Source organism: Acanthopagrus latus, chromosome 1 (genome assembly GCF_904848185.1).
Source record: "Acanthopagrus latus isolate v.2019 chromosome 1, fAcaLat1.1, whole genome shotgun sequence".
NCBI classification, from domain to species: domain Eukaryota; kingdom Metazoa; phylum Chordata; class Actinopteri; order Spariformes; family Sparidae; genus Acanthopagrus; species Acanthopagrus latus.
The window spans coordinates 7,517,828-8,090,980 of NC_051039.1; the positions used below are offsets into that span (position 1 = coordinate 7,517,828).

Sequence of the window (573,153 nt, forward strand, 5' to 3'; positions counted from 1 at the left end):
CTTTTTCCCTCCCTCCCCCCATCCCCCAGCTAACACTCACGGTACATTACGAGGAGGAGGGAAACGAGATAAGTACGACGAGAGGGAGAGGGGAAAAGAGGGGGAGAATAAAAGTGTTTACTATGCAACATGCAGGAGAAGGAGAGGAGGAGGAGGAGGATGAAGAGGAGGAGAAGAGGGCAACTTTTATAAAGCAACCCGGGGAAAATGTGTAACGGGACAGTATACTTGTGTTGCATGCGCCGTCTTTACCCGCGCGTGAGAGACACTTACAGTATGATACCTACATTAAAGTGAATTATCATGATACCATTTCAGTAACTCTTGGCTCTTGTGTTTTACTGGGTTTAACATCATTGATCACTGATCACTGCAGTGATTGCTGGAAAAAGTAAAGATTCAAAAATAAAGGCCTCTGCAACAAGTTTGACTGCAACAAGGCCGGGAACATCTAGTGTGTATATATATATATATAGTAATTTCCAGAATAATGGAGTCAAATATAATATTCCGAACCAAATAGCAGATGTTTGTTTTGCATTGAATAATGTCTGGACAAAAAATTGAAGTTTAAACTGACAGTACAAACTGACAACAGCAGTAAACATTTGGTCAAATTTAGTTTATTAAGGAATAAGGAAATTTACATAGATTTTTTACGAATATAAAACGTTGTGTATTTGTATTAGATAATTGGAAATGTGTTGATTTTGATTGCTTCTGCCTCTTCCCACATGCTCCCTCACTTTATATTCAAAGCCTCAAACATTAATATTCTCATTTTATTCATGACGGCGCCTGGACGGCTCCTCTCCCGTGAGCTGGTGGACGTAAATCCTGATGAGGATATTTTTAAGGGGGCAACGTGATGAATAAAAAGCTTTGATATCAGCTGAAAAAAAGCCCTCAGTAATGAATATTTCTGGCCATGCCTGATTTCAAGCGCTGAAATATGAAGAATGTTTCCTGTAGTTTATCGACCTCATTCACAGGTACGGAGGAGGTACATGAACCTGTTGCTGTCCAAAACCTCCAACAAAGACATGAAATATAAAAGAATGTAAAATACATCTGAGAGGAAACTCTACAACATTAGTTGTAGTTGTATTAGTTAACAGATATTCATTCAATTTTTCAGGAGTTTGATCCTTTAAATACCAGTTTGTTGACAAGAAGCCACTGTTTTTTCTTTGTTTTTGTTTTTTTTAAATGAAAAAAAAAATGAAATTGTGATTTTCATATACTTAATATTTGGTGTTTCATATCAGCTTTTGACATGCAACATTTGTTTCTACTTAATTTGGTCTTTTAACAGTTGTATGAGGGTTATATGTTACTATAAGATAAAGCCTCCTATAGGACACAAGGGAAATTGTATGTATTCTGTCTCTTAGCTAAAATACAGGTCAATTGAAATATTTAATTGACATAATTACAAAAACCATCCAGGACCACAGAACGGAAGGCTGATAACATGGGATACTTGATTTTATGCTGGAATGACTGTCTGTAAAATACACAGTGTGTTATAGACATGAGCTGAGGTTGAATCGTATAAGAAAAATTGCACACACCTTTGCCAAAATGATCCAATAATGAAAGTTAAGAATAATATTAAATGTAGCAACAGTAGCAGGAGGGTTAATTAATGTTCAATCAATAGTAACTTCACTATTAACAAACAATGACGTGCTTTTATAAAAGCATGTTTATGGTAAAAGTTTCAAACAGTGTTTAAAATAAAGTAAATGATTAATAAATTAAACATGTAGTTCATGTAAAGACATTAATTGGAAGACAGTTCTAATCAATGTGATGTTAATTACAGTAAAGCTGACGGTCCTCTGGTCCCTGCTGAGCTGCTGTCCATGGTGCTGAACTGGTGGGCAGCACGATGAGCTGAACTGATTGAGGTTACATGTTTTCCAGATCGTATATTCTCAATGACAGGAACACACACACACACACACACTGGGGGCGGGGTTACCCTGCAGTCAGCTCCCTGCAGAGTTGAGCTACAAACTACAAAGTGTCAGAGGAGCTGCTGGCACTGTTTTTCTCCCGACATCTTTTTGTTTAGACTTTTATGATTTTTTTTCCCCCCACTTCTCTCTGGACTGTTGTTCTTCATCCTGCGGTCATAACTCAGTGGATCAGGTCTTGTGCGTGTAGTTTAAGGGAAACATGACCCGTCCTGGAGCCTGCTCGGACATCCTGCCACACGAGTCCAGCGCCGGTTGCGGAGGATGTTTCCTTCACAGATAGAACTCCAGGGGTGAAAGTTTCTGACCGGGTCTGAACCCCGCTGTCCACTGGAGGACTCCTCAGTGTGGAGGAGGAGGAGGAAGAGGAGGAGGAGGAGGGGGAGGAGGAGGAGGAGGCGGCCGGGCCGACATGAGGCTGTGTAACCGGGGTGTGATGATGCTGCTGACCACAGCGGGGGCTTTCTGCGCCTTCAGCCTCATGACCATCGCGGTGGGCACGGACTACTGGCTGTACTCCCGCGGGATGTGCCGCTCCAAGAGCCAGAACGACAACGAGACCGTCCGCAAGAACGAGGAGGTCCTGACCCACTCGGGTCTGTGGAGGACCTGCTGCACCGAGGGTACCAGTTACAACTACTCTCTGTATATGTGGTGGTGTGTAGTGTCACAGCTGTTCACAGTGTCTGCACATCTGTACTGACTTCAACAGCTGAGAGGACTCACAGACATTAAACACATCAGTATTATTGTTATATACTGAATAAGTTTAATTACACCATACTGCAGGAAAAGTAAAGTTACTGAGTTACAATATGAATAACCAAAGTCTTAAAGTATCTGATATTTTATGTACCAAGTACCAACAGTACAAGTGAAAGTAATTGATGTCAGTATATACAGTATACCATGCAGAATACCTGACGATCATCAGATCAGACATCAGAAATCATTTGTCAGATTGTCAGAATATTTTTATTTTTTTGTCCGATTGCCGATAAAGTACATTTAGTAATGTTCTGCTTTGATGCTGCACGTCATCTGCAGAGCAACCGCAGTCATCAATAAATGGAGTAGTGGAGTAAAAAGCAAAATATTTGACTCCAAAATGTTGAAGAGTAGAAGTTTAGTGTGGCAGAAAATTGAAATACTCAACTAAAGTACCTCAAAATTTTACTTGATTTGAGTAGTGGAGTAAATATACTGAGTTACATATCATTACTGATATTGTGAACTGTTGTTGAACGGTGTACTCAGGTAAAGTAGATTTACTACAGGACAATACTAGAGTACATGGAGCATTCTTCCACATTTAGCACACAAACAGTGTTTTTAAGGTGTTTTTTTTTTCAAACAAAAGAAATCAAATGAAGTTCATAAGAAATGTACTTTTACTGCAAATGTGTTAAAAGTACAAAGTGCTTCAGGAGCGTGCATAATGTCTGTGATGTAACGTAACTAAGTACTTTTACTAAGGTACTTTAATTAAATACAATTTTGAGGTAAAGGATTTCCATTTTTTGCCACATTATAATTCCAATTTCATTAAAACCATCTTTAGTTACTGGTCACTTTGCAGATCTCTCACTGCTTCAGAGCCAAAGTACAGAAAAAAAAATATTCCCCAGAAAAACAAAATGCAGAATATCAGTTCTGATAAATTATGCGTAATTAGCTTTTACCTGTTCTTTGTTACGTTAGATGCACTGCCAGAAAAATTATTTTTGATAGTTCAGCACATTTAATAAAGACACATGAATTACTATACGTATTAGTGACCATCACATTAACCAAAATAATATCTTTACAGAAGTAAAACTTGTGGGTACTTTTTCTAACACTGTATAATACGATGTACCACAAAACATATTCAGGAGATGTTAACAAAAAGAAGGAAAACAAAAGTAAGACAAAAATAACAAAAACACAACAGGGTTGTTAAATAGACGTGTGTTTTTAAAGCTTTTTAAAATCAGTGGCACCGACTCGGCTGAGCTGCTACATCCTGAGTGTGTTTTATAATATTTCATCTTGAAATAGACATTATCTGCTTCAATTAAACAACCCTCTGAGCCAAATGTGATTTCAAAAATGCATTTCCGGCTCAGATAAATTTACGGTTTGATTTAGATGGATGACAAAATCCATGGCAGGGAGGGAGAGGAGTTAAAGTCCTGGACGATTTGATGGATGGAAATGACATGTTCAATTATTCATCGCCCTTTAACAACAACCTGCTATCTCTGCCCGATATCTTCTGTTTGCTTTGCTAATTTTCTTTGAATGAGATGAAAATGCTCCGCTGACGTATTTCTCCCTCACCTTCATCCCTCTCAGCCCCTCCCCCCGCTGCTGCTGCTGCCCCCCCATCTCCAAAAATGTTTTAATGGAGAGGTAACAAGGCATGCAGAGGACATCAATCCATCAACAGCCCTCTGTGCCTATGTGTGCATGAGTTCACAGACAGACAGACAGACAGACGGAAAGCTGCAGGCTGTCTGTGTATTAATGTGCAATGAGTAATTATATGATTTTTTTTTAATGGGAAGAATTTATTCATTATCAGTGCATAATGACAACACCAGTGGTGACGTGACAGGAATAACAAAGACACGATGCAAAATTAAAATACATGAGGACAAACAAAGACAACAGGCCGACATGCGGTCGTGAGCCATTTCTAAACAGCAGCGCTACAGACAGGCCTGTATAATGAGGCAAAATTGTTATCTTGCACAGTTGGTGTTATTATTATTTTTTTTTTTAACTTATTGAGCCAGAAGAAAATTGTCCTTCAAAGTAACAATCTGAATAAAAAAGGAAAAGCGTTCAGAAAACAAGAAGAAAAAAAAAAAGGGAAAACGGTGCCAAACAAACCAAACGCTCGTCTCTCTTTGTATCCTGACAACTGTTTGAATAAAAGCTCTTCTCTCTGACCGCTTCACTGTAGCCCGGTTAGAGTGCCCTGAATGAGTCTTGTTCTGGTAACCATGGTGACCCGAGTCACATCATCAATACCGGTCAATCGGTGCCGCACATAGGGACACATTTATCAATATATCTCTGTGTGAGCAGATGTTGAGTGGCAGCGCTGCCGCTGGGCCAAAGGTCAGAGAGAGCAGGAAGCATGAGCGCAGCTGAGTGTTGAATTCCTCACAGGACCACAGTCAGAATACATCAGAACCCGGACAGGTTGTGATTGTAGAGGGTGTTTAACAGTTCTCGTCAGCACACACGGCCAGGAGATATTTCCTGTTCCAGTTTAGTTCACGCTTTACATTTCTGTGTCTTACATTTGTAGAGATCCACGAGAAACAGCGGGGAAAAAACTTATATATAACAATATAACAGCTGACACAGAGACACAGTGACAGTCAGGAGATACAGATTTAATATGCTGAATATATGCACAAGTATCAGCACGCACTTGCATGAAAAACACAGAATTGTGGAAAAATGTGATTATAAAAGACAGAACTGCATTCAGCAGCACAGACATTAGCATAATGAGAATGTAGCTCAACAAATTCCATCCATTTAAGTCAAAGTGTGGTTTACTGTTGGCAGAACTTCACTTCACAATGATGGTTTGGTTAAAAGATAAGTTCACCCCAAAAATAACAGTTCAGTCATTATCTATACTTTCTTATGCATTCTAAACAAGTGGTGTGGTAGTAAACTAACATTAAATAGCACTAAAAAAGTTGGTGTGATTTAATTCAAGTCGCTGCTTTGAGAGCTTTTAGATCCCAAATTATCTTTTTAAAGCCAAAATCTTCACTGCACCTGCGAAGCAAAAAGCATTAACACACACCCCGTCTGAAGTGTGTGTGAGAGCTTGAGCACAGGTTGTAAAAAAAGCTTTTTGAAATGGAGGATATCTGGAGACAGATGAGCTGGATGCATGTTGGTCAGGTTTTATTTTCCATCTGTTTGTTAATGTTTAAAACACGTCCCCATCTGCTTCAGTGGTTTGAGAGAATGCTGCTGTGAAGCTCCAGAAATATTTGAGAACTATAAATCTTCACTCTGCTCTCCATCGACAAGTTAGGTCAACCTGTCAGAAGCAGAGGAGGAGAGAAGAGAACTGAAGGGTCTTGTGATGATTTAAAGGGTGAGAGAGGCAAGAACATATTCTGGTCTGAAGACATTAAAAAAATATAATTTTAAAAAGGTATCTTATTGACTTTTTTCAAATGTTTGTATGTTTCTTTCATATTCTGGATACTTTGACAGCTACTATCTACGACTCTTAAACTATCCGAGATGGATAATCAGTCCTTAGACTAACTCCTGAAGATGTTTGTGGGTCACAAGAAGCCATTGTTTCATTTCAAGGCAGACGGGTTTGGAACTACTGACTGAAATAAACCTGACAATTTTTTTTCTCCAACATGTCCAGAACACAAGAGAGGTGACAACTTCCTCCACAAATACTAATTTTACTCTCTCGGCCTTAGTCGGATACGGTGATGCACCCAATATCTGCGGCAAATTTCCCAAAATGTTTTCATGTATCATTCCCGGAACTGCATCGTATAAAAGCAGAACAATCAATACAGTACAGCCCATTAGATGGTAAGCATCGCATTTAGTGTTATGCAAGTCACTGTTAGAGGGAGCATGTGAAGTGTAGTGGGTCAAAGACACTGTGACTTCTCCGCATAATCCAGCATGTACGTCATGCCATGATTCGGTGCAGGGTGACTGAGAGGTCGCTGTGTTGATAACTGATGTCATCAAATGTGCTGTGATGTCTTTTCACTTTATTTTTTAAATTTTATTCTGTTTTTTCAGGGACGTTTCGAGGCGTCTGCAAAGACATCGATCACTTCGCTGAAGACGGTGACTATGAGCAGGATGCTGCAGAGTATTTACTAAGTGGGTAAAACAAAATGTGTGACTGTGAGATTCAACTTCAGTCCCAATCTCAGGTATTCAGATGTCATGTACGCCCCCGCCTCCCATGTTCCCCTTCTCCTCTTCTCAGGAGCGGTACGAGCCTCCAGCCTCTTCCCCATCCTCAGTGTGGGGTTATTGTTTCTTGGAGGAGTGTGTGTCGCTGCCAGCGAGTTCTACAAGTCACGCTACAACGTCATCCTCAGCGCGGGCATACTCTTTGTGTCTGCAGGTCAGAAACAAGCAAAAGTCGAATGCGCGTGCACCCAAACGACTGCTTTCATTATTCCCCTGAATATAAAGAGTGGTGGGGGGAGAATTCAGATCCTTTATTGATGGAAAAGTACAAATGCCACACTGTAAAAATGCAGAGATGGACTTACGTACTTAAAGCTGTCTCAAGGAAGTTTCATTTTGTTGATTCTTGTGGCCAAAAGATGATGATGGTGAAGGGAAGTTAACTTAAAACTCTTATCACAGGTCTTTAGACTACGATGACCAGTATTTTTTAAGAAAAGAAATAAAGCTATCTTCCACCGCTGACCGTCTCTTTCCCTCTAAACTCTTCCAGGTCTCAGTAACATCATTGGCATCATCGTGTACATATCAGCCAACTCAGGTGACCCCAGCCAGAGCGACAACAAGAAGAGCTACTCCTACGGCTGGTCGTTTTATTTTGGAGCTCTGTCCTTTGTGCTGGCTGAGATGGTGGGCGTGCTGGCGGTCCATGTGTTCATAGAGAAACACCGGCAGCTGCGCACCAAAGGCCGGCCTTCCCTCATAAAGCCGCCCATCTCGCGCAGCTCATCCTACTACCGCAACCGCTACTACCACAACCGCAGCCGCCGGTTCAGTTACAGGAGCAACCACAGCACGGGGGACTCCTTTCGGGTAAGAGACCGAGAGCCGTCCATCTCAGCTGAGTCTAAGGCCATGGCAGGTTTGCCGACACCAGTGACAGTGGGGTCAGAGTTCATGCTCTACACGTTGGCGTCGCCTCTCAAAGACGGGAAGATCGACATGGCGGTGAATGATCTGACGACTGCGGCTGCTCACAACAACACAGAGATGCTGCCAGGAAACTGTGTGGCCAACAGAAGGACCACGCCTGTCTGAGAGGAGCAGGAGGACGGACATGTGCAGCCAGGACCTGAATAAAAGGAAACTCTCTCTCTTTTTTTTGGTAAAGAACAAGGAAAGACTATAGGAGGAGAGACTGGAATAGAGCTGCATCAACTAATCTGTGAATGAAATGTCAAAAAGAGTGGATAAAAATTACAACCACATTTTCCCAGAGCCCCGACGTGTCATCTCCAAATTGCTTGTTTGGTCTTGTTTGGTCTGACCCACAAACTCTAGTCTAGGCCGAGACCCATCCTCCAAGCTTTGTGGTGTTCTGTATTTTTTGTGTGTAATTGAACAAACCAATCAACAGACACGGTTGGAAACATGACCTCTTTGGCCGAGGTGAAAATCACCGTCTCCCAGAACTCAACGTGTCATCTCAGAATCTCTTGTTTTGTCCAAAACCCACCCTTTAAATTACTGAATTAGAAGTTCAACAAACTAAGCAAAACCTTGTGCTCGGAAAAGCTGGAATCCGAGAATATTTTTGCGTGAAGTGATGCTGACTATACACTGGTGTAAAACTCTGTGGAAAAGAAATTTAACAAACAAGAACCAATTTTGAGCTCTGGTATGTCTGAGCTCTCTATGTCATTCTGTTTTGCTATTACAGTAGCTATATCTACCTTATATCTGTCGTGTGTGTGTGTGTGTGTGTGTGTGAGACAGACTGTTATGCAGAGAGAGACAGAAAGGAGGAGCTGTTTTCATGAAAATAAGAAAGTATCGAAAAACGACACACACATACACATTATCTGGGAGTGACATAACGCTAACGTCCCCGTCCCTGTCCTGCTTTTTGTGGACGTAGGCCCAAAATCGAAACCCCATTAAATGCATTAGGACCCTCTCTAACTGTCTCTCGCTGTGTCTGTTGGCGTGTCTGAGTGTGTATTGCGTAAGCATGTGAGCATAAGTGTAACAAAAGGTTCTGCCCTCATGGTTATGTCACCGAGTCTCTGTTTACATCAAATAAAGCTTATAAATTGACACAAAATGGTCTTTGGAGGGAAATATGTGCAGTTCAAGGTGGAGTGTTGGTGGCTTTTGCACTGCACATCTCAGGTGTCTGGGAATATTCAAATATCTGTCCTCGGACAAGTGGGAACAGCAGCAAATGTGCGAGCCAAGTACAGATATATAAACAAACAATTTATCTAAAATAATTGATACCCCCTGTAGTGACAAATATATTGGCCTGTGTGTGTGTGTGAGAACAAGCATGAATAAGCCCCGTTAGAGATGATGACGGGACATTGTGAACAGATACACCGACCTTCAACGGCAGACTGAGGGGCCTGATGCGTTACTATGGCAACAGCATCATTCAGACAGACACTCAAGGCAGCCGCCATGCAACCAGACCAGACAATGAAAACCATTTGACATCACACGCATTATAGTTGCAAGATCAACTGCTCAAACCATGTCACAGTTTCAGGCAATCATTTCAAACTGGTCACCGTTTATTTCTCATGCCACACAGTTTATTCTCCACTGCAGCAGGAGGAGCCGATTTCAGGGCCTCGTACTCCGATTGTCAGTGTTATTGCGAAGCTGCTCACAGCAGCGGTGGGATTGGAGCCCACGCCTCGAGCGGAACAGACCAGTCGGCCATGTGACATTGGAAAAAGATGCTGGGGCAACTTTCTGTTATCGCATCTCCCTGTTAAGAGATCAAGATTCACATCTACTTTGAGGCAGTGTTGTGCTAACACCAACATTAAGCCTAACAAGACTAACAATTTAGCTAAGCTACACATTATAGTTGGACCAACTGATTGAAATACATTTGTATATTTTGTACATTTTCTGCCAAAAAAGAAAAGTGACAGAAATCAAAATGATAATCCTGAGATGAGCTGCAGAGAGGGTGATGTCTATGTCATCCAGTGTACAGATACACTTTTTTAATCAGCTTTGTGATTGTCATTATGAAAGTATACTAGTTTTTATTCCAATGTCTTACTTGTCCACAGGAGGATTACTTGGATACTGGAGCAGATTATAACACTTGCATATTTGAGCTCAGAATTATCAAGGCAAAAAACTGGCAGCGGTGGAATTCGAACCCACGCCCCCGAAGAGACTGGAGCCTTAATCCAGCGCCTTAGACCGCTCGGCCACGCTACCTGTTGTGAGGCGAGGCCTGTTAGGAGATCATGAACACCCGCAGCCAGTTGGTCAGGCTGTAAACCAAAACAGTGAGCTGAAGGACACCAAAATGCTCCATATAACTGAGATAAGATACAAAGAGGTGCTTTTACTTGAACATATGTTCTCAGGTTATTGTTATTGTTCTTCATTACTGGCAGTGGTGGAGTTAGGACCCAGAAGATAGACTGAAGCCTTACCCCAGTGCTTTGGATCTCTGATATAGTACTGAAGACAACTAGCTCCACTTGGTGTGACCTGAGTTTTAAATGGACTTTATGAAAACATATGAGTTACATTAAAATGAGATAAAAGGCAAAACCCAGCATAAGGTCATGTAGGAACTTTATATCTTTTGTCTTCCATCTTTTCCTCTTATATGTATTCTCAGAAACTTTGAATGAATAAAATTAGAGCAGGTTTGACTTCATTTTTTATTTGCTGTGCAATAATCATATATTTCCAAAGCGTCCTCACAAGACATAAACTGCATTATGACGCCATGAAGTGAACCATTACAAGCTGTTCACGTTGATATTTTTGCCTACTCCAATGCACTGAAAGGACAGCCAATCGGCATGAAGCTTCTCACAATGAACTGACATTATTCCATATCTACACAGTCAAAATCCTGGCAGCGGTGGGATTCGAACCCACGCCCCCGAAGAGACTGGAGCCTTAATCCAGCGCCTTAGACCGCTCGGCCACGCTACCTGTATGCCTGTGTGAATATCTTAATTTCACTCAATGAGGTCAAGAGGAACAACCTGTATGATAAATTGCAGATATGTCGTTTCCAATCGTTAATGACCTGTATAGAGGGATCCGTGACAATGCAAAGGAACCTTCAAAGGAAACATGGGAATCAAGATAATTCACATCTACATAGAACCCCTTTACCTTATATCAAGAGCACAATTCAATGTGATTACAGTGGGTACTTGGTATCTGCTAAAACAGCACCTATTAAAATGGAATTCAGTTTCTGTGAATAAAGCAAAAATCGGGTTAAATGAGAGAAAAAGTATAATCTTAAGTATGGTGAAGTTATTACCTTATATACCATTATTTTTTCATTTTGGCTTTTAGTTAGACCGAAGTGAATCCTCTCGACTTCATGTGTACTCTTTGGAAGAAGCCCTGACAACATCCGTTTCCGTGCGGCGCCATTTTGATGAAACAGCGAGGAATGAAGAAGCTTGGACAACCGAAATGGATTTTATGGATTTAAATTGAAGATTATTGTGGATACTTAATTTTCAGCGTTTCTTTATGGAAGACAACCGTGCACGGAAGAGGAATCTTTGCGTCTTAACTGCGTAACCGCCGGATTTTGCGAGATTATACGACAGCTAACGTGGGAAACATTGTTAGCATAGCACCGTTAACCATTAGCTGTTAGCTTTTGTTTGGCAAGTGTTTTCATACCGTGTTTGAGTGTCGAGGCAACGTTGGCTAATCTCGAGGTCTAGCATGTTAGCCTTGGCATTAGCTAACCAGCTAATTTAACATTCACACGGTAGACTTCGACATCAGAATAATCTTTTTGAGATCTAACAGCGACTTTTGGACTCGTTGCGGAAGCCCCCATCCAGTGTGAGGACTTTTTTTGAGGAGCTCGGTAGTGTTTTGTCTTGACTTGAAAGTAAGAACTGTTCCAAAGAGGGAAAACATTACCCACACGGACTGATGCTCTGGAAACCCCAGGCCCGCTGCTAGCTACACGAGCGGCTTGTAGCGCGGCGGCCCGGGCTTTCCACCAAGGACAAAATACGAAGGACCTGGCCTCATTAACATCCATGTGATAGATTTACAGTGTGCTGCATGGACTCTCTTGGATTTGGTGGCACCCTGTTGTGTTTTATCGGACTTTAAAGAACTGCCGAGGCACACTGCGCCGCTCAATGGCGCGCTGGCCTCAAACCTCGATTTTTCTTTGGCAATAACAAGAACTGTGTCGTCATCTGCGAGCTGAACCCTTCCTTATTTGAGCCCTTTCTTTGTCCAGTGTTTCAGCGAATATAAAAGAAGGTTTACCTATTAAAAGTCACCAGATTTAGCCCCCTGTGTTCAGTGTTGACGCTGTTTTATTTTATTATCATACCAGGCCTGTGTTTTTTTTTTCTTTTTCCTTGTGCTTGATTGAGTTAAGTGCTTAGACCTGTAAAAATGTCGTGTGTTCACTATAAGTTTTCTTCCAAACTGGACTACAACACAGTCACTTTCGATGGGCTGCATATCACCCTCAGCGAGCTTAAAAGGCAGATTATGGGCCGAGAGCGCCTCAAGGCCACAGACTGCGACCTGCAGATCACCAATGCGCAGACTCGAGAAGGTATGTTGTCAGCTGACGCCTTACACAAGTGTTTGACAATCTTGTTAGTCATTGTGTGTGTTTTTTTTTTAAGAGTATTAAGTCTATATACTGTACATTCAGGACTTGAATGAAGGACTGTACTCATCATAGATTCAAATGAATCTGTCTCTACATTTTATATGTAGAGAATATGATAATTACCTCCCATGACATTGCAGATACTGGGAGAACCAACTTCCCAGCGTCATTGATTTATTTAAAAAGAATGGCAACAGGATAATAGTAGGGTCTTTATCAATTTACATTTACCCATGGTTTCCACAACAACCCTTCTGCCCTTGTTATATCTCTTGCATCTAATGTGACGGAGATAAGATGTCTTCATGAAAACCTTGAGGCCACAAAGTTTCGCAAATAAGATGTGTTATTCTGAACAGATCACAATCACCATGTTCCTTATTTTCTAATTCTCTGTCTTTCTTGTTTTGCAGAATACACAGATGATGAAGCCCACATCCCGAAACACTCGTCCGTGATCGTCCGCCGCACTCCGATTGGCGGAGTGAAACCTGCTGGCAGGACGTTCATTGTGTATGTATACTTAAAATATACACTTATCACTGGAATAACGACTGAAAACCTTTATGTTCGCACCAGATTTCCTGTAGCTATAGTATATATTGGACGTCTGGTCACAAACGTCTATCACTTAAAACTTGATCCTGACTTGCCTCTCAAGATTGGTCAACAACTAATGTTTTCTTTCTGTCCTGTGTTTGTTGCTGCAGAGATCGTTCTGACACAGCTGTGGTGGGATCTTCTAGACCCGTATGTAAAACAAACCCAAAATCAACACTCTCTCCTCCTTCTCTCACCTCTCTCCCTCTCCCCCTCTTTCTGGCTTTAGTCACCTTTCTTGAGAACATTCTGTCAACAATAATTGAGTTGTGTGTATCTTCTGTTCACTGTGTGTTGGCTACATTTGTGTTGCGATCTAAACCTCTATATGTCATTTGATGTCTTTCTGGGAGGGTTTCCAAGTTACCACAGCTAAAATAGTTTGTTGTTTCTCTCTTAAAAACTCTGGGTGTCTGTTATGAAATTAGCAGATTAAAGTTTGAAACTGTGGCTGAGTGAGATGAGGTTGAGATGAGAAACAACAGACTAGCAACCATTGTTTTTGAATGTTCTGAACGGGACCAATTGTTGAACTGTTGCCAGTTTATAATTTTTTGAGAAACCATTTTAACTGTTAATGACTGTATTTCATAATGAAATGGTTTTGTAGCCTGCTTCAGGCCAGACAAATGTATTTTTAAGGGGTTTGTAAAAGGAAAATATGGTATTTTTGTATTTATAATTCACTGTCATTTTATTTTCTGTGAAAATATTTTATTATGTGGTTTAAGAACCCAATGAGGTTAAGTGTGGCTGGGACTTATTGTAATTAACTTTGATTACAAGACTAACGTTGTGAGTGGAAGAAACTCATTTTTATTTTGAAAGCTTTTCCTGCTAAACTTTAAATTACTCAGATCTGTTGTTCAGTAACATTTGCCAATGTCAATTGTTTTGTCCTGTACAATTTCATCATGAAGATGTTCTATTCTGCACTGAGTATGGACTGCACATAACCCTTAAACATTAAAGGCTCACAGGTTTCATCCTAGTGAGTTAAATGCTTTGAATTAATTCAGATTCCTAAGTGTCTGTTTTACAAAGACGCAGGTATTAGCTTAAAGTGTATTGTTACAACTGTTGGGGGATCAGTAAGAAGCTAGTTTTTAAAAGTGAGATGCTGTGGCTTGGCCACTGAAGTATAATGTTGTGACATGATCACAAAATATTATGACACATCATCCGTAAACTAAATATCTTGTCAATCTTGGAGGCCTTCCATGGTTACTGCAGTCAGAAGTATACTGGTGTAGTGTGTCCTGTAAGCTGTAAGCTGCAGAACCTGTCAATAAAGTTGATCAGTGGTTCAGTGTCAGAACCGCTTGCACCAGATCCCTGTGTGTTCCCTCCACAGCATTCTGCAATACCCAGTGTTTCCTCCGAGCCCTGCATATCATGCTGGATAAACCAATCCTGCCCGTTTGTTTACGTACTTTTAAGAAGATTAACTTAAAAATCAGGCAGAGCAGCCGTTTTGTTTGACGTTGTAAAATATTATCTATTTTGTTTCTTTCTCCTTTGTCCGTGCACAAGACCTGGTTCTAATGATTTATTGACTCCCGACCTGCTTTAAAGAGACATCCCTCCACTTGCTTTCACCCCTCAGTCTGTAGTCGTGTTAGGGGCTGTGTAGGGAACAGTTTGAAGGAACACTTGACAACTTGTGTTGGCGTCTATTTTATTTTCTTCATTGGGCACTTTTTTTTTTTTAAAGAAACAGCATTTTTCTTATCAGCCCTACATATTTGACACTTTACAGTGTTTGCTTTGTTATTAAAACAGCTTGGCATTACGCCTTGCTGGCTCATTAGTTTTCCAGAAAGCAGTTTTGAGCTGGTTTTGATGAGAATTTCTAACAGTTCTGACAACCTCTTTTGACAAGCCCGGGCAAAAACTTAAATCACTGCAGCCTGGTGAAGGGAAACTGCATGCTAAAATTAAATGTCAAGTCTTCCTTTGAGAAAATCGCCCTCTTTTCTACCATAGCTGGAGAAGCTTCTGCAGGGCATGGGCCGGTAGTGTACAATTTAAATGTGCTGATAAAGGCCAAATAGCGAGGAAGGTTTAAAGCCTTTAAGTAGATGCTCTTGGACATTAGCATAGTGCAGCATCAGAATATCAGCACTTTCTGACTTGTGTGTATGTGAAAGAGAAGTTGGAGTAGTTTGTTTTAAATTTCATGCAGTTAAGCAAGCTCTTTAGGATTTCAGCACAGTTACACTTATAACTGCCATTTCATTTAAATCATTCAGTTTTTTTGGAGACAAGTGCAACAGTTTATCTTTTGGACACTTTGTTTGATATGGTTGCTGTACTACTTTGATATCACCTGGCAAGAGAGTAGACTTTAGCTCGGATAGATACTTTTGTAAAATAGAGTTAATTAATGGACATTTAAAACTGTTGATCCTGTCTTTTAAATGTCACCTTCTGTATTATCTCTTGATTCTCCAATTGAGATCCCTTCAGTATAAATTGTTGTGTAGATACAACCCCACACGAAGCTTTTGCAACATTACATTAAAAAAAAAAGTTTTTATTAGTGCATTATGACACAGTGCTGTCAGCAGAGCAATGAACATCATGTACCAGCCTAGTAAACCATGTCTTGTTTTAAATGCTTTCTTGCATACCGGCATTTTTTCGTGCACCTCAAGTGCTCAACAAAGGCTTTCATTGAGGTGTCAAGACTTAGATGGAGACTCTAAGTAACTGGACACAAATGTGGTGGGAAACTATCTGGGCTCTGCTCTTCCACTGTATGTCTATTACTTATCATGTTAACTTCTGTAATATCTGTACTCTGATTCTCCTGCAGACCGATTCTTCTCCTTCTATGTCACTTGCCCAACTTGCCAAGGTACTGTTTCTGTACATGCCCGGTCTACTTTCAGAAAATATCGAAGTTGAATAGATATGTGCTTAATTCTTGTGCGGTTGACATCCTTTTCTCTTTTTTCCCCCCTCTCTATTATGTGTTGTAGACTGCTAACCTGGTTGACGCAAATGCATCAGAAGAGGACAAGATTAAAGCCATGATGTCACAGTCCAATCACGAATATGACCCCATACAGTTAGTATAAACACACCTTGTTCTTATACTAGTGTTAGGGGAAAAATCGATTCCTAGATGCATCACGATTGTCTCTTAAAGGTTATATCTCTATGCAGAGAAGTTATTGAGAATTTAAAAACCCTATTCCTGTGACTTTTTTGTGAGACTGAGCAGTAGCTACCGTCCTACAGCTGAACCAATTGGATAGTGAAATGTTTAGGGATTAAACTTTATGTTACTGTGTTGTGTTTTTATGCTCTTCATGGCTAAACCATGTGGCTAGTAAATCGTAACTGGCATCAGACATTGCTGTTTTGTGTTTATGTTCCTTATGACTTAACCAATTGGATAGTGAAACATGATAGACATGAAACAACTGTCAGTGCAGCGCAGTTGCGTTGCTCTTGGCAGAACCCTTTGTATTAAAAAACAGTAATCTGTCTGGAAAGTCACACAGTGAGGGGGAAAAAGGTCTGTACAGTTTTAAAAAATGAATCAAATGTATCTTTGTAGTTACTCCAAGAAGGCAGTTGGACCTCCACCTGCTCACTATACCTGCTTTCGGTGTGGAAAGGCTGGCCACTACATTCGCCAATGTCCCTTGCTTATGGTAATTATCATGTATCAGTTGCTCTCAGAGTTTGTGATATAAATTGTGACAAGGTGGTGATGTTTGCATTTTGGATAATTGTTTTGTTTTCAACTTTTTAGGTCCAAGATAAGAGTGTGGAGGGTCCAAAGCAAGTGAGGATTAGTAAAGGCATTCCTCAGAGCTTCATGGTGAAAGCAGAGCCAGGCACCAAGGGAGCCATGTTGACCAGCACTGGGGAATATGCTATACCTGCTATAGATGCGTATGTGTCAACTCAGGACACCAAATACACAGTTTAATATAATTGTATAGAATATTAAATAGTGTCAAGTTTGTCTTTATCATGACCTATTGCCCACAAACTCATAGAAATATTGCTGTTACTTTCTTTTATCTGGAAACATAGTCCTCAAAATTAAACAACAAATATGCGTTAATACAGGGAGGCGTATGCACAAGGAAAGAAGGAGCGCCCTCCGTTTGTTCCTCATGACCAATCATCAACTGATGATGAAACGGACCCAATACCAGATGAACTCTTGTGTCCGATCTGCAACGACCTGATGACTGATGCGGTGGTTATACCATGCTGTGGAAACAGTTACTGCGACGACTGTAAGTACTTACTCATGATGCACATTAGTCTGAATTTACATGAATGTTGAAAAAGAGGAGCATTTCAAGACTGGTGAAGTCCCGCACAAAATTAGCCCAAATTATATGTTATATATGGGTGTGTATATTTGGATCCCACCACATTTGTCTTCAAGTGTTTATTTTGCTGAACATTCAGCAGTTGTTTAGGGACATATTCATTGTTGAAATTGCAGAAATACCCATTTGTCCAACAGTAGCCTCTCTAGAGAGCTGCAGCCCCAGGATGTTGCATTTTGAGTAGCTGGTGAATTTCTCATTTTCGATGGGGAAAAATTCTCTTGCTGTTACATTCCACAGTGTATTGGAGTGATTTCACGCCTACTGGGATATTGTTGGAAGTTGTCCTTGAAATGTTCCTCTAAAGTATATGTAGACTCATCAAATTCATCATGGAAGACAAAGATAAGACTATGAACTTTCATCTAATTAAGGATTGTTTATTTTCAGGTATCAGGACAGCTTTGTTGGACTCAGAGGAGCACGTCTGCTTCACATGCAAGCAGTCAGATGTTTCACCTGATAATCTCATTGCCAACAAGTTTCTTCGACAGGTAAGCCCATCATTGATTTGTTGTATTGTTTAGTTCGTTTTACTTGAACTGACAGCAAAAACAATTATACATTTATGTAACATCTGTTTTTTTTTTTTCTTCATGCATGCAGGCTGTGAACAACTTTAAGAATGAAACTGGATACACCAAACGTGTGCGCAAGCAGCTCCAAAATGCAGCGCCACCTCCACCGCGCCCTCAACTGGTCAGGCCTCTGCACTCAAGACAGCAGGACCCACTGATGGCAAATGTCACTCAAGCTCCGGCTATAAGTGCACCCATTACCGCCCCTCAAGCACAGGTCCCAGCCTCTGCACCTGCACCTGCTGCTGCTGATGCTGCAACTACTACTGCTCCTGCTGCTGCTGCTCCTGCTGCTCCTACTCCTCCTCATGTTGCTGCTGCAACTGCTGTTGAAGGACAAGCTGCTTCACCAGCCCCTCCACCTGTTGTTGAACACCATTCTCCTATGCGGACCACCAGCCATGGTGAACCACCGCCACCAGGGTGAGTTTAGTCTAAGATACAGCCCGAACACCTATATGAAACCTCATAGACAAGACGCAATGTTTAAAGTGGAGGGCCTTTTTTAATTTGTCATTATTTGCGTGGTTGTGTTTCAGTGAAACAGACCCAGAACCTACTGTGACGCCAGAATCATCAGGAACCTCAGAAAGTGGATCACAGGTGAGCCTGCCTGAATCAAAGTGGGATGTTCTGTGATTTGCCGAATGTTATTTGTTGAAAAAGTTGTCACTTTATTTTGAAAAATGTTTGAGTGAGAGTAAGAGGAGTTCCTGTAACCTGGTGCAGTTTAGAAGAAATCTTAAGAGTTCAGTGTGTGTGAAAATGTGTTTGTTGTTAATTATAGTTTGTAGAAAGAAAGTTTTAGACCAAAATTGGAGCTGATTAAAAAAATTGCAATTGGTCCATCAAATCTTTGTTTACTTGGTTCCAATATTATCAACATTATTTCCTCTAGACCGCTGTATTTGTTTTCTTTTGTTGATTGCATTAAGATTAACTTTTCCCCCCATGATTTCTCCAACAGAATTACCATTTGAATGTTGTTGGCCACCCGCCACCTGCGAGGCTACATCATCCTTCAGGTAAGAGGTTTAATTCAGGTTATTTAAGAAGATTAAGTGAGCATGAAGGAAGGACATTCAGCAACTAACAAACTGTCTTTCTGCTCTGTTAGGTCACCATTCACGGCCCCATCACTCTAACAGAGGGGGAGGCAGACACTGGGACAGGTAAGAGTCTGTGGGAGATATATGGGATGTAAATGTAAATTATTGGTTGTGAAAGTTAGAGGCATTTTTCACTGTATTCACTCCATCAAACCTGAAGGATGGAATCTTAAATATTCCCTCATTTTGACACTTTTTAAAGCATTTCAAAACTTAAAAACACATTCATGGTAGAAACTCCATTTAAACTTTGATATATTTCACAATTTGTCTACATTCAAGGTTTCATACGTTTATCTTTCAAAATCCCATTAAAACATTTCAAAATATTCAACTTTCTTTGAAGCTCATTTTCAAACTCTTCCCACTCCTAATAGAAACTCTATTCAACTTTGAAACATTCACAAAGATTAACACCTACTCATGTCAATACCATTTTCATATTATTCATACTTTTAGCACAGTCACAGTTCAAAGTTTCCCATTTTACCTAATTCAACTATTATCTTTTCATTCAGTCTGTTAAGCAGGAGACTATCTGAATGTGTAAATACTTTCCATCTTTGATACATTATAAGATTTATTCAACTTTTCAGTCCTATTCAGAGTATTTGACCCATTCACACTGTAACATCTCTTTATACTCCATCACCTGCTTCTTGAAACAAATTCACGCCTGCATTGCAGTTTATTAAAGTAAATCAAGTATATTTTGAGTCCTTGATCCAACTAGGATGCTTCATACTCTTCAGATGAAACTTTCAATAAATTAAAGCCACCAATTCAGTTCAAACTCTAAAATATTTCACATTTTTCATATATTCAAAGCATTATTCAAAAATTTTACAGCCAGAAATGCACAGTTGGCATCAGCTTTTCAACAGCCAGCACTCAGAACCTGCCTTCTGTAATATGCAAGTCTAGACACTCAATTTTGTACCTTTCCTTGTACCAGGCCTTTCAGAGGGAGAGGAGAGCAGTCCTCCACTCACCTCCAGACAGGTCCACCCCCTGCACCTGTTGCTCCAGTGTTTCCAGCTCCATCCTTGTACCCGCCTCCACTGCAGTCCTACCCCTCTCCGTACACCTCTGGACCAGGCCTTGTCCCCCCTCCTGTCAGTTACCAGCCCCAGCCTCTGTATGCGCCTGGACCACCAGTTCTCAACCCTCCTTGGGTTACTCCTGGTTCCCAGCCCCCTCTTGTGCCTCTTCCACCCTCCCTCTCTCAGCCCCCCCTCTCTAAAGAAGATTTCTACAGACAGCGGCACCACCGACAGGATAAGTGAGTCATTTAATTTTCTTTTGGTCATTACTACTGATCATCTATGTGGGATTAACACATAAATAATTTAACTGAACATCCCTTGTGTTGGAATTATGAATTCTGTAAGGTAAAAACATTTATGTTCACACTAGAGTAGCTTAGAAAGTTTCAGTGTTTTTGTCTCTGTGTCCTCAGAGTTACATCTAAACTGGATGAATTTACAAAAGACTTCCACAAAGAGCTTATGAAGTACAGAAATGCACCAAAGAGACGAAGACCGTCTTATTCCAGGTAACTTCATTAAGAAGCAATATCAAAATTGGTTTTCATTCTTACAATAATTACATATGCATAATCCTCAAAGCCATTTGTGACATTTTTGCATAATCTGCTTTCTTTCTCTCTTTGTTTCCTTCTGGTCTTCTCTGTCATTTTCTTCCCTAGGTCCAGGTCATACAGTCGCTCGCCATTCAGCCGTTCTTACTCTCGTTCGAGATCCAGATCAAGGTCTCGATCAAGATCGAGATCCAGGTCCTACTCTTATTCCCCCAGTCGATCCCGCTCTCGTTCGCGCTCCCATGGCCGCTCTTATCCCCACTCCCCTTATTCTAGGCGCAATGGACGTAGTTATGGACGCTCACGGACAAGGTCCCGTTCTCGTTCAAGGTCTTATGGGTATCGGCGCTCTGGCTCACCACGCTCTCCTCCTGCTTACCGGGGAGGAGCTTGGGAGGGAGTAGAAGCACCAGGACCCTACAGGTCTAGGTCAAGATCTCGCTCTCCTGGCTTCCGCAACCGCAGCCCTGGTCCAAGAAAACCACCTCCAAGGGAGTTTCCACCCTATGAATTAAAAGGTCCAAGTCCTGGTGGCCATGAGCGCTGGGAAAGAGAGAGGCGCCAGTGGGAGAAGGAGTATGCAGACTGGTACAACAAGTACTACAAAGACTATGATGGCCAACCTCCCCCAATGCATCACAGAGGTCGTAGCAGCAGAGACAGAGAGAGGGATAGAATGTCCTCATTAACTAGAGATTACTCCCCCCAGGGGAGAGGAAGAAGAGGGAGAGAAGAGAGAGGTGCTCCACCTCACCATCCTCCAGCATCTTCCTCATCAGGTTCCAAGTCCAGCGCTAAAGTGTTGAAGACAAAGAAAGTGAAAAGGAGGAAGACCGGAGAGGAACCAGAACCATCACACCAGTCAGTGGACAGAGGGGATGCTACGCCCGTCAGAGATGAACCAATGGATGAAATCCCTTCATCCATCAAAATGCCTCCCGTCTCGTCAAAACCTCTAGTTGGCGCCTCAACCACTAAAGCTCCAGCCTCTAAAAGCACTGTTGCACCTGCTAAACCCTCAACCAAGTCGACATCAAAGACGCAGTCAGACAAGACCAAGAGAGAGAAGCCTTCAAAGGTAAAAGCTAAAGTTAAGACAGAGAGTGTTAAGGTAAAAAGCGACAAAGTGAAAAAGAAGACTGGAGAAGGAGTGGTGACCAAAAAGAAAGATTCCTCATGCTCCTCTGTTGCTAAACCGGTAAAGACCATTAAAGCCAAACCTGAAGATGCCCCCAACGTAACTACTCCTAAAAAAGAAAAGGGTAAAAGCTCCTCTGTGAGGCCTGCCCTGCTGAAGACCCCTCCATTGTCCTCACAGAACCTCTCTCTGCATCATCCCTCTATTCATGACGGCCCTCGATCGAGCCATGACATGCGAGGTAGAAGAGATGTCCCACAGAGCGGTGGCCTTCTTCCCCTCCCCCATCAACATGGACTCCCGCTCCTCCATCGACCTCCCTCCCCAGTGGACAGTCGGAGGCGGATGGGAGAGGAGGGTCGCTCCTTGCTTGGACCTCCTCCTGGAAAGCTGAGGAGACTAGATGGGTTAGGAGGTGGAAGTGATATCATCTCCCACTCACACATGTCTCATCAGCCCCCGCTCCATAGACTCCCACCCTCGTCAGACAGGCCTGGACTCCTTCCCCTGCCAGGGACTCGGGAGATGAGCCGTGGAGAAGCTGATCGTGGACCTATCAGACCTCTGATGGACCTTCAGCTGGGTCGGATGCATGTACAGTCCACAGACACACAGGTAGACAAATCTTTACGTTTTTACAAAGGGTATTTACTGATGTATTGATCGGTTAATTTCGTAGGGTGTTACATTTGTACAAGATGCCCTTTGCATGTATGTATTTTTAAAGTCACAAAATTGTTTTCTTGTATTTACCAAGTTATCACAGAGTTGCAGCTAATGAGTTTGCTGGTTCCTACTAATATTTGCTGTTCTTCTTGTAAATGAAATACATCTGGGTTTTGGACTATTGGTTGGACAAACAAGCTTTTAAATATGTAAACTTTGGCTTTAATTAATCAAATTTAGCATTTTTGCCATGTTTGAATTTTCCAATAAATATAATTTTAGTGTTCAATTTGAATGGCACTCACATGAGAAGCTGGCACCAGTGTTTAGCATTTTTATTGTGAAAATACATTAAAACTGTCATTGATGCAAACTGCTGTTTAATAATCATGACTGACAATCATCTTATTATTTCAGAACCTTTAATTGCCATAAAAGTTCTGAGTGTCTCTGATTTAACCCTCTTCTAATGTTTTTGTGTCGGTTTGTCCAAATCCAGGTGAAGCCAACAACCCAGAGGAAAATCAAGTTGAACCGAGATCTGGGGAGAAAAGGCAGCACCGAGTCTGCACCCTCGGACAGAACATCATCAGGTCCTGAGAAGACTACCTCCACGTCAGACCGTTCATCTGCTGCTCACAACTCTGACGGAGACCGACACAGCAGCACAGCCGAAGGTGCTGGAAGAAAGGAGCGGTCTGCATCTGCTGAAAGGGGAGTCTCCAGAGAGAGACCAGGAAGTGCTGGAGAGAGACATCAAGGCTCAGACAGAGACCAGAGCAGAAGCTCCGGACTGGACAGAGAGCGAGACCGAGCCTCTGGATCAGACCGAGAAAGAGACAGAGGCACAACGTCTGACCGAGAGAGGGACAGGACATCGAGCTCAGGCTCACAGAAGGCAGCAGTAACTGTGGAGAGAGACGCGGAAGGAGAGAGGTCGACAAAGACAGATCGAAAGACCTCCAGTGGTGGAAGTGCAGGAGGGAGGTCTGTCTCTCTGGATAAAATGACCATCGCAGAGAAATCCGCCGTCGCCAAGAAACAGACAGACCACCAGGAGAAACCAAGCACATCCTCCAAGGAGAGAGGCGAGGGGTCTGAAAGAGCTGCTAAATCTGACAGGTCTGTTATGCTCATTTCCCAGCTGCTTGACAAACCACCATCCATATCCATGGCTGAGGGAACTCATAATATAGCATTTATATATAATAGAACTGTAAACACAGTTGTTAAAACGTGTAATTATATTCTCTTATTTCCCAGGAGTGTGTCCAAGGACAGAGCCGAGAGGAGCGTCCCCTCAGGAGAGAAACCAGCTGCTGCTCACAGAGAAGGTAATTTGAATCTCTGTATGTGTGTGAAGAGATGATAACTTTTTGTCTTGTGCTCTCTAATTAAGCATTGATTAAACATGTGTTCCCTTTCCTCTTCCGCCCTCCTCCTCTGCCAGCAGGGAAAGATGGTGAGGAACCTGTTGTGAAGAGCAAACCCAGGATCAGTCGCAAGGCCTTGACAAGCCACACCACGAGCTCCACCAGGTGAGTCCTTTGTGCCCGTGTTACTTGGTGTGATTTGTATGAAAAGATGACAATATCTCTCAATTTTTCATTATTTCTGTCTTAAAATGTCAGTCGTCTGAACATGTTTTAGGAATGCAAGCCTAAATAAGTGCAGTATTTTTTTAAACATGTCTGCTTTTTTTTTCTAAACCCAAGGTCAACTCAAGAAACAAAGCGAGACTCTGACAAAGACCAAAAGAGTCAATCCTCCAAAACCACAGAGCAGCCTCCATCTAGTCCTGTGAACAGCCGTGCCCGCAGCCCGAGTGTCAGCCCAGTAACCAGCCCGGCGAGGGAAGAGCCACTCATTCAGCCTCCTCCACGCTCAAAGTGGGAGAGAGAAGATGATGAAGAAGGCCAGGAAAATGGGCTTACGGCACCCAAGGAGCCCTCACCAGTACCACAGAGGAGCAGAGGCAGAGAAGCACAGACGGAAGCACCTAAACCTGCCAGGAGTGAAGGCTGGGAAGCCCCAAGGGAGGAGAGGAGAGGAGCAGTCAGAGAGGAGAGGAAAGGGAGAGCTCCAAGGGAGGAGGGTAAAGGTGGCAGGATGGCACCGACAAATTCTGATAAACCAACCAAAACAAAACTTGTAAGGGAGGAGGGGAGAGGAGTGAGAGAAGAAGGGAGAGCTTCAGCAAGAGAGGAGGGTAGAGGAGGAGGAGGAAGAGAGGAGGGGCGAGGTGGGACAGGAAAGGAGGAGAGAGCAGCAGAAGGCAGAGTTGGTGGAGGACGAGAGGAGAATCGTGGCCCCGAGCCCAGGAGACAGCGTTTGTGCTCTGACCTGGGTCGTGAGACAGACGAGGCGGCCTTTGTGCCCGACTACAGCGAAGGGGAAGGCTCAGAGCAGGAGAGAGGGAGGAGTGGCAGCCCCAGCCTGTCCAACAGCCAGCCATCCAACAGCCCCACCCAGAGCAACCACAGCGGCTCAGGAACAGCAGCAGACAAGAAGAAGAAAAAACACAAGAAACACAAAAAACACAAAAAGCACAAGAAGCATGGCAGCCAAGAAAAGGGAGAACAGAAGGAACACAAGGAGCACAAGCACAAACACAAGAAAAAGAAACACAAAAAGAACAAAGACAAAGATGCGGGGGACGAGGAGGAGAAGATGGACAAGGCAGAGGAAGGGGCTCCATGCTAATAGGCTGAGACTGCAGCTTTGTTCACAAGGACGTAGTGATTTAACTAGAAATATCAGCTAACACTGGCATGCTGCTTCATATGCCACTCAAAGGGAATGGATGAAACACGTCTTTGGCTGTCCGTGACACTGCAGACAGGCTGCCTGGTTGTTATTCTACAACTTAATGTCACTGCAGTTCCCCAAACGTAGACGGTATCTGTCATCCTCAGCATTGTGACCGCTGCTGAGGAATCTTGATGTTCAGTGTGAGCCTATTTAGTGACTTTGGGTGAGGAAAAAAACTCGAGAGATGCTGTGCCCCGCTCTATCGCGATCAACTTGAGCTGACCAGAAAGAACGTTATGGTGATAATTGATCACACAGCAGTCAATCTAAATGATTGGAATAACAAACACTGTACTCAGGGATGTGATTGCTTCTTTGTGGAGGAGGAATTGCTGTTTCTCTGCCTCTGATTCATTTGTATATAGAGATTAACTGTTGCTTCACATAATGATGATCATTTTTCCTGTTTATTTTGCTCACATCCCTGTTGGCTCTTCAAGGCTTAAATGCTGAATAACCTTCATTGCTACTAAGGCCATTGGAAGCTCTTTTTCGAAGGATTGTACTAGCAGCTTTGCATGTTTCAGCACATTTACTACAAAATATTAATTCTTTCTGTTAATGCTAACCATTTTCATAATCTATTTTTTACACAGCCATTAGTCTCAGTTAATGCCAGAACAATTATTTGCTTCTTTTTTTTTTCCTTATATTTTTTTCTTCATAGCAAGGTTAAAACTTTGCAAGACTTTCCCACCAAACATGAACATAGTATTTGTAATTAATGTGTTAAAACTTGCAAAATCACCAGTATGGTCCTTTCATGTTAAAACAAACCTTAACGCGTATGTGCTGCACTGGATTGTATAAATCTAGGATGTGTTTATTAAAAATTTGCAAATCAGTCTGCATGTTTTTGTTCCAAAGGTGCAGTAGTCTTTCACAGTGTCTGAGTGAGTGAATGTGTGTGGTGGTGTGAAAGTGAACTGTGACAGAAATGGGATGAGTTGGATGACTAGTGTTCTTACAAACAAGTTGTTCATTATTATTATTTTTTTTAATTAAAATGTTTTGACCTCATGAAAAGTGTCTCAGTTGTACTTTATTTGATGTTTGAACTCTTCCAAGTGCATCATTAAAGGTGCGTATGTGTGTAGGATTCAGGGGAGTCTATTGGCAGAAATTGAATATAATAACCATAATTATGTGTTCAGCAGTGTATAATCACCAGAAGCATCTTTGTGCTCTTACCTTACCTTTTTAAAATGAGCTCTTTCTATCTACAGAGGGAGTGAGATGGTGGATCATGTTTCTACTCTGTCTCACAATGGACAAAATTGACGCCGGCTCTTAGGCTTTTTTGGATTTGATTGCGTTTTAAGTGACCTCAATAGGGGAGGGTAGGAGGAGGGGTATTCACTTAGTCCCACATCTTAATGTTAGACGACGCTTAATCCTGCTCACTGAACCTTATTGCACATTGTCATATAAAGAACTTTTCATGTTCACTTGGAGACATGAATGTGCCAGTGATTAAAAGAAGCTTATGGTTATATGGTGTTCTAGTAAAAAGGTGATCACAACATAATGTAAATATATTTTCTTGTAAAATAATGCAACTGTTTAACCCTGAATTGCTGAAATATAGCGATGCAACGATAAATTAGTTAATTATTTAAGGACGCCATGATCGTCATTTTCTGACAGTTTCTTCACTACACAACAAAAGAGCTAACTAAGGTGGTTAAAATAAACTCTGGTGTATTTTAAATGGTAACAAAAAATAGAGCGACTTCATAAACAGGTTTGTTTTGTAATAAACCTTTGATTTCTGATGCACACTCTTGAACTTGGTGAGCATTAACTCACTGATTTTAGTGACACTGTGACTATTGTGACTGTATCTTCAGACACTTGGATCCTCTTTGTGCTTGCATTTATTGAAGCATTTCTGCATTCTTAAAATTAGAAGACTTATTGTACTTGCTGAAACCCAAATTTAATTAATTGGCCTGTCAAATGTAGTTAGATCATACATTAGTTTCCTGCTTTCCAGAACCCATTTCGTCCCTCTGTGCTCTCACCATTTAACAATGTGTAAACACAGGTGCATCAGTGTAATTAAAATGTACTATTTATATATTTGGGTTAATTAAGAAGTCAGAGATTTAAAGGGATATTTAATTGGATAGATGGCTGGCTGCATGGATAAATAGAAAAATTATTTGGTGAATGTAAATCACACTTTTATTTGAGTAAAAGTTTTAAATTCTGATATTAAATGTAATCATATTAAAAGTATCAATATTCAGCATTTTTCTGATTGTTGCAAACTGTTTTTTTTCAGTCTGATCAAATTCGTAATCTATGAAGTAACCAGTAACTTAAATGTAATGGAGTAGAAAGTACAATATTTACCTCCAAAATATTGGCATGGAAGTGTAAAGTAGAGTAAATCTACTTAGTTACATTCCATCACTGCAGTGTTGTAAAAGTACACAAAACTCACACTTTAAGCAAGGATTTAAAGTTAAAATATTATTTAGATTAAAATGCAGCCATTCATATGAATAGTATGTCGTCAAATAATTACACAAGTAAAGCAGTACAAGTCACTAGTAACTAAAGTTATCAAAGAGATGTGGTGGAGTAAAAAGTACAATATTTGACTTGACAGTGCTTGTGTAAATGTACTTAGTTACATTTTATCACAGATAGATAGATAGATAGATAGATAGATAGATAGATAGATAGATAGATAGATAGATAGATAGATAGATCTATCCACTTACAGCAGCACAGACATAATGACAAGACATTTTTGAGCTATTAATTAATGACGTGCTACTGCTGATGCTTGTCACAAGACACCCAAAATAGGGACAAAGTGGGACACATAGGCTGCCACACAAAAAGTACGAGTTATAAAAGAACAAAGATGTACTGCAGCGCATGGAGTATCATCAGATATATCTGGGAATAACTGGATTATGTCCTCGAAAGCAGTTTCTCAGACACAATGGTGAGTTTCAGGGTCTTTGGCAGCTCATCTCTTTGCAAACATGAATAATTTAATTCAAGGTCCCAGAAGGAAACGAGTGCAGTGACTCAGACCGAACACTGTGTGGAGCTGTGAGTCCTACAACTTTTAACCAGGGGAGGGAAACAGATTAACAATAAAAAAAATCTTCTCTTATACGCCTCAGCTCTGAAATACAACCCCACATGTCAGCCACTCTTCTCTTTCTCTCTCAGAGCATGCAGCAATAAGCTTCATTTGTGCTTGCTGTTTCCGTGTCTGTGTGTGCACGCTCTAAGTGTGTGTACCTAGCCGGGGAGATGGCGTGACTGGTGGATCACAGGCACAACAGGCTGAAGGCAGGAGATGGGTTCACAGACGGGGTGAGGGAACGCTGAGAAATGGGAGAGCAGCAGATGTATTTTTTTCCCCCAAACAGCAGAACATGAAAACACATTCACAGCTTAGTGCATGCATTGTGCCAGTGTGTGACCGTGTGTGTTTGTGTACATGCCTGTGTGTGTTTGTGTGTATATATATTTAAGGTCATACTTAATGGACTCAGAGATCAGTGAGACCATTAGAGAAGATTAATATATTGTTTTAACCCCTGCCCAGATTATCATCACAACTCATTATTCTGCCCATCTACCATCCTGCGTGGTTCACTCTGCATGTGTCTGCGGGTCCACACGTGTGTGCGCATGTGTGCACCTGTTATCCGCCTGTGTGTTTGTGTGTCCGCTTGTGTTTTGTCTTACAAGCGTGACATCATTTCCTGTCATCAAGGCCAAAGGTTGCTAAGCAACTTCACTTCAGCCGACTGTCAGAGAAGATGCTTCTCCACTGACTGGTTCATAACCTAACTCTCCTCCATCCCCTGTCATAAATGTAATGTCTATGTGTGCATGATTGCCCAGGATTGTATGGACCACTGTGCATTTATGCTTGTGAACACGGCGTAGAGAAAGCTGAGAAGCAGCGAGGAGAGGAGCGTAGACATGTATTGTCTGATGGACTCATATGATTTCTCGAACTAATAAAAAGGATGAGTCAGTGATGTTGCAGCATGGCAGACTCCCAGTTGCTGGTCGAAAAAACAGCAAAATATCTGAACATGAGCAGATTATTATCCCGCTGAAAAAGTTCTATGTGTTTTAAAGTTGTGTGCGTATCTTTTTCTCAGTATGATAAAAGTATGATTACAATCACAAGTTATACGTTTTACAGTACATACTGAAATTTACTAAGTATTTTGTACATAGTGCACATAGCAGTTCTATCTTATTGTTATTATTATTATTGAGTAGGCTTAATTTTCAGTCTTGTAATTTTCTATCCCTGTTTATATCTTCATTTTATATCTTGTTTTAATGCTAAGCACTTGGTGCCTGTCATTTATTTGTTGTGAAGCACTTTCAGCTGCATTTCTTGCATGAATGTGTTGTACAAATATTATCATTATTATTTTCACTATTGTTTTTAAAGTTATTGTTATTATTAGCACTAGACACAAAGTCGAGCTGAGGATGATGGTAAAGTCAGTTCTGCAAGGGTTCAATCAACCAAATATTGGACAGTTAAGAATTTTGCCTTCATGATGGTGCTAAATTTAAGGTTCAGTGATCTCCAAGGTTATTACAGCTCATCTTGAGGGGACACCATGGTAATCCATCCAAATGTTGCTGAGACATTTTACTTGAAACCACAAATGCCCACCTCATGGTGGCACTAGATGAAAAGTAAGGGGACTGTCGGGACGTAATTTTGTCTGGGAACCATGAACCAAACCATGTACAAAATGTAATGGCAATCCATCCAAAATGGCTGATGTCAGTCTGGACACAAAGTGGTGCCAACACTGCCATCTTCAAGCTTCAAAATGATGGAGTTTTAAACATCTCATACTTTCATACGAAGCACATTTTTACATGTACATTTAATTAAATAAACCATGAATAATTCCTCGGAACATTAGTATTGTCGACCTGTTCTTCCCACACTTCCTGTTGTTCCCTTCCATGTACTCAGTAACTATTCATTATTTAATATGTGCCAGGTACTTTAAAAAGCACTTACTGTGTAATTAATTGCTCGTCTACATGCACCCTAAAAACTGATTCTAAGTCATAAGTATTTTATTGCTAGCTAGTATGACTGTGACTATACCACTAATGGTTACGACCGTGTAAATAAACATTATAATAAAGACTGAGAGGCAGTACAACACATTTACAGTTAACAGAGACACATAATGACTGTTGTCCCTGTGCTCTGAAAACTGAAACTTTAAGAATCTGACACTCACACCGCTGACCATGCCATGAATATGTACATGCTGTGTGTGTGTGTGTGTGTGTGCACATGGGCGTGCTCTGTTAACCTCTTCATGCACCTCTCTGTAACAAGGTCAAGTAAAATAGGAGGAGGGCTCAGTGTCACTCTGCTCATGTGTTCCAGCACATGTGTGCACATGTATATGCATGTACAGTGTGTGTGTTTTCGTATAAGGATGTGCCCTCAGGTGGTTGTCAAGGCAATTCCGATGATTGATCAGGATTATTGATCTGTAATCCAATTCCAGCAGTGTGTGTGTGTGTGTGTGTGTGTGTGCGTATGGGTGACAATGGCATGGAATAAAACACCTCCCCATATATAATGTTATATGATGGTCACCATGGTAACGCACCCAAGGGGCGCTTACCACACACTGATAATAATGTTTGGCCTAGATACCCATCCTCAACTGATAACAGAGGGAATGTCTTTCTGCTCCGTGTGAGCATGTGTGTGTGTGTGTGTGTGTTTCAGTGACTAATGTAAACCATCATTTGAACACACCACAGTGACAGAGCGGGAGTAAAAAATGCATGAAATGATCCTGTGGAGCAGAAAGAGTCTTGCATGAGTTACACGAGACAGTAAGTGTGAGAAGGATGAGACGAGCTGGAAGGAGAGGGAAAACGAACGGGAGTGGGAGTGGAAACACACAGCCAGCGAGACCCAATAACAACCGATTACTATCAAAGAGCACACACACATACACAGCAGCATCCAACAATGCTCATCAGTTTCCTTCTCGGGGAGAGTAAAATGTAAAAGCCACAGAGGTCCGTGTGATTGAATGTGTCCTAGAGATCTTAAACTGAGTTGTTGAGATACAGTAAATGTTTGATGTATGCTGCTGCTGTAAGAGTTATGAGAGCAGCGAGGAGTCTGTCTGCTGTGGGCGTTGATTGGGTATTGCACGGTGTTTCCCTCCTCTGAGTGAGAATCTAATCTTAGCTTTTAGCCACACGAGCGGTGAATCTGTTGGTCTGTCAGCCAGAGCCAGCGCAAATGTCTGGACAGTTTGGTATGGACATTCTGATCCCCAAATGATGAATCAAATTGACCCCTGATTTCACATCTGGCACTATCAACAGATAACAAATGAGGTACAAATTAAAACAAAAACCAACAAAGTCTCTAGCTTAGGTGCTCATCAAGAAGCACAAGTCTCTACATGTGGTATGACCACCTTCTGTCTAAAGGAATCTGCTCCCCTTACAAAAATATTATTGTGGTATTAGAAAATGCTCCTGTGATAATCATGTGGTTTGACTTTACAGCTCCACAGGTGAGGCAGATTGTGTGGTAATGTATCACAGAACCTGGGCTACCATTTTCATATATCTGCTACAGAACATATGGTAAAGATCAACATGCCCTTATGTTTAATGCTGTAGTAAATGCCCCAAAATAACATACAAGCCTGTGAACACCACAGTAGTTTACTACAAGAGCATCTAGTGCAGTACCACAGAAATTACTGTGGTTTGACTTTACAACACCACAGGTGAGGCAGATTGTTTAATCAAAATTAGAATTTACCACCTGTCTGCACTGTTAACGAGGACCAGTGCAGCGAGCTAAAGCCTAACATGTTACATTGACATTATATATATTAGTAAGTTAACATGCGTACATGCTAAAACTTACAAGCTAGAATAATTTTAGCACACTAATAAGCTAATATTCAGAATATTCTACAAGCTAACTGCGAGCATTATAATGGGATACAACATGTGACATGTCAGCTCAAAGCTTTGTCAAGATACAGTTGAGACTGATGAAGTGAAGCCAGTTGAGGGATGAAGCATGATGCTATTTGTAAGATTACAATATTTGCACATAAACTTACCAACTTAACTGTTCTACCGTGTTATATTTTCCTCTCGCCCCAGCTATCTTGCAACATGTGTGCTAAGTGTGTGGATTGAGTGTGTCCAAAAGCAGCACAAGACTTCAGGTATTCTGTTATTTTTACTCCAGTCTCTTGACTTCTGGTATCTGTCTTTCAACCTGTACCTCCACTTCACTATCGAAAATGGCCACTGCACAGAGAACAACCCCTTTGATGTGGGTAACAACATGGCTTTCCTCCAGCACAGCAAAATGTTGTTGTTTTTTGTCTAGTGGCAGTCCAAGAATAGCAAAGTTGTCTATTTTTAATCCATCCAAATTTGTTTGCTAGCGTGTAATGAGCATTATAGCCTCTCAGAGACACTACCGTGGGACTTTTCTGACTAATGGAGCGTAAACATCAAACAAAACACCCCCGGAAAATGATTTGGAGGCCATATGTAGACATTAAAAAGTAAGCAGGAGAGCATTTAAGACTAGTGCTCCCTGTAAGCTGTTTGCTTAGACCTACTGTAGACTGTAGTTCTAATATTAGTTCCCAAAGTGGGAACCAGGGACTGCCAGCGGGCCTTCAGGGAATTGGATGGAGCCCCTAGAAAAATGAGCAGTCGCTGCGTTAAAGCACGAAGATGCTTGTTCTGCCCGTTTCACTCCAGGCCTTGTTGGTATCATCTCAGGCTCATCTACTGTGAAATCCACACGTCTTTACTTTGATAAAGGTTCATAACTAACACGACATTTATGCTTTATCATCTGGCTATGACTCAAAAATGAAAATTCATTAAAGTCATTATCTACTAACCCCCATGCAGGCAGTATTGTACTCAACAAATCATTTCTGGAGCTTTTTAGCAAACACTATTCAGTATTTCCATTCTCCTTAACAGCTGAAATAGATGGAGGCTTGTTTTAAAAAGTTAAAAAGTTAAAAAGTTAAAAAAAGTCAGAAAAACCCAACATAAATTGGCTCCATAAAGCTCATAAGGGCTAAGTCCCTGGAAGCCCCGAGATCCCAGATTGATTTAAAAAGATGTTATTTACGCCATCAATGCGTGCTCGAGCTTGTGCACCCACTTCAGTGCAAACTCCTTAAAATTAGCAGCTACGGTGAATAACGTCCTCTCAAATCTGTTTGGGATCTCGGGGCTTTCAGAGACCTTGATTACACCAGATGAGATCCATCCATCTGCAAGTAGATAATGACTGTATTTTCGCATTTGGGTGAGCATATCCTTTAATATCTTTACTCCTTAACTTCACAGCTAGTAACTTTTATTCCAGGTTGCAGTTGAGATCCAAATAACATGAGCGTCTTATAAAATAGGCTATCATACAATGTAACAGATTAAAATAAGTCCTCATTGACCGAGCGTCAAACTACCCATAACATGTGAATGCACCAGTAAATATAAACATGACATCACATGTTTATAATGTTATGCTAAATGAGTCCTCTTACCTTTTTCTTAAGTAGCTTTTGCTGATTAAACCTTTTCACTGTGACTATTATGGGCATATTGTTTTATAAATCACAGTGTGAGTCATTAGTAATTCCATGTCCTGTGAAAAGAGACATAGCATAAGCTGATTTAAAGGTATTGTGTTGGAGCTCAGCCACACCTTTGGGTTTAGTGAATGGAAATCCCTTCTGTGTGTGACTGTGGAGCATCATCTCTCATATGACAGCAGCCTCTTCCGCCCACACACACACACACACACACACACCAGGCAGAGAAAGAAAGAAAGAAAGAGAGAAAGAAAGAAAGAAAGAAGAGGGATATTGGGATGGGGTGTACTGTGAGGAGGAGAGGAGGGGGACAAGTCACATGCTCTGACTTGCTCCATCAGTGTCAAGTTATCCTGTATTAAGAATAAAGTTCTCCAGTGAAAACTTTCAAAATAAAACTCTTATTGGAGGAGACACGGTGCCATATTATTTAGATTCACTCACCGTTAGCCTGTGAGATGGGGCGGTTCCACAGTCGAGTGACACTGTGAGGACAAAAAATACAAGATATGGGGCTGATTCAGGCTAGCAGCATGTTTTAAAGAAATCAAATTTAAAAAATCCGAATTAAATGTGCTAATTTACCTGACAAATCGTTGTGGGGGTTTTTTTGGTGATAAACACTGCTGTGCATGTGTAGCCACCGCAGCTAATTTCTTGGTTGCCAAGGAAACGAAGTACAGTCCTCTGCTCCTCCTAACGGTTTTGTCTCCTAACGGTTCAGCCATTTTTCCCCCCTTATTTTTTCTCAAAAGTTACTAAATTGCTATGTTTTCTTATTAATACTAATTCAATGAAAGGTGAGATTTAGAAAAAAGACAAGAATAAAGATATATAACATATTATTCAATGAGGAACGTTAGCTAGAAGCTTTGGCAGTTTCTAAAACTAGCTTAAAATGTTGTGAAATGTGTATGAAGTATTACGTGACCTAGGTTAGCCCACATGGTAAGCTAACAGATGTTTATCAAATTGTGGTGAGTATTTATCAAGACGACAGTAGATAGGAGAGCGTAGCTTCCGGGATTGGGCTGTCTTAATTTGAAGGTAAAAGCCGAGTATCTCCGGTGCTCTCTCCGGCTGGCTTGACGCGGCTCTCCCTCTCCCCGGTGCGCCTGAACTCCGGTACCTGACACCGCAGAGCGTGTCCAGCGGCTGGGGGGGACGCAGACGCACGGGAAGCCGCTTGGTCCTATATAACTTTACTTTTCCCGGTAATTAAAACTTCTACGTCACATTCCTCTCTCATCCTTTTTTTTTTTTCTCTTTTCCATCCTCCCGACTGACGGACTGAGTTTGGATATCGGCGGGGGGGAGGAGGCAGGAGGACCAGCGGGCTGCTCTCAGATGGAGCACCAGGGCTCCGGGAGCTCAGGGCGCACGGCGGACCCGGAGTGAATGACGCTAGTGGATGGACGCTGCTCCCCGGTAAGGACGGTGCACAAAGTTTTTTTTGTTACATTTTTTAATGCTGTTATGTACTTTTCCCCTGCTCTGCTGTCCGGGACACTGCGCTGGGTGAATGTCCGTGGCACAATAGAAAATGTCCAGATCCTATGATGTCGCTTTGTTAATGGCGGTGTGTCTTCCACAAAAAGGGAATAATTAAAATGATGTGTTCAAAGGCATTTATGAAGCGCTTCAGGTACCATGTAATGAGTTGGTGACCTTATCAGACTTTATGGTAGGCCTAATACATCATGGAAAACCGTAAAATGTTTAGACTTATTTTGAGATGTTCGGTTTCATATCAATTGCAGTTTATTATAGGAATAATTAGGCTGTTTTTCTTTTGAGTGCCCCGCACCACATTCGTGCTGGGCACGCTGTAGCCTCATAGATGTCGTCGGTACATGACAGTGTTTGGCCTTCAGAGTGATGTTTATCTATGTGTAACAACACAAAGTGTGCTAGGAAAAGGTTTTTCATTTTTGGAGGTTTGTTCTTTGCTCTGGATTTGTTCAGCATGAAGCTGGTGTAAATTTCAGAGAAGGATTTTGGGCAGTTTATGCATTTATGATGCGTGCACAGTATGAATATAAAGCTTAATGGGTTTCAGAGGTCATATAGAGGTATGAATACGTTTTGTTCTTGTGACTGGTTCAGGTAAAATGGGATGATTTCAGTTCCACATGGTCTGGCTGTTAGCAAGGGAGGCTCATAATGAGCTTTTTAAAAATGTTTTTGAAAGGACTCATCAGCGTGTTTTTAAGCATGCAGAGGAAATGCTGCTCTTGTTTTTTTTTTTCAATGTTTAATTGATGTCTCCCCAACAGCTACTATTGAATCACAACAAAAAGCCTTAAACTGCTCGGCCCTGGACTCCTCACACAGTCTAGGCTACGTGCCCATAATGAAAACACACAGGAGCGATGGATACTGGCAGATTCAATCTCATTATTTTCATCAATCGCACACACACTGATACACTCCTCTCTGTGCTGTGAACTTGCATGCCAGCTCTCCTGTTGTCCTGTCACACAGTAGGCAGAGTATATATGCCTGTATGGACTTGTGGTTGGCCAGACCTCCACTGTCCTGATTCTTCTTAATTTTAGTTTTTCCAAATAATCCAGCTCCTGCTCCAACTTCACACATTAGTGGTTTTGGAATAAATTTGCCAGAATCTCGTGGGATCGATATGTATTGGAATGAGCACAAGGTGGACCAGTGGGGAACATTTGCTGTGTACTCGTGACAATAAATGCTCCAACTCCCATCTTTTCCTGCCAAACTCCACTGAATACTGCCTAATAAACCAGGAAACGTGATGGAGTATAACTAAATCAAATCTGAAGCCAGGGAGTGAATCCGCTCTTATGACCACGCTCTTAATTTACACTGGGATTATCATTCAATTTGGCAGTTCCTACATGATATTCCAATGCTTCAAAAAATTCCAGTCAGTATTTGTAAGAATTAACCACAGCCTGCTGTAGCTCGAAAATGTCACTATGTTGCGTGAGGCTTTATCTGAAATTGTAGCCCAAGGGAACATTTTACATGAATAACACTTACCATCATGAGTGGAAGTGTATTGTAAGTAAAAAAAGAGAAACCAAAGAAGCGCCAATATCAGTTCCCACACTCCACACTTCTCTTCATAGCATTATGATAAAGCCTTCTGAGGTATTTTCTCTCTGTATGTCCAGATTGGTTAAAGCCAGTCTGGATTAAAAACATTAACAGTAATGGCCTGTTGTCATCACTGAACTGTACAGCTGTGGGATTATAATGAGGGGGTCTAAGTGCTTCCTGTTGTCTGCACAGTCTCAGTGTTTGCACCTTTCTTACATCTATTAGTTCATTCTGTTTGGATTTATTTAGATTTATGTTTCCTGCACATGGCTGCCTGCTCACTGTGAGTCTTGTTCTCTCAAAGGTCCCTCGTTGTTTCAGAGAAAAGCAGAGAAGGGTTTTTGGGTTTTTTTATGATGTTTTGCTAGAGGGTAAAGGGTCTCGTGAACAGGATGGCAGGCTTGACAGTCGGCGCAGTTCCGGTTGGCTTTGCGGAGCTGCAGTGCCAGGCACAAGGCAACACAGCAGAAACACACACACAGTCACACAGATCCAAGCACTTGCATCCATATGTTGCCACGTCCTGAACAATCTGCCGGTGCCCGCCCTCAACACCCTCTTTTTAGGTTCAGGCTGTTCACAGCACGGCCATGACGGGCACCCAGGAACCAGACCTGCATGAGCAGCACAGAGGAGCAACGCAGGAGGAAGGGGATGAGGAGGAGGAGGGGGAGAAGGTGCATGTGTCAGTTGAGAGAGAGGAGAGGGAGCAGGACGGGGAGGAGGAGGAGGAGGAGGAGGAGGAGGAAGAAAAGGAGGAGCTGCCGTACCCCGATCTAGCACCAGTGGTTCTTTTGGCTCTGACCCAAACCAGCCCACCCCGCTCCTGGTGCCTTCGAGCTGTCTGCCACCCATATCCTTCATCGCCGGGAGTGCAACTGAAGCACTGCAAGCGTGTGTGTGTCGCATGAGTGTGTTTATAGCGTGAGAGAGACATTGTCTGTTTGTGTTTGAGCTCTGTACTTTCTCAAAGCCGTTGTACCTACAAGGCTCCTCGCGCCTAGATGTTTACTTTACATTTAAACACAAGGGGGACGGGGAGGTCAGTTGTGTGCATATCCATGTGTGTGTGTGAGTGTGTGTGTGTGTGTGTGGTTGGAAGACCTCAGGTATTTCCTTGGACCCATTAGCCGAAGGAAAGACGGCAAACATTTTTCCCTGATTGGAGGTTTCCATAGTGACAAGCCCTAATGAATCTCCAGGGCTACAGTCGCCTGTCAGTAGCATTGTTACTGGCCTCCATTTATAAAGAAGAAGAAGTCACAAATAGTGAAAGCTCACGTCACCTCCCGAACCTCACTCTGCTTCTGCCTTCATCATCTCACCTCCCATTCCCCTCCCTGTCTCTCACTCTGTCTCAACCTCTTTTGCTGTCAATGTGGAGGTGTGAGTGTGTGTATGTGTGTGTAGTTATCAGCGGTGTTTGTGTGAGTGGCTATGAATACTCCGAAGCGTGCATAAACGTCAGCAACACCTCAGGGATTTGTCAAGGCTTTCCAAATTGAACATTTTCCACTGCTTATGACTCTATGTGTGCGTGTGTCTGTGTGTGTGTGTTCCTCTGCTTGTCCGTGCGTGTGTCGTTGTGCGCTTGTCCGTGCACGTCTGCGGGTATTTGCCACCGTCAGCACTCTGTGTACTCTATAAAATATAAATACATAATTGCTGAATAAATAAAATGTACACCAAGAGGAAAAGAAAAAAGAAAAAAAAAACTACAAATGCCATGAACCCAGCTCCTCTGTATCCTGCTGGGCTGTGAGCATGGTCGCACCAAGAACATTGTACGCTCACTGTGTCAGCACTAACTTACTGGACACACTCAAGATCACACTCACACACACACACATGCGAGCATGCACACACACAAGCGAGTGAATGCCCTCACACAAACGAGGGAATCTCCCATGGAGAGGCTCTTTAGAGGAATCACCTGGTTGCTTGGCAACAGCGTAGCTCTGCCCCGACGGCCCAGTTACTTCCGATTGCTTATTTGTTTGTTTTTGTGTGTGTGTTTGCGCGTCTGTCTGTCTTCCATCCATTTTTTCGTGCCCATACAACATGGCTACTGTCCCATCTTGTTTTTCCTGTATACTTCTATACTTCATGCTTCGGTTGTGTGTGTTTGTCTATGTGTTTGTCTGTGTGTGTGTTACTGTGAGTGATCTGCGGGGGAAGTAATGTGGGTGGACGTTGTTCGACAAGGACATTAATGTGAGCGCACTGGGAGGGGGGGAGTAGTCCCCAAGAGCTGTAAGTCCCATTTTTCCTGAGGTGACCCCTCCTTGCTTTCTGCTTTTTTTTTTTTTGCACTCAGTACATATTACAAATTAATTTCCTATCTCCTTCCCTTCCATTCCCTCCCTCTTTGAAACGCAGCCCTCCGCCTTTGTGCCATGTTTACAACACACTGTACATCTCTCCACCCTAGAGCACATCTAACAAAATTATTTGGAGCAAAAACATGATTGGCTTTTTTGCTATTATATAACATTCCCCTGTATTCCCTCCAAGCTACACTGATTTCTGTTATTTCCTTTTTCTTTGGGAGGAGATGTTAGATTTACTCCAAGTGTGGAACAAGGTGCCGACTTTGTGAAGTGCTGAGCTCTCCATGTGGCAGTCATTACGCTCCTTTAAAGTGTAACACATGACACACACACACACGAGGAAACATGCACACACATATCAAGAGTTGCAGGGGCAGACACACACACAAGCACATATACGCACACACACACACACACACACACACACACACACACACACACACACACACACAGAGGACATAACTTATTCAGCAGTGCATGAAACATTCAGAGCATTTCCTTTTGTTTAAAGATGAGAAAAGCTGTATCTGTCACTCCTATACAAGTACCTTTCTCTGTCTGCCTTTCTTCTTCTACTCTCCATCTCTTTTTTCTTTTTCTCATCCCTCTTCACTCAGTATTAAGCCTCTGCTGTCCTGTTTATCCCTCTCTCTGTTCCTTTGCCTTCTAATTGGCTTGAGGTGTATGTGTAAGTGTAAGGGAGGATGATAGGGAGACACGGACGGATAGGAGGAGGTCTTACTCAAAGCAGGGTAAGCTGTCAGAATCATTTCAGCCAATTAACATGATTTCAGCAAGTGTTTCCATGGTTACCAGCTGTCATACTCGTAGTGGGTGGAGCAAGAGGCTTTGACAACTTGACAGTAACTTAACTTGGCCCACCTTCATCTCAGACACTCTTTTCCGCTCTCTAGCAACACACACACACATACACACACTCACAGAGACACACACTGCACATGACAGTCTCTGATCTTAACTAGGTTATGTTTAATCAAGTCTGTGTGTACGGACTCCAGAGTCCAAGAGTGTGTCCAAGCAGCAAAGAGCATCAGGGAGAGAGAGCAGGTTGCTCATTCATACGCAGTAGTTCACATTTGAGGATTCCCAGTCGGAACACATATATTTTAGATCAATACCACTTTCTGGTTAGCTCGGGTTTATAAGTTGTAACTAATGGCTTTTTTATTGGTGAATAAATCATTTACCAATGCATTATAGATCAGCACTGTGGTGCTTTACTTGTTTTTTCGGCTCTTAAACTCAACAGTAAGATGCCTATTCATAACAACAGAGTAACTGCAGACTTAATGACTTATAAGAAAGTGACAGACTAATCGTGACATTTAATTGCTGAATCACAAACATTTGTCACTGAATTTTAAGGGGAATTCCAGAAGAACAATTGTGTGAATGCCTGTAGCATTCACACTAATTACAGTATTTTTAAACCTTGGGCCTATTTTTACTTGTTTTGGTGTATAAAAGCCTCAGACAAGGGCTGCAATGGCTGCAACCTTATCCTCAGGGGCAACTCCAACCATCATAGTTCCACCCACAAAGCATGTTGTTGGTACTAACCGGCTGAGGTTGTTGTTCCAGGTATCTGACAACATAACAAAAACAATTCCAATGGAAAGAGACATTTTTGTTAAATAATATAGCCCTTTTTGTAACCAGAAACACAAATCTTGTTCAAGCCTGAGTTCTCACAAGGTGAGTTGTTACAGTTGTTGCCTCATCTAGATTGTCAAAAGCCATTAAATATTCAGGCATGACTTTGTAAATAGATTCTTTCCAGCAGTTCCTCTAGGTCAACTCCACACCCCTCTCTTGAACTCTTTCCACTGTTGTCTTCATGGAGCAACTTATCGCTCGCAAAACTTCTCCTAGAACAAAAAAAGTTTTTCTGTAGGATTCATTTCCATAGTGTTGTCAGACAGTCTCAGCCTATAAAAACAAACACTATTGGTGGACATAACTTTGATGTTTAGAGTTGGCCCAGTGAATTACGTTGCAGCCATTGTAGCCTTATGTCAGCTGCCAACTGAGGTGACCTAATGGGCAGACTTCAGATCTACACCAAAAGAGGTAAATATAGGGCCCAGGTTTAGAAATACTGTAATTTTAATTTAAATGCCATGCAGAGTTTATCACTTCCTTAAACCAGGTCTGCAATTATAAAAGTCATTTTGTATATCCAGTGTATTTAATTTGATATTGTGTCCACATCAGAAATGCAAAACAATCAGAAAGAGGAAAACATATAACAAGATATATTAAAACAACAGACCATGAAGTTCATCGATAAAATCCTCATCTTTTCAAAGTAATTGGGTTTTCCCTTCATTAACTTTTTTTCCATATTAACCCAGCCTGATAGAGCTTTTAACCTTAGACCGAGAGTTATTTTTGATGATCTTTTCCAAAACACAGTAATTATCATTCCATTAAGATATTTTGAAAGTACTGAACAAAAAGCTTTGACCAAGGGATGCATGATAGGGATTATGTTCAGAGATAGCAATAACTCTTACCTGTTTCTCATGGTGAATACTGATAAGATTGATAATTTCGCACTTTTATAATTTAAAAACAAGTCTAAAGCTTATTGTTTATGCCCACTTGGGGGTAAGAAAGGTTAAGTAATGTAATGTATCACACTCAGGATCACACTCCTCAGCCTCCCTGGGAAAGTCTATTCCAGAGACCTGGAGAGGAGAATTCGGCCGATAGTCGCACCTCGGATTAAGGAGGAACAGTGCGGTTTTGTCCTGGCCGTGGAACACTGGACCAGCTCTATACCCTCCGCAGGGTGCTTGAGGGTTCAAGGGAGTTTGCCTAACCAGTCCACATGTGTTTTGTGGACTTGGAGAAAGCATTCGATCGTTTCCCTTGTGGCATTCTGTGGGAGGTGCTTCAGGAGTATGAGGTCGGAGGCCCTCTGCTAAGGGCTGTATGGTCCCTGTATGACCAGGGGGCAGCCTGGTTTGCATTGCTGGCAGTAAGTCAGACCCGTTCCCAGTGCATGCTCCGGCAGGGCTGCCCTTTGTCACCGGTCCTGTTCATTATTTTTATGGACAGAATTTGTAGGCGCAGCCAGGGGCCGGAGGGGGTCTGGTTCAGGAGCCACTGGATTTCATCTCTGCTTTTCGCAGATGATGTCTTGTTGTCTGGTTTGCTCCTTCGAGCCAGGACCTCCAGCATGTCCTGGGGCGGTTTGCAGCGGAGTGTGAAACAGCTGGAATGAGAATCAGCACCTCCAAGTCTGAAGCCATGGTTCTTGACCGGAAAAAGGTGGCTTGCTTCCTCTGGGTGGGGGGAGAGCTCCTGCCTCAAGTGGTAGAGTTGAAATATCTTGGGGTCTTATTCATGAGTGAGGGAAGGATGGAGCGTGAGACTGACAGGCGGATCGGTGCAGCGGCCGCAGTAATGCCATCATTGTACCAGTCTGTCATGGTGAAGAGAGAGCTTAGCCGAAAGGCGAAGAGGAGAGGAGCCAGCTGAGGTGGCTCTGGCATCTGTATCGGATGCCCGGTGGACGCCTCCCTCGGGAGGTGTTTCTGGCATGCCCCACTGGGAGGAGACCCCGAGGAAGACCCAGGCCAGCCGAGTAACATAGTCGAGTGACATAGTCACTCGGCTGACATAATCACTCGGACTATGACATAGTCATAGTCAGGCCAGCCGAGTGACATAGCCTGGGAACACCTTGGGATCCTCCAGGAAGAGCTAGCAGAAGTGTCCAGGGAGAGGGAAATCTGGGTGTCCCTGCTCAGAAAGCTGCCCCTGCAACCCGGTCCTGGATAAGCAGAAGAAATGGATGGATGGATGGTTAAGAAAGAAAGAAAGATTTTTTCTTTCTTTTCTAAACCCTAGCCTTATTGTGTGCTATGCATCTTCTTCCAATGCTTCTTCTTCATCTTCTTTTTCTCTATTTTCATTGGCGCATCGTAAACCAATGGTAAATGTGCATTCTGACACCCACTACCACTATGTGGCTTTGTATTGTCCTCTCTCTTTATCAGCTGTATTGTCTTCGAGACCAAAAAAAATTGGTTGATCATATGAATTTCCCAATGTTGATAATTTATTGGCCTGATATACAGTATATGGTGCATTCCTACTTTGACCCTATGATGGCCCTAGAGGAAAGGTTTGGGGATCTTTTTTGGATAGGAAGCAAAGTGACAGAGATGCTTGACATCGGACACAGTCCACAGCTGGAATAATCTCAAGTTTGCCGCGGTTATTCGGATCGTACTCCAACCATTCAGCCATCTGGATGTCCCATAGTTGTTGATACCTTCACCAGAGTCATTAGGATACATCCTCTGGGTACCAAATTTCACAGCAAGCCATCAGGTAATCGTTGAGATATTACAGTTTTGACCAAGTGACATCTCCATCCATAGAGCTTCTTCTTCTTCTTCAAAACATACAACCTTTTAGTTAAGAAGTCTGTAATCACCATTTCTTAGGTCTCAGGTCACTTTTATTGTCACTTCCACAATATGTTAAAAACATACAGTGGTGTGAGATATTGTTTCTGCTGCAGCAGCAAAAAAAATATATAAATAGGTGCAACAAGCCCTGTCTTAATTCATCTTGTCAACAAAAACAAAACATACGTTTCGTCACATTTTTTATCATCAAGGACGTATTTTTAGCTCAACTTTGTCTCGTCTCATCAATATCTGAATATCTTTAGGTTTGTGGATCAAGCAAGACATCTGAGGATGTTATCTTGGGCTTTGGAAACACCGTTTTCACAATTCTCGGACATTTTACAGAATAGAAAACAAATCAAATAATAATCATAAGAAAATAATCATTATTAATTACGGCCTTCATCACCACTAGATACTGCTAAATCATACACACTATCTCTTCAGGGGTATGTAATTGATGTAGAAAGCTGTAGGTTACAACTTCTGACCTTCTGTAAAGGGTGCGATACGGAAAGTGGTACCACACTTGAAAATGTAAATCCTTGACAAGCATGCATTAAGGAAAAAATATCTGGCCATATCCTACATATGTCCAGACGGCCTGTGTGTCCCTGAGGTATGATCCTTTTAAGTTAATGAACATTGCGTACGAAAATGTTCCTGCAAGCCAGCTTTAGCATGTGTATGCCAGCCAAGGGTGGAGGATGATGCCAGAAAGATCAGGGTGATGTGATCTGATTTGATTTATAATGTCTGCCTGACCTTTATTACCTGTGTTGGCACTCGAGGAGGGAGAGTTCAAGCCAGGGAGAGCATGAGATGAGAATAGGAGGAGTGGGGAGGCGGCGGTGGGAGGAAAGAGGAAGGAGATGAGAGGATGAGGCAATTATAGAGAAGATAAAGCCTGGAGGCTACGCAACATTTTCTGTTGTTTACACTCAAAAGCTTGAATTGTTAGGGTCTTAACCTCTCTCCTTCCACTGCTCAGCTGTGCTTTTTTTTAACTGTGCCATTTTTCTTCACCTTATCTCTAATCGCCCTTGTCTCTTGCCCCCTCCTTTATTCCTCCTCAACCTCTCTCTGACTGTATCTTTATCCCTATCTCTCACCTCTGCCTCTCCATCTCTCTGACAATGTTAATTATTAAGCGTACTTGTAGTTTATCTGTTGGCTGAGACTCAGGTTTCTGACAGGGAGACTAAAGCACTACCCAAGGGCAGTCATATGTGGAGACGGCAGAAGCAGACGGGGAGGGCGGCCAGCAAAAAGCAGTTTGGAGAGAATGGAGCAAGAGTATGAGTATGAGAGCATATGAGAGAGGCAAAAAAAGAAATGCCAGGAATGATACAGAATGAAGATGGAAAATTATACCACACTATATAAAGGAAGAGGGAGAGACAGAGAGTGGGAGGAGCGGGCAGAGAGAAAAATAATTGGGCCAAAGAGAGGCAAAAAAGGCTGCGGAGGAAAACGAGAGATGATAGAGTGAAAGGTTGAGTGTGAGGGGAGATAAAGGAAAAGCAATGGAGAGAGTGAAAGCAAGAGACGGAAGAGAGGACGTCCCCCCGTGTTTCATCGCTGAAGTTGAATGATGGGCCAACCGTGGAAATACTCCCATCTCATCCATCACTCACACCTTGACCCTGCCCCGCTCCTTGTTTAACTATGCATGTGTGTGCGCGAGTGTGTGTTTTATGGACACGCAGGGTTATTTAAGCTGCTGTAACTTACACAGATGGAGCAGGATTAAAACGACCCTCCTCAGTATTGAGGGAATGAGGGATGCTTCAGCAGGAGTTGTGCTGAAGGACATCACGTGTGTGTGTGTGTGTGTGTGTGTGTGTGTGTGTGTGTGTGAACGAATGTGTGTGCATGCGCGTGTTTGCGTGCGTGTGTGTTTACGTTTGTGTGTATTAATTGTGTTCCAGTCCAGACAGGATGCAAGCGGATTGTGAAACTCAGAAGTCAGTTCCCACGGTGAGATGGGGGTTCCCATGGCAACCACAGCAAAGGGAGGACACTGGATTACCCTCTCTCTCTCTCTTTCTCTCTCTCTCTCGCTCTCTCTCTCTCTCTCGCTCTCTCTGTCTCAAGGGTGATAAAGGATTGTACTCTCATTAATTTTTCCGCCCTCTTGAGAGCAAAGTGTCCGGGCAGGGGACTCTGTGTGTGAGCGCATGTGTGTGCGCACATGTGTCTATGTGTATGTGTCCATATGCGTGCTCTGGGCTTTGTTATGTATGCGTCCTTGGCTCTTGAATACATCCCTGTCACCCATTCAGCAGTTTTCCCATTTGCACACAAATGCGTGTGTTTGTGTGTGTGTATGTGTGTGTTTGTATGAAGCCGACACAATCTTTCCTTTAACTTTCTACTTCAGACTATTTTCCCCTTTTAAACCTCCCCGCTTTTCACTTCTGAGCCGCGCTCCGTCTCCCAGTCTGACAGCTAGCATGCAGCACAGATGCACAAACAGACACCATACGCGAGGTTACACTTAAACTGACTTCAAATGCCTTGTCGACTGTTTCATGGTAGCTGTCTCACTTTTGTAGTTGCGAATATCAAACGTCAGAATGTCCTGTTAGGAGTTGGGCTTGTAAATTGAAGTTGATATATTTAAGCTTATTATCGCAAGTTTCTACTCCTATAAGAAATGTTTTTTCGGTGAGCACATGAAGTTCTGTGCCTCCAAATTCGATCTTACAGGCTGTGAGGCACAAAATTCACTCTTGGAGCTGTGTGTGTGTGTGTGTATGTGTGTGTGTGTGCGCACGCTCATACAGATATTTTGTAAGTTCACTCCGGTGATGTTTTGTATGTGGCAAGATAGACATGGCTGGATCTTTAATGTGTACTAGTCACTTTCCTCTGGGTTTCCTCTGGGTTGGCCGGATACAGATGGGTGACAAATGAAAGGCGAAACCTGAATAACTGAAAGAAGGCACATAATGAATGCAGATGATTCCGCACAGGGCACAAGGGGTCAGTGAATGATGATGTGTTTGACAGTGCTCTCCACCACCATCATTAAAACACCAAATGAGGGGAATATATTTTGGAAGAATGGTGTTTATCGCTCCAGTAGATTTTCAGAGGATCTGTGCAAAGGAACGTTGAACCTGGCGCAGCAGCTTGTGGTGGCTCAACACGTATCTTCCTCAAGTCCTCACCCATCATTTTATTAATTGAGTTTTGGTTTCTTGTTTACCAACATCCTGACAGGTTCTCCACGTGGAAAATACTAATCGTTGAGCTTTAGAGTGACGTGCGAGCAGCATTGTGCTTGGCTCATTGTGACTGGCTGGGAGCCCTCTCATGAAATGTGCTCATTTTGATTATTGTTTTTGAAATCAATGTTCAAACTCTCTGTGGTGTCCATCCTTAACCACGCGTCACATGGTTCGAGCGTGTCAGCATTTTGGCCATCCTGCTGAACTGTGTGACTCTAGGGATGTTCCAGCCCTGCGGCCACACCCCCTTCTTTCTGCAGGTAACGCACACACACGTACACACATACACACGTACACACTTACACACACTCACAAACTGAAATTACAAACTAATTATGTTCAGCCGTGAGACTTTATTATCAAGGGTCTGAAAAGTTTTGCTTTAATTTTTTCCCTCTTAATCAGTTTACACTAATCCTCAGGGTGTGTGTGTGTGTGTGTGCGTGTGTGTGTGTGTATGTGTGCAGGCTCTGGATGATGGGATCTTTGTGTTTTTTGCCGGGGAAATGGTGGTGAAGATGGTGGCTCTTGGGGTCATAGGTCAGAACGGTTACCTAGGCGACACGTGGAACAGACTGGACTTCTTCATTGTAATAGTGGGGTGAGTGTTTGACAGACGCACACAACCGCATGCACTCTCACACACACGCATCTGACATTAAATATGAGCCAAAAGTGTGTGTATGTGTGTGTTTTGTGTAAAGCTTAGACACTTGTTTAATGCCAGTTAAATGTCAAGCGTGTGTGTGCGCGTGCTTCGACGTGTTCAGATGGAAGTTTGTGTGTGTGAGTGCGTGTGTGTGACAGCTCTGTAGAATGACAATGGCATCATTCGGTCCTGCGAGACCGAGACCTCAGTGATTGGTAGTTAAAAAGGCTATGTATCCCAGAGACAGTGCAACGTGTTCTGCTGGATTCCCTGTAGACAGCCAGGGTTTGCCAAGGTCAGGCTGATCAGGCTGCCAGTGACACAGCGATGGCTTTCCCTCTCCACAGAATGCTCGAGTACTCGCTCGATGGACACAACGTCAGCCTATCAGCTATCAGGACAGTCCGGGTTCTCCGCCCACTGCGAGCCATCAACAGAGTTCCCAGTGAGTTTTTCTCTTTTTTTCTTCCAACATACACTGCGCTCAGAAAGTATTACAACGTTTTTTGTTTTTTTTTATCGCCCTTCATTGTTTAGGCTTTGTGCTTAAGCACATTGGATTTTAAATTAAACAAGTGACTTTGAGGTTAAAGTGCTGACTTTAAGCTTTTAAGAGCTTTAAACTGTTTTCACTTACACGTTGGATGAACATTATAGGACTCCACTGACTTCAAGACAATGCACCAGGCCAGAGACTCTAAAGAATGAAGTCAAATGAGGAGATTTCAAACAATGCACCGTTCCTGAATGGACAAGTTGCTGACTTTACAGCAATCCAGCTCATTGTGTGTTATAGTTGCTGAGGATTAAAGGCAAAAAGCCCCTGAAACAAGCAAAAAGTGAAGATAACTCCAGTATGGGCCTCGTAGAACATCAGTGGGAAAGATACCAAGTGTCTGCTGAGCTCTGTGGGTCAGAAAACTTGACCATGTGTTAAATTGCATGAAATTTCACCTCAGCTGAAAGTCAGTAGGCTCATTAGTCACAGCCAAAACAATGAAAAATGTGTCACTGTCCTTGTACTCTTTGACTGCACTGTTCATTCCGCTTAATTTCTTTAATTTCCAAAGCGGACCCCGCTGTGAACAGGAGCAGATTTCCTTTTGATATACGCATGTGTAAACAAATTAGGGCACAGTGAGCAAAGTCATGGGAATCATTGCGATGCTCTTGTTGTTATTAACAGCTCGGCACAAAAACTGGCCAGCCAACTTGTTTTCTTTTTTTCTTTTACTACACTCTGTGACCTTGGCACAACTCAGAATGAGTTCTCATAAAACTGGAGTGTGTTTGAAGTAGCCAAGTCTTAGAAGCAGTAAGGATGGAGAGTTTGTATCTGTGCTCTTCAGCAGAGTGGAGTGGAGGCCAATTATCAGTGTTTGAACTCTAATTATTTGCCATTCAATTAATTGCAGAGCTCCAGTTTTGTGCAGAATGCATTAAAGGATTTTCCTGTCTGGCCAACACTTTCTGTGACTGACATTAAAGTTTTGGCTTTAGTGCATGTCTTTACTAGTCTGTAGTGTCTAGTGCACAGTACTATGGTGTCTGTAAGTGTGTGTTTTTGTGTGTTGGTAGGTATGCGTATCCTAGTGACCCTCCTCCTAGACACACTTCCCATGCTGGGCAACGTGCTGGCACTGTGCTTCTTTGTCTTCTTCATCTTCGGCATCGTTGGCGTGCAGCTGTGGGCGGGGCTACTGAGGAACCGCTGTTTCATGGGAGAGGACGTCAAGATGTGAGTTACTATAGTAACCGGCAGATGTCACAACAGTGGGACGCACTGACCTCATTACTCTCAAAAGTTTGCTCACCACTGATTAGCCTCTTTCACCCAGCTATTATTTCTAAGAGGGGATCAATATCACAGATAGTCTGATCTTGTTTGTGTTCTAATCAGCTCCGTCTGGGAGGAAGTAAATGTGTAAATGTGTTTTCCTGCTGGAACCTTCAGCATTAGAGATAACAAATCGAGGGATTTATAGGGCTAAGTGAATTTTGTGTGTCGTTATTCAGACACTCTCAGTGGCTGTTTCACTGTCAGTCCTGTTCTCTCCCCCATGATCCCTCGTGTCACGCTCGATCACTGTCTAACTGACAACATTACACCATGGCTCTTGCTCCCTCTCGCATGTTCTCAAACACCATCATATAATATCACATAACATCAGATAACGTCATGTTCACCTCCTGGCCTCACATCTGCTCAACCTTCCAGCTTAGATATTAATCCCAGACAGTGCTACTGTGGTTACTAGTGAGAAATTATGTTGTCACATTGGAGAACCTAAGACTCAAAACAGTTTATAATCACTGCAAGACATCATGATGTCAAAAAAGTGTCAGCACTGACTTTAAAAGGAAAACCTTTGTGTTGCTTTTATTTTATCACAGAGGCAGGAGACGTCTCTGAGTTACAACAGCTGGATCAGAAATTTAATATCATAATGTTATTGGCTATTGCCTTAATCCCTTGTGGTCACATTAGCTAAGCAATCCTTCTCTGTATTTTGTTTTCAGTTAGCAATTTGGACTTTTCTTCTGCTTCATAAACAACAAAATGACCTTTCCTAATCAGAAGTGAGAGAGCACCGCTCCTCTGTGACCTCTCTCTACACCATAGATGATTGATTGCTTATCTCTCCCCTGCACCCACCCTCTCTCTTTTCTTCTTTTCCCTTCATCTGTGTTTCCTCATTTCCTCTTTTTGTACCCTTGTGTATTTCACACAGTCTTTGTTTTTTCAAGAAAAAAAGACCTTTGTACAAACAAAAGGTCAATCTAATGATTTATCTTTTTATAAATTATCCAAAGTTTACCTGTAATTGTAGAAAATTGCTGTTTGTATGTTAAGCCCATTTGTGGGGGCAATTTAAATCATTAGGCTAGTCAAATTATAAATTTTCTTATTTAACAACACATCTCATAAAAGGACCAGAACCAATGAATTGGTTTGAATCACACGTATCTTGAATTGGGTGATATGTTCCTTTCATTTACTGCAGTTTATGTTGAGTCAATCTCACAAACATGGCCCCGTTGTTGTAACTACCCACTAGCACTATACCCACTGTTAATCTGTGACTGAAAATGGTCCCCAACAAATGCAATATTTACTCCTGTCCATGTAACAACTGCAAAAAACTACACTCTCCAACTCTTTAAAAATATATATACTTATATTCATATTTTTGTGGCTTGTATTTGCAGATTGACTCTTTGTAAGTACTGAATGGCTTCTGGCTGAGTGTCACAGACAGGAAGTAGAAGTTGGAACGCAGTGTTACTTTTGGTCTTTTCCCGGGATTTGTTGTTAGAATTTTTAGAGTTTACTTACCGCATATTAGTCATTTATACATTTAAAATAAGATGCTTTAAATTGAATGCAGTTTACCCATCTCCTTCCTCTCCAGGAGATATAACATTTCCTTCCTGAGTGGCTACTATCGTCCAGATGGCACCGATGACCACCCTTTCATCTGCTCAACGGAGAGAGAAAACGGGATGCTCCGGTGCTCTGATGTGCCTCGTCGCCGTGTAGCCGGGACTACCTGCTTCCTGGATGCTGAGGAGGCCCATTCAGAGATGGGAGCAAGAGCAGATGAACCAGTGCCATGCGTAAACTGGTACCAGTTTTATAATGAGTGTCGGGCTGGTGAAGTAAACCCACACAAGGGAGCTATTAACTTTGATAACATTGGATATGCATGGATCGCCATTTTTCAGGTATGTTTTTCATTGATTTATATGGAGGAAAACACCTTTTATCAGTGAATGATGTGAACACAGCATGCTAAACTGTGATTCCTCTGGGTCTGTGCTTTCATACAGGTGATTACTCTAGAGGGCTGGGTAGACATCATGTACTACGTAATGGATGCACATTCTTTCTACAACTTCATCTACTTCATCTTCCTCATTATAGTGAGTACACACACACACAAACACACACACACACACACACTTTCATAGCTGGATGAAATGTCAATTACTGTGTGTTACAACAATGTGCAATGTTTGTGTTGTCATAATCAGGTGGGCTCCTTCTTCATGATCAACCTGTGCCTGGTAGTCATAGCAACCCAGTTTTCTGAAACAAAGCAAAGAGAACACGCCTTAATGAAATCGGAGCAGCGCGCCCGCCAGCTCCACCAATCAGCTTCCACGCTGGCCAGCGACAGCCAACCAGGAAGCTGCTACGAGGAGATCATCCGCTACCTGGCGCACCTGGGCCGCAAGGCATGTCGACGACTGTCCCGCTTCTACGCTCAGACACACACACACTTTCACTGTGTGTGCATGTGCCAGAAAGACAGGAGCGGTGGAGCTACCAGAGGGGCCGGAGTCGGAGAAATGAACGGACTTGCCCACCGGCACTCCGGCCACGCCCCCAATGACCTGTCACACCTTCATCAGCTTTATCATCGTCATCACCAGCATCATCACCAGCATCAGCAACCACAGGCTGAGCCTGCTGTCAGTAATGGAGGGAATGGTTTTAATTATCCCTTCATCGTGCCCCTCTTAAGTCACCTGGATGAAAAGGGCCAGGACCCAAAAAGGCCGGTTGCCACAGAGACTATCAACAGACTGCCACAGCTAGTGGTGGAGCATGGTGAGAATGAAGTGGTACATGTGTTTGTGAGTGTGGAGGCTACCAAGGTCATAGTTTGTCACCCTGGGCATTACAGGGGTGGAAAGTTTGCATTTGGAGGTCTTTGGCATTGAGTTCCCTGTATTTCAGCAACGTTAGTAGTTTGTGTTTGTGAGGGTAATGAAGTAGTTTTGTCTTATCTCTTTCAATTCTTTCTTTAAAGAAATAATCACCCAAATTACAAATGAACATATTCTCCTACTCAACCTTTGTGCCATTTAGACAAGCACATCACAGACTTCTGCCTCCTGACACAATGGAGGTGAATGTAATTTTGTTTTTATGCGCTCCAAGCATAAGAACAAAGGAGAAAAGTCTCCACACACTAGAGTGCACACAATTATTTCAATACACTGACAAGCTTTTGGTCATAGACCTTGATCCGACCTAAAGGAAAAACCGAACACTGTGGTGTGTTTATACATTCAGGCAATCAGCCTCAAGGCAACACATCTGTCTCTTACATAAGATCACACTCTGGGTATTATAATCCCATGGCATTTGTAAACCGCAAAGATGGAGAAAAAGGGATGCGATGTATGAAGCACAAAAAGGCAAACACACATTTATAACAGTGGGTTATCTACAGTTGCTACATGGGGAGTTCCTCAAAGCATCATAAAAACACATTTTTAAAAAACTGAACAGCAGCTTGTCTCGTCAGAGAGTATTTCAAGTTTCTCCTCCTAAATCAAACACCTGTTCTTAGCTCAAGAACTGTCAGAATTGGCTCCCACATGGGTCCTTCAGGATTTTAAGGTGCTGATTTCCCAAATGTCAAGGGTTTAAAGGGGTACTTCATAAGATTGGACTTCTCTAAAACTGACTTCAGAGTAACTTAAAAAATGGGTGGTTAAAATCATCTTGACTTTGAATCCTCTTTAACACCTGCAAACTCCATACTCCTGTTTGGTAATGCAGTCTTACATTAAACACGTGTTGCGTCATCAGAAATAACCATAATGACTTAATCTGGGGCTGTTTTCTCAGACTTTACAAAGCTCCTCCAGTCTCAGAGGACATACAACTGTTTTCACGCTTGAGAAGTGCTCCCCATTACGGGTAAACTGACCTTAATGTTTAAAATTGCTTGAGCGACAGAGAGATGACTTGTCAAATTTTAATATGATTCTGTTATAAATTCTAATTGTAGCTGAGACACATTAAAACACAAAAAAAAAAGACTAGTAATGATTCACTATGTTGTTAAATGCACAAGGGATTCTGGACCAGAATATCTGAGAATCACAGCTCTGGATAAGTGTATTTTCTGTGTATGTAGCACAGAGCCATTTTCAGCAGTTTCCAGGCAGTCTACATTATCTATAGACACACACCAGAGAGTGACTATATTGCATTTACCGTTTATCAGTCTCCAGTGAAAGATAAATTTGTTGTAAGTGTGATGACAAGTGAACTGCTCGTGCTCAATTAGTGTTTGTTGTTATGTCATTGGAGCATTCCTCCGGAGCTGCTTGCTAATGAATTCCGCTGAAATCTTACTCCCACTTTGCTCCATGCCCCTTCCCCCAATACACACACACACACACACACACACACACACACACACACACACACACACACACACACACATAGAGATAGACACATCAGTGTTCTAATAAAAGAACTCCCCCTCTGCACAAAAGCATCCCAACTGCACAGTAGCTTCCATGTTATTGAATTTTTGTCTACCAGAAATGAAATGAAGCTTCTGTCCTTTACCGAGCAGATGATATATTGAATGACACACTGTGCAACATACAGACTCAGCTGTTTACTATGCCCATGTAGGATTTCTGTGTGTCTTTATAACCTCCTCCCTCTCTCTGTGCAGGTGGGTGCGCTGGGCATCCTGCGATCACGTTGCCAGGTGAAGTCCCAGGAGACCCCTCAGTTTGCCCGTACTGCATCTACTACAACCAACTTAGTGACACCGAAATTGTTAATGACCAGACTGACGACCAGCATCATGGGTACAGCAACTCATGCCATGGCAACAGCCCGTGTCATAGTAACAGCCCGTGCGATTGTAGCAGCCCCTTACGTGGTGATGCACAGGTGTCTGAGCCAAAGAAAAGGCTGTGGGAGCGTTGCTGGGCGGGACTCCGAACTAAACTGGACCTCATTGTTGGCAGCAGATACTTCAACAGAGGGATCATGATTGCCATCCTTATTAACACAATGTCGATGGGCATAGAGTATCACGAACAGGTATGTAAGTGTGAGAGGCGACGTGTTTGTGTGTGTGTGTGTGTGTGCATGCATTGCTATGCGCGGGGCCTCTTGCAGATTGTATGTGACTACAGTTTGATTGAAAATGGATGTGTTAATCACTGTGTGTGGTCGAGTCAATGAACTTACCCCCCCAATCAACACTTACAGCACCCAGCATATGGGATCAGGAAGTGTGTGTGTGTGTGTGTGACTGTGTGTGTGTGTGTGACTGTGTGTGGGTGTGTGCACGCATGTATCAGGAGATGGAGAAACTCATAAGACCTGAAGTGTTAATTAAAGCGTGACCCTGGGACAGGAGAGAAAGAGAGAGAGAGAGAATGAGCAGCAGCGGGGAGCAGAGCAGAGAGAAGTGAGTGAGAGCGAATGGAGGAGTTGGTGGAGGAGGAGGACAGATGTGACAATGTGATTGGTTGAAAAGCAGGGATAGACTGTGAGAGTCGGGGGAAGATTGCATACGGCCCATTTCCCGAACAATATGACGGATCTGGATGGCCTTAACTTCTTGAATGACTTATATGTAAGGACAAAGCCAGGACTATTTTATACTTTTATATCATCAAGAAACTTTCTGAAGAGACCAAACCAACAATGAAAATGTATGAATGAATATAGAATATGTTCACAAAGCCTGATTTTAAGCCTCAAAGCTTTTTTTCGTTCTACTGTCATCTAAAAACTACTTAGCGCAAATGAAGAGCCATCCAGTTTCAGTGGGCAACACTCGTGGCAGTGAACGTGACCAGTGCCGTTCAGTTTCAAAACCTCAGAGACTTGTTTTTTGTTTTTTTTTTGTCTCTGGAGAGTAGCTCTGTGTCTGTGCTGATATCACTGAGCATGCTCAGAGACTCAGTAACTTGTTTACACTGCTTTGTTGGTTTGATGAGCCAGGAAAAATAAAGCACAATGTTTGTATTCCCTGCAATGTAGGAATGTCTCCAAAAGCCATGTCATAGCTCCTTCTGTGTTTTTAATACCACACATTAGTTTTTATTAAGTTTGGAAGCGCCTGCTACAGAAGCTTGATTCAGTACAGTTAGGTGGCTGAGAGGACTGCGCTGTGTTGTTTCATGGTGTGTTGTGTTTATAGGACTTACCTTTACAAAAACCTGTTCTATATGAAGGGTTTGCAGAAAAAAATATTATGTTGTGTCCATGGGGAATGATGTATTTTTCCATTATCAAACCAGACTGACAATTGAAAGGGTGAGCGGTTCAGTACAGTTATGTAAGAAGGAGAAGAAACTGGAAGCTGAGGATCACATTCTGCAGATTTAAATAGGAACAGTTTCCTGTTTCAGTGTCCAGTGCACAATAATGCCTCTAATGAGCTGTAATTAACAGGCCTGTTGCTTTATCAAAGCTATTCTTAACACTTAAAAATAGAAATATCAGCATACTATGGACTGACTAATCACAGTTGAAACCAACTCAATCTAACCACTGGGAAGACTGCAGAGGGCCCACAAGATATTTAGTGCTCAGTTGCACTGTTGTGGTTTAATTATGATCTATGGTCGCTTAAAGGTCCCAATTGTAAGATAGTTGATTGTTTAGTGTCGTTCCCAACTTTGGGTTGGTGGCCAGCCTGAGTATTTAACAAGCTGGGAGTGAGACATAGCAATCAACTATCTTCCAAACAGGACCTTCAAGCTGTTCTGCACTGGAAAAGAAATTGTACTGTGGGTCAAAAAACAGTTTTTTCTCTCCCACAGTATGTCCTGCAACAGTATGGGGCCATCGATTAAATGGAAGTTCTTAACCATTTACCCATTATTCTTTTAGGGCGAAAACTTTTTCACATGTAAGTTATACATTTGGTGTCTGAATTCTACTGTTTTTAAGGAAGGAAAAAAGTAAAACATCATTATAACAGGTGATCCAAACTCGTGAGCAGTGACATGGCAGGAATATTTAAGCCTGTGTATATGGTTCAATAGACGACTTGTTGTTAAGGTTTGTTGATAATCTTAAAATCAGCCCTAGACTTTCACATAGTGGCTCTTTAAACATTTTTTGTCAGGCTCCCTTTAAATTCAGAGCTCATTTCACACCCCTGCCATCCTATAAGCATATTTAATTTAAAAACATTAATATAAATGTGAAAATTGTTAACAGTACTATTTTATGTAAATATAATTATCTTGAATTGCAAATGAAAATTGAGCAAATTCTTACCGAGCAGCACAGCCCTTCTTTCGACCTCATCAAAACTCTTGCCATCTTGTACTCTAAAGTGTTTCTCAGTCTGACAACCTTGCTAACGTGATAAAACTCTTGTTAGATATGAATCAGATGAACTCGACTTTAGATCTTTTCCTTCCAGTCATGTGCAATCCTCTGTGGACTTGCACCACAGTGTGAGAACTTCTGCTTTAAGTAATATCAATAGTATTAATAATAAAAGTGCACTCAGTCATTCTACTCCAAGGAATTACAGGCAAAAATACACCTGCATTCACATCCTAGGGCAGCCTCTCCTTCCATATCTCAGACTTTAGCTGTATAAGCTTACTCTGTAGCCTTGACTTGCATCTTAGAAATTCCCAACATGTTGACTCAACTGTGCTCCTCACTGCCAGTCTGTCTGTCTCTGTTTATTTGTTCATATTTCTGTGTGCCTGTCCAAATTCAGTGCATCAATCTCTCTCCCTTTTCTCTCCAAAAACGCCGCGTCTCTCCAGCCGCAGGAGCTGACAGATATTTTGGAGATCAGTAACATGGTGTTCACGAGTCTGTTCAGTCTGGAGATGGTGCTGAAGCTGCTGGCACTCGGGCTCTTTGGCTACATCAAGAACCCTTACAACGGCTTCGACAGCATCATCGTCATCATCAGGTGGGGCTCTGGTGGGCTCTCTGTCTGTAAGCTTTCCACAAAATGGGTATTCTTATTAGATATCAGGGGTGTCATGATTTCAAGTCGATAATTTTTCAAAATAAGCTTTTAAATTAAATAATCGAAATCAAAAGCAGGATCGGTGATCCACCCTTGGCAACGTGTACAAAGAAAACCAAACGTGAAAACAGCAAACTTATCCTGAGTGCGAGAAGACGATAACTGACCGGTGCCGGAGGGAAACTGCAACAGTGTCAGAAATGTTGGGTTGTTTGCACTCTCAGAGATCCTTTATTGATTTGTTTGGGAAGATGGTTTACTTAAGACAGATTTGAGGGACTGAACTTTGCTACAAACTGATTCTCTATCTTTTTTGTTAATTGTTAGAATGAACAATGACATCTGAAATCTTTATTTTTGTTGAATATTATTTGAACCTGCCTATCATTAATATAAAAAATACACTAATATGAAGTAAAGGAATTGTTGCAGAACTCATACCTGCCAACATCGGCACAGGTTGTAACTAAAAGGGATATTTTCTACGGTATCTGTAAATGGCCTCCTCTCAGGGCCTCCATGTAACCCTGCACCACAGATTACTTGACAGGTGAGGTCACACACCTTCTGGTGTCACTCATGGAACCATCTGTTGGTAAAAAAGATATGCAGAGTGATGAATAGGTGGAGACAAAAATGCATTTTTGATCCTGTTTATCATGAAAACTGATTTGTCTCTTCACCACAAGGGGTGTGACCCACTCTCTTGTCTATAGAATCAATACAAGGAAGTAAAATTACTTTTGATTAGTTCATAGTAAAAAGTGTTCAGAGGTCAACATTTGATTGACAACCCTAAAGGGGAAGGTCTTGCACCAAGTGGAGTGAAATTGTAAAGTGTATTTCCTCTTCTTGGGACCTGACACAGACAGAGTCATTTCATTTGGCATGCCCACTTCTGTCTCGGTTGCCAGGTACCACAACACATATCGCAGACAGAAAGTCAGAGAGACATTTTTTATTTATCTCCCTGTGAAATCGGGAGATCAACAAGAGAGGTTACCAATCAGGAGCACAGCGAGTGTTAGAAATGGGGAGACTCCCGCAGAAATCAGGACTATTGGCAAGTATGAATATACCCCTACTTTCTTAACGAATGGTTTGAAGATGTAAACGACAGTTGTCAGGGCGTAAAACCAAAGATCTGTTGATTATTCCAATTCATTAGCAACAACCTAATAGTGGCATAGCCGTCAGTGCTGATTTTTTTTTTTTTTTGCATCTATTGGAATGGTGACCTTTCCATCTTTAAGTCAATATGAATCGTGACATCCCTATTAGACATTCGTCTTGTCAGTTACTTGCAGTTCCATCTCTCAAACTGTCACAGTGATGTCGGTGCTGGCAGTGAAGCCATGTGGTTGCACTCTCAGTCCAGGGGCCCTGCATTCACTCCATTATGTAGTACTACAAGCTGAATTATGTATCTGTGCTTGAAGGCTTTGCTTGTTTACTGTGCCAGTGCACACTGCTCACACCTTCTTTATTGGCTTGAAAAGCTGTAAACACCATTGCCCCATTTCCTCTTTTCAGTTGCCATACATGTAACAAGAAAAGTGATTTAGCACTTTCCCTACCTGGAGGGGAGGCTTTTGTGGGTGAGACTAATGCTGACTTCAAAAGAGTTAGAGCTGAGGTTAAGCACATATCGATTCCTTTGAATTTAATGTGAATCTAACTTCATGTTCTTGATCTTCTTGTCATCTGTGTGTGCTTCAGTGTGTGGGAGATTGTGGGTGAGGCAGAGGGAGGCTTGTCGGTGCTGCGTACCTTCCGTCTGCTGAGAGTTTTAAAGCTGGTCCGGTTTCTCCCAGCCCTGAGGAGGCAGCTGGTGGTGCTGATGAAGACCATGGACAATGTGGCTACGTTCAGCATGTTGCTGATGCTCTTTATATTCATATTTAGGTATTGTCTTTCTTTCTCTAAAGGTGACGCTGCAGGCTAAGACTCACAAGTCAAACTGTTTTCCAAGCTTTAATAATACTGATTATACCTCGCAAAATCATAATCATTACTACTGACCTTCTTCTCACTCGGTTACAGGACATATTACCACATGTATCATCACCTTTCACAGAAACACAATTATTCACACAGGCAGCATAACTGCATCTTGTTGCACGGTATCCAAATTAAATTACCATGTAATGAAAGTAATGTATTTTCTCATGTGTTTGTTTGTGCGTTGCAGTATCTTGGGGATGCATCTGTTTGGCTGTAAATTCGGTTTGCGAATAGACAGTGGAGACACTTTACCTGACAGGAAAAACTTCGACTCTCTGCTGTGGGCGACTGTCACTGTGTTTCAGGTTGGAAGGACACAAACATGCACTGTCTCTCGCACAAACATGCAGATGTGTATGAGCACACATATTCGATTTAGAGGAATTTCCCCATCGATGTAATGTAATTTTAAAATTAATTGTGACGAGAATCAGGTAGCAGCTGTTTCTGTCGCCAATAGCAGCTTTGATGATCTTCCCCGTTATTCTATTTGCTCCAATTTGGGAGCGCTCACGCTCGACTTTTCAACAAAATATAAAAACTCTCCCAGTGGGCCGGTAAGATAGGCTTCACAAGCAGAGGAGGAGGAAGAGTAATGAAACACGCACTCCACAGGAGCTCATTTAACACTGATGAGCATCATTACTGTTCAACTGACAATGAGATATTAAAGGAGGAATCCTCTCTTGTTGTTCTTTGTATTATGCTTACAACAGCTAAAAGCAGTAAAGCATTTGAATGCATGTCCGGTGCATTGTTGTGCTTGACGGTCTATCTTTATCATCCCTACATACATTTGACTTCTGCCACCTCTACAGATCCTCACCCAGGAAGACTGGAACGCGGTGCTCTATAACGGGATGGCCTCCACCACGCCGCTGGCTGCCCTCTACTTCGTAGCCCTCATGACCTTCGGCAACTACGTCCTCTTCAACTTGCTCGTAGCCATTTTGGTTGAGGGCTTTCAAGCCGAAGTAAGGGCAAAGATGCCGTTTTATTTGAGCTACTTAGAGAATGATGCAGAGAGAACGAGACTAATTGTGCTCTGTTGTGCTGGTGATACCAAAGCTGCTTACAAGAGAATAATCTCTAGCATCCTGCCTGTGTGGTTTCTCCCCTCTCGCTCTTTATCCTCCACTCTTTTTTCCTCTTTCTTTCTCAGTTGTCCTCCTTCCCCTATCTCTCCCTCTCTCTGTCTATCTTGTTTTCTCTCTTTCTTTCTATCCTTCCTTCTCACTGACACACACACACACACACACACACACACACACACACACACACACACACACACACACACACACACACACACACACACGGTACTCTCCGGGGTAGGGATGTGTTTGATATCGCCTGCCATTCACAGCTGGTGAGCTTTTGTTGTTTAGTTTTCATCTTTTATCTACAGCATCAGAGAGCACTTGCTCTCTCTCTCTCTCTCTCACTCTCTATCACACACACACACCCACACACACCCACACACACCCACACACACACACACACACACACACACACACACACACAGATACCCTTTGCCAAAGCTGTCTGCCTCCATCTTTCTGGCGTGAATTTTAATTAAATTCAGTAAAGCTTTATTGGCGTGACTACAGGAGATCGCTGCCAAAGCCATGCACATAACTCAACTAGAGAACACTGGAGATCCCCTCCGCCCCGCCCGGCTCCCTCCCACTCTTTGTCCCTCAGTCATTCCCTCTCGACTCGCTCATATTTTTCTTTTTTACAACAGTCAAAAGACAGTGAGCAAAGAAAGGTGATGATGATAAAGATTATGATCTCAGCGCTGTGTGTGTATGTGTGTTGTAGGGTGATGCCAACAGATCTGAGACTGATGACGAGAGACAATCACTCTGTTACGAGGATGAGGAGAAGTTGAGAGAGCTGTACGCTGCAGGTACTCTCTTGGATCCACTTAGAACTGAATGTTGAAATTCACCCTCACCTACAATCAGCTTAAAGGATCATTTTGTTTTATTAGAAATTGGGTCTTGTTGTTCTAGATTTGTTCACCCTTCTTCTTGGTTTTATTTTCTTTTCACGCAGAGTTCCAGCTGTTTTGGAATTGGGGCTGTAATAAAAAACATTATGCTCACCAAGTTAAACTGGCAATTACACAATTTTTGTCTGCCGCCGGGCACAAAGCCACATGCGGGAAAAAGGAAGGTTAACTGCCGATTCATTTCTTTGAAAGACTAAATGATGGAATAAAGTGACATTTTGTCCTGTGTTGTTGTTATTTGTGACTCTGAGGAAAACAGAAAATGATGCAGCAGTGGCGCCAACAATATTACCACTTTAGGAGAAAAACTATGAAGGAAAAGTTGCCCTTTGCCATTTTAATTGCTGAGATTAGTGAATCAAGCAACATCTCATAAAGGAGGCGGATGATTATGCAGCTTTAAACAAACCATCAGGTTAACCAGGCTTAAACAGAAAGCAGATGGTAAAATTATCACCTAGACTGTCTCAACATCAATCACAGTTCACAGGCCACAGACTTGACATAGTTGTATGGTTTTTGTAGTTTTCTTGCCCAAGCAGCTCCTTACTCAAATAATTATGAAGGAATCCAAATGTAACATGTTCCATTACTTTAGATTCTTTTCCTTGTTCTTCTTTTGTAAATTAGTTTAAAACAGCTGCATGTCCAGGAATTTCTCCATGAAAGCTATTTTCTAAGATTGTTCTTTATTCTGCTAGAGACAAAAAATGTTAAAATGGCCCATTTCTAACAGAAATATGTGAAAAAAAATAAACGTCTTTTTAAATTTGTCATGTGTACACTTGAGTATCTCATAAAGTATCTTGGGATCATGGGGGATGTTGTCCTCATTGTTAAGCTGAACATGCAACATACAGTCCTGCCTATTGTAAACATTAGAGTGACTGGTTGGAAGTTTTAGCAACTAGAGGGAGTGAAAGAGAAATAATGCCTCTGACAGGTGACCAAATGAAACGCATCAATACCTTGAATAAAATTATGTGTCTCCCTGGTTTTGGACGTTGTTGGAAACGTAACATAAATTAAGTTGTTTTTACATTTTATAATGCTGAAAAGTTACATCATTATGCCTTTAAGTTATAAAATGTAAACATGCACATAACCGTTGTCTTCACTGTAGCTACAACGTTGATCTTAACTGATACAAATGATGTCTGAAACTGCAATAAGTCCCAAGCTTTTATAAACTGGAATTATCCTGGCTGTGTTTGTCCACAGAGCTCAAGATCCAGGCCATGATGCTGAGTCCCAATGGTCTCCTAAATCCAAAAGCCTCCATGCCCCAGCCTCATCCTCCTCCTCTGCCAGTCATCACGCACACTGCGGCCACGCCTACCATAAACTCCAGCCAGTCCCGCCGGGCGAGTGCCGCTTCCATGGACATCAACACCATTGAGCAGAGGACACCGGTGAGATTTAGACACATGCTTTTACATTACCTACACTGGAGGATCATCACCTTAAATATCAGTAGTAAAGTTAATTTACAGAGGCACTCAAACAGAGTGACAGAGAGCTTTACCTGTGCAGTGCAGAGAAACATGATGTGTGTTGCTGCTCTTTTCAGCCGTCGCTGCTCTCAGTGTTGGTATTCTCTCTCGGTTTGGAGCTGTTTGGGGTTTTTGGATTGGATCTATTTCGGACTGTGTAAATGTCCTTGTACCCATTGAAATCTGATCTTCTTCTTTTGAAAATTAATTTATGCACATTGGGTTGAGATCACTTTCAGCTTCCGTCCAACACTGAAAAAAAAAAAAAAACTCTAGCATGCATCCTGCATTTGAATCACTGCCCTCTGCAGTCTGCAAGCGTCCTTAGCAGTTGTTCGTCAGAGCTTCACAGTTCTCGTCAAAAAGAGAAGCACTATATTTTTTCCCCCACTTAGAATTAAGATCACGTTTTCTCCCATGATTCATAGGAACACATAAGCCTAACATTCCTAGTTTTTAAGACTCCTGCTGTGGATGTTTGAGTGGTTGGTGATGAAGGTTATCCACTGAAGTTTTATGGGCCTTTTTATGGCATTTCAGATGATAATACTAATTGGTGCTGTTACTTTTGCTTGCATTGTAGCATGTGTGCTTTTGATCGTCATCATCATCTTCTTTAAATGCTGTTTTACAGCACATCGTTTTCTACGTATTTGCACAGAGATTTGTCAGAACTGGGGGTGGATAAGTACCTTTGCTATTCTGCTATTCTGACATATTTTTGTTCTTCCTAAAAGGCCTTTTCTTTTATCACATTATACTCCGGTGTCTCTCACACACCTTGAATTAATTTATATCGATGTCCTGCTCCTCTCCTCCTGTGCACAGTTTGCAAAGCTGACCTGTCACGTTTGTTTTGATCCAAAACATTTGTGCTTGTATAAGCATCGCAAATAATAATGAGATCACATGGAGTTTTAAATTTAGATTATAATCATATTTCAGTGAATCAACCCTAGTGTTTGTCCTCATATTTAGGCTTTTAAAGCATGAAATACAACAAAAAAAAAATCAATCATTGCTCCACAGCACCACTACTGGTCAAAAAATGCAAGCGTTCCTTTAATTGGTGAGGATTTGATTCTTGAAAGGCACTTGAAAGAGAAAAGAATAAAACCAGTTGTTGCTGTTGTTTGCATTTTTCTTCACAGTCTCTGTGGGACAGTGGGCCAGAGAGCCGGCGATCCAGCTGGACCAGCATGGGCCGAGCCCCCAGCCTGCACAGGAGAGCCCAGTCGGGGGAGATGGAGTCCCTGCTGTCGGACACACACTCAAGCTCCAACCACAGCAGCAGGGAGCAATCTCTGGACCAGCCAGAGTACCTTCAGGTGCCCATGCTCCACCCGCCCGACTGCAATGGTACCACTTTTTACCTCCCTGACCACTGCTGCGACGATGCCCCCCTGACCACACAATATACCAGCGATCAAGAAGAGGAAGAAATTGAGGAGGTGCAGCTCTTTGTTTAAGTGGCTCTTATAATCAAAAGAAAAGAGGCATTTTGATGATGTCTCGCTTCAGCTCTTTTCAGTTAAAATAAGCTAATATAAGAACTTGTTTTAGTTCAAGTGCAAAATCTGCTGCTGCTGCTAATTATCTTGTGGAGGCATTCGAATTCCAACTTTGGTGACCTTTGAAAATATTTAATTAGTTGAGTTGGATGAGCAGAGTGTTGGAAAAATTCAGCATTGTTTGAAAGCTGTGAATTTTTATGTGTACATGCTGAAACAACACGAGGCCTCTGTTTTCCACCAAGGAAAAATCATTTAAATGATAACATCATGAACACTGCAGGACATTATTATATGGAAAATTAAAATTAACTATTGGCATTCGAAAAGTAAATATATTTAAGTGTGCGATTGAATATGTGTGTGGGTGTGTGTGTGTGCGTGTGTGTGTGTGTGTGTGTTGTCCTTCCAGGGTTTATGTAAGAAACTGAAAAAGATACTGGAGCCATATGAGCCTCAGTGGTGCCTGGAGCATGAAGAGTGGTCTCTCTATCTATTCGCTCCAAACAACCGGTAAACACATACACACACACACACACACACACACACACACACACACACACACACACACACACACACACACACACACACACGCACTCACACACACACACACACACACACACTCACACACACACACACACACACACACAGAGCCCCTGATATCCTCCTGAGTGGCCTGGATGACTTAAACCCCAGCATGTGTGAAAATTTGTGTGAAGGATAAGGGGAAGGCTTAGTAACACAATTTTCACATTTATCAATTGAATCTAGCCAAGTGTAAACGTAAACATTATGATGACACAGGCAGTGGTTCTGGTGATGTGTGAGTACAAATCATAAGACAAGTAGACGATTATCCGATGGTGCTGCTTTTCTCTTTCTCTGTTTAGGTTCAGGTTGTGGTGTCAGAGGGTCATAGGTCACAAGATGTTTGATCATATCATCCTCCTCTTCATCTTCCTGAACTGCATCACCATTGCGCTGGAGAGACCGGACATAGAGGCCAAAAGCATGGTAGCACACACACACACACAGACACACTCATACACAGAAACACAGGCATCAGTGAATTCATGCCCAACCTCTGACCTAAACTTAAAGGATAAATTCATCAGGAAATTAAAATTCAGTCATTATATTCTGACCCAAATGCCGATAGTAAGACAGAGGAACTTTTGTAGTTTAGAACACATTTCTGGAGCTTCACAACAAAAAAACAGAAAAAAACATAAAATGGGGTAATCCAGGTCTCCAGAAGCTCTAAGATCCCAAACTGATTTGAAAAGACGGTATATACTCCGTGCGTGGTCTAGCTCATGAAACAACTTCTGACAGGGCTCATTCTTTTATCTGAGCAGCTGCAGTGAAGACTTTGTCTTGAACAAGGATATATGTCTGTTTCAATCAATTTGTGATCTTGGGGCTTCCAGGGACTCGGGTTATGCTCGACAAGTTGTATGGAACCATTTTATGTTTTGTTGGGTTTTTTTTTTCTTTCTCTACGTTTTGAAACAAGTCACCATCTACTTCAGTTGTTAGGAGAATGACGCAACACTGTTTTGCTGTGAAGCTCCATAAATGTTTTGTGTACTACAAAACTTCACAGCATGGGGGTGAGTAGATCATGACAGAGTTTTTATATTATTAATGAGTTCATTCTTTAATGTTTGTATTTTTGCTGTATTTATTGTCTAGTCTGCTCTATTCTCTTCTGTTTTGTCAGTGTTGCAGTGCGCTGTAATTAAAACATGCCCTACTTTAAGCGGTGTCTGATTTCAACCTTTAACTCAACATTCAATATTAGCCTGCAACAGCCCATTATTGAAATGAGGACTGGCCAAAATGTCCTCTCTGTCAAAACTGAATACGAGTCCTCACACAGATAGAAGTACACGCTCATACACACACACATAACACGACACAAGCTGTTCATCTGCTTGTTGCTGATGTAAGAGTGGTTTGGGAGTCATTATCAGGACACATGCTGTTCTCAGTATGTTTTTACTATGTTTCTATGACAGCCGTAATGGATTTGTTTTCAGCTCATTATGTAACACGGCGCAGTTAGTTTGAGTCCAAAATCAAAGCTGAAGCTACCAGGACACGAAACCCTTAAATTGACGAATGTGCTTCTCTGTGTGCGCCTGCACGTACACGCTCTCACGTGTGTGCGTGTGTGTGTGTGACAGGAACGGGTGTTCCTCAGTGTGTCCAATTACATCTTCACTGTGATCTTCGTGGGTGAAATGATGATCAAGGTAACCATAACAAGACACGCTTTCATTCCAAAGTCATTTTCCTGTCTTATTTATAAAAGGGTGATTTTCTCGCTGGGTGGGTAGAATTGCTTTTAGTCTCATTTTATACCTCATATAATTTCACTATATGAGTAATTTTGCTGGATGTGTGTGTGACTGTCTGTGTGTGTGTGTGTGTGTGTGTGTGTGTGTGTGTGTGTGTGTGTGTGTGTGTGTGTGTGTGTGTGTGTGTATGAAGGTGGTAGCTATGGGCCTGTACTTCGGACAAAGTGTGTACCTGCAGAGCAGCTGGAATGTCTTAGATGGACTGCTGGTGTTTGTGTCGCTGGTGGACATCCTGGTTTCTATCGCATCAGCAAGTGGTAATCGAATCTTAGGCATCCTCCGCGTGCTTCGTCTGCTCCGCACGCTGCGACCACTCAGGTAAGAGGACGGGAGATTTTCACTTATGTTTACTCTATTATTTTTATCTTGTGTATTTATGTGGCGTGACTGTAACCTTATGTGTGTGTCGCAGGGTGATAAGTCGAGCTCCTGGTCTAAAACTGGTGGTGGAGACTCTGATCACATCTCTCAGACCCATTGGGAATATTGTCCTTATCTGCTGCGCTTTTTTCATTGTTTTTGGAATTCTGGGAGTCCAGGTAAACATTAACACTGTCTATTCCCACGTTCATCATCAGCTGGCTGAAGATAAGCCTTGTTCATTTTTATTTTTATTTTTTTTTGCAATTTTCATTTTAAAAAATAAAGAAAGAAAAAAAGTATACTCAATTTAAAGTTACCTTCACTTGGTGAAATGAGTCCAAACATCCAAAGCTTTTTCAGTTTCTGATGCAAGAAGACACTGATCACCAGGGTTTAAAATAAACGAGGCACAGCCCAGAAAAAGCTTCAGGTAATAAAAAGTGAAGAGAAAAATGGGAGGAAATGCAAATGAGCTGCTGATTATGCACCAGAGTCCCTGGAAGTAATTAAAAAAACAACGGTTCAACTACAGAGGGATTGTGCTGAGAGTGGTATTTTTAATTTGGTTTAAATTTAATTTTGTAGTGGTAATTTCATTGATTATTAATGAAATTAAAAAAAATAATTTTTTAATCAAATGAAACTGATTTTTTAAAATCTTTTAATAACTAGCCCCTAGGTGTACAGGATATAAAAGGAAGGATCAACAAGATTATCATGTTGTAAAACAGTCATTCCAAATCCGTGGGCTTCAATCTCTCCTGGGGTCCAAAGATAAATCAATTATTTGAGGGGTCCCAAATAATTAAAGGCATGACGATCCTTTGCAGGATTTGTCTGTTACTGTTTGTAGACACATTCTAAGGTGAAAGAGTTGAATGTTGAGTCTCATTCCCTCGTCAAATACACTTTGAGTTGGCAAGCCACTGAGGCAAAGCGTTGGTATTTTACGACCTGGGAATGAGACTCAACCATCAACTATCTTTCTCCAGAATTACGATGCCCAGAGCGTCCCAAACACAGCAAAATACTAAGAAAAAATCTGAAGTACAGGCAGAGGGCAGCGTTTTTTATATAGAATGCAGAGCTATTTTAACACCTATTTTAATTGGAATATGATACTCACTGCAGCTTTAAATGCTTATGATGTCCGCCAGGGAGGGAAGTGGACCCGTGTCCATTTGTTTCTTTGTTGGTCAGATTGTCAGCAGGATTACACAAAGACTGCTGTTCGGACTCCCTCAAAACTTGGTTGGACGATGGGCCTCGGCCCAGAATAGACCTCATTAACTTTTGGTGCAGATTCAGATGAAGTCAGGGATCCAGGACTTTTTTTTCACTTTCTCTAACATTGCGAGATGTGATGTTTTCTGACATTTTTGTTAACTACTCAGGGGAATAATGCATGGATCTTGATGAAACAAACAATATTTTATCGCTATTGATGAGTTTAATTTGATGCAGATCTAAATAAAAATCTAATTAAATTCATGTTTTATTTAGTATGGAATGATTGAGTTAAAGTTACTGCCGAGCCTTTGCAGAGGTATGCGCTCTTACTGAGTGCTAGTTTTAATTATATTTTTATAAGCTTTCCTCCTCTGGAATACGTCCTCCATGCACATATTTTTGCAAACGTTACTGCAAGTATTCACATTAATATTTGCACAGGAAATGATGCGTGATGAATGCTGAAGTTAATATTAACACACAGGCACTGTATTTCGCAAAACACACTACCACCGTATTCGCCTCTAATGAGAACACTTCATGCTTGAGTGTTTCTGTGCTTGCGATGAGGCAGACTGGAGCAGATGGTCCTTGGATATCTTAGCTGGAACATACAGTAGGCCTGTTGGCAGATGCAGAGCAATTCACTGTACACATCAATCTTTTCTCGCTCGGTGAAGCTCTGTTTACATTGCCTCGAGGTTATAGTGTTCATGGTTTTTGTACCTGTGCGCACACTCAATCTGTCTGTCTGTGTCTGCAGCTGTTTAAAGGGAAGTTCTTCTACTGCGACGGGCTCGATGTGAGTAACATCACCAACAAAACACAGTGTCTACAGGCAGGACACCGCTGGACTCGCCGGAAATACAACTTTGACAACCTGGGACAGGTTTGTCACAGCCACTCGAACATACGCACACATCCGGGACTGACACCTGCTGTTACGAGCGGATTGACAGCATGACTGATTTGCATGCGTCTCACTCTTCCAGGCGCTGATGTCACTGTTTGTGCTGTCATGTAAAGACGGCTGGGTCAGCATCATGTATGACGGCCTGGACGCGGTGGGTGTTGACCAGCAGGTGAGGAGACACACACACACACACACACACACACATATACAGCAGAAGAGAGTGAAGCTGTGTGAAGCAAAAAATTGAATATCAAGGAGCCAAACCATTCAGCCCATGTGTATTATATTTCACTGTGTCTTGGTTCTGTTTTGTGTCAGTCCCAAGCACCATTTGATCTTGCTCGTCTCAACCAGAAAGGGAAAATTTTTCGGGAGGGAAGGGAGGTGTAAGGAAAGAATAAGGCAGCCGGATAAATAGATGTGAGGTGACAGTGCTTGCAGTTCTACTGCTGACTCAGGATTTACATTGTCTTCTTGTTTATGCTCTCTCCTCTTCTTCCCCTCCAACCCTCCTCACCTTCCTTCGTCACTATTTGTTCCTCCTCTTTTTTTCCTTTTTGTCCCTGTGCTGCCTCTCCTCCTCTCCTCTCTCCATTTTCTCTCTGTCTGCAGCCAATACGAAACAACAACCCTTGGATGCTGCTGTTTTTCATCTCCTTCCTCCTTATCGTCAGCTTCTTTGTGCTCAACATGTTTGTGGGCGTGGTGGTGGAAAACTTTCACAAGTGTCGCCAGCAGCAGGAGGAGGAGGAGGCGCGGCTGAGAGAGGAGAAACGGCAGAGACGGCTGGAGAAGAGGAGGAGAAGTGAGCGAACACGAGGGGAAGGGCGGGGTGGCAAGACATTCAGTATATGACCAAAAGTATGTGGACACCTGAATATTCCCTTACGTGATTTTTAAACATGTCGTTGACATTATTCTGCTGCTATGCCAGCCTCCAGTCTTCTAGAAAGGCTTTCCACAAGATCTGAGAACCTGGCTGCAGGTTTTTCCCTACATTCCTCCAAGATATCATTACTCCAAGTGTCCGATTCCTTCCGGCTGTTGGAGATTATTTGGTTCACCCATGACAAAGAAATCTCACTAACAGCTTATGTGTGGGAGACAAGCCTAATGCCTCGTTAACTCACTGTAACACACACTTAATTCAAACTCGACATTAACCAAAAATAAAAGCCACAAAAGAGTCACACACATCACCTGTGAGTTAGTCAAAATGAATCCTGAGTGACTGTGTTCACTCTCATGTTAGGCTGCCAGTCTGGTTGAGCTGGTCCTGGCCCAGACAAACTCTAGGGCCGCTGACTCCATTGCTAACTGCGCTATGAGCTAAATAACAGTAACTAGCTACAGCTAAGGATAGGATAAGGGTGAATTAATACCCACTGTATATTTTTTACATGAATTAGACATAGAAGAAGAAGTACCCTCTGGCAAACATGAATCTGATATATGACAGAATAAACTACATACATAGTGTAGTGCTGAATGTCTCAAACACTTGTGTATGCTAGTAGATGATACAATGTGCATTTAAGTCACCATATACCAACATTGCTTTTTGTACTATATCTATTCATTCATGGCCCAGTTGAATTAGCAACTGATTAGCCCTGACATATGGTATTTAAAACAATTAAAGCACTGCCACACAGTCTCTCTTACCACATTAATCATTACTTGCAAATGTGTGATCATTATGCTTGTAAAACACAGAAAATGTGAGTCAAGCTAATCTCAACAATATTGGAAATGTGGCTGCTAAAAAGCAGATCATTTGAAGACTCCCTTCACAAAAGCTTCCAAAATGCATTTGTAATGTGATGGTGATGGAGCCGTGACACCAACCGTGCGATACAGCTTCATCGGTACTGATGTCGGCCAGAAAAGACCCGGCTCTCAGTTAGAGTTCCAGTCCATCTCAAAGATCTGGGATGGGTATGATATCAAGACTCTGAACAGACTAGTCAAGTTCTCCTACACCAGCCTGGGAAACCACTTCTTCTTTAACCTTGCTTTGGGTACTAGGACGCTGTCATGTTGAATTAGGAAAGTTGAATACACACAACTGTCTAAACCATCACTGAATGTCGTATCATTAATATTTCGCTAAACATCACTAGACCAGACGTACTCAAGACAGCTGGTCCACATACTTACAGCCATATACTGTTTTTCAATCTACTATCACACACACGGTAAACCTTTTTTTTCTGCATACATACTGTATGAGTACATGCATAATTTCTTCCCATAATATGCTCAAAACACTACTGCACACACACACACACACACACACACACACACACACACACACACACACACTCTTACTCTTCCCCATTTCTGTCCCACTCGTTCCTCCTGTCTCTGCAGTGTAATCTCTTGTAGTGCTTTCCTCTCAGTCAGTTAACTGTCTGGCAGCAGACAGCGAGGGTTTCTACCCAAAGACACCTTGAGGTGCCATGGCGTGTGTGTGCGCGTGTGATGGATAGGACTGAATTCCTGAGGTGGCACTTTTAGTCCGTACACACACACACACACACATGCACACTCACACGCACAGCAGTGCGCCACTTGGCATCCGCTTCATCAGTGACTTCATAGCCCACAATTTCTTTTTCTCTCAGAAGCATTTTAATGACCGTGCTTGTGTGTGTTTGTGTGTGTTTGTGTGTGTGTGTGAGTCACAGGGGCCCAGGAGAAGCCATATTACGCTGACTACTCCCCGTTGCGCCGATCCATCCACACCGTGTGCACCAGCAACTACCTGGATCTCTTCATCACCATCATCATCTTCACAAACCTCCTCACCATGAGCATGGAGCACTACAACCAGCCTAAGGTAACCATGGCAACACCTTCTACCACCTGCCCTAGAACCATAGTAATGAAGCGGCATACGGTGATACTACTGCTACAGTGTGTTTTTGAGGTGTGTGTGTCCATGTCCTGCAGTACTTCGAGGAGATCCTGAAGTACTGCAATTACGTCTTCACGGTGGTTTTTGTCATCGAGTCGATTCTCAAGCTCATCGCTTTCGGCCTGCGCCGGTTTTTCAAAGAGAGGTATTCAATCTCTCATGTGAATACAAAGAAATGAACATGCAGCTTTAATTCTTAGAGAAATTGAAAGTGTGTGTGTGTGTGTGTGTGTGTGTGTGTGTGTGTGTGTGTGTGCCCGTGTGTGTCAAGATGGAACCAGCTGGACCTCGCCATCGTGCTCTTGTCTATCATGGGGATCACTCTTGAGGAAATAGACCTGAATGCTTCCCTCCCCATAAACCCCACCATCATACGCATCATGAGAGTCCTGAGGATAACAAGAGGTACACGCACACACGCAGTGACACACACAAACACGACGACACGGAGATGATGTGTGGCTGATAAGAGTTGACACATTGCAATGTTTCAGTGCTGAAGCTGTTGAAGATGGCGACGGGGATGAGATCTCTGTTGGACACAGTGATTCAAGCTCTGCCTCAGGTAAGAGGCAGCACTGACACTGTGAAATATAAGTTGTCTCTTTAACTGCTCGCCTGGTTTCCAGATCTGTTGAATTGCAGACAGCTTGTTTTATTCAGCGATTTATCAGGGCTCCCACATGATTTACCAGCACTGCGGATCCCCCCCCCAACAGACTATTTAGTGTTGAACCAAATAAGCATGAAGACGTCTACATGTTTAGCTAAAGGCTAATTGCTGACTTTTAGATCTATCAGTGAGGCTGATGAATCGCCAATTAAATCATAACTTCGCAGCTGCTTCAGTGTGATTGTTTTGCTACTGGGTATCTGTGAGAAGATAGAATATGAACCACAGTCCACTCTGAAAGCTTATCACACACAAAGACACCACACAGCAGTAAATTCTCCTCTGAGGCAGGATTGTAAAACTCTGTCAACTTATCACAGCAGCAGTATTTTTCTCCTCTGTTCTGCTGCTCACTAGGTGCAGAGTGGAATGGCACAATGCTACAAGCTATGCACAACCAAATGTCCTGATTAATTTTTTTGTTTTTTTTTTGTTTTTCTTTTTGCTCACCTACTCTTGTGACGCAGCTCAAATGTAGTAAATGCAGAACAAGAAAGGACTAAACCATCAACTAAGATGCACATGAAACTGTCTTTGGCAATACCAGTTGGCCAAAACGCCATTTCAGTCCAGACTGAAATATCTCAACTATTGGATAACCTGAATGCACCAGATGGTTTGTTGCAGAAAACCATCTGGAAAAGCAACGCTAGAGACGATTCAGAAAGGGGCAAGTACTTTCAAAAAATACTTGCCAGGTGATTGGGCGAACCTTCTGTTTATCCCTGTTGATCACAGGGTAATGTAAACCAATCAGACTGACAGTAGAAGAGCTCTACCACCAGCGAAGCCAGTTGGTAAATTAAACTTTTACCAAAGCCAGTCGAGAGATGAGTGAACGTCTTTTTTGCTGAGAAAATTCTCCAGCGATTTGTTCTTTCAATGAACTATACCGTGCAGTTCTGATATAATTGATGCTTTTGCAGCCACCCTGACCTCTTGAGGTGCTGCAACAGTAGATTCACCCGCTGGTCATCACGTATAAATCTCTAGCTGCCGTTTCATTCTCAAAGGATGATGATCGGTTGACCCACTGTGTGGTCCTGAAGCCAAATGACTTCAGTGATCCCCTGACTTTTTCTTCTAGTGACAGAAAGAGGTTTGGTATTTGTGGTTTTCAGTAAAATATTGTGTACTGTACGATGAATTTCCACAAACATTTTATTTACTTAGACCAAACTCCTGCAAACTGTATGACAGTCTCATCAGACTGAGCTGTATTTTGTGTTTAATGCCAAATAGCAAAAATTGTACAAGACACGTTCATCTGGCCCACATACCATGTGGAGTGATGGCACTTGGATTAGGTTGAGGACCTACTTGTTATGGTTAGGACTGCATGTGGCTCATATCTGGCAAACAGGAGTTTTGCTAATTTTGCACTTTTAAGAAAATGGTAGCATTCTAGTATGCTAAATGGAAATAGTAAACATGGTAGACATTATGCATTATTATCGATCCTTACGGACTTCTTGTACTCTGATTGTCTTGCATGTATTGTGTTGAAAGCCTTGACAGCTTCGTGATCATGGCACTCCTCACTAATTACCCATATTAAGATTTTTGACGAGACAGTGTGAGAAAGGCGTTGAAATTCAACTGATAGTTACTGCTAAATACCAGCATTTAACTTAAAATGCTGTTGTTTCTACGGCTGCTGGTGTGGCTATAGACTCCTAGACTGGAGATGAAATGAGTGAATAGTGATTGGGAAGTGAGAGTGGTGGAGCGGGATGATGGCTCTGTTGTGCTCGGCGGACCCTCAGGGGACGAAACCAGAAATGAGAAGGTATAGAGAGAAATGGAGGGGATGGGAGGGTGTTGCAGGGTAGCTGGGAACAAACAGGTATGTAGCACAAGTAGACTTTTATAAGCTGTTTGTAGTCATGTTCCTGAAATGCAGTTTTAATTTCAATTAATTTCATCTTATTCAGTGGGTAATTCCGACGGGTATTCCTTGTTTATGTTTATTTAAGGATCCCAATTAGACACACGCAGATGTGCCTCTAGTCTTCCTGGGGTCCTGAACATGAAAGTACAGTAAAGACATGTACTAAGAGAGGCAGACTATTAAAAATTTGAAAACAATCAAACAAGCTATGAAGTCACGCAAACAAGAGAAATTAAGCATGAGGTGATAGAAGAGGACAAGCAGTACACTTAAGTACACAATCAGAATAAACAAGGAAAAAAACACTTCAATAGGAATCAGTAGTGCGGCAGAATACCCATGATCCTTCACTTCCTCCCCATCCATGAATAATACCAATTGTCTTTGAAGTGACAGATCATTGCTGGGGATTGAACCCAGGTCTTGGCATGGCGTCCGAGTGTTTATTCCCCTGCGCTTCATCAATAGATTTAACTGTCATCTAATTAGACATCTCCATACCTCCTAACATGGGGCGAAGTCCCTGGGAATCGCTTTATAATCATCAATAAACAGGCATGTTTGTGATTCATGAGGACTGGATCCAGGCTGAAATCTGAGATCAACTCTGGGTGTCATGATGTCTCCTAATAGTTTTTTTAAGATGCAGTAAACAGCTTCTCTGTCTATGGCCTCTTTCTCTCTGTGTGCATGTTTGCGTCTCTCTTGATGTTTACTGTACATGTCTTTTTTTTCTGTGTATCATATACTGTATATATCTGTGTGTGCGTGTAATGTGTCTGTCTAGGTGGGGAATCTGGGTCTGCTCTTCATGTTGCTGTTCTTCATCTATGCAGCTCTGGGAGTTGAGCTCTTTGGAAAACTGGGTTAGTGTGTGTGCGCGTGTACGTGCATGCATGTGAGTTTGTGTGTGTGTGTGTGTGTGCGCGCGAGCACGTGAGTGTGTGCATGCATACAGTATGAATCGGTGCCTATATGTGTGTGCGCCTGGGCTGACAATGGTGAGATATCTGTGGATTACGTAACATGCATAAATTTTGTTGTGTTACATACATTAATGATGTCAGTTTAGCATCAGAGCTCTAATCTACACACAATTCTCTTTCTTCTCCCCCCCCTCGCCTTCCTCTCCCACACTTACAGCCTCTAACGCTCTTTTCCTCTTTTCATCCTCTTTCAGAGTGTTCAGACGAAAACCCATGTGAGGGTCTTAGTCGCCACGCTACCTTTGACAATTTTGGCATGGCTTTCCTCACACTCTTCAGGGTGTCTACCGGGGACAACTGGAATGGGATTATGAAGGTTATTTTCTTTCCTCTGCTCTGTGGGAGTTTCTAAGGAGATGGAGAGATGACAAAGTCCATGTTTTTGTCAGTGCATATGAGTCTCAAAGCTGCGGTTAGGAGACAGGCGTTGCTGTAAGAAGAGAGCAGATCACTGTTTTTATGACAGACTAAGAGCTGCTGACATTAGAGGGTTTTGAGAGTATTATTCTTCTGTGATGGTCTTTTCACACTAAGAGCAACATCCCCTTCTGTTGGAGGAGAGAGGAAGTACACTGTGCATTCATATTCATATTACCTTATATCCCTTCATCTATTATATGTTTTCTGAATAATCTGTATCCTCTTCTCCTAATCCTCGTCGGCCAGGACACATTGCGAGAGTGCCGTCCGCAGGATCGCCACTGCCTCACCTACCTGCCCCTGATCTCCCCCGTTTATTTCGTTACCTTCGTCCTAACGGCTCAATTTGTCCTCGTCAACGTGGTCGTGGCCGTTCTGATGAAGCACCTGGAGGACAGCAACAAGGAGGCTCAGCTGGAGGAGATGGAGGAGGCGAGGGAGAAGGAGGAGGCGAGGGAGAGGGAGGAGGCAAGGGTGAGGGAGGAGGCGAGGGAGAGGGAGGAACTCGGCCGACGCCTCAGCAGTGCGTCTGTGGGCGGAGACCTGGGGACAAACGTGGACTCACCTGCACAGGTAACGTACAGAGCGTCTGTTCATGCTCCTGGATGTGTGAGAGGGAAGGGAGTGGAGGTGACGATAACTATGACAGCGGTGGTGATCTCATGTGGCAGGTGCAGGTTGAGGATGAGGAGTGTTCCCATGGCAACCTGCTGAGCATGGGACGCATGCTGTCTCTCCCCAGCGACAGCTACGTTCAGCCACTCAGATGCTCCCCATATCCTCCCATTGGCCACGAGGCCTACTGCGGGTACAGCTACTCAGGTAATTTGGCTGTTTATAGCCAATTAAATTAAGTAACAGCTTTTACTGCGCTATAACCACCAACTGATTGCTGTAAAGATTATTACTTCCATAAATAGCATAGAAGGCAGCTGAGATGTGATGCTGTACAGCGAGGGGCACTGTGATTGTAGAACTTACTGTCACGAGCAAGATGTTTTTTAATGTTTCGTGACTAATTGGCAGGATTACTGTCTGCCTGTGAAGCCACTACTGCAGGTTCCTTCCCACACTTAGTTTTTCAACTTGAGGGACTTAAAAACAAACTGCAAATTGATCAAAACAAAACAGTTAAAGACAGAGTTTTTAGTTTAATTTTATGCATTAGATAGAAATCAGATAGTTTACCTTTTTTTTTTTTTTTTTTTTTACTGTTAACCAATTCCATGCAAAGGCCAAAAAATAACCCTAACCCTAACGCTCATATAGAACGGGAGGTGTTCGCAGCGTCTGACCAATTGAAAAAAATCTACTGGCAGCAGAGCGAAATATTTTGAAAAGAAGTTTAAACTTTTAGACAAATAGAGGAAGAAGTAAAACACATAATCCAGGCTTAAACACACACAGTTGCAGCTGCCAAATGCAGGAAGAAATGCTGACAAACAGGAAACAAAATTAAATTAATAGGATTTGTCGTGGCACCGGAAACAGTCGCATGTCTAGTAAAGATGAAAGCTGGTCAAAACACCAAGTTTGACACGATATTTCTTTTCTAGTCTAGAAGTTCTTTATTGCTTGGAAGCGCCACACGTCAGCAGCACATAGATGATGACTGAAGAGAGGCGGTCTCTCCTCTTCCTTTGTAATGATAACAAACAATACACTCAATTGTAACAGTCACAAGATTACAGATGATCTCATTAAAAGCACGATTACAGTCATCTCCACATCCGTCTCATTATTCACACACGACCTCTTAGGCACCTCAGCCATTGTTGTGTGTCCTACGTCAAGCTAAAGTCAAAACACTTAACCACAGAAGAGGCTTCACCGACCCCCGTCATTAAGTTCCTTTATGTTCATTTTCACGGCACATTATACCACATACAATACATGCAACACATCCATTCATACTCTACAACCACATAACTATCACAAGACAGAGCACATGTTGGAACCCCACAAGCATAAGATTTTACTTGACATAAATAATATATTTATATATTTACCTATATTGTTAGGTTTCATAATGTAAGAACAACATATCAATATAATAAAAAGGGACATTTCGGAATTTCCATCACAGATTATAACATCACTGACCCATCATTAGGACACAAATTGATTGGACTATAATCACATTTGTGTATTCCATCAAATGAAGGTGTTGCTCAGACGTATTCCTATGATGTGTATGACAGTTTAGCTTTATTATTTCAGCGGCAGCCCCTGCGGTGTCAAACAGACGTGGGAAACAAATAAAAAACGAATATAAGATAGAAATAATTGATATTGGTACTATCATGTCCTATTACAAATACAAGGCTATAATCGCTTCAATCTGTCTCTGTTGTAAAATGACATCTGTATAGAAGCAAAATGAAATGGCTTTGACAAACTGTAGCTTGCAGCCAGCAGGAAGAGAAAGAGATGAAGAAGGCAGGAGCGGCTTTCCTGTACAGTAGAGTACATCTATCACCATCTGAGTACTGAACTCCACGGGACCTTTTCTGAATGATAATGTAGCTTCCCGCGCCTGAAATCTGAGGATGACATTGAGGATGTTTGCGTATTACAGAAATGCGTTTACTTATTTCATTAGGAGAAAATCCTATCTCACCTTTGGATAGGAATTTAGCTAAAACAGGACTGTAGAATTTCCTGAGTTAGATATCCAAAGACCCTGTCCTAAAAGAAACTGCCAAAAATGTTAGAATATTGGAGAACGTAACACTGATGTTAGAAGCTAACAAGGATTTTAGCCTGTTGGAGAAGCTAACCTCCTCTGTTGTTAGGCCTGTATGACAATGACAGTAAATATGGGAAACAACAAGAACACAGAAATACGTTGCAGAAGCTAAAACTAATGTCAGTCTGTTAGAGAAGCTAACATCAACACACATACATGCTGAACACAGGAAAGAGCATGACAGGATGTGCGCCAATTGAAGAATCAATTTTAAACTTCTAATTATGTTTCTTGGCCTTCTTTGCCCTGCCTCATCAGTGTTTTCACAGGCAATCATGTTATTCTAAGGTAACCTGGGGATAGCGACCAGGGGAAATTAGCCTCTTCCTGTTTTTGTTGCGCAAAGACAGACGTGCTAACTTTGTGCCCTAATTCGACCTTAGATTTTCTGAGTGAAATGCAGAAGAAATAGCATTATAAAAAAGATACTTACAAGGATCTCATCTATATGCAGGTCACCTTTCTGCAGCCATTACACGGTGCAATCAGTATTGACTTCAGAATGATAAGTTAAAGCAAAAAAGTCGTCTGCTGCCAGTTTAAGATAAGATACGACACAGCCATTAGGTTAGGAACTGTGTCTGTAATAGAAAGATAGGATTTTTTTCCCTATCTTTGAAACTTACGATAGGAAAGGCAGTATAGGACATTTTTCTGAAATGATGCCCCAGTTTTTTTTAGTAGCGATTAAATAATATCTCTCACATCAAAAACCATCAGAGGCTTAAAAATTCATTTCGATATCTGGTCCTGTCGGTATACTGTACTTTATTCCGTTTGTTTCTTTTCATCAGTGCGTCCATAAAATAAAGTATGATTATTTTTGGCAGGCTCCATGTCGTCTCTGGGCTCCAGCGGAGGCAGCTCACTGCTGCAGGTTCCAGGAGCTCTGCCGGTCATCAGTCGCGCTTCACTGGGGTCTGGACGCAGCTCCAGGCCAAAGATCTGGCTCAGCACCGCGCAGAGCATCGACAGATACTCCACAAACAGGCTGAGCCCAGCCGACAGTATAGAGGGACACAGGTTTAGTCCGGCCCACAGAATAAACAGACACAGACTCGACTCGGCCCATAGCATCGATGGATACAAGTTCAGCCCGGCCCATCGAATACACAGACACAGACTCAGCTCCACCCGCAGTATGGATGGATACAGGCACCATCCAGACCACAACACAGACAGACCTAAACTCATGTCCTGCCACAGTATAGAAAGACATTCTTCCCTCAGACTGAGTCCCACCTACAGTGCCAGCAGACGTCCTTCTCATTTGCTCAGTCCTGACGACAGTTTGGACAGAAACAAGCTGAGTCCCTCCTACGTTCCAGATAGTTCGGTCCTGAAGAGACCAGGATCCTTCAGCGCTGCAAGCAGACAGTTACGGAGACAGGTCGGTTAATATCATGTCTTCTTCTTTTCTCCTTTGTCTTCTTCTTTCTTCTTCTTTTCATGTTCTTCTTCTCCTTCTTCTACCTCTTCTTCTCTTGTCCGTAATGACCATGTAAAGATCCCTTACCTACAATGTGGAGGACAAAACCCACAGTCTCTGTTACGTGCAAAAATGCATTTCAGAAGTGAAACTTCAGACTAAGCTTGTACAGGCTTCAGCAGTCTGTGTTAGACAGATCAAGGGTTTATCTTCCAAAATTACAGTCTTTTTAGCATGAAATGTATTTTTGTGTTTCCTTTCCGTGCTGCGGTGGAGGAATATCCCCTGATAGTTGCATACAGATAGATAAAGGAAAATAGCCACTTTATTTGGACTGCTGGAGCTTCATATTAGCTTCAAGAATGCATTATGAATACAGAGCAGGACTGTGGATTTTTTTTCTCCCATGCTTTGCAGAGTAGTCGCTCTAGGAAGTGATTGCTTCATGACCAGTTCGGGCAGGAGCAATTACAGAGATCAAAAACTCTTTGAGTGCACTTTGAGACCTGTTCTGCTGCGTAATGGATAATAAACTCTTACAAAATTGTACTCCTGCACTGGAAGTGGTCATTTGTGCAACAAAAAATTGCAATTTGTGTCTTTGTGCACTATTGTAAAGCTTAAATTACTTAAAATTTTGATCTCATCTTATAGTGAATTTCTTTATCAAATTATTATGCTATATTAAATATAATAAAAACACTGTGTTGTCTGTGTGTGTTTGTGTGTGCAGGAGGCTGTACGCTCTGACTCTCTGGATCAGAGCGGTTCAGCTGACGACCTGGCAGAGCCTCATCTCACTGTGCCCACCATCTCTTCCACGCCACCACGCCAGCGATCGTCCAGTGTACACACACTGAAATATACACACCCCCAGCGGGTCATCTCATGCAGGAGCCACAGCCGGAGCCACAGTGAGACCACTGGGCAGGAACATGTACCTGAGCAGCCCATCTGTGGCTCGCAGCCGGAAACAGATGTCGAGAAGCGGCCAGTCAGCCCTCAGAGCTTGTCCAGTCTGAAGGTCCCCAGCGGTGAATCCACCCTATCAGCGCCGCTCTGTAGCAGCAGAGCAGCCAGCCCTGGCCCCGGCTCTGACCCCGGCCCACAGTTAGACCCAGCAGACGAGGAAGTCAGCCGAATTAACAGTTCTGTTCACGCACACACACAACTTCCTCCCAGCCCCTCACACAAAAGCAGACACCTGTCCCCGAGTCCTGTGGAGCACAGGAGCCGCCTCAGCCAATCAGTATCTCCGGTGTCGGGCAGGAACAGGAAGCAGAGGATGAGCCCGCCGCCGGGAGAGGAGCCGGTTATTACGGCGACGCAGCTGATGGACAGCAGTGTGGAGCTGAGAAGGCGGACTCTGTCGTTTGATGCCACAACCCTCTCTCCTAATCAATCAGAGGGAAGTTCTGTGGACAACTGAACAGACTCAGTGAGGCTCGATTGGTTGTTCTCTGAAGGGGAGGAGCCTGATGTGCTGCTGAAGCACACGAGAGGGGCGGCAATCCAAAAACGGGAGGGACACCTTTATTTCCTGTTTGGGGTCCAGCCCCTCACCTCGTCCTGTCCAACCACAAGATTTTCACAGGGTGTTTGAACAGAACTCTGTCAGACCATGTGTATGAGTGTGTATGTGTTCAAAGACCCTTTGTGCAGTTTGCACAGAAGATGCACACAAGAAGACGTTTCCTTTTTCTTCTATCATAGTCTTTAGCTTTAGTTGAGACATAGTAGTCACTCCCCTGCTATATTTACTCAAACTCTAACCTTCCTCTTGCTTGCTCTCCTCCTTCTTCCCTCACTCTCATCCTTGCACCTCAAGCCTTGGTCAGAGTACAAGATGAAATCACCCAAAAGGTGCAGTGCAGATTAAGTTGCTGCTCATGTACTAAAAGACGTGTTGACAAGGAAGTGACACAGCTAGGGACTTTTTTTTTTAATCTGCACACTATTTTCCTGGTAAGTAAATGAATCTTTTGGTCCATAAATCATCAGAAAGAATTGTGAAGGGTTCATCATCATTTCTGAACATGAAGCCTTTTAATGGCTTTTTTGGTCCAAATCCAAAGATATTCCATTCACTGCATTTTACTACAAAGTAAAGCTTCAAATCAAAACATTTCAGAGGCTCTTGTCACCAAATATTTGGCATTTTCTTCATTGAAAATTGATCAACCAATTATCAAAATAGTTGCAGATTAATATTCTTGTCACCTTTAGTTCTACACACAGTATCCCATTCAGTCTTATGATTATTCTCTGATTGGAACTGTTTTAGAAAGTCCCTAATTTCTTGCTCTGTAGTGCAGAAATAACAGGTTATGTTTACAAAAGAAATCGATTTTTACTCAATAAACTTACAAAGTTAAAGCTGACCAAGAATTTTATATGTAAATGCTTAGTTTGTAACTGCACGATTGTAATGACTGCTGCAGGCACATTTTATTAGAGACTTATTCCTCCAGGGGAAAAAAAAAAAAAAATGAGCCAATTGTACAGCAGCAAGGGAAGCAAAAAGAGAATCTTATATGTTTTGGGTTTTTTTTAAAAAATTACTAATCTTCCTATTTTTCTTACCTCTTTAATTGACAGTACAACTGCCACCGAAAGTAGCTGGATCATTCTCGAAATTGCAGCCTCTCGCGGGCCAAATCAAACCTCTTTGTGATGTTTGAGAAACGTCCCATACCTGAGTCCACCACAGCCAAGCTCATCAATCTGCGCTTCGAGCCTCTAAATTAAAATCATGTAGTGTGACCTCGGCTTTAGTAGTTTCTACCTCGCTTTCTCCTGATCCCACCCATACAAATGTTCGGTCAGCTTAGTTTCTAACACCCCCTCCACTTTCCTTTTTCTCCGTTTTTAGTACTCTCAGGGTAGAGGTAGTTCAGACGCAGGTGAGTATGAAGCATGTGATCACAGGTCTTGCAGGGTGACATTGCCCCCTGCTGTCTGAAGCCGGAGCTGGCCCCCCCCCCGTCCCTCCTGATGTTCGAGGAGATTAGACTGCGCGGGGTGCAGGGTGAAATTTAGACAGGAGCAGATGTACAGAAGGGCTTATTCAGATTCAGATGATATAACGGAGCGTGAAACTTTGTAGGCTAAGATTATATTTTATTAACACAGCAGAGATGATATGAGAACTACAAAGGTGAATTTATACATTTTTGAATGTCAATGTATCTGCTGGTGCTGGTGATGACGACGATGGATGGTGAAGAAGATGATGATGATGACAATGATGATGATGTCAGAGTTATATGATGTTGGATTATAATGATGATGGTGATAACAGATGATGCAAATATTCATAATATTGTATAATGTTCCTGCAGAACGAAAGCAGGGTGTGATATACAGTACGCTCACCTGCAGTTGCATTATTGGACAGTGCTGGAATAAAACCACTTCCTGTCTGACTTTCATTTGACTCCCATGACGGTGTGTCTGAATCTGTCCCCTCCTGCTATATAAGGAAACTCAGAGTGAGGTGCTGCAATCATTCAACACGAGCTGTTTAATCCAAAAATTAAGATAAAGATAACACGCAGCTGCTGCCTGCTGCTGCTAATGAATTCAACATAACTGGAGTGCCCTGTCTAATTATAGTCCTCCAGCAGATGTTGATTAAGATGCTAAACACATTTTTGAATCGTGGTCTCAATACCTAATTATATTAAAAAGTTTCTTACAGGGAATTATTGAGAGATGATGTGAACAAAGGCAGACTCACAGCTCCGATCAGGGTGGTTGTGTTGGTGGTGGATAGATTTTATTTTATTTTATTTATTTATTTATTTTTTTCATTTTACCACTTCAGCATATCACAATAAAATATTTAATCACATGAATATTTCACACTGAAACACTATAGCATTCAGAATGCATTAAGCTGTCCTGCCTCGATTTCCTTGCTAAGAAAATGCACCAATTTCTGCGAGTTCTGCCACCTTCACTCGCCTCCTCACAATCTATTGGTCAAGCTGCCTGTCCGTCTCAATTCCAGCCAGTGGGAGGCCACAGGCCTGCAGGGCAGCTTGTGATTGGTCGGACTGACTGAGGGCACACAGAAGATGATAAACGGGGAGCTACGCAGCCTCACTGTCCTCCATGTTTCCTTCACCTTTAATTCCTTATAAGGCAGATGGAGCATCATCACTGATCTACATCTATGTTAATCTGCACCTCACCATATGAACATGCAGCCAAAGTGTGTGAGTCTGTGTGTGTGTGAGCGTCCAGGTGTATATACACGTGTTTCCAGGTGTACATGTGTATCCGAGTGAGTATAGCCGTGTTTGCGTGCGTCGACATCTGTGTGTGAGTGTGTGTGTGTGTGCGTGAGCAGAAGATTCTTGACACAGAGAGTTACATCTAACTAAGCTGAGCCAGCAGTCGAAAATAGATCATACACCACATGACCCAAAATCCCACCAATCCCAGGAGAGGATGGCAAGCCTCTAATCAGCGAGGCAGGAAGTTTGTCCGTGCCCGCGTCGTATCACACCTCTTTCTTTCTGTCTGTCTTTCTGTCCGTCTGTCTCTAGAAGGCTGGAGCCATGGGTCTCTGCTGTGTGAGTTTCTGGGGGTCCAGGGTTTCAGTGAAGGGCGGGGCTTGGTAGGGGTTGGTGGTCACTATGGTGGCTCCGTTGGCGATGGGGTACGGCGTGGCTCGAGCGTTGCAGGGGGCCGGCTCCAGGTGTTGCCATGTGAACAGGTTTGTGTTGCTGCCGGTTAAGAAGCGCCGCAGTGCGCTCAGCGTCAGGACAGCCTGTTAGTAACGCACACATACACAAAAAACACACACAAACACACAGGCATGAGCAGAGGGGGTTAGTTACACACTGATTTGCATTAGACCCACGTAACTTCCATGACAGGCAGAAACCCCTGTCACACATGTGGTCTGTCCCTGAAATGTTGGGGGAACATTTGCTGCATGGGGCCATGTGTGAATCGGAGCATCTGCACCACCAGTTTTCCCAGCTCGAGAGCCATCACATTCGAGGGAAAATGGCAGTACTGCTGTGTTTTACATGAAAGCAGTAATGCTTGAGGGACAGCGAACCAACCACGAGACTCTACTAATGATGGATTTCAATATGCGACCTGGGCATTGCTGCAGAATAATGCTCTGCTTCCCTGTCGCTGCTCCTCTGAACAAGGGGAGAGCTGACGGTCATCTACTGCAGCTAATACTGTACACTGATCAGTGAGGAGTACCTCATGTAACCCTGCACCAAAAGACCCCAACTATCCCTTTAACCGAGATGGTTAATTGTTGAAAATATTAAGAGACGTCTTCTGTTGTGTCCACGTACATCTGACCTTGCTGTGCGTTCAAGTGCTGTCGGAATTACCGGAAACATTTTTCCAGCTGGGAAAAGTCACGTGACTAACCTCTCAAGTCATAGCAACAACTCCGATAAGTCATAGAAAAATTTGAGTACACAAGTTGCCAAATAGACGTCACCACCAGGGGTGATGGTAAGAAACTTCTACCGAAGTCATGTATTGTAAAGTCATTGTGACATTTTCTTCCTTGCCACGAAAATACTGGAAACAGCCGTCAACGTGGTGTTTAAACACTGAGCCATAAAATGCAAAACTCCCACATTCCAACATGTCGCACATGAACACACCGAAGTCAGAAGAATGACTTCCCAGCTCAGGAAATCTGAGGAGTATGTTGTGAGTCTGCATCCTCAGAAGGACACGTCCACTGCGGTCTTCAAAGGCAAGTCCTTCGGAGAGACCTTCAAAGACCGTGTCAACCGTTCTTAAACGGGACGGTCTAGCCTTTGGATTCTTTCCTGGATGCGTCATCAGATGTTCCCACCTTTACCCTCATGTCATGATATCTGCCGCCCAGGCCTGTTGGAATGTTTCAGAGTTGCTTTACCGCCATCTTATGGATCCATTCAGATGCTGTTGAGATACTTCAGTGTGGCAGAAAAATATCATCCTTCAACTCTGAACCTTTAAGAACTTTTTAAGGCAACAGTTGTAGTTTCTTCCATCAGTGTCATCTGTGTACAACATTTGATAAACTGGGACGTAAGTATCGATGCCACAGTTCTCTCTGATATGTATCTGCTAGCTAATCATAGTGGACAGCAGTGACAACAAAGCTCGAAAGTTCCCGGCACCAAGAGACCAAATTGATTTTCCGGTCCCCGAGCTGAGCAGAACAAAATGTGTGGATGACTTCAGAGAGATGTTCCTGAAAAGTCTGGTGATTTAGTGTTGTACTTTCTTAAAGTTCAGGGTCTCACAAGAGACGGATCATAAAAAAGAAACAGTGACAGTCGCTGCAGCAGGGGTCTGACTGTGTGACTCTTAAATCCTATGTCATCTTTAATGACATCACTCAGGTCATTTACTCAAAGCCAGAAAATATTTGACAACAGTCAGACAGCAGAAAACAGACTTGAACCTGTAAATTGAGCTTTGTGAGGAGCCAAAGTCAAAAGGACAGTCATTTCATTCTGTGCTATGACTTCTCTGCAGATGAATATTGGCATAATTTAGCACGGGGGCTGTTGGGGAGAAAAAGGCTCGACGGACTAGAAGGGACCTTTTGTAACACACTGTGCAGCCCTGACACAATTACAGCTTAACCTCCCCACATCCTCCGACAGCGAGATGAATGGCCGCTACAGGTTCAGCGGTAAGATTGTTTTAACAAGCTCCATTGAGTTATCTGTGGATAATAAATCAGTCGCTCCCTGTCTGACTGGCGGTGTTTTTCTAGCCTTTGTTAAGAACTGAGGGCAGCTTTTTCACACCCCCACAGTTCCACGCTTTCACACCTGGAAACCGTCCAGCGGAGCCGCAGTCGGACCTGTCGGCCACTCAGCAGCTCAGGCTGAGCAGCTGGAGGTTAAGAGCCGTACTCACGAGCACCTCAGCGGTTGTAATTAATCTCATAATGCTCTCTCAGTTTCCCCACTGAGATCAATCCTGCCGGTCAGTGGATCAAGGTCTAACCTTTAGCCCACAAATCCATTCAAGTATTGATTCTAAGATTCTAACATTAAATTTTACCTCTAAAAACAAACTTTTGAAAGGACTAAAAGTTTTCGGATTCAGCTCATCCGGATCCGTTTATCGGAGGAGAGTTTAGAGATTACTTTTAACTTCTGGGATTAAAAAGAGGATTTATCGTCACTCGTGTTTGTTAACCTGACTGCAGGTGACTTCTATTGTCGGGTGTTTATGTGCTACAACGCTGAGCTGGAGTATATTTAGTATATTTACAACAGGATTACAGAGAGGAGAGGGGAAAAGAAAAGAGAGAACGAGAGTTTCTGGTGAGTGCTGAAGTTAGTGAGAGATGACATGAATTTAAACACACACACACACACACACACACACACACACACACACTCCGTTGGTGTGTGCTCACTAGTTTGTGTTTGTGTGTTAGACTAAAGCCAGAGTAGGAGGGCTCTTGGGCAGGAGCCTCTGCTTGTCCTCCACGAAGGCAATGCTTTTAAATCTGTTCATTTCCAGCAGACACTGATAACCCTGGAATACACACGTACACACAAACAAACACGGTGACGAACACGCACAGATGAATACACACAGAGACAGATGATGAAGACACGGACAGGTGACAGGTTTACACACAGGTGTAAAGATACAGACCCAGGTAAGGATAGAGAAGAAGCAGAAGGCGATGGTGGCTCGGGCGGCGTCGGAGCCCTGGGCCAATGGCAGCTCGTCGGGAGACGTAGCCTGCCACTGATTGGCCAGGAAACAGAATCCAACGAACCACAGGAAGCTGGCAAGACCTGGAGGCGGGACACAGAGGAGTCAGAAAAGGTGAAAGGTAGATCATCTTTATGAATCGTGAGCTCATACTCCAAGTGACAAACAACATGGCTGACAACCCATTGGTCAACGTTAGCATTCAGCCATTCCCAGCTAATGGTAACTTCTGATTACATCCACTGTGTTTCACGTCCAGGCTGAAATAAATGTGTCCAAGATGTGTGTTGCAATTTTAGAATGAATTTACAAATTTCCTATCGTTGGTGTAACACAAGCAAACAGTTGTGCTCACTAGGCAGTGGTTGAATGCTAATGTTTGATAGCCGGTTAGCATATATGTTGTTTTTACCTTTAAATATGAACCAATGTCCCTCAGAATTTTCACTATCCATCTCGCCTAAGTTTGTACAACTTTATACGACTTTTTCTTACAACATTTTATCTTCCCGTTCTAAGTGTCAGGAATATGGTCTGTTAGGTGGTTTTTGATCCCGTTGTATTGAGCCAGGCTAGCTGTTTCCCCCTGCTTCCAGTCTTTGTGCTAAGCTAGGCTAATAAGCTGCTGGATGTTGCTCCATATGTGCTGTACAAACATGAGAGTGGTGCTGATCTTCTCATCTAATTCTTGGTGAGAAAGCGAATAGGAGTTTATTAAAAAATGTCAACATTTTTTGCTATTGCAAGGTTGTCACACATAAAGCTAATGTAATTGTTTTGTTTTCCAATCTGGTTTTTCACATTTTCTTTTAACGTGCTTGGTCTTGTACTATATTTTATAATATCTGTTTGTCGAGGATGTTCGCTGACTTCGTACCAGAGAAGACGAGGTCCAGCAGGACGGCGCGTCTTCTGTCCTTGACGCTGCTGATGGAGGGAAAGTAAACGTCCATGATGAGGAAAAAGATGCTGCCGAGGAAACAGGCCACGCCCACGGTAACGCCGTAGTTGCAGGCGTCCGCGTTCTTGTTAAAGACGCAGAGCAGACGCTCGCTGCCGATGTTGATGTAGCCCTCGTTGATGATGCAGCTGAACACCACCATGGAGAAAACCTGCAGGGACGGACACGTGGGCCGGTTTATTATCTAACATGTAGGAGAGAATGAACTCACACGGGCGTACGAATGCCTGTCATTCCTCACACATGCCGCACAAAGACACGTCAACACTGCTCCACAATACGGACATACTTCTCCTCTGTAGGTAAGCAGTAGTTTGAAAGCTATTAGTTCATGCAAAGTTGGAAAACTCTTCCCACTTACACCACAAGACAGTTTCACTTTTATCTGAAGGGATTCTTTAATATCCACCACCGAGAAAATCTGACGAGCAGTGTGGCTTTCCAGAAGCAATTTTCTGGCGACTGTGGATAATCCAAAGACATCCCTGTCAGCGGATATTAGAAACGCTCGTCTGTATGAGAAACAGAAAACTCTCTGCAGTGTGTGGATGACCTCAGGTAACCATTTTGTATCTGAGGACTCATTCCTGTTCAGTTAATGAAACGCACAAAACGAATTCCATTTACCAGGATTAGATTAATCCGAACGGGGATAAAAAAAAAGATAAAGTTAGCCCAGTTATAATTTATAAAATGTGAATTGATTCAATAAGTAAGCTAATATAAAACTGATTTTGACACAGGACCCATCCTGGAGCCGCCTTGAGGACACTTTCCATTAGACATAATCAATTATTTGATGAATTGACAGAGAGAAAATGAAAATGGTTTCAGCCAAACAGTCGTCAGTTTCATCCGTCTGCTTTTCTACGTGTTGTATTATTATTAATTGAATATATTTGCAATTTGGACTGTTTGGAAATGTTCTTTTTTCTCTACCTTGGCTTTTAATAAGTGAAATGATTGAGAAAATATATATTATACATACAATATTTAAGTCGTATTTCTTGTCCCCTGGCTAAGAGTGAAACATCGGTGCCTATGCTACTCACTGCCATTGTTTTAATACAGGCAGGTGAATGAAACAGAGACACTGTGGCGTAACGAGAGAGTCGGGTTCTGCTCAAGGTTTCAGCCTGTTAAAAGGAAGTTTTGTCGATTGAAAGAAAATGAAAGAAAAGTAAATAAAAATGAATAGTAGTCCGCTTATTTCCTGAATCCCAGACAAACTGGAGAATGCAAACAACCCCCCCCCCCCCAAAAAAAAAAAACAAAAACAAAACAGGATTACAGTGGAACAAAACGTCGGGATAATTTCCACTCCATGTTTGTGGCGACAAATCGTTTCCTCTACCCAACCAGGTGGTTTTTATACCGAAACCTAACCAGAACATTAGCACAGCGTTGTCACAAGATTAAACATCTTCACAGAAATGTAAAGTCTCTAGTTTTCAGAAACAAACATCGGCAACATCTATAAACGTAGAGGAAAGTATTAAATTGTCTTCAGTGATAGAAATATTAAGTATCTTAAATGAAATGCAAATACTGCTTTTGCCGCTGTTACTGTGCATTGTTTTAAGAAACACTGGTTTCATATTGGTTTTGACAAATCATGTTGAACTGAACAGTAATCACACACACACACACACACACACACACACACCTCTGTTGACTTGCTGTGTCTCCTTTAAAACCACATTGTTCCTCCAGTGCACACTAAATGCTTGGCGGTGACTCATAGCTGCACAGCATCACAGACAGCAGAGAGATATGAGAGGTGTTACAGGCTGGTTAGCGGGCATTTAAATCCAAAAAGCGTCCACATGAGCTCAAATTAGACACAAAGAGGCTCCAGATAAACATATGGTAATAAGGCTGCTGCTGCTGCTGCTGCTGCTGCTGCTGCTGCTGCTCCAGCCACCAGCTCCATCACTGATGTGACTCCTGTTCCTTACACCCAGATTAAATTACAGCACAGCAGAGATTTAACTGTGTATGTATGTAAAGACTCGCTGACACTCAGCCTGATCTGCCTGAGCAGGAGACACATCAGCAGAAAAGCGAGGCAGACAATGTGAATGAGGGAGACAGAGGGAGGAGGAGGGGGGGGGCAGGTAGGCCCGTCCATTGATGAGAGCCCGCACGGTGCGGAGGAGTCTTACCCACGACATCAGCCTGAGGACGGTCCGGGGATGCGTGAAGAAGGCGACCGGATCGAAGACGAAGCTCCCGGCCTTCCCGGCGCCGTACGCGCCCGCTGGCTCCATCCCGCCGGCTTTAGTGCTGCCTGACTGCCCGCTGAGAGAAGGAGAGGAGACGGTGAGGGAGCTGCGGAGCGGCGGCGTCCTCCTCCAGCCTCCGAGTGAAGTCACAGCGCGTCACTGGAGCCGAACAGAGGCTGCAGCGCTCCTCACTGCCAGAGAGCACCGAGGAGCTGAGCACATCCGTCTGTTCTGTCTCAGCTCAGCGTTCATTCAGTTTGACTTCTGCCCATTTTATTTTATTTTACTTAGTTTATTCAGTTTTACTTTAGTCTGTTTTATTGTTCATGTTTTATTTTTTGATGGTATTTATTATTTAATTTATTTAATTTTATTCATGTTTTTATTATATTTTCAAAGTATTTGTTTATTTTATTGTATTTTACATTGTATTTTTCATTTTTATTTTATTGTATTTTACATTGTATTTTTCATTTTATTTCATTGTATTTTACTTTATTTATTTTTTATTTAATTTATAATTTATTACATTTTTTTCTTGAAGGGAATTCTTCCAAAAAACAAGATTTACCAAGCTGTTCTGTTATGTTATAATTCAGGATAAATATTTCAGTATTATCATCAGAGGATCCACATACTGCTTTTACAGGCTAATCGTTCAGTCACATTTAAAGGGGCACTTTGTAAGTTTTGGAGAGGAAATTTTTATCTCAGAATTTTAATATTTACAATATTAATTAGGCAATAATACAAACTCAGAGTAAAAAGTTAATTTGTTGTGCACCATTTTATTTACATTTGGTCCTTCAGCGATCGTTCTCAGTATGAGACGGCTGAATATGGGATCGACTCTGAATAAACTGCAGCACCCGTGTTCAGCGTAACGAAGGAACACGTGAGCTGCAGCAGCAATGTGTTTCATTAATGTGGTTTTAATAGTTTACTGACAAAGGAGGAGCCGTTTGACACAGAGGACATAAGATATATCATGTTTCAGCTCAACAGAAGACTCATTATTTCAGTGTTTGGTTACTTATCAGCAGAAATATTAGTCAGTATATATGTGTATAATGAAAACTGGCTGATAATATCAACCATGATGATGTAGCAATATATTATCTAATACTCGGCATACTTCTATGTCAATGAGTTCTCATGATCGACATGACAAAGACAGGAAGTCTCACAAAAAATCTCGACACCATCACAGTTTTTATCTTTATTGGATTTGATCGGACAGGTGCTTCATGACAGCCAGGTAGAGGAAATAAAACCAGATCTGTGTTTAGAGAGTGTTTGACTGACTGAAAGGTACGACACACACACACACACACACACACACACACACACACACACACACACACACACACACACACACACAGAGCTCTTGCTCTCTTTGGATTAAAGCTCGTCTTTGCTTTCATTGGCTTTTTGTGCTTCTTCAGCTTTTATGGCTTCGATGTACTTCCTCCTGTCTTCATCCTCCTGGAGACACAAAGGAAAGTTTATTTTTATAACAAAGGGGGAAAAAAAAGCAGTACACACACAGAAAAACAACATAAATCCACTGCAGTCATGTCAGGCAGAGTAATGAAGGAGATCGTTTACCTTAACTCTCTCTTTTTTGGCTTTCTTCATTTCTTTGTCTAAAAACTTAATCAGGTCCTTCACCTTCTTCTTGCCGCGGTAAACCACCACCTGACAACAACACAGATATCACATACGTAACATTATTAAAATGACACAATGAAACAGAAAATATTAAAGAAAACACCAAAAAAAAATCCTAGAATTCAAGAATATAACTGAAGATGCTCCCCACCCTCTCAGCATGCAGAGCAGGGAACAGGCAGAGCGACGGGTAGGCGCCCTGCATCGACAGGTTGATGTCATTGGCCGAAGCGTCGATGCGAGCGACGACCACGTCCTCTCGCTCCTTCAAGGCCTCGGCTAACTCCTCCCACAGCGGAAACACAGCGCGGGACTCGTGACTGTAGGGAAGATCTGAAAAAACACAGTTGAAGTCGATGTTTAAGTGACGGTGCTGTAAGCAACACAAAGACTGGAGGGTTAAGAGAGAACAAAGAAAACAAAAAAAGGATAGATTTGTTGATTTTAAGGTCGCTATCATCATCTTGTTTCTAAGTTTTATTATTTAAACCTGTACTCATTTCTTCTTTTTGCCGCTTGGGGCCAACAAAACAAGCTGAAATCACAAGACTGAAGTATCGTCATGTCTTTAACATCTTCATCAGGAAAACTACAATATAGGTCTGAACAGGTCTCCTTACGTGTGTCACTGGTTCGCTACATCAGTCATGTTGTTTTGGTAACGCTGATATACTGCATGTCATTTGTTAATGAGAACAAACAGAGAAAGTAAAGTTTGCAGTTGGAAAATGAAAACAATGAGCTGAAAGATGCTAAAACGTCCTAAAGACCTGAGGAGAACTCAGCAGTCAGATTAGTCACTATGAGCAACACCTAGACATTTTATCTATCTTTTATCTTTTATCTATCCATGTGCCTAGATGTCTGCAAGTTTAAGTTTAAGCCTACTGGGTCATATTTTTTTTTAAAAAAGGAAGCATTTACATACAGAAAAGGACAAAAACAGTCTTGTTGGGGTTGAAGGCGACTTGCTCCAGAGTCGTTCCCACCAGCTCCTTCACCGGCTGTTTGTCCCACCCTTCAGGAATCGGCTCACTCTGCATCTTAGGCTGTGACATCAACATGCACACCAACACGTTACCAACATCAGGAAAAACTGTTTCTCCTCTTTTCGTTAAGTTTCACACATAAGATGAGAGTGGATGCTACCTTGGCCTTGCCCTCTAAGTAGGACTGGCAGAATGTTTTTATGGTCTGTAGATCTAGAGTGTCAGACGGCAGCTGGTAGGTGACGTGGTCCGTCAGATTGATCAGTCGTATAAGAGGCGCCTCGAAATCCCGAACGTGGAAGTACTCCATTATTCTGCCATTACGAGGCTCGTCCACGTCCACAAACACAAACAGGATCTGAACGTGCACACAAGCAAGAGGTCAAAGTGCTCCGACGTCTTACAAGAGGCTGTTTTAAAGTGTCACAAAGACAGTGTCTTAAAATATATATTTTGTGTGTATGTCTTGTTTGTACCTTCAGTCTGAATGCTGATGCAGCGCTGCTGAAGGCCATGTGGATGTCTTTAAAGTCAGAAGAGCTTTTGTTGACGAAGAGGAGGGCATGGTTCAACACAGGTGCTGTTAGTATCTGAGTGGCTGTCTGCAAGAGAGACAGAGGGAATAATATATTTTTTTAAAATATCTAAAATCAAAATTAATTTAATAATGTACAGAAATAACAGTGTCAGTGCTGCAGGGATATCTAATGAAGTTAGCATGCTAACCAGCTAGCTCTAGGCATGAACACCTGTTTCTCCTGTGTTTATCAAAAGCTCCTGTGCTAGCGGTGTAAACACAGACACTCGCCTGCTAGCCAGGTTAGCTGAACCGCTAACTGAGCTAACAAGCTAACAAGCTAATAGTCGATACAGTCATGGATCTATAATAGAATACAGTTAGCAGCAGTTAGCGGTTACTCTGGTGATATGCTGTCCCTGTTTGCTCAACAATTCTAACGTATTGCACCTTTAAATATGATGTGATATGATAAACATGTGGTAGGTAAGGCGCTTTTCCTTAAATTCATGCAAAGAGGTATTTCACATTCAGGTTTTTCACCCTAAAAAGATGGCAACTGAGGCCAAAACACATGCTAACAAAGACTATAGAAATGTTGTATTGTAAACATAGTGAAGTAACCCACCTCACGGAGTTTGAATACAAAAGAAATACATAAAACATTTTCAAAATATGGGAGTTCAGCAGTGAGTCAAAATGCATCTCTACCTCTCCAGTGTACTCGGTGACAGGGTCCATCTGGTAGACGGTGATAAAGATGATCAGCTCCTCTTTGGATGTCTGAGGCATCATTTTATAAGCCTGGATGAGCTCCGACTGCAGCAGACACACAGTCACACACACAGACACACACACACAGACACACAGGTAAGAATGCAATGAACCTTTTGCCTTAAACTGCTGGATATTAGCGCGTTCATCCTGCGTGGTGTGACGCCTTAAATCCAGTGTCAATCATCTAAATCATTAAGTGCTGAGAAAACACAGACACATTCAGCGCCATCTGTCAGAGGTGTGTGTTTGTTTCCGCTGTACTCTGTATTCACGGTACCTTTTTGAGCAGCAGTACAACATCATGTGTGAGACCATATTTGCTGATAACTTCTTCATCCTGTGTCACGACAAAGTTAAGATCAGGAAGCTCGATCGCTGCAGCATAGAACACCTGGACGTAGTCGTGATCCAGCTCCTATACACACATTAACAAAGCACACAGATAGTTAGCTGGACTCTTGATTACAGTCACATCACTGGTAAAAAGAAAAAGCTGGAAAAGTTGAACATTTGGTGTTCACCTTAAAGAACCCAACCACTCTCAGCTCCTCTGAGGCCTCTGATTGGATGAGATCAGCGATGAGGTCAGTAGCAGATCCCGCCCTCCTCTTCAGCCAGGTCAAGATGGAGGCCGAGCTCTGAGGGACTGAATCAAGGGGAAAAACATTCATACCTTTGATATTTCAACAGTACACTTCATATTTCAAAGGTGATATATTTTAAATATTACGACATTATCAAGAAATCTATAGAAAATGTTATGTATCCACATGAACTTTAAAATCTAACCTAGTTACTTTCCTTAAGAAAAATCAAAGCAAGTGATTAACGTTACCTCAAAATTACTGAGTAACAGTTTAGCTTGTACAACTTATATGTAATAGTCAACTTTACTTCATAATTCTGATGTAATTGGTTTAATGAGCTTTTTAAAGTAAAGTTCAAAGTGTAGTATATCTAGTGCGTTTTCATATCCTTGATATGGGATTACTGACCTACAGCATAAAGCTAATAGTTTTTTTTTGTTTGTTTGTTTTTTTAAATAAGTATTTTATGTTCTCTAAAAACAAACATTCTCACAGATCAGATTTTAATACAAGGTGTAGCCTTAATGGAGTTTTAGAGTAAAATCTCTGGCTTAGACATGCTAACTTTGTAAAAATATTTTAAAATATTTCTAATATTCTCTTATAGAAGATAAAACTTTTAGCAAATGATTTGTTATGTTATAAGAAAAAAAAGGGAAAGTTTAGGTAGGATTGTATTGGAAAGATTTTGGCTAACATGGCTATGCAGCACACTCAGGCTAATACTAATGATCTGTATCTGTATTATGATCTTATTCTGTTTTAAATGAAGCGACTGAAGGGTGATTTAATGGAAACAATTAATACACCAGTAGAGAAGAGTGAGCTGTTTGTAACTTAATGTTAGCTAACTGCTTCTGCTTACTCTGCATTTCTGAAACTTTAGTTTTATAGGCAGTAGTGTGTCACACAGTCTTTTACACTCCTTATACTCCTGCAAAAGAGACATTTGTATCATGAAAAGGTTTATCTTTGATACCTTATTTACATAATTTGTAGCTTATGACCAGAGGCCAGCTCCAAAAACACAGGGGCAGCGTATCACCATAGTAACAGACCGCAGCTGCTGTTTGCTAGCTAAACATGGCTGTAGCTAGCGACCGTTAGTGGCTAATTGGTTAGCTCATGGCGCAGTTAACCGTGAGTTTGTGTGGACCGGGACCTTGGTTCTGACGGGGGAGGACACCACGGGCAGCGCGGTTTAGCAACCTGACGCGAGTGCAAACACAATTGGACTCTTCATTTAGCCTGAACACAGCGTCCAGGACCGACTGTGGTCAGTTTGACAACAAGGGGGTACAGCGGCACCGGGCTCCGCCTCGGGGATGTCAACACACGGGAGCCGGGGACGAGGGAAGCTCCAGAGAGTCGGACATTTAGACATCAGCTGGAATATTTTCACACTTAACTCACTCGGTGAATTGAGGATTTATGTCCGCTAACTCAGAGGCGATGTGGAAACACTGTTTGGGTGAGTTTTTTTCGTGTGTGTCGAATTTGCAACGGAAGTTACTCAGGTGAAGCTGACTTTATGTTGGATACGCGCCAGACGTTGAATCCGGAGACGCCCAGCGGCGTCATGGCTGATCTAGGAACTATCAATAAACTACGGTATTGTTTGTTTTGTCAATAGCTTCCATGTCATGTGACCCAGTGACTCCAAACTAATGCCGTATTGTAAAACTAAATGGGACAAATAAGATACATCTATTTTTATTGGATTTTACTTATTCTATTTTATTTTAATATTTCTAACAAAATTCAGCAGTTATTTTTCAATAGCTTCCATGTCATTAGATCCAGTGACTCCAAACTAATGCCGAATTTTAAAACTAAATGGGACAAATGAGTTACATCTATTTTTTTTTTTTTTTTTTGGATTTTACTCCTTATTCTCTTTTATATCAATATTTTTAGAAAAAATCAGCAACTGTTTTTCAATAGCTTCCATGTCATGTGACCCAGTGTCTCCAAACAAAAGTCGAAATGTATTACTATACAGGTCACGTAAGGCACACCTGTTTCTTTTGGATTTTACTGCTTATTCTATTTTTTAATGAATATTTATTATCAAAACTCAGCATTTCTTCCCAATAGCTTCCATGTCATGTGACCCAGTGACTACACACCTGTAGTAAGTATGACACACCTGTTTTTATTACATTCAACTGGTCCTTCTTTTTATATATATATATATATATATATATATATATATATATATATATATATATATATATATATATATATATCTATATATATAGTCTTCTCCTTTTTTTATTATGACACGGGCCACAGGGCACACACGCACACATAGCAAAGTGGTTGATAACGTTCGTTCATGTCTCTGTTGTTTTGAACTGAAATGTCATACAAATTGCTTCTCAAATTCATAGTGATGTCCATTAGTGATATTTTAACTCCATAAAGTTTAAGCTGTTTTGAACCAAGCTACTATTAAATGGCTTTAGTTATGATTAAAGTGATAAATTACACCTCCTGTAAGTTCTTTTGATATTTTGACCGTATATTTTCTACTTGTTATTTTCACTTACGAGGACAGTCTATAGCGTTGTGTTTGTCTCCAGAAAGGTACAGCCTGATTGCAGGGAGGCCTGTCGCATTAAGCTCTTTTGCCAGCTCCTTCTCCTTATTCTGATCAATCACAGCCAGTTTGACCTCTGACCCTTGAAGCTCTTCAGCAGCACCCTCGAACGCATTGGAGACTCGATGGCCTTCTCTAGTCAGAGGAGCATCTGCACACACAGAAACAGACATGCACAGTAAGTGAGACTCTTTACAGTGTTATTATTATGCTTAGCCTATATGTGTAGGTCAAGATCAACTCTTTGTGTGTAACTCACAGAAGTGCACCAGCAGCTGCTTATGTTTTCTCAGTGCTCTGTTGAAATTTCCCTTCTTCAGCTGCAACACTCCGTCGGTCTCGGGGGAGGATTTGTCTGCCTGTCGGTCGGGTTGTTTGTCAGCGACGACAAACATGCAGAGACACAAGGCAGTCACCCCCAGCAGCAGCAGTCTCCTCATGACGGCTCACCCACACGCTGACAAACTGGACACTGGAACAAGCTTGACGGCAAGGTATGGAGGGAGTGTTGAGAGAAAGGGCTGGTTTATATATATATGTGTGTGTGTGTGTGTGTATGCGCGTGTGTGTATCAGTGCTGAGCTTGAAGTTGTGAATGCTTTTGTTATCTGCCAACGAGGCCCAGCAGTCTGTAGCTGATTAACTTTCTATTGAGCGGTGCTGTAAATCTGCTATTGGCTGCTGGTCATATCAAGTAAATCTCTAATATCTTAATGCCCTTTGCCTAACACAGTTAGCCTCAACAAGGTCAAAATGCAAGCACAAAAGCACACACACACACACACACACTGACCAAACACTCAACATATGCGTGTTCTTATGCAAATCAGCCCCTTGCACAGAATTAAATGAAAAAAATAAGGCGCTTCACAGTTTTTGCAAAGACCATTTTATTTCCCTATCAACATGATAGAATGATAAATAATGATATGACAACATTTTGATTAAAACAAAGTAAGTTGAGGTCAACTTTGCAGAGAGTGGTCACAACAACGACAGGTAAAGCAAGTGTCATTAGTCAGTCATTGTGTGGAAGTCCATAGGCACTGCACATATCCGTCAACAACAACCTCCACCCTATTATCTACATGGTATTCACAGCAGGTCTGCATCACAGTATAGTATATAACTACTTCAGCATTTCGAGAAATGCATACACACATTTGCTTTCTTGAGGAGGGGTAAATGAGAAAATCAATACCATACATCGATATTTACACGAATCCAGTCAGTTCAGCTAAATCAAAAGGAGCTATACACTGTATACACTTGGTATCTGCTTTCATCTGTCTACAAAGGCTTCTGGTGGAATAGTCCAGAAAATAATAGAAAATGAAGTATTAAAGATTTGAAACTAGATACAACGTATAAAGAAGTTGGCAACTTCTTAGTAACTGTCTTTTTTGCTATAACGTTTTGCTATAAAATATGCATCATTGTAATTCATAGTATACAAGAAACATTTGAGGCGGCACGTTTAAATAGTCAGAATCACAGATTGTGAGACACAACTGTGTGTTTTTTCAATTGATGATAATTCAGATTATGAGCTAGTTTGTCTCCAATGTAGGTAAATCCAACTTGTGTAAACACTTTTGCTGAGGTTTTTGTTAATCGCCCTGCAAACCCACACGGTGCTCATGTACTCAGGTGAATAACCTACAGATGAAACACAGCTAACTGGACAGTGAGGGAGAGCAGTCTGTACACAACCACACAGTCCTCAGAAAAGGTCTCATACATCAAAATGATTAAAGACATCTGTGTGGATTTAACTCGGATATTGAAAATAATACAAATTACAGCTTGTCCAGTCAGTGTGTTTTCCAGCAGGCTTTGTTTGCTTTGACAAAGGCAGTAAAATCTGGCATTCAAGCCTGGACAAGTTTTCCCCTTCATCATTAAAGTAAACATGAGTGTTGGCTGTATCACTATTACAAAAAGAATAATAATGAGGATTGTGTTCCTTTAGTATTTAAATGCCGAAAATATCACAAACATGGATGAAAAAACAAATAGAACCATGTCCTGGACATCATCTTGTTCTCACAAACGTCCATTGTTTAGTCTTCTGTCTGAACTGATAACTTAACACATCCTATATGGTGCTGTATGCACATGTACAGAAGTATCTGGCATTCTCTCCCTGATTCATTTTTAATTAAAACCCCTGTAATACATTTTTAAAAAAGGTTAAAAGTGCAAAAATCTTGTCTTGCTATTTTTTTGTTGCCACAAACACTTCTAGGAATTGTTCCACAGTCTCCTGAAGGACGTCTGGTGGTTTCACACTTACAAATGTAAACATTTAGTGACATGTAGCGTATGACCCCTACAAATGTGAACATATGCGTGGATTTGTGGAAATGTTAGCTGTCAACATTTCAACTTGGTGACTGGGCTGGCTGTCATTGTTAGATAATGACACACAGTTTATTTATCCATATTGTGACGAAGATATGTTATGAGTGTTATGAGAGTTGGACTGAGGAGAACTGGAGCCATATTAATCCCGACAGTGTCATCTTGTGTAAACGTGCAGATGGTTTCTACAGTTTGGGCAGGAATGATGTGCATCTTGTAGGCCACGTACCGCGAAAGGAATCAGACAGAAACCACAGATCAACCTGAAACACACGCACACGCACACACACGCACATGCACACGCACGCACGCACGCACGCACACACACACACACACACAAAGATGAAGCTTCTGTCTTTTATCTTTTTGTTGTTAAATACTCATGCATGTACGTGTGCATCTGTGTCTCACCCCATCGCTGCGAGAAGAAAACACATGCACCAGGCTGCCTTCCCAGGCAGGTATTTGACATCAGAGGTGACAACGTGGTTGCAGTGTGGGCAGCGGACCAAACCAGGGGAGTCTGTCAGATACATTGGTGCGACTGCAACAGGCAGCGGCTGGGTCGCTGCTACTGGCTGAGTTCGTATGACACTGACAGACGGTGTTGTTCCAACTGATATCAGGATAGAGGAGGATGTCAAAAATTGAATGAGCGGCAAATTGAAGATTGGATTTGGATTGTATGTATGATATTAAGCACAGAAGTAAAGATGTAGCCTTCATACTTTGTGTAACTGGATGGACCATTCCATTGTTTTGTGAAGGGGACGTCACATCCGTTGGCACCCTGGGTGGAGTCAGGACAGGAAAAGGATCTGGCTGGACTGTAACTAGAAAAAAAAAAAAACAAATTGAGCAAGTTGAATTTGTATACATATCTTTTTCTCTCCTGTTTAGCCCTTAGTCCAGAACTATAAAGACATTTTTCTTCCCCCAAGCATAAAGTTTCATCAAGCCAGTTTCCAGAGAGTGTATATCTTAAAACACAAATCTCAATTCTTATTAGCCAGGTTACCCTCATTAATAAAACCTACGCATACATGCAAATTTCAGTGTAAGGTGGTATAGGACAACACTGTATCTAAAAAGTGCATTACCTGCCAGTATTTTGCAGCTATTTGAACTCAACTGATTTCACAATTTATACTAAGTTTCAGAAGAAGACATCATGTTATTGACGGTAGACAAGTCAAATTTTACAAACACAGTTAACAGTAAAGTTATTCCTTGTCACTTGTGAAGAAAGTCCCCAGACTCAATTAAAAATTCCTGTCATTTTTTGAGTTGTGCATTAGGAGAAACTTAAGTAACTATGTGAAACACTCTCTGTGACAAATTCTTAATTTTCTTCTTGTAAATGTGGCCATCGTCAAACATCATGGATTATTTGTTAACCAAAACACATGCTTGTTGTGTTTGCCACTGGTTCAGGTCCACCAGCTAAAAACCAACAAGGAATTCTGTCTTTGCAAACAGAAAGATGTGCTTTATTTGCATGGTGACCTGGTTTTAACAGGCTCTTAGTGTGGATGCGTTATCAGTAAGATTTCATTTTACCTGCTTCTCCGTAGGTGGGAGGAGGTGTTGTGGGTACTGGGATGGAGGTGTCATAGGGGGGGGGAGGAAGGGTGTCAAATGCACGTGTGCCCACAGCAGGGGCGTGGAGATTAGCCTCCTCATACGAAGGAGGTTCCATCAGGAGATCATCCAGTCGAACAGGATGCTGGTGATAAAGTGGAGACGACATATATGCATATCATTTATATGTGATGATAACACACAAACACATTCTGGTATTTAGTGTAATGAAACATGCATTGTCTCCATTGAAAGAGGTTATATTTTTGGATCTTGTCCTTTTTTGAATACATTACATTTACTGTTAAAGTATAGTTGACGTAGCTTGTCCTGAAGTTTTCAGCCTTCATGCAGAATTTGTCAGTAAATGTTATTTGCTCAGTTGTCGTAGAGAAGTCAGCTGAAGTTATCTGTTATTTGTGTTCAGGGTGTTTGTTAGCAGAGCTACTTTTGGTGTCTCCATCAGGTACTGCTCTATTCATATTTAATTTAGTTGTCCCTGTCCCAAGTTGATAATTGATTTTGCTCCTGACTCCTCCACTGATGAAGACATTGAGATGAAGCTTAAGGCTTAAAAAACGGTGAGGATGAAGTGAAGATGACTTTGTCTAACAGCGACATGCATTTTATTTTGGCAGTTTGTACGAGGATGAAGGTTTTATTGAAAGGATTTCCTAACATTGCAACATCAGGTGTCTGTAGCCATTTCACTGCATTTGGTTCCAGAACTAAGTTTGCAATAGAAACAATCACAGATAGAAGAGTACAAAATAAGAGGAGAGACAAACACAATAATAAATAGTGTAAACATCTCTCAATATGACAGCACTATTATGTGTAGTGTACTAGTTTATATACTAGTATAGTGTAATAGTGTACCATTTTTTTTAGAAACTTCTTGTCCTGTGAAATGTATGAATCTCCAAATTTGGTGATCATGGTTTTTTTCTGATAACCTAAAGAATTGAATGTTCCTTTAGGGGCTGAGAAAAATCTCCTAGTTCTTCAATTAAATAGAGTATTTAAAAACCTTCTGGATTAGCTGGAAAATGGATCGTTGACTTTTTAGAATGATCTCAACTAGTATGATGCAAGTATGCAAAGTACTGCAGTTAAATATTAAATGAAATAAGCTCAATCCTAAACATCTAGAAGCACTGTGCACAGTAATGCAGCAGTATAATAATCCAGTCGAACACTGACTTTTACACTACATTTACAGAGTTTGGCATGTTTTTAATGCATGACTTTTACTTATGGAGTATTTTCACAGTAAATCACTTTTGCTGAATTAAAGGATCTGTATACTACTTCAGGCCACTTGCAGTCTGTATTTACACCACAATCTCTAACTGGCAACACTGTTTCCTTGCTGTCAGCCCAGAGTGCATGAGGGCGCTTAACGTAGGTGAAGCAGTGAGTCTCTCTGTTCTTCAGACTGTGTCACGTTCCCACTGCTGCTGCTCCGATTGTGTTGTGGGAGTTACTGGTATGATCTCATCCCACCTCTACTACAGATCAGACAATAGAGAGCTACGCTGGAGATCGCCAGTCAGATTTTTTTGTTTTTTTGGCAGAGCAGCTGAGGTTTAAAGTGACAGTGTCAAATAACACATACACAAACACACACTCCTGTGTTGCATTATAGTTGAAAATGAATATAAAGTAGGGTTTCTTCATATTTCACACTTAAACACTTTGATACTGGGTTATTCTCAAGTTGAAAAAGCACTCTGAATTATAGGCTGTTATATTATAGTTATATGTTTTAGGCATCTCCAGTTACTGTATAAAATAAGTACATTTTTAAAATTCAGAGCATATATACATTAATACAAATAAAAAAAGACATTCTCTATGTTTATATCCCACTCTTGTGAACAGTTTTTACTCTTATTGAATTGACATGAAGCACCGTCTCTACATTATTAGATAGGTCATACTTTCTACAAGATCAAAATAACAGCTAATCCTAAATAATGTGATCCCACTTCACTGCTACTCCACAACATGCATTTTCATGTCCGCGTGTCACCCAAAACCAACTGTATCAGCCATTAAACACACCTGCTGAACGCAGCCAAGTAATTCTAGCTCACATGGGACTCTTCTCTTATGTAAACAAGGTATATCCAAGCCCTAGTGTCGGATCAAAATGGGCACAGACCTGCTTTCGCCATGAACAAACTCCAAACACAGCCTGCAAAGAGTAGTATGTGTCCTCCTTCACTAATTAAACAGTGTGATGTGTGAGATATATCAGAGCAGTAGTCTTACCTGAGACGAAAGAGGAAACTCGGCTGGCTGGAGGAAACACGTACCATGTTGGTGACAGTTGTGACATCACAGCCTGTTGAACCTGTTCTCCTCTGGAATTAGAAACATTTTCTTTCCCACAGACTGACCAACCCTCTTTACCTGTTTACCTTGTTCAAACTCAGGTTTTATGGTCAACTGTTTCCAAAATGCGAACTCATTCTCTGTTGGCACTTATTTATAGTGCAGCAGTATTTATTATCAACACTATGTATCTGTATTTGTTGAGCACACATTCTTTTCTACACAAAGAAATAAAAAAGGGTGTAAGAGTGTAAAAGTGTGTAAATGTTAAAGTAGTAACTGGTTAACTTTTTTTTTGATAATATAATGTGACTTGAATATACAGTAATCCCCAGGGTATTTATAATTAAGACTGTAAACTTGGTAAATTTATTAGGTTATACATTTTAATTCATGCTCCTAAATAACCCATAGACAGTGATTGTCAAACAAAACCAAACCTCAACAAAACTCAAACCATCGACACCCTTGTGTTTATGGTCCCCCATCTCATAATAATTTTGCTTTTATATATTTTATTTCAATTAGCGCATGAAACCCATGATCAGAATGGTCATTCATTACATCCTGCCATAGTGTTACGTATGGATGGAATTATAGAGAAAAAATACATTAGCCCACTTTTTGCTGGGGATTCTTTGGAAAACCCCTTTAAGGATTCCGGCACTTACTCATCCTCATCCTCATCCTCCACCGCCAAACGGGGTGAATGACACAGCAAAACACACTGGAATGTCACAGGACTGTTGCCAACTTTGAATGATTTACAGCGTGACAGTGAAGTGCACTTCATTATGCTCTGTAGATAATGCCTAGCATAGCATATAATGCTAATGGCTCAACAACCTAGGTTTGAATTTAATGTCAACTGACAAATACAGATATTACATTTTGTAGTGCTGGTGGTTGTGAATGTTTCTCAGCTGTAACAGTGTCGGCAGGTAATGTTTTCACCTTGTGACTGCATGTGTCATCATGACAAAATGTGTTCCTGGAGGCACCTGTTGTAGCGGCAACTGTCCGTCTGATTTTTTTGGCAGTGTGAGAGCGTTGCAACTGTGTGAAATGCGGCCATGAAAGGTGTGGAGTTTAGATCAAAATGAAGTCTGAGTTCAAAGATGGACATTGTGGTTATGGGTCGGAACTCAAATCACATCAAAAGATGGCATATTTTTATTTAGAGTGGTATCAATATAAGGATGTACGTAGAAAATACAGCACAGCCTTTGATTCCAACATTATTCATGACAGTCTTGTCGATTTCACTTAGAGTAGAAATGAGAAACACCATATCCTACAATTATTTCTTTCTTTCTTTCTTTCTTTCTTTCTTTCTTTCTTTCTTTCTTTCTTTCTTTCTTTCTTTCTTTCTTTCTTTCTTTCTTTCTTTCTTTCTTTCTTTCTTTCTCCTTTGTTTCTTCAGTGCCATTCAATTCTATTCACTATTAAAATCATTAATTGCTTCCTTTGCTTTTCTCTGCATATTTTTAATCTTTAATCTGTTCTATAAATTTTTTCTAAATCAATCTTCTCTTCTTACATGAATTCTGATTATGTTGATTTTCATGGCAAATGTGTTATAAGCATGCTGGCTGATTTAATTAATCACATACACATCTCGTATGATAAAATGATTTGTTTTATTTGTTTTTCATCACACTGGAAAAGTCAGTAAGCGTCTAAGATGGCAAATGTAAATCCATGACACATTTAGAGAAATTAAATGAAAATAAGTTAAATTTGTCCGCAAGGACCATGATGATAGAAAATCTAATGTGAATCAAATCACATATCAAATATAAACAGTCATGAGTACAGAATATTTCAAGTTTGTAACATGAATTAATTTTATTAATAAAAATTGGAAGATGCTAAGTTGATCCTGATTGGCCAGAAACCAAAGTGACATCACAGCTCATCTTTAGATGATTTGTTGGTTGGTATGTCTACAGGCTCATCAGTCTCCTGAAAGAGAGGGCAATTTAAACGGGCGAGTGACGAGTGGAGTAGATTTATAATTATGAGAAATATATGTGTATATATCAGCATAAAAAACACAAACCTTGCTATCATCACCAGCCTCGTCACCTTCCTCGTCATCCTCGTCGTCCTCATAGTCCTCATCATCCTCATCATCCTCATCATCCTCATCATCCTCCTTCATTTCCTCCTGAGGCAGCTCTCCTCCAGCATCCAGGAACTTAGAGAAGGTCTCCAGATCCCTCTTCCCCGTGTAGTCGACCACCTGCAGAGGAAGAGACAGAGAGAAAAAGAAAATTTGATGGCGGACAGGACGTGTTGAATAATGAATATGTAAGGGCAACACACGTGAGTGTATGTACCTCTTTGCCACCAGCTGGGAAGTATTTAAGTGTCGGGAATCCCTGGATAGTCACAGATTCCACCTCGTTGGCTGTGGAGTCCATCTTAGCTATGATGATGTCATCATTGTCGGCGTACTTTTCAGCTAGCTGCTCCCAGATGGGGGCCAGTTCCTTGCAGTGTCCACACCATGGAGCATCTACACAGACAGTCAAACAGCACCGTAAGGAGGAGGAAGTTCTATAATCACATCTCACTGCCGTTGAACTTTAGATAAAGTTGATCATGTTAAATGTAACTCAATCTTTGTGGCTGTGCCTCATGGCTAAGGATGATGGCTTTGTTCGATTTGCTTCATGGCTTGTAAGTTCAATCTTGGCTTTGAAAACTCTTCAGCATTTGGGACACGTACTGTACATCCAGATGGAGGATTAGAGTTTGGTTATTTTTGTGATTCTGGCATCTGTTGGCTTCAAAATGTTCCTCTTCAGATCTCTCAGTTGCTGATGTCAGAGTTACCTTTCTTCATTTTGGCTTAGACGTCTTTGAAACTCCTCCATTGTTGCCTCTTTTACATTTTCCTTCCTTCAGCTGGGAATAGAAGATTTGTTTTGACAGACATTTGTTGTTCGTCCGTCTTAGTTTGTTTTTGATGATATGTAAGCTTAAGAGCTTGTTGTTATCACATCATTCAGTACGCTGACGTTGGTTCTTCTGTCTTTCCAGCTGGTATTTAAGATGTTTCGGAGGAAGTGTTGATGGAACTTTTCAGCTGTGTTCAGATGTCATCGGTATGTCGCCCAGGTTTCTTGTGCATACCGGACCTTTGGGATCAGCACTTCTTTGTGCAGTAACACTTTGGTGATTGAATGATGGCCTGTGGCTGATGGGGCATTTATGTTTATTTGCTTTTTAAATACTTTTGTGTTTTTAGTGACAGGTTGGAATCATCAGAGCCTTCAGACAAATATGAGTTTCCTAGTCATCAGTATGACATAAATGTTGATATTAATGATATTTGTAAGTTGGAAACTGGCAGTATCATTATTTCTTGTTTGACTACCAATAACATTAATGTAAAATAAAACGTAATTTAAAATTCAAACAGAAATCATCAATTTGTATATTTTTTCTTGAGACATTTTTAAATGGAGTTCAATTAATTAATTTACACTTTCAGCAAAGAATTCCAGTGTAATATTTTAACAAATGTTGAGAAGAGTTCACACTACGCACAATACACCCTTTGTTCCATTTTTGGTGGATTTTTTAATGCGCAGTTGTCGCTGTCACTGGGTGCCATGTGTCTGTTTTGAGTGGCTGCCAAAGTTCATGAAGGCTTACATAATATAAGCCTGTCTGAGAACAGGCCCTGGAGAGATGGTGAGAGCGGGTTGCTGCTGATGACGGCAGAGAGGCAGAGAGAAACTTTTTGTTGAGGCTGTGATGGACAAAATAAATAATAACCCTCATCCCTGAAGTATCTCGGATTAGCTTTTGTCCGCGTCTGTTTGCCGAGGGGAATGAACTCAAACTAACGCTGTGCTCAGTGCAAGACAAGAAAAGCGGGTCGGACCAACCAGGCGATCGACCGAGCGATGTTTCGCAGGGGTCCAGCGTACAGCGTTGTCGCCTGTATGTGCACAGCCCACATTTACCAAAAAACGTAGACGCTGATGAATAAAATGAAGATCTTTGAGAAGCTGCTGAGAGAACGAGCATAAAGTCACATCCTTTAGACTGTCACGGAAAATCCAAGCTGAGAAATTAAAGAAATCCACAGTCCAGCAGCTTCAAACAACTTAAATCATCCACGTGCTTGTTTAGGCAACCGAGAGTGACGGGGAAGATCGTCACAATAAAATCTGCTCACATTTGGCCAATAAAAGAGTGATTGATACGTAGAATTGTACAAATTGTTACATAGAGCCCATTCAAGGCCTGTCTTGTTGTTGGCACTCAAGTAACATCAGGCTGTTCATTGTTTAATTTGATGAGTTTGTCAACATTGGCGAGGAGAAGACATTGATTCAACACATCATTCAGGCCCAAAGCCAATCAGGTTGTGTTGTGAAATTGGTTGAAAATCAAGAAAGGAAATTCAAAATGAACCACTTGATTGTGTTTTGATGATAAAAGATGAGCTGATGTCAGTTGATGCAGTTTGAGGGTTGATGACGGGCAGACTGACTTACAGAACTCCACAAAGACGTTTTTGGTCGGGTCCAAAGCAACAGACTCGAAATTCTTCCCCACCAGGACTTTGACTGGTCCCTTATTCCAGTCCTCTGGGATCTCCTCAGAGCGATAATAGGGCTGCACCACAAAATAAGACAAGTTAATAGGTTTAATGCTGCTATATGTCTGAATATGTGTGTGTGTGTGTGTGTTGTGTTGTGTTGTGTTGTGTTGTGTTGTGTTGTGTGTGTGTGTGTGTGTGTGTGTGTGTGTGTGTGTGTGTGTGTTACCTTGGCAGAACCATCCAAAACATCCTGGCACAGCTGTGCCAGTGAATCTGCTGTGAGATCCACAGCAGTGATGGTGAACTTCTTTCCTGTGTCCATGTCGATGATGCGCACGGTGGGCGCATCGCTTGCAGACACGCCAAAGTAATCCAGCACATGAGAAATGGATCCTGTCACGTCGATCATGACAAACAGCATCTACATAAAACACACAAACAAGACATAAGAAAAACAACAATAAAGGTTAGATGAAGTTTTATGTCTCTGTCTCACTGACCTTCTCTTGAAGACACACACACACACACACGCACACGCACACACACACACACACACACACACCAGACTGTTACCTTGCCCTTGAACGTCTTGGCAACAGTCCTGGATTCGTCCACCAGGGCTGTCTGACTCTCCACAGAGGAGTTGATGAACAGCAGGCTGTGCAAATGGATGCTGGAGCTGAAGATCAAATCTGTGGTCTGAAAACACACACACACAGACACACACACACACACACACATACAGTGTCATTTTAAAATGATTTTCCATGTTATTTTAATCTTTTGAACTCTGTCTGTTTGCTCATGTGTTTGTTCGTCACCTCCTCGTTGAACGGGATGATCAGCTCGAGGCTGTTCTCCTTGATGAATGTGGTGACCTGGTTTTTGTCCAGCGTCCCATCTTCTAATGCAAAGTCAGCTCTGCCGTCATCAAACTAGACGGACACACACAGGTATGAAATGTAAGTACATTTACTCAAGTACTGTTCTCGAGTATAATCGTGAGGCACTTGTGTACATTTTCTGCTATTTTATACTTCCACTCCACTACAAATATCGTACTTTTTAATCCAGTGCATTTGTCCCATTATCTTAAATGACTTTGCAGATTATATGCTGCATCAGAGCCAAAGTAGCATATATATGATGAATTTATTTTCTAGGCTCAGATATAAAAAAAAAAAAAAGAAAAGCTGAATATCTGTTCCAGTAGTGGGCCAGGGTGGGAAAAACAACTAGTAATTAGGGTGTAGCGATGCACAGATTATGTTAAAGTCCCACACCCCTCCTACACAGGATGAAGACACCCAGACTGAAACAGGCATTCAGAAACACATTTTAGATCAGCAAAATATCGTTACCTTTCTATTCTTGTGGGGACATTTGGTCCTTTAGCATAAGCCTTCTGTATGCACTATCTCAAGGCGCTAGATGGCAGCAAAGCTAACATCATCATGGCTTCTTGTGCCTTGGCCTTTTTTTTTTTTTTGAATAAAACATTGCACCCTTTCTGTGCCTTTTTGTAAGCATCATAACACATTCGTACCTTCTTGAAGAGCACCACTGTGTTGGCTTTTACTTCATACTTCTGGAAAACCTCAGGACTCGCTGACACAGCAAACTCAGAGATAGTCAGATCGAAAGACACCTCCTTGAACGCCTTGGCCGCCTCACTTTCTAGATCCTAATATAGATATGAATCAAGATATGAATATTGATAGAAATGTAGATATGTGATTTTATGATATATGAGTATTGATGGGTTAAATAGATAGACATACATCAAAGAATCCGACAACAGCGATCTTATGAGAATCGATGAACTGAGCTGCAGCGTCTGCAGAGTCGAGCACTGGAGCTCCAGGACCTGTACGACGCTTCATCCACTCGATCATTCCCTCGACCGTCCTCTTACCTGGAAACACACAAACACAAACAAGTGAAGTCAGGTCAGAGTCATTTCAGGTGCTTTGACACAGCGACCAACAGAAAACAGAAGTCACGGTGTGGCTCAAAACCAGGTTGTGATAAAATATGCCCATGCAAAAAGATGGTAATTCAGACAGACAAACTGAGGAATGAACGTTCAGTCAACACATTCAGCTGTGAACACACACACACACACACACTCACTCACACTACACTGTGCACATTGTACACACTACGCCTAATGTCATGTTTGGGTTTACTGATAAGACACTAGCTTGTAGCTACATGGGTAAATCTGGATGAAAGGAAAAGTTAGACATGTTGATGAAACCTGATGGTTTGATATGCTGTAGTTCACAGCAGGTTAGGTTCTTCACTACTTCTTTGTTAATTGTTTATTTTCAGTGGCCCTGACAGCAAGTCGTTCCTCCAGTATTACCTGTGATATGATAATGAGTGAAGTTTGGCAGTGCTGATCTTTGGATTAGAGCTGGAGTCACAACGTCTCTCTGTTTTCAGTCTGTGTTCTTAACTGTATTCTGGGTGAAGCTACAGGCATGAGAGTGGTTTACTTAAAAGCTGTTAAAAGAAACACGAAAAAATGATTTGCATGTAAAAGACACACACAAAAAAAAGCTCCAAATCAAATAACCCAAGGCATATAAAAAGGTGGTAGACGGGTTCAGCAGGGATCAGGTAAGTCAAACACACACAAACGAACACACACGGTTCAGACGTGGCTGTGCAGGTTACTCTCAGATGACGTGGGCACGTGTGGTTGTGAACCTGAGAGCTGGGCTGCAGCTTTGTAAGCAGTAGTTCCATTATTTTGTGTGTGTGTGTGTGTGTGTGTTTTTACCAGTGAAGTCAACAGGCTGCTTGCGGTCTCCATTCACGAACAGTTTCAGAGTGGGGAAGCTTTGGATGTCAAACTCATCAGCCAGCTCCTTCTCCTCTATGGCGTTCACTTTGGCCAAACGCATCGCTGATTCCTCCGACTTCAGCTTCCCAGCTGCCTTGGCGTAAATTGGCTCCAGCTGTTTACAGTGGCCACACCAGGGAGCATCTACACACAAACACACACATAGACAGTGAATCTCTTTATACAGCATGTGGTTGAGTCGAAGCGTCCACAGGCCTCTGTTCTGGCCAGTTTTGTGTCGCTATCAGCAGCATGTGCAAAGATACACATGGAAATAAGTTGCTGATAGCAGCCGTGGCAGTTGGGCTCAACCTTCATCCCCCTTTTGCTCTTTTCCTTGTCAGGACCTCTTCGCTCTCAGTGCTGAGGTCACCTGTGGGAGAGTTGGACCAAGAGAACATCTGGACAGCAAAGGCCACGTGTGTGCACATTTGAATGATGACGCCTCAGTGCTGTTCAGCAGGAAGCAGTGGTGAAATACTGAAACGATTTTACATTCAAACTGCGATAAGAAATTTCTGAACTCAAGGTCCACTTAAGGAGCTTTTCCTGAAGCTTTTGGTTTTATCCAATGGCCTTCTTCAGCTTCATTTTAGTATTTGTGACCCCAAAGTCAAAAACTAACCCTTGTGCTCATCTTACGCTTCAGATTTTATGTTCCATCATAAATGCATTTCTTCTTTAAGAATGAACACTTTTTATATGACAAAACTGGGAAATGACAATCAATTCTTAGCCCAACATATGTTGTCACTGATGTGATCTGCACAGGCAAATAACACAAATTTAATGTGTATTGTCTCAAGAATATCTTTGTAAGAGACACAAAAGAGCGTATTCATCATTAACAGTGACATTGCCATTCTACTGTTTCTTCATCATGAAATTCACGACTACTTACAGAATTCGACCAGCACAAACTGATTCTCGCTGAGAGCTCTGTCAAAGTTGTTGATGTGGAGCACCATCACGTCTCTCTCCTCTTCTATCTCTGTTGTTTTCTCTTTCTGTGGTGCATCTTTCTCCTCCTCCTCCTCCTCCTCCTCCTCCTCCTCTCCTGTCTTTACTGAAGAGTCTTCGTCTAATGTCTCCTCCGGTGTTTCCGTCTCTTTTTCAGTCTCGGCGTCTGTGTCGTCGGCCTGGATGCAGGAGGCCCACAGCAGCAGGCCCAGCAGAGTTATGGACAAAAGCGTGCGCGTCCTCATGTTGCCGTTTGTCTGTCCGAGCTGCTTCTGGTGCCTCCGCTCAGGTGTAGAAACCCACAATACATGTGTCACTGACAGTTTGCACTTTTTATGTATCTAAGATGGGGAGTGTGTGTCGAAATGTTACTGGCCTTCCCGCTCATCCAATCACACTGCACGCCTGCTGGGGACTCTTCCCAGTCTTAACCAATCAAGCGTTGCCCTGTAGATACAGAATTGGGGAAACCTGGCTGATCCCACTGTTAAGAGTTCAGCATTGTACACGTCTTAATCTCACCTACGCCCGTATTCTTATTTGTCTTTATTCTTTTCCTCATTTTGTCCTCAGTTTCCAGACTGCGTCAGCCACCAGATGTTAGCATGTACATGTGTGTGTGTGTGTTTGCTGCTTTAATTTTTTCCTCAATCTTCTCCCTGTGGGCCTTATCAGACCCTCATTTACCTAAAAAGAGTGATAGCACAACTAGTTCTGAAGATTTCTAGCTCTCTATTCTCCACTCTTCACGGTTGTATAGCTGTTTCTGTTTACTCAAACTACAGCAAACACTCCCTCCTCCCTCCATATCCCCTTTTAGCATCCCGCCCAAACCACAGTCTATCTGAAAAGCCTGAGGGCTCTTTAGAGATGAGCTGTCAGTCAGTTCATGGTACATGTTGGCCGACAGATGGTTGCATGTTTTAAAGGGTCCGTTTACACAAAATTAACAGCTTGTGTTTTTTAGATGTCTGCCTCAACCGCCCCCGACTCAGAAACACATTTTTGTCAGATTGATTTTATTCGTGCTGCTCAAAACATTGAAAAATAGTTGACAAAATAGTCTCATCACAAAGGGTCAAGTTACTGCTTTCAGTCGCATTGCCCTGTTTTCTCTCAGCAGATGGAGTTTGTCCAGTTGATGTGGAAATGTAGATATTCAAATATAAGTGTGAGATACAGTTTGTACAGTTGAGGGTGAAAGAGGTCCCTTTAGCATCTGTTGCGGAGCCTTTTTTAATTTCGTGAGGGTTATTTTCAAACAAACAAACAACAGAACCCAAATCAGCTTGTGTGAAGAGATGATTTAACTGGTGCGTGATCTGTAACATTACAAATATATCGGAAGCCAATCCTCCTCACAGTGATGAGGAGACATCCAGCAGTTAAACTTATGAAATGAAACATATTTGCATCTTCGTTTATTCAGGGATTTAGGTCGGTGGGTTATTCAGACTAACTGGGACACTGTTTGTGTAAAGGCAAGTTGCTGTTCAAGTATTTAAATGCTATTTGTATTCAGTTTTGTTAACACAGCTAAATAAATAATATTGAAACCTGAATAGTCTAAAACAACCCTGTCTGTGTGGACACCAGGGATAAGAAAGAAAGTACGTTTTTGTAATTTAGGTGAACTGACCCTTTAAAACAAAACGTCATATGAATGACAGCCAGATGAACAACACATGCTTAATTGTTTATTTTTTTCTTCTTTTTTTGATTCAACTTTTTTCAAGCATCTATCAAAGTTAAAAATAACATGAACAAAGTTTTTTTCCTCTTCAGCAGGCTGCTGTGTTTAGTGCTGCATGTGTGTGTGCTCCGTCAGCGTGTGTGTGAGCTCCGGGTTCGGATCCCAGTTCGCCAACAAGTCACTGAAGTCCGGCTGAGTGCTGTCGAGGCCGTGTGCGTTGTGCGGCAGTGGGTTGTAGTGCAGGTGTGTGTGAGCGTCTGTGTGTGTGCCGTCATGTGAGGGCGTCTCGCTGCCCGTGTGAGCGGCGTCGGGTGTGTTACTGAAACCGACCAGAGAGCAGCAGGGGATCGGCTCGGTCCAGAAACTGAGCGGGAGATGGCGCTTGATCATGGGCCGGCTGCGGCCCTGACTCGGGCCCCTGTGGTCGAACAGTTCGGCCAGGGGCCCCAAACCGCTGACTCCTTGACCATCAGCACAAGTCACAGAGCCGCTCTCCTCCTCTGGACTTCCTGCTCTTGCGATTTTCAGCAGGTCGTCGTAGTAACGCAGTCGCCCGCTGGTCGTGACGGAGACCGAGTCGCTGTAGATGTCACAAGCTTCTTGGTCACCAGAGCAGCGACCAAAATACCGCTGGACGTCTCGGCTGATGAGATCCGCGAACCTCAGCAGCTGCTTCGTCACATCCAAAGCGTAGTGGGCGGGGTTTAAAAAAACCTCCTCTAGACATTCCTCCTCTTCCTCCTGAGCTTCAGATTCTTCATCCTCTTCCTCCTCCTCTTCCTCCTCGTCCTCTCTCTTCTCTGGCGTCTCCTCCAGCATCTCCTCTTCGCCTCCCTTGCACGGAGAGTGCTGGAAAATCAGGGGGAAGTAGACTGGAGTCGGGGTCTGGACCAGGAAGTTTCTGATGATGCCTGCTGCCATGTTGGCTCACTGGAGAGACAGTTTCAAAAACAGTCAGAGTGGAGTAGAAAAGCAAATTGTTGACAGGATTTGAAATAGGCTGAAAAGTCTTTATTACCAAGTGAAGGGAATTTAGCCGCCAGGTTCAGGAGAATCACTGTTGAAGTCCGAGCAGAGGTCTGTCCCGGGTCATGGACGGATCTGTGTGTGTGCATACGTAATCCCGCAGCGTCAGGATTGTCACCGTATATATACCTCAGCACGCGGCTGCGGACGTGAGCGTCTCCCGGCGGATGAGGCAGCTTCCAGAACAAATATTTGCGTGCCGGATTGGCCAAACACACCTTGTTTACTTTATCACTGGGCAACCGGGGGGGGGGTCTGAAGCTAATGGATCCTCTGCTAGGGGACGATGGAGAGCTGTTACACACACAGACACACACATATCATTGCTTTTTTCCGTCCCTGTTATCAGGCTAGTTAAAGGATAAAAGAGCATGAAATCGAATCACATGCTGTTTTGACTTCTAAAGGGGAACACTCTGAACCCACATCAGCAGACTGAGACACAAACCTCTCCTCAAAACATGACGCACTGAGCTGTTCTTCTAAGCCACAGGTGACCCGAAAATGAAAACTACGTCAGGGCAATTTTCCACAAACATTTTCTGGAGCTTAACAGAAAAATAATGTCAGAGTATTCTTCTAAACAACTGCAGTAGCTGGGGACTTAAGAATAAAAACATAAAATGGCTCCATACAGCTCATCCGGCACATCAAATTGATTTTGAAAAGATGTTATTTACATCCTGTCTGAAGTGGGTACACAAGCTCAAGGAGTTCAAGGGACGTCTCTTTAGATCAGTGTGGGATCTCGGGGCTTCAGGAGACTTAGATTACGCCAGGTGAGCTGTATGGAACACTAAATGTGACCTTGATGGTTCTTTCAGCCCAAATGTCCCAATGAATCATTTACATATATATTTACATTTAGCAGACGCTTTTGTCCAAAGCGACTTACAATAAGTACATTTGTCACAACATATCACCGCTGATAAAGTAAAAAAGATCAAACAAAAAACAATTTTCAAACCTTCATCTGAGCATCGCAACTACTTTCTTCCTTCTTGCTTAATTTTATGAACAAAAAACTTGTTCTAACAATTCTGGACAGTCTTCTAATACTTTGCTTAAAAGAAAGTTACTAATTTCTTAGGAACTTTTCTGTCGAAGGTTTTCAGTTTTTTATCTAATGTAGTTTTTAAATTGCTGCACAGGTCTTCAGCTGCACATAAAAATATCCAAGTGTATTTTATAAGCAAATGTGATTTTCCTCTAAATATAGAGATAAATGATATTTATCCAATAATAAACAAATATCTTTTTGTAAAAAATCTTCTTTTTCTTGAATTAAAAAAAAAAAATCCCTAAACCCAAATAATTGAGTGCAGAGTTACCAAAATGTGCTGTCTCACAAAAAGGTAATAGTAATTCAAATTAGCCTCAAATTTCCTTTATATTATATTTAGATTCTTTATATTTTCCACCACCATGTTACTACTGCAACACCTCATGTGTTTCCCACCTTTTAAAAACATGTTTTCCTCCCATTTCTGGTTGTTTATGCGCAACTTTTATTTCATTAACTTTACTATGATAGTGTGAAATGTGTAGAAATAAGAGCTTGTTTGACATTACATGTATATAACATGATGAAAGCAATAATTTAATGATTTTAAGTCTCGCAGATTAAACCGTGCACTTCACCGGATTTTACTGACCTTTACAGACATCTGTAACTCTGTAAATATGTGCATGTGCTTCTGTTTATATGTGCATGTTGAGCATTAATGTGTGTGTGTGTGTGTGTGTGTGTGTGTGTGTGTGTGTGTGTGTGTGTTATCAGGACAGCCTGACTCCCCTGGCCTGCCTGTCATCAGTATCCAGGCTTCTGTGTTGATTTTAGGACTAAAGATCAATAGCCGCAATATGTCAGCTCTCAAGAGCCTGACAATGAATTACACACGCTTTTAGGCACACAAGCACATGGACACACACAAAAACTCACACTCACATGGACTTGCCTTTCATGTGAAACTCATCCGTGATTTCAGAGTCTACGGCAAGATCAGTACCGCTTCGGTGGTAAAATCAACGTTTCCGATGCAAATCTTTGAATCATATTTAACAGTTTTTGTTAAGATCAGGAGGCTGTGTGACGTAATTAACACGCACATGCAAAAATATCTGATAAAAATAGATGTAAGAACAGTGATTCGGCTGTTTTTTAGCACTTGTAGTTCCTATAATTATCATTTCATCTGTCAGTGATGATGATTAGCTCCTCTGACGTGATGCTTCACGCATACAAACAAGAACAATGTGTTTAAATGTCATCAGACAAATGGTAAACTCAGCTTGTTGTTGTTACAATACAAACGCTCACACTACATGTATGTAATGACATTAATAAACAACTTCTTTCAATCTGGACACTTGAAGCGGCCTGAGTTACAGCATACGGGCTCATGCAGCTGTAAGTCGTCCCCAGTTGTTTGTTTGTGAGTGACACAGTTTCAGAGACGCTGCTCAGCAAAGTCCAGAGTTTCTTCAACGCCGTTTCTGTCATCACTCTCAGGTCTTCTGATCGCCGATCTCAAACTTTGCCAGAACCTGACGATCTGACCATCATCATCAGGCCACTCCAGGTACGTCCTGGAGTTCATGACTCTCCGCAGCTTACAGAACTTTTTGGGGATTGTGTCTTTGTCGATGGGCTCCAGCAGAATCAGCACAACCGCGTCATCGTTGTGGTCAAACAGTCTAAAATGGGTGTAGTCCAGCTCGTACTTGCACCACTCACTATTGACGAAGTGCTGAGAGAGGACGAACAGAGTTCTGTGACTCTTCTCGATGGCCTCCATGATGTTGTCCAAGATCCAGCCTCCAGGAAGGAAGTCTCTCTTGTGGAGGCAGAGCCGGAGAGGAGGCTCGGTCTGCTCCAGCTCCGGGACCAGATGTGTTTCCACCCAACCGGAGTCCATCTCGCTGTAAGACACAAAGGCGTCGAACTCCAGCTCTCCCTTTTTCAGCTTTGGCTTCCTCTTAGCTCTCAGCCAGGCCCAGGTCATCCTCATGTACCACAGAACGCTGAATCTATGACACAAACCTGCAACGAGCAGAATCACTGCCAGGATGCCTGCAAAGAGGACGGACAAGGCTAAAACCATGTGACACTCAAACACTGACAACCTCGCGTCGGTCACGCTCTTTCCTCTCATGGCGTCAGGGGAGTCGCAGACGTACGACTCGATCTCATCTCCAATCGTGACTCTTTGCTGCGTCAGGTCGCTCGTCATGAACGCTACAAATTCACACGAACAGACGTACGAATTAGCACGAGCCTCTATAGTCGTGAGATTATTGTAGACATTCAGATGGGTGCTGCTCAGCGTCTGTAAGTCGTTGTTTTCAGCAAAGAGAAATGAGAGGCGAGGAAATAAACTGGCTTCTGGCAAACTACTGAGCTTGTTTCCGGAGATGTATAACTTTGTGAGATACGGGAGCTGGATGGTGAACACGGTCAAGGCGTTGTCTGATACATCGAGGACGCGTAAAGTTTTTGGCAGACAAGCGGTCACTTCTACCAACAGAGCCGATGAAAGGTTTAAGAATTGGAGCCTTGGTGGCCAGTGACAAGTGTCAGGCGTTCTGTGAACCGCATTTCCACTCAGGTCAATGTTTTCAAGCTCGTGCAGTTTGGTGAAGAGCCGGCTGTCGATCGACTGCAGGTTGTTCCTGCTGAGGTTGAAGGTTCGCAGACTGGGAAAACTAACCTCGCCGTGGCACATCATCTCGCCGAGGGTGTCGTCGTTCAGCATGTTGTCGCTGACGTCTATGTACTCCAGCTGTGAGAAATCTCTGGAGTTTTCACAAAGGACATTGTACAGCTTGCAGTTTATCAAGGACACCCTTCTCACCACGTTCAGCAGAGGTTGGAGGAAAAAGAGCGCTGGGAAATTGTAGAATTGAGGGATGTCAACGTTTATCAACACCACCTCCTCCCAACCCCTGAAGTGTAGGTCGTTTGGGAGCCTGAGAGATAAACTTAAGAAGATTTTTGTGTCTATAACTGAAAACTTGGTTACATTTGAGTCTGACATGATATAAAAAAACGCAACAAAAGCTCCAAGTGTAATTTTGACGTTTTTAAAAGTGATGTCTGTTGTTCCGCCCTCATTTAGCGCTCTGAACAGGATCATTTGTCGATCTCTGAAGAAACTTGTGTTTGTGAATGTCAGCGTTGTGTTTGGGTGCGCAACATCTGACAGCACAGCTTCGACGAGTGCCTGATTCTTCTTAAACGGACCGCCGAGGGCGAGCGCCACATGTTTAAGGGGCCTGACTCGTCTCAAACTTCCCTCTGCGTAGGCCTGCAGGTTCTGTCCATCAAAAACAACCTCTTCGAGTGAAGCGAGGCCAGAAAAGTCGCTCTGTCTGACAGACCGGAAGTCAAGTCCTCCAAAATGTAGGGTCTTTAATCTCTTCAGCGGCTGGAAAACGTTACCTTGACCCAACGTTCTGTAGCGGTTCCCTAAAAGATTCAAGTGCTGAAGAGAAACGAGGCTCTCAAACCACTCAGCAGACAAACTGTCCAGTTGGTTTGAGGATAAGTCCAGTTCAGTTAGATTAGTCAGCGGGTCGAACGCCTGCTCCTGGATCGTTCGGATCATGTTGTTATTCACGATCAGCGACTCCAAACTGGCATATGCAACAAAGTCGTCTCTCATTATTGTCGACAGGTGGTTGAATGAGAGGTCGAGTTTGCTGACGAGCTTTGAGGACGCTGCAGGGACGTCCTTCAGGTTTTGTTTGGAGCAGTCGCAGGAGGTTTGCTCACAGCGGTGACACCGTGGCCTGGAGAGTGAGAAGCTGTGATTGGTCAGCAGGAGGACAAACGTGAGAAGTGTCAGGTTTGTCATCTTCAGTCCCTGTAAAAACACAGAAGAGAAGGGAAATCCAACCATTAGCAGCGACAGTGAACAGTTCACTTTTACAAAGTGGAAATTAGGTCTTTTCAAATCATTTTGGGATCTCAGACTTTTCAGTAACGTGACGTACACCAGTCGACTGTATGGAGCCGTTTTATGTGCGTTTTGGGTTTTTTTGGTTGTATTTTGACGTTTTTAAAACAAATCCAGTTGATCAGAAGAATGGTGCAACGCTGTTTTGCTGCAAAGCTCCAGAAAAGTTTTGCGGACTACGAAACTTCACCCGACTTTTCCATCTGCCTGGAGGGTGAGGAGAGAATGAGTGCATCGGTTGACCGACCGATCGGTTGTCCAAACTCGACTCGAAAACAGCAACGAGGAGGACATGAAAACACTTTGAAACCGAACAAGATGTGTGATTCATGACCCGATTCCAAGGCAGGAAGTAACAGAGCTACTTTTTTTCAGAATCTGATACTTTACTCATACTTGAGTTTGCATTACATCATGTAATCTACTTACTTACTTTAAATCATAATTGAGTACTGAGTACAATTTGAATTGATATCCAAGTGTTTAATCTGCATTTTAATAGCAAATAATGTCCGATCACAAACTAAACGGTTTAAAAAGTAACTAATGATCTGGGTAGCGTTTGAGAATAATACTGAAGTTTTACTTTAATACCAGTAGTTTGACTTGTAAATGAGTAATATACCAGTAATGTACTCAGAGGTGGGGATTCTCTGCAGCAGTGGTTTAAAATCAATTCATCAATTTATAGGAATTTAACATTCTGTACATTTCTAAAGAGGAAATTCACAAATCGATATCATCAATCAATTCATTAAAACACTAGCTTTTTTTTTAATCTGACAGTTTTTTTGTATAATCAAACACTTATAAAGTCTCTGCATTACTCCATCTAATAAAAGTAATAAATGAAATACCTTGAAGCGTCTCGTCACCTTAAAGCTGATGAGTCGTTCTTCTTCGGTGCAGGACAGAAAGATGCTTTCACCACTTTCCTTTATCACTTCCCTAGTTTGCAAATTACTTCCATGTGCCTCATTTATCCCACCACACTGGGAAGTAAAGAAGAAGAAGAAGAAGAAAAAAACAGCTTCCTGGCAGAGCTTTGGGATCAGATGATCTCAGTAAGTGTATCGTGTGTAGTAAGCTCACAAAAGCTAAGAAAGCAGAAGTGTTGGAGATGGATCAGCACCTTCGCTGCACGACTGACGGGACGCGAACTTATCTTTTAGTCAAGCAAAATATTTTGCTTCGAAAACATTAACCAGCTTCACTTATCAATCAACCTGCATCAGTTAGATTCTTAACTGTATTATTTCACAGATAAGATATGAGTTCAAGCTCACGTTACCGTCTACAGGTGTGAATGTGTTTTATCCCTGGCAGGAGGAAGTGGGTTTAAACAAATGGGGCCTTATTATAAAGCTTCCCAGTACAAACAGTTCCTCGTGGTGACATTCTGTGACGTTTTCTAAGAATTTACGCTTAGAATAGAGAGGAGCCCAGTAAGAGTTATTCACAAAGCAGCTTCGGAGAGCTACAAAGTTGAAAATGTGTTGTGTGTTTTGAGCGCTGCATGAATTAAATATCTCGTTTTTTTCCCACAACATATTGCTTTTTTTTGAGTGAAACTCTCCTTGGAACGATGCAGCTGCAGCCTAAAACCTGAAGAAAAATCACAGCACGACATCTGAACAGTCTGTCGAGACTGTTGCTCATAAAGTGAAGCAGAGCAAAGTGTCAGTAGAGACAGATTTGATCACATTTGGGCCATTTTAGATCTTTCATATTGCAGTAAAACAGGTATGAACTCCATCTAACTTTAACTTGTTTTGGCCTTGAATCTGTAGTCTCAGTGTTTATATTGCATTTTGTTTGTATTGTTAGCATGAAATACTGTGGTGGTAGCACCATCTTTGTGGACGTGCACCACTTCTGTTGCTTGGTATTGTGTTTTGTGAAGGTTCAGCTAGTTTTGATGAGATTACCTCATTAATTCTGCAAATAATATTCTGAGTTTTAATTTGTTCTCCAAAACTACATAGCAGAAGTATATCGTGTCTCTTAGTTGTGACTGAATCAAATCTAAAGGTAGGATCTTGTTTTTTGGAGCTTCACCCAACCAATAATCAGAGTCTCTCAGTTCCTGCTGCAGTGAATTTGGACCATTTCCTTCTTTAACTGATTCGACTCCCACCTGGTTGGCAAGGTGGAGTGATTCAGAGCACAATCACAGAGCAGGGACTGAATGAGACTCATCTTTTAGTCTGTGTGTCCAGTAAACAACCAGCAAACTTTAGTCTGATGTTTCTTTACTATGAGCTTAAAGTGTTCTGTGAAAATAAAACAAGAATGAGGAGAGATGACTTGTGGACTCTGATTAGTGATTAAAATAGTAAGAAAATACAGATACAGACGAGGTAAATGCCACATTAAGTTAGTAAAAAATGACTCATGTTCAGTACAAAACCTTTTTTTTTAATTTTCTATGATCAAAACTGCAAAACATCTAGAAAAATATACAACAAATGCTTAACCTTTCACAACATTTAACATTTGAAAATGGGAACATAAAAGAAAAGGAATATTCACATTTTCCCCATTAATGATAAAAGAACATTCATTTTTATTTCCTTTCTTTTACATATCAATGTTTTATATGTTTGCAATTATTGTTTAGGTCTGCCATTTTGTTTTTTGTTTTTTTTTTTGTTTATAAGGTCAACCATGTTTTTATACTTTTTTGTTTCTTTTAAACGTCTCCACAGTAGCCGGAGTCGTTGGAGAGTTGTGAGTTGGAGCTGCGGTTGGAGGAAGAGTTCCATATGTCCAGGTTCATGTGAGGGCCGAACGGGTTGAAGCTGGAGTACTGGATGGGAGCGCACCGCCCCTCTGGCTCCCTGCTGAAGGGGGAATGAGGCGGGGTGATGGGGGACACGGGGGACATCGGGGCCGATCGCTCCGGGTGGAAGTGGCTCTGGTAGGGCTCGCTCTGCGGTGTCCAGATGGATCCGAACAGACTGGACATGGGGGAGAGGCTGCGGGTACCAGAGAAGTATGGCTGCAGAGGACGAACAGACACATTATATTAAGTTAGTTTTTCTTAGATCTGTAGCAGGTTTGTGTCAGGAGAGAGAAACTGCATCCAAAAGTCACATTTTCATGACCTTTTCTGATGTTTCCCACCTCTGTGAGCTGCTGCCTACAGAGATGACCTGTCGTTTCTCAGCTTCATAATCCTGTTTGTCCTTTTTTAGAATGACCTTTCCCCTGAAGTTTAGATGCAAAGTTTTACCCAACCAGCTACAAAGTAATCTCTCTGTTCACTGTGAGAGATTACTTTTACCAGAGACTATTTGGAGAATGATTATCGGACCTGGCTGACACAGTCAGTCCAGTAGATCACCTGAGTCAAATGTCTTTGTACCTGTCACACAGCAAAATATGTCATAATAAGGCCACATACAAAGCAATTCCCAAAACTACTTATTAACATCTATTTAATTTATTTAATCGATTCAATACAGGTTCTGTTATTCCACTGAACTTTGCTTTTTTTTTAATATATATTCTTAGTCATTATTTTTGTGTCTACATCTTACTGGATGTTTTAGTGTATGTGTGCCAGGCAAGCTGTTCAAACACATTTCCCCTGGTGTGGTTAATAAAGTTGTCTGGATCTGAATTTCTTTTTGCATGTCAGCTAAAATATTAACAAACCGTTACCGTGACCCTTATTACGCAATTTGGGAAATTTGAATAAACATGAGAAAAACTGCGGCCAACACTGTGCAGCTGTGCAAAAAGAAGAAGCGGCAGCAAATGAAAGAGAAGTTTATCTAAACCCACTTTCAGTAAGACTGAGTCTATTAAACCAGATGCTCTTCTTCCTCATTTCTGCTTTACTACTGAGAGCAAAATGGCGACAGTCCAGGAGCTTCCTTCCTCTAAATGCCACATATGAGTCACAAGAGAGAAACTGCTGGTGTGTTTAGAGTCGTTACAGCCAATCACAGTTACAAACATCCTGTTTTATACTCAGTCTGGTCATTAATGTGAGCGTGACAGGTCGTCAGTGTACGCAGGCCGGGTGGCACATTAGGAAAGATCTAATCAGAGGTTTCATTCAGCAACCTGCTCTCTCAATATAACCACAGCGCAATGTGTTGTGTAAGCAACTGGGCATTCGATCTCGTTTCCCTCTGCGGCTTTTTAAAGACTTATTGTTGTCATTCATCACAATGTTTTAATGTAATTTTACTGAAACCTGCATTTCATTTTTGCAAGATTACACAACCTAAAACCACATCCTGTAAATCTATATTTAAGTGCAATTCTGCATCGCTCAGGAAATTTTACTTCTGACATTTTCACTTCTCTTGGTTAACCTGCCTGAAGTTTCACAATATTAATCTGACTTCCGACAATGTGTTAGCTACCGTAATGATGTCTGCAGTAGTACGCTGAGGTTTGGTATGTGGTGTGATGTGTGAAAATCGTGAGAAATGAGGATATAATGGCCTGTTGGGCTGCACGATTAATTCAAATGTAAATGAAAAGTAACATGTGACAAAACAGGGTCTAATAAAGTCAATCCTGTTCTTCAGACGTCGCAAAAACAAAAAAGTTTGATTTTTCTTTTTTTTGGTAAAACATGAGAACGCGGATGCAAAATCTGTCATTCTTACTAATCGTAAATCATTCTAAATAAAATTGCATTATGATGTTTTCACCACATCACATTAGGGGGAACAAAAGGGAGAAATTATGCTGTCTGCAAGAGGACATTTCATCTGCATCGCCTCATAGTAGAGCTGCAATGAATCGCTGATAAATTGATCTACAAAGTTTTTTTTTTTTTTTTGAAAGCTCATTGCTAGAAAACATGGCTGCTGCTCTGAAATGTGAAGATTTGAAGCTGTTTTTGTGTCTAAAATAAACTGAAAATCTTCAAGTTTTGGATCATTGATCAACAAGACACCTGAAGATGTCACGATGTGACTCGGGCAGAAAACAGTCATTAGTTGTTAAGCGCACATCCACTGACTGTTAAAACATATGAGTTTAATACTGTGACTCGTCACCTTGCTGCCCACACAGGCTGCCGTGTCCCAGGTTGAGGGTGATTCCTGAGGCTGTTCCTCACTCCAGCTGCTCTGGCTGCAGTGTGCAGCGTTCTGGCTCTCCTGACCGGGAAAACCGCTCGGAAATGTTCCGTTGCCTACAAAACGATCGGATCAAACGCTCAATGCTTGTTCCAGCAACAGTTGGAAGAAGTAATTTCGTCTGCTGCTTGAGAGCGCAGAGTGCAACATGAATACATAATGTGGAAGAGAGTGTGAGGAAACTGTACCTATGTAGTTGCCTTCCTCACAGTAGGTGTAAGGGCTGTTGCACTGGCTGTTGGCACTGCTCCAAGTAAACCTGCAGGAAACAAGGAAACAGCTGATGTGACGGTTTTAACAGGGACAGATAAAACACTTTACTGCAGCACCGGGACGGTCAATATTCAAACTGTAAACCAGTATCAGTTCTCAGACCGTATCAGATCTGCAGTGTGTGCTTACTAACAAAAGTTTACACAGAGAGCTCAAGTTACATGAAGGTAATGAGCTTTTACATGAACACACAGGGACCTGTCACTTCTTTAAAGCCAACACTCAGAGGCAGAAGAACCCCCTTAAAGGAATTTTAATATCATCAAATGTTAATGAGGTAATAATACAAACTCAGAATTATTTTATGTTTTCTGTAATTAAATAAACAAGTTGCTCTCAGAGGAAAACAGGGTCTGCCAAATATAAATAAAGTAAAACAGAACATGAAATTGTGTTGTCCTGTCAGGTCAGTTTGGCTATTTATTATTTTTTTCTTAATGCCTCAATGAACAAAAAATAAACAATGCAGAGTTTTCTCTTCTGAATCAAATTTCTTCCCCAAATCTACATAATACAAAAGCTGACAGTTACCAAATATAACACACAGGATGTGGCTAACATTAGCAAACTATTTCCTGTTTTCACATGCAGCAGACATGAAGTATCAAAATTACCTTAATACTTAATACAGTTTGCACTTGACCTGATGAGGATGTGATAAAATATCCCGATCTTTTACTGGTTTTCAAGAAATTATCACATTTTCAGGAAATTATTACGTTATTGGGCGCAACAACAACATGAGCAGTCATTTAGATCTTTCTATCCAAGTCGAGGATTCACTCTTATTTTCAAGGCTGCCACTGTTGTTTTTGGGTACTTGAAGGCAGGCAAATGTAAATACAGTACAAAAGCTCTTGTGGCCAACATTAGCAGAAGGTGTCCAGAGGTATACGACACTATAATCGAATGTCTTTTAGGATTTTTTAAAGATTATTTTTAACCCAACCACCCGATGTAGGTGTACTCAATACTGCATTTTAACTGAATTTCCTTGCATGATGTATTATGTAAATCATCATCAAGAGGAATAAAGGTGATTGTTTTTCTTCATTTCACACACAGCCCAAGTGCAAGATGGACATTAACAATAACGATGGACAGACGTGCAGTCAAACACCTACCTGTTGTAGGACGCGGTGGTTGCTGGCTGAGGTATGTAGGGCAGAGCTTCGGTGGTGTTGTATCTGAACTCGTTGGTGAGAGGGATGGATGGAGCCGACCACGTCTCTTCAGGCAAATACTGACCTGTCAGATCTGAGGAAGTGCACAACAACTCTCCATCAGAAACCAGAGCTATCGCACAACATATTCTTTTACTAAAGACGTGGACAGGTGTTAATTTCAGACTTTGCTTTTATTTAAAACATAAATCATGTACTAACTATGAATGTCTTTCTCCATGTTCATGTCCACTCCTGCAGCAACAGCAGCAAAACTGGGGGTGAAGTTGGGCGCTGGGGGATCCTGACTTTGGCACTGTTCTTTACGGTACAAGCTGTTCATGCTGAGCAGAGGAAAATGCAAAGTTCATAAGTCAAACACAGAATGAATGGAAACAACTGCATGTGTACATTGATGAAGATAAACAGAATTTTACTCCTTTCACAAGGATTCACAAGACTTAATAAAATACACAAGAGCATTTTTTGTTGAGGCTAACACAACCTTACCTGAGAGCCTTGTAGTTTGTATTCATGTTCTGGTAGCAGTCCCGCTCTACTGGGTAGACGCCGTACTGCATGGAGTCCCCTGTAAAAGCCAACAGGTCAAAAATCTGAATGCACAGATGTTGAATAATGTTATTCACAGCTCTCATCTGTGATTAATTGCCAGTACATTCTGTAATAGTGTGCTAACAGTTCTGGTTTTCCTCGATAAGGTGGTGTACAAGTGTTCTTTACTTTTTCTAGATGAGGTAGTGCAGGCATGTGTTCGGGCGCTGGCGTCTTTGTCGCCCTCCATGCTGCTGGCGCTGCTCCAGCTGCCCCAGCTCCCCCTGCTGGCCCTCACGCTGCCCGACGAGCTGCCGGAGTCCGAGCCGGACTCGCATACTCCACCACCACGCCGCTCTGTGGCGCACTTCCGTCGAGTACGAGCGGGACACACACCTGCTGGACATCAACAAAGCCAGTGAGACTAAAACCAAAGTGCCGAGTTAATAAAGCTGGTGAGCAGTGTGACTGCAGGCCCACCGTTCTGTTTGAGGGGGCTCTCAGTGCTCTGTCCGGGCTTTGGTGCTTCAGACTTGGAGCCGTTGCAGCAGCGGTTCCTGTTGCTGGTTCCACTGATGTTACGGTCCCCTGATTTCCAGTCAGGTTCTTTCTCCCTCTCTGGCATCACTACGACATTGTGCTCAGGAGCACTATGGCAGCAATCACAAAAAAACGTATATAATACATCCCATCTTACTGTTTGTTGCTTTATAACACCGTCAATGTTCGATGTAGTTCTTTGTTTGAGAGCGTCATTAGATTTTACTTGGGAATTTCAGAACAAATGTAAATTAAATGGTTGCCCCAAATCCCATTTTCTTTTTAAAGCTTCAGCGAGGGGGGAGGCAGCACAAGCTATCAGACTTGCTATAATTATTTATTTAAATACTTTGTTATAATGGTAATTATGAGATGATAGAGATTTAATTATCAGCCACTGCACTCGCCTCCAGAGTCTCAAAGGTCAAATTGATGAGCACTGAGCCATCTCTTGGTGTTTTTTTTCTTTTAAATCAGCCTTTTGCCTCTTTTTGGTCTCTTTCCTGCATCTACTGAATTGGATGGCGATTACCATGGCAAAGGTAGAAGTTTTGATTAAATCAAAGGTAAAATGAGGCCTACCTGGAGACATTTTCTGTCTTCCTGCGACTCCGCTTTCCCTTATTATTTCCTGAAGCAGAGCCAGTTTCAGCACTCTGTGCTGCTTTCTTTTTCTGGCCTTTCCCATCTTCTCTTAGCTGGAAGAAGAAAAAAAATCATTTTTAATCAGAAGATCACATTATATGCTTTGCAAAGTGCCTGAGTCACTTTGAAAATTTTCTTTTATTCTATTCTTACCTCCATTTCAGAACTGTCCCTTTTCTCAGAATCGATCTTCTCTGCATAGTGCTCAGTGCAGCTCGTCTCTACTGGGCTACACACTAACAGGCCTGGTCTAGGTCCTGGACTCAGTGTGACGTTAGCTGGAAAACCAGCAGGTATTTCCATGGGAAACATAACTGCTGCTGGCACTCTATCTTCTACAGTGATGTGGGGGTCTTCTTTCAAGTCTGCCGGTGCCTTTTTATCCAGCTCACTGATGAACGCTGGTTCATTGTTGTTGCAGATATCAGGGTCCAGTGTCAGAGGAGGGTCCGGCATCAGGTCCTCGTGCTCTTCATCCATCGTCACAGCATCATTGGCTGTGGTGGACAAGCTGCTCTTGTATTTGGTGTAATACAGTGAAACCTTATGCTTCTTCTGTGTTTGGGATGGGGTGACTGAGGAGCTTTTCTTGGATGATTGAGGACGCTGGGCGGGGCTATTGGCCAGGGCTGGAGAGCCACGCCCCTTACCTTTGTCTGAGGTGTGACAGGTGTCCACGTAGCTCTTACAGCTGCCCTTTGTTTTACTGCACAAGCAAGACACAACATGACAAATTGAGTATTTTTATTCCAGAAAAAACCCACTTGGACTATTTGTCTTCATGCTAGAGTCTTTAAAAGACTGTAGACATACTTCACGCCATTGGGTGTGATGTTATTAACATGACCGTTATCCCGAGACAGGACAGAGTTGTGGTTGCTCCTGATACTGGGTGTAGAGAACTCATTCAGGATGTACTGGGCCTGATGGAAGGCCATCAGACACACACCAAACAGGGAGAAGCTGAAACACAAACAGATACAACAGATATTATCAGTATCTGACAATGTGTTACACTTTTGGTACACATCCAACAACTGGAAAACAACATCTTACTACAGAAATTAGTTCCATTAACTGAACAAATAATTGTTCTACAGTAAGAATGCCCAACCCGAAACATTTTAGCTAGGTATCATATTCAAAATGCAGAATAACTGGACAAACAGTGTTGCAGGTGTAACTTTTGGTCAGCCTTGTGACATCTCCATGTTTGCATATTCAAATATGTTCAAAAATGAATAAAAACAACATTCATATGTGTTGTGGAAGGTAATGTAAGCAGTCACCAGTAATACCACATATTACCACTAGATGTCACACGTGACTAATGAGAGCTCACAAATGGCTGTTCAACTGTGTGACACATCCTGTTTTTATCACTTACAACAACCATTCTGCAGGTGGGGTTTTCCCCTACTTCTATCAAGGGGTTAAAGAAAGTGTTTCGTACATTGTACAGCTTGTACACCGCACTGGAAAACATTTTTAAAAACTAGAAACCCACCCCACCTGAATCATCAATGATCTATGAATTACTTAAGTTACTAACCATGTGAAGATGAGGGTGACCACCCAGAAGGTTTCTTCCCAGCTCGGACCAGGAACCACCTGAGCGCAGAGAGGCAACATGTGGTGGGGCAGCGTCACATTGAGGGTGAAAGGGAAAGAAGTTCCGCGTGAAGTCACCAGGGTGAGGTCCCGGATGACCCAGGATGAGGTGAAGTCTGGGGTAAACCTGATGACACAAGCAGGGAGAGACAGTGAGACAGGAAGAGAAGACTAACAGGTAGATTTAAAGCAACAGGGAGGTATATTTAGGACTTTTTGCATCAAAATGGAAAGAGGAAGAGAAAAAATAGTTCCGCCACAGCTGAAGATAAAAAGAGGGGGAAAAAAAAACTTGTTCTTTTTAATACTAACTAATATAAGATGTTACAGGACAACACTGCTCAAATATGAAGTGACAACAATATAGAAAAAAAAAATCCTAATTAAACATTAAAATTAAAATTCCACTTACGCGATGGTAATCTCAGAGGAAGTGTTGTGGCTGAGGCTGAAGGGGCGACACTGCAGCACCTCAAAGCCAAATCCCTGACACTTATATCCATTAATATTCATCGACATGACGGTCAGAGGAAGCTCTCCGGCATTCTCCACCTTGAAACTCTTCCTGATGGCGAAGAGCGGTTTGTTGGTGCGCAGACCTGTGAGTGACAGACAACGAAGTTCAACCATTAGTTTGTTCTTTTGCCTTATCTCTCTGTTAAAAGTGAGGACATACCACAGTCATGTACTGAAGTTTTAACATTAATCTCACCATCACGACACTCCATCAGAGTTGACTGAGGAACATTGAAGCGCAGAGAGGCTCCTGGACCGGGCAGTTTGCCTCCAACTTTTAGCAGCTCTTTGGCCCCGTGGCCCTGCACCATCATCATGTCAAACACCGTCAGGTTGTTCCTGAAGTGCAGTGAAAAGAAAAAGATTGTTTGACAGAACGAAGATTGCTCTCAACATGATACAAACAGGTTTTTGGAACAACATAAACAGTGTTTCTGATAAAACAATAAAGAGTTTTTGTTCTTGGTCAAAATCAATATATATTTATGCATCATAGAGTAATAATCAGATTCTTTACACCGCTGCAACGCTCAGAAAAGCAGATGCCTGGAAACTGAAGTGTCAGGGCCTTTTCAGACAGAATCAGGTGTTGTGGCAATTAGCTGCAGGGTCATGCAGTGGTGTTGGAGTTTTTTTCCACAGCCCATCTGTGTGAGGTAATGTGTTCTATACTGCCACCTGCTGGATCAACTGGGGTTTATGCACCTAAAGCAGTTTGTCAACCTGTGTTAAACTACCAAAGGGAAGCTGCTATGATGCTGTCCTATGAGCATGCTGGTCCTGCTAGTGATTGTTTGTCTACATTGAAAACATAATTGGCAACCGCAACCTGATAACGGGTTTCTTTTCTCCAGAAGTTAAATCTGTTTTCAGAGCAATGTTTCTGATTCTGACTGGGCCCTGACAGGCTTTTATCAAGGACTGCTATTTGGTCACAGTGGAAAAGCACTGGTGTTAATAACATAATCAGAGCTGCATGAATTCCATTTTGCCCTCACGGTCCTGGTATTGCTCATGCTGACCAAGTGTCAGTCAGAGCCAAAGTAAATTATTTTCATAACATAATTGTTATTCATTGTGCTTTTACAGGTTAAAATGTCTGCTGTGAAAAATGTCTATGAAACTCTGAGCTACTCCATCAGCTCTGAAAACTTCTCTGCCATTATGAAAACTGAACGAACACAGTGACTCACACAAACTCATCCCACTTTTATGAATCATTACCTGATGACAAGAATGGTAGTGGTGGGTTTGTGGTCAGAGGGAGTAAAGACCACAGCGACTTCTCTGTTCTCCCAGGGCTGCAGCAGCAGACGCAGGACACCTTTTCCTGTCACGTCCTCCAGGCTCTCACCAGCCTGCACACAAACACACAGAGAAGAGAGGAAAAAGGTTTGTAGGGGAATCGACACAGGCAACACTAAAGCACAACTTGAGTGAGACTGCTGTCCATGCAATTACTGAATCAATTAAGTTAGAAAGCCTGAGCAAATGTTAAAAGATTAAAGAGTGTCAAAGAACGTTCTCAGGATTTACCTTTGGGGGAGAAGCCAACAGAGAAAACTCTGTAGTGCTGATGTTGACAGAGATGGGGCTGATATTAAACCTGAGGATCAAAACAGAGGAAACAGATTGACAAATCAACTAGAGAAAAGTGCTGGAGCAATTCTTCAAACAGCCAGGACACACAAACAACTCAAGTCGAATCATTCTCGGCAATATTAAACTGCTGACAGTGTACCATTTGGTTAGGAGGTCCAGGGCCTCCACGGGAGCTGGGTACAAGGAGAGGATCCGAATCTCTACAGAAACAACTGAAGAGGAAGGATTCTTCAGCATGAATGTCTTCACCTGAAACACAAAACAAGCATTTTCAATTTCAAAAATAAATGTTTAATATACAATATTTCTGTTGAAGAATCCTGAAGTGTTACCCACCTTGCTCTCATTGACAGGTGTAGCACCAAAGTCCAGAGGTAAGGATGTCTCTGCAGGAAGTCTGGGCCACCTGAGAATACAAAAGAAATTACATGATTAATGACGTTAGTGTAACAATGGATTACAAGACAACAAAAAAGCTGTGTGTTGCATTTAAGACTCACCTGCACGGCAGCTTGTCTTTATGACTCTGCCATCGAGAGCAGAGCTCAGCAGCCAGTTTGCTGTCTACAGGCCAAGAAGAGGAGAAAAAGTCTGGGAGGAGGGAACGCTGCCACTCTAAACGACCTAATGGAGCATAAGAGAAGGAAAAAAAAACACAAATACATTAACAATGAAAAAAAAACCCTCGACTTTACTGAGACTTTTGGTGCCGTGTCTCACCTGTTTCAGACAATTTAAGTGGACAAGGTCGTCCACACTCTCGCTCTGCCTCAAACACCACTTCCCCCTGCGGACAGACACATCATCAGTAACAACATCCGATTCCCAACCCAACATATTACTAACTGGCCACTAACAGTGTTTCCCAAAGCCCAAGATGTCATCCTCAAATGTATTGTTTTGTCCACAACACAAAGATATTTAGTTCACTGTCACAGAGGAGCAAATTAAGAGGCTACAAACAGAAAATCTTTTCACCTCTTGAATACCACAATTGTTGGTGATTTATTTAATAGCTGACAACTTATCAACTTGTATCTCTACACTAGAGCTGGTATTTCACCTTGAAAGGACTAGAGTGGAAGTAGAGAGGAATGTGCAAGTCTTGTCCCAGGCTGGTATCCAGACTCAGAGTGGACAGCTCGTTGACAGGCAGCGCCCTGCTGAGCAGCTGGAGGGACAGAACATGCCAGCAGCCCTGTGGAACTGTCAGTGGACCGCTGAAGTTCGTCACCTGACAGACAGGGGGCAGCAGAGACTTCAGTATCAAATCCAGAAATCAGTCGGCATAAACCAAAAGAAAGTTTGCAGTAATCTGATCTGCTTCCTATCTTTACATGAGAATGTGGTGCATACATACCTTCAATACTCCCTGCAGCTTCTGTGAGAGGCTCGCATTCTTCACCGTGAGGGGCAGGAGGAGGGAGTTTGTCATCCACAGGTCCACCTTGTCCACACCGCTTTGTTTCACCTGAAACAGGCTGAACAAATCCTCCTCGGTCCGTCTGCAGACGACAACAACATATTGACACCAAAATGTGTTATTAGTATCATATGTTAGCTGTTGAAGCATTTAGGCATTTTAACAATTGCTATACTGGAAACTATGTTTTTATTCATTTTTAATTCTATTGGTTTCTTAGGAAAATGTTAGCGTGAAAAGGCAAAAAGGTCTCAACTTTACCTGTGTGCGATATGTAGTCCAGGAAAGCTGCGTGTTGTCTGGTTTCCCAGCATTTTTAAACTGATATGACTTGTGCATTTCCTCTCGTGGCCTGGCAAAGAACCTGATACAAGAAACAAAACTGTTGTAGATCAAATATTCAGAGACATTTGGCTCAAATGCAATTGGACTGACAGGATATTACGAGAATTAAGAAGAAATTATTTGAACTGAAGGGAGCGTTCACCTCTGCAGGCTAGTGCAGCCACTTCAGTGAAGTTTTTTGCTTCCGGCCTCAGCAGAACCTGATTGAAGTCCAGGCCGGCCTCCACTTTTGAGAGCACCTGCATGTCCTGGGGATGAATCACCTTGTCAAGCCTATAAATTGACACCTATAATACCCATAAGAAAACCAAACAAAAGACAACACCTCACCTTTACATAGAGCTTCTTGCCTCCAGAATTTAGCATATAAACTCCTATTTTTGGTACCCCTGTAAGAAAATAAAAACAGTCTCAAAATATAAACAGTGTACGTACAGTATGTAGGGTACAACATACTAAATGTATGAATAGATTCATGGAGTTTGTAAATGTTTTGCTATAGAAAGGTTAGGCAAAGATAAAAAAATGGGAAATGAATTACGACCCTGTGTTCTCATAACCACTGTGAATAGTTAAAAAAGGCTCTCCAATGACTTCACTGTCTACTGCTGAACAGTCTGTATGTAAAAACAGAGATGCAAATGTGGTGTAACAACAAAGAAAACTTGTGTGAGCTATCAAAATGAAAATATTTATAGACCAGTGTGAATGCTGTGTAGACTGTGACGAACAGTCAGTTACTTTTTGTGTTCAAAAATAATCTGCAGAATAGTCAATACTGAAAATAACTGTTAGTCGCAGCTCTAATCTTCAGCCTTGGTGCTCTGTACAGACATGATGTCTTCCAATATTTTTCAGTCAGTTCCTTCAAAAACAGCAGGAGGATTATTAACATCATCTTTTTTGTTCATCATGAACATTGTCTTTATTCATTTAGTCATAAAGAGTCAAAGTAAAGATTTAGCAAAAAGGGAAATTAGATGTTTTTTTCTTTCCATACTAAAAATTGTATCTATAAAAGGACACATCAGTCGGAATTGAGCTGTATGGTGTCCACATTCCCACAGTGAATTTATCTAGAGTCAGACAGGTCGGACAAACCCACCTCCTGCAGCCTGTCCAGCAGCGGGGGCCACCAGCAGCACCAAAATGTGCTCAATGACGTAAGGCTTGAGCTTGTCCAGGTCAGTGGGCCGGTCACCACGCGCCGACAGATTAATCTGCAGACTGAGGCGCTCCTCACTCTGGAGGCAGGACCCCTGGGACGGGACAGGAAGGCATACCAGTCAGGCACCAAGCAGAAAGATAAGCACGAGGACAATGAGGAGTGATCTGAGACTTTAAGAAAACAGTGATTAGCAACATAAACTCACTATGGTAAAAGTAAATAAACAGAATAGGCCATTTTGGATGTTAAAAGAGAATATAAATTAAGAAACCAAATGATGATACACAAGTGTGAATTATTTTCTTTGCCTTGACAGACAGATACATGCTGCTCTTAGACAGACAGAAACACAAGCAGACACCCCACCCTGTGACTAACAATCTACCAAGGCTGATAAATCAGTACTGGGAGAGTACAAGTCTCTCTGTAAACCAGGGCTCGTCTCAGAGGGTGAATCAACCCTGACGACCTACAGACAGATGCCCTGGCTCGGTGCCACAGGGGCTCAAGGATGCAATTGCAAACCTAATCCCCTGAAACCAAGCTACTGCTAACTTCCTGCAAGACTCATTTAATGTGTAAGAGGCATTCACACTGACCACAGGCAAGTTCTTGATTTTACTGGCGAGAACTTGAAAAGGAACTAAGGAGCAGGTGTTGATCTTGGATAAGAGCCGAAGGTCACAGCTGGGATGCTCGTGTAACTGAACGTAAAGCTGATTTCAGTTTGTATAATTATGACGATATAGTTGGGTTGTCTGCAGTGGCCTCTTGCATCAGGTGTATTGCACCACACGAGCACTGGGAGCCACACGTCAATTACACAGTCTCTTGAGAAAGCAATTAGAAGTCTGGCAAGAGATCTCACCCTCCACAGGGGTTCTTGAGAAAACAGAAGGAGCTCAGATGACAAGCCCGGCTGTCTATGTGAGCAGAAGGCAAGCTAGTCTAAAACATCGAGGAGTGGGCGTGACGAGACAGGCAAGAAAGTCACTGCAAAGTAGGAAGAAACTGAAAACTGCGTGTGTTTTTCAGATTTGCCTTTCTCATACTCTCACTGTTTGCAAATTCAAGAATTTCTTTATTCAAAGAAGTTACCGAAATTTAGAGCCTAACCACAGTACGTATATTGGGGATACATCAGTATACGTGTGCATGCTTTTTTTTCTCCAAAGAATATAACTCAAATAGTAAATATTTGTTTATTTGTAGACTGTGGATATATCCTTGAGGGAGTAGCAGATGTATTTTCAATAATTTTCAGTAAGATAACATAATATACATAATAAGTTTCGTTATTAGTCCCTGCAGAGCATTTTCATGTCTTTACAACAAGTACAGAAGGGTTTAAGAGATTAATACCTGAGGATTGTTGAACAAACTCTTCGGTAAGCTGCACTCCAGGAGTAGACCCAGAATAGTGATGTTAGAGGCATCTTCCTGCAGGAGAAACATGACCAAAAAAAATAAATAAAACTAAGCCTTAAGAAATAAATAGACACATCAGTAAGCTGTTGGGGTCTCATCTTTTATATAGAAGGCGTTCAATGATAAATTGCTACTAAGAGCCTCTTTTGACTTGACTGGACTCTAGTGGCGCTTGAGATGCACTGCACGATAGAAAGTCAATACTTTAACAGAGCAGCTTCAGTCTGGAGATATACTGCATAAACATTACACATTTACATTTAAACCGAGAGCGACAGGCTGACAAATACAACACTAAACTCTAAATACAGAGCAATGAGGCATTCAAAAAAAACATGGATCTGCAAGACTGTACATGATATTGATTGATTTAAGCAATGTCTTTAATTGATAGTCAGCTGCCTCAATCTATTATGGGCTGATCATTAATAATATCTGAAATATGATGATACAAAATTAGAGAAGGCTACATTCAGAGCTAAAAGAACAGATAACCAAGCATCTGTAATTCGATGTATTTGATGTAAGACATTTTAAACTGATTAAATTCTTAACATCAATGAATAAATTCATGATCATTAACATCCCTAATTGGGGAGATGAATTAGAGTATACAGACATAATCTAAACATTTTGGCTTAACACTAAATCCACTTTATGAGACCACCTTATTTTTCTCATACTGGAGAACATCCTGTAATTCTGTCCAACTTGATGCCATAAAAAGTCTGAAAAGCTGTTCAAGACCATTTTATGCCAGTGACATGAAGCTATTTCTAAGAAAAGGTGATGTCACTATTCATTTCTAGTGAATAATGACAGAGATATTATGTTGATACTGGATTGAGCTTTGCATTGAATTGAATACAGATGGGGATACTTCCTCTAGGCATGTTAGAGGAAGTATCCCCATCGGTTTTCAGTTCAGTGCATTGAACTTTGCATTGAACTGAAAACATGGCTAGGGGAAGTATCTAAACATGGCAGACCATGTTATCCCCATCAGTATTCAGTTCAATGAAGAGCTCAATCCAATTAATCACCATTTTGCATCATTTCACCATGCATGTCTCAAAACTTTCATGCACGATAATTCAACTGCTTGAACATCCAACTAACAGACAAAGCCTTGTGGTCTTGTCGTCAGCTCCGAGGAGCAAAATGTCAGCTTGTGTGGTAGGAAGCAGAAATGCCAAGAAGGCAGAATAAACAGACACAAATTGAATTCGGATGCAACTTGATGAAGAACTCTATGCCGATGTAAACTGTATATACGGAGTATGTTTGTGTGTATCATATGTTGAAATGAGAGGAGCTTGCAGGCAGGAGAAAAGCACTGCATTGAACAGAAGCAGCAGTCGGTGTGATTCTGAGGCCTCACGTCTCTGTGCACTTGGCATAGCTGACGTTTTGCAACCACAACTCTACTTCCTGTTGTGGAGGCGAGAACTTCTTTCAGACAGCTTCTCACACTTTCAGTGCCTTGGCCAGCTTCTATAACTGTACACTAATTTGTAAGTGGTTCTTGAGTATTTTTGCTTTGGCTTTGAAAAATGTGCACAAAAAAATAAATACTTGTACAATGCTTGTATAATTTAAACTGAGTGTTTGTGGTTACACTCTACAAGTAAGCATTTACCCTCTTTAGCAAGGAAGGCGATTGTCTTGTGACGTCTTTTATAACGACTGCAGACATACTCGGTAATTTCAGGACCATGGCAGTTTGTCAGCGAGTATCACAAAGCCTCTGTGTCTATGTATGGAGTCGTTTGTTTATCTGGACTAGCAGGAAAAAGGAAATCAGCTGTTTCCAATGATGAGCTGTTACTCACTACAATGCATGGCCTGCACAAATCGACAGACATTTCATCACATACCTGAGTTTGGGTCAGCTTAATGCTCTGGATGTGAGGGAATATTAGCAGACTATCCTTTCTTTGGACAGACTTTAATGAACCCTGGTGAACTCCCACACCAAATACCTGGAAGAGGAAGAGTTAACATTTATAAAATAATTCTAAACACACCATGTGAATTATATCAGATCCAGACATCGAAGAAGCAAACAAAGGAATAGTGTAATTTACTTCTGCTGCTGACATTTGTAACACTGTAGCTCATGTTTTGTGTTCATGATGACATAAAGTAAGATAAGTTACTAGTTATATAGCGTCACACAACTTGGCATATTCTGCATTTAGACAAAAAAACTAACCAAAAAAAACAAATTGAGAGTGCAGATTTGAGGTTAAGGAGGAACTGGAGTTAAAAACAGCGAGAGACTGAAAACCAAACAAATTACTAAACAAAGCCAATGAAAAAAAACAGCCCAAATGTTCTCAAATAAGACTGTAGCTCACCCAAGAGAGAAAGAAAAACTCCACCCTGTAAGCAGTTCGCTCTTGTTTATAGGCCTGTCAATAACTACTTTTTGTTGGGTGATATATTGTCCCAGAAATAATTGTGAGTAAACTATATTAATGTCATTTTATGCCAGTGACATAATGATAATAACATGGTATTGTAGGAAAGGACAAATATCTTAAATATCCTAAATAAATAAAGCATAAATAAAATAACACCCACACAACAAAAACATTAACAAAATTTGTGAAAATGGTTTGATGTTGCACCCAAATGTTATTATGGTAGGGAAAACTCTGCTTATTATTCTGGCAACACGTTGGCTACAATGTCGGTGATGTTATTAGTTACAAACACGCATGTAAACACAAGTGGCAATGTCAATGTCAGCAACAATTTCCATGGTCAAATACATACATCAATAAGTTGATTAAATAAGATGTGTATAATAAGAAAAGATATGTAAAGTGAGTAAATAACGCAGCCATAATGAGAGGTCTTTCCACCGTCATTCACATGTTTCCAAACATAGTGCTGAGCACAAAACATACCAAAGTTGGTTTATGGCAACATTACTTCAGTGTACAAATGTTAAGGTAAAATGCACATGAAAGTTTTGTTGTTGGTCTTCTTGCCAACAAAACAAACAAGCGAATGACTGTAACATTTGCATGTCTATGAAGCATGTAAAGGGAGTGGCTCTGTTGCATGTGTGGAGGCCTCTGCATGTTTGGGCGTGTTTGTGTGCTTTAATAAGTTATATGGGAGAGACAGTGTTGAGCAGGTTTCATGTGGGAGGGAAATAGGTTAAGTATGTAGTCTTTTTTTATTGGAGTGTGGTTAACTAATAGCTGAATTTTGTCTGAGGTCCAGTTCCCCACACCAAACATCCCAACTGCTCATTATGAAAACGTAAGCATGTTATAAACTTAATTTGAAATTTAAAAGACCTTATTACCATTAAATAGTTACTTAAGCCTGCAAAAAAACAGTCCAGATAAAACCTTAAGTTGCAGCGCAACGCGTTATGGTGGAAAAACCAGCCAGACTGAAGGACTGAAGAGCAAGTACGCCCAGGGGATACAGCAGTTTGAAGCATGTGAATGCTCATTTTCAGACTGTAATCTTATTATTTTAGCAAGGAACAGCGAGCAAACATGGGTCGACTGAGGCCGAGTAAAAGCATAAAAAGCAAACAATATCGTGAAAATTCTTACAGAACAAAAGGTTGTGTGAAACCAGGCTGTTCGACTGCTCGTGTAACTGTGAACTCATGATAAATTCTATTAGCATAAAAAATTACTTCCTCTGTTTGTAACTATGTGCATGAGGGACTGAAAATAAAAACAAAGATGGTCGATGCCAGCTTTAACGATGTAGGAGCCTGTTTTGATGCTATTTTGGAATTTCCAAATGTTTCCAGAAAGACATTGTTTGACTTATAAACTGTCAGAGCAAGGGCACATGTTGTGTCAACAAAAACCAACATGTGAGCATCCTTAACTCTACAATCTGCAGATTAAAGCTGACGGAGGAAAACAATTAACAGCATTATAAAGCAGGATCATATCAATACTGAAACTATACATCAGGAGGTGCGTTTTTGGAACTGACCTGGTATGACAGCAGCCCATGGGCCGATGTGTTTATAAATAATGTGTTTTCTACATTGCCCTCCTCAGACGGGAGGAAAATTAGTTTAAAAGATGCCTTCCCTCTGGGTGGGATCACCTAGGACACAGAGGAGACAGGACAAGTTATTTTAGGCATTTCTACACAGAACACGAGACATGATTGAAAACGGTCTGAGAACATTACAGTAATATATTGTGCATACACACTTACTCTTCTGTGAAAGAAGGGTATGTAAAAATGCCTGCTGGATGTAAACATTGACAGCAGCGTCACAGGATCTTCCTGGCTGGGGTTCTGTATATATATGGTTTCAGCTCTCGCCAGCCCCAGCGGTCTGTAAAGACAAGACAGAACGGTGTCGTAAATAAACGCGTTAACACACAGAGCACCATGGTCAGCTGAGAAATGCAATACCCAAATTTTACCTTTGAGTTAACTTATTTAGACTTCTGAAGAGGCTATATTAAATTAGAGCCTTCTGCTGCTCACTTAACTCATTAAGGCTGAAGTGGTTGATGTGGTTAAAGTTCATTTTAAGCAAGCAACATTTCTATAAAACAATGTTGTGTTCCTCCTCGAATACCGTGTCCTGTATAATATGGCACAAAAAAGGTCAAGTTAGGTGAAAACTGAATCCACTGTGTGTGTCAGTGTTTAAAAAGGAGAGATTAGCCTGGTAATTCAGGTCACTAAGTAACTAGTGTTTTGCATTATGTCAATATGGGAATGCTGTAAAGCTGCTGCCTCATGTTTAATCTGAGAGAGGCTCCAGTGTTAGAAGTCAAACCACATTTACAAATAAGGACATAAGCACAGTTGTGACAGGGCTTTGCGTTACATTAGCATAAAGATTAGCTCACTTTATTTAATAATTCCTGCTACAATATATTACCATATCATGTCACCACTCAACAATCTGTGGCAACCCAAGGCCACTTAACACCCCTTACACCTCACCCTTTACAAAATCACCTCAAGTGAATCAATTTTCTAATTCAACTAAATACAAATCTAAAAAAGATCTACAAAAAAGCTGCATTCTCACAGAACAGAATATCAACAAGGTCATTTAAGTGTGTACAAACATTCATAAAGGGTCTTTCATTAAGCTTGTGCGGCCGACTGAGGTGGGATGTGAGGTACTTTCAGGTGGGCTAAACTAAGTTGATACCACAGTTTATGTTGTTGTATTGCATTATATTATAAAGATGTCACCAGTTGTGTTTGTGTTCCCACTAAAAGATTAACTTCCTGAAGTGGAGTGTACACACATCTATATAAAGCTTAAAATTATTTAGAATCGATTTTTGTTGCCATTTGCCGGCAGTGCAGGTACACTAGAATTTGTGTGGGTATCTCTCAAAGTCAGATGGAAGAAGAGAGGTACTTAGAGGAGCATGCCTACATGAAGCTAAAAAAAAAAAAAAGGACATTTCTGTGCATATAATGTCTTGTCAACAAACAAATGATGACAAATTGAATAAAGTGAGATTAATTAACCCCGCTTCACACCGCAGACAATGTTCTATGCCTGCTGCATCTGACCTATAACACATCAACTACAGTTCATGTGAATGTCTTTACCCATGAACACACAGAGGATTGTAAAAATTTGTGTGTGAGAATGCTTCCTGGACACTGCTGTCGCAACACAAAATTGGCAGTGCAGCAGCAGGAGCTACATTTGGAATGTAACAATGAACTATTAGAAGTCCTAGTAGAAGAACTGGTTATACCAGACTGCAAACTTCAGTTTAAAAACAGGTCTGTCAGTCAAAATGTTGACCAAAAACTTGCAGGTACTTGTGCGTGCAAATTAAATGAATTTCTGCCTTTCCCTGAGTTTGTTTCATCTGAAAAGTCTTATAAATACTGTGATCCCAAACGTTCCCTCAACAACCCAAACTATCCATTGCAGCCATTACAACCTTCTTCACTTCAGCCTTTGGCCAATGCAAAGAAGGTGTATATATATCTGCATAATCCAGTTAACATTCAGTGTGTTGTCTTTAAACAGAGGTAGACACAGTGAAAGACCAAGCAGCACACGGAATCTGCTTGAGGAGAAACCCTGATGTAATTAGTGTATGGTAAATGGTGGCCTGTGTGCGTTCGAGTGCTCCTCTCTGCAGAGGAAGCCCAGGAATACAAACGCAGCACTTTTTGAATTGTGTGTTGGAAAAAGACATCATCTTTTATGCACGTTATTTCTCTACAGACAAAAAGAAAACAACGGCAGCTTTTGTTTAGCATGTATAGTTTATGAGTAACTTCCATTTGAAGATTTATTTAAGAGTTATCCACACTATGGACATTATTAAGTGTTATTATATGACATGAAATTACTGAATTATTATATAAAATGTATATATCTGAGGTCAAAACATTGAAACATATACAGATGTGCAAATGTCAGCTGTAATTAATTTCTTGATTCATTTGTTGTGAATCAAAAACCAGAAATTATAACTTAAATAACTTCCATATTTCCAGGCAACAGCATATCACTACTACAGTCTCGACATTTTCATTTGAGAAGTTTGGTCAGGCCTCAACTGACACATCTTTCACTTCCTGTTCGTGTGAGAGTCTGACTTCACTTTCATTTTATGCAAATGAGACATGCACTCAACAGAATTTCAATAGTTTCTACATTTTCTTTACAGCATTCAACTGAGTCAAGCATGCAAACACTGACAAATGATCACAAACATATTTTTGGAGTTTACCGCAGATTTTGTCTGTAAAATCATCAGTAAACACCAGCACAACAGACAGCCAAGCATGTTTAAACAGTAACACAGATAAAATCTTTTAAGATCCAGTTCTTTCTAGTCTGTGTCGTTGTTTTAACTGGGCCCAAGTGCTTTCAAATATTTTTAACTATATATTTCTTGAGTCATATCTTCAGGATAACTTACTAGTCAACTCTACTGGTGTAACTACACAGTATAATCACGGCTGTTCCCACAGTTTGCACGGATAAAAGGGAAACCACAAGCTGATGTGTGGGACTTCGGTCTTACATTCCTGTTTTGATCTCAACTACAAATATCCTGAAGGAATCCTCTGTCCAAACATTTATTAAACAATATTAAATACATTTTTTGTTGTTTGCCTGCTTGCTGCATTCCAAACAAATTGCATAAAATACTACAAAAATAGATACTGCTAGTGGCTGTTTGCTTTACACAAGAGCAATTCTGACTGCTGTCCAAGCACAGCATTACATGTGATATTCTGGCTGGTCTGGGAGTATGGAGGCAAACAGGGAAGTTTGTAACCCTTCTGACGGGGGTCAAGCCTGCCCAGTATGTGTCTGGATGCTGGGAAAGTGATCTTACTGCCATACTTGGATATCCTGTCTGTTCTTCAAGGTTGGAGGGCCCCTTGTTTTATGAAATCTTCTCTTTTAGTCGCATTCATCACAGCAACAGGTCTCTTGCTGTGACGCCACTGTCTTAATTTAACTCCGGTTATATTAAGTCAGCAGAGTTTTCCACATCACTCAAGACGGAGAGATGGCGAAATGAAATACACTGTGTAACTGGGCGTGTCATATAGGGTTTCATCATATTCAGTGTGAAGTGAATAACATCTATGCTTGTTAAGGCATGTCATATGAAGTGGGAAGTGAGAGCAGTACTTACTGCGTCCCAAACTCCAACGCTGGGGGCTGAAAATGCAGAGGCCTCCCATTTTCCCGTGTATATGGAGAGGAACTGGTGGAGAGAGAAAAAAATAACATGAGTAAAAAAAAATGTCCAAAGCACTGCACTTGAATCTCATCAGTTTAACCAAAAATATAAAAGCATGACAAGAGAAACATCAATGTTGTTAGCACAGTGTCCTGGCACCGTAAGACAAGAACATTGTGTCCCATCTAAAAGAGCATGTGACGGTTCACAGGGATGAATTTACAGTTAAAACCATCACTGCCCCTGGCGGCTCCACAAACCACTTATTTCTCTGCTTAAAGGGACTAAGATCGAGTCAGCACAGAAATTAAATTACTATTACACAAAGAGGGGAGGCCAGTACTGGAGGTCGTGGATCACACTTTAAATGAAGCCTTTTGCAGAAGAAAATAATTACACACTCTGCTGAAGGTTGCAACTAGAAAACAAAGAGTTAACTGTGTTAGACATCACATCATTTCATACACTGACTTAGAATGAAATAAACAAAAATACTCTAAAAAATATTTGGGATTTTATGTTACAATTTTCTATGCATTCACACGTAAGGAAAAACCATGATCACATGATCCAGAGTTGTGTATAAGTGTAGTACTAGTACTACTGCCTCACAAAAAATTATATCACTCTTGCTTTATCTACTTAAAGTACTGTATACGGCACTGTGGACAGTCTATAGAAAGCCATGCAGCTTGAAATGTTGCTATATTTTAAACCCCTTATGAGTTATTTTTATCACCTGGTTGTACTTATCCCTCAACAGGTCGATATCAATATCACATAAAGAACTCTCACTGTAGACCAACATAGCAGGTGCATATAGAATCTATGTTGCTTTGCATAGCTTGTAAGCACCGCCAAATAAAAGCAGCTCAGCTCAGCAGCTCTTGTGTGGATTATGGTGCATATGGTTTCCAATATGAGCTGATATGAAAACTTTACAGTTACTTTACTGTTACTTTAATTTCCCTGTTTCCCTGTGCTGATGTGATTTTATACAATAAAGTTTATTGTTGAACATCAGCCCCAAGTATTGGTCAGGCTTTATTGGAAATGGGTGGCTGGAAGGAAGGACACCTGATACAGGATTGTAAATGTTTGTGTGCATATATAATGTATGAAAACAGGAGTGAACCCAGTTGACAGAAGACTCACACAGCTGCTGACCAACGGTTCAAGTGCCATCTTAAAAAGGACATCACTCCTCTGTATGTTTTCATGAGTGCTGCACTGGATTCCTGAGTTTCTTGTGTGTCATTTAAATATTTGTCACCAGAAGAACCAATCTTGTGCCCAGAATAAAAATCCCACTTCCAAATTCAAGAAATTAAAATACTCAGTGGCACTGTTCAAATATTAAGGCCAAACCCCAAAATATCCAGTTTACTTTCACATATCACAAAGAAATGCAACCAGTCTTCACATCATAAGATCTCAACTGTGTCCACGACTAGTGTGAAGCTTGAGGCCACATAGGCATTTATGAAAAAAACTGGTCTGTCTCAATACATGTTGTGTTTTCAGAGAAAACCGTATCAAAACAGACAGATGAACAGAGCAACCGTTGATATCTGACCAACCTTCACCATCCTTTCACCCTCCTTCTAACAGCAATATAAAAATAATCAGAAGACACCAAAGCGGAGTTCACAAGTAAACAGACAGGATGTTGAGAAAACACCACCAGAACCACCAAATGCTGCAGCAAAGTGTGAGGAGACCGAGAGGGGAGTTAAATCCTTCATGGTCAACACAACATCACCCTGTACTGACATAACTGACTTAAATCTTAGTTTGGGCATTTGTGATCATCTGAATGTGTATTTTTAAAAAAACTTTATGCACATTATTGATCATATTTCTTCTTCATGGTCAACCACAGATTTGATTTTGACATTTGAAGATTGAAGATTACTTTGACATTCACAAGCATGTCTCATGCAAAAGATTTACATGAATATCGTTACAGGACATTTTACAGTTTACATAACGAATAAGGAACTAGAGGGGTTTTGTGGTGACATACTGTAACTATAAATGAATGGCGACACATTCTCCAAATGCTGAGGCATGTCTCATAAAGCAGCCCCTAATAACTAGAAGGCAGCAGCAGTGCGATTTGCATTACTTATTGCTGGACCAAGCAGAAACACCAGAACTTTTCCACCAAAAAATGGCAAACAGCCTCAATACTGAAGTGCTTTCTGCAAGGATTGTTAAACTGACCCATCCCAAATAGTTCCACTATCTTACATACTGCATTCAATTGGGAGAGTAAAAGAAAAAACAGGAAGTGCTGTATAGACCTCCCATGATAAACATACACATGCAGACTGGAACATTACACAAGGTCATATAATGAATGAAAATGTTAGGAAATGTTCTAAGTGGATAATTTCCTGTTGAGGCAGCAATCTAATTCACCATCTCCGTTAATATATATTGTGGTTCTCCACCCTTTTCCCCATAGCAAACATTCCTACACAGAATAACCTGTTTGTATAAACACCATTCTAGATGACAGCTTGAAAAATGCTGCTACAAATGTATTTGTCACACAAAAACACCAAACTCAACGCAACATGAGAACAACTGAGGCTGGTCCAGTGTGAAGTTTATGTGCAGGATATCAGACTGACCTCAGTTCAATCTGTTGACACTTAGACAGTCAGAGTTTACTTAAAGGTCGGAGCATTGTACAGACATGTGTCTTCTATCTTGCTCTGTGTGGTTAGTGTTTAAAAAGGACAGTTTGCATGATTCTATAAAATATCACTGGGTAAGAGAACATACTGAATTAACTAGTGGTGATTTCAGATGCATTTCAGAGAATTTCTGCAACAGTTTCATCGTTGTATTTCATATTACATCCAGTTCTACTTGTGCAGTTAACTTGCCACCTGCGCCAAAGCTCTGCTGAACTGGATCACTTCCTGAGCCGCAGCTCAGCCTGTATAGTCGGTTATGAAAGAAGCGAAAAAGAAAAGGGGTCGATGCTGAGACAACAGAAATAAAAAGAGCTCTGAAAAAGCCTGGCAACCCCCAAGCAAACCTTTATCTGTCTTCTGCTTGGGTCAATCAACCTTGTCTCTGTAGCCCAACATAAAGATAGGGAGGAACTACGCTGTCTTCATATAAAAGCAATAATTTACTTCAGGCTAAACTGAACTGACAGAACAGAAGTGAAGTGGGAAATGAAATATGGTAAGTAAAACTTGGATGCAACTTGGTAGAAATGGAGTGTCAGGAAAAGTGAAAATATGCAACCCTCGGCTCTAGACCTGTCATCATAACTAACTGTCCAATAGTTTGTCCAAATAATAACTGAAATAAAAAAGACCATTTAACTGCACATTATGTAAAAGTTACGTAAACCCTTGCAAAGAGCATGAACTTATAATTCTTATGAATATTAAAAAAATATCCTAAATATATATAAAACATAAATAATGCTAAACCACAAAATCCAAACAATGAAATGGACACAAGCTCTGTTAAAAAAATGTATATAAACACAACAAGCAATGTCAAGATCAGCAGAAATGACAGAGGTCATGTACATATATGGTAACAAGCCTACCCGCCCCCAAAAGATATCTAATTTCAGAGTAAGCATAAGCTGATCAAGTTAGTTCACACAAGCACTAAGCACCTGCATATTTTAAAGGGATGCACATATTGCAAGTTGCTTTGTTCAGAAGCAGCTGCCAACTAAATGCATGCAACATCAACCTTTTAAATCATCCAAGTCTGATATCTTTAGATGTTTGCATTCCATCAATCTGTCAAAAAGGTCACAGACTGATCCAGATGCAGATACAGAAGCACAAGTCAAACAACAACAAAATTGCTTAATTGGTATTTTTATCTAATGATAATAAAGATGTTTCACTGCAGGCTACCAACTAGTGATACTTGAGCACAGTAGCAGGTGAAGACTCACACTTTCTATTTTCTTAGATACCGTCAAACTCAGCAAAATATAGTTTCTGCCTTTCACTTTTCATAAACGCCCACTCTTTCAACAAGCTTTATCTATTCATGCACCTGCTCTTGACTGAACTGTCATACTGCCTCATGGTTTAACACCTGCAACATTACAATATTTCCCCTCTGTAGATTTAGCCCAAGATAACAACTGCAATACATCAACAGAAAGAAGACGAAATAAACTGGCAGTGGGCTTTGATTTGACAAGAGGGACACTGTCTCCTCTGTTACATAACAAGCGCTTCTCTCCCTCATGCTGTTCTAATTGTTTGTTAATTCATAACTTGTCAAAAAGTATAACTTCAAACAGTGTTAGTCAGGGCGGAAAAGCTGTGTGTGGGTGAGCATACAAGGGGTCAAATGTGAAGGTGAAATGAGGTCGTCTGCAGAGGAGTGTGATGGCAGACAGTTGATTTAGATCTAGATAGAACTGATACTTGAAATCTAAGGTCAGCAGCTTAAACATCACAGAGGCATTTATGTAATTAAAAGCAGATTACAGTTGCAAAAGAGAGGAGAGCATTTACCTTGTTATACGTCTTACCAACTTTTTACTCTGAATTCAACAGCTGCTGACCTTTAAAGAAAAACTCAGCCTCTCTCAACATGCGTACCACTGAGCCGTAGTCCAAGGGTTCTGTCCACTGCCACAGTACAAAAATAACAAGTTATGTTTGGCGCTATTTGATCCCCTGGATCTAACTCAAATAAAGTCAATGTTAGCAGTGACCTCAGCCGTGCTCCGGGGGAGAGGTTAGGACCAGTGGAGAGTCTGGGTCAACTGGTGTTCACAGGTGTTCGTAGACGACGGGGAAACACTGAGTAACAGTGAAATTAAAAGCACATGGTGCAGTTTTACTTGTGCCACAGTATTAACACTCCAGTGCAGTGAAGAGTAGGTGTCAGGGAGTTTTTCAAAGCCAACACAATAAAAGGACCAAGATTGTGGGGAAATTTAAAAGACTCAAATAGACAAAAGGGAGAGCTAAGGCATTTTGACACAAGACTGGACTCGGACATAGATATCATTAACCTCTGTATCTGCAGCCTGCATTGCTCTTTAAGCTGGGAGAGAGTGACGGCAGGCCTGCCAAGTGCCTGATAACCCAGGCACGAGAGGCCTCACAGCCCACAGCTCAGGAGGTCTCCAGGTCAACCAGCACTACGACACCTTCTTTGCTTGTCACCTCGCTGAACTTAAAAATAGCCATATTCCCACACTGTTCAGCTTGCTACGTGCAAACCTAATGAACTTTATATAAAGTCTGAAAGCTTGTCATTTCAAGCAGGAGCACTCCAGTCATTTAGTATTGCACTGCTATTCCATTATTATCTAGTGTTTGGGGCCGCTCCTACATACAGTTTCAGAATCTGTTTTTCATATTTGCCAATTTCATATTATTGCCACAACTGCATCATACTGTCATGGTGGATTATATAATATATAGTAAGTGCATCAATTTAGGAGTCAAAATCAAGCACTTTTAAAAGGCACTGAAGCATAACATTTCTGGAAATAAAGTTTACAGAATTCCCCAAGACCCACACTACTCAATGTAATGTATTGTTTGATTCAATTATATCCAGATATTAAGATAAGATATTATCTGTCCATTAGATTTTGTGTAATGCTGCTGACAACCCTAACCCTAACCCTGACCCTAACCCTAACCCAACCAACCAACCACCCAACAAACCAACCACCCAACAAACCAACCAGCCACCCAACACTGTTGAAAACATTACCTCCATGGCGGTGGTAAAAAAGACATGGAAATTTCAATGTATATGGGACTTTGAAAATCAACGATTTTTTCAATAAGTGTATTCCAATTCAATCATATTCCCACCATTGAAAACAACAGTTAAACTTCAGCACCTTCCAAACAAAGCATTGTATTAACTCAAACACAGAGGGATACAAAAGTCAACCAAACTGTATGTAATTTGTCAAGGAACAAACTTCTTCAAGATGAGGAACACTTGAATGTGGGGAACATACTCAGCCAGTTCAGCAATATGATGGGCTGGGCTCTTTACATCACTGGCATTGCTCCTCTGGAAAAATAAACAAGGAGCAGAAGCAAGCGCATATGCTAGAGTATATGTGTATATATGTATTTAACGTCAGTAAGAGGGATGAACAAGCCTGAAGATTGCTCTGAGTAAGCTATTACTGAATAACACTGTGAATTGTCGATATTTTGCTGCAAACATGTATTTTCAAAACAGTTTTCTACAGGAACAAAAACAGCTGGGAAAGACAGACCTCCCCTCCTTTTTCTTTCAAGGAGTTCTAAAATTAGTCAGGAATCTGGTTCTGTGCCTCTTTAACACACGCCCCCAAACTCTCTCCGTCACACACCCCCTCACTCAGCAACATAAACAACATAGCCTGCACAGAGAGAAGGACTTTTAAAAGCCTTTTCAGAAACATTCAGTCCCATTACACTGAAACCACAACACCTCATTTGTCTGTGTGAATACAAAAACACGTCACACCACGGCCACAGTTAAATTCTGCATGTGAAATAAACCATTTAAGTTCTACTATAATTCATAGCTTGTTGAAGATGTTCATATCCAACCGGAGAACTTTTTTTCAGAAACATGCAGAGGTATGCTTGTTTTTTCCACTGGGCTGTTCACAAACCAAACCCACGCCATAGCCCTGCTTTCATTCTGTGTCTTACAGTATAATTCTAGCCTGCATATACAGGAGAAAACACTTCAGTATGATGCAATCTGCATGTTGGTTTGGGGTTTGTTGGCAATTATGTGGCTTGGTGGAAAGTCTCGACATATTTCCAAGTGCCACTCATGAACAGGTGGAAACCTTTCATCAACTGTAAATATTATTTTAAAATTGCTGAATGTATATGCTACTTTCTCTGCCCAGTGTTTGAACTAGCTATGTAAGATGATTTAAATGTCATCTACACCTTCTCATCTTGGTTGCTGACTACTGTGAATGTGCAATACATCATAAACGAGTGACAAAACCCACAGTTTCCGTTTGAGGCCGTTCTCACAAAAGAGCTACTTAAAGAATGTACCTGTCATCCAGTGGAAGACCATCTTTTCGTCGTTCCTTCTCCACCTGAAAATGAAATACGAAAAACACTTTCATCAATAAAGCAAAACAGGCTGCAGCCCATTAATTCTACATTCGTACTGTGGCCTAGAAAGAACCATATCAGGAGGCTCTGTGGGATGTAAATCTACTGATATGCCAAACAGCCTTCTGGCTACTATGATGATTCTCATAAACAAAGAGGTTTGATGCACACTGATGTGCCAACAACTTCCCTGATACATTTCACAATGCATCTGTATTTTATTGCTTCAAATGCCAAAGGTTTTTGTTTTGGATAAAATATGTTTTCACTGTAAATACACCAGGAAATCCAAGCAGAAAACTGGAACAGCCTGGAGAAACTAAAACTGGCATTACATCTTTTCCACCCTGACTCCGAGGGTTAGACAGCAGGCAGCAATTTCTGCCAGTGTTGGCAGAGTGTACTGTCGTTCTCAGAATACAACAATGAACATCCAGTTTGTCGTGCTCTACATGTTCTCACCCTGTGCATTCAGGATTACTGAATGAATACAGCATTTATGTTGATTGGAGACTATACAAATTTTTTTTGCTGCAAGTGGTGAGCAATCTACACATTAAGACTGAGCAAGATAATGTTGATATATGATTGCAGAATTGGGTTTCCTGATCTTAAATATAATGTTAACACCATATACAGCATTGTCTACATAATTAGTTTATTTCTTATTTAACAATATAGTCGTGTGTTGGTTGGTTTGATAAAATGTCTATACACCCATCTATCCATCACCTCTCTGAAGTAAAATGCACTTATCAAAATGAAAAATAACAAATCAAATCCACCCATTTTTCTTTTCTTTTACTCATAAAATGTTTACCCCAGAGTGCGGAGTACCCATCCAGACATTCATTTGAATCATCACAAATCATGTAGACTTGAATAACCGGTTGATTCAAGTTACAATGAACCATGTGCATCATTGTCTAACCACATAGCGGTGTTCATGTCAACATACTGCATCTACTGGGGGCTGTTTATGTTCATTTTTCTTGACTAAGAGTGGAGATTGACCAGTGGTGCACTTGGTAGGTCAGGGACAACTGAGCGATCATTTTCACGATGACATGGCTTAGATCCATTTGTGTAACTGAAGTGCTTAAAATACTCCATGTTTTCATAAACTCCTTTCAAACTCAGCAGAAAAGCACTCCATGAAAACCATAAACAATGGACATTGCATGGGGTGAACGTTTACTAAATAAGTGACTGAAAATTACAACACAGCAGTTCAAACAGCAATGCAAACACTGTTAACCACACTGTAGGTTATATGCATCATGCATGGCCGACAGAGATAAGCTTTCATGTCTTCAAAGACAGAACATACAGTTTCCATAGGAACAATCTGGGAGCTTTATGGCTACATCATGGCTTCATGATCACACCACAAAACAACAGGACTTAATATAGGAGCTCTATGAGCCACCACCATGAATCCCCATCTGTCAGACATTTTATCTCCTCTCCCATCTTTCCACCTGCTCTCTACTGCAAACTAGTTAAGCAATTAGGAAAAAACACACACTGTACAGAACACAGAGGTACAAAATTACACTGTGTGACCATGAAGATTATACCATATTGTTTCTAAGGAGGTTGTAACAACCCTTTATGTTTTTGCAGGCAATGCAGTGCGTCAAAGAGTATGGTTCCTTATACAATGTTGTGGTACAGTAAAATTAAAAGACTTCACTGAATATGCACAAAATGTACCATTTCTATATATATTTGTGATGTTTTTAAGTTTCTCTCCTTTGACTTTAATGTATATATTGTGAAATGATTTTTTTAATATATTCATATATCCCTGTAAGTGCTCCTGTTTACTTGTATCATCCTGTGTCATATCCTTCAATGACCCCACAATGTTTAAAGCTTGGCAGGTTGATTGCTTAAGTGAATGAGCAACAGATTTTCCAGCTGATTAAGTACAACAATGACACATTCTGTTGCTGCTTGTTGCAGCAGGTGAGCCATTAAAGCACTAGGAATATTCAAAAGGTGGAGCAGTGCCATTTGTAATTGAAATGGATTCCACTTGCAGGGATTTTAAGGTGAATGCAGGGATTTTAATCATCTATGACAAGCATCTGTTTACAAAACACAAAGAGGTGGAAATCTAAACTAATCCAACGATCATTGGGTGACTGTAAGCCACCTAACACGATTTGCAGCTAATCCAAACATATGATTCTTAGTAAAATCCACAACACAAGTCAGTGTTGATAAAACAACAAGTAAGAGGTATGAGATTATGAACAGTTTCAATCATAAGATGTAGCTATGCACGTAGTATCTGTTCAGCCAAATTAAATATCTTATTAGATTTGAGCAATATGCATCAAGGCACATGACACTGTTTTTTCTGCGTCACCACTTCAATGTCCCTGCAGCAACATACAGTACAGTGCACTACTTAACCAGCTGACCAGCAGCAGCACTGGAATACAGAAGAAAGACACCCATGTCATGCTCTATTTCACATAGCCTGTGTAACTGAGACAGTCACTCCATTCACCGCTGCTGCCTATCTAAACATGACACCCAACAATGTCAACAGTCCTGCCATCTGTCAATTGCTCAGCAACGACTGGAAGTGTGGAAAAAAGCATGTCTGAACACCGACACACACAGCTTTTCTTTCCAAATTAATTCTTTTGTCTTACCAATCTCTAACAATTATTTTCAGTGGTGACTATGGTGACAGCAGCAGTGTGAAGATTTTTAAAACTTTGCAAAACATCAAATCAAACAATCCAGTAGTTTGTGAAAGGGAAAACCCACATTTTAAAAATAAAAATAAAGAAAAAGGTATCAGGTTTCACAAAAGCTAAACCAGACCAAGTGCATTAAAGCTGTTTTGTGCATAATCGTCTTTACTAGTCTTTTAAAAGGCAAATTATCAAAGCTATTCACTTCTGTTAACAAAGGCCTGGCTGCTCCTGCTGCTGCAGAACATGCCACACCTCCCCCTCAGGTAACATGACAGTCAGCTGTTGACCTCATGACAGGTTATCCGTAAACATGCCTGCTGTTTGTGTTTCTGGTCTTGGCCAATGATTACATAATCATCATACAGGCCTGCTAGGAAATATTTACAGAATTGTAGTTGACATCCTAACAAATAAGGCATGACATTAAAACTGCACAAGCAGGAAATAATTGTAAAGTAGAATGCAGGTATGTTTGCAAAGAAGTAGTATTCAGACTCACTCCTAACATGCTCTCACTGTGTACTACTGACTGAACTCCACAATGGACACTATGTACAAAAGAAAATAAGGAGGAGCCACATGGCAGGTGGCCTCCCGCTCTGGTTTCATTTCACTATTTAACAATGCATACTAGCAAGAAAACTACACGATCTGCACTGTAGCATAGTCAGAACGCCGTGTATGGTCACTGATATCTCCTCACATAAACAAATGAAGATGCACACCCTCAACTACTTACAAAAGTGGAGCCAAACACAATGGGGGGATGCACTAACCACACACGTGCTCATGCATCTGACTGCATTTGGGGAGGAGGGGTGATCTGTGTTTTTTGTTTTTTTTTTTTTTTTTGCATATAGAAACTCTCAATTCCTCATTATTCATACAAACACAGGCAAGAAAGAAATAACGTAATTACCTGAAGTGGGACTAATGGGTCTGCATCCTCTGGTTGCCAGACCTCGACCACGCTGGTGGACATCTGACTCAGAGCTTTTGTGGGAGCGAGAAATGAAATTGACAGTGAGATGATTGGTTGGAAACTGGGCAGCATGGAAAACACAACCGACTGGAATTACATACAAATTGAAGCAGCGGAGAGATTAAACTGCAAAACTACAAACCCCTTGTGTCATATGTGCCTGTGGCATGTGAATAAACTGAAACGGCGTGTATGATAACCACACAGACGAGTGAGGAAATGACTTCGCCTCGGCAGGCTGACAAAGGCTGTTTGCTAGCTGCTCGCTTAGCTTGTAGGCTAGCTCGGCGGCTAACGAACTTGGAGAACCCTCTCTCCTGCCTGGCTGCTGCTGCTGCAGTCAACACGACTCTTCAGCTGGTCGTCTAGGGTTAATTTACGACATTTTACAGCCGCTCTACAGTAACAACATCCACCGCTAAGTCCTCTTTTTAAGCCCAGATAAGACGTTACTTCCCTGCCTGCACAAGTTATCGCTCAACAACACAGGGGAACTGGGAGCTAGCATGAACTAGCAAGCTGACAAACATTAGCTAACTACAAACCCTGAAAAATCAAATAAACCGAAGTCGCTACATTTTTTTATGTTATTTTTTCAACTTATATACTGAATGTTAATTTAGCTCCCCCCCCCCTCAATTCCCCAGTATGTCTGCTGTCAAGTCAGTCTAGCTCGCTGAACGTTTTTTTTTTTTTTACATTTTTTTTTTTTCCTCCAACGGTTCGTGTTCCATCTCCGAAACGGCCAGAAAATGTAAAGGTGAGTACAAACCTTGCAGCTGTGCCCCTCCGTGCTGTACGCAGGGTAAAAGTAACTGTAGTATTCCAAGTAGTATATTGATCCACGTTTTCCTGTGACAGTGGCTGCCTTGTTGGAAGTCCTGTAGCCCCGCCATGCTGCCCTCCTCTCAGCTAGCAGCCTACCTTGTGTTTCGTCGCGTTGGTCTTTCTTTCTCTCAGCAGCAGCGGCTGCAGCAGCGGCAGCAGCAGGAGCAGCTCCCTCCTCCTCCCTCCCGTCTCTCCCCGCCTCCTCAAACACATCGCACAGTGCGGACAGACGACCACAGCACCGCCGCTGACAGCAACACAGTGTTTACGTGTCTGCTGCTGAAGGTAAACCGAACCTAAACAACAACATACAGCGGCGGAGAGGCTGTGAATACATCTACTGCAAGACCTGCACTTAGAAAAAAGAAAAGAATTAGAGGGGGTAAACCCACAATGGGAGAACATTTCCTCCAGTTAAAGATGAAAAAATTATGAAAACTTCTGAAAGCCTATGAGGAAAAATGTATATATTCCCATGAGAAGTCATAATTCTGAGATATGTGTCGACTTTTGTATCTTAATTTTGACTTTTTATCCCAGAATCTGAGATAAAAAGTCTGAAAGCCTGAATTGGACTTTTTGAATCTCATGATTGATCTTTGTAATTCATACTTCTTAATTCTAATAATTTTGACCTTTAATAATCTCATGTATGGCCCTTGTTTTTCATAATTATGACCTTTTTCATCTCATAATTGAGATAATCTTGACTTTTTATGTCATAACTATAACCTTTTTATCTCAAAATTGACCTTTTATTTAATAATTTGGACCATTTTGAATCTAATTTATGAACATTTCATTTAATGTTTTTTCACAAATCTCATTTCATGATGGACTTTATCTCATAATGACTTTTATACCCTAATCTTGACTTTTTTTATCTGGTAATTCATAGCTTTTGTCTAATCATTTTGACCTTTAATAATCTCGTTTATGGCCATTGTTTTTGATAATTATGACCTTTTTCATCTCATGATTGAATCTGATCTAATAATTCTGATTTTAATGCCATAGTCCTTACTTTTTATCCTATAATTGAACTTTTTTTAATCTCAGAATGATGTTTTTATCTCATTATTCATGACTTTTTGTCTCATTTTTTTCATCAAGCTTAGTTTTCCTCTTCCATTCCATTGAATACTTACCAGTCTTGTGACTTGTGACTCAAGTCATTCTGTCCAAGACACAAGTCATATTATTCTTGGGCAATCAAGTCAAATCCCAGGTTGTGTCAAGCCAGCCATTAAGTAATTATCTACTCCCCATCATGCCAACAGAGAGTGTTCAAGTCTTGTATTCCTAATAAAGTGATATTTAGGAGCAGAAAACTCCAAAGTGCTTCATGCATATCTTTACTTTTGATACTTAAAGGACATTTTGCTCATGATACTTGCATGATTTTCACTTAAGTGAGACTGCAGGACATGCATTTTATTTCACCTAAGCATCTGAATACTTCCTATAAGACCTTTACTCTACAGACCTGTGCACATTATCCAGTGGTGGCACATTTTACAATTTTTACAACTATTACACTACATTATAGAGAAGAATGTAGTGATTTTTACTCCACTACATGTTGCATATCTGCCAGTTGTGGTCAGTATCTACTTTACAGATTCAGATTTCACATACAAAAGGCGTAAAGACAATATAAAAGACATTGCATCGTTAAAGATTAAACCAGTGGTTCACAACTTTTCTGATATGTGACCCCTTGTAAAAAAATGAGTCTGCAGATGTTAGGAGTTGTTAGCAGCTCCAGCAAAGAGTGATCCCCTCTCTTCAACCAAGAGGTGAAAACATCCAGTAATTTACCAAAAAAGTAAAGAAGAAGCGATTCATGCGTCAGTTTAGTGTTAAATTATCATTTGTCCTTCTTTCGAGCTTAACTTTAAGTTGACAGAAAGTGCTACATCAGCGTACTTATTGCATTGTTGATCTCCATTTACAAGACAAGTTCAACAAAGCAGCTGCCGTTAATAGTCCTGTTAATAGACAGTGAGGTAAAACTATGCACGGCCTTCTAGGAGAGCTTTGACACGCAGCACGTCGGAGTCGTGACTCACAGTTAGGACAGGTTGGGCAGGTACGCACATGAACACACACTCCTCTGTAGGTGTGTCGGCTCCACCAAACAATTCTCCAGCTAAGCATTTACATTCCTTTTATTTGCTGGATCAGTGTTGCTACAGCCACCAGTGTACTTCTAATTAGGAGCTTAAGGTTGCCACAGTAAATAAATACAACAGGTACGTGCACTGACATTTGCATCTGCACATTGTGTGCGAGCAGATTATCTCAATCAGTATGAATATATAGAGTTGTGCATTAGGAAGCATTATAAATAGGAAACCACCAGCAATTATTTAATCAGTGGGCCACACTGTGTTTGCAAGGACACATCTTTCACATAAAACCAGCCTCTTAATATTTACATGTTCTGCTTTAATGGTTACAGATATAAACTGCAAACATTGAATGAAAAGCAAGTAATGAATCAACAGAAAATCAACCCTGCATGGCATTAATTTACTGTAAAAGTAGACTAAACTGATGAACAAGACAAGCATGGAGCACTATTACATTTAAATCAACAAACCCAGACACAATGGCAAGTAGGTCATCAAGTAAAAACAGAACACACAACTACCTGTTTTGCATCTGGTTTGACAGCAAAAAAAAAAAGGGGGGGAGGAAAATAAGCAGGACTGTAATCATTGTAGCTCGTGTTCCTTTTTTGTCCATACAGAAGGTGAGTGCGAGCTCTGGAAAAAAAAAAGTGTTGTGCCCGTGTGACAGATTTTGCAATATTTCAGCAGCAACTTCTAAAGAAATAAAAGCACAAAAAAGAAGTACGAGTACATTTGAGAACTGCGTGCCAAGTTTAGGAAGGAATGCGAGTGCAGAAGACGGCTCGTAAAACTCAGCGGGGCATTTTATTTGCAACACGAGAAAAGAGGTTCTGCAAAAAGTAAATGAACTTTAAATATTTACAGCACTCGTAGACATAACATATCCTAAACACATCCTCTATTACTTAATTCTCCTAGGAATGGAAAGGACTGGATGTTGCTCACAAGAACCTTTTTCCCAGTTTCCCCTCGAGTGAAAAAAAAAAAAAGGGAAAACGTCGGAGAAAAAAAGTGCACAAGCATTTGATTCCAAACCATCTGTTTAAACCATATAAATTAGATCATTGGCTGCACAGATGTGTTAGGTATCGATTGCTTTCCATCATTAACTCAGGGCTCTCAGTTTTCATGCAAACAGGTGTCCCAAAAGTCAGACTGCTAGGTTTTGTTTATCACAGGACCCCCCTCAACCCTCACAGCCACTAATGGTCGGCGCTTCTCTTCTCTGGTTGCACCAAAGCAACGTATCTGCTGATAAAGTCCATCTGCTGCAGCAAAAATACTGATACACGTTTATTTGAAGCCCACTTCAGGCCAGAAAAAATAATCCTGGTGCCCTTATCAGCCAAACACACAGAACATAAAGTAGAACTGCTGAGACCTGGTATTACCGCCTCAAAACTGAGGCTTTAACACTAATTTTTTCCCTTATTATGACCATAAACTCTGGTAGAGAAGCTGGCAGTCAGTCCATGTAGTCAAAGTCCTCGGGGATCCCAAAGGCTTTATTGATGCGGCTGTCATCAAAGGCAAACTTCTTCTTTGTCCACGACTTGATGGAGAAAATATTGTCTGAAAACACAAGACGAGATCTTTGTTTAATGAACCCAAGTATACTGATGCACTTGCCCCTCCGGTGTTATATCGCATCATTGATAGCACAGTCAGTCTGGGATTACGAGAATAATCTTGGACTTGAGAACGATGGTCGAGTCCAAGAACAAACCATCTGTCTCGCTGCTCTGAAGCTTTCACTGATGCGGTTTTGGCGAAAGTGGAGTTATTTTGGCTGAAGATTTAATCAATACTTCCTGAACACAGAACATTTCCCACCAGTGACCATCGCCCATACTTCAAAATAATTCTGGCAATTACGGCCAGTAGGGTTGGTTAAAACGAGGGTACGGGCACTCTCTTGGAATGGAATTTTTCCCAAACTGTTAAATTGTATTTTATATATATATATATATATATATATATATATATATATATATAATATAATAATATAATATATTTTGAAACATAAATCCTTTCTGTGTTTTCTGTTAATTTCTCTCCTTTCTGTAGAATGCTATCAGAAAACATAATTTGGTTGCATATTTTGTAATGACTGATGATGGTGATCTGATCTAATTATGTTATATATCATAGATATATGTTGCTGGAAAAGCTTGAAAATGCAGCTTGAAGAGCTTGAAAAAATGTGATGATGGAAAAGATGTAGGAACCCTGTTTTTGTGTGTTCCCTAAACCATCAAGACGAGATGGAATATTTGCAGAACTGACTGATTAGCTTTAATCTAATGCAAAATTACTTTTCTTAATCAACATCTGTGTTGATGAACACAAAATGTAAGGGTTGGGGTGCTTCCTGGACTTGTGTAGCTGTAAAACTCTTGTCTTCTTTTGGTTTTAATTTTTTTTATTTGATTTGATGATGTACAGTCAACATGTACATAACTAAATGCACAATTTATACAGCTGTACCTCATTCACATACCAGCATGTCAATTCACGAGTAGCCTTGGTAATATTAACGTGGCTGTAATCAGACATGACAGTTACTTCATGTTCTCTGTATTGTAGTTTATTTTATTATAAAGATGAGCTTCTATGAATTGAAGGTCTGAAAGTGCCTTTTACAAGTGAGTTATGACACAAGGTGTAGATTAACGTCTGTTTTATCAAGAGGGTTAAGTCAATAAAGTAATGCCTTTCACTTCAGATGTTATAATATGAAGCTGAAGTGCATGTGATTAACTATCTCAGGGTGTGTTTCGAGTCTTTTATGTGCGGGTGTGTCTCAGTGTGACAATACTACTGGTGAAAGCCACAAAACGGCGTCTAGATGCTGAAACAATGCCAGCAATAGTAGCAGTACATGTTTAATGTTTTTTTCTTTTTTAAAATAGAGGCACACAAAGGTTGCATAAGGTGTCCTTGATAAGTAGCAGCTATGATGCTCAGATGAAAGCGTGAAAACTATTTATATTTTTTTCATTACTTTACTTACTTTATTGACACCGATGTTGTTGTTTCCTTCTTAGGACAAATGTATTTATTGTAAGTCGCTTCGGACAAAATGCGTTTAAATGCCTTAAATGTAAACAAAGATGCAGCCAAGTCTTCCACAAAGTCTAGAAAACATGGTATTGTGTTTGACTGTTTAGAGAACTGACAAAACAGTGCAGCAGTTGTATGCAGTACTCAGAGGAAACACTTTTATGTTCACTGCTCGCTCACATGCATTTTGTAGCGTTCACCCCAGATGAGAGAAGTACAAGTCATGGAAGAGGCAGGAATGACTCACGGCTTCTTAAAATGAATATAATTGTAAGGAAGTAAAGCAAAAAATGTGCCAACTAAAACTGACAACGTGACTTTGTTGACCTGAAGAGTCAAAACACCACAGGCCAGGCTTCTTAACATGATCGCTAAAGGTCAGCTGTATCCAAGGTTACCGCTGGGGTCGATGAATGCACACAGAGAGTCAAAGTGTCGACTCCTGGGAGGTGCAACACGCTCAACACACAAAGTGCCCTTACAGCTTGCACTTTGTGAATCTGCGAGTAATCAATGGAAAAAGCTGAGAGTGGTTCTTGAGTTATGTTTGTACACAAGCAGCTTTCTGTCATAACCGTGTTCATAAGTTAATATTTTCCTTTACCACATCTATCCAAAACTAGAGTTACCACATCACCGTTGTATGTCTCTGCACACCAGTCAAGTTGCCGTTCCTGAGCTACAACGCTGAATAGTGGCCAGAAAATTTTCAGCAGAATGTAATTCAGTACATTTAACCTCTGATCTTTTGGACATCAAATGTCATAACTTTATCATGTTATCTAATTAGATATCTGTGTATCATTGTAATCAGCGAATTGTTGAGTAGAGGCCAGAAAGGTATTTTGTGAGGTGACCTCTGACATTTGACAGCAATTAGCTCATTCTTGTGTCAAAGAGGACATTTGTACCAAATTTGAAGAAATTCCCTCAAGGTGTTATTGAAATGCTTTCTCAGTAATGGGACGGACGGACAGACAACCCTAAAACACAATGCCACCGGCCAGCACTGTCATTGGTGCGGAGGCATAAAATGTTCAGTCTGGTATTTACAATAAAATGTTTGCCATTTTTCTTGAGAGACTACTTTACTTATCAAAATAATGAGTGATTCTTTAACTATACACCAACTAACTGAATAATCAACTAAGTGTTGCAGCTTGATTCCAGACTCACTACATGTGCATAAATAATAATTAAAAAAATGACTCACCTGTCCACCTGGAAACTGCATCTTTTGCAACAACATTTGACTTTCCTGCAAAACAAAATTCACAATCAGTATGCGCATTATACTTATATTATTGTTTCTGCAACGTATGTTAAGATTCAAGATTAATAATATAATTAACTATTAATTGTTATGTGCACGAGTGGTAGGAAACAAATTAATGCGCTCAATAAAATGTTAATGTTTACTTTATTTTTCCATTTCTGCTCAAAACAACGGGATCAGCTCCGTGATTAAAACTAAACATCAGGGAGACTCTCATACTGTGTGTAAGTAAAACAGGCCAAACAAATGTTAAAACCTCAGCCGGACAGAAATGAAAGTCTGCAGCAAACAATATCCGTTATGGAGGAAAAGTCTGGTCAGCGATGTGATGGTTGGATAGCTGCAGCCTTACTGTATGAAGAAGTGATGATTTACTAGTACATTAAAGTGGACAGTTGAGCCCACTCCTCCCCCAGCAGCTGTAGCTCTAGAAAACCTGAAATAGAGCTCAACAATGTGCTTCAACTGCTGAGCTCTTTAGTTTTAAGAGGCGTATTTGGTGACCCATGAGCCTGAAATCCTAATACAGCAGCAGGTATCATCATTAAGTTTCTAAATTGCTTTACCTTTTACCAGTAGCTTAAAAAAAAACTTTTATAAATCCACATTTACCATCAAGGGAACCTTATTTGGCTGTTGTTGAGGCTGTTCCATCCTGGAAATCCAGCCAATATAAACCATTTCAGACCAGGCTCAATTTACATTCCATCAGATTTCTCCCTTCTTAAGCGATCTGGTCCAAGCATGAATACGTTCGGCATAAATATCTCCAATGGTTGTCACAACTGGTGGCATACACTGCATGAGCTTTAAGGCAAAACCATTCTCAATCCTCACCATTCAAGATCGCCTCAGCATCTATTGATAATAACACAGTGAAACAAAAGATATCCACAAAAATAAACAGCAGCTGCAGGTGGGAGGGACTGCGTTGAATAACTTCTGACTCATGGAGCTGGAGAAGTTATGATTTCACAATATAGATGAACATTTTGGATGCCAGTGGAAACACAACTATGGGGTACACAAGCAGACAAACATTTCAACAAACCATCAAACGAAACCAGCAGCTGAAAACAAACAAGGAAAGAAAGGAAACAATCGGAAAAACTGTTCCTTTGTTAAACACGTAATTTTAGAATTCCAACTCATTCCAAAAAACATAAATACATCTGTGTACTTTTCTGGTTTCCTTTCAATGTGTTTGTAAATAGGTACATTCATGTGCAACTCCCTCATTATAGTGTCCTATCTGCCATGCATGTGGCTCTGATTGTGATTTTTTACCCTCCAACTGATAGACAGCAACGTCTCGGTATTCATAGGTGAGTTAACCACTGTCAAACAATTTGACGTGACAATTCAAATTTAAATCAAAATGCTGTCCACTAATTTCTAGCTGCAGTGAGCATGGCTGGTGTTTGGTGGTTTTAACCCTACCTGTTGCCATAACAGCTTATTGTTACCCATGGGTGCAGCAAACCACAGTCAAACAAGCTCAGAGGACACGACATCCCAAAGAAATCCAATGTACGATAATTAGTTAATAATAAATAGCAGTGTGGTTCTGGTTTCATGTGAACAGTGGTCAAATTAAGATTGACCTTATTTTTTATTCTTGAATGGTGCGTAAGTATCAACTGAAATGGTTTAAGGTGAATAAATCAAAGCCAATATTTACCTATAAAAGTGTGCATCTTGCTTCTTTTGCTTCTTTTGTCATTTGGGAAGGTTTAAAATTACCCATTTGTACTAGGTTAATTTAAACCAGTAGTGCATTGGTGCCATATTGCCCATAGTTATGTAATTTAAGAGTATTTGCTTATTTAAAAGTAATTTACTCATGCTTGTCTTATATTATTGGAGTAAGTAAGTGTGGTAAGTGAGTAAATGTACTTTGTTACAATCCTCCACACAAGACATTTGCTGTTAAAATTCACCCTGAACTCCATCTGCATGAACAGGTCTGAGCCCATTCTGCAAGCCCAGTCCGTCCCTCTCAACGGCAGACAAAACATAATAAACTCTGCACATTCAAGTTTCACTGAGGGGAGATGGTTATCTGTAACAAAGCTGTGTGTGTGTGTGTGCGCATGTGTGTGCGTCGTTAAAAAGAACACAAGACCTGCAGGCAAGTAGAGACAGTGATTAATGTGAAAACACAGCAAAAGAAAGTGAGAGGACGCTTCTTTTCTTTCACCGTCCGTCTCACTGACTCAAGTTTATCTATTGAATCTGGGTGCATCACGTATCACATTATATAATATTCACCATCCATCACACGCATACAAGTCGAAACAAAACATAGTTTGCAAAAGCCTCAAATTACAGTGGAGGGAGCCAGAAGAAGGGGTGGGACAAAATATCTATACAGCAGAATATATCAAGTTGCTTTGTCTTACAATACAGTTCTTGGAAACTGATGCTAAATATACGTATCTTTTAATCTATCTGTATGTTTGTGGTGTAGACTTCTGTAAATGTAATTTACACAGAAGCTGTTGTGCTTTCTGGCTTTTAGGCTTTTTGCCATTTCATCAAAGTAATGATGACACGTGTGGACAAAAAGTCTCTACAAACTGTCCTATGCATTGTTTCATCTCAGTTCATGTCATATTCGGTGAAACTGATACCACAGTGGAGTGAGTACGCCTATAATTCCTGCAGTCTTATTGCAGAATTGCTGCATTGTGACACTATTGCTGTCGTAGGCAAAGTATTGTGTATCGTATCTTTTTATGAGTTACTATGTGATTCGCCGAAAGCAGAACGATTCAAATGGGGCGCCTGCTTTTACCAGATCAACAAAAATTACTGGCACAAGTCAGAGAGAAACTCAGCACACCAGAGTTCACACAGTTGTTATTGCAGATATGAAGGCCTTCGCTTACACAACTACCTCCTGATGGGAATACATCTAAACATCTAATATCTCAGTTTCATTTTTCCGACAGGATTATAAGACAAGGTTGGCATATAAACATATAAAACTTCAATGCAATCTAATTAAATAATTTATTAGGTATGTAAATATTTCTAGAGGGAAAAAAAAAACTTTTTTCAACAGTTTGGTGTTTCCTGGGGTTTGGATTGAGGCTCTAACAGCTGCTGCAGAGATTAAGCTTGGCAGTAAGTTTATCACGAGCACCAGAGGCAGAGTTTCTGCAAGAGGGTCCACAAACGTAATCATAAAGTTACTTCTCTGGGATCCAAATAACATTTTTAAAGGAAATGTTGGATTTTAGCTTGTTCTGGCACCGAACACAAGCTGTTTTTTGTTCTACTTATCTACCAAACAGTGTAGAGAATATCTAGCATGTACACTCTGTGGCAGCAGTGCTGGTAAAAAGAAAAAAAAAATCATATCAAACTGTGTTTTCTTCTTCTCTGGGGAACTAAAACTCTGCTGAGATAAAAGTTGACTTTCAATGCACACTTTAATCCCAATTAAGAAACTTTAAGGCTAAATTCAATGAGAAATCTAGCCTTAAATAAATAGATTATAACCAAGATGAGAGTGCTTTTATGGACATTTTTTGGACTTGAGTGAATCATTACTTGATGTAATCATCTGAACTGTGCGATAACTAACATTTATCCTACCTGATCTCCAAAATTTACTTCATTTCAACACATTTTCAAAACATCACACTGTTCGGTATACTCGGTATACACACATCACGTAGTTACTGGAAAACGGACTGTCAGTGCGAAATGATGAAGATTTATGGTGGACACAGAGACAGAGAGTCTTTATTAACCCTCTGTGGCAGGGAGTAGGTGTGCAGGCAGGTGTGTCCTCTTTGGTGACAGGTTGATTAGTCAGGAGTAATTGCCCTGCATGTTCATTCGATCACAACATGTACAGAACATCTTTTCTATGGTCAACACCAGCCTCTATGCTCTAATATGAGCCTCCCTGCCAGTCCTTAAACTCTTGTTGCATTTATTTTAGTTGCTTTATTAAGTAATCATGAGTAGTTTTGTATTTGAATGAACATGATTATTTCCCCCTGACTGTCTGACCCCCAGAAAGCTTTCCCCCATTTTCCCCCTAAGGAGCAGCCCAGCATGTGATTGTTAGTAGACGGGACAAAAATGCCATGTTGGAGTGGAAAAAACCAGAAGAAATGTGTGCTGACTACCTGCATGCTTGGTCAAACACTGGGAGGTGCAGGTAAACCAACCAGATATTTTTATGAGCGCACACATGTCACATGTGTACATAAAGTAACACACACCCTTTAACACAGGTCAGCTGTAACATGAACACGAGGCAGGTGAGGATTTTTGTAATACCACTAATAGCTGTGTGTATTGTGTGGAGGTGTGCAACAGCTGGTAAATAAGTCATGGCCAGTGGCCTTTTAAAACTTTCAAGTACAAAGCCTCCAGGCTGAGAGATCAGAGGTTACAAGGCTCATTTAGACCACAATTAAAACTGAAATGCAAAGTATGAGGATCTGAACAAAGATACCAGTGTTTCTGGTTCATACTCCTCACACTTGAATCAAAATATAACCAGTTTGTGGTTCAAGCTGAAAGTTTAAAACTAACATAAGGGTTCATCTAAAACACATGACAAGCGACCAGATGCGATCAGTTTTCACTTCCTCGCTCACACTGGAACAGAAAGAAAATGTGTTTGCTCTCAGAAGTAAAATTAGCAGCAAGAACTCCTGTGATGAGTGTCCGCACATGAAGATAATGTCTCAACACTGTATGACAAACATATTCCACTGCGTTTGTCTGGAATGCTGATCTATACAGACACATCATTAAGCATTGCTGTTGTATATCAATGCATTTCCATTCTGATCATTTAAAAGAGTTTCAAAACTAATTTTCCACAGTATCGAGACACTTGTATCAGATGTGGTTTCTCACTCCTTGACTCACAACAACAATCTGACACATAAAGACACTCTTTATAAAAGCTTAAAGCCTAAAGTTAAAGTACAAAAAAGTGTGATATTTAAGGTTTATTACAGTCATTCTGCTGTTCTCTGCGACACGCCAATACATGAAATGTTGCATCTCGTTGTCGTATTGTAGCTCTGTTTCATAAAAATCTGTGTGGTATCAGTTTTTGCTGTGGCCACGAACGTGCTACTGAGTATGAAATGTTTTCAATGTATTGTATCAAAGTTCAAAGTTCCAGTATTGTGACTACAATAAATGTCATGTCATGTCATGTCATGTCATTATCCGTAACCGCTTATCCCTTTCCATGGGGTCACGGGGTGTTGCTGCTGGAGCCAATCCCAGCCTTGTCTCAGGGCGAGGGCAGGGTACTCCCTGGACAAGTCGCCAGCTCATTGCAGGGCCCTCACTGATGAGCAATGTGGGGTTCAGTATCTCGCTCAAAGACACTTCGACATGCAGCTCCTTGCCCTGAGCCGGGATTTGAACTAGCGACCTTTCGATCACTAGTCGACCTGCTCTACCCGCTGAGCTACAGCCGCCCTCACTACAATAAATTGTACAATAAATATTGTGACTACTATAAAGTTGACTTGGCAGTCTCTCAATGCAGTAAGGTGAACATTTGCACTCATAAAGCTGCACCTCGTATGAATGCAGTCATGTGTCCGCGGTCAGCATTAAATTTGGATTAAGTAATAAGATACCCGACATCTCTTAAATGCATTTGCATGCATATTTCTTATATTTTGAGCTGACTGAACAGCCAAGATAGCACTCAGTGAAATGTGTGGATATAATTTGAGGGTGTAAGTATGTTTTTTTTCCCCCACATCCTGTTGGTGTTATTTTAGCACTCTGAGTAGGTGATTTTGATTGGTGGCCAAGTTTATTGCCTGCAATATTTGGAGGATTTCCTGGTATCACTTCCATTAATGCATCTCTCTCCGTGTTGATGGCTGAACAGCTACAAAAGGCTGAAACATTTTTTTCTAAACAAGGCCTAAATTTTCTTTCCCGCCCCCCAATACTTGACAAGTTTATGGGAAGCTGCACTGCTCCTAATGCACAACTCCACCACGTCTAATGGTTTCTTTCTTGGACGTTGCCCAACTCTCTTCTTTGTCTCTTCTTAAAAACAGATCCTCACCAGATGCCAAAAAGCTCCATCTGCCATAATGAGCCACCTGATGTTGGACTCAACTGCTTTTAGTCCATCTCATTCTCTGGTGAGTCTTAATTATTTTTTTAGAACCAAACATCTTTCAGCCACAGTAAACAACTATAAGCTTGCTGCAACTGTCAACACCGGCCGACAAATACATATTACAGAAGAGTTTCCCCTCACACAGATTTTACCTCTGCAGACTGCCCGAGTATATTTGGTGAACCATTTTAGCATCTTTTTTTTCACTTTTATTTTCCTACAACCTCTTTGATCGATCAGCTAGTGAACAATTTGCCCTCGCTCTACCACTCCCATAGTAGTACTGGTAGTACAGCCTTCCCTTAAATGCACAGACTGTGATGCAACCTCTTCTACATAATTCAGCCTTACTTATGCCCATGTTTCATTCAAGCTTGTAAGTGCACCTGGTGGTTGGTTTTGATCATTTGGACAAGCTGCGTCATCAAAAACAAGGTTCCCACCAACGTGGTTCGGCTGGTGTTGAAAATGAGTGTGTGTTTTTTGGCTGACTTTATAAAACACACTGCTGGTGGAGAAACAGAAAACTCTGGCAAGCCGGTGTGTGTGTGTGTGCATTAAGGTGGACAATTAAAGAAACACTATGTGGGGAAAGTTTTAAAGTGAACTATCAACATCTTTAAGTAGAGTTTTGGTCCCAAACGTTTAGTCATTTAGAGTTTTACAGAGGGAAGACTTAATCTCAATCATAAAGGAATGTATTTTATTTTACAGGCGGACAGGATCTCTGGCCTGAGATTGAAGGTGATTCAATTGAGGCTAAATCTTCAAACTGACTTTTTAAAACACCAGTTATGTTGCCTCTGTACTCACTCATCTCCGCAACGACTTCTGGGTCACACTCCCTGTATTTCTCCAAATCGGCCTGCAGCTTAGTTCGCTCTTCTCTCAGATCCTTCAGCTCCTTCAGCAGAGAGCTTCTCTCCTTCTGCATACACACAGTTCATTTTATATTGTTAGTCTCACTTAACATGGTATTTTATTTTATTTAATCACTTTTTGTTAGAAACATATATATTTTTATGTAGAAGTTGAGGAAGCATATGAAAATATTCTTACTGTATCTTCACGTCCCTCTTTGGCTTTTTCCACCGCTTTCTGCAGAGACTCCTTCCGCTGCTTTGCTTGAGAAGTCTTACAGGTAAAGAGTTTTATATTAGATGTATAAAATACCAAGGTGTATCTGATATCACTGTGTTAAGGTTGTTGGTCGAACTTCACAATTAATGTTGTTTCAGGACCATTATTTTAACAAAACTGTATCTAGAGCAAGCCATCTTGGCTGAGTGGAGGAAATACAGGACTTCAACTAACAAGACTAGTGTTCATATCCCATTTGGAACATATAATAGTGTTTACTTATTTATTTATTTTACACTAAGTTTACTTATTATTTTCCATTTCTTTTCAGTTTTCTGCCTGGGCAACAAAAATACTTTAGGTTAGGTTTGGGACACATGGTTTGGGTTAAAATAGACCGTTCCACAACGTTAAACTTGTGTTTTAAAGGATAACTTCTCCCATGCACATTTTTTTCCAGTCTTTTCCGCCCTGAGTCGCTAAGCAAAGATATTACAAAAACACAATTGGTCAGCTTTAATGACGGCCCTGGAGGAACATTAATTATAATGTTCCAGGAAACAACATCAACACGGCAATATCAGATCCTCCGCCAAACTGCTCCCAGAGTAAAGATACTCTCATGTATCCTGCAAAAAGCAACACTACTGTTCATGACGTAGTTGTAATTAGTGTTCAATAGTCAACAAACATCTGAATCAATTGTGGTTATAGTCATCACGTGATTTTCATGTGACTGATAGTGGCTCTACAGCAGTGAACTTCAACAACAATTCACACCAACTTCACACCATCTGCCTTTGCAAGAGGAGAAGGAAATGGGACACAACAGACATTGAAAAATGTAAAGACAAGCAGCAGTGTAACTTTCTGTGATGGCAAATATCTGCACTGAGTGTAACATGAGACATTCTGAGTCAATTATAGGGTGCATAATTTTGTGTTTTTTGTTTATGTGTGAATTCATCTCTTTATTTTAAGAAGAAAATGTGAGAATAAGATGAAAATAAGCCTCACAATAATGAATTTAACCACTCACAGAAACTTGCCCGTAATCAGCAACTCATTTGTGTTTTCTTCCTGCTTCTCTAATTGTCTCTTACCAGAAGTGTTTTCTGGGCCATGCTCAACATTACGCTGACCTCATTTACTGTAAACTGGAGTTTACCTTTGGTTAAAATCCAACTTCTCCTTTCATAACATATCGGTGTTTAGTGGAAAACTCTGAGGAGAGGCTGTACATCACAGACTCTGTGCCGTGCAGAGTTATACAGATTTTCCATATTCGTAATTTGTAAAATCCAAATTGTAATTAGAAAATTAGCTCCCATATTTCACCAAACAGAGGTCATGTAATTATATCGGTCCCGTGCAAATTGGCTTCTCTGTAATTTGGGGTTTCTTTTTTTCTGATCTCTGTTGGCAGACAACTGAACAAGTATGGAATTTGATCTAATAATATGTTTGAAGAAGAGTCAACAGCTGTGCTGTGAGATATTATGGCTATATTGCCAATTAAAATGGACTACAGAGAAGGTCAAGAGCAAGAAAAAGTTGTTGCATCCAAGTATAGCAACAAAACGTCTGTTGCTTGATTTAAATGAGCTGTAACTGTGTATTTATGCTTGTAACTAGAGACTGAATGATATGTATTACAAATATACATCAGTATTGGGGTATACATTGTTTAATATGTGCCAATATGAAAACTTCTTTTTACACAACACAGAAAAACGATGCTCTAGGTAATTTCCAGTATCCGGGTTGTAGTAGCATCTGCATCTTTTGAGATATGAGGTCACTCTTTTCAGTTCCCTCACCTGGTTTTGCAGCTCTTCCAGTTTGTGCTTGCGTGCGTGCAGGGCCTTGCTGGGAAAGGCCCAGTAGTAGTTGGACGTACCCACTCTTTCACAGTCCACCATGTTGTCGTCCACCAGGCTCTGCAGCACATCCTTTACAGTCATGGGAGCTTAAGGCAGCAGAGAGAAGAAGAAATAACATCTTCCACATCTTTTGACAAGGTCAAAAATCCTCCATTTTACAGCATTACACTGTCTTCCCAGCAGAGTTGATGCTATATCAGGATCACTGATTTAATTTGTGGACGACTGATATATGATGAAGGTGTGATTGTTACAAGCTAAGAGGACTTTAGGGAGTCTAAGACGTATCTGATTCTAGGTATAATATTGCATTCTACTGAGGGTTTAAAAATCAGAGGTCTCATTTCTACTGCTGGCGAGGCTTACCACAAATGTTCACAAAACTAAACCCACACATCTGCAGCCTATCTGGCCATTTTAGGCTCATCTGAGAGAACATTGCATGAGAGGACATAATAGAGCTGGAGTTCCATCTTGAAGAGTGTTAGCGGTGAAATGTGATACTCCCACACATTTGCTCAGCCGGTCCACTGTGAAACTGAAAGAGCTTATCTGCTGTGTTGAGAGCCGAGCTGCGCCGAGTCCTGAGAGAATGCTGAACGGCAGCAAAAATAAAAACGAGGATCGAAAATGAAAACGGATCAGCTAAACTCTGTACGTGCATGACCTCCGAGCGGTCTTTTTCTTTTCAGTTCATGTGTTCCAAATGGATTTTTGCCCCCCTTTTCTTTACCTCTAACAATTCTGCCGTTTTAACAGGAACCAGCATGTCATTACCACTCTTTTTTTCCAGTCTCAATGACATCACCCTCTTGGCCCCTTTTCTCACATTTTCTCCCCTTCAACAGGAACATGTGCCCATAATGCAGATCTCTTATTGCCCCCTTCCCCCCATCACTCAGTGACTACATCATGCCCAAGTAACAGGGTCAAAAACATGTGCTTTTAATCACGGCAACACAATCCACTTTCTCCAGATTAATATCCACTCTAAAACGATCCCTCCTCGGTTCACCCAAACATTCGCTGCACAGTTTGGTTCCTCTGCAGCGCTTAAAAGCCTCAGATTGTATTTTTATGAATTCCCTGTTGATACTCACAATGTCAGACTTCATGTTGACATTGAGGGAGCATGTTTTATTTAAAAACCAAAAGCTTTCAACAGTCCTCGGCACTATGGGATTACTGCCACTGAGAGGTCTGGTTCTGCTTATACAGACTAAATACAGTTAAAATGGCAACAGATAGCTCTGGTTGCCATGGTGATTTTGCAAGCCCGTTGACACTGACTGGTCTTAATAAAAATAAACTGATGGCATTTTACTAGAATGACGTTGGAATAGCACTTAGTTCCCGTTCATGCATGATTATCCCATTTATTACCCTTCAGGCACACTGCAGTTCTATTAGAGCAATATTATGTATCTATTTCACCTTCACAGTAATAGCTTAAACTAACAGTCCAGGTTTATACTGCAGAAGTGGATCGATCAATTGGTTTGGCTGATTAATCGGTGCTGATAGGAACAGTTAGGATCGGTTGGCTCAGAAAGTGGTTGATTGTAGCGCAGCGTCCACCAGTCAGGGTGTTTTGCATGTACACCTTGTCAATGGATTACTTACTTTAAGGGAAAATAATAGCTAAAAAAAGAAAACAAAACAACATTAATTTCTCACACTGTCGATGTGTGTCGTCTGTGCAGGAGTGTTGGGCATTTAATTGGCTACCGGCTCTGTCCATCTTGACACTACCATTATGACACCGGCTTTTTAAATCCACTACTGATCAAACTATATTAAAGCAACTTGTAACAGGGAGAATGGTGCTACTGTCAGTCCCACTCTGAGACCACGACGTCTGCTCTTGCACAATGTAACTTGGGTGAACAGGTACGATCTCCTGTGGGAAGTGCTCAGGATTTATGACACTGTCTCACGCACCACCAATTATTCTATGTCGGTGAAACTGGATCATATTTTACGTAGGAAATATCTTCTAGATATTTCACTGATGTCCTCCTGCTACTCTGACTCAACTCTCTGTGATTTATGGAGTTTCCTGATGGCCAGATGGCATTACTTGTTGCTAAAATAACCTCTAACTGCTAAGTGTAGCTGCTGTTTGCCAGTTAGTGCAGCTAGCTGGCTAAAACTGGACCGGACTGGCTTTTAGTCATTATTAAAATGCTGTAAGACAGACGTCAAGCTGGCCCTCTTGCTGTTGCACAAGTGAGTAATATTAGCTGGCTCGCTATGTCTTGTGTTCTCGCACTTGCTTGATGTTGGCTGTGTTAGCAAAGTCAGTGGTATGTCTGCAATCCAAAACTGTAGGGGTGCCAAATTAAGGAACAGAAATTCATAATGAAGCTTTCATAATTTTCTAAACCAAACCGTACTTTTTATATTTTTGAAAATGTGCCTGTTGAAGTACAAAATCTGGTCTCAGCAAAATCATGAAAAGTTTTAAACTGGTCAGAATTTTTTGAAGAACTACTTCTTCTACAAGAGTTTGCTTTGGATGGGATTTGTCTCACTATACATAGCTTTGGTTAAAATAAACTTCAAGAAAGCATTTAGTGTTCATGTCACACTCAAACATCTGAATGATGAAATACAAACAAAAGGGTGGCACCTCTAACCTTTAGATATGTTTAACTAATTTGGTAAGTATCCAGCAAGGGGAAAGACACAAATCTATACTGTACATCATTTTTTTTAAACAGACTGCCAATGTTTACAATCCAACAGCTGGACCACTGTTAAGATATTCAGCGTTAACAACTTTTCTTTATTAAAACTGTTGATCATTACTCACATATGCCCTTTGTCTTCGGGGCGATCTTCTCAATGTCTTTCAGCTGAAACACATCTTTCTTCAAGGAGGACGAAGAACATAATGAAGGTAAATCATTATTTATGACAGCATCATAAAATATCAAACTAATAACATCTACAACTGTAACAGCATCTGTGTTTTTGGCTGCACTCTATTTGGAATCCCTGGAAATGTATTAAACATAATATGGGTTTTGAAAATGTACAGTAACTTGACATTGCCTTTCCATGTATATATCTTAACTAATCTAGTTAATTCCATTCCAAGCACGTAACTGTGAATTTGTAATGTTGTAAATGTTATCAGCACTTTTGGAAATTTGGTTTTTGCAATGATGTCATTTTAAAGTGGTCTAACCTGACTTTGCTAGGCCAATGTAGTCATCATGTATTAACACAAGTATTTGTGTGCAGATGATGTTCTGTGGGTCAATGTGAGAAAACCGTGTTGATGCATTTCTTCTCAGAAAAGGCTGTTCTTGACTGTTACAGGGTGGTTAGAACACTAAAAACCACAAAGCGTCGCTTGAATATAAAGTCTTTACTGGTTTGATAGTAGCTTGCAATATAGCTTTTGTCTCCCCCTCAAAAGCGGGCAACCTCAATCGATGTTAGCAACATTAAGTCAATACTCTATTTTTTTCTGACTAGTACATTTGGTGATCCATGCAGTCTCAATGTAATCTACACAACATACAAGGGTTATAGTATATGTTTCCTCCCTCTATGTAACTATTTGTAGCAACTTACATGTGTTCATCACTGTTTTTATAGGCCATATGTGAGTGGAAAGTAACATGATGGTTGCCTTTGGACCAAAGGATGTGACTTTACGCACGTTCTCCAGTACCTCGCTTTACTCTCAAGCTCCACACAGCCCCTTGAAACTGTTACACGGTCACCTGAAAGGGAGAACTCACCGTTTCAAAGAAAATCTCCAGCATGCGGGTTCTCTTCTCCTCCAAACTAAGTCCTTTCTTCTTTGACTGTAACAGAGGGTTTAACGTAACATGCGGCCTTGATCATTTCAGCAACAGCACCTCATATGGTACAACATATACTAATATGAAAACAGAATAAGATGGAAGCATTCGTACAGTAAACATTGCATGAGGGATTCATTTAAAAGATGTCTATCACACAAGAGTTTATTTTATCAATATGGCATGATTTCCTGACTGGAAGTGAAAGGACAGAGGATGTCGCTCACTGCACAGACTGTAAAGCCCAACAAGACAATGTGATTGTGATTCTGGCAGATATACAAACGATTCATTAGATTATTCTAACTGTGTCTTGCTTGTTCTGTTTTACATCTTTATTTGCCACTCATCCACTGTAGTTCTATTCCCTCTGACTATGTGTTTCTGCGGCATTAATAGTCTAATCTTATCCGTGTTGTTGTTGTAATTTCCCTTCCGGCCACCACAGGCAGCAATTAGCTACACGCCACCCAGCGAGGAAGAAATTACGTAATCTTGGCGGATATAAATTAGTGTTATCCAAACTCAAATCAGTCAATCAGTCATGCTTATGTTATTTTATTACCGTTTAACCAGCTCTGTTGTCTCTCCTGACAGTTAACAGAAACAGACTTTTGGTGTGTATCTGACCATGTACACAACATAATGACTGCTAATTACATCCAGTCACTAGAGGAGCAATACATGAATGATACGTAGTTCGAAGGTCCTGTTTCATTACAGATTTTCACCCTGTGTGCTGTAATTTGGTAACGTATTGCTTGGTGTTTACTCAAAAAAAAAACCTCTTATGAGCGTTAGGTGACGTTAAATGTACGTTAGCTAGCAGCTGAGCTAGCTTGGTAAATGAATGCTAGCATGTACACGTAAGCGTCTATGAGGAGTTATTAACTGCAGGTAAAAGTGAACATCTGCTTACCATTTTGTCGTGTTAGATGTACCAGCAACGCCCACTAACGTTAATGTCTCGGGGACTTGCGTCCAGAGATGTTTTACAGCGCTGTTATGTTTGTAATCCACAACAAGAAGAAGAAGAAGGAGGTGGCGCAGGACTGAATTTCCCGCGGAGGGGTGACATACTGTTCTGCTGCGTTCACTGTTCCTCGTAAACTCCAGATAGTCCAGTCCGGTGCTGAGTATGGGGCTTTACTAACTACCTTTACACGCTAGGTTTGTCAGGACCTCTTTTGCGTATGGACTATTATCTGTACCACCGCAATTAGTTTCCGTTTCAATTCGTATAATCGTTGTCAGCCCTGATAAAGCTATATCGGTCAACGCCTAGTTTTAAGTCGCTCATAACATCTTGTTCGATATAGGTGTGTCGGTTTCCGACTGTAAATGAACGCAACATTACTTTAAAGGGGAGGAGCGATGTTGTTTAACTTCACATGTGGTTGTGTGGCGCCCTCTGCTGGCTGATTAATACACTGATCAAATATGGATAGGTGTAACATGGACAGGACTGTATGTTAGCTCCATTAAAAAAATATGTTATTCTGAAGGACGATTATGTGAAAAGGACACCAGTTAAAATCTGCTGTTCATACTTACAGATTTATGTTGTCATACTGAAAACACAGATTAATTAATCACTGGGGGACAGATACACATTTTTTTTTTAGATAATAATATCATAACACAGTCTTTTCAAAAGATATAGAGTTAATAATGATAGTTAATAGTTGATAACAAGTGCATCTTGTTACAACACACAGTATCCCATATAAAAAATATATTTATTCAAGTGTGTTATTAGTATTGTTCTTTAAAACAACAAACAAAAATCAAGCACGCTTTTCAGTTTACTTGTCACGTGCTTATCAGAGATCCACATAAGTGTAATTGGTTTATAATAACAAGTATACAGAAAGGTCTATGTATCTTTGACTTACACTTGTATATAATATTATGTATGTATGTATATGTATATAGATATAATTAAGGAAAGCACCATCAAGTATTCTTGCCTTATACAGGTTTCTAACCCTAAACACTATGATTTTTTTTGAAAATGGGTTACAAGTATGCATCCAGTTCCCATAGGTTCACTTTTGGTATAATTCACAATATAGGCCTAGTTGCAGTACAAAATAAAACTTGGATGCAAACCGGCTGCATAGTCACAGTTCAAATTTTACACTTAAAGTGTGCTCAGAAGTTTAATATCATGTCATGTCATGTCATTGTCCGAACCGCTTATCCCTTTCCATGGAGTCACGGGGTGTTGCTGCTGGAGCCAATCCCAGCCTTGTCTCAGGGCGAGGGCAGGGTACTCCCTGGATAAGTCGCCAGCTCATCGCAGGGCCCTCACTGATGAGCAATGTGGGGTTCAGTGTCTCGCTCAAAGACACTTCGACATGCAGCTCAGCCCTGCCCGGAGCTGGGATTTGAACCAGTGACCTTCTGATCACTAGTCGACCTGCTCTACCCGCTGAACTTTAAGTACACTTATTTTGTTGTAAGGGATGTCCAACACAAAATAAAAACAAAACAAAACACAGTATTCTTTCCTATGGGCACTTTAATTCCATTTGGCATTACAAATATAAACAAGACAATGGAAAACAAATAATTTAACAGGATCGTGTAGAAAATGGATGACCAAATTCAGGATAACAAGTAATGAAAACTGTGTGCTTGGAGACAAAACAGATGTTGACTAAGGCTTTTCTAAAAGGAGCACGGTGCATTTTAACAACTCGACTGTTGAACTACACATTGCATCTTTTCTGGGGGATACATGGATCGGCTGACTAAAACACAACTTGTTAGTAGTCCTACAGGTTTTCTTTGAATGACATAAGAGCACATGGAGGGGAGCGAAGGTGATCACAGTTGTGCAGCTCTGCGTCTGATGTTGTCAGACTGATGAACAAACCCTAAACGTGAGGACCCGTGCACCCTGCTGACTTTATTATCAGCATTTTTTCATCTAATTACTCCAATTCTGCAACAGAATCTACTATGTTTGTACACAGTCACAGCAGACTGAAAGTCCAAATGTCAAGAGGCTTCTTAACGAACCCACACACGCACACACACACACTGAGCAGATAAGTCAACATATCAAGTGGCTTCGGTTTTGTACCTTTATTGATCACAACACACTCACACTTGTCACACACACACACACCATGTGTTTTTGTACGGCCCATTGAGTAGAAATGACTCAAAACAGGTGTGTGTTCATTTGAAGTGATGACATATAACACTGACTTATCATTTTCACATACAGGTAGAAGTATTATTGAACTAGTGCTTCCATTTAAACTTTTACTTTCAAGATGTGTTTAAAGGTGCAATATGTAGGAATCTGCCAGCTGTCTAATTCATATTCAAACCAAACAGGGGGGCAGCATATCAGCACAGTAACCGCTAACTGCTGCCAACTGTAGCTGTCGTTGGCTAGTTAGCTCAGTTAGCCGTGCAGGTAGCGGTGCGGACTGGGAGCGTTGGTGTTCACATCGCTAACACATGGAGCTGGGGCTAGCTGCTTAGCATGCTAACTGCAGCACAGAGCAAAACTCAATACACGGATGTCGTAATGGCAAAACTTTCATTCCGTTACATTCTGTTGATGATTTTAGTTGGTAAGTTCGTACAGTTCTTACATATCGCACCTTGTCATCCTGATACAGACTTCTAGAGTGCACACTAGCTTTTCTGGTGTTTCTTGGTAAAAACAGCATGCACAGATATGCTTAATCATGCTCTAAAATACCCTGCTTCCTACAGTAGGTGGAGGATTTGTCTTTATCGTGAACAGGCAAAATGTGAGGACTCTTAAGAGCATCGAACAGGAAGCTGCAAGTTACTGGTCCTATAAACAGAAGTTCCTTTTTATTCAGGTGACTCAAGTGCTCGTTTACTTAACACAGTGTCCAACCAGTATCAGTTAGGAAAAGTGCAATGGAATTATTTCACGGTTTTCCCGCCATGTCTCAACAAATCATATCTCAACAAATCCATGTCTCACGTATGTACAATATTTCGGCTTTTGTGTCTCGAATCCACGTAGTTATGATGGAATGTGAACAAGCTTATAAGTGACTCCTCAAAGAAACCAATCAGGCGTCTCCACACTTCATTCAAACCACAGACGACTCTGTCCGTTGTCTCTCATTCACGTGTGGAACGGTCAAACAGATGGCACGACGACGGCACAGCTCAAAGATGAATGGGTGAGCGGATGAGTGCTGACCTGTCTCCGTACGAGTGAGTGCACGTGGGAGTTTATATGCACCGTACAGTTTGTGCGCTGAGGAAGAAGAGCTGCTACTGCAGGTAGCGGTAGATTTTGAAGCAGTGGTTGCCAGAATCCGCAACCACGACATGTCCGTCGGAGGTGAGAGCGAGTCCCTGCGGGCCGTACAGCGGGTCTGCTGAGGTGTTGATGTAGGAGAGGAAGGAGCCGCTGCCATCGAACACCTGGGATAAAAAAGAAAAAATAAAACAGAAGAAGCTCCGTCATCCATTTAATTTGCAGTTTGAAAAAGTTCAGTCATTATCTTCTCAACCTCTAATTTGATGTATGGCATTATGTCTGCAAGGTGTACAAATAGTTGATCAACTTTGAAGACACGTGCCTGAATCAAAACTCCAAAGAAAATGCAGCAAGGTGTAAAATTCTACTCCTGGGCGTTGAGGCAGTGTTCGCTGGACTGACCTGTATCCTGCTGTTGCCCCAGTCGGCCACTATGATGTTCCCATTGACGTCCACGGCCACTCCTGTGGGGGCGTTGAACTGGCCGTTGCCTTCGCCGTTCGAACCAAACTTCAGCAAAAACTCCCCTTCTGTGTTGAACACCTACATTGTTGTTATGGCATGGAGACAATAATGTAAAAATGACTTGCAAAACAAAACATCAACTGAAAAATGGATTTGTTAATTAAATGTTCATTATCAAGTGCTAAAAAGAAAAAGAGTCCGTCGCACCAGCCACCATTTATAACTTTGATACCTGTGATACTTTCCCTGCAGTGATTTCGTGCTCACCTTCACTGAGTGGTTGTGGAAATCCGTCACAATGATTTCATTGTTGTTGTTGACAGCAGCGAAGTGAGGGCCTTAATAAGAACGACAACAACGAGGTCTGAGTTATGAGGTGTTCGTCAAACAGGCAGGAGCAGTTCTGTTTGGTCAACAAGTTCACAGCAGGTGTTTCTGGAGGACATGCACGTTTAAATGACCATGAAAATTGTGTTGAAATATTTATACTATAAATAAGTGGTTTTACATGCTGTTAAAAATCTATGCAATGTTCATTTAATTCATGAAAAGAACATAGATTTTTGTCCAACCATGGCTGGGTTTGTCTTATCTCTTATTTTGAAAAAAACACCAAAGGATTATGGGATCTTCATGGTTCCTGGTTTGGTCTTCATTCCACATGCAGGTGTGAGCCGGCTGGAGAGAGACTGTAGGGGGCAGTGCACGTATTACCATTGAGTGTACCTGCAAACTGCCTGTCGCCGTTGCCACGGTTACCGAACTTGGTGACCAGCTTGCCGTTGAGCTGGAAGATGAAGACGCAGCAGGACTTGTTGTCGACCACGATGACGTGGCCGTTCCTGTCCACGGACACGCCTTTAGGGCCCATCAGCTTCCCCGAGCCGATCTTGTTCTGGAGAAAGAAAGTTGTTTTTTAAAAAGTTTCATCAGAAAATGTTCCATATTATGCCTTTAATACCAACAAGGTAATATACCTGCCGTCATTCTTAGTCAACGACATGATAGTTGTGTTACTTTATCCCCCAGACAGCCCACGTATGAAGTAAAAATCAGAAGTCTGACTCACCTTGAACTTGCCTTCACCTGAGAAGATGCTGACCCATTTGTTGTCATAGTCCGCAATGATGATGTCACCGTTGGGGTGGACAGCCACGCCCGTCGGCCGCTGCAGCTGACCCGGAGTCCTGCCCCGGACACCGAAGCGGCTTTTGAACTGACCGTCATTGGAGAAAATCTGCAGCGCAAAAACAAAAACCACATAAAAATACATTCTGCAGTGTTCAGAAAGGAGACGAGAAAGTGCAGAGGCAGCGATGTTCCAGGTAACTGAACAGAGATGAGATAAAGCTGCGCTCTCTTAAAGCACCGCCGTGATTTGTTACCTGGACACACTGATTGTTGCTGTCTGCTATCAGCACTTTGCCCAAAGAGGAGGCAGCGACTCCCTGAAGATTAGTGAACTCCCCTTTGTTTCTTCCTTTTGTGCCTGGAAAACATAGAAATATCACACTATATATGTTAGTATATGATGGTGTACGTTTTAGAACGTGTCACACTTAATAATGTACAGTTTTATATTTGTAGTGAAAACATTAATGCTGTAATTGAAGGTCATGTTTTAAAAAAAATCATCAGGTTGACCTTATTAGCTTAGCTTTTTAGCTCTGGTCCCTCCTATTTCCAATTTAATCATCTGTTTATTTTTTCATTTTATTTTGTAGATTTAATTTTATTTGGCGGCAAATTTAAGGTTGAAGTTAAAGGTGCTGGCCTTTAGGTTAAAGATGGGTATTATTTGAAATATATTCATACTGGTGCAAGTGCAACAACTGCTATTGATACCAAAGTAATATTTTTGATTTAGGTAATTTTCTTTCGTTATAAGAAAGAAGCCACCTAGCCATGACTAACTAACTATTGTTAAAAAGGGACTGTAGTTGGCAAAATGTAGATTTAAATCTGATCAATGAATAATCAAAAGTGCACTATGTAGTTTTGGAGAAGAAAGTAAAACTCAGAGAGGTAATATTTACAATATTAACAAGGTAATGATACAATCTCAGAAATACTTATTTGATATATATCCATAACTGAATAGAAGGAAAATAAGGTCACTTGAACACTGTATAAATTTAAAGGGGTGGTTACTTTAAAGGGTCCTGCACCAAACACAAAAAAAATCCAGTTAAACAGCATGACTGTGTGTTGTTGTTTGTCTGAAACAGTTTGTTTATTCATTGTATTCAGTTGTGAAAAACAATCGATGAAGATTTTTATTTTTCTTTCCCAAATCTACGTCATGCACCTTTAAACATGCTTAAATCTGATTCAACACGCGAGGTGTTTCAGCAACAGTAGCAACAAATAAACCAATAAAGTATCGCGATTTGACACCGCGTCTGCTTTCGTACCGATTCTGAAGATGAGGTCGTCCTCGATGGGGTTCTCTTTCCTCCTCCCTGTGCTGTACATGCTGGCCGGCCTCTTGATGGCCTTCTGCTTGATGTGACCGCTGCCCGGAGACTTCAGCCGCTTCTTCATCCCGTCTGAGGTTGGCGACACATCTATAGACTTGGTGGCCTTTATCTTAAAGGGGCTCCCTTTAATATGTTGGTCGTACAAACGCAGCGACAGATTGAAAGTTCCCTCTTTAGGAGCCGTGAACAGGTACTCGTAAGTGCCGTTCTTGTTGTCCAGTATCTCTCCTTCACCCTTGCTGCCATCGGGTGAGGAGATTTCAGCCGTGATGACGGCGTTACCCATCTTGCACAGCTCCCTGTCTTTGTCCTTAGTGGTTATGGTGATGGACGTGGGCACACCCACCACGCAGTGCCGCAGCCCCTCACCAGTGGCCACGGTCTCAGAGGCCACGGCGTTAGTGGTCACGATAGTGCCCAGGTTGTGGATGGACTTCTTGAGTCCGTCGGTCTCCACGATGAAGTCCAGCTGGTTGTTCTCTCCGGGCTGCAGAGGAAGCTCCTGGCTGGCGAGCTCGACGAGACGCTCGCTCATCTGCTTCTTCACCAGCAGCACCTCGGCCTCGGTGCCGTGGCTCAGCGCCTGCTCCGTGAAGTTGCAGCTGCTGTTGATGCCCTCCTGGCCCTGCAGCAGGGTATCCAGCTGGGCCTGGAGTACCTGCACAGAGACACACCGGGGGGGGGCAGGGTTAGTTTGTGGTTGGTCTGGGAACCAAAAGCCTGATGTGAGCAGGTCTACCAAAGAAGGATTTTCCATATAACAATACAAAACAAAGGGACGATGAGGAAAAGGAGAAAATTCTATTTAAGATAAGAACACCATCCGGAACAGGAAAACAATTCTTCTGTTCCTTGATTCATCCCACATCCCACAGATTCATCACGATATCCTGTGGCTCCCAAACCCAAAGACAGAGACTGTAGTTCATCGTTAGAGCCCACACATAAAACCCAACAGGGCCAGGGAGGATCAATGACGGATCAATACTGGTGTAAAAATAAAGCATCAGCCACAACATGGCACCATTAGTGATATGAGGTCTTAGCTCATTCAGTGCATGTCAGCAAAAAAAACCCCACAGTGCTGCGATTCCAATGTTTGAGCCAACACAAGCAGTCACACACAGCTGCCAGTGTGCTGCAGCAACAGTTCATGAAGACAGATGAACTTCTGTCCGACATGATGTCGTCACCCTGGGGTGACACGCAGAGATCTGCCTGTGAAGCTGCTGCTACAGTCACTGACTTGTACTTTCTCTCTCGGGGTAAAACATTAGCTAATAGATATCAGCATATCACCATGACACGTCCCAACACGTCCCAGCCAGCTTTAGGATCAGATGTTTTTGCATTACAAGTTTTATGTTTGAATGAGCAAATGACATCTTATCTTGTTAGATATTCTCATTTTTAATTCCCAAACAGGATGTGAACACTGGATAAAGCCGGGGTCAAAGGTCTCGTTTCATTTTGTTGATACAATAGAGTCAAATGTTTTTACAGAGGGAAATGTCTTTTTATCATTCCATAAATCAGAAGATATACAACAAGAAAATACAATTCGTCATGTTTCTAGGAGCAGAATGTTACACAAATGTAAAAAGCTTCAGAATAAAGATGGGAATAAAACTAGAAAGTTTGGCCTATGTTGGTGCTACTAGTAGAGATTTCTGGCTCAGAGATTGACAATTTTAGACAAAAAAAAAAGATATTGTTAAAGAGCTTTGTCACCATTTAACTGATGCTTATCACAAGGTCCTTAATATAAAAGCACATGTGCTGCCCAATAGTATGTAAATGTGACAGAAAGTGTTGTCATACAGAAATATTCATGTAGATGTTTGCATCCAACAACCAGTTTGATGAAAATTCATATTCTGGTCAAACGTCTAAAATGCCCCATTTCCATGTGACTCTAATTGGATAACATATAACTTAATGTGTGATGAACAACAGGAAGTCCAGATATGAAATGCATTAAATCATCTTTAGCTGTGCTTCACTTTGGCATGTGCTAAAAAATAAGCTAACAGAAGTCACATTTAGCTCACGAGACCTCTAAGCTCACCTGACTTCAAGCGTTATAACCAAGTCTTTGTTGTTACTGTAGTTTAGTGGGACATCGCCACTACGACTCTGATGAAAGCACCAAGACAGACTCACCCCCATCTGCCCATCACGCTCCTCTTCCTCTCCAACTACAGAGGCCATTCAGCCATTTATCTCAGACTGCAGTCAAACGTTTCATCCAAACCAAACAGCTCTCACTATCTCTTCCTCTTTTTAAAGTCACGCTCCAAAGAACTGAAAGCTTAGACGCCGTGGACGTGAGAGTCTGAAGTGTTCGCTGCGTGAGGAGGAGAAAGCTGTTCCCTCACAGTAGCCTGACACACCCAGATCAGCCTGTGTGTGTGTGTGTACACAGTACACTGGCTCCATCTAGCTTCAAGAACCAAGCCACATATTGGATGGTTTTTTACTGCACACCAGCCACTGAATTGTTAATCATTAAGCACTCATGTGACGCAGCACCCTGAGGGGGCGGCAGCCCGGCTGAGTGGTTGGTTTTGCGGATCAGGGTGGTGCACCAGCTCCCCCCCCCCGGCCCCCCTCTTACTGCCTGGTAATCGCCCATCGGACCAGCTGAGCCCCTGACACTTAGACCAGCAAAGAGCCTGGTGAGGTAGCACGTGAAATGTTAAATGCTCTCCAGAAATAGACTGTAGTGAAGTCAGTGTGTGTTTATTTTTCGGCCGTCATTGATAGGACAGCTTCAGAGATGACAGGAAACAGGATAAGACATGGTGGGGCGGGGCGAAATGCAGCAAAGGGCCCCAGGCTGGGAATCGAACCCCGGGGCCGCTGCAGTGGGGACAAAGCATCTGTATGTGGGATGCCCGTTAACGTGTGTTAATTTCACAGTTGACTTTTTTTCATGTATATCTCCAAAAGCTACGCTCAGCATGTGTCAAGTAATTAGAGTTCATTTTCAGTGTCAGTCACTTCACCTTCTGCTTGAGGCCGTAGTTGACCTCCAGCTCCATGAGCAAGACGCTCTTGCGGACATTCAGTGTCTTCTGCAGCTCATCGAACGTCGTGTGGATGTCGTCCTCGATGGAGCTCTTCTGATTGGTCAGCTGCTGCAGGATCTCTGACAGCGTGTGCAGGGCCGAGTCGATCTCTGGCAACCTGAGAGAGTTCACACGTGTGTTCGGTCATATGAGCCCATGAAGGAGGACTGTGCTTCTGTCAGTAGCAGTGTGCAGTGCAGTGCAGTGTAATGAATGATGCTGCTGTCGTACCTCTTCTTGACAGCGTCGAGCTGGTCCTGTAGCGAGGCCTTGTGCTGTTCCACGACGTCTTTAAGAGGCACAGTTGGGTGTTCGCCGTGCTCGCCACTTGTACACTCCTGACACATGGCCGTCTCACAGGGCGGACAGTAGAACTCCATGACCTGAGCAACAGGAAGCAGTAGAGGTTTAATCATAGGGTCAAGGCTCTTTACTGGTTTGGCCAGCAGATTGACCATGACAGCGTTGGTGCACGCCTCTTACGTTGCCTCCATGGTTGGGGCAGGAGAGCAGCTGGCCTGTAGCCACCGTGGTGATGTTGTTGAGAGCGGCGGCCTCCTGGCTGCAGCTGTCAGGCGCCCGCTGCAGCACGTCCATCAGGTTGGTGATGAAGAAGTTATTCTGCAATGCCGCCACACCCTTCTCCGGCAGGATCGAGGTCTGGCGGCACACGGGGCACGACAGTGTGAGGCTGTGGGCCGGGATGTAATTCTGCAGGCACCTGGAGGAGGAGAGCAGGGGGAGTGGATGAGTGGAAGCATCCTGCAAAAAGGTTGATCAAAGAGAGTCTGGAGGGAGGCGTCGGAGGTGTGTGCGTGTGTGTGTGTGTTGCATTGGGAAGGCACAGGAAAGATGAAGGACCTCACTATGCTGTATGCAGAGACTGATAATATACAATAGATGTGAAGTTATTATCATGAAGGACAGGTTCTTGACATGGATGCCTATGAATAAAAAAGCATTCAACAAAACTATAAAACAGCAGTTCACAAAATTAGACATTTAAACTGGATGAACACAGGTGAAAATCTTGCTTTTAACACCATCCAGTGGTCGAACTATTCACCACAGCCTGAGACTGATCTGTGGCAGCAGTATAATCTACAGTAGCTCTGTTACAAGTCCTTGTTCTCTGATGCTCGTGATGTTCAGATGTCAGATAACGACTGAACTCTGGTAACCTTTGCATAATATCTCCTCTCAGAGGATAAAAACAGTTGTTCTGCTGGGACGTCAGGGGTTTTCCTCACGGTTTTGTGACACAATTTTCTACTTTATCATTCTTTTAAGTGCAGAATGACCTCACATAACTCCCAGCAGAGCATCAACAACTCCAACCTAGACGGGTCTCATCAGCAATATGACTGAAAAAACACCTTTGAGGGTCAGTGGTGCCTTTAATCTGAAACTAGAGTATAAAGTAGCACAAAATGCCTCAAAGCTGTACTTCAGTACTGTGCTTAAGCAAATATACTTATTTACTTTCCACCCCTGCTCTTGAGGTCACACAACCACCAAACTCATCTTTAATTAAGATAATATTACAATCCTCTTTAGATGATTTACCAACTTAAAATGTCTGAAACTTTACAACAAATGTGATGTGAAGTATCTAACTAGTTTCCTCCTGTAGCCACGAGCACGTTTTCCTCCACTGCACACATGAAGGAAGGAGGAATGAATATATTAAGAGAGAATACAACCACATTGTCTTGATGACTCCCCTGAAGCAACCAGAGCAAACAGAGACGGGCACAGTTTGTCTTTTGTGTCAGGAACAAAGGCGGGCTGTCAGAGGGGATGGCACCGACACATCCGGGTCAACTGCCCAGAAGCAGCATCATTTTCATGCCCAACAACACTCAGATGTGCACAAACAACACAGGATTTAAAGAAAAAATCTAGAAAATGTTATTACGGCATCTACCGCTTACTGTCCTGCAGCATCTTTCCTCACAGCAAACCTACAAAACTGCACATTCGTCCACACTCTGACACTCATGAACACAGATCTGTTCATTATCTACAGGACTACAACACATTAGAGCAGCACGGTGACTCACCTCTCACAGAAGGTGTGCAGGCAGGGCAGAACTTTGGGGTTCTCGTAGCGGTCCAGACATATGCTGCAGATCAGGAACTGCTTGTCAATCTGGCGGACCACGGGACTGGGAAGAGTGGAGCCTTCACTGGCCATCCTAAAACTCTGACATAGGCGTCCCTCTTCCTCTTACCCTGCACCCTGCGGAGACAAGCAGAGGGGAGGACGAGACGAGTGAGAACAAAAGGCAAAACATATGATCAAACGCAACAGCGGAGGTGAAGAGTGGAAATCTGTGGCTCGTAAAAGATCAAAGTTTGGAAGAGATGTGTCTTCATCCCTCCATCCTCTGGCTGAGGGAGGAAATGCCAGACGCACAAACAGACACACCAATCAGCTCCTGTGGCTTCAGGCTCAAAGTCAAACACAGAAGGAGACGACTGAAAACATCCCCTCGATCAGCAGGACAACAAACATTTCGCTGCTGTCTGTCTTTTCTTTTGTCTTTTTGCTCTGTGGAAGAAACTTCTCTATATGTAATTTTCAGCTTGTGAACAGAAATATCGAGATTGAAAGTTTTGACCTTTGTTTTTACATTCACTGTTCTGTGGCTTCCGATTTGATTTTGAGTTTTAGCCTGATTGTCTTTTCTCTCTACAGTGGGTGCTGGAACTTCAAGAAGCAGCAGAGAGTCTGAGCAGAGCTGATCCTGAGCTGCTGGCTGCGTGTTCGTCATAAAAAGGCACTTTGAGTGATAAATATTTGATCATAAGTGAGAGCAGGGAACTCTGTGTTCAGCACTCATCAGAGACAGACAAAACACTGCGCCTGCGGAGACAAACACACAACTCTGTGCACCGTGTTCATACCGACTCATCACAACTCCAACTTATCCTCCAGTTTCAATCCCTCCTCCCAAACCTCCCTCCTCTCCTGCACCCTTTTTTATTCCGACGTCTCTGTAACGCTATCCGGCCGCCGACTTAGACGCGGAAAGTGTGTCAGTGCTTTTATTGTCTCCTCACATTGAAGACAGCCAAGGAAACAGGCCACCTCTGCTGCTGAGAGGAACCCTCGGGGACTGTGCTTCTTTTGGCGGTGCACGCTCTCTTTCTCCTCTCCTCTCGCCTGTTCTTCTCCTAATCTCTTCCTCTCTTATTCTTCTCTGAAAGCAGATCCTCTTGACTACAATGCGGTGATTTGGTAAAGCCTGTGAAATGGAGGGGCGGCGGACAGAATTACTGTCATGATGAGGCTGTCATGCTGTCAGAAGGGGTTGTTACACATTTCTAATGTGTCACATTGGCTGGTGAGTAATGTGTTTGCTGTCAGCGGTTAAACTGAGCGGCTCACCTCAGAGGCACAAAGCCGGCTCTGCTATTCGAAACAGAGGAAGTAAGTTGACTGTAGCAGCAGAATAATGACTTCCAACATGCTTTTCACAGTCTGGTCTGGGATTTGAGGAGCCCAGAAGCTTCAGGGGCCTTTCATGAACATCTATCCATACATAGAAGGGAAATAATGTATCAGCATCTATGAGATTTGGGACACTAAATGCCAGCCCAGGCCCAAAAAAGCTGCAAGTTAATGACTTAGAAGCTCCACAGACCGGATTATAAGGTAAACGGGGCATCAAACATGGCACCGATTATAAAACTGAAATGCACAGAGCCTGCAGACAACAGGAGCAGCTCTGTGCTGACAGTGCACAAGGTCGCATCAGCCGCACAAACCGACACTCTTACATAATCAGATCCGCACCAGCTAAGCGGAATAATTCCTGCTGGACTGAGGCGTCATCTTAAAACAGAGGGGGAGGGAAAAAAAACTCCATCACAAGAATTTTACCTTTCAGTAAAACCAAGAGGGGAACAGTCACACACACACTCAAAACAACAAACTGCGTCTGACGGGAGGACTTACAGTGCTGCATCTATAGGCCGATCAACAGGCGTCATCCACTCCGGAACACACACCAAAACACTGGCTCCATGTGAGCTCATGCGCCGCACATCCCTCCGAAAACCCCCCCTGCCTTCAAGTCATGTCAGCTCCCACACGAGGTGACGCTCCCCTCCAGGTAGCAGCCGCGAGCCAAACAGGAGGCGACAGTGCGTGTGTGTGTGTGTGTGTGTGAGGCAGCTCCTCCGGTGTGTTTATGGGTGTGCGCACACACGTGAGCCAAGTTGAGGAGGGGCGATTTAGCCAGATTGTGTTTCAGTTTTTACATCATCTCTTCCCCTCCCTCCCTCTCCTCCCATCACTTGCGCTCTTGGCTCAGTCCGTCTCATCCATTCATCTCCTTCCTGCCCTCCTCTCTCCCTCCCTCTCTCCCTCCCTCTCTCCCTCTGTGGGTGAAGTAAATGCTGGCTCACTGCAGTGCAGCGAGCGTGTGCAGCATCAGGAGTGTGTGAGCGGCGACTGGCTGACAGCTTGTGATCTAACAAATAAGAAGGAAGCGACAGCAGCTATGTTTCCCCTCCATAACCAATAGAGTTACAGGAAAATGGATGAATCTGAGTACGTGTGTGTGTGTGTGTGTGTGTGTGCATGCTGCTGACTCACTGTACATGCAGAGACAGCAGGAGAGGTAAGAGACGGAAGTCAGGGGCGAAACGTGAATAGGAAATCATGATGATGAAGTGTGAGGGGGGGTGAGAGGACGACAAAGTGCACAGATCTAATGTGCATCGTCACGTTCCTGCACACACACGCAAAAAAAAAAAAAAAAAGAACAGCTCACAACGTCACTAAGATGTATGACGTAGCACAAGTTGGCCAGTACAGTGTGTTTTCAGGAGAAACACATTTTTTTGGGGGGAGAGAGGATGCAAAGATGAAGGTCAGTGAAGTCACGTGATGTCACTGCACTGCATCGCCCTGTGTGTGTGTGTGTGTGTGTGTGTGTGTGTGTGTGTGTGTGTGTGTGAGGAGCTGAACTCTGTAGAACTTTATTTGCAGGAACAGACGAGGACTGTATGTATGAAAGTGCTGGAGGTGCCACAGAGAGGAAGAGGAGATGTCGCTCGCTCAACAACATGATCTGTTTTGCAAAAATTCGATGTCATTGTTTGTTGCTGGTTTGTTGTTCCAGACCTCTGAACTGCTGCCCACAGATTTAACTGGTTCAGTGTGTGACAGCGGCCTGGTTTCACAGCCGCCTCCACTGGCTGGAGAAACAGAGTTCGATGGTCTGGATTAGGAACGTTGTCGTCCTGCATAGCTAGCTACCTAGCTACACTGTTGAATAGGTGACAGATCAATGGCTGAGATTGAGACAGCCGTACATACAAACTCTTAAAGTGGCTCCATGTGACAATGTGTGTCAATTATCTATGTATTAATCACCTTTTAATCGATCATATGTGAGCGGATTGTAACGTGGCCTGAAAAATCAGACCTTCCTCTTCTCTCAGGTTGCCTGTGGATGATTTGCTCATATAGTTTGTCGTTGGTGTGGTTTCTGATTGATTTAGTTTAGATTTGTCCCATTACATTACTTAAAAAGTCTTGAATAACATAATTACACTTGAATTCAGTTCAAGATAAATAGCAATCCGGTCCAAAATAAGATGCGGTAAGGCGATAACAATAACATTAAGAGGGGGGATTTCCACCTTCTCTGCAGTTATTTCTCTCATCAGTTATCTTTCCATCAGCTGAGAACCTGCTGTTCCTCATCTACCAGCGGATAACAAAACGACATGCAGGGAGTTCTTAAACTCCTCCTCAGCTTTTTCTGCCATTCCATTTCATTAACATGAGCTGATCCTGACAGAGCTCTCTCACACATTTCGTTACGGCTGGCAGCATCGAGGCTGTTCCAGTGATCTCATCTCAGCCTCTGCCAAAGCCAGCGAGCTGTGAGTCAGTCGGAGGAGCGCGACACAGAACAAGAGGAGCTAAAGCAACTCTGGAGGAGAGATGCAAACACCACGAGAGTCAGCTGTGTGTGTGTGTGTGTGTGTGTGTGTGTGTGTGTGTGTGTGTGTGTGTGGCATTAACAGGCAGCAGAGTGACACAATGAATCAGTTTGCAAAGCGGCAACTCGGAATTGAAATATTCTGAAAGGACGAGGCTGAAGGTGCAGAGAGGGAGATTTACATGTGGTGGAACTTTTCATGGGATTGATAAACACCCTGAGAGATACAGAATATTATGAGCCTCGTGCTTTGGAGGTACACTTGTAAACAAAACACATACACAAATGTGCTCCATAGAGACCTATCTGATCACAGCATCAGTGGTTTCAGAGTCAGCCTTCAATTTGGATATGCAAACTGTATCACTGATTTGTTAAAGAGACATTCTGCAACCTGGACTTAAACTAAAGGGGTTAACTCCGCCACGAGAAATCAGAACAAGGGACGGGATAACGCTAACAGAAGCACGGCTAAAATTAAAGTTATTTCTAATGCCATTTTATTTCCTGAGTAGTGAGTGTAAACACAGCAGGGAGAGCTGCCATTATCTTTGCTTTGTCATTTTGGCAGTTTTATAGTGTATAATTATGTTAGGCTACAGTTATTGTGCATCTCTGTGGCATGAACAGAACCAGAACAATTGGAAAATTTCTCATGGATGCCCCCTTAAAGTGTAACTCCACAAATCTGACACATTAAAGTGTGTTTGCAGGTCTTCGGGAATACGACCGTGTGTGTGAAAACAGTGGCATTAGGCCTTTTGTGGCTCCAGAGGAAGCTGCATGTAATCTGATGAATTACCTCCAGTGATGTCACTCAGTGGCTAAGATGCATTGTGGGTAATACATTAGGTCCTCAGAGCACTGCTGTTAATAATTTTTCTTTGTTCTAGACCAGAAAAGTGTTGGTGTCACTCTGGAACCAGACTTCCTAACCAGGGTACCAGTGCAAAATGCAAAGACCTGGTTCCAGAGTAGGCACTGGCTCCAAACCAGCACCTGAACCAACTTGGTCACAAAAAGGTGTATCTGATTGTTCCTCTGAGGACCTTGAATGTTTGTGCAAAGTTCTATGACAACCCATCCAGCAACTGTTCAGATATGTCAGAACCTCAGTGGTGAACCAACCAACCAACCAACCAGTCAACCAACAAATTGACATCACCTCTCCTGGAGCCAGCACGGCCAAAAACTAATCAACTTTAAACCTGTTCTGAGTGAGCCAGCAGGCTACTGCGTGAAAGGAACATGAAATAGAGACACCGATAGCTCAGAGGCACGAACACACATTAACACACACGTCACTTAACCTGTTTTTGTTGCCTCACTGTTCTCACCCCTGACACACGAAGACACTTCAAACACTACCACGAAGCAAAAACAGCCTTTCCAACTGGCCGGTCTGCTGCTCTCTGAACCCATCCTCCTCCAAAGAACGCCACTGTAACCATGTCAAACTTTAACTGTTGCACGTGGAGAATCCAGGGCGAGCTGCAATTTCCACTCACCGGTATGAAGAGGACACTGTTTTCAGACAGTTCTTTCAGTGTGTTCTAGGTTTTTATTTGTTCACATGGTGGAAACAGCTGCCTGTGTGTTACTCTGGGTCTCCCTCTGCTGTCCACCCCACAGCTCTTTCCAGAGCACTGACCTCAGCTGTTTTTTCACCATCCTCCTGTTTCCACACACACACACACACACACACACACACACACACACACACACACACACACACAAACGCCACATCAGGCTGCACAATAAAGACGCTGCCCGGTCTTTTTTTTCTTCAAATGTAAACAACACGCTGAAGACAAACGGGTGGATGTGTAGGTGGAAGTGCTGATTGAGACCGGCGTGTTTGTCTCGCTCCACCTGCACGTTATTGAACTCTTTTATGGTGTTTGGTGATGTAACACTGATTCGTTTGTCAGGTCAGAAGTCCAGGAGTCACGTGCAGGTTCACCGTTTTGCTTCCACAACGGTGAGCGAGAGTCACAAGGCCGTTTAATGTTTCTCTTGACAAATGTTGTTATCGTGTGTCGATGCTTCGGTCGTTGTTTCCAGTTTGTCCCCAGATGCTTTCACTCTTGATGTGCAGCTAGGCTAACTCCCACCTGGCTCATCAGGCTGTGTGATTACCTTGCCTCGTTCAGAGACAAAGGCTGTGCTCCGTGTCATCGCGTCACTTGGCTGTTCATCTGCCGCCCGTCCACTCTGGGGACGCAAGATAAGACTAAGATTACAGGGGCAGCAGCCACCAGATCTCCCATGTTCATTACACCTAAGAATCACCATAATCAGCGGAGGACCACACGAGCTGAACCCTGCAATGACTGCGTTGACTGAAAATGACTATAAATGACACTATATCATCATTTTAAGTGATGTTGATGAGAGTTGACTGTCGCAATTTGTTTGTTTTTGGCATTCATTGTATCTTAAATCCTCTCAGCACCTAAAGCCAGATGGTCCGCCTATAAGGCTTATGTCCATGGTGCCCCCGGTAATCGCTCCGTCCCATCAAAATGCTTAAATTCTGAGACCAACACACTCGATGTGCTGTAATTATCTAGCAGCAGCTCCAGGAGGCTGCAGCAAAAAAAAAAAATAATCAAAACCCACAAATTCAACAGAGCGCTCGGGGATACTCTTGTGCTGCCCAGCTGTCAGTTCCAGTGGAATCAGGGGGCTTCAAATGCCGTCAGTGACATAAGCCTCACCCTTGAATTATAACAGCGCTCTCATGCTAATCTACAGCATCCACTGGGCACAGGATGATGAGAGATTACAGTGGCAGAGCACGCCTTCAGCCCGAACGTCCCCTCGTTCAGTCGACTCCACTTCAAAACGTCCTCTTTGAAAAGTCTCGACGAACAGCAGCATCTTTGGAAGCCGCAGCTCGAAGCGGTTCCCCCAACCGGACTTTGAGGTTTTCTCACGTCAAACGTAGATGTTTCAGAGAAAAGGGCTGTACCGGGGAGGGGGGCGATGTGCTGATGCGTCACTGGGCTATATATCTGTCCGACCGTGCATTCTGGTGGCACAAGATAAGAAAGTGCTTTGTCTGTGTCTGTTGGTGCATATCTGCTAACGACTGACCTCAAATTAAGGTCTGCAGATGTGCTAACGCCGGGCTATTGGAAAGTGTCCATGCTGCACATCTGTCAACCAGACTGGAGCTTAAATACCGTGAGCCAGTGTCCAGACAAAATGCAACAATCACTTAACAAACTAGCAGACAGAAGGAACAATATGTGGCCTGGACAATCCCTCTAGATCGGTACAGATTGTATTGTGATGCTAAATTGCCACTTGTTAAACTGGGAAACGTTCTAAAACTTGAAGGAATAGCGCTGTATTTCTGGGAATATCTGGGGGACAGAATCTGTACCACACAAAAACTGGAAACAGGGAACAGCGAGCCTCCTCAGTCTGAAGGTAACACAGTCTGCCCAGCAGCACCTCTAAGAATATAACACATTATATCTCGTTTGTTTAGAAAGAAAATCATAAAAAACAACAACTCTCCCTCTTACAGTGGGTCATGTGCCGGACGATTGGCTCGCAGCAGTTGCTAGGCAACCGAGCCGACACTCCAGGAAGTCACCGCTCTCGGCCAAGAAATAGTCTGACACACCGCTCCTCCTGCAAAATGGCTAAATGTTGTTTTACACTTTGATTTGGCTCATTACTGAGCTTTAGATATGAAGTGGGATTTACAGTTGTTGGACAGAGCAAGGCTAGCTGTTTCCCTCTGTTTCCAGTCTTTGTGCTGAGCTAAGCTAAGCTAACAAGTTGCTGGCTGTAGCTTTAGTTCTAACCTCTCATCTTACTCTTCCAACTCTATTAACTTGAATTACTATCCTAGTTTCTTTTCTGAGCTAGTGCCTGTAGCATTTCAGTTGTTTAGCCTGTCAGACTTGAATGAGAAGTGATGTGTCATGTTTGTTGTTCTGAGCTCTGATTTCCATTTGTCATGTCAGACATTTAAGTGGGCCAAGTTGCAGTAAACAACCTTTCTTCTACTTAGAACCACATCCCAAAAAATAGCTGTGAAGCAGTAACCTATGAAGAGTAAATTAGTAACCAGTGTCTAGAAAGTTTAACGGTATATTATCCCTGTGAATCATCACATAAGAGCCACTAGAATGGTGTGGCAGTGTCTGTATCTGATTATTTTCTCATTATTTTCACAGTATTTGGGAGGTTTCTGGTTGTCAGTGATCCTGGGGAAAGATAGCTAATTGTTGAGTCTCATTCCCAGGTTGTCAAATAAGTCTACTAACACTTTGGGATGACTCAAATCTTAATCACCAATGTTGTGTTTACAGACAGCGGCTGACCCATCCTGCACGGCACTGTACGCCTTTAATGATGCCGCTGGATGTCATATTTCATCACATCAGCAGCTGATACGCAGCCTGCTTTCATACTGTGGTCGATGTCATCCTGCGGCTTCCCTGCAATAATAAACAACAGACTTACGAATACTTTTGAGTCCACGCAATGAATCATAAAAGTGCTTTTTAACCAAGAGGCTCTAAAGTTAGAGTGCATCATCCGTAGTACAGATTGTAAACCATGTGGAAACAAACTTTGGGTTACGAACTCGACTTTTTCTTAGTGCACCTGGCTGGTTTCGAGACAGCTGAGGCCAGTGAACGATGACAACAGGAAATGAGAGTCAAGAAAATATGTTCTTGCGAGCAGGCAGAACATAAACAGTCCACCTGCTGCACATTTAAAGCACATCATGCCGTAAAGTAGTAAACAACATGTACAGCGTTCCACCATGTGTACACCTGAGAGCCTATGAGCTGGAGCTGGAACCTGTATTTCTAGTAGTAGCTCACAAGACTTCTGGGTAATAACCTGGAATTACAGAGGAATCTTCTGACAATAATCTTTTTCCTGTTTCCCACAAGCACACACCAAAACAGCACTGGCACGGCTTCCTCCTTCCTCGTATAAATATTCCCCCTTTTCCTCAACTCATGTAAATTTCCAGCCATTACGAACTCTTTCCAGTCCTCCTCTCCATCCTCAAATCCCACACATCCCACTTACTTCAACTCCATGGCTGCTCTCCTCTCCTCTCCCTTCCTCTCCTCTCTCTTCTCTGAGGGTGAAAACAAACGCTGCTCTCTGTCACCTAATCCTCCTCATCTCTCGCACACTGGAGTTTGTGCAGTGGGCAGGAGAGAGGAGCGAGCGTGAGAGGCCTGAGCTGTTACAGTAATCCAAACAGACTGACGGGGGTTTGAGCGGAGACGGAGGGAGGGCGGGCCCCGCCGCTGGTGTAGTGGGAAAGAGTGGACCAATGGGAGGGCTCAGTGAGGCTGCAGGGAGGCCGGGCTCGGAGCCTGTGCTGCTCTTTAACCCCCGGTGAGGGCAAGAGTCCCAGAGGCATGACTAAAGAAACAGATAAGGAGTGACAGAGGACGGAGCGCTTGACAGAAAGAGATGAGAAAGGAAAACCATTCATCTCAACAGGGGTCCAATTGTTTCCTTATTTTAACCGCTGACCCTGGAACAACATGGTACTCAGTGTTCTGTATGACATGCTTTATGTTGTATTGCCTCTATTGTTAAATAAAGACAGAAAACTCTGATTCTATGTGCACAGTTTTGCCTCCATTTCCAAGAAAAAGGCCCCGAGTGTACACATGCTCTAATTTTCTCTTCAGCAAGCTGCACTGACATCATTCTTTAAGGACGTGAGCCCAATTTCTTCGGCTGCAGCGAGTTAAAGAAACATTATTTTCCCCTGAGTTCAAGACTTGTTCGCCAAATTCACAGTAACTGGAACAAGATGGTCCAAGGATGGTCACGGTAAAGTCGCAATAACCATAACTGTCCTCTGACTAATCGTCACACTGCAGTCGTGTCCTGAACATGATCGTTCAAAAAGGGTGAAACTGCAGCTAAACAAGCATGTTTCTATCTGTCTAGCAGCCTCGGGGGACTTGGTGCACTGAGGCAGAGCTGGTAAACAACAAGACAGAGATGATGCAACAGAGTCAACGACTACATGTCAGGAGCGACAGGAGGACGAGAACCGCTCTGCCCACAAACCCATCAGACAAACAAACACATACAAAAAGTTGATTTTGTATGAACACATGCACATAAAAAAGTCTGAGAAACTTCTCATTTTTTAAGATTTGCAGCTGGGCCGGATGGTTTGGAAATTCTCAGCACCATTGTGGAGACAATACAAAGGTGCTTTGTGTTTGTGTTTGTTAAGGGTTATGAAATTTGGGTGCAGATACCAAAACAATACTTGGTTGGCGTTTAGGCTTTTAGTGACATATCTTGATGTGAAATGAAATCTGATACATTTTCAGGATGAAATGTTAAATTACCGTCTCGCTCCATCATCAGGTCAACATAATCCAAGACGTGCAAAGCTGACATTCCCACCTGCATCAGCTGTGCGTTAATGCTAATAAACACATCTTAGCACGCTAACATGCTAAGCTAAGCTGGTAAACATGGTTAACATTATACCTGCTTGGTATCAGCATGTTAGCATTGTCATTATGAGCAAAACGCAGCTGTGCCTGCAGTTTATAAGTGATATAACTGTGTTGTTTATACAACATCATAATTACTGTTGTTCCAGGACTGTCATTCAATTGCAAACACATTTCTAGGCAAGTTTAGACTGTAAAGCTTGGTGTTTGGTGGACGGTTTGGGTTAAGAAGACCTTTTCACTATGTCAACCACAGTTTGGAAAAGCTTTCTCACTGAGCTACCAGCACAGCTGCAGACTCTTAGTTTTGTTTTCATTTTGCAAAGGAAGCCAAATTTCCCCAATGTTAAATGTCATCTTAAGGTAGCCCTGCAAGAATTTTGTCTGAATATAACAAGTCTAAACTGGCAAAATGATAAGGATCCAGGCTCATTGCTGACCGTGAAAAAGGCAGTTGAGTAAACACTGTGTCCATTTAGTAGATCTACCAATGCTTTTATCTGGATTACATGGTGATTTTGGGAACTTCTTTCTCTCCTTTTCACGTTCAGACATCCTTAGAGTGCACAGAAAATTGAGATTTGAACAACTGAGCAAACAGTTTGCCGATAAAGATAATATGAAATGATAAAAAGCTCCATAACAGCTTCAAAATGGAAAGGTGAAGACGATCTGACCTGACATTTCATGCTAGCTTTCGTTTCTCTGCTGCAGACATATTTTGGTCAATACCAAATAACTATTGACGTCTAACAGCTGGGCCTTTTAGCATCTTGTTAGTGTATTTTTGTAGACTTTAAGTTCAGCTATCTCGAAACTTGACAGCAGTAAGAGCATCCTGTTCAAACACCAAGAGGGCAGCCTTCCCCTCATTGTTCCCAGTTTTCATATTTCCATCTTGGCAGAGAAACGTCGCTGGTTCCACAACAACAAAATCACTCATGCTGCCTTTTCAGGCTGCACACACACACACACACACACACACACACACACACACACACACACACACACACACACACACACACACACACACACACACACACACACACACTTTACCTTCAGACAGGAACACAAAAACGTCACATAACACAGACATGTATGTACCTTGAGAGCTGAAAGCTTTAATCTTATTGGCAGGCCACAAACAATGTTTGTCACAAATAATGCTGAGAAAAGAGCCAAACTTCAGCAACAGTATAAATAGCGTCCCAGCACATAGTTCAAGGCATCGAATTAACTTACGCCGGAAGGTCCCTTTAATGTTGGATTTGTATGGAGAGCACTATGAAGGAACTCGAAGAAGAAGAGACTGGGCCCCGGTGGTTTGGACCCTGTAGAGGTCTATGAATCTCTGCCGAAGGTAAATCATTCACACACACATGCAAGAGTATTGCAGTTGGAGGTTTGCCACAATGGTCAGCAGATGTTGTCTGATAAAATTGAATTATTGAAAAGTAGGTAACGAGAGCAAACAGATGAAGGATGAAAGTAGCAGCATGAAGTAACTTCAGTGGAGTGCAACAAACTGGTAGTGAACAAGAGTACTGTCAAACAGTAGTTTTGAAGATGGTAAAAAGTAAGGGTGTCACGATTTCGATTTTAAATCTAAATCGGCCGAAATTAAGTCACAATCTCGAACTTCGCGTTAAAAAAATGGCAACTGCAGACGTAGGAGATCGGCATTTTGGATTTCCAGTGAGTATATGTCAACAATGTTCGCGTTGTCAACAAAAAAGCCAAAGTTTGCAAGCTCTGCAGAAACTAGATGGCAGGTTATTTTGTTTAGGTTTCCAATTGACTGAAGATATAAGTATTGCTACATTATGTTGTTAATAAATGTTTTAAATTTGACAATGTAGTGTGGTACATTGCGAAGAAAGGTCAGATATTATATTGCTTAAAAGTCTAGTCTAAAAATGGCACAGCAACCTGTGCTTGAAAAAAATGACAGTGAAAATCGAGATTCGAATCGAACCGTGATCTTAGAATCGAAAATTGAATCAATTCGAGCATTTGGAGAATCGTGAGGCCCCTAGTAAAAAGGATACCAGTGAATGTTGTTCTGAGGTTCATGGGAAGTTGTTCCTTGTGTTCTTAGAGAGCTTGGGCTAGATACCGGTTCCTGATCTGGGTCTTATTTACATATTTGTAAATCATCCATTAAAATGTCCACCAGTTAAACGTCTTCGCACCATCCACGCCAAAAGGGTCACCGTCAGCGGGGCAAGAGGGTCACCATCCATGGAGAGAGAGATTACAAAGTGACCCGAGACCCGCTCAACCGACAACACAAAGGCTCCTTTAAGAGCCACCTCACTCTAACCTAGAGAGCTTTTTCCTCTGTGGTTCATGTGGAATCATTCGAACTAACTAGTTTACCAATTTCCAGCTGACTGCACCATACCTGTAGGCAACTGTAAATTCTATCAAACCACGGTGACACTGACCTGTGGCTCGGATGCAATTGCTGGGTCTGGTATGGTTGGGTCTGATCCTTTTACAAGGGTCAGCCAGTACGTTTACATGCACAGCTTTGTCAGATTACAGCCATAGTTCCAGCCATAGCCATTGCCATAGAAAATCGAATTACTGGCTGAAGCGTGTCATACCCCGGTACGATAGGTGGCGCTGTACCCATTTCAACTAGTGGTAATAGAGCCACGTCCGGCTGACCTCTTTATGTCACCATTAACAACAAACTCTGCCTCGGCGTTTGAGAGAGATGGAGTACGGAGAGCAAGACGAAGCTACATCTTTGTACATTTACTATATGGTGTACATGATAATTACACAAACTAGATGCACAATGGCGCTCTTGCTTGCGGTTATTTCGGAGGACAGACGCCACCGCCGTCCGTCTATTTCCGGCTCAGGGCCCCAGGAAAAAAATCTCCAGCCTGCGCAGAACGCAAAAATCCGATCCGATCTGATGGAACATATACATGCAGGAGTAATGCGACTATCAATCGTATAATCTAGGTGTATTAATCCAACTATGAGAAATCCGATCCGGTCCAATTTTAGTCAGACTAAGGTGTACACATACATCTTAAAAATCTGATCATAGTCGGACTAACCCAGTAATTTGGTTTTCTCAAGTTGTAATGTAAACGCACTGTGTCGAGGCAAAGCCAAATTTGTGCTGACCCTCATTACTGAAGCAGTCCAATGTGAAGTGGTTAGAACGCACATACAAGCTAACACGAACCGCAGCCAGAACGTTTTCATAATATGGGACATTTAATGATTTTCAAAATGAGTGCCGCTGAATTTCTCTGTCACATCGAAGTCGTCAATCATTGTAATTTAAAGTCAGTTTGTTCATTCAGACATGAAAACAAAGAGAGTTTGTTTGTTTAGTTTCTTTATTCATAAAAATTAATTCAAAATGTTGAATATATACTTATACATATGTGTACAAATGGCTAGCAAGGTTTCGTTAAATGAAACAAACATTGTTGTTGTTGCTATGGCAACAGAAAGAAAAGGACATCAAAGCATGAGAATCCTTTGATTCAAAGCCCCGGTGATGTCATAGATTAGAATGTTGGAAAAAGGTTTCAGTAGGTTGTCTGACCTTATATCTGCCAGTTCTGCTAAGACCATCGCAATGGATCGTACACAGAGTGAGAAAATGAGCAAGGAGGGAGAATACTTCGAGGATGATAACAAAAGAAAACGGAGAAGCGGAAGGACTCGGGGTCGGGTAAAAAAGAGACTTTTGAACAGCCTAGACAGGACAGATCTGGAAATGTCCGAAAAGGCTCAACTTTCATTTGCTTCGTTTTCCCCTCACCGAGACTTGGTCTACAGTGAACCTGAGGTGATGCCTGAGGTGCGGACTTCTCACAGCGAGATCCTTCAAGACACATCGCAGGAGAAGAAACAGTTCGAGAATCTGAAGTCAGAGATCCAAACCGTCTCAGGGACACACACAGAAGAGGCTCACACAAAAGCCGAACCGCTAGAGGTTGATTGTGTATTTGAGAGGTTGGAGGCTCCGAAGCTGCTTGAGAAACTGTCAAAGAAAGAGTCTAAGATGCCTCTAGAAAGTACCCAGGCTTCCCATCAAGTCCAGCTGGAAGAGCACAGAGAGGACACCAGGAAGATCGCAGCTGCTTTGAAAAAGGCTGGGGATTTCCTGGAGACTGAGCACCTCAGCAGGCCGCTGGACAACCACGCTCTGCTGGAGATGGAGGAATCTAGAGCTCTCTATGAGGTTCAGCTGAACGAACAGATATGCAAGAACAAAACCCTCGCGGCCGCTCTGATGAATGTTGAGCAGAAGTTTGAGAGATGTCAGTTAGAGTGGCAGGAGGAAAAGGCATCCCTCATTCACGCTATGAGACAGGAAGCAAAGGAGGCTTTGGAAAGATCTCAGGCTTTCCATCAAGTCCAGCTTGAGGAGCAAAGAGAGGAAACCAGGAAAATTGCAGCTGCCCTTAAAACAGCAGAAGAACTCCTGGAGACTCAGCACCTCAGCTGGCAGCAGGAAACAGCCACCATGCTGAATGGTCACAGTGAGGAAATCTGGCAGATCACATCGCAGCTGAACAGCGTAAATGAATGTCTGCAGGCTGAGCGCTACTACTGGTACAATGAGAAATACTGCCTGTTGAGGGAGATAGAAGAATCTAGAGCACTCTATGAGGTTCAGCTGAATGAAAAGAAATACGAGAACGAAAACCTCGCAGCCGCTTTGATGAATGTTGAGCAGCAGTTTGAGAGTTGTCAGGTGTTGTGGCAGGAGGAAAATGCATCCCTCATTCAGGCTATGAGACAGGAAGCAAATGAGGTCGTGGAAAGATCTCAGGCTTTCCATCAAGTCCAGCTTGAGGAGCACAGAGAGGAAACCAGGGAGATCGCAGCTGCCCTTAAAACAGCAGAAGAACTCCTGGAGACTCAGCACCTCAGCTGGCAGCAGGAAACAGCCACCATGCTGAATGGTCACAGTGAGGAAATCTGGCAGATCACATCGCAGCTGAACAGCGTAAATGAATGTCTGCAGGCTGAGCGCTACTACTGGCACAATGAGAAATACTGCCTGTTGAGGGAGATAGAGGAATCTAGAGCACTCTATGAGGTTCAGCTGGATGAACGGAAATACGAGAACGAAAACCTCGCGGCCGCTTTGATGAATGTTGAGCAGCAGTTTGAGAGTTGTCAGGTGTTGTGGCAGGAGGAAAGTGCATCCCTCATTCAGGCTATGAGACAGGAAGCAAAGGAGGCCGTGGAAAAATCTCAGGCTTTCCATCAAGTCCAGCTTGACTGGCAGAAGGAGAAAAACTCCCTGCTGAACGAGATAGAGGAATCTAGAGCTCTCTATGAGGTTCAGCTGGATGAACAGACATGCGAGAACAAAACCCTCGCGGCTGCTCTGATAAATGTTGAGCAGAAGCTGCAGAGTCATCTAGTGAAGTGGCAGGAGGAAAAGACATCCCTCATTCAGACAGCAGAGGGTCTCGAGAAGATGCTGCAGGAAAAGGCGCAAAAGTGGGACGAGGTAGAAAGCTCTATGATGTCCCAGCTGGAAGATCTCAGGAGCAAGAAGAAGAGGAAATGGTACAGAAGGTTATTCTGTCTCGCCTGAGCCACGCTCAGGAGCTGACAGAGGGCTGACTTAAACATACGCATTTGTTTTCCCTGAGCAACAATTGGTTTTCCCCGGGTGCTCCGGTTAGCCTACTTTAATTGAAGAAGAAATTCTTTAATTAAAAGAAAAAAAGTTCAGTTGCTTCAGGTGTGTGAAACTGTCACAAATCCACGAGAACAAATGCGCAGAGACCCAGCCGTCCAAGGAGAGGGGATCTCTCTCTGAATTGCCTTTCCTGAGGTTTCTTCTCAAGTCCTTTCAAGGTTCTGAGGTCGTCAGGTGCAGTGGAAGGAGGAAAAGTCATCCCTCATTCAGGCCACAGAGGGTCTCAAGAAGACGCTGCAGGAAAAGCAGCAGCAGCGGGAGGAGAAAGAAAGTTCTATGAAGACCCAGCAGGAAGATCTCATGAGCAAAGAGAGGACACGAGGAAGAAATAGTTCAGAAGGTTCTTCTAGTGGCCTGATCCACGCTCAGGAGCTGACAGAGGGCTGACTTAAACACACGCATTTGTTCTCCCTGAGCAACAATTGGTTTTCCCCGGGTGCTCCGGTTAGCCTACCTTAATTGAAGAAGAAATTCTTTAATTAAAAGAAAAAAAGTTCAGTTGGTTCAGGTGTGTGAAACTGTCGTTGTGTGTCACAAATCCACGAGAACAAATGCGCAGAGACCCAGCCGTCCAAGGAGAGGGGATCTCTCTCTGAATTGCCTTGCCTGAGGTTTCTTCTCAAGTCCTTTCAAGGTTGTTCCGAGGTCGTCAGGTGCAGTGGAAGGAGGAAAAGTCATCCCTCATTCAGACCACAGAGGGTCTCAAGAAGACGCTGCAGGAGAAGGAGCAGGAGTGGGAAGACGAATAAGTCACACCTCTTTCTATTGTGTTTGTAGAGCTTCCTTTATTTTATCTGAATGCATTAATGATCATCGTTTTCTCAATAGGCTCCATGTCATCTGGCCCAGTGATTCCAAACCAGCATCAAACCGTGTTCCTAAGTGTAACAAATAAAAGACACCACTTTTTTTGTATTTTATTGCTTGCTCTATTTTATGTGAATATTACCATGCACTTGGACAACACAACACATTAGATACAAAATGGAATGAAAATAATGAAATTACTGTAAATTTGAGAAATTGTATATAGAAATTGAGATATTTTACTTTAAGAGCACATGTGCGCGTTGGGAAAAATGCCAGCGAAGAGCCCTGTCTGAGACTGCTGTCAAATTTGAGACCATGTTCAAGAAAAGATACGCTGACACAGAGGGAAGGCAAATTAATGAAAGACTGGAACAAGAGTACACATTTGTGCTTAATGGAGACAAGCAGGAGAATGAAGGAAGCGAGATTTTGCCAATCTACTTCCACGCTATTGTTTTCTTAATTTGCTTCAGTTTTTTTCCCATTATTTATTTATTTATTTATTTCCTTTATTTGATTTCACATCCCAAAGGTGATTCTTTCCATTACGAAAAAATCATAAATAATGTCGTAGCAGTTCTCTGTAGATGGGTCGTCTGGCTGAAGCCATTTCCACGTAATTGCTGTTCTAGCAGCAGAACTTAGGATACCAAATAAGTGTTTTGTTTTAATGTTTGTAGACGTTGAACTTAAAGGGCTAAAGAGGAGTTCATCCCACTTCAATTAAGTTTTTGACCCAAATATCGTAACGAATTCTGACTAAATCTTAGGCTAAAAGGCATTTACTTTTTGACAGACCCAATACAAGCAATAGTGGTTGGCTTCCTGGGAGTCACAATCCCTCCAGCAGCTGGAACTGCCTGAGTGATGAACTTTCAACATCTCTCGGATACACGGAACACGAACCGCAGCCAGAACGTTTTCATAATATGGGACATTTAATGATTTTCAAAATGAGTGCCGTTGAATTTCTCTGTCACATCGAAGTCATCAATCATTGTAATTGTAACAAAGGAGCAAACAGTTTGCCGATAAAGATAATATGAAATGATAAAAAGCTCCATAACAGCTTCAAAATGGACATTTCATGCCAGCTTTCGTTTCTCTACTGCAGACGTATTTTGGTCAATACCAAATAACTATTGACGTCTAACAGCTGGGCCTTTTAGCATCTTGTTAGTGTATTTTTGTAGACTTTAAGTTCAGCTATCTCGAAACTTGATAGCAGTAAGAGCATCTTGTTCAAACACCAAGAGGGCAGCCTTCCCCTCATTGTTCCCAGTTTTCACATTTCCATCTTGGCAGAGAAACGTCGCTGGTTCCACAACAACAAAATCACTCATGCTGCCTTTTCAGGCTGCACACGCACACACACACACACACACACTTTTCCTTCAGACAGGAACACAAAAACGTCACATAACACAGACATGTATGTCCCTTGAGAGCTGAAAGCTTTAATCTTATTGGCAGGCCACAAACAATGTTTGTAGTAATTATCCAAATGCATCTGTTTCCCCGCTGTACATCCACTCCCACTTAACTGGATTACTTACAGCAGAGAAAATGGCTCAGAACAGACGCAGAAAAAATACTTTGACTCAATTCCTTTTTCAGCTTAAGTTTATATGATGTGTCTGTGTCATTTGTGTGACAGAGTCCAGGGATACCAGCTTGTGTCCACCAACATGCAGCCACTTAGAGCTCCCACTACATGCACATTGTTCACAACAGCTGTGATCCCTTATTTTATATTATCTATTTTCTTTTATCTTTATCTATTTGATCTATTATGATAACAATGAGCATTATCTTACAATATGAATTTCCTTCTCCTACATTTTGTACATACAATGCTTATATTTGGGTGCTTTCTATGTCTTCTTTGTTGATATTACATGATGGAATGAATTCATATCAGGGAGGACAAAATACACACAAGGATAAAATGATAATAAACTAGAACGGCTCTCGGTAGAGCGCATACCTCCGCCAAGCCATCCCCTATAATTCAATCAAGCCCTTAGCCACAGCCCAGTATCACTCTGAATTGCACTCACTCAAAGATACCAGCCACCGAAATACGACTTATTGTTTTCATCAAGATTTATGTGTCCTTCCCTGGGTCTATTCTGGGTCATGACCAATCCTTCATCCAAGTTTCGTGGAAATCCATTCAGTAGTTTTTGTGTAATCCTGCTGACAAACCAACCACCCACCCACCATCTAACTGACTAACAAACAAACACTGGTGAAAACATCTAAACCTCCTTAAACAGTATTAAAAAACTCACTCCACTCAGCTCCCTGAGAGAATGAAACAGGGATAATCTGGTGGTCAGAAAAACAGAAACACAAGTCCAGGAGACAAACAGAAAATCAGCTCACTGTTTACACAGGACTGTTTAATTGTCACCCTACAAGTTTGGCTGTCTGTGTCCAACTCTGATTAAAAGGGAGTCCACTGATTACCTGCAGAAAAATAAGACGCTGGACCCAGAAAGGTTAAACACGAATAAATTGTTTGTGAGACATATTTTGATTATTGCTTCGCCTGATCCCTCGAGCAAAGGAAAACAAGGTCGGCTTGGCTCGACCTTCATGCAAAAGAACGGCCAGCGAGAGAACGCAGAATAATCTGAAATGCAAACAGTCTGGGTGACAAAGAGAGGTGAACGTGGACGCACAAACACACTGAGTACACAACTGGTGGTTGCTGTGTGAACGGCCAGTGTTTTAACTCGGCCTCGCCGTCACTCTCAGACACGACCGATCAGCGGAAACAAGATATCAAAGATGGACGCCGCTATGGACCACTGATGTTTGCAAACTGGTGACTGGTTTCATTTTGTTTCACTGAAGCATCATGAGTCCATTTTTATGCTTATGGTTATCATCTGGGTGGGACAAACTCCTTTTGTGTAACGCTGATATCCCCTGCTGGCTGGAGCGTGGCGTGCACATTACATTATAACTTATGTGTTTGACCTAATGTGCTGACAGAGGACAAGTTCACCCAGACAGAGCTGTGATAGTGAGCACAGGAAGTGCTTGTATCTACAGGAAGAGGGAGTCTGAAGGTTGTTTCAACATAAAATTGATTCTTCATGATCCCCGCCTTCAATTCCAGACATTATCAAAGCTGGATTTTTTTACTGTGTTCACAAGTGTTGGAATAAATTGTAAATAATTTAGTTTCAAATCGTTTAAAGCCTCTACAAAGTCACAGTCAACCCACACACTGAATCCCACACACCTGATTAGAGCTCCTCTCAGGACAGACTGTGCTCGGCTGACAGCTTCCCGACGCTCCTGTTGGTGTGATTCCCAGAACAGCAGTGCCAGAACCAGCCAGAATAACTGAAATCACCTGTGTAGGTGTGCAGCAGCTTTAAGACATCAAGCAGATATTCCAAACATTTGCTGCTTCTAGCTTCCTCTTTCTCTGTTATCACTGAAAGTCGATTATAGCGTTGTCACCATGTGATGGACACTTTTGACATACACTTATTTGCTCTATTGTCAAGTATTAGAAAAGATTATTAATACCAATTTCATGTCTGCATTAACAGCAGAGGCCTGGAAATGAGGAGAACGAGCTAACCTGGCTGTTCACAGCATTCAAAACAATGTAATGTCATGATAAGACATAAAAAAGGGACATGTTTTAAGCACATTTCATGCGTCAGGTCTATGCATAATTCTTTTTCTGTCTTACTTATCACCAAGTTTTGGACGTGCAGGTTCATCAGGTGACTTTCATCAATTTTTGGTTGTAGTCATGTGACTTTTGTCGTCATGTATTTAACATGAAATGGTTGCACTTTGGTTAGTTTCGGGCACCAAAACTACCTGGTTATGTTTTAGAAGAGGTGGTAACATATGTGAAATAAGTCTAATGAATAGATGAATGTCTGTATATAGTCACATTGTGGCCACTTGTTAGCAACCACCATTTTTAAGACACGTGAGCACTTTTAAATTGAACTGTGGGCCATTTAATGATGATTCATAGAATAAAACGTGTTAATATCTTAAAACTGCAGTAACCACAGACCTTATTTTAGGCATCTAAATGAAAACCAACAGAAAAAAACTCACAGACTTTGAGAAGAGGGAACCAGACGTGCAAAAAATGCTGCATAACGCCTTGTAGAGAGGCTGCAGCAGTGGACAGTATGAAAAAAATAATGAGTTTTATTTTTGGACATAACCCACTTTAAGCATGAACCTACATAGGACCTTTAAATAAATAGAAGACTAACCATAAGAAAATTGACAAATATAAATTGGTGATTAAAATTAAACCATTAGTTGCAGCTGTCATTTAAATTACACACCTGATGGTACCTACTGAGAAAACAAGAGGCTGAAATAATGAACTTCCAGAGCAGTGACCCATGCATCGTATCGATCAGTGTTGTGCTGAACTGTCTCAGTAACAGAGCGGCTTGTCCTGAGGTGCCTCTGGTTACTGTCACTCTGAAGTCAGTGTTATGACCCTCAACAAACACAAACACACTCGCTTCTCCAAATCCTTCACAATCGGTACTACTACTCGGTTAACAGCCACTAAGCTGGCTCAGGTCCAATGCTAATCAATTAGCTTTTAACCAGACAGACGTCGCTGTTGAGCCCCAGCAGAGCTCACAGCACCGGGCCCATTGATCCTGGCAGCTTAAAATGTCACAGGTCAACATAGTTCAGCCTGCAGGGCCTTCAGTAACTGTACAGGCTGGAAGAGAGCATCAATACCAGCGCCAGTCGACAACTGCAATGGAAAAAGATGCCTGTGTTTATCTGGATAGTCAAATGCTCACAGCCACGCCGCTGTGCAAACAACAACGGACACAGAGTGCCAGTAGAGTTACGTAGAGTCATCATTGTATTTGATACACTTATGCAAACTTACACAACAGTCCTGTAATAAATCCTCCCTACGATAATCACATTGCTTGATACGTTTCGTGAATAGTGCTCTTATGAAAGCTGTCTAATACTTTTACTATACTTTACTTTTACGATATTTTACTTTTAAACAAAAGTCTTCTAATATTTCAATAAAGACAAAAAAAAGTCTCAGTAAGTTAAATATCGTACCGACAAAAACAGCAAACAAGATTGAAATCAGAAACAGTTGTTAAAGCCATTTATATAATAGTAAAGCAGTCTGAAATTATTAATATCTTGCTGTATTTAATTTGGTAAGTATAAACAGTTCCATTGACTCCTAGCATGTTTAAAGGGGCACTATGTAGTTTTGGAGAAGAAATTCAAATCTCCGAAACTCAGAAATATGTATCTTTACCATAACTGCATAAACAAGCTGTTCTCAGAGGAAAATAAAGTCCCCAGAACACTTTTTAAAGCTGACAGGTAACTACTGCTCCTCCAAAACTGTGAGGGGCAGCACCGCACTGGACTGTTTCTTTTTTTCTTGTAGCGACAAGCTGCTGTTAGCAGAGACCCCAGGAAGAGCGCCAGGCTTTGAAGACAACTTAATGTGGACGAATACAAAAAGGGTAAAACAACTAGCTAACAAGTATGAGAGATCAACATCTGATCTGGGATAATGTTAAAAAGATGTAGAAAGGGAGAGAACAGACATTTTCGTTGAGACTGGATTGACTTGGACTCATTTCGCATTTTTGTGTCGTATTCATACATTTCAGTATCTTAAATACAATCCCTCCATTGCGTACTGTGGACCCTGCTGTCGGCTTTTTGACGCTAGATTGCCGAACTCTCTGAAAGCATTTAATAAACACTGCAGTACCCAGCTGAACGGAGCCAGCACTGTCATGTTTGTTATCATCAAGCTTGTCTGTCCTAGCAACAGTAACTAGGGGGGCGGGGCTTTGGATCTGTCAATTAGAACAATTAAGACTGGGTCTGTCCTTGTTTGTGATTGGTTAAAATGTATAACTTGTGCTCTGGTTCTTGTTATATCTAGCCCATAAAGCTATGGGGTTGCTGTGGCTGTCCTCCAGTAATCGGAAAAGGTTGCTGGTTCAAATTCCCATGGCAGCATGGCATCAGCATCAGCCATCAATGTGTGTGAATGGATGAATGTGTTGTAAAGCGCTCTGAGCTCTGACCATTTACCATCTGTGGAGCCTCGGAGTTGTAATGATGTTATATCGGACTAAAGTCTTAACTAAACGCTGGAGTGAGTCATCTTAGATGCTGGTTTTATCTCTTGATTAGCATGAGAATACTCCCACAGTAGCAGCGCGGTGTGCTGCAGTGGTGGGAGAGTTATGCAGCCTTCACTGCATCACCCTCTACTTCCTGTTCCCAGAATCACTTACTGCATTCAAGCACCTCTAATGTCACAGAGGCTGAAAACACAGCTGCCAGAGAAACACTACACATCAGACATCAAAGGACACACACACATGCATGCACACACACACACACACACACAGGGTAGACTGAGCAGTAATGTAATGAGACTTTAATCCACTTAGTTCATCTGCAAGGAAGAGTGGATTAATCTAATGACGTGAATATGTGCTGCTGAAACAATGTTACATAAAGTGACGATAAAAGTCATTCAGCTGAAAATTATTTTTATTGAGGAATGTGTAAAATATTGTACCTATCTATCAATTACTGTAATGACACCAGTTTAAACGTGTGAAATATCCGTCACTGACTCAGTTAACTTAGTTAAAGGAGCATTTCAACATTATAAATGTGCTATTTCACTTTCTTGCCAAAAGATAGAAGAGAAGGTTGTACTGCTCCTCCAAAACTGTAGGGGGCAGCGACACACTGGACTTAGCTGCTGTTAGCAAAGACCCCAGGAAGAGCGTCAGGCTTTGAAGACAACTTTTGTTGCGGTCAAACAATTTAATTACATCGTCACATGAAGCACTGGAACCCAAAAAGACTTTTCCCCATAGGCTTACATGTGTGACAGAAGCAGCTGTAAAACAGTAGATACATTAGTTGAGTGTCCCCCTCCCCCCGCAAAATGACTCAGAGATGTCACTGCCATTATGTAAGCCATCTGGTCCAGTAACATTTTGAAAGTCTAGAGGAGCTGCACGATTAAATCATTTAAATCCGAATCAAGTCATCCAGGCGCTTAAAACAAAGTCTCTACGGGAGAACGGCTGGTTTACTGTCCCCAGGAGTACGTCCAAAACTGTCAGCAGGTAGTGGTAGAAGTAACCGTTTTAAGAATTAAATGTTGCTGAGTGATATTTTTTTTCCACGAACAAGGCAACCTGTTCAAATGTTTGGCAGATGCTGTAGCTGTAGCAGGACTATGAATCCGGGAACAAGAAGACACAGCAGGCGGAGACAGAAGAAGAGAGCGAGTCTGCCATCGGCAGCGGGTGAAAAAACAACATGTAGAGCTTGAATATTTTCACATCTTCCTCTGTGAATTGAGGATTTATTATCAGAAAGACGAACCCTAACCACTTAAAACTTGAATTCCGACTGTGTGTGGTTGTATTTTTCTATTTAGTAAGAAAAATATGTGCAGAAATATCTCCTTTGTTGGCATTTTGTGAGCTTATTCAATTTATTTAAAAGACTAAGTAGTGAGCTGATTGCTTGTACATCTTCCAGCTGAAATCACCTCTTTCGTAATGACAGCACTGTTGTTTCTTCACACTCTGTTGACTGAATGTTTTTAAAATCTGGCCATATTTCACAAATTGCCCCTTTAATTGTGGCTCCATTCGAGCATTTCTTGCAGCTGCACTGCTGGAATAATCTCATTCAGAAAACTTTTCAGTTTTATAACAAATCTCAGTTGCACTTACTCATAAGTTCATCTATAAATAGGCTGATAAATACTAACTATGATGAAAACATACAGCGGCAGCTCTTAAAGGACTCAGTCGGATGCTTCCATCTTATTTTCTTCTGTAACCTGAGAGCTGATGTGTTCTGACACTGAATATGAATGTGTCTATGAACACACAACACTCAAAGCCACCAAGCCATCTGAAACATGACATCCTGTCCTGACTTATAACTCAGCATCGGTGGGCACAAAGGTCCAATCAGGTTTTTCACAGATTTAAGATGCTGACACAAACATGATCCTGCTGCAGATCTGTCGCCCACTGAAGCCGTCCACACTCACAGATTAACAGCTCATCTGCATACTTGCACTTTATATGATTGGATGCATATTTGATGTTAATCCAGAAAAAAGTAATTCTGCATGTCTGGAATTTAAGCTTCTGGCTCACACGGACTAAAGTGGGACAAAGTGTGAGCCTCCATTCAATCTCAGCAGTTTCACTCATGTTCTCTACAGAAAGTCACGCAGGAAGTTCAGATCCACTCACCTAAATGCTTTCTAGTCTGCCGGTGTGGAAACTACAGCGCTGACATGTGGATGTCTCAGATGATCCTGGCTGGACTTCTCTCAGTGTAACCGCCGTGGTTGTTTCTCCTCTCTCTGCACCGTCCTCCCCCTCCGTCCTCCTCCTGTCCTCCTCCTGCCCTGTGTGCTGCTCCGCATAATGAAGCTCTCCAGCTGAACCGAGAGCCGCTTCCACTCACTTCCACCTCACTTCTTATTAAAGGGACCCACCGACAGTAAAAGGGAAAGGCAGCTTGGATGAAGCCGGAGCTCCTCCAGTCCGGAAGAACTTCATCAATATTACATTCACATGTAAAAATAGTCTTGGTAGCCATGTATTATTTCTGTGTCTCCCTGCAGAGGTTACACAAGATGTTTTGGTTGTTATGTCATGTGTAATGCATTAAAGGAAAGCAGTGCTCATTTATGTCAGCCTGCTTTAAAGGACGTCCTACGGAATAGTTAAAGGTGCACTAGGACATTTTTAATCAGAGGAAAAATATTTTCTTTTATGCCTAAATAAACTCTCTCTGTTTTCATGAGTGAATAAACAAACTGATCTTAAAGGACAGTCCAATTTGATTTTTGCTTTGTTTATATTTGGCGGACCCTGCCACCTCTCCGGCTTCAAACAGTGTTCTGGGGACCTTATTTACCTCTGATAACACCTTGTTTCTCCAGTTATGGAAAAAAAATGTGTTTGTATTATTACCTCACTGATTTTGTAAATATTAAAATTCAGAGTTTTACTTAATTCTCAATTCTCTGCTAACGCTCAGAAAACCAAATACAGTTAAATCTAAATAATTTCCAACTATTTAACTATTATATAAACTGCTTTCACAAATGTCTCTGACAAGTTTTAAGGTGAATAAAATGACTCTTGGCAATACCGCAGCGTAAACATTTACGTCAATAGATAAGTTAAGAACAAGAATTTTCTATCTGCAGTATAATAATAACAATATATATATATGAATATGTTTACGATGACAAGATTAGTGAAGTTTGTAACCAATAAGCAGCTGCTCTCCTCCTAATGGGACATCCCAGCACCAGTATGGTAACTGTGGTTTTCCAGTCAAGCCCCTCCCTTCTTATGAGGGAGGCTGTTGCCATGACGACCCTACATTATTCAGCAGCCCATGAAAGACTCTTTTCAGATAAAAAAAAAAGAAAGAAAGAAAGAAAGAAAAAAGAAAGAAAAGACGGACAGAAACAAGTTATTTGCATTCCTCTTCCATTAGAGATTTGGTGTGATGGTTTATTGTCTGGAGTGTATCGGAGGCGGGGGAGGGGCCGATCCCGATGCATCTGAAGGCCTCACAAACTATTTTAGAAAACCAATGCACTGTGTGTGTTCATGTGTGTGTGTGTGTGTGTGCCACAGTCAAAGGGCACCTGCTTAACATGCAGCACACAGTCACAGGCTCCGGGCAGAGATTTCTGTTCGTTTCAGCATCCCACCTCTGTTTTATTCCAAAGTAACTGTACAGGTACAGTAACAGCTCTAAAAAAAAACAAAAAAACTTCATGTCTGCTCAAACACAGTTCAGATCCGCGACTGCCTTGTGCTTTAGTTTTCGAGCATCAAACACAAACATTAATTGAAGCTAAAAACTCAATAGTCATTATCAAACTCTTGGTGTCAGTGGAGAAAAATCGATGATGTTTCTGCCTTCAGTGATTTAGATGAGGGATTAAAAAGAAGCAACAAACGGTCAATAAACCCCCTCCTCCGTGTCTCTCAGTCAGGCCGATTCTCTCTGCGGTTTTAAGGACAAAAGCAGAATATTCAGACAGTTTGGGGATGATTTCATCCTCACTGCTCACAGCTGCCTGCACCTGCTGCTGTCATTAGTCCAGCAGAGCATGGCGGGATTAGCGGACAGTCCTGCGAATGGCTGCTGAATAATTGACCGACTTCTTTTGTCTCATTCAAAGTGGTTCTGATTGAACACATGCGGACGACCGAACTGCAATAAAAGTTTGATGTGGAGATGATAATCAGGGAGCTTTTCAGGGAGTCCAACCAAGTATTACGTACTCTGTATATCTGCTGTGAGTCACAACTGTGGTGACGTGAAACAGCAAACATGCGTCTGACCTTTTCTGGAGTAACTCTGCTCTAAATGTAAAGTGATGTTGGATCTGAAGTAGCAGGAAAGAGAAGAGGAAGCTTCTCTATGCAGCAGTGGATTCAGCTTTACTCCAGTAGTTCTGTCTTCCCATACTGTATCTTCGGAAATTAAAATATTCATTGGACAGCTGTAGTTTGCAGTTATCATGCACATTTTAATTATTGATACAAAATATGAATAATCTAACAAATTCAAATTTAATATATTTCCATAAGGTTAAACTCAGGAGTGCATGAAGTCACTACTGAACACTTCAGTGCATCTCTGATTACAATCCAGTTGATATTTGCACACAGTTACAAAACTGGCCTTTCTGCATGATAAGTACTTCTAACTAAGTCAGATTTGAATGCAGGAATATCACTAGTTACAGAGTGATTGTAACTGTGGTATTTATAATTTTACTTGAGTAAAATATCTGAAAACTTCTTCCACCCTCAGCTATATATTGGACTTCTCACAGAAAGTGCAAAATAATGAGGCATTCTAGCTTTAAAAGAGATTTGTTGTGTCAAAGAACATTTTAAAGTATGCATGAAATAAATGATGTCAGTCAAGCATCTAATCTTCAGACTGTGTACTGGCTCTTAGTCGGAGCTGCGCTTGATTGTAGCTCCAATTAAACGCTCTCAGGAAGCAGTTTTCATCTTTTTAATCTTGTCTTGTGTCTCTGACAGCAGCAGTGCTGATGTTCAGACTGAATCCACAGTGATCTGATTATAAATCTGGATATTGGGGCTCAGAGGTGTCGCTGGGGACACGTCCCATCCTCTTTTCAAAACGTTTTGTCCCCATCACTCTTTAAGGCAAGATTTGCTGAAAATGTACTAAAAAAGTAACTTGCAACAAGAAAAGTTGTCTCACAAATGAGAAGAAAGGCGTTGTTCTCCATCAGCACCTGCAGTTGAAACCAGCTGCTGCTGATTCTGGTGTGTAATACAACCAACAGAACCAGACGCCTGTGCTGAGGACAGGCAAAAGCCTGTGTGTGCAGGAAAACAGCTACCGTCCACTGGATGATACATTTGATCAACAAACTTTATAATATAACATTACGTACCCACGCTGAAATTGTCTGCTCTCCCATCACATTGCCTTCAGCTGTGTATGTTTTATATGCTGTTTGAAAAATTATTTTTCATCTGAGTTTAAGGTCTTCTTCACTTTTCAACACAAAGTGACGCCGCGACTTCTTTGTTATCCAACCCAGCATCAGAGCGGGTTGTGCGATATATTGACAGCACAAGTTTATAATGCTGCAAACTCTTGTCAACTTAAAGGAATCCTAAACTTGAGTGTTTGTCAGTGTTTAACAGACTGATTCACATTAACAACCTTCACCAAAGTCAATCCTGTAGATTTAATTTTGTCACTGTTTCACAGACTGAACATATCTCTCCCCAACCCTAACCAGAGTTTTCCTGTTGCCTAACCCTTGATTCTGGAGTGACAGTTTGGACTTTGCATGTCCCCCCGTCCAACACTCATGTGTGGTTAATAAGTGTAGAGTTTAATTCAGTTGAAGAAATGTGGTGAAAAGCGCTGAGAGTCAATAACAGTTAGAAAATGTGTGTACATGTGCACAAATCCTTTACAAGTCTAGGAGCTGCATTATTGCCTGATCTGATGATTATTTTCCTGCATTATTCATCATTTTGTCTTTAGAGTCATAAAATAGTCTTCAGATCATTCAAGTTTTGTCCCACCGTCGATATAGAACCCAAAGATTTGACATAGAAACCAGAGACTCTTCATCATTTATGCCTTAAAAAAAAAATGACTGGATTGACAAAGTGTCTCTGTGACCCAGCAACATAAGGAGGAGACGCTTTTCTGTAACCTAATATATAAAAAGCAGCAACGTCCAAACAGGAAAGGGAAGCAGTTTATCACATTAATGCAGAGAGCGCCTCACCCCATGTCTGTTTCCTCCAGTCCTCTGTCGTCTCTCTGCGTCAGATCGGCGGCTCGACTTTCACCGCGCGTTCACGTCAAGTTGAATCTGACAACAGAAGCACAGAATTCCACTCACTTAAACGACATAACGAGCATTTCAAAGTGTGCATTTCTGTTGGATTTGTTGCTGTGCGGTATGGACACAGAGAGGCCGGTTGTGTTTATACTGGCTGCTAATCTCAGTGGTCTCCTGTTGGGGTCACACCTGTAATCCCCTGTAGCTGTAGTAGAGCGTGTAAATGAAATCCCAGCGTGTTTCTGACGTGCCGGGGAGGCTGAAGCACATACATGTAGGAGGAGGACACGGAGCACTCGTTAAAGGTCAGAGTGATTCAGTGAGGAGAACCAGGAGTGACGTGTCCTTTAAAGTGACAGGAAGTACATGTAAACCACCTTTGATGAGTAAACTCAACGTGAACTCAAGACTGCATGATAAAAACATATCGTTTAAAGGTCAAAGCCTCATTTTTGGGGCTTCATTTCATTGTGTGTTTGCAATTTTTCGGTTGTCAGTGTCATTTTGGAGAAAACTGGCAACAAATATGCAAACATTCACTGTTATAAGGTTTAAATTTGACCAGAGGAGGATGTGCTATTTCTAACTAAAAGAAACTGGTAAAGTAGTAAATGTGCACTGAATAAACTCATAAAACAGACTCACTCTCTCTAGAAATGGTGCTGCTGAGACCTGCTTCCCGCCCCGGTTGTGTTCCGATCCCACACGTCTGCTTCATGATGAGCAGGACGACATCCTCAAGCTTCATCCGTCAAAAAAATGACCCGGAGTGGGAGACAACGCGCCCCCTTTTTCCCTCCCCAGCTGTGGGTGACATGTAATAATGAGGCGACCCGTCACTGCCTCCTGCAGCAGCGAGGCAGTGAAAGCAGAGGATCCTGCTCTCCAGGTGTTACTGCAGGTTGAGCTGCGGGATAAGGAGGGATTGAGAGGAGCATAATCCCTCGCACATGGCTACAGCAACTTTGATCTAGAGGTAAACGTGCCAAGTCACGAGCAGCTTGACGCCAAACAATGCGGAGCGGTTCTCACACCTGCATGTATTCACAGAACCAAGCCAGGCAGACAGATCATCCTGCAGCATGTGTGCTATCAGAGGATTCTCACACCACACCTGGCCGTTTGCAGCCCAGTCACCAGAACTGGAGTGTTGACACTGTACGTTTTCTTTTCTCCAACCACGGATTAAATCTGTGCATTTCATACGTGTCATGTGAACATTTCTGAATACCTGTCAATCATTCAGACGGGAGGCAGAGACCACTCTCAGGACATCAAGTTCAAATACACTGGATATTTTTAACAGAACATCAGGAAAAATTGAGGGAAAACACATTTTTCGACAGGATGTTCAGGGAATTACCAGCAGGGTCTGTGGTGACAGATCCAGGTGTACTTTAACCGTTTTCTCAACCATAAGCAACTGTTTTTTTGTACCTAAACCTAACCAGCTGTTAAACACAGCGCTGTCACAACATGTTGCAACGTGTCTGCTGTTTGCAGACGCGTATATTGGCTTTCCTTTATAGTAATAAATATTAATGTTATAATAAATCGAGAAGGTTGGACAGTGTTTATGCTGTGAGTAATATAATTGTGGAACTTGAGGTTCACTTTATGTTCACAGTCTGATGGTCAAACAGTCAAATCTGTGAAATCTGAGAATAAAACCACTGTTTTTTTCCCCCAAAAAATCTTTTTATATTATTCTATCTGGCAACTTTGGAAAAATCTCAAAAACAAAAAAAAATGTCTTTCAAAATTCAAAAATCAAGAGACGCTGAAATAGTTTAATGATCATGCTCAGGCTCCGATGAGCGAATGTACAAAGAAACAGGCGGATTAACTGAATATATCAAAAATAAATCTTAAAGAGCGTTATTTGTCATTTAAAGTGTCTAACCACTGTTTAATTACATACAAACATTGCTTAAAACGTTGTTTCTTGTTCCTCCTGATCAACACACAGCATATTGTATCGTAAACAGTGGATAAACTTTTGCATTTCTAAAAGTTGACAGGCTGAAGATGGATGTCTGTCACAGGACTGCTGACATGTGAGATACTCTGCTGCCCTCCAGTGGTTGAGGTGGTGAGGTGGAACAGAAAAAACACACCTCCCGCCAGGGAAAGAGTTTTTACACACTTGTGTTCACAGAGTGCAAAAAGTGTGTGACTTTTTGTGTTTTTACATTCCTTCCTCTTCCAGACGAGGCTTCCTCGTGTTTGGCTTGACTGTTGAGTGTTTATTCTGTAAAACTGTTTGCCTGAAGTTTATTCTTCTTCTTATTATTAAATTAGTCAAAGTTCAGGATTGATAACAGCATCCTGTCAACCACTCAGGTGCTTTTATGAGGACTGTACATCGACTGGACAACAGTTTACTAAATCCATTTTTAAGGCATTAATAATGTCTTCCACATTGTGTTTTTATGAAGACTCTGCATTACTGTTCTGTACTTTATTGCTGTTTTATCTTATTGTTTGTTCTATTTTATTGATTTCTACAGAATTGAGAGTCATTTTCTCTCAGAGACACACACACAGGACACGTTTTCTGTTTACACAGCAACATGTGATTTTATTTATTTCTCAGACGTCATCATCAGAAATATAAACCGCAGCAGGGCGGCGTCACAATGTGCAGCTCTGTGGTCTCTGTGTGATCAGAGTCGATCATTTGCTCGACAGAGTGAATCAGTCTTTTTTTGATTTTTCTTTTTTTTTTTCATTGTGACACAGAAGATTGTAAAAGACCAAGCAGAGCAGTGGAGCACCTATTAAAGAAAAAAAACAGCAGCAACAACAACAACAACAACAACAACAACAACAACACTAGTCATTCCTTTCCAGTGTACATGAGACATCATTGGGGAAATTAATGCCAGAATGAGCCACATTGAAGAGAAACAGAAACTCTGCAGGTGGTGATTGAAAAAAAAGATTCACTCTAACTGATGAAACGTAACGTACTGTGAGCAGAAATGTCACAAAAACAAACAAAAAAAACATTCTGTAATGTCACAATAAGTTTGCGCACGGCATTGACCTTTTAAATGAGTACTGGTAATTTACGCTTGGATTGTTACTACGGTAACCACCCAGAAAAAGGAGGAAGTTGTGGTGAAAGTGGGGGCGAGTAAGTATTCAAATTCCTCGGCAGCAGCTCCACTGCTGTAGGCCGGTCACATGTAATGTAAAGGGCAGCCATTGTGATGCTCGCGGCTGTAAAAGAGGAGGCAGCAGGGGGCATTGTGGGATACACAAAGAAGAAGGAGAGGCTGAGAGCAGACTGGGAGCAGAGGACTGGATGTATGTAAATACTGTGTCCAGGCTGGGAGGAAAAGCTTCTCCACAGCTGGTGAAGCTGCTAAAGAAAAGCTGGGTGTCTGATCCAAAATGAAATTACAGCCACCAGTCAAATGCTGGTAAAATATGCAAGTGGGTGTGTTATGAGATTTTGGTTCATTCAACAGCCAAAGAAACAACAGAATGAATGGCTGCTAAAATAAAAACATTCATGAGCATTCTTGGCTGGTGGATGAAGAAAAGTTAGTTTTGCACCCTGAAGAAAGTGAGGAGTGAAGTGTTTTTTCTCAGGTTTAAAGGTGCAGTGTGTCAGAGAATCCACTGACTGTAGCTGCCGTTAGGTAGTTTGGTTTTGGTTGGTTTAGTTCACCGTGAAACTGGTCACCCAGACCAGGAGCTACAGGAGACAGGAGAGGCTAGCTGGTTAGCATGCTAACTTCAGTGGATATCTCTGCGACACACCGTGCAAACTCTTCTTCACGATCTGTTGAAACTTTCAGGGAATTTTGTAATGTTTTGAGCAGAAATTCTGATGTATTGCATCTTTAAAGTTGAACAGCATGATTATTTTTTTTCGATCATAAGTGTGACTGTTATTTTAAAGTGGGTTAGGGTGTGTGTTTGACAATTGTGACTCAACTCAGAGCTCTCAGTCATGTTAAACTATTATTTTAAAGGTGAATTTTCACACCCAAATTAACTGTTTAGAGAATACAAAGATATAGAGTCCCTCCATTTGAAGGAAACAGGCCAAGGAGTCTTTTTATACATCAGTCCGTCCTGTTGCTAAACCAAAATCTAAGATCTGAATCTGAGGATATTACATGATATGTTTTATGGTCATGACTGTTTTGTATCTCTAGGAACTTGTGTCATTTGTGTAGCTGTATGTTTAACCTTTGTGTATACATCTTGAATTGAACCAGCTGCAAAATGAATTTCAGTGTAATCAGACAATAAACTGCAGCGAATAATATCGCATCATAACACGTTATATGTCTTTATTTCAGGCTGGCTGGAAGTGAAATTTCATGAGTTTGTTCACATGAGTTTTTACTTTGGAGCTGAACTGATTCATCCACGAGCACAATTTCGACAATCAAGTAGTTACGTTATTTGTCATGCAACAATTACAAAACATGTCTGGTTATAGTTGCTAAGATGTGCTTCGAAAACCTGCAAGAATTCTTCTTTTTTTAAAATTTAAATGGAATATTTGGGGGGTTTGGACAGTGAATGCATCTACTTGGCTCTGGATGTCAATGATTAACCAGGAGAATATCCCTCACCTGCTGCAGTCCTCCATTACTCGATACTCATTGAAAATCTAAATTTAGGCTTGATGCAGGCCATACACACACGGCGGCTCGTCACACTGGGCCTTTTGTGTCATCAGTTCACTGACTTCATTTGCATTACAAGGAAGCGGAAGACACCCGCAGCATGTCAACACACTGTCAGGACTCTCAACATGAAAGTCATGGACGTTTGGACCATTTTTAAAAAAAAATATCTGTGCTCACATACTTCACTCTTTTCACCCTTCACGTTTTAATGCAATGTAAACATATTGATAGTCAGAAAAATACTATGTCTTTACATTATGTACAAAGTGAACCACTAACCAGCAGTTTGGTGAGACGATGGAATGAAGGAAAAGTTTTCTACTCTCCGTTCACGATGGAGTTTCAACTGGTGATGAGATCGGCTACATTAAGCTTTAAGGCAATGCACTGTTGTGAGTGTTGTTGCCATCAAGGCAATGGCACAAAGCAGTTTGAAAGGCAAGTGGTGTGAAATGGTCAACAGGACTTAATGAGCTCCAGTCTGCGCCTCTCGTGTGTCTCCATTATATTCAAGTCACAGAGCAACTGTTCACATATATTAACAATCATGATGATGATTTCTGAGTTTGGAAAAGCTGAAAAGGTTCAAAAACACTTTGAGGTTTTCTAAAAGGTATTTCCAGACTTCCTCATCAGCTGGAGGAAAAAAAGATTCAATATACTGCATCCATGATTCCAGAGTGTGGCCCCCTGGTGGGCAATGCAGGCACTGCAGGTGGGCAGCAACAGGTCCCTCAGAGCAATTACATAAAAGGTTTTTAAGATTAAGTATTTTGTTGAAGAACATAATCAGAACTGATAAAACAAGGCAGTTCATTTACGTGTTGTTCTTCATTTATCTGTTATTTAGCCGGTCTTGCGTTAAACTACGACTACAAGATTTATAAATCTTTGACCAGGTTGCAAACAAAACTGTCACCCAGGTAGCTGGAGTCCTTGTAATTAATCATTTTCCATGTCACAATGGACGTGTGTTTCATCCTTATTTCATGACAAATGGTGATAAATCATTAATAATATGAGCCAAAACATTCATCTTTCCAAAACAGGCATACATTTCAGAATGTCTTAGTTTAAGTATTTAGTTTATCCCCCTTTTGCTTTAATGACAAAACCTTCTCCAGCATGATCTGACAGTGTTAAGAGCTAAAATTCTGTTATTTTCTTCGCCCACCTCAAGCTTTTTTCTCTTGATAAAGATTAGCATTTTCAAGTTCCTCACCTGCAATGACGAATCTGCTTTTCTATCTCTCTGGGAACTGAGCTTGATGTCTTGATCATCTGATGGTACGGTCACTTTACAACTGATCCAGTTTCTGTACAGGGTTTCAGAGTTCAATGCCCCTTAGACAGAGTCAGTCCAGCCACTTCTTCTCACTTACTTTACTTCTTATTTCCAGGTTTATGTGACAATATTAGAAATTATCAATGTGGTCTCAGACTTTCGAAACCCCGCTGTGATATCTAAATCAAAAACTGATTTTTTTTTTTCCTCCACATGATTAGAAAAGTCTGAGGATTCTGGGAATACCTTTAAAACATCAGTGTGTTTCGTGAAACAACCTTCTGGTATCTATTTCTCAGAATGTAAGATGTTTTGCTCTGTCAGCACACGGGGAGGCACAAACTGGAGCCGGGCTGAATTATGACCAGTTACTGTTGCAGCCGAACCTCGTCAGGGAAAAAGGTGCAGGCCTCAAGGAAACAATGAGACGACTACATTCACAGTAGAAAAAAATTAGACCAGGCTGTCAAAAATAATCACATGACTGATGATCATGTCAGTGTTGTTTCGATGCTTTTTCCTGTCGAAGCGTTAGCGTTGATCGTGTTATTAGCCTACAGTATACAGGAAACGTTTCCTACGTGCACGTCTACTCCACAACGTCGTGGAGGAGTTCTAACACATTTACAAACTACTGACACAAACATACACGAGGTACAACGAGTACCACAGTCGGTATACACTGGCTTATAATCTGTGACTCTATATATTGTAGTATTACATCTACCAGGAATCTGTAAAAAGTGACATTGCAGTTTGAGCCAGTGTATCAGGTTTCGACTACATCTTCATCATGCAGAGCCGAATGAACATATTCTACATTTTCTGCCGGTACAAAGGCCACTGCGATCGTTCTGAGGTATCAAGCAAAAGAACCCAAAAAAAAAAAAAAAAAAAGGCAAACGGAGTGAGTCTCTACAGGAGCGTGCAACAAAACTGAAAAAAAGTAACAGCAGCAAGTTAAAGGTACAACGAATCTTGTAACCTGACCTGAATGAAAAAGACACTGAAACTCGGTCTCAAATTGTCAGAGCTCATTAGCAGCATCGTACAGTCGGTAGTGATCAACGTCAACATCATCACAGACACTAGTGGATACAGGACACGGACAGCTAAGCAGGCAGAGAGGCTCCTGTGTAGAAACAACATTTTGCCATTTGTCAGTTGACGTAATGCCAACCCCAGAAAATAAAGGAAGTTGTGAAGCGTTTTTTTTGTTGTTTTTTTTGAGGAACACTGGGGCAGTTCATTGCATCTTGCTCTTTGCAATTCATAAACCTGATACAGAGTCAGCTACTGGAGGATCCTTAGGTCAGACAGCTTGATTTAGTCTTTTGCATGATATGAGGAGTGAAAGTCAATTTACATCAAACTCAAGGAGAAAGTTTCTACACTAGGGCTGTTTCATTTCCAGCTCGGTTTAGCACTCCTGCTGGGCGTCACCATGTCTCTGGACTTCTCAGAAAAGCTATTAGTCTTACGGATATCCTCACGTGTCGGAGGCGGCGTCTGAGGTGGCGGTGGCGTCTCGCTGCGGTAGGCGCTGCGACTGGCTGCTTTCACACTCTGCACCCGTCGCAGGTTTGTCCCGTGAGGCCGCTCCTCGCTAGTTTGAACCGAGGGCGACAACCTGTTCTGCTTCACCGAGGTTTGTCGACCCCGAAGTAAGGGGCTGCGAGACGGCGTCGAGGGGACAGATGGCGGAGCCAGCTCCTTCTTGGTCCTCGAAGTTGAAGCTACGGTGTTGCGGGCGAAGCTGGGGACGCCAGAGGTGTTCTTTACGCTGACTGTGTGAGAGCTGCTGTTCTCAGAGGAAGCTGCAGCAGGAGTCTGAGCTTGAGCTTGAGCTTGAGTTTGAGCTTGAGCTTGAGCTAGAGCCAGGGCTCTCATGGTCGAGCGGCACATCTTCTCCTCATGTGCAGGTTTGGGGATGTTCCTCACGGGTTTGGCGCTCGGCTTGTGGATGGAAGCTTTTCTCTGGGTTGAATCACGCGCCCATCTTGAAATGCCGCCTGTGAGGCCGCCTCCCCTCTGGGCTTTTGACTCGTCCGGTGGCAGGCTGGAGTGTCGGAGAGGTCTTGCCGCCTTCTCAGTCCTTCCTCTCGCTGGAGTGCTCTGATCTCGAAGAGGCCGGCGTGACTCTCCACCGTCATGCACCTCTGCTCTCTTGCTGCTACCCGTCCTTGTCAGCTTGCTAATGGGCACGACTTTCCGCATGCCCTGGCTCTCGCTGCTGGTCAGCATTCGCACGCCGCGACCTCCGCTGGGTTTGGGCGCTTTGTTAGCTTTGCTCTTTGCGTGGGCTGGCTTTCTGCTGCTTCTCTGCGGATCTTTCTCCTGCGCACCTTGCTTCCCCTCAGCGGTGTCACAGCTCTCTGTGTCCCACTCCTCTGCGGTGGCAGGCGGAGTCATGGATGCTGCGTCCACTGATTTTGGCGCTGAAAGCTCATTTGTTGAAAGAGACTGGTCGTTGGGGGACATGGACTCCATATTAGAGGACAGAGAGCTTGGATCTTGCTGGCTCTCCTGATCTTTGCTGCAGTCGGCCGCTCTGAAGAGTCCCTCTTTGGTTAGAGACGAGCTTTCAACCTCAGAGTAATCCAAAGCGACTGAGCAGTCAGTTTCTGTGCAGTCAACTATATAAAACATTGGCTTCTTATTGGATACAGAGGTGTCTAATGGGAGGGGTGTATCACAGGTTGTTGATGAAACTGTACTGTTGTCCTCTTCTTCTTTCTCTCTGTCGGGAGAGACAGGAGCCTGTGTTGGAAGATCTAGTTTCCCTGCTCCTCTTTCTAAAACTTTACCCTGTAGGAGATCGTCCGGACTCACAGGAGAACATCTCTCCCTCTCTAAATCAGTCACCACGACATCCCCCTGGTTGACAAAGTGCAAATGATTACTGTTATTGTTTGGACTCGGTAGGTCAAAAGCTTGAGGACCTGGAACTAAAGTGTGCTTCTCCACACTGACATTCATGTGGCTGGTGGCCGTCGGGTTGGGAAGATGTGTTGGCTTCTGAAAGACACAAAAGGAGCGAGGCAGCGCGCTGCCCTCTGACACTGATGAGTAAATATTGTTGTTGTTGTACGGATCGTTGTCGTTCAGCCCAGAGGAGGAAAACCTGGCCAGAGGGCTGATGGGCTCAGTTTCTGCGTGTGGAGACGTCACTTGTCTGTCGCAGCCCAGCTCACGGTTGTCGTCCTCCGCTAAAATCCAGGGGGTCATCCTCCGCTGCACGGCGCGGCCCGACCGAGGTAGGCTGTTAAACTTGGAGTAGTCTGTGGGATTCCCAGTGCCTCCGAACAGCTCCAGGTATCCTTGGAGTTCTCGGTCTGCTATGGAGGTCATGGTGTGGCGGTGGCGGCGGGCGCTGGCGGAGCGTCCCAGGGGGCTGTGTGGACTCTGAGACCTCTGCTGGAAGAAGTCCAGCAGGCCCTCCTTGGTGAGCATCTCCACGTCGTTCTCACTGCTGCTCCGACCAAACACGCTGCTCTGATCTGCACCCGACCAAGCAAAGCGCTTCTCTTCCAGCTCTCTCAGACGACGCTGCCGGGCTGCTTCCTTCAGCTCGCGGTCTGTGTTGTCCTGAGGGAAGTGGAGAAATGTTTAGAGGGAGGCAGGGAGACAGAGATACAAAATAAATATAGGCAATAGAATAGAATAACAGGCATCAAACTGGAGAAAATTCACATTTCAAGAATCCTATCAGCCTTCAAATTCACTCATCTTATGGGAAGATTCATCAGTTATTTCAAGTTGGGTCTGACTTAAGTAGTTGGTTATTATCACTGTATTCACCAAAGTAATGGATCATGCACAATCCACTCTCCTATTTTAGTGGATCGTTTCAGTCTGCTGTGTAGAATAATACAGCTGAGTGCTTTGACAGAACTAGATTCTCGCTTTATTCTCAGGATCAGTTAACAATGGCAAAAATAATGACAGTCTGAGGGGAAACGGAGGGTAAACATGTCATGATACGTTTTATAAATCATTAACAAATATAAATTTGAACAGGTATTAGTCAATATTTATTTGTTTCTGTTAAACACATCCTGTCAGACTTCTTTTTAGCAATACTGAGGTGTTGCCAGATCTCAACAATCTCCCTAGTGAGTACAAAGCTACGTTTACCCGCAGGCATGAGACCCAAAACCTTTCATTCAAACCAACCTTGACAGCTTTGTTGAACTTGTTGCAGAAGTCCTGAAAGATGCGGAAGCACTCGTCCAGCTTGAAGGTGTCCTTGTCTTCACAAAAGAAATCGATGAGCGTGTTCCCCTCCTTACGCAGATCCAGCCTGCGTCTCTTCAGGTCCTGAAGCGTCTCAGCTGAACTCTGAGACATCAGACACGCAGTTTTAATATATGTAACGTTACACACTTATATGGGTGTAATCATCTGTAGCACTTGAGTCAGCAGTTCCAGAAATGTACACTGGCCTGGATCCAACTTTCTGTAAGTCTGTACATGTGATGTATTACATAACGGCCGCTGCGTCACCTGCAGAAAAGGCTCCAGCTGCTGCAGCAGCTCCTGGTCTCCTTGAACCTTCTCCTCCAGAGTTTTAATCCGAACATACAAGGAGGAAAACTCCATCTCGATGTTTTCCACTGAGATTCTACAAGAAAACAGTACAGCAGCAAGAAAATGTGCTTAGAGACATTTTTTTTTTCATGCATACATAATAAACACATTACTGACTGGAAAGTGCCCTCGTAACACTGCTTAGCGTGACACTTTGCTGAACGCAGTGTCAGACCGTCATCTGTTAAAGGTGAAGACGGACCCGCTGTGAGGAAATGTATGCAGGAGGGAGGGAGGGAGGCTCTGTGGTGCAGGAGCTGTACTGACTCCACACAGAAATGACCTTGGGAAGCTGACAGCCACCAGCATCACACTGCAACTCTCAAAGTGCTGCACTTAAAGTGAAACTCTCGCCAAAAAAAGCTACCTAGGCTTTTTTTAAAAAATTTTATTTTTTTAATGTATACGAGTCAAACCTTCATGTAAAAGCATAATTACGACGGAAGAGGCACTTTTAAGATTTACCATATTTTCATTCTCGGGTCAAACTCATTTTCTCTTTCCGGGTGCATTTTTACTGTAGCATCACCATCGCTATTTTTAAAACACTAAGAAGGCTCAACACAACATGAAACTTTGCTCGTAGCATCACCAGGGTCAATTCAGCAGATGATAAAAATGTCACACCATCAGTTACACTTTTTTATAAAACACTGAACATCTTATAATAATCACTGAATTGTCAAATGATTGATGAGTACACATTGTTTGACAGATCCCCTTTCAGCTCTGGGGATGAACAACCTTTGGTGGAAAATGTCCCTCAATATACTTCACAGGTATAATTAGGTATAATTATGTTTACAATGTTGTCTAAAAATGTCAGGAGCAGATTACCTGGATGCACTCTGGACATCCTGAAGTTTCTCCGGAAACCTGAGCAGCTTCTCGTCTTTTTTCTTTGCCTCCTGTGTGAAGAGACACGTCGTACAATTTAAATCTAAATGTTTGCGTACCTCGCACGATCAAGTGGCATCACTGCTGTGTAAAGCACTGCTCTTTATTCTGTTATATAAGTGCTTGGCCAGCCTCTCTTGGCTCTTTTTTCTGTTTCCTGTCACCATCTGCTGTCCACCTGCCCTCCTGTAGTCTCAGTGTTTGGACACTGTTTACTCAAACACCACTGCTGTGAAAGATTTATAGAAAACAAAATCTCTGTGGCTGACAGAAGATTGTCTCTTAACGTACACTGGACTGAAATTCAGTATGTCTGCACATTTTGTTTCACACATTTGAAGTTTAGTGTGAGAAATCACAGAGTTTCTAATATGAATTATTAATCTGATTCAATCTGAATCTAGTTATATCCTACACATAAATCAGCAGTGTCTCAGAAAGAGTTTACACAGCACATCACTTTCATTCAGTATATTTCATCGATTCAGTATACTTTCAGAAAAAAAAGTATTCTCTTCTAAGTTTAAAGAAAATATCAAAAAATAAATGCCTTCAATAGAAAATGTTACATGATTATTAATCTTACGTAGACGTATATAAAGTAGAGGTCTGACTTCATGTAGCCCAACAAGTAAACAACAAACATTTCTTTTTCTTTTTCATTTCTGAAGCTGCACTCTGCTGCATTGTATTGTATTACGTAAGACTTCATGTTATTGTAAATACGTTGTATTGTATAAGTGAAGCTCTTCCACTAACCATGGCGACAAAGTGCAGCAGGTTCATCCCCGGTTTGTTGGCTTTGGTGTCGGCCAACGAGAGGAGGGACGACAGCTTGAACCCCACAGCGTTGCCGGCGTAGCCGCCCTGAAAAACAAACAGACGCATATCAAAATGATCAAAGATGAAGTGCTGATTTTGTTGTTATTCTTGTTGACAACTAACACAAAAATGATTTGCTTTACTAGCAAGCAGAACTATATGTTTGAGGATGTAAACACTGAGTCACAGGTACCTGACAGTAGAGCTTATTCCCTGCAATTACTGACTTAAAAAGTGATTTTTACCCGGCACAGACAACATGCACTTCATATTTGGCAGGTAACAGATGTTCATTTCATTCCCAGCTAACATATGTAGCTGTAGCCTTTTTATCTTTGGAAGGAGCTAAGCTAAATGCTAAACATCTCAGCCAAATGCAGTTTTACTCATGCCTGAGTAACAATTTTCAGAAACAACAGAGCCCAGCTTGCTTTTGGAGATAGTAGTCCTTAATAGGAATAAGTAGGAGGCAGAAAGTCAGAAATCTTAAGAGACAAACCATCACATTGTTAGTCTTTTTGTGATATTACGGCACTACAAGGAACTTTTAACTGGTAAAAAGTTTATTACAGATGCCTCTCTCTCACTTACATAATGGAGCCATCAACAAGAAGATCGGCTTTTTTTTTTGTATCATCATTTTAGTTTTTCTTTAAACCTGTCGGATTTCAACTTATTTGAGTTGAGTTAAAATTAAACTAAGTCTATATTCCTTGTAGTAGCTTCTACAAATAATGAAGCAAGCATAATAATCTCCTGAGCCAGAAGCACAGGAGAGTGGTATTAATGCATTAAGTGAACATTACTGTTGGACTTACAGCGTTCATGATGTTTCCGGCCTGCAGCACCAGATGCAGAATGGCATGAAGCTCCTCGCAGTTCATCAGCTCTATAAGATGAAATCAATATGAACGCAGTTAGACGAAGCCATCCACGCATCGCTTTGCTCTCATTTTCCTCCACCACCATCCAACTATCAGCAGCAATAATGACAATCTGCTCTAAATTCACAGGAAGCTAACTGAAATGTGTTTTTGCATTCTGACCATGTCTCCTTTAAGACGAGCACTGAGGCTAAACGTCCCGTGCTGTTCAAAGTTTTTTCATTAAACGGTGTCATTAAAAGTTCTACTCAATTTGTCCCGTGCAGTGTTAAACTGATGGCTCTGCAATGCAGTGAAAAGGTCACGGTCCTGTAGAAGAGGGTGAAGAGGGCTGAAGAAAAACCAATAAAGTACAGAGAGGAGAGTGTGACTCAGCTGAAATGACACAGCCTCGAGTGATGGCTGCAAAAAGCAGATGGATTAGCATGAAATTTCATAGAGGCGTTCACGTCCCCTTTAGGATTCATTTGGAACTCTGGTTCCATAATGGGGCACAAAACTTTGGTCTGTCAAGTACCTTTAAAAATTACCATCTGCTGTTTGCATGTCGGCATTTTGACTGTGAGCATGTTAGTGATGTAATGTAATTTACTGAAGTACTGTACTCATTTTGAGGTACATGTACTTTACTTGAGTATTTCAATTTTATGCCACTTTACACATCCACTCCACTACATTTAGGAGGCAAATATTGTACTTTTACTTCATTACATTCTTTTTTGATTACTTTACCATTATGTAAATATATGTTTAATTTACATTGACTTGTACTTCTGATATTCAAGCAGTATTGTTAAAAGTATCCAACGTTATACTCGAGTAAAAGTAAAGATATCATGTTAAATTATTACTTCGGTATAAGTGAATGTCGTCCATATGAATTGGGCCTTTTGTACTTATGACATCATGTTTAAGTATCAAAAGTTTATAAATAAAATGTTTGAATAAAAAAATCACAATTACAACACTTAAAACATTACATAGAAGATGACACAGCCTCGTCTTTCCACTCTGTCCCCACATCACTTTATCTCAGGTGACACATTCCTACTTTGTGTTCGGCACCGCTGACAGCTCAAATATCTGGGTCACCTGTCTGAGCACATGTGACTGTGTGTGTGTGTGTGTGTGTGTGTGCAGGTACAGGAGCCCGTGTGTTATTACCTTTAGTGGCAACGCGGATGACATCGATCTCGCGGCTCATTACAGCACAGGAAGGGAAGAACTCTTCCCGGAGGACGATGGCCTCGATCCGAACCTCGAACCTGTCAGAGACGAGGCAGAAAGGTTTAAATGCTTTGAATTTCATGTGGAGAAGCTCATCCTGCAGGTTGTGATAAGACAGACGTCTTTCATGTGTTCTGTTGAGGCTTTCCTGGTTTTATTCTCTGTGACACGATGATATATGTGATGGAGGTGAGGGCGAAGGCATATTGGGTGTTTCTAATCACGTCCTTTCACCGTCTTAAACTTCTTTCATTTTATGACGAACCGAAATGTTTCTTAAATTGAAAATTTGACTTTTAAATGCACAAACATCATATCTGTAACTCATGGCGCAAATTTAAATGCATGAAATAAGTACCGGTACATGTCTCTTGCCAAACACTAGCCTACATATTTTTACTGACCTATCCAAAAAACAAACAGACCAAAAAAAAACAACAACACACAAACACACTTTCATATGAATACGTGAATGAGGAAGACGGCACGATGTCATTGTAAAGTCTCCACAAAATGCAAATTTGCCATCAGAATGACTGTCAAACATGTGACTTCACTTTTCCCTTTGACTGAAACCACACTGTGCACTCTATAGAAATCTCCTTACCGAGGCACCTGGATCAGGAGGTACATAAAGGAATCGACCAGCGTCAGCTTGTCTGGGTCTCCTTTAAACGACTGAAGTTTCTTGATCTGTTGGGAGAACAAGAGAAAGAGGAAGCTCAGCAGTCTGTATTGTCTTCCATCACCATTCACTTCACTGTCTTTTATCATCAGTCTGAGTTAGAGCCACACACACATTCACAAACACAGACCTCCTCTGCGTCAGGCAGGAGCTTCAGCAGGTCTTTGAGCAGCTCCGCTCCATAAATCTTCCCCTCTCCTCGTCGTATGTCTTCCACAATGGAGCGGTTGGACCTGGAGGACAAAGAGTAATATTTCAATTAAGATCGATGATGGATGGCACAGGTGCTCTCTCTTAATGCATCGCTCCCTTGTGTTTGTAAATGCAGTAAAACCAGCTGCTGGTCCGACGTCCCTGTTGGACCTGACTTCATTAACTGGAAAAGCAAACTAAAAATACGGACAATGACGAGATAAGTGAAAGGGACAAACATCCTTTCCAGCCGAGCTCAGTTCAACGTGTTTTCTCCATCATGACTCATTACTTCTCATTAATGTACTGAGGTCCAGTGCTGCAACACAATTCCCAGTTACATCACTGAGATAAGACATGACTGTTAGAAAACTTTCAGTAAGCTGACACCTTATAATGTGATGCGACTTTGTAATGAATATCACCTTCAATGCTTGTACTGTCTCATTCACTGACTGTATCAGAGACACGTTTATTTAAATCCTGAGGATTGTTGTATTAGATCAAATTAAAATCTAGTCTTTTAATCCATTTGTCAGTCGCATGAATATCAAATGCCAACTATTTTGATAATCTATGAATGTTTCAGTCGTTTTTCAAGCAAAAAATGTCAAACATTTGCTGTTTCAAGCTTCTTACATTTAACTGTTTGGTGCTTTTCTCTCTCTTTTATTACAGTTTTGGGTTTTGGAGGGTTGGTTGAACAAAAAGAAGATGTCACTCCCGACTCTTTTTTACATTTTATAGACTAGAACTTATCTTGAAAGTTGGTTGCCACTCTGTTGTAGAGTTGCTATGTTTTATTCAAGATCCTAAATGTATGAATTGCTGCATGTAAGGGTGTATGTTGAAAATCAGTGGGGACATGAGGGCTCAGATGAAGAGAGACACTTTGAATGGGTAGAGGATGGTAGAAGATGACACTTATGACAGAAGGTGAGTACATGTTAGATTTGAAGTCAAATAAAAAAGGCCCACGCACACAAAAGTAAACACTAACTGTGATGAAGTCACTGCTCAGACTCAGTCGTGACTGCGTACAGTATAGCTCACAGTCAAATGTCATTAAAATACAGAGGGGAGCCATGCAAATACACCGTCATGCAAAACAGACACCTAACACACTTTTTGTACTCTGCTGCTCCAGACGACGTATTCAACACGACGCCCAGTCCAGTCCAACACACCTCTAGATTTCCCGAACCAATGAATTATAAACAATGGAGTGCTCAGAAGGCCTCCTAGACAAACCGACACAGATTTTGACCCTAATCTTCCTCAGTTATTAAGGTTTTTATTTCCTCGGTCAGGCGCTGAAACACAGACTGAAACTGAGAGCGTTTTCAAGATAACATCAGCGATAAAGTCTCATATCTCTGGGCAGTCTGAACAGCTGAAACGCACCATTATTCTGCTTCATCTACAGCTTTGGATTATCAAGTGTTATATTTTCTATTAGGTGTTATCAGTTTTATTTCATCTCTCCTGAGTCGCTTGGGATCAGTTATCGTTTTCCCATCAGCTAAAGAGAAAACTGTGTGCTGTGGTCATCGACTGACATGCAGTAAAAGACATGAACCTTTGCTGAGTGTTCTTTAGAAAGCACTCTTCACCATCATCATCATCAAAACAGAGAAGGACGCAATAACAAGTCATATTTGACTCCGGAGACTAGAGCCGAGCAGCACCAGAGATGTTTACTGAGACACATTATGTTGTTTTGTTTCCCACTGAGCTTTAAGGAAGCAGCTCTTCTCTCAGGTAGTGAAGCAGGCGGACGACTCACTTCTTGAACTGCTTCAGGAAAATGCCCACATTCATTCCTCTCTTCGAGTCAAGGATGCTGATCTGAAAACAAACGAGAGGCACGATAAGTGATTTCATCGTAGCAGTGGTTAAAGACACTACGAAACACACACGCGCACACACACACACAGAATGAACCCACACCCCTCCCTTCTCCTTGTTGTTGCTTGAGTTACCGACACCACCCCGACCACCACCCGTTGTCACCCTATGGGACGCTGAAATTCCACCGGGCCTCACTTTGGTTCACACACCTCCCTCATTAACAACGGCGTGTACATGCTTCCTTTCACAGGTGACTGTACAGTACATGCATTTTTAAAAAGGCTCCCTCACAAGACCTAATTACTGCTTTTGAACCACTTAAATAATACATTAAAACAAAAAAATACATATTTTTCCATTTCCTATACGGCCATGTTCCCATTTAGATTGTTTAAATGTGTGAGTTGCCAAGTTTTGGAGATGAAGGAACTATTTTCTTTCTACCAAACCACAGACGGGAACTGCTCTGTCTCAGCTAAATAAGCAAGCTAGCTCAGCCGCATGCCATTAACAGATGCCATTAACGTTTACATCCTGCTCTGTCATGCATGAGCCTTACGTCCATGAGTAGACGCATTACTGGAGTCTGTGGATGAATTCTGGAAAGAGACATTGCTGTTGGTTTTTTTTTTAAAGTATATATGTTTTGGCTCTTTTAGTAATACAAGCCAAGTGACATGTAGGTCCAGTACATTTCAAGAGAAGGCAGACATCTCTATGGACATTATCTCCAAAACTCAGTAACTCCCCAAAAAACAATCTAGATGAATAAACAGCACTACAGGTGAGAGGAAAAAAATGTATGTTTTATTTTTGGGTGAACAATCTTTGGGTTTCGGATTGTTAGTTGCACAAAAATGCAAAGTGAGGACGTCACCTTGGGCTCTGAGAACTTGTAATGAACATTTTGTATTTCTGTGTATTTGCATTTTACATATTATAAACTAAACAATCAATAAATAATCCATTAACTGAGGCTGAAAACTGTTTGGAGCCCTAAGCATGCATGCAAGACCACGACCATGACAGTGACAATGACACTAACATTTGGAACAAATTGTTTCATAGACACACAAAGAGCGCCAACCAGAGATACAGTATGTTCCTGTGTGCATTATTTTAAACTCCCAAAGGAGTTTTTAGTCACGGCTTTTCCTTGCTGACACTTTGAGGTTTGAGCAGCTGCAGTCAGGTCATTGTAGGGACATTGAGGAGTCTCCCTGCGCCTCACGCAGGTATTGCTTTACAGTTTCACATGTTACCTTCCAGGAGTCTTTAATGACGCAAACATGTTTTTGTTCTGTTTCTGAAAACAAATCATTTTTTTGCACTCAAAGAAAAGCTGTAACTGAGCACCGTTACCTAACACGTCCCTGCAGGCGTATCTTAATACAGTGGGAGCAGGGTAGAGTTATTGTGTATGTGTGTTCAGGACCTGAGGTAACATGTGCAACACAATGGCAGTCAATGTGAAGAGTCTGTGTGGGCATCAGGACAGAACAGAATATAGTCACTATAATATTTGGAATTACAAATCTGAGAGCGTTCCAGCTGGTAGATCCTCATCAAGTAAGATTCAGCCCAGAATCTCGACTGCGACTCTGTGAGTTTTTGGCCTGATGCCAATTATCATTACATAATAACATGCCAATGCACATCGTGCTGCATACAGTCTAATATAAATCCTAAATCTGAAAAAAAACAAAAAAACAATTGTCCACACAGAACACAAAAGAGAACTTCTAAAAAAACATATTTGTCAAAAGTAAATTGAAGGTCGATAAGTCACGTCTGTGTTCGACAGGCTGCTCATTCCACCTCACAACAAATTGACTCAGTTCACAATCGTGCCCTGCGTTTCATTACAGGAGATAAACATTACACTCATCACCATTTACTTTATGAAAAAAGCAATCCAGCAGCAACAACAAGTGTAGCTAAAAGCTGTGTAGCTCTGTCTAAAGCTGCCTTTGTATGTCTTCATCTTCTCAAGTTCAGAGCAACTTTTCAAGCAGAACAGATCTCAGAACTGGATGAATCATTAAACCCCACAAACATCTCATCATACTGGATACATCTGAACTTTCAATTTTAAGTTTAAAGTGACGTATGTCAAAGATAGAATAGATGTTTTTGGTCATTGTTTCAAAAACAACTATACAAAGATAGCAGCTCTTAAATTGACAAATAAACATCAAGTATAAAAAATAGATAGAAATAGTAAAATATAAACTAAGATAAATTGGCACAAGATTAGATGTGAATCTTAGATGTGACTGTCTATGATACTGTTTTGTGATTGGCTGTGTGCTTTGTGTGTCTTCCACAGAAGATAGATCTTAATCTCAATAACTACGATACATGCACACTATTATTCAAATATAATTCTAAATATGGCAGTGTGCGACACACAGCCTCGAGCCTGTTTATAGTCAGCTCTGTGCTTTGCCCAGTCGACAGTCCGTAAGGTTGGTGTAGAGGATCAAGCACTAAAGAGAAGCCCACATTTTTGGTCACCTACTTCAAAACACTCAAAAATATTTTGATATCAACAATAACCACAGAGGGAAATAAAATCAGGCTTCATTAGCCATGTAAACAGCTGCACATGGTACAGTAACAGTTCATTGTGTGCATGTAAACGTAGTCGCTGAGACGACGTGAGTTACATAATAAATGCTGCTGATTGTTAAAGGGAGTTGTAGTATTAAGTCCTGCATGTTGAATATAAAGACTTCTTTATAGGGCCACTTTAATCCTAAGGGGATTTATTTACAATCACTGTTTCGACACTATTAACTGTGAACACAAGTGTAAGTGTTGCTGGTGTCAGCATTACAACAGACTCATGACAACCACTCACCTCGTCCTTGCTGCTCTCCTTGAAGGAGCGCGACCTGGAGATACGAGCTGAGGTCCCAGTGGCCGGTGTCGACCCACGCATGCCCGTCAGCGCCTCCTCTTGCTGTCCAAACAGCTCCTCCACAGAGCGAACATCGATCTGATACTGCTGCTGCCGCACCGCCAGCGTCCAGATGTTGGGCTTCCCTCGCACTTTCTCCTCCGGTATCGGCTTCCAGAAGAAGCTGCGGACGCGGCGCTTCTTCCTGGCATTGTGGCTGGTGGATGTGGTCGCCGGGGGTGGAGGGGGTGGGGGTGCCCCTGGAGGCGGCGGCGGCAGGGGAGGCGGCGGGGGAGCTTCATGCTGAGAGGTGTCGGGGGCGTCGCTGAGGGAGGGTGTGGTGGCGTGAGTGTGTCCGGACATAGAGGACGGGTCGGAGGTGGTGATGGAGGAAGTGGTGCAGCTGCTTCCCTCGCTGCTGCAGCTCTCTGGCTCATTGGTTGTGGATGGACAACTCATAACAAGCATCACAGGGACGAGCAGTCAGCATACGAGCTGACAGAGAACACAAAATGAATATGTCCGATCAGTGTTTGCTCTTTTTTCAAAATGATCCCCGAAGAACTGTTTTGGGTTTTTTTTTTTTTTTTGTCCCTCTGAAGAACATCAAAATGCTGCAGCGTACGTCTCCTCACTGCTGGAGGAAGGAAGGTGTCCCTTCATCTGGTCACAATGAAGGGAGCATGTCCTTTGATTCTGTCCATCTCCATCACTCAGCTGGTCATCCATCGTGCTGAGCAGAGCCTTTGAAGGTTACCTCCCAGGGGGAGAGGGTGGGGGGCGGCAACGGCCATGGAGCTACAAGAGCAACAAAAACAACACAGGACAGGATTATACAGAGGTAGTCATGCATGTTGTCGTGGGCAATCTGAAATTAGGGGAAATTAAGGGGTGCGACAGATCAAAAGATGAGGGGTACCCAGTCAGAGGGCCTCACAATGAGGGAAATGGCAAATCCTATTTTTTCCTGCTTTTGAAGGGCTTTGAAGTCAGGCTGTGGGGTGTATAATGATCAGAGACATCCACAGCTTAGCTTCTGTTACACAGCTTGGTATCATTTTCGTTCTGAAGAGGTTCTCATGTAGCGGACCACGAAGACAGATTACAAGATTAAATCAAAGCTGCAAGCAGCGATGAACGGAGCCCTCGTTCCACGCACGTCTGGCTGTGTTGCCATCAGAGGGTGCACACCTCGATCTCTGCTCACCTGTTACTTGCATGTCATGTTGTAGTGCATGATGTGTAGAGAAACAAGCAGTAAATGTCTTGTAAACTGGATGATGTTTGTGCGGCTTCCTGCGTGCATACCCAATGGATATGACACAGTATTGATGAATAGTCGTATTGAGGGCGAATGTGTGAGCAATTTGGTGTAGATGAGAAATTGTACGTTGAAGTTATAAGGACTTCCTGTCCTGTCCTTCACTTCCATGAGGTTTTAACCTCAGCGAAAGTTTTCATCGTCAGTGTCTGAGGATGACACTGACTGAATGTGACGTCTGAAGATAAAAACAGGTTTTCACATTTGGGAGAAATTAGACAAGGAACTGACAAAACTTTGAGGTAGCCAATGAGTACTTCACTTCATCATGCAGGACGGGATTCAAGAATCCCCGACCTGGTCATCGATGCGATGATGCACGCCGTCATATCTGCTCAGTACTGATACTTCACTGTGACGGATGTTTTTTTCTTCAAGCTCTTACCTTTATCTCCCCACCGCCCTGACTAATGCTGTGTTTTCTTTCAGCTCCATTATGATGCGAAATCCTCTCAATAAGGTCTCACCTGAACCAGAACCTGACTGTGAGACACCCGTGCTAACCACTGAGCCTACATGGTGTCCTAGGAAAAGGTCCTCTGCTGCTCCTGTCGGGGTCTATCATCCTCTGAAGCTGCTCTTCGCTGTCAGTGTAATGTCAAGTTGCTATTCCATCTAACCTTCAAATTTCCAGAGCACCCACAGTAAACCCATGAGGGGAGACAGATCATGCAAATGCCTCACAGTATGGTCTGGCCCGAACCAGAACCTGATTGTGAGTGCTAACAACTGAACCCATGAGTGACCCTGTCAGGAGCAGCAGAAGAGCGGGAGTGAGGTCGAAGAGGTCGGTGTGTTCGCCTTTCAAAACTACAGTTTATAAACTGCTGTCTCACAAGCAGACGAGTGGGATCCATGATAAAATAATGTGTTCTGTGGTGCAGTGGTTCTATACTGCTCCTGCGTCAGTTGGACAAAACATGAAAAGTAACTTTGTCCAATAATCAAGTTCAACTGAAATCAGTTTTTGCTGTTTGTCCAATGATGGCCTGTTCTCTTATTTCTGGTTTCATTTCAAACATTATACCGGTGACCTGTCAGCATCCGGTGCTAACTTTAGCTTTATGGAAAACAACCCGCGGTCTCTCATGTATTCACATCAACATCATCTGTTGCCGTAGGGCAGAGCCTGTTGCGTGGCGACGGCATTAACAAAAACAACACAGTGCACCAGGAGAAAAAATTGGGATTAGGAAAACCCAACAAAGACACACGTTACCAGGTACAGGAACAGACATATACACAACTGTACGGGCTCATTTGCTTTAGAGCAAATCTTGATCTGTAAATCCCTGGGTGGACTTCAGATTCATTCAAATACAAAGCTTAGGAAAGGAAGACTCTTCAGTTGCACTGTAACACCTACAAACTGACAGCTCACTGCGACAGGAGACAGGTGGAGCAGCACGAGCTAACAGAGACAAAACACAGTGATAATCTACAACCAGTAACACCACCAGCTCATAAAGATATCAGATAAATAGATAAATAACTAATCTATTGACGCACAAAAAAATAGAATTGCCACTTATTTTGATTATCTGTTAAATGTCACAGTGCAGTCATGAAGTCAGACAAAAAACTGAACATATTCTAAAATTAACCCCAAAAATCAAAAGTCAAAAGACAAAAAAGACAAACCTAGTGCAAACAAACCTTTCACCTTAACATCAAAATCAAGATTTGCTTTTTACCATCAGGGCTCCACAGTGCGACTAAACATTTTCATTAGTCACACCGACGCACCTGAAACCGTTTATTTTTCTAAAGGGGATAACTACAGGTTTATGCAATGTCATCTTGCAATTGCTGTGATTTGAATGAAGAAAAACATGCATTTGCACCTTTATTTCTGTTAACAACCATGAACATAATTAATTAAATCAAAATGTATTATTGGATACACCTAAATTATGTGCTTGTGCACCTAAATGAAAAAGCTACAGGAGACTCACCAGTGCAGCCACTGTGAGAAGTCTGGGTGACTGTAACTGGACTTTTGAGGCCATTACTGATATCAGTATTTTTGGGCTGCATCTAACTAATCATTTTTAATTATCAAGATTATTTTCTGAACTAACTGATTAATCATTTGGTCTTAAATGAAGTAAATATTTGATATATTTTAATGTAAGACCATCATTTGATTAACTTATAAAATAAACAGCCTGTCGTATCCACCCGGCAGCTCTGTTACAGAACTGTTAATAAGCACTGATGTTCAGAGCCTTTGACAACTAGATTACTTAAGTTGAAAAAAAAAAAAAACCCCAAAAAAAACAGTCTTTGAAAACACCAGAAGATAATTTATCTAATACATACAGTAAGTGGTTATTGATGGATTGTGGATTACTGGAAAACCCAACAAGTCTTGAACCTCACTGACCAGAAGGAAAGAAAGCACTTGCCTTGCTCACCTTCCTCTGTCTCCCTTTGTCAAACTAACGGCTTCACTGCGGCTCTCAGTTGGAGGGAAACTGGTTTTGTTTCAGGACAACACATCACTCACCGCCACGGTTGACGTGGCAGTGAGTGATCTGATACCTCTTCTTGTGCCGAACAAAGAAATGAATGGTGCTTCTGACAAGAAAAAACAGGAGATAAATCAGAGGCCCGGTGGTGATGGGGGTGAATATGTTGCTTCCAACACCTTAACGGAAAGAATAAGACTGAACGCTGGTTCAAAACAAAAATAACAAAAAGAAAATATCATGCTGTTGATTTCTATAATCCGCTCTCTACCTCTTACACAACTTTGTAACATCTAAGTGGTAATCCCCCGTTAGATAGCGGCCCTCACCACCTGATATGCAGAGAATATTACTAATTAATAAAGCAGACGTCACAAATGGCCTCATGTTGCCAACATCAGCCTGCGTGCTCAGCTGTCCCGTCCTCAGCGCTGGACCACACTGTCACTCATGTCTAATTCATAAGACTGTGAGAACATCTGACCTCACACAGAGTCGTCTCCTTCTGCGGTGCAACGTGGCTACGCTAAAGGGATGCTGCGGAGAAAACACAGGAGCAAAGAGTCAAACTGTTTTGCCACCTCTCTCTCTCTCTCGCTGCTTTTATCTTTGTGTTCAATGTTATCTCAGCTGCTTTAAAGAAATAATTTAACATTATCAGAACAGCACATATCCCTCTTGTTTCTTTATCTGTAGAATAAAAACAAAGAGAGCCTATAAAGTCGTTGTATTTTAGGCTAGCTAGGCTAATAGTTGTGCACATAAAACGACTAACAGTGTTTTTTACTCTTTGGTTTTTGTGCAATCAAAAGAAATCAGCTCTGTGACCCTGATCCATTTGTGGCTTTGCACAAGCATTCAATCATATTTCAAAAGGGACAACATCGACCGAGCAACAAGTCTGTATCTGACATCTTTTGTGTGACATGATTTACAGAGAGGAAGCCACCTGTCAGTAACACTATCCTGAGGAGCCCTGAGGGAGAGAACGGACTCTGTGTCAGACAGTTTCCAGATTCTTCACATCCACCTGCTGCCATGAATGACCGCAGACAGATAGTGGGGTTTTTTTTATTCAAAACTTCACCTGTCATCAAACCCTGAGGCATTCCCGCCCCTATCAGTCTTCATTACTGACAAGTAGGAAGCGTACGCCACACCCTGTCATTAGTCTTTGATCAGTAACACATCCCATGTTAAACCTGAGGGAACTGTTAACATGAATATGCTCTTCTATAGTCGTGGTGTCTTTTGTAACAAGACAAAACTGAGGTTCTTACGGTTCCACTTGGGTCTGAATAACTGAACCCCCATCCAAGACCCTTAAACAGCAGCAAGGGAGCACGTTTCTAACAAGGTTTGTTAGAAAGAAGACTGTCAGGATGTAATATCTGGTGAAATTATAATAAAGTGTTTGTTCAACCTACTTTAAAGGCAGTTGTAACTGATTATAGCTGATAGCTTTATGAGATGGTCAGTGTACAATCAAAATCTTATGCCATTTCATACTTCCTGGGCAGGTACCATGTTTTTGATGCACGACTCATGTCCGTTAATTAAACTGAGATGTTTTTAGTGTCTCCATCAACAGCCCAACAACAAAGGATCGCTAGTTTACTATGATAGTAGAGTCACAAAAACAGATAATAATCACATTTGAAAAGTTTAAACCAATTAATATTTTGCTCGAGGGATTGCTTAAAATGGTTTTATATTAATTTCCTGTAGATCAGTTAATACATTAATTGTCGCAGCTCTGCCAATATGTCTGCTACCAAAGTGGAGTTTTTTTTAAAGCAAGATGTAAAGTTTGACAATTCCAACAGTATAGATCCGTCCTGCAGATGCAGGTGCGAGTTATGTTGGAAAGACGCAGTATGGGAAGCGTTTGCTAATTGGGAAGATGTTGCCAACACAGCGACCAAAAATATTGTTGTCTGTATAACTCCCCAAGTAGCAAACGCTCCCGATAATATGTATACCTTTAATTCAGTGCATCAATGTCTGCAAGACACAAGGAGATTGCTGCAATATGATTAACAGGGTTTTTTTCAATCTGGCTGAACTGGTAAAAACCCTCAGACAAACTAAGTAGGCTTTTGCTTCATTTTAAGGGGTCATACGCAAAAATGGCCAGGAGCGAAATGAAGTCACACAATGACATAAAGGAAGAAGAGAAGTCCAAAAGCGTCTTAAACTTTGGTGACAAATTCAAGGAAAAACCTTCATAAATGAGTCAAGAGACAATACAGATGTTTCCATTTAGGGTATTAAGGGTCACTGAATAATTAGATAAAAGTATTCTTTTTCTACTGACATGTCAAAAGCACCAAATGTGGGAAGGAGTGGTGTTAATCCCTCCGGTAGAGATTTAGAGACTTGGAGACCCTATGTCAAGGAGCACTGAAGCTCTCACTCCTCTTTAGTTACATAACAAGACCTCTGACTGTATGAAGCATTTTTTCCCTCTTCCTCATTCTTTTAAAAAAAAGTCTGCAAAGCTGAAAAAAGATTTCAAACCGGAGGTAACTGTCACCAAGCATCCAGGGAGCCACAAAGTCCAAAATAAATAATCCCGAAGGTCAAGGTGCTATTGCCTGTTATAGTAATCCACTGTTGGTAACTTCTAGTTCAATTTCCTGAGGGTCAGTGAACGCCCCACAGAGCCGAGGTCTTTCACTTGCACCGTGGGGGCAAAGGGGTGCGTTCACAGGAATTTGGCGAGTCGTGCTCCATCATCATTACCATGGGTACGCTCGTTAGCAGAGAGAGGTTTTTGCGTAGGGCTCAGTGGGATGTCGCCGTCAGACCTGTTTGTTATTTGATCCCTCCGAACAATTTCTCCTCGACTTGTCCAAACAGTGTTAAAGGGGCAGCCAGTGACAGCACTTCAGCAGCACTGAAATTGTTTGCAAAAAAAAAAAATCTATAATTGTGCTTGGTCATTATTCATTTTTGGATTTATTTATTTTTATTTTTATTACATTCACTGAATCAAGTGGAAAATTCCCTCAACCCAGTGTGATCGATTGTTTTGTCCACCCAGTAGCCAAAATATATCCAATGTGCAATGAGATAAAACAAGAAAAATCAACTTTATCATCTCTAGGCGTCTCTTGTTTCTTCTCCCTCTGTGTTTATTGCATCCTTTTTGCGTTTTGCATCACGTATGTATGTGTAGTCTGCTCTCTTTCGAGGTACAAAACTGTACGTAAGGTTCATGGATCTTAGATCAAACTGGTAAACTGGGCAGTGCTGATCACATACAATTTAAAATTACCATTACTGTCTTGTCTAATTATTGGCTCAAATGTTATCAGAAGCATAATGCCCCTTGCAAATCAAAAATTAACTGAGAGGTTCCAATATGTGCCTGACTAATGAAGCCAGTTCAAGCAGGGAGCAAGTTGTCATCAAAGCTGAGCCTTCACCTCTTGGGATTTTAAACTACATGTTTGTCTCTCTACTGTCATGGGGAGTGTCTTCACTACTCAACCACCACGATATCAAGGCCCTGATAATGGCTCCCACGAGGGATCTCTGTAAAGTTTGCCATTTAAAAGGTTTTTACACAGATAAATTAATTGAACTTATGAACCTACACTGGTAACTTACTGATCACTGTGCAAGAATCATGAACAAACATGCACTGACTGTACATGCTTTGACACTTAGATTGTGTGTTTCTGTATCCTGCAGCAGCTCAGTGAGTTTTCTGGGACTTTTTGGATGAAAAGGACTTAAATTCCACCTGGGAACTCTCTCCACAGCACTGGCGTATCACTCTGATTTCCATGTCTTGTTTACAATGGAGAGAATACACAATAGGTCGAGCATATTCTCAGCAACAACGCACACAGACACACACTTCCCCCGGCTACGACTGCCCAGATACCACGGACAAAAGGACCGCAGTGCCAAAAATTCTCTTTTCACACAGAGAGGATATGAAATGACACCTTTTAGGTGTGTGTAGCAAACAGAGACAAACGTTTACAGTACAGCGGCTCTTGGCAGCCGCAGAGAGACTGCGGTTCATCATTCAGATGGAGCAGAAGGTGACAGACTGCAGCAGGATCTCTAATGTATTCAAGCCATATAAATCTGGACTGTTACATAAATCACACTCAGCCTCCAGCCTCGCATGTAAACAAAATGCACCATAATCAAACGAAACGTACGTCACTTCTATGTAAAAAACAAAACAAAAAACAACTTGCTCTTAGCACAGTGTGTGTTATCAGGGCAAACTACGCTTCAGTTTCAAGCTAAATATCTGATGAACTGCAGGTCGTTTATCAGCTCATGCCACCGGTTGTGTAATGCACCATAACACCCGAACAGAACACAGCAGAAAAGTCGTCTAATTGGGAAACACAGTGGTGGACAAAGAGCCTATTATTCAGAAAATCCTGGATTTATCAAATATTTTCAAAGATTGAGTGCTTGGTACTGTTATGTCTGTTTTTTTTTTTTTCGGAGTGAACTCTGGCAGAACCTGACAGGGTAAATTATTCATGTCGCCATGAATAAAGTAACTTCTCATCCAACCCAACTGCTGATGTCCTGAGCGGATAGCCACTCAGTGGTGCTGACCCAGAGGCTAGTCACCTGTGCAGGTTTATGGCCTGGTGAAATATTTATAATGGAAAATCAACATGTCCTTGAAGGAGAAGAGACATAACTTATGCATCTTGTCTCCAGAAATGGACAGGTTTTAAGCTATGGAGAGATTCTTGCAAGGATCAACATGTTGGAAACGGACAACTTCCACCTCCATGGCGTTCCCAAAGACAACTGGATCGCTTTTGGTTTTTCTAACAGTCGCAAAAAACTAACAACACGAGGCAAAATGTGAGTTTATTCATTCATTTAGTCTCTGATGGAGACTAGAAATGGTGCCAGGCTATTTTCATAATGCGAAGATTTCTGGCTGGAAGCGACCTTGTTGCATATAAAGAGCGAGGTTTATAGTGAACAATCACGTACCTTTCAGAATCGTTCACCTTGAACGGGGCAGTCCAGCAACAATGAAACAGCACCACACACTACATCTTTATGACGACAATGACAATAAATCTATTTCAGCTTTATGACTTATAATTTACAAATAAATCTTTTAAAAAAAAGGATCATATTATGATTTTAGATGCGCTTAGCTTTATTTAATCTGACCAATCAAATTTTTCAAGACAAGTATTCTGTTTGAGGATTTCTTCACTTCAAATGGAGAAAGATGACTATTAGCGCCACCTTGAAGCCCTTTTTGAGTAAATTAAAAGACTTTTTTTTCCCATAAGATCTGCAGATACCCTATACTTGTGATCCAAAATGCTTCATTAGCTCACCTGATCATCAACTTTGAAGGATCAATGAGTTAAAACACTCAAGCTTTCAGCCCTACTCCCTCAACACAAAGCGATCAAGATTTGGCCTCCGGATGAGCGAATACATCAATGAACATGTCAGTACTTTGTCCACAGGCTGTCAGATCAGATAATCCTCAACACAGGAGGAGTCTCCTTTATTTCCTTGACTCAGCTCCAACATGTCTGCTGATCTTTTAACTTTTGTTCAAAGGTTGACAGAGTTCATGCCACGTCTTTTTTTTTTCCTTTCACCAGCTCTGATTTATTTGCTGAAAAAGAGGACACTGATTAAAACAGTACTTTATGTGACATGTCGCTTCAAAACGTTTGTTGCACATACAGTCCAACAAACTCCAAAGTAAACAGCCATGGGTGGCGCAGAAGGCCTCGCATGGAGGATTAACACGGCTTGAACGAAACTAAACAGTTCACTTCAGTCACAAATCTGCACAATCGTTTTTAAGGCGATTACTGCACGGTGTTATTCGTCTACAGTGAGGAACGTAACTCTTAACGAGGCCAAGGTACAGTTCCTGGCACCACATGCAATGTGAAACTAAACCCGATATATTGACGAACATTTATCTTTCCATCACGTTTATCTGCTGAAAGTCGGCCGAGCACATCCTCTATTATTCTCATTTTACCAACCTTACATCTAGTTATCTAACTTTGTTGATGTTAAGCCGCAGGAAATCTAAAAAAGCATGAAAATATTCCCTACAATCTGAGACCTGTCTCCTTTAATCGATTTTAAAAAACAGCTGAGGTCCTGCTCAGTTTTTAGCATGGCAATTAAATCCACCTAAAAACTGTCCCTGATGTTCCTTCGCCTCGACTCAAAACTGGCCCACAATCTACAAACGCTGCTTTAAATAGACCACAATCTCCCGTCCATCTCTCTCTCTCTGCATCTCAGACCCATTCAGTGAGAGAAGAAGGAAGCTGTCAGCTGGAGGTGACAGGACTGTCTTTTTAATTCATAAAGTTTAATAAGCACCCTGATTATTAACCTCATAACCCCAATTATCTTGTTTTTTTTCTGTGGGCGAAGAATACTTGAGGATTTAAAATAATTCTCCCAAGTAGGTAGTAGTTCTTATTTATTTATTTATTTATTTATTGGATAAAGTGGATAAAAATAAGTATTTTCTAATCAAGCTGGTATGAGAACAAATCTCCAGCATGTGTGGCTGAACCTGAGATTTAGCAATGTGGGTTTCTGGGTTATGTAGTTCAGACTGGAAAGTACAAAACACTCAGCTGGATATTTGTGGTACTTAAAGCTTTGATTAATGATCGCGTCAAACTATTATGGCATTGTGTTCTGCTGCTACACTTTGAGTCCTGTTTCATAAGTGAGTTATGAAACTGAGTTGCATCTCTCTGTATCATCCACCGACTGAGCTCTTGTCCCAGGAACGCCCGGTCCAGTCCTTGGAGGATGGTGAATCTGAAAACTGTCCACACAGACAGCAGAAGGAAGGGGCGGAGTAGACGTCCAAAGACACCGACAGTCCACATCCAAGTCAGACTAGGCTGAGAATAATTATCATTCAATTAATCTGATGAAGCTCAAGTGGATCATTAAATCATAAATACATTTACAGGCGCCCTGCGATGGACTGGCGACCTGTCCAGGGTGTCCCCTGCCTTCGCCCTAAGTCAGCTGGGATAGGCTCCAGCCCCCCCGCGACCCTGCAGAGGATTAAGCGGCGTACATAGAATATGTACAGATGATGGATGGATGGATGGATGGACATTTACAGGCAGTGATTAGGAATGTGTTCTTTCGTCACTTCTTATACATAAAATGTAAAAACAAACAGCTGAAGTGTCGTTCATAATGTGCCAGAGCTCAAGAAGACGTCTTCATGTTGCTTTTTTCTGTCTGACCAACAGCCCCAAACCCAAAGATACTCAGTTTAAAACAATGTAAAACAGACAAAAGCTGCAACTTATCATGTAACCAACTAATTATTTCAGCAGAACTGGAAATAATCTCTGAAGAGTAAGCTTGTGGCTGATGAGTCATTACAGCTAAGACTTATTTCATGCTGAGTGGGATAGATCAGGCCTGTTTCAGATCCTTAATGATCAGCTGTTTACCAACAAAAACTTTAATGAGCGAGATGTTCAAAACATTTTTTCTGCACCGTCAGTTGTTAAGAGGATAATCACAGATTTCTTGTTTGCCTGAATCAGATCTGAAAGGCTTTGCTGCTGGTTATGGTTAGATGAATTCCCTCTGCAGTTGCAGGTTAGCTGACAGGCGTGATATGACCTGTGTTACAGCTGAGACAGTCATTCACGTTAGTCTTAGCTGAGCCCGTCTGAAGACTGTTCAAACAGTCATTGACACGGCAGGCGTGCGTGCGCTGCAAACTGTCAGCTTTAATCTGTAAAATCTGAAAACCTCGTTCGAGACAGAGGCTGTTATTAGCTGATTCATGCTAAGCTTTGGGGGATGTGTTGTGTTGGGGGCTCCCGTATCTGCACACGGTCGTTACTAAACCCTTCATCTCTGACTCTGCAGGTGTTTGTGTGACAGGACGAGGTACACTTAAGTGCAGTTACAAGACAGGTACAGGTTGTTTTTTCATCTCCAGGCACTTCTTTAGCACAGCACGGTGTTTACGACATGGTGCTTTACTCTATGATTCAGTGCTGATGTAAGCTATAATATGATTTGTGACAGTGTTGGCAGTACCTGTGTTATGGCGCTGTACATCTTTTAATTCCAATATGTCCCTCATCATCAATAATCTCCTCTCACTGTCAACAGAAAGTAATGCTACACTTGCACAGTTTTCTTAAAAAAATGCTTAGTTAAACTGAATTTTCCCCCGGCAGTCTGCAGGGTATCACACAATGCTTCTCTGTGCAAAGAAGATGACGAAAAAAGAGGGTTTTAAAGTTGACATGACTGAGATTGTTGATCAGTAATCATCATTAATGCGGATATAATGGCTGAGTGGGTAAAGAGAAGAATTAGAAGAAGTAGAACAGTCCGGTGAGTTCAGAACATTACATCACTTTAATGTACCGCCTTTAAAACCGGGAAAAGACACCACTAATGATGTATCACAACAAAGTGATAAAGAGAATCTAAGACAACAGAAAGTCTCATACTGTGGTAACGACATTCACGACAGCAAAACTGAAGCTTGGGTGTCTCTCAGCAACGTTATCTGATTTCTTCATCGACCATTAATTATGAAGCCAAAACGAAGCGCCTCTTTCTCTCTCCGTCTGCAGAAAATGTGTGACTGACAGTAGACGGGAGGTCAGACTGTCCACTACACGACTAACTGGTTGTGGAGTATGAAATGTGTAACCAAACATGCTTGAGCCGTTTATATACCTTGATGGACCACCCAAGAAAGATATATGTGTGGGAAACACTGATGGTACCTAACAAGTTTATTAGGTTCCTCTGTGTCATACTGTAAGGTGTTTCTACCATATTGTCCACATCATTTATATCGATGAGGGTGGACTAAATGTTAAACAAACAGCTGTCAGTGTAAAAAAAAACAAAGGAAACAGCGCCACAAACCACATCCTCCAAAAGACTGTAGCAGTAGGATGCACTAGGTGTTCCAGACTAACTGGATGCAGAGTGTGTGCATCTTTAAAGCTGCTCTGACAAACTGACTTGACACATCACATACTGTAGGCCTGCCCAGCATCAAATGACAGACGGCTGGTGAGAACAGTGTTGTAGCGTTTGGCTGCCGAAGAGCCAGAGGGAGAGTTTAACAATGAAATTACACATACAGTGCGTTCAGACCCACTTCTAACAGGAACCATGCTATCCCACACAATGACACAGCAGTTTCAAACCGACCCCAGAGAGCATTTTTACCCTTCAGTTCACAAAACAAACACTGAATCTCCTGCTAAAAAAAAAACATTCAGAGACATCACACTCCCAGAGAAAAAAAGTTAACCAGGTGACACAAAACCCAGTCAGACAGGGTCATGACAAGAAGGAGGGATGAGAGGAGACATCTGCAGAGCTCTGAATCGTCTTCTGTTTGTTCTTTTGTTTAACCGGTGATCAGTGTCGGGCCTGCAGCAGACCACTGCGTCTCCATCACCCCTGGCTCTGCTCCCCAATTGTTGCTTCAGCAATCTGAGCTCGCTGCCAAAGTTAAGCCTTTAGGCAAATCTCGCTGTACTTCTTGGCTTTCACAGCGCTGCGCAGCATTAAACCAGCGTCGGCTACAGAAGCTTACGGATTAATCACAGCACATTTTGTGCATAATGACACATGTACTGTATGATTTAGTGAAAATCTTCCTGAATCAGGCGTAAGGTTACTGTGATGAATAGAGTCGGTGTTCCAGTCACCATGGAGACAACAGCAGGGAAACATGGAGGAAATGCAAACATGTTTACATGGCGGTGTGGAAAAGAGTTCGCCAAGGGCCCAGAGACACAGCAACACTTTAATACCTGTGACACACTACGTATAGGCAGCGCATGTGCACGGATCACATTACAGGCTATTGAAAAGCACAAATCACCAAGACTTTATATTCATAAAAGACAACTTCCAAGGAATAGATGTGAATATGTGAGTATATGTTGTTATTTTTTTTGGTAGGAAAAGTGTGTCAGTTTTTAAAAAAATAACTGCTTTCTGGTGTTTTCTTAAAATCATCATCTACACTCCACTTTGCTGATGGAAAGAGTGACGGTTCGCAGTCAACAAAACATTTCTGAAGCCTCTCAGCAAAACAGCGCTGCAGCATTCTTCCAAACAACTGAAGTAGATGAAGACCTGTTTGAAATCTAAAAACTACACAGGCCCAATAAACAAAATGGCTCCTCACAGCTCGTCCAGTGTAACCCAAGTTTCCTGAATTTCACACTAATTTAAACAAGACATAATCCCGATTTGGGTGGTACTTTTTCAACAACAACAAAAATCGTGATATAAAAGTTAATCGTCCATAACAATCATTTGTGTTGCGTTGTAAAACTGCTCACCATCTACTTTGATCGTTGCCGCAACGCTGTTTTTGCCGTGGAGCTCCAGAAACGTTTTGTTGACTACAAATCTGTGCTGGACTTTCCATTAGCACGGGAGTGAGTAGATGGCGACAGCGTGATCTTAAGTTGTTTTGTTTTTCTTTATCAGACGGTTTACAGCTGAGACACTTGGGTGGGAACAGCGGTGGGGGCTTGGGGCCTGCAAACAAGGAGGCTTTAATTTTCTTCCCCTTTTCTTTCCTCTTTTGTCGTGTTTTTTTTTTTTTTTCTTTTTTTTTCACCGTTTGTCATTGCAGACTAAAATTGAATTTATAAGATGGGGACAGATTCTGGGGGCCATAAAGTCCACTCGAAACAACCCAAGTTGTGCACAACTATTCAGCCCCTCAGCCCCACAGAGATAAATCAACCCCCACCCCAACACGTTCCTCCTCTGGTTGACGTCAGAGAATTGAGTTTTCCGTGTTACTCTCGGCTTCCACAGCAACCGGGGGGCGACACCGCCCTCTCCCTTGACCTGACCCGGGGAGAAACTTTTCCACGGGGGTATTGTTCCCCACACTTGAATGGATTGCCCTCTAATTCATCCCCAGCATGTATAATAGTGTACAAAAGCCAAGGAAGGGGTCCGAGGTGCAGAACAAAACCAACAGGGGCAGAGTTGTAAAGCCATACATGATGAGCTCAAAGGGCTGAGGATGGGGCGGCGAGCTCTGTGAGCGGACCCACAACAACCAGTAAACACGGCGTCTTACTCCAGTTATCACTTACACTTTTAGGTGAGCTAGCAACCAATATCCGTCAGTAGCACCATGAAAAATTATGTAAAATGTCTGGTCAGATCTGTGGTTTTGTTTACTTAATCTCTGGTCAGATGATCCTGAATATAATCAAAGTTTTGCAAATGTTTAACTGCTTTATTTTGGGAAAATTCTTGTATGAATGGCTTTGAATGGACATTTTAATTTTGAGAACTTTAGCTGCTTTTGCTAAATAAAACAAGGATTTTGTAGGAAAATATGTTTATGTAAAGTACTGTGGGAACTTCCTGAATACCAAAACATATAGCAGAAGCACTAATACTGAAATATTTCTAACAATATCCAGCCAGAGTTAAAGAGTTAAACTACCAATTAAACAAAAATCTTCAGGCTTCAGTCATTCACAAAAACATTTCTGCTGGCAAAGTTCTTGTATGACCAACTGTGAACTATTTAGATCTGAGAACTTATGCAAGTAGTTAAACTACCAATTAAACCAAATATCTTTTGCAAAAACAGACTTTTAATCGAAAGTCACAACTGGAAATATTCAGCTATGTATATAAATGTTTAAGTATCTGAATGAAGTTAAAGTTTTGCCAGTTTACCTGTTTTATTTATATTTTATGTTCTTGTATGATTGGCAACTTTGGCTACTTTTGTGAAATAAAACAAAGATTTTGTGGGAAAAGTTCTATTAACCACTCAATGATAGAATCACTGCATTAACATTGGAAGATTCCTCTTTTTCAGTATGACAATGTCATTGTGTGAACAGGTATTTTAAGTTCAGGTAAATATAGCAAGAATTTTGCGGGAAACCACGTTTATATTAAGCATCAAGAGAAGAAATAGATTGTTATTCATGACTGACACATAGTTACAGCACAAATATCAGAAGATTTCAAGCCTAAATACATATTTATAGATTTTGCAAATAGGCAAACCAACAATTTAACACAATAAGACAGCTTCAATCACACTCAGAAATCCAACTATCATCAAATAACTACTACTCTAATTAATGTGTGACTACAATGCCAATATAAAGTACATTAAAATATCTTTTCTGTTGTTAGATGACTATAAAACACTAAATCTTACAGGGAGGGGTTAATTCTCTCTATAAGCTGTATGTCTACTATTTTTTTCCTTGGTTGCTTAGTTTTTTGAAAAAACACTTAAGTAAATATACAAAATTCTTAATATATTGTGTATTAAGTTACATTTTGGGGCTCTCTTGTTTCAACAGTCACAGGATAGAAGTACGTTATTCACTAAAATATTCAAAATACTGAGGAAAAACTCGTGTTTCCTTGGTGTTTACACTCCCCACAGCAACAGCAGAGCAACAGCTTCAGGCCTCGAACTACACTAAATCTTCATAATGATGCAATTTTGGACCTAAACTGCACTGCAGGACACCTTCTGCTGTCACCTCACAGACAGACAGACACAGTAGCAGGGCGGATAAATCCTCTCTGCTGTGCTAACATGAGCACACACAGCCTGCTCTCTCTCTCGCTCTCTCTCACGGTACAATGACTTCTCTCAGCAGAGTTACAGCAGCAGCAGCTCGGTTCATGTCTCACATCCACACACAGCGTGATGCGGCGGTGCCTTCCTGCCTGACTTACCGGGGGGATGAGAGGGCTCGTCGGGACTCGCTCGCTCCGACGCCGTTCACAGAGTTAGTGGTCGATACTTTTCAGAGGAGAAAATCTGCGTGTCAGGTTATCAGGTGAGCTGCTGCTCGAGCCGCGGTACAAACAGTCCAGAGTCACCCCGCAGCAGCAGCAGCAGCAGCAGACGGCGGTGTGGTGGAGGAGCCTCCTCGGACGTGATTGGGCAGGTGGAACAGGGCGCGTTCATGTGGACCCTGCGCCCGCGCGCCACACGGCAGCTTGTGACCACTGGTGCAATCACAAGGCTGCAACACAGGCTCAGGTGGGCTCAGGTAACTGAGTACACTTCTTCAACTGGGGAGTGATAAAGTACATTAATCAAGGACTGTAATGAAGTACATGTGTATCTTTATTTATGGAAATGGAAATACACATGTACTTCATTACAGTCTTTCAGGGAGGAGTTATTCTCTCTATAAGCTGCATGTCTGCTGTTCTTTTTACATTACAGAATGGGTGCTAGAAAGAAATTGAAGTTTTATGGATGAAACTACGAGAGTACTGTAGGCCAACTTAAACCTCATGTAACTGATGATACATTTAATGCTTTTTAACTTTCATTTTTGGATCATTTCTGGCTGTATGGATGCATATTGTGTACATTTTCTGCAAATGTCTTTAAATGTCAACCTGAGGTCATATAATGTGTCTATAATACAGAGCCACAGCTAAAACTTGAACCATTAAAACCCTTAAAAATTATCTATTTTCTGCAGATTTCCCAGCATGAAATCATGTATCCCATGTTACCAGGCTTTCATTCTGTGGTCCTAGATAATCTTTGTTGTTTCTACTATTTTTTCACCAGTGCAACTGACCTATATTTTGGCCAAATACCAAATAAAGGCCAGATACATGCTATTCCCCTTGTGTCCTCTGGAGGACTGTGCCTCACAATAAAACTTAACCCCCTAATGTAGCTGACAAAAGACTACATTAAGTATAAAAAATGTTCCATGTCAAAAGCTGGCATAAAAACACTTTATATTGAGTGTATGGAAAATAACATTGTGTTATAAGAGGCTTCTTCAGTCAGAACTGACTCAAACTTTTTATTAAAAAAAAAAACAACCTTGTTTCAGCTTGATGACATAATGCATTTTAGATGTTACTGCAGAATATCTTGAATATATTGCTTTTACTTCTTTACCCTCCAGACATTCTGTCTTGCCACTTAACACCTTTCTGTCTTTCCCTCTTTAACTGTTTAGACATCGTGAAAACTCTCAAGACTGGAGCTAAAACAGCAAAAATCTACTCTGAATTTGTTTACATGTGTGCATTTTCCTGCCAATATATTTAAATGTTTTTATTTGACATGATGTCTTGTCTCTGTCCTGGTGCTTTAAAACTAACTTATTTGTTCAGCATGATGTTCTGAGGAGCCTCGGAGATAAAACACAACACCGAGGTTGTGATCAACATCCTCAGGGCTTTTCTGAGGATTAACCAGATCCTGTCAAATGTATACCTGTGGGTGTGGAGGGGTTGTGATCATAAAAACAATCTAAAAAGCACCTGGACTTGAGTAAACAGAAGCCATTTTGAATCCATATGTCAACAGAATATAAACCACTGCACGATAATTGCAGAGCTGGTTTACTTAAAATATAATTATAAAATCTCAAGAGGCATGATGGAGGCTTTTCTTTGCTTGTCTGCATCTTTTATGCTGCAGCCCAATAAGACTTTATCTTGCATCATACGTCTTTGTTGGCCCCTGGTGGTGACTTTTCATTCGAGCCGCCTTCAATAAAAACTCAAAGAAAAACAAGCCCTCTGAAGATGCTTAAAGAAAAGAAACTTTTATTTTCCCCAAAGAGGTTACACAACATTCAGAATCCTTTCTTAACTCAACACTTGTTAATGTTTCATTATCATAAAAGGTAAAGATCCACTAGCACATACAAGTACTAGTACGTCATTCTGTGGGTCTTCAGGAAAAACAAAGCTGCGTGGCAGCATTGGTCAAAGACTACATACTCAAGGTAAAATAGAGAAAATTACAAATATATATCCATCTATTTCAGGGAAACAATAGATTGTTGTACAAGATTCACACTCTCAAACTGCTATGGTGAGCCATAGGAAAAGTACAAATCAACAAAGTGAAGACATGACGGCTGGTTATCAATACCAGCGTTCAATATGTCTTCTTTTGAAAAATATACTTTTATGTAGCCCGATGAAAGAGACTGTTAGCAGCTCAGACAGAAGATGCTGGTCTTTTAAATTTACAAAAGACAAAAAGTTAATCGCATTTTGGTTTTCACCTTTACATTTCATACAGTTTTTACAAGTTTTTTCTTTTTGTAATTAGTCTCAAATGCATAAATGTGCATATGTGCAATATGGATAAATATCTTTGAGAAGTCTGAAAATACATTTAGACGTTCTGGATTATTCTTCAAGTACAGCTATCATTTTGTTGTTGTGTGATGTGTTTTCATCACGTACAGTTGCACAGACTAACTGTACGTCCTCATGGAGACAGAGTTTGTGTATGTGTGAGTGTGTGTTTGGTCCATTCTCTTCCTTCAAGAGTTGGTCCCGAGTGCCTGTTTTCAGTAATAAGTCCAGGAATCGTAACACGGAGGGGAAGAGAAGAACAAATTCAAGAAATCAAGGCACATTTAGTCACATAAGGCTGCTCCTTCATTTTCTCTGTAATTTAACAGAATCACCACTTTAACCCATTCACTCATACCATGTGCCAATTTTGGAAAATGCTTGAAAAAAAACAAAACAAAAACAGGGCAATATTGATTAAAAGTAGCATTGTGTCAAAACAATCATATCAATACATGCAAAGATTTGTTGTGAACAGCCATCAATGTGACTTTTTAAACATCATTTAAAAGACATGGTCGGAAAGAAGTCTTATTTGTTTTCTTGCAGAGAGTTAGACGAGGAGATCTATACTGGTCTCAGCTTCAGCCTGCAGCTCAAGCCCCCAGAGGGAGCGCCAGGCTTTGAAGCCAATTTGACATAGTAGTCAAACCCGGTAATTACAATGTAAAATAATGCACACTTGTTCCAAAGAGTCTCTCACAAACGCTTTCATTGTGAAAGAAGCAGCTGTAAATTGGTAGAAAAACATTTTCTATGGAATGAAAAATCTGAGTTTGATCCATTTGGTTTGACAACATTTGGAAAGTCTAGAAGATTTATCCCCATCAAGTTATTGGAGGGTTGAACAAGAAGTTAGCCTTCAAGTTAGCGAGTGTTCATAGGAGTCAATAGTGCCTCGACTCTGACACTGTGCCCAGATTATTTTTTGATACATCCATCTTGCAACTTGTTAGCGTAGTTTAGCATAAAGACTGGAATCAGGTGGAAACAGCCAGCCGGACTCTGTTCTGGGGCACATTAACAACCTGCAGTAAAAAACACAGCTTGATTTTGTTTTTACACTGTGGTTTTTGTAATTAGTGATGTTTAGAGATGCTGGCAGGCATAATATTTTACCTTTGGACAAAGCCAGTGGTCTTCTGGTTTTCAGCCTTTTATGCTAAGCTAAGCTAACATCAACTGGATGCAGCCATGTAGACCAATTCACCGTCATGTCCTGCAAACAACAACAGTCACTTTTTGACAACTGGCGAAAGAAGTCATGTGACAACTTGATTCTTCTGTTGTCAATTTCAGCCACAACTCTAAAGACCTGATGTTTCTGTCTGTTGTGCTTATTTCATGCACTGTGGTGCTTGGCTAGCTTCTTCTACACAGCAGCAACATCTGAGACCAATTGTTAGTTTGGGGCAAATGCAAGCTGTCATTTCTGTTACCTAATGGGTGAAAGAGTTGTTATTAATGAGATATGAAGCATCAAGCATGCAATATAGATGAATAAGATTTATGCACTTGGAATTAACATAATAATAACAAGGCAAATGGAGCCTATTGGGTGATGCAGTGGTTTTCTATCCAGAAGTTACAGTAAACAAACATGGTGATCGGTCTTGTATGGAAAAGACAGATACGACAGCGGTGTTGAACTCTCAGCAAGAAAGCAAATAAGCATATTTCTGACACTGTCTAACTACTTCTTTAATCAGAGTTTGCTGGTAAAAGTGACCAGTTTGCATGATCCAGATATCTGAATGCAGTTTATCAGTACAGATGAAAAGTCCAATCAGGGCATGATCAGAGTCTCCTGACGCTTCTTGATTACACTTTCATAAGGTATCATTTCAGTCAGCTGACAAGAGTAATTCAAACAAAGTGAGCAAAATGGAAGTTTTTTCTTGTTTTGTTTTTTATCCCATAGCTGCCCTTACAGAGCCAAGCTGTCCGCCATTTGAGATACAACATTCATATGCTGGAATACAAAAGGCCATTTACAGTTTCCAAATGTGTTAACTGCAGCAACTCCTGTTCAACAGATTTGTCAAACAGTATAAAAGTGCGTTTCCTATGATTCGAAAGAAAAGGGTTGATTCAACATCAACAGTTAAACGGATTGTGGAAGGGTTTTTTTTTTTTTTTTTTGTTTCACGATTCGTGTATTGAGTTAAAAGATTTACAATTCTTAAAGTTTGAAAAGGCATTGACAGTAGAGTTTAAAGGGGGAGGGGTTTCCTGTAGTTTCTGCAGAACGTGCCACGAGGGCTTCATAAGGAGTGATTAGTGCTCTTCCAGCCAGGATGGACTGTCCCCACCTGGCATTTTCAACTTGATGTGGAACTGCTTGAGTGTCTGTTCCAGCTGCTGTTGGTTTCCAGCGTAGTACGCAGCTATGGCATTATGGAACAGGATGAGCTGGTTATGCAACACCTTTACCTATTTGGGGAGCGGGAAAACAACGCAAAGAGATGATGAGCTGAAAGCCAATATATCAGTGCAGGCATTTAGAGCAGAACAAGCCTTTCGCCCACCTTGTTCTCTTCCAGGAACTTCAGCTTGACGGAGACGTCGTTTCGCATCCTCTCGTACTTCTCACGGTGGATCTGGAACTGCTGCTGGGACTGCTCGATCTTGGGCATGGTGGTGGCGTCACGTGGCCCCAGATTCAGCTCCTCCAAATCTGTACGGTACGCGTCATACTCAACCCTAGAAGTGGATCATTATGTAAACAGTATTAGAATATGTTGTATGTGAGTGAGAGTACACATAATGATGGGTGCATGACAAAAAAAAAAAAAAAAAACCCGTCCACATTGCATCCAAGGTTACATTTAAAGTGATAGTAGTAAGTAGTAATGGAGCAGTTTCTGGGTCCAAGTTTTGTTTGTCACGTGAAATGCACACAGGGATGCACTTGCAAGTAGGTGATGTTAATAACAGTCCAGCCAGTAGTTACACACTAGTCCACTGACCTACAGGTGGCAATAATGTGTCATGATATGCAGGAACGCACCAACAAAGGCTGAAAACAGGAAGACTATTTCTGCTGTGCAAATTTTTTGTGAGGGCAGAAATGTGTCTGGTCAGTTTATCAGACCATAATTATGCCCTTGATTTGGTTTAGGTGAGGGACACTGAATATCTTCTCGGACCTTGGATTTCTGGAGCCAGAAGTGACCATGTTCAGGCAGGAGGGTGAAGCTGGGAAGATATCCTTATTGGATTTGACTGAGAACCTGAAGACATGTGGCAGTCACGCCTTAAAAGCCGAGCTTGCTTTATCGCTTATTTTACTTACTATAAATTACAAAAGAACTTCATGCTGTATTGAAGAATACCAGAAACTAGCGATTAAAACCATGAATTCATTAGGAAACTGTTCAGAGGTAACAAATCAAGTGAGAAGTAGGGTCATGTTCTCATAAGCTTACGTATGACCACACTTCTTTTTGAAACCAGTAGAGTTGCCCCCTGCTGGTCATTTGAAAAAATGCAGATACTGCCTGTATCATAGCTTCCATGTTAGCTTGTGTCTGGAGTAAGTGGCTGCTGCTATCATGAAGGAAGTTCTACTGTTTCTGTTTTTGCAAACACGCACTAAACATGGCGGTCACTATGAAATCAGTTATCTGGTAAAGCAGGTGCACCAGCGTGACCACCTGAAGTAGCTGAAAAATGTTTAGGTCTCACAAAGATCCACTGAGGTTTGAAACATTTTCTCTGAATAGTGTATTAGATATGCATACGTTTGTAGTTTGGAGATGGTGCACATGACAAAATAAACACAAAATTATTACATGTTACCTACCTGGCGAATTCATACTGCTTGATATTAAGCATGGTGTCTTCGATCGTTTTGTCCACGAGTGTCTCAACACTGCAGATGAAGAAGTTGATTGCACCCAGCAGTGTGTCTCCATTTTTGGCCAAAAGCTTTTGGGTGTCAGCATTGTAACCAAACTCCTCCTAAAAGAACAAAAAGTAACACATTTTGATTGTCTCATTCAGATTTGGCATGTTGTCCAGTAAATTTTACAAACATATACAGAGTTGTAGTAAATGTTAAAACCATAGGAGTAAATCGATCAATTTAGTTTCCATTTGCATCAATTAAAAAACAAAAAACTGTAAAGAGTGTAGAGACTAAATCCTCAGAAATTGACAAAACATTCCCAGAAGTACAAGTGTACTGGTATGTGCAAGCACTCAAATATGAAATATAGCAATCATGGAACAACAACATCAATAAATCCACTAATACAATCAGAGGACTCGACGGAAGTGGATGAGGACTTCATCTTTAATTATGCATGACACTCTATTGCCTTTTAAACTGTCAGCTTCCTGGTTCAGGACATTTGTCATGTCATAGTAAAACACACACTACACCGAGACAAACGTTGAACTGAGAGGCTCAAAGTAGAGTCCAGCAGATGACCCCCAACTCAACAGATATTCTATATTTATTAATGAATCATTGCTAAAACACTAATTCTGTGTTCATGCTAAACAATAAATTATACATTTGGACTCACGTGGAGTTCTGGTGACTTGAGGCTGAGGTCGGCGAAGGCGTCGCCCAGCTGCCTCTGCGTCTGCATCATCTGGGTCAGCTGATTGGCCAGCGTCTGAGCCAGCTTGATTACTTGTTGGTACTTTCTCTTGTTGTCGCGGAGGACTTCGATTTGAGCCTCCAGCTCCATGTCCACAGTCCTGGAGCCCCGACCCAGCTTCTCTGACAGGATCTGCCGGGTACACTGCAGAGGACAGGAGGCTCAGTGACACACACTGATAAGAGTTAAATAGGCCCATTTATAGAAAAAAAAAGACTGCTGGGAGTTTCTACTTGTTGTAAAAGAGACAGTCAGACAGACTGGAGCCAAAATGAAAAGTTTAAAGCAAAAGTCATTTTGTAATCATTTGTGTGGGTGAGTTTGGGGAACAGTTCACTCTTCTGCCAACATCCTACTAACTGAGAGAAGACAAAGACTGGGACAAAGGGCTGAGAGACGGAGCAGGGTAGAGGAGGGACGTAAAAATAAATCAAGGACAGAGAGGATTACTTTATATGTGTTGATGCTCCACTTTCTCACAAGGTCCAGTTTTTCCATGGCTGGGTTCTTTAAGTCATCTGAGAGGACCACCGCTCCACTCTTTGGCTGTGCTTTCATCGGGCCTGGACAATTAAAAGTCATTCACTTAGTAAGTGATTAAGTTATTGGGACTGCAGGCTAGAGAGCTGTGGTGAAAATTAGTGTGGTACAGTTCAAGTGTAATTATCAAACTGTGTGATGAGATTGTCATTTTAACAGCGACTCACAGACAATACACCGAGGAAGCAGACGAGGCTGATGACATCTATGATTATTCAAATCAAAAGGAACATTCAGGTACAATTAGTCATGACTTACCACTTTTTAAACGCTAAGAGTCACAGTAAAAGTGATGAAAAGTGCTTTATTGTGGTTTGGACAAAGAGGGGAAATGTTGAAAGATATGGAACCCCGAAACTGTAGTTAAACATTACCAGACAAGTCAAAAATAGAGCTGAATACATCAATTTATGTTGTTAAATAATTAACATTAACACTGAGTGTTTAAAGAATAATGTTATACTTTTAGCCAACAAGCTAAGGCTTACGAAAGGCAGCCAAGGAACAGCACCATGATAGAAATATGTAACAGCCTTTAATGTGTCATCTTTTTGAAGATGCCCGTGTTTGCAGACGTGTTTTCAGGAAAAAGACAAAGCTTTTAATGTTTTTACACAAACAACTGGAGGTTAAAAGTATAACATATATATTTCTTTTTTCACTCCATGAACTGTTTTTTTAATCAAAAAAATATCTACTCATGTATTTAGTTAGATTTTTGACCTGCTGGCAACCTTAGTTGTGTCAGTTTCAGGACTCTATAGAAGAGACTATGGGCGCCAACTTTTGCAAGGACAAAGGTTGCAAGCAGGAAAACCCACTGAGATTAAATGTGAAAGAAATTTTCTTTCCAAGCCAAGCGAATGCTTTAGGCACCAAGAGGCTGCATCCGATCTAGAAGTCTTGACATCTAGATCTCAGGAAAATTACTCCAAGGAGTAGCCTATGTAAACGCTTATAGTTAGCCACTGCAAAGCAGGAAACTACTTCAACGAGCCCAGACTCATTGAGAGGTTAAGTTTGGAGAGCCGACATACAAGAAAGGAGCAGAAGAAAGGTTTGATTCTGAATGGAGCACAGCCTGTGGGAACAAGGAGCGGGTAAGAAACGGATGAGAACCAAGAAGGGTACAAAAGACTGCGGTTAATTCAGTGTGCAAATGGTGACGATTCAGTATAATCTGATTCATAATCCATCGCTGCCGGTACCTTTCTCAGCCTGACTATCGCTGGAAGAGCGTGCCAGGCGGCTAGCAACAGCCGAGTTGGGAGCTACAGGTGCCACGGGAGACGTGGGCAGGCTTGCTGACCCTGGGAGATATTCAGAGTTATGATTCATTAGTATGTCACCATCCCGCCAACACACGTGTAAGGGGGAATCTCCTTTTGATTTTAATTTCCTGTGCGTTTGTTTAAATTACGATGGCTCTCTCCACGTTGTAGGATCAATGTGTTACCGAATTAAAACGCCTACCTCATCCAGTGTCATTAACATGGAAAATAGCCATGGCAACATTGTGGTGAACAAGCTACAACAGCTCACTTCTCTATGAGGAGGGTTTTTTTTTTTTTATTTGCATTTGTAACAAGGGCATGATGATGAAAAGGAAAGAGGGTCACAACCTGGAGATCAGAGGAAACTCATTAAATTCAATTGGATGTCCACCTTTACAAATTCAAATGTCCGCCTTTCAAATTTAACAGAAATTATAAATCAAAAAAGGAGCACCGAGAGTACATGGAGAGAACGACTGCTTGTGAGTAACGAAAGCTGCAAAGCAATCAAACATTGTGACAAGATGACAAGACCTGAAGATGTTTTTCAACGAGATGCTCCGTCACAAAACTCTCATGAGTGAGGAAACACTGCAGACACAAAACAAGGAGCAGAGCAGTAAAGACGGGGAGTGAAGTGTTTTACCTTTGTATGGTCCGGATTCAATGATGCCCTCTGTTGTTGAAGCATAGTTGCTGGGGCTGACACTGGACTCTGAAAGGTTTAGGGCCCCAGGAACACTGGGGTAAGAGTCCTATGAAAGAAAAAAAAAAAAAAACAGGGATTATATTAGGCTAACAGCTTCCAAGCAGAAGTGCAGCCAGGGCAATAAACTTCATGTACTTTCTGTATGTGAAAAAAATGTGATTATTGAATATGAATGAAAAACACAATTAATTTTTGCCATTTTCAGCAGAATGTAAAACTACTGAAAATCCTAACTTTGGTGTGGGTGCTGCTGCTGTATTGTTATAAATGGTTAATTAAGAAAAATAGTTGATTATACAGCAGCAAAAAAATGTAATAACAGTTATGTCACCCTACTGATTAAAGTAAAGCTACCTCATCACAAACCTAAAATAATGCACTGGGCAGCTATGTGTAGCAAAGCTGATAGACCTGTGAACGCATCAATTTACATTCAAGTCAGGTCCGACACAAACGATCACAGAAGGACAGGAAACTAGACAAGATGCAGTGAATCCTTCGCCTGAACTCGTTTTCAACACTTGAACTGTTTGAATCTGCGTGTGTGCTCGTGGCTGTGGTGTCTTCCCTGCACAGACTGCCAGTGAGGCTGCGAGCTATTAGAAGTGAACAGCATCCCATCTGGAGGCTCTGCCAGCTCAAGAGGCAGATGGATGAGAGAGACAGAGAGGGCACCCTGAGGTCTCCGTCTAAACGACTTCACTGCAGGAGGAACTCACCTCGACTGCCTGAGGATGCCTCTGCTACACAGACAGAAACCGATTTTCTAAAACCGCAACAAATCGATTTTCCTTCATATCGTTGGCAACTATTCTGATGATTGTTGACGGGTTATTTTCAACCAGATGTGGCAAAAATGCGTCTGTGCCAGCCTCTTACGTATGAAGTCTGTGTGCTTTTCTTTGCCATTATGAAAGTAAACTGAATGTCTTGAAGAATTTCAGTATGTTTCCTTAAACTATGGGAAACAACATTTCTCACCGTACTGATTTATTTCAGAATTTAATTAAGATAAAAATGTTTACATTGACAATGATAATCAATGCAGCCCTGGGAAGACATATTTTGCATATTGTTTGCCCTGTTAATATTCATCGAGGAGAAGAGATTTCACTCTTTTATGCTGAGGCAGTTTGATGTAGGATATCTTGCTTGATGTGTCTAGCAAAGACACAGACATCATAACAAGGGGCAGTGTTGCTGATGTACGAGACACCGTCTTTTGAAGACCTATTCATGGTTTTCTCTGGGAAGCCGGCCAGAAGACTCATTTACATTATCTCAGATGCTTGTATAGTTTTGAGAGATGCCGTTTTCAAGTCTCTGAATGAGCCCTTACCCTCTGGAAAACTGTCTCAGGGCTCTGATCCAGTTCTCCGTTGCTGGTGACTGGGATCTCAGCGGCTGAGCTTCTATGGGACTCCTCAGTCATTGTGCTTTCCTGCAATGAGGAGGGTGAAATTGAGGCGGGTTATTCTTGAGAAGCTTTCCCAACACAACTTCAAAGAGAGAAGAGAAGTCCACTGAGAATAATGGACTCAGGAGCCACTTGTGGGACACAACAGCTGTGGGCTGCCATCTTGTGGACACAGACATAGTGGACTTAAGTGACCTGGGCCACGATCCAATACTGATAATTACCTGTGGAATCACACAGTCATGACTTGACACTGTGATATCAGGTTGAACAACACTGACATACGTTTATGATTTTGATCTTATGACACTTTATTTGTTATCTAATATTAGAAACAATATGACAAACACTGTGCCGTGATTACTGTGATTATGATGAAACTGACTTCCTCCAATTGTTGTACCCACGCAAGAGTTTGAGAGTCACATGCCCGTGTTCTTATCAAACACACCTTCTTTTAAATGATTTCTTGCAAGGCAGGACGAAAAGTTTAATGTGACCTAACTTGAGTTCAGGATACCAGTAAGTGCTTGTGCAACGACTAACATTCAAGTTTGAACACTTCTCTGTTTCACAACACAGCAGGTGGGGAAGAAGAACTCAGATCACTGGGAAGCAAGTTAACAATAGTGATGGAGGGGAGGGGGTAAGGCCGGGTTAAGTTATAATCCTCACTGGTAGCTCAGTTGGTACAGAGCGGCCACACGTACAGAGGCCGTGTCCTCGCTGCAGCGGCCTAAGGTTCAAATCCGACTGGTGGCCTTTGCCACACGTTGGTTGTTTTGCCAACTCAATATTTCCCTTTTATTGATTTTCATGCGAAAGATCTATATCATAATAATAAAATGGTAGGCCAATAAATATGTGGTCAAAAATTAACTCTTGGTTCATGCAGGATTGTAAACACAAGGTATTATTTATTGTGAGGGTTTAGTGCATTTGACTAATGATATATGGGGAAATGAAGGAAAATCAACTGGTCATCTCTAACATCTGTTGTTCTCTATTGAAATGCTTTGGTCAGATAACATCTGCTTTCTCACTATGTCAGCATGTAATAACAAACACGAGGCTTTATATTTTACAGTGACATCAATTACTTCAGAGCATGTTTAACCCTGTGTGTCACAGCTTATAACTGCTCACTTTGTGGTTCATCTTGGAAAATCAAGTCAGGCAGGAACATGCATGGAACAAAATTCTCCTTGGCTCTTGGGTATAATTAACAACCACGTGGGCTGACCCGTTATAATCTTTACGACCACACATAAATCATGGTCTCTCTTAATCGTGCCTGTGGATTAAAATGACAGTGACACATTGACCTGCTACGCTGCACATTCATTCGCTGGCTCGCAGGAAGCCACAGGGTGGAGACAACAGTTTATGGCAACATCACATTTGCTGTAAGTTGTAGTAAACTTGCTGTCTGTAGCTGCAGGCTGAAGATATTGCTGTGCTATCTTTAGATTTTTTTTGTGTGTCTTAATCACTGTGGACTATGGAACTAGGACACTGGGCTAACTGCTGTAAAGCTTTGCAAGGTTTAACAATCTAAAGTTGGTTGATATTCATGAGTGAAATGCCTGACAAAAGGTGGCATCTAAGAACATTTTATAATCAACAAATCTGTATTTGCATCTTTGAACAACAGCCTTCCACTATAGATGGACCTTGACCAGTGTCTAAATAATGCAAATAGCTACCAGGTAACAAGATCTGTGTCTAGTCTGACAGACTGACTTGTTTCACCATGTTAGCAACAACAGTGAGTATAAAATCATGGGTTTACATCAGTAAAACATTTTATATCAAAGCTTTGTAAATTAAAGTCTTTCCAGTTAACCCTGGGTAATTATACTGTATCCACTTCTCGTTCAGATAATGACTGAATGAAAAAAAAAATGGTAGCACACTAAGGCTGCACCTACTAAAACTCACAAGAAAATGTGAAAAAGAAAAAAAAAAGAAAAAGGCAGTGCCGTCTATTTCAAATAGTATATAGCTTTGGTCCCAATCTGTCAGCTGGAAATACTGAAACTCTTAAATGGAAATTAAAACCTATTAAAACTAATCTATTCAGTCTGGCCTTCATGTAGTATCTTCTAATTTATTTTCATTATTTTCAACTATTTATTCCTCTATTAACATTTCATTGTTAAATCATTATTATTTTGTTGTACCAACTTTTTTGTTTAGCTTGTATCACTTATTCTTCATCATTTATCATTTTAACTACCCATATTCTATTTACATTTTCATGTTCATTTCATCTCTAAATTCATTATTTTCTTAAAACTTTGTGAAGCACTTTTTATTTGTTTGAAAGGTGCTGTATAAATTAAGTTTGACTGAGTTATCTCATACCGTACGTGTGTTTATAAAGAGTTAAAATCGGTCTTTGAGAAGAACGCTTGATGTAAACAAGTTAGGATGTTTATCTTTCCTAAAGTCACACCATGTAATTTGAAAAGTCAGAAGCTGTATCTTAAGATTTCTGGTATGTTAAGCAGAACATAATCTCAAACAGATCAAAGTGAAGCTTTATCTAAAATGATTTCTGTCGGCATGTGTGACAAAGACTTAACTGAGTGTTGTGTCCTGTGACACAGACACATAAATACTTAAAGGCCATATGATCCCTACATGCACCCAGGCAGCACAGACACGCGCTGCTCGGCTTGCCTGACCACTGACTGCAGATAAGATAGACTCCTGTCCTGTCTGACAGTCCTCTCTGACATCAAGTCAAAACAGGTTGTCTGGTAGAGGCACATCTCTGATTACACTCCAAAAAAAATGAGGTGAAAGTAAAAACCGGCTAACAGAATTTGCTGACCAGCACTGTTTGTGTTATTTGGCTGCAGGTGTAGCAGAATTATCCGTGTATCTTGATCTAAGAGTTTTCTTCTTAAATTACGAGCTCTACTGGCGCAGATTCTGCCATTGGCCCGTTGATAATCAGTGGTCTCAGAACCAAAACTATCTGCAAACATTCGGCAAGGAAGTCGGTTAATAGTGTCAGCCTGCTGGAGCACTGAGACTAGTAAAGTGGCTGCAGATTAATCAGGCCTAAGAAGAGGCAAGGTGTGGCATGTCACCCTGTGCTGATCCTTTCAGTTCAGTATCCTGGATACGAACTAACATGACGTGGGAGGCAGGGAGGAATAACAACAATGAGCTAATTGTCCAATTAGCTGCGAGGAGCAAAGAGGGAAGAATCATCTCTTGCCTCTCAAACTAAGGAAGAACACGACACAAACCATGTTGCACAATGTCAGGTTTAAGCTGCGGAAAGGGTGAAAAATGTGTCTTAATTATGTTACAACTGTGCTGCTTTAAGGGATACTCAAAGAAGAAAGGGAGGAGTCCTGATCTTAAATTCTGGCGATCTGACTTGCAGTACTGGCACCGAGCCCTGAAACAGAACGTGAATCAACAGTCGTGACGTGTCACACATTCCAGCAGCACAAGAACTGTGTTACTGCCTGAGAATGTGCAGTCAGGAGTCCAAATCTGTTGCACTTACCCAGTCATGTGACTGACAGCATGTGGAGCTCTGTATACACCCATCTCACAAACATTGCCACAGGCAAACATTGTGAAGACATAGCATCATTTTCACATCATACTCACTTACAAACATGGAATCAGTGTTCAATAAAAGATGGCAAAAGTGTAGCGAGGTGCATACTTACCGACTTACACTTTATAATAACATTATTCATAATAATGAGCAGTATGATGATGCATCATTCTCAACAATCACTTTGAGATGAGCCAGCACTGATAGAAAGCAGATAAAATGAAAGATGCCTTTGATCATCCCCAAACACAGAGGGCAACTCACAGTAGCAAGAAAAGAGAGAAAGCCAATAGCTGCACAATCAACACAGAGCAACAGCTACACCAGCTTTATATTCCTGAAACCTTAAACAAAGCAGGAAGAAATCTGAAACACATCTACCCACATAAAAGCCAGAAACAAACACAATCACTTCACAGCTGTGGCTCAGGTTCATGTTGTTGATTATATCAGATAATCCATCACAACCATATTCAATTACGCAGGAAAGAGACCGCCACCAAATAAAGATCAAATCAGCAACATGACCAAGAGCAGAGTAAGGATTTGCTCGAAGAAGATTGTCCAAAGTGAACGTAAATATCACCTTTGTTTCAGTGTGCGAATCTCCACTTTCCTCTGGTGTTTCAGCTGTCTCAACATGGTGATTTGTCTCGTGCCGGCCATCGTCTACACTGTCAGACACGTGTGCAGCATCACTGTCACTGTGCGTCACCACACTCTCGCTCTTAACGCCCTCATCCTCCTCCTGAACATCCTCGCCACTGTTTTCTGCATTTTCGCTAGCACTGTCAATATCAATGTCGTACAGCACTTCGTCTCTGTCCTCTACTTCCCTGCTGTTGTCTACGCTCTCCTGTTTAACATCCTCACTCAAACTCTCCTCTGCTTTGTCAGCCTCCTCCTCACAATCCATCTGAGGGTCCTCGGCTGAGGTGTTCCTCGATTCAGCTTCAAGACTAACTTCAGACATACCTGAAAACAGACAGACAGGAGGGTTTGAATGGGTCCTAGTGAACTACAACCTGTCCACAGTTTGTGCCTGCATGTTAATGTTTCTGTTATTATATTCACATCTCAGGAGTAAGAAGAAGGAGATATATCACTGACAACATTTGTTTAATAAAACTCACTATGGTAGAGATTATTTCCTCAATCCACAAAGATAAAAACGTGTTCCTCCACTGACTGATAAATATAAAATTGAGCCTGACTGTTTGGCCCAATAATGAGCTCAAGGAAAAAAGAAAAAAAAAAGGTATGTTTTGCAATGATCCCTCGAGTGTGGTTATCAAACACTTGACAAAGATTTGTATTTTACAGTTTAACAAAAACTCAATTGTCAGCAGTGCACTGAAAAACTCATTTTACTCTGAACATCACAATTTTAAAGTAACCCAAGCTTCTTTTTTTGCATTATAGTCTCTTAAACACAAGTTTTTCTACCTGCGCCTATCAGGCAACATATATGCCGATACCAATTTAAGTATGATAGGTCAGTATTGGCCAACCATGGGGCTGTAGTCTATAGTCTGAATCAGTAACATTAATATAAACAATTATAAGTGGATGCATTTTTAGACAGACCTTATTGATCCGAAAGTGGACATTTGTTTCCACACTGTGTACATTAACGCTGCCTATGAAACGTAGGTGCATCCATACAGCACATACGCCCGGACACACCCAGATAAAACATCCATACGCATATCAATACAGACAAATGATGGGAAAATTTAATTCTGCTTCATGTCCTAAGCAAATATGTCATTACCAGCTCCCATTTATCTAGTCATTTATTTATTTATCTATTTTACATCATAAAGCCCTTTTCTCTACTTTACTGTCCAACCATCTTTCATTAATGACAACAACATCATCAGTCTGCTGAGACACTACAGCAACCCTAGGATAGGACACAGATATTGTGAACACCTGGCGTTGGCAACATTTCAGGTGTGCATTTCCAGGTTTGCAGCTTCAGACAATATGACCCACTTACCTACCTACAGTAGTGATGACTGAGACAGCTTTTGTACTACATGGATGCCATTACTTGTACACCTGATAGCCAAACGTTACAGCCATTGTCAGGGTTTCTTTTTTTTTTCCTTTTCTTTTTTTCTCTGCAACATCACACAGCACCTGAACTGGCATGGCATGAGGGTTAGGTAAATTACCTGTTGCGGCACCATCACGTGACTAGTGTGTCCAAAAAGTGATAAAAACACGTTATAATGAGGCTAACGAGACTACATATACTGTGACACTAATGTAATTGTTATGTTAAAGTAGACATGACGTATTTGGAAAGCAAGAACCGAACAAAACCTTTCTGTAGTTTCCCCTCCTGCTCAGTTAGCCTAGCTAGTATCCACCAATTTAACTTGACGTTAATGTATCACAGCCGTTGACGTGTTAGCTAACGTAGCTACACGGCGGATAACACAGATGACGAACTTGTGAAAAACTCAAATAAAAAGGCACTTAAAGTTGTTAATATCTCGCTGTTTTGCCACGTACGCAACCCGAAGCCATAAGGGAATGGCTGTGGTCAAAACTTTAGTTTACATTACCTGACTGCGGCCGTGGCTAACTGTTTAGCTGTGAACTGTTAGCCGATGTAGTCGCTCTCTGAAATCCTCAGTGTCGTGTCGCGCACTGGACGTTTCTCTGAAAAGCGGTGCGCCTGCTGTTAGGGCAAACGATGCATATATGTGCTAACAAACGATCATCGGTGGTCCTTTCTCTTCAAGCACAGTAGTCTTGCTGTTTGAACCCCGGAAAGACAGATCCAGAGTGCGGGCCCTCGGCTGTCATCAGGAGCAGACAGCATCATTTGCGGCATGCGCTCTCCCCCTGCTGTCAAAATATGTTGCTTGCAGCTTGTGTCGCCTGTCTTTAAAAAGCTAATTTAATATTCCCTATATCCGGGGAAATATATCAAGACAAGTTTCAGATTAAAATACGAAAATTAATCGACTGTTATGCTGGTCAAGCCTTCGTCGTTAACGTTTATGTCTCAGCTCAACCACATCTTTCTCCCTTTGGCTTGCTACGAATGTGACGTGACTCAAAAAACTCCGTTTCCCACAAGCCCCCGCGATGCGCGACGCACCGTTGCGTTGCGACGCAGGCTGAAGCCTGGCTGAGGCAGTCCAGCTAGAAGCCATATTGGAACCTATGAAGTCGGCTTGCACTTTGATGGAACTGAGTGTCTGTCGTTTTGGGAGTCTCTAAAATCGCTATCCCGGATCTGTACCCGAGTGATTGCGCCCGGCATTCCACGTGAGACCCTGCCAAGTCTGGACGGCAAGTTGTCTCGCTTCTGTTGTGGAAAAAATGAGTCCAACCGATGCTAAACGAGGGGCTAAACGCAGGAAGAACAAGCGGGGCGGTGGCAGTAGCTGCAGTGCTGTCTGCAATACCAGCGGTGGCAAGGCCGGGGTTGCCTCGGCCCTAGGCTGTGCGGGAACAGCAACACCTGCCTCTGTCGTCAGCTTTTTATCACCTGGCAGCACAGGCAACGGGAATATGGGGTCCATCACGGGCATAAACGGAGAGGTAAGAGTGTCACACACCTCGAACCGGTAGATGTCAAAACGGGGGCGACTAGCTAGCAACGTTATCAACGACACAAATCTGCTTTGGGCCCGACACTGATGCGAGGAAGGCAGCTAGCTAACTAACCTATGCAACATAGCTAGAAATTAACTGGCTTAATTACCGCTAATGCCGGTTGTTATACTTTGTCGAACACAGTGCCAGCTAGCAAATCGTTAGCCGTAGCTGTGTAGTTGAACGGGACGTGTTATATTGTGTGGGACTGCCGTAAACATTAGGTTGCCTCTGCCCTGGCCAAACGCTGTGACTACCATCGTTAGCTTAAGTTGAGAGATCGCAGCTGAATCGGCAACAATTTAAACACCACGAAGCCTTATTTTTAACTATTACACCCCAGGTAGGTGGAGATTACATGGGTCAAGCCAAGATTATTCGTGAGTACTATTCGGGTAAACACTGTTGGCCACAGGCTGCTATTACACAGATAAACATTAATGCTAGCTAATGCTAACAGTGCAGAGTACTAACAACTTCAACCCCGTCGGGCCTCGGTGTGTTTTTACAAGCTGACCTTACAATTATCGTACTTATAAAGGTTTATCCGAGTTAAACTGCATTGTATTTGCAAAAAGATGGGCTAAACCACCCACCTGCCTCCAGTAATCCAAGGTAAATTAGCTATACACTTTGAATTGGCACTAAAATAATAATTTGCATCAACACCACAAGGTGTAAGCAAGTTTCTGTGAAACTGAATATTTTCAACTCATAGATGTCAGCCTCAAAAGTTAGTTGGGAAGCTTTTCGGGTCACAGTGATCTCAGATGTTGGCTATAATTCTGCATATTAGTGAAATATCTCCTTTCTATCTGTGTGTAGTTTAATGTGTGGTTTATACCATAAGGTAATCAAAAGTCTTGAACTCAGCAGGTGTGTGAATGTCTGATATATGCCAAACAGCCAAGATCCTAACAAAGAAATAACCTCCTATTCATATAGAGACATCCTTCAATTCATGAAAATTACTTCCTGCATTTATCTTAGGAAAATAACAGACTGTCATGAATGATTGTCATTCAGTTTTACCCAAATCGACACAAAGGCGAACAAATCCTAAATAACATATTATTAGGGAAAGTGGGAAATTGTTTTATTATAATTTGGATGAACTGACTCATTAGATTACATGATGTTTATATAGTAAACAATAGTCTACCTGCCTCGCCTGGGCAGGTGTGATACTAATTTCTTTCCACTCACATAGGTCAGAAACTCAGAAAAGCAGCCTTCTACTTCACGATGTTGGGATTGAAATGTGATCTTCATCCAGTCAGATCTCATAAACAAAATGATCAAATGTAGACAACTGGACTCACTCTTGCAGACCGTCACAGACTTTAATTAAAGTTTTACTAACTGTAATAATAAATAAAGCACATGCGTGGTCAGATCCATGTCAACACTGAGTTTTTTGCATCCCTCAGGTCAAAGTGAACAACAGTGTAACACCACAGTTTACAGAAGGACCAGTGAATGCTGACTTCTCCGGAGTCCTTCAGGTAAAGTGTCTCAGAAGTTCATTTAAGGTCACTGTTGGGATTTCTCTGTCTGTCTCTTGGGACTAACATAATTTACACGCTGATGAAGCACTTGGACGGCCAATCGATTAGTTTACATCGCGAACTATTAAATTAATTCCCATGTGTTTTGATAATCCATTAATCAGTTTGAACCCTTTTTTCAGAAAAGAAGTAATGAACATTTTTCACAATTTTCACGATCATTGACAAGATAATCGACAGATTAATTGACAATGATAATGAGTTGCAGCCCTGCATTAAACTTAGACACACTAGAAGGAGGTGGACTCTACAAGATGGCTTGATTTAGTCTTTTATTGTGTTTACCCTCCAGTTTGGAGTGACATAACTGTGACAAATATCAAGCATATTCAGTTTTGACAAGCTCCGAACACAGTCTGCAACAGCAGGACACCAGGATGCCCAGATAACTGTATTCAGTCTCATTGTATTGTGAGTGATCACTTACAGGCATATTTTCACTGTCAGCAGCCCTTTTTTGATTGTTTTTTATCTGTGTTATAGTGCAAATGCAGCTCTTTGTCGGCGTTCTGCCATATTTGAAGTGACTGTCAGCAAAACATGCTCTTGAAACAAAACTTTAAAGTGTCCCATTGGAATAATCTACTGACACCGAACACCAGCTCAACTGGATATCACAGCTTCAGGACAATTACTGAGTTTTATTTGAATGTATGCAGGAAAGACATGTAGTCAAATTGAGCTACTTTGAATAATAGAGAGGAACTGTGCCTGATGCCACAATAAAATCTCTGTATCTTGCAAAAATGTTCTATCCTGGGATGCCGTTTAGCTCAGTTTATAGAGCAGGCGTCCCTTGTGCAGAGGCTTTGTCCTCGCCGCAGCGGCCCCAGGTTCGAGTCCCGGCCTGGGGACATTTGCTGCGCGTCACTCCCCCTCTCGCTCACCCACTTCCTGTCATATCTTCAGCTATTCTGTCAATGAAGCCATAAAGGCCTATAAAAAAATGTTAGATCATAATTGAATCCCTCTGATTGATATTCACATAGTATTAACATGTGTGTTACTGAATAAAGTCAAATGTGTTGTCCTGTTTACATATTAATCGGTAAAGCCTTACCAGTGTGTTTGTGCATGTTTTTCAGAACAAGACATTTTATTTTAGCATGTACAGTGAATCCAATAATTTCAGCCCATTGTTATTTAAAATCTGTCACGTGGCTTTTTACCTGGGCCATCGAATGTTTTTGGCTCCACACCTGGTTGTTTTCGTCATCTTACGAAAACAGTTTTGTGTTATGCTGGTGAGAAATAACTCTAAATGTGTCAGTCAAAACGCAAATATCATATTCTTGCAAAGTTGATGGCTGTTGTAAATTGGACCTCGAAATGTGTGGAGCATTATTTGGAACTGCTTTGAATCAACTTTTTAACTTACAATAAACATGCAAAGATTTTTGGATAAAAATAATTTCTTAACTGTTCAGCTTTTTAATGTGGACATAAAGCACCACTGCTGGGAGTGGGTGAGGTTGAGTAACCCAGAGCACCGACAGATCCAGAGTCTCCTGTGAACTACTGGTACAGCTATACAATGTTGCCGAAATAAAAGCCATTTTGCTTACTGACGTACACCGCCAATCTAGACATTATGAATTGAATCTTCTGGCTGCTAATTATGTGTCTGTGCCACTCTGTGGTTCACTCACTGACAAGAGTGTGCATTAAGAAAAGGTTCCAGAGTTTTAATGGAGTCCAGTGGGGCGGGTTCAGACAGCTGGTGTACCCAGAGTGCAGTGGGAATACAGTGTGGTGTGTCTCAATGTATAGAACATATACTGTATAGCAGGCTGCTCTGCTCTCGGCAGTGTGGACTTACCACGTTTTTTCAGTAAAAATGAAATAAGGTTTTTATTGAAGATTTTTAAGGAAACATTCACACTATATTCTCACTGTATTTCATTGTATTAGTTTTAAGATAGTCAGTTTTTCTTCCACAACAACCTATAAGATGCCAAGTGGCTCTGTACCTCATGGTATGTTTCTCTGTCTTCTTCCCCCTGCTGACATCCTCACCGCAGACTCCATTCACGTTCGGCTTAAACCAACGGGCGCCCTACACAGCCGGTGATCGCTGCCTCTTGTGCCGATGTGAGCGGAAAGACGGTGCCGTGCCTTCAGAGGCAGGGATCACGGGCCAGAACGGTACGTCGCAACCCAACAAGACGCCGAGTGCCCTGCAGCTGCCTCTGTGGGTGTGCTCCGACTGCAGGCGCACAGTGGAGAAGGAGGACCGACACACTGCTCTGGAGCAGTCGTTGGGGGTAAGTCATGAGCGTATAACTTTGAGTTTGTGGCTGTAGTGAAAGGACTTTTATGCTTTTGGGTCTTTGTGTGATTCCATTGCTGCCATGTCTGTGTCTGCATTGATGCCACATATCTTCAATTTAACTCGCACAGCTGCGGTCAGTCTCTCAGAGGATGGAGTAGCTCTTGTTCAGCCAGAAAAGCTCGAACAGATGGAGCAACCAGAAGTAACAGCTGTTTCAGTAAAAAAGATGTTGCAAAGGACAGACTATCAGTTAATATTTTAGCTTGGGTTCACCTTGAAATATAGCTAGAAAATAGTATCTAGGTCAAAAATAAGTGATGCAGCAGATGAAATACTGTATTTTCTTTACTTTTGTAGAATTTTCCTTTACACACAGAGTGTTAATCTCTTCTCAGGCCTATGTTGTGAAATGCCATGATGTATTAGACTAATGCCTCTTCATATAAAGAGCTTCTTATATTAGACGGCATGGCTATGTGCTGAACACCAACTTACAAGTGGAAAAATCGTATTATTCAACACACCGTCAGTTTTTTTTCCCCTGCTGAAATACAAAGTAACTTTTCTTCCACTGGGTTGTGTTTATAAGGGTGTGATCATTGGCTGTGATTAATAAGGCTGGTAACAACTCTTGTTGGGACTCACCATTTATTTTTCCTTTTTATCACTAATTCTTTGTTTCTGTGCCTGGTTTGAGTAAGAGTAAATCACAGCGAGTAGGATAATAATAAGTTATTTGTAGTTCAGACTCTAAGGAAATGGTGTCTTATTTCACTGTTAATTTTTGAGCTGAGTCTGAAGCTGATTGTCGTTTGCTGTTTCCGTATATCTGCAGTCACTTCACTGTGCTGTGCTGCAGCTGTGTTTTGCATGCGTGACCTGATCCTTCGGTAAACTCTTGTCAGAAATAATGTGCAGTCATCTCCAGCAGCTGCAATTATTGGTTAATTCCTGCTCATTTTGCTGTTTGCACTTTGGTGACTTGTCTCCTAATTAGGTGAAATTCCTGTATCATTACTCAACCATCGGATTAGGACATTAGGGTTATAGAATTCAAAACACCAACTATTGTGGCACATTAGTAAATTTGATTTAATTTTACATACTTTCTGCTGGTACCAGGGGTTTCACAGAATCAAAACCACTCGTCGACACTGCACTGTTGTAGGCTTATCGTTTTTAATTCAGTGGAAAAATAAGCCTTCCAACCACCAAGCATTGAGAAAACTTGTGTTGTTGTTGAACATCTGTGTGCTTGAACCATGATTTTCTACATAACACCATGTTCAACATAGTTCAGGTGGTTAGAGAAGCATCGACTCCCGCTATCCCTGCAAGCAAGCAGTCGTGTTGTAACTGCAGTCGAACTCTATCACTGCTGTATTGAGGACTCTTGATTAACCCTTTATTGTTTCTATTTGAGACCTTTTGATGTGAATTGATCATTGTAATTGTGTGACAAAAACTCCTGTTATTAATACCTCCAGTAGTTGTAACCGCTACACTATTTCTATTGATCGGGCTTTGTTGATCAGACCTGTTGGGTATGTCAGGGGGGTTTAGTTTCCTTAGTTGTGGGTGTGGGTGCCTTGGCCTTCTCTATTTGGCTTGGGTTTGGTTTCCTCCATATATGTATTGTTCTATTGCATCCTCAGGGCAGGGGGGTACTGTGCTGACTCACAGTATCACAGACCTGTAGTAAACAGAGCCAAACCACTGGGAAGCTTTTATCGTGATGCAGCTGCAGAACGTGAGCCTGTAACACTTAATTATAGTTCCGATAACTTGGAAATGGATAGATCAGAAACTAGCGAGCTTGGTTCACAGAGGTTTTTTTTTGTGACCAGCAGCTAACCTTAAAACCCAAACATGTGATTTAAGAAAGAAAACACTTATCAAGTGTCATTCCTGTTGTAGAAAATATTCTTAAGTGGGGACAAGACCTACTCCTTGGATTGGCTGATCCAAACAAACTGTACCTGGACTTCTTCTGTCATCAGCTCATAACACGTCTTCTTTCTTGGCCTTGTCACTGCCACAGTGAGTTAGGACAAAAGTTATTGCTGGATAAAACACTATCCAGACTTCTGAATCCTGCAGTTCTTGATTGATATTGACAGTATTCTTTATTACTGAAGAGTTTGGTTCCATATGCAAGAACCAATCATGAAATATTCCTAAATACAAACAGTAGATCTACATTTGCATTATGTTGTATTTAATGCTTACTGCATAATCCTCCTGACATGACTCTAGATATCAAATAGTGTTCAACATCAATGAAAAAATAGATACATTTATTTATATTTGCTCAGTTGCATCTTGAGGAAAGTATAAAAATTGTTGCGTATCTTAAGCTGTTTTTCATATTTCTTACAGAGCCAAGACTTCCTTTTGCACATGCCTGTGGGTAACGGAAACCTGGGCCAGGAGGCAGCCACAGGGGACAGACTGACCACTGCTGTGCCTACACTACCCATGCTCCCTGCCCCTGACCTCACCGCACCAATGCCTGCTGATACAGTGTGCAGCTGTGAAGCCTGCAACGAGCGACGGTCAGTTCAGACCCTCCGCCACTAAAGTAGATTCATTATTTAGTCCTTGCGAGTTAAAGTTAATGTGATCTTCATGAATTTATGTCCTGGTAAACAGGGAGATCTCTGCAGAGTCAGAGAATGAGTCACAGCAGCTGCAGAACCACTGGTCGGAGGTCCGGTACCTGGTGCGCTGCATCTACCGTCAGACAGGAACGCCGCTAGCAGATGACCACGATCAGCCCCTAGAGAGAGACAAGGAGGGCATGAAGGAGCTGGTCGACAGGTAGGTCTACTTTGTCTTTGTCCACTAGGGGTCTCTATTGAACTGCAAACCCCTATGAGGATGCAGGAAAAGGCCTTTTGAAAGCAATGATGTCATCAAGTTGAAACTACTACCCTCTCTGCTGTCATCAGTTAAAAGCCCCGTACAATGCTGTCTTTATTTCCTTTCTATGATGCATTTCCTGTTGAAATAGGAACAGCTGTGACATGACTCACTGAGGGATTATTTGAACTAATAAAGGTGTAGATTAGGGAGAGAAAAATAATCCTGTTTGAGGAATTTCTTTATATATTTTTGGGCTGGTGTTTTCGTTTTTAGACCAGCATTTTCAGTCTCACTTTATTTTAAGATATTTAACACTTCTGCTTTAAAATGTCAAAAAATTACTAGACCTTCTTTTGATATATTTTGAGCTGTGTACTTACATTATACTAAATGTTTCCTGTGATGTTCAACCCCAGAGAAAACTGTGATTTAAAGGGAAAAAAACAGAGTGATGTAGGAAGTTGGAAAATATGACCAAACACATGTTTAATAAAACTTCATAATGTTACCTCCTCCGTTAAGATTTCCGAGTCACATTACAAAGATTTTCATCGGAAATATATTGGAGCTTCCATGATCCCACACTACTTCACAATGTCACCAACCTACATCTTTTGTTTCAACGTATTGATGGATTGATTGAGATACTGTTTGCTTGAGATTTAGTCTTTTTACTTTCCTCCTGCAGACTCTGTGAGAAGGACCCGTTCCAGTTGTATCAACGGTTGGAGCAGCAGGCGCGCGAATACGTCTTGGAAATGAAGGTGCGGCTTCTGAAGCACCTGTCGACAGGTCCCAAGACCACAGGACCAGCGGGGGCCGTGGCTGCAGCGCAGGGTCCTCCTCAGGCCTACCAGTTCATCTCCCTGCTGCTGGAGGAGTACAGCGCCCTCTGTCAAGCTGCACGCACCATCAGCAGCTTCCTACTCACCCTGGTCAGTTTACGTTTGGTGTAGCGAGATTTGTAAAGACATGCTGTGTTGGCTGTCCTCCAGGGGGCATACAACTTAAAATGTGTTCTATTCAATCTTACAGATTTAAGGCTTTAAAAAGTGATATGTCTTAAATTAGAATTTGTGAGGTCTTAATTGCCACAAATATATACCTGTGTATATATATATATTGTAATTAATTCATCTTTTAATATCTTTATAATTTAACCTACCTGTTGGCATAATGCAGATTTGCCTAATTTACACTCCCACACAGAACCTTTGGGATTACATATATGCTGCTTACCTGTACACCGTATGTCTCTGAAAGGTCTTAAAGGCATAAAATCGAATTGTCTGACACATGTAGACATTCATACATTTTACTGTATTTGTTGTTTTCTCAGGAGAATGAGCACCTCCAGAAATTCCAGGTGACGTGGGAGCTGCACAACAAGCACCTTTTTGAGAATCTGGTGTTCTCTGAACCGATCTTGCACAGCAGTTTACCTGCACTGGTTGCACAGCTGAAGTAAGATATAGTTTTATTTGTTTAAAGAAAGAAATTAGATACTCATCCATCACTGTTACTTAATCTGTTATTTTAGAGCAGAGTTAAGCTAATGTTGCACATGCAAGTTTAAAAAGTGTCTTTAACAGCTTGTCTTTTTATTCTGTACACTTATTTTTAGACATGGCACAGCCTCCCATGATTCATACAATGAAGATATGTACAGGACCTTGTTAGAAAGCTACCAGCAGCTGCAGCAGGAGATGGCTTCTGTGGCAGCTGAATGGCAGGAGTGTGAGAAGAGGATTGACGACTATGTAGATGAACAGGTAAACACATCCAAGACAAATTTAATCGCAGTACTTTCTCAAAATGAAGTGCTTATCACAGGAGCAGTAATTAAAGCTGTAAGGATGTGACTCCTTTTTTTACAGCTGCTTTTTAAGGTGGAGGGTCAGGGTCTCACCAACCAAAGAACAGAGCCACACAAGTCCTTGATTAGCAAAAACGTAAGACATTTAAATGTTATTTCCACACAAAGTCAGCCTTTTCAGCTTATCTTCAAATGTATATTATTTATAGAAGTTCACGTTCTTCTCATTTCCTTCCTATTTCCAGACTTTGAAGACGAAGCAGCGGATGCTGAAGGAGGACTGGGAGTTCTTTAAGCAGAGAAGATTTATAGAAGAACAGGTACACAACAAGAACACAGAAATATCATGACAGATTACAATGTTCATTTCTGTGCTTCAGAGTTTTGTTTTTTTTTAATTTCTGTTTTCTGTTGTATAGTTACCCAACAGTAAGAAGTCCCCAACAGGAGATAACAACTTCACAGACACAATGAGGATGCTCTCATCTCGTCTGAGTATTCCAGACTGTCCAAACTGCAATTATCGAAGAAGGTGAGTGTTGTGTCATTTTCTGGGCTTGCTTTTGTTGTCACTTTCACTTTTGAATCTTCCAAATTGATTTAATTATTATTATTCTTATATACTCATTGATCTGTAATCAGGGCTGTTACGATTTCCTTATGTCAGCTGTTTTTTTGTTTTAAAGATTTAATGATTGTTAAAATAACTATTATTATGTTGATTCACCATTTTTTGGTTTTCTTGGTTCTGGAAAACAAGATTTGTCATTTTATCAACAAATTGCAGCTTCTTTAAATTCTGATACTGCGATTTTGATAACATTTCAATTAATACTGCACATTTATTCAATTAATTAAAACCTCAGGAAAACCAGCAACTTTTTTTGTGGAAGCTAATTAGCATCCCATTAAGAATGAGAAATAAAGAATTTGTCAAATTTTGTAAATTATTACTGTCTTCCATGTCATTTTGAAGATGTTATATATTATCAGTTTTCACATAATGCCATGATAATTATTGTTATATGAATTTGGTTCTTATCTCCCACTCCGACCAACAGGTGCACATGTGATGACTGTAGTCTCTCCCACATCCTGACATGTGGCATCATGGACTCTCCGATTGCTGAGGACCTGCACATCAAGCTGCCCCTTCAAGGGGAACCTCCCCGTGACTACCTGGCGGAGGTGCACCCTCCCAGCCTATCCTCCGGCAGTTCAGCGTCTGGCTCCAACTCTAGTTCTCCCATCACCATTCAGCAGCATCCCAGGCTCATCCTGCCTGAGGGGGATACCAACACTTTGTAAGCTACCTTGAGGCATCGCTAGATATTGTGTGTCAGATGGTCGTAATTACACACCGCTTCCCAGAAACAATAATTTCCCTTCAGCAACTTCCCCCAAACCTGACCACTCATTTCTGTTTACTGCTAGTATCAGTGATGATGACGAAGTGCCTCCGTTGTCCAGTAAGTTCGGGGACATCTACCCCATGAGCGGTTATGAGGATAACAGCGTTGTGACTGCTGCTGTGAACGGCCTCCATAATGACATCAACGGGGAAGCTGAGAACGTGGTACTAAAGGCAGGGGTAAGTTCTGCACTGAGGTATTTTAGATTACTTGTAAATTTCCCTGCTCAGTTTCTGGATGATGTATCTGGAGTTCATTATTAGTGGGTTACTGGTAGTGGGGGATCTGTTTTGTGTACTGTTCCAGGACTATTTCCTAATTTCTTCTTCTTTGTTCCACACGTTTGTTTCAGTCTCCTCACATTACCAGCAGCAGCAGTTCATCGGAGGGTGACGAGGAAGAGGCTGATGGTGATGTTGGCAGGGAGCCCCGAGGGCAGCAGGAGGAGCTTTCCTCAGGAAAGACCAACAGTCCTCCACCTTCTTACAACCACCAACAGGTGTTAAAACACTCATAATGAGCTGTCGTTGTCAAAACCAGTTGAAAATGTTGTGAATCAATCTGTTGCTCATACACAGTGAACATGCACCTGTAATTCCTAAAAAGGGAATGACAAAAATCACAGATATTGTCACATTTCACAAAATTGTTTTATATAATAATCAAGAAAAGGGACATTTTGGTTTAGGGAGCTTTTTGAAAGAAGTAGCTATTTGGGCTGAGTAACAAATCTTAAAACCTTGTTCAGAAACTCTTCTTTACTTATTCTGCCCTGATTTTAACCTTTCATGATTAGAGATACGCTTGAATTTGAATATAGTCCTTGAGATTCAAAGACGATCTGGTGTTTCATCTACTGGTGTCTTCATCTAATCACATATATAAACCAAACATATTTTAATATTTGAAATGAAATTATCTTGTAATCATATCTGTCTATCCTTGATTGGTGTTCTTGTAAAATAATTCTGTAGGCCTTTTTTTTTTCTTTTTGCTATAACCTTTACAGTAACAATTGAGATCAGATGATAAAGGCTTACTGAGTCTTGACACTTTTGTTTCAGATACTTTAAAGCATAATCTGATATTTCACAGTCTTTTAAAAGAAAACTTCAAACGCTTTTATAAAGGCAGAGTTTGACAGTCTAACATTCAAGAGCTTATCTTTCATAAAAGGAAAAAAAATGGGTTGGTAGAAAAACAAGTCTATATTTATCAAATGAGGTATTCATACTGAAACTTGGCTATCATAGTGGTACCAGTATTAAAAAGGTCAAACAGTCCCCCGGTCCCTGACTGTAAGGCTGCAACTAACACAAACTTTCAATACTGATTCATATTTTGTCAATTAAAGGTTAGAAAATCGGTCCACATAATTTCCAAGGTGACGTCAACAATTGTCTGTTCTGGTCAAAACCCTAAAAAATATTCAGGTTACAGTTTTATAACTGAGAATTTTTGGCATTTTTGACCGATCAAAGCCTGAAATGATTTGTCTGTTTCAGCTCTTTGTTAATTTGTAAAATGATTAAGTGGATAAAGTGTTTTGAATTTGTGTCACTACTCTCAGATAGAACAGGTCCAGCATGCCTGCGAGTGCCATGTGTGCAACCAGGACCCCAGCTCCTCCTCCACCCTGGGCCCCGCCACATGCTTGCCCCCAAGTCGGCTCCACGCTGCACCTCCTCCCGCTGCCGGACACCAGTTCTTCACAGACAGCAAGACTCCCCCCGCCCACCCCGCCCTCCACCTCTACCCCCACATCCACGGCCACCTACCCCTACACAACTTCTCCCGGCCCCTGCTGCACCCCACACTCTACCCTCCCAGCCCTCCACTCACACACAACAAGGTGAGGATCATTGAGCCCACACAGTCACAAAGCTTTTTTTTTTTTTTTAACAGTGTGTAAAAGTATAGCTGTCTCTTTAAGGGAAAATTGATTCATTTCCTTATCACTGGGGATTTCTTTTAAGGTTCCAGGAACAATACTGAGCTTAGTTGTAGTTTCATTTAGTTTCACTGTCGTTTTTACATTCACTGCCACAAGAGGTCAGAGTGAACCCATTGTCAGAAGTCTAAAGCAACCCAGAACCTGTGTGTGTGTGTATGCTGTCTTAAATTCATTCATCTCAAACTCCCAAACTCATTGAGTCAAGTCACGGCGCCTCAGGGGTTTTTACAAGTGAATGAAACCGTCTGTCATTAGACCCTCAACTTGAGTAAGAAGAACTACCCCAGAAAAAAAAAAAACAAACCTTATACCAGGGGGTAAAATGGAAGAAATCTCAGGACAGGAGAATACATATTAAATGGGGAACAAAGAAAGAAATACATATATAATGATTAGGAAGTAAAAGACTACTTAAGAAAGAAACATGCAGGTTAAGAGCCAAAAAGAACAATAAGGATTTGTCAAATGGCACATTTTAATCTAAAACATTCAACATAAGACAAACAAATTAAGACGTACAGCTTCAATACAGTTGAAGACATATCATCGTTTCATCAGGTGTAAAAAATAGATATCAATAGTAAATAAAATTATGAAACAAAGAAATGACTGGTTTTCCTCTTAAACTCGTGTGGTTTCTAATAAACTGTTCCGACGAAGAGGTCCGTGGATTCTCATAGAAAATTGAGAAGTGGATTTGGGTCTCCTCACCACAATGGTGACCTGGAGAGGAACAGGCCACATAAAAGGAAATGACCAAAAACAATCAGAATATGTACAAATATTGTTTAAAAAATGAAGATAAATATAAGTTGAGAAAGTGCTGTATATAAATGGAGTATAAATTGTACACAAGACCAACAGCAAGGCGAAAGAGAGGTTACTGGGTGGCCCACTGTTTTGTTATATCCTCATCAGCAGGACTCATGTGGGCTATAACTAGTAGGATTGAGATTGTGTTAATGGCATGATTTATTTTCTCACTTCAATTTTTTTCCCTTAAGCCTCTGCCCCCGAACCCCACATCAAACCACTCTGCAGCCAAACAGCCAGCGTTCAGCCCATCGTTATCGGAGCACGTCTACCAGAATTGCTTTGGCGGTGCGGGTGGAGCGGGTGACTGGAACAGCTCGCTGCAGTGCCTCTCGCTCAAGTTTGAGAACCTGTGGGACGCTGCCGTGATGAAGAGCTGGAATCCGTCTGTGCTGTTGCCAGAGTCCCTGCCAGGTGAGCCACTTTGGCGCAGCAGAGACGACCGACGAATCTCAAGTCGGAAGAGTTAAAATCATGACTCGTCTCGTGTCGTTTCTCAACAGGTGACATGCTTGGACCACCCCTCGCTGACGTGCCCCTCCCTCCAACGTCATCTATCGGCCCCCAAGGGGAACACCCCTCACTGCCCACCCCTCTGCCCCCTTCCTCCTCCACTTCCTCGTCATTATCATCGTCTTCATCCTCTTCATCGTCGTCATCGTGCTCCTCTTCGGAAGCCAAAGAGCAGAAGAAGAGTGGCGCCAAGAAGAAGTGTCTCTACAATTTCCAGGATGCCTTCATGGAGACCAACCGAGTGGTGATGGCCACCTCCGCCTCCACGTCCTCTGTGTCCTGCACTGCCACCACTGTCCAGTCAAGTAATAACCCACCCATCCACCTAGCATCTAAAAGACCCAACTCTTTAGGTAATCTAGGATGTAAGAGCAGTGGTTAGGTTTGTACTGATGATTGCTTATTTGTTTTTCTTGATGATTAGATTAAGGGTCCCATAGTTATGAGTTAGCACAGCCTGTTACATGCATTGTTGTAGTCATCAAGGAAACGTTGTGTTGTTTAACCTTTAAAGCGAGTTATAAGACTGAATTCATCTTCAGTGTTGTTGGTTCCACTATTCATCGGCAGCATTTCAGTAAGATCATCGTTCGGTTTCTCTGTGGTATTAGTTTGTTATGGATTTGTTAAATGGGAACCACCTGCGCTATTCAGTCCTAGAATGGATAGGATGTGGGAGGGATGCTAATCCCATTTTCAGTGTTAAGTGTCCATAAAGGCAATTATACCAGGCCTGCTTATGTGACTTAAGGAAAGGAATTCCCCGTACAGGACAGTTAATGCACTAATAGGGCACTAATGACAGTAAAGCACACCCTCTTGTGTAAGATTGCTTGAATATAAACAATAATTAAGTGACGATTATTCATAATTTTCCATCTTTCAAAAGACCATTGAAACAATTTGGACATATTTGTGGAAATGGCATCTTTCAGGCCTAAAGGAGGGAGTTTTATCATTGTTAGGAGAGAAAATGAAAACTTCTGTGGTGTGCTACAGACTGGAGGACATCAAAGTGTGTAGCCCATGCTCATGCACCCTTGTTGATTTAAGACATCTGACCCTTTTTACATCATCAAATGCTTTTACTTAGCCTGGCAGACTAGTAAACTATGTTAACTGCTGCACACGGAAGAAGTTTTCCTGAGGGATTTGTGCTAGAAACCCTTTCTGACACGTCTCTTATGTCATGAGAAACACTATTTAAACCCAAAAAATGATCTTTTCTCTAAACATAATCTAACCAAGTAGTTTTGTTGCTTAAGCCTAAATTTACAGTAATTGAAAACTGGAAATTATTAACTTGTGTTTACTTCACGTTTCACATGAAACAGGAACCCTGGTCTCCTGGTAGTCTGACTTCCGAAAAGCTTTCAGACAGAAAGGAGTGAGAGCAAACTTCTCCTGCTACAGCTTCCACTGAAAAACTGTGAAGCTAGTTAACACAGCTTTCTGTTGTCCTCATAGAAACCCAATGTTTTGTAAAGCTAAAGTAGGAAGTGCTAGTACTACTGAAAATGTATTAAAACTTGAATTTCTCCTTTTTGCAAAGTTACCAATTTCAAGTCCAAACACACACCAAGGATTTTATATACAGATTTAAAAAGAAGAAGAAGAAGAAATCGGCTCGACTTTAAGTGAATCTTATTCTTAAATATATGAGTGCCAGCTCTGTGAATAGCTGCATGCTTCAAAGAGTTGGTCTTGGGACAAAGAGCTAAACAACGATCTAATTCATTACATCTTTGTCTCCTCTAGACGATGTATTTCACAATCTAGGTAAAGAGGACCATAGGCAACCCGCTCCAGCCACCCCTAGAAACGGCCCTACAGGACTGACTTCCCTCCCTCCGCTCTCGGGCCCCACCCTGCCCCCAGCCCCCACCACACACCTCCCCACAATGGGATCCCAGCCCTTTCCAAAGATGGCCGCTCCAGCTCCAGACTTCGAGGCTCACCAAGGTTTGTGCCTCCCGCCTGCCGAGCCTCCCGCCTCCTCAGCAGATGGTCCTATCAGTGCCCCGCCTAGTGTCTGCAGGTGAGTCCCCTACGTTATTCTACACCCATTAATGAAATGTAATATCAGTGACAGTTTAGAAAGAAGATGCTGTTGTTTGTGATGACAAAAGTATTTCTAGGGACCAGTTCTAAGCGTCATTGTTTTCAGTGATCCGGACTGTGAAGGCCATCGCTGTGAGGGGAACGGAGCATACGACCAGCCGTACGATGGAGAGGAGAGTCAGGACGAGGACAGCTGCTCTGAGCATAGCTCCTCCACCTCCACCTCCACCAACCAGAAAGAAGGAAAGTACTGTGACTGCTGCTACTGCGAGTTCTTTGGGCATGGCGGGGTAAGAGACACGCATTTATCACTCACTGGAATTTGCATGTTTACCTCAAATTAACATGTCTTTGTGGCGGATGCTAATTCATTGATTTTAAATAGACATTTGGTTTTGATTCCCGGTAGATAATGTAAACCAAAACAGAAGCATCACTTGTGTATCATTTAATTTAATTTGCTTGGTGTAAGAATTCAGCCATCGTATCGTATACTGACTGCTTCATAACATTTTTACTCCAGCCCCCAGCTGCTCCTACCAGTCGAAATTATGCAGAGATGCGGGAGAAGCTGCGCTTGCGTCTGACAAAGCGTAAGGAGGAGCAGCCTAAACGTGAGGAGCACCAACCAATAATAGAACGAGATGGAGGGGTGGAGGACCACAGGCGGGTGGAGGACCTGTTGCAGTTCATCAACAGTGCCGACAACAAACCTGCCTCCAGTTCTAAGGCAGCCAAGCGGGCCAGGCATAAACAAAAGAAGGTACCGTTCCTTCTAATCTGTTGAGAAATATTTTTTAGATCATCAGAATAGCCTCCGGTGATTGATATAGATGTACCACAACTCTGCTAGTACTTAATACACAGGTGCTTTCGTCACAACTAGTAAAAACTGAATGCTGAAATTGTTTGTTTGTCTCTGTCTGCTTCAGATGGAGGAGAAGGCCCGCCTGGAGGCGGAGGCCCGCGAAAGGGAGGAGCAGCAGCTATTGGAGGAGCAGCAACGGCGACAGCGGCAGGAAGAGGAAGAGGCAGCACTTCAAAAGGAACTGCTCCGGCTGCAGGAGCTGCAGCAACATCGTGCCGCCAAGAAGAAAAAGAAAGAGAAAGCAAAGGAAAACACCGCTCCCCCTCAAAACAACCCACAGCCCCTTAAACAGACAGCTCAGAACGTCCTAGATAACTTACAGAATGGAAAGTCACAGCTGCTTCAAACCCTCATCCGCCTCCCCCACCAGAAAGAGCCCAGATTCGACCCCGCACCCCGGCCCAACGCACTGCACAGCCCAAAACACACAAATGAGAAGGGGTTTTCAACTGAGACCAACATCTCCAGCTCTCCAGCCCCCCTCCACAACGGCACTTCTACACCTCAGCTTGAGGCCAACAGTAAAGTTAAGGCCAAGCAGTCTGCTAAAGTGGCCACTTGTGAGGCTGCCGTAAAGAAGGCTCCAGAGTTACCCAAGAGCTCAGATGTGACTGTAAAGCTAGCTAATGGCACCACCCCCACCACTACAACAGACACCAAAGCAACACGGATCAGGCCTGCTGAGGCCCTGGCTCCTCTCCCCACCACCGAACCAAGGAGGGAGGAAAGGAGTAATATCAGAAGCGCCAGTGGAAAAAGGCAGCAGCAGCAACCGCTGACCCAAATGAAGGAAGACAGGAGAAGTCCACCTGTGTCAAACCCTTCCCCGTCTCCCCCTCCAACCTGCCAGTCTGAGCAGAGCCAGCAGAATGGCAAACCTCCCAGTGCAGAGTCCCCACAGCCCAAAGGCAAGACCAAGAAGAACAAGAAGAAGAAGGGGGACAAGATGAACAGCTCAATAGGTTGGTATCTATTTGATGTTTGAGGTGTGTGTGTGTGTTAACCTCAAGACGAGTACTGTATCGTACTAGTCGTGTGGTTAGAAACTTACAGATTTGTCTTAGTCTCTTTCTTGACCAGCTTTACTGCTGAAATAACTGGTGTGGTTCCACGGAAGTGATGCTAGATGAGGGAAGTGAGTCTTAAACAGACCCCTCTGACCAGAGACAGGCTGATGTAGTCCTTCGCTTGTCTCTTGGGTATTCTGTGGTATAACCACGTCATCGCAGCGTGGTTTGTGAAAGTGTGCGCTGCAGTTTGTTGCATTCACTTATTTCTCAGTGCTATTCACAGGTAGTATGGGGAGTTCCTTATTTTCGCTTGAGTTAATGACACAAATGTGGGAAAGTAGAAAATTTTCCTCGAGCAAGCAGATATCTGACCCACAAGGGAAAAAATCATTAAGGTTGAGCCCTGCAGTGAAATGGCTGAATGTTATTTTGTTTCAGACGACGTATTCTTGCCCAAAGACATCGACCTGGATAGCACTGAAATGGATGAAACAGAGAGGGAGGTTGAATATTTCAAAAGGTACGTATATATTGCCAAATACTGATGAGACTTTGTTCTTTTGTGCAATTTGTTCTTTCTTTGGGGTTCCTTAAAACATTTAAAATGGAAGCTGTACCAGAAGCTGAATGTGTTCGTATTGGATTTGTTTCTCTGCAGGTTTTGCTTGGATTCTGCCCGGCAGACCCGTCAACGTCTTTCCATCAACTGGTCAAACTTTAGTTTGAAGAAAGCTACGTTTGCTGCACACTGAGGGTGTTTGTGAGTGACTGTCAGGACACAATCAGTACCTTAACAGCTATACCAACCCACGCGGTCTCTCCCCTCCCAACACACACACACACATCCCTGTTGTCCTCCCAGAACTTTTCTCCTGCTGTGCCCAAATCACACCCACGCTGCCTTGCTTTGTTCTTGTCACTGTGTGGTTCCAACACAGACCCATCTGGACTGATCCACCTGCAGAACTAAAACAAAAATGAAATGACACAAAAAGAATCATGAAATGCTACTTTACATCTGATTAATTTTCCTTGCGTGCTTGTGTGCTTTTAGTCTGAGTTGGGCATTTCTCTTGACTGTAAAAGCCATGGTATGAAATTATTTTCTTATACTGGCTTTACCTGTAGTCAAAAGATGCTTACTATGTCTGGATGGTTTCCTTCCCAAAAAAAAAGAAGACAAAGGAAACTACAAAAAAATGAGAAATGTAATGAATTAAAAGCTGTATTTGAGATATTGTGGCTTACTATCCCATCGTTTCCCCGTTCCTAGCACGGCATCTCATCCACATGATTGACAAGGGAATGGGCTTGGTCAGCTGGTCTCCACTCCCTGCCCCCCACCCCACCCACCACTTCCTCCTCCTCCTCCTCCTCCTCCTCCTCCTCCACCCTATTTCACAGAAAGGAGGAAAGCGTAATACTTGACAATGTTCTTTTTTGGTTTTTAAGTACTGTTTAACAAACTGTTGAGTAAAAGTGTTCCAGTTACAGTTTTTGTTTTCTTTCTTTTTGACCTGTAGCCAGCTTGTATCAGAATACTTTCAGAATGAAATTGAAAAAGAACAATACTCACACTATCAATCTGTTATAGAGTGTATATTGTATTAACACTGCAGCCAAACTGGCTACTTTTAACATATTGTTAAGTAATATTAAATCTTGTCTTTCTTTTTTGAAAGATGGAATACAGTAGTATGGCAGGATTATGTGTCTTGTGTCAAACCTTATTTCCTACATGCAGTCGAAATTGCCAATAAAGGACATGGACACCTAAAACCACACACATACATGTGAAGAAATAGTTCAACATTTTTTGGGGAACTAAAGCTTGTTGAATTTCAGAGCTGGATGTGAAGATCAGTTCCACTCATCTCTTCTTGCAAGGTGTGGGAAGAGGATCTGTTAGCAGAAATGTGATCTATTCAAACTGTGTTTTCATTAATCTATATGTAATAAGGTGGAACTAAGAGTCGTTCTGTTTTTGTTCCCTTTAGAACAAGCCTTTTATATGTTAAAGGGAGTACTCCTCTATGTTTCTACAGTAGCCCTGAACAGACAATCCAAACACTGGCTCTGAAGAGGACCATTCACATCAGTTTCAGATGAGAGGTATTAAGTTCTGCAGTCTTACCATTAGCTGATGCTGAATCCAATGCACCAGCTCTTTTGAATATAAGCCTACAGTTAGCAGCCAGTCAGCACGAAGACTTAACATGTCGTCTTATTGTAAAGAACAAACAAACAAAATATAGCCTGTGATGGGAAATGTTAACATTGTTGCAGAGGCATAAAATGATCATATTTTGGGGGGGAAATGACCTTACTAGGGTCCTAAACACAAGAACCAATGGATGTAAATGTGTAGTTTTTTAGAATAAATGACCAGGCTTACTAGTGCATTCAAAACAGCTGGACTTGACCACAAGCCTCAATGATGAAGTTCAAGCTCCACTCCCAAGTTGCCTTGAAGGAAAGCTGTGCTCACGACTCGCATTCGTGATCAAAACTCACACTGAGCACGGCTGGCTGCAAAGAGGTCACGTGAGATGTAGGATCCATATTTCGCTGTCATGATAATGATCAGAAATGAGTAAGCATAGACTTGAATCTGTTTCCAGACTTTGTGCTAGCTAAGCTAAGCTAACCAACGCCTGCTAGATTTGAGTTTAAAGCAGCTACAACAAACTTGAGTTTTTTGTTGATTCTGGCGGCCCCTGTGGACAAAAGTGGTACAAGCATCGTGGCCCGCTGTGGTAAAGATCTTGATCTGCAAGAACATGATTCAAAACTACTTTTCTTAAGCAAGAACAGCCATTTATAATGATATTGACAAGACAGGATAAGCTTTGTTTCGGTGCCGTACTGTACCAACAAATTATAGAGAATTGTCTTTCCTCAGGCTGTCGGACCCCTCAATCGATCCTTACACAGCAACATCCAATCTGTCTCTGGTCTTGTTTGCTTATGTAGGCCATACAGAAGCAGCATTTTTAAAGCGAGAGTGTTTCATAGCCAGTTAAAAGTTCCTTGTAGTACGGATTTAAGTTATTTAAAGCAAAAGCGAGAGGACCAACTTCCCTTAAAAGCCATTCACTTCAACATGATCATGTCCATATGAGGCAGGTGAAGAGCACTTCCACCAAAACAGGAATTTTACCTATTGTTGCTTCTCTGCATGTCTGCGGTGAGATGATGGGTTGCACGGGTGAGTCACACCCTGAAATACGTGTTCCTTTTGGGAAATGCACTAATTGACAGTCATAATCAGTGCAGAGGGACACTGTTACTGAGTCATGTAGCTCCTGAGGTTTAGTTTCAAATGTGAGGTGCCTAAAAGCCACATAGGTAGCCGCCACTGGGCTACTTCAGGGCATTTACATGTAGCCCCATTTCACATATGCACATGAAACTTGAGGGAAAATTAATTTCAAGCTGTTATGAAATCAAGTACATTCCCTCAGGGTACAGCGAGCGAGAAATGAGGTCATGCTTTGGCTTATCTATGTAGATGACTTAATACATACCTTTGACTGAGCCACACTGACAGGACACAGGGTACATCAGCAGCAGTGAGAGTTTTCGCTTTGTGTTTCTCCACCAGTTGGTTTGAAATCAGTTTTTATTAACATTTGTAAGATATCAATGATTGTTGGAGTTGCAGTTTTACTACTATCTTCATTTTAGAACAGAGGATGTAAACAAACAAAAATCCACATTAAGATGCTGGGAGATCATCCAGTAAGTTTTTTTTTTGTTTGTTTTAGAAACAAATATGTTGCAGACTAAACATATTTTTTCTTAGATGGCACACTTATGCAAAAAAAACAAACAAAAAAAAACCCAGAAACAAACCCACAACCACAAAAAGTTCCATGAAAGTTTGTACCCTTATTCACCAAGTAAATAAGCGTAAAGCAATGCCAGACATAATGGAGTGTTAAGCAGCTCTGGATTTAAAAGTGTGAAAAGTACAATATCTTCCATCCAGACTCAAACATATAAATGTGAAGAGGAAGTGAGTTACAGTGAAGTTCACAGTGGCTGCTTCCTCTTGACTTTTTCCACTTATTTCTTAAAAAAAAAAAAAAACACGGGCTTTTACTATGAAAAAATTACCACACAAACTTGATGAATGATAGAATTGTGGTAAAAAAAAATGTAGAAAGGTGGCAAAAAAGGTTTTGGTCTGTGAGCGCCATCCGAGCAGATGTGACTCATTTATCATTTATTTCAGGTATGAATGACTGCTGGGCTGTTTGTAGCTCTACGTGCTCGCTCTCAGTCACCGGTGATGTAAGATCAGATCTACCACATTTGAGCAAATGCCCCACAAAACGCAGACGAGTCGAAGACACCGAGCAGAATGCTTGAGACGAACGTGGGTTGCGATCTAAATAAAACAATATAAAAAATAAAAGTCACTTTAAACAAAATTTCCATCGTGTTTCCTTTTGTTGATTCGACCTTTGCTTTAAATACGGCCTTGGCTGATGAAGGGGAACACAATGGTGCACTTAGAGCAGTCTGACAATGACAAGGGCAAGCGCCAAATAGGATTATTAAAAGGGATCACGGCTGCCTTGTAGCTTGTAATCAGAATGCTGATCTTTTTCATTGTCAGCCGCCTGGAGCACTTCAGGATCACATACACTTCTAAAGAGGTAATCCCCACCTTGTTTCCTGGCTGCACTCTGACACAATAGCGTTTTTTGGTGGCTGAAACCTTGGACTTCCTTAGAGAAAAGCCAAAAAAACCCACAAAAAAACACAACATTAATACCAACTATCTCCACCAGCATACTTTAAATTAAACCGATCTGCTCGAGTCGACGGCGCTCCATTTTCAAATAAACTCGTCTGCCTGTTTTCTTTTTTTTTTTTTTTTTTGGGAATTCCCTCCGTGATGGCGGGAAATTCCCATTCTTTTAGGATACACACGAGATTAAAGGCTGCATCTATCCATTCTGTGTTTGTCGGGATAAGTGTCAGGTTGAAGTTTTTTCCCCTCTTTGTTAAAGGTATATGACAGCTACATCGGTACATCCTGACGCTTTGAAACATGTTTTATTCAAACAGGAACTGGTCTACCGCTGTCACCTGACTGTTCTCATTAATTCTTTTTCTTTCTTAGAAAAAGTTCCCAGACACTCAGGTGGGGATTTGTGACCTATTTTTTTCCACTCTCAGATCGGTGGGTAGAGCGTTTGTGTGTGTGGAAGTTCAGTCACTTATAGACCCTGTTGTATTGCGTAGGTGTTAGCTGGCGGGGGGAGAATCCCCAGCAGACAACTCGTGGCCTTTTTTGGGCCTGTGTGTATTTCAACATGTGTATTTCTACTGCATGTGGTTGGCTCACAGACGAGATACTAATGTTGCCCTTTAAAGCCAAAATTGGCACCAGTCCTTCTGTGGGCACATGAATTGGGGCCAGGCTAGTGTTATGTAAATGAAATAAATGTGCGGAAAGTAATTCAGCTACAAATATCTCCCTGCAGTTAGCTGATGAGTAACATAACATGTGATGCTGCCTGAAGGCTGAAGCTGACGGGTGATTTGTATTGGGGGACTTGGGTGCCATCTCTTACACCTCTCACCTCTTCATATTGTTTTCTGAAGAAGTCCCAATACTATTTATCTAAATTATATGTCAGTAAGTCTAATTATCCTAATAGTGTTTGTGATATTCACCACCAGGCAGAAGTGTGTTTAGAAATGTGCCATGTTACTTAGCAGTCAGTGTGCTAAGCTAACTAAATAGCTAACCTCACACCGTCCAACCACAAAGTAAAGTAGCCGATATCTTGTGTGCTTAATCTGTACACATCCACACCCACGTGTGAAAAAAAACGACAACTTGACATTTTACTGTTGTTTCAGGCAGAAAGTTATAGGTGAAGATTGATACGACTCATGTTTGTGGGGTAAATGTGAAGCTACTACTAGCAGTTGATAAGATAGCTAAACAGCTAGCCTAGCTAAGTCCAATCACTTGTTGACATAATCTGTACAAGAAGTATAAAGGGTAAGTGTAAAAAAAAAAAAACAACAACAAAAAACTTATAGGAGGGATTCAAGCAATCACTTGAGAAGATCGGAAGACTGACAGCACTTCCGTTTGCAGCGTAAACCTGCTAATAGCATCCCATTAGTTAGCCTAGCGCTGCCCAATCACTTATTAAGGCATAGCTTGTGATTGATCTGCACAAAAACCAAAGATAATTTGAATTTTATGCGTGATCTTGACAAAATATATAAATAAATAAATGAATAGATGAGAAGACACTTATTTTGTACCCTTAATGTGAAGTTTCCAGCTGCTCATAAGCTAGCGATACAGCTAGCCTAGCTCTTTCTAGTCACTAATTTACCCATCATCTTGTATTTAATCTGTACAAAAATCATAGTGTAATAGAAAACCTCCATTTTAAGTTTTACAGTGGCTATTTGCTGGACAATTTCTGTTAGGTGTTTGTGCTAAGCTAGGCTAAGATAAACAACCGCTCACATGAGCTTGGCTTTTGCACCTACATCCTCAAAAGTGGTATCAATCTTCTCAGCTGACCCTTAAGAAAGCACCAGCTCAATTTTTTAAAAATGTTTAACTTAAACAAAACAAAAAAACAAAAAACCCCCGGGAGTGTCTAATCATTTCAACTTTTCTTTAGGTCTCATGTGTGGTGTGTTCACAAAATTCCAGAGCCTTGCTTTAAATAACCTTTTATCTGATCAAAATAACAATGCTGCTGAGGAGGTATGTGCTCGCTCACACAGTGAACACATTTGTTAAGCTGCGTCTCTTCTATGCACTGCAACTGCCTACTTCCTTTTCAACAGGGGATGTCCAGCTTCCTGTTCTTACTACACCAAATCCATGACAACTGATTCACCAAACAGCGCTGTCGGCCTCGTCTGCGTCAAAACGATACTTCACAACGACTGACTGCACAAATGTTTAGGTCCCTCAGTGATCAGCAGGGTGGTTATTGAGGGTCGTTGGATGTAACTTGAGCCACCACCTCTCGCTGGTCTGCTCGGTGCCCCTGCAGTGTTTGCCTCAGCCACACAACAGCTGGGAATATGGTTTGTCACAGTACAGCGTGCCCATTCAGGCAACACTGGGAAGGGGTTTTCCACCGCGCACAAGCATTTACACGTGACACAGATGGACACACACAAACACACAGAAAAAGACATGCACACAGGCTTAGATTAAGTAGTGCCAACATTTTCGTGGTTAGGCTATGATCTGTGGTTACAGCTCGAGGCTGCAGACTCCAAGAAGCAAAATACACCACGCAGTTATATAAACGTATTTAAAGCCGCATAAATCACCATAAGATATAATAAGTGAGGCTGAACAGACTTTTATTACAAAAATAATGTGCCAGCTCAAGAGAAACAGCACCAGATCTCCAAAAAAAATAAGCATTTTTGTCAGTTGGGATGCAGTCTTTTAAAAAAACAGTTTCAAAAAATTGAATGTCAAACATTTCTCCAGTTGCATTTTACAATTTTGATCCCAAAAGTTTACAGAAAAAAAAAAGAATTTTATGGCTTTATAGAAAAAAGGCAACAAAACATTGCACTACAAATAATTAGCCTTTTCTATCACTATGCAAAGAGAATAAATATTAATAGAATAGTTATATATTTTAAATCTGTTATTAAGAATATATAATTTACAGACCAGAACTACGTAGAGTTCAATCATGAAACAACTAATAGCACCACATTATCAACTAGTTGTCTAGATCCAAAATTAGAAGCTTATGTGTCATGAATCTCTTAATCGTACGATTAATTTTTGGCGAAATGTCAAGAAAGTGCAATAGGTTTGTAATTTGACACATTGAGGTATATGATATTAGATATATTGCATTGGCATCCACTTCTCCACCACAACAACCCCCTGTATTGCAACAGGAGATCACTAAGAACCAGACACTGGATTTTTTTTTTTTTTAACTCATTTCTCTTGCGACAGGGGAACTTTGGGTTGCACAGTTTTGCTTCACTGTGTCCAATCGTCTGAAGTCAGTCGTTTCATTTGTTGTCAAGTCTCTCCGAATTGGAAACTCCACTCAAGTTGTTTTTCTGCCGTGTAGTGCTGCTCTTCAGTGTCGAGTTACTGTCAGCGAGAGATAACTGTCTTCTCCAAATGAGTGTTGTTCCGTTCATAGTTTGGCACACTCCTCGCAATGGTTCAGGTACTCTGCAGCGTCCCTGTCGTTGAACGTGGCGAGGCACCGCGGGCACTGTAGCTCCGACAGGCCCGGGCAGTTGTTCCAGCCGGGGTTTGGCGTTGTTGTTGTTGCTGCTGCAGCTGCAGGCTGTTTCTGCATCTCAGCTGTGGTCATCAGTAGAGGTTCTGAAGAGTCCTTATGTCGCCTTGAGGAGATCCTGTGTCCTATGTGCACACGACACATGGGAACCACTTCTCTGTTCTCTCTGCTTGCTCCCTGCTGAAGTCACATATGTACACTGTTAGGACTGCACAAGCAAGCGTACGTGCCTAACACTGCTCTTATCCACGTGATTTAAGGGTTTTCATCTCACCTGTTTGTGTAGCTGCCGTTTTAACTGATGAACCTGCTCCTTCAGGTCTTCGATCTGGCCCTGCGCTCGCTCTCTGTCTGCACGCTCAGACTTAAAGTCATCTGCATAGATGAGTACCTGTGGGAAGAAAAGACGCAACCTTTAGTTGTCTTGATCCTGTATTCTCTCAAGGTATACAAAAGATTAAACGCAGCGGAATGCAGGGATGCACTGCGACCTCAATGTAGCACCAACCTGCTGCTCCAGAGTCTGGATTCGCTCTTGGTCTCGCCTCCTTATGTCCTCCACTTCTCTGTCCAGCCGCTCACACTCGGTCATCTTCTCGTCAAGTAACCCGTTGAGCCTGGAGATCTCATGATGAAGCAACCCAGTGCTTACAGAGCCCAGCACCGGCATCAAGCCCGGCGCAGAGGTCTCCTTCAGCCTCTGACATAAACCTCTGATGTAGTCCTCCCTGCTGGCGTCATACTTCTGCCACTGAGAATTCAGACCTTGAACCTAAAAAGGAGCAACCACAGCAAAGGTTTAAGGTGTAAAAAAGGCAAAAAAATACACATTTTTTATAAACACAGCTTGTAAACATGTTGTAGGTGAAGACTTACATATGCCACTCGCTCCTTTAGCTGTTGATTCTCCTTCTGAAGTCGACAGATTTGGGTGTTCACGCTACTTACGTCACCTGACTCTGACATCTGTAGAAAATGGTGGAAGAAAAATTACAACAGAGCCCTCCAAAAAAAACCGAGTTGCAGTTAAATGTCCATTGCACAGGTCGCCACATGAAGCCCCAAGTATACGAAAACACATCCTTCACACACCTCCTTAGCGTTCTGCTGTTGAGCCACAACCTCCACTTCGTCTCCCCCCTTCTTCTCTTTCTCCAGCCTGGCCAGCAGCTCCTGGCACACCTTCACCGTTGCGCCGAGCTGGCTGCGCAGCTGGTCGGCCTCCTCCTCCAGGGATGTGCAGAGGACGGCTCTGGTGGACTCGGCCCGCTTCCTGTCCTCCAGGGCGGACCGCAGCCTCTGGATCTCCTGGTCCTTCTCGTGGTCCGGCTGGCACCTGACAGTCTCCAGCTCCAGCTCCTTCTCTCTGAGCTGCACAGTCAGCCTCTGGATCTCCTGAGAGACGAACCGCATGATCACATGAGCGTTTAATAAGTCATCTTATTTATAGTGCATTAATCTATTAAGGTTACAAAAAGTGTTTGATTCTTATTATTGCTACTCATTAATAAACTCAAAATGAGTTAGAGATATGGGGGTATGGGTGCATACATGTGCATGGATGTGCAGCAAAAGTCAAATAAAATGTGTCGCAATAATTTTGTGGACCAAAAACATCCAGAAAACAAACAAAAAAAAAAAAATAGAAATTCAGATATGTCACAGAATAAACAATCAAGTGAAACACTAAAATCCCAATATCCCAAACTAGTTTTTAATCATGCATCATGTGAACCTTTCTGATAATGTCCTTGCACATGTCCAGCAATGAATAAAATAAATCCATCATAAATATATATAAAAACAATATATTTTTTACACACTAGGTGAAACATTGCAGTCTGGATTTGTTGGTTAGAGTTACTTTAAAGTTTTTTTTTCTTGACATTGTTCTCCATCACAACTTTACTCACAGCATGTTCCACATAACTCACCTCTGCCTGTCTAGATGCCTTGAACTCCACATCATTCCTCTTCTGTTTGAGTTTGCATATCTCTTTACACAAGCTCTCCAGCAAAGACTTGGACGGCCCTATGACCACAGACTCTTTATCTCCCAGCGACATGTAGATCCTCTCGTATCTCCCCAGCCTCGCTTTCAAATCTGCAATGATATTGTCTTTGACATAGATCTCTTTGTTGAGAAGGTCGATTTCCTGCTGCGTCTCATGATACAGAGAGTTCAGCGTGCTGTAGCTCCGGACCTTGTCTTTCAGCAGGTCCTTATCCGTGTTTATACTGACGTTATCCATTGCAAAGGGCTTTGTAAATTTGACGGAAGGATTCGTCTTTTTAATAATCCAGCATTGGACGCCTCTGCTCCCCGCCGTGTGTCTTCAGAAATGCACCGAGGAGGTCATCGTGCACCAGCTTCGAGCATAATATCCCCGAACAGGGGATTTCCTAGGGAACTTCCCCGCGGACTTTTTCTAGCTTCGTCAAAATGAGTTCTGCTCGCTTTTAAAGACTCACTGTCGACCGTCATCGGGAGGTAATGGGGTTTTATAGCCTAATGGCACGAATGTCGAAGAAAACACAGAAACACAAATGTTTAATGCAGGCCAACAAACTTCTAAGCTAGCTGTCACCAACGGCTGAGACGAAGTAGCGATGATGCGTTCACTAGCCGTCGTAAACTGGCACTCTCTCTGCGATATATCGACGCAGTCCGGTGCTTTTGATGAGCAGTAGCACACAAAAAGGTGTTATCAAAGTGTATATATGGAGTGTGTTATTCTTAGAAATTGGGACACGTGACTTTCTTCCACTCAAAAAGTTCAACAGAGACTATCTTTAAAAAAAACTACCCTTAGACATAAAGTCCCCTTATAATATTAGCCAATACTTTGCAAGTAATCACACTGACAAAACTTAACTCAAGGGCATTCATTTTTTTTCTCCCAGCGGTAGTTTACAAGGTTTTCCACTCATCCCGCCCCTTAAACGTCACATCAGTGCCGGTGAGTGTCAGCAAATTCCCCACACACTCCAGTCATCTGTGCTGATTTATTCATCGTCGCTCAAACGATTTCAGTTTTTCCCATCGCTCTGAAGGCATCGCGAACGTCTCTCCTTCATGATGTAATTGACTTGTATTGAGTAGCCTGGATTGCGCAGTTACGGCCAAACCAGTGAGTGTGTGGAGCCTGTAGCTGATTCATGCTGTGACTGACCAGTGTGTGGCTTCTGATAATCCTATGGGACATTTCTGCTTAATGAAATGTTGGAATTAGAGACATATCTGCTAAGACTTGTCCTGAAGTGCCGCTGTGATGTCACTGTTCTTTACCGCATATCAGCTTTGTCATTAAAACAAAAATATATATTACCATGATATCATTCTGTATAGTGACTTTATTCTGGAAGATTATTCTGGTGTTTCACAAGGGAAATAAGCACTGGTCTGAGTGTGATTTTTTCCCCCTGTGTGAGGATGTTAAATCTATAGGCTAATCAGCTATTTAATCAGTTATTTCAAGACGATAAAAATGAAAACAAAATTGTGTGTTTGTGATATATACTAAAGTTTCAGTTTCGACATAGGCAGATATAAGATATCTGAATATAAGATGTACATTCTGATTTCAGTGTTTTGTTTTGTTTTTAATGGTGGCCAAGAATGAAACAAAAATTAAAATGTGTTAGTTTTGCTCTGATGCAGCATGCAATCTGAAAAATCACCAGTGGCTAAATCAATCAAGTAAATGTAGTGGAGTAGAAAGTGCAATATTTGCTTCCAAAATGTAGTGATGTGGAAGAATAAAGTATCAGAAAATAAAAAAGAAATACTCAAGTAAAGAAGTATTTCCTGACAGCTTCTTAAGTGCAGCACTAGAGTAAATCTACTTAGTTACTTTCCATCACTGAAACAGATCTAAGATTTATATATACACACACATTGCAATGATGGAAGAGGGCTATTCAGGCACTGTACTTAAATAACAATTTAAATACAACAGTGTAAAAATACTGTAAAAAGTAAAAGTCTGACATTTGGAATATTACGTAAGAATGCAAAGAGAAGTAAAACTGCTCGTTGTGAGGAACAGTCCCTGTCCGTGTTGAGACTTAAAGATGTTACCGACTAATTTTAAACAGCTGCAGAGCTGACATTTAATGTTATAACCTGTTGGTATTAGAATACATTAATATGTACTACAAGAACGAGAGCAGTGCCGGGTCAGAATGAAACTACTGTCTAGACAGGAGGTGTACAGTTTTAGGCCCTCTCAGCTCTACTGGCCGGTTGGAGAGTCCCAGGTATTTCTGGGTCAATCACACCATAATGTCACATGAGGGCTGCTGGAGGTGAGTCACTGAGTACAGTCACATGTGACAGTTGTCAGGGTCACATGACTCAAGGTGTGAAGCGTGTTAAAAGTATGTGGGAGGAGGTGTGGTCAGGTTGGCACCGTGAGTGAGTTCATTCATCCATCACCATTCACTTTCAGTTCTGTTCAGAAGCCACAAGTGAGGCGCCTGAATGTGACGACCCTTCACTCGTGGGAGGTCTCACTGTAGGTTCCCCTCAGTACTTTGGCACAGTCGCTCAGTGCCGTCCTGGTTCTCCTTACTGCAGTCCCCCTTTACACCTGTTAATGTAACGTCAGTCATCCAGGCTGTGCAACAACTGGGAGACTGAGCTGGAACCACCCTGTCAGTAGTAATACAAGTAGCTGATTAAAGGGCAACTCAACCAATTTTAACACCAAAATTTGTTTACAGGTCTGGAAAAAGGTAGTATAAAGCCTTCTGTGTCTCCAGGGGAAGCTGCATGTACCATATAAATTGCCGCCAGGTATGTCACTCAGCAGCTAAGATGCATTGTGGGAAAAGTTGAGACATCAGAATTTGAAATGGCAGAATATGTGAAAAAAAAAAAAAGGTGATACCTCTAGGCAATTTATCAGATCACACACAGATTCCTCCGGAGCTACAAAAGGTTTTATGCTACTTTTCCCACATATACAGACGTGTAAACACACTTTAATGTGTAAAATTGACCGTGGTGCCGTTTTACTGATCGACAAAATATCAATCACCCACATTTCTGATAATCAAATTTTAACACAACCCATTTTATGTTATCTATAAAACAGTAATATGGTACATTTTTGCTAGTTGAGGCATCTTATGTGAGAATTTACTGCATCTCTCAACATTTATGAATCTGAATAATTTAAATATTTGAGTTTTGAACTGTTGGTTACACATAACAAGCAACACTTTTACCTCCGCAAACTTTTTCACAAGTTTTCTGACAATTTATAGACTTTAAAAATGGGCAGACCCATGTTAATGTTTTCACTTCTGTCAGTGTGGAGCCATATGGAGATGTTGGTATTAAGTGAAAGGTAAATATAAATGTTTTGTCATTAAAATAGTATTAAACACAACTAAAGTTATCCCCAGTGCCACTTTTTTATATAAAGTCTAGACTTCAGTTCTTCAAATTGAATCTGGAGGTTTTTTGAGTTAGACTGAATTGAATGAGTTAAAAAAGAGAAACATAAGCTCTTCCAAAGTTTACCGGTGAAGTCTTTTTGGCATCTTTTTCCAGAATGAAATTACCTCTTGGAATATTTTCAAAGCCTCGGGGCTCTTTCGTACCCACTGTTTGCGAGCAGTACAAGAATTTCCCTCAGTAATCCCAGTAGTGAAAACCAAAGTGGTATCAGAAACAAAAAGTGCCATGTGTTTCTCAGAAGTGTGTCAGCAAAATGTCCAACAGTTGGTACAAAAGTACAGACATTCCTTCACGTAAACATGTAATTTAAGTCACACAAGTCTTATAAGCCCAGATTCATTTAGCATTATAGGCTTCACTTGGGTTTAATAACAAGGGGACAAAAACAAAACAAGATACAGATCTGATGTGTTGCAAAAGACATAATTAATACTGAATTAGTAACAGCAAGTACTTGTAAATACATTTAAATATTACTACTCACTAAATAATGTCTCATGCGCTTCCAGTTCTGACCATGAACAGATGTTACCATCAAATTCCACTAGATGGCGCCTTTTACCAAAACATACTGTAGGTTCATTTTCTGTCTAAATGGCCATGAGGACTATTCTTTTTTTTAACTCTTGTTATTTGTGGATATATTGGTTTTCCTGACACACACACACACACACACACACACACACACACACTAATGAAATGAGTCACTTCGAAACATGTCGTTGGCAGCTTTTAATCGCTGAAAACTTTATACAAGAATAAAAGACAGTATTTGATATTTACACAGTAATACTTTACATTGCACACATACAACACATGATTATTTTGCGCTTAACAAGTTACTGCTCATCAAATCAACGTTACCAACCAAAACTCAAGATATTCATCATTTTAATACCTAAATAATAATAATAAAAAAACAACTTGTGTTACTCAATAAAAACAACAGGGTGGAGATGGAACATAAGAAGTTTAAATTGAAGTATGAAAAGACTGGAGTAGAAAAATATTTGTTTGTTAAATCATACTGTAATAGAAAAGGATGCAGTGGCTCAAGTACAAAAAGAAGAATATTAAAATGTGGAAAAGGAAGAGAATATAGCCAGCTATCTCTCAGTTTTGCTTGAGAAAACGGTATGAATTTAAAAAAAACAACAAAAAAACAAAACAAGAACACTATTTTGTCGTTGAACTTCACAACTACGCACGCGGGGATCACAACCTCACTCAAAATGCACCACACAGTATGATTTAGGTTTTTGTGTCTCTGGAAACGAGGTTTTAAAAATGCAAATAATTTATTTAATTGGAGGACTTGAATCCTGAAGTCCTACCTGGAGCAAGTCAAAGCCTTTAACTCTGTCTGTATTTTGTTCCTTGTAGGAGTTTTGAGATGTCTCAAACAAACGCCTGTAGATGAGTCAGCCTTGTCTGAGCAATGCCCGTGAAAAAAAACAGTTTAATTCGGTATATTTTGAAGCCGATCACTGCAGAAACAAATCCTGGAGAACACCAGATGAGAGAAGAAACATGTCCCAGTCGTTGTATTAAACAGCTGGCAACATCTGTCAATGATTTTTAAGAATCAACTATTTTTTTTAAAAATCCTGGATTTAAATCCCTGCTAGTTTTCACTCTACCCATGTAATTACTGATTTCTTCACACATTGAACAACATCTGAGTGAAATCAACTGTACTGGGTGAGATGACAGCGATGACGCACCACTAAACTGACCTCTAGGGGGCGCCCACAGCTCAAGCGCCAAATGAAAGGGAGTCAATGGATGAAATTCATAAAATCTCACATTGCTACGATTTAAAGTTAAACTCTGTAAATTTGACACATCAAAGTGTGTTGTTCTCTTGAGGAGTAGTATTTCATATATGGAAAAAAAGTAGGTTAAAGTATTTTGCGGTTTCAGAGGACGCTGCACATAATCTAAGGAAGTGCCTCAAGTGATGGCCAAGTTGCATTGTGGGTAATGTAGACACCAGGTTGTTTTCAAAAAGGAACAGGAAAGCGTGGAATAAAAGACAGTATCTCCGGTTCTACTGCATTGATTTTGATTTGTTTTCAATCCGAATCCAAATAGTAGTGCAATACGAGGCCAGTGGACTGCTTTACAAGACCTGGCGCCTACGTTACCCACAATGCAATTTAGCCACGGAGTGACACCACTGGAGGCAATGTATCAGATTACATGCAGCTTCCTCTGGAGTCAAAACAGGAGTTACCCTTTGAGTCATTTTTGTGTCTGCCTGACAGAAATGTGTGCCTTGCTCAGAGGAAATGGACGATCTGTGTTGTTAAGCAACTTAAAAAAGTGGTTTTAAAAATGTGGCGGCCCTTGATGAACGTAGCTTGAGTGTATTGGAGCATAACACCTCTCAGAAGGTGAAAATCCAGGAAAATAATAATTGTAGAGTCAAACAAATGCTTTAGCCAGCTCAAGATGTGTTACATATTTCCTATTTTTAAAGATAATGCACATTTCTGACTACAACCCATTCGAAAAACAGAGGAATTTGTTAGTTTCTAAGGCCAAAGACACATCTTTGCTGAAAACAATCTATGAATCATAACTGCAACTTGTGTGACAACTTGAACGGGATAATTGGAACGAGCTGAACTAAACTTTTCCTCCGACAGCGACACATGCAGTGCTTTTTTTTATCCCTCTCTTTTTTCCTTCCTAGCACTGCAGCTTGCGGATGCTGCGGGAAATCCTCTTGAACTCTCGCTGTCCCTTCTGCCAGCGCTTCAGCGAGGTGATGACCAGGTTGCCGTCCATCTTCTGGCCCATGACCAGGTAGGCAGCGTTGATGTCGTTCATCTCCTCGCAGATGCACTGCAGGCCGTCCTTCAGCCACAGCACCGTCTTCCTCAGGTCGCGCTCCGTCACACCGTTCAGCTTGTAGATGGTCTTGCTCTTGGTCTCCGGCACTATCTTGGTGTCGCCGTTGATGTAGGAGATCTCCTTGACTTTGATCTTCAGGGCTTGGTGCAAGAAAAGAGGAACATTCACTGACATGTGCTGATGGAAACCATCTGAGAAGCTTAAGAACGATGCATTTGCAGTTCTTTTAGGGCTATAAATGATAAAAGTGAGAAGGGAAATCATGGCCACAATTTCTCTTCCTGGAACCTGAAGGGGTCATGACCTCTCTGAGCCTCTGAGCTCCACATTTGGAAACAACGCTCTAATGGAATAGATGTGTGGACTTACCGAAGTCATTCTTGCACAGGTTGTCTACAATTTCGTTGTCGTTTTCATCTGTTTCCTTGCAAGCATCGCACACTCTGGGCACTACAGAAGAAGTTGGACATGGTAAATGTTACAACAGTATTCAACACACAGGTTTATGCACACACAAAGGCAGGTATGGACTGAGGTGCAAATTATGGACCAGTTACATAAAAACCAAGCTGTTCACGCGCATTATTTACGCGCCGAGAAGCTTTTTGTCCATTTACGCACGAGATTTGGGGACTGTAGATTTAAAGATGGACAAAACCTTACCCTCTTTGGTGACTGGCGCGAGGCTCTCGATGCCTGCAGGTGGGATGCACAGGTCATTGTCGAGTGGGAAGCGCTCGCAGTCCAACATCTTCGGCCAGGGGAAGCCGAACGCGGACATCACGGGCGCGCAGCCGTTCTTGACGCTCTCGCACAGAGACCTGCACGGCTGTATGGGCTCGTCCAGGTCGTCCAGGCACACGGGGGCGAAGAGGGAGCAGAGGAACTTTCTCGTGTCGGGGTGACACTGCTTCTGCACCAGCGGGATCCAAGACGACGCCTGCTGCAGAACCTCGTTCATGGTTTCGTGCCCGAGCAGGTTCGGGAGGCGCATCTCCGTGTACTCGATGTCGTGGCACAGCAGCAGGTTTGGAGGGATCGGCTTGCAGTTGTTCTTCTTGTAGTATAACTCGTGCTGGCCAAAGTTGTACAATCCGTGGATAGCTTCCGTGCAGGGTAATGTCATCAGCCACAGCACCGTCACTGTAGGAATGAGGGCTCTCATCTTGTGTGCGCGCGTAAAAGCTGCAAATTCTAAACGCGTAAAATAATAATAATAAAAAAAACCCTCAGTCAGAGGCTGGTGAGCATCAGTCAGCGTGGATGGATCCTCTTCCAGTGGCCAGGTCCCACTGTACAGGAGGTTTTCTTCCAGGCACGCGTGGGAGGAGTCTGTGCGTAAAGACCGCGTCTCCACTCAGCGCTTGGCCTCCTCATATCAGGTGGAGACAAATCTGACTCCCCACTTGTTGCTCCTCTGGTGCCCGACAGGCCTTTTTTTTTTTTTTTTTTTTTTTTTTTTTTTTTTAACATTTCTAATTATAGCTCATAGTATTTTATCACCAGTCGTATTCCGAACAGCTTCCCTCTCTATTTCATCCTCCTGCAGTCCTTCTTCGTGGAAATAAAAACAAAACGTGTCTGACAGGGTTTCCTCATTACGCCCAGATCAACAGACACACATCCTGAGTGATTCCCCCCTCTCCCCGGGTTGCTGTTTTTAGACCCACGCTGTAAATAGTTTGGAAATGTAGTCAGTGGGGGCATTTAGCTCCGTGCAGCGAAGCGTTCATTTTTCCATCATTAGGAGTTTCAGTGTTGAAATCCTCTGGGCAGGTCTGCAGGTTTGCACCACTCGGTGAAATATCGACTCGCCCCGGTGTGAGAAGCAGACCTCCAGCCAGCACCACCCAAGGGTGAAACCGGATCCGCCTCGTCCCGCTCTGAGAGCTCTGGCTCCTGTCCGCCTCTCGGACCCCCCCACATGAGCTCCGGTCTGGTCTGCAGACAGCGGCGCGGTTCTTCTCAGGGCTGACCTTCCTCCTGCTCCCTCAAGGAAAAACTGAAATGAGCGAACACTTAAATCTTGGATCTGATGTTAGCGGAATTTCTCTCGCTTAAAGGGTCAGTTCACACAATTTACAGAGGCACATTTTACCACTTGTGGTTTGGATATTCAGATACTTTTGGAAAGTGATGGAAAGTACATTTACTCAGTAACTGTACTTGAATGGGCCCACAGCTGTCAGGTACTTGTACCATCACACCACATTTTGGAGGCAAATCTTGTACTTTTGCTTCACTCTCTTTGATTAATTTTGTTACTATTTTCCAAATAATTGGAAAAAAACCCCCCTGATTCTGATAATAAAGCAATGCTGAGCATGGGATCCAATAATCACAAGGCTGAGGATCTTCAGGACAAGAAACCTTTTATTCACTTTCACTTTTATTTGTCAACATGCTACTTTATATTGTACTATACGTTTTTGCAATTTTTCATTTTTGTTTCTATTTTAATTCATATATAACTTTTGGGCAGTATCTAATCTAAAACTAATCTAGTGTGTAGTGTGTGTGTGCTCCTGTCACAGCTCGGTCCCTCCTCCCTCCTCCACTCAGCAGCTCCTTCAATCATTCAAGAAAGCTGGTGAGTCACCTGTTTTAACTCGTAGGAAAAAGAATTTGACTCGGTATATTTGCTCTGAATTAAACCTGCCATTAAAGTTTATAGCTCTATGTGCGCCAGTTTTTTTTTTTTAAATTTTAGCAGAACTGAACAAAGGGAATGTTTCTGGCGAGAGTTCCCCCTTCACATGGTTTTCTTTCAGTACCAAAACAAGACAGGATCCATAAATGATTTGGTGACGTGTATGAACAATGTTTTAATGAATAAAGAGCTGCACTTTCAAATGATGCGATAGATGTTTCATCCTTATGATTATTGTACAGGAGAGTGAAAACTATACGAGAACACGTGGTCACTGTTGTAACTGCTGACGGTTGTGTTTTCTTCCAGGATGACTTTGGATGATCTTTATATTACAAACATGTTTTCTCACTCACAAGTTGTGTCTCGTCTTGCAGACCGTTTTGATTGATTTGCAGATGTTAGGACCGATATGTCTCTGCCACCATCACAGCACAAGTTTTAAGTCAGCCGCTAATGTCATTTAACATGTGGTAGTCAAAGTTTTGAAAAGTCCCACAGCAACTTTTTTGACTTGGGACTTGATTTGCCTCTGGCGTTTGGACTCGGCTTGACATAACCTGCGACCGGCTTATTAAACCGGCACTCAGAGCTTTAAAATAACGCAGGCGCCTGCTGGGGCATGAAATATAATCCAGGAAGTCCAGTTTAAGTAACAGATCCATGAGTCTGAAGGATTGTCAGATGCCAAAAACATTATCTTGTATTACTCCGAGACAGAACTATACAGCTCTGAAATGTTCTCAGAGCTGCAATTAGCACCATGTGAGAGGTAAACGGTAGAAATACGGCATCAGAATCAGGTTAACTCGCAAGTAGCTTTACACATATTTGTCTTGGTGGTTTGGTGAACGACAAAAAAACCCATCATACATTTGATTAGCCACGTGACGTCATGTTGCTGGACGACATTTTTCCTCCTGCACTGGATTGGCCTTGTCCAGAGTGTTGTCAAAGAGCTGTGGAGCAGGATCCTAACTGGTTCTTCGTTCTGTGTCAAAGGTTTAACTGGGTTTTACAGGGCAGCGCTCCCCCCCCCCCATCCGCCATCCGCCATCCTTCAAAGTGTGTTAGTTCTATTCGGGTCTCTGTAGAAACACTTATAAGGCCCATTTTAGGGCTCGAAGCCCCCCGTTAACCTGCAACTGGACCCTTAAACTGAGCAGTAGGTCAGCTGGCTAAACTGTACCTGTGGTGCGGCGGGTCACAGGCTAACCTTTGCTGGGCGGCTGAATGTGGTCAGCTGTAGACGGGGACTCTCGATGCGCTCCTGTGGGACGTACGCTGAGGCGTTAGATCGACACAGAACATGTGTTGGAGCAGTCAGAGTGAAACTTCTCAGGCACAGGCCATCAATGGTATAAATAGCGAGCACCAGGTTTCGGTTCTTCTGAGCGGGCTGTATTAACAATACGGTTTCACAGACAGTTAAGGTCAAAGGCTTGCAGTAGAGGTAAGCTGATCCCAGGCCTGTGCTTGAAGTCACCCCAGTGGGTTCTCATTACAGCTCTGTGTGAAAATGAGACACAGCTTGTCGGACCTAGTCGTCCATCTGTGGCCCAGTAACCCCTCATTCTTGCACTACCCTCAACCCATTACCCCTTCCCTTCATCTTTTTTCATAAAGAATGGAGGGCTCGGCTGCAGTCAGAAACAATCACAGGATGCGTTGTGCAGGTTCAGAAGATAGCCATCCCCTGAGAAAAAAAAAATGCTGAAGGAATCAATTTATCGAAAAAGACTCATCTCTCAGTGTGAGGAGCATCAAAGCCATCAGGACCGCTTTAATACGAACCAAACAGACCACAGGTTTTTTTTATTTTTTTATGTGCACAAGCTACCCAGCCTCCACACGGGATCTTTGGATTTGGACGAAAATAAAACCTGATCAGAAGAGATTAAAGGATCGGTCTGGTCGCATTCGATATTTTTCTTATTTTTCGACAAATTCCACGAAAAGACCAAAACCAACAACGAAGTGATCCTCGTAACAAGTATCGTCTGTGCGGTGTAGACCTCCACTGACGGCTCGAAACTAGTAAAAACCGGCCTGTTCTAACTCATCGTGGCGTACTGCATACCTCTCAGTATGACACTGTCGTTTCCCCTCTGGCATCACTCTGCTGCAGGAGTATAGAGCGGTGCAGTCTCTGTCCTAAAACACAGAAATCAGTCAGTGTTTTTTGCACATCCGGTTCCCTCGTCTCAAAGTCGATGAAGTTTGTGAATTAGATTTTTGGTTAAAAGCCTGAAATAAGGTCTGCAGTTACAAAAATTGTGTTCTCTGGCATTAACTCACCTGATAAAACAACGATTATCAAGTGGCCCAGAAAGAAAAAAAAAAAAAAAAAACACTTGTCGTTTTTCTTATCATCCGTGGCTCCTTGACTGCCGACTGAGAATCAGCTACACCGCTCTGAACATTGTCCTGAAGTGCACTAATGAGCTTGTTAACTTCAATCACTCCCTCTGCATTGACATTTTGGGAAGGAATTTATCCCAACCAAGAGGAATTAATCTCATTAGAGCTCCAGAGTCATATAGAACGTGCCTGCTTGGCGTAATTGATGTTCCTATTGTACAGGTCTAATTGACTCAGCGTGGGGCTTCAGAGCAGCTGTGGGACACGCAGACGACTCTACCAGACTCCAGGACAACCAGAGATGTGTTCACTGTACACAGCAGTGGACGAATATGAAGCGAGGGAACCAGATCATTTGGTTTTTTTCTGCTGATGTCCCAGTTCTTGTTGGGAAAGTTTCCCTTCTATCCTCAGACCGTCCACATGGAGTGTTTTCAGAGGTCAAAGTGAGAGTATGGAGAACTTTCTGATGTTTTACTGTCTTATTTTCCTTTTCTTTACGTACAAAACGATCGTATAAATGAGCCAATGTTATGGCTGGTTTGTGCATAACAGTCCCACATTTGGAGGTATTTCAATGTTGCTTCCCCCACCACCGATGGCTTATGATGGCCGCAATTTAACTGAAGTCCAGCAAAGTTTCTGCTGTCTGTACTGCTGCTCTAATATCAGTGCAGAATGGCAGGGTGGCGGCACAGGCTGCTAATGTTCACATATAAAGCAGTAATGAAACTCTTTTATTTGATGACTTGATCGGTCGCGTGAAGTTGATAACAAATCACGAGCGCCAGTGCTTTTTTACCTCCAGATAAATATTCGAAAAGTGGCAAGGGGCACCGTGAAAATACCAGGATCGCCACAGCGACAGGACAAAAATCACTGCGGCTGAAGACGGCATATTGGAAATATCCACTGATGATGTACAGGCTCCCCTCCCCAACTGCAAAACCAGTTCCCCCCTGACATTATTTTGCAGGACACAGCTGCTGCATCCTTTATGCGATTGATTTAAAGAAATACAAACAAGCAAGGGCAGCTTTTCTCCCCTGGAGAAGAACGATAACGGGTGCAGCCAGACCATTCTAGGCTTCAGTATTCGAAGGTTGGTCAAAAGAACAACCAGGTTTGTGTTACACAATCCAAAACGGTGACATTGTACCATAAAACACAGCACTGACGCAGGCAGGTTTATGTTCGCGGGATGTCCATGGATCAGTGTGACAAGCAGATCCTCCTGTAGGGCCCTGCTCTTTGACCCCTGACCGACACCGAAGCTGCAAGACTCACACTGTGAAGGGCTCCGATGGGGATATTTTACAACTCAAGACCAAAGCACAAGCGGCTCAGAGAAGTGTTTTCTGACTGACCCGTACCTGATCTCCACCCCATACGGAGAAGGGCAGCCCGTAGCCCGGCTCCAGTTAACGAGTGAATAAACTTTTACTGATTCTTTTTCTTCTGAATGAAAATCAAGAAGACGGTTCGAACAGTTTAGAAAAAAATCACGCATGTATCTTCAGTCGGGGGAGTTTTCTGCACAGCAAAGTCATTTGAAAGTGAAATTATAAACAAATAAAATACAGATTCTGCACTTTTACCCTCCCACCCTCAAACTTAAGAATACAATCACACATCCACGTTTCTGAGAGACTGTAAAACTCATCATTGGTTAGGATGGATATGTTAGCTGACATGCTGTATAATTGGGAAGCTTCAGCCCATTATTTGCCTTTTACAACAGAATTGCTGGTTTTGATTATGTTGGCAGGAATTTTATTGTCTGCATGTGTCGATGTGGTACTACTTTTTTTTTTTTAAGGTTTGAATTTCCATTACAGACAATTTTTTTTATTTATTTATATAATATCATTCTCTACCAAGGAGGTTCATGTTTGCACACATTTCTGTTTGGTGGTTTGTTGGTTTGTCAACAAGATTTCTCAAAAACTACTGAACAGATTTGGAAGATGGATCTCAGCCCAGAATAGACACTGTTTTCGGTGCAGATTTGCATAAAGCAATGGATACATTTTATTTATACAGCGTCAAATCACAACCAAAGTTATCTCATCACGCTTTTTAATACGAGCAGGTCTCGACAATGCTCTACTGACATTTTAAATATTAGATTACTTATTGTTTGATTTCATTTTGTTTGATACCTATTTGTATTTTTCTGTCTTTAAAATAACAAACTGCATTTTGGATGTAAATGCAAATGAAAAAAGCTCAATGATCCATCACACGTCTGTTTTCTTCTTTTTCTTCGGGTCAAATTAATTTACTCCCAACAAAGACAAGTTTCTCTCCGTGACACGAACAAATTACCACTCCAGCAGAAGTCATGGATCATTTGCTTTTTGACAGTTTGTGTTGTGAAATATAATCTCACACACCTCCATCGCAGGAACTTGGGGGTTAAAAAAAAAAAGAAAAAGAAGAAGAAGAAAAACCACCCCTCTTAATTTTAGCGATGGTGGCAGCGGGTTAGCAAGTGACCCACAGTGACCTCTGGAATACCAGACGCGGGCTCAAGTGTAAATAAAGGTTTGGCATTCGTTCACAGTCGTGGCAGCACAACAAGGACGTATAGCTGAGAAGCGTTTGTCCCCTGAGCAGAAACAGACTTTACACCAAGTTCAGCCCAAACTCTGAACAACCTCTGCTCACTGACTCAACCTCGACACTTCAAAACAGCAAATCTGAACCATGAAACAGGATTTGACTTGTAGATGCTTTTCTACAGTTTCAAGAGTGAGACGAAAACCATCAAAATATAACAATCTCCCACAAACCTGCCCAGCGCAGAACACAGATCTCCAAGATTATCGTTTTCCAGATGTGTGTGATGTGATTTTTTTTTTCTTCTGTACACTGTAAAAATGTGAATGCATTCAACTTCAGTCAATACAACTGAGGGTAATTTTATCCAGACACCCCTGATCTGCCAAAAGCTACAGACATTTATGAGTAAACATAATACACACTTTACTAACGTGAACGAGCTGTGGAATGCGAGTCGTCTAGATAAGAGCAGAAGGAAAACAGCGCATGAAATAATATTCTTTGTTTCTCTTATTTTCAAACAGCATTTTTAATGGGTGATTGTGAAAAGCATCAGATCTGGCTTTTGCAATAGTTTGGTCTGCAAAATGACTTTTTTCTTTAAGCCAAAATGTGTGTTTTCAGTGGAGCTGTCCTTTAAAAAGCCCCAAACTGAACATTACACTCCCAGCCCAGTCATTTGTTAATAAGACTGGACTCTATAAACCTCATCAGCCTCAACAAAACTGCATTAATTATTTATTTATGCACATTTTAAAAACATATCTTTTCATACTGGTATATATGTTTCATCACTCTGCAAAAGTTTATTTTATAGCTTATTTACAATTATTTACAATGTAAGCTTAGGGGGAAAATCATGTGCATCATGTGATGTTGTAATTTCAGGGGTTTTCCAATAAATTACTTATTTCCCCGCCACAGATGTAAATGGTTTTGTAAAAGAGCCAACTATAAAACACAAAAAGTTTAAGTTTAATGGACCCACCAACGTGTCATCATTACCTCCCTGTTGTTTTCATGTAAAAAAAAACAAAAAAAAAAACAGAACAAAACAAAAAAAAAAAAGGCAACATTAAAACCCCACGTGCTGAATTCACCTCGGCGGTAACGGAGGAAAAGCATGTCAGAGGGAATCACCAGGCCCTTTATTATTCCTCGTAGGCTCCTAGAAAGAAGAGCATTAGCACTGACTTACAGCAGCGTCACCGCCTCTGCTTCTGTCTAATGGTGAGCGGAGGCAGACGGAACAAGCCCGAGGCGGTCCACATTAAACCGGCGGAGCCCCGCTGAGAGGAGGAGGAAAAGACCCCGAGTTATCCTAAACTCTTTGGGGAGACACATCAGCGAGCACACACTTAAAAAAAAAAAAAAAAAAAAAACTGGCCCCGCTTTAACTAAACGATGGCTCCCCTTCAACGCCGAGGGCTTTTCCAACCTCAAACATCCCACCAGACAAACCTCCTCTCCAAAGTGCCTCTGCTCTAATCTTTTGAGATTCCGGTTGTTTTTGGACGAATCGGAAAGGCTCGAGAAAAGCGTTTTAAAGCATCATCGCCGCGCCACAAGGTGCATGAGCGGAAAAAGTAAACATGGCTGTGCTTATCTCCTCACTGCAGGGGCTTAATGAAACATTCTGCCAGTCTTTGCTTGGTGGTGATGGCACAGTGTGGAGCTCCAGCGGTCCAACCAAAACATCGCCCTGGCTCTGCCTCGCACTGCCAGAGGTTACGTATCCCCCTATCAGGTGACAAGCTCAGTGTATACAAGCTGGAATACAACATTTTATTCTAATCCGTTCCATGCACGATGTCTGGGGTTTTAAAGGCTGCTGTTACAACTGAAATGGTGAGCAAAAAAAAAAAAAAAAAGAAAAGTGACAAATGTACTCAGCATCAAGACGATGACACTGCTTTGTTTGCTTTAATGCTGCTCTGCCAGAGGATCACAAGAGCGGAATGGCGACGAAATGTTTAAAACAATAGCTCCATTGTTTTCTGCAAAGTGATTTGTTGGCGTCCCGGATGATATGATATTCAAAATAAAGTTAGAGGTTGGTTCGGTGCATGTAAAATGGAGAATGAATAATAAAGTCATTGTTCTTTACAGAGACGCTCTGGTGACCCACTTTTCTAGCTCGCTCCAAAGTTCAGACTTCATGCGACAAAGCCGACGGAAAGAGGCGATAAAGGAGAAGTTTGATACGCTCATTACTTTCTGTTTTACACACTTCAGATTGCAGGGCATAGTTACCTTAGCTTAGCATGTAGCATGTAAGCAGGTGGAATTAGCTAGCTTGGCTTTGTTTCAAAGTTCAGAAACACACACGATCTAATTTATGCTGCAAAAGACGTTTTCTGTGCTTGGTGTGTGTTGTTGCTGGCCACCTTAATGTACAGTATACATACCACTCCCCTCACACAAATGATCTGACGTACAGTTGCCAAGTCTGCTTATTATAAGCGTCTTTGGGCTTGTTTTTCAATAAAGTTGCTTATAAATATCAGTAGTCGCTGCTGCAGGTTTTTTTGGGCTTGTTGTTAAAGTGTTCCTCTTCCTATTGTATTGAAGTCCTGGAACTAAAACAAAAACGGATCATATAAAAACACTGATAAATACATTGATACAATGCAATAGATTTCTGGATTCAGGGTGACATTTATGTGTGTGTGTGTGTGTGTGTTTTATTAGCTGCTGTCACACACATGCAGCCAGTGTGTCTGCTGTTTTTTTGTTTTGTTTTTTTCAAATGTTTTTCTGCACTGTATATAAGTATGTTAAGAAACAGAGTCTACAATGTATATACCAGTAAACTAAATAGTCCAAATGCACACATGCTTTATGCTTCTACACGCTGCAGATTATCCTCAAAGTGAAGGGATAAAATGAGCTCCACATGGGACACTGTGCGTAGTCCTGCACGACCACTTTCATAGGCCTGGGAACCCCCAAACACACACACACACACACACACACACACACTGAGCTTTTCCTTCTGTCTCCCACATCTGTGTCTATGGCCCTAATTGTTTAATACCTCTCCCCTTCCAACCTCCCCGTGCAGCCGAGGCACTAATAGGCCCATCAAAAAACCTGCCGGGGCCTCTGATTCCTGTTACCCTGAGCTAACTGATGGAGATTTCACTGGTCAGTGGATGAACTCGTGCTCCTCGCCACCTGTGTTTATACCACATGGTTGTTGTGGCCGGACTGTGTATCTGAGAGAGTGTAAAGGATGGTCGGGTGGTTGAAAAAAAAAAACCCTTTGTTTGTGGCTTCTTGAGGGTAACTGGGAGGAAAAAAAAAAGTTTTCGGTCTGTTTGTTTCAGTCTGTCTGCTCCTAATTTATGCATGATGTTGAAGTTCCCTTTGTTTCTGCCCTTTTTTTTTGTTTTTTGCACTGTACTTCATCAGTCGACATCAGCTTGTCTTTGTTGAGCAGGACACACACAAAGACTTAAAGCTGGCACCATGAAGTTTGACATTCTGCTTCATTTGCTACCCGTACCGCTCCAGGTCGACACACACTTGAGGGACACCCGGTGGAAAAAAAAAAAAAAAAAAAAAAAGGACGACGGCTAGGTTGGAAAAACTTGACCCTAATGTTGTTTGAACCCCTTCATCCTCCTCACGTCCCCACGGACAAAAATGGATGGACTTCTTTTGGACTGGAAGGGAGGGAAGCTGTCACTGCCACCTCTTCCACGCAGTGTCAGACGCAGCCATTTGAACCTGAGGTTGGGGTATAAATCTCCATCCTAGGGCCGGCCTTGACATTCTGTTCCCAGATGGTGCCCCCCCCCCTGCTGTGGACTCTGCCCCAAAGGGCCCTGGCATCCCAGAGAGTCCCATCCATCACTGGAGAACCAGGCCCCCTTATACTGGGAGCGGAGGCCCCACTAGGGAGCACCTGCCCTCGTGTTTTCACCCTTGTGGCTAAAACAACTCCACCCCACCCGAGCGCACTTCATCCCCCGCTGCCTTCCCCGAGGGGTTAGAGGTCGTTTGAGGGTGTGAGACAACTTTGCATGTCCAGAGACACTCTTCTGAGATGACATTCACACTCAGGTCCGCGGTTAAATCTATTAGGGCTCATATTACAGGCAGGCCAAAGGTTGAGATATTGTTAATGTTAACAGGAGGCCACACAGACTATATGGAAAAAAAAAACAAAACAAAAAAACATGGAATAAGAAGCACTGGAGACAAACGTCAGGAAACCAGAAGGAGAGCAAAAGATCAATCGCCTTCAAAAGGAAAAGAAAGGTACTTCTTCACTCCGAACAGCTTTTATACAAAAAGAAATGCACTCCTCCCATTTTTGGTCCATCTGTTTTATATATTGTGGCCAAAAAACATCACTGATTTGATTGGACCCAAATGTGATGCTTGAGGCTCCTTCATACATCCAAAGCCTGTCTGACCCTCCTTCTCCTGCCCTCCACCAACAAAGCTCCCTTTCCCCTCTCCCCACTGGTCTCGTTCAAGGGGCTCCAGGCCTGGATACGTGTGTGTGTGTGTGTGTGTGTGTGTAGTCTCGTCCCAGCTTAACTGGCTGCCAACCGTCTATACTGTGAGAGGTACTCAACAAAGAGCCGATGATTTAAGTATCGAGCCACCTGTCAGAAGGTGGCTCTGAGAAGTTTGAACTTTGAACAACTACATATGTCAAAACATGGCTAAATATGCAGCTTTCATTCGATGCAAGCTTGTCTCGTGCAGCTACTTCTGATAACATGGTTATCTCCCTGGTGTCAAATAGAAGCTGTATATAAACATATTATGGGGAACTCTTTTCATGCAGGTCATAAACTAAAGTTTCGGCATCGAATTTGGAACAAAATGTGTCATATCTCGTCCAGATCATATGTTTAAAACCTGACGTTGATATCGTGATGTGGAGGGGACGATGGTGTAGGTCAAGCACAGTTTGAGCTGCTTTTCAAGATTTGTTCTCCTGAAACCACTGAATACTTTCAAGGAGACCGTGGGAACACTTCGAGTTGTGTTTGTGGCGACCAAGACAGATATTTTAAGTCAGAACACCGACTTCTTTTAACCCTAACCAAGCACTTTTGCAAATGTAACCAGCATTTGTTCTGGTGATTGGGTTGCCATCCAACAGTTGTTGCGATATTTCCCTCTAAAACACACGTGCCAACCTCATGGTGGCATCAGAGGGACATGTTGGTGGATGACTAAAATCACTGGCGTTCATCCTCTGGGCACCTACATATCTGTACCAGAATACGTGACATGACATGTTGAGATGTTTCAGTCGGGACCAAAATGGTGGACAAACGGTTTTCATGTACTTCTGGTTAGTTTTTAAATACTATTATGGCTGTGAAACTGGATCATCATTGCTATCTAGCTAATCCAACTCCAGCTGCATTTCTCTACAAAGAAGCATTACAAAGAGGCAAAGTTTAAAGGAAAAGTTGAATGAACAACATGAAAAGAAAACCTCCTGATCCAAGTCTCGGAAGTCTCATTACCTTAAATTGATCAGTGAAATCATCACTTTAGCCTCTAAGCTAATAGCATTAAGCACACCCTGTCTGGAGTGTTGATCGAGTATGAAATTACCCGGATCTTCTGCGTTTTGGGGCCAATACATTGTTCGCACTGGAGACTTCCACCGACCGAGCCGTCTAACTTGGATGGTAATAGAACAATTTAATCTTGCGGCTCTTCTGGACTTTCCAAATGGATCAAATCATGAAATGAGTCATTTTGCGGGGGCAGTGGGGGTAAAAAAAAAAATTCAGCTACCATTCTACAGATGCTTCTTTTACAATGTAAGCTTATGGGGAATTGTCTATTTGGGCCCCGGTGCGTCATGGGACGTTGTAATTTCAGGGGTTTGGCCAGTATGAAAGTTGGCTTCAGGGCCTGTCGCTCTTCCTGGGTTTGGAGTGAGAGTTAGAGGTGTAAATAACGTATTTTCTTCACATCACTTTGGCATGTCTGCTTAGGAAAATGGCATGAGGTTGAGACCAAATCTGAAATTTGGTTTTTGGGTAAACCAAAGGAGCGAGGCCTCGATAAGAGTCTGGAAGGAATTTGGCGAGCGCCGAGTCACGCCGCATGTTACCGTCCCCACTTTAGATCCGTGTTCCTCGCTCTGCTCGGCTGTCCCACATCATGTCCGTGTTAATTTCCATCAGGACCAGGCCCAGCGCTGCACTCTGGGATATATCGTCCCACGCACTTGTCAAACATCTGAAAAGAAGATAGACAGGATGTCCCACATGGTTCTGATAAACACAGAGGTAAGCTACAGTCAGCACCGTTTACTCATTCCTAATCTGTGATTAATTCTTTATGTAAAGTGCGTCGTGATTCCTCTGTGAAGAATGTATAGCTGAAGGAAAATGACTCCATTATAAATAATTGCTTAAATTGGTGCCTGTTATTAATAAATCACGATGGCTCACGTTTCTTTCTTCTTCTGTCGAACGTGACCTCTTTTGTTTTGGGGAAAGGGAAAGGTGGACGAGAGAGAAAACAGAAAACATTTGGATTGTTTCCAGCTTGCAAATGAAGCATAACACATGCTCTCAGTGCGACAATGTTTACACAATCTTTCAGCAACACAGCGTAGATGAACTTACAGATGTACTGAGAAATATCAGAACTCTGCACATATGTTGATTTTCTGGAGTCAAAGGACTGAGTGGTAATTTATGATTCTCAGCACGGTGATTGATGTTTTTTGCTGCAAATCTGTTGATAGACTATAAACAGACTGTGGCTCTGCTCTGAACTAAAGAAATGAATCTGAACTGTCTGAAAGTGCTGATATAATTCTCCATACTGATAAGAAACAGAATTGTAATTCAGTTGATCTTTTTCAAAATAAATACATTTAGCACTGGACTAAAACACTGAGTTGTGAAGTGGTTTCATTCAGTTTGTGGTAAATTCCCCACTCAGCAAGTTTTTTTTATTGTCACAAATATAAAAAATGCAATTCTTGAAGACTGCTAACTTTGAAAAAGAAAACTATCTGGCTCTGGTGTTAGCTTGAAGCTATCTGCTCAAGGCTACATAAGATGCTAGTGCGCGTTAATATCCGATTAAATATTGTGACATAATAAGTCGTGTACACATTCCGCTCAGCATTTAAGTGGTTTTGGTTGCTACAACACAACGGTGACAAATGCTAATGATATTGCGAGCTTGTGAGCAGATGACATGATGCAAAATATGAACAGGCAGAAAGATCAGGCTGAGGAGAATATCAACATTTTCCCCAAACTGATAAAACTTGGAAGGAAAACTCTAAATTTATGATGTATTAATGTGTCCTTCACCGAAAAATTACATCCATGGCTATTTCTGAAAACATGAGCAAACATGACAGAAGACTGTGGCGTTCGTATGGACTCTTCTCATAAATGTAAAATATTAAACAAAAACAACAAACATACATTCAACTCTCTTTTACTGGACTAAGATAAGATATGATTGCATCATTAACTCATCTTAAACACACTTGGTTCAAAGTCATCAAACAAAATAAACCTCACCAACACCGTCAGAGTTTGTCTTTCCATATCACCTTATACATTTATATAAAATAAAGCTCTGTTGCTAGCTGAGCTACTTGCTAACAGCAGCTAGCACGGCAGCTAATCGCTACGGCAAAGACTAAGTAGCAAGTCCAGATTGTGCGTATGAAAATATGATGTTGCTGGTCTCACTAACATGCTAAACTGAGATGATGAACATGGTGAATCTGGCAAACCATCAGCATGCTAGCACCGTCATCATGAGTACCATCGTCATCGCTGCTAGCATTTTGTTTTCAACAAAAGGTGGTTTTCATTTGACAAAAAAATGCAATTAAGTTCTCAAATATTAAATGTTGTTTCAGCATAAAGTAATATAAAGTCTTTGTGTAATAAAATTAACGGCAGTTCATTGAAATCAGGAATCTGATCAGAGAAACTGTGATTCTGATGTTAGCTTTGGGTTCCTGACACTTGGTGCACCGTAGCAGTAAAAGCACATTGAGGTTTAATATCTCCTCAGACCTGCAGTACAGTATGAAAGCCAAATAACAGGTGAAAACCATCTTTGTCCTGTTTTTCCTGGAAAATGTTGAGGTAAAATTGTGATGGCTAAACATTTTATTTTTTTTACTCAAAAAGCAGGAACACCGCTGCTTATGCTGGCTTTTGTTTTCCCGTCTAAGATCAGTCTATAATCTGTACCATCTTTCATGAAAGGGAACTTCAGAAGAGTTTCTAGATGCTCATGTAGTTTTACTTACAACAGGTGGAATTTCTTATGAAAATCACATGCTGCGAATCTGCATTACATAGGCCTACAAAAAAGGTTTTGTTTTACTGTTAGGTCTAACAACCCGCTTTACCTCTGGCACCAAACATAACAAACCGAGATCAGACTGCTGCAATTACATTTAATTAGATTTTACATTTGTCAATGTTAAAATATGTGGGTAACACACAAGTAAACACAAAAAATGCTCTTAGTTTTGTATCTTCTTGTCCATCGATTCATATTTTTAGCCAAGAGAAGAATGAGGCATTCCATCACAACCCTAAAGACTGGATATGAAAATAGTTTCACAACAATTTATTATAAAATCAGTTGTCACCGCAACTACACTTTCCCGCTCCTCAACTGTTTCTCTGCCAAGCGAATGTAACCTAGATTCCTTCGGTGCATCATAGAGCCTCAAGTCCCCTGAGAAACAAGCCAGAAACCACAACGCAGAACGTGTTTAGAGGCCAGTACTTATCTCAATAGAATGCAAATAGAAATAAATACAAAATCTGATCCAGGATGAGAACACAGCTGTGTTTTATTTGCCACAAAGCCTCCTCTTCCAAGTGACTATCAGACTGGACTATCAGATGATAATCTTCTCTTCTTGTTCTGCAGGAAAACGCGGCTCAGGGCGAACATTGTGAGATCAGCCTTGACCAGATTTGACAAGTGATGATCTAATACAGATGTGTATTATTGCGGAGGATCTTTCATTGGACTGTGACTTTTTAACACTGCTCTTTACTGCAGTATTATCTGCTCACACACTGACATACACGGGATCAAGGCTTGATTACCAACTGTAGAAGCAGGCGACTGCAGCTGGGCTCGCGGACTCCAAGAGTCCCAGGTGTGTCAAGTGATTTGTGTTAATGTGATCAACTGGAATTCTGTCGTCTCGGTGACATGACAGGTACCACGTTATTACCTGATCTTAATGAAAGGTCTCTGTGTTAGCCCACATTCCACATTCAGAAATTTAAAGTTGTAGACGCAGCTATACGGATTGTTTTAAGTCAATTTACAGGAATAACAACTTGTGTTATTATACTCCATTTAATTTTTTTTTGAGGGGGGGGGGGCAACAAAACCAATGTTTTCTGCTTCTGTTTGGATCTGAGTTTTGGCATTAAAATGATTAAGATAGCTTGTTTACGTTCACACTGTTAGCAACCAGGTCAGGGTAACCAGCACGGGCACCACAATAAAATGTTGGCAAAAAACATTTCTGCAAACCACTGATATGTTAAAACATTACATTTCTTTGTGAATGTATCTGTGGTCTGCAGAAATGTACATTGCTAACATCTACAGCGGCGATTGGGTTGGCGTCACTTTCATTGTGCAGGTTGTTGCTTACAGGTTGTTGACTTTAGAGGAGGCGACACGCAGATGGTGGCGGGGAGCAGAACACGACCTGAAATGTTAATGAGGTGAATTAAACAGCAATTCAGTCTCATAATCAGACTATTCCTGCATCAAAATCTAGTCTAATGAGCTGCTTTTTCACACTGGACGTGATAATAATGGGGGGCATACCATACATAGTGCACATAACAGTGGGAAACCCAGCAGCTCATTTTTGCCCTAGAGCTCCCTAACAGGTTAATTCCAGCATACTGGGGATTACAGTCAGTTTCCATGCCTTATCTAACTGTGAATAATCGCATTTATTGCACACAAATCCAAAAACATCTCCGTCCTCACAGAGCTGCCAAGGAATCTTTGTCGTACTTGAGACTTCCTGACCTCTCAGCAAATTGAGTTGCCCTGACTGACAGGTAGTATCTGATAAAGATCCACTGAGCAGCTCTTTACTCCGGTTGTGTGGACTGGTGAGCGGCTGAGAACCAGAAGCTTGTTTGGCCAGCTCACCTGATATGGCGAGAGATCTCTTCGCTCACCGTGATCCCAGGGCCAAGGACCCGCTGAAATCACAAACACAGAGGAGCGCGGGGCTTGTCAAAACCCACTGAGGTGCAGAGGAGAGTCTGAACTGAGTCAATAAATAATTACGCACCTATCAGCGACTGCATGTAGGACACACTTGGCTGGTATGGTTGGAGGGCCAGACTGTTTATTATCTTTCATGAGAGTATCTGATAAAGACTTTAGCTCCTCAGCTTCCTCAGCTCATATGTTCCCTGAGGGTAGCACATTTGGATTAACAGCAGACCAAGTGGAGCCATGTTGAATCACTCTGTATTTCTTTACGGTTCTAAGAGAAGCACACTTCTGTGGTGTTCGGGTCACTTTTACAAGCAGCAAAAATAAAACATTCTCTCTTCAGCTTTTTTTTCTCAAAATTGCATCAATACCGGATGAAAGTGGTCAAGAACAAATAATAATTCAATGACAGTTAATGTTAAAAAATGGCTGCAATGATGGATACAGAGAAAAAAACGTTGCAGTTAAATGTAAGATATAATTAAAAATGCTAAATGTCTATTTATGTGTGTGAAATTCATATTTCACCCAAGTCTGAGTCTCGCTGAAGCCACAAAACAAGCTGATTGAATCATTTATGAGATAGTTATGTTCTTCCACTTGATACATTTTATGATTTTATTATTATATATAATAATAATAATAATAATAATAATAATAATAATAATAATAATAAACTGAGTAAGTATATTTACAAAATGTTACTTTTTATTAAACTAGCAAGTTTTTAAGGGCTCTTTACGAGCCTGTTGTGGGACTGCTTTCTGCTTTGATTTTGTTTGACTCGATGTTAATGTGAGGATGATGGATTGATTGATTATTACCATTTTATTTATAAAATTAAGGAAAATGGTCAGATGAAAGTAGTAGGGCATCCCAACTTTAACCAGTGTGGTTTCTGTGCTATGAATGACTCTTAAACTTGACTGAAAACCTTCATATCAAGTATTGTTGTGTAGAAAGTCCCATAACTGATTGCCGACTGTTTTCACAAGGATCTTAGAGAAAAGAGGTTAGACATGGGTCTATGATTGGCTCTGGATCAAGTGCAGGCTTTCTAAGAAGAGGTTTACTTGCAGCTACTTAAAAAGGACTGTGGTACATAGCGTGTTAAATAGGGACAGATTAATCATGTCGAGTAGACATGCTTACTAGATGTAGAGCTGCCTTAAGCAATTTAATTGGGATTGGGTTTGAGAAACTCTTTGTTAAAGTATGTTTTTAATCTGAAGTGATGAAAACCCTTGCTTCAATTAGGACACTTTAGAGAAACCACAGGAAAACAAGTCAAAATTGGAATCAGGAAGAAATGCCGAATGAAATTAAAATAGGCTTCTATCATTTTATAAAAAAGCCATCCAATTCTAATACTTAAAGGGAAGCACCGCTGCAAAGTCGTGTGTGGTAAAAAATACATCATTTAATCAAACACATCATTATCTAATAATCATGTTCCTTGTTTTATTTTTGCCTGAGCATGAAGAGTACTGTTTACATGACTGCTGCATTTTACTTATGTTATATTCAAGGACAGGATTTCTTTAAGACATTATAATGGGCTAATAAATCATCCTGAGAGGCAATCAAGTACCAAAACATCCCTCTTTTTGAATGCTGAATAGAAGAAAGCACAGAACAAATGTTCTGTATTGCAAGTTTCTTTGCAAATGTATCAATATTTATCAACTCATACAGCTCTCTGGAAAGTGTACATAAAGTGCTGTTTATTAACAGGGTGTCCATAATTTACAGTCAGCACACACAGAAACAATCATGAAGGAAGAGACGATTTCTGTTCATGAGTCAAAATCAAGGCTGTCAGAACCTGGAACTGGTTTATGAAAATCTCGCCAACATGCTGATCAGTGACAGCGGCAGAACACAATACCATCTCTTAAATCTGTACAAAATTAGTGTCAGTGAAAAATCCCCCATATTTCTGTGATATTTGGATGATGTCTCCATAAGCCTTGCCACTTATCGAGCTTTCAAAGGGTGAACAAAATTATAAAGATATTAAGAACTGTCCTAGATTTTCGGAGTGCTGCTCTCCACGGGATTTTATTGGCATTTTATTGGCAGAATATATTAAAGAAGAGGGAGGCAATATGGGTCTGTATTCAAAACACAGTTTTTTTATGATTCCAGGAAGACAGACCTAACCACAGAACAATGTTGCCTTTCTTTGGATATTAAAGTTAAACCAGCCTTGAAAACTTTCCATCTAGAAGCTGCAACCAACAGCAATAAGAAAGTGTTTCATTTTCTGCACATATAAACATGTTTACAATAAAGCACTCGATAATTAATTGCATACTTGAACATCTGCTCTTATTCAAGTGCTGCATTATAAGAATATAATGCAAGACCGAGTCCAGGTTTTTCCAGATATTAGTTTTATTACAGAAGCCGGTTATGAAATCAACCTCAATCTAAGTAATTAAATGACTACATTATGTTCAAATGACAAGTTTGCCCGGTATCGGCCCATTGAGACTAAACTCACGGCTCTCATGAGTCTATTACCATAGCAACAGGGACGACAATGGAAATAAGTCCAGGACTTTATAGTTCTATCTGAAAATAAGTTTGATATGATCCTTTTCATACATATATAAAACTCAAAACTCAACTGTGCCACTTAAGCCTTGTTTCCACAAAGCAGTCTGTTCAATCATAAACACATTAGTGTGGTTATTTTTGTGCTTCTATGATGAAATGTTTTGAATGGTAGCAAAAGATACACTCTACTGGCATATCTACCACACTGGTCAAATGCTACAAGGTGGAGTTAAAACATTGCACACCACTGGTCAGTCAGAACAACCAGAGTTTCTCATCTACCTGCTGCATTTTCACATGCTCAGGAAAAGTCAATGACTTGCACGCTTCAAGTAAGTGGCTACTTGAAATGTTGCTGATGCCATATTTTCCCCATGTTGTCCGAGCCGAAGTTTTATGTTATGCATCATTCTGATGTTAAATTTAAGAGGAAGACAGGTTAGGTTGAATGGTAGTGAGAAATGAAAACCATATGTGTTGCAGTTGCCCTGATGGACTGTAGTTCTGCTACACTCTGGAAACACAAATCACTTCTTGCGATTTGTGTTATGCAAAGAGTACTTCAGTGGAAAACAAGGCTTCAAAGTCCCTTAAAATACATGAGGAAATGCCTTCAGATGTTAAATGAAAGATGGAATTAAATGTGTTCAAAGTTCATGTCTACACCTGGATTTCTGCCTCCAACAGGCTTGCAGTGAGGGGCCCTGAGTCGAGTCTTATACCCCCTATCCCGGTCTCAGAGACAACTGGTGAGGCACTGGGGGTCTTAATGGTAAGAGAAGAAAGTGAAGGGGAGAAACTAGGCGTCATGGCTGACGGGGTAAGTCCTGTGTTCCTCGCTAAGGGGGAATATGCATATCTGCGGGAGGAGTGCCTTCTGCTCAGGTTTGGTACACGCCCCGGCTTTCGCGGAGGCACAGTTCTGATGCCAGGCTGAGCCACTCCTGTTATAAGAGGCGGTGGGTGCATGAGACAACTTGCCTCTACTGCCAAGTCCTCATGGCCACCCTCAAGCTCCTCATCAGGGAGCATCCCAATATCAGTGAAGACGGAGGCTAGAGATTGGTAGCTCGGCTCCCAGTCCAAAATGTATTCCCAGTTGTAGCTGCCCTGCAGCTGCTCCTCGGGACACATCAGTGAGGAGAGAGAATCTGGAGCTGCCTGGGCGTCCGGGAGGGGAGCATACCCCTTTGTCCTCATGCTCTCCTCCAAATCCCTCACTCTAAGTATTGCAGGAAGTAGTCCCTCACCTCCTCCCTCTTCTTTGAAGTGGTGGAGGCTTTCTGTGCTGGCCATCCCTGAGATTAAACATTTATTGACAGACATAATGTGCTCTGGCCCTACATCGATAGAGCGGCAGGAGGTACTGTCCCCTGGTAAAGAAGAATGTGGGATCTCAGTAGTCAGGTTGTCTTGCACTGGTTCGTCTCTTTTACGGCAGGGGTACTCATTAATCCACTTGATCTCCTGGTCCTCAGCGGTCTCACCTTCTGCTGATCCACGGCCACTTGAATCTGACTGATTGTATGAGTTCATCAAGTCTCTCGTGGTCACCAAGACGCCAGGCCGTTTCATCTGTTTTAGAGAGATTCCACTTTGCCTTTGGCCACTGGATCTACCAAACGAGCCTGTGCCGTGGTTCAAGTTTGCGGCAATGGCAGCAGCCTTTTTGATTGCCGCTTCCTTGATCTTGTACCTGAGAACCACGGCCACAAAAAATAGGAGGACAACTAGGAACATGATTAGTGAAACGCTCAAACTGAGCATGTGTGCGGTAAGAGGGACCCCAGTGAGCGCCTCTGCTGAGCTGGAGATATTGATGAAAACTAGGCAGTTGCTGGTCTTGGAGGCCATTTTAGGACTACCTGCGGACACTACCAGCTTCACCATGTCCTCGCTGGCATGGCTGCCTCTTCTGCGGTATACAGGTTCTGACACAAAAATGGTCCCAATTGTTTTGTTTATTGAGAAAAACGGCGATGGATTCACAATGGAGTACTCCACCAGACCGTCCATCCCTGCATCATGGTCCATCGCCATAACATAGCCGACTGTATCTCCACGTTTGGCATTCTCTGGCAGGAGGAAGCGGTACTGCTTTTGGTTGAAGATGGGACTGAACTCATCCACACCCTTGATGGTCACCTGCACTCTCACTGTAGCTGCTTTGTCGCCTTTGTCCCTGGCCTCCACTACAAAGCAGTATTCATTCTCAAGTTCGTAATCAAAGGTCTGTCGTGTGTGAATGTCGCCTGTAAGGGGGTCGATAGCAAAGGCCTCCTTCTTCTCGGGGCTGCCGCTGCCGTAGTCCATGAAGCAGGAGGACAAAATAGAGTAGGTGAGCTGTCCATAGAGGCCTAAGTCGTTGTCAACAGCGTGGACAGAACAGGTGTGGGTAAACGCTGGGAGGTTCTCAAGCACCGAGCAGTTGACAGTCGGGAACATGAAGTATGGAGTGTTGTCATTTTCGTCCAACACTGTGATGAAGACCACTGCAAAAGCCACCTTACGCTCTTCAGATGATTCGCCACCATCTGATGCCCGGATGGTGAGGGTGTATTTTGAGTCCTCCTCAAAGTCAAGCGAGTGGTTGACGACCAGGAGGCCGGTCTGACGGTCCAGCCTGTGGTGACCTTTGCTGTTCCCCGAGATAATGTCATACCGCAACAGGCCGTTAGTTCCCAGATCAGGATCCTGAGCCGTGACCTGCACCAGCCTGGTACCTACATAGCTGTTTTCACTCACCTGTGCGTGATATTCTGTGCTGGAAAAGACGGGAGCGTTGTCATTGCAGTCTGTGACAGTCACCATAACAACAGCAGAGCTGTTAAGTGGAGGCGTTCCTCGATCGGACACACTCACTGTCAGTGCGTAGCTCTCGGTGGTCTCACGGTCTAAAGGGTTACACAGAACAAGTTTTCCAACATTTCTCATCTGATTCTCAACCTGAACCATTTTTACTTCCAGGCAGAATCTCTTCTCCTCATTTCCCCCGATGATGGCATAGTCCAGATGGGTGTTTTCAGGGCTCCAGTCTTGGTCCTCTGCAGACAGTGTCAGTAAGGTGATGTCTGTGGGTGTGTCCTCCGGGACGGTGAGCGTGTAGATGTCCTGGTGGAACACAGGTGAATGATCATTGGAGTCCAGAATCAGCACATCGATGGCGGTGACAGCAGACAGCACGGGATCGCCTTCGTCTTTGGCCTCAACCAGGAGATGAATCAGGTTGCTGTTGGTGATGGCCTTCAAGGGCTTATTGGTGAAAACAGACCCTACAAGACAAAAAAAGAACAGATGGTTACCACCAATCAGTTTTATGGAGCTACTGGCTGCTTCTAGCTACCCGCTGTTGGGGTTCCATTGAAAGTTTTGGGCTGAGTAACACTTGGGGCATCCAACGGTTATTTCAAGGTATTTGTCGAAATATTTTTTTTGTTCCAGGGGTCAATATATGGCATTCTTTACCAGCAGACCTGGATCAGTCATGAATTAGTAGTCATGAATTTTCTGGTGCTTGTTTTATGTATTTTTTTTATTGTATTATATTACAGGATGCATTTTTTAAAATGATTCATTTCTGTCTGCATTTTATTGTATGTATTTATTGTTGAGTTTGTGTTTGTATTGTCTTTTGTGTCTTTGCCTCTCTGTTTATGCTGTGGTTTGTGGCATCAGTTTATGCTACACACCAGCCCCTATACAAATACACATGAAATACAAAATAAATCAATTATATATCCCCACATTAAAAGTACACGACTGCTTGCTTACACATTTGCAATAAGAACTTTACAAGGACATGATACTGTATATCAGATTTTAGTGGCCAATCCAAACCCCCCAATTACTCAAATCTGTTTCCCTGTTATCAAATCATTATACTGCAGTCAGTCAGCAGACACACGTTGATTTAATCTTACACTGAAACCGCTTACAAGGTAAAGAATCTTTAGCAGACATCTGTTCTCAACAATGTAAAACTATAAAACTCTCGTCGATTGATTTAACAGATGGTTTAACGAACACACAGATTGTTCCTGGACTTGTTTCTCCTCAGAATAAGAACCATAAAACATGTCTGCTTGTATGACAACATACTGAGAGTTAAATCAAAATTGTCCTTGTCATTATGCGCTGCAATGCAACATCATTTCCTGTGAGACCATTCTCTAATGAATTCCATATGCATACTGTAAGAGCTTTTCTTTTTTCCAGTAAATGTTTGTCCATCCAATTTATTATTCCACTTCACTGCCATTTAAAACTTTTCTACAGGACGACTATATTAATACTAAAGCTCTACTCTTAAGCAGCACTATTCATTGTTTGTGAAACAAACAGGCATTGAAGAAACTGGAAAGTTACCGTGCCGCAAAAAAAGGCACCATATTAAATTTTCGGATTCCCTTTGGAGAGCTTTAGTCAACATTGATGCAAATTTCACTTTCCATTAGTGCTCGCCGCCACAAAACAGGGCAAATTCATTTCTCTGATATTAAACCTTGGAGTTCAAATATGATAGAAGCACATAAATCACACTGGAGTGGAAAAGACTGGCCAGAACTGAGGAGTGGTGGTTTCCTTTCAGCTCTGCAGGATTTATCTTCGTTCTTGGGTTGAGGGATTTTTAAAAGGGAGATAATAGGATAGGCATGGCTCCTCTGAAGCACTTTATCTCAATGAATTCTAATTACCACTCTGCTGCTTCTCTTTACCGCTGTCTGAGGAACTCACTGGCACATCCTAGACTACACAAATATAAACAGTAGAGAAGTGTTTCTGCTACTGGCAGACCCACAAGACTCTATAACTTCTGATCCTGCATGCTGAGAGAGACTTTCCCTGTGCCCTTTTCTTTGGCGTGTGCCCCTTTAACGATGCCAGAGAAACTGATTTTAATGGAGGGATGAATATGAAAATCAGACCACCAGACAGCTATGAGTCATGAAACTTGAGTAAATGTCTTTAACAGAAGGGCTACAATACATTTTTGGATCATTGTTTTATCCTTCTGGTGAATTCTTAACCTTTCTGTAATCAACATAAACACAGAGACAGTGATGGTTTGCTGTCAGTGAGGCATAAACATGAGAGCGTCGCAGGAAGTGTTTTTCCGTCAGTCATGCCCCTCTCACCGTCGTCTGGCTCGATGTAGAAGCCTTGTAAAGGAGATGAAAGCAGTCTGTACGTGATCTTGCCATTCGGCCCAGAGTCTCTGTCGATAGCGGACACTGACAGAACTAATGTGTCTGCTGAAGCCAACTCTGACATCTCCACCTGAAACGAGAAACAGCTAATGAGTCACATCTGCATCATGTAACAAAAGCTTCTTCACTTAAGAAACATTTACTGATGCTTTATAACTCATTACAAACATATGTATGAACAACTTTTAGGTTACCAGGTTTGAATCAATGAGAAATGTATAACATATATTTATTAAAACTCATAAATCTGGAATAAGCCCTGCCTTAGCAGAACTTTTTCCCTAGTAACAACAAGCTGAAGCTGTTTTATTTACGGCTCGCTGACCCCAACCCGTTAACATATCGGCCTTCTACCCTTTTTATTGACAAATATATCATCTGTACCTGGTAGGAGACCTCGGTGAAGACTGGAGCGTTGTCATTGACATCAAGCACTTGAACTCTGACCTCTCCGCTGGTCTGGTGGAGGGAGTCGGACGCCCAGACTGTCAGCACGTACTCCATCTGCTCCTCATAGTCGAGGGCTCGAGTCAAGGTAACTACACCGGTGTACCGGTCGATGGCAAAGGGAACGTTGGTGCTGCTGTTGTCTGAAAAGCTGTAGGTGATGGTGGAGCTCAGGTCCACGTCGTTCGCGGTCACCTGGGTGACCATGTAACCTGCAGGCAAATCTACAGACGAACGGAAGATGTCAAAATAACTCACAAATAGCATAAAGAGCATTTTTTATTATCCAGTGAGGCCTGGTCTTACTCTCTGCTATAACCACAGGCTCCATGGGGGGGATGGCGGGGCTGTTGTCATTGACATCCACCACCTGGACCCTGACGGTGGCGGTGCTGCTGAGTGGAGGGTTCCCCCTGTCTGCTGCCTGCAGAACCAGCCTGTAATACAAAGGCAGGGAATAAATGATAACACTGAAACCAAATATTTAGCAAGAGATAGTATATTAATACATTGTTCTACAGCAGGTTGTAAATGTCATCATCATAGTAGACTTGAGCAGATATTTTAGGCTTTTTCAGTACATTTTAAATTCACTAATTCTCATTTCACTTGCGCAGATCTTGACTGTTGTACTGAACATGAATAACAGAATCATCAACAGTTATGCAGCTACAGAAAAAAAATAAAGTAGCAGGTTTTCCTCAATCACTCATATTCTTTTTAAAGTATATATATTTTTGGCTTTATTGACAGGACAGTTGAAGACATGACAGGAAACAGGTTGAGAGAGAGGAGAGGGGGACATGCCGGATTCAAACATGAGGCTGCTGCAGCGAGGACGCAGCCTCTGTACATGGGACACCTGATCTACCCACTGAGCTAAACGGCGCCCCAATGTGTCGTATTCTACAGGTTACTGCTGACCCGTCCTGGACACCAAAGTTCTAAGAATCTGGAACTGAACCGCTTTTAGAACCAGATATCATTCGATGGAAAAGGAGCTTTTGTGAAACTGGCCTCACATCGACAAGGGTTTGCAGCGTGCCAGTGGCAGCGACTCATAGGACATGTGTTGTTGCTTTGTGGGTGGCATCTCCATTAGTCTGGAATAAACCCTTTTTTTAATATGTGAGATGTGCTTACTTGTATGAGTGGGTGATCTCGCGGTCCAGTACAACATTGGTGGCGAGAATCCCTCGAACAGAGTCTAAAATAAACGCTTCGTTAGGGTTACCGGACACGATGGAGAACTCGATCTGCCCGTTCATCCCGCTGTCAGCATCCGACGCAAACACCTGCAGAATACAAGAGCACAGATTCGGTTATTAATACGATCTTATCACGACTAAATATACGATACACCTGCTTGGGAGTTTTAAATGTTCATACCTGCATAATGTAGGTGTTGTGCGCTTGCCCCTCCCAGACAGCAGTTCTGTAGCCGCTGTGCTCGAACACCGGCGCGTTGTCGTTCACGTCCAGCAGGCTGATGGAGACCCGGCAGTGAGCCGTCTGCAGCCCGCTGTCAGCCAGAACCACCAGCTGGATCTGAGGGCTCTCCTCGAAGTCCAGAGAGTTATCTTTCTGCACACGGATCTCACCTGGAGGAGAGGATTTAAAAACTGATGTATAACCCCAAAAGACTGAGACAACAGTCCCTCAGATTTTTATTTTACTCTTCATCAATGTGTAATTTTTATTCTAATGATATATCCCAATTATAACATCGGTATTTGAATTGATTTTCCACTTTAGTTTCAGTCTTTTCCTCTTTGGCCTTGTGATGTTTTGGCTTTTTTAAATTTATCTGATCAGGGAGAGAAATGGAAAGAAAAGCTCGACTTTTAGACTTTTTAAAAAGGTGTTGAAAGAAGCTCTTTTAGGTTCAAGTTTTTGTGGTAACCCTACAAAAGAATCCAGTCTACAGTGTCGCTATAATATTGTGTCTCTGGTTCTGAACTGTGTCCACTTCATTGCGTTATGTAGACATGGATCCAAAAAAGCAGTTTGTGGTGGAATATGATAAAATCAGGCAGGCAACGATCATAATTCTTTAGGAAATACTTGCATATAAACAACCAGATGAACTTGATAAGCTGAAAAGGCATTTTGAGGAGAGACGCAGGGCCTGAAAAGGGTGGATTAGAAGCCCTGATTGATTTTACATAAACAATGGTGAGGACGGGAAGTCCAGCTATTTTTCTGGACACTTTTGTGGAAAATAAAACGGATGAACGAGAACGAGAATTTGTGCTATTAGCATAAATTAAGTGATGAAAGTAGGCGTGACGTTCCTGTAAATGAGAACCAGGGAACTCCGGTAACAGCTTTGGATGGGGACAAAATGTTTCTGCGTGCAAAAAAAAATGTGTTACCGGTGTGACGATTGATGGAAAAAATGCGATCATCGTTGCCACTGAATATGGTGTATGTGATCCTTTGTCTGCTGTTGTTCTGGTCAGTGGCCTCCACTTTAGCGATCCAAGTGCCTTGACAAAGAGAAAGGGGAAAAGTTAGTGAGGGTTTTAATGGTGTCGCTGAAAAAAAGTAAGTAAAAGAGACGGTTGAACGTACCGGCCCTGCTGTTCTCCTTGACAGTAGCGTTGTAGACCTTGTTTGTGAACTGTAGCCCTTCGTGCTCTCCCTTCAGGTGGATGAAAAACAGGCAGGTGGAGGTCAAAGCGGGACGTCCTCGGTCTGAAACCACCACCTGCAGCTTCCTCCCGGAGAAACCGGCTCTCACGCGCCTTCTCAGTGAAATCTCTCCTGTCTCGCTGTTGATGTCGAACAGATTTTCCTCGTCCGTCAGCGTGAACCGCATCGTCCCGTTCTCACCCTGGTCACCGTCCGTTGCCATCACTGTGGTAATGATCTGGTTTGGTAGCGTCCTCATGGAGACCCACGCATTGAGGGGATTCTGGTCACAAACCGGCACGTTGTCGTTCACGTCCTCCACCTGTACGGTCACCGACGCCACAGAGCTCAGCGGTCCCTGAGTGCAGCCGTCAGTGGCCACGGCTCGGAGGGTGTACTGAGCCCTGCTCTCTCTGTCCAGAGTCCTGGTGGTGCTGATCACTCCTGTGACAGCGTCTATGGAGAAGGCCCCCTGGCTGCTGTCCTCTGTCAGAGAGTAGGTCACGTCCCCGTTGGAGCCCTCGTCAGGATCAGAGGCGCTGACGCGCAGGACTTCGGCTCCCGCAGGTAGGCCCTCGCTGATGGAGGCGTGGTAGCTCTTACGGGTGAAGGAGGGGATGTTGTCGTTCTGGTCCAGCAGCAGCAGCTGGAGCTGGGTGGAGGAGCTGAGCGGGGTGGGGCCATAGTCACGGGCCTGTATGGTGAGGGTGTAATTCTGCCTTTCCTCGCGGTCCAGGACCTGAGTGGTGCTGACAACACCTGTGTGGCTGTTGATGGTAAAGCGACCTCTGTAGTCCTCACCTAAAGACAGCAGAAAGACATTAAAAGGATAATTATGTTTTGAATTTCTCTTCCAAATTAGTTTGGCTCAACCTCAGGGACTGTTTAGGTGGCTTGACAGACAGAGCACTTCCCTGGTTTCTTACCTAATATGGAGTAGTGTATAGTTCCATTCTCTCCGTGGTCGGGGTCGGAGGCCTGAGCCGTGTGGACGACTCCGGGAGGCAGGTTTTCTGGCAGGCTGATCTGGAAGGACGACTGCATGAACTCTGGAGGGTTGTCATTGTCGTCCAGCACAGAGCACAGCACTGTGGCCGTCCCCGACAGAGGCCGCGTGCTGCTGTCACGAGCCTGGACTGCAGACAGGAAACAAAAGGATTGTATTCAATTTTCAACAGTCATGAGAAATCAATAATTCAATACATTTTACAGTGGATGTACACTGGATAATGAACTACAGGAAGGCCACCCATGGGAGGACGAAAGCTGTTTTTTCAACGGTTATTCACCGAATATAATGAGAAAAGAGTTACGTTACGCGTAACATCGGCTGTCTCGGTCTCTTAACATCTCAATGAGCAGATCTTTTGACTTTCTAGACTTTTAAAAGCACGACAGACCCTACAAATGACAAGAAAAATCCTGTCAACGTAAAGTTTCCCCTGACGCCTTTTAATACGCGCTGAAAACGACCTGGTATTTTACATCTTTCCAGATTCATCTGCAGCAAGAGAAAACTGTCCCCACATATTTCAGTGTTTCCCAAGACGCTCTGTACGATTCTGGAGCGACTTCAAGACACCCAGGCCTTCCTGTTATTATATTTTGTTATTAGATTTAATTGTTCACCATTCTGCTGACTGTACAAATATGACGATAAAACATCTGAAAGCAGTTTGTGCCTAAACGCCGCTGAACAGTTTGAATGCAATTACAGCGCGCGCCCGCGAGAGAGTGAAAGCAAACACTTCAAAAGGCAGAGGGTGCAGTCGGCAGAGGTTAGATATACTGTACCTCAGCCCTGTAAAAGTCTGCTGTTTCCTTTACATAAATCAATCCGCCGAACAGCGTCGCCCTCATACGAGAGGCGGACCTTGGGCTCTTTATGACTTTGGCTGTGAAGCATGACAACAGAGAAGGTAGAGAATGAGAAACAGAGCGAGAAAGACGTCTGTGTTTGATGGAGACCTCTGTGCGCTTTTGTTTTAGCAGGTTCAGATTTTTCTTTTTCAGATATTTTCATAACCCTTCAGCAGGAAGATCTGAGCCAAGTGTCGACGCAAATGTGCAGCGGAGCAGGAACGAAGCACAAAGAACAGACTCACGGGCTTTTGGAAGATATAATACATGACATTTTTGCATTCAAAAGTCTTAAAACGACAAGGCTTTTATCATTTTTTCGAGTTGTATGTTTCCAACATGCATTCCTTAAGTCAACAGCGTCTTTCATTTTGTCTTTCTCTATTATCACTTCCAGGGGAAACATCAGGTAAGTGAGGAAGGAAATCCACAAACTTGACTTCACATAACCTGAATAAAATCTTTAGAAAATGTACATTTCCCCAAACGAGTCATGCCAGATAGATGCAAGGGCGGTCGCTACTTCAAGACATCATCAAACTTCAATTTTGTTAGTACTGTTTTCCTACACACAGACCCTCGGTGGCAGAAATTCCATACAGTGTGTTTAGACGTCGGTGTGCGCTGTTGCTCGCTAACGTTAGCTCACGGCTAGCGTGCAGTAAACACTGCGCGGGTAACGCAAATAAACACAAAAGTTCCCGCTGTCAAACTCGCTCCACTGTTGACGTATACACTGTTCAACAGCCACCACTGCTGATGAAAGTCTGACTGATGTGACTCAGGAACAAATATTCACAGATGAGTGAATGTTTTATAGTTTCATTCACATTAAATTGTATCTTATATGCTGACTTCCCTAATCGATCCCGGAAGGACTGGCCGCAACTGCACCGTAACCTTGAGTAAACTTGTGGATTTCTTTTAATGCAGAATCAATACTTTTAAATAGCTAGATTTAATCAAAAGTAGCTTCTCATTCAGCAAATCCCATCACTGCTGTTGTATTATATGTATTTTTATGTGGCAGCCTTTTTGTCCAAGACAAATCTCCCACGGGACAATTAAATGAATCTTGAATTATTGCTGATACGGATCTATCAGGTCAGTGTGAACTTTAAACTTTACAACCCTGATTCCAAAAGAGCTGCGACGCTTTGATATTTAACGTTTTACCTCATCATCTTTATTGATCTTTGTTAATAACTGCTCACTCATAGTTTTATGCTGGCAACAAAAGACCAGGAAAAGTTGTTAAATTCTCCCAAAACACCAGTTTGGAACATTTCCCACAGGTGACCAGGTTAGCTGTTAACAGGTGATGGTATCATGACTGCATGCATCCTCCTCAGTCGTTCACAGGTAAGGCAGATGTGTAGAGGATCTCACCACATGGGCAACTCTCTGAAACACAGTTCCTTTGCACATGATTGCGTTCTGTTTGTATTTACATTTTTTCACGGCGTCCCAGACTCTCAACATGTGCACATCTGGTGATTACGAAACTAACCTCGGCCCGCTGTCTGACCCGCAGTGCAGTTGTGAGTTATTTGTCTCACTCATCAGCACCTGATTATGACTGATTGCACTGTTTGTTTCTGCTTTTCCCAACTTTTTTTTTTTTAAATAAAGACTCACAAGGTTTTATTTCCCCTCTGGACGCTGCAACATGCCGCTCTGATTAATTACGGCCAAGAAAACATACAACGAGACTAATCACTGAGCCGATTCCAGAAATTCCAAATGTCCGTTCAGTTTAACAATCACCTCACTCAAGACGTGCTGCGAGATGCTGCACTGCTCCTTGTTTTCAATGAATCCTAATAATACCGATGGGCAAAGCATTGATTTTCATAAGAAGTGGGATTCAGAATATATTCGCAAATGTCAAAAATGTATTTTCTAAGTGTTAATTAAATGCGTGACATTAATGGAACAAAAAAAAAGGCGGAACTAAACTGCGAGGGTAGTGCTGCACATGCACAGTTTACAGTGCGCACATGCCCGAGTCATCTTGAAGTTCATTTTCAAGCGTTTCTTTTATTAAACAACTGGATAATCACCTCTGCAAGACGAATGTCAAGCAGTTTAGGTTTGTATCTGCTGCTTCACTCCGTTAATGTTACAGCGTAACATCTGGTCGACATAGAACTGGAGCCAAAGACTGAAAATAATTCCCTTTTTCTTTTCATTAAAATAAATTGAGAATCATTTTGAATCGAAGAAGGATTCTGAATCGTACCCGACACCTAAGAATCAAAATTTTATCAAATTGTGAGATTACCAAAGACTCACACTCCTACTTAACAATCTTAAAATCGGATTCGTAAAAGTTCATTAATCTTTCAGACGTTTATGTGGGCATCATTTACTTCAAGCACTCTTTTAAACACTGTGATAAACCCTGTTGTCTCAAATATCCGTGTGTTTTTGACACGTTGTGGTCATGCAGCCCGGTCACCAGGATGCCAAGTGCGTTCACATTAAGACGTGTCATCGTCCCGTGTACCGTATGTTCACAAAATGTGTCATATCGTGTCCAGATTGTGTGTCCGTGACCTGACTGTCACAGTAGAAGGAATCTGCCAAACCAGTTCCTGCAGTTTAAGGGAACGTTTCAACGTTTGTGAGCGTGAAACCACTGGATGTCTTTAAAGAGCTCCCGGGGAGATTTCCGGTTTCTGTGTTTGTGGCGACCACAGCAGGTATTTTGAGCCAAAACATGATCTTTTCCTGATGCTAACCAAGTGGGTTTTAACCACATTAAAAGCACGGCGTTTATATAACTGAGAAGTTGCAACATACCTCTGAGGGTGAAGTGCTGCTGCTGCTCTCTGTCCAGGTAGGAGGTGGTGGTGATCAGGCCGGTGTACGGGTTGATGCTGAAGAGCTCGTAGCCGGGGCCGGGCAGCAGACTGTACCACACCACGGCGTTCTCCTCTGCAGGAAGCACACAGCAGGTTCATGTATGTTAACAGGCCATGGAGTAATGTTAATACTTGCGAGGAGATATAACGTCCTGGTGTTATTATCATAGTTACTGGTTGACAGTGAATGTAACTCTCTGTGGTCGAGGTACCTTGAGGACAAAATGACTCACTAAAACGCGCTAATACTTTCCAAAAAATCTTCCAGTTCTCCATCAAAACTCTGAAAATTGTTTTCTGTCTTTCAATCTTGGCGTTTCTGTCTGTCCTGGAGGTTGAGCTTAGCTCATGCCAGCTCTGCTTCCAGTTCAGACGGGCCTTATCTGGAATTGGAAACAGAACCCGTCATGTTCGAACTGACAGGGGGAGCCTTTATCCAGTCTGGCTCCGCTCGAGTTAGCTCTCATCTGCAGCCACACATCGACCAACAGAGAACAAAGTTAGCTTCAAAACACACAAACTGTGAAGGTGAAGCTCGGCAGTATAATGCAGGAGTTTTAAATCTTTTGATATCAGAGAACCTCTGCAGACGCCGTCCAGGTGTGACTGAAAAGTTGGACCGTCCTGTCTTAACATGTGTTCATGGACATCAGATGACGTGTTTTGCCTCACTGGGGGCCTGGGGGGGTTTAATTATCAGCCTATTATTTATTATCAAATAGTTTTAAATGTATTTTATTTATCCATGCTGTTCCTCAGACTTTTGATGCAAACATTTAGCAAAAAACAGGAGAAAACGGGATTTTACAGCAAAAAAGAGTGAAATAGGACAACCACGCATTAGGTGACCTCATACACGATGAGTCTGATATCGTGCTCACATCTTCCCATCAAAGATCTCTGTGAATAATAAAACGGTTTCTGGTTTTCTCCCTGCAAACAGACGACAACATTTGCGCAACAAAGTGAAATCCAGGACACGCACAGTGAGACAAAAGGTTAGCTGTCAAACTCGCTGATATCGCACATCTCCTCTGACTGACTCCGGCACATGGAAACTGTGTACGGACACGAAACAATGGTCACCTTTGGGGAGCGTTGGTGATGGGGGGGGCAGCGGCAGAGCGGCCTCAAATAAGACTGGTGGGAGAGCGGGCTGCGCTGCCAGACGAGCCGATTCGAGGAGACGGATGAAAACACGGCGCCTATTGGCACAGATGGCTTGGATTATAGAAATCATCATGAGAGAGGACCTTTCAGATCTCCCAGAGGAGCTGTGTGCTTGCTGTTCTTGGACAATTCTCACCCCCAAGAATGTTAGTTCACATTGAACCCCCCACACACACACTCCCCTCCTGCACTGATCCACCCGCCACATGCCCTCCACCTCCACTATTTAAAAGTACTGTCAACAAGACGGGGTGAAGTGGGATTTGGGGAGGCCCCGCGCACAACGTGTTAAAATAAACAGGGCTGATGTGTAGATTTGTGAATGTGATTCTGGGTCAGACGGATGGGATTTGCCGGGATGTACAGTGAATGTATAACACGTGAAAAAGACACAAACGGAGCGACGCGGGAGGGGGGAAAAAAAAGGGGGAGGCAAAGGTTGGTTTCAATTAAACTGCTAATGGAGTGAAACAAAACAGACGATAACCTTGATTCACTGCAGCGCTGACGTTTAACCAAAACATGGCAGGCCGAGCCGCTGGCCGACTGCTTTTTGTCACGTGCTACATCGCTTTAAAATAATAGAAGAGAACTGTTTCACTGCAGCTGAGAGACAAGCATGCTGTAGAGGGGTTTTCCTCCTTTATGCCATATAATGCATCGAGTATTTTAAAACAGATTGGAAATAAAGCTACTTATCCTCCCTAATTTATAAAATACAACATTATTTAGGAGCTCAGATGCTTTGTTCTTGAGTTTAATCTTATTTCCATGTGTCACTGTGTGGTTTGATGTATATTCAGTCTATGGTTTGAGGCTCTCAGAGTCTAAAAAGACACATGCTAGTGCTGCCACCTACGCCCTTCTGAGGCAAACTGCCACCTCCACTTCCACAGACACGCATTAGGTACCATGTCTACGTGCAGAGACACAAGTACACAGCAGGTGGTTTGGTCTCTGGATCATGACAGTAAATCCACGAGTCTGGTGGGATCTAATTCATCAGGAGCTGAGGTCGTCCCCATTCTTACTTTAGTCAGCTTATTCAGTGAAAAACAAGCATGTTTCCCCAGAATCTGTCCGTGTCTACCAAAACCCACATTGGTATACACAGTGAGTGTGTGTAGAAAATCACCGTATTAAAAAAAAGTAGAGGTGTAGCTGCCCTTTTTTTTAACTCAGAAAAAAGCTTTTCTTTCTTCTTAACTTTGAGCCAAGATTATTTTGTCAAACGAAAGTGTTCACAAGGCCGTCGATCAAATGTCAAACATGGGTCTTTAGATTTTCTCTCACAAGAAAATGTGACCTGGAAAATGTGACTAAATGAGATCTAAAACAAATTGACCACATTTCCCCCATTTGTAACACCAGCTTACTCAAACGGGATATTAAAAGCTGATGATTGTTACCTGAATCGGCGTCAGTGGCAGACACCCTGATCACTGGCTCCCCGGGGTCTCTGTTCTCCGCCACACTAGCGTTGTAGATGCTCCGACTGAAGACCGGCAACTGGTCGTTCACGTCGCCGACCTCCACCGTCAGAGTCTGGGTGGAGGAGAGCGAGGGCAGGCCGTGGTCCACAGCACGGACGGTCAGCCGGTGTAAACGTTGGGTCTCGTAGTCCAGAGGGGCGGAGAGAAACAGGAGGCCTGGAGGAGATGGAGGAGGATGGACAATTTACCCCGATACAGATATAACAGCAGTGAGCTAATACCTGCTCATACATCAGCCCAGGCTGGCTCCACTAAAACCAGTATCCCTAATAATCATGCTGTGTTAAATTCCCACCTGTTTTCTCTTCGAGTGTGAAGAACCTGTTCTTGTTTCCAGCCATGATGACATAAGAGATGACCCCATTTTCACCCAGATCTCCATCTATGGCCACAAAACGATGCAGCAGACTCCCCACCTCTGCGTCCTCCATCACCTGAGCCGAGTCGGCTGATATGAACACCGGCCGGTTATCGTTCACGTCCAGCAGGAAGACCTGAGCCGTCACCGACGTCTGTTTGCGCTCCTCCTTCCTCTTCGCCTGGTCGGTGGCCGTGACAGTGAAGGCAAAGCTGGGTCTGGTCTCCCGGTCTAAAGGCGCAGCTACAGTCAGGCTCCCCGTGTAAGGGTTGATCTGAAAGGGGAAGCGTGGTGAGGAGGCGCTGAGCTCGGGGTCAAAGGTCAGAGAATAGCGGAGGGCGCTGTTAGGAAAGGTCCCATCAGCATCTCTGGCATGGAAAGCGAACGCCAGCGATGCGACCGCCGCGTCCTCCGGCAGACCGAACGTCACCAGTTTATCGGGGAACCAGGGCGTGTGGTCGTTGACGTCCTCCACCATCACACTGACCAGCACCGACATGTTCACTCCAGGAACCATTGCAGCATCCTCAGCCCGGACCAGGAGGAAGTACTGCTTGGCCGACTCGTAGTCCAGCGGCTGGTTGATGTATATGTCACCGGAGGAGCTGTCGATGCCGAAGTGAATGCTGCCGTCGCCCTCAGAGATGGAATAATGGAGTCTGCCTCTGTCTGCCACACTGGCAGAGCCGATGACAGTCGCCGGCTCCGTGTCCTCCTTCACAGTAAAACGCCTCAGAAGCTGATGGTCAGAGCGGCCGTACAGAGACTCCAATCCATGAACCTGAGGAGGAAACGCACACGGAGGGATATCGTTTGCAAAGTATGAACATTTTAAAAGTCACAGCGATAATATATATGATCTGACACCTTTTAAAGAGACAGGAAATCTCCCAGGGTCTGATTTGGAGGTGTAGATAAAAACTTTTTAAAAGCTCTTGATATAAAACCACTATATGTCTCCCCCTGGTGATAAACTTGTCTTACTACTACTACTTTAATTCTTTTCATTGTGCTCATTGTTTTGTCTGCACATTTTTTAAAAATATACATTATATATAGTTCAATGACTGGAGTCTATTTTTGGACATATTTCTGCTGCATGTTGTTTTCCAAACTGGAGGGAAAGCTTTTTGCTGTTTTCTGCATAATACAACATTTAGAGTGTGGACGACCTTTCTTCTTTTCCTTGAGAGGTGAACATCATGTACCAGGGACAAGTCATAATACCAGTTCTGATGATAAAAGCATTCCAGGCACTCCAAAAAGAAAATATCAGCCCTGATGAAGACATATTGGTCCAAACATGTTGGCTTTTCTAATGATTTAGCCACCACAATAAAAGCAATTTAACGTTTTTGTCCTCAATTTTTCTTATATTTTCTTTGTTGGAGTACCTGAATGTAATCACCCTCTTCTCATATTTTCCGAGAGCACCCAGAAACAAATACATAAGCATATCCAGCAGGACCTGCAAGAAGTGCAGGACTGACTGTACCTGTACATGAATGACTGCCGTGTCCTCCAGAGGTGAAGCTCCGCTGTCCTTTGCTTTCACTCTCAGAGTGTAAAACGGTTCAGGGTTCTGGGTGAACAGCTCCGTTGTTCGGATGTCTCCGCTCTCACTGTCGATCTCAAAGTGTCGGCGACGCTCCGCCTCTAAACCGACTGAGAGAGAAAAAACAACAACGCGGTGATACTCAGGACCTCAGTAACAAAGACCAAACTGCACAGCTCAATGTGTCCGAACACTGTGTCGATAACTGACCTGTGACCATCGAGAAGATGACTGTCCCATTCTCTCCCGCATCTAAATCTTTGGCAAACATGTTTGTCACTAAGGATCCTGCTGGTAGACCAGCCCAGACCTGAAACAGAGAGAGGAACAGAGTGAGTTACACACTGGGTATAACGACAACATCACACTCCTGTAGTACGATATAAAATCTCTACATGTTCACCTGAATGCTGAGCTCCTTGCTGGCAGGTAGGTGGGTGAACTGCGGAGTGTTGTCGTTGATGTCGGTCACCAGGATGTGAACGGTGGCGGTGGCGTTCAGACGAGGGTGGCCCTGGTCCGTCACCATCACCTTCAGGCTGTGCTGGCTGTGCTGCTCCCGGTCCAGCGCCACCCAGTTGATGATTTCACCTGGAAAGGGTAACGAGATGAGAGAGAAGGGTGAGGATGAACGGCTGCACGGTATCATTAAAAAGTAAAAGCGTAAAAGAACGCTGGAGCTCTGGAGTCTAAAATCTAGTGGCAGTGAATGTTGTATATTTCACCTTTTTATTTATTTTTTTTTTACCTGTTTTAGTGTTGATGCGAAAGAACTTCCCATCTGTGAGCAGGATGTAGGACAGCTGGGCGTTTTTCCCGGAGTCCTTATCTGTGGCCGTGACCGTTCCCACCAGGCCTCGAGGCGACGAGCCCTCCGACACAGTGAAGTAGTAAACCTCGCTGCTGAACGCCGGGGCGTTATCATTGATGTCCAGCACCAGCGCGGTCACTGTGGCTGTGGCTGTGATGTTGGCCAGCGACGCCTCCCTGGATGTGGCCACCACCCGGAAGCGAAACCTGGACTCTGCCTCGTAGTCCAGACTGCGGGAGAGATACAACCATCCCGTCTCTGGGTGAACCCGGAAAGGAGCGGGAGGAAATCCGTCTTCGGCCTCCAAGGAGTAGGTGAGGCCCGAGTTGGACACGTGGGCGCCTCGGCTCCGGTGCGCCCTCACCTGGATCACCCTCGAATCCTTCCTGTAGCCCTCACCGATCTCCACCTGGTAGACTAAAGTCTCGAAGGCCAGGCTGTCTTCAGCAGCGGTGCGGTCCACGTTGACAGTGAGGGTCAGCGTGGAGCTCTGCGAAGGCTCTCCTTCATCTTTAGCCACGATCTCCAGGCTGTACCTCTGCTGATGGTCCGCCTGTAAACTCTGATTCAAAGTGACGGTCCCGAGGTTCTGGTCGATGACAAACGTGCTGTTTCTGGTGCTCTTCAGGTAGTACTGCACCCTCCCGTTGGCGCCGCTGTCACAGTCGTGTGCGTGAGCGATGAACAGCACTGTTCCCGGGAGCGTGTTCTGAGACACCGTGATGGCGTCGCTGAGTTTGGGGAAAACCGGAACGTTGTCGTTGATGTCGGCGATGGTGATGTTGACCTGCGTGGTGCTGTAGACCGGAGAGGCGTCGGTGTAGGACTGAAGGACCAGCAGAGCGTACGGCTGCGACTCGTGGTCCAGAGGTTTGACGTTGCTGATCAGGCCGGACTTCGGATGAACGGAGAACAAACCCTGAGGGTCTCCGGACGAGATTCTGTAGGACACTGACTCCCGAGAGTCTGTGAAGACGAGAAGAGGCGAAACATTACAGGGTTGATTTTCATAAATCACAAATTCAAACTGAAAAAAAAACAATATTATTATTATGATTTATTATTTACAATCATTTATTTAACACAAAAATGTAGACAATTGTGAATTTTACCGGAATAAAGAAATGAATATAGCAATATAAAGAGTTTATGATGAGTAGATTCAGATCAATAACACGGCTACATGTGATTTGCCTCATATATTCACAGCACACACACATTAAGCCACATGAAGTGATTACAGTGCAGGTCAGAAGGTCTCATTAATCTCCTCCAAGTGTTTGCTGCGCTTCAACAGTAACTACAAACCACCGAATCACGCAGGAGAGCTTAAGCGTGCCCGACCCCTGTCAAACAGGCCCAATCCCGCTGTTTCTGCTTTAAGTTGAGGCTTTAATCTTTTAATGGATTAGACAACCTTACATGCCTGTCTAGTGTTGGAGCTGCTGAAGAGACGCGGTGGAGATACAAATGGACTACGAGAGAGAAGAGACTCTGCTCTCAGTGTCACCGTGGATCAAATATGACACAGAATACAAGCTGATGAATCTCTGCCACTCTGAATAATATATGTATTTATAATAATAATAATAACATGCTCACTTTTAATGGCAGCTACATCCCATGGAGTCTCACAAATATCAACAAATATTATATTTAGGATTCACACTCCAGCCCAGGTGTGTATTTATGACAGGACTATCAATGCTGTGTCCGTCCGTCTGTCTGTCGCCGACCCTTTATCATCCGTACGTGTGGCCAAAGAGGATTAAAGATTAAACTGCAGCCCTCCTCGTCAACGCTGCCTCTTCATGTCTGGGAGGAGATTTGAACAATGACAAAGATCGCTCAATTGTGTTTGTCACGGCCGTCTGTCAGGACAAATCCTGCTTAAATATCCTGCACGTCGGCAGCATCCGACGCAGAGAGATCGTCGTTTTTTGTATTTTCATTATCAGTTTCTATTTCTATGGCAATAATAGTTTCCAGGGCGGGTTTACTCATTTCACTTCAGTCTTAATTGCTGAAGTTGTAGCACACGTCTGATTTTCCGACTCCATGGGATCATTAAACTTCTGTTAACATCCTCCAAACCCCAGTTGTTGGGGGGCACAGAGAGCAGCTGTCCACAGTGTCAGACACAGCAAGCACCTATTCAGCTGTATTTAATGATGAATCCATCACTTTTAGCTGATATCTGAGGGAGATTTCTACCTGATCTGATTTGTCTCACACCCATCTGTGGTAAGAGCCGCTCTCAGACCTGGATGTAGGACGCTCACTCACCTGCTGGGTTCATGGCCTCCACCGTCCCAACAGAGGTCCCCGGCGGCGCGTCCTCCACCACTGTGAAGGAGTAGCGTGACCTCTGGAACACAGCTGGAGCCTGAGCGCTGCGCAAAACGTCGATGGTGACCTCCGCGGGTCTGACTGAGGTCAGGCCCTCACCATCCTGCGCTGTGATTGAGAGCTTCACGCTGGCTGCACCCAGGTGGGTCAGAGTAGACGTCAGGAAGAGCATTCCTACACAAACACAAGGAAGTACACTCAGTATTTACTCTATTAATAAATGCTCAAACTTTTATTTGAGTTTTTATTCAGTTAGACGGGTCATACAATCATTTCATTTGTTCTGTCTTTCTTCTTAGTCAAAGTCTCAATGAGATTACTGCCAAGGTCACATGATTAATAAAAACGTTGGCTATCAACTATCTTGACAATAGCAATCAATCAATGATGTGAATAACTTTTCGAGCAGAGTGATTATTGGTTACAGCTCCTGAAATAAGAGAATTTGCTGATTTTCTTTTTTGATAGCAATAAAAAAATATTTGTTTTTGTTTGTTTTTGTTGTCTTGTGTTATTTGGACAAAACAAGCAGCTTGAATATGTCATCTTTGGCTCTTGGATTTTATAAATTAGATGATTAATCAGTTAATAAGGGAACAAACAATATCTCCTTAAGATGTAAACACAGGTATGTTGGCACTTATCCCGAGGAAACACACTGACTACCTGCAGCAGATGACCGTCAGCTCTCTCTGTGTGCAGCACCGACAGACTTCAGGATTTTGTATAGTTGAAACCGTGACAACATCAAGATGTATTTTAGCTACCTCGAATAAGTCCCACCTGAGACATATATCTCCTTTTAAGTGTGCACTATGTTTTTAACATTTTTCAAACAATTTTGTAAACAACATTTTCCTTTGACACCACAAGCGTCTAAATACATTTAAAACAATGACTAAAGGTGCTGTTCTCCAAATTAATTCAACATAACTACTTCTACACGAGTCAAAAGTTGGTTTGCTGCATTAACAGATGGCTCAGAAGGAACGTGACTCATTTTTATCAGCTTTTGTCACCAACCAATCCCATCTACAGCAGCAAACACTGTCCTGAAAGCACCGACAGAACACCGCTGCCCAATTAGTTTGGAAACAGGATCCAAGCGCAAGTAGAATCATTAAAAATGTATTTTCTATTTATCTAATATTTCATGCAGCGTCACACTGTGAGTGCAGATCTGATCTCACACTCACCACATGAGGATATACAGCTTTGGGCTTTTCTGTGCCGCCCTGCTGAGCGGTGACACTGGCAATCATATCAGCAGGACTTACACAAAGTAAGTAGTGGTTTATCCCTGGACACTGGCACTGCCCGTCACACACGTTTCTTACAGAGCAGTGAGTGGATCTGTGACAAGTCACACTGCAGCTTGAGAAGTCAAACAGAGTTTAAAGACCAAATTCAGCTGGAACTAATTATTCCCCCCCCAAAAAAAAAATCACAATGTGTTTGTGCTACTTTCTGTGTGTATGGATGTGCAAACAGTAAGTGTCAGAGGTAGGGAGACAAAACACAGCAGTAACACTTTTCAAAACAAAGGAATGAATCAGAAAAAAAAAAATGACAAGACAATTGGCCGAGTCAGTCAATCACAAAGAAAAATTGCTGTTTTCATTTTCACGTCATTTTTTGCATATTTTTTTTCATCTTTTTTGCTGCATTTTTCCTCACAGGCCACAATAAATAAATTAGAATAACTTGGCCTACAGCACATTTTCTTTTAGCGCTTTAAACTTAAACACATTCACTTGGAAGCAAAACCATAAAAGCACTAAAGAAAACTGTGTCTTCTTCTTCTGCCTGCCTACCTGTTTGTTTATCCAGAGCAAACAAACTGGACATGTCACCAGGAACCACGTCGTAGGTGACCTGTCCGAACCTGCCGGAGTCTCGGTCGGTGGCGATAACGTTGAGGATCTCTGTGCCGGGCTGCGCGTGGCTGCTGATGCTCATGGCGTACTGGTCAGGGTTGAACACTGGAGCGTTGTCGTTCAGGTCCTCCACCTCAATGTGCACGTAGGTCTGAGCGCTCAGGCCTCCCTGACGTTTGAAAAGTGAGAAAAGAGGAGAATTTTTGCGTGATCAACACATGCAACTTTGCAATCGTCACAACTTTGCAAGGTGCACAGTTCATGACTCACTGGATCTTCAGCTTTGATGAGGATGTCGTAGACCGTCTGTCCCGAGTCTCGATCGATGTCCTCAGAGACACACAGCTGTCCGGTCTGCGGGTGGATTTTGAACAGAGGGTGTTTGTCCTGCGTGTCGAAGCCGTCCGACAGAGAGAAGAGCAGCGTGCCGAACTCGGGGCTGTCTGCATCTGTGGCAACAACCTAAACAGAAGGAAAAGACAGTTTTATGAGCCTTCAGACACCAAATTACTGCCAGTATCAAAAACGACCTGCTGATCATCCAGTCAACAACATCATGCTGGTGTCACGGATGAACACACTCTCTGTTTGGTGGTAATCAACACCTAATCCTGTTCTGGAGACGAGTACTGTAGCAGGAAATACCTCAGAAGTGGTTTTAAGTACTGCAGTCGAGCTGCACAAATAAAATAATGGCAGTTAACGACTGATCAGTTCACATGTTTACGTGACATTTCTAAAAAGAGTGCCATATCGCGTTCACATTACATGCTTATGACCTGACGTTCATATCTGGAGGTGGAGGTGATGGTGTTTCAAATTAATATTTTTAAGAAGATCTTAGGACCTAGGATGTCCAGGTGAGTGTGTGGTGACCAAAAAAGCAAAAAAACGATTTTTTTTCTAACCCAAGCCAAATGTGCCTTCACCTAACTGGAGCATAAACAAAATAAAACTGAACCCAAAGAAATGTAAAAGTTGCAACAAGAACCGTTCAGCGACAGCACATCTGGGATTTGCAGAAACGTACTTTGTCAACATTTATTATGGCCAGAATTGAGTCTTGACAGTGTCACAACTGTGGAAGATAAAGTCATGAAACTTGACAGATGTGTAGATGAGATCAAAACAAAGATCATGTTTGAAGATGGCTGTCGTCGCCTCAGTGGGCTCTGCAGCCTGTCCAGTGATACGACACCCTCTGTTCTTGACCTACAAACATGGTTGGGCATTTTTAATAAATCTGGCACAGTTTAACCTGTTTCAGGAGTATAAAATGTCATGTGATGTGTTCCACTGCTTTTTATATTGCAGGTGCTGTGATCCCACCACATGATGGTTTCTGGTTTGTTCCTGCTGCTCCTCTTAAACTTGTAAAGCCTTATTTGACGGTAATCCTTTGTTTGCACGTGCACTCACTGACAGCCTTGTCTGTTATCTACCGTAAGCCTCACAGAGGAATACAAACCTACAGACCTTGATTAAGTGTCAGTTAAAAAAGGGAAAATTCTTCATATAGATAAAAGATTATTATGTTTTTTGTCTTCATTTTGTTCTGCAAACCACTCCTACGGTGGCCCTGAGGGTCAAAACACAACAACATTTCAGGAAACACAAGATTTGCAGTGTGTTTTCTAAAATGTTGCTTTGTTTTCTGATATGTAACTGTGTTTTGACCCTCAGGGCCACCATACAGTCCCCCCCCTATAAGACAAGTCTTACTTGTCCATCTATAATATCCAGTACACAGTTTAAAGTCTTTCCTGTACAATGTCTAAATAAAATGGATGTGTTGTTCAGCCTCTGCAGCCTCAAAACTGTTCCCAACAGCAGTGCTGCTGCAGTCGGCGTCACGTCTCAGGTGTCAATGTTTAGTCAGCACTGTGAATCATAATACTTGTTCTGCCGCAGAAGGTCAACATAATAAAAGCATAAAAATCCCAACAATCAAAGGGTGAAGAGTTTCATTCAGGTGGAAAACAAAGGCGCCGGAGCCAAACGGCCGAGTAAAGACACGCCTCAGACCCGAGCTTTCATGTCCAACTGTTGTACAGATAGAGCGCCTGCTTTCCTGCCATAAACATGATATCACCTCAGACTTTATGAACTCTGATTGGTGGAGCTTTAAGAGACGGGGGTCAAGGTCTGACGAGACGTGTAACACACCCGCCAACCTTTCATTTACAAGACATTAGCGTGTCCATGAGTCATTAGCTTTTCTTTCAAGTGTTAACTGACCTCATAAAACTCTTACTCCTCCTAATCATCTGGGACATTGTGGTTTGTTGTGTGTGTGATGTGTGATGTATTCATTTTTGGGCCAAAACATGTCTGCAAAACAACACACACACTTTTAGAACTCAGACTCGTGTTTCATCTTCATCGACAGCGGTAGACGTCACTGGAGAAAACAAATTAAAAAAGCACCTATTTAATCAAGTTTAATGCCAAACTTCACTTATGTTCTCTTAAAATAAACTGATAAATGAGCCGTCTTTTGTGATGGGCGTCAGCTTGTGGTACCAGGCGTCACATCTGTCATATCGAAGCCACAATGCTGAACTGGACGGAGTGCGTGTGTGTGTGTGTGTTGCGTGTGTTTAGGACGAACACTGACGTCTTTGTGCGCACACACTGAAGGCTACTTTTGTCTAATGAGACGTAAGAAAGAGACAGCGAGACAGAGAGAGAGCGTGAGATGCTGACTGCTCACACTCGCCCTCAGCTGCATTTAAATCGTCAGCTGTTTCTGTCAAATAAAAAAAACAAAAAAAACTGAGAGAATTGTTGGACGTAGCTGTCCACCAGAGAGAGTTGTGTTGCTGTTTTCCAAAATAAAGAGATGTCTACTTCTTGTCAAAACTCCAGGGCCTCAGACCCGAAAAGAAGAGGTGAAAAAGAAGAGAGATTTTCTCGTCTCAGACTTTGTGCTGATGTGACCTGGCCAGTGATGCAAATTATAACAAAGCGTGGAAACTAGTGACTTTATTTGCTTGATAAATGACTAAAACGATGAGGTTTTCAGATTTCTGCCTTCCCTCCGCTATAATAGTGATGCTCACTCGATGCGGTGTGATGCGAAATCTCCTCACAGGAACACCGCCGTGGTCACTCTGGATTATCCACAGACTTCACTGCCAACAATGTTTACTGGAACTGCTCTCTACCAAAGAAATGGTCTCTAAGAAAGCAGCTTACAGTGCGTTCTGTGGATTATCAGGAGCGAGCAGGACAACGTTCCCCTGAAGACAAGTTACCACTGAACACTCCAAAAATGAAATTATGACCCCTAAAGTTTGGCGGCTTGAGGGTCATCGAGGTGCACAAAGAGTTTAGATGCTGATCATGTAATCCCAGCGTGTCCAGTTTAAAGTGTGACTGGGTCCATTTATTGTTGGGCTGCAAAATTAATAAAAAATATGGAAATCGCAATATGGCACGCTGACACGTCGTTTTTTTGAGAAAGGTTAAATGTGGTGAAGTGCTGCAGAGACGCCCTGACATACAGATCTCATTCTGATTCTTTGTCCCAAACAAATCTCACCTCATCCTGATTTTAACTATCATGTTATGTGATTGTTCCCTCCCTCTCTCTCTGTATTTCCTGTCAGTTCTCGAACACCAAACACAAAATGCCCCCCAAAAAGTGCAGCAGGGGGGAAGGCAGAGATTTCCGGGCCCTTATATCTCAAACACTGGACGAATAAACAAAACTATTCAGATGTAGGTGAGTAGATATTCTCCAACATACTTGCAAAAAGCAGCTCCCAATGTCACTGTGCTCTGGTATGGACACGTTGTACAGCTGATGCTGGAACACTGGCTCGTTGTCGTTCACATCCTCCACCAGCACAGTGACGGTGGCCGTGGATGACAGAGCCGGGTCCCCTCCGTCAGCCGCCACCACCAGGAACCAAACCTCCATCTGAGTCTCTCTGTCCAGAGCCGCAGCTGTCGTGACCAGGCCCGACTCCGGGTCCATGCTGATCAGGCTGTCCTGGTTGGACTTGAGGATGGAGTATCTGACGTCTGAGTTGACGCCCTCGTCTGCGTCTCGGGCCTGAATCTGGACGAGGGAGCTCCCCCGAGGAGCGTCCTCGGAGATGCTGACGATGTACACATCCTTCTCAAAAACTGGGGAGCAGTCATTGGTGTCGGTCACCTTCAGGAGGAGGACCGCCTCGCTGCTCAGGGGCGGGTTCCCAAAATCTGATGCCTGCACCTTCAGCTCATACAGGTCCTGCTCTTCCCTGTCGAGCTCTCCGTTGACGCACAAAGCATACAGGAAGTCGTCCGTCTGCTTCAGGGCGAACTTGTCATCACCTCCCTCCAGCGTGACAGTGACCCTCTCCTCCTCAAAGTCAGGATCTGACACCGAGATCCGAGCAACGTAGTCCCCGACCCCGGCCGCCTCTGACACCACAGCATCTCCTGTTTCACTGAGAAACAGCACGCTGATGATGGGACTGTTGTCGTTGATGTTCAGCACCTTCACACCCACGAAGGTGCTGCTGTGCTCCGGCTGAGCCCCGCCGTCCCTCGCGCTGACGATCAACTCGTGGAAAGCTTGGGCCTCGTAGTCGAGCGGCTTGTTGAGGTACACCACCCCACTGGTCCGGTTGATGGAGAAAACCTCGTTGGGGTCACTCTGCCGCCTGTTGATCTCATATGTTACTCGGCCGTTGTCGCCCAGGTCGAGGTCGTAGGCGTGCACCTGACACACGGAGGACATCAGGGGGGCGTCCTCCAGCAGCGAGGTGTGATACTCAGTCTGGTTGAACACGGGAGGGTTGTCGTTCTCATCCAGGACGTGGATGTTCACCTGACGCCTCCCCGTCCTGGCTGGGATGCCACCGTCGAAGGCCTCGATGGTCAGGGAGTAGAAGGCCTGTGTTTCACGGTCCAGTTTGCTGGTGAGGATGAGATCCAGGCTCGGGTGGCTCTCAGATCCACTCCTGTACTCCAGGCGGAACAGTTCCCCCATCTCACTCTCAGTGATCCTGTATCCCCGGGTACCAAACTCACCCTCATCCTCATCTTTAGCTCCCTCAAGCTGAAACCGGCTCCCAGGGGGACTCAGCTCTGATATCTCCAAGTCCACCTCCTCTGAGGGGAACACAGGTGAGTGGTCGTTCACATCCTTCACCTCTATTTTCACTCTGATCATCTCGCCCGTGAGAGTGGCGGCCACGAACTCGTACCTCTCTCTGCTCTCTCTGTCCAGGACCACCGCGGTGGAGATGATCCCCGTGTCCGCGTCTATCTCCAGGTCTCTGAACACGTACGAGTCTCTGCTCTCCGAGATGAAGAACCCGGTGCTCGGCCTGCTCAGCCCCGCTCCCAGGTCTCCGACGATGGTTTTCGCGGGCAGGCCCTCTTTGACCGACAGCGTCAGGTTGAACACCTGCCCGAGCGACTGCGCGCAAAGCAGCGACAGGACGAGCGTCCGCAGCGGCCGAGCTGCGGTGTTTTGGCGACCCATTCCTCCTTTACGCATGGCTTCTAGCTCTTTGGTTTGAGGGGCGAAGTTCTCTACATATTTCCGTGTCAAAAGTCACTCACCAAAATCAACATTTTGGAGCTCCTCTCCACACAGAAACGGGTAAACGCACCATTTTTTGCGCGCCGGAGTTCAGCCAGCAGTCATTCTCCATCGCGATACCTCAGCAGCTTCTTCTTCTTCTTCGTTTTTTTTTTTTTTTTTTTTTGTGTGTGTGTTCCTTGCGTGATTTAACAAACTGGAGATCCACACATCAAGCGGCGTAAATCCCTCTGGGCTTCCTCACACATCCCGGCACTGAGTGGCCACACAGCTCAGTGCGCACTGAGCACACCTCCTCCTGGCAGGCGGCGCGCCCCACGCTGATCGCCTCCATCTGTGGCCCTGATTGCTTCAGATTTAATTAGGACGACAGATTACTTACAGTGCCGCGTGCTCACAGGTGACATACTATGTCCGACCTCTTGACAATCATAAAGTGTGCAGGAAGGAACGTAAAGATATGAAGGCTGAACTGTGGAGGAGAAACCTCAGCTGACACAGTCTGTGATTTATCTAGACTGATTTCCGGTGAAGTGGTTAAATCAAATTAAATCGAATGAATAATAAGAAGTTTAATGAGCTTCAGTTTTGGCACTTGTCCATACAGTGTCGGGGTGGCGCCCTCTACTGGCGCAGACGAGAACTGCAGGGACTTTTCACTGTTACGGGCTTATTTCAGTTCAAGTTTATCCGGTCAAATCCAGGCTCAGTCTGAGGGGGAGGAAGCGTTCAAATCCTTTACTGAGGTTACAGTGCTAATACTACACTGTAAAAATACTCTACTATAAGTAAAAGTACTACTTTCAAAAGCAATACTACAATACTACACGTGTTTAAGTAAAATCAGCTAAAATGTCCTTCAAGTATCAAAAGTAAATGTACTCAGTGTTCCTTGTCAGTGTTTAAAACATTATATTTGATATTTATGGAATTATATCACAGCTGTGTACCTTTAATTTTACTGCTCTTGATGCCTCTGGTTGAGCTCATTTTAAAGGGTAACTCCACCAGTTTTACACATTAAAGTTTAGCTGCCACGTATGTGAAAAGAAATGGGATGGTATATTAAACAAAAGTAGCAGAAAGGCTTCTGCGGCTCCAGACGAAGCTGAATTTAATCCCATGAATTGCCTCCAGTGACGTCACTTTGTAACTAAGTTGCATTGTGGGTAATGTAGTCACCAGATTATGAAATAGCAGTTACCTGGTCTAGCATTGCACTCCTGGACAGTTAGAAATCCTGTCGGTTTTTGAGTCCTATAATAATAATAAAAAAAACTTCAGGACTTTTAAATTAAGTTTTAAATGTGCACAAGTTTCAAGTGAGGAACTTTTCAGCTTTAACGCTGCGCTCAAGATGTTTTATCTCGCACCTCCACCGAGGCCCATCAGTCTCTTTGTGCACTCACTCATCGACGCCAAACATATAAAACATACCTGTTTTTTTTACCATCCACATTTCTGTGTTATTGCCTGAGAAATGAATTCAAGTGTCTGCTGTGAGTTTTATGTCTTTAATATCCAAATAAGCTAACAGTAATGACTGTGATTGAGTGTTTGGTCAGTAACACATCTCTTTCCTTCCAGTGCATTTTTAATTACACCTTCAATTTCACATTTCTTTAGTCTCATCGCTCTATAAGTGCTTTCAGTGGAGCCCGTAATGGTCCTGCAGGACTTCGTCCCATCGTGCATCCTCCCATCGGTGCTGTCACCAGGCAACAGTTGTAACCTGAGCTGTATACCTGAGCAAACAAACAGCCTGACTACTGAGTCTGCCTCGCTTTGTCCAGCCACTCCACAAACTGTAAAAACTCCACCACAGAAGCTTCACTCAGGATTGTTTCTCACTGATTTTTTTTTTTTTCAGTGACAATGCCAGCTCACGTTATGCTCTCCTACCAGTGGGACGACCAGGCTCTGGTGAAGAAGATATACAACCGCCTGAAGGACCACGGTCTGCCAGTGTGGATGGATATCGAGGGCGGGGTGACGGGGAACATCAACGACTCGTGAGTACAGTGGAGTGTGTTTGGACCTCCATCACAACCCGTGACACGTTGTTGGAGGCTGACATGTTGGAGTCCACTTCTGTGTTTTCAGGATGGCTGCGGGCGTGGAGGAGGCCGTGGTGATTTGTCCGTTCATGACTCCAGCTTACCAGGCCTCCCGCAGCTGCAAGAAGGAGCTTAACTACGCAGACACCAGGGAGGTCATCATGGTGCCCGTCATGCTGGCCAACAACTGGGAGGCCAGTGAGTGGCTGGGACTGATCACCGCAGGCCTGCTGTGGGTGGACTTCAGGTGAGGAGGCCTGTCAGAGAGGGCACAGGTGACACACTTATAGAGTGAGAGTTTGTGCTTGAATTTGATGTAAAATCATCAGTATTTCATTTTTAGAAACGCAGAGCAGGATGAGGAGCAGTTTGAGATGTGTCTCCAGTCTCTGGAGGAGGAGATCATGTTTAACGCCGGTCACCTCCTGGCAGTCGAGGAACCTGAGAGGGAGGTGGTGGACGAGCCCGAGCCAGCGAAGCCCCGCCTGAAGAAGAAACCGGGCCGAGGGTTTCGCCATGCTGCCTCGGAGCTCTACATCCTCGAGTCTGGTAGATATGGAAGACTGAACCTGAAGTTTGAAGCTTTTCAGGGAGGCTCTGTGAATGGAAGTGAAAAATATTCATCAAAAGGAGAGCACAGAAAAGCCCAAATGTGTTTGATTTGGTTAAAGAGATATGGTAGTTTTGGAGAATGTTACCATTTTTTTCCAGGTATCCAGGAAATCAACCAAACTACGGATGTAAATTAAAGCTTTTTTCAAGTTTGTCTGAGGGGAGGCTCAAAGTGTCGGACTATGAAAAAGTTCCCCACTTAACAACACTCATCCAAACTTTAAGTAACGACTCTTTGTTCGGTATGAAATACTTCTAGGGACAACTGGGTTAAGTGGGACATGTTTAAAATGTTGCTGTCATTTTCCAACTGTGGTGCAACACACCATTTAAGAGAGGCCAGAAAATGCATTTTTTGTAATTGTGATGAACCCTTTAAATTGAATAGCAGCCAGATACTAAATCTAAGACTTCCTACAGCTTTTTAAAGTAGAATTAAAGGCACCCAGAGCAAAGATTTCCTTATCATCACATCCAAACTGTTGAACTCCAAATGCAACTTCAAAAATACCCAGCTCTACCCAATCAATAGCAATCAATAGAGGCTACTGTATGGTCATGTAAAATTTGATTATGTTTTGATCATAATTTATATGCTCTGTAATTTTCAATTTCATGCCCAAGACACAAATAGTATAACAGGATTGTTTCATTACAAATATTCATAGAAGTTTGGTTTACGTCAGTGATTATCTAGCGTTTAATCTCCACAATGCTGAAACTTGAAGCATGTCCCTGAGCTTGAAAATATCACCCATGTACAAATCCTGTTTTCATGGTTTCACAGGTGAGCAGCAAACCCCCCCGACTGGCGACGGCAGCAGAAACACAGTGGAGCTCAGCGACACACCTGGAGATCATTGTTACTGGGAAGAGATTAAGGGTAACGGCTGTAAATACTACAGGAACGTTGTCACCAACAGATACCTCGGTGAGTAAAGAACCTGATCTTTACTGAACAAAAGAAAACGGCAAGTATGTGAAAAATGTCGCCTTTATTCAATGGAGCAAAATAAACTTCACGTTTCTGCAAGCCAGAAGAAAAACGGGCAATGTTTGTTCACAACTGTACAACCAGCAATTCTGTTGAGTCAATACAAAAAAAAACAACTGATTTTTTTTTTTAGACATTTTTCTTCTGCCCTCTGCAGGGTTTGACCCCTGCAGGAACCAGGTCCACTCTGAAGCCAGTCAGTCTGAGTCTGCAGAGTGGGTGCTGCTGGTGGATCAGACTGACCGGAGCCATCAGAGAGCCGTCATCATCAAGAACAAACACACCGGGAGCTTCCTGGCGGTCCAAAATGGCCTCTTGGTCGGAGTAACATCGTACAATGAAGACTGCAAATGGATCTTAGAGTAAAATGAACAATTCATTTCAGGAGTTTGCCTGATTTGACGGGTGTGTCTAGAACATTTTGTAGAAATAAAATTGTTACTGTGAGAAGATGAACGAATAAAAAAAAAAAAATCTTTAGAATCTTTTTCTCTTGAGGATTTCAGGTTTCCAGTTGACTGGATGGCTTTCTTCCGTCTGCAAGAACAAAAGGTAAAAAACAGGGTGTTCAGATTCTTCTTCCTGGAAACTAAACCTAAGCTCGTAACTGGTTTTAAACATAGCAGCATTACTTACAGCTGTGTCGTCCTCTTTGTACACTTTGATGGTCTTATCAGCCTCGGCGGTGATCAGCCTGCTCTCAGATTTGTCGAACATGCAGGCAAAGATGCCCGACTCGCTGTCCAGAGATCCCGGCTGCACGGCTGCATGAATCCGCTGGAAGTTGTAGCCCGTCCTCCAATCCCACATGTGGATGGTTCCATTGTCGGCTACAGAGGGAGCAAAAAATGAGTCTCGGGCTAAATGTTTGTTCTAATCCAATACTGTACTGACCAGGATTAACAGACAACATCAACCCAAATAAACAAAATTAACAGAACAAGCTGCTTATGATTACCTCCAGAGACCAACACGCCATCAGAGTTAACAGCGAGTGTGTTGATGATGGCGTTGTGGCCCGACAGGTTCTGGATGAAGTTGCCATCTGGGAACATCCACTGTTTGATGTTATCAGCGGAACCAGAAGCAAACGTGTATCTGTAAAACACAGGAAAGAAGATCACAATATGTTGAGCATGTTGACCATATAACTCTAAATTTGCTGGTACAAACAATTAATTATTCTCCCACAAGATATTATTTTTTATATATCATTGATTTCCCAAGTTGTAGTCAAACCAGACAAACATTTATTCAGTTTAAAATGATACAAAACTAAGAGAAACAAAACAAAAAAGATCAGAACCAGTGTAAACCAACTAACATTTAGCATGTTTCCTCAATAACTGATAGTCAATCAAATATTCAAAGTTGTCTACAACTTCCAAACCAATTATTTCACCCTATACATGTAGTGATTTGAGTTAACTCACTGTCTGGGGTGCAGCACAACAGTTCGGACAGACTTCTTGTGGTTCGTCAGAGTCGCTCTGGTTTTTCCAGCAATCAAATCCCACAGCCTGATGGTTGAATCGTGGCTGCCTGCAAGACGTTAAACCAGTGAAGTTAAAGACAAACCAATCTGATAGAACTCCAACACAACTTCAAAATAATTTGTTTGGTTTTCTTTAGAAAAACAGTTACCAGTGATGATTTGTGGTTCTGCAGCCTGACATCTCACTGTGGCCACAGTGTTGGTGTGGCCGGTCAGTGTGTGCACGTTAGCTTTGGTCCTGATGTCCCACACCTGCACAAACAGAGAAGAAATCCAATTATTTCAGCTAATAAACCAAGAAGAGAACTAGTTGCTTACACATCATCTTCAGCTCCAGCCCCCTGATGGAAGAACGGCCGAGTGCTAACTGTTAAAAACTACAAAATGAACATGTGATGTTACCTAAATGTGTAATCATCTAAGTTTCTAAAACTTTGTCAAGCAGACGGTCAATTTGGACTTTGCAGAAAGAGCAGATAGTGCAAAGAAAACTATAAGAGAGCAACAGAGTGAAGCCTTTCTTTAAACACAAGCTGAACCTGTGAAGTTTAATCACACCATTTTCAGGTCATCATTCGAACATGCAAATCATGAACTTACCCTCGCTGTGGCGTCTCTGCTGCAGGTCACCAGCACGTCAATAGTCGGATGCAGGTCTAAATCGTACACAGCACTAAGATGTCCGTGGTAGTGCCTGATGACCTAATACACAGATTAATATGGTCAATAAACACACAGATAATTAATATACCAACTACATTGTGTTAACCTCCCTCTTATTATCATGTCATACCTTGTTGTACTCCAGATCCCAACACTTGACCTGCTTGTCTTCTCCACAGGAGAACAGGTAGGGGCTGCGTGTGCTGACCGCCACACCTCGCACTGTGCTGATGTGTCCTGTCAGGGAGAGTTTCAGTTTCCCACTGGCCAGGTCCCAGATCTGTAGAAACAATCAGCCTCAAGGTCATATATGGAGCATTTTAGAAGATTTCCTGAAACAGCGTCTTCACGGTGCCATTCTGAGGTGGTGCGAGGGACATGATCATTAAATCTGCAGTGAAAGATGCTTAAAAAAATGTGTGTTTTATGTGACTTCCTGTCCAAAAGAAAACAGAATGTAATAAAGCTGCTTGCTACCTGTCTAGCATACATACACTTAATAAATGTCACCTCAGTTTTCAGAATGTGAACATGAGAACTGAGATGACTGAGATGTGATTTGCTGATAATGACTATGAGCTCTGGAGACAAAAACTTAACCTTATTTTAGATTGTTTGGTAAAACTGCTGCTCTCAAAATTAAAAAGGAGCTTTCAAGCTTATAATCTTCTACATCTACATCAGGACAACCAGAGGATAAAGCTTCTGGATCACATTTGATTTTTTTTTTTTGATCGCCAAATGATTATTTTAATGTTTACTCACCTTTATGGTTCTATCAGCAGACCCCGTGACAAACCACTGATTCCCAGGCTCCACAGCGATGGACCTCACCCAGCCGAGATGACCACTGATGACCTGGCAGATTAAGCACACTACTGTTAAAAACTAATGTGGGCTTCAAATATGAGAACTGAGTGTCAATTTTATCCGCAAACAAAGTAAAATAGAGGTCAAAGTGATTTGTATTTACCCGAAAGAGTTTCCACGGTGGATGCCACTGAGGTTTGGGCATGGTTGGTGCTTTCCTCATCAGTGAAGAATTTCTGGTGCCGCCTCCTTCCATGAGCGACTAAAATGAACACATTGGTTATCAACCATGCACTTGTTTCAGGGATGTTACAGCGGGTGTAAAACAAAATATCGCATCAAGTGACCTACCAGAGCACTCGACGGAGGGTGAGATCTGCTTGCCGCTCCCGCATGGTGATGGATGTCACCCACGCTGGCTGCTGTGCGGCTCACATCTTGTCTAAAATTGAACAGAATTCATATTTTTTTATTAATAAGTTCTGTCAAAATCCTGAAAAGGTCTTGAAAATGTACCTCAACTGGGTTATTTCTGCCATATTAAACGTTACGGAAGAAAAGAAAGGCTCACCTTGCTTGTGAGGGCGGCAGAGCCAGCGCCATGGAGTGGATTCCTCCCTCGCTTGGATTCCTGTGCATCTTTGTGTCAGCAGTCAAAGCCACTCCTGTTGACAGAAAATTACTGGTATAAACACTACAATGACACTGCTACAAGCACACAGTTTGGTTAAACCACTAGTATTGATCTTACCAGGTCCAGAAGGATACGCATGTGTTCCTGTGATCAGGTATTCTGGGTCGTCCCCTGGAAGAGCACAAAGACTTCAGTATTATAAAGAAACAGCAAGAACATTATCTTCAAATTAGTCCAAATCAGTTATATAACATGTTTAAATACTGGGTCACAATGGAGTAAGAAGTACAATATTGTTCCTAAATTGCACTGGAGTGCAAGTATTAAGCGACATAAAATGGAAGTTCAGTCATCACACTGAAGCATGAAGCATGCAGTGTTTGTTTCATCCTCACCTGGCTGTGAGTAGCTCTGCTGCAGGCCGCCAGGATGTGAGACTCTGTCTTTCCCTTCCTTCAGCACAGGCATGTGCAACACGGCACCGTACTCAGTTTTTAGTTTCGCATTCATCTTAATCTTGTGGCTGCAAATACAGGGAATATAAGAAAATGTTACAATGCCTGTTAGACTTTCCGATAATTAGCCTTTTAATCAATCAGTTGTTTATTGTTGTTCACTATTCTAATCATCAGTTAATTTACAAAAAATATCTGATTCCAGCATCTTAAAACTAAATATTTTCGAGTTTTACGACACCTTTATGGCAATACACTGAATAACTGGATAGTGGAGAGAATACGACATTTGAGGATGTTATATTGGTCTTTGGGAAACACTTTTTAATGTCTTCTGACATTTTATAGGCCAGACAACTAGTCTAGTCATCAAGAACGCAATCAACAGGTTCATCTATAATGAAAATAATGATTAATTGAAGACCTTCTGCCCATTATCCCTTCTTATACAATACATTTAAATCATCAAAAATGTTCACACAGCTTATAAACATAATGTTGTTCAGCTTAAAGATCCGTGAGAGGTTCATCATAATAATGACAGCAGATATAAATTCACTGTTCAGTTTTCTACACTGAACACAAACATCTAATGTGCAGCTACAACTGCTCGGACTAGACTAAGACTGGAGAGAAAGGATGGTTTAAACTCAGTAAAATATTTCTGAATCCTATAATGTACTGAAAACAAATTAAATACAGTTCAAACACAGGCATTAATGTAAGTAATAGTGAGCCGGAATTACCTCTCGTCGTCCAGGGAGATGGACTTCGCATGGTCAGACACAAACATATCATGCGTCCTTTTGAGAGATCTAAAGACCAGAGTGTGGACAGAGTGCTTCTGAACATCCTGTAGAAGAAAAGTATCGTGTTAAATACATGATCCATCACTATCAACAAATACGGCAATGTTTATAAATGACTCTGTTATCTATAAAGACTAGAAATCGCATCTTAAACGTAACGGGATCCAGCAAATAGCCGGGCCCGACGTTGAATACGTTAAGTCTCGCCGGAGCGGGAGCGAAGAAAAAAACAGCGAGAAGACTTCACATCTCTACATACCTCCGTCATCTTGGTGGTGTTCGTCCGGAAAAAACAGCACAGTTGCAGAAATTTGCGTTTTTTATAATTACTGCTTTGTCGCACTCAAATATCGATCGCAATCCTAAACAACATGTCCAACACAAGCGCAATCCGACAACTCCACGACCCGGAAGTAAACAGAACCAACAGCGGCTGGTGTTTTGTCAGCGCCCCCCAGCGGTCAGGAGGAGAAACGACACTGCAACGTTAATACTCAGGCTGCAGTAGTTCACATTTGGGGAACTTGTACCCTACTTTACTTCACTAGTTCTATTCAATGCTAGGCCTGCTTAACCCTCATGTAACTGTTGATACATTTCATGTTTATTAACTACCTTTTTGGGATCAGTTTGGCTGTATTAATGCATCCTGCATAATTTTTTTTTCTTTTAAATTCAACTTAAGCTTGTATAATATGTCTATAACACACTGTGTATATTGCAGACAGACGGCTAAAACTGTTTTCATATTATGAACCATTCTTTTTTTTTTTTTTTTTTTCCCCAATCCACTGCCGTCCCAGCATAAAAACATGCAGCCAGTGTCTCAGGCTTTCATTCTGTGGTCCTGGATGAGTTTTTGTAATTTTTATTATTATTCACTATTAACATATACATACTATTTCCATTGTGACCTATAGGAGGCTTTACCTCATAATAAAACTTAACCCTCATGCAACTGTTAAAAGACCACATTAGGTAAAAAACAAAACAAAACAAAACAAATAATATTAATACACATTTTTTTTATGGCTGTTTTTTGTACTAAAAGAGGTTTGATGTGTGATCTTTCCGTTTCTTGTTTTTTTTTCCCCCTTTCCTTTTTAACAATTGCATGAGGGTTAATAGTTCCAGTTCTACTCCACTGCATATTTTTACTCCAATACATTTATCTGACTTTATTCAATAGTAACTGTTGGCATGATTAACTTAGATATAAACTGAGAGAAATTATTTAGGGATTAAAAGTACTTCATATTTTTTGGTTGTCTTAGATGGTGTAATTTAAATAACTTGAAATGATCCGACATTTTAACAAAATGCAAATGTTAGAGAAAATGTCAGAAACTACCAGTTCATCATCTCACGACCCCTTAGATGACCCTTTGAGAGGCATAACATGGGCACTATGTAGTTTTGGTTAAGAAATGCAAACTCAGAAATTTTATATTTAAAAAGGTGAGTAACATAATGTATATGTCAAGATGAATAATTCGTTGTATCTGAGAATAAATGCTGATTTTTTTTGTGTGTGATTTGTGAACAGAAAAGGTAAACAAAGAAGGGTTGGATTATCTTTTTGTAATTACCACAGAAACTAGTACTAAAAATTTGAGACAATACTCAGCTCTATAGAACTGAAGTACAACACAGACATATATGAGTAGGCTAAATGTAGCCACGTTTCTGAAAATATGATATCAACCACAACAAATGGGACACACAATTTTATTTTTAAAAAGAAAATCATCAGAATTAGGCTATAATTTAAGTTATAAACAATTTAACTTATACCACACTTTATACATAGCTATCTGTCTGAAAGCCTGTACAACATTTCCAGTGTTGACACTGGAGTTACAGTCATTTAAATCACAGATAAAGGACACACGTATGATTCAGAGGCTCTCTGAACGCCCCATCTCCTCTCTCGTAACACTTCAACACTGCGAACGTTATGAAAGTCAAAACTCGCCTCTGATTGGCCGTTGCTTTAGAAACCTACAGTCTCACTATCATCACTCCATCCCGCGGACCAATCAGCGACGCCGCTCGGCCCCCCGACGTCAGTCTCCTCTCCCCTCGGCCAATCAGATCGTTCTATATGACTGTACTTCACCCGGCCGGCCGCCTCTCGCCCAGGTAGACGGGACGTTCAGCGGGAAGGTGAGACGTCTTCAGCGTCGTTTGTAGCTGGAAATGAGACAGTTAGCTGAATTTAGCAAATGCGAGTCTGTTGTTTATGTGTTTGAGCGAAGAACTGATGCAAATGTTGGGTTGTGAGTGGTGAAAGAACATTTATTAGGCCTGTTTTGTGATCTGAATCATGGAAGTTTTTCATTAATAATGAGCTAGTGTCAGGTGTCGGTGATGTGTTTCAGCCCCACTCTCTTGTGTGTGTCTGTGTGAGTTTAATGAACTCTGTGGCAGCTGTGAGAGTGTTTGTGGGGCAGTAAACGTTTGTAACAGGGATAAATTTGAACGTGGACGTGCGGTGATTTTATGTGCAGCGTCTCTTGTTGTTTTTGTGGAAGTTTAGTTGCACATTTAGCTCTAAAAATCAGCAAATAGTTGTGAATTGTACTTGTAATCCAGTCTAAATGTTGCAATTGTGGTGCGTTACACGTACTCAAGTAACGTTACTGTCCTTAAATATGATTTTCTGGTACTTTTACTTATTTACTGACTTACTTCGAGGCTTCCTTTGTGCATTTCAGTGTACATGTTGTACTTTTTACTGCAGTAAATGTATGTGACAAAGTTATCAGTTGTAGATCCAGATATTAAACCCAAAACATTTTAATGCGTTTATAAAATATGATGCATGATTGTAGATTCACCCACCCAACACAATATAAAATAGCTGATATCACTGGAGTAGCCAGCTTTAACATTGAAATGTTGCCTCTGAATGCATGCACCAGTAATAATTGTGTAACAGAAGCATACAAGAAATAAGGTCATTTTGCATTATAAGTACTTAAACTCTTAATGCTTGTAGTATATAATGCTGACAGCTCTTCTCAACTCTTACTTAAGTTATATTTTGAATGCACGGCTTGAAACAGAACCATTAACCTGATGTTAATGGTGGTTAATCAGGTATTAAATGTGAGTGTATGAAGACAATGCTGGTTGAGAAATGGTGTAAACTTAATAAAAATAGTCCAAGTTTTGGTGTAGTTTTAATTAAAGCACATTCACTGTTATGATTAAAATACAATCTTGGGATGATTTGACGGAGAATGTAAACCGTAATGATTACACCTACCTGTGACACGGTGTTCCTGTCCTCCAGTCTTCTCTCTCCACACCATCATGGCGATGAACGGCACAGCAGACATCTTGAGCTCGGCCTATCTGGCGGTGGAGTACGTCGATGCGGTGCTGCCGGAAAACCCCTTCCAGCCCTCCCTGAAACACGCCTGGGGCTACATGCTGGACAACTACACCAAGTTCCAGATTGCCACCTGGGGGTCGCTCATCGTCCACGAGTTAATCTACTTCCTGTTCTGCCTGCCAGGATTCCTCTTCCAGTTTATGCCCTTCATGCAGAAATACAAGATCCAACAGGTTTGTGTCTGTTTTTTGGTTGTTTTGAATTTATTTATTTATTTTTTTTAATCTAAGCTGTCATTCCTCTTGACAAACCTTTTCTCTGTGTATGGCTCTGTGTGTGTGTGTGTGTTTGCAGGACAGGCCTGAAACCTGGGAGAAACAGTGGAGATGTTTCAAGATGCTGCTGTTTAACCACTTCTGTATCCAGCTTCCTCTGATCTGCGGGACTTACTACTTCACCGAGTTCTTCAACATCCCCTACGACTGGGACTCCATGCCACGCTGGTCAGTGGAAGTACAATCAAACACATCTACGCTTGACACACACTCAGTGGGCTACACAACAGTACTTTTCAAAAATATGATATCAAATTAAATGGTCCTCCTCTCCCGCTCTCCTCCTTCAGGCCGTACGTCCTGGCTCAGTGCTTTGGCTGTGCTGTCGTTGAAGACACCTGGCACTACTTCCTGCATCGCGCGCTGCATCACCGCAAGGTCTACAAATACATCCACAAAGTCCACCACGAGTTCACCGTGAGTACAGCATGCATTAATAATGACAATAGATTCAACATGAATGCATCATTTTCCAGTGAATCTGTTTGAAACAGAGTTTCTCATTAACCTGTGTGTCTGCTGTCCCTCAGGCTCCGTTCGGCATGCAGGCAGAATACGCTCATCCTGCTGAGACTCTCATCCTGGGCGCCGGATTCTTCATCGGCATCATGCTCTTCTGTAACCACGTGTTCTTCCTGTGGGCCTGGGTGTCCTTCCGCCTGCTGGAGACCATTGATGTCCACAGGTAGGAATCAATGACAGCTTCTACATCGTCTCTGTCATTTTTTTTTATCTTTTGCTCCCATTTCCTTCCCTCTCTCTGCCATGTTAGATTGATTATCGCCATGACTCTGAGGAGAGTAGGATGTACATTATTTTAAACAAACAGCGCAGCAGTTACATCAGTGGTTACAGTGAGAGCACAGTAAGAGGTCGGTTACATGTGGAACGGCATGTTTCTCATCATGTTATCTGAGTCAGTGACTTATGAGGTCGACCACTAGAGGGCTGCAGAGAACACCAGACACTACTGTCACATTATTAGCTGACACAATGCCTTTATTTAATACTAACATATCTACACTTTGCGATTATTTTTACATTTCTACAGTTATATATAGAGACTGTGGTGGTATTAACAATACCACAAATTCTAGATTCATCAAACTAGCTTTTTGTTTTTGTTTAAATTCGTTAATTGCATTACATGTCATGTCTCTGTGCTTTTGTTTGGTTTTTCATTTAATTTTTGTTCACTTTTCTAAAATGTAATATAATATGAAACGTAATTAGATTTCAAACATTTTGCTGAATTTTATTTACATTTAGTTTCACTCTGATCCATTCATACTCCTGCTTTTGTGTCTTTCTGTGGAGGACTTTGCTTTTACATACTTTTGAATTTTGCTTTTAAAACAGTCTTTTGTTTGACTGATTCTTCATTACACATTTTTCATAATTCAGTAAATAATTCATCACAGCTACTTAATAGAATAACATGAAACTTGCAGCAGCACACATAATGAGAGAGAGAGAGCTACGTTAGATTCTTTTTTATACTAATAAACATGAATAAGTATTTTTTTCCATTCTTTGCCGAAGTAAACACCATTTTTTCTTCTCATGTAGCATTAAGGAATTTGGTCTTCTAAGAAAAAAGAATGCTCTTGAGAAAAGACAGACTTTATTTCGTCTTCATATAAAGAATTAATTAAACATATTAGTATTAAGTATTGAATATTATTGTTTGTTGGAACATTAGAGAAAAGAAGCTATCTTTTTTATCTAAAACACATGGTAGAGAACAGAACTAAAGTAAATGCATACTTTCTGAAGCGTCACCTTCCATCCGTCTCACTGGAATGATCTTTTTAATTGTAAATACTGACTCTTAAAAAAGGGTTATTTTTTTAAACAAATATCTGACAGACTTGATTTCTTTCCTTGCTCCGTCTCAGTGGTTACGACATCCCCTGGAACCCTCTCCACCTGATCCCGTTCTACGCCGGCACCCGTTTCCACGACTTCCACCACATGAACTTCGTTGGGAACTACGCCTCCACCTTCACTTGGTGGGACAAGCTGCTGAAGACCGACAGCCAGTACAACAAGCACATGCAGAAACAGGGAGACAAGAAGGAGCAGTAAACCACTCAGATCTCTGTTTTCACACCTGTTCTGTCGGGGAGAAGGAACAGGACCAGGACCCACAACGAGAACACAAACACTGCTGCTTTTTCTCTCATTCCACGTACTGAAACAGACACACACAATCTAAAAGTGTATTTTGAATGAATCTGGACCGAGAAGACAATTTTTCCAAAATTTACATTGCAAAAAGAAGTAGATCTAAGAACGGTGGATAAATGTTTTCTGGTGTCACAAGTTCACAACCGCAAAATGACTCATCGGACTGTAATCCATTTGGTTTGATAAGCAGCGGTTCAGTGTCCAGGTCATTTCTTCACATCAGGAAATGGCCTTTTAAGCAACATTTTAAGAAAGACAGAGCCCTGCCTCTGGTGCTCTATCCAGTTCTAATCAAACATCCATGATCAGGACTCCTGTGATTTGATTCCGACTGTAATCGGACTGCATGCCGACTTCAGTCCGCCTCGTGTGCCTTTCTGCAAAAGCAGTATTGTTCTTCTGTCAACAGCTGCTGGCTAAATAAAAACCGTCAACATCCTCATTTTCATTCGTTGCTTTGCTCATTGAATGAAAAAAAAGCTGTATCATTGGACTCTCTTGTGAAATTCTTCCGTTTATCTCTGAATGTCTTGAGCACTTTAGCGCTTCCTCTCGAGCTAAACTGAGTCACCCTGTGACGATGTGTTTTAGCTGCAACTTTTGAAACAATTTAGGCGTGTGCGGTCCTGTCTGAGTTTTTGGATGGGATTGGCTCAGATGGCACTTGCAGGCTGTTATAGCCTATTTTGTTTAAGACTGTAATAATTCATCAGTTTTGGTTTGACAAAAAGAAACCTTGAAAATGATTTGTTTTTGTGTTTTTGTTATATTAGAATAAAAATATATGAACAAATGTGGACATGAGTTTGGTCGTGTTTTGGCAGTTTTATGACAGAATTTGGATGACAATTGGATAATGATACTGGGATCACTGACAGGTCGAGCTTTTTACGATTACCCTCACAGGATCTTCTCAGTGAGTATTTTAGTATTAAGTGAGGGTTTATGGGGAACTGAGGTAATTTCGTGACTAGATATTCTCTACATCTCCTCTCTGCTGCACTGTGGACACACCCCTACTGCCCCAGTCAGCTGCGTCAAGGCAGCGAGCAGCAGCAGGTACCAAACAGGAAGTGAAGCCGTTTTATAAAAGGAATCATTGACAGATTAGCAAGCTTCAATTAACAACTTTATTAGTTTGTATTCCATGAGCAGACACGTTTTTTTCCCTGCAGGGATTCATTTTTTATCAGTTGTATTTACGTCAGCAATATGCAAAATAAACACACCCAGAAATAAATAGTAACTGTTGTTGTTTACAGTAGGGCTGCAGCTGTTATATTGTTACTGTTATACATTCATTATTGTTTAATCTGTTGATTATTTTTGCCAAAAAAACTATTATAAAAAAACAGAACAACTCCCAGAAGCTAAAATGATATATATTCACAGTGCAAAACTCAAATATGTTTGATATAAAGAGATGTAAAGTGGGAAAAAGACAAATCTTTAGCTTTATTTTTCTTGGTGAACAACTGATCAATTCATAACCTAAATAGCTAAATTCTGTTGCTGAACAAATCAATTAGTTGTGGTAGCAAAATTTACAAACCACAGAAAAGTCTTGTCAAAGTACAGAGAATCATGACGCTTAAAGATAAATAAATAATAAAAAAAAATAATTTTGCAGGAAACTTTTGTAAGTTATAAACTGTGAGAAATGTTGAATCAAATTTAAGTAAAGACGTTATAAAATTCAATAGCCCCACCAAACCATATTACATATTAATCAAGTAAATAAAGGCAGTGAAACAAATATACAAATGTGTAAGATAACCATGAAATTGAGAAAAAGTTAAAGTTAATTTGTTAGTGTTTTTTCTTCCAGTGACTTAATTTAGTCTTTTATGACACTATTTTATTTTATTTCAGAAATTCTGTCCTTGTTTATTTATTTTTACAGTGATCATTTTTAATCTTAATCTGTTGGAACTGGAATAAAAGTTCAGTTAGACCATAACTGCCAACAATCAGGATAAATAGCAACAAATAGTAATAAGTTGAGTTTTAGCAATTTGTTTGATTATTTCACATTTCATGATTTTCATTATTATGATGTACTGATATAGAACACGTTCATATAGACTAGACTAGAATTTTATATTTACATTTACCTGGTGTTCTTCTTATTATATTATATCTTATAAATTTCATTCTGATTTGTTTGAAAAGTGCTATATAAATAAAGTTCAACTGATAAATCAAGAACACATACAGGAAAAAAAGATTCGACCCCTTCTGTTGGGGCGCTCTTGACGAAAACCTTTTATTTTGAAGGCCGTGGCCGGACGTGCTGCTCCTCTGCGGAGCTTGACGGTGGAGGCAGTCTGCGCTCAGGTACGGCAGCGCATCATACTCGGATAGAGGGAGAGCGAGCGAGAGCAGCGCAGGGACAGATATTTATAGCCTGAAGCGAGGCTGCAGCACAGAGATAAGGCTTGCGGGCACACAGACAGACAGACAGACAGACAGACAGGGCTTAGGGAAACGAGGACGCGTCAAAATGAAACAGTCGCTGTCGGTGCTTTTATTCGGGGCCGCGGTGGTCGCCCTGGTCAGCGCAGCCGGTTCCGAGGGCGAGATCTCCTTCGAGTACCACCGCTATGAGGAGCTGCGGAAGGCGCTGGTGTCGGTGTGGCTGCAGTGCCCGACCATCGCCCGCATCTACACCATCGGAGAGAGCTTCGAGGGCCGCGAGCTGCTGGTGCTGGAGATGTCCGACAACCCCGGGACGCACGAGCCTGGTCAGTTTTTTTTACGCATAAGTGTTGCTTCATAATGCGGTGAATGCGCAGCCCCGCAATCCTCCCCTCCCGCATCCCTTTGTCGCCGCTCCCCCCCCCCCTTTCACGGTAGGAACTCCTCACCGCACGCTGGTGACGATAACACAAACACATCACGCACTATTGCGCATTCTGGACCGGTCGCTGTTGTTTGGGGGGGCCAAACTGAGACCCGTGCGGCTGTGTGATGGTGACAGGCGGGAGAGGTGGAGCGCAGGTGTGTCGGTGAGCGCAGGGGGGGGGGGGGCTGACTGCAACACCTCAGAGGAGTGTTAGATGATAGATTGTGTGGGGATCAGCCAGGCAAAGCCGCCATTTTGCTGGTTGATAAGGATCTCTGCGCGCTTATCTCGAGTCGTGATTCTGACCAGCACGTCCAGAAAAAAAAAATAGGCTGTGGATCGCGGGCACGGCGCACGCTGTTTTTTTTTTTTGTTTTTTTTTCAGTTTTACATCCGTCCAAATCAAAAGCAGATGTGTCAGCAGTGTGGCTGCAACACACCAGAGAAAAAGGAGTTCACTGAAAGGAGGGAGGCCTTGACTGAATATTAAATGAACCAGAGCAGTTGTGATGCTTCTATAGTAGACCCGGGCCGTGTCAGGGCTTCCCAGCATCCCCATCCCTTTCCTCCACACTGTCAGGACCGGACCGGACCACAGGGAAGAAGAAGTGATGTTGGAGGTCTTGGTTTTAGGATCTGCAAATCTGGGGAGTGACCGCTGCTGTTTTAGATGCAGTGCACCTTCTTCTTTTACTGAAGTCCTGTCTGTCCTGTCCACCTTCAGTTGTCACATATCTCCAAAAGCAACACTGCTAAATATCTTAAGATGTTTGTGTGATGGAGGTGAAGAAGAGCAGGAGTAGATTTCTCTTGAATGTTTCTTTATTCCTTCCCTATTGTGTCCTGTAACTGCCGCCGAGGAGGTTATGTTTTCCCCAGCAGTCGTTTGTTGGTTTGTGCGCAGGTTGACACAAAAACTACTGAATGGATTTCTACAAAACTTGGATGGAGGATGGGTCTCGGCCCAGATTAGACCCCAATAAGTTTTGGTGCAGATCCCTTAATTTATTCTGACTTTCTTTAATGTTGCGACACGGGGCGTTTTTCAACATTTCTGATAATTTCTCAGGGATGAAAATCCTCTCTGTAAGTTAGTGCAGTTTGATGCAGATCTGTGGGAGAGCTTAATTTGTGGTTACACGGCTATTAAGTTTCATATTAGGCCCCGGCAGAGGTAGGCAGTCTATGTAGTGCCATTCTAGTTTCAAGCTAGAATTAAAACGGAAACTCTAGCATTGTCTTTTTGTCAAAGTCAGAAATTAAATTCTTGTCTCTGTCTTCATCGCAGGATAATGATGGAAATGAGGACTTGATCCTTCGATCCCTGACAAAGTCTGACGCATGAAAGTTTTAAAATATAACACAACACTGTTTTAAGGCTTGAGACGATATGAAACTTTCACGAAAAGATTATCCTGTCTAAAACAAATGTTAAACAAGGTTTTCATCAAAACTATTCTTAAAACATTCAAAAGTTAAATTTCACCAAAGCCTTCTGGAGTCAGGTATATCTGACATTTTGCACAGAAACAAATATTGGTATTGCATCACAAATAGGACACAAATCTTCTTTTTGGGGGAAAGACAAACACAGAATCTGAGCCTTCAGACAAGGAGACAGGTGCAGACAATTCAAATTAAGTCGGGAAACCAATATAGGACTGTGTGTCAGCGAAGTAGACGGAGCTTTTAAGACATTCATGAGAGGATATACATGATTATTCCGATCATGAAATTCACTGTGAGTGTTGTTTTTTTTTTTTTACTGCGATACACGATTAATCTCCTAAAGTTGAGTTCACCAGCCTGGAAGACTGAAAAAAAACCAGTACACTTTGTATTCGTGATACAAAGAAACAATGTGTTTTCACCTACAGAGCAATCATGCAACGTAAATGGATTAACCTGCTGTTGGCACATGTAACCTTAATGAACGCCTGGAAAGTTTCCGTGGTTCCTGTCTGATCAGGAGACGTAACGGTGACACTGCAGGAAGTGATTAATTTCACCCCCGAGTAATCCTGAAGCAGAGTCCTCAAGAGGAAAACAAGAGCCTCCCTGTAATTACTGTATATATAGTTTACAGTCTCGTTTGCGGTGCTTCAACTATACGTCTCATGTACGTTTATGTCATAAAGGTGTATTTTCTTCTCTGTGTGGTCTCGACGGCGCACCACGGGAGTTTTGTGTGTTTTGCAGCTCACATGGTCACTGAGTCTAATGACCGTATGGACGTACTAAATAAGCCTGTAATAGTCCGGTGGGCATACGCAGGCATGAGTCACGGTAGCGACGCGGAGCACTTATTACTACCAGATGAGTTTCCAAGCTGCTGTTTCACCAACGGGGGCAGCACCCCCCCCCCATCCGCCATCCACCATCCTCGCCTCTCCCCTCCACCACTGCCGAGCAAAACATTCATGGCAAGAAGGAGGGGGATGAAACAGAGAGGGAACCAGGGAGAAGAGCTCCGGGGGCCGATGGAGCAAAGATGAGTGGAGGCAGACGAGAGGGATGATGTTTTCAGAATCAGTGGCTAGATAAGATAGACGTGTGTGTGTGAGTCAGGAAGGATGAAATCTGCAAAGACAGGCAGTGTTTTTTTGAGCTTCCCCTCTATGTCGCCCTACCAATATTTTATCTGACCCCGCAGTGTGTTGAAAATCTAAGGTGGAGCTGAAATAGCAGTTGCCGGGGCAACAGATCGGCTTAGTGCACTGAGCTGTCTGTCAGATCCTGGTTGGCTGGCTGGCGGGCTCCGGAGGACGACGGTCCTGAGCGCATGCATCTGTCAGTAAGCAGCCATCTGTCAGACTCTGCGGCACAGGAACTGCCTATAGCCAAGAGTGTCAACACGCTGGTTACATATTAATATACAGTGCAGGGACACAGTGTAGAGCAGTGGTGGAAAGTGCAGTGTACTGAGAGGGACTTGCCATAATGCTTGTTTTTATATCAGCAGTGGGTCACATGAATACTGATAGGGGTCACTAGTAGAGATCAACTCAAAGTCTGTTGTTCCATTCAGCTCTGTGGGGATTTATAGCATCTTTAAAGGTGCAATATGTAAGAATTTTAGTTTAAAACGTTAAAAATGAGCAGAAGCTATGAAAAGAATGTGAAGAAATCTACGCGTTGTGTTGCAGAGATATCTACTTTAGTCAGCTAGCCTCAGCCCGCCCTGCCACGTGATCACATTTTCTACCTCAAATTGCAATAGACTCACTAGACTCCAGTTATTTTGCCCTAAGAGCACCACTTCACAAGCATTCCCCTACTGAATCTCCCTGTCCCGGGCCTGAAAACCTCCTCTTGATGGTCTAAAGATCCTGTGCTACGGGTGTTAGCAACACCAGCACTCCCCCAGTGGTCCAAGCTGCACAGCTAACTGAGCTAACTAGCTAACAGCAGCTAGAGTTAGTAGAAGTTAGTGGTAGCTGCATATAGGCTATTTATGTTCAGCGTCGCTTGCATCAGACAGCTGTTTTCAGCGAAAAAGTTCTAGCTAGCAGCGCTACCTGCCCGGTGCCCAACAGTTTGCAACTAGCTCCTGAAGAAAGTGGAACATCTGGCTGCTACACAGTTAGCTAAATAGCCAATAAAAAGTAAGCTAAAAGGTTGAATACTGGACTTAACTTGACATGACTCCAAATTAATGCTAATGTCGCGTGTTTGCTGGATGTGTAAATGGCTAACGCCTGGCTCTGTCCGTCTGTTGTTCACGAAATACGTCCACCGGCACTTCTACTTCTCACTATTAACAACAGTGCGGAGTAAAAACACAGTTTGCTGGCTCATAGAAGTGACTATTTCTTGGACAGGACAGCTTGTTGCTAGGCAACTGCTCAGAGCCAGATTTGTTCTGAATATAACCCCTCATAAAACAACAAATTGTCTTTTTTTTTTTTTCACTGTCGTTTTTGTGCCGAACAAACAAAACATGAAATGAAATGTGTTAAATCATGATCTTCATTTGTTGTTGCCCCGCTAACTGTTTTCCCCCACGTTGTCCCGTGTTTTCCTTAAGCTAAGCTAACCAGCTGCTAGCTTTATGTTTAGCTTTATGAGTCTTGTTATTTAAATTTCTGCCATGAAATAAATAAGAGCCTTTCCTGAGTTGAACATCGCTTCACGTAGGCCTACAAATGTGTCACACTTGTGCAGCATTACCATTTTTACTTAAGTCAAGGCTCTGAATAGGAACTTGTTTGCTTCTAGCAGCTGGGTCCTATTTGAGCGACAAGGAGCTACAAAGAAGGGTTTCTCCTCTGTGAAGTGGGCTCTGGCCAAACTCTTCCGACTCTCATGTCTGGAACATATTTACAAGGCTTCTCTAGTATGAGGAGAAACTCTATCTAGTAATGGGTTTGCCTTTGTGTGAAGGTGAAAAAAAAAAAATCATGACAGTATGAGGCCCTGCTTCACCCAATACACTTGCACACCATCTCATGTGGCGGAGAGCTCTGGACTGTTTTATCAGATGACGGAGGAAGTATGTAATCCCCCGTGAGCACGCACACAGATGTCCCGTAAAACGGTATAGCAGCCAGGCACAGTGCTGGATGTGGTCGTATCGAATGACATATGACATAATGAATATAAAATGAGACGCAGGTGGACATGAAATTAATAGCGCGCGTCACAATGGCGGAGGACAGAGGAGTACTGGGTGTAAACTCTGTGCATTGTTTTGGACATTTCTAGCAGCGAGGAGCTCCTCGGGCCGAGATTACAAAAACAGCCGAGAGGAAAGTGGAGTCGATGAGCTGCGGAGATTAAAGAAGAAAAGGAATGATGATTGAGAAAACGGCAAATGTAACAGGAGTGCGAGGGGTGTCAAGGGAGAGGACGAGAGGTGGTCCTAAACACGTAGAGGGAATAAGGGAGAGGCAGGAGAGGAAGGAGGATGAGAGGAAAAGGCCAAGGCATCAGCCAGAGGTCATTTATTATACATCAGACAGCGGCATCCACCCTCCTCCTCCTCCTCCACCTCCTCTCTGCCTTCATCTGCTTCTTCATCTTCTTTTTCTTCTTCATGTTTGCAAAATCCGTTTTCTGATATCTGTCTTTCTTCTCGGCACATTTTCATTTTTCATTCTCTTCCTTGGTTCCTTTTTTTTCTCTTGCTCGAATTTCATCACAGTTTCCTGCCGTGCAGTTCATGCATTGGTTATCTGCGTGCTTCATCTTCTGCATCTCATCGTGCTGCGTGGCGTCACTCCATGTCAGGCTGTGTGTTGGCCATCCAAGCAGGAGTTTAACATGTATCTGTTTGTTTACTAGGATTCAAAGAAGCTCCCATAAAGCTTCTACTGGCCAATTGTGATGTCAAGTACTTTAATCATTGTTTATTTTGGTTAAATTAATCATCAACCAGTAGATACGCTATAATGTAGAATATGGAAGACATCTTTTTAATATTAAAGCTGAAATGATTGCCCCAAAATTACCAAAAAATTTGATTGGGTTAGGGTTGGGGAAGTCAGCTGAATTCTTTTGGTTTTGGACTGTTTGTTGGACAAAACAAGACATTTAAAGACGGCATCACCTCCGGGAATTATCAGACTTTATGTTGAACTATTTTATGCACCAGACAATCAAGAAAATAATCAGCAGATTAAGATAGAACAAATAATCATCACAGAAGTATTTGCTGGCATTTTGACTCCTCTGTGACATTCAACTGGATATCTCTGGGTTACGAACATCATCTTGTTTTATGGGGAGACGATGATCAGCTTTTGTCACCATTTTCTGACAAGTTACAGACCAAGAAAAAGAAATGATGTAATCATTAGTCGCAACGGCGATATGATCCTGCCTCTCAGCACATTTCTCCGCTTCGGTGCTCAATCTGTTCCTTTATGTGTGTCTGTGTGATATCAGATGACAGAGCTGGCAGTCATTCAGAGCTGACATACTGCTTGTATATATGTGTGTGTGTATGTGTGTGTGTGTGTCTGTGTGCCAGCATGAGACAGGCAGAGTGTTTACTCAACCCCCGAGTAGATTTGTCTCCCTGAGCACCTGCCTGTGTCAGCGTTGCCACGATGACTGGGAGCACTCAAAAGCGGTGCTTCCCTAATGACGTGGCGGCGGCAGTCATTATTACGCCGTCGCCTAGGAGACCGCATCGATCACCTGCCAGTCGCCTTTGACAGAGTACAGGATGATGCGGTGGGCTTTGTTCGCCTCGGATGTATTTTATCGACCCGCGGGCAGCAGAATCCACCTGCAGCTGCGCCGCATCACACTTTGACACACAGTTCAGCGCAGCTCAGGGTCGTTAAACATCCCTCAGTTATGTTCCATTTGTGTTTTCCTTTCACAAGTAAAAATGAGGAAAGGGATAAGTTGTTCACACACTGAATTATATCAAGATGACACACAACTCTCAACCTTCAACTTCTTCAAAGACACACATGTGAACAAAAAGCAGCCTGATTTGATTGATTAGCATTCAAAGCAACAACATGTGACCCCCTGGAGACAGATCTGAGAGTCGAGTCTCATCCCTAGATTGTCAAATATTGCTCTGGGTTAGTGTCCGACTTGAGCTGCCGGCCCATAGTGACAGTAGTTAACAAAATTAAGTAATGTTCTAGTTCTATCCGTGAACTATTTGGGTTTTGGCATTTTCTGGACCAAACAATACATGGGTTAAATAGATGTTGTCAGTTGCTGCCACCAAAGGTCCGCTCCTATAATTTGAATAGGCAGGGTTACGAAAATTGAGGACAGATCAGGAACACAGGGAACACAAGATGACAGGAGAACACATGGATGAACACAGAGTCACAACAAACCACCAAAGACTAAAATCCAAACAGTCTGGGGACGAGGACAGGGAGCGCAGGAGGGAAACAGAACATTGGAAACACATACGAGCAGGAAGTGACAACAAGACAGAGGACATAACTACAACAGGAAGTATCCAATCAAAAGACCAGAACCGTGACAACCCCTCCCTTTCCTTTCACTGTTGACCCAATCTGGTCCAATTTTCTTATTTTTTTTTTTCTAGCTTAAGTTATAGTGAATTCATCTGTTTCTGTTTGAAAATACAAATGGGAAAAAAACTAGTATCAAGTGTGGATTTATACATCTAAAAGTGAACTGTCCAGAAACCGTAGGTACCCATAAAGTGATGTCATCACAGCTGAAATACTATCTCACATGCACGCTTTTTTTCTTTCTCTGCAAGCGTGTGGTTATGGGTGTGTGCAAGAGAAAGAGAAGCACAGACAGTTGCATAGAGAGGAGTCATAAATTGAGATAAAAGGGGGAAAAAGACACAGTTGGCTGGAGGAAAAAAGGGCAGTTTGATTTGTTCCACCTACGCGGTGATGTGTCATGCTCGCCTCCGTGTAAAGAAGCATCCTCTCTGTGTCTGTGTGTCTGCTTAAAGAGTAAACAAAGATGTTACACAAGTGTGAGTTCACGAAAATGATGATAAATATTAATCCAGAAGGATTTATGCAGTAAATCATCAGAAGCTCTCCTCCTGTCAGGTCAACATCAGCGCTTCACCCCGACACATCCTGATTCATAATAACCTGCATGTGCTGGACAGTGGAAAGGTCTCCAGATACTGAGCATCTGTGTGTGCTTGAATCATAGTAACTCATTTAGACAGAGTTCAACTTCAAAGTGTGTGTGTGTGTGTGTGTGTGTGTGTGTGTGTTCGACAGCTCCGTCAGGCCTCTGAGGCCTGTAAAAAACATTCACCAGCGTCAGGACAGAAAGAGTTAATTGTAGTCTTGAAATCATTAGTAGCAACTCAAGAGAGAAACCAGCATTTAAAAATAACCTGAGTACCAGATGTGTGGCGGTGCGTGTGTGTGTGTTTGGCGGTGCGTGTGTGTGTGTTTGGCGGTGTGTGTGTGTGTGTGTGTTTGACGGTGTGTGTGTGTGCGCGCGCGCTACTCACTTATGAAGCCGCTGGAAATAATTTACAGACGCATCAAACACTCAAAGAAATTGCAAGGGATCACATCTTGAAAGCATTATTTTCATATAGTTTACCAGCTCGACAGATTAATTTTAGTAACGTAAGGAGTACAAGTAGAAAAACAATCCCTGAAAATAAACAGAGGTAAAAAAACAATTAAAAGAAACAAAAAAACAAAAACGCGCGCACACACACACAAAAGCCCCCCCTGTACAAACAGGACCCCTGCTGTGTTTTGGCTTCGAACACTAACACACACACACACGCACACACACACACACCTCACCATCTGCTGGTCTTGAGCTATGTTTTTTTTTTTTTAACTCCGAACCAAATCGCTTTTTTCTCAGTGCTTTGAACAGCCACAGAAAGTTGTCTTGAATCATCTTTAAGCCTAATATAGCTCCTTTTAAACACTCGCAGAGAAGGGAGAGCTTATTGACACATAATAAACAGATCGTCATTAAAACACAGGTTTAGCAAAGCAAAGCAAGCGGAGGTGAAGCAGTCTTGTCAGGTTTTCATGCCCACACACACTGACAAAGGAAACATATGTAGAGTCAAACACAGAGAAAGAATCGTCATACGAGAGGTTCCAGTTTTCTGCCCAGACGTGCCGTCACAGTGATTCGTCTAATCGTGGTTTATCCACATTTTATCACTGTTGGTTGGACATTTAAGATGTAAACAAAGTGCCTGACTAAGTGGCCTCCAGGTATTTCATACGTCTTACAGACATTAGATTAATTGGTTCATTTCTTCTCATTGTATTAGAACGCTACACGGCTATTTTTATTGATATATTTATTTTATCTTCTCTTTTATAATATACCCCTTTGTTGTGTTTGTGTCCATGGATGACTGTCACTATTCAGTTATTTTCAGGCTTTTTTCTTTCCCCCTTAGAGTAGCGGAAACTAAATATGGACAGTAAAAAGAACATATGACAGCACTGTATTATTACAAGTGACAAAAGGAAATACAAAGAAGTAAAAAAAAAAAAAATAGTAATGACATCAATCCTTGGTTGCAGTCTGAGTAAAGGAGCAGCCATCTTGAGAATGATATCAAACGTGAAACACAATTTTCCGTGAGAATAACTCACCAAAAATCTATATTATTTGGACATAATGTTTATCACACATGTGAAGCAGCTTTTCAAATGTGGACAAAATGTCTGATCACTGACAACAGTTGTGAAATATATCAAATGTAGCAACTGAAAGCATGAGATTCATATTTCCTTTTCTTGTGAAAGCGCTAACAGAGGGATGACTCACTGATTGCAAGCAACGGTGCAAACAGCATGCGTGTTTGTGTTGCAAAATATCCCAGAGGACAGCTCATTTTGTGGCATGGTGTCCTGGGGTCAGACTTCCTGTGATGCAGTCGAATCTGATCCTGGACCTGTCACTCCGGCCGGCTGCCCTCCACCTAAGACTTAACGGAATAATCTGTGACAGCGCCGCTCGATAATCTCAGCCATTATTCCCCAAATGGACTTCCTGGACTGAGACGTTCAGTTCAGTTTAACCTTTTGGCTGATGAGTCAGTGTGTTCGTCACTGCTGGAGTGTGTAGATCCAGTGTTAAAAGGCTGTGTGGTGTGTGTGTGTGGCCCCTCTGAGCCATTAACAAGGTTGAATGCATAATGTCGTCTTATCTTATCTATTAGCTCTGTGTGTGTGTGTGTGTGACGCAGTAACACAGCAAGTGTCTCTTTGTTCCCTCCTGCAGGTGAGCCCGAGTTTAAGTACATCGGCAACATGCACGGCAACGAGGCGGTGGGCAGAGAGCTGCTCATCTACCTGGCTCAGTACCTGTGCAACCAGTACCAGCAGGGCAACGAGACCATCATCGACCTCATCCACAACACGCGCATCCACCTCATGCCCTCCATGAACCCAGACGGCTTTGAGAAGGCTGCTTCTCAGGTGATTACACAGCACGACAGAAAACACACCGCACACACAGAAACATGACCCCTGAGGATTTGCCACCAGACCAGATTAAGCTGAGAAGACCACAAACACTGATTTTAAACATTGGCCTCACAGCACGCATACACGGCAACATGACTAATTATTAAGCTCCAGACAATCTCTCTCGACTGCTGTGAACGTCTAAACATTATCTCCTCTTCCCCCCCTGCTAAGCCCGGGGAGATCAAGGACTGGTTCGTCGGCCGCAGTAACGCTCAGGGGGTGGATCTGAACCGCAACTTCCCCGACCTGGACCGCATCATCTACATCAACGAGCGGGAGGGCGGAGCCAACAACCACCTGCTGCAGAACATGAAGAAGGCTGTGGATGAAAACACCAAGGTACCAAAGAGACACGCCGATTCAGAGACAACAAGTGATTAAGGGGTCGTTACTTTTCCCGTGAAAACACCAAAACAATACAGCGTCTATCACACATTAAGCTACGGAAGTTCTTTTCAAACTACATGTATAAAATTATAATCTCATTTTTTGTAAACATCTACCAAAAAATTTGCCCTCTGCAGTTTACGAACACTCCAACAGGATAAAATAGTGTGTTTGTTAGGGACTATTTTTAGGTGCAGATTAATAAACATGCAGTTCTCTTGTCAATAAAACAGCTATAATTCATATTTTTTATTAAACAATGTATCAGATGACTGTTGGACGGTGAAAGTAGTCGTTCCCACTGATGAAGCTTCTGCGAACGACCACCTGAATCTGCAGCTGTTTGGCCCAGAACTTAACTGTCTTTTCACTCTCACTGCTGTCGTATTATTCACAGCAGGCAGCTGTTTTCAGTGAAAGATAATTAAAACCCACAGTGCACCACTGGCTCAGAAAACAAATGAAATATTTAGCGACCAGCTGGGGAACAAAGTGGAGAATTTATCAGCTAAAGAGACAGGTCTTCCCTAGAAACACAACGCAAAATGAATGATGACAGAGCCCATTCAATACACAGCGTGGCCAATGTTGTGGGCCAGTATTGGCCTATCACAGATATAGATGAGCGCATGAGTGGTCCAACATTTGCCTCATATTTATGAAATCTTTTATTTTAATCATGTAATACAGAAAAGATGCATAGGTTAATTTATAATTATTAGATTCACGGTGATGGTTTCAGTGCACTGATGTTATTTTAGACTACAATTTTTTTTTGTTAAACTGTAAAATATCCTGCCTCTGTTACAGGTCTTTGTCAGAAGTGTTCTTGTGTGTATCAGCCAATATATCGTCATCAGAATGTTTTACATCCTAATACCGGTATCAGAATCAGCCCCAGAAATCAAGCGTTCATCTTAATAAAGTAATATGTCGCCCAGTGATAATAGCTGTAGAGGCTCGGACGAATGAATAACATCAGGCTTTACTTGTCAGTAAGATCGTTTTATTGTTGGTTTTGTTTGTTTCGTGGACAACAAAATGTAACTATATGTTATTAATATCACCAGACTTATCCTTTAATCCTTTATATGACATCTGGTGTATGTAGGCTAGAAGTGGAAATATTTATGTGAGCGTGTATTTTGAAGTATCAGTCATTTAGGAGTTATTTGTCTTTGCAGCTGGCTCCAGAGACGAAGGCAGTGATCCACTGGATCATGGACATCCCCTTCGTCCTCTCAGCTAACCTGCACGGAGGAGACGTGGTGGCCAACTACCCATATGATGAGACCCGCACCGGTACGTAAACGCATGCACACGATCTCAAACGCACCCTGTTTTCCCGCTTCAGGTGTTGGATTCTATAAAAGCTGCCCTGGCTCTTCACGAGAATGTTCCCACTGATTTAATGATGTACAAAGTTTGACCCGTAAACAAGAAACATTTTACCCTCAGAATGTCGTAACTCTAATTTAAATCAGATGGAAAATGTTTCCCTCTCTGGCTTCCTGAGCATTATTACTCAAAGTAAACAAAATGTGTTTGTGCAGGCGCACGTTTAATGTGTTGCAGATGCAGGTGTTCAGTTACGGTAACACTTTATCAGAGTTGCTTGTCTAAACATCCTGCACTTGCTTGTTCCCTTCTTCCTCTCAGGCTCCACCCACGAGTACAGCGCCAGTCCTGACGATGTGATGTTCAAGTCTCTGGCGAAGGCCTACTCCATGTACAACCCGGTCATGTCCGACCCTCACCGACCCCCCTGCCGCAAGAACGACGACGACTCCAGCTTTAAGGATGGCATCACTAACGGAGGGGCGTGGTACAGCGTGCCAGGAGGTGAGAAACAGCGGAGGAGAAAAAAGGAGGAGAGGCTTGTTTTGGCCGTGTGTCTATCCTGAGCTTCATCAGACAGAAACTAGCCGAGCAGAGACAGAGAAGCCCGATAGCTGCCAGAAAAAAAATGCTACATGTCTTCAGAAACTCACCAAAACCAGACAGCATCTTTACTTCCTTCCCCTTTCTCTCGTTAATGTCTGTCCCTCTCTTTGCGACCCATTACAGGAATGCAGGATTTCAACTACCTCAGCAGCAACAGCTTTGAGATCACTCTGGAGCTCAGCTGTGACAAGTTCCCCAATGAGGACACGCTCAAGAACTACTGGGATCAGAACCGCAACTCGCTGGTCAACTACATCGAGCAGGTAGGTGTGACTGTTCCAGACGACTCGAGATGTGTTTTCTGATTTTGGTCGAGTTTAGGTGACTAAAGCTATGTGATTATTGTGGGGGAAAGATTCCCTTCATGGTAGAGATAAAGCAGTGTTGACCGTTGTTTGATGATGGGACATAAACCAGACATGACGCCACTGTGTCAAGAGTCACAACCATCTACCCTTACCTGTAACAACATTCACCTTTCACCACGTCGTCATCCATCTTTGCTATCACGAGATGTCAGTTGTTGTCAGTGTTGCCATTGATTTTCTGGTCGAGGACTGTGTTAATGGTTCATGATTGGTTACAGTTAAGTAAGAGATCCACAATTTCCTTTTGACATTTTTGTGTATTTCCCATCCAAAGAGCTCCATCCATCCCAAAATTGCTCTCTCTCCTCGAACCAAGGCTCAATTTTGCCTCAACCAGTCTTTGATTTTTTTGTTTTGAAGGTTCACCGTGGAGTCAAGGGCTTCGTGCGTGACCTGCAGGGCAACGCCATCTCCAATGCCACCATCTCTGTGGAGGGCATTGACCATGACATCACCACAGGTATCAGCACCCAGTGCAAAATTCACGAGCTGTGATGGGAGAGGTGTCATGATGAGGTGTTGTACCGCCATCTGGTGGACAGACTTGATATTGCGTCGCTTTTTCAGGAGCTGATTTTAAACCTGCACCTGCTCAGTGACAGTGACACATTACACACTCTATATTGTGCTATTAGATGCATTTTTTGTTGCTTACACACATGTATTAATGAAGCAAATCTCTATTTTACAGCCAAAGATGGAGACTATTGGCGTCTTCTGGCTCCAGGAAACTACAAAGTGGCAGCGTCTGCCCCAGGATTCCTGACTGTCATCAAGAAGGTGGCTGTTCCCTACAGCCCTGCAACCAGGGTGAGACTCCCAGACAAGTAGACCAGCCAAAATCTGCCTCATGGTCACTGTGTGCCACTTTCATATTTACAGGAAGACAGCTGACAGAGGACATGACAGTTTTGTTTTTTTTTTTAAATGCTAAATTTAGCGCCTTAGATGAAATCGTCCATTATGCCTCTGATGTCAGTCAGAAGTCAAAAAACAGCCGATACATAAAGCATTTTTGGTTTGGTTGTCTTCAAACTGCAGATTTATTCAAATATTTGTAATGATTCTCGAATACAAAAGATTGGATCTAATGGCAAAATGGGAGTTGATCCCTCTCGATGCTTCATATTTGAATGTTGCCCAAAAACCACTTAGAATCAGAGAAAAATCAAGTTTTGGCTTTTAATACCTGTGTTGGTCTCTACAAAGACAGCAGGATACGTCCTGACTTCTCTTCAAAAATATTTGGTTTCCGTCCCTACAAACGCGGCTAGAAATTCTCACAAGGTCTCTTTAAAAACATCTAGTGGTTTCACACTTACAAATGTCGAGGTCACTGACTTGTCAGCCTTCTGGCCTGTAACTCCATCACCATCACCTCCAGCTCCCGACATGACTGTCAGATCATAAACATGATCATGTGAATATAAAATGACACTGATAGTAGAAATGTCAATGTGTTAAACAGCCTATGACACGCACACATGTGAACGTATCAGTGGCTTGCAGAAACGTCAACATTTTATCCTAGCGACTTGTGTTAAAAAAAATAATACAACTTTATATTTGTGACCTGTTTTAAATACTTATGTCTTAGAAAGGATGGGGTTGAGAAGTACAGTGAGACAGACCGACAAATTATTGGTTTTGATCTTTTCAGGGGATTTGGAAGTATTAAGAAAATAAGAGACTTACCTTTTTAAGTTTTTAAGTTCTTACATGCTCAAGGAGTCTTTTCCAGTCATTGGTAAGGCATTTAGAAATTGGAAAGAAATCCTTAAACCCCGAGATGGCACTAAAGACTCTGTAAGGACACTCCCACATGGAGTTTAAAAGCCTGCAACTCCCCTCCAGTTAGTTAGAACTGAAGAAGCCTCTTGAATGAGAGCTGAAACATCTTCAAGACGCTGAAAGATGTCCGGTTGCCTACGATACAGCACTTATAATTACCATGACTGAGAAACTTCATCAACAAGTCCTCTGACTCGGCTGCAATCTTTAACTTCTTACCTCTCGTCTGTCTCCATGTCGCCCATCTCCCTCTGTCTCAGGTGGACTTCGAGCTGGAGTCCCTGATGGAGAGGAAGGAGGAGGAGCGGGAGGAGCTGATGGACTGGTGGAAGATGATGTCAGAGACACTGAACTTCTAAAGCGTTTGTCTGGCTGCTGATCGGACCGTCCGCACATCGATGTAATATATCCAACAGTCCGTGTGCCCGTCCACTCTTTAAAAAAAAAAAAAAGAATATATTGTCTCTCATTTGTTCTGTTCTCTTTTAATCTTTATTTTAATTGATTATATTGTTTATTAATGTAATGGTTTGCCTCATACTCCTGTAGGTTGTTCAAATACCCTGCAGACACACAAACACACACCGCACACTGACCCACACAGGAGGAGCCTGCAGGTAGTTTTGGCGGCAGCGGAATCGATGTTGGTTTATTTTCTGTGGTGTTGTTCTTTATCGTACACGTGATTGGTAACCATGGCACCCACCTATATAACCGATGAGTGACTGAGTAATTATGTATGTAAAAGAGCTGTTTACATCGTTTACCACATGGCTCCGTCCATAATAACGCGTCTTTATTCTGTTTTAAATGTCTCTGTTTCTCCAGGCTTTAGTATTATTATACAAACGCACACACAACGAGAGTGCACACAAATGAAGACAAGTACTGCACACACACTCACACACACTCACACACACACACACACACACTCTGCTTCTCTCCGTTTTCTTTCCTGTAATATACAAAATACAACGCTATGGTTTCGAGATAATCAGGGACATTGAAAACACTGTAAAATCACTGTAAACATTCTATTGTAAACAATCTATACAGGCGAGCTCATTTCTCTGTATATGTTATTGATGTGGAGATTTCTTTTTTTAACTGACTGCAGCACAGCTTTGATTTTAGCACAAGATGAATGGTTATAATATATACTGTATTTATGAACTAGGTATAGCAAGAAATATGTGGTTTTTGTAACTAAAAATAAATAAATAAATAAATCAAAGATAACCAGGCCACCACACCCATAAATCTGTCCCCCTCAGTCAACCCAAAGCCGTTCCTTTGTATCTGCACTAACACAGGGGATACGTACGGTACGTGAGGGACTGTGGTTCATGTAGACGTTTGTTTTTTCAAGGATAAATTATTACTTATCTTCTGAGTGAAGTGAATGGATGCAGTTGAGACCGCAGAAAGAATTTATTGAATGTATAGCAACTATAGAAACAGTTACAAATGTAAAAAAAAAAAAAAAAAAGAAATAAGATAATTAACTAATCAATAAAACTCCCCTCTTTATGTTGTCAAACTGCTGTCTTGTCAACTTTGTTTTCGCCAACCCAGAAAGAAACTGTGTGTCCTCTGAGTGGTAATCGGTGTTTTGTATTTTCTGATGACTCCAAATTTCATGGAAGGAATTAAACATATCTCACATTTAGTAATTAAGTAAATTCTAATAATTTTAAGTTCTTAATCAATTCTATGGTGCCTTTTAAATCAAGAGTTGGTGCTTCATATTTCAAGCTACAATATAAAACACAAAGTATAAAAAGGCAACCAGAAAAATGATGCTTGACTATATCCTAATAGTTGTCTGTACAGGTGTGTTTTATAAAACTTAAAATGTTTTTGGGTGCTTTTTACATTCAAAATATATTCCATTAACGAACAGTCTCCAAGTAAGATAAAATAAGCCTTTATTGTGGTCGTAGTGGTGTGAACAACAGCTGCATTCACCAAATATAATAATATATAATAAACTAATGTAATGATATCTCGTGTTTGCCTGTATTGATATGGAACTATAGTACATATTGTGATTAAGAATTATGCCAGCCTATGTTTTACTGTCTTTATAGAGTCTTGTTCTGCTCAAGGTTTCTGCCTGTTAAAAGGCTTTTTTTAAAATTGGCACTATACAAATAAAGACTTATTGGTTGATTGATTGATTGATTGATTGATTGAACAGTCCTGGAATTATCCAGGAATTATATCAATAGGCTGTATATGAATGAAAGAATGAATGAATGAATGAATGAATACATATTTTATTTTCATGTCTGGCCATTTATATGACCCATCCCTCATGGAATTACTCACACAAATTAACTTACAGCAAATCCATCATATCGGCAAGACAAAAAGTTAAGTAAAATTGGATTTAGTTCATAAGTCCGGACTGTATACAATATAGTCTTCAGTCCAGAAGAGAGGAATTCATGTATCGTATGTTACCATTCTCCTCTGATCACATTATTTAGAGACATATTTACAAAAATGCAAAAACATTTTTTAAGAGGTATTTAATTAGAGCTCTATCTCTAATACCTATCAAATCTAAACTAGACTTATGAGTTAAATCATGTTATAAAACACAGTATAAAATAAAATGTATGTCATTCTCCAACTCATTTAGACCACAAAATTCACTTATTTTATTTTCATATGAGGATGAAGATAGTATTTGTGTAAATAAAGAAGATTATCAGCTTCATTGTTCCCAGCTGTCAGGTGTCAGTGTGAGTGTGTTTTCTTTCTGGCCACCAGGGGGCGAATCAAGCTCAAAACATGCTAATAGCCACATAGCTAATGTTACTTATTACTTATTGATAAAGTTGACAAAGGTGTCGGCAAACAGTTGCATATTTAAACATTTAACAGATGAAAAGCAACAATTCGTCGTTAGGGAAGTCCTGTTTTTGTCCACCCGACAAAGGTAAGTTAAATATTATCTCTCCTTTTAGCTCGCTAATTAGATGCTAAACGAATCGTTAGCTTTAAGCTAGCTGGTTGCTAACTTTGCCTGATGTTGTTTGGTACTTGGCAGATGACCAAACAGTCAGGTTTATTACTTTATTTGCCTGGAAGCTGTGATTCATTTATTCATTTGAATTTGAATTTATGTGTTGATATTAAAAACAACAACAATAACAACAACAACACAGAAATGCAAATTGAACTGTTAACTGGTGGTTTTGTACAGGCTACTTATTTTGTTTACACATTTTTAGGAACAGAAAACTATGGTTGTAAAAAGGTCCTTGAGCAATGACAAATTGTTTATTGAATAAGTGTACTTACAAAAGAAGTGGTATTAAAATGACATTACTAGATTATAGATCACACTTATAACTTTTAAAGGATGTAGTTGAAATCTAAAGTGGTGTGCAAAAGTACATTCCCATTTGGTATGTTGTCAGTGAGAAATTCTTAAGCTATGGCTGCAATATAATCGCAGTATGTTATATATGAATGTGGAAAAAAAGCAAACCTGTCAATCGCAGGTAGACCATCATCAGCTCAACTTGCAACTGAGTCATTAAAGCAAAAAGCACTGCACACCTTCACTATAGTTTCATTGATACATGTCTTTGTCTTTTCTCTTTGCTTTGCACCTGTTATCACATCTTTATTTTTTATGTACATGGAGTCAGGTGACCTCACATAGTACCAGTTTAATTAGAAAGCATAACTGAAAACACCTGTGCAGGTGCGCAGGGTGTTTACATTCACTTACAGAGAAACATCAGTGACCAGTTAGGAAACAGGCAGTATGTGGTAGATGACCTTTTCTGTGAACTCGTTAAGTCATCACAAGGCCTATAATGGCTTTAGAGTTTGCACAGGATGAATACATCAATCAGCCACAACATTAAAACCACTTGCCTTATATGGTGCACGTCCTCAGCACCTACAGATCCTTTTCGTGTTGTAAGTTGAGAGGGGAGCCTCCATTGATGGGACTTGTTCCTGCACATCACACAGATGCTCAGCAAGCCATCACCATCACCTGTCTATTGTCAGCAGAATCACATTTTTGGGGGCATCGGCCCAGACAGGCTAGCTTTGGTTGAGCCTTGGGTGCCCATTATGCTGTCTCTGCTTCCCTGGTTGTCCTTCCTTGGACCAGTTTTGGTAGGAACTCCCCACAAGGCCTGCCATTTAGGAAAAGCTCTGACCCGGTCATCTAGCTATAAATAATTTGGGCCTCGTTGAAATCTCTCCGATCCTAACACTCCTCATTCACCCATATTCCTTTTTCCAAAACATCCATTTTAAGAACTGACTGTTGACTAGCTGTCAAGTACATCCCGTCACATGACGGATGAAGCTGTAATGTGATCATTGTTGTTATTCACTTCACCTGCCAGTGGTTTGAATGTTCAGGCTGAACGGCATATATGGACAGTACATGTCTTCTTTTATTATATCCTCATTGTGAAACCTGCATTTGAAGAGTACAAACCTTTTCACATCGCTTATCTGGCTCAGAACAGAACTACTTTTTGTGGTGTAACCAGATTGATCAATGTCATTACTGCCCACAATCCTAATTATCAGTTATTATGGACTCTCAAACGATAAAAAAAGCCATGATACTTGGTCCGACTGTGTATAAATCTTTATGATTTGTTAGATAGACATGGATGAATCATAATGAGTGTAAGTTTATATGTAAACGCAAGTTTGATTCTGTCTGAAATCTAAATGTAAAGATATGCTTCAAATCTTGCGGAGTCCTTTTTGTGATCGGTGCAGGAATTGTTCAACCTAAAGCAGGAATGCATTGTTACAGGAGTGTATTGTTAAAGTATTCACCTACTGGCACACACACACACACACACACACACACACACACACACACACACAGCAAGGGTGGCACTTTTGGTCCAACTATGCAGTTGAATCAGCTGTTTTAGCATTAGATGCTAACTCTGCAGATCAATGGCCCCCTCGGCCTATTAGTCACACCGGTCCTATTAGCATCTGCTATTAGCATCTCCTCATCGATGCCATTGATCAAGCTGCTCTGGGTTCTGGACGGTGGGGGACACAGAGGAGACCTGATGAGACGGAGAGAGAGAGAGAGACAAAGAAGGATATTTATCAGACGAGACAGTCGAATTTGTCTTCAGTCTTTAGAGAAGAGGAGAGAATAGTTTATTGAGATGTTTGAGTTAAAGAAATATAATCAAACATTTTCATATTAGAGCTCAAACAAGTAATAAGAAAATGTGATAATTTGACAAATTTTTTCCAAACAAAAAATGCCAAAACATCTTCTCGTTTCAGCCTCTCGGGTGTGAGGATTTGCTGCTTCTTTGACTGTTGAATAAGAGATCTGAAAATAAACACTGTTCAGAAATGGAGGCAGGTAGTTTTCACTGTTTTCTGATATTTCCTAGACAAACGATTTATCAAATAATTGAAAATAATCTGCAGAATATTTTAAGTTGCTCTAGTTGACGTCACTTTAGTCAGATAACAGTACAGATGTTGCACATTTTGATAGCATACATCATCTGCAATTTGTTTTATAATGTATCTAAGTGTTTTTGTTTCATGAGTATCTTTCTTGGTCATAGCTATCACCTGTTTTTCTACACTCACAGTTCAGTGTGACGGCAGTCCATCTTCATTTGTCATTACTCCTTTAAACCTCCAGATGACAGTAGTGTGCTGATGACCTGACAATCACTGAGAGGACTTGGTCCCTGAAGTGAATATGAGTGTTGAATGATTCCCAGCAGCTCCTCTCTCTGTAAGGATCCACCGCCCGGTCATTGATCAATACTTTGATGTGGATTTGAGCTCTTGCATCACAGGACGTGACTGTTGTAGATGTGGAGTTTGTGAACTCTGTCAGCGTTTACTCATCAGAGTGTGGTTTCCCCTTCGGAGACCACCAACTCTGAGAAGTTCAAAGCGGCGTCTGACTTATTTGTGCCAAAAAAAAAAAAAAAAAAAAAAAAATTGCATGTGGAATTAGTGGTTTTGAGAACATCAAGAACTGCTGAGAACACACAACGGTACATCCCCTCATCATCCAGTGCTGTCTGTGTGTGTGTGTGTGTGTGTGCTCGGCTACTTTTTCTTTCGGCTCGGATTGAAGTAAGGCCGAGTATCAGCAAAGCAAACTGCCAACAAAGACAGAAAAGCTCTAAGTCATCGCAGCAAAACTCCTTGTATTTACCTGCTAGATCCTACATAGTTTTCGTGTTTCTCTCCAGCAGTCGGATATTGTCAGTGTAATATTTACCTGCTGCTGGTCATGTGCAGGTCATGTTTTGATAACACAGAGGTATTTTTGCCAGACGCTGTATCCATCTGTCTCTGTGTTTCAACGATGCGATATGAGAGTGAGATGAGGACGATGCGATATCATCACAACCATGCAATCATTAAAGTTTACAGATGTGTAAATGAGATCAAAATGAAGGCAGAGTCTGAAGGTGGGTGTGGTTCGACCCAAGAGTACTGAGTGACTATTGTCATGGTTTGAGTTTAGGGACACAATAATGTAGCACTGACGACTGAGCGGTCATGGGTCAAGACGTCAACATGTAGTGATGGGTGTTGTGGCTGTCACGTTAGCAAAATGGTGAGGACCAAAATGCAGACACACAGGCAGACAGGCCAAGAAAAACAAAAATAATACGAAAACCGAGGACAAAGCAGAAAACCACAGGGAAACAAACCGAGATCACAGGGAACGCGTGAAGACCGGAGACCAGGCACAGGAGCGCATGAGATGGAAAACAGATGAACCAACAAACAGTGAGGAAACAACACGGGCTTGAATACAAACTAGACTAACGAGGAGATGAGGTGCAGGTGGAGAGACACTGGGAACAGGACAGTGCTGACAAGGCTGATGTGAGACAGGTGTGGTGGGGGGGGAGTCAGACAGGAGAGGAGCACAGGAACACAGGTTGCTGAACAGTTTGAAAAAATGATTGAAATTGTTGCAACAGAACTGAAGATCAATCTCTATTTTATTCTATGCATTATTCTTCTTGGTCAGAGGTTCGGGTGTTATATGAGTAGTGCCTAATGCAGCTGAGAAGCACAGTTGAGGAGGCTATACAGATGTTACTCCACAGATTTTTAAACGTAAGACTTTTTAAAGTGAAACACTTGCCAAAATGCAACGTAGGCTTTTTTTGTGAATGTATATGAGTCAAACCTTGGTGTGAAAGCATAATTACGAAGAAAGAGGCACTTTTAAGATCGACCGTATTTTCATTTTGCTCGTAGTATCACCAGGGTCTCTACACATGAACATGAGCACTGAGAACATTGATTGTGTACACAGAGTTTACTAAAAAGAAGGTTTTTGAACAACTCACCTTAGCAGTAGCTTGTTCGATCATGGGATCGACATGTCTGGGCCGCCATGACCACGGCTAGATGACTAGGTTGCATTCTGGCGAGAGTTTCGCTTTTAAGTGACAAACATTTATCAGTTTTTTAGTCTCCCACTTAAACTGTTTTTCACATACACAGTGAAGACCGGGACGTAGAATCTCATGCAGAAGAGTCTTTAATAAGATGCTGTTTATGAATTGTTCTTTGGGAACTTATAGCTTGAACAGGAAAACAATGCGTAGGAACACAGCACTCAGCAAACATTGTTGTTCACCACGTGGTCACTTTGAATTCTGTCGCTACAAGATTCAGGCTTTAGACGAACAGGAGAGAGAGCCTCTCTGCCTCTTGTAGTTGTGAATGCACTGTTACAGTCTGAACTGTTGCTGATGATGCCTTCTTCTCCTGTAGGTGGTGCAGGTTAACAGGTGTAGAACAACCCCTGGTCTCCGCCGACGAATCTTCCGAACACGACTGAGTGAGTCTGTGAGCGCTTTACAAGAGACGCTTCACGTCAAATAATTCCACTTTAAATGTCATCACAAGTTGGAGAAATACATCGTTTTCAGTGTACCAGAGATGCTTGATGGGGCTGAAAAGTCTTTCTAAAGAAATTCAACTCTCTCTCTCTCACACTCACACACACACACACACACACACACACACACACACACACACACACACACACACACACACACACACACACAGTCTAAGGTCCTCGCTGCTTATTTCTACAGTCTCTCTGAAAGGAAGCATATCTGCAGGGAGCAGAGGCCAGGGCACACACATACGTACGCACACACACACAATCCCAAGTTCCTGAAGAAGTGCTGTGTCAGCAAGGGACTACATTTACACACACACACACACACACACACACACACACACACACACACACACACACACACACACACACACACACACACAGCATCTTAGGTATTCAGAGCAGCGAGATGGCGTGAACAGGAAGATTCAGTGTGTTATGGCGTTATGGCTCTCAGTAATTCTTCCTCTGGCACCGTTTAGTTCTCAACATCTAGCTCAGCATCATCTGGTCTTTTATCTGAATGTCATTCTTCTTCATCCACATTTAACAAACATCTAGATGAAAAACAAAAAAAAAAAAAATAGCTGCGGTGTTCATTCCTTAAATGTTTTCGGGTGAAACTAGAACTGGGTGGGTTCAGCTTACCTGTGTCTGAGTGGAATTCCAATCACGCAATACTTGAAGTAAGAAGAGGAAGAAAAAAAGATTGATTGAGGGGAAAAACTAGCAAAACAAAGTGAGAAAAAATGTGTCTTTTTCAGGATCCGCAACAAAATTTAATGGGCTCTGGGCTGAGACCCATCCTCCTTTAAAGTTTGTAGAATATCTGTTCAGCAGTTTTTTGTTTAATCCTGCTGACAAACCAGCCAACCAACAAATGCAGAAGGATGAAAACACAACCTCCTTGGCGGCGGTAATATATTCAAAGGGGTATTTTTGCACATTAGTTAGAGCCAGATTAGCGCTTTCACCTTATCTTTATGCTAAGCTAGGCTAATCACCTCCCAGCACCAGCTTTATTCTTAACTCACAAACAGGAAAGTGGTAACAATCTTTTCCTCCAACTCCCAAAAAGACATCTTACAGTGTGTTCTAGTGTTTCCCCAAAATGTTGACGTATTCCTTCAAAAAGAGCGTAAAATATTTTTTATTTAACTTTGAAGGTAATTTCTTGGACAACAGCTCATTAGCTCTGCCCTACATTAGTTCACAGTCAGGTGTTTATCCAGAGTATAACTAAAACTGAAATAATGTTCATTCCATTTTCTGTTTTCCATCTTTTCCTCCTGACAGTCACAGGCATTTTTCTTTTTACTCCAACCTGCATCCTGCGTTCATTCTTCTTCTCCCCTGTCAGTTCATTCCGGTGGCACGAAGACAAAAGCATGTCCGTGTCATCTTTCCTAAAGCACGACCAGGATCATGAATGTGAGCCACAAGCTGGCACGTGCACTCCCCCGCAGTCACGCCCACATGCACGAACACACAAGAGGCAGCGGAGGAGAGATGAAGGTGGAGAATCTGAGCCCTGAGAGGTGCAGAAAAGAGGAAATAAGAGCAGGAGAGGGAGAATGGCACACACAGCTTGGCATTTAAACAGAGGATTTCCTCTCTGTACCTCGTCTTCCCTCCGCTCTTTCTGTTTACATAAGGAGAGACTATTTAACATTGCTTGTATGAGAGTCCAGGAGTGTGTATGTGTCTGTGTGTATGTCTCTTTCCATCAACACAAGACACCAACAGCCATTATTTATATTCCAAATAAGATAAGTTTCACTCTAATTTATCACACGTTTAGTGGAGGTGTGAATCAATAAGGTGCTTTAAAAAAAAAGCATTAACTTAAACTGCTTTAAGAGAATACTTCCTAACACTTTTTTGTTTATTTTGCACCAATCAAATTACAAGTGATAAAGAAATTAAACTGCTTTGACATTTTGGCAGCTACTGGAACAATATCTAAGCATTATCATTCTCTCTTGTATTCTCCTGTTGTGTCAGCAGACTGTCTTCCTTTGGCATTTCAGCCAAAGGTGATGGATGTCTCTGGCCACCCCTCTGCCTCCCTCAGGGGGTGTTTCATAAAATACTTAAGGCTCTATCAGAGTCAGCAGGCCTGAGAGAGAAAACAGTTTCTTCTTCCCCTGCCTCAGGTATTCCTAACAATTCTGCCCTTCCTCTGTCTCCACTTTATATTATCAGACAAATTCTTGAGACACCGTACCTTGTAGAAAGAGTTTGTGGGTTGTGATGAGTCATTTTCTGGCTTCATCACACAGCATTCAAAACAACACCAGACAAGAAGCACCTACGAAAAACGAAAAACATGGCTGTAAAAGACTTGTATGTAGTAATTTAAGAAAACTGGGGCCGGGTTCATAATCCTGCCTGATGAAAGTAGCATAAAGGAGGCTGTGCATTCAATATTGTGATCTGGCCGGAACAATCTGTAACTTTTGTGACATTGGAAGCTCCTACATGAAGTGTGAATAAGCACGGGGTTGTGTCAGCAGTTGCTTCTATGTGGTGCACTTACTCCTAACATGTCAGAAACAACAGCAAAGCACAGTTTGATGCTGCAGTTAGCCCCTTAGCATCATGTCTTGAAGCAAACCTCTTGTGCAGTTACGTAAAGAGCAAGAAGAGTTTGAGCTGGCGGGCGCTAGTAGTGGTTAGATGGGTTTGAGTCCCGTGTGTGACTCAAGATTGTCAAAATTGATTTGTATTTAAGTTATGTTATGTAATTAACAACAAGTAACTTAAGTTATTGAACTTTATGTAAGCAATTTAGTCATTTGAACTCAAAGCGCAATCTTTTCCTCAACCTAACTAAGTAGCTTCTGTGCCAAAACACGAAACGGTCATGGTTTGGTTGTGTAAATAATCACATAATTTGTGAAATATGTTTGTCAGCAAGCATGTTTGGTCAGCCTGCTTCGCCTTCAAACAGACAATTACCGTTTAACAGTTCACAAATAGTACGCATATCCACAGTAGGTCAGTATTGGCGGTAAACTCATTCATATCGCCTACATGCCATGTGTTTGGCTCTCAGCCTGTGATCTGATTAAGCTCACCTAATTGGTACTCACCTGTTGCCAAAACCTTGAAGTGACCATCAGTCACTCCCCAGTAAAGGTGCAGCGACTGTAATTAGTATTTTGACTTCTTATAAGTGGTGTAACCTTTCCCAGAAGCTTTGTAGCAGGCCTACTGCTTTGATGCCACTGAAGAGAAGATTACAAAACCATATCTGTCTTTATTTTCAAGCTCACGACAAAGATAAAAAAACTACCTTCTGTTGTCTTCTTAATAAACACTGCTTGTTCCAGATTTAGGCCCTCATGTCACCCCTGCTAGTCCATGCACTGTCCTGGCTCTGTTTTTCAGGTGCCTTGTCACCATGCGTCAACCTTTTTGTTGATATAAAAACAGCGATTTGTGCAGCTTTCTGAGAATCTGAGTTAAGTCAAGTCTCAAGTCAACAGCTCAGAGTATTAGCAAAACTATAATGTTTTGAACATTGATGCTCCAAAACTTTACCTGCGTCCGTGTTGTGTTTAGAGATAAAGTGATGATTGTTGTTAATATAATCAGCATTTTGATGGCCATTATATAAAAGAGGTTTATGCTGAGTGAAGCTGCGAAATAATTTGCCTTTTAGTCTGAATGTTCTGTATTCGAAAGACAGACTTTTGGCATAGTATGTGCCTTTAAAGTTAAACAGGTACAGTGCAAACCTTGTGGAGGTGAGCTGCTGTACGGAGAATTGATGGGGAAATGTGTTTGAGGAAAACAAAGCTAATAATAGTGCTCCGATACCTGCAGACCACAGCACTTGGAGGAGTCTCGAGGGGCTGCTGCTCAGATTGAGGGTTCCTCCTGTCCTGTGTGTGTGTGTGTGTGTGTGTGTGTGTGTGTGTGTGTGTGTGTGCAGTTTCAGGGAGGGGTGGTGGTGGTGGTGGTGGCGGCGGCAGTGCTCGATGTGCTGGGTCAGAATGCTGGCGAGGTACTTTCACAGAGTTTCAGAGACGCACTGATCGATAAATGCTTTAAATAGGGACACAAATACCTGCACACAGCATTAATCTCAATAGCTGGATCCTATTTAAGAAGGAAGCATTTTGCTGAATAGATTGGCTGGATGGCAACCACACAGAGGTACAGTAAGTGGTCGGAGCGGCCCAAACCCCACTCAATGCCTTTTCCAGTGTTAATGAGCAATTGCTTAGGAGGGAAGTCCAGACCACACAGACACACGTAGAAACACACTTATGTGATGTTGTACAGAAGGTTGTCTTCACAAACAATGCCCCAAGTATTGGTTTATTAAGTTTTTTTCTTTATAACTCTGCTATATTAATCTCTGAAGGGTAAACTACTTTGCTCACACATGCACAGTGACCAATTCATAACAAACCAGAGACCATGTTTTTGTTCTGACCCATAACTTCTCAGTCATTATTATTCTTGAGTACTCAGAAATCATGTCTCAAACCACACCTATCTTCGAACTCATCTTCCATTTTGATCTCAACTACACTTAAGTTTCGTGACTGTATTTGTCATGGTTGTGACGCTGTGTTGCTGACAAAGATCTGTATACATTCAGAAATTTAAACAAACTTGATTAAAGGAGCATTAAAGGACACAAAACGTTTGTTGCCACGTGCTCAGGTAAACTTGGGACAACATTTCTGATGTTTCTCCTGATACTAGTTCAACTAGTCAACTCTGAGAGCACTGGCAAGACTGTCAGCTCCATGTGAAGCGGGTGAAGTGCCATAAACTTCTTTGTTAACCTAGAAATATAAACACTCTGCAAAGCACTCAGAGTCACCAAGTCTATGTTAATAACCGCTGCACAAAGTCAGACACTGATAAATAAAACCCTGGATCGGTCCTTTTATCGCAACAACAGTGAATGGGATCTATTTTTTTCACAGGAAGTTTCACAGGAATATGTTCAGTAGTTTTTGTGCAATCCTGCTGACAAACCAACGAACCAACAAACGGACAAGGGTGAAAAACACAACCCAGCCTGACAGAGGCTAGTTTGACACCAGAGGATACAGTATGGAGGCGATTTACAGAAGTTGAGCTGGAATAATTTCATTCTAACTCGACGAATGAAGGATTTAGGTGAGTTTTATTTCCTGTCTCTTGAACATGAATGAAATGTGTACACTGACATGCTAGTTAAGCTCATCTTAGTTGTGGAAAAAGATGGATGCTTAGATTTAAAAATGGTATGGTTATATTTTTCAGTTTATAAGGGGAAATGCTGTAGCTGTAAGAATATTTCCTGTCTTGTGTGTTTGTTTGTAGATGTACTTGTCCAACGTGGCATTTCACTTTCCAAAGGCATTCAGACACTTGTTATTGTTAAACTCTGTTAAGGTAAAGAGGTATTAATAGACGATCACACTGAGAAACGTCTCCAGACAGGCATCGGCAGCAAAAGCTATTGTTTTGGTGCACGACATGTCAGGTGGTTTATTCTTCTTGGGACTTTGGTTTTCCGAACATATCTAAAACTGACGCTCAGGGATTGTTGGACGGGTTGTCCGCCATCCCACAGCATCAGTTTTTGACATGTTGGGAAAAACAGAGTCCATTTATTTGACGAGTTGGGAATAAGACTCAAAAATTGACATATACCGGCAGAGGCTAACTGGTTAGCGTGCTTGGCTATCTGTGCAACACATTAAGTCTTTGAAACAACGTTAAAATGGTTATTTCTTCACCTTTTGTTGTTTATTTAATTGCACTTCTTGCATAAATATTACACATTGCACCTTTAAATTGACTTTACTTCAACTACCAGATGATTGCATGAGGAAACAATTTCCTCAGCTGCTTCATGTTTTAATAGGCTGAAGTTGTCACCTGTGTCTGGGCTAAAAATCAGGAGTGTGTTGACCTACACTAAATAAACTCTGTGAATGTGTGTGTGTGTGTGTGTGTGTGTGTGTGTGTGTGCGCCTCCAGGGGATTTGTGTCCATGCCCCGGCCGTGTGTAGTGGACAGCTTGCGGCTGGATTGATAGAGTGACGTCAGCGCGCCGCTACCTCTCCCCGAGGGCAGGATTAGTCGGGAGCAGCAGAGACAGCGCTCCGGTAATCTCCCGGTAATAAATGGGTGGGAGACGGGCACGTTCGGGACCGAGTGACACCGGAGGGCCCCCGAGACTCCAGACGAGATCCCCGCGTTTGAAGCAATGATGGGCCGCTTCGTGACGCCGCAGCAAACCGACCGGGCAGGTAAACGCAGCAGGTAAGCTGTGGAGACGCGGGAGGGGGTGAACTCGTCTCAGGAGGATTTACCTTGGCAAGGTGTTCACAGCCTGCACCGCTTGTCTGTCAACAACTGCTGCTGTTTTATTTTTACTGCCGCTTGTGTCTGCCGTGTGTGTGTGTGTGTGTGTGTGTGTGTGTGTGCACTTGGGAGATTATGGGTGGCTGTTGACAACTTTGCAGTCCTTGCAAATTTAGGGAACAGACGCTGAAGTTGAAGTGGCTGTAAAAGCTCTTTTTATCCATTTTTTTCTTTAAAAAACGCGTCTTTGGTTCCGCGCAGAGACGCAGAGCAGAGCAGAGGTTCCCTCAGTGAGTGGAGGCTACTTGTGGGTACAAGTGATGCGATGGAGGATCATGAACCCACATGAACTCAGCCACTCATCTGCTGTTGACCGACCTACTGCTGGCAAGGTTAATGTTTATGACAGATTAGAGAACATCATAGCTGAATGAGAGGCTGCAGATTCATCGACCTGCCTGCCTGTCTATCTGTCTGTCTGTCTGCCTGCCTGTCTGTCTGTTGCTTGCACTCGTAATTCGCAGATTAAACCTACAGAAATAATCAGAAATAAATATATATATATTTAAAAAAATCACTATTAAGTTTCTATTCTGCACGTAAGATCCAGTTTGCAGCCCATATTTCGATCATTCCGCCAGATAAATGGTGCTCAACGTGCCCGTTTTACGCACAGGGCGTAATTAAGCTTAATTAGTTTTGGATCGCATTTAAACTCCCTTTAGATCTTTTGCAAGTTTCTCTCTTTCGAGGGCAGAGGACGAGGGGACCAGGGGAAGCATGAGGACTGTGATCACAAAGGCGAGCTATAGGCTGCTACCTCTGGGCATTTATGGTTTGACTGTCACCTACTTGGCACCTGCCTCTAAATAACCAGATAACACCCATTATGCGCCGGGTCTCAGGGCTCATGGGCCGATCTGTAGCCGCCGTGTGACTTTAACCGCTACCGGTTTGTACTGTAATCTGACTGTATTTTACAGATCAGTGTGAATAAAGGTCCAATAACCCGCGAAGATCCGCGCAGCGCCTCCTCCGCGAGGTAAGAAGGAGCCTGTGAAGTGTACTTACTTCTGTCCAAGTGTGCGCGCCGTGTGTCGGTCTGCCTCTGCCTCGGTCATTACGCGTCAAAAACGACGGCAAATGCTCAGTGACCAGAGGACAAAGGCATGCAGAAGAAAGTTTAGGTTCTGCATCACTTGGGCCAAACAGTGCAGGTATTTGGCGCTGTGTGTGTGTGTGTGTGTGTGTGTGTGTGTGTGTGTGTGTGTGTGTGGAGGCGGGTTGAGAGAGACAGCACCAATACCGGACATGAGAGAGAGAGAGGGGGGGAGAGAGGGGAGAGATTGCACTACGCGAGAGAGTGTGAGACAACATTACTGGCTGGAAATATGCGAGGCGGATGTTTCTTGTGTGAGCAGCGGCAGCAGCAGCGGCAGCAGACACACCGCCGTGCGTCTTTGCGCTCAGAGATCATCCAGTCCTGATCCCCCCACCTCCTCCTCCCTCCCTCCCCTCCCCTCCCCTCCCCTCCTCCCCCTCTTCTGTTGTTTTTATCCCACAGCAGCCTCACCTGCGAAGTCACAGCGGAGCTCCTCAGCGGACACTTTGCCGACTGACACGCACCGGGACGGACGCACAGACACGCACCTCAGCGTACTTCCAGCATGGAGGCGAGCCGGGCAGAGTAACTTACAGCGGTCCCGCGGCGAGACGGTCCAGAGAAGGAGAGCGATCCTCACAATGACCCGTTAGATTCCTGCCGCAGATGCTTTCTTTGGAGAGTGGATTGACCATCACCTAACGGCAGAGAGGCCTTTATTCGCTTGTTTCAGTCTTCAGATGGACCGAGTGCCCCCGGCACTGGCCGCTAAGATGCGCTGGATCACGCTGGTGCTTGCCGGCTTGACTTTCTGGGGCAAAGTGACTATTTGTAACTGTTTCGACTACGAGGAGCCAGATTATGATTATTATGAAGAGGAGAGAGCGGAGACGATTGACTACAAAGACCCCTGCAAAGCTGGTGAGTCTTGTTTAGTCTCTTTGTTTCAGTTTTAAATCATTTTTAAAGCGCGAGTAAAATAGGTATTTTTGCGCGCCCCGGTCACGGTGATCCTCCCCTCGAGCGCGCTGCTGGCTCTGAGGTGGCACGTGTATGTGTGTATGAGAGATGACAGCGGGCGTGTGTGTGTGTGTGTGTGTGTGTGTGTGTGTGTGTGTGTGTGTGTCTGTGTCCAGATGCCCCTCTCTCCCCACCCTTCACAACCGATAAGTCAGACTCGCTGGTGATCCCGCGGTCGGATGCCACGTGCATCCCGGTGACGGTCCCGCTAAGCCAGTGCCCTCCTGGGATGCACGCGCACACGGTCGTCCCGCACACAGTCGTGCGTGCGTGCGCATCACCTGTAGGCAGAATTTTTTTTTTTTGGCCGAAGTGTTTGTGCGCATGCAGAGAGGCTGTGCGTGCGCATGTAAGTTTGTGTGTTTGTGCGTCCAGATGTTAAATCAACCATCAAGGAAGATGAGAAACAGCTGGAGTAGACTGAACCAAAACAAGCGCTGATGCACGCTCTCTCTCTCTCTCTCTCTCTCTCTCTCTCTCTCACACACACACACACACACACACACTCACACATACACACACCAAACACACACTCACACACACTCTCATTCCCTCTGTCTGTCTCTTTCTCTTACACACGCAGTCGCGCTCTCTCGCTCAGTCACACACACACCCACACACACGCACACACATACACACACTCACTGGCTCACACACACACACACACACACACACACACACTCACTGGCTCACACACACACACATACACACACACAGTGATAAAAATGTTGTTGGACACTGGGAGGCTGGGAGCTGCTGCGGTGCCACAGTCTAACCACATTCGGTCTCATGAGACAAACGATACATGTGTGATTGTCTAGAAAGAAGAAATATTTGTATGAAGCAATAATCAGTTAATGTCTTGATTGTGTCAACTAATCTTTGAAGTTTACACTGTAAAAATGTCATGTTGTCTCAGTATTTTACAGGTCTTTTATAGGTGTTAATGTGTGTCCTGTGGTGTCTTTGTGTGCTCCACCCAAATGAACTCATGTCTCACCAGACACAAAGCCTGGAGATTCACTTGAGATTTAATACAGTCCTGTCTATCCTTCTTTCTTTAACCATGTATTGTATGTATGTGTTGGTATCCGGTACATCTACTTTTTTTAAAAAAAAAGCCTGGTACCAACATGATACCTGAGTATTTTTACAGTCGCTGTGTCCATACTGTGTAACAAAGCTCATTGATCAGTGAGGACTGTTGCTGCATGTTAACGCTCCTTCAGTATCAGCATCATTTCTACAGAGTAAGTCTAAGAATATGAAACTCTGCTCTCCTCTTCTGTTCACCTGCTGTTTGTGCAAATTTGCCAAAGAGCAGTGTTGCCAGAAATACAGAAATATTGATACATATTGATTTGGGGTGGGCCAATTAGTGGTGCAGATATTCAGCTTTTTCCCCGTTATCCGTATCCGTCCTGAATTTTCTGTCAGATTGCCGATAAAATAAGCAAATTTAACGTTGCAACGTCCTCTCGCACATTGTCCCACCAGCCACAATATCTGATTGGTCACGCGTCATAATGAATCGTCTATGAACACTGAATAATCTGAATCTGCGAAGTAACTAACAACTAAATTTATCACATAAATGTTGTGGGGAAGAAGCATAATGTAGCAGAAAATTGGAAAAACTCAAGCAGCTGAAATTATACTTGAGAACAGTGCATGAGTAAATTGTTCTCAGGTTTATTTAATCAGTGGTTGTTGGAAGTCTTGACACAAAGAGTTTCGTTTGTAGGTCAAATTAATCTGTCCAAATATCAACAGTCTCCTTGATTTCTAATCCCCCTAATATTGATTCTGGATATTTTAAACAATTTTATGATTGTTATATTTGTCTTTTAATAAATACCTCCCCCGTGGTATTAAACATTGATATTTTTCAAAGGTTAAGGTTAGAGATTGCATGGTATCGACGCAACCAGAGAGATGTTCTACGACCAGCCAGCATCTTGTAGGACTTCATAGGTTCCTATTTGCTTGCGCCTGTCTGACTGCGTGTTTGTGAATTTGTGTTCACATGTATTTAAATGGCACTTTGCAGCCTTAATGTTGTGATGACACATCGAACTGATAAGGACTCCACCCAGCACGCTGAGCGTCCAACATGCTGACCGACACACATTCCTCACATACCAAATACACAAACCTGACAACCCTGGACACAGCCCTGTGTGTGTGTGTGTGTGTGTGTGTGTGTGTGTGTGTGTGTGAGTCTTCTCATGTGCATGTTACACTGATCTCTGTGTGGGTGATTTTATGTTGATACTGCAATCCCATGACTCTGTGGTTTTTAGTTATGCTAAGACCCTTACCATCTGTGTGTGTGTGTGTATTTGGATGGAAGCCCGGCAGGTTACAGGGAGACAGTCAGTCTACATATGTTTGAGTAACTGGGCGACTCTTGTAGGTTAAAATAACTGGGTGAGAAAATGCAGGCAGTGTTTTTATTTGCAAGAAATATCCGCGCACATAAAGGAGGTATTCATACTGACACGTGTGGATTTCTCACAGCGACTTCACACATGAGTATCCCGTTTTACAGGAGCACGCTATAGATAATTATTTAGTAAAATCACCGATGTGTGGTTTAGAAAATATTTTGTGTTTTATTTGAAGGCACTGTTTGCTTTTTTTCTAGATAGTTACAGTGGAGAGCAATAAATAATGATACGCCTCAGGAAAGAATGTTTTACTTAAGTTGCAACACTTCAAATCAAGTGTATACAGTTTGTCTTTGTGGTGATTCACACAGCCTAGATCAAATCTACATCTGTTTGCATCTGTATATAAACTTCCTACACCTTCATGCCATCTCTAAAGATCCCTTTAACACAGAGATAACGCGACGGGGACCATTACTCTGGCTTTGTTTTTTACACTCAACGTGTGGCTCATTCCAGGCCTGACCCTGTGGCATCGGTCTGAGTGGTTGGTATTCCGCCTCCTGTTTTTGCTGGGAAAACACAAGGGGAATATTTGGCTGTCTGCTTATCTCCTCCGAGTGCCGCGCTGGTAGACAGGAGAACACACACTTCCAGGCCTTTGTGAAGTGATTTCCCTACGTGAACACACACATGCACACAGGCGCACACACACACACGCAGAGCTCCCTCCATTCACCCGCGCTTATCTCTTCCTGGTTGTCTGCATCCTGCTACTCAGCTGGAGATGACACACACGCGCGCACGCACACACACACACACACACACTCTCACACGGACATGCACGAGCTCCCTACGCTCACTCAAGAGTCATTCATGCTTCCTTCCAAATCACTGTTCTCATAAAACGCTCGCAAAAAACAGAGCGAAAGCTAAACAAACCAAGACGTCCGAATGAAGCTGTGGGTCATTCCTTCAGGAGCGACCCGAGAGACCAACCGCCAGTTCTCTTCTTTGAATACAATAGTGGAGTGTCATAGCAGTGTGTATAATAAAATACATAATGTTCATTTTCTCTTGGGTGTACATCCCTGAACTTGGATGTTACAGTGCGAGAGATCCATTTGAATTCAAAAGAAAATTTAAAAAGGCAGAATAATTGTTTTTATTCCGTTCATTGCGCACAAGCTGAGTCTTAACAGCAGTAATATTTCTCCAGATCCTGGAGCGGAAAACTCTTTTCTTTTTCTGTCAGGTAGATAATAAGTTGATAGTGATAGTGTTGGACTTCCCGAGCACTTAAGTAACAATAGTTACATCACCATTTCCACGGGGGGCTTGAACCAGGATCTTCGATCCACTTGAGGGACGATCTCCACCCTGCTGCCTGCCGAAGCTCATTCTGATATGCAGATAAACGCTGGCTGGGTAGAGATACAGTGCTGATGTTACACATGATGTCACCGTTGTCTTATTTTTTATAGGTGTATGGATGAAGGCAAATGTTGGCAATTCATTTGTTTCTAGTAGCTCACAGAGACATTTTTTTTACCTTTATCTTTCTCAGTCTCGTTTGCTGTGCTTCCATTGGAGCTGCCTCGACCTTTTATAAAGACTGGGGGCACTCTGCAAGAAGCACGTGCTCGATTAAAAAGCAAGGGAACATTTTAATTACGTGTCAAAGTCACCGTCATGTTGGTTCACTACAAACAGCCTCCACTGACTGTGAGGACATTAACTGTAGCTGTTGGCTAGCTTGCAATACATGCACCGTGTTTTAGGTCTGCATGTTACTAAAGGTGTAAATCACAGGTTTCATCACGATACAGTAATATATCATTTCAATATTTGTGACAATCACAAATACTCTGCCACACTATGTCACCATTATCAACTCAAAGCATAAGAAATGACTGTGTAATTTAAACTTTTTCTTAGTTGCCGTTGGTTTAAGTCACTGCACGTCCCAACAGAACACTGCAGTCAGATTTACTCTAACTTTTTCAGCCTATATTGTCGACACCAGCGTGCCATGGGAATTTAAAAATAGAGGTGCATCTTAAAGATATGGATCGATGTTTTCACTTTGCACAATGGTGGTGGACCACTGATCGTTAAATCAATGTATTTACGAAGACAATTGGTAGTTACGTCCCTATGCAATATAAAAACTCCAAACAAAGAGACCTGAACCAAACAGGACCCCAGGACCAAGATTAATTTGCTGAATGGTTCCAGATTAAGAGAGAACACCAACACAGCAATGCAAACTGTACATGTAACATGTAACATTTAACTTTCCATGCTTGTCACAGTTTAAAGTCTCTTAACTTTTCTCCTGTAATGATTGTGGTGCACTGATGATCAGAGCTGATTACACTTGTAGCACCTCAAGTATTAGACAAACTCTGCTGGCACACAGACTTGAGAAGTCCATCATCATCTCTCTCTCTGTCAGTAGCAGCCAGCAGAACCACAGAAACCTCTAGCTGATGTGTGTTTGTACGGCTTAAGAACTTACCAGGAACTGCAGTTCTTCCTGTGACTTCCTGTGAAGGAAAACAAAAGTCAGTTTCGATTCTGCCCCAAAATGGCAAATTAATGTTTTCAAATTGTAATATAGTTGGTGATAACTCTTTGTGGACTGTATTTTCTGTAGTTTTTTAGCAACAACAAAAAGCATAAAGGAAACGTTGGTGAAAACAGCCAGTGCCTCTGGAGTAAGGTGGCATTTCAGTGATTTCAGCTGTTCGCACATCTGTTTCGAAATAAGTTCAACAAACACTTTTGTATTTATCGGTGGACCAGGTGTATCTTAAACAGCTGGATGTGTGTGCGACCGTGCCCATGTAGACTGTGTGTGTGCCTCTGAGTTTTTCATTCAGAGAATTTAGCCCACCATGTCGTGACAGTGAGCTGCAGCTACTGTTCACCCCTTCCCCCATTCCTCAGTAGGAAGGAAACTGGAGCAATGTGTGTATGCGTGTGTGTTTGACACTGTGGCTGCGTTGTGTGTGTGTGTGTGTGTGTGTGTGCATGTGTGAGCAAGAGGACGAGCGGTCTCACTCATATTATATTAAACAGGATTTTCCCGAGCAGAGTGCTCCTGCCACTGAGCTTCCGAAGTCTTCCTCAGGATTCCCGCCTCAGCACAAACTCTGCGGCCGCGCTGAGAGCCGACTGTTTGTTTTGGAGCATCATTGTTCCGGAGCTGCAGAAGCCATGAGTCAGCACCACCGTCACTCCGCCCACCTGCCACGCATTGCTCAATTATTAAATCTCTGGCTGCTTTTATGTCACCTAGCTTTTCCTGATGGTATTTATAGAAGCAAAAATCATTCGCTTACACCCATTATTGACGGAGGAAACCTCCTTACGGTCAAACTCTCTTTTTTTTTTTTTCAGCTTTACTCGGTATTGTGGGAACCCAGCTGTGCTCACAGATGCAGCGTCCCCGTGATGTATGACGCACAGCTGAGCACTTTTAGCTAGGCGCCTGCGTGGGTTGATATATTTATGTCCTAACAAATATTGCTTTGTTTAGTGAGCAAATGTGCAAAAATTGTTTGTCACAATACCTGAATTTTAAATTTTACTACAAGATATTTGGTTCCTCTTGATACCAAAAAGGTTTTGTTTTTTTACAGTGTCTGCACTTTCATTGTTATTCTATGTTATTCTTGATATTCTTTTTTAAGCATGTGGTATATACAGTTATGTATAAATCATCTATAAATGTTAAACAAATCCAATCAATTTTATTCATATAGTCCAAAATCACTCACATCGGTGGGCTTTACAATCTGTCCAGTGAAGGACATCCTCTGTCTTTAGACTCTCAATGCAAGTGAGGAAAAACTTTTCTTCGTAAAACGCTGCAACTTAGAAAGCTACGTAATTCACGTGAACGTAAACAATCATTATACATCTTTTCATCTTTTCCAAACAGGTATCCTCATCATTTATGATGTTTTCATGAACATTGACATATCATCAGATTTAAGTTGACATGGAGAACTTGTTAGAAGTTAACTGTTCTCTCTGCCTGTCCAAAATTCAAGCTATTAAGCTCTGATTTTGGTCCTCCTGAGGGAAATGCTAACGCTATGAGAGCCAAAACAGTAAAGCTGCTCAAACTCAGTATAAAGCTCTGTAAGACCATGTGGAGCTGCAGAATGAGAAGCTAAGTCTCTCATCATTACATACAGAATAGATTGTTATTTATAAAATATTGATTGCAGATGCTTCGAAACGGCTTGAATATCAGCCAGCTGTGTAAGATGTCATGTCTAATCCTAATCTCCCACTGTCATCTGTCCATAAACTCATTATTCCCAGTAATTACACTGTTTTTACGTCAGACCTTTTTTCAAATGCAGTCGCACATTCAGAACTCAATTGTTCACCATTCTCACAAAAAAATCTTTGATTTGATCTCGGTTCCTCGCCAGGCTCCTGGGTGCACACGCAGGGCACCCTGACGGTTAAATCGAGCCATGATCGTGTCCCGTCACAATGTCTGGCCAAACCCATGACCTGCTGGAGAGGAATCTCAGTATCACAGTAATGTGATTAAGAGGTTACACCAGCTCTCTCTCTCTCTCTCTGTGTCATATGATATCATGTTATTTTTGTCTCACACTGAACATTTCTTAGCCAGTTATTCCCTTCAGTTTATGTGGTGGAGTGTCTTCTTTTTTAAATGCGCACTCTTTTGAGGTTGCAGATGTTACTTTAACTTTGCCTTGACTATTATAATTATCTCCATTTTAAATTCTATGTCAGAGCGACAAACACAGGGACTGATTTTGCAGAGCAACTTTGCGAACCTTTTGATTCTAAGTCATCTTTTTATTACCTTTACTCTGTAATTTTACTCCAGCTTCAACGTAATATTTGGTGCGCTGTACACAGCTGGCACTTGTTTTCGGTCTCTTGTCGGATTGTAGAGATTGCACAAACACAGGAGGAACCCTGGTGATTTATGTTTCAAAAACAAAATGATAAATAGTTCTTCTTGGGAACGGATGGCTGACTGACACTACTTCCACGTTATTGGATTTGTTTTTGATCGTTCTGGGCTTGATTTCTCGGTCATGTCAGGTGTCCAGTTGTTTGCCTCACTGCTCCTGCCATCTGTTTTTAGCTGTGTTCATGTGTGAAGAAACTTGCCTATCCTTCTCTGTAGACACACACACACACACACACACACACACACACACACACACACACACACACACACACACACACGTACACTTTACTGGAGGAAAACACAGTGATGTGTCAGTGTAGAGGTCTGCAATTGGGTCTTCAGTCTCTGTCAAGGACTGTGTTTAAACCAGGTGTGTAGTAAAAATTGCAGCTCAGCTGATCCATCGTATCTTTAATTTTCTTCCTCTTTATTTTCCGACGAGATCACACAAACACAAACACACACAAAAAATCACGCACAATTATTTCATCATATGCCACAGAAGTTGAGAATATCCCGTCCTCCCTCTCGGCCTGTATCTCTCGCTCTCTTACACACATTCTTGCAGGAGGGTGGAGGTGTGAACTTTTTGAACTTGGACCGAGCTTCTACATTTTTCCTCTAAAATCACATTTCTGACCGATGACATTATCGTCTCCAGCATCTCCTGACAGCACCTTACACAACCGAGTGGTACATTTTTTTTTTTTTAGCCCATCTTAAGGCGGTAGTCTGCTTCTAAAAGTGAAGGCTGTGGTGAGCTCGGTTTCTAAGTGCAGTCATAACAGATTTAAGTAGAGACAAGTATCATAACACCCAGAGAAACATCTGCAGAGGGACACGTATCGATTTACACCTAATAGCAACATTTAGTGCAGATGCAGGAAGTATCTGACACTCGGGAGGAAGACTTGGAGTTTGCACCCTGTCACAGAACGGTGGTTATTTGGTCTTTTTTTTTTTTCATTTTCCATTGTTGTCCAACCAACAGTCAACACCCACAGATATGAGTTACTTATGAGTAACTATAATAAACGGCTTATGAATACAATAAATATTCACAATTTAGAAGCTGGAATCAGTCAATTTGGAGCACTTTTGCTTTAAACCCTGTGTCACAGTGTTTGAACTGCAGCACCTGTTGTTGCTCCCGAAGGGTTAACGTGGATCAAGCAGCTCGCACAATGATTACTTTAGGAGAAAATCCTCAAACGGGGGCGAGATAATCCTTTTTTTAATATTACAGCACATTCGCAGTTACATACAGCATAATAATGTCATACAAGTGAAAGGGTGCATACACCTGCACGTGTTCATACACACGAACACACACACACATCTTAGCCCACCTACAGTGTGACCTTATATTTGCTTAATGAGGAGCTTAGTGAGAGTGTGTGTGTGTGTGTGTGTGTGTGTGTGTGTGTGTGTGTGTGTGTGTTTTTGTGTTAGATACACCCCAGTGAGTGCAGCATGAGCACATAACTCAGCAGTGAATAATTCTCCACTGTATTGTTCTGTAGTGTGTAAAATGTCAAAGGACCGCGTGAATTTCTTATTGTAACAAATAAAAAGACGTGCAGAACGGTGCAGTGCTGACACTGAAGTAATGACCATATCAATATTAGTATCTGTACATTAACTCATGTTTCTGTTCACTCGTGTGTTTCCATCCGTGACAAATTCAGTCACAACGACACTCGTTAAATCAGTGCACTCAAATATTTTGAGCAATGGGGTCACATTTTGGAGAAAAGGTTAAGAGAGAGAGAGAGAAAAAAAAAATCAAAGCATCAGTTAATTCATTGTATTTAACTTGTATTTATTCAGGGGAGTTTCACTAAGAGCAGTGAAGATCTTCATCAGGAAAGCTCTGATCACATTGTCAATGTCGGCCCGTATCATAACATAGAAATTACATTCCTGCTTACATTACTTTGATGTAAATGCACACTAGAGACTAAATATTCAAGAGGCTCTGTGGAACTAACTAACCCAATGTTAACCACTGTTGCTCTCTGTTAGCGGCAGGCGAGAGATGAGGCACTGGAGAACGTGTATAAAGTCACATCATTTGGACTGTGGTGGAAAATTTGATGCGGGTACAAAGAAATCCACCGTCCAGCGGCGTCCAACAACTTACTTCATGATAGAAATGTCATCTCAATAAATCTCCAAAAACGTAAAGAGTAACTGTGACAAAAGCTTTTTTTATGAATGCAAATTTTATTTATTTTTATCATATGTTTCTATGTCCTTTTACCAGATAACAATCAGGCACTGAAATTGTTTATGATCAGGCTAATGGGAGCCTTCATAGGCACCAAGTATTAGCTAAGTATTCATGTTTACTGTGTTTTTTGGGCTTAGGTCATGTTTCAGGACACATAGCTGCAGGACGATGAGCTTTAACTTCTGTACATTAGTCCTGTCTGCCGAAAATGTTGGTCAGTACAACACAAACCAGCGTGTTCATACTCCAAACAGCCATCCTGGTGTGAGGGAAGTCTTCCTCTCAGTTGGTGTTTGGTGCATTACTCTTGTGTGTGGTGTGCTGATGTGTGTGTGTGTGTGTGTGTGTGTGTGTGTTTACTGCAGTGCCCCTGCTGAAGGGCGAACAGTAAGGCCCTGGTCAGCATGATGTAGGTCCCCTGGGACTTCCTGGGGTTTTTGGATCAATACTTTTCCTCCTGCATCTCCCTGCCTCACTGTCCTCACCCCTCCACACCCACGGGCTTGACTTTGGGCTATTTATGGTATCTCTATGGATTAACAAGACCCCAACAATCAATGGGCCAAACTTACTATCACTGTACTCTCCCTCCTCTTCTCGCTCTGTGTCTCTGCTTGTGTCAGCTCCTTTTCACCGGGAAACTTTTAGTCCTTGTAGTTCCTCTTGTTGTCCTGAAATGTCCGAAACTACAAGGTGTGTAATGTCACAAACACAGTGTCCCACAAATAGAAACAAAAGCCAGGGGAATATCATCTCTGACGCAGCTGCAGTGCAATACGGTCAGTGTTTATAGGAGAACTCACACAGATAATGACCTTTTACTGGTGAAGTGTGGGTTTGTTTTAGGTGTAAGTGGACTTTCTCTTGCACCCATTTAGTTGTTTCTGTGGCTCGTTACGACACCACTTTGGGAGAGTTTGCAATAGAGGGGAGTGTCGCTACAAAATGTGTCGTCCATTGCGACAATTTTGTAACCGCCTGTTCAGACCACATCTTAGCACGAGCGCTGGTGTAATTGTGATATTTTTGTAGCTTTATATGGCAAAACTACACGGACATCAACCTCGGAATCAAATAAAACTTGTTTATATATGTCTGCTGTACTTTTCAACCAGAGAGTGGCTTTGTTAAAAATCTCTTTAAAAACACACACAAGGGGAACACATTTTTATAATGCTACAAAGTTGTTATATCTGTACGTCACTGCTTTATAAATAACTGTTTTCCAGCTGCAGATATGTGTCAGAAAGGCTGTAATGCTACTACAAATAACGATATATAATATATAACCATAACAAGGACTGATGTGACTGATTGCGACTAATGCTTACCCATTAGTTATCACTGAGTCGTAACTGTTTTGTCCTCATGAAACCTCATTTACAGCTGGAACCTGTGCCAGCTGTGTGATGGCGCACTCGCTTATGAAACATCGGTCATCTCCAAGAACATCACCTGTTTGTTCTTCCACTCTGATTTAGACAAAAGCATCACTGGAGATGCAGTTTAGACTCAAATGGCACTGAGTAGAGCGCATGATGAATGGCATCTACAGAATAATCAATTAATCAGCAGCTATTGTCACAATCATTTCATTTTCAAAGTAATTTTTCAAGCAAAAATACCCAAAATTCAAGGTCCAAACTCTTGAAATATGAACTTTTGATATTTCAACTTGCCTTAAATCACTTTCAAACACCTGATTCAAATGATTTCTTCATCATCAAACCGTGCCAAAGTCTGATGTCCCATTTATTTGAATCAGGTGTTTTGCGGCAGGGAAATATCTAAAACATGGGACGACCAATACTGAAGAACTCTGTCTTAACTTATAGTTAACCATTGTTACATCCTCATATCTACCCAGCCATAATATTTGGTCTGTATCTGATATCATGATTTTTAAACCATCTGTGGTCATTGTGCTCCTCACCTCAACAATAGCACAGAGTCAAGCACAATGGCACCCTGACCCCCCATTTCCTTTAGTGGCAATCCTGATTAGCTAAGTGACAAGCTTCTCCCATGCCATTGTTAATGTATTAGTGTCTCAAATCCCTGTGGAGGGCAGCTAATCATTTAGCGATGGTTATCATTCAGTTGTTCATTGTTAGAGGCTGGGAGATTTACTGTAGATATGTAAGGAGGGGGAGACAGAAGCTAAAGAAAGTGGGTGAACATGGGATCCAAGATGTGCTTTGCGTGATGCTGAAGGCTGTGTGAGCGATCATGTCTTCACAGGTGCACCTCGCTGTTTTGCCTAAGACAGGCTTTTCCAAGGCACTTTTGAAGTTTCTGATCAAGAAATATTATGCTAGTTAAATTGTGGTAACAGAGCAGGCTGTCTCAGTCAGAATGTGATCTCCTCCATTTCAAAATGGAGAAACACTGTAGTTTGTTTCTTTAAACACGACATTATAATCTGACTTTTAAAAGGGAAACTAAAGTGGTTTAACTGGTCTCCACTTGCTGTTTATTTGTACACTGTGCGAACGACGGAAAGAGTAGAACATATCCAGGATAGATTCACATTGAGTGAATGACTTATTGTTCCCTGTAATCATTCAATTTAATATTGGTCTTCAGCAGTGTGAGTTACTCAGATCAAGTGGATATCTTCCAAAGTTGCAAATGTGTTCGCACAAAAGTCTTTCTGTGTGTTTCCACAGACAACATTGTCTTGCTGAGCTGCAGGGGAGGGATAAAAACAAATGAAATACCTTAGTGATTCGACTGCGAGGCTGCTGAAAATGCATTTTTGCACCACATTAGAAGGGATCTCTGTATGGCCGGTAAAGACGAGGAACGGACAGAAACCTTTACTGTTTCAGTGTACTGTAGACATGGGCGGATGACACGTCCTGTAGTGGTTATGGACAGAAAAAAAAAATGCCAGATTCTTTTGCTGGATCATCGTATGGAAAGAGGGAGGAAAGGAGGATGTGAGGATGGGAGGATGTAGTGGTCCGAGTAGACAGAGAGTGAAGGAGGGAGGGAAGCGTGGAGGGGACAGTGGTGGGAGTGTCACTTGCCAAAAGGCTTAAACATGGTCTGATATCAGGACCACCAGGGGCGGCTCTGTGTGTGTGTGTGTGTGTGTGTGTGTGTGTGTGTGTGTGTGTGTGTCTGCATCAGACAAAGGACCCAGAGAGTAGGAACCAGGGGGGGGGTGCCCACAAAGCTGCTCTCAGCTTTGTGGGCACTAAAATGAAACACAAGTTTATAGGTATCTCTGAGAAGTATCGGGTGTATTTGTTGGAGTGAAACTACAGTGTTGCTACAAGTCAGTCAGAGAATCAACAACCAGAGGATTGAGTTCATGTGACGACTTCACCTCTGCTGATAAAGAAAACACCTGAGCTACTTCCTGTATGTGATTTGTGCTACGATTGTTCTACCTTGTTGCTCGATGTGAAAGTACACATTGTATTCACTTAATCAGAGCTCTGCACAGGAGGTCTTAACGGGTCAAATAGTTTGTACATGTACCAAACTTAAGTGCAAATAAATCCGAGCCTTCACAGCCTCGAAAAGTAAAAATAACAGGACATCGTTCTGTACAAGACGTGATCCGATTTGCTGGATCCGATTTTCTTCGCTGGCATTAATACCAACGTGTTGACGAAAAGTGGTCAATGAATGCACAGTACTTGTTTCCAACACCTTTTCAAAGTCCTCGAGGAGTTGTTGTTGTTTAGTCCTTCTCTGACTCAGCTAATGCTTTTAGCTTACAGTCACAGTGAATATTTTTCCCTCAGAAAGGGATGTAAATGACATCTTTTCTAATCAATTCAGTACAAGCTCAAACTCTTTGAAGCTCCAGAAGTTTTGTGGTTTTGGGTGAACTTAAGCTTTAATAGGAAATCAGTTACTGTACTTACATTTATTGACGGTGGTTTCCACGCGGTTACACTCACATTTTTACCAGTAATCTGCCGTAGAACAACTACAGGCTGATTTGTTGGTTCTGGAGCTCCGCTGGATCATTTGGGGCTTAAAGGCCTTGTTTAAACACACCTCAGCCGTAGTAATGAGGGAGGAGCGAGTGCAGCTCTTTCACAGGGCGCAGTGCATCGCTCTTGAGTTAACACGAACAGCAAAATACTCTTCTTGTTTCCTGTTGGAACCATTAACAACACAGACCCGAGACCTTAGAAAGCATGCATATATTAAGACTGCTTACTCTAGTGACACTGCTCATCAACATTTGGTAATGTGAGTATAGCTGTTGTCATGTGTGATCATAACAGATGTCTTTCTCTTAACTTCCAGCTGCATTCTGGGGCGACATCGCTCTCGACGAGGAGGACCTGCACATGTTCCAGATTGACAGGACGATAGACCTCACGCAGCACACACACATGCACACACACTCCCGGCAGGGGCACACATCTGGTAAGTGGACTGGACATCTCACTCTCACTCGGTAATCATCATGTATCGCTCTCCCTCATGTTTCCTCCGAAAGCTCCATCCATCCATTGGCTGCAGAGTAAAGCGGATTGCAATAGGAAGGAAGTAGAAGCGGCCACCTGAGGATATCAGCATTTATTGTGCATTGTTCGTGTTTTGATTCTTGGCTCTTGTGTGTTGTCAGGTGGTCTGGAGGAACAAGAAATTTCTAAGAAGAGAGGATCTTTATATCTACTGCTGGAGAGAATACGTAGGTTCGGCTTAGGTAAGGACTCTAAACTTGACTACGCACGCTAGTTTCTGTTGCCGAAGACACAGTTGAAATGTTTCATCCAATAAACCATCAGTCCTATACGCTTCAACTTCCTGCTTCCTAGATCTTCTGGGAAGCAACTGGTTGAGATGTTATTGTAATATTTGACTCAAACAAGTCTCTGCAAGTGTGATTTCAATATCATGATGAGATGAATTAAGCACAAGATGAGAGTTGTTCTGTTGTCAAACAGAGAATGAATTTGCGTGCCGAATATGTCACCCAGAAAATGTAGCTAACACGCTTGTTGCCAAGGCTGTCAGAACCACTTCGGTGATCTTACCGTGATATCAGAATTGTCGTCTGTGGGTCGTGGCAAGGAATCCTTTTCTGTCGTCGTAAAACTTGCTAATGATGACAGACAAACACTGCGCATTTGCAAATCAACATTTGGCAGTAATAAACCTCCCAGACAGCCAAACATTCTCCACAGGAATCCTGTGTGGAGCACAACAGCATGCATAACACAAGAGCCTTGTTTTTCTGTTATAACGTGAATATGACCCAAACCATGCAAACCACTTGTCCTTCATTTCTTCAAGCTTCATTACATGGAGAATGTCCATGTCCTCCGCCAAGGAGGTTATGTTCTCACCCGTGTCCATGAAGTCGGTCGGTTGATTACGGAAAAACTGATTCCGTTAAACCTCGATGAAGGATGGGTTTCATCCCAGAGTAGATCTCAATAACTTAATAACCGGATCCACGTAAAGAGACAGATTTCCTCTCACTTTCTTGAATATTGGGAGATAGGGCTTTTTCCAGCATGAGGGCATATTTTTAATGATTCTTTATAAAAGCCAGTTGTTGCGTTACAAACTAAAGTGAGCTGCTCTGTTAGTGGAATGGAGCGAGATCCTTTAGACTGTCATGGAAAATCTGACCCGAGTCCTTCACAAATAAATCCTCAGTCCAGCAGCTTTAAAACAACTTAAACAAATCATCCACAGGCCTCTATATGCAACAGAGAGAGTCGAGGAAAGTCTCATTTTTCACGTCATGTTTCAATCCGCTCACATGTGGCCAATAAGAAAGTGATTAATACTTGTGAAATGTCTAAACATTGATACATCGAACCCTGTTATTTTAGTCGTAAGTCAGAAACATTCCCCGATTTAGGATACAGACTGATATGCATCAGTTTTCTTTCTTCAAGATTGATTTTCCTCCTATTTAGTTTACGTCATGAACCTTAGTTTAAAGGTTTAATAAATCAGTATATTGCAGAGCTATATCTGTCTGAGTTTTATTACCCTCTGATCTGAGAACAAACCCTTAAAGGTCACATATAATATGAAATAGTCAGATCCAGTAACCTCAGAGCACATTTATGAACTGTTATGCGTAATTATAGACCTGTATTTTATACTGTTTGGACGCACATAACACCAAGCAATTGAATCTCTCTCTCTTCTTGCTCTGTTAGAATATCTCCCCAATAACTCCAGCAAGGGAGCCCCCAGTCCCAAGAGCCAATCTGGGAAAGGTGGGAAGACTGGGAAAGTGGTGAAAAGCCGTATACCCCGAGCTGCCACATCCCGAGCTGAGAGGATATGGCCCGGAGGAGTCATTCCCTACGTCATAGGAGGAAACTTCACTGGTAAGCAACCCAACTGGACCGCTGCCCGCACTGCTCGACAGTCAAACACACAGCGACGTGTGATTGTGTAAACGCAGGATGTGAAATGTGTGTGTTTCAGGCAGTCAGAGGGCCATGTTTAAGCAGGCCATGCGTCACTGGGAGAAACAGACATGCGTAACTTTCATTGAGAAGACAGACGAGGAAAGCTACATCGTGTTCACCTACAGGCCCTGCGGGTGAGTTTGGTGACTCTTTCTGCGTATGTGTGAATGTGTGTGTGAGTGAGTGTGTGTGTGTGTGTGTGTGTGTGTACCTCGAGGTCAGTATTGACCTTGTCACAGCGAGAGACGATACGGTCACTCAACAATGGCTTCACTTTCCTTCCTGTCCTGCTCCCGTTTCCCCATCCCACCAATCACACTGCTGGGTCTTAAGTTTTTGTATGTTCGTGCAGTTTTTTTGTTCATACTCTGCAGAAGTGCATTGTTCTGTTGAGTGGCAGCACGGTGGGGTCATAGTGTGTTTGTACAGTGGTGGCACTACGCTCACTGGTTGTAAGTTGTAAGGTTTTAGAAATCCGGATGCTGAGGTTTATCTTCCTAAGCTGTCGTGCAGATGTTTGAAGGAGTGGAATATGTATGGTATATGATACCAGTACTGAAATGATGAACAGCAACAGACCTGCAGATTTTCAAATATTAAAGTCATTTTTAAGCAATAACAAACATTCACTTACTTATTAAACTTAAGGATCAAATATTTTTTCCCTTTTAATGTAACTGTGAATCAGTAAGCATTGATTTTTCTTATTTATTGTTTTTTACAAACTGCTTTTCAAGACGACACTTAACATTTAATGAGTTTATTTTTTGCCTTTGTGTTTTCGTCTGTAGTGGTTTTTGGGTTGGTTTTTCGGCACTATTAAACAAAAACTACTGAGCAGGTTTCCATGAAACTTGGATGTAGGATGAGTCTCGGCTCAGAATAGTGCAGCTCTGGATAAAGTAACAGATCCAGGGTTTTTCTTTCTTAGTGCTCAAACCCCCCACCGTATGAGCTTTGAAACTGAAGATGATGTTTTTTTTATCATTATTACACCTTAGAGGCGTACTTTGCAGATGGAAAGAGACAGAGCAGCAGTGGTCGAGTGAACTTCAGAATGAATGAATAGAGCTAGCGGCAAAAGTGCGAACAAAGCAGTGATTTAGAAAAACAAAACGCTATTTTCTGATTGTGTCAAAGCAGTTACAGTCTCAAGCACAGAAACAATCATGTGGCCTATTGCCAGATTTTTGTGAATCCAGCCGAAGCGTACGCATCATCCTGTGCGCTGTGTGTGGCCACTGACCAGCCCTGTGTCTCTGTGTGTAGCTCAGCCACACAGTGCGGGAAAAAATCTGGTGTTTTTAGAAGATGACAATGAATGAGTGCAATTTGATGGGAAATCCAGATCTAGCATCTAACATAATTAATATTCCTTCGATTTGATATTTGGATTATATTTAATTGAATGGTACTGTTAGGCCTCGGCGGAGGTATGCACTCTACGGAGTGTCATTCTTTTATTTACATGAAAAGAAAGGGGATTAACAGAATACATTATACATATTTCATACTTCTGAAATAGGATACATGTATCTTGAAAAAGATACATGTTTTTTTTTTTAATATTTTAAATTATTTTCACCAGAAATATATATGTTTATGTATATGCATATTTATATATAAAAATATCGATATATTTGTCCTTTGGGGCACCTTTAGAGATGATTTTTTTTTTATCTTAAGTATGGAAACATTTTGGAAGACACGTAGAACTTTAGGAAGTCTGAACAATAACAGTAAGGCAAAGGAAAACTCTGCAATAATCTGCCTGCTGTTACTTTGCTCTCACAATTATATCTGATGCCTGATGATGATATATGATCAAAATGTTGCACTGTTATAGTCTTAAGTACTTTGAATAACGTGTGAGTTGGAGCTGAGTTTGAATACTTTCTTTGGGTGTTATGTAGTTTTCTCTAATGAAGTTCATGTGGAAAAGTCTGAAGTGGCCCATATAAATGATTTTTCAACGTGAATGGTGTTCTTATGAAGAAAGATCTGCGTGTTAACTGATGATGCCACTTGTCTCGTGTCCTGTGATAGGCTGGCTACAGCAGAGATTAGACACTTTAATCTGATGTATAAATACCCTGCAGTCTTAATGTGCCAGCGTGTGTGACAGAGAGACACAGAGAGGGAAATGCAGAAAAAGAAGTTATGGTTTATCAGTACCACAGTGTCTTTGTGGCACCTGCTGTGGGTGAAGTAGTCGTACTGGTGCTCGAGCTGCAAATGCTGAAAGAAAACACTCTATCTACTCCAGTGACTCCTGATCCTTAGCCCGCAATCAGCTCGCTGGATAACTTTAATCAGATTTGTTAGCCTGGCACGGATGTCTCGGCTAACCAGGAAAAAAAAAGAATGAGTGTGTGCGTGTGTGTGTGTTCTGTGAGCAGCGACATGGGAATTCTCACAGCTTACTCACTTTGGGTTATGAAACTGCAGCGTTATCAGAGCGTTGTATGTAAATAAATCCTGCTGCTTTTCCTCTGGTGGACGTAGTACGGAGCAGGAAATCCTGAGTGTGTATGTGTGTGTGCGTGAGCGTGTGTGTTCATGAAGCACTGCTGATGTATTTTCCACTTCCAATTGTGTAGTAAAAATCATCCGCCTATCTCCCTGCTATCAACCTCCTACTAATCCTTACTAGGTGTTGTTCCTATGTGGGTCGTCGTGGCAATGGCCCCCAGGCTATCTCCATAGGCAAGAACTGTGACAAGTTTGGCATCGTGGTACACGAACTGGGTCACGTTATTGGCTTCTGGCATGAACACACGCGACCTGACCGTGACGATCATGTGACCATCATCCGGGATAACATCCAACCAGGTGAGACTCGATCTCTAAGCTGCACCTGCGTCCGAACGTAAGAAGCATTCAGGTTTGTTTTCTTGCTGCAGACAAATAAGGATGTTATGTGTGTCTTTTTTTTCAATTTCACACTCATGTCCAGCCGTGTGCGAGTGTGAATGAGGCTTTTAATGACTGTGAAGTCACCTCGAGTCTCTTCTCCTCCCACACACTCCTCTGCACCACAGAGCAGTCTGACAGGTGTTAGATCAAATGACATAGCAGTGCACCAAACCTGACCCAAGTTTTTATTTAGAAACACATCAGAGCTATACTGCTCAACTGGACTTGTAGTTTTTTTTAATAAATGTCCTTAAAATGGAATGTCTCTTCAGACTTAATGATTTCAATTGTGCTTTGTGTTACACCCTGTTTTTGTGTGATGAAACAAACCCCTCTAATGCTGCTGTGTGTGTGAATATTTGTGGTTTCCAGGCCAGGAGTATAACTTCCTCAAGATGGAGCCGGGGGAGGTCAACTCTCTCGGGGAGCCATATGATTTTGATAGCATCATGCACTACGCCAGGAACACCTTCTCACGGTAACCAAAGGCACAATGGTACATTTATGGGCACATAGTCTACAAACATTTTTAAAATTAATAGTATTAATATCAGTAGTATCATCGTTTCTTCACCTTCTTTTATAAAGTGACCAACGAGCTACACCATGTAACACAGAAAACAGAGATGATCCTGAAGGGGATAAAGTTTTCTAATGTTTTGTCCTGCCTGCGTGTCTTTCAGTGACTTTCTAAATCTTGCGGATTGACAGAATAGTTTCTAAATCTTTTTGGTTTTAGGCTCATCAAAACAACATCTTATTGTAACCCTGTGTCACTAGCACAGATTTTATTTCCATTTCTGACCAGTTCAAATGAGAAGTCATTTTTTCTCTTTTTGTACTGTAGTTGACGCAGCTATAACCACAATTTTCATAGTAATAATTTATTAAATGTCTTCAAACATACATTATACAGAATACAGCACTTATATTCACATTCATACACAGCGAGCAGACGGCGTATGATGATATGTTATAAACTGCATTTCAAACTGTAGAAAATATTATCTGTAATGGATATAAGTTGATGTTATCGTTCTAGACAGTTTCTTATCATTTTGATAATATCCAACCCTTTGTGGGGGTTTCGGCTCTCAGGTTAGAAAACACAGAGTCACACTCTCTTAGTTCTAATTAGACCTTTATGGACATACACAACTAAAGCACAACTACCTCGGGAAAACTGGAAACAATGGCTCACCAATGTAGTAAAACTTATGGAAACTTTTCAGCATCATGAAATCCCCTCCCAGGTTTTAAACCATCTGAAATCAGCCAGATATTTGGCAGTGCGAGTGACCACAGGTTCACTTTACATGTTTTCCATGTGAGGATACATTTTTAATCTTTGCCGTGCCGACTCTCTCAGCTCCAGCTTACACGTTAGAAGAAAATACAAAACACAACACTGGTGGGGTGCCGGTATTTGCGTGGTGGTCATATTGCTCTTGGGACATAAATTATATTACAGTGTTTTGAAGCTAAATTAAATCTTGTGTTCGACCTCCTTGAAATGAGAGCATGATGTGTGTGAAATCTCTCTTTTCCTCTCTGAAGGGGGATGTTCCTCGACACCATCCTTCCATCCAGAGATGAAAACGGCGTCCGGCCTGCAATTGGTCAGCGGACCAGGCTCAGTAAAGGAGACATTGCACAGGCAAGGAAGCTGTATAGATGTCCAGGTACTGATATATTTACTATGAGACCACAGCGTGCATGAGTGTGAGTGTGTGTGTGTGTGTGTGTGTGTGTTGTGAAATGAAAGATGTTTATCTGCCCATATCTTTGGTGTAAAGTTTTCCCACCCATCCACTCTCCAAGGCACAGAGGTGAAGTTGAGTAAGTTGTTTTTCCATGTGTTTCTCTGTTTTCGGCTCTCACACACATCACACTCGCTCTTCCCCATAAGTACTTGCGCACACCCGTGCTGTTCTGGCGTCCCTGTGGTCCCTGTTGTACGGTTCTGACGTGATTTGGAACCTGCTGTTCAGTAATGTCGCAAAGTTTTACGACTGCAAGCGCTGCCACCCCTTTTTGGCCCACACACGCACTTTAGTTCACACTTTAGGTCATCATGTACACATGATGTTATGTCTCTGAGACAATCAGATTAGATATCTGTCAACATCTACTTTGGAGAATAATGTTTTTGTGTGCGGTTCTGTTCTGTTTTGTCTGAGAGTATATAAGCACAGATTTTATTTCACGGATACATATTAATAACACCACACATATCACAGAATATATGTTATTCAGATGATTCCCATTTTGATAGTAGAGAGAGAGGAAGACCGTGTGTCCCAGCTGGAAATAGATACAACTTCAACCTTATAAGGTCACATTTGAGTGATACCATATTCGCTGACAGATGAACAGAGCCCCAGGGCATTGTGGGGGAAAACAGCATGCATGATGGGATAGGAGGGGCACATTTGGCTAACCTCCTTTTTTGAGGGAGCGACAGCGTTAAACTCAGACTGTAGAATAAAGAGAGCATATCATCATAGCATTTTCCACCAGTTCCCCTCCAATGATTGTCTTCTTGTTCACTTACAGAAAATGACTTCTACTTGGGGAATGTATAATTCTGCTCAATGGTGACGAGTCTTAATGACTATGGTCGAAAACTCATATGTATACAGACTCTACACAGGAATACAAACATACATACTGCGGCAACATGCAAACCTAAAACAAGCCAAAGGCAGCATGAAAATGAGTTTGTTTGGGAAGGTAATTTTAATTCCTTTACTGGTTTCCGAATGATAAATACACGTCTAAGAGTTTCCATATGTAAAGATCTGATATTAAAGACATACACTTTGGCAGAGGGTGTATGAGGCTGTTGTTTTGACAAAATGGACGGATGTATATTTATTTTGGTAAATTGGCAGTAAAAGATTGAGAATAATAATAGATATGAGAGCCATGTGTTCTTTAGTAATGGACCCATCGTAAGTATCAGTACACAGCTGAAAGGATTATGCACAACAGCAGGACTCACCACAAAAATGTAACTCCATCTGTGTGTGTGTGTGTGTGTGTGTGTGTGTGTGTGTGTGTGTGTGTGTGTGTGTGTGTCTCAGCATGTGGAGAGACCCTCCAAGACTCAACGGGCAACTTCTCGTCTCCTGGTTACCCTAACGGTTACCCGTCATACACACACTGTGTCTGGAGGATATCTGTTACACCGGGAGAAAAGGTGCGCACACACACAAGACACAGAGTAGCCCCCCTGCAGTGCAGCGAGTGCACACGCAATAACAATAGAGAGTGCTGACAGACTGGCTGTATATTGATTATAGCACCATAGATACCACCCACTTCCTCTGTGCTGCCTCCCCTCTGGTCCCTCTGGTGCAAATATCTGAATAAAATGTGTTAAATGCTTTTTTTTTTGCTCCTCCAGATTGTCCTCAACTTCACCACCATGGATCTGTATAAGAGCAGTCTGTGCTGGTATGACTACATTGAAGTTCGGGATGGATACTGGAGGAAAGCTCCACTGCTCGGTAAGATGAAGGCACAGGCGGCCGAGGGTGAGCTGAAGGAGCGCCAGAGGGGAACTGGTCACCCTTCAGTGAACTGACATGAGATTTGTGCCTCTTTGTATTTTCTCGTTTCTTTAATTAGCTTCTGAATTCTGCTGATATCTTCCACTGAAGTCACCTCAAATGATTGAGACTGCTGGGGCTTTAATGAATGGTGGCTGATATCTTTAATGTGCACTTTGTAGTTTTTGTCATCAGAGGAAAGAGATCTCATTGACTGATTCTTCATGACTGAATAAACTAAATGAAAGGAAGCACAATTTGACGGTGGCGGACCCTGCCACCTTTGTGACTTTACAGAGTGTTCTGACCTTGTTTTCCTCTGAGAACAGCTTGTTTATCAGTTTGTTTTATTAGCTCATTAAATTCTGAGTTTGAATTTCTTCAAAGCTACAAAGTGCCCGTTTAACACTCAGCAAATTAAGAAAGCATGCGTATAGATAAAAGACAAAGTACAAAAGTAGAAGTAGCAGATCTCTGCCAGGTGTTTCTGTGGTAAAACTGACTCAGTTGTTGATCACTTGCAGCCCCTACCAGTCGGCCAAGAAGAGTGAGGAGTCAGCAATCAATGGTTACTAAACAGAACCGTCGATATGTTTGGTTGATCAGCAGTCCTGCCAGCCTCCAGACATCATAGCTTAAATCAGGAGACCAAACCTAACCAGGGAATATGAGGATTAAATTAATTTATGATTTATTAAAGGCATATTATCTTAATAAACCCCATTTTCTTTAATTAGATATTCTGCAATTGTGTAGAGTTCCTTTCCAAGCCTGTTCAGCAAACAGAAAATGTTTTAGACTGATGATTACAGTTGTTTTCAGATAAGCTGTGGACGCGTGTCAATAATAATGAGATAACACCAGTCAAGATTCTCACAGGGTTTGTTTTTCATGTGTGTGTTTTTCACAGGCAGGTTTTGTGGCGATAAAGTCCCTGATGTCTTGATCTCCACCGACAGCCGGATGTGGATTGAGTTCCGCAGCAGCAGCAACTGGGTGGGAAAGGGCTTCGCTGCCATTTATGAAGGTAACTCCTCTCTACCTTAGAAACAAACAAACATATAAATAAATACTAAATAATAAATAACGTGATTCAGATGTTGTTGATTCTAATCCGCTTGTTTCTCTCTCTGTGTCTCCTGTGCAGCAATCTGCGGAGGGGAAATCACCAAGGACTCAGGACAGATTCAGTCTCCCAACTACCCTGATGACTACAGACCGTCCAAAGAGTGTGTGTGGAGGATCACCGTGTCCGAGGGATACAACGTCGGGCTCAGCTTCCAGGCCTTCGAGGTGACTCACTCCTTATGTGTTTGTGTGTGCTTGTGTTTGTGCATGTGTGTTCAGGAATGTCTGGGTCAAATTTCACGCTCTTATAGCTGCTAGAAAGTTAATAATGGTGATGGTGATGATGTGTGTTTGTGTGTGTGTGTGTGTGTGTGTGTGTGTGTGTGAAACAGAGTGTGCAGGGACACACAGCAGGCAGTTGAGGATTAGCTCTGTAGTTTGAACGCTGTAAAAATGTCAGTGTGCTAAATGACTCAATCCGTCTCCATCGAGACTTCACACATGTAAGGCCAAAGGTCAAAGGTCACTTTTGCACAGAAGTCAAGATCAGCCTCTTTTAAAATCACATGAGCCTCAGACACTTTTATGTTCTGTTAAGCCTGACTGGGGATACACTGATGATAAAGGAAAAAAAACAGTTCATATCTGACAGGATATTTAACGATATCGGTATATATGATGCTTTAGAATAAAGGGATTTATTTCAACCTGGTAATTTTGTTGTAGTTTGGGCCAATCATATTGATTTAATCACTGACTTCATTGATGACATCTGCGGGACCTCTAACATTGGTCCAATGGCATCCATCAGAGCAACACTCACAGCCAAATGATCGAACAAAGGAAGACGAGTGCGACACATATCACCAAATGTGAGATATTTGATGTGACAGGACGACTGTTGAATTCTACAACAGCTTTTTTTTTTGTATCTCACTGTGGACCTGCGTGATTGCTTCTGTAGATTGAGAGGCACGACAGCTGCGCCTACGACTACCTGGAGGTCCGAGACGGCCCCCTGGAGACCAGCCCTCTGATTGGTCGATTCTGTGGTTACGACAAACCCGAGGATGTGCGCTCCACCTCACACACACTGTGGATGAAGTTTGTCTCAGACGGGACGGTTAACAAGGCCGGCTTTGCTGCTAACTTTTTCAAAGGTGTGTGTTGAGTTGATTGTGTTTTCCCACATGTTTTTTTTTTAATCAAAGCATTCTTCATGTGCGTGAAAATGTCCTCTGACGTGTGTGTTTTTCAGAGGAGGATGAGTGTGCCAAGCCAGACAATGGTGGATGTGAACAGAGGTGTGTAAACACTCTCGGCAGCTTCAAGTGTGCCTGCGACCCTGGCTATGAACTAGCTCCTGACAAGAAGAGCTGTGAAGGTAACTGTGTGTGTGTGTGTGTGTGTGTGTGTGTGTGTGTGCGTGTGTGTGTGTGCGTGATGCTGAATTTGTATGTGCATTCCTTTGTAAGCCTCTGTGTGTTTCTGTAGGATATGAGTCTAAGTCATCAGAAAAAAAAACATCCGAACAGCCTCCATCAACAGGAAAAAACATGTCTCTGACACAAAGCCACATGCCTCGCTGCTCCAATGCCACAAACGCTGTGAAGGTCCTCTAATCCCACGAAAATAAATTAACTGCCCGTAATGACCCACATACTGAAACAACTGAACAAACCACTTCTGACGCAGAGAGAGAAAATCCTCTGCTAGTGAAATATCCAAAATGTGGTTTTGCTGTATATCTTTGAAGAGCAGTCGTGTTTTTTGGCATCCGCAGTGAATAAATGTGTGGGAAACTCATGTAGAACGTGGAGTTTGAAAGTCCCAGTCTGTATATACAATGACAGTCATGTTTGGGCTCACTTTTGTAAGGAGATTCGCCATGCCAGCCTCAAAAAGGGGAAATTCTTGGAGCAGTTCCCGCTCACATGCGGTAGAGGGGCTGATCAAGGTCAAGTACAGCACAATAAATTTGAGTCGGGAGAAATAACGTGGCATATTGTGTTGTGAGAAACTGTATTGCTGTTGTTTGAGGAAAACCTTTCGTGAACTCTACAGGTGTTTTTGAGGTCCCGTTACCTCCTTCCACTTGGAATAAACAAAAGATCAGCAGTAATGACTTTGCAAACACGTTTCACTCTTCCTTTGAGCTGAATCTGGTTCCTCTATGACAAATATTCCCAGTGGCGTCATCAGTAGAAACACATTCTGCAGCCGATGACGCACCTGATTGTCCTCCACATTCCATTCTTAAGAACATCATATCCGAAAGACAACCCTCGTGACCAAAATAGCTGCCGGGTTCATCAAAAATATGCCACTAGAATCTCCTTGTTTGCACAAAAGCAGGCTCTCAAACATGACAGCTGTTTTATTTTACATGTTGGGAAACTTGGGGATTTGATGGGGTCCAGTTGGTGCGGCTTGGAATGCAATAGTTAACAACTGTGAATTAGAAATGTGAATTGCCAAAACAAATGACTAAGCATTGACCAGATTCTGCACCACCCGCTAATGTACAATGTGGTTTGGCTGGATGAGGGGAAACCCTGCTCCCACCACAATGTTAATGAACTGGCTCCAGTTTTTTTTTCTATGCAGTTCTGTCCCTGTGGCTGGTAAAACACGAAACATATTCCTTGTTGTGTGAGTGTGACTGAATTGTTTCTGTGTTTTCAGCGGCTTGTGGTGGTCTCCTCTCCAAGTTGAACGGGACTATCAGCACTCCCGGTTGGCCCAAAGAGTATCCACCCAACAAGAACTGTGTGTGGCAGGTGGTCGCGCCCACACAGTACCGCATCTCCATGCAGTTTGAGGCCTTCGAGCTGGAGGGAAATGAGGTGAGTGTGTGTGTGTGTGTGTTCATGAAAGGAAAAGGGAGACGCCAACAATAGTATCTGTGGAGGACTAATGCTGCCAATATCTAAAATCAGAAATTGCTCAATAAATGAAATAATATGTCAATAAATGCATCCAAAAATTAAATGCACCCAAGTAATGACATTTTAAAATATGACTTAAGTTGACTCCATGACATGCTTTGAATTGCAGCCCCCTTATTTTTGTAAAGAAGCAGAGAGGCATAAAGAAAAGTTAGAGGAAAAGTACAGAAACAAACATGTCGTGGGAAATAAGAATGGAGAAAATTGCAAAGGGAAAATAGACCTTTTAATCAATAACTAAATTGTAAAATTAAAATGATTAATATTTAAAATGTAAAATTAAATGAAAATAAAAATCTACATAAAATTTGTTTAGGGAAATGAAGAGTGGAAAACTACAAAGGGAAATGAAGCAGAAATAAATCCATGAGTTTTTGCTTATACAGAAAAGTTAAATGGTAAAGTATTTGATCACGGCAGTTTTCATCCTCTATAAGTAGCCTCCTCATGAATGTGTGTTTTATGACCCTTATTTGTGTGTTTAGGTGTGTAAATACGACTATGTGGAAGTGCGAAGCGGCCTCTCGTCCGACTCTAAGCTGCACGGTAAATACTGCGGCACCGAGGTCCCTGAGGTCATCACGTCTCAATACAACAACATGAGGATTGAGTTCAAGTCAGACAACACCGTGTCCAAAAAAGGATTCAAAGCTCACTTCTTCTCAGGTAAGACACATGTGTTACATGTGTGTAACATCTGTGTAAGTGTGTGTGTGTGTGTGTGTGTGTGTGTGTGTTTGTCTGTTTGTTAGGGTGGTCAGAGCAGCGTATCTGGTCTGGAACAAACTGAGCATACAGATCGATTTTTTTTTTGTTTTAATGCAAATTGTCTATTGTGCAAACTAATCATGGATACGATATCTGTCCATAGCAACTACTATATCGTTAAAGTGGTTTAGACAATTAAAACACATGACAGAGGTCATTGTTAAATTAAATATCAAGAGCAGTTGAATCCAGCTGCTGGTTTTGCGTCTCCTGTCCACCTCCACTGTGATCTGATTTGTGTGTGTGTGTGGATGTTCGCTTGCATGGTTGTAAATATTTGTGGAAATATCCATATGTGTGTGTGTGTGTGCCCCTGTGTTTTCCCGCCTGTGTACATGTGATGTGTCCGTCTGTCATGCTGTGTCTCCTGAGCCTCCACCCGGCTCTCAGGCCGCCTGCACCCACCCTGCGCTCTGCCCTCTCTCCATCAGACAGGCTGGCTCCGTGTCAGGAGCGTATGATTGTGTTTGAGTCATGCCAGGACATAAAGCGCGGCCGCTCTCCCACTCGTGGCCACGTCAACAACAAGCTGGCAACCTCATCAAAGGTCAGAGGTAACATGACCTCACATTCGGCATCTCTGATTGGCTTCGGTCTAACGCGTGATGAGGGAATGGATGGATCCTGTTTTAATTGTGTGGATCATTATTGAATCCATTCTCTTCCAGAGGGAAACATGTGCTCTGTCCCGATTCCATGTTACATAATAATACTACTGAGTTAGAGAGAATACAGTAATAAAATTTATCGACTTATAATTATATTATTATACACATTTATGTGGTTTGAATTAAGCTATTTCATGCAAGCTGCAATTAAAAACACATGGTATTTCTTTGTTTTAGAAATATGAGGCGTTTGGTCTTCCATGATAAAGTTCATGAGTTTAAATATGACTTTGATTATTTTAAATCATTTATATGATTTTTATGTACAGTTGCAATATCATGACCCATTTTTTCGGGTTCCAGGGTGCCACTGTTTTGATACTCATGCACCAAAAATCTGTCAAGTGCAAGGTCACAGTTGTGCACCAGAAGTTTAGAGGTTAATTTTTTAAACAATGGAGATTATTGCAATTTCTTGTTGCATGTGATGAAGAAACACATGTATTTCCACTGTTTACAGTCTTTTACAAAATGTGTTAAGAAATTAACTACAAATGTAGTATTGGGTACAACTACTTTATGTGCTGTTGCACCTCAGTAAAAAATGTTATAAGTCACATCAGTGCAACGAGCATGAAAAATGAGCCTGGAGAGCTGTTTCTACAATTTTAGAGAATTTAAAGGTGCAATATGTAACAATCGGTCGCCTCTCAGACTCACTATTCAACAAATAGTGAGCGAGATATCACTAAAGTAACTACTACCTGCTGCAAACTGCAGCTGCTGTTAGCTAATTAGCTCAGTTAGCCATGCAGCTAGTGGTCTAAACCCATTGTGTTAATAATTTATTTTTTTGTGTGTGTTTTAATTCTTACATATTTCACCTTTAACTATTATTCACAGAAGGTACGCAAGAAATTTATATAGTAAACTGTGTGTAGTAAAACAAAATCATTAGTGATCACTGGCAGACAAACAAATGGAAACTTTGGGAAGCTACAGTCAGTTTCATGTCTCCCAAATATACAAATTATGACTGTTTATTTCCAAATATGTTCCAGAATGTCACAACTGCCCACTATTTATTGAACAAATTAAATTAAACTAAATTAGATTTAATTCAGTTAGTATGTTGTATGGAATTGGGACAGCACCATGATCCTCCCGCAAAAACATAACAAACATCTCCTCCTCGCTGCAGGGATGAATTTGTTGAATGTAAACATTAGATTCTAACAATTTTAGGAAGTTGTCCTGATGAAAAGATCAAAATTTCTCTCCAAGATTTACAGTAACTAAAATGGAAACAGAGAAACTGATCCGAAAGGCAACTTTCGTCTAACACTTTGACCGCCGCCTCCTCCTTCAGAGGGAGTAAAGCTGTCAGCCGGATGAGCTCTTCAAAAATCAACTCCTCGCCGAACATCTGGGACACGAAAGTTAAACCGCTCAGTGGAGCTCGATTTCACAGGGAATTTACTTACTCAGATATAGATAATGTGTGTGTGTGTGTGTCAAAAGTTGCTGTGTGAGTGTCTCTGCTATCGTCAGAAGCTTCCAGGGATAGCTTTTGGTTGGCGAAGGTCCAGCAGCTTTAGGGAGGTCCCTTCGGCCTCCCACACACTACTAATCCATGTGAGTGTGAGTGTGTGTGTGTGTGTGTGCGCGTGCACGTGGACATTGTGTGCTTGACCCGAAGAAAGCTACAATGAGCACGGTGTAGCATCAACTGCAAAGCTTCTTAGCCTGTGATAGGGTGAGACTGAGCCCACAATAGCACCGTAATACCACATCAGACACACACACACACACACACACACACACACAGAAAGAGAGAGAGAGAGAGAGAGAGAGAGAGAGAGAGAGAGAGAGAGAGAGAGAGGAGGATTTAGTGGTTTCATTAAAAGCAGATCTAGTTTGATTCACAAGCTCTTGAGTTGAGGTGAGACTCGGCGTCTGTGTCTAATCTCACATCTCTTTATAGGAATCTGTCTCTCACTCACAAACACACACCTCTCTGTCTCCCACACTCTCTCTGCACATGCTCCGTCTGCCTGTGCGGTCATCTCTAAATCTCCACCTCTCTGCTTCTGTCTCTTGACACCTTCACTGTTGTCAATGTGGCGCCCCCCCCTCCACACACACACACACGCACACACACACGGACCAAGTCTTCCCCGCTCCTTTCACCTCCGGCCTCTGGTCCTCCAGTGTTCAGCTTCACTGAAGGGCCTTTGTCATCACTCAGCCGAGTTGAGGGGGAAGCTGTGTGAATTGAAGACGCCACAAATTAAAGGATGAGGCCAGAAAAAATGGGCGAGATGCGAGAAAACAACTCAGATTGTTTTATTTGAACTTTTTAAACTTTTTATCAGCAGCCCACCAGTGGGTCGTCTTCTAAAAACACCAAATATGTTCAGGTGAATTACAGGAAAATACAATTAAAAGTTTGTGTTTCGAATATTTCAACATCAATCTAATTAAAAGCTTAACCAGGTAATTTATGATACTATCAGAGTGTGGGAAAAGTTAGGACAATTTGGCAAACATATTCGCTTTCTTACCAAGAGTTAGTTGGTTAGTGTAATTGTTTTACCAGCAATATCTTTCATTAGCATGTTAAAGTATTGTATTAGAAAAGCTTGATGGAAACATTAAAACACTGTTTTATGCCTGCTTGAGTTGTTTTTTTGCCTTTTTTCAGAAAAAAGGTTTATGCTCTTAATGAGAGATGAAAACACCTTTTCAGGATAAGTTACGATGTTGCTGATGACTGATCAGCTGTTTCCACTCTGAGAGAAGAAGAAGCTGTTTGTTGTCAACTTCTTCCTGGATATAAATACCAATATGTATCTTACATTAAAGGATAATTAAAACTTAGTAAAAGCTGTCAAATCGCTCTCCAGTTCTCTCCTTTAGATGGAGATTCAGCTGGTTTTGTTTCGTCGACGTCTATGTTTTCCTCTCATTTTATTACAGCCACACATAATATATCCTTTACCACCAACTTCTAATCAAACTACACTGTGCCCTGCCTAGTTTATATTGCCTACAACCCAATTGATGGTGAATTACCTACTTTGCACTGTATTTCTTCAAATTTGCTTGACAGTTAGATGGAGGCATGACATATCAAGTTCCAGCCAGCAGACAGTTAGCTTGGCTCAGCAGTAAGACTGGCAACAGGGGAAAACAGCTGCCCTGGCTCTCTCTCAAAATCTGTGTATGAGCACATCTCAAGCCACCAAATCAACACGAAAAGTTGTGTTTTTTTCAGTGCAGGATTATTTCCCACAACCCTGATTTAACCCCATTAAATCTCATATATAAATCCATGTATTTCCCTGAAATTTCCCTGAAAGTATTCTTTTAGATGTAGCTGTACATGTGTTTTCAGTATCAACTAATCTGACTAAACCAATTTACCATTATTGTTTTGAGTACCCTGTTGTACACATAACTTACATTTTCTATTAATTGAACCCTAAAACAGTTCACTCTATAAGAGGTATTAATTACCAAAACAATCATAAGAAGCAACCATCTCAGATACAGCAGTGAGGCGTCACTGTTCTCTCAAGGAGGTCACTTCTCCTTATTTGTATGTAAATTTATGGAGCAAAAACCTTTTCAAATTATTTATGGGGAAGAATTTGTGATCTACATTTAGGCGTCACCATGACAACCCTAACGGCCCACATATCCTACCATGTACCGTGAAGACTTACACTCACAGAGAAGTAGGTCTCCAGTAGCTTTAGATCCAAACGCGATGACAGAAGCTCTCGTCACATATCGCAGTTTCCCCTTCAGCTGGCTCGGTGACCACATCAGACTGATTTAGCCGCGGTGGTCTGGCTCGAGGAGCACCCAGCTGATCTGAAAACAGCTGTTATGGTCAGAGAGATTTCAGAGCCAAGATCAGAGGTTGACTGCAGAGTGATCGTAACTGTGAACCCAAAGAGCAGCACAAAGACAGTTTGACAGGCCGATGGAACCACACACACTTACAGGCCAACTAACTTCACACTTTGTTGTTTTCTGTTGATGCCTTTAATGCTAACTTTGGTTAATGTTTTCTTTTATTACCATGTCCCTCTCTCTAACCTTTCTTTTGGACGTTAGTATTTCAGAACAGTTGGGCTGCATAGGATATTTAAAGCTGTGATGACTCTGCTCAATGCAACTTTTGACAAGCCCCATTCCCCTTAGCTAGCCAGCTGTAACTATGTTGGTCAAGCTTTCCACTGTAGCTTGACACATGTTGAGTTTACAATGATTACAGAAGCAGATTTACCACTCAAACCTCCTAGTAATTCTTCAAACAGTTCGTCCCTGATTTTACACAGAGGTAAACAAAAGCAGGCTCTTCATTTCTGGAATTCAGGATAAGCTAAACCTGAGTTACTTGAAAAAACACACTATGCAGACTCATTTTAAAGACCCTATTTGTCAGAAAAGCAGATTTTTGAGTCTCATTTCCAGCTTTCTTATAAATAACACCTTTAAAAAGAGAACCCAGTAAAGGATCTTTTTATATTTGATTACCACATGATTGAAGTAAAGCTAAAAGGCTGAGGCTGAAGCCGGTCCTCAGAAACTTGTCCTGGCATGGGAACAGACTGTTCAGACTGTTCCCATGCCAGGACATCGTTCCGGTTAATGTTGTATGTGGTACGCTAGTTAGCTAGGAGTGCTAATGTTAGCCGTGCAGCCGTTTGCAGTTTTATTTTAGACATGCAAATGTATTATGGACTAGGGTGTGTTGATGCCGCTCAGCCTTGCTTCAGATTTTGCCCAGTGGCCACTTGCAGTATTGCAGCCAAAAACACATTTTGTCTGTAACTGTCTATACAAAGTTTTACAGGCCTGTTAGACCCAGAAACAGTTATTTATTTATTTGCCACTTTCTCTTATTTGTACTTGAGATTTCTTTGTTGAACTTTACTTCCTGGTTTGACTTGATTTCCGTCTGGTCCTCCCCTCATATCACTGTTTGTTTCTCCTGTTTCTCCTTTTCTTATCATCTCATTTTTCAAAAAAAACTCTCTTCCCCTTCCTTGAGGTCTCATCCTTCCACTCCTCTCCCCTGCTTGACCCTTTGCTTCCCTCCACCTCATCTCTTTTGCTGTCTTCACATGAGTGATGTGTTGCATGTGTATCTCTCACAGACAAAGATGAGTGCAGCAAGGACAACGGCGGCTGCCAGCACGAGTGCATCAACACAGTGGGCTCTTACGTTTGTCAGTGTCGCCATGGCTTTGTACTGCATGAGAACAAACATGACTGTAAGGAAGGTGGGTTTCACGTACATTCACATCCGCACACACACTGGCATAAAAACGTTGGACCGTACATGCACGTCCTGCCACATTCACACAAGCATGTGATCATTCACAAGAACAGCCACCGTCCATCATACAGCCCGTACTCTGTTTATCCACATCAGAGTCACCCTGACAACAGATTGGCCCTTTCCATTTGAACGGATTGTTTTCTTTACTTCTGTATATTTATACGCTTGGTGGCTGCATCAGAGCTGTTGTCCTAAAGGATGCAAAATTCTTGACCTTGAGACTTGCTCAATTACAGTCCTTTTTAATCCTGGGCCCTATGTCTACATGTTGTGATGTGTAAATGTTTCATATTTACCAAAAGTTTGAAATCTGTCCAGTAGATCTTCACAGCTGGCAGCAGCAACACAGCTCTAATGGCTGCAGTGTAATCCTCTGGGGCAACTCCAACGGTCAAAGTTACATCCACTAAAATGTGCTTGTATTTAACCACTGAGGTTGACAACATTATGGAAATGATTCCTACAGAGACAGACCTTTTTGTCCTTTTTGTAACCAGAAACACAAGTCTCACTCTGAAATCTTGTGGACTTGGAGAGAAGTTTGAAATTTACAAACTGCCAGAAAGAATGTATTCCCAAAGTTGTGGATGACTGTCTAGATGAAGCAACAACACTGTTTCTGTGTCCTGCCCAGGGACTACTACATGTTATGTAACTTATAGCTAACTCTGATACAGTTTGGAGACTGTACACTGTCCCTGTCAAATAAACAAATAACCTCTCATCTCGTAGAATTTCAGAGTGAGAGTTCATATTGAAGAAGTCTTTCTGCTTACAGAAGGACTATCGCCGTAGGAAACATGCCTGTATTGTTGTCAGAGACGTAGAATAAAACTCAGCTTGTCAGCACTTTAGGTGGATGTCATAGTTGCAGCCATTTCTCTGCTGCCAGCTGAGGCGATCTACTGAACTGATTCAAAAACTTAAGGTAGGAATAAACCATGTACACACCAAAACATGTAAATATATATTTAAATGATACAGTTTTACTGCCATGTTACCGGTCTGTGGTCCAGGGTTAGGACTGTCTTGAGATTTATTGTGAAAGATTTAATTTCACTTAAACTTGTCTCAGCTGACTTGAAGCAGCTCTGCATGCAAGTGACTGAGAGTGTGTTCACTGTGATGTGTGTTTGTGTTTGTTGCGTGAGAGGGGGGCTCCAGTTTGACAGGAAAACACTATTTCTTAAAAGCTATTAGCAAATAGACCCATGTACACACACACACAGTTAAATTGACATGTTATACTCATCTCTTTGAAGTTGAACTTTTGAACATGCACACACACACACCACATCAATACACACATGCACACCTCACTAAAGGCTCCCTGTGCTGCTCATAAAAACACTCATGTTTCAAACATCTGGGAGCTTGAAAGCTTCTCATGTAGCCCCTGTCTTCCTGTGTGTGTGATGTGTGTGTTTGTGTGTGTGTGTGTGTTTATGTGTGCATTAGACCAGCTTGACCCAGTAACCTTGCAGAGTCACGTAAATCCATATTCCCATCACACAGCTTGTGTCCGTGTGTGATTATGTACATACACACAGCATGTGCGTGTGAAAGTTTCAGCATGTGGAGACAGACGTTTGGATAGCGTGACGGATGCTGCAAACATGTTGGATTGATACAACAATCATCTTTTAGTGATAAGACTCACGTACTGTAAGTGCAGTGGAAAAGACAAAACAAAAAACTTAAAATGTGTGTTTTTTTATAATCTCAGGGGTCACATTTAGTCTTTTTCATGGCAGTCAGACATCTCTTAAAGGTGCACTCTGTAGTTTTGGGATCAACTAAATTCTAATGCCAAATTTTAACAACCAAATACACAAACTTGTTTTCATGACAGGATAAACCAAGTAAAATATTTCTTAGTGTCTAACTGTGTTTATATTTGGCGGACCCTGCCACCTTTCCACCTTCAAATTTCTATCTTCAAACCTCATTTTCTTCTGAGAACAGCTTGTTTATTCAGTTATGGAAAGAAACAAACATGTCCGAGTTTGTATCATTACCTCATCAATTAATAGATTTTGAATTTGTTCCCTAAAACTACATAGTGTCCCTTGAAACTTGCTGTTTTACTTCATTTATGTTTATATGATGATGCTGTGGCATTGTGAACTATCTCCTGTTACGAACAGTGACTTGTTGTGAAAAGATCGTTTTGCTGCTGTCAGACAACACGGTTTTGTCAGAGCTTAACATTTGTGTCCTTGTCAGTAGGTAGACTTTTAAACTACACAAGCTGTGAGGGTCTTCTGTAACAGTAGTGTGTGTGTGTGTGTGTGGATCATAACATCTGTATTTATACTTTCTCCTTCACATTAATACACTGTTCTTGTAACTTCATTCATCTCATTCTGTACGTTGAGTCTAAATAAAATCTGTCACTCTGGAATACATCTTGTTGTCCTGTGCATGCCTCCTGCCTCCCACCGCCTTCATTAAGTCATGGCGTTCATTTAACTCGTGCCACACACAAACACAACTGCCTTGTTCGGCTGTTGCGGACCGCTTTTGGTGTATTGCGCAACCGATGCAAACACTCCAGGAAGACAACAGTCGGCTAGTCTGTCTGTCCAACGTCTGTCAGAAAGAGTTGCCACACAGCTGTCAGCATGCTGCAGTGTTAGCCAAGAGCTCATGTGTAGTCGTTAAGTACAGTATCAGAGTTACAGTCAGTCAGATAACCATCAGTGACAAATGAAACCAAGCTGATGTGAAGTACTTCAATAGCTGCGTTTCCACCAATGTAGTTTTTGGCATAGTACTCTTTTTGACCCATACGTATCCCATGGCAACCGCACCTAAATGCAAGATCTGTTCTCACCTTGACTATTAAGAAGCAGCTGCATTTGTAGACTTCACTCACATTCACCATCTTCCTTTATGCCGTTCTCTTTCTCTTGCTCGTCCCCAAACTTGATGCACACTACACAAATGTGTGTTGGTTTTTTTTTTTCATTTGAACAAGAAACTCAACTTGGCTGCTTGGTGGAAACGATAAAGTAGAAGTATTTCTGGTGAAATACACTTCTCTTACTCTGCAGTAATAACAAAGGAGCTGGCATCAGATGAAAACTAGCCTTTTGGCAATCTTTTGGTGCATTAACAGCAATATTCATTGATGTGCTCTGTCCCTGTTTCTGTAACATTATAGAGCAGCAATGTGGGCCGCAGGTCCCAGAGGTATTTTCTTACAGAAACAAGTTTTTTGTAGGATTTTTCTCCTGAACATCTAATCACCAAGTGCTTAGATTTTAAAAGACAGAGTTTGCAGTGAAACAGTCAGAATGTAATTATTAGCACAAAAGAAAAAATCAACTTGCACTGGGTCCATATTGCAAATTTTGGATTTTGTGTCTACAAATATAAAATCCCTTTCAGAATAACATCCAGGATAACAAAACAAAATGACAAAACAATTACTAACACAGACACAGATTTTCCTTTGGTTCTTTGTGTGCTGTACTCCAGAGATGCAAAGTGCAGAGGGCTTAATGTAACAGTGTTTGTTTAAAACGTGCGTGCATGCCATGAGAAATTCACACTGAACTTGTCATCAGGATGTGTTTCTTTGAAATCTTTTCTTTCTCTTTTGGTTCTCTGGTTTCTATCCTTCCTGTTCCTTTTCCATTTCCTCTGACCTTTTCCTGCGCAGCCATGATTTTAACTTCCTCTCTATGTGTGTGCTTACGTGCGTGTGTTTTTCTGTGTGTGTGTTTGTGTGTCCAGCCGAGTGTGAGCATAAGATCCACAGCCCCAGTGGGACCCTGAGCAGCCCCAACTGGCCAGACAAGTACCCCAGCCGCAAGGAGTGCACCTGGGACATCACAGCCACGCCGGGACACCGAGTCAAGATAGTAAGTCTGATGAAATCAAGCAGATCTCAGTGCTTGTGAAGGAAGGATTCTTCTTCCACTTATAAACCCTTTAGCATTACTGGCCTTCTTCCCTTCCTCATAAGAATATGTTCTTCTGTCTGTGGGGTCATATCGTATGTAAAAGCCGCAGGCTGCCCTCCCCCCTTCTTGCACGCTGATCTCTCTTTCCCATGTTCCACTTAGGAAACCCAAATGTGAATGGGGGAGAAAGTGCACGTTTGTATATTCGGGCTCACTGCGAGCGTGTGCTCATGCGTTAGAAAGAGGCCTTGGGCAGTGGCCATCTGCGTCCTTGTGTCTTTCTATGTGTGTATATATCTGCCTGCATTTTGTCTGCATGTGCACACATTTGTGCATGTAAGCATTTATGTGTCACCAAAGACAACACGAGTTGTTGCAGATGTTCATATTTAGGAATAACCCGACATATTGTGCTCTGCCCTGTGCATCATGGAGGCTGAAAGCTCTGATTTGCAAGGTTATTTGTCTGAAGAGAGACATAGAGACATAGAGGGGAAGAGATAATCTGAACTTTTGCGATGGTATGGTAGCTAAAACAGATGGTCTTTGGCTAACAATGTTAGCACTGATGCAAATGGAGTCATGCAGCAACATATTGGAACAATTTATTAAATTTGCATTTAATATTTTGGTTTGACTTGCTCTATTTGGAAATCATTAATCATTCTAGAAAGATTGGGGTGATTTTGTACGGGATTGCATTTTAATCAAACAGCAATTCTGTGTCTTGATGAACTGATCAAGAATGACCAAGAACATTTGCTGAGCCTGCATGTCAGTCACAACAACAAACTCTTCTGTATCTAAGAACCTTAAATTGGACTAAATTATGGAAAGTCTGATAGACTTCTGTTGTAGATTGGTCAAGGACAATTAGAAAGTACTAGTTCTTTTTTATTTATTAAGGAGCAAAATCTTGGAGGCCGTTAAATGGAGTTTGTCCTGACACACACACATTCACACAGCATGCTACACAGTGCATTAAGTAGACACCATTAAATCAGTGTTCATAAGGTGGAAAACCCCTGTAACACCCATTACTTCACATACAGTTTGTTGTTTTTCACTGTGTTATATTTAAGTGTTTATATCTCTTTCATCTAAAATATGTATTTGATGCTATCATATCTCATTAATACCAACACTTTTGCAAAGTTTAGAGACCTGATTCACCCGTTGGGCCAGAGGCTAAAGAAAATGGTAGCTTGAGTTTATCAAGAAGTAGCAGTTAGTATGAGATGTCGCTGTTTGGTACATATAAATGCAGCACAGCACATAAACTAAAGACTGCAGAAATGTGAAACAGGTTGGAACTAACCTGTTATGTTCACCGCTGATAATTGAGATTTCACATCACGTCTCTGCGACGCAAATCATCGACAAGTTGTCTCCCAGCATCTGACCCGCAACATCACAGGGATTTTGTCTCTATACTCGCGCCTGCCTGGTCTTGACACAAAGTCAAAAGCATCACACACTCAGTATAGTCCTGCAAAGTGTTTGGATTTGGCTCTTCACCTCGCTTCCTCTCTGCAGCGTCCTGCTGAGCTCGCTGCGTGGCATCAAAACTGTCATTAACCGTCATTTAGTTTTGATAATCTCTAATCACCGCTTACGCAACCAAAAAACACAAATTCCATCATCAGCTGTCACAACACATTTAGTAGTTTTTGCAACTGTTTTGAATGTGTGACTACATGTCATTTACACACATACACACATTGGAGAATTCGCTCCTGTGTGTGTGTGTGTGTATGGTTTGGGATTAGCAGGGTTGCTCTCCATATCCACAGTAATGACATCACAGCGGCATAAATTTAATACCAGAAATCTGAGCATAGACATGAAGGTCATCCTGTTATTGCTCTCTCTGTCACACACACACACACACACGCACACACACCCTGACAAGCGTTCACACACCAAATTCTCTTGAGAGTAGTAAACAGATGCACAAACCAGTGTGATCCGAGCTACAGTCGGGAACATCTTGAAGCCATCACGACCCCAGAATCAAACACCTCACCTTCGCTCTCCTCTCTGTTTCTGTCGGGTTTGTTAAAAATCAATTTGGTGTGGTGTTTGTGGTGGCGTGATGGAGTGATCAGAGAGATGTGTGACCGTGCGTGGGAGAGAGGCCTGCAAGGTGTTATGACTCAGCTCAGGGTGACTTGATTAGATTATGAATCGTGACTGCATGTACATGCGTGTCGGTGCGTAAGCAACATGTACACAAAGACGGAGGGAGGCAGGGTTCTCTGTAGTATCAAAGAGTATGTAAATATGTTAGTATGATTTAAAAGTGTGTAACACTGATGTAAGACCCTGGAAAATTATAATTAAGATATTTGTGACAGAAATGTGTTCTATTTTGGTTAAAGTAGCTTTAATACACATGTTTAACATTTTAGGCGGATATTCCCGGGTGAAAAGTTTGCGTCTGAGAGAGAAATAACCGAGTTCATCCCAAACTCAACTCAGCTCTTCTGTTTTTTACGTCCAAACCTGACTCAAGCCAGATGCAATTAGTGTTACTTAAGTACGTGTTTGTTTCACCCTGTCACGCAGAGTCCCACATAAATTTTTGCTGCCTTGAAAGCAACAGAAAGCTGCTGTGTTGTGCTCAAAGCATTGTGACATAAATAATAAATTATAAAACGACATATAGACCCAACAGACAGTAGGTCCGTCACTTAATATCATGGAAGACTTTCACAAAAGGAACTTGAAAGCAGCACGTCAAGTCACCAAACCTGACCCGATGTTGACATCATTTTTTAGATGTTTAGGTATCCATGCTCGATTCCATCACCAGATGGCTGACAAAACAATTAGACAAGCTGGTGAAAATGAACATTTAGCACCTTACAAGCTAGATACTCTTCTCAGGAGTTGGAGGTTAGAAACACCAAATAAATGTGTGTTGTATCTGCTAACCTGTTAACCTGGATACTATTTGTTCACCATATCAACTTAAAAGTTAGTCAGTCTTGTGTCATGGCAGTTTTTCTGCTGACCTGTTATTCAGCAAGGATTTCTAGCTTCTCCATCCAGCTCCACTAACTCCGGACTGAAGGATTAGATCCTGATGCGATACAATAAATGCTGTTACAAAAGATACACCAATGTCATGAATCTCTTTACAGTGTACTATACTTTTATCATTGACTTGCCTTCAGATTGTCTTTTAATGTCGGTGCTCTCATGGTCACCACCTCGTTACAATGGGAGTTTAAAGGAAAGTTCAACCTGAAATTAAAAAAAACACACAATGTAAACATGAATAGATACCTCCTCTATTAGTTTGCATTAATTAACTAGCCTTTCATCCATGCATGCTTCGTTCTGCTTGTGATGTGGATGGTGGGTGTATTTTGGTTGAAAGAAAATAGTCCCTACAGCTCACCACAAGGTCTGTGGAATATATTTGGGTAACCAGGTTGTGATTTCTGGAAAGAGACATTACACTTTCAGATCTCAGAAACTCTGGTTGAACTGGGTCTTTAATGCTGTTTTATTTTTGGTGCTTAAAGCCTTGCAACAATGAAATCTGAGTCACTTGACAGCAATGTGCCTTCTCAGAATCAAAGTCCCATTTATTCTGGATACTCCTGGGAACCTCAGCCTCAAATGTTTCCACTGGAACTACTCTCAAACAAACAAATAGTCCCCGCAACAACAAGAACGGCTCATTTCTCACTCAGCGGTGTCTCACCCCCTCTGTCTCTCCCCCTTTACCTTGACAGACCTTCAACGAGTTTGAGATCGAGCAGCACCAGGAATGTGCGTATGACCACCTGGAGGCCTTCGACGGGGACAGTGACACGGCAGCCATCTTGGGTCGACTGTGTGGCAGTAAGATCCCGGAGCAGCTGGTCTCCACCGGCAACAAGATGTACCTCCGCTTCATTTCTGACGCCTCAGTACAACGGAAGGGCTTCCAAGCTACACACTCCACAGGTGTGTGTCTGTATGGAAGCGTAGTAGTGTGTTTTCATGAATGTAATATGAGATATCACTTTATGTTTAAGACTGTGTGTGAGTATTCAGAGCATCACTCACCGTCACCAGCTCAGATTCCTTCAGTTGGAATAGTTTTTTCTAAGAGCAACATCTCCCTCTAGTGGTTCTCAGCAGCACGTACATGATGGAAATCATTCATAAAATCTGATTATGTCCACCTACTCACTCTTTCTTAATTCTTTGCAGAGTGTGGCGGTCGTCTGAAAGCAGAAGTTCGTCAGAAGAACCTCTACTCTCACGCCCAGTTTGGAGACAATAATTACCCGGGTCACACCGACTGTGAGTGGCTGCTGACGGCCGAACAGGGCTACGGCATCGAGCTCACCTTCATCACTTTTGAGGTAGAGGAGGAGGCCGACTGTGGTTACGACTACATCGAGCTGTACAATGGGTATGACGCCAACTCACATCGACTCGGCCGCTTCTGTGGTTCAGGGGTAAGTTTCCATCAAAGGCTAGATGCCACTAACTTCTACACACTGTATAACATAAAATAACACAACAGTAATTGTACCTATTTATATTCTATTAAGGCTCAAATCAGTCTCAGAATAAATGTTGCTCAGCTTTTGGGGCTGAAGCAGATACGGATATCAGGAATTCAAAATATTGATTTTTAATGTCTGAGAAACTGCTTCACATGTCCCTCCGTCTTCACCTCCTCAGCCCAGAGAGGGGATCTACTCACCCGGAGGCGCTATGCTCATCCGCTTCCACAGCGACGACACAATCAGCAAGAAGGGCTTCCACATCCGCTACACGAGCACCAAGTTCCAGGAGAGCCTTCACACCAGGAAATGACCTCACACACAGCCCGTGACCTCTGACCTCTGTGCAGCCCCACCACTGTTACCCTGACCTTCACCATGGCAAAGAGAAAAGCACAGCCTGTCCCCTCTTCTCAGACCCACGGACAGACGTGGACGCTTGCCAGCAGCGGGAGGAAGACCATACTTACGTGAACATTTGTCCCCCTCTGTGGCTCCGCGCAGGTCGTCGCACTCTGAGATGAGACAGGAAATACAGCGAGATATCAAGTTTGAACAAATGTGGGGAAACACGTTGACAATTCAGTGAGCCATTTTTTGTGGAGGAGATGGTTTTTGATTATTGGACATGGAGCTTACCTCACTGTGGACAAAGGGTTCCCGAGGATCCGAGTCAGTTTACTGAGATACTCACACAAAAGAGTACAAACACACATAAAACATGCTTGACTCATATTCTGACTTATTAACTATGGATGCTTGACGAACTGAGGAGCTTCTACCTAAACAAATAATGCATCCAGCAAGGGAGTTTCGAGTCTTTCTGACTCCATGAACTGTGCGACTTACTGTGATCAGACGGCTGCTCGTACCAACAGTAAGTGAGAGGAAACAGACATTTTTATTGCCTTTGATGCCTGGGAACTGGTCTCTTTAACCCAGCTCAGAACGGCTGCAGATTATTTTATTTCATGTCTTATTGTAAAACCCATTGTGTTTACTGTATGTCTGTGTGTACAGAGAAAATAACAAAAAACAAAAGGCCGAAGTCTGTCCTTTGCCCTTTTGCTTAAAGCTTATGCAGACGACCATTGTGGAATGGGGAAAAAAAAATGCAAATGGATAATTTCCAAATTAACTGTGATGTTAATGTAAAGCCTTGCATTATGTTGTGTGTGTCCTCGCTGTTTTTTTTTTTAGTTTTGCACCATCTTGTAACAAACTGAGCAACTTCCATGGATGTTTCCACCTCACCCCCTCCAAAAAAAAGTTTTTTTCAGTGGATATCGGAAGGGAATATTTTCACAGCTGTCTCTCGGAGTGACACGATTCTGATTGAAGGAGAGATTCCCATGGTGCTAAAAATAGAAACACACTGAATGACAGGTGACTGCAGATGCAAGTAAAGGTTTTCAATCGGAGACACGGTCAGCGTGCAAACAGCACACTGCATCAACAGCACTAGTCCTGTGGAACTACAATATTGCCTTAGAACCAAAATGTATGCTATCGGAGGTCGCTCCTATGCTCTTGCACAGGTGTTTTCGAGGTTTTTTGGCAGCGTATTTCATTTGTTTGGAGATCTTGAATGGTTTTATTGTAAAAAAAAAAACTAACAAAAAAAAAACCTAACAAACATGGGAAATGTAGTCTGTGTGAGAGATAGAGTGTCAATGGTGCATGTGTGTTTGTGTGTCATTTTTGTAGCTGCTCTCAGAGATACATACACACACACGCTTACACGTCCACAAAAACACAAAACACACCTCGTTCGTGTGCGTTTTCCCGAACATATCTGCACACACACACCGTTTCCCTTCTCTAAATTTGGAACGTGGAGAGCAAAGTGCTGTAAAGTTGAAGGAATATCATGGTGCACACGGGGTGCATCATATCTGTGTTAAATGCAAATGTGTAAGTGTGTGTTATAGAAGATCATAGAGAAATAATGTGTGTATGTCTGTAAACTGTTTTTAAGTTGAAAATCATTCATCGCTGTACGTGCCAAGCTCCAGGTGACCCTGATACACTGTAGTTTTTGTTTTTATCATTCCACCTCTGTAGTTCACAGACACCAACATGACGCCCTCTGCATCAGTCATTAAAATACACACAGGTAAAAACTGCACGCATCTGTCTTTCATGGATCATTGCTGTGTTTTGTGAATGAATTGATGCTTCACAGATTTGTGGCCTGTTTAGAAGAGAAGACTGTGCCAAGTGACAAATATTGATCCATCAGTCAAGTCCTGGCATTTTACCTTTATGATAATTATATTTGTGTTTTCTTTCACATTATTATTTTCACAATATATTATGAATGGATGGTATTTAATGGTCTGTAATTTATTACTCAGTCAGGTGTAGTAAAAGAAGCCACCCTAAAAAAAAAAAATTAAACAACCATTTGAGTGTTTTTGTTTATTTCCTGTCAGCAGCGGTTTCTGTCACTTTAAAGCTTTTGGATTTACACACACACACACACACACACACACACACACACACACACACACACACACACACACAGAAAAATCTAAAATAAGTAAGACTCAGTAACTCAGTGTAGTAATATGCCATTAAATTAACCAAAAATGATAAAATAAATTTAGACATTAGTACATTTATAAAATGTGACATAAATCAATTTTTTTAATTAATATGTGTGTTAATTTACCTTTTCCCATTTAATTTGTCATTCCCATGGGATCTTATTTCTGAAAAACTTAGTATTGTAGTGATTGGAAAGAGATGAATAATAATGTTTTGATCGTGTTTGAATAGTGCCATGAAGTACATGTAGAGTGTATGTCAATTTGAAGGACAGTTTTCCACGTCAAGGCAGTCTGTAGTAATTAAAGTGACTACAAGGAACTCACCTGGTCTTTACGAGCGAGTGCCGGTGGCGCGTGCATTTGTTTTGGAAGCGAGTGACAGGGACAGCAGAATGGATCCTAATGAGGTAATGTATCTGTATGTGATATATCTTATTGGACTTGAGCGCAGGCATTTATAAAAACAGCAGACTTCTCGCTGATGGTCATGTTTGCTGCTCATTTATAATCATCATTGGAATCACAAGACTGTTTCATAAACTCTTCAGTGTTCCTTGTAGTCCAGGCCTGGTTCTAGGCATGGGCACGGGGAGGCAATGCCCCCTCAAATGCTTCGGCTGCCCCACCAAACCGACCCCGCTTCATTGCGAAAAAAAAAAAAGTATATTCAAATATATATTATTGTAATTCATTCCCATAAATGCTGCTCAGAGTAATCACAGTCCATGGCTCCTCTGCCAACAGAGCCGGGTCTCTCTCTAGAGATGTCACCTGTCCCATTTTTCCCAGAATTTTCTCTTTTTTCAACAGCTCCACAACAAACATAACATGATAAGATATTAGAAACATTTTCTTATTTATGACTGATCAGAATATCATGTCACTGGCCTCTCCATGCAATTCCCATGAACATGACTGACTCAGAATCAGAATCAGTTCCTTTATTGGTCCTGCAAACGGGGATATCTGTGTGTCACAACAGCCTAATCAATACACATTAATAAATGTACAAAATAAACAATATCTAACAAAAGGTAAGAAATAGATTCTTACATATTGGGGCACTAGTGTATACATAATATGTACTAGTGCCCCGCCCCTTTCTGTGACATCATCCCCATGAGGTCATCATTCACATTTAATTTAATTCATTTCATGGTAGAAGTACAGAACAGAAATCAATAACACTTGAGCTGAAGTGTCCAAATTACCTAAATGCACCTGATTACAATATTAAAGTAATATAACATGATTAACAATCAGTTAGTTTTGGATTAATAACAAATGAAGATCAGAGAAATTACAAATCAATAAAAAAGTAGCTTTTGTGTATCCTGTTAACTAGTGTTAATCTGTGTTTGTTCTATTATTTTTTATCGTAACATTTGACAAGAGAAGTTACAGTAAATATGATGCAGTTGAGTTTCTCCAGCAGGGACTCGAACTCAGGATAAAAGCATTTTCTTTGAACACAGAACTCCTACTCCACAGACAGAGCTAAACTACTCTGAAGGACTACAGTCTTCTCTGGTTGGAATGACGTAAACCACGTCAAATAAGTCCAGCCCACAGGTGTTCTGCCCAATCCATGTGGTGCGTGCCAAAAGGGGCGGTCTCTCTCGTTTCCCGCGTGAAATTAGCGCATTTCCCTCCAAAAAGTTAGATGTGTATATATTTAGCTGACTGAGCTTCACTCTGGTCTCTTCTCTGAGGACATGAACACGGTGAGTAAACTGTTCTGAACGAATCTGCTTTGTGTGTCCAGTTACCTGCTCAGTACAGGTGTTTTCATGTCTCTGTGGGAGGTGTACAGATAGTTAATACTTATTGATCTCAGGTAATAAGCGAAGGTGATGTTCCTTCACATATCAGCAGCTCCACATAGTAACTACCTGCATGTTGTCTCAACACAGTATGTGCGGGTTAAAATGGAGCCAGCCTCGCTGTCGGTGAGATTTGTTTCTACCTCAAATGTTTCTGAAATAACTCTGAACAGAAACTGAAGACATCTCATTTAACTGTTCAGTGATGAGATAAATTCGGCTGGAACATAATCCTTTATTTACGGCCAGTTAAACCCTTGATGGACGTCGTGTTTTGTTCCAGGCACCGAACTCCATTGTGATTTCGGTCGTTTTTATCTCTGCCATGTTAATGAGATTAATAATGCACAGTTAATTAAACTTTGGTCACTATCTAAAAACAAGAAGGTAGTTTCGGTAAAGTCGGCATGAAATATTTATTTATTTGTCATCTAGAACAGCATGAAAGCTGTTTAGCTAATGTTATACTGGTCAGTGTAAGTGAGTGGTAATGTTATGTTAGCTAGCTAGCTGACTTTAAAGTTGTTGCAGAGGCACTGCAGGTTTGGGAAACACGTTAGCAGCGGCTCAGCTGCCTTTATTAAGAGGTACTGACACTATAACGAGCTTATAAAGACGTCTAAGTAATTTAATCATCGTGTTTTTACAGACAGGTTAGCATCTTAGCTAACATGTGTGGCTGTTGAAGAGTGTTAGCATGAAGGCATTATCCTGCTGTGTGATGTTAACTTGTTAAAACTAGCATCTTTACAGCTGAATATCTGTGTACAGCACAGTTAGCTAACAGGCTCCAAGTGGTGTGTTTATAATGTCTCAGTATGTTAGTATGTCAGCATCTAGAAGGTCATTTTGAGCAGCTAACGTAGTTTATACACACAATATGCAGCCTCATTGTAATCTGCACAGAATGTATTCAGTTTGTCTCAGTTCTGGTTTAATGTGTTGGTTAAATCACTGCACTGACTCCCTGTCTGTCAAAAGATAGACTTTAAAATCATGTTGCTCGTCTATAAAGCACTACATATTTTCAGGATTTAATACAACTGGTTTACTTTTGGTTTACCTTTAAGAAAACACATTTATTAAATCACATTATATCAGATTTTATAGTGCAGAATGATGTGAGACTCCTGAAGTGATGACATGCACATGGTTACAGACTGCTATACCATTCTTTATTATGAAATGATAATCCTGTAAGAAATCCCCTTTTGCCGGATGTGTCTGTAATCTGACTACATCTTCTTTTTTACTGCTATAATCAGAATATATATACTCAAACACACACATATGCATGTAGTCATCATGTTATACTAAAGTTCTTCCTCCTCTCTCCAGGTGAACAGTGGGACTTGTCTTCAGCTTCAGGTGGAACAGCTCTGACCTGTATGGTGATCAGCACCGGAGAGGAGAGACACCTGGTCCAACAAGGTCAGTGCAGTGTAGGTGCAAAAGTTAAAGGCAGAAAGTGTGAGATTTGCCAGTTGCTGTTCATTAGTACTCTAGGATCAGTAAATGATTCTGGAGGGTAGTCGAGTCTGTTTGGGTTGGTAGAAGCTACTATAGTGTCTCTGTTAGGACACTACTCTTTAAATTAAGTAGTATTGTAAATGTTTTTTGTTTACTAAGAGGAAATATAAACAGTCTGTCTGTTTAGAACGCCTGCATTTATTTGATCTCATTTATATACAATATAAATGATAAAGTCATATTTTATTTAACATGTATATCTACACTGTTCAGCCACAACATTAAAACAACTGACAAGTTAAGTGAGCATTGATCATCTTGTTACAATCAAATGTTCTGCAGGGAAATTATGACTTCTGTCATTTCTGTGGAGCCTCTTTGACAAACACCACCCACCCAAACACCGTTCAGACCAACTGCACCCCCTCATGGCAAAGAACACAAGGCCTCAAACTGGCCTCCTCATTCTCCAGATCCCAATCCAGTTGAGCATCTGTTGGATGCGCCAGAACCAACTCCTATCCATGTTGGGGCCCCCATGGATGGTTCTTGGCTCTGACTGCATCCAGTGGAAGCTCAGGTGGGCTGAGATCTGGGGAGTCTGGAGGCCAGGTTGACACCCTGAGCTCTTTCCCACGTTCCTCGGGTCGTTCCTGAGCAGGGGGGGCACTGCCACCAAGGAGTGCTGCTGCCATGAGGGGGTGTACTTGGTCTGCAGCTGTGTTTGGGTGACTGGTGTTTGTCAAAGAGACGTCCACATGAATGCTAGGAGTCATGGCTTCACAGCCGAACATGACATTGGAACATTATGATCCATGTTATTCATTTCACCTGTCACTGGTTCTAATGATGTGTCTCTCAGTGTATACACATGTTAAATACTTTATGAATTAGATCAAATAAATGCATTTAGGCACTGTAACCAGACCTGTTTATGTTTCCTCTCAGTAAAACAAAACCTGTTTAAATGACTTCCTCTTCCTTTGAACCCTGTGGGTTTTGAGCTAAGACTTATACATTTTAAATAGACCGCTTCATTAATGTAGCTTCAACATTAACATAAACCTCGGGCCTATTCGACCAGCAGGCCACTAATAAGGATCATATTCAGTTTTTGACGTGCAACAGTGTGCTAGTGAAGTTTTTGGTTTAGAAACGTTTTTTGTGGTAGAGGTGCAGCAAACTGAGCTTCAAACACCAGCAGAATGACCGGATACATGTTCATTTCTGTCAGCCTGTGTAAAGTTTTGCTTGAGCAGTTGTAAGTTTGTCTATGTCCTTCTGAGTGTATAAACTATGATGAGCGCAGAGCCTGGTGTTAACATTGGCGTTCTTATTCATGGTAGTAGTGCAATGAAGTGAGAGCTACAACACCAGCAGAACTGAGCGGAGACGTGTTGTTTTGGAGTCCTCGTGGTATAGAGCTGTTTAGGGACAAAAGTTGAGTGACAGTAATACAGTTGTTAGTGGTCTGCCAGGCAAACTTGGTGTTATTGTAATTTATAGGTTAACTTGACCGGACTTCAACTATCTTCAATGGCAAATGCCCGAGTGCTGTCCATCGGAGCTGTAAGCAGTGGTTTCCATGAATGGCAGTAGTCAGGCCTTTGATCAGCCGCTGGTATTGGTAATAGCGTATCTTACGAGCCCTTGTGCGATCCCGCCAACTTACAGGTCCCTCATGTTCAGACACCTATGGTATGGTAGAAGCGTGCACAAAGTGTGCGTGTTTAGCTTGGGCCTCGGCCTGGCTAGGGACATGCTCAGGGCCACGGTAGAAGCTAGCCTGACGCCACTAAAGCGGCTTGGATCTCTGCCCTCATCTGTCCATGACGATTCCCCTCGCGAGTTCAGTGTGTATGGGCGCGATGCCTTTGCTTGAAGATAATGTTGAACTCTGTGATAAAACAAAATGATAATTAAAAAAAAATTGCAGGAATTCAATTTCTTTGCATTTATGTGTAACAGCATCCTGCTTGATAACACCAAGCAGAGATCATTACAAAGCTGTTACAGGGCCCTCGGCCTCACTGCCCAGCAGGCCACTAATAACGATCCGATTGTGCTGTGCTGATGTTTTTTGTTTGGAAGCAGTTGTTGTGGTTATGTTCATGGTGGAATTGCAGCAAACTGATAGCAACAAACAGCTTGAGCGGTTGTTAGCTTGTCTGCTTCCTTCTGAGTGTATTGAAGGTTTGTTTTCAGTTCAGGTTCGTCTCCACACGAGCGCACAAATGTGCGTTCAGAGAGTGCTTGATAAGCTTTATAAAGCCTTTGAAGTTGTTGTTTTGCTGGAGAAGCATCGTGGTATAAAGTTTTTCAGGCTAACAGTGTTAGCTAAACAATGTTGAGCACAGTAAGCTACAATAACCAGTTCACCACCGTAGAGTTCTAGGCACAAAAGTTCAGTAACAGCAATCCAGTTGTTAGTAGTCAGCTAGGCAAACCAAGCTTGTGTGAACTGACCAACCAGAGCAGACTGAGGCCCCACCTCAAAACCCACAGGATTCAAGGCGTGTTTTTACAGCTACTGGATATATAAAAAGTATATATATTTTGAAATAAAATGTATATGAAAATACAAGTCTTCTCACTTTTAACAACTCGACTCCATGAGTCCTGTTAATAGCCCACAAAGTGTGTTATTTGACGACCTTTAGACTCAAAAATCAGCTGTCTTTCTACAGAATTGCTTTATGAGTAAACTGACCCACATAATTAATCAATTGATAAATAATTGTCCTCCATATGCAGCACACTGGCTCTCAACTTTCTGCTTTTAATGCTGGATAACCTAATTTATTATAATACATCATGTTTGATCAGCAAATATTTTATATTGTTTATATGAATCTGCAAAGTAACTAGTAACTAAAGCTGTTAGACAAAGTGTAGTGAAAGTATGAATAATATAGTTAAAAACTCAATTTATGCAAAATATGAAAAGTATTTAACATGTATATCTACACTGTTCAGCCACAACATTGAAACAACTGACAAGTGAAGTGAGCGTTGATCATCTTGTTACAATCAAATGTTCTGCTGGGAAACTTTGACTTCTGTCATTTCTGTGGAGCCTCTTTGACAAACACAGCCACCCAAACACCGTTCAGACCAACTGCACCCCCTCATGGCAAAGAACCCAAGGCCTCAAACTGGCCTCCTCATTCTCCAGATCCCAATCCAGTTGAGCATCTGTTGGATGCGCCAGAACCAACTCCTATCCATGTTGGGGCCCCCATGGATCGTTCTTGGCTCTGACTGCATCCAGTGGAAGCTCAGGTGGGCTGAGATCTGGGGAGTCTGGAGGCCAGGTTGACACCTTGAGCTCTTTCCCAAGTTCCTCGGGTCTTTCCTGAGCAGTTTTTAAAGTGTTGCAGGCGCGTTGTCCTGCTGGGGGGGCACTGCCACCAAGGAGTGCTGCTGCCATGAGGGGGTGTACTTGGTCTGCAGCTGTGTTTGGGTGACTGGTGTCTGTCAAAGAGACGTCCACATGAATGCTAGGAGTCATGGCTTCACAGCCGAACATGACATTGGAACACAATGATCCATGTTATTCATTTCACCTGTCACTGGTTCTAATGATGTGTCTCTCAGTGTATACACATGTTAAATACTTTATGAATTAGATCAAATAAATGTATTTAGGCACTGTAACCAGACCTGTTTATGTTTCCTCTCGGTAAAACAAAACCTGTAAATGTTCAAATTTACTTCTGAATTAAATTAAATTAAAACTCCATGTAAATAAATTATAAAAAGTGATTTCAGGTTAAATATTTCAGGTTAGAGACTCAAACTTACACAAGGAGACTCAAAACTCATCAAAAATAGACCCAGGTCTCTTTGTGGAGAACAAACAACTACCATAAAAACAAAACCTCGACACACAAACAAAACCTCTAAAAACAATAAAAACCTGCACAGACACATAAAACCTCTAAAAGCCAACACACAAAACCCCTAAAACAAACAAAAACCTCTAAAAACAAACACACAAAACCTCTTCCAACAAAATCTCTAAAAATAAACAGAAACCTTTAAAAACAACACAAAAACCTCTAAAAACAAACACACAAAAACCTCTAAAAAACAAACTTAAAACAACACACACAAAACAAACAAAACCTTTAAAAGCCAACACACAAAACCCCTAAAACAAACAAAAACCTCTAAAAACACACAAAACACGTAAAAACAAAAAAAACCTCTTCCAACAAAAACTTCTAAAAACAAACAAAAACCTCTGAAAACAACAAAAACCTCTAAAAAACACACAAAACCTTTAAAAACAACACAAAAACCTCTAAAAACAAACACACAAAACCTCGAAAAACACAAAAACCTCTAAAAACAAACACACAAAACCTCCAAAAACAACACAAAAACCTCTAAAAACAAACATAAAACTACACAAAACCTCCACAAAGAGACATCAAACTACCACTGCTCCTCTTTCTCTTCCTGCAGGTGATGGACGAGCCTCCACAGGACCTGAAGCAGGAAAACTGAGTGTCCGTCTTCTGATGAAACTCCTTCAGGTGCTGCAGTTTGTTGACTCTGGTTTCACCTGCTCAGACAGTGAGCACTGTTGTCTTTGCTGGTTATTTACATAATAAAACCTTTTTTTGAATTACACTCTATTGTGTTTTTTTAAAATAGATTTTTAAAACACATGTTGAATCTTTTGATGGAGTCCAACATCTCCTCTCAGTGGCATTTTCAAAGCTTTAACTATATTTGATATATACATTTTCTTTCTGTAATGGAGACCAGGGCTTCCATTACCTTCATTATCTATTCCTATTCTGGGAGTGACTGATTTAGAAACCATGTGTTTAATAATGTCTGAGTAAGTTAGCCTCTCTCCATCTCTTATCACATGAAAGAAGCTAACAGCAGCTCAGTGAGAGGTTTATAACGTTTTACCAGCAGCTGATATGAAATATACCTGAAGTGCTGCCTGTGATATCACCAAGCAGACAGATAAATGGTCATTTTGAGCAGCTACAGTAGTTTATATGATCATTCTGCAGCCTCATTGTTGTCTGCACTTTAAAATCATATCACTGGTCTGTAAAGCACTAAATGTTCTCAGGACTGAACACATTTGATTTACTTGTACAGGGATCAGGAGAGTTATTTAAAATGTTTGTTCTGATACAGTTAATTATTTAAAAGTAGTCAGTAACGTAATTTAAGTAAAACTGTCCGCTCATCTAATTCATAACTGTTCACTGTGGCTTTCAAATAGGTACATTATTTTAATGCATTTTTTTTTTATCTGTAGCTTATTTTATTAGCTTTTTTCCATTCTGCCTTTCAGATGCTGTTTTAATGTTTTAATGTTTTAGTTTTGATTGCTTTCTATGTCTCTGAATGGATCTCTGAATGAGGCTTTATTTGACTGAAAGGTTTTACATCTAAACCTTTACATCTCTACACCTTGTTTTAAACCAAGTACTTATTAATATAAAATAGAAAACAGGACCTGAAATAAATCCAAAAGGCCTTTTAGTCAGCATAGTTCACAGGCTCCTCAGCTGCACCAGTGATGGTCAGATTTTTCTCTGAATGCTTTTTTTCATCTCTCACTTCCCCTGTTTGTTTTCAGCTGTGGTTTTACTTTATGAACAATTTGAACTTATAGAAACAATATGGTCCTCGCACAGATAGTGCTCGGGCCCCAATAATACAGACAATACATGAAAGTCTGTCAAGAATTTGATATTTTAATTTGGTCCTTGGATGCAGCAGTACCCAGTCACTAACGAACTTAAGTTACAGCCGATCAAGTGGAGAGTTGTCAGGGGTAGAGAAAATGACAGTTGCAGCCACAGTTTCACTTGTGATCTAATTTCCAGGTTTTTTTTGCTGTTTCTTCCGGATTATGCTCATTTATATGTGGCTTTGTTTCACAAACAATGTCCACATCTTTTGTGTTCCTCACACAAAAACTCAGTCAGACTTTCAGAGAAAGACAGATCCTCCCAGTCCAAAGAGCTTGGCAAAAAGGTTATGTAGACTTGTCTGGTCAAAAAACATTTCCTCTTGGAGCTGTTGTGGTCAGGTGGGGATGGACTTAACTATTTGTTGTTTTCTGTTTTACTTTCTGTTTCGGGCAGCTGAAGGACACACACAAGAAAAGGGATGGTTGAGAATAAGCTGCTGATGTAAACAAACAGTTTTGGAAATGTTGTTTAAATCTGTATGATTATAGCCTGACCAGAACTGGACTTTTGAGGCCAGTACGAATGTTGAAATTTGTTGGTTTATATTAGCCATAAGTACATTTTTTAAACATTAACAGTCTTGATACAAATACCTTAAACTTTATCCAGGCTAGTAGCAGGACTATGGCCAGAGCCTCCGACAGCAGCTCATCTGTGGGTGCTGGCATCAAGCAGGAGAAACAGGGAACCCAGGCAGGCACACACGAGTTTCCAAAGAGTGAGAAAGTGGTGCACAATAATAAAGCATCAATCAGTCAGTCAAGACTTATTTATTTTTATAGCGCTGTTTACAAAATTGCTTTGTCACAGATTATAAAGAAACTTAAGTTACATTTTGCCCCACCACCAAATTTTGACCTCCCTTCACATCTACCACGATCAATTTGGGAAATTTTGTGGTGGGGCAAAATGTAATTAAGAGACTAAACAATCCTAAACATCAACTGGCTGCATTATTCTGAGGCCAGTCTCTTCATGTTTATGCTTAGTGTCATCTGATCACTATTTACTTACCACATACAAGTCTCTATATCACGTCATGGTTACTCTCTACAGTTAGGAATTTGTACATCAGTCTTCTTTTGTAGTGAAATTTCTTATTTGGATGTTCAAAAACGTTCATGGTTTGAAATAATACAAGTCTAACTCCATTTTTTAATTTGATTATTTGTTTGCAAAAGTTTAAAATGAAGCAATGCCCTCTGGGGATTTTGAGACTGAATCGAGTGGACCGTGCCTGCGTGGTTGTTGGAAGTTGACTGAGATTAAGCTAGCAAAAAAAAAAAAAAATGAACCAAGGCATCAAGTGACACAAGGGGGGAGTGGAGAAAAAGAGAGAAATCTGTTGGCTGACGGTGAAAAATGCTGCAGACCAACTGATTTGTTTTTAAAATCAAGTGCAGCTTCAGCTAGAAGAGGTCGACATGGATAACGAATGATGGCAAGATGTTTTTATTATGGAACAGCTGGCTTTTTTATGCATTGGGGCTGTGCATTGATATGTCCATTTTTTGGTGCAGGTGATTATAGCATCACTGGGGCTATCAAAAGTGTGTGTTGTTTCAAAAGTTCTATCTGCCAGTTGCACAATATTTAGGGTTAGATACCATTTAATATTAGATAACTAACTATAATTGGGCATTGATAAAATTGTCTTCCTACAATGGAGAGGTGGAGGTGGGTTTAAAATTTAAATAGCCACTTACATTGTTGTTTGTTGGCCACAGAATTTGTTTTCTTTGTCAGTCCAGAAAAAGAATTTCTGTAAGAGCTTTTTTTTACTGCCCCGCCAATCAAGGCAGTCTAGAACCAGGCCTGTTGTAGTCACTTTGAAGTAAAATACAATCTTGTTTGTTTGCTCAACACGTGTCACACACACCAAAATGGCTGCCCCATCGTCACAGAAAAGGTACTAGAAAATAAGAGAATCAGAATAACTCTGTCCATCTTGCCAACAGTGGTTATACGAGAGTTTATCAGTTTTGGGAGCTGCTCATATGTACAGGACCAGCTCTACAATGTTTAACTTACAGGCATTGGTGACCATTCATCAAGATGTCACTAACATGACTGCAGGCCGAGTAATATGTATAATTACATACGTTCACTGTCTTATAATTTCAATAGCTTTGTGACAAACTGACTTGGAATATCAACTTTTGAACTGACAATGACAGGATCAGAAAATTCCTTGTCTCTCCCCATTTAATCTACTACCATTTAAAGTTTTGGGGGAAAACCGGAAAGGGGCGTGACTTCCGCTGTGGATGCGGAAGTACGGCTTCCTCCAAAAGCGAGTCAATTCCCATAAGAGCCCATGTTAAAATGTCCAACAGTATAGCAGAAATAAGCATGTTTACAGATGGGTACAAACACGGTTTTGGTGTCTATACATAATTACATAGAGTTAAATTTTTATTTAAACTATATCAATACTTTGTTACGCATAATTAGGGGGCGTGGCCCTTTTGAGTGACAGGTAGCCAGGAGCTGTCTGTTAATTTCAGTAACTGAACTTGATCTCTTGGCTTTATTTATGGTCTTGATGCCTTTCGAGGATTTTAATACGGATATCAGACCTATGATTTGTATTTCTGTGCAGTTAATTGAACTAAAAGGGACAGAGGCCGGTTTTTTTGGATTAACGAGTCACTCTGTTACCTGGCAACAGCAGCTGGAGCTAGCGGACTCTGAAGGAAAACACCCAGAGTCGAAGAGAGTACGAAGTTTGTTTGCTGTTTAAACTTTCTGGATGAAAAACTGGATTTATCTTCACTCCCGCCTTCCGTAACAAACCACGGAGGTACCGAAACCCGCTGTTATGTAGTATGAACTCTCATATTTGACTGCTGAATGGAGAAGAAATGTTAGCTTAACGTTACATCATGAACGTGCAGATGGGAAGAGAAAAGACACCGCAGGACAAGAGAGAAATGAGTAACTGGTGAGTGCTAACTTTGCTCAGATTGAACACAAACACACACCCTCTGTGCCAATTGTTTGTCGCCATCTTGCGGCTAATGTACGAGGTATTCTTGCGGTTTGGGGCCAAAGTTACACAAGGCTGAAATATTTATATGTGAAAACCGATAGCTTGTGACATATTCGGTGTCAGCTACCTTGGTGGCAGCCTTCAGCTATGTGGAATCTTACTCCACCTCTGTCCCCATTTTTTTGTGGGCAGGTGTTGGGCGGATTCAGGCACTGCCAAGATGGCGACTCACGCCCCTAACAGACACTTTTGAGCTTCATTCTGGCTCCTCAGAAACCTGTTGGTGACATCCCGGTGGCTCTGTTATTCTATGCATTCGATGGATTAAACAGGACTGAATCATGTTTATTATTGAGTCTAGAAGTGTTGGAAGATTATTTTCTGATCGACATGTAAGTTATTAGTGTGAATGCTGAAGGCATTCATTCTACCAAAGATGGGTGTAGAGTTGGCGTATTTTTGTACGCCAGCCGTTGGTTCCCTCAAAAAAAACGTATAAGATTTATTTTTTATTTTGGTACGTCCACGTTTTGTTCGGCAAAAAAATCTTCACAGATGAAAACCATATTTGTGATTTTTGACTCGTGGATTCGACCGCTGGAAGTAAAAAGCTAATGTTAGGGTATAAACAGACTATATTATAGTCACATGACTTAAAGGTCACCGCAACTATACGTATTACCACACAATCTGACACATCTAGAAGTTGTAATGTTAGGGTAAGAATAGTCTGTAAAAGTCGGCTTGTCAATATGGACGAGTGAGTAGACGCGTCTCTTTGTCTGTGATAAATTCTGTAGTTGCATTTAGCCATTTTTAGGACATTTAAGCGCTGTTTAATGAAACTGGGGTACATTTACTAATGTATGTCATAAAACAAAACGTGTAAATACCCTAAGTCTGCGGTAACCACAGATCGTATGTGCAAAAGTGCTAACAATGTTCTAGTCCTAAAGACTACAGACTCACTCTATAGTCTACCTATTATATTCCATCTCGCAATTAATTCCCTACATTCTGCAGTGCTATACAAGCAGTGAGCCAGGCGGAAATTAAATGGTGCACCAACAGGAGGTCTGATCCCTCAGCTGATGACCTCTGACCCCACACATGACTACTGCCAAAGCAGAACAGCTGATCGGTCAGGTTGAGTTGCTGCTCTGATCATTCTTTATACAAATATCCCCTTTAAACTGATTACCTTTTAAGCACTATTAATATTTATAGGCACTGTAGTGGCACCTGCTAGACTCCACATAGAATTCCACTAGAGTGAATCAAGATTTATGATTAATATCTAGAATAAAAAACAACATAAACAAATAAAAAATGCACCTTTAACCATTTGAGGCTGGTAACAACAGTAATGTTGCGTTCCATAAATAAACATTTTAACTTTTGACCCATTTTAAACACAACAGCTTGGTGTATCTTGAGGATAAGCTACTTATCTTTATTGGATCAGTTAGATGAGCTTTCAGTTGTCACACTTTTGGTGCAACGCACCTCCAGCTGTTTGCTGCTACTGTTATTCAACCAGTTCACCACAAGATGGCGCTTTATTTGAGCTTTTCAAAGGTCAGTGCTCAGAAGTGGATATGCTATTTCTTGCTTTAGTGGTTGTATGTTTTTCATTATAGCATGATCATCTTTGAGAGGTATACAGAACATTGGTCAACTCTTTGTAAAAATGTATAAATGCCTGTTAAAGAATGTAACTTATATTATGAGGAAAATATTCCATAGTACCCATGTTGAATATTCATGTTGAATCAACACAACTTATTTTGGGACTGGGTCAGGTTGGGTTGATCAGCCATTGGTTAAAGAATGTTTGTTTGCCTTTCAAGACCCGCAGCAGTGTTCAGATCAACTCCAATTCTTGTAACTTTGGCCCCATCGACAGTTCATCCAGAGAACTGCAGGCAGATTGCTATCGCCCTCACTGTGTGGTTCGGCGGAGTTAAAGGATCAATTCACCAATATTAGGAGAACAAAAAAAAATCCCACTTACCTCTAATATCATCTACCCATGCATGTAGTTTTGATTTCATTTGCTGACATTTGGAGAAATCTGCTACCACAGTACAATTAGTACAGTTCATAGTGTGTTGAAGCATTTCACATTTTTAAGCATTAAAAAGCCTTTAAACCCTGATGAAGACCAACAAGGTAATAAATATTACTATTATTATCATTATTCTAATAGTTATTATTAATAATAATATCATTATTAATTTTATATATTTTTATTAAATTAACCTGTTAAGAACTAGCCTGTGTCTCTGCTCAGTAATTAACAGAATATATCTCTGCAACTATAAGGTCTATTTGAATGGTCAAGGTATTGTGATAAAGGGGACACTTGAAATATTTTTTCAGATATAAGTATATACGCCACTGGATCTGAGTAAATTAAGTTAGCACACAGCATAAATTGAAGTTTAAATGAAAAAAAAAAACTTAAAATTTTACAATGCATACCACTGAGGAATGATGCAGCTGCAGCTCCAAATCTTGAGCAAACCATAGCAAAATATCTGAACATTACCTCTGCCAGCTTTTATGCTATGCTCTAAGATAAAATTAGAGAGGTTTTTGTACAGAGCACTTGGGCACAATTTTAAAAATGTGCCATTTTGTAAATTCACTACTGTAGTGCCATTTTGACACCATCTGCTCCATTACAAATTTCTAAGGTACTAAACTATATATTTCAGTTATATGTTACCATAGGTGCTCAAAAAATTTCCTAATTGGGCTCCACTTGGGCTTAACAGGTTAACTCATGAACAAGCCCTGAAAACTAACAGGGGCTTTCAAAAAACATAGTGCCTTAAGTTAAGTGCAGCAACTTTTGAAGAAAAAGGACATACCCAGTGACACCCATATTTTCCTGGACTTGCACTGAAAAATTACAGAGTTATTTAGTACTGCAGTTAACAGTTATTACCTATGCTGAAGAGGATATATTTTTACCCTTAGGATGGATCCAAGCATTTTTACTCACTGTCTTTAACACGGTGAGACAGGGCTTTTTTAAAAGATGTTTTGTCTGGGAATGATGCATGGATCTTGGTGAAAGAAATCAGGCATATTAAAGGAGGCTGATATATGAATGAATGCAAAATAGGGAATGATGGAGGTATGTTCATTGTCTGGTTGTTGTGCAATTCATTCAGTCAGTGTTTTGTCCATAAACACTGGAAGAGGAAAAACAAAAATCAAAATGTTCCCGAGCCCAAGATCATATCTTCTCTAGTCACTCAAAAAAAAACCCCCAAAGATGTTCAGTTTACTGACATAAAAGACAAAGAAAAGCAGCGAATCATCACATTTCAGATCCTGAAACTAGGAAATGTTTAGCATTTTTGCTTGAAAAGTGACTCACAACTATTAGGTGATTATAAAACCATTGCTGATTAATTTTATGTCAATCAGCCAACCATTTCAGCTCTAAAATGATAACTTTCTAGAAATATTATCCCAGTTACTCTACATAAAGCACAAACAATACTGTCAACAGTTCATGAAAAAACTATTTTCTCAAGCAACAATAAAAACTTAAAATAGAATAGAGTAAGAAATGTTGTTGTTACTGTAGTTGTGTAAAGGTCTGCTCATCCTACCTACAATTGTCACATTGCACCATGTGCAGCACTGCAGGTAATGATTATTTATCAGTGAAACTACTGATAATTGTCTACACTGATCATATGGTCTGTTGATTATAATAACCACCATTAATAATGGTATATTTATAGTGATTTACATTTTAGTTAATAGATATTTCAGTGTTAACAAACAATCAAATACTTCATAAACTATTCATTAAGCAACTGTAAAGGTTCATAAACATCAACACAGTTATATCTTCATTAACAATTGCTTGATAAATGGTTCATAAAGCATTTCATTGTTAATAACATGACAATTAAGTAACTATAAATGTACCATTTATTAATGATGGTTGTGTTACCAGTCTGACATTTGAGAATCTAAAACAAGTGAGTCAGAATTATCATTAGAAAGAATTTTCTCCTGAAAATATAAAATTCAGTCTTGAAGAACTGACCATTTAAAGTCTTTCTAACATCCATGACTGCAGAGTCTCTGGTTATATGTTATAGTTATATAGCAATTCCTCGACGCAGCAAACTCCATCTGCTGAAGAATGTGATGTGATGACTGAAAGCTCCAGATCTGATAATAAATGAACCTTGTGTTTAGATTGTTAGATGTGTCTTTGGTGTTATATAATGTCAATGTGGTGTAGCTCATTCTGTCCAAACATCATTTTTTGGTCACATAGCATCTTTAATACCACCATTATAATAATTAGGATATCAAAAGTATCGAGTATACATACATCATTTGCATTGCGGTACACAAATCTGAGCTGATTTATGTTTTTATATCTTTCATTCGTTGTTCTCAGGATCAACTTTTATTGTCTCGACATTGTGCTGATACATTGAATCGTCCTGAAGAACTATTTCAGGAAGGAGAACATTTAATTGGACATGTATTGTTAAGTATTATAAAAAGTTTTCGATATTTCCAAATGTAACTTGAATCCTATAGTCTACTACTTTCCAATACCAATAGTCAAGAATCTTGATATAAGCCAAACTAGAGTCCATGTCACCAAAATCAAAGTACTTCAGGGTAGGTTTCTTCACCTACTGTGGTCTTGATATTCTGTAGTTTTTCTTCTCTTTTTTGCAGTAAAGTTCTTGAAGCTGTGGGAACAGTCTCTTGAAGCCATGCCTGTTTTTGTAACAGTCCCAGTAAAATGGATTCTCAGGAGTCTGAAGATGTGTGTTCATGTGTATGTGTGTGTGTGTGTGTGTGTGTGTGTCGGTTGAGGAAAGCGAGGGTCAAAATGGTGAAAACACCTCGCTCCCTCTCTCCTCCACCACCTTCACGGTCTCAGTCTGTGCTGCCTGTCAGACGCTGGTGATGGAGGCCAGGCAGTTTGATGACTTCTGGAGTTTCTCAGGCTGCGTGGTGGGGGGTTCTGGGATGGCGCGAAAGCTGAATGGCAGTCCGATACTACTGGTGCCAATGTGGCCGGGGCTCAGCGCTGGATTCTGCCGTCTATTGCTTTCCACAATGCTGGATGTGTTGGATGCAAGGCTTTCACGCGTCCTGCACAAGAGACAACAGAAAGTGTTTGGTTTCAAAATACACTATGACTTAAAATAAAAGATTTCACATTGTGTGTACTAGTAGGGATGGGCAATCTGGCAGTTTTAGATTGTGATTGATCTTGAAGGCATCCACAATCTACTTTTAGGTGAATTGTTGATATCGTGGTCTTTAAAGTCCATGTAAAGCAATAATTGATGTGCTCTGAGTACCACAGAAAGATGTGTTATTTACCATATAGCTAAATTTGAATGACTAATAAAAGTGCTAAGTTTATAGGTATCAAAATGGTAAACAAATGATGAGGAACAGTTTAAATATATAACTCCATAATTGTATTTTCAACAATCATTTTCTAACCAGTATAATGTTTCAAAGCAAAATCTCTGAATTTCATGTATGCAGACTTTGATGTCCTCTTAATTCTGTTTCCAAACTTATTATAACCGAATTGACCAGCAGATCTGCAGCGTGAACAAACCAATAGAGTGATGTAGCTGGCTAGACAGATGGCTGGATGAATTACTTCATGTGGCTCTTCCTTAGGTGACGTATTGTAAATGATGCAACTTGAGTTAAAGCTATAGCAACATGGCAGATGAGGAGCTTGTGCCTATAAAGAACAACCCTTAAGGTAATATTGTTTGTTTATAGTACAAAGAGAGACCTATATATAAAGCATTTTTAAAATTGAGAATAAAAGATTGCAAGTTAGATCAAGGATCTTGATTGTGATAGGATAGATCGTTGCACTACCTTTAGACCAGATTGCCCACCCCTTGTGTATAACATGAGTGGTGCTTAGCCAGAATGAGGAATACCACTAAAATACAAATCAAGTGTATTTTGCTCACTGATAATGACAGAAATAAAAGGAAGCAACTTTTTTTTCCTTTGGCATAAACATACACACATTTTGTGTGTGAAAATGATCTTAGTAACAATATTTAATGAATATTTCATAGGCTAGTGAGCCATTTGTTGCCATCAAGATGAAGGAATTACAACAGTGACACTGTAGGGTCACACATGTGAGAACCAAACCGGTTTAAATACCATTCTAGTTATTCACACACCAACTGACCTACTGGAATGCTATAAAAGTATTGATTGTTTAGCATGAATCTGGTGGTAGTGCTTTATTTTTTGTCAACTTTTATGTTACTGTGATATAATCTGGGGATAAAAATAAAATTAGCATAATAAGTGAGAACATTGAAACTAACCTCACAGTGTGACTATAACACTGCTGCACACCTCTTAGAAACCAACATTTATCTGTGGTGGATTCCTCTCTCAGAAAAGTGACTGCTTCAAAAATATTAAAAACCTATACACTTTATTGATAACTTTATTTCCTTTATATCCAAAGTCAGTAGTAAACATATTGTGATTTTCTTAGACATAGAATTTGTGGCAGCACTGTTGTATTAGATTAGATATATTGTACAGGTGTACCTAATAAAGTGGCCACTGAGTATCGATAAAATGAGAATTTGACTGTAAATGCAATGACCTGGGCTCCTCTCTATCATCTTTGCTATAGTTAATGAATTATCTCAGTTTGAAAGCATAATCCACCCACTACAGTGGGTACACTCATGAGGGATCACAATGACAAAAAAAAAAAAATAATAATGAAAATAATAACAGATTGTCATATAACCCAAGTTCCATACTCACAGGGTAACTCCACCAATTTTACAAATTAAAGTGTTTACAACAGGTCTTGGAGAGTGCTACTGCATATTTGAAAAAAAAGTAATATAAACCCTTTTGTGGCTTCAGAGGAAACTGCATGTAATCTGATCAGTTGCCTCCAGTGATGTCACTGATTGGCTAAATTGCATTTCTCCAACACTGTTGGACACTGTACAGTGTAAAAATAATGATGATCAAAATCAGTACAGAGTACAGAGTACAGTTTTTATTCCCCACATTTTCTTCCCTTTAAAAACCTGGTGCAAGTTACATTACCCACAATGTAACTTATCCACTCAGTGACATCACTGAAGACAATTCATGAGATTACATGAAGCTTTCTCTGGATCAAAAATGGCTTTGTACAACCTTTTTTGTTCATGCAGTGGTGATCCAAAAAGCCTATAAAAGACCTCAATGCGTAAAATGGATGGAGTTGCCCTTTAAGTCACGTGACGACAACTGAGCTATCTCCATTCAGTGAAGAAAGCTGTGAAATGCAGCCAAAGTTCCAAATAGATTAGTAAATTGACCTTGAGTCTGGAATTCTATCTTTGTAGACTGGTTTGACAGCAAGCCGGACATATCGGGATATTTTAGGTCCCGCTTTGTACTTGAGTTTATCTCACAGACTTTACCAATGTTGCTGATTTGAGTAGTGGTTGATTATAATATGCATTTAGTTCATTTTAGCACATACCTAGGGGAATTGAATCCACTGTCCACTGTGACACTGCTGCTGTCCATGCTGTCCAAACGGGCAGAGTGGGCCGACTTCTGGCTGCTGCTGTTCTCCGTCTCCTTGGGGCTGAGTAAGGTCAGATTGGTCTCCAGTTTCCGCTGCAGATCATGATCCTTCTCCCGTTCAAGAAGCCACTGCATGGTTCCCTCCCCACCACCACCACTGCCTCCACCATTACCACCCCCTTCCCCGTGGTCTTTGTTGTCCTCAGCCTTTGCCAACTCTTTGTGCGAGTCCTCCTCTGCCTCTTCCTCTTCCTCATCGTCTGATACATTATAATAGTCAAAGGAGGCGGAGGGGACTGTTGGCTCTAAGCAGCCCTGTAAAACTGCAGGTGACGCTGAGGAAGTGGCTGAATTGGAAGGCTGCTGGGGCTCAGGATTGTCTAGGGCCTCTGTTGATTTGGCATGTGAGGCTTTCCGCAATGTGCCAGACTTGGTGTAGCTGCTGTCCACATAGCCTGTGGACAAGGCATTGTGTGGAGGTTTGAACAAAGTGTCCTTGCTGAAGATCTCTTTCCTCTTGATCACCATACCGCCGCCTCCCCCTCCAGGATCTACATTGTGTTGGTGTGGCGTCAAACGGGCATTTTGCACTGGCTCCGGCGTCTGGCTTGGCGTCAGTCGCACTGAGCCATTCTGTCCCTTTGCTGCCGACAAGTCCTCTTTGTACTCCATCGTGTGAGGAGAGGTGAGGTGAGGCGTTTGGCGGTCAGCCGGAGAGCCCTTTCGGAGTCCCCCTGATGAGGTTAATGTGTCATATTCTGATTTTGCCTGAGGCGAAGGGGCAGTTAGGATTGTTTCATTTGACGTATTGCACTGGAAGTACTCATCTGTTGAGGGCTTAGGAGAAAGTCCCATTAGCTCATTGTACGTTGGCAAGCTGTCTCTGCTTTTGTTCCTCTCCATCGTACTCCGGATCCTTGACTCATCCAAACTTCCTTTCCCCAAATCAGGCACATTAAAATCAGAGTGGAACTTAGCAGCAGAGAACATGATCCTTGAGTAGTGGGAGGACTTCTGCGTGGCACGCAGGGTGCCGTCATCAGTGTAGTAATGACTACGCTCCTCCAGACTGGGTTCAAAGTCTTCTGGCGCCCCCAGTGATGGGCCTTTAAGGGAGTTATCCATGGATCGAGAGCGCTCCTTAGCTTGATCAGACCTTTCATGACGCGACTTCCTGTCCTGATTATGACTGTGACTTCTTTGCACTCTGGACTGACAAGTCCCACGCGATGGCTCAGGGAAGGGCATCTCTGTCCGTCTCTTGGCTAGCTCCCCAGACACGTCCCACTCAGGGGTAACTGGGCAGTACGATTCCGTAATGTTGGGGTTACTATGGACCAAATATGTTGCGCCTCCACTTCGCCTGCGTTCCAAGGTGTACATGGCCTCCCGAGGTGAGCGAACTAACGAGTGGCTAAAGAAGCGGTAATCCCGTTCCATGAACAAAAGGTCCCAGTTTGAGCCCTCAGACGGGTCCCCCCTTGAAGTTCTGGGCTTGCTGTGAGAGCGGGACTTACCATGTGGCGCCCTCCGGTGTCCTCTCCCCCTCCTGCTGCGTGCACTGTGCTGGGCCGAAGACCCTGCCTTGTTCTTCTGCGTACGCTCTTCCTCTAGCCTCTTCATCACAGCCGTGTGCCTTGCCACATTCTCCACTGTTAGGTCTGGGTTGATACGGCGGATTATCTCCATCTCCACCTCCCGGGGAATGGGCGTGGTTGGCACTTCCTCGTCACGAAGAGGCCATTCCTCTGGGGGGAACTGGGCTGAGAAGGTGGCCAGCTGCCTCATTTTGTCCTTCTTGAAACTCAGCCTGAAGAGCCTGAGACCGAACCTCTTGGATTGCTTCTCGCCACTTCCGCCACCACCACTTCCTTCTTTCTTTTTGGTCAGAGTGTCAGTTTTATAAGGAAAGGAAGTGATGCTTTTGCTCTTATCAGCGGGATCTTGAGGCGGAGATTGCTGTACAGGAGGGGAAGTGGGAGGAGGGGGATAAGGGTATGATGGCGGTTCTCCTCGGTGCTCCTTGGCTGACGTGCTCGGTGGAGGTTCCCCGCTGTTGTGATCCTTGGGCGGCTTACTTTGATAAGAATCTCCCCTGTGCTCCTTAGGTGACTTACTTTGGAGCGCAGAAGTATGAAGTCTGGACGAGTCTTCGCGATAGGAGTTGTATGAGTCATTGTGATTCTTGCGAGGAGGCCTCTCTCTCAAACAGCCAGGTGTGGATGGTGTGACATTGCCAGACTGAGGCGAAGTGCATTGCTGAGGTTGCTGCTGCTGCTGCTGCTGCTGCTGTTGTTGCTGTTGTTGCTGCTGCTGCTGCTGCTGTTGCTGCTGCTGCGACTGTTGCGGTTGGCGCTCTTGCAGCCGATCATCCAGGTGATACCACTTGTTGTTGGTTCTGATAAGGGAGGGAGTGATAAAGTAGGTCTGGGGAGTGACAATGAAGTAGCCCTCTGGAGTTGGGTAGATCTTCCTCTCTCGCACCAGCATGTTCAGAGTATGTCGCAGAACCTCTGAGCTGGGTGTAGGCACGCCTGCAGGAAACACAAATAGGACAACATTTGAGCAGTGATCATAAATTTCAGTTACAGTTGTAATTTATATTCAAATTGTTCAAACACAGGACGTCTTGTTGAATATTGTATTGACCAAATAAACTGAAGCACAATTTAAACTACAAAGTAATACTCTGCATATATTCTGCATCTTCTTAGTGTAGCACTTCCTTCAAACTTTTCATAGATGTTTGGATATTGCTATATTGTGTTGTCTTTTCCTGGTTTTAAAGGCTACATCACAGTGAAGTGATGTCATTGTTGGAACCTACCAGACTGCTTTACGTTTTCTGATACTTGCCTGTATCCACTTAGTTAGTATATCCACATTACTGAAGACGATTTATCAAAAATGCCATTGTGTTAATATTCTATGAGAGTACAGAGAGTCATTCCTACAATAATGTTGAAACATGGATGCTGAGGTATTTTGTCTAGCCAAAAAATATTCAGATATTTGATTTGGTTGACTAGTCTGAGCAGCATGAGCTGTTGAGAAGATTTCAAAATAGAGAGAGATTTATATCTGCAATAAAACCTAAACATTTCTCAGCCTCAGATACTTTTAAGGCCATATTGCCCAGCCCTATTGTGGATGTACTGTACAATGTTTTTTTTTGTTGTTTTTTTTTTGTTTTTTTCGCATTTCTCTGAAATTTAGCTTGACATATTCAGTATCTTTATAATAACCATCATTAATAAATGGTAGATAAACTTTTGTTAATAGTTTTTTCCCTGTTAACAAATAATATAATGTTTTGGTAAACTATTTACTAAGCCATTTTTAATATTGCAAATGATGTTTAAAAAAACTTTACAATTCCTTCCTTATTTATAAAGAATTTAACTGATAACAATAAAATATCAACTAGTGCTCAATTAACTATAAATGTAGCCTTTATTAATGATGCTTATGATAAAGTGTTGGTAATGTTGGCTTTAATCTACCACACAACATTGATTTGAACAGACTGGTGGGTATATCAGAATTTTAACAGCTGTATATTTAAATGTTTTCTTCTATTTTTGTCATTCTTAGAAATTACAAATATTTGTATTTTTATGCATCCTTACTCATTTCACACAAATCCAAATCCATTTTAAAATCCTTGTTTGACTTCTATATGTACTACAATACTGATACCATATTACAGTCGAAGATTAAATCTGTATGTAAAAACAAATAGTACTTAACAAACTCAACACTCCCATTTCCAGATGACTCGTGAAGATTTTTAATCAGGATACAAAGTGCTATCAGTCATCTTATATGAATGATCAAATCAACATTAAAAGTAGTTCATTTTGAACAGCACCATTCATAACCTTTGTCTAGCAAGGCCTTGTGTTGCCTGACATTACATCACCCCAGTGTTAGGTTTTTTTTTACACAGACATGATGCAATGTATAAGTTCAACTCCCTTCCACTCTGCCATTGTATGGAGGTAAAGATGAATTAATGCTTCCCATTAAATTTGCCTAACAATCTGGTTACACTGCAGTTAAGCCTTTTAAACCTTGAGTTTGTTGCATTTTATACTTGCTTCATGAACATAACAAGTAAAACTGGATTTAACTGTTTTATATATTAGAAGAAAATACAATATGCTACTAAAAGACTGGAGGCATCAAAATAAAAAAACATGGCAACAATTTGTGGTCGGTAGAAATGGATGAAAGTGTTAAAAAAACGAGAAATCTATGTTTTTGCACATACTGTGAGTATTGCTACTAAAAAGTCTAAAGAAAACTTGTTTCTCAAGGAGGATAAGATAAAATTCAGATAGTTTTCAACAACATAAAATGTGCTGTGTTCTAGTAAATTTTAGGCAGTCATTTTGGAGAAATTGTAGATTTGATATTCAAGTTTGTCAGAAATAACAACCAAGTCTTCCATAATTTCCTTCGGCCCAATGTGACATCTTCAAATCTCAAATCTTCAAATCAAAGATGTTCTGTTTATTTTCACATATATGACAAAAAAGCAGCAAATGAGTAACTGGCACTACTATTTGTGCAACATTTTTGCATAACTGACTTTAAATTGATTAATAAAATAATTGTCAAAAACTAACATTGCTGATTGATTTCTGGTCGATCGACTAATCCCTTGATAGACCATATTCACATGACAATTTCTTATGACATCACAGAGTGGGAAACTCAAATGTCATTCTGGTGTGTTCCAGGTTGCAAGACAGATAAAACATATCAAGTACAATTATAATCTGACAAGTTGGGAAGTGAAACAAGGGACTGTGAAAATCAAAAGGGACATCAGCCTATATCTTATATTTTAAAGCAACATATTCACCTGTTAGGTTCCACTGGACAACAACTAACGTTAGCATTCAACCACTGCCGAGCTAACACTACTGTTTGATAGTGTTGCACACTGCAAATTGAAAAATATCAACAGACATCTTGTACGTCTCTATTTAAACCTATAAAGGAAATGCACTGGATGTAATCAAGTGATAATGATAGCTAGGAACTGGCTGAATGCTAACATTACCAAATGGGCTATCAAATATATTTTTAAACTTGAAATATGGCCCGATGTCTCTCTAGATTTTTACTCTCCGTCAATTTATTCAGTAGCAGATCAATCAGGAAGTGGTGAAATGATGATAATTTGACAGATTCGCTATGTTTTAAAGGACCCTAAGCCTGACATCAGAGGAAAATGGCAGCCCTGTCATTGTGGTCTATTGACTAATTGTTTCAAATCTATTCCCATTGAAACATTGTGATGATGATTTTACATAATGACATGTCTCAATCCTCAGTTAATCAATAGAATGTACCTGAGGTGAAATCAATATATGTTTAAAGCCTCCATATATGATTACTTTGCTCTTTGAACCTGACTTCTATGTTAAATTTCGAAATTAGCAACAGAATGTTAATAAGGTTTAAAAAAATTGACAATAAAAGGAGACAATAAGGTATGGCACAAGCACGCATGTACATAAAAACCATTTCAACCTTAAAATTTAGAGTAACTGCTAGTTTTATAGCTTTTATATTCCAAATAATGTATTCAGAAATCACTTTCTGCATGCTTTAGTGCTGTCCCATTTTAAGAAGGAGGTCAGAGGAGCCTACCTGGGAAGCTGGCAGTGAGGTGCTCCACCAGAGCCTCCTGGTTGACAGGCTTGTGGGCAGAGTTCATAGCAGAGATGGCCAGGCACAAGATCTCCCCCAGCGGGATGAACTGTGACTGGCTGATAGGCGACATACTGATCGGAGACACGTCACCTGCAGGAGGAGGAGGAGGAGGAGGAGGAGGCACAAGCACAACTGTGAGATCATGAATGAACAGCAGGCGCAGCGTGTGAAGCTATGATGTAATGGTCAAACAGCAGCAGTTTGCATGCTGCCTGGAACAGCTCCACCCCTCCCCTCCGTGCTTCCTTTAGCCTCTCGTTCCTCTTGTTTCTCGTAGGTTAGCAAAGCGAGGCAGCTGCTGCAGCAACCATAGCGTGAGATCACCTGAGTCTTTGCAGCCTCATTATTCAATTCATCTCACTAACAGAAAAGGAAGCTTACACAACCCTTCAGAATCTCAAAACCAACCGTGTTTGAAATTTAACAAAATGTAGCTCACTTTAGCACCACATTGAGAGCTTACACACAGAAATTCTCTGTTGCCTTTGTTGAATTAAGCTGGCTTTGCTGTCAGCAATAGTGAGTAGTGAGATCATCCCACAACCAGACGGCCCGGCTTCAAGCCCCTCCGAGAGCAAACATCTGCCCTGCCGAAAGGTCGTAAAGCAACACACTGAATCCATCGCTGCAGCATCTGTGCTGAAGCTGACCCTGTCCTCTGACCTAAATGTGATGATCGATAGAGAATCACACCGCACGATGCAGAAAAATACATCATCACAGCCACCATATTTCATTTCCAACCTAACATTGTATATCACCAGCAGAATGAATGTTGCCTTATTGATCACCGTTTTAAAGTTATGCTAGCATTTGCTGTCCACACTCCTTTAGCTTAGCTGAGCACTGTGCAGGGCCCTGCCTCCTCACCACACTCAGCTGAATGGTCAGCTAAGCAACACCGATGACGTTATCTCTGCTTAGTATCACAGCCCCTTAAGCTTTATGTGGCTTTAGAAGGCTTTGCTCCGTTTTCAGTAAACATGAGAAAAGCTGGATCTGCCAGTGAGTTGAAAAAAAATAAAGGAGGGAAAAAAACAGCCTGTCCTTTGCTTTATAGTATTTTTTTGGTAAGATATACACAGGGCAAATCTCTGAGCGGGGTGGTAGTAAGGTTGTAGTATTCATGTTTTCACATCTTACAATAAAACATGAAAAAACAGCATGAAAATAAATAAATATTTATAGAAAAAGGGGTTGAAAGGATTAGATTCTCTTGGTAGGAACAGCAGATTGCTTTTTCAACAAACACAAAAAATGAATCTGTCACAACATTTGGCAACTAATGTATCCCACAAAATCTGAACTTTTGGGTATTTAGGAAAAATATCAAAAATAATGAAAAAAAAAATCTAACTAAAATGATGAATGTACATTTTTCAGTTTTATCATTATTTTTGAATACTTGTCAGTGAATATGAATGATATGTGAAAATATGTCAGGAGGCAGGAAAGTAAAAGATTTTGGCAGTTTAATGAATTTTAAAAAAAGACAAGAGAAAGCCTTTGATTAAATTATTCAGTATGTTTCTCTTTTTCTATTTCTATTTGACCTCATTTCATACATTAGAGAAATAATAAAAAAAAGTGAAGTTATCAACATTTCCTACTCAATAACACGAACATATTTTCCACATTGAACTCTGCACTTTGCCCCCAAACCAAACTGTGTCTTAGCTAACCCCGAGTATCTCTGCGTAGAATGAGGATGGAGCTTCTGTTGGTGGGAGTGTCAGACTCACCTGGCGCACGATAACTTGGCGGGGACGGAGAGAAATGAGGGGGAGGAGGGGGAGGAAGATGCTGCTTCTGCACACGGATGTCTTTCTCGCTACGGGAGAGATTGTGCTCCAGCGGGCGTTCGCTAAGCTCCGAGCTGGGCCAGGCCCGCCGCAGATTGCTGCTGCGGTTCTTCTTCATCGTGACCCCTTTACCAGGTGGCCTTCACCCCCGGGGGCTTCTGGGATAAGGTGAAGGGGGGGGGGAAGGGGGAGAAAGGGGAAGGAAAGAGGGAGGTGGGGTAGGGGGGTGTGCAGGGGGAGGTCGACCAACCTCAGGCTCAGTGCCTCCCCCGCATCAGTAAGAACGTCCCGCTAGAGCGATCACACACCAGACATGGCAGGAACCAGTGTGCACCTTCACACACATACACACGTCTCATTTACATCCACAAGCAAGCTACAAACGACCGTGTTCGCACTGTGGGTGGTTGTCATCGGCTGCTGGGCTCTCCCAGGCTGATCTGGAGCGATGGCAGCGGTGGCAGAGGTGCAGGTGATTGCGCGAGGCATCACCCTTTCATCGGCATCAGTCCCAGCCACCATTTGTAGCATCCCCATTTGCATGCGTAGGGAGGCACATTACGTAGCCGCTCTGATGTGGGAGGAGGGAGCAGGAGAGAGGTGGGGGGGCAGGGGTAGAGATGAGGGAAATGGGGCATTGGACGCAAGGAGGACGGTGAGGAGAGATTTCAGCGGTGGTTTTGGGAATCCGCTTGTTCCTTTTGAGTAGAAGGTAGCAGGAGAAGGAAGGGAGGGGATGGATGGATAGTCAAAGATTCAAAGCTTAAGAGGCCCAGTCTTCGACAATAGCTCAATTCACCACAGGAGTGCTCGGCCGATCCCCGGAAAACAAAAGAGCCCACTTAAAAAAAAGCAGAAATAAAAGCTCCATTCACCCTAACGGGCAGTGAAACCTCAATAGTATGCCAAGCACCGGAGACGCCACGTTCACCTCCATCTTTATCCGATCAAGCACAAGACCCCATCGTCCTTTCGACAACAGCACACCAGGAGAGGGTGGGGAGAAAAAAATGGAGAGCATAGAAATAAATAAATAAATTCAAGAATAGATATCCACCGTTTCCCGCAATCCAACGGATGAAGCTCCCGAGCTGACCGCCGTAGCATCCATTCATTAACAGGGGGGGATGCAAACTCCAGTCAACGGCAAATCTCTTTCAACGCTAATGCTGCAGCTGCTCCCAGCACCTCCAGGAAGGGTGTGTGAGTATGTGTGTGTGTGTATGTGTACGTGTGTGTGTGTATGTGTGTGTGTGTGAGAGAGGGAGAGAGAGAGAGAGAGAGAGCGGGAGAGAGAGAGAGTGAGCATGAGAGAGAGAGAGAGAGAGAAAGTGTGTATGCGCGCATCCGCCTGCTGCGCGCGATTCTGCGTGAGCATGCATGCGTCTGTGTCTGGGTGATTGAGGCTGAGGGGAGGGGAGGAGAGGATGCAAGAGAGGGAGAGGGAGAGAGAGATCGAGGACATACATAAGGCAGAGAGGAGAGCAAATATCAACAGCTCGAAACACATACACACACACGCAAGAAAAAAATAAAAATATTCAGCCCTCAGATGATGTCCGGGGAATAGCTCCGGCTCTGAATCTTTGGCTGAATTTCTATCCTCACCCTCCTTCCTCTCCTGTTCCCTCACCCTAGCTCTGTATCTTGAAGGATGAGGGGCCCCTTACACCACCATCCTTCCTTTTTCTGTGTCTAACCTGACTGTAAGGCCAAAGCTACAGAACCTGACAGCGCCACAACCGAATGGAATCGTTTTTAAAAGGCGCTGATTTGTGTCTTCCTCATCAGTGCTTTCCACCGGTTGATTCAGTAACTACGCTGCGTGGAGCTGTCAAAAGAAGACGAAAAAACCCAAAGCATCACTTTAATCGTGTCCGGAGTGGCAGCTCCTGCAAGCTGCAGACTGCTGCTGACTCACATGTGTGGAGTGTGAATGGACGGTTGGAGGGACAGAATAAGGAGCAAAGTGAGAGGGCAGGACGGGGCACGGGTGGAGGAGGGGGTGGAGGGGGACGGTGTCACAACCAATCTGCTCCAGTTCACTGATACGAAAGAGAAAGAGGAGAGGAAGGGAAGGAGGGGTGAGGAGGAGGAGGAGGAGGAAGGGGAGGAGGGGGAGAGCGACACCACGCCAGCCATTTTATTTCTCAGTAGTGCTGCAACAGCCTTAGTTGCCATGACGACGCAAGCCGATGATCTCATAGCTGTTACCTTTGAGTGCTGTTCCCTTAAAGAGCCAGTTACTCAAGATAGAAGCAGACAGACACCACACAGATGAGGACTGACTGTTATATGGACAGAAAATACTCCTGCGTCGCCGCTGAGACACCGAGATCCTTCGACACTTTGTGCACCACAGCATTAAGGCACAATTACACAAACTGGTTGGGAAAAAAATAGCTGGATGTCCTGTAGTAGGAAAAATACATGTATCCACAGTGACTACGAAGATTTGAATTCTCACTAGGTATCCCCTGTAAAAATCATGCTGCGATCAGAGTTGGAATGACGATTAACTGATAAGTTGGATAAAAACATGAGCAAATTGAAAACGGTTTGAATTTGAAAAGATGACAAACTAAAATGCAAATTTTTTCATTATCTTCTTACATCTTACAGACAAAAAGATTGGATTGAGTTATTTTGACATAGTTCACATGGTTGTTAATCGAACACATGGCTCTGTGGAACTGAAGGCCTACTCAGGCATGGCGAGGCTGTGCTCCGAGTTACATGCTATTAGCAGCAGCTTGCATTGCTAATGTGTTGACGGTGAACAGTTTGTAATTTGCAATAAGTGGCCAGAATTTGTAGGTAGCTCTAAAACTACGAAGGGGATGGGCTTACTACTATTTGCTGAAGCTATCTTTGGCTTGAGCAACTAGCTGCCGTCAGCAGTAAGCTCAGCTAACCGTGGAGCCCACACCACAACCTCGGGTGACTAAGAGGAGTCACTGGGCTCAGTCATCCGGCCTCCCAGATTGAGACTGACGCTTGTCTCTGAGACTGACAGATGCCAGTTTGAAGACAGGGGATACAGTGCATAGAAGTCCCGAGCCGGGACTGTGACCCCACAGACAAGAAGACACAGCAGGCAGGAACAGGGGAGGCGTGAAGCGACAGAGGAGCGGCCAAACGGTGTGTTGAGGCGGAATATTTTCACATCTTACTCTGTGAATTAAGGATTTATTTAGACTGAACCAGAGGTGATTGTGGAAAGAAGAGTCTGAATGAAGTTTGTTTTACAATGAGTGAACGAGGCAGTTAAGCTCCTCTTAGCTCAGTAAAAGAGTGAAACTTCAGTCCAGGAGGTGTACGGATGTATTTTTCTGTTTAGTGAAGAAAACAATATAAGAAATATTTCCTTTTTGACATATTGTGAGCTCAGGTTTACCTATTAGACTATGTAGCAAACTCGCCACTTATACATCTGCTGACTGAAACTACTTGGTCGGATTATCACCACTTGCGGTACAAAGTGTTATTCAGGGACAGGACGGTCCACAGCTAGCTTGTTGGCATGCTACCTTCAGTAGAGATCTCTGCAACACACTACGTAGTAGTCTATGAAATACCATAAATGTCTTTACAAAATGTTATCACAATCCATCAAATAGACTATTTCTATAGAGACTAATATCTATCGTGATGATTCTGTTTGGATGAACATACCAGTAGTGTGGTGGTACTATCCTGCTGTTTAAGACAGTAGTCCAGAGCTGTGGTACAATAAAGGATTTGAGGCCTGTTACAACTTCAGCCTACTTCCTTGCAAATAGGACCATTTGTGCCGGTGGTCTGCCCTCCAGTGGATCATGTATGACAACACATGTATTTTCAATTTGAGCTCTCCAGGCCTGACACTGAATAAAGAGAAAAAACACAAAAAAGACAGAAAATGTTGGCTTTAAGTGTTTTAATTACATGTGGATTTTCAAGTTTTTCTAACATGTTGAGTCGGTAAATTAAAGTGCAGACTTACACATAAACCGTATGTGTTTAAAGTTAAGGGGAATTAAACATAAATGCATTTCAAGTTGGTTATTCTGTCTCTTGTCGTAAATCACACATCTAGTCATTTAATTTCTACACTTTGACTCGACATAATTGTTACCCCCTCCCCCTCTTCTGTGGTTTTTCTGCTCCTCTTCTTTGCACTCTTCCCTCTAATCAGGTTATTAGGCCCTGCCTTATATTTAGGGGGGTCTTCCACAGCAACAGTCTGTCTCTGTTTCTGTCTTTGTCTTTTGTTGTCATTTGAGGATGCAGGTCGTTATGTTTTCGTGGCTTTTGTAGGTTAGTTTATGAATTTTCTCTTGGTTTAAGAAGGAAAGTTCTGGGTCCTACTGCATGGATGGCCCAGCCTTCACTCATTCTTTTGCTCGTTTTGGCCTCCAGACTCTCATGGTTTTAGTTTTGTTATCATTTGTAAATGAAAATTACTTCTTTTTGCAAACCTGTTGTTGGGTATGGCATCCACATCCACATGTTGCTGGTCACAAGATTGAGCCAACTTTTTGTTTTGTGGTTGAAAAACTTTGCATAAAACCCTTTAAAGTAAATGTCTGTAATATACTTAGTCCATGCAATTTAAAGAAAACATAAAGTCAATGTTTTAGGCAAATTATTTTGAGTTTAACACATTCTGGTCTGACGTTAAGACCAGCGGCAACAAAACTGTCTGCTGTGTAAAACATTTCCCCCAATTCTCTACTGGGACCCTCCCTTTCCTTCCAATGGAGACCTGCGCTACAGCAGGGAATGCACTGCAGTGCTGTTTTCCTGAACAAATGCTCCACTTTTCCTTCCTTAAAAGGCACACACTCCTCCCAGTCCATTGTTTTTAGCCTGCTAACGGATACAAAGTCCCTCCCGTTAATCAGATTGAATTGTCAGTTTTAAAAAACACTTTGTTTCCACACAGCTGAAAATCCACAACTTTTGTCTAAATGTATTAATCCAGCCACTTTTTGGCTCTCAGCCCTAATCAAACATTCTCAGGCAGTTTGAGGGATAAACCGCATTATTGAAACATGTAGCAGTCATATGAGTAAATTCGCTGTAAGTGCAAAAATCTGACAAGAATGCATTTCACAACAACATGACTTTAGAGTTTAAGACTCAATAATCTAGTGTTGCCAGTTAATTATCTTTAAATGATTGAGACTGTTATTCCTTCCTGTATTCCCACAGCCTTAATAATGTCTGAGCAAACATGTACCACAAGTGTTGTGTGTGAGTTTTCTTCCGACAGTCCTGTGTGCACGGCATGTCCACAAAAATACTTTTAATGCGCATTTAAGTGACAATATCATCATATAATTTTGCTGTGTATGTTGCACCAAATGCTGACCTTCTCCACACAAAGGTTGTGAATCGCCTATTTTGTCTGAACTCTGTTTGAACTTGTCTTAAACTCTTGACACTTCAGTTGAGACAATGAGACACACACAACTTGCAGCTCAGACTTCTGCAAAGGTTTTCATCTGTGTTTTGTAATTATTGCTATACAATATTCTGTAAAAGAACAAACAACATCAAAACCTGCATTTACGATTCTTCTACTTAAAGGGAAGAAACTATCCAACTGATTTATAGAAAAGTTTTGCATGCTAGCTCTGTTTCAGGTGATCTCGAGGAGGCCAAAATGGTTAAAATGTAACTCCATGAGCTTACTATTAAACCAAAGATTGATTATGCCGCTCAATAGTGTGGTGGCCACACAGCTGAGTGTGAAAAACACAAGCCCCTGTGCTGTTACATGCACCATCTGACTTTTCACTAAGTTAATAAATATCCTACATTATGAGTTTGGTAGTAAAAAAACAAAACAAAACTATATTACGCAAAAACTTAATCTAATCTGCATCTGGACTAACTGCATATACGCCGTGTTGGTTTTGGCATTATAGAGTCTGGTGAGTTATTAGCCATAAGACAAACATTCCACAGCTTATCGGTGTTTGCTTCAGTAGTGTGAGTGGAGCTACGTCATTTCAACCAACAGAGAAAGACACAAGAACACAGATACGAAAATCCCAACCTATTTTAAGATTTACCTTTGGACTAAAACAGACCTGAACGTATTGAGTCCAATTCAGTCATGTGGCAGCTCAATGTAGAGGTGTTTCAACATTCAGTAGACACGAAAACTTAAAAAGAAGTGTGGACAATAGTCTGCGTAGTAGTAGGAATTTATTTGTTGAGTTGGTTGGTTAAGTAAAATAATTTGAAGTTTCACCTCAGAAACTGTTATCAAACAGTTGCTTATTAAGACAGAGCTGCCTTAGAGACTAGAGAGGCTAACATGCACTAAAATGATTGGTAGAGCTGAGGGGGTCTGCATAGTCGGGCCATTCCTCTCTGTATTCTCTTACCCATAGTATTAAAATCCACTGTTTCTTTTTAAAATATTGACTAAAGCAGCTTTCATGTTCGCCTTTCGTCAAAAATAGATTTTTCGTGTTCCTACAGTTGAATTTTTGAGTTTCACTTTGATGTATTATCACTTTTTTAAATTGACAGGGACATCAAACTACGTATGCATTAATCTGGAGTCCCATTTCTGACGTTTCAGACCCGCTCATGAATCCAATATTTACTTTCCTTTTGGCTTCGGGTTTGGTCTCCACCAACACCTGAGGGAAGCTGCTAACTTCTCCACCATCTTCACCTCCAATTCACTAATTTCATACTGTATGCCTGCCGTTTGTTGTTCGTTAGGAAGTGTACAGAGGGTTTCCAGAGCTTTTTCACTAAAAACAGCTGCTGGTGATCACAAAACAGAAAGGTTTTTAGCTGTAAAAACAAAACACGAATCAGTGTCTGCAGATGCCTGAAGTAGGTCTATAGTTAACACAACCGTAAGAGATTTTAATGTTTTGTTCTACTAAATAAAATATAGTAGATAGTAGTTTGCATGTGAACTTACTTCAAAGTGTTAATGTGTCTTGAAAAAGGAGACTGCTAACAAGTAGCAAAATAAGACTACAGAGATTTTTGGAGACATTAAACGTAATTATGCCAAATTCAGATAATCATCCACTCTTGTCCGACTTTACAGGCATTATACAAACTAATTGGACCCATTGTTAATATAAAATATAAGCCGGTGCAGCTAAACATAATGCACTCCTTAAAAAACATTCTCTAAACAATTATAATTGACCCCTTCGAATTGTGGACTGAATGCATCAAGTAAACTTCAAAGATATTGTACACCCTTTAGTTTCAAGGTGTCCATCAGCTTTAAACAACAATATACATGCTGAACAAAAAACTATTTAAGATTCACGGTGTTTCCCATATCCTCATCTTTTCTTTCTTCTTGCTACAAAGTCTTTTCTGCTTTTAACCGGCTACAGTTTGATGCTGCTCACCGATGGAACTGATAAACTTAACTGAAGCTCAATTGTGAAAGAGACATAAATCTGGTGATCCATGACATGCTGCACACCTCTCTCATTTTATACACACACACACACAAACACACACACACACACACACACACACACACACAGGGGGAAACTTGTGAAGGCAGTATGATTGGCGCGGTGGTTAAACTTGCTTACAGTACCTCAAACCTGTCCCAGCACATACATGAGTTATAGCCTTGTCATTAGTCGATGAGTATGAGTGTGGGAATGTCAAACTGGAGTTAAACTGGGCCTGAGTCCTAGCTCTTAAATCTGAATGAGTAAGTCTACATGATATGAAGCAGCTAAGTTTAAAAGGTGAGATGCTGCCTAAAACTCCTTTCATCAGACTAGCTTCGACCAGTTTTGTACAATCTGCCAGATGAACCGTTGCTGGGACTTGCAGAGGGAGTGGACGATATCATATCATGTTATCATAAAAAAGGGGGGGGGGGGGGGGTCCTTATATGCCAGTTCAGTCGGCTCTTAAATATGTGTTAAAACCAACGTGAAAGAAGCAGCATAAAAACAACAAAAAAACAAGATGGCAACAGGTGTAATGCCAAATTCAAGGATTAAAATGGTAGTTCACAAGCCGGCAGATAGGTTTATACCCTGCAGAAAGCAATTGATGAAATGAAGAAGAAACCTCTCATTAGTCAGCAAGTGTTGCTGAGGGGTTTTTCCCAGGTTTGATTCCTTGTTACTTGCGCACAGTTGGGTGGAGCGTGATGTTTTTTGCAGATCCTTCAGGTACTAAGGTGCACAGTATCTGAAACCTGTGTGCAACATTGTTAGACTTCCCTTCTGCAGTTTTTTTTTTATGTTCTTGGATTTTATGACTCTACCTGAGGAAATGCTTTTCAGTGGCATGCAAGAAAATATGGCCCATGGGGGATGAAAATTTCAAGTATTTTATTTATGACAGAATCTGTGGTTGGAAGCCAGGATTTGCCAGATTTTATTACATGTTATTGCCACTCTAGAGCCTATCAAATACTCAATATATTGGCCAATAGACGCACTTTTGCAATGATTCCTGAACGGAGGCATGATATTTTTTTTCATAAGTAAACCCAAAAATAAAAATTAAGTAATCTTCTCACCCCCGTGCCAATGGAAAGTCACGTAAAGTTTTAATGGTGCAAAAAACATTTCTGGAACGAAAATGAAATGAAAAGATGTCATCTACACCCTCGACATGTGATCGAGCTTGTGCGCCCACTTCAGACAGGATGCATGCTAACATTTTTAGCATAATTGCTACACTGAAGAATTCAGCTTAAAAAGTGGTCTAAATAACATCTGTAAAAACTACTGGGGACCTTGGGGCTTCCAGAGACTTTTTCAGTAGTGTTTTTAGATTTTAAAACAAGTCCCCATCTACTTCAGTTGTTAAGGAGAATGCTGCGACATTGTTTTGCTGTGAAATATTTTGTGGACTACGAAACTTCATCCAACTTTCTATCATCATGGGCCGGAGTAGATAATGACTGAATTTCCACCATTGGGTGAATTTGTCCTTTAACAATAAATCGAATATTATCTAAATTGACATCACTGCACTGAAACAGTAAACTAAATTTGGGGTACTTAAGTTATCCCAAAGATCTTTATTTGCGTTTCAGTTTCAAAACATATATGCCAATATCAATCTGTGATTGGCCCACACTGGCTGATATTATCTGCCAAACACCCATCAGTCAGGCTCCAGTCCTATGCTACTTTTACATATCTGAATGATGTTTCTCTGCAACTGGTGGATGAGTCTGCTGTGATTATCCTGTTTTTGGACAATGCCACAAGCTAAACCTTTCCCATGCAAAGACAGGAGAAATCATATGAAAAACAGCAAACTGAAATGCCAATCTTGAGTAGAAGTCTTAATCTCACCCTTTATGGAAGGCAGCCTGTGCATGGCCCAGCATGCATCTGTGTTTCTGAAACAACAACAACAACAAACCCACCTATGCACTTGATGTTGAAGCCCTCTGGTGGTTTTAGGGTCCTTCGGTTCCACGCGTTCCTGAGGACCTGGAGGTGGACTTCTTTCCCCTGGATGAGCAGCACACACTCATCTATCCAGCCGAGGAAGAAGATCTCGGCCAGAGCGTGTGTCAGCGCCTTGTTCCAGAAATGCTGCATGTTGACAGATTTGAAACTGGCGAAAACCTCGTAGCCGGCGTGATGCTGTAACTTCACTGAGTGCGCGGCCGGTGGTGGCGGTGATGATGATGATGATGGTGATGGTGAGGGTGATGATGATGAGGGGGAATCCTCTTTATCTCCGGTGCGAGCCTGAGACAGCACCAGAGCCAGGGAGTGCGGAGCGACCTGAAGCAACTTCTCCATGGCTGCTTCAGGTCAGTTTAACTTCAGTCCACACAGACGACTGCTGTTTAACTCACTGTCCCGACATTGTTGAGACCACACAGATGTCTCACGTTTAAATCCAGAAAACTTCCTGATAATCCCAGCCGGTTTAAGCATACTGAAGACGTGGATTTAGGGTTCAAAGAAAAACACGCTGTGCTGATCCAGAGTTTGCAGCACGACGTTTAAAAAAAAATGCAGGTGCTCCGTGTGAAATCAAGGAAATCTGCAACCTGACACGGAGCTCAGTGCAGCCACCCCGACTGTCAGAGAGCATTAGGACCTATTTACAGCCACACGAGAGGCGAGGACTTGTGCTGCGTTCAGGAGCGACTCGGAAACTCCTAATATCCACTTTGGAAATTCCACCACAGTCAGACCTCCCCCTGAAATAGTTAAATAATCTTCTTCTAATCAATTTAAAGTGCAAACCCAAAACACAAAATACGTTTTTTTAAATTTCTTGTTCCTAGACTTACTCTTCTCCCTCAGTATTTTATTTTATAGCTACTTAAGCTACTGACATTTATTCCATATAATAGTTATTTTTTAAAAATGCCTATCTATCTATCTGTCTATCTATCTATCTATCTATCTATCTATCTATCTATCTATCTATCTATCTATCTATCTATCTATCTATCTATCTATCTATCTATCTATCTATCTATCTGTCTATCTATCTATCTATCTATCTATCTATCTATCTATCTATCTATCTATTTTTAGTAGAAAAAAGTTGCCTATTTAGTTGATGAGTGTTCTCAGTCATCCCTGTCACGGTAATTCAAAGTGTTACATTGTCAGCTAAATCCATAGGCAACTAACACAAGTCCAGTTGCCTACGCTATAGCACTCAGAGTTTCCTGTTTACACAGCCAGCAAGTTCAAATCACTTACGCAATCATCTGCAGTCATGTTTTGGACCTGCTCATGAATCCAATAGTCACTTTCCTTTTGGCTCTGTTTTTGGTCTCCACCACCACCAGAGGGAAGCCGTATTCTCCACTGTCTTCACCTCCTAGACACTAACTTCATACCGTGTGTCTGCCATTTGTTGTTGGCTAGGTAGTGTATGGTAGGTTTGTCTGTGCTTTCTCACTAAAAACTGTGATAATGAAGCAAAACAGTAAAGTACTGGGCTGTAAAGGAAAACAAGAGCATGGAGTCCTAAATAATGAATGAAGAGTGAGTCCAAAAACCCAGAAATAAGTTTGCATTTTTGCACCTGAAAGAGGCACTGGAGAATGTGCACATTGTGTGGACTGTCATGGGCAGCATTGACTTAAAGCAACATTTTGTAGAAATTGACATTTTGTATGGTTTTCCTCCCTCTCAAGACCATCAGGTAAACACATTTTTCAATTTTTCTTTACAATGCCACAATATAAAAATGGAGGTGGATAAATGTGAGAATTTGCTGTTTTTTTGTGATCTTAAATTTCAGCAAATCTAACATTTTTTTTTTTTTTAAAGTATTTTTTTGGCCTTTCTGGCTTTATTTGATAGTACAGCTGAAGAGATAGACAGGAAACGGGGTAAGAGACAGGGAGTGACACGCAGCAAAGGGACCCGGGCCGGGAGTCGAACCCGGGTCCGCTGCAGAGCCTCGGCACATGGGTCGCGCGCGTCACCGACCGAGCCATGCGGCGCCCCGAAATCTAACATTTTTTAGTTGTCAACTGAAGTGTCATGCTTGTTTAGTCATACCCGCAGGTGGAAATATTCAGGTGCATTTTGTTGATCTAGTTTGTAGTTATTCACCACTGGTGTATTTTCTTAGGTGTTGTCCAAGTGTCAGTCGTGAGCCTTTGTGTTGAGGGCATCCAACAGGTTTGTGGTCTGTTGTTTGTGAAGTCTAGTTTTAGTAAAGTGCATCTGTGCTGGCAGTGAAAGAATCTGAGGCTCAGCTTTATTTGGCGCTGGCCCTCAGGATCTGGTGGCCCAGTTCTTCTTACCTCCAGACATGCCAAATCTGAAGTAATCCCGCCTGTTTACACCCTGTTCACACATAGTGTTTGTAGAGGTTAACTCTTGTATGAGATATGAGCAAAACTACCAAGGCCTTATGGGAATGTGAGCACTTCAACTTCAGTAATATATTTGTGGTTGTTGATGATCTAAATGAGCCAAAGACAACATCAGTGACACTGTCTTCAAGACAGAACAATGAAAAGTGGTCTTTATTTTTCCATAAGATTGTTATTAAAACCTCACAGTATAGCTTGTTTACAAAGTAGTGATACCACAAAAAAGCCCCAAACTGACATGTATAGCAAAATGACTTGAAAACTAGATTGTCAAACATCAGTGAAATATTTTAACAGCAAAACTGTTTTCAGCCTATAAGTTGTAAAAATTGCATATTTTCACAAATGACCATGACCTTGATCAGAACACATATTGTGCTTTGTCGGTTAGAATTCACTTCAAGCGGATGAATACGTAACGAAGTTGTGATGTCCAATTCATCATCTTATCTCTTCTAACCACATGAAATACATGAACTAGTACCAAATATGAAAAAAAAGCATCGTTCAGGTATGACAGCATCGTGCAAGTGGGCTGGCTTTACTTATGCATGCTATGACACAACAATTCATTCAAAGACATACTTCACGTACTTTGAAAGGAAGAACACAAATAAAATGAATCCCATGCTAGAAAAACAACAAAAGAACAAGTTCCATCTGAGTGAAAGAGTCACATTCATTGAGGCTTCACACAACTTATCTGCTACTTATCCAGCGAAAGACCTATTATATTGGTCGTGCACGTCATGGTGTTGTTATACATCGACTCAAGTGAAAAAAAAGACAACAAGTATGTAAAAAAAAAAGAATAATAAAAAGCAGGCACACATGATCTCTCAAGTTAAAATAAACAGCTGACTTGTGAAAATGTTGTTGGAGTGCTAGCATCTCATCTATGCTTCCATGATTAAAAACAGACAGACGAACATAGAGGGTCAAACTTCCTATTAAACTGGTTTGTAATGTTTTCCCTGAAATGTGTAGAGTGTAAACACCAGAGAGGCATGTACCGGTTGAAAGTGGTGAGAATTGAATTACAAGGTCAATTTGTTTTTTTTTTTCTTTAGAGACATGATTTTTTTTTCTTTAAAAAGAGTATACAAAAGATTGTAATGCCTTCTATATAAGAACTGTACTCCACAAGTACCTGTCAAAATCCAAATTTAGTGTCACATCTAATCTCCCAGAAATAAGTTTACCAAGGCTTCAAGACAAATTCAGTCAGAAAGTGTAACCTAAAATAATTAAAGCCCTCTGGGGTGGAAGGCTCCTGCCGCAGAGACGATATTAAGGACAAAAATACATCTCTTTGGTCAGCATTGACACAATGCATGGGATTTGTTTCTTTGCATCAAAGCCCGGTGAATGAGAAACGGACACAAACTCTGTCGCCACCTTGTGGTTCACTCGGGTCATGATGTGCTGGAGCTCCAACTCTTTTCCATACTTGCTGATCATATCGCACAGCGACTGGATGAACCAGGAACCAGTCATAGTATTCCTCCACGAGTAGTAGCCTGTAGACAGATAAATGGTAGTAAGTAAAGGGTGAATCAAAGCTTTATTTAACAGGGAGGAATCATTGAGGGCAAGCGAACTCAATGGTTAGCTAACAAAGATAGAAAACCTGAGAAGTCAACACAGTACAAATATCTACCCATGAAATGAAACCACTGAATGTAATAGGACAGCCATGAAATGAAAAAAATGCAATTTAAAAATAAAACTGAATTATAGAGGGAGGAAATTAATTAACTTTTTTCTAAAAAAGACTGCAGGTCAGTGGCACTACACTGTTTTTCACACATTTTACCTTCATCAAATCAAAATAATTGCAGCAATGTGGATATTGCACTTAGCCATATTACGATTTCGATATCTTTGCAATTAAATGTGCAGGACAAACACAAAATTATGCACAGTACAGGACTAAGCACTTTGTTGGCCTTTATATGGCTTTATTGATAGATCAGCTTAAGATGTGACAGGAAACAGCTGCAGTGAGGACAAAGCCGCTGTACATGGGACACATGCTCTACCAAATGAGCTAAACAGCACCCCAATAGAATCATTTTTAAAGAAATTGGACATTTACTGGGAAAAGTCTAACTTCTGGGTGAGTTGGCATGTTATTACCAAACAGTCTGGAATTATGTACATTAGCACTGCTCTCAAAATTGCTTTGTAAATAAATAGAAAGCAGGGTCAATATAATAAAAATAAAAGGAAATAGTAAGTATACAAAATATCCTGTGTTTGTGTATACGAGTATTAACCTGGGGCTGTGGAGAAAGCGTAGAGGAAGTCAGCTTCTACGGGGATCTTGGTAGTGCCTTCTCCACTGTCTTCTTCAATGCCTCCATCCAGATCAGTGCCTCTGCAAGCCTACTCAATGACCAAACAAGACATAATTAGAGGCGAGACAGTTAAGAAAAGCCAACAACTAGTTTAGTGCAGGGAGAAAAACAAATGTGAAAAAAGACGAACTGTGATGATACCTGGATAAAGAAGAGTTTGGGCTTTCCCACCAGTGATCTGCAGCGATCGCCTCGAAAAAGTGATGTCAGGTACTTGAGCTCTATGGAGCCATCGGTTCCAAAGAACACACCCTCATCTCCATGACTCAACAGAACACAGACAAATGAGGCGTTGCTGCTGTGATCTTCCTTTGACGCTTGGAAAAAAAGAGAAATGCATAGACTTCATTTTTTTAAGGTAAATAGGGTCAATATTTGGAGCTTTATTATTATGTTTTGTGTGTTGTACACATTTAGCTTCAAACTTACCAGAAATTAAAACTTGTTTCAACTGCTCGACTGACTGGTCGTTGTAAACCTTCACTTTATAACCCAACTTTGTGAAAACTTTCATCACGTTGGCTGCATCTACATCTGTACCATTTCGTTGATTCATGCCTTTAAAGACAAACAAACACATTTTTTCTGGTTACTTGAAGGACCCAATGAAAACACAACTTTTTGTGGAACTAATTCTCAAGAAACCAACAACTCTTTGCTTCTTCCAAAGTAAACTGGATCATTTTCACACACTCAGCAGTCTGAAAGAGGGTGTATAATGTTGTATTTCCAATGATATTAAAAAGGCCCTGCACACCCATGATACCCCACACAGAGGTGACTTAATCATTAGACCTCTTCTCTGGACTGTGTGAGTGTACAGTATATGGACAGTAAGTGACATCTGTCCCATCCACTGACTGAACTTGCATTTGTCAGGTGGTACGTTAGGTGGAGAGATCTAGCAGCATGTGGTAAGCAGGAGAGCCCCGGCATGACCAATAAGGTCAGCTTGATATGTGTGTCACATTTGACCTGATGGACTGTAGAGCTGCTAAACTCTCATCATATTCCTCTTGGGAGCAGCTGAGTCCTGTGTGACAGCTAGTGGTGAAATTCAGCATTACTGGTTTGGTCTGTTCTCAGGACTCCGGCTTATGAGTTTCACATAGACGGTATAAAACCTTTCCATTTGAATCAAGCGTGTGATGTTTGGTATGCTGACTGGTGTGAAAACCCTGTCATACCTGCACAGCCACTGTAATGGTGTAGTTAAAATGCACCCATTCTTACTAGTACACCTGATTACCTCACATAAGTACACACATATATCATCCACATGTCTTCAGCCTGATCAGCCAGAAAATGTGAAAACGCCTTTGCAGGTGTAAATAATAAAATGAGTCATGGCTGAATTCCAGGTTTGCTTCTTTCCCAGACTGTTCAGTGCATCTTGTTGAATGAGTCTTGATCTGACTTTTACCTACAGCCTAACACTGTTACATTTCAAACAAAGTCTAGATGGCTGTCACCACCATCTAGCCACCCTGTTGCTGTCTGTACATAGTTCTTGGGTTCAGGTTTAAAGACCTATCTAATGTGTAAGCTATAGTAAATGTCAGCAACTCCTATGTTGGAAAAAGTGAGGCTGTGAAACACAACTGGCCTTCTAAACTTTACAGAAAATCTTATTGGACTTGCACAAAATTCTGTGAATGGAAACGTACATGGTGGATACTAAAGTTACATAAGTGTGTGCATATCTTCCATAACAGGAATTTGACATGCTTAAACAGCTGGAAACAATGCTATGTGAACTTGGAGATACAGGCCACTGCTGATGTTCAACCCACTCATATGATGTTTTGGGTCATGGAACATTATGGCCAAGCAGTCACATGTGTGTGCTCAGTGAGTCCTGCTAGACAGGTTTGTAGCAATAGGAAGCTGTCATACAGTAACTTTGCTGCTCTATATGAGCAGACTATATCTGCTTGCATTGATATCCACGGTCCCTCTAAGACAGATAATAAAAGACTCTTTCAAATAATAGCTACCATAACACTGCTCCTCAGCTTTTATAAGCTCACATTGCACAATGTCCCTAAAGAGTAGGCGAGGACAACGGTCAACTCAAGGTTTCATACAGAATCTAAGTCTGTTGTAGACATGAGGTCTTTATATCCTCAGACAAGGAAGCACTGGATAAACATTCCCTTATAGATCCTTGAGGGCAGACATGGACATACTTCACAAAACGATAATGAACATCTCAAGGACACATATGACTATAACTCTAGCAGGATACCCAGGTGGCTTGGCACACACAGACTTCTCCACAGTCCATATTAAACATGGAAAAGGAACTAGCCAAACCCACGTTACGCATGTGATTTTGTGTGTGTCAGATCATACTTGCAGTCATGCGGGTACCTGAACTTCCTGAAGGGCATTACAGACCACATTACTGAATTATCCAAATACAAACATGTATACTGAAGGGTTAGTACAGCTGCCTGTGGTTCTCTATAAAGCCAACATAAGGACTGTTGCAGAGCTAACTTGAGCATCTAATTAACTAACATGTGATGTAGCCGAATGGTACCCACAGCAACACGTCCACGTTGTGGAAAAAAATTCACCCACTTCGTTGTACACAGATGATAGCAAAGCCTCACTTTACTGTTACCTAGGGTTGGCTAACATTCAATACTGACATTAATACTTTTACTGGTAGAAGCAGAAAATCCTCTCAAATATTGAGGCATTATGGTTGTAACACCCAGGTTTTCTCTCACTATTTAAATGTCATCATGACATAAGCATGTGGCCAGCGCAGTACTAAACATCCCGAGAAATATCAACAGGATGCGTCTACTCTGCAGGAAATGACAGCTGAAAAACTAGTTAAGCAGAAACTGGGAGTAGAGTTGTGTTTGTATTAGACTTGCACAATTATTTGAAATCGCAATATAACCAAATGCAATATCCAAATCACAAGAAGCTGCTATTTTTGATGAAAAGGTAAAACATGAGACAGAACAGCTTTATAATGAAGGGCTGTAGTGCTGCAGAGATGTCCTGGCACACAAGTCTTTTTCTCCAGTATTGGCAAACATGTTTGTTTGGCACAGACCTCTATAAATTTCACATCTATTATCATGTTTTTAATGTTTTTCGAGTGAAAATTGTGATGCAAAAATGATCATTCCCACCAATAGCGAATCATATTGCAATATGTCAGAATAATCCCTGTATGATTTTTTTTTGTTTGTTTTAAACCATACCACGCAGTCCTAGTTTGTCTGTCGTGGAGCTAAAAGCCACACAGTTTTCTACATCCATCAGTTGATGTAGTTTTCACATGTCAGGAATTCTAGTCTGGACTGTAAGGAACGCCCAAGCTTGGGTGCGACCAGGGGCAGCGGGTCAAACATACACAGAAATATATGTAAACTTAGCGTGTTGCTACACTTTCTGATCCTCCAGTGTGCAAATTGCTTTTGCCTCATTAACCAATGTTCTGTGTTCCTCCAGCTCTCAGGGAGCGACTAGACAAGCTGGAAATACTACTACAGTTACGCCACGGGCCCGTCTACAACCGGCTAACCTCTAATTAAAGTTTTAAAAGTGAACATTTCAGTCACCTGACATATCTATCTTGGAATTACTTGCCGGTTTGGTCTAGAATAACGAAGCATTACAAAATGGCACATTCTTAAATCCAGATGCGGAATTCATGTATGACATTTCCTTATCATAATGAAATCACTTTTGGACAATAGTTGAGGAAAGAATAAAACCAGTGACAAGTCCACATCTTCGGAGGCCAAGTCAATATTCTGAGGAGTCAAAAACGGCCATACAGAAAGAGGAAAGCCAGTAAACATTGTAGATAAGTAGACATTACCACTAGATGCTTTTCAGCATGATAATGATCAGCACTAAGTGACACTTTAGCTATTTAATATTCTATCAAATATTATCTCATAAAGTGGTAACATGTATTCACATTCGCATATTCTTTCAGTGCGTCTTATCAAAAAAATAGCAAATAATACAAAATAAACACCTGTTCTGCGGTCAAAGTTCTTGTTGTTGATGATGATGCACTGGCCGATGCTGGGGAAGCTGAGGCTGTATCTGAAGCTGTGGGAGCTGGGCTTGGCATCCACGTCCATGGAGCCAGAAGCAGACGAAGACGGCTCCGACCTGAGTGAGGGACGACAAACCATAAAAGGGTCTACAATGAAAATGTGAGATAACGACGCCTACAACGAGCTGGTCAAAGTTGAGCAGGGCGCATTTAAATAGTCAGTCACAGGTCTGCCTTTAGTGCTTTAAAATACGACATTTAACGCGATACTACACACAGTTTACAGAATTGTAAACAAGGTGTTTAGTTACGCTAGTAACGGGTTAAACTTTAAACGGCTGGGAAATTAACCAAGACGGCGCCCTCACCAGAGTGGAAAACAATAAGCTGCTGCAAAGATAAAGATGCTAACTAGCATAAATAAACCGTGACTCACTCTTGCCCATCGCCTCTCCTCGCATCTGTGCAGTCTTCTCCGGGTCCAGGTCCGTTAGCCGACATATTTATTGATTAAAGTATACGAACGAACCGCTGAGCACACAGTGAAATGACTCAACCCGACAGCTAGTGCTAATGTATGAGGACGTGTTTCCAGGCAGGGCGCTCTAGCTGTGCCGAGCTAGCTTGTAAACAAGGATGTGATGTCAGCGGGGTTGCACTCGTTTTATACTCCCGCCCCTGCCGTGTGAGGGGCAAGTCAAAACACAACTCTGATGAGAGCAAAGACGTAGCTAGGTTTGTAGAGATACTGACCAGACACAGACAAGGTCAGACAAGACATGTTTTGTATTTGTACAATGTTTTTATTAAGTTAACTGAAATATAATCTTCACTAATCACTTCACCCCGCCCGCACGACCCGTGTTAAGATCTATATCCTGTTTTCAAGCTGATTCTGTTGTTCTGTTGTGTACCACTGGAGTTTACTCTTGTTAGCCAAATTTAAATATTCAAATCTAAAAATACTACAGAAGTCCCCTGTAAAAAGAACCTAGTCGGTTAAAGTTTCAGTTTCAGACATTAAACACTAGAAAACCCGCAAATTCCCACAGAGAATACAGCCATAGTCCTGCTACTTCTTTAAATTATGTTGACCCCCTTTTCTTTTTTTTCTTTTTTTTACAGTCACATAAGACAATTATAAGCCTCCAGCTGTTACACGTACAGTATAGACTTTAAAGCAACATTGTGTGTAAAAAATTAGCATTATGTGTGTTTAGGTGCCCCCCTCAGTTTCTGGTCCTGGACTCATGGAGCTCACTTATCTTGTTTAAATGGGTTATAGCCATGGGAATTAAGTCAGCCTGGTAAGATACAGGTGGTACACATCAGCCTTTTCCCACAATTTGTCATTATATTTCCTTTTTAAAAAAAAAAAAAAAAAAAAAATGTGGTTAATGCTATCTGTCAAGTAGCATAACCATGTTAAAATGAACATTAAACAATAAGAATTAGTATGAGCCAGTTTGTTTTGCTTTGGTCGAACAAAAAATCAAAAACACCACAGATATGCACTTCATCTTCATTCAGATTTTAATATTTTCAACTTCTAACACAATCTTGCTAAAACAAAAAAAAAATGAGAGAAAAACACTGCATTGAAGGACAGACAAAGGTGGAAAGTATGCAGAGAACAGTGAATCAGTACATATGTAGATGTTTAACTCATGGACATGTAGGAAAAGCTTTCAAAACAAACTTGCAATATAACAAACTCTTTATCAGTCACTTAGGACATGAAACATAACGGATGTAATGTACCTCAAGTGTAAGAACACCATCAGTCAACTTTTTTTTTCACTAATTGTGGGATTATGTATTGCGATCTTAACAGTGCTGGGCAAAAATCACAGCTGGGAATATTAAAAGGTGAAAAAGGTAGAAACTTAAAAAAAAAAACATACAAAAAAAGATGAAATGACAAATCTACACAGATAAGGACAGTAGCTAAAAATCAAGGTTATATATATATATATGTTGAAAAAGACAGGACAGACAGAAACCTTTGAAGTTGCTCTGTAATTGCAGAGATGTGGTGTGGCAGTAAGCTCTACAGTCCTCACACATCTGTTTACATGATGTATAAAGCAACAATAGTTCATAATGAGGAATGGTTCAGACCAAAAGAAATTAATGTCATTTAAAATAAAGCAATCCTGGATAGTAGGGCGACTCACGTTAACATGGTACACAATGAAAATGCATCCAGTTGTCAGGAAATAAAAAGAAAAGTGCATCTCTGCCATTAGATTCTCTATCAATATAACCAGTTAATATCACAATTACTTTACTATTTAATATATTTACACAGAAATATTTGCAACATTATGTTTTGTGATCTTCATTTTCAGTGTTCTCTTTTTAAGTACACTTCAATATAAAATGAAATTTAGATTTTCATCACCCACTCAGTCCTTCCACTCATATGACAAACAAAAGAGACAAATACAATGACACAACTCAGTTTTTGTCGTCCTAGTTCTCGCGTCACACGTTTCATTTTGTGCCACATGTACACCTACAGAGGCACTCTTATTGCTGACTGTTAAAAATCTACACTCACAACACACAAAGATTCAAATAACCTAAATCAGAATTAAAGCTATGATCAATATGTTTGAAGGAAACCAGGAGGGCAAAAACACTTGCCTCACATTTCCCTTCACTTTACTAATCATCAATCCCAGCACACAGCACAGTGACAGCCTGAAGCAAAGCTCTGCTGCTCTGAAATTAATCTCAGCTGTTCAGATGGTGAACATCAACATTTACTTTGAAAGCAGAAGTGAATCCTTATTGGACCAAAGTGAATAGTGAGAGCACAAACGTGATATGAGGCTACAGCTACATTCTTTAAAGAGCAGCTTAACACCCGGTTTATTTTGAGCACGCACCGTTCACAGATTTTTTAAAATGCATCCGCTTCCCATCGTACATGTTAGGCGGTAGTGATACGTATGTGATAGATTTCACATGTTTCTGAGCATGTAATTTACCAACTCAGGAAAGTAGCTTTAGTGTTAAAGTAAGTCTTTACATTGAAGTGTTTAAGAGAAAAAAACAAAACAGACAAAGAGCCAGAGTTCTAATTGTTTTTTTTCCCCTGTTGCTATTTTCATACTTAATTTTTCCTTTGGTATTTAGTTTATCAAAATTTGACTCGAACCACTGTTATAATTTATATAGTATTAATTATGATTTTAAATAAAGATTGTACTCTGTTCTATTAAAATGAATGTGCTACACAAAGAAATTTAATTATTCTCAGTCAATAAAAAAATATAGAAAAAACATGAAAATTAAATTTAAAAAAAGGTTTTTAAAAATGTTCTTATATATGGAATAAAATATGTCACCACTTAAGACCCACATTTTTGAATACATAAAGGGACAGTTCACCCCAAAATCAAAAATACATATTTAAATACACATTAGCTGTGCTGCAGTCTAGGCTGTTTTGAAGTGACTTGCTGGATATTGGAGACACTGACCTAAAGACCTAAAGAATCTTCCATCGTGACCCGCTTACTCGCGATAATTCACAGACCTTTTGTGCGCAGTTGTATTAAGGGAATATTTTCTTTCTACCAAACTACATCCGCCAAATGCATCTACTGATGGATGAGAGCGCAAGTTGAGTGCCATCTAATTCCATTATATCTGACAGTAGGAAAAAACAACAGCCGATATTTCCAAAACTTGGCAACCCACACCAAACCAATCTGGATGGAAACATAGCGCTACAGCTACAGTAAAAAGAAAAATATGTGTTTTTGATTCTGGGGTGAGCGGGTCTGTTTACCAGACCAGACTTTATATATGGAGGGTATAATCTTAATTAACTACTTTCACAATGCTTCACCACTATCATGTATTTTACAGGAGGATCAGGGAAATATCAGGGAAAAAATAAAATCACAATCAGGTTTTGAAATGGACGAATAAACAAAAAGCTACGATATGGTTGTTGTTTCACTTCAGGGATTAAATTAGCACCACAAATCACAATAAATTCAAAGGCAAAATTCACATTTTAGACCAGTCCAAAATTAATTGTTCATTTATTACTTGAGAAACAATTTTTAACTATCTTCTGTCAAACACTGAATCTCATATGTCTATGAATCTGGAGTGGTCTGAAAACGGAATCATCAATTATTTTAAGAAAAGGTTGGGTATTATTACGGTACTTTGACTTACAGTGGTGCTGTGTCGGGGAGCTGCAATAAATTAATTGCTAAATAATCTGAATACACAACAAAAAAAACATTAATTACACGTCAGGTGAGAGGTCACTCTATCTCAGCAAACCTTACATATTTTAAGATGTCATCTGAATGAATTACTCCTTTGATAACAATGCTTTTAAAGACAATGCACAATGAGATTACAGGTGTAATCTCTTGCTAATCAAAGGCTGTACCAAGGAACCAACAAGCAGTGGACCAAGACAGAGATAAACACCAGTGTTTGAGAGGCAGTGAGAGGGATTTCTGAACACTAATGTGCTGCAATAATACAACAATGCTACAATGTGCATTGTATCTAAGTTGAGCAGGAAGTCCAGAGGCTCTTAATCCTGAGCAAATCACTGCTGGAAAAGAGGAGCTAAGCGGGCTGAGCCGATGAAGCTGAAGAAAAGTTGATGTCAGGCTTGAGTCCCCACTTTAGCTGATGTAAAGTAAGTCACCTCTTCCCGTCTTCTCATTTGTACGTACACACACACACACACACACACACACACACACACACTCAGGATAACAGGCTGATTTGGCTGGGATCAGAAGATGTCGGGACACGCGTCCCAGCTGCCTTGCTCCTTCGCCTCCCAGTACCCGCCTTTGTAGACATGCAAAGTCTCTCCAGAAACAGGGTCATCTATCTTCTCGAACCACATCGCCTGGTAGTTGTCTTGATGGGCGCCTAAAGGAAACGAAAGACAATATTTTAGAGAGGAAGCTTTAGAGGGACCTAAACTGAAGGTTAAGAAAACTCCAAGCCATGAGAAAAACTGATGCTCTTAGTTGACTAAAGGACAGAGATACGTGATGTTTCTGACTGATGGCCAGCCCAGCCTACCAGCACAAAGCGTTAGTATTTAACGACCTGGGAATGGGACACAAAAATGAAAACAAATTCCACCTTTGACCATAGACTTGTCGACTAGTCTAAAAGCAAGAAATCACCCAGAGAACAGTAAAAAAAAACACAGTTTAAGGTAGAAGATTAAACACTGTCCAAGAAGTAGTACGACACATCTTAGACCTCTTCAGTCAATCACCGTAGTTGACATTAGAAACAGATGCCTGTTTTTGGTTGGTTTTCAGATGCACCTTGTAAATACACAAAACAAAGACCAGGAATTATCGTTGATTATTCTTTTGCCATATGACATGTGGAGGGAACCAGGCTCAGAACAAATGCCCAGAACTAATGGATCAGTGACAGACAAAATGCTACGACTAAAATACTAAAGTACTGGGCTTGTGCTGACCCTAAAGTCAGCTACAGTCTTCTATAAGGTTAAGACTATCCACCTAAATCTAAATAAGAAACTAAATTAATGAGAGGATAATGGGGAGCAACACTGATGTTACTTGCTTTTCACTTGAGCTCCATAAGGACCTTCTTTGCCTTCCACTAAGAGAGAACAAGTTGCAAAGGATGTAAAGAGAAAATGATAGAAGATGAGCAGGGTCTAAAACTATCTAAAACTACAACAGTGTTTTGAAATAATTGCACTGCATGTGTTATAATCAGAATACTTGCTTAGGTAAGGGGGGGGCGATGGTCCATAAGGGGCTGAAAATAGAAGAATTGAGGATGAATCTTTGAGAGTTTGTATATAAAAGATGAAAGTATAAAGAAGAACAGAGAATGAAATGTAAGAAAACTACTTGCATGCAACAGGTGTAAGAGGGGGAGAGTCCTCTGTGTCAGCTTAACACCAGCACAGAAAAAACAGACGTGAACCAACAACTCAAACAGTATCCACACAGAATTCTTGTTTATGTTCATTTTAGAAGTGCTGTGCGCAGCATTTAAGGCTAAATAGGCTTGTAAACAATGCTGTGAGGGCTAAGAATACTTATTATCCACTAACTTCACTGATATATCACTTCCTGTCATAAAGACGATCTCTGCTTCTTAACTCCTGAGATATTTATTTGTATCTATGTCTGCACTTCTTCCAATTTGTGCTTTAAAAGCAACACAAAGTAACAGATGATTTCCAGTTTTATCAGATTTGGAGGCAGTGTAGAGACAGTTATAAGCTACAATTCTCTCTCACCTGTAGTCCCACTTGTCCATCTAGATTGTTTGATGGGAAATGCTGAGATTTTGAGATAGTGGCTGTAAAGATGTCTGCCTTCTCTTAATTATAATGGAACAAGATGGCACTGAAAGAACTGTACATCTATTCATGGATGAGACCACTTTCATACCAAAATTAGCATGTATTTGCAGGATTTTAAATTTGGGTACGAAGTCGACTCTTTTTCCATTCTGTTCTTCCACATTTTTTCTCGTGTGTCACGTTTTTCATGACAAAATGTGCCAGAAACACAGGACACAGTAGAAAGCGGCAAGTCAGATTTTTTTTTTTTTGTTGGGGCACATTTAGCACCACTAGTAAAGATGTTTCCAGGTTTTCCATGAATATAAAGAAGGGAAGTCTTCCTCACTGCTCTGTTAATACAACACAAAGCACTTTTAAAAAGGACATATAATGTAAAGCTGTGAAGTGATACTTGCTTTCATCAGAAACCTCATTTGCTTCTATGCCAGTCTCCACTGCATCAGCTGAACAGAACAGAAATCAATAAAGGGATGGTAACACGTGAATGAAATGTTAGCAAGATGATGAAGGAAGACATTTAGCACCGTCCTATCGTATACAAATATACTGTAGAGGTGTGTTTGGATTTAGGGTTGATATCTAGTTAGATCGAGGGTGGGAAAAGACTAAGAGAAGAGTACTTGCTTTTCAAGGGTGAGTCATTGATTGAATCCTCAGTGACAGCTTAGGGATGAGACAGAGACAAGCATACAAGGTATTCCAAGACAGACAGAGTGGACAAAAGATGAATGGACAGAAAAATATTGGATGGAAACAGAAGACATATAGATAAAACACCCAAACATGGCTCATTTCCTTTTATTCTTTCAGTACCTTCTTCAGGTGAGCTGGCTGCTTTAACGGCCTCCCTCTCCCTCTCTCGACGGGTGATGCGCTGTTTCTCTTCCAGCCTCTGTTTCTCTGCGTTCGCCTCATCCCAGCGGCCGTCCTCCATTAACCGCTGATCAGGGCGTCTTCGACTGTCAGTTGGCGCCACTCCCTCTTCAGGTTCATTGAGCGTCAAGGCCAGCGAAGAGAAGAAGTACATGTTCTCTGCTCCCTCTCTGTGAAAAGTTACGATGATAAAAGATCAGAGGCATGAAGCTAAAACAGTTACACAGATGTAAATACTGCCTACTTCTTTATAACAAGAACTCACGGTAGAGGGTTCTTGGTCCAGATTTCTTTGGCTTTGAGGGTTTGATAGACAGTCCTCTGTTTGCCTTCTGTGCCGTTCTCGCCTTTACTGCTCTGCATGATCCTGGAGAACTCCATCTTCTCATCCCAGGTTCCTGATAGCACGTAATGAGCCTTCCCATCCTTATCTGTTACTACTCCTGTTACCTGAGAGACAAACGCAGCTTTCAATCTACATCACTTCTATTTGTAATATACATCTTCCCATTAATACACACATCAGCTCTGGCTTTACATCCAGCAAGAGCTATAGAATAAAAAAAAAAAAAAAGAATAATACAATTGAAAAGCCCACCTTTCTTGGTACGTCTCTGGAAAAGTAACTATAAGGAGCAAACTTGAGGTGGCAGCGATCTCCTGTCTTGTGGTTTACCACATCTATCTCCCCTGACTGGAGAAGCAGAAAAGAGAGATACAAAACGTTCTGATGATACAACTTAAAAGGATAAACCTAGTAGAACAATGTTGTCTAGCTTTGAATTTACCTGGTCAATCCATAATTTTCCAACGATTATGTTGTGTACTGTGGTAGTAACTTTCTTCCAAGAGTAGTGATTGTCGCTCTTGTCAAATAAACACTGGATAGAACCTAGGGACAGAGGTGGAATAATGTTAGAGCTGGCAGTGATCATTTTAACCTGATCATCAAAAATATTAATGCCATATCCCACATCTATGGTACAAACTATGGCGTGAGTTTATGTATCTACACATCGCAAACGACCATTTTTTTTTCTTATTACACATATTTCATTGCACTCACCCAAAGGCATAATAGAGAGATATTTTCCTCTGAACTTGCTGGCCAGGGTGATTTCTTGTCTGAGAGTCCAGCCCTTTTCTGAGATGGCGTGGTGAGCTGCAGCAGGTGGGTGGTGACTCACCTGAGGAGAGGTGAGAGAAGTGAAGAGAGAAGCAAAGTCTAAATTTGACCATCACAAAAAAATAAGAAATGCATAAAAATACTTTATGAATGTGAACCTGTAGTTAGAACTAGCAAATTTTAGTCAACAGAAAAATCTATAGTCGTGTGTGCGATACTGCCTTTTCACAACAGGTCAAAATTTTGAATGATTTCCAGAGTGTATTCCACATACCTGTTCACAGAGGGAGCGGTAGCCACACTCGCTTAGCCGATCAAGCTCAAAGGTTTCTCCCAGCAGAGGATTGAAGGGTTTCCCTGTGCGGTGGACAGTGGTGGAGTATGAAGAGACTGTGAACGCGGCCACATAACACATCTGCTCCAGAGAGCTCTGACATTTAGCAGCCTTATCAAGCAGCTCGTAATACTCCAGGTCTTCAGACAGACGCTGCAGCATTGAGAGGGGTTCGTTGAAATTCACCTGGTGGGTACAAAGTCAGAGAGGAGAAGTTTGATTACTTCTGATTATTCTACAAGAAAAGCCACTTGGTTACCAACAAGAGAACATGTTTCTTACAGGCATTGGTATCTTTGAGAGCTCCTTTCCAATACAGTTCTTCATGATGCTCCACAGGTTGAGGTAATAGTTGGGCTTGTCTGGGATACGAGTCCGTCTTTGCCTAACTGGCTCTAGCTCAAGGGGATGAGGAGACTCTGGATTGGATGCCAACGACAGTTCATCAAACTGGAAGAAGAAGAAGGAAAACAGCCCTCAGGATCAGGTGGCTGGCAGAGGAGAAGACAAGTTGATACAAATGAGAACTTGCTTGCAAAAACAAAGTTAACACACATTTACTGACTGATCATCCATTCCAGTCTCACTGCTGAACCCGCTGACATTGCTCCCAGACCTCCTGGTGGACAGATAAACAAGAAGGCATACATTTTAAAATTGACCAGTACACACACACAATAAAAACCCACAAGATTTGAATATGAAATTACTGACAGAGCTATTAACCTGTGATACTTGGGGTCAGCAGGGACTGTAATAAACTCTGCTGGGTCTTCCATAGCATCAAAGAACTCATTGTCATCATCCTCATCACTGGCATCACCTTTCCCCGACACACCACCTAGGGTGAAGAGAGACAGATGGACAGTTGGTGCAGGTAGATGTCATGGCGGCCATGCTTTTGAGTAACACCAAGGGCTTAAAGACAGAAGCGCAGGCTGGGATGAGGGCCTTACCTTTGTTACCCAAGGCTGGATTACTGAATGAAGAGGGGAGGACTGTGGCTCCTCTGAAAGCTCTTTCCAAGTGGTTGTGCTGCTTGGCCAGCTGCTCCAGAGTCTCTTCCAGCCGTATCCTCTGGTCTCTCTCCCCATGTAAGGCCTTCTGCCAGCGTTTACTATGGTTCTGGGCCAGGGAGAGGAAGTCTCTACATGCCTTGGGGAGCGTGAAAAAACAAGAGTTAGATTTCAGCAAGGGAGTCAACAACAATGTTGCACAATCATCAGCCAACAAGTAATAGGGTGACCTACATTGATCATGGCATTCGAGGTGATTCTGAACAGCGTGGCCCTCTCTGTGACTTGTCTGATCTTCTCCCCCATGTCCCCTCCGACACGAATCCCTTCCAGTTCTGACAAAGACCTGTGTGTGTGCAAACAAAATAAATAAATATCCTTCACCTTTCTTTTCTCTGGATGATACTGTTTTACAAAGGAACTCAGTTTAATAACCGATACCTTTGGAGGGCAGACCCATGCTTGACAATGAGATCGTTACAGGTGGTGAGGTCCTCCACCTTGCTGTTGAGCGTTCGCAGTGTGGACTGGACTTCTGAGTTACGGCAGCCTCCACCCTGTCCTGAGGTGGGGGGAACTGCAGGACAATCATCACCCGAGTCATCTGAAAAAGAGAGAGCGGGAAAGACCGTAAGATCAACAACAAAGGGTTAGGCTTTTGTGCTGCCGTTTGAGCTATTTTGTCTTTTCTGCAAATGTTCTGTCTCCTGCATTCTTTAACATATCTGTGTTCCCTCTCACCAGATTCAGCCTGCATGCGGACTGCCTTTGCCTTGGCGAGCTCCAGAGCTGTGATCCATCGCTGGCGCTCTACTTCTGAGTTGGCCTTCAAGTGGTAGGTCTGCGCCCCTCCATTGGAAATTACAAAATTGCACGAGTCCTCCACAGCAATGTTGGCTGTGGCCAGGTTGATGGTGCCTCGGCATGTGTGACCCATCTCTGCCTGGGTCCTGGAACAAAATGAGAGACAAATTGAGTTTCAAAATCTGTGTGTTGTAGCGTGAGAAATATCTTTTTTTGGAAGGCAACTGTGTATTTGCTTAAAATAGTGCATATAGAAGCCTATTTAGGAATTTGAGTGTACCATTCACTCAAATGCCCTGAAACGGCAAATGAAAATCACTGAGATACTGCTTGTTACATTTTCTTTTTTTTTTAAATATCTATTTAGTATACAACCCATCCCTATGTTTTTACACTGACTTCCTGTTTAGCAAAGCAAAACCCTGTAAATTCATTACAAATTCAGTCAAACCTACCTGTAGTAAGACAGCAGTCCATTGCTCAGAACGAACCAGCGTCTCTGATAACCTTTTATGTAGTTGGTCCATTTGAAGAGCCAACCCTTGTAGGTGTCTCCCGGGGTTGGAGTGGGGGGTTTAGGCTCCGACATCACAACAGCCTGTGCTTTCACTGGGTGAAGTTAGAGCCTGTGGAGATACAAACCAAATCAAGATGTACACTGATATTCCAGTGTTTGACATGTTACTGTTAATTCTCCTTAATGTATATTTGACAGATGAACTTTTATGCAGAAACTGGTTTTGGCTTATACCAGTTTGTCATCCTGTGTCATATATTAAGGCATAATATGATGTAATATGTGCGTTAATCTTTCTGGTTCTTTATATTAAGGGAATTGTTAGCATCAAGAAATATTAAGCTCTGCTACCACTGAATAAATACCAACCTCCTGTTTAGCTTTTGGTAATGTGAACACGTCAGATCAACGCATGCATACTCACATCCGAATGATGGCTGCTGTTTATCGAATTTACGTTACACGGCTAAATGTATGAATGCTGACTGGTCCACATTTGGCATTTAACATTACAAAAGCTAAGACTGTTAGCGAAGTAAACAGTGAGGGCTAGCTTCCACTATCAACCCCCCCTAACATGAATCGGGAGTTAACACAGCTATCTATGATGTCGTGTTATGATGCCGTTATGACAGTTTCTTGGATTCACCATTAACGTGAAATATACAAATTACAACACTACAAAATAAAGTGACTGAGTGCTGACATCACTTCTTCAGCAATAATCTGTTTAGCTAACGTTTTCCGTCACTGACCTGTAACGGCAACTCCGAAAGCCTGAGAAAACACAGGTCACTACCGATCACAGGCACCTCAACCCACCAGATATTTGCCAGGATTACATACTAGTGTCAAGTAAGCAGTCTGGATATTTGGATGTAGTTCCCGGAACAAGAAGCCAATTCTGGGCATCAAAGCCACTTAAAACAGTGCTAAGCTTGCTGCTAGCTAAACAACAGGAAGCTGTCAAACAGCCGGACACGTTGAAAACGATAATAATATCTCAAATATGCAACTCTCAGATTCTTTCTCCGACATTTTAATGGACATTAAAGCATTATCATATTTACCGCTTACCTTTGCCGTGAGAGACTTTAGCTATTCGAGGTGTACATGGCGTATTCAATGTAGCGCTGTTAGCTTGCAAGTGTTAGCTTTGCTAACTACTTTCGTGGATGAACCGTGGACCTATGGGATGAACGCCTACTTTGCTACAGGTTGTGCAACAGAAATATCCGTCGTTGAGCCACTTGGTAATCAGCATTGGTTCCGATGAAGAGATGCGACATGAAAGTACTGAAACAAAACAGTTGCTTTATTTATTTATTTTTTGGCGAAGATATATTTCCAGTTTTGATTGGCATTTGATAATCTGAAAGTTTGTGCAAATGGCTAAACAGTATCTGTACCACAATATCAACAGTAATGTTCAATAGAAAGTAAATGCTTGCTTATGTTTATTCACAATTTATTTTAATATTTTTAGATTTAACTGAGAGGGACACCCACCACTGGCATGGCCTTTTAATAATCTCTACATGGCTGCCATCTGTTTAACAAAAACAAATACACCCTATTTTTGCAGTAATGTAACATGTATGTAAAATGTAAACATTCCTGAAATGCATATTCTATCAGTTGTTATTCTCTTCAGTTTGTCCTCAGTAAAAAAAACAAACTAAAAGCATCACTAATATAATTATTTTATGTCTAATTTGAAAGGCATAGCTATAAACCACCTACTTACTTATTTTACACACAATGTTTTAATGTTTTATTTTACTTAGTATTAAAAGGATGAAACCATGAAAGTGGATGTTACTCATAAAGAAAACTTGTGCTTTAATTTATTATTTGCTTTATATACTGTCATTTTGAATTTGCTGTAAACCACATTTAACTTAACTAACAAGTGCATTTTTAAACATTTTGGATATTTAATTCCTCCTATTGTTCATCACCACCAGACCTGTTCTGAACCTCACACCGTGAAATGTGCATTAGCTAAAATTAAAATAAACAAAGGCATTCTGAATTGAAACAACTTAATTAAAATGACTGAAATTATTTAAACCCTAACTTAAAATATAGTCTCATCCTGCATTTTACCATCAAAATTGCTCAACACATTGTAAATCTGACACATAGAAAATGAAAAAAAAGAAGAAGACATTTCTCTGACTGATAATCATTTTATTGGACAATTCTTAACTACAACAACAAAGCTTTTATGAAGTAAGCATGAAATTGGGTCAGTTTCTTTCAGGATCATGTGTATGTGTATGTATATCTGTGTATGTGTGAATGCATGTGTAAGTTTAAGATAATCAACTACCCCCCCAAAAAATTATTTGGTGATGGTGTTTGCATTCATACTTTTTCCACTCCCACTAAGCACAATATATGGTGTTTTCTGGGATTTCTGTTTCTCTTGAAGCAAAGCCACCGTGCCCAGAGGAGTGTCACTGCTGCTCATCTTCTTCAGCAGTGCCTCCTCCTCCAACTTTTTCATCCTCCTCTCGGTCTTCATCTTTCCAGACCCTTTCCCATGGAATCGATGAGAAAGCTGCCTGAAGGCTTCTTTTGGAGTGAGTTTGCGCCCAGATTCATCAACATATTCAATCTTGACGTCAGGCTTGTAGGCATCCTTCTCCTTGAAGTCTTGAGTGAAGCCTCTGTATTCTTCACGGCGACTGTACTTGTCATCGAAACCCATCTTGTCCTCAATGCAGTAGTTGTCGTTAGGCAAGGCGCCTTTCGGTGCTCTGACACGGGCTACTTTCTGCATTTGAGTGTCCAACAGACCTTTGTTTTTGCACAGCAGCAGGGCAGCAGCAAGGCCAGAGTTGACAATGGGCTCCTCATCCAAAATGGTGGCAGAGGCTGTGGAGAAATCTGGTTGTTTCTGCTCTTCATCCAGGTTAACGGTGCTCCATCCAACATTCTCATCCATATCTGAGTCTGAACCTCCGGCGTCATCTTTCTCCTCTTCCTGTTCAAAGTCCATAATGTCTTCTTGGTCCTCTCTGTTGCCTGACAGTCCATAAGTTGGAATGTCACCCAGAGTTCGGCAAAACTCCGAAGTGGCGTTGAAAACAATGTTGTTCCTCTTCTCTGGATCATTGTCGTTGTCACCTTTAGTGAGCTCTTTTATCTGCTCTGCCACCTTTTCCCCAGAGTCTTTGAGAAGCTGCTTTTGCTTCAGCTTCCTCTGCTTTGCCAGTTGTTTCTGCAGCTCCTGCTCTGCCTCATCCTCCTCAATTACAGCTGGTTCAGGAAGTGTAAAATCTTCCTCGTCACTTATGTCCATTTCTGCCATCCTGATGTCATCAGACATCTGGGGGATGTCGTTTGGCAATCTTTTCTCCTCCTTCCCCTCATCGTTGTCCTCCTCCTCCTCTTTTATCTCCTTGGCCTCTTCCTCCAGTTGTTTGCGGCCTCTACCGCGTGATCTGGAGCCAAAATCAGAGCTGCGAGTGTCATCGAGTGCAAGTTCATCTGCAACGGTCAACTTCTCCCTCTTCCTGATTTTCTTCACACGGCGTTTTGTCTTCTTAAAGCCAACCATTTCCTGAGGCGTATAATACTCTGAGGCGATACTGAGAGCGGGCATTTCCAAAGACTGGGCCTGGTTTCGCAGAGCCTCTCTCATGGCCTGAAGCTCCCGCTCTCGCTCCCCATCAGCGAAGCCCCCCGTATTCAACCTGAAACTCTTCTTCTTTTCGCCGTCAATTTCCTCATCATACTTGGACAGAACAGAGTGGGCCTTGAACGTTACCATGTCATCCACGCTCTCCTCTTCTTCGTAGGGCTTGTAATCTGGCTTTTTCTTTTTCAACTCCACATTCTTCTCTGCCTTCTCCTTGTCCACCATTCCCACATTAACAAGCACATCTTCCTCCTCTTCAAGGACACATTTATCTTGCAGAGTCAGGATGACAGTCTGGCCCTCATTGAAGGAATCCACCTTGTGCTGCACTTTGAGTCCCTTCAGATCTCGAGATGTGTAGGCGTCATTTCTGCTTTGCGCAAACTCCTCTTCTACCAGACTGCTGACCCCAAACTCCTGATCCATCTCTTCCAGAAGTTTGGCTCTTTTCTCCGCCAGCTCTTTTTCTTTTGCCAGCATTCTGCTTCTCTCAACCCAAGCACATGTGTCATCCAGCCAGTCATCCTCTGCCAGGGTCTTGACTTTTCCCAATTTTTGGTTCTGGATGCGTTTTTCTTTGAGAGCCGCAAGCTTCTCTCGAATCTCTTTTTGCTGTTTGATGAGAACAGGGTTGATCGTCTCAGCCACCATCGGTTCCTCTTTGGTGCCCAGCTCCTTTTTGTTGTCGCTTAGTGCCAGAGGCTTCAGACCGAGCTTGGCCCTGAGCTTGTTTGTCTCATCGATGCTGAGAGACGCATCTCCGCTGGCAGACTGAGGCCCCACTTCTGCACTGCCTTCTTCATATCCCAGATCAACTTTCTCCTTTTTCACTCGTGGCTCTCCGCTGCTCCTTTCACCTTTGGTGCGGCTTTCCCGTCCACTCCTGTCCCTGGACCTGGAGCGTTTTCGTTTCTCTTTATCCCGGTCCGAGCCATCTCTTTCTCGGTCCTTGTGGCGATGTTTCTTATGCTCGCGGCGGCGCTCTTCTGTGTCCTTGTCGCGGCTCTTTTCCTTGTGTTTTTTGGACGAGCCCATTATTCCCTCGGCAGGTTTAACGACTCGAGGTTAAAAACAAACAAAAAAAGTTGTTACAACACACTCGCTGACGCTGCGTGTTGGGTAACAGTATCAAAAATGGTGCTAGTTGTCGTTCGCTAATTAGCTGACATTAGCTTTGAATGCTAAGTCGCCAACCGACGACACAACTCACTGAACGCGGAGGCAAAATTAAAACCGTGCACAAAAACGATAAAAGTAATCGACGACGAGCAAGGATGTGAAAAACACGTTGACCTGTATGTTTTCTTTACGCCACTTTAGCCATCTAGTCCACGTTCAGGTACACGACTTGATACTTCGCCAAACGAACAGCAAACGACAATATTGCTGTTTCCTGCAAACACACTTCCTGTAGTCAAGGAGAAGCTAGCGGCTAATGTATACCGCCACCTGCTGTGTGGGGGTGTTTACGGCGTTATCAGGCCAGGATCACATCCACGAGCTGCTGCGTTTTGGCACAGAAAATACATTATTATTTATCAAATGGCTTTTACTAGACTCCGACGGGATTTGTGAAACCTCTTCTGCAATATATGAAGGGCTGGACAACGACAGCTTCTCCACTTTCACTCAGAACGGTAATATCCACGACGTCCCATTTCTTAAATTGTAAGCTAACTTAGCAATAGCCGTTTATAATTTAATGAATAAAAGCCACTAACGTTATTTTAAACTGCTGCCTTTGATGTTGGCGAATGCTAATTTTGGTTGGTTGTGAGAGTTTGTAAAAACACGCACAGTGCGATAAATAACCCAATTCACTGCTCGACGTTTAGCGTTTAGCTTTGCTAACGTCAACGAGAGCTGAGATGCTTGTTTGCTTCAACTTTTATCGGGACATTTAAAGTTAGCTCCGGGCCGAGCAGATGTTAGCAGGCTAGGTAGCATTAGCGAATCTATCTCAACAAGCATGACAACGTTAGTTAGCACAAGGTCTTGTGATTTATTTACAGACACACAGCGCTAAATGATGTTGTGGGGTTCAATCGATAGAGGGTCGGAGTCATGTTAGTCAGTGGGTTAGCTGGTGCAGATCTGGGTTATTACGTGTTGCCATGGCGATTGTGCAGCGGAACTGGGTCACAAATGTTAAGCTAGCTAACTGTCAATTAAGTTCAGCAAGAAACACGCTCCGTACACTCAACAACTGTCACGTTTGTTCAAGATAACTGCGTGTGTTGTGCTGGTTATGGCACCACGTCCTTCCGACAAAGCTAACATTAACGAGTAGCCCAGCGGGGAACAGTGATAGAAAGCTGGCGCTAACTCCCTGCGTGGTGGAGGGAATGCCTCATTGTTTTTCCCCGGGAATCCGAGCGGGCCACACACACAAAACCCAACGGCAGCTTGGCTAACGTTCACACACAGGTCATCGTGATTGTCCACTGAGTTAGCCATTAGTTAGCCCAACGTACAGATGCTTCTTAATCTGGTCGTGATCGGAGAGTTTACGTTAGCTAAAGTGAACGGCTGGTAAGAAATGACGCACTTGATGCTTGGATGTAACGGTTAGCCAAAACAGTTGGCTCCATAAATGTTTTTATGCGCTATTAACATTGGTCATATCAATGTTTAACACATCGTAAGCAATGCGTCGATATTACTTGCTTATTGTTGTTGTCCTGATATGAATAACAGTTAGCTAACTGTCAGATTTGGTGTTGTTTTGGGGCACTAACGCAAGGTTAACGTTCAACTTAGTGACAGGTGCTAACGTTCAGTTAATGTTAACTAGCTAACGTTAGCTAGTTAAACTCACTTCACCTCTTCGCTGTGAACTGCAGTGAGCTAAGCAATCCGTACTTAACTGTGATATGTCCTTTTTACCGAAATGTTATTTTCTAAACGTAGTATTGTGTAACTTCATTGTAGTGCAGCGTTATCTGTGTGATGATATGTATGCCTTTTGTTGTGAATTCCAGCAAGCCTTAAGTGGGTGACATGGCAACTGGAGGCACTCCTTTTGATGACAGTGCAGAAGAGTTGCACAACTGGAGTGTAACCAATGGCAGCCTGGTTGATAGACTCAACAACATGGTAAGGAATGGTCAGAAACAAAAGACTCTGTTTGATTTCCTCATTATGTTGGAGGTGCTTCTCAACATTTCTGTCTGTGTTATATAGCCATCACCTTAGATTTCTCATTCAAACTCTCAAGTGCCTGTTGGTTTGTAAATATATCTTATTATGTTGTCACTCTCATGGCGTATTGATGCTGTGATATGTATGTTATACAAGTTATGTACATGTCACTATGAACATAAACATGCATGATAAATAACAGCACCAATGTTTTTCCTGTTCGTTAGGACTGGGGTGTACAGAAGAAAGGCAACCGATCCTCAGAGAAGAACAAGAAGAAGCTTTCAGCTGCAGTGGTAGAGAGCCGCCTGACCAATGATATTTCACCAGAATCCACCCCTGGGGCCGGCCGCAGGAGAGCACGCACTCCTCATTCCTTTTCCCACATCAAATACACCACCCAGATGTCTGTCCCAGATCAGGCTGAGCTGGACAAGCTGCGTCAGAGAATCAATTTCACAGACTTGGATGAGGTAAAAAGCTGCCGCGCTCTATCAAGAATGGGTTATGTTTAGTGTGGTCAATATGCCGTAATTCACAATGCAGGAATACAAGCAAAGGTGGTTTTTAATAACTAAAGCAATAGTGACATTCTGGCAGATTTATGAATGTGTAAGAAGTAGTTCAGTCGGTCGACAGGGGTATCACAATGAGCAGATGGTTTGACAAACTAATAACAACATAAATGTATAACAGAACCTAGCACTCAGTAGGAACAAACCCTTCACAGCATAAAAACACATGTTTGTATCTATTGATATATATACTCATTGCTGTGATGTCTCAATCTGAAGTACATGTTTTTAATAAATGGGATTATCATGCTGTCAAATGAAATAGAAAGAGATATTTACTGATAGAATGCCAATGCATTGCTTTGACACTTTGGCAGGCCATGAGGACATGATAGCAGAATATTTTTCATAGCTTGGTATAGAGTTGCTTGACTGACCTTGTTCTGCTATGGAACTGATGTGGCAGAATGGTTGAGCACATGTAAAAACAAATGTAGTATATGCATTGTTTTTACTGGGCTAACAAATCATCTCCATGCATGTTACCCATAGCATCATATTTTGGTTGTATCTAGTGTGTTGTGGACATTAAAATATGTAATAACTGTTAATGTATGTGGATTTATGTGACCTGTATCATCTTTTATTACCCAGAGGAGCATTGGCAGTGACTCCCAGGGACGTGTCACAGCTGCCAACAACCAGCGCCAGTTTGCTGGGGAAAACAAAAAGCCCTACAACTTCCTACCTCTGCATGTAAACACTAACAAAAGCAAAGAGCTGCTCCCTCCTTCGTCCTCTGCGCCAGCCACACCAGCTATCACCAAGGAAACTAAGAAACAGAGCCCAGGACTCAGGGACACGTTAACCCCTTTGGTTCTAGCCAAGGATACTCCGAGGTTGAGTCGTGGTGCCGGCGACAGAGGGCCTGTGGCGCACAGAGAATATGCGAGAGGACAGCCAAGAATAGACAGCAGCCAGGTAACATTTTGTTTGGTTGTTTTTGATGGTTTAGCTCACTCTTTCTCTTGTTTAACTTCCGCTTGATGTCTTGTAGACTGAGAATGAGAATGGTTCAGTAAAACAATGAGGTGCTGGTCTCACTTACAGACAAATATGTCCATCAAGTAGATGCTGAGATGTTTTACTGAAAAAGTAAAAGCAGTCAGTTGCTGGTGAAGCAAGAGGAAAATTATCTTCAATATCAAATTTCATAGCAATTCATGTAATAAATGTCAAAAAACTTCACTCTGAGCCACACATGTCAACCTGATGGTGGCACTGGAGTACAAGGTGGGATTAACACAGTTTGGAGGTTTCAGCCTGTGTTTACAAGGAAACTTTTTACAAAATCTCATGCCAGTCCATCCTATTTTCATCATGGGTAAGTGGCCAACAGACAGTCAGGCTGCATTGTCAGCCCCAAACTCATGTCATTAGCATGATTGAAAAGATGTTTAAAAAAACTTCATTAACTTTAAAGAAATTAGGTCTATGATAAAAAGGTACAGAATTAGAACATGTTTTGATATAGAACAGATCTCCTGTGTAACAACCAGATTACATAGACAGTTCCCACTGAACATTTTGCCATTTTGATCTAATGAAGTTGTTATGGGAAAAGTTATTTGTTTCTTGTATAAGGTGTAATCAGTAAAATTTCTCTTTAAGTAATATCTCCACCACAACCAAAAAGAAGTTTTAGTTTATGTTATCCCTTTTCATATCTACACATGGCGTTGTCTATATATCATTGCACTCCAGACTGCTCTGTGAAACCAGAACTAGGTTGAAAGTGAGGGAGAGCCTGTGCAGCTGAAACTAGGCTGTATTTAGGGCAATTTATAAATATGCCACCCCTGGTGCCCAGTGAGTATTCTGCCCAACCCCCTTTCTGCCCTTATTTCGCCCAGTCTGAGCCGTCGCTACAGATGCTCACTAACCTTTCCTTGCGTCTTTCTCTGTATTCACTTAATTTACTCTTCTGAAACCCACACCACCCCTCTCTGTCTACCGTCTCAGGTGGTGAGCAAACTGGTACAGATTCGGGAGTACATCAGTAAGGCCAGCTCCATGCGGGATGACCTGGTGGAGAAGAATGATGTGCCGGCCAACGTGGAGCGTCTCTCCCATCTCATCGACCACCTCAAGGAGCAAGAGAAGTCCTATTTACGGTTCCTGCAGAAAATGCTGGTTAGTTCTTTGCCTTTCTCATGCTCAGACAAAGGTAGAAAATGTTTCAGGAAAAGTTTGATACTTCATATGTAAAGCTTCTTTAGCTAATTAATTGTTGAAATGGAGCCTGTTTGTGCTTTTTCTCTCGGCAGCTAGCCATACACATACATGATTAATGGTCTTCTGTCTTTGTGGCCTCAATAACTTCTAGTCAAGTCATGTTTCATGTTACCTTGCATTGCTGTGGCATGACGTTGTTTTGTATGTGATATAATTTTGCCTTGACTGTGAAATATGTTAACTTTATAGTAGTATTTGCAAGAAACATTAATTTCCACATATTTCCACTTCTCCTGTGTGCAGGCTGTCCTACGTATGGGGCATTTGGGGGAGCATATTGCTTTGGATAAAAAATAGCGTACTGCATACTTTCCTATTCAGCTCTCTTTGAGTCACTGGCTGTTCTTTCCACTATCTTTATAGACACGAGAGCATGAGGAGGATGATGTGGGGACCCTGGACTCTGCAGTGGGCTCAGGTTCACTGGCAGAGAGTACTTCTCTTAACATTGAGGTCCGCTCCTCAGATGCGTCAAATGCAACGGTTTGTACACTGTTTTCTAAGAATCTGCCACTTTCTGCTCTTGTTAATGGTCTCTGTTGTTCACATAGCTGTTATTATTAGTATAAAGTGATTGCTATTTGCTGTGTAAGTACCCGACAAGCTTCTGTTATCCTTTTCTGCAGAGTAGCACTACAGTAGTGTTGCTGTTGTGGTAGATTCAGTGTTTATAATGCTATGTGGGTGTGAATTTCTTAGGGTGGCAGGTCAGAAACTGTGCGAGCTGACCAGAAGGAAGAGTTGGAGAATCTGCGTAAGCAGCATGAGCTGCTGAAGAAGATGCTGGAGCAGCAGGAGCAGCTCAGGGCCCTGCAGGGCCGACAAGAAGCACTAATGGCCATGCAGGACAGTGCAGAACAGGCACTTGCTGTGATTGAAGACACTGGTGAGATGCACATTAATAAAGAGGCCAAGTATCGAGGACAGACCAGTAGTTGTTTGTAGAGTTTTGTGTCTCTTTTTTTTTCAAAAAGAAAAATCAGTATGCTTTACTTTAGCAACAATACAAACTCTGTTGTGATCTTTTTTTAATGAAAATGTATTTCAAAGAACTAATGATACTATCAAGGTTATATTCATGCAGCAATAGTTTCTGATAATTGCGTTCCTACCTCTTTAAGTCATCTAAAATTATTATCATTAACAGTTTAAACCTGTGTTTAATTGCTTTGAAATGTGTTGTTGTCATCAGTTGTCACAGAAACCACAGGCAGTGTCTCGGGTCTGAGCATCACATCTGAACTGAATGATGAGTTAAATGATTTGATCCAGAGGTTCCACAACCAGCTACATGACTCCCGGGTACAATACACTTTGCAATGTCTTTGATATAGCATAATGCCATCTATAAACATTTTCTACATTGAACTTTATTACATCTTACATACAACAATTGTATTACTTTATTATGTCGATGTCGGTGTATCAGAGTATTTTTTTTTAAACAATTTGTTGAAGAACCTTGAACCTGTGATCTGCCTTTCAGTTAAAAGCTATGTTAACTACATTTAGATACTTATTTAATCAAGAAATATGTCAACTGTTTTAATAACGAATATGTGATTCAAGTTTTCCACTATTTATACCTTATAGACCAAAGCAGTGCCAGACAACCGTCGTCAGGCAGAGAGCCTTTCCCTCTCTAGAGAGGTGTGCTGGTCAAGGTCCCCCCAGTTGGCAGTTGGTCCACCTCAGCACAGGCCTCTCCTCCACTCTGCTTCTGGTCCCCACACTGGTCTAGACACGGGGGCAACAGCTGCTAGTGTCAAACTCACCAAGCTCCAAGAACTTCAGGACAAAAAACAAACCATGGACAAGATCTTACAGGAGCTGCATTCACTCAGAGACCAGACACTCAATAATAACTCATGTAAGAGCATTTCTAGAACCTTTTTCGTGCAGTCTTTCTTTGTTTCCAAAAAAAAAAAAAAGTGGTTGAACGTCATGTGGTTCCCTTCAGGCCGTGGATTGTCAAGACAGTGCAGTCTGAGCATGGGAGGATCTACAGATTGTCCATCTGCTCTCTGCTCTAATGGGGCTTCAGCTTCCACCTCCTTTCATCCTTCACTCACGCAACAACAGGACAGCTCCAATTCCACAGACAAGCTGAGGTACACACAAAAACACACACAGCTTCAAGCAGCTGAATAGACAGATCAGATATCAGCAGCAGGCTGCTGTATAATGTGGGGGTGGTGTAATATAGGTTGGTGTGTAGAGAAACCTTGCACCCCCAAAACCTCCCACAATTCCACTTGTTGTAAGTTTCAGGCTTTGCTGAAGTGTTCTTAAACAAGATGTTCAGCCTCCATAACTTACAAGGCTGTAGGTGACTGTATTTTGTACCATAGTAGAAGGTGGAAACGTGAAGACACTGTCCTGGCGTGTCGCATAACCTTTTAAATTATTAACAAAAGTAGTCATTTGCATTGCAGGCACACAATTGTTGTTCTGTCTTCTCCCAACAGGAAGCTCAAAGAGGTTCACAAGCGTTTGAATGAGCTGCGAGAATTGGTTCAGTACTACGAGCAGACGTCTGATATGATGGTGGATGCCGTCAATGAAAATGTGAAAGAGGATGACGATGATGAGGAAGAGGAGGAGGAAGACGAGACAGAGGATGGTTCTATGTTTGAGGCCATGTTTGATTCTGAACAGGAGAACCGCCATCCTGTAACTAACATCAGGTGTGTTTGTCTAAATGAATACATTTACAGTTTTATGAATGGAGTAATCTTTCAACAAGAAATTCACTGATCGGAGATCAATTAAGAGATTATTCATTATACTAGAGCCACAAAGATTTGGTCAAATAATCAATGAGTTGATTGAAGGAAAATGAATTTCCAACTATTTTGATAATCGGTTAATGACTAATTTATGCCAGTTGTCAGGCAAAAACGATGTTTTTTAACCGATCTAATGTGAGAATATGCTGCTTTTCCTCATCTTAAATTGTAATAGATTGATATCTTTGGGACAGTAGACTGTTGATATCGTCTACTGGAAATTTTGTCTGCTGTTTTATGAATTATTATTCAGTTAGATATGAAAATACTTGGATTAATTAATAACAAAAAATCTTTGTTACAACCCTACATTATACACAGATTGAGCTCGTGTTAAGATGATACTGAAACCCTGCCCAAAAGAGAATGTTGGAAATTATGGTATGACTGCAGAAGGTCACCGTGTCTCATTCTACGATTGAAGATGTATCCATAACAGTCACTGTGCTCTTATCTGTTTAGAAACCCACAGCGCAGTGGGAACTGGACAGACCTGAATAGCCTGACCAACGGGCGCAGTGTCAGGAGTGGTGCTGCAAACAACCGTGATGGCAGACTCAACCGTGATGGCAGACTCAACACTGAGTGTGAGATTAACAACCGGTCAGCAGCCAACCTTCGCAGCCTCAACATCCCGTCAGCCATAGGTACACACGAGCACACACTGAAGCGCTACGTCATCATTTAACCGACCAGCTCTTTAAAGTATTTTACATTTATATATCTACAATCTTCTCTCATTTAGAGTGCCAGTACAATAGGGACACCTCCTATAATCAGGTGAAGGATGATGATGAGGTTGAAGATGGTCTCGGTAATGATGAAGGGGCACAGGCTATGGCTCCAGACAGTGAGGCATCGGGATCTAGTCGAAGAAGCAGTCTGGGGAACAATGAAGGTTTTGTCCAGAAGGTTCATCGTCAGACCGCGAAGCAGAAACTTCGGCAGCTTCAGGAGCTGGTGGCCATGGTTCAGGTGAGGGATATGACAGAATAATATGAAAGAGTCTGTAGTTGGAATTAAGTTGAAAAAAAAAGATGTTCCAATCTAAAGCTGAAAACTTTAAACTGTGATTCTGTCTGAATGTAGAGTGATGACACTGATGGCACAACAGCTAATGAGGATGAAGTTTTACACCAACAACCAAATAATACCAGAGCTGCAGTGGCTTTGTCAGTGGGGACTGGATCCAAACAGAGCCCCAGAGAACTCAGTCTCTCCAGCAAGGCCAGGTAAAATATAGTAAATGTCTGAAAAATGAAACATTGCTTGTAATGTATTCTGAATTTAACATTTTGCCTGTGTGTTCACCTGGAATAATTCACATCGCATCCAACCTATTGTGGACAAAGGGAGAAGCTGTATGAGGAGAAGCTGCGTCAGCAGAAGCAGGAGCTGAAACAGCTCCATGAAGAGCGTCAGAGGCTAATTGAGATACAAGGGAAGATCCAGGACCTGCAGTGGGCCTGCCCTGACCTCCAGGTATTACACTCACCAACAAGTACACAAGGTTTGCTGTATAACGACCGGGCTTTGGTCCCAGTATGGCCTGCTAATCCTAAGAAAGTCCATGTTATACCAGAAAAAGTCTGTGGGTAACACAAACGTACGTGCAGGTGCAGAATCCATATGTTAAAAACATCTTAAAAGGCTAACTAGATATAGGAACACCTCTCTATAAAAACATGGCATAAACTACAACCTACAAAAAAGAAACAGAAACAGGTTGAACAAAAACAAGACATTCTAAACCTCATGAAGGTAGGCTTTATTAGATGACTGCATCATACTGTATACCCTATTAACCTCTAACTTTGTCATCTCCTTTCTAGTCATCTGTGTCCAGCACAGTGAGTCAGCAGGGCTTGCTGAGGAAGGCTCCAGCTTCCACTCCAATCATTGGCCAGGCCCCCTCCTCCTCTGGACCGAAAACCAACTCAGCTGTGCTCAAACCCACTGCTCCAGAAGCAGCTACGTCTTCAGTAACTGACCATGAGGTAACAGACTCCACCTTGCACACACGAAGACCCTTGGGCTCATCACCATTTGAATATCAAAATGAAATCTCTGCTTTCAGAACAGAGCAATGCAGATTCTAGTTGTGTTCCCTGTGTTGTCAGCAGCTTTGGTCAGAGATGCGTCGGCACCAGATTTTGCGCGAAGAACTGCGGCAGCGCAGAAAGCACCTCGAGTCCTTGATGGCTGAACACCAGAGGCGTAGCGGTCTCAGTGACTCTCCTCAGAGGATTGAAAATCAAGAAGGCCTTGCTACACCCTCACAGCCTGTCAGTAGGGATGAAAGGTAGGAGACATACTGCTCTAGGAGCCTGTCTCTCCAAGGTCCAAGAGAGAAATAAAATATTAGTCAGTTTACTTATTTTATAAGCACCAACCAAGAAGCCACATCTTATAACATGCCTTACGGGCATATTGTATTGTAATAGAAAGTAAAGTAAAGTAAAGGCAGTTATTTCCTGTTGTGCTTTTTTTTTCATTCTTTGATAAATGAAGGGATTTAAACAAATGGCTATTCCATAAAATGTTTCTGCTGTGATTATAAGGACAATGGCTACATGGGGATCCACTCCCTGCCACCTTGATGATGATGATGATGACGATGAAGATGATTATCACTCAGAGATGGGTGTAGAAGAGGAAGAGGAGCAGGAAGAATGTGCAGAGAGCAGCTCGGGTGATGACATCCATATCTACTCATCCACCAGGAACCAGTGCTCCTACAGTAACAGGAAGAACCAAGGAAGGTGAGGTGGCGTGAAGGCAGAAGAAATGAAATTGTGCCTGTATCTACAGTAAAATTTGTCTTAATAATGTATTCACTCTATAGCAACCTGAAGCCCCCACCAGCCTTCTCAAGTGAGGGTAGTGGGAATCCATGTCTTCATAACAAGACTAAGGTCAAGCAGCAGCAGCAGCAGCAGCAACAGCAGCAGTCCCGAAGTTTGAACCAGTCTGCGAGCCAGCATGGCGGCACACGGCGGCAAGAGAACCTGCGATGGGCCTCTGAACTGTCTTTCACTGACGGCTCGTGCCACTGGCAGGAACAGGTCAGCCAGCTGCAGAGACAGCTGGACTTCAGCACCAGCATGTGTCAGACACTCCTGCAGGACCAACAGGTTGGTACACTGGGCAAACGCAGACACCTTGATAATTGACTCAAGCTTGCACTGCATCTGTAGGCTTAATTTGAAGTCATAGTGGAATTGTCAATGCAGTCACTCACAGATTTATGTACATTCTTTGTTTGGTGCCTTTTTATTTTGGCTTTCGAAACATGAAAAGATTATCAACAAATATAATTTCCCTCCCTTCTCTTCTCCCACAGACACTCTCTTATATGTTACAAACCCTGATGACGGGTCAGTACCCTATGTTAGCAAACAACTTATCATCACCACAGGTCCACCTGGTCATGCACCAGCTCAACCAGTGTTACACTCAGCTGACTTGGCAGCAAAACAATGTACACAGGTGAGAACACTAGTATTGTACTTTGCTCTATTTATATCATTTAGTTAATAATAGTCATGATAATAGTAATGGTAATAATGATCTGTCATGCCTTTTCCCCAGACTAAAGCACGTCCTGAATGACCTCCTTCGCCAGCAGCAGCAACAGCAAACGTCGTCCTCAGCTCCAGGTTGGCAGACACAGAAGCAGGGCTCATCCCAAGAATCCAGCTCCGGTCCCTCAGCCTCTCCTGGTGGCTTCCTCCCCTTTTCCTCTACACTTCATCCTTCAGCCAACAACATGTCAACTGCTGCCATATCCCCATTTCCTCCCAGTACGACAAACATACTTATGAGCCTAATTCACTTAAAAACCTGTCTAGAATGGTGTGCAGTAGAGGCAACAGAAAGCTAAAGGATCTGAATGAGGCTCACAAGACTTTTTTTGATATGATGTAGAATGTCAAAACCCCTCTCAGCCATTCTAAAATCAACAAAATTTGGCAGTGCCTCTTTGTAATACAGAAAAAATTCCCTGAAATGTTTGAAAAAAGTGTTTTTCTTCATGTAATTCTATTACGAAGGCCAAATAATATTGGTGCTCTATGTAGGTATGAGTACTCCTTTTTCAATAGGTTCTTTCAAATTGAACTAAGCAATGTACTTTAAAGTGGCCCAGTCATGCATAAATGAAGGGCCAAAAGTCTTACTGCAATGATTGAGTAGATTTGTTGGACCATTAATGCTGAAACTTAGAATTTAATGAAGTTCTTTTTATTTCTTTAACTCTGCAGGCTTTCACTTATATCCACTCTTCCCTGGTCCCATGGGTGAGTTCCCTCAGGGTGCAGCAAGTCAGGCAACACCTGACCACCAGAAGCAGCAGTTAGACCCCAACACTTCAATTAAAACAGAGTACATGAGTTTCCCTCCTCCACTGCAGCGTTCCCCTCTTAACACAGAGAGAGGGTATGTCCATTTTTTGCCTGAAAAGACATTTATATTTGTTCTTGTAAACAATATTATTCATATTAATTAATGAATACATTTTCATGCAACTTCTTTAGAGCAACTGGCTGGTTGAAAACTTCCTACGCAAACAACACTGTCGAGCATCACAGATCTAATACGGGGCCCAACGAGTCTCCGTCCTCCTCCCCGACTTTTGCCAGCCGCCACTTGCGACCTCAGGAATTTGACAGGGCATCACAGGAAAGCTTCAGCAGCATGCCTGATCCTGTTGATCCCACCACCATCACAAAGACTTTCAAAGCCGGGCGCAAGGCCTGTGCACAAGCCAATCTGGCCTCCCGAAGCAGGACACCCAATACTAAGAGTCGTCGCAGGAGGAACAAAGGGCACAACAAGAACAGTGAAGGTATTTAGATGGAGTTGAAGCTCTGCTGTATTGTTTGATGTAACCAAAGTAAAGACTTAATGAAGAACATGTCACAAATTGTTTCCTTACCTTTTCCTTACCTTCCTTTTTTTTTCAGGCCATGAGAGTGACAGTGCAAGCAGTACTGCGGACTTTGCCCATGAGAGGGCGCCCTTGTCACGTCAGAAGGATCAGAACAAGAGTCTGTTGGACAAACTGACCCAAGAGAAACTAGACAGCAAAACTAAGTTCGGGAACAAAAGAAACGATCTCTCCTCTGGTAGGGGTCACACTGATTCTAGTGAAAGTAATGCACCCACCTCATCCCTCTTGTGTCTGTGTTCTTTGTTTTTATACTTTTCTTATATTTTTAACACCTTTTCCTTTTTGATGTATTTTAAATTCATGTTTCTTTGCACATTTGTGGTGACAGTCTGTTTCATTTTAATCTTTTGTTAATTTACATTGTTGTCATTTTAATTTATCTTACTCACAGCCTATGCTTGGAGAACACCCTTCCTTTCTAACAGAATTGCATGCACAGAAGCACCAGGTAAACTCACAAATCCATCACTTGGTCTTCATGTCACCTCAACATCTCATGCATGTTCTATTTATGACCTAACCTTAAACACCTCTAAATTGGAAGGCTTTTCTTGTTTGTTTTTTAAACATGTGAATGAGATTATGCTCATATCCACCAGAATCTCATGCTGTCCACTCTTGAACCTGCAGATGCAAGCAGCGACTTCTCATTGTTCGAGGCTCTGAGGGAGACGATCTACTCTGAGGTGGCTACTTTGATATCCCAAAATGAGTCCCGTCCCCACTTTCTCATCGAGCTCTTCCATGAGCTGCAGCTGCTCAACACAGACTACTTGAGGCAGAGAGCGCTGTATTCCCTACAGGTAAGAAGTACAGACACGTTACTACTTAGAAACAGCATTTGAATATTCAGCTGCAGTTTCCAAACTAGTATGGATATATCATTTATGCTGGGCTCAGATTACACGTTTTCAGGCTAAATTAGTCATTGATGTGCCCCTAAAGAGTACATGGGGTATGTTCATGTCCAGAATGTAGGTCAGGGTTGTTTGGCACAGAATATCTGGTCATGTGATTGGTTACAGATAAGATTTGATGCCTTAGACTTTTTTTCCCAGAAATAATATAGGGCTGTTTCGATCTTTTTATAACCCCTACTTTTTTGGAGAAATTTCTCTGCTTTCTGGGCAGACAAGACCTGCAGCAGATACAATTAAAAGGAGGAAAAAGGGGACTTTTGAAATGGCGCTCAAGAGGCTGAGACTGGATTTTAAGAACTGAAGGCTAAAGTCTGGTGGAGATGTGGTTTGAACTGCAGATAAAGGAGTGATAAGAGTAGTTGGGCAATTCACGAGGAAGAGAGTGAGAAAAAAACTCCTCCATTATACAGTTATCCTCTTTAAGTACACATTACTTTGAATGAATTGTACATTTTTTAAAGTTTTTAATCTAGTGATTATCTTTTCTGTTATCTCATTAGAATTTGATGATTGCTTGATATATAATTTGGTTTTGGAGTCCTGAGGATATATCATCTGATATTGGCCTAACACAGATCAGTAGTGGCATTTTTGCTGTTTGATATAAGCCGATATGATTTTTTTTAAATAGAACATGATGCGGATAAAAAGGCTGGTGTAATGTATAATGATTGAATTCCCAGTGAAGTTTATTGTTTGTCATTTTGGTCAGTCAATTTTATTCCTAAACTACTACTACTACTACTACTACTACTGCTACTACTACTACTACTACTACTACTACTACTGCTCCATTACATACTTGTGGTTCATCACAAGCCCCAAAAATCGAGGCGATCTCCTGTCATCTGAGCCTGACCTGGATCTAGATATAGGGTCCCATTTAGAAAATTTGCATGATTACATGAGCTTCTCCCCGTGTCTCTAATAGGACATTGTGACTAGTCACCTAACAGAGAAGAGCGTTGCTGAGGACCAGTTGCCCCCTCTCGGTCCTGTGGTCTGGGCTGCAGGCTCTCAGTCTGAACTCACACCCAGTGAGAGTCTGACTACCAGTGATGCAGTAAGAAACACATTATTGCGTCTCAGCATGGCATTCTCACACATCTCCAGTCTCTCTACCTGCCCTGAAGTCTTTCTCTCCATCCTTTTTTATCCTGTAATCCAGCCTACACTTTTTTTTATCACTTTGACTTGCTTCCTCTTCTACATTTCAATACATCTTTCATTAGTTTCTCCCTCTCTTGTCTCCTTTCATCCTTACCCGCCTTGTCTCTTTTAATCCGTCCATGTCTCTCTTTATTCTCCGATTTTAATTTTCCTTCCTACTATCTCCATTGTCTTTGAATTTAACTTGACGGCAAGACTTCAGAAGCCTGTCTTTTTAAAAAAAAAAAAAAAAAAAAAAAATGACCCTCATCTCACCACGATTCTTTTGCCAGATCAGACATGTGTTCTTTGTTCTGGGCCAAGGTCCCCAGAGTTATGCTAATTGGAAGCTAGGCCTTTTGTCTGCCCAAATAATGCCTTTGTTCAAGAGTGATGGATGAAATGTCTAATTTTCCAAGTTGGGACAAGCCACCACTGCAGTTGTTTATAGAATATGCCACTGCAAATTCTTTAGGGAGATGTTGGGCGGTGGATCTGTGATGAATCATCCATTCTCCTGTAATCCAAACTGTTGGGGGTAAAACCTTTTTGGTTTCAGAAATGTCAGATGTATTCTGCTTTATACTAGAATCTGTACTTTTTTCAGGAGGTGGTGGAGGTAGTGGAGAAAAACCTGAGGCTCACACAGGACACAGTGAAGAAGAGGGATGATGCAGAATCTGTGGACAATGAAAGCACCTTGTCAACGTCCTCCAACCTGGAACCGTTTGCTAATGATGATCTGGGTATGGTTATGCATGTAGAATGTGTTTTGATTTTGGAAAAACAAAGGGCTCAAGCTTGTAAAACTGTACACCTATTATTTATAACCCTTTTATCAGAAATGCTTTGCCTGTTGCCTTTAACTACGTGCCCCTTCTCTTTTTCCAAGCAGGTCAGCTCGAGGCCTGTCTTTGTAAAGCAACCGGGTCACACCTCAGGATCTGTAATAAATGGCCAAACTAAAAGAGTATCCAGAAACACTGTTTTTCAAAGAAAGAGCAGACTTATATTTCTGGAGCTTCAGTGACAGATTAGGAGTATGGCTGGCCTACTTTGATCCTGTAGTGTAACCCTGGTTACTGACTGCATTAATATCCATTACAGTCGTCTCTCTCTTGCTTCATCGATTTTAAACTTTTTGGGTCCCATTTCTGTCTCTTCTTTTTTTTCACTTCCCCGCTCTCCTTTCTTTGCTGCTCTGATAGGCAACACGGTGATTCATTTAGACAAAGCTCTGGCCAGGATTAGGGAGTATGAGCGCATGAAGCTTAAAGCTGAGTTTAACCCCTGCAACGCCAGCACTGCAGGTGCAGGTGGCTCTGACGTCTCAAACGCTGAACATCCCTCTGCTAACCCCGCTGACCAAGTGGAAGGTACTGAATCATACAACGCTGCCCGAGTTCTCCATGTGCAAAGACCTGTATCAACAGAATCATCACATTCAGTTTGCTGGTTGAGTTTGCAGAAATTGTAAATGAAACTATGTTATTTGTGTTTTTGTCTGTGAGCAGGAGGTGCAGCTGCTCCTGTAGGTGATGTGCGCTGCCCTCAGATTGACACACAGCAGCTGGATCGCCAGATCAAAGCCATCATGACAGAAGTCATCCCATTCCTTAAGGTAGGTTAATCAACACAAGGAGCGGCAGAGTTGATGTTGTTAGCTTTGTGCCATCTGAAAAGAAAGTGCTTAACCCACACCTGAATTAAGCCGTTAAATGAAAGGTGTGCTTGTTAGTGATTGATTGCTAAAAGTTTTAAGGCTCAAGTGGAATGTCAGTGTTGAGTGCGCTACTATGAAAGAAAATCACTCCAAAATAGTTAAATCACTTTGTAATGTTCCTCTTTTCTTTGATTAGGAGAACATGGATGAGGTGTGTTCCCTCCAGCTGTTGACATCTGTGCGGCGCATGGTTCTGACTCTCACCCAACAAAATGATGAAAGCAAAGAGTTTGTTCGCTTTTTCCACCGACAGCTGGGAGGAATACTGCAGGTAAGACCAGTGCCAATACCAGGCTGCACACGTTTATGCAGATGAAAAGAAAAAAAATCTTTTCTGACATTTCACTCTCTTCTCCTGCTCCAGGACTCTCTTAGTAAATTTGTGGGCCGTACTCTGAAGGACTGTGGTGAGGACCTCCTAGTGGAGATCTCAGAGATCCTGTTCAATGAACTTGCCTTCTTCAGGCTCATGCAGGATTTAGATAATAGCAGCAGCATTGCCCTGGCAGCCAAACACAAAAATAAGAAGAAGCCTGAGCAACCCAGTAAAGCAAAGTGCAGTCTCAAGGTTCGTTGCCTGTTCTATTCCCTCTTTGTTTTTTTTGGTAACCTAATAGACGTATTTATGAGGAAATAATGAAAACCGACGCAGAGAAATGTGTTTGAATGAGACTAATGTGAATGTTTGTGTTCATTTATTCCTCAATTTAGGAAAATACAACAGCTGGTGGTGATAAATCGGTTTCTCCTGCCTACACAGATGAAGACAAGGTCAGCTATTTTAATACTGACAATGAAACTGTAAATACCACTTAGTACAATAGTTATAAAAATGTTCTATTTTTGTCTGCCAGGACCAAGATGAGGCTGAGCAGGAGGGGGATTCTACTCTGCAGGAGCTTTACCTGCAGACAGAGAGGAAGAACAGCAGGAGCAGTGAGGCCTCAGAGGTTGAAGAGGAGGATGAGGATGAAGGGGGTGGACAAGGAATACCTCTGTCAATCAGTAAATGAAAACATTTTGTACAAAGAAAACATATTGTTAAATCATTTTTGTCAGAGGTTGGCCATGTTGTAATCCATCACTGTCAGTGAGAAGATGCCTGTGATGGATCTTCAACGTTAAATCAGGATAATGTCAGTAACAGACATAAAGATAATAAGCAAAAACATCCAGCCATGCTAAAAGCATTTTTTCCCTTTCACTTAAAATATTAAAATCATGATGTTGTGACATTTGTTGGGCTCTGTTCCAAACACAGTAGAGGCAGAGTAGGGGTTTCTGGCACAGCGCTGGTTTAAACACATGAATGTATTAATTAACACACTCATTTTGTGGCTCTCTCAGGTCTGTCCAAAGCAGAGACTCAGGCCTTGACAAACTACGGCAGTGGAGAGGACGAGAATGAGGAGGAGGAGATTGAGGAGTTTGAAGCCGGACCTGTTGATGTTCAAACATCCCTGCAAGCTTCTGCCGACGGACAGGTGGAGCAGGAGGTTAGTGTCAAGGAGATATTTTCTCACCAACAACCTTAGCTTCAGTTACTTGACATATTTTTCTTTGTCTGACCTGTGTGACTGTGTGCTGTGCTTCAGGGGACAACGCGCAGTGACACCCAGGAGACCAAAACTGAACCGAAGAATTCAGATGATGAAGATGGTGAGGCCCTCTTGATATTTTCAGTGGAAATTCCCTTCAAGCTTGAACATGTCAGACTGGCTTTTTAGTCCGATAGAAATGTTGTATTTTTAGACCCTTTGCTGGTCCATCATCTTTTTATCACAGAGGCTTTTTCTTTTCGGTTCTGCAGAAATCAACAACTCTGTCCGGGCTGTGGATTCCACAGAACAGGAGCATGACATGGAGAAGTGCCAGAGTCCTGAGGAGGAGAGTAAAGATGAGGCAGCTGCTGCCTTAGAAGAAAGCTCCGTCTCTCATGGTCAGGAGGTCCCCAAGGAGTCAACCACCACAAGCAGCCCTGACACGGACTCACCCGTCATGATAAATGTAGATGTAAGTCCAAGGCTGGAGATGTGCTCGGGATATTTTTGTTCATCCAAGTAGAATAGGCACAGATACACGCCAGTAAAACACAGAGTACTTTGTTGTGTACTCACTTTATTCATGTTGGTGATGCAGGAGATGGGCTCGGGTAACACCAGTCAGAAATCTGACGAGGAAGACTTTGTGAAGGTGGATGACTTGCCGTTACAACTTACAGTCATGTGTGAGGTGCGTAACAGCTTTAACACTCAGTAGATGTTTATATTAAAAGGAGAGTGGTGTTATCTCGCTGTGCGAAGTCCTAATGATGAACTGCTCTGTAGGAGGAACTACAGAAGAGAATAGTGGAGGAGCAGCAGAATAACAACCTGTCTGTGGAGATCCTCAATGGGAACACTGAATCGCTGACTGGGCTGGTGGGAAATGCACACGCGCTGAAGGAACCAGGTATGGATTTACAATGCTTGGCAGGTAGCGTCACGTTCTGTTTGTGTAGTTGCCAGATAGGCCAAACCCTACATGCAAAAGCTTCTGGTTGCCGTGTTTACATCCACACACCAGTGAGCTGCTATTTTTGTCTGTACATGAGCTGAAGGTCCAACCCGCTGAGAGTAAATTATGTGTTTTCCTTTTGTCTTTTTCAGACACTGTTGGTGCCCAGAGAGTGTAAAGGTTCATACCGATGTCTCAAGATCTACTGTTTTTAGCAACACTATGTTTAAACCCTCAATCTGTATTGATTGTAAGATTGTTGATTCTTTATCTGCTAGTTTTAAAGGAGCAAAAGGCTCATGATATTGGTCACAAGTTAGCTGTGACGCGCAACAGATAAAACTAAACATCTGCACATAATCAACACATAGTTCCTTTTATTCCTGAATGTTTAGTGTGATTTATGGATAATCTTGGGAGGGGTCATCTCTAAGCTGCTGATTACTGACAGTTAAGCCTCTGTTTGAATCTTTATATTACTGAAACTCCTCTTCAGAGCCGCCTTAGTTTCTTTCTTGTTTGTGGGATCAGTTTGACATAAGTTGTGAGTTTTAAAATGTTTTATTTGTCTCGGCCTGGCCTTATTGCTGTACAGCTCATCTTATCTGCACTTGATTCCTAATTATAAAGAGATTACAGTAGGATGGAAGTTCAGCTGTAGCCTGGCTGACTTCAGCCATTTGTCTCTCCAGCTTGAACACTTTCTTTCTTTCTATGAGAGCTCAAAGCTCCGACTTAACTTTTATCCCTTCAGACACATCTTTATACTGTTTTGTTCTGTTAGTCGTTAATCTCCATTGATTTTTCATGTAATTAAAATGTTGACTACAGTAATAAGTTTTAAATAATAAAATGCTGGAAGTTTCAAAAATGTTTGTTGACAGACTTTGTACATCTTATAATTAACCGTGTGGACCTTCTATTGTTGTCGTTCAGATGACTTTCCAAGTAAGTTCTACCAAAGAAAAAATGACCTTAGTGTAAATTGAATGTTACTTTAACTTACTGTAGTTTACACCAGTGCACAATACAAAGACTGAGTAGATCAGTTGATTAGTCAGTTGTATAATTGACATGTAATTAAAAGGCCAAACATTCTTTGCCTCTAACATCTAAAATTCAACGATGAGCTGCTTTTTTGTCCTGTGTGATAAACTGAAACATTTTGGGTTTGACTGTGGGTCAAAACAAGACATTTGCAAAGGGCACCTTGGGCATTTTCCATCATTTTATAGACCAAATGTTGGAAATTGTTTTATATAATAATTAAAATTTGAATTGCTGATAGTTAAGTGCAGAAATCTAAGAACTTAATTCAACATAGAAACAGCTCACATGGCAAAAATCACACCAGAGACAACATTAAATTTGATAATGGTTTATTTAACTATCATTAAAAATAAGGGAGTGGCCAGCGATGAGGTACATTTAACAGTATCACTGCACGAGGTGGTCAGTCAATGAGGTGACACAGACATCTTAGCTGTTAACAACACAGGACTACAAAAGTAAGTGCTAAAAAAACAGACAGGGCCACAGTGTGGAGGCACAAAGTGGTGAGTGTGAGCTGGATTTGAGATTTTAACATAAAAGGTAAATAAATTACACTAAGTTTTACAAGTGCATTCATCTCAGGGGTCCCTGTGCCCGGGGCGAGCTCCACTGATAGACTCATCATGCAAATTATACACATAATTACAGTCGAAGATTTACTTTTGTACCGATAGCCCTCACAACAGAAAAACAAGTAGGATTTAGTATTTTCATCAAAGTATTCCTTAAACAAACAATGTAAAAATGACATCACTGTTGAGACAAACTTTGGTTCAGTTGATTAATCACTTGTGCAAACATTTAAAGGAACAAGTTTTGCTCCAAACTCCGTGTACTCTCGTCTCCGTCGCAGATTCTCAGCAGATATGCATTCACGAACTGATCAGGGTTCAGCAGGTCGGGCCTCTACCAAGGCATGCAGGGGTTCGGGCAGTCGCGGATGTACGACTCCAGGGTTCCCTCAGACACTTGCATCAACGTTGTGTATGTCGTCAACTGTGGAAAACACAGCGACAGAAATGTATTTACACTGAACTGCAGCCTGATGTCACCGAGCCATGTGCCCATCCAGATTGCACAGTCTGACTGCAAAACGCAGATGCAGGTTTTTCTGATTTGGATGAGAGCCGAAAAAAGTAGATCTGTGACTCACCTTGTTGAGAACCGGTTTGGTTGAGAGCACGTCGTACATGGTCTTCAGTGAGATGTTCTGGGGAAAAAAAAAAAGAAAAAAGGAAGAGATCAAAAGGTGTCTTAACACTCAGATTAAACAGGAAAGTTACACATCAGACTTGTAGTTAAAGCTCAGTCATGTGATTTGTAGATCTAAAGTACATCTGAGACACAGAATTTGTTCAGTTCTGTCACAAGGAGTTGGTTACATCAGCACTCACTTTCTGTGAAGTCTGGTTCATACACTTCTTGGCAGGAGTTCTGCGATCATCCAGGAACAAAGGCTCCTTCCAGTGATCGTAGTTTGTCTCCAGGACGTACCAGCGGTCCAGCTTCAGGTCAATCCTGGAATACAATAATTCAATTTTTAAAAAAAGGAAAGAAAAAAAAAAAAAAGCTCAACATGTGACAAGCAGCTAAACTAAGCATCTGATTTGTGAAATTGAGTTAAATCAGGTGATGTGAAACCATCAGCTGTCATCACTTCCTAGTTGAGCAAGTTTCACAAGAAAAGCTGCGTCATTGGGAATTGGGAGCCACACGTAAAACTGACCAGACACGGAAAAGGTTACAATAGGTCACTCCCTGGTTTAGGTTATAGGCTTTAAATGCTCTACACTGTACGCAGTGAGCTCCAGTACTTACTCCAAGATATCAAGACTGAGCAGCCTGGACCTGGTGATGATGCAGCCCTGGCCCGTCTGGTTTCCTCCGAGGATGAAGTAGGCCGGAGCCAGCAGCTTGGTCTGAGCCAGGCGGATTTTGGCCTCCTCGTAGCTGGTGAGAACAAGTTCAAGACTCATTGTTGGGACACAGATCGGACACACTGTCGCCTCACACAGCGAGGCAGCGTTCTGGAACAAACCGCCTCAACTCTGTTTTACACAAGCTTTAAAACTTCATTAAATTCCTTTCATTAAATTCAACTGTTATCTTCCATTATTTTACTTCCAAATCCTGTTTGTTTCTTTTTCTATTGCTTTGAGTTTTGTTTTTTTTTATATCTTGTCTCAATGCTGTTTTAAGTTAAGCATTTGAAACAGCCTCGTCGCTGGACTGTGCGATACAGATTAACTCGCCTCCAAATTAATTACAGCCTTTTATTTAAGTATCCTGTGGAGCTTTTGTTCCAATATAAATGTTTTGTTTTTTGTAAGCATATCGCATCATCTAAATCCTTCAGACCTAACGCACAAATGTTTCTACCCAATAAAAACATCTGCAAAACTTCATTAGTCTTTTGAAACCTTCATCTTGTACATCAGATCTTGGTGGTCCTCTTTTATTTCTGTTGCACCACAACTTTTTATAAAACATTGCAGCTAGAACACGAGACACTAATAATCCAGGGATCTGCTCGTACAAACATTATTTCCCAGTGACACAAGAGGCCAAAAACTTAAAATATCAAAAGAGGAATACTGCACCTGTTTGCATTTTCTAGGACAGAGCGGGTGAGAAAGCTCATCCACATGCCGTCTCTCTTTCCCAAGATCCACTCCAGGATTCCTGCATGCAAATGGATTTAGATGATGCTGACTTGGAAGACAAAACGGGGAGAATCTCTCTTAATGTGTGTGGGAATACGCACCGATGTATCCTCCGTCCAGACTGAAGCGTTCGTTCATCGTCAGAGTGAACATGTGCTGGGGGAGAAAGAAGAAACGTCTTTTCATTTTTTTTTTCTGTGCAGAAAGTACAAACAACTTAACAGCCGCCCTTGACGTCAAACAATGTTTTATAGTGATTGAACCTTCAGTTGTAATTCTAAATGACTTACAGGTTTGATGCCAGTCAGCATGCCAACATATCCAGCGAAGTTTGTAGACTTGAAGACGGTCTGGTTATTTTTCTTGAAGTCGAGGTTGACCACCAGAGGCTTCAGCTTCTCACTAATGATCCACGACTTGTTTTTCACATCCCAGCTGTGAAGAGGCACAAGTCCATATCATGAGGGGCTACTTTACAAGATCAGAGTCGAGCTTAAAAAACTTGGGATTCTGGGCACGATTCTTACCCCATGAATAATCCAAAATCCAAATTTCTACCATGAAAAAGGTTACCTGTAAGAGCAAAAAAGGCCAAAAGCATTTTAGTACTCATTAAGCTTTATTTCAAGTAGGAAATCAATCTGATCCTGAAAGATGACCCACCCTTATCGTCTTCTGCAACAACTGACGTGCACACAGTGAACACCTCGTAGAAGATGTTGAACAAAACGACTTCACCTAGATTAGAAAAATGGACGTCAGCGGGATCTTTTTTTGTTTTAACACTACTAAATTTAAAAGCTGAAAACGTTTGTGTTTTCTCACCGAGAGGAATTCCTGAAACAGCTGCAATTCCTTTGATTTCCTCACCAAAAGGGCTTGGGAGAGTGTCCACCATGAGAGGCTGCAAAACATGACAAAACACGGTGTCATGAAGCTATCTGTGGCAACAAAAAGAGAGGCAGAGGCAGAGAGACAAAACGAGACTCACCAGCGTGATGTCGACGAGCTCGATCAGCTTCCCACTGGGCACAAACGCGTTGGCCAAGTCTCTGATGGCCTGAACCATGTTGACCAGCTTCAGAGAAAGAGATCATGATATTTTTATAAGACTGCCGTCACATCTTCATGCTGCCCATGTGGACCAAACTATGAATCATTTTTCAAAAGAAGATTTAAAAAAAAAAAGTGGCTTCAGAATTGACCCCGACTTATTAGCCATAAAAACAAAACAACTTCAGAGCATTCTTACTTCTGTTTTCTTGTCAGTAATCACAGCTGACCATCTCTTGCTGGGCGGCAATTCGAGGTCCACCGTGTACCAGCTGACTCCTCCCTTGAACCTGAGTAGAAAGAAATATCTGTAGAACTACTGCAGCATGACAAAGCAACTGATGATATCACAAACATCACTGATTAGATTAAACTGGTCATTGTTAAAATGCATGTACTATCATATATAACATATAAATCCATTAATCTAATGTTGAAACAAATAGAGTATAGGGATAAGATGTTAAATTTAATTTATTTGTAACAATTTAGTTAATTTTAGACAGTCATCAAGCAAAAATTCTCCAAAAGGTTTCTATCTATATATATATATATATATATATATCTATATATATATATATATATATATATATATATATATATATATATATATATATATATATATATATATATATATATATATATATATATATATATATATAAAAACAGGGAAATAGCTTCAGATGTGACAAGATGGAATAATGATTCTTTAGCATTATTGAATGATACATTTAATTTGTTATCAAAATTGTTGGCCATTGTTCTTTGTCAGTGTTTTAATAGATTAATGGATAAAACTTCCTGCAGAGTCGTAGCAGACTTTATATATTGTTCTCACAAGCTGGGCAGCACTTACTGACGTGTAAACTGATATTAATCTGTACAATTGACAAGTTGTTGATAAGAATTGGAACGACGCCTTAATGCAAATTACATACAAAGGCTTTATGATACGAGATGTCTGAAACAAACAGCAGCCACAACAAGGAAAACAAAACACACGTGAATTTGGATGTTCAGGTTTTCGAGGGGCAAGTGAAGGCAACTTACATAAGTGGCAGTTGGGAGTCAAAAACACATTATTAGTGATTCACACGGCTGACAAACTACGCAGTTACTTTCTGCTCTTTCTTTGACGACTGCAGACTCATGTTACTTACGTAGGACCGTTTGGTGGATACATTTGTGCTCGACAGTCTTCAGTATACTGTAAATAAAAGCACAAACAAAACACAGCTTAGATGTAGTTAAACAACACACCCAGGCAATGTCACAACACTGACGTTAAACGTCTCGGTGAGAAGGCGGGAAAGTCGCTCACCGGTGGGATGAACTGTGTGGATGCGACGGTGAACAAAGCCGCTAAAGTGAGAAGAACACAGTGACCCATTTTGGAGGATTTCACTCAGACCGTTGTTCGTCTTGTCTCGGTTCCTGACTAAGTTTCATGCGGAAGCTCCTGCGACTGTTTATCTCGTGACAGTGACCTTATTTTATGCACGGGAGGGGAAACCGGAAGTTCTAAACGACACATAAAACACATTTTTTCACAAATAAAAAACATAGAATTCACATGAAAGTGTGGCCAGTCTCAAAACATAATTTAAATAATTTCTTCTGTCCGCAAGTGAAGCCATATTCTTGGACAAAATTAGTAAAGACGAGATCTGGACACCCCTCTACAAATCCAGGCTAGTGGTTTCTTCCACACGGAAGTGAAGCTACATAACATGACCACTCACATGGTTGGCTGCATTTATTTCCTCCTGTGACACCTGCGCAGCTATAATAAAAAGTGTCTTTATAGATCGGTTTCACACCGAGGTGAAGTTAGTTTAAGGCTGGATATTAGACAGACACTGAGCTTTTCTTTTCAATATCTAAAACGTCATGTGACCCAGTGACTCCAAACCAATGCTGAATTGTATTATTAAATGGGACAAATAAGACCCATCTCCTTTTATTCAATTTTACTGCTTCTAACATTTTATATTATATATATTTCTAGTGGTTGTAACAAACTGAACAGCATGTTTTTACAGTTTTGATAAGTACAATATGGGGTTATTGTTTATTGTCAGAAACAAATGCAACTAATATTCAAAAATATTTACAAATCATCAAATACTGATGCTGATCAGTATTTGACGACTTGGGAGGAAAGAGACCCAATAATCCATTATCATTCTTCCGTACTGTCTACCTTAGCTTTAAGTTGGCAACTATGTTTGAGCTACTTGTATTTAACTTTCACTGAAATCACGTAAAGTGACGGAGAGGGGTCAGCGGATGCTGAAGCGCATAGTGCAAAGAGGTCGCCGACTTTCTGCACAGTCAATTGCTAGAGAGCTACAAACTTCATGTGACCTTCAGATTAGCCCAAGTACAGTACGCAGAGAGCTTCATGGAATGGGTTTCCATGGCCGAGCAGCTGCAGCCAAGCCACACATCACCAAGTGCAATGCAAGGCGTCGGATGCAATGGTGTAAAGCACGCCGTCACTGGCCTCTAGAGCAGTGGAGACGCGTTCTCTGGAGTGATGAATCACGCTTTTCCATCTGGCAATCTGATGGACGAGTCTGGGTTTGGAGGTTGCCAGGAGAACGGTACATTTCAGATTGCATTGTGCCAACTGTGAAATTTGGTGGAGGAGGAATTATGGTATGGGGTTGTTTTTCAGGAGCTGGGCTTGGCCCCTTAGTTCCAGTGAAAGGAACATTGAATGCTTCAGGATACCAAAACATTTTGGACAATTCCATGCACTGAAATATATGTATATTAGATGATAGTTTATTTTCATATTAAGATTTTAGTTGAGACAACATATGATAATCTTATTATATATATTGCACTGTGATATAGCAAACAGTTCCATAACTCTATGGAGTAGCTGTGGCTCCGGGGTTGAGTCAGCGTCTTGTTATCTGAAGGCCGTCGGTTTGATTTCCCTGGTCTGCATGTCGAAGTGTCCTTGGGCAAACTGCTCCTGGTGTGCTGGTCAGCAACATGCATGGAAGCCACCACCATCAATATATGAATGTATGTATGAATTACGGCAAATTGTTTTGGACAAAAGCATCTGCTAAATGTTTATGATATGTTTGGCTCCACCAAGACTAATATCACCTCTAAACTTCTCTGAAACAACTGTTACATTTCACAGTGATATAGATGTACAAAAGTTTAAAGAAACCCAAAGAGCTGCAAAAAACAAAAACAAAAAACCCAAGAGGACAAATACGATGACATTTTGTTTTTCTGTCTTTCATTGTCACAGATTTATCTAGACTGTTTTGATGTGAGTTGCCAAGTTTTGGCTGTGGAGTTGTTTGCTTTTTCTTAAATGCAATGGAACAAGCTCACCTTTAAAGGCCCTTCATAACCTTGCTGCTCTGTATCTTCCTGAACCCTTTCATACATATATACATATATATATATACATACACATATATACATATATATACATATATATATACATATATATATATATATATATATTATATACATATACATATACATATACATATACATATTACATTCATATACATATACATATACATATACATATATATATATATATATATACATATACATATACATATATATATATATATATATATATACATATATATATATATATATATATATAAATATATATATACATATACATATATATATATATATATACATATACATATACATATACATATACATATACATATATATATATATATATATATACATATACATAAATATAATATATACATATACATATAATATATATATATATATATATATACATATATATATATATATATATATATATATATATATATACATATACATATATATATATATATATACATATACATATACATATATACATATACATATATATATATATATATACATATACATAAACATATACACATATATATATATATATATATACATATACATATATATATATATATATATATATATACATATACATATATACACACACACACACACACACACACACACACACACACACAGATCCTCACAGACTCAGATCATCTTCTGCCATCAAACTTACTACACCACCTGTCTGCTTGAGTACCACACGGTCCAGACAACCTTCAGCTGCTCTCCCCCACGCTTTTGGAACTTTCTCCGGTTAGACACCAGAAATTCAAAATCCTGTCTCCAAACACTTGGAACAAACTGGCATACTGTCTGATTCTGACTTTTTTTTCTTTAAATCATGATTTTATAACTTGTTATTGACTGAACTTTGATGGTATACTATTGCTGTTTGATTTTACTGATGTTTGATCCATTGTTTTGTTTTGTTTTTCTTGGTCTTGTAAGGTACTTAAGTAAATTGCTTATTTATATTCCATCACTGACAACTACAAAGTCTGGTTGAGTAATTCTAAAAACGTGAGCATGATGTCCAATAATCCATGTTTAACAAGCAGCTGCTCCACAGTACAGCAAAGTGAATCATTGACACACAACAGTTAAATGGGTCACTCCGTAAATGTCACCATGAGGATGAATCACAACCACCAACAAAACTGATTTGACCATGTTATTTTATTAAAAATACTTTAAAAAAAAAAAGTACATAAATGTAAGCACAAACGGCCAAATCTATAAAATCAAGACATTTACATAGACATGATGGCAGTGATCTATAAAGTTGAGTCTTCACTTGCAGTACCTGTCTGCTTTCATTTTGCTTCTCCTGTAAAAAACACAAGAAGACAACGTTACGTTCAGTGTCAGTACTGTGTTCAATCAATCAATTATCTGTTATCATTACGTCAATGTCAACGCCCAAATAAAAAAAAAAAAAGAATTTGAAAAAACAACCACAGATGAACTGACTTTTTAATGATAAAGATAGAACTGTGTTGGTATAAATAACTGATAATAGTTTATTTAACACAGTTGGTGAATATGCAGCTTTGTTTGTTGCTTCTTGTTGACAAACACATATGACAGCTTGCATAAATTCTCACATATCCCACTTGTTACTAGTGCTAGGGTGATGATGTGAATGTGTTTCTCAGTTCTTTATAATGGCAGAACAAGGCTCCCGGAGCTAATTGCCTTTGAGCCTTCATTTATCTAAGTAACACATCTCCTGCTGCAAAGTAAACATTAAAAGATGAATGGTGGCTGGACCAACTGGACTGAGCATAACACTTTTATGTATGATTTTAGTCTGGATCAATTTAAAAAAAAAAAAAACACTCCAATAAAGAAACCTACTTTAGAAATGTAAAGCTATCGACGTTTTGAATTTCCTTTTCACTCAAGCTTTCAGTTTTAGCTTAACTTTTTAACTGGATTACTTTTTTTTTTGTCTTTGATTGGACTGCATTCTAAATTAAGCCCAAATTTGAGTGAAAACAAATGGCTCAGTTTGGTTTTAATACCTGCTTGAATAAATCTCCTTTACACATGAAAGAACATTAAAGGAAGAGTGTGATAAAAAGACAATAATATTGAACAAGCTTATTTTCACACCTGTCAAGCAATTCTTCGTGGAACTTCCCATCTGTTCTGGCTTTCTTCAGTGCAGAGGCGTCGCCCTCATTAACCCTGAGCCGCCGATCTTGAAAACTCTGAAACTTCTTCCTATAATTCAAACAACAGCAACAATCAGGGTATTACAAAACGATGTGCAAAAGGTAAATGACAGTCCTCTCCATTAACACACAAAAACACTGACATTTTCACCACTTATCCTCCTTTGAGAACTGACACAGAGACGCTAAATATTTGAAAATATCCTGATAATGAGCGCAAGAATGAACTAAGGCACTGAATGTTGACAGTGGCTGCTAAATACCAATAAGATGAACGGCTAATCTGACTAGCTGCCACAAATTAACATATTCATATATTCGGCTGAGGCTGAAAGTTTTATCAGGGATAACAGTGGAATTTATTAATGAGGGTGAAGGAATATCCTCTTTAATAATAAAGATTTCAGCTTTAAACTATGCATGTTTATAAAAAAAGCCCTGCCAGACATTTAGCGAGGTATCACCGCACTGTTTTATCGGCTGAGAGGAATTCATCCTCCCACTGTCAGTGTGAACCTTCATGAACATTTTAAATGTGCAAGGGAGAGCTTAGAGTAATCTGTTTTTCTAACAGAAGTGATCTTAACAATATATTTAAATATCTACCACAACAGCGCCATAAACAACAGAGGCACCCAGTCAGAAACTTCCTTGATATTTAGTTTCTCTTCGCTCTGCCTGTGTTTTATGATTCCCAGGCTGCATTCCATCCTGAAAGGCATTTTAGACGCTAAACACTACATCAAGACACAGGCTCAAGGGCAGCCATTATCAACATGTCAACATGATGAGTCCATTTCCCCAGCATTCATCCAAAACAATAACAGAGCCGCAACACAAGCCAAAGCATGCCAAGCAAAAAAACCCCCCAAAAAACAAAAAACAGCTTCAGACGTATTGCCTGGGACTTAATAGGCCGCAGACGGGCCGTATATAAAACACTTGCAGCATCGGGAGCTGAAATGTAGCGCTGCCTGCTCCCTCATCCTACACAACAGCAGACCATCAATCGCATCTTTAAAGGCGCAGGACTGATGAGGCTCTTCTCTTATCTCGGGATGTGATTTTGTTGTCAGAATCTTATCGGTGCACACCAACACAATGTGTAGATAATGGGAAGAAAATCACTGTTTTTGTCCTCACTTAGATTGAAGTGCTTTGGCACTTCTATCAAATGGGGCTGAAAGGTGTGTTACTTAAAAACGTAAAACGTCAAGCTGTTGTGAAACATGAGGTGTAATTATTGATACAATGTGACAACAGCTTGAAGACAAATAGCACTTACATAAAATCACGGCAAACAACTAAAACAATAGGGGTGGAACAATTCACGGGCATAACTTTAAAACTCTTTTAAATTCTACCCAGTATTTAAAAGATAAAATTCCCTCCAGGCTCATAATGTGCAGGGACACACATGATTACAACATCTCTAATGACAACTGAGCATTTCATCTGCTGAGAAAGGCCAAAGGATCTGACTGAGAGCTTCAGAAACACAAAGTGAGTAGACCTTCTGTTGAGAAACTTCTCGTCAAATCTACTAGCTGTTAACAACATTTTCAAAAACTATAATGGCACTCAGTACGACACATACCTCCACCAAAGCCCAACAGTCCCCTTTATCAACCAAGTCTATTCCAATATCAAACTTGATAGCTGTGTATAAATATATACAAAACATAACAACACAACTATAATCTAAGATCGTCAGCACAAGGATCCGCATCAAATTGATACCAGCCACTAAAACAAGCCCAATTTTTATCATCAAGATCAATGCATTATTGATCTATCTCGCAACGTTTCATTTAGTAGTTTTTGTGTAATCCTGCTGATGACCACCCACCCAACCGATGCAGAACATTTATTTCATTTTAATTACTGTTTGGATTGTGTTTATTTGTCCTGTTTGTATCTGCATGAATTTAATGTTGTGTGTGATTTACACACTGTGTAAACATGTTGACTGTAGAGCGTTTTTCATGCATCTGGTGACATTCGCACACATACGACAATTAATTTGTTAACCACGTCAAGTCCAGGACTAAAAGCCATGTTTGTAAAACTATAGCTGGAGACATACTGTCAGAAAGGAGTTGATCACACGCTGTAATGTGCGCACATTAGCGGCACTAACGAGCCTAGAAGATGGTGACAAACAGTGAATATTAAAGTTTAATGCAGAGAGAAGCCAACATGGGTTTTCCTTCATTAGTTATTGATCGGGCTGCCTGCATGTTAAGTCGGAGCTAAAGTAATCAGAGCAGAGGTTACGTACACATAGTTGACCTCACACGACTTCACATTGCCCCTGTCCTCTTCTGCAATGTCATCTTTACGCTTGGGCTCTCGCTCTGCAGTCGATCTGATCTGTTCATCATTCAGGGGACAAAAACACCAGAAAGAAGTTTTGCATTAAATATCAATACCTTGAACTCCCCCTGTAGCGAGGTCACAAACATTTACCCCTTCCATCGCCACTGTCAGGACCCCACAGAGATTGCAAGCTTAAAATGAAAGGATTAACATGCATCCTTGTGGAAGGGCACAATTTACACATCACCTTCAGCATCTCGTCATCCCCTGCTGTCTTGCTCTTAGCCACGATGTCCCCACTGTCACTGTAGGAGATGAAACAGCTATTTGCTGCCAGGAGAGCCATTTTGCCCTGAGGCAGAACAGAAAGAAGACAGTGGAGGAGGCAGTAGATTAGATAGAATTGCGGTGGGATTGGTTGTTGTGACAGGCATGAAAGGTTGCCTGATATTTGATGTAAGAGAGTCTCAAGGTTGTGCCGGGCAGGTTGTTTATAGGTTCAACAAAGCATCAAGGCGAGCAGTGCGCGACAGTGATAAGGAAGATGCATTCTGCATAATGAATTAGCTGTTCCTGACGACAACAAACCGTTATCTCTCACGGGCTAAACTCCAGGCAGCCACGAGGCGAGGCGCGACAGTCTAAAATATCGGTCCCTTATTATATGATGTGCAAAAAAAATATTATATTCTAAACATTTTCAGGCACTTGTAGTTAATCATATGGGCATCACTAGAAATAAGAAAATATATAGATTCAAATACATTTTTAATGAGTTTAAAAATATATAATAATTAATAATATATAATAAATTCATAATATATTAGGGTTAGAGTTTTAACTTAAATCCATTTAGTAATGGAATATTTAATCGTCCATCTTTGCTTTATACATCTGAGCCTTTCTTAAGTTCAGGTGTGCATTAAACTACAGGTATCAGCCATGAGTAGTAGGTATTTATTGGTTATAACTAACTGCTGTAATTGCTGAAAATAAATAAATAAATAAAAATACATATCAGGCAACCTGAAATACATCTCCAGTACAACCCTCTATTTGAGACCTGTTTCTCTGTTATGCCAATTTACCTGCTGGCCAAAAGGGTCACATGTACGTACGCACCCAGGGAAAAGACAAACTACATGAAATTCAACTCACTTCCTGAAAGACTGGTTCCCATTGTTCCCTGGAGCCGATGGCATCAGAGCGCCCCACCACCAAACCCTCAGAGTTGATACCAATGTACTTGCCATATCCAGACTTCAAGGCTATCCTGCAACAGCAAAAATGACCAAATTAATTCTTCAGTGGTGTGCACTGCCACAACCTTTACAACGCCTTAAAAAAAGAAAAACATAAAAAAGGCTGGTCTGATGTTTATTGGAAAAGCCAATATGTGTTGCTTCTGTGGCTATACGGAGTTGCTTTGTCTTCATGACAGGAAAGGTTAAATAAAATCAGCAGAGTTCACCCGAGATCCAACAACTGAAGGAATCGCTCCAGTCCTCCACGAAGAGAGGCTCGAGGGGCTCATGGAAGGGTAAATTACTCTTGTACATCTCCACACAATAAAAAAGGCCCTGCAGAAGCCTGGTATTAAATCTGTTGGTGAAGCAATATCTGTGGATGCAAATACACTGTGTTTTGTCTCTGTGCTCTCACCTTGAGTCTGACACCTTGATAGCAGTAAACTGTTCTGGAGGGTCGGGTCCTTCATCCTCTGAAACATATCAAACAATGTTTGCCTTTAAAAGATCTGATGTTTTTTAGAGTTTGTTTGCCAATGTCTTCATTTTGGTCCATACACAGAAACAATCCATTTTTTGTTGTGTTTTGTTTGAATATTTCTCTAATATAAGTTTGACCTGTAACCCAATTCTGGACATTGATCTTTCAGCTTTTTCCACATAAAACACAATTTAGTATTTAATTAACTGCTTTGTAACAGTTATTGCAATTAGTGCCACATTAAAATGTGCATAATTTCTTCTCACACCAAAGTTCCTTGAGAGCTGCCTCCCATTTTAGTTATGCATTCTTGTAATTAATAATTCAAACCCCCTGGCTAGGTAGTGCTGCGCTGCTCTGGGTCCAATTCACCAGCAATGAGACATGGAACGAACTGTTGTGCTGCATTTAAATGCTTGCTTTATTTTAAACTAACATCTCTTGGGTTCTTCACGATTTCCCAAAACTGATCTGCCTGTAATTAGGTCACTTCCTGACCTTTAAAATAAATCAAACTTCTGCATAATTTGTAGTGCTTCAGACAGGGCTCAGGTCAAGGGAGCGCAGAGCCTGCGAGACGCTAACGGGTAAAGCATTAATAAACTCGAGGTAAAATGTGACATAAGATGCTTTTTCTAAAGGCTAATTATCTTTGAAATATGTCAGATGGTGACACTAAGAGTCAGCTAACAGAACATCAGTGTGTTTCCTCTGACCTGCAGGTGAATGTGGACATCTTTTTCAGTTTTCTGAAATGCTGCATCATCTACAGCGTGGCTCCTGTGGAGACGAGCCAGTCAGGAGGGGGAAATCTCTAATCTCTGTTTCTATACTGCTAGCTCGCATCCTCTTTCATCTCCTAGAAACGAGCTTATGTGCATGCCGGGGATGAGGAGCCACGTAGGGAATTGGGATGTTTAGATCTCCCAACCATTTTCACTGGTTCTCACAAAACGTGGGCTGAATTAATTGTTTGTAGTGACTGAATGAGCGCCACTCCGCAGAAGTGCCTGAAGGCAGAAGTGAGTGAAAGCTCTGAGTTAGCTCTGTCCTTACCCTCAACTCAACTCAACCCCTGTTCAGCCCTTTTCTGTCTGGTGTATGGATTTACTACTTAAACACTTACTGCTTTGTAGACTTCATCCACACAACGCCTGGAGCATACAGTAAACGATACCTTAAAAATTAGAATTGCATCTTCATCTAAAACAGCTAACATCCTTCGTGGTGCTATTATTTCATTATGATGCTATTATGCAATTTCTCCCAGGTAGAGTCCCAATCTCTTCTCCTGTGCTACACACATTATCGTTGGTAAGGCTGGGTGACACTGATCATCATAATGACAAATGATTTGTGCCAATATTAGTATGTAAATGATAAAGAAAAAGCGTCACCCTCAAACAGAGAAACAAAAAAAAAAAAAAAAAATGAAGTGCTTGATAAATGTTGAAAAGTGATTATTGGATTATTCTAATCGCTGCTTATTATTTTGCTCTTGATTGACTTATTATCAAATTAACTATTGCAGCCCAGATTAAAACTTTTGAAATGAAGACCTTGATTAGTAATTTTGTTTGAATTGATTAACTGGACAACACCATTCTGAAAATGGTGTTGTCCAGTAACATTGGTATAAAATTCAGCTTGAAGTACAATATTAAATCATTGGCCAGACAATGAGTGAAGACTATTATTATCTTGTTCTGCAACAAAACATAACATTAATTTAAAAAAAAAAAAAAAAAAAAGACTTCCAAAGTGTGTATTTCTCTGGTTCAGAAATGCTCCTGGAATTAAAAAGTTAATAGCTGAAATCTTTGCAATATCTGATCGTGCAGACTGGCATCCGATCCGATTGGCAATTATACCGAGTGCAAAGACATAAATGTGACCTGGAGCGTCAACACAGCAGTTCTCATGCACAAAACCAAATGTTTGAAATGACTGTGACATACCGAAGTCACTCCAACGTGTCCTCTTACCATTGTGTGGCGCACCGACTGTGAAGAGCCCGCTGTCCAGAGCGTGGATGTATGAGTTGTTCTGCATCTCTATGGCAATCATTCCAGTGATTTCCCCAAAGCTGCTGACAGCCCACCAACCACCTGGTGAGAAAACCCCAAGTTGAGAGCTGTGACATGAAGGCTCAGAATCCACTCCGAGGTCAATTTTTGGAGCAGCAGAAATACAGTTTTGTTTCTAAACTCTATGACAAACAGTTGGAATGACATTACAGCAGGATTAGTTCTATGAAGAGGCTCCAGGCTGTTGTATCTGTTGTTGCATCCTCTTATAATATTGCAAAGAGCATAAAAAATAACTTATCTCACCCTTATTGTCTCATACATCTACAGTACGTGCTACAAGAACATTCACTTTCTTAATGAGAGGTTAATGGGACATAAAATTTGGCTGGGGTCTGCAACACAGATTCAAAAACAACTGGGATGCTGCATTACACATAAATTAAAACCGAACTGAATGATTTGCGAAGCTTTTTGGCCTACATTTAATCAAATGAAGTGCAAAGACAATGTTCAAACTTAAACTATAAGCTCATTCTCAATGCAATGGCTGCAACACCTTTCAAAAGAGTTTGGACAGGAGATTTTTTACCCCTGTGTTACATCACCTTTTCTTTTAACACTGAGAGTTTGGGATGTGAGAACACAAATTATTGACTTTCTGAAACTGAAATTCTTTCCCCTCCTTGCTTGATGTATGACTTCAATTGCTCAACAGTCCAGGATCTCTGCTGTCGATTTTGTGCTTCATAATCTACCGCACATATTCAACAGTATGGAATTGTGTCTTCCTTAGGCCGAAAGACATGTCGTCTACCGTTTCCAAAAACTGCAATGCTGATGTATTAATTTGCATCAGTCCATGTGAGACGAGCTCGGGCCTGGAGGAGTTGACCGAGTGTCTGGATGTTATTGATGAATCGCTTTTGCTTTACAAGGTGGAAGCTTAACTTACATTTGTAGTTGCAGCTCTAACTGTGTTTACGGACAACTGTTTTCCAAACTGCTGAAGCCCATGTAGTTATATCTTTTGTACAACTGTGTCTGTTTTTAATGCAGTGCATTGGGGATCAAGGGTCACGGGCAATGTTGGTTTATGCCCTTTGATATTACCACTTCCACACCTAATCATGATATTCACGTTACTGGCATCAGAATAAGAATATATCTACAAAAAACAACAGTCAGAACATAAAAAATATTTTCAATTGAATACAGGTTGAAAATGATTTGAAAATCATTGCATTCTGTTTTTATCTATGTGTTAATAAGCGGCCTAACTTTTTTTTGGAACGTGGGGTTGTTAAATTTAGAAGTCCAGTCCGTATACCTACCAACAACATCAGGTTTTTGTTCTTCATCTTCAGCTTTTCTCTTCCTGTCCTTATGCTTCTTCTTTTTCCTGTGAAAATACACAATAACACATTTCAAAACAGTCTGCATTTGTAATGAGCTTGTGAAATGTTTAATTAAACCTTGCAGGTGGGCCAGCTGATTTGAGGAAAGTGAATACATTTTCCTTGATAATGCAACTGTGAGGACCTAAAATCAACAACAAATCATTGTGATCATTAAGTTGGTGTTGTGTATTATGGTTCTAGAGCAGGAAGCTTCAGTACCTTTAGAATAGAATGAATCTTGTTAACCTTAAAAAGGTGCGCTGATTAGTTTATAAGAAATCTTAATCACAAGACAAAGAGTATTCAGTCTTCTGTGACTGATGTCTTATTTCCTAAACCATATAAACAAACTCTCTTTGATTTCTGAATAAACTGAGTAAACAAACTGACCTTAAAAGTGATGTCCAACAACAATGTGAATGATGTTTTTAACTTTATTACTTTGTAAATTATTCCCTTTACACATTTAATGCAAGCTGTCTCAGAGGTAAAACAGAACATAAGGTTAAGTACTTTTATCTAATTCTTTACAAAGAGTCAGGGTAGCCTATTTGCTTTTTGTTTTTCCATTCAAATGATGGGTCCATTTGTCGTCTATTTTTACTGGGTCTACACTAATATGCTTTGACATAACCTTACTGTATAAACAAACATAACAGTTATCTACGTCAAATCACCATATTTCAACTTTCTGAAGTCACCTGCTGCTTAAACTACATTCGGACAAAGTCAGGTAGTTTTTTTTAAAGTTGGACCACAGTTGTTGTGTTTGGCTAATGGCTAACCAAAGAACAGGAGGCAAGGGGGGCTAGCGTGTTAGCTAGCTACAGCTAACTTGTGAGTGTGATATTTAAGCCTTTTACATGACAGTAGATGACAGTCTTTTTGATTCAACACAAACTGATGATTAAGTGGACAAATATCTGCATACAAACGGGTTTAATCAAAAATACGCAGTGAGCTTGAGCAGCAATGGACATTTGACGCATTAGCCTTAACGTTAGCTAGCTTTAGCACAACAATGATTGCAAACCTAGTTAGTTAGCTGCGAATACTACTTCAGCAAGTCGTGGTTAATGATGCTAAGTAAAATACACACTTACCCTTTGTTAAGACCTTTTAAAACCAGTTTGGTTGATTTTACGCGAGAATATTCAGCCATCGCTTCACCCAGTAGTTAGCACGGCTACTGGATAGTGTTTTCTGACTGCAGTCGGCAACTACGGTGGCCGCGGAGGCACACTGAACATCGGATCCAAACTTAATTGAAACAATCGGACCAAAAACTATCCCACTACCTACTTAAAACTCAGGGAAATCATGCATATGATACTTAAATACACTTACATAATATTAAATTGACTTAAAATAGAGATACCTGTAGCCCTTAAAGCAACACTACAGTCACTATAACACTGTAATCTGACAGCCCTGCACAGAATATCTCCAGCAATTGGTGAAATTGTTTGTAATTGCTGTTGAAACCTTTTTTGCACTTATTTTGCTGACTTTAAAGTAAATTTGGGGATTATATTTCATCACCTGTCAACAAATACTGAAGCTCCATTCAGAATGAATTAGAGGTATATCCAGGCAGACATGAGCACACAGTCATATCCTAACAGTGTTTTATCCTAATGTTCACCTTTGGGTGATTTTTAAATATCAAAGCTAGTCTAAAACACGGTCAAGTTGTAGAGAGGAGAGAATGATGACTGCTGACGTTTTGACACCCCGTGCATCACTAAATGTTTCTTTCATTTATCAGATTTAATCATAGCAGATCATTAATCATTCATTATTATAACATATACTAGGATTGAGGTCAGAGTCGGAAGAATCAGCATTTGTTAAATGTTAAATGTTCCCTGAGTCAAACCTTGAGACCTTTCTCTCTATCGCAATGAACTGGTTGGCGGTCAGTGGGGATGAGCAGGAGGATTCGTGGATGGTGTCCTCAAATAACTGTATATGCTAATGACCCAATCAGGAGCCTGTGGCAGGAGGTAATAAATCACTTGTGGACACTGTCAAGAAGTAAAATAAATTAAGACAGTGGCTTGTGTTATCTGTTCATTGCAGTAAAATTCAACTAGTAAGAACTCAATCATCTAATGAAAAAAAAAAGAAAACAGTGTGGACAGAGTGGAGGAGAACGGATGAGCGCTGCCCGAAACCAGCCAGACTCGCCGTAATAACTCCAGCACAACAACAACAACAACAACATGTCTTAACCGATGCCGGAGAGAAACTACTGTAACACCCCAGTGAGACTCCTGGTGTTGCTGCATGGGAGGAAAAAAAAAAAGTTGTCTAATGGAAGATTAATCTGGTCAGAAAAAAGTCTCATAAGCTTTAGGGAAGTTAGCCAGTGGGGTTTACAGAAGCCATGAATCAACATTTTACCCCGCCTGAGCTGAATCCCACTCGCACTTCCTCTGTCATTTGTCAAATTCAATGAGACTCTGACAGCAGTCCCTGTTGCTGATGGGATTAAACAGTCATAACTTGCACTGAGAGAGCTGAGTGGTTAAGCCCAGAAGTACTTAAAAAGAGCTGAAGGAAGACGGTGTCAAGCAAAACGGTGACACACAGCACCTGATGGATGACGCCTGATTCTGCAGGTTATTTTAAAAGTGCCACTTTTTAACATAACACCACTCATAAAGGGTTTCTAGGCTGCAATAAGGCCATGATACATTAATTATTGAATAATATTGAAATGATCAGTTATAGACCGTTAAGACAGACAACATTTGGGTTGCCAGACTGTGGGAAGTCCTTTATCGTAGTGTTTGTCCTTTTCTATTTGGTGATGCAGTCATTAATGTTCTATTTAGATAAATATTAATTTGTTTTCCTTGTTTTCCAATTACCCATGAAGCTTTGTTTTTAATCCTTGAAGTAAATCAAGGAGTTCAAACATAATATTTTTCTTAGGTCTCGGGCTGAATAATAAGACACCGATGATAACTGCAGGAACAGCATGAGACGCTGCAGTGTGTTGGTTTAGTTTCTAATTTGCTAAGCGGGAGTTATATACACATAGGCTACATATATAAAATCCCTGTAATCCTGGAGGCAGACTGAGGAAGATCTCCATTCGTCACAAAAACATTTTATAAGACGCTGCTTGTCTCGAGCTTTGATTTAAAGGTCTGTATTATAAAATAAGAAGACAATACAGCTTGTGCGAGGAACCAAATGTCCTACTTATTAGTGGCTCATTGATGGTCTATGAAGCATTAGTAAATCATTTCAAAGTAAATAATGAAGACAATAGTTCGAACTTTATGCACCGTAGAGCCTCAAACATAACAAGTTTACATAACAAATTTAACTTAACTTCATCAGGGGCTGTGCAGAGTCGAGTGGCTTGAACTCCTCCTCACAACATGCAGGATAATAAGTTATGCAAATAATCAAACAGTGCAACACTTTTCACAGTCTTAATGTTCAGAACTGTCATCCGGTGAAGGATGTGTTAATGCGGGACACTCCCATGTCCTTTGTGTCTTTCATGTCCTTGTTAAAGTGCCTTTTGTCTAACAAGTCTGGCTGCTCCATTAGCTGCCTTTCAGCTGTGAAAAGGCCCATTTATCATCCTTTATATACACTGTACAAAATCCACGACAGCGCTAACATAGAATTAACTCCTTCTTGTGTAGGTGAAGTGTTATTCGTGCTCATTTTTAACCCTAGGTTAGCATCGCAAGTGATGCAAAAACTTGCAGATGTCTTTTATTTAAGGCAACTTATGTTTAGCAGTGAGATTTGACTCTACACTGATCCAGACTGAAGTTAGTGAACCGATATAATATTGACACTGTTTGTGAAGCATGCATTTGACTTCTTTTTCTTTTTCAAGAGTTGTGTTTAAAACATTTACAGAAGCAGAACATTTTGTAGATTGAAATTAACTTTTCACTTCTCTCAGGAGGCTAAACACTGTTTCTTTATTGCCTCAAACATATCTTTGATATTTTGAATCGGCTGATACATCCTGCATATCAGCAGCAGGTGATGTCCTGTGATCCCTCGACTTATCGTCTTCTGCAGCAGCAGGTCAAAATGTTCAAATATCAAGTTAAATATATCTTAACATCTTTCCCTGAGTACATATCCCAAATACTTTTGTCTGCTGATTAGGAAATAAATATAAAATATAGAAACAATGGCAACAGATGCAGCCATTTTTTTTGTTTTTGCATCATGTTGAGGGACACAGAGACAGGCAGAGCTGGACATATGCAGACTTTTGGTGCATAAAATTCAGAAACACTAGATCCTACGGTTAATGCCGTCTGTCACTAGACCGGTCTTTTCTATCAAATGTCCTTATTTTTCAAACTAATCAGATTCAAGTCAAACATGATACCAGGGTTGTCCCCCCTCGCAGCCGCGAGGAAAAACAGCGTCCGCTTGGGATTCTCACAATCGCTTCTCTGTTCTTTGCTGATAATGTGGTTCTGTTGGCTTCATCAGACCCTGACCTCCAGTACGCTCTGGGGTGGTTTGCAGTCAAGTGTGAAGTGGTTAGGATGGAGGCAGCATTTGCAAGTCCGAGGCCGCCGTTTTTCCTGCTGGGAAACATTGGATTTCCTCTTCCAAGTTTGGAGTGTGTTGCTGTATGAAGTGAAGAGGTTCAAATACCTCACAGCAGCCCAGTCGCCAGGATAAAATATCGGCTGTTAATGTGTCTGTGAACCAACGATATGTTCACATTCGTACATGCTATAGGTACAACACTGCCATTTCTATGAGATCATGTTCACAATGCATGTTGGGAAGAGGAGGACAAATCAAGCCGTGTTTATGGTATTTTAAGCTAAAACAAACAATCTTTTCCTGATCCTAACCAAGTGGTTTTTTTTGCATCTAAACCTAACCAGACTATAAACACAGTACTGCCACAACATAAAAAAGAAAATCAAACCTAAAGAACTGTAAAGGTCCAACATAAAACATTTTCTACGGTTTTCAGAAATGTACATTGCCAATGTTTATTCTGGCGACTGGGTTGTGAGGGTAAAATGAAGCGTAGCGGTCACGGATGGATTGGTGCGGCGTCAGCGGTAATTCGCACGACTTATCGGGCCGTGGGAGCTGAACTGGAAGGTAAAGCTTTTTCGATTCTTACCCGTTTTAAACGGACGGATGGACATTAAATGGTTCCTACGCGTTGTTATACTGCACAAGCTAATGAGGGCTTTCATTTGAACACCCTCAAACATCGTTTAATTATCAGTCTTGTTTGTTTGCCCTCTCTCTCCCACTCTTCTGTCTCTTTCAGCTGTTTCTCTATCTTCATCCTTCTCCAAAAAAAAGAAAAAAAGAAAACGACTTACTTATGAAGTCACTTCTGTCACCCCCTGCCCCCCCCCACCCCCCACCCCACCCCACGTCCTACATCTGTCACGTATAATCCTCCAGTGGGGATTTAGGTGATAGAAGGTTAAGTTGCTGACAGTGTGGAGCAGGTGTTTTCATAAGTGGCAGCGTGCTGTTACATTGCACTATGGCCGCCCTCTCACTTTGTCAATGTCATCGCTCCTTCACGATGTGCTTCCTCTGCTTTCATGGTGTGTGTTTGTACAGACTGTCGAAGTTTATGATGTGGACGTCAAACCCGTGAGCGGGAGACAGATGAAGATGGATCAAGTAGCTCCGTGCCCCGGGGCTGCTTAGTTAAAAATGGTGTAATGATGTAATTTCCTGAGAGTGGCACAGGGGAGGAGAGTGAGACGTTGGACAGGTGGAGAATCTAAATGTATGGCCTATTTAGGCCATTCAGTGTATGTAATGTGTGGTTATTTTCAGCTCATATTTCACTTAAATTGATGACAATATTTAGGCTGGACGTGAAATAAATCACAACACATAAAGGTCCACGTATGGGCTTAATTAATGACAGTGATTAAATCATATTTATCAATCCGTTATGGCAGTTTTTAAATAATACCATGCAGGTTTCTGCAATGTATTCAGGCCTCACTTGACTAAAATTACCTGTCACACGCTAATTACTTGATGGAATGTTGCATCGCGGGTTGTGATTGAACGCAGAATGAAAAAAGGACGGGCGGGAAAGTGCCCAGCATGCATACTTATTCTTCTATCATTAAATGAAAGGCGCAAGAAACATTTATTAACAAAAGACACACTAGTAAAAAAAGAAAAGATTAACCTGAGAAGTGCGAGGAGAGCTATTTATCCTCAGATGAATAGAGCGCCCGCCTTAATACGTTTCATGGTGGACTGGACGACGGTATTACCAGACTTCATGGAGCTCTGGCTCTGGAAATTGACTACAGTCTACAGTCATTTAGAGGTCTTATGGCAATTTCGCTGCAGGTTATGGAAGAGAGGAGTTCAGCGAATGCATAAACACCTGTGACATTTCCTTTCAGCACTACACATGTTGAAGGTAACGCCTTCCTGGCTACTTTTCTAATGCCTCCTCTGAGGAAAACTCTCTCTGTACTGGACCATTTTCAGCCCTTAATTCACATGACTGACATGCTCCATCGGCTTAATGTGAAATGTAGATACTGACTTCCTGATATAATTGAATCACAGTTTACCGATAATGTGCTACCACAAATGTGGTGTGAATCCACGGACATTTTCCTTGGCAGGCTTCACCGCTGATTGCTAAATAATGCAGCGTGATCAGGCCGTGTTAAAAATGAAACTTGCGCTGTGGTTCGCTCTCTTTGTAGGGGAAGTTGAACTTGAAGTTTAGAGCATATGTTGCTTGTCAAGGTTATAGAGGAAATAAAAGATGTTGAAAACTTTTACAGCCTTTTACAGCCTCCTGCCCTTGAGGACCGTGTTCAATGCCAGGTTTTATAAAAAAAAAAAAAAAAAAAGGACGCCGAACTCTGTCTAATTATAAACTTTCTGAAACCAGTCATTTCGTGAGCCACTGAAAATAAACTTCTTTGGGTAAAATTTTTCTCTAAGTCTTGAAATAGCCTCGCAGGATTGTTGCAGGCGTGTTATTTTTCCAAGTTCATAATGATGACCTGCGTACATCTCCCTTCTCTCCCTCCTCTCCCCTTCTTTCTCTCTGCCCCATTGAAAGGAGCTGTGGTTTTCTTGCTCCGACTGGTTGGTGCTTTCTGCTCCGTTTGCTTACGCAGTCTCGTTTGTGCTTTAGAGCACTCCCCCCCCCCTTCCCCCAAAATCCCTGCCTCACTCCTTCTGTCACTCCCTCCTCCCTCCTGTCTTCTCACTCTATGCACACCGTCTACACAGTCCTTTCAACCCCATCTTCACAGACCTTGAGATTGCCTTCCATCAGTTGTGAATGTTAAAAGAGACTAATTTATTACCCAACCCGGGTCCCTCTGCAGCAGGGCAGAGGAAGGCAGTCGGGCTGCAAGAATGACTCATCGAGGGCTTGTAGTTTTTGCTCGCCTTCACTGGGTGGCAGTGTGCACGCACGGCTCCCGTGCACCGGACCACGAGCCACTGAAAGCCCAGCATGCCACGCTCCCTACAGATCGCAAATTTGCCACTGTGAATTTTAGGCAGCATCCCATGATGAATCAAGTTTAGCAATTTCTGAGTCATGCATATATGTATGATCCAGATGAACGGAGACGACATGCTGTAAGATTTTATTTTGCATTCAGAGTGTGCTGCCTTTTTTTGTTGTTGTTGTTGTTGCAAAAAAAACAACAAAAAAAACAAAAACAAAAGTGAGCAAGTCGTGAAACTGCAAACATTGCATGTGAAAATGATATTAATTAGTTTTCAGACAGCACGCGGGAAGGTTGTCTCTATTAACACATTCAAAGTCTCACTTTAAATATTGAGAGCGTAGCCCCAAGTGTGAGTTTAGCATGCATGGAGGCAAATAAATTGCCTTATTTACACACTCCATGGGTGGTATATTTTCCTCGCATAATTATTCCACTGCTTTTGATAGACTAATTGTGTACCCTCTTCTGTTTTTGCGCTGAAGGTTTTTGTAGCACTCGAACGCAACATAAAAGCTACTTCACATCAACCTTCCACCTGCAAAAATCTTGTGTCACCGACAGTTTCCTCGTTTATCCACACGTTACCCGGCGTGTCTGTGCAGCATCAAGTGAAAAAACCTCTCAGAGTGTGAGAGGAGAGGCTGAATAATTCACAGTCCTGTGTATTTTTAAACTCATCCTTACATTCATAATGCAGAGAAATTTGAATCATACGACACTGACACGCTGTTAATCTTTCAGTGACTGCACATCTCTGTCGGCTTTTATCTGTGAATCACTGCCAGTTAGCAAATACACGGGATGCACTAACCCACACACACACATACACACACACACATCTGTACAAAGTGAGATTTGCAAGCCTGCGTTCACTTCCTTCCAAAGCTCCATGAGCACAGATGGCCCCTTGCTTTCCTCTCTTCTTTCTAACAGAAAAGAGTTACTCGATTTGACATCACCTGCTACAAACTGGCAGGGGTCCAGAGCTCGCCTTCGAATCTGCTCCAAAAAAAAAAAGAAGAAAGATCAGTGACGAGAGAAGAGAATTTTTCGTCATCGTTCATCATAAACAAATCGCAGGATCTAAAAGGCCGCGTCTCAAAAAACAAAACAAAAACAAGGCACGTCTGATTAATATGCAGTGTACTGTACACAGCACACAGCCGAGTGAGAGGAGATGGAATGAGATGGGACGTGAATCACCAGCTGGATCTGAACCAGGTTTGAAACCACAGTCTCACAAGCATATGGTAATCATGCAATAATGAACTGTTGTCTGCTGTGCACTCTGCAAGGTATTCTCCCGAACATATTGCTGTGGGTCTGTTCATACCGTGGTGGCGTGTGGACACACACACACACACATACACAACCTTCTTCCACCCTGGGCAGTGAATGATTGTTTGATCATATTGAACCACACAAACAAAGACACAGATTTGAATGCACACAAAACACGGCAGGCTGCTGGTTTTGGCTTCCATTACTTACAGTCTCTGCGAACACGTAATTAAAGCTCCATTTAGTCGGACTTAGTGGCATCTAGTGGTGAGGTTGCAGACTGCAATCAACTGAACACACCTCGTCCAACACTCCAATAATATGATGACCACTGAAATGCAACATGGCAGACTCTAAAAGGTGACACGCTCCCTCTGTAGATATTAAAGGCACTCTGAGAGCTCTGGGCCCAAAGTTAACGAAAACATAATCATTCTTAGCTTCAGGCGCCCCCTAATCCCACGCTGGACCTCTGGACCTTTCCATAAACTTGTTAATGTCAAACCTATGAAACTTTTCACTTCTTGTCAGCATGACAGAAGTTATCTCAGGGCACTTTTCATGAAGACAATGTTTTTTTTAAATATCATTTACAGGGACCTAACAGTGGCAATGAAGACTTCCTATCAACAGGCGATAACTGGGCTCTGTGTGGGCGGCCGTCCACCTCGTCCTCTGGGGTTGAGAGAGAGAGAGAGAGAGGAAGCAAGAGAACTAATAATAATCAGCCTAAGTTTCACATATCCAAAACCACATTGGACTCACATGCTGAAGACACATTTGGGATTTTTGTTGGCAAGAACATGATGGAGTGTAGTTTTGATTTTACAAGCGGACCAACATGTACAGTAAAGTCTTAACTGAGCTTTTTCGACAACACATTGACAAAACATTTCAAACACACAGAACGTAATTCTACAGAATTCACACAGGCCAGTTTTCTCACCTTACACTAAACCCCTTTTGGCAGCTAAAGCATGATTAGTGCATCTATTGGGATCGCTTCAGCGTTCACAAGATTACCTTTCCAGGTGCTGATAAAATTAAGACTCGTATATCTAAATCCAAAGTGAGCTGTTTCACACTGAGGCTGCCAGTGTTCTTCACAAGTTCATGTTTATCAAATCTCAAGTGCAGCTGCGAGAAAACTGCAGGCAACTGGTTTCACAACTGTCAGTATTTATTTTTATGCTAATCTCGACAGTTTGGCTGTCGCTCGGTTGAGATTGTGGTTATGGTTAAATACCGGAAACCGACTTGAGGTTTTACGAGACATGCCTTCTGAGCCGAGGCGCTTTGTTTAGCCATCAATCACTCCACCAGACCTTTTCCTTTTATCTGCCGTGTTATAATACGACTTTCACGCTACTTCCTGCCTTGGCACTAAATGTCACCAGTGAATTCAAGTTGATGTTGCAAATTAGCTCCATATTAATGCAATTCTGAGGCAGACGGGGGAGGCATGAGAGGCATTCAAGCTGCCATAAAAGGGGATTCAGCAGCATGAAGTGCCACTTGTGCATAATCAGACACATCAAAACAACTCGAACCAGGTATGTTTGGTTGTTAGATACCATCTTGTATTTTTTTTTTTTTGAACAAATTATGCGAGTCTCTTGACTTGCTTTAATGTATGAAGCGTGTTATCTTTGCAAGCCTCGCCTTACTTTACAGACTCTCGCTGTAGTGTCGACGAGAGTGAGCAATGTCACGTTGCTCCCTGCAATCAGACACACTCCTGTTGGAAAATAATCATTTACACTGACACAGTTCAAGTGGAAAATCAATGCTGAATACCTTGCAGACTTCTCGAACTTATTAACCAGCGTTTTACACACCAGTTGTTGAGGGATTTACTATGATAATGTCTAAGATCGTTGTGAAAATACAGTATTACAATTAGTTCTGAGTGTTTTGTCTAATTAAAAACCAGTTTGGCACACTTGAATCGTGATGTTTACTGTGTTTTCTGATCTCATTTTAAATAAAAGAAATGATCATCTGCCACAGTATGTTTAAATACAGAGCTGACTTACTGATACTGTACTTGGCAACCAGCCCTGTTCTTCTTGCCCCATTCTAATCCCATAGAAAATGTGTTAGGATTATGCACAAAAGGCCCTTTTTAGACACAGATGTGCATGTTTGGATTAGTAAAGCCCTGTAATGGAGGCTCGCAGAGAGCAACCATCTTGTTCTGAGGCACAGTGAACCGACGCATGCTTGCTTTCCCTTTTAACTACCAGACATTACTCATCCGTCTGTCTGCCAGCGCAGATAATTCTCTTGCTGGGCGAATTTTGTTCTGTTGCTTACAAATGTAGGAAGCAGAGGGAAGAGTCTCCTCTTTTTAATTATCAACCTCAGTAGCCAATCTCCTTGCCTCTACAATGACTTGCGAACAACAGCCACTAGATCAAATACGCTCATTTGCATCTGAGGCGTCCAGAAAATTGAGTGAGTGAAGCTCGGTGCTCCGCGAGCCCGTACCCCTCAGTGACACCCAGCCTGGTTTTAATACATCTGAAACACAATTTACATGTATATATGGAGGAAAAAACAAATTGACTTTAACTTAAACTTCTGTGTTAAAATTAGCACCCTGGGATCGTATCCTTTTTTGAGACACTCGCGAGACACATTTCAATTCAGTGGAAGGTGCAACTGAGCGCTCGTCAGAGTCACACAGCTCAGCAACACTCAATGTAAAGTTATTTATGGTTGCTCAATCCAGTTTTACTTTTCTCACCTTTTATCTCCCAGAAACTCAAAATGATGTGCCAATTACAACATCTCACACCCCAAACAAACAGTTATTGTACAAACGGTACAGTAGGGCCTTTGAAATATAACCAAACTCAATGATGTGCGAGAATATTACTGATGTTATATCTAACGTTGTATATTTCACACAATTTCATAAGTAAGAATGGTACAATACTATCATTACTATTTCAGTTCACCTCCTGAATGTGTCAATTCTTAAGTCCATACGACATGCTGGTCAAAATGATAGAGTCTGAAATCTGATGCAACTTCGGGAAATATGGAGTGAGAGTTCTGGACACTGTTGTCTGAAACAATGGGAGCAAGTTAATATGAACCTTGACCAATTACTGAGCTGAAGAATGTTCTTTGTTTTGCCCCCAGTCAGCAGTGGAAAGTTTTAACATACAATGTTGACAATGTCAGAGCCAAATGTTGTCTTGATATTATATCTATCTTACTGCTTATGGATAGAAATGTGCGATATAACCGGGCACATCACATCCCTTCAGATAGACCAGCTTATTTAAGACTACATATGAAAAACATTCTCTAACTCTTCATTACGAGACACATTTTCCTTCCAAGATAATGTCCCATGACGCTCACTGCTGAAATCCGCTGTTAATATCCCACTTTGAACATATTTTTTCTGCTGTTCATTTTTCATTTCCACTATACATAAGATTTAGAAGTTAAGTTAGTTTATATTTAATTAACTCTTGTGTTAATTCATTAAACAAATGTGTTAATGTTTACACAGGTAACTATTTACTCATTTATGTTTCGTTATTATTTACATATTTTCATGTTTAAATCTTTTCACCAGCACAGAAAAGACAGCTACAATATGTTACTGAAGGGAGAGATTTCCTCTTTGTTAGTTTTGCTCACTGCAACTTTTCAGACCATTTGAATGTTTGTACTTCAACTCTTTGATAGTATTTCTCAGGTTACATTCTTTCAGGTTAGAAAATACATTCCAACTATATAAAAGACAGGACATTTCTGTCTACTTGGAGGATGAGAAATAGAGCATCAGACCATTCATATTCAAACAATTCATCGGACTCTGAGTGGACTTAACCTTGAATTTGAGGTGGATAGCGGAGTTGCAAGGAACAGAAAACTCATTAAAAGCACAGGCCAAATGAAGTGAGAGCCCAGGGTCTCGAACAGGAATTAAGATCTGCCACCACAGACATAATATCACCAAGGATATTGCTGCCTGCTTGGATGTTAGAAAATAAAATATTTCACCTATTCATGTGACTGAGTGGAACTGTGGGCAGCCTTCAATTTGAGGTCGACATTTGTCGATCTTACACGTCTGTCCGCAACCTTTAGCTCTGTATTGGTCTCCATCTATTACAGAAAAGAAAAACACGGCTCATTTTTCACAGAGACCCTGGTGATACTACGAGCAAAGTTTCATATTGTGTCGAGCCTTCTCAATGTTTTAAAAATAGCGATTTTGATGCTAGTGTAAAAGTGCCCCATGCACTCCCATTAAAAATGAGTTTGAGCTGAAAACGAAAGAACGGTCAGTCTTAAAAGTGACTCTTTCGTCATAATTATGCTTTTATACGAAGGTTTGACTCATACACATTCACAAAAAAAGCCTAGGTTGCATTTTGGTGAGATTTTCATTTTGATATAATGCGTTACTAATAATATTTCAGTAATATATTACTACAGTTATGTCATGCAACACATTACAATCTGACCGAAATGAAGCATTCATTGTTGTTTTTGTGTGTGTTTAATATCACCGAGCCTACAAGTTCTTTGTTAAGTCTCTGTCTGACTGAAATGAGCCATATTTCGTAGACCTTATGATGAAGCCTAATCCTCCGAGTGCACTTTAGTTTACATCCTTGAATCACATGTGTCCTTGTTCGGAGGACTGAATTAAGAAGGCATAGAAAATAAAATGTTGTCTTGTCATGTCATTATATTCTACATTATAGAAGGTATAGATCAATTGTGTGTCATGTGACTAAGCCTACAATTAGAAATATTAATTCCCATCTCATAATATATCAGACTTTGATCCTTGACTGCTCAACCTTGTGTCATTATTTGAAAAGATCCAGGCTATTTAATCATTCTATATGGGTTATCTGGGCATTTTGTTGAAAGTAAGTAGTGTAAAAAGTATTAAATTACGCTACACAGACAGTAGTATTGTAGCGTAATATATCACTTTTAAATGGAAGTAATTTGTAATATCTGATCTATTGCATTTTGAAAGTAACTTTTCTGTACTGCTTATAATTATGACAGCAAAGGAGGAAGTCATGGGAGGACAGAGAGGATGAACAAGTGAAACCCAAACGTAAACTTACTCCATGAACATTTTGTAAGTTAACTTAATGTATGTAATGTACTGTATATAAAGTTAAAGTAGAAATTCCTAAACCTCACTAAACAGCGACAGAAAACTGAAGTGAAATGAAAAATATTGAGTGAATTCAGTGAAAATTGAAAATGAACAGTATAAGAGTATGTTCCAAGCCGGATACAAACGGCAGTTTTCTGAGTGAGAGTCCAATTTTTAACCAATTAAGCAACAGCAGCTTGTTATTAATTGTGATGTTCAAGGAACAACAGCAACACAGCGATATCGGAGACACTCTTGGGTCTCACTCGCCCCTGCGGGGAGAAAAAGCTGCAGAAGTGATACTCTGAGCTTCGACAGACATTACAAATTCATTCAAAAAATGAGGTTTGGTTGTGGGGTTTTGGACTACGGTTCGCAGCATCTCCATGGGCACCAGACACGGCACATTTGTATTCATCACAATACAACAAATGCACTAATGGTTATGGGAATATCACAACAGCGAAACTCCAGCAAAATGAATAATGTGGCTCACTGTTATGTTTATTAAAGGAGAGATGAATAACCACCATATTTTGATTTACGATCATGACCCATATTCATCATGAAAAATTAATGAGTGCTTTAATAGACATTACAAATACGCAGTGATACATTTGAACACATTTAAGCACAAGCACTCGCTTATATTTCAGTATGAATTCCCTGCTATTAGCACACAGGAGTACTATGATTATCCCTAAATCAACCGATAAACAGATCCACGTTCTAAAACACAAACAAAATGACTGAAATGAGCTCTGAGTAATTTCCCCCACACAATTAACCTTCCCGTCACATAGGTGGTGTGATATCACCATACGAGCTTGTCATTTTGCCACCGTTCAAAACAACGGCAAAGCATAAGCTTATTAGATGAGTAGGGGCGGATTCACTCGGGCATTGACAGGCTGTCAGTGAGGAGGAGGTGCGCAGAACCATATGGCTCTGTTTACACAAATCACTTCAGCAGCATGGCGTCTATATACGACGACTCGATATCTGGCTGCTCTGAAGGTTATCTTGGCCGAAACAGCTTCATACCGAAACTGTCGCTCACACCTCATACCCGGACTCTGTTTGTCTGTCCTTCAGAACGTGTTCCGGTGTAAGCAGGTTGAACAAAATGCAAGTCAGTCTATCGTGAAATAAAACAGTCATGACGTTCATTTACTCAAGTACTATGTTACATTTATATTTTACATATTACACATGTAATTGTAAAATGTAAAATGTACTATATCTGAGGTACTTTTACTTTACTTGAGTCTTTTGATTTCATGCTATTGTATACTTCTTTTCCTGCACATTTGAGAGGGAGATCTTGTAGTTTTTATTCTCTGCTGTTGTTTGTAGCGATGGTTTGTAACTAAGTACGCTCACGCAAGTACTGTACTTTGGTGTAATTTTGAGGAACTTGTACTTTATCATTAAGTATTTCCATTTTCTGCTACTTTATACTTCCACTCCGATACATTTTCAAGGCAGATATTGTACTTACATGCACACTACACTACATTTATTTAATCACTTAAGTTACTAGTTACTTTGCAGAGCCATAGTAGCATGTTTTTTTTCTTCTTTTTTTATTTATTCTCATTAGCAACTGGATAAAGAAAACCAGATTCCAATAATCAGAAAAATGCTGAATATCAGATCCAATAATCCACCACATTCTCATATCAAGAACTCAATAGTTTGATTGCCTGTGACTCACAAAACAACGTCTATCACCGTTCCCCAAAGACCATAACCTCTGTGGAGAACCAGCGACAGACATACCTGCCCTTTGTCACATGTACCTACATTATGAAAGTAACTTACATTATCTCATGATCACATTGACGGTTAAAGTCCTGTGCTCAGTGAAACCACAAGATCCCTGACCTCAGCTCTGTTCAGATTTGAACTCTCTTTACTGCTGCTCCTCACTTCCTTCTTTGCATCTGTAATAATAACTACAGCTGCTAGAGGTCGCTGTTTAACAAGATACATAAATATGTGTTGTAACAACTTTCTTTCATAGTCGACCTTTACAGACGTTTCGTACATTTGATATCACATCCTTTAACACTATTCATATGGGTGACTTACTTTTGCCAAAGTAATATTTAAGCACAATACCGTTACTTTGACCTCACATTGGTTATTTAACAGCTTTAGTCACTTTAAAAATCACTGTTTTACAGGATTTACATACAAAACATATAAAAAGTTATTCATTGATATTATATATCTCAAGCTAACTTACCAATTTGTGCATTGAGTCCTTCTTAAGTAAACACGTTGTTATACTTAAACACATTTACTTTTAACAGAGTGTTTCTGGAGTGCAGTAATAGAACCTGAGAGAAGAATCTCAATATTGCTCTACTACTGTGTACTGTGGACACAAGAAGGTACACTCTCCCATTCATCCGATACCTTCACTTCATCCTGGCTTCCATCCCTGGCAGCAGCACCCTGGGTTATTTTAGACAAATCAATGCAAGCCTCCCGGCTTTCAAACATAGTCGGTCATGAATATTCTCATCAGGTCCAGACCAGTGGCCGGTCAGGACCTTGCTCAGAGGACACCCTGGGGGCCACAGAGGAGCCAATCAAGCTTTAGCACAAGGGTCACTGGTGATTATGATGCAGGGCGTATTTTCACTACCATCCGCTGAGGCGAGACAGCATGACACGGGCCACAGGTTGGTTACTCATTCCTTACAGCTTCTCGCTCTTTACAACTTCAAGACTGCTGCGTTTAAAAAGGGGGGAGATTTCAGTCTGTCGAGGAGTGGAGCAGTGCCTACATTAAAATGAAGCGGGTCACGCTGGAAAACTGAGACGTTTCCGCTGCATAAGAGATTTGTGACCACATCTGTTAACTCTATCAGACCTGAACTGCAGTGAGGCGTCAGCTGCAGCACTTTATTTCACAGGTAGCCTACAAGACGGGGAATATACAGCAAGTCAGGCACTTCTCAGAAATAATCCAGCATGTAACAAGTAGTCTTAGCTGCTTTCTTTATGACATTTAGATGAGGGGGACACTGCTCTCCTTGTGAAAGTACTGACATAATAAAAAATCGCCAGTTGTCCAGATTTTCAATCCAAGATATCAAACATGCTTGATAGCAAACTTGTTTTATATTTATCGAGGCGGTCCTGATGAGCCTGGAGCTTTCTGGGAGGTTTAAGACCTGATCTGTTCACCTGTCACATGAAAAGATCATCTGGGTCGACCTTTGGGACCAACTCAAGCCTTCTGCCCTGATTTCTCCTCTGATTGTTGGGAGGGGCAAATCAGGGTTAAATCAGCCTGGTTCTCCTGTAGTAGGCGGGTTGCGTGGTGTATTTATGTGTGTTTTTATCATCTCCCCTGTTTCTTCTGCCACTGCCCCTGTGATGACATTAACCTCTGTCTGTGCTTTTAGAGCCAGGCCCAGTTTTTCCCCTGCTTCCAGTCTTTGCTCTTATAGCTAACTAAGCTAAGCGCCTCCTTGCTCTGGCTCCACAATTTCCATACGGATTTAAAGCGAATAAGTGTGGGATGGCTGAGGCTCATGAAAGCGGGGATGTGTATTGTAAAGATTGCCACCTCTTGCTGTCCACATGGAGAAGAGTCTTCTAGCGAGGCATTAAACCTCAGATTGGTAGAAATGGTGTAAGTGGGTAAACGAGATCCAGAAATGTAAAGTGCTGTGGATAAAAGCACAACATGAATGCAGTCCTTTAACAGAGTGCAATTCCCAAAAAGGCAAACATTTCCTTTAAAACCATCCAACTCATAAGTTGAGTCAGTCGTTGTGAATCGCTCTCTGATTGACCTCAATCACTTACTGGTTTTGAAACTCGATCAGATGTCTCAGATGGCAGAGGAAGATTTTCCTCCTTCTCTCTAAATGTATTTTTGTAAATCCATTTATTGTTTGCCTCCACCTCTCTCCCCCATTAGCACGCACAAAATGGCTCATTTATCATCTGTGAATGAATTAGCAACTGGGCTCCAGATGTCCTCTGCCGTCTTGCGTCTCTCGTGTCTCCACGGATCTGTCTTGTCTTGTCTCCCACCTGTCTCTCTCGAACCCTCTCAGTATGCCGACGGTGCTCCTCTGATTGGCAAGGCATTAGACAGACACAGATGAGAGACGAGAGGGGAGGGTGGAGAAGGAAAGGGGGGATGGGGACGGCGGCGGTTGAGAGTAAGTAAAGAGGACAGAGATAAAGTATAAATGTGTTTGTAGTAAAGCACTAGAGAGAGACGGCTGAGGATAGAGGGGGCTGAGAGGCGCGGAGGGGAAGAGAAGAAAAGAAAGTTAAACAGAAGTAAGTGAAAGAGTAAGTGCGTGTCACTCATGTGTGGATGAAATATTTCCCCTGCCCACTCCGTCGCTCGGTATTATCCCTCAAAGAAACAGTTAGACTCAGGCCAGTGTTTTATCAATGCAGCGCTGCACCTTCCTTTAGAAGATGTGACGAACGTGCAGTTGCAAAGCTAAACGGCTCCCCGCGTTAGAACGGAGATAACGATCTCTGTGTCCACTGATCAGCTCAACAGGAGAGCTCAGAATTCAAACCAGAGTTTGTGCATTTTGATGAAGTGCATCTGAGCCTCTGGAGCTCAGTGTTATTGAAAATAGCTCTTTAAAAAAAAGGGTTCGGGTGTGTGGTTTGAACTGGAATCATGAGGCAGCAGAGACCAATCTCCTTTTGAGATTTATTTTAGGATTCAAAGCTGCATTGAACATTTTTTTTAGCCATGAGAGCAAAACACAAAACAGACACACTTCTATTCGTGTGTCCATTTTCTGGTGCATTTCATGTAGCCTGTGTTCTGTTGGCCGCTGTCTTGGCGGGGTAGCCCAGACCTCCTTCACTCCCATCCACATCCTCCAGCTCCTCCTGGGGGGTCCCCAAGGAGTTCTCAGGCCAGATGTGATAAATAATCCCCATGCGATTTGGCATGTTGTTGGTCTGCCCCGAGGTCTCCTCCAAAATAGATAGATAGAAAAACTCTAAGGTGAGGTGTCCAGGAGACATCTTTACCACCTCAACTCTCTCCTTTGAACATGAAGCAGCAACGGTTTGAACTTTGAGTTCCCTCTGGATGTCTGAGCTCTGATCTTTGCAGACAGATCTCTGCCTACATTTATATCCAGAGTAAGCAGAGAGACATTATCATTCATGAGTAGTCTGATTTCTGGGCAGCAAGTGCAACATTCACTTTTCTCGTAGCTGTTGCTTTTGTCCACCAATGCCCAAGAATAATATCTGTTGGTGAAGTCTGTTTACATCCCTCTGTTTTAGCTGGAAACAGCTGCCTATGGAGTTTGAATCCTGGGATGCCATGTTTACTATGTGGCTTGTTCCAAAATCCCCCTGCTGGATTTCAGCACCATGAACAACAAAACAACATATTTACCAATCATCGGGTACCTCGTGGGCTTTCAGCTCCGCCTTTGGGATTGATTTGAACATTTTATTGAATTCTCCTGAAACTCTCCTGGGCCTCACTCAGAGTTATTGGTGAGCCGTTTACCCCAACAGTTTGTTTAGCCACACCTCTGCAAGGCTTTTCTGCTGGTCCTTCCAAGGTCGAGATTTAGTCGTAAAGGTGACTGTGCCTTTGCTGTCAGTGCTGTTAGATGGAGGATGAACACATCTCTGGAGATCAGACACCACGAGTTCTCATTTGAAGTCATTTTAAATTAAGTTCTAAGGAATAATTACGATAAACATGCTTTTAAGCGACTGTCCTGCTCTTCTTTTTTTTATAGATCTGTCAAAAAAAAAATCAAGAAATGCAGAAATGCTAAAAAAAGAATACAACATCTAATGTGAAACACACACAAAACATCCAAATTCATGGAGCCTCTTTGGCTGGATAAAGGCAGAACAGTGAGAGTGAACTGGCAAATTTGAATCTTTGGACTATTTTTGAACTTTCGCTAAACACTGAGGTTGTGTCAAATCACCCCCTCCCACACCAGACACACAAACACACACTTGCAGACACTCCACGGTCACAGAGAGAAAACTATGTGTTGCAGGTACAGCCATTAGGGAATAACATTATCTGAACAAGCACTTCATTTTGAGTGCTCCCAGGAGTGTGAATACGCCTCTGGTGTTGTTGAGAGATGCAACATAATTGATGATTGCTAACAGTTCGCTGTGGAGCTCCGTAATGCGACTGTATCTGTATCCAACTGCTCTGACAGTCGACTCCCTGCAGAGAAAGGCCACTCAGTACGTCTGTCAATAAAACAGAAACCCTGCTTTGTTGTTTTCTCCCCTGATGGCTGAGAATAACAAGGAGAACGTTCCCTTACTCCTCTGTTGCTGAGATTCGTGCTCTAGACGGGAAAGAAGAAAACGCCAAAAGGGGAATATTGAGCTGGCTAACAGTCTATGACAGTGCTTCTTTAGTGAGGTGTGAGTGGCATTAGAGAGGAGGCAAGTGTGTGTGTGTGTGTAGGCGGAAAATCCAATCACGCTGTGAATCTGGTATGCAGAACAATCCTACATAGTGTGAGTGAATAATTTCAGCTCTTTGAACGGGCCAAATTGTCTCAGGACTTTTGCCCTGCCGGGTGTGCAGAGATGCTAAAGAGGGCCGGACCTGGAGGAGAGGAAACCGGGAGTCGTTTCTGAGTGTGGGAGAGGGAAGAGCGTGGAGGTGACGAAGGCGCGCACCGCCTGTAATGGGTTATTTGTGTTGGAATGTATGAATGTCCGTCTTTGTATGTTTCCGCGGCTCGATATGTTAATACAGGCTAACAGGCCCAGTGCACTCAGGGAATGAGCCGGCCTGTCAGAGCGGCGCAGAACGTCTGAGAATAACTAGATGACGCATAAGAAAACATCCATCGGGGCTCATTATTAGATCACTCAGTCGTTCGCTCGTGATCTGATGATGAGCCGAGTGAGAAAATAATAATCACTCATTCGGTCCACAGAAAGCGAGTCACGGAGGACTGTAAGGTACACAGAAATACTGCAACGCTGGATGATCTTCTGAATTTCAGGAGGCCGAAAGTTCACTCTCTCTCTCACATGAGTTGCTGCTCATTTAAATGCTATCGGCTGGGTCCATTTCTATATTTGACATTTCTCTGAGATCTGTCTGCAGTAAGTAAGTAAATAAATAAATAAATACAAAAATCTCTGTTGCTTGCCCTGCAGGGAATAAATTGGCAGCTAGCACGGAGTCAGTCTGAAAAAACACCCCTGTGTTAATAGAGAGAAGGCGAGCGTCGTTGGAGGTCTGTTGTTCGACATAATTGCAAAACGACGAAAATATGAACCAAAAAGTCCAGACTGAGTAAAGATTAAAGACGCCCTCCACACATGTATCAAGGCATAATTCTGTAATGGGTGTCTGACAGGGTTGTGGCAGAAAAAAGTAAATTAATTAAAATCCCTTAAAATGGCACCGATTCCTTTTCCCTCATCAAAAATATATGATTATGCAAATATCTTTCATTTCACAAGTTTAACTGCTGGACACTAGACGTCTCCTAGTTCAATGTTAAGTCCGTTCTCTCAGTTGCTGTGTCTCAATTCAGGGTCTGCATCCTTCGGAGGCTGCATTTGAAGGCCAATCACGTCACTACGCCGTGCGAAGGCTGTCTCAATTCGAAGGCTCCTCCAAATCCACCCCACTGCACTTCATTTCCCTCTTTTCGGAGGATGTTACCGCTACTATCCTTCGTGGCCTCACATATCCCAAGATTCTTTGTGCGCCCAAAAAAGAAGAAAGAAAGAGAAAATGGTGACGTCCATCGTGTGGCGGAGATCATCACTTTCGTGGGCCTGGGTGCCAGAAATCGTGACGTAAGGGTAAAAAAACTGGTGACGCAAGCAGGACGTGCTCCAAAGGTTTGACCGTCCCAGTTAACAATGGTTGACGCGGTTAACAAGGTCTCTCTGAAGGACTCGCCTTCGAAGACCGCAAAGGCCGTGTCCTTTGCAGGATGCAGGCCCTGAATTGAGACACAGCAAGTGTTTGTGCACTGGAGGCTTCAGGTTTATTGCAAAGCTTAAGGTTGTGATGGAGAACCCAAATGCAGATCAAACTCAGGAGGTAGGAAACGGGGGAAACTCTACTTAACTCTACTTAAAACAAAGCTGAGAAATAGAAAAACCAGATGAACAAACAAGAAAACCAAAACAGACAAGGACTTCAACAAAGCTGCAACTAAGGCTAGAACAAAGTACAACCAAAAGCGAAGTTCAAATCAAAATGCAACAAAGAAGACAAAATCCAAAACATACCTAAGCAGAGACTGGAGACACGAGGGGCATCACACAAAACACCAGCAACGAACTGACAGGAAGGGAAGGCATACACAGATACTAACGATGAGACGAGGAACAGCCGGTGAGATAACGAAGGGGTAGCACGGAGGAAAAAGTATTGGGGGAAAAAGTACTGACAGACAGAGGGAGACAAACTCGCAACAAGGAGGAAAGGAAAACAGGGAAGAACACAGAGGACACTGAAAGGACACAAGAGGGCGTGGAAATGAAAACATAAGACACAACAAGACACAGAACCATGACATTTATCACACTCGCTGAACGCTGGATATTGGAACAGCATTGGCATCCAAACGAAGGCCCAAAGACTCTCTCTTGGATTTTAAGTGCAAGCAGAGAAGATTTACACTTTTTAAAGCGATTCATGTATAACAGGTTGTAATTCTTACAGACAGAACTTAACATCTTCCTTTGAGTTCTTTCTGTTGTCATTTTATTGTTCAATAAATTAGAAACACACTCCTCGTACATGAACGACCGAGTAAGTGGTTTTACAGTAACTTTGTAAGTGACATTCTGCCAGAAACATAAATGTCCACTTCTAAAAATCTGGTTCGGCTGAAAAAAAAAACTCTGAGAATGTAGCTACGTCACGTATGTAACTTTAGCTATGCATCTGGTCATGATTCTGACAAGGATGACCTGAAAAAACTTTAGTGATGGCGTATTATCAGGTGTTTATTTAGGTCTTTCAGTATTTAAGTTCTGAGGAAGACCCAATCAGATGTGCTTTGGTTTTAATGAACGGCAAAGTGGTGCCGCGTATCTATTGTGCACACATGGCTGTTGGCCATTTCTTAAGCAAAAAAAATGAACAAACAGAACAAACATCTCTATGCGCCTCATAAATTAAAGTCGGACACGAATCGCGGAGAGTGCAGAGAGATGATGGCATTTACAATATGATCAAAACAAATGAACCAAAACACTGTGTAATGACTCCCAATGTATAGAGTGAGATTGATGGTAGAGGTTAGAGAAGTGACGTGACTAATCTCCACACACAGCAGTATTTTTTCTTAATTAAAAGAGGTGTTCATCAAGAAAAAAAAGAAAAAAAAGAAAAGAAAAAAAAAACAGGCGAGATCATCGGCTTGGTGTGACTCGAAAGTGAGTTAATTAATGGTGCGCTGGGTGTTTGGAGCAGGGGAAGACTTGCCACCCTGATTTATCGTCAGAACCTGTTTCCACTTCGACATACATGATACATCACAGATTCAACAGTACAGCTTCCTGCCAGGTGATGCCATTTTTTAATTGCAGCCAGGACTGAACTTGAACAAAGTGCTTATTATCACCTGTCATATACTTATGCTATTTAGCATTCGTTTAAGATGATGAATTATTATCAAACATGTTGGTCTCCGCTGCTGAAACAGCCTAATTCCCAGAAAAAAAAAAAAAAAAAATATATATAGAGGACGGAGCAGATACTCTTCAGCTACATGAAATAATGTACGTCTAAGCCACCTGTGCCACCAGGATACTGATATAATGCAATTTACAACAATGCTCTCCGGTGTTTATAGCAGACATATTTTGCATGATGTTTATTTGCGAGTTTTATCAGCCTATAAATCCGAATTTATTAGCATATACTCGCATAAAACACAACCTACGTATCTTTTTAACTGCACTGTATATTCCCTCGGCCCTCCCCCACACATATGTAAGTCGTGTTCATAAAAAACCTGATGGATGACAAGATTTGCTCACAGCTCCTCATCTTTGTCTGAGTGTGTAGGCTGCGTGGCAGGACCCCCGATGGTTCATACGGAATGACAACAAGTTCAGGTGGCGCTTCACAGACCTGCCTCGCCTCCCAGCAGACCGCTATCGCAGACTTCTGCAGTGAAAAAATGTCACCTCGGATGTCTAATAGGATGTTACTCATTTCCACAGTTGTTGATTTTATAAATGAAGCCGGTGGAATATATCTAAGTGACAGAAATAAATACAGCTAATAGCAAATGCAGGAGCATCTGGCCCAAGACAGTGTTCAGTATGTGACAGGAACATATTTACTGTGTTGTTATAGAAAATTACAATGCCTTTTGATAAGGGCCTGTAGACGCAGCTGCATATCAAATAACAAAGCCACAAATAAAGGTTGACTGTAATGGGCATCCGAGCTAATATGGCTGCCCTCACAGATGTGCATCCAAGTGGTTTTACTTATCCATTTTCCATTTTCTCATTCACACCTTATTTACCATCCCACCAATCTCATTTGCATTGTAATGATTAGACTGTATGCATGCAAAATAGCTTTTTAAAAATGGTTTAACAGTCCTTAATATATTCATGAGATTCCCGGGAGAGTCGAGCAAAACCTGTCAGAGTGGGAACCCGCTGCCAGCACAAATGAGAATGACTGCGAGAATCCTCTGTTCTTCTTCAGGTGTCTAAGACTGGAGAACACAGTGTTCAACCAAATGCTCCAGTTAATGGTATGTGCAGGGATGTGAACATTTTTCATATGGGTAGGTAAAGACAAAAATAACGTCTATGTTGTGTGTTTAAGTTGTCGATTAATTAAAAAGACAAACTGCTAAATGAATCAGTCTTCAAGTAAATAATATATAAAGAGGATGAATATAAAGAGCCTGCGGAGCCAGACCTCCTGGAGGAGTAAACATACAGACTCACATCAATTCTGCTCTGATTCTGAGTCATTTACCAACAGACTAACAACAAAATATGGGTTTGAACATTGTCGTAAACATTTGGGATACACAATAAACCATATAACACAAATATCTAGTTGTTGTTCATTTTAAAGCAGAATTCTTACATAATTTATCTTTAAGTATGATCTGCTAGTCATTCATCCTTGAGCAGCTTCCCTATACCATCTTTATAAACTTGTCTCTTTACAACAGTTGAACAGGGAGACATGAGCTGGAACTGGAGGCTGCTTATGGTGAAATAAAGCTTTGATAATGTCATTGTCTTCAATTATGAAGGTCGTAAAGCTTTCAGAGCGGAGTAAGGGGGTGCTAACTAGATGCCAAGGTCAGACTACAGAGAGAACTGAGCAGGCGTGTGCTCCCTCAACACTTCTTCATGATATATTTGACATAAAATGTGAGAGACTTACATTAGGTCCTAATAAATAAGTTAATGTCAAAAGTTAATGTCACTACCGGTAATACCGGGACACTGACACCATCAGTAGAGCACTGTGTTAATGCAACTGCTCAGGCATTACAACATTAAAACATTTAACATGAGTTGACTTTTATTTTGAAGTAGCCAAAACACAGGAAATGCAATGTGTTCACTTTGCACTGCAGTCGTTTATCAAAAAAATAGTCACCAGAGCAAAACAACGACCACTTTTGGCATTTTTTGACAGCTGATCAATTTTTATTATTTCAGGGAGAAGTTTTTCTTTCTGTTTTCTTTTATAGGCTCTTCATTAGCATTGGGTTTAAATCTGAAATATTGTCAAATATAGGCACAAATCCTCTGCTATCATCTTGTGAGTTATGTACTTTTATTTTTACAAGTGAAATGTGACTCCTGCTATTCTGCGCTGTAACTCTGCTGCTGGCCCTGCTGCACGGGGTAGAAAACCTGCAGCTCTTTGTAATTGTAGCGTCCGTCGCCGTCGTCCAGCTGAGTACTTTTAAAAAAATCAAAACAACGGTGGGGGTGGTGGGAAAGAAATGTAATCAATGTAGCTCAACCACCGTGTACCACCAGGAACACGGACTACCACAGCAAACCTGCAGGACATACATGTTTCATTACAAAACTTCTTTAAGACGACACATGCTTATTTAGTGTCTTGTAGCACAGTTGGTTGTGGTTTCTGTGAACAGGTTCGAGTGTCCTGCTGTAGTCCCTCTAAAGTCAGACCCAACCAAAGAACAACTGCCAAACTTTAGCATGACGTTCAGCTTAAGCTAAGGTGGAAGTTAAGTATAGCATAAGAGGGAAATTAAAAAAAAAAACAAGGCTGAAGAGGTGTGAACAAAGGGAGAGGGGTGAAAGAAGAAAGCTGTGGTATTTAATTCACCCAACAGTTCTTAATTGGATTTTGCTTTGATGTCCAACACCAGTCACCATGGGAAGGGAAAAAATGAGGGCTTTTCTTTAGGGAGATTTAATTTATAGCTGGTTAAATCCATATTTCCTTATTAACTAGAGAGTGGAGTTGCAATTACTCCCAGAGACAATACTGACACTCGTCCCAAGTCTTTGTCTTCCGCTCTTTAACCTTGCTCTATATTTGAAAACGTTTATCTTTTCTTTCAGGAACTGTACGTGCCTGTCTAAATTAATTTCCAAGTGGGTTGGAACAGTAAGTGATGCCGCAGAAGGAAAATAATAAAAGCTCTCAACTCGAAGGATCTCACAGGAGATATAGTACACTGTGTCAGCTCCTGAGAAAACCAATTTATGTGACTGAAATGCTTAAATCCGACACACCTGTAAGCTACCCCAGAAATGTTTGGCAGGATTGCAAAATGCCTGAGCAATAAAGGCATCCTTGACATTTAGTAAGTCACCATTATTTTTTCTCAACTTTGTCCTTGCGGATAAAAAGACCGAAAACCTCAATAAATCGTTGATAAACCAATTTTGGACAATTTGACAAATGACTTGAGCTTTGCACAGGCTTATTGCAAATACACCTACACATGATATGAGTCTAAAATATGTTCCGATTCGATAAACCCAAATATTACTATTAATTCCAATAAAACAGTTTCAGCGTACAAGGATTTCTTCATCGGACTCTTGCTCTGTCGGGCCTCATGGCTCTGTTTTCGTGAATCAAAGCACGCAAAGCGCAGTTAATGGAGCATGATGCAGGGATAAAGTGGGGAGTACCATCTTTGTTTTACATTGCTGAACATACCCACAGGGCAGATTAGGCCGACTGCAGCCCATCATGTCCCAAACTGCCTCCTTTTAACCAGCATTCAGTTTTTAAGTGCAAGTGAACAAACAGCGATGGGCTTTTAAGGTAAAGGTTATTCATATCAGAGCTTTCCCCTCCCTTAAAATACATAACACTCTGTACTTTTATAAATCAAAAAAAAAGAAAGAAAAGAAACGTCTCGATCCTGCCACAAAAACGTCTCCAGAGTGAAATCTGATGTCCTTTTATGGGGAAAGTACAGAGCTGCCAAGATTGAATATGTAGTGCTTCAAAATTTAAGCAGTTTTGAGAGAGATAACACACTTTAGTTGCCCAGATGCTCTGCTCCAAGGAGACTCATTCGCCAGTGTGGGCAGCATTTTAATGATATTAGGTAAAGAGACGAACAGAAACTGGATGGACAGTTTGGATGCTGAATGTGGACGTCCACCAAGCAGACGCTATTTATACTGTTGCTGATGTTTGGTGCTGTTCTGAGCATTATTTGTGGCTATGAGTGGCTTTTTGATGGCGGTTTCTTGCTGGAGTCATAGACTGCAGTTTATTGTTATCGTGCGGTCATTTCTGATTGAGGGAGGGGGGTCTTACTCAGTGTGTTCGACCATGGATTAAACCTACACCGGAATATCCCTTTAAGCTGCCAAGCCAAACCCCCAAGTCGGTCAGAGGTTCAGTTGTCTGTATCAGCGTCTTTAAACGCTCTCCCACGGTGCCTTGGGTCCCTTTACCAGGATTTCAGTTGTATTTCATTTATATCTTTTTTTAAGTAAAATAAAGTTTGTGCAATCATTGCACTGATCTCAAAAATTCATGCGGGACTATCACGCACTGCCCTCACCGAGGAGGAAATAAAGACTGAAAGCTCAAAGAGAGGATAAGCTGGCAGGATAGATAGGACTCTGGATGAATACATTAAGAGCACAGCTTACATCTTTCCGTCTGTGCATGTCTCACTGTTCAACTTCAGTTTGAGGACATGTCCACCTGCCATTACTGGTTTATGTTCTATATTTCACTCTCAGTTCCATTTAATATGCTCAAAAGCTGCAATGAAGGAATCAATAAAGTTGACTGTTTTTCTTTCAATAAAGTTTTCAGTTCATTTAATCATACAGCCATCGGAATTCATCATGAAAAATGGATCTGAATCTACTTTTTCTCTCTGTATATCTCAAACCGAACTGATAAGAAGTCTGTTTTCACTCCCAGAGAAGCAAATAAAGCAGCCC

The 573,153-nt window shown here is 41.7% G+C and overlaps 30 protein-coding genes, 5 long non-coding RNA genes and 2 other non-coding genes across 69 annotated transcripts; 11 read left to right on the plus strand and 26 right to left on the minus strand.

Moving 5' to 3' along the window:
• The first annotated feature begins 2,394 nt into the window (after positions 1-2,394).
• LOC119017696 (voltage-dependent calcium channel gamma-3 subunit) lies at positions 2,395-8,129 on the plus strand. Its single transcript, XM_037094573.1, has 4 exons — positions 2,395-2,605; positions 6,780-6,863; positions 6,973-7,113; positions 7,453-8,129. Exons 1-4 carry the CDS (start codon positions 2,395-2,397, stop codon positions 7,995-7,997), a joined length of 981 nt encoding a protein of 326 aa, XP_036950468.1. The 3' UTR covers positions 7,998-8,129.
• Positions 8,130-10,057: 1,928 nt separating this feature from the next.
• Positions 10,058-10,139, minus strand: trnal-aag. The gene has a single exon. It is a non-coding gene; the product is annotated as a tRNA-Leu (tRNA).
• Positions 10,140-10,792: 653 nt separating this feature from the next.
• Positions 10,793-10,874, minus strand: trnal-aag. Its single transcript has one exon. It is a non-coding gene; the product is annotated as a tRNA-Leu (tRNA).
• Positions 10,875-11,299: 425 nt separating this feature from the next.
• LOC119017670 (E3 ubiquitin-protein ligase RBBP6-like) lies at positions 11,300-26,444 on the plus strand. 2 transcript variants are annotated; one of them, XM_037094535.1, is made up of 20 exons: positions 11,300-12,495; positions 12,969-13,068; positions 13,266-13,305; positions 15,974-16,015; positions 16,140-16,228; positions 16,724-16,820; positions 16,922-17,064; positions 17,245-17,417; positions 17,907-18,010; positions 18,123-18,517; positions 18,634-18,697; positions 19,062-19,119; positions 19,212-19,266; positions 20,159-20,485; positions 20,663-20,758; positions 20,912-22,556; positions 23,107-23,729; positions 23,871-23,941; positions 24,058-24,145; positions 24,323-26,444. In XM_037094535.1, exons 1-20 carry the CDS (start codon positions 12,330-12,332, stop codon positions 25,308-25,310), a joined length of 5,364 nt encoding a protein of 1,787 aa, XP_036950430.1. In that variant the 5' UTR covers positions 11,300-12,329; the 3' UTR covers positions 25,311-26,444. The 2 variants fall into 2 exon arrangements, with proteins under 2 accessions (XP_036950430.1, XP_036950436.1); XM_037094541.1 differs by having other exon boundaries at positions 24,061-24,145.
• A 1,963-nt stretch (positions 26,445-28,407) lies between these two features.
• Positions 28,408-34,801, minus strand: LOC119017705. The gene is made up of 3 exons (XR_005074526.1): positions 34,655-34,801; positions 34,514-34,554; positions 28,408-28,771 (listed from the first exon to the last, which is right to left on the minus strand). It is a non-coding gene; the product is annotated as an uncharacterized LOC119017705 (long non-coding RNA).
• Positions 34,742-83,982, plus strand: LOC119017650 (voltage-dependent T-type calcium channel subunit alpha-1I-like). 5 transcript variants are annotated; one of them, XM_037094490.1, is made up of 37 exons: positions 34,742-34,869; positions 35,365-35,497; positions 37,714-38,000; positions 47,328-47,421; positions 47,629-47,762; positions 48,158-48,255; positions 49,389-49,548; positions 51,224-51,536; positions 51,642-51,734; positions 51,846-52,425; positions 54,299-54,675; positions 54,995-55,048; positions 57,381-57,532; positions 59,312-59,497; positions 59,784-59,901; positions 60,415-60,570; positions 61,418-61,505; positions 62,832-63,022; positions 64,255-64,554; positions 65,027-65,127; positions 65,505-65,628; positions 66,804-66,872; positions 67,111-67,295; positions 67,390-67,516; positions 69,334-69,459; positions 69,563-69,652; positions 70,096-70,288; positions 72,174-72,325; positions 72,439-72,548; positions 72,675-72,808; positions 72,898-72,968; positions 75,755-75,833; positions 76,148-76,269; positions 76,620-76,946; positions 77,045-77,195; positions 79,953-80,512; positions 81,285-83,982. In XM_037094490.1, the coding sequence occupies exons 2-37, from the start codon at positions 35,468-35,470 to the stop codon at positions 81,978-81,980; spliced, it is 6,828 nt and encodes a 2,275-aa protein (XP_036950385.1). In that variant the 5' UTR covers positions 34,742-34,869; positions 35,365-35,467; the 3' UTR covers positions 81,981-83,982. The 5 variants fall into 5 exon arrangements, with proteins under 5 accessions (XP_036950385.1, XP_036950395.1, XP_036950412.1 ...); XM_037094500.1 differs by lacking the exon at positions 34,742-34,869 and having other exon boundaries at positions 77,051-77,195; XM_037094517.1 differs by lacking the exons at positions 34,742-34,869; positions 54,995-55,048 and having other exon boundaries at positions 77,051-77,195.
• On the minus strand, positions 83,107-91,654 carry LOC119017701 (synaptogyrin-3-like). Its single transcript, XM_037094587.1, has 4 exons — positions 91,400-91,654; positions 89,151-89,385; positions 88,211-88,356; positions 83,107-85,328 (listed from the first exon to the last, which is right to left on the minus strand). Exons 1-4 carry the CDS (start codon positions 91,502-91,504, stop codon positions 85,101-85,103), a joined length of 714 nt encoding a protein of 237 aa, XP_036950482.1. The 5' UTR covers positions 91,505-91,654; the 3' UTR covers positions 83,107-85,100.
• A 1,009-nt stretch (positions 91,655-92,663) lies between these two features.
• On the minus strand, positions 92,664-99,096 carry zgc:136472 (uncharacterized protein LOC678514 homolog). 2 transcript variants are annotated; one of them, XM_037100524.1, is made up of 12 exons: positions 98,862-99,096; positions 98,553-98,753; positions 95,935-96,059; positions 95,691-95,828; positions 95,348-95,455; positions 94,596-94,721; positions 94,280-94,477; positions 94,059-94,179; positions 93,282-93,463; positions 93,068-93,157; positions 92,824-92,944; positions 92,664-92,775 (listed from the first exon to the last, which is right to left on the minus strand). In XM_037100524.1, exons 1-11 carry the CDS (start codon positions 99,040-99,042, stop codon positions 92,861-92,863), a joined length of 1,554 nt encoding a protein of 517 aa, XP_036956419.1. In that variant the 5' UTR covers positions 99,043-99,096; the 3' UTR covers positions 92,664-92,775; positions 92,824-92,860. The 2 variants fall into 2 exon arrangements, with proteins under 2 accessions (XP_036956419.1, XP_036956411.1); XM_037100516.1 differs by having other exon boundaries at positions 92,664-92,944.
• A 10-nt stretch (positions 99,097-99,106) lies between these two features.
• Positions 99,107-104,780, minus strand: si:dkeyp-75b4.8 (lipopolysaccharide-induced tumor necrosis factor-alpha factor homolog). The gene is made up of 5 exons (XM_037100560.1): positions 104,715-104,780; positions 102,527-102,692; positions 101,695-101,799; positions 101,378-101,582; positions 99,107-101,229 (listed from the first exon to the last, which is right to left on the minus strand). Exons 2-5 carry the CDS (start codon positions 102,663-102,665, stop codon positions 101,124-101,126), a joined length of 555 nt encoding a protein of 184 aa, XP_036956455.1. The 5' UTR covers positions 102,666-102,692; positions 104,715-104,780; the 3' UTR covers positions 99,107-101,123.
• A 1,650-nt stretch (positions 104,781-106,430) lies between these two features.
• pdia2 (protein disulfide isomerase family A, member 2) lies at positions 106,431-113,551 on the minus strand. The gene is made up of 11 exons (XM_037100505.1): positions 113,204-113,551; positions 112,240-112,446; positions 111,233-111,366; positions 110,998-111,135; positions 110,273-110,386; positions 110,025-110,150; positions 109,678-109,872; positions 109,405-109,525; positions 107,230-107,408; positions 106,950-107,132; positions 106,431-106,852 (listed from the first exon to the last, which is right to left on the minus strand). Exons 1-11 carry the CDS (start codon positions 113,505-113,507, stop codon positions 106,796-106,798), a joined length of 1,758 nt encoding a protein of 585 aa, XP_036956400.1. The 5' UTR covers positions 113,508-113,551; the 3' UTR covers positions 106,431-106,795.
• Positions 113,552-113,557: 6 nt separating this feature from the next.
• LOC119020833 (protein PERCC1) lies at positions 113,558-116,115 on the minus strand. The gene is made up of 2 exons (XM_037100537.1): positions 115,974-116,115; positions 113,558-115,885 (listed from the first exon to the last, which is right to left on the minus strand). Exon 2 carries the CDS (start codon positions 115,874-115,876, stop codon positions 115,061-115,063), a length of 816 nt encoding a protein of 271 aa, XP_036956432.1. The 5' UTR covers positions 115,877-115,885; positions 115,974-116,115; the 3' UTR covers positions 113,558-115,060.
• A 2,282-nt stretch (positions 116,116-118,397) lies between these two features.
• Positions 118,398-123,203, minus strand: LOC119020799 (toll-like receptor 2). The gene is made up of 2 exons (XM_037100469.1): positions 121,797-123,203; positions 118,398-120,846 (listed from the first exon to the last, which is right to left on the minus strand). The coding sequence occupies exon 2, from the start codon at positions 120,835-120,837 to the stop codon at positions 118,432-118,434; it is 2,406 nt and encodes an 801-aa protein (XP_036956364.1). The 5' UTR covers positions 120,838-120,846; positions 121,797-123,203; the 3' UTR covers positions 118,398-118,431.
• A 138-nt stretch (positions 123,204-123,341) lies between these two features.
• On the minus strand, positions 123,342-156,868 carry tmem131l (transmembrane 131 like). 4 transcript variants are annotated; one of them, XM_037100446.1, is made up of 34 exons: positions 156,740-156,868; positions 155,753-155,826; positions 152,054-152,097; positions 144,960-145,031; positions 141,520-141,643; positions 141,289-141,405; positions 139,188-139,292; positions 137,245-137,322; positions 135,820-135,973; positions 135,045-135,103; positions 134,857-134,962; positions 134,631-134,733; positions 134,307-134,451; positions 134,010-134,180; positions 133,667-133,733; positions 133,447-133,570; positions 133,283-133,352; positions 133,086-133,195; positions 132,881-132,950; positions 132,569-132,702; positions 131,541-131,683; positions 131,241-131,427; positions 130,770-130,955; positions 130,031-130,180; positions 129,371-129,923; positions 129,155-129,270; positions 128,513-128,682; positions 128,222-128,431; positions 127,991-128,069; positions 127,703-127,824; positions 127,442-127,574; positions 126,233-126,303; positions 125,964-126,100; positions 123,342-123,940 (listed from the first exon to the last, which is right to left on the minus strand). In XM_037100446.1, exons 2-34 carry the CDS (start codon positions 155,813-155,815, stop codon positions 123,632-123,634), a joined length of 4,482 nt encoding a protein of 1,493 aa, XP_036956341.1. In that variant the 5' UTR covers positions 155,816-155,826; positions 156,740-156,868; the 3' UTR covers positions 123,342-123,631. The 4 variants fall into 4 exon arrangements, with proteins under 4 accessions (XP_036956341.1, XP_036956332.1, XP_036956322.1 ...); XM_037100437.1 differs by having other exon boundaries at positions 128,222-128,428; positions 156,588-156,746; XM_037100427.1 differs by lacking the exon at positions 156,740-156,868 and adding an exon at positions 156,588-156,711.
• On the plus strand, positions 156,440-170,097 carry LOC119020860. Of its 2 annotated transcripts, XR_005075431.1 has the most exons (5): positions 156,440-156,575; positions 156,677-156,928; positions 167,180-167,297; positions 169,186-169,272; positions 169,965-170,097. It is a non-coding gene; the product is annotated as an uncharacterized LOC119020860 (long non-coding RNA). The 2 variants fall into 2 exon arrangements; XR_005075430.1 differs by lacking the exon at positions 167,180-167,297.
• On the minus strand, positions 159,074-177,123 carry mnd1 (meiotic nuclear divisions 1 homolog (S. cerevisiae)). Its single transcript, XM_037100551.1, has 8 exons — positions 176,951-177,123; positions 175,969-176,034; positions 175,029-175,086; positions 172,151-172,299; positions 170,310-170,384; positions 170,064-170,178; positions 163,058-163,102; positions 159,074-160,353 (listed from the first exon to the last, which is right to left on the minus strand). Exons 1-8 carry the CDS (start codon positions 176,951-176,953, stop codon positions 160,247-160,249), a joined length of 618 nt encoding a protein of 205 aa, XP_036956446.1. The 5' UTR covers positions 176,954-177,123; the 3' UTR covers positions 159,074-160,246.
• A 1,414-nt stretch (positions 177,124-178,537) lies between these two features.
• Positions 178,538-197,791, minus strand: trim2a (tripartite motif containing 2a). Of its 2 annotated transcripts, none has more exons than XM_037100483.1 (12): positions 197,345-197,791; positions 188,378-188,556; positions 186,798-187,035; positions 186,546-186,697; positions 186,252-186,432; positions 183,178-183,901; positions 182,149-182,252; positions 181,833-182,000; positions 181,478-181,658; positions 181,031-181,101; positions 180,701-180,841; positions 178,538-180,462 (listed from the first exon to the last, which is right to left on the minus strand). In XM_037100483.1, the coding sequence occupies exons 2-12, from the start codon at positions 188,509-188,511 to the stop codon at positions 180,310-180,312; spliced, it is 2,247 nt and encodes a 748-aa protein (XP_036956378.1). In that variant the 5' UTR covers positions 188,512-188,556; positions 197,345-197,791; the 3' UTR covers positions 178,538-180,309. The 2 variants fall into 2 exon arrangements, with proteins under 2 accessions (XP_036956378.1, XP_036956387.1); XM_037100492.1 differs by having other exon boundaries at positions 181,490-181,658; positions 197,345-197,788.
• A 2,227-nt stretch (positions 197,792-200,018) lies between these two features.
• LOC119020868 lies at positions 200,019-218,992 on the plus strand. The gene is made up of 3 exons (XR_005075433.1): positions 200,019-200,113; positions 218,361-218,682; positions 218,757-218,992. It is a non-coding gene; the product is annotated as an uncharacterized LOC119020868 (long non-coding RNA).
• A 1,273-nt stretch (positions 218,993-220,265) lies between these two features.
• fhdc1 (FH2 domain containing 1) lies at positions 220,266-255,241 on the minus strand. The gene is made up of 12 exons (XM_037113404.1): positions 254,257-255,241; positions 237,658-238,494; positions 234,730-234,791; positions 232,882-232,984; positions 232,674-232,759; positions 232,004-232,104; positions 230,774-230,844; positions 229,893-230,000; positions 229,074-229,144; positions 228,153-228,270; positions 227,823-227,987; positions 220,266-227,234 (listed from the first exon to the last, which is right to left on the minus strand). The coding sequence occupies exons 2-12, from the start codon at positions 238,162-238,164 to the stop codon at positions 225,051-225,053; spliced, it is 3,576 nt and encodes a 1,191-aa protein (XP_036969299.1). The 5' UTR covers positions 238,165-238,494; positions 254,257-255,241; the 3' UTR covers positions 220,266-225,050.
• Positions 255,242-256,084: 843 nt separating this feature from the next.
• Positions 256,085-271,809, minus strand: arfip1 (ADP-ribosylation factor interacting protein 1 (arfaptin 1)). Of its 4 annotated transcripts, XM_037077828.1 has the most exons (10): positions 271,366-271,809; positions 269,376-269,764; positions 265,126-265,227; positions 263,724-263,832; positions 263,012-263,113; positions 261,714-261,826; positions 261,186-261,407; positions 260,459-260,616; positions 259,182-259,356; positions 256,085-259,086 (listed from the first exon to the last, which is right to left on the minus strand). In XM_037077828.1, the coding sequence occupies exons 2-10, from the start codon at positions 269,760-269,762 to the stop codon at positions 258,931-258,933; spliced, it is 1,524 nt and encodes a 507-aa protein (XP_036933723.1). In that variant the 5' UTR covers positions 269,763-269,764; positions 271,366-271,809; the 3' UTR covers positions 256,085-258,930. The 4 variants fall into 4 exon arrangements, with proteins under 4 accessions (XP_036933723.1, XP_036935291.1, XP_036934465.1 ...); XM_037079396.1 differs by lacking the exon at positions 269,376-269,764; XM_037078570.1 differs by lacking the exon at positions 263,012-263,113.
• A 153-nt stretch (positions 271,810-271,962) lies between these two features.
• fam193a (family with sequence similarity 193 member A) lies at positions 271,963-291,343 on the plus strand. Of its 3 annotated transcripts, XM_037075888.1 has the most exons (24): positions 271,963-272,353; positions 273,838-273,912; positions 275,997-276,239; positions 278,627-278,802; positions 278,900-279,067; positions 279,801-280,047; positions 280,452-280,576; positions 280,737-280,884; positions 280,990-281,064; positions 281,174-281,248; positions 281,348-281,460; positions 281,990-282,232; positions 282,363-282,519; positions 282,693-282,839; positions 283,911-284,192; positions 285,299-285,521; positions 285,611-285,973; positions 287,379-287,658; positions 287,788-287,971; positions 288,205-288,444; positions 288,614-289,511; positions 289,998-290,079; positions 290,218-290,319; positions 290,833-291,343. In XM_037075888.1, the coding sequence occupies exons 1-23, from the start codon at positions 272,132-272,134 to the stop codon at positions 290,309-290,311; spliced, it is 4,860 nt and encodes a 1,619-aa protein (XP_036931783.1). In that variant the 5' UTR covers positions 271,963-272,131; the 3' UTR covers positions 290,312-290,319; positions 290,833-291,343. The 3 variants fall into 3 exon arrangements, with proteins under 3 accessions (XP_036931783.1, XP_036930976.1, XP_036932572.1); XM_037075081.1 differs by having other exon boundaries at positions 271,964-272,353; positions 290,218-291,268; XM_037076677.1 differs by having other exon boundaries at positions 271,964-272,353; positions 285,611-285,925; positions 290,218-291,268.
• A 5,567-nt stretch (positions 291,344-296,910) lies between these two features.
• On the minus strand, positions 296,911-301,058 carry tnip2 (TNFAIP3 interacting protein 2). Of its 2 annotated transcripts, none has more exons than XM_037113967.1 (6): positions 299,779-301,058; positions 298,937-299,239; positions 298,721-298,810; positions 298,353-298,616; positions 298,119-298,235; positions 296,911-298,021 (listed from the first exon to the last, which is right to left on the minus strand). In XM_037113967.1, the coding sequence occupies exons 1-6, from the start codon at positions 300,094-300,096 to the stop codon at positions 297,737-297,739; spliced, it is 1,377 nt and encodes a 458-aa protein (XP_036969862.1). In that variant the 5' UTR covers positions 300,097-301,058; the 3' UTR covers positions 296,911-297,736. The 2 variants fall into 2 exon arrangements, with proteins under 2 accessions (XP_036969862.1, XP_036969856.1); XM_037113961.1 differs by having other exon boundaries at positions 296,911-298,024; positions 299,779-301,045.
• Positions 301,059-304,035: 2,977 nt separating this feature from the next.
• sfrp2 (secreted frizzled-related protein 2) lies at positions 304,036-307,554 on the minus strand. The gene is made up of 3 exons (XM_037104773.1): positions 306,834-307,554; positions 306,540-306,620; positions 304,036-306,310 (listed from the first exon to the last, which is right to left on the minus strand). The coding sequence occupies exons 1-3, from the start codon at positions 307,333-307,335 to the stop codon at positions 306,006-306,008; spliced, it is 888 nt and encodes a 295-aa protein (XP_036960668.1). The 5' UTR covers positions 307,336-307,554; the 3' UTR covers positions 304,036-306,005.
• An 18,147-nt stretch (positions 307,555-325,701) lies between these two features.
• Positions 325,702-354,836, minus strand: dchs2 (dachsous cadherin-related 2). Its single transcript, XM_037096050.1, has 20 exons — positions 352,936-354,836; positions 349,455-349,646; positions 349,122-349,353; positions 347,245-347,481; positions 344,896-345,924; positions 344,551-344,738; positions 344,358-344,457; positions 344,088-344,257; positions 342,530-343,373; positions 342,151-342,390; positions 339,510-339,644; positions 335,771-335,980; positions 334,785-335,645; positions 334,586-334,699; positions 333,600-333,811; positions 333,354-333,505; positions 332,517-332,647; positions 332,148-332,434; positions 331,692-331,833; positions 325,702-329,828 (listed from the first exon to the last, which is right to left on the minus strand). Exons 1-20 carry the CDS (start codon positions 354,679-354,681, stop codon positions 327,217-327,219), a joined length of 9,834 nt encoding a protein of 3,277 aa, XP_036951945.1. The 5' UTR covers positions 354,682-354,836; the 3' UTR covers positions 325,702-327,216.
• LOC119018419 lies at positions 354,680-358,469 on the plus strand. 4 transcript variants are annotated; one of them, XM_037096079.1, is made up of 6 exons: positions 355,286-355,472; positions 356,353-356,533; positions 356,632-356,738; positions 356,830-357,030; positions 357,127-357,332; positions 358,183-358,469. In XM_037096079.1, exons 2-6 carry the CDS (start codon positions 356,390-356,392, stop codon positions 358,332-358,334), a joined length of 810 nt encoding a protein of 269 aa, XP_036951974.1. In that variant the 5' UTR covers positions 355,286-355,472; positions 356,353-356,389; the 3' UTR covers positions 358,335-358,469. The 4 variants fall into 4 exon arrangements, with proteins under 4 accessions (XP_036951994.1, XP_036951983.1, XP_036951974.1 ...); XM_037096099.1 differs by lacking the exons at positions 355,286-355,472; positions 356,353-356,533 and adding an exon at positions 354,680-354,786 and having other exon boundaries at positions 356,597-356,738; XM_037096088.1 differs by lacking the exons at positions 355,286-355,472; positions 356,353-356,533 and adding an exon at positions 355,019-355,126 and having other exon boundaries at positions 356,597-356,738.
• On the minus strand, positions 358,372-363,676 carry plrg1 (pleiotropic regulator 1). Its single transcript, XM_037096061.1, has 15 exons — positions 363,515-363,676; positions 363,193-363,299; positions 362,387-362,514; positions 362,109-362,162; positions 361,929-362,022; positions 361,709-361,799; positions 361,521-361,619; positions 361,313-361,405; positions 360,678-360,827; positions 360,485-360,586; positions 360,034-360,136; positions 359,823-359,931; positions 359,348-359,487; positions 359,026-359,219; positions 358,372-358,926 (listed from the first exon to the last, which is right to left on the minus strand). The coding sequence occupies exons 1-15, from the start codon at positions 363,521-363,523 to the stop codon at positions 358,867-358,869; spliced, it is 1,533 nt and encodes a 510-aa protein (XP_036951956.1). The 5' UTR covers positions 363,524-363,676; the 3' UTR covers positions 358,372-358,866.
• A 1,642-nt stretch (positions 363,677-365,318) lies between these two features.
• msmo1 (methylsterol monooxygenase 1) lies at positions 365,319-369,565 on the plus strand. The gene is made up of 6 exons (XM_037115876.1): positions 365,319-365,421; positions 366,554-366,828; positions 366,950-367,098; positions 367,221-367,347; positions 367,461-367,615; positions 368,829-369,565. The coding sequence occupies exons 2-6, from the start codon at positions 366,574-366,576 to the stop codon at positions 369,016-369,018; spliced, it is 876 nt and encodes a 291-aa protein (XP_036971771.1). The 5' UTR covers positions 365,319-365,421; positions 366,554-366,573; the 3' UTR covers positions 369,019-369,565.
• A 1,882-nt stretch (positions 369,566-371,447) lies between these two features.
• On the plus strand, positions 371,448-387,954 carry cpe (carboxypeptidase E). The gene is made up of 9 exons (XM_037113300.1): positions 371,448-371,864; positions 381,653-381,849; positions 382,072-382,239; positions 383,472-383,589; positions 383,947-384,129; positions 384,355-384,494; positions 384,960-385,059; positions 385,291-385,409; positions 386,651-387,954. Exons 1-9 carry the CDS (start codon positions 371,624-371,626, stop codon positions 386,747-386,749), a joined length of 1,365 nt encoding a protein of 454 aa, XP_036969195.1. The 5' UTR covers positions 371,448-371,623; the 3' UTR covers positions 386,750-387,954.
• Positions 387,955-394,264: 6,310 nt separating this feature from the next.
• LOC119025615 lies at positions 394,265-402,298 on the minus strand. The gene is made up of 3 exons (XR_005076870.1): positions 402,209-402,298; positions 396,542-396,625; positions 394,265-395,845 (listed from the first exon to the last, which is right to left on the minus strand). It is a non-coding gene; the product is annotated as an uncharacterized LOC119025615 (long non-coding RNA).
• Positions 402,299-402,449: 151 nt separating this feature from the next.
• tll1 (tolloid-like 1) lies at positions 402,450-446,530 on the plus strand. Of its 2 annotated transcripts, XM_037109321.1 has the most exons (21): positions 402,450-402,658; positions 416,625-416,747; positions 416,950-417,030; positions 418,505-418,678; positions 418,779-418,896; positions 421,416-421,594; positions 422,051-422,156; positions 423,236-423,360; positions 424,765-424,880; positions 425,088-425,190; positions 426,143-426,259; positions 426,380-426,525; positions 427,265-427,460; positions 427,559-427,684; positions 428,986-429,146; positions 429,734-429,914; positions 435,796-435,921; positions 439,722-439,849; positions 443,638-443,851; positions 444,101-444,351; positions 444,581-446,530. In XM_037109321.1, the coding sequence occupies exons 1-21, from the start codon at positions 402,478-402,480 to the stop codon at positions 444,713-444,715; spliced, it is 3,087 nt and encodes a 1,028-aa protein (XP_036965216.1). In that variant the 5' UTR covers positions 402,450-402,477; the 3' UTR covers positions 444,716-446,530. The 2 variants fall into 2 exon arrangements, 1 of the variants encoding a protein (XP_036965216.1); XR_005076868.1 differs by lacking the exons at positions 427,559-427,684; positions 428,986-429,146; positions 429,734-429,914; ... (3 more) ...; positions 444,101-444,351; positions 444,581-446,530 and adding an exon at positions 427,027-427,172 and having other exon boundaries at positions 427,265-427,401.
• A 9,435-nt stretch (positions 446,531-455,965) lies between these two features.
• Positions 455,966-456,643, minus strand: LOC119028574. Its single transcript, XR_005077751.1, has 2 exons — positions 456,573-456,643; positions 455,966-456,372 (listed from the first exon to the last, which is right to left on the minus strand). It is a non-coding gene; the product is annotated as an uncharacterized LOC119028574 (long non-coding RNA).
• Positions 456,644-463,339: 6,696 nt separating this feature from the next.
• stox2a (storkhead box 2a) lies at positions 463,340-483,880 on the minus strand. Of its 3 annotated transcripts, XM_037082198.1 has the most exons (6): positions 483,485-483,621; positions 477,775-477,965; positions 474,040-475,505; positions 472,235-472,387; positions 466,524-469,104; positions 463,340-464,122 (listed from the first exon to the last, which is right to left on the minus strand). In XM_037082198.1, the coding sequence occupies exons 3-6, from the start codon at positions 474,215-474,217 to the stop codon at positions 463,921-463,923; spliced, it is 3,114 nt and encodes a 1,037-aa protein (XP_036938093.1). In that variant the 5' UTR covers positions 474,218-475,505; positions 477,775-477,965; positions 483,485-483,621; the 3' UTR covers positions 463,340-463,920. The 3 variants fall into 3 exon arrangements, with proteins under 3 accessions (XP_036938093.1, XP_036938173.1, XP_036938015.1); XM_037082278.1 differs by lacking the exon at positions 477,775-477,965 and having other exon boundaries at positions 483,485-483,581; XM_037082120.1 differs by lacking the exons at positions 474,040-475,505; positions 477,775-477,965 and having other exon boundaries at positions 483,485-483,880.
• A 2,155-nt stretch (positions 483,881-486,035) lies between these two features.
• casp3a (caspase 3, apoptosis-related cysteine peptidase a) lies at positions 486,036-492,968 on the minus strand. Its single transcript, XM_037083014.1, has 6 exons — positions 492,753-492,968; positions 492,293-492,432; positions 488,710-488,838; positions 488,422-488,597; positions 488,200-488,308; positions 486,036-487,440 (listed from the first exon to the last, which is right to left on the minus strand). The coding sequence occupies exons 1-6, from the start codon at positions 492,815-492,817 to the stop codon at positions 487,211-487,213; spliced, it is 849 nt and encodes a 282-aa protein (XP_036938909.1). The 5' UTR covers positions 492,818-492,968; the 3' UTR covers positions 486,036-487,210.
• Positions 492,969-493,826: 858 nt separating this feature from the next.
• Positions 493,827-505,367, minus strand: LOC119010315 (oxysterol-binding protein 1-like). 4 transcript variants are annotated; one of them, XM_037082571.1, is made up of 18 exons: positions 504,425-505,367; positions 503,286-503,456; positions 502,768-502,976; positions 502,468-502,630; positions 502,261-502,372; positions 501,967-502,165; positions 501,737-501,851; positions 501,572-501,629; positions 501,293-501,460; positions 500,951-501,196; positions 500,617-500,737; positions 500,339-500,442; positions 500,149-500,244; positions 499,816-500,000; positions 499,491-499,720; positions 499,302-499,340; positions 499,073-499,120; positions 493,827-497,239 (listed from the first exon to the last, which is right to left on the minus strand). In XM_037082571.1, exons 2-18 carry the CDS (start codon positions 503,417-503,419, stop codon positions 497,097-497,099), a joined length of 2,370 nt encoding a protein of 789 aa, XP_036938466.1. In that variant the 5' UTR covers positions 503,420-503,456; positions 504,425-505,367; the 3' UTR covers positions 493,827-497,096. The 4 variants fall into 4 exon arrangements, with proteins under 4 accessions (XP_036938466.1, XP_036938301.1, XP_036938382.1 ...); XM_037082406.1 differs by having other exon boundaries at positions 501,566-501,629; XM_037082487.1 differs by lacking the exon at positions 504,425-505,367 and adding an exon at positions 504,103-504,369 and having other exon boundaries at positions 501,566-501,629.
• Positions 502,514-527,848, plus strand: pcm1 (pericentriolar material 1). Of its 7 annotated transcripts, XM_037081685.1 has the most exons (41): positions 502,514-502,656; positions 502,771-502,861; positions 509,978-510,092; positions 510,365-510,610; positions 511,307-511,633; positions 512,675-512,845; positions 513,311-513,430; positions 513,647-513,833; positions 514,140-514,249; positions 514,541-514,817; positions 514,908-515,058; positions 515,416-515,634; positions 516,199-516,383; positions 516,482-516,711; positions 516,826-516,968; positions 517,089-517,218; positions 517,569-517,733; positions 517,857-518,038; positions 518,298-518,498; positions 518,582-518,870; positions 519,080-519,225; positions 519,328-519,539; positions 519,999-520,173; positions 520,272-520,582; positions 520,701-520,862; positions 521,079-521,135; positions 521,318-521,490; positions 522,539-522,670; positions 523,364-523,502; positions 523,965-524,132; positions 524,271-524,377; positions 524,616-524,750; positions 524,844-525,047; positions 525,191-525,250; positions 525,334-525,484; positions 525,827-525,975; positions 526,075-526,138; positions 526,290-526,492; positions 526,619-526,711; positions 526,807-526,930; positions 527,128-527,848. In XM_037081685.1, the coding sequence occupies exons 3-41, from the start codon at positions 509,997-509,999 to the stop codon at positions 527,151-527,153; spliced, it is 6,420 nt and encodes a 2,139-aa protein (XP_036937580.1). In that variant the 5' UTR covers positions 502,514-502,656; positions 502,771-502,861; positions 509,978-509,996; the 3' UTR covers positions 527,154-527,848. The 7 variants fall into 7 exon arrangements, with proteins under 7 accessions (XP_036937580.1, XP_036937421.1, XP_036937893.1 ...); XM_037081526.1 differs by lacking the exons at positions 502,514-502,656; positions 502,771-502,861 and adding an exon at positions 508,472-508,633; XM_037081998.1 differs by lacking the exons at positions 502,514-502,656; positions 502,771-502,861 and adding an exon at positions 508,472-508,633 and having other exon boundaries at positions 519,328-519,395.
• Positions 505,524-508,371, minus strand: sart1 (spliceosome associated factor 1, recruiter of U4/U6.U5 tri-snRNP). Its single transcript, XM_037082759.1, has one exon. It carries the CDS (start codon positions 508,029-508,031, stop codon positions 505,695-505,697), a length of 2,337 nt encoding a protein of 778 aa, XP_036938654.1. The 5' UTR covers positions 508,032-508,371; the 3' UTR covers positions 505,524-505,694.
• A 489-nt stretch (positions 527,849-528,337) lies between the features above and the next one.
• Positions 528,338-533,224, minus strand: asah1b (N-acylsphingosine amidohydrolase (acid ceramidase) 1b). Its single transcript, XM_037082879.1, has 14 exons — positions 533,066-533,224; positions 532,905-532,951; positions 531,944-532,034; positions 531,683-531,769; positions 531,517-531,595; positions 531,355-531,429; positions 531,219-531,264; positions 530,982-531,126; positions 530,793-530,847; positions 530,629-530,710; positions 529,847-529,978; positions 529,423-529,546; positions 529,182-529,238; positions 528,338-529,024 (listed from the first exon to the last, which is right to left on the minus strand). Exons 1-14 carry the CDS (start codon positions 533,132-533,134, stop codon positions 528,935-528,937), a joined length of 1,179 nt encoding a protein of 392 aa, XP_036938774.1. The 5' UTR covers positions 533,135-533,224; the 3' UTR covers positions 528,338-528,934.
• Positions 533,225-536,306: 3,082 nt separating this feature from the next.
• Positions 536,307-546,057, minus strand: frg1 (FSHD region gene 1). The gene is made up of 9 exons (XM_037115943.1): positions 545,904-546,057; positions 544,735-544,802; positions 543,359-543,481; positions 541,308-541,365; positions 540,804-540,918; positions 539,893-539,997; positions 539,608-539,699; positions 537,265-537,375; positions 536,307-536,476 (listed from the first exon to the last, which is right to left on the minus strand). The coding sequence occupies exons 1-9, from the start codon at positions 545,960-545,962 to the stop codon at positions 536,440-536,442; spliced, it is 768 nt and encodes a 255-aa protein (XP_036971838.1). The 5' UTR covers positions 545,963-546,057; the 3' UTR covers positions 536,307-536,439.
• Between the last annotated feature and the right edge of the window lie 27,096 nt (positions 546,058-573,153).

Bases quoted from the DNA above. Each gene is read 5' to 3' on its own strand.
- plrg1 (XM_037096061.1), bottom strand. The intron at 360,587-360,677 runs GTATGACATGAT...TCTGTGTATTAG, and splicing joins GGGATCTGGAGTACAACAAG to GTCATCAGGCACTACCACGG. The intron at 359,220-359,347 runs GTAATCATAAGC...CTCCCTCTGTAG, and splicing joins TGGCGTGTTGGTCTCTGGAG to CCGACAATGGAACCATCCAC.
- LOC119020833 (XM_037100537.1), bottom strand. From the start codon at position 115,876: ATGGCAGCAGGCATCATCAGAAACTTCCTGGTCCAGACCCCGACTCCA.
- sart1 (XM_037082759.1), bottom strand. From the start codon at position 508,031: ATGGGCTCGTCCAAAAAACACAAGGAAAAGAGCCGCGACAAGGACACA.
- LOC119017650 (XM_037094490.1), top strand. From the start codon at position 35,468: ATGACGCTAGTGGATGGACGCTGCTCCCCG. The intron at 65,128-65,504 runs GTAAACACATAC...TTCTCTGTTTAG, and splicing joins CTATTCGCTCCAAACAACCG to GTTCAGGTTGTGGTGTCAGA. The intron at 72,809-72,897 runs GTACACGCACAC...GCAATGTTTCAG, and splicing joins AGTCCTGAGGATAACAAGAG to TGCTGAAGCTGTTGAAGATG.
- cpe (XM_037113300.1), top strand. From the start codon at position 371,624: ATGAAACAGTCGCTGTCGGTGCTTTTATTCGGGGCCGCGGTGGTCGCC. The intron at 371,865-381,652 runs GTCAGTTTTTTT...TCCCTCCTGCAG, and splicing joins CCCCGGGACGCACGAGCCTG to GTGAGCCCGAGTTTAAGTAC. The intron at 382,240-383,471 runs GTACCAAAGAGA...TTGTCTTTGCAG, and splicing joins CTGTGGATGAAAACACCAAG to CTGGCTCCAGAGACGAAGGC.
- mnd1 (XM_037100551.1), bottom strand. The intron at 172,300-175,028 runs GTGAGTAATGAT...TGCTGCCTTAAG, and splicing joins CCCGAAGACAAAGGGCATAT to CTCCCATGACTGTAAAGGAT. The intron at 160,354-163,057 runs GTGAGTCATTTT...TTGTGTTTTCAG, and splicing joins TGCAGTTTCCAGGTGGACAG to ACAATATTTTCTCCATCAAG.
- casp3a (XM_037083014.1), bottom strand. From the start codon at position 492,817: ATGTCGGCTAACGGACCTGGACCCGGAGAAGACTGCACAGATGCGAGG. The intron at 488,839-492,292 runs GTGTTTATTTTG...TTGTCTTTAAAG, and splicing joins GAACTTTGACCGCAGAACAG to GCATGAATCAACGAAATGGT. The intron at 487,441-488,199 runs GTTAATACTCGT...ATCTGTCTACAG, and splicing joins CGCTTTCTCCACAGCCCCAG to GCTACTACTCGTGGAGGAAT.
- tnip2 (XM_037113961.1), bottom strand. From the start codon at position 300,096: ATGGATAACGTCAGTATAAACACGGATAAGGACCTGCTGAAAGACAAG. The intron at 299,240-299,778 runs GTGAGTTATGTG...TTCGTCTCTCAG, and splicing joins AGGCATCTAGACAGGCAGAG to GAGATCCAGAGGCTGACTGT. The intron at 298,617-298,720 runs GTAAGTCTTCAC...GCTCCTTTTTAG, and splicing joins TAAAGGAGCGAGTGGCATAT to GTTCAAGGTCTGAATTCTCA.
- LOC119018419 (XM_037096079.1), top strand. From the start codon at position 356,390: ATGGTCCTGCAGGACTTCGTCCCATCGTGCATCCTCCCATCGGTGCTG. The intron at 356,534-356,631 runs GTAAAAACTCCA...CTCTCCTACCAG, and splicing joins GTCCAGCCACTCCACAAACT to TGGGACGACCAGGCTCTGGT. The intron at 356,739-356,829 runs GTGAGTACAGTG...CTGTGTTTTCAG, and splicing joins ACGGGGAACATCAACGACTC to GATGGCTGCGGGCGTGGAGG.
- arfip1 (XM_037077828.1), bottom strand. From the start codon at position 269,762: ATGTCTGAAGTTAGTCTTGAAGCTGAATCGAGGAACACCTCAGCCGAG. The intron at 260,617-261,185 runs GTGAGTCCAAAT...TTGTTCTTTTAG, and splicing joins TCAAGTCACCAGAACTCCAC to GAGGAGTTTGGTTACAATGC. The intron at 259,087-259,181 runs GTGGGCGAAAGG...CTCCCCAAATAG, and splicing joins AGTTCCTGGAAGAGAACAAG to GTAAAGGTGTTGCATAACCA.
- LOC119017670 (XM_037094535.1), top strand. From the start codon at position 12,330: ATGTCGTGTGTTCACTATAAGTTTTCTTCCAAACTGGACTACAACACA. The intron at 20,759-20,911 runs GTAACTTCATTA...TTTCTTCCCTAG, and splicing joins CGAAGACCGTCTTATTCCAG to GTCCAGGTCATACAGTCGCT. The intron at 23,942-24,057 runs GTAATTTGAATC...CTCCTCTGCCAG, and splicing joins AGCTGCTGCTCACAGAGAAG to CAGGGAAAGATGGTGAGGAA.
- tmem131l (XM_037100427.1), bottom strand. From the start codon at position 156,711: ATGGCGGGGCTACAGGACTTCCAACAAGGCAGCCACTGTCACAGGAAA. The intron at 137,323-139,187 runs GTATGTGATGAA...TTTCTCCTGCAG, and splicing joins TTAAGCTGACCCAAACTCAG to GAAGATGCCTCTAACATCAC. The intron at 131,684-132,568 runs GTAATGATTCAT...ACTGCACTTCAG, and splicing joins ACTACCATTCTTGTCATCAG to GAACAACCTGACGGTGTTTG.
- fhdc1 (XM_037113404.1), bottom strand. From the start codon at position 238,164: ATGCTTGTTATGAGTTGTCCATCCACAACCAATGAGCCAGAGAGCTGC. The intron at 230,845-232,003 runs GTAATAACACAC...TTCATCTTATAG, and splicing joins CATCCGCGTTGCCACTAAAG to AGCTGATGAACTGCGAGGAG. The intron at 228,271-229,073 runs GTAATCTGCTCC...GTTTTCTTGTAG, and splicing joins GATGTCCAGAGTGCATCCAG to AATCTCAGTGGAAAACATCG.
- fam193a (XM_037075888.1), top strand. From the start codon at position 272,132: ATGAGTCCAACCGATGCTAAACGAGGGGCTAAACGCAGGAAGAACAAG. The intron at 280,885-280,989 runs GTAAACACATCC...CTTTTTTTACAG, and splicing joins ACGACTATGTAGATGAACAG to CTGCTTTTTAAGGTGGAGGG. The intron at 288,445-288,613 runs GTACCGTTCCTT...TGTCTGCTTCAG, and splicing joins CCAGGCATAAACAAAAGAAG to ATGGAGGAGAAGGCCCGCCT.
- LOC119010315 (XM_037082406.1), bottom strand. From the start codon at position 503,419: ATGTCGGAGCCTAAACCCCCCACTCCAACCCCGGGAGACACCTACAAG. The intron at 502,977-503,285 runs GTAGGTTTGACT...ATTTTGTTCCAG, and splicing joins GGACTGCTGTCTTACTACAG to GACCCAGGCAGAGATGGGTC. The intron at 501,852-501,966 runs GTAAGGCCCTCA...TCTTCACCCTAG, and splicing joins TCCAGCCTTGGGTAACAAAG to GTGGTGTGTCGGGGAAAGGT.
- pdia2 (XM_037100505.1), bottom strand. From the start codon at position 113,507: ATGAGGACGCGCACGCTTTTGTCCATAACTCTGCTGGGCCTGCTGCTG. The intron at 112,447-113,203 runs GTAAGTAGTCGT...GTTTGTGTGTAG, and splicing joins GTTTGTGCTGGTCGAATTCT to ATGCTCCCTGGTGTGGCCAC. The intron at 107,133-107,229 runs GTACATACACTC...CTTCCTCTGCAG, and splicing joins TCCCAGCTGGTGGCAAAGAG to GTGGTCGACTACACGGGGAA.
- dchs2 (XM_037096050.1), bottom strand. From the start codon at position 354,681: ATGCGTAAAGGAGGAATGGGTCGCCAAAACACCGCAGCTCGGCCGCTG. The intron at 345,925-347,244 runs GTGAGTGAGCGT...TCGTCTTCACAG, and splicing joins GGAGGCCATGAACCCAGCAG to ACTCTCGGGAGTCAGTGTCC. The intron at 344,258-344,357 runs GTCAGTTATCGA...TTTCTCTCTCAG, and splicing joins CATCTTCTCGATGGTCACAG to TCGGTTTAGAGGCGGAGCGT.
- sfrp2 (XM_037104773.1), bottom strand. From the start codon at position 307,335: ATGAGAGCCCTCATTCCTACAGTGACGGTGCTGTGGCTGATGACATTA. The intron at 306,621-306,833 runs GTAAGGTTTTGT...CTTCTTCTGTAG, and splicing joins CGCGCCAGTCACCAAAGAGG to TGCCCAGAGTGTGCGATGCT. The intron at 306,311-306,539 runs GTAAGTCCACAC...TCTTGCACCAAG, and splicing joins CCTGTGCAAGAATGACTTCG to CCCTGAAGATCAAAGTCAAG.
- asah1b (XM_037082879.1), bottom strand. From the start codon at position 533,134: ATGGGTCACTGTGTTCTTCTCACTTTAGCGGCTTTGTTCACCGTCGCA. The intron at 529,547-529,846 runs GTAAGTACTGGA...ATTGTATTCCAG, and splicing joins CTCAGTCTTGATATCTTGGA to GATTGACCTGAAGCTGGACC. The intron at 529,239-529,422 runs GTGAGTGCTGAT...TTTTTTCCCCAG, and splicing joins TGAACCAGACTTCACAGAAA to AACATCTCACTGAAGACCAT.
- tll1 (XM_037109321.1), top strand. From the start codon at position 402,478: ATGGACCGAGTGCCCCCGGCACTGGCCGCTAAGATGCGCTGGATCACG. The intron at 429,147-429,733 runs GTGAGTGTGTGT...TTGTGTGTTTAG, and splicing joins TCGAGCTGGAGGGAAATGAG to GTGTGTAAATACGACTATGT. The intron at 435,922-439,721 runs GTGGGTTTCACG...TTGTGTGTCCAG, and splicing joins CAAACATGACTGTAAGGAAG to CCGAGTGTGAGCATAAGATC.
- si:dkeyp-75b4.8 (XM_037100560.1), bottom strand. From the start codon at position 102,665: ATGGAACCTCCTTCGTATGAGGAGGCTAATCTCCACGCCCCTGCTGTG. The intron at 101,800-102,526 runs GTAAAATGAAAT...TTTTTTTTCTAG, and splicing joins TCCCACCTACGGAGAAGCAG to TTACAGTCCAGCCAGATCCT. The intron at 101,583-101,694 runs GTATGAAGGCTA...TCCTGATATCAG, and splicing joins GGTCCATCCAGTTACACAAA to TTGGAACAACACCGTCTGTC.
- LOC119020799 (XM_037100469.1), bottom strand. From the start codon at position 120,837: ATGACAAACCTGACACTTCTCACGTTTGTCCTCCTGCTGACCAATCAC.
- zgc:136472 (XM_037100524.1), bottom strand. From the start codon at position 99,042: ATGAGGAGACTGCTGCTGCTGGGGGTGACTGCCTTGTGTCTCTGCATG. The intron at 94,722-95,347 runs GTAGAGATGCAT...TCTCTCTTGCAG, and splicing joins TCACCGAGTACACTGGAGAG to ACAGCCACTCAGATACTAAC. The intron at 93,464-94,058 runs GTATGTAAATGC...GTGTTTTTTCAG, and splicing joins GACTGTTTTTGTCCTTTTCT to ATCTTCCCTACAGTCACGAG.
- trim2a (XM_037100483.1), bottom strand. From the start codon at position 188,511: ATGGCCAGTGAAGGCTCCACTCTTCCCAGTCCCGTGGTCCGCCAGATT. The intron at 182,253-183,177 runs GTACGAAAGCAG...TATGTTTTCCAG, and splicing joins CGACCTCATCTTCAGAATCG to GCACAAAAGGAAGAAACAAA. The intron at 182,001-182,148 runs GTAACAAATCAC...TTTGCGCTGCAG, and splicing joins GCAACAATCAGTGTGTCCAG to ATTTTCTCCAATGACGGTCA.
- pcm1 (XM_037081685.1), top strand. From the start codon at position 509,997: ATGGCAACTGGAGGCACTCCTTTTGATGACAGTGCAGAAGAGTTGCAC. The intron at 520,174-520,271 runs GTATGTCCATTT...CAACTTCTTTAG, and splicing joins CCTCTTAACACAGAGAGAGG to AGCAACTGGCTGGTTGAAAA. The intron at 522,671-523,363 runs GTAAGAAACACA...TACTTTTTTCAG, and splicing joins GTCTGACTACCAGTGATGCA to GAGGTGGTGGAGGTAGTGGA.
- stox2a (XM_037082120.1), bottom strand. From the start codon at position 483,869: ATGGAGAAGTTGCTTCAGGTCGCTCCGCACTCCCTGGCTCTGGTGCTG. The intron at 472,388-483,484 runs GTGGGTTTGTTG...CTCCTCCTGCAG, and splicing joins CTTCAACATCAAGTGCATAG to GTGACGTGTCTCCGATCAGT. The intron at 464,123-466,523 runs GTATGTGCTAAA...TCTCTTGTGCAG, and splicing joins AGTGGATTCAATTCCCCTAG to GACGCGTGAAAGCCTTGCAT.
- LOC119017701 (XM_037094587.1), bottom strand. From the start codon at position 91,504: ATGGAGCCAGCGGGCGCGTACGGCGCCGGGAAGGCCGGGAGCTTCGTC. The intron at 89,386-91,399 runs GTAAGACTCCTC...CCGTCCCTGCAG, and splicing joins TCCTCAGGCTGATGTCGTGG to GTTTTCTCCATGGTGGTGTT. The intron at 85,329-88,210 runs GTCTGTATCTTT...CGTTACTAACAG, and splicing joins TCTTCTCTATCCTTACCTGG to GCTGTCCTGACGCTGAGCGC.
- frg1 (XM_037115943.1), bottom strand. From the start codon at position 545,962: ATGGCTGAATATTCTCGCGTAAAATCAACCAAACTGGTTTTAAAAGGT. The intron at 540,919-541,307 runs GTGAGAGCACAG...TTGCTGTTGCAG, and splicing joins ATCAAGGTGTCAGACTCAAG to GATAGCCTTGAAGTCTGGAT. The intron at 539,700-539,892 runs GTGATGTGTAAA...AATGATGAACAG, and splicing joins GGGATGACGAGATGCTGAAG to ATCAGATCGACTGCAGAGCG.
- LOC119017696 (XM_037094573.1), top strand. From the start codon at position 2,395: ATGAGGCTGTGTAACCGGGGTGTGATGATGCTGCTGACCACAGCGGGG. The intron at 6,864-6,972 runs GTGGGTAAAACA...TCCTCTTCTCAG, and splicing joins TGCTGCAGAGTATTTACTAA to GAGCGGTACGAGCCTCCAGC. The intron at 7,114-7,452 runs GTCAGAAACAAG...AAACTCTTCCAG, and splicing joins CATACTCTTTGTGTCTGCAG to GTCTCAGTAACATCATTGGC.
- msmo1 (XM_037115876.1), top strand. From the start codon at position 366,574: ATGGCGATGAACGGCACAGCAGACATCTTGAGCTCGGCCTATCTGGCG. The intron at 366,829-366,949 runs GTTTGTGTCTGT...GTGTGTTTGCAG, and splicing joins AGAAATACAAGATCCAACAG to GACAGGCCTGAAACCTGGGA. The intron at 367,616-368,828 runs GTAGGAATCAAT...GCTCCGTCTCAG, and splicing joins GAGACCATTGATGTCCACAG to TGGTTACGACATCCCCTGGA.